The following is a 576,716-nucleotide window of genomic DNA, read 5'->3' as shown; positions in this document are numbered from 1 at the left end:
ACAGGACTTGAAGCTCTTTTTTCGGTTTATTTGCCTGTTTTTGCCTTACTATTAATGAATAGGCTCATTAATTCTCTTACGTCAATCCTATTACCTATTCAGAGCTATTTCTGCAAGGGTCATCAATATCAGGGATCTTAAATCTGAGCTTAAACCTGTCCAAGGTCAAGAGGAGTTCTGTCCCCAGGGATTCCTATCCACTGAACATAATCAAGGACTCCAGGCACAGAGAACCAAACTGTAAGTCACAGATAGTCTTCTTGATAATTTCTAAAAATTTACCTTCAGGGAAAGAATAATGATTTTACTGTTTGTGTATCATGGTGTGTTCTTTTAAAACATTGCAAGTAACATTAAGCAATAATTTACTATAAAGACAATTAAATAATGTGTTTCTTTGTACCAGACATCTTCACTAATGTAAATTCAGGACAAACACGCAATTTTCAGTCTGATAATTCATGAAAGTTGAAATAAAACCACACATAGAGAAGTAGCTTTAAAATTTTTAATTCTTCATTCCTCCCTTTGAGTGAAAGGAGAACTGAAGGAAAGAAGTGATGATTTCTTGCACTTTATATTTGAAGGTTTGATTCCCGGGTTGTAAGAGGGAATATTACATTCAACACTAAAACACTCAGATCTCTGAACCAAACACTAAATGAGTTGTATGTTCTCGGGCTTTTTCCTTAATATTACATTTTTTTGTTGTTTTGTTTTGTTTTAACCTTTAAAGTGGGCATAATAATACAGGTATTTGCTTCAGAAGGTTACTTCAAGATTTAATAAAACATGCATATAAGCATAACCAATGGACATAAGACACTGGGAGATAGGGGAAGCCGGGGGAATGTCAAGAAGGGGGGGGAAGGAGACATATATAATACTCTTTGTAATACTTTAAGCAATAAAAAAAAATTAAAAAAAAATAAAGAGTACAAATAGAACAGGGTCAAGAATAAATCCCTGTGGCAAGGGGACTAGATAAAAAAAAAAAGATTTAATGAAACAGAAATGATGTTTTTAAACAAAAAGAGCACAGGAAGTTTGTTGATATTTGTTAAATTAGGTGAAATATTTCTTTCAGTTGGTTTCATTTTGTTGCTATAATGCATGCATGGAGGTGATTATTTTTTAATATATTTTTTATTGATTTCAGAGAGAGGAAGAAAGAGGGAGAGAGAGATAGAAACATCCATGATGAGAGAGAATCATGGATCGGCTGCCTCCTGCCTCCTATATGCCCCACACTGGGAATTGAAGCCACATCCCGGGCTTGTGCCCTTGACCAGAATCGAACCCGGGACCCTTCAGTCCGCAGGCTGACACTCTATCCACTGATCCAAACTGGCTAGGGTGAGGTGATTATTAATACAATAAGTTTTACAGTTTCCATCATGAAAATGAAGTAATATTTTCTCATTGTTTTTATTAACTGCACAAACAGCTTTAACTATAGTATCCATTTTAAAAACATATTTTTTACTACTATACATGCTACTTAGAATCACCTAACATTAAAAGTCAGCAAATTTTTTAGAGATAATCTAACTCATCATGGTGATTCTTTGCCTAAATAGTATGTTTATAAACTGGATTTGGTTTTACATAAGTTGTCAAAATATATATTGAACCATTCACAATAATGTCTATAATGGAATTCAAATCATATGTGCTGGAATAATGTATACATGAGATATAGAGATATTCAAAACAATGCATGTGCTCTGAATTCCCTGCAAGATCCTGACATTTCTGCTTTCTATGTACAACACACACATGCATACACACATATTTTAGATGGGGGAGATAATTAGGCATAATCAATACATATATGTATTGATTCCTAAATAAAATTTGTATTAATCTGACTACAGCTATTATGATTTTAAATATTTGGTTTTACTATTACAAATTTTCAATTATTTACTAATTATCATTTTTATTCAATACCTGTTAGGTTCCTACTACTAAGTACTATACATTTTACATAATACATTTTACATCATTTAATCTTCACACAGCCTTTTGAAGTAGATACTATTATTACTCCAATTTACAGATAAGAAAATCAAAGCGCAGAGAGTTTTAGTGATTTGCTCAGAAACACAGCCAGTAACTAGCAGAGCTAGATTTGAACCCAAGTGTTTATGCGCTTATACAGGGTGGGGCAAAAGTGGGTTTACATCTGTGAGTATGCAAAACAGAGTGTATTCTGGAATTACTTACTATTTTATTTATTATTAATTATTGTATTATTTTCCACCCTACTGTAAACCTACTTTTGCCCCACCCTGTGTGTTCATCATTATGCTTTGCTGTCCCTAGGAAGCATTTGTAACGCATGGCTCCTGCCACAAGAAGCTTAGGTCCTCCTTGGGGGGTAAGTATGGCTTGGGTAAACTCATTAGAGCTGCATTTATGACTTGAGAGCTAATGGAGATCTCCACATGCCTAGTGATGATTCCCATGATCAGACATGGTGCTGCTGTCAGACCTATTCGATGTAAAATTCCCACTCCTAATCATTTTTTAATAAGAAAGCAATGGCTGAACTGTTTTCTATAGGAGTCCAATGTAACATTGGGAGGACAGTCCTGGCAGGGCTTAAAACATCTGACACTAATATGTCAGCGTTGGTGAGAACATTGGCCTGGCTTAGTTGATCGGATTAGCTCACAGTCACCTTGGAAAAGGCAGGAGAGCAGAGCCCCCCCCCCCCCCCCAAGAGATGCATGGTTAGAGACAGAGAAAGGTAGACATGGAGCCCTGCAAAGGTGGGCACAGAGCGTGTGATACCTTACGGAGCACAGATCAAGACAGAATCTAGGTTTCTATCAAAGTGCAGGTGAAGCGGGATTTCTACAGATTTTCCCACCTGGCAGTCTTGCTTGGTTTCAGGTAGGCCTTAAAGATAACTTGCTAAATTCCACTCTAGTTGAGTTAAAAAATTATTTTAATCAAGCCCTTCAGTACTGGAATCCCAGTCAAGTTATTTCTATTCATGGCTAGTCATGTTCAGATACAATAATATCATGTTCAGTACAGCGCTTTCTCTGAAACAGCTGCTTATCTGTTTCCGAAAGGAAACACATGAATTCATGTATAAGGGAGAAGGAAGAGTATTTGTTTTAAATTGCACAACAAAAATCCTTATTTTGAAAACTTCACATTAGAGCTATTTCAATGTTTTTCTTTATTTTTTATGTCTGTGGAAAGAAGCCATGCATGTCTTAGGTAGAGGATAATTCTTTTTTTTATTGCTTAAAGTATTACAAAGGGTATTACATATGTGTCCTTTTTTTCCCCCCGCCCTTGACAGTCCCCTAGCCTCCCCTATCCCCCAGTGTCTTATGTCCATTGGTTATGCTTAACGTTTGGTTGTTTAATCCTTTTACTCTGTACTTTAGGGAAATTAGTATTAGTATACCATCTAAAACTTTTCATTACAATTTTTATATATATTTTATTGATCTCAGAGAGGAAGGGAGAGGGCGAGAGAGATAGAAACATCAATGATAAGAATCATTGATAGGCTGCCTCCTGCATGCCCCACACTGGAGATTGAACCCGCAACCCGGGCATGTGCCCTGACTGAGAATTGAATCAAGACCTCCTGGTTCATAGGTCGACACTCAATCACTGAGCCACGCCGGCAGGGCATAATTACAATTTTTTTAAAAAAAGGAATGAAGATACTTTTATCTAAACCTCAGCCTACTAAATGAAACAGAATACTTCTATTGAGTCTTCTTTCCCCTAGCATCCATGCCTTTTATTTCTCAACAGAAAATAATAGTTATTGAAACTATTACTAGGACATCAGAACAACCCAGACACTAGCCAAGGAAATAACTGGCATTTGTATTACCTGACATGCAGGGGCTTCTTGGCCCATATTTTTGTAGGCTCTTCTGCAGCATCCAAATGTGGGTGCGGGAGCAAGGAAAGAACTAGAAAAGAATCCAAAAATCAACTAGTTAATCCTAGGTGAGCCTCCTTTCCCCAATAATAATTCTTAAAGGATCAAAGGGGACCCTGAGAAATACAGAGTCACCAAAGCTTGACTAGGAGAAATTGAGGAAAAGGCAGTCTGTGTCAGGACCCAGAACACAGACATAGTGGCCAGCATCTACATAATTGAGGTAATTCTTTACAGAAGTCAAAGCCAAGTGCTATAGAATGAGTTGTACTCCTAAGAATTCAGATGTTGATTATCTATCCTCAAATGTAACAATCTGAAAATATTAAATGGAAAATCCAGAAATAAACACTCACATAACTGTTATTACAGTATACTGTTATAATTATTCTATTATCAGCTATTTTTGTTGATCTCTCACTATGCCTAATTTATACTTTATCATAGTTATGCATGTATAGGGAAAAGCATTATATATGCTTGGCGCTGTCAGCAGGTGCAAGCAGCGGCTGCTAGCCCTAATCGCCCCTGAGGGCTTCTCCCCCTCTCCCTGCTCCTGAGGGGCAATCGGGGTAGCAGTTGCCGCTCGTACCTGCTGCTGGTGCTGGCCCTAATCACTCCATGCTGTCAGTGGGTGCGAGCAGGGCGGGCGCTGTTAGCACATGGGAGTGGCGGCGGCAGGAGTGGGTCTACCAGCAGACAGGGGACCAGGGGCTGCAGCAGGAGGTGCCGAGCAGGGGCATGGAGGATGGGCCGAGACCTGTCCCTGTACCCACCATAGCCTCATGGACCACAGTTCTTTTCAAGGTGCATGAATTCGTGAACTGGGCCCCTAGTATATTAATATAATCAGGGAATCATGTTTTCCCCAAGTAACTGAATTATCTTTTCAGTGAAGGGATTTCTTTGAAATTGTCAAGAGTCTTTTTGTAAAATGAAATTACTTTTTTTTTTTTTCTCCACTAGATTGCCAACTAGGATAGCAGGAAGCAAGCTAGGCTTATGTCTCTTTAACATTTGAAATAAATTTATTTTTATATTTTAAAAAATCTTATGTATATTCATTGCAAATAGTAACTACCTCAGATTAACTATCTAATAGTGAAATAAAAGACACTGGCTTGAGTCTCTACTTTTCTGGGGACTAAACAACTATTGAAATTGTCAAATAAGCTTCCATTACTTTGCTCTGAAGTGTTCTTTTGAGGCAAAACAATAATATTCATTTTTCTTAGATGCAAAAATTATTTTTAAATAATTGTAGTCATTAAGTAGCTTCTTTTGTCCAACAAGATTTACTTATTTCCATTTTCCCTGATTTCCATTTTCCTTTATTCTTTTTCATTACTAAATCCATTCAAAGTTAATTTAGTATTCTTTATTACACTTAAAGTTACATATATATTGAAGAATGAATGGGTATTCCCTTGACAGCCTTCTTTTAAAAGCCTTTTCTGTTCAAGTAAATAAAATTAAATTGGCAAAGACCTTTGACCTCAGTGTAATCAACTCACTCTTGGGGTTTTGCATCTCCAGATGCAAAGGGACTGTAGTGAGGGAAACAAAATTATGAGACCAGTCCAAACATTGGGAGCAGAACTGAAAGCAAAAAAAATAATCAAAACAAAGAGTTCTGTTTACCATTCTGTTCCTTGGGAAAGCACCAAATAGACCAAGTCCAAGGCTGAAGTATAAACCAATAAAAATACTTTTGGAGGGGGATCATAGATTAAAACTGACTTTGAAAGAGGCAAAGGGAAAAGGTAGAAGAAATAAGGGTGAAAAAATAGTGTACTAGTATTTTCTGTTAATATATATCTTCCAGGACTTGAAAACTTCAAGAAAATCACAACTATATGAACCCCTTAGGGAATGTGTTAGTATGTATAATACAGTTTTCCAGAAAATGGAAAGATAAATAAGCAAATAGGTTGGATTTGAGTGTGAACTAAGAATAAATAGATTCTACATGAGCGCAACAAGAGATTTCCTGTGAATAAACTCCATGTGCTTTTGTTAGATTTTGTGATGTATCTTACAGTTTTTCAAAATCTATAGGTATAATTACTGGTTTTCACTTGCTTACTGGGTAACATCCCAGAACTTGCTCTGGAACAGAGAGATGTTATGATGAGAGGTTTTGAATAGCACTGTACCTTAGATCATCATTCTTTAATGCCAATTTAGAAGTTGAATTTGTCAAACTATATTGAGAAAAAATGGCAAGTAACTTAAATTCCATCCTTCAGCTTCCTCAGTTGTAAAGTGGCATTAATAACTAGCCCAGCCACATACGTCTGTGTGAAAATTAAGTGATTTTTGACACTTAAAATGATTGAAACAATGCCTGGTACATAGTAAATGTTCATAGTAATAATTATTATGAATTAAAACGTTTTTATTATATAAAATATTGAGATATAATTTTACAAATTCAGTAATAAACAATAATAAAGAAAGAAAATCAATAATAAATAATGTTCACTGAGCAGGCCGATGTGGCTCGTGGTTGAGTGTCCACCTATGGGGGACCAGCAGGTCACAGTTCTATTCCCAGTCAGGGCACATGCCCGGGGTTGCGAGCTCGATCCCTGGTAGGGGTTGTGCAGGAGGCAGCCAATCAATGATTCTCTCTCATCATGGATGTTTCTATTTCTCTCTCCCTCTCCCTTCCTCTCTGAAATCAATAAAAATAATGTTAAAAATATAATGTTCACTGAGTGCATAGATCAAAACTGAAGGCTTTTAAAGTAAAAGACATACTACGAATTATATAAAATCCTTAGGTCCAAATATCTGTAATACAGATATTAATGTCCTTTTACAAGGAGATAGAAACATTTTAAAGACTTTATCACTTGAGATAATCCTTAGCCTCCATGGAACCTAACAGTAGAGGAATATTTATGTATTTATCTATTTATTTCTGATCTATCATTACTTCTTTGCTCATCCTATAGATTATATCAAATCTAATCTTTAAAATGGAAGAAGCCAAAAACCCAAGTTTGGAAGAAGACTTTGAAGGACAGGCGACACATACAGGTAAGCAAAGCAATAGGAAGAAAACTAATTATTAAATTAAAATTAAACCTGAAGATCTCCAATGTTCTTATTGCCACTATTCAGTATGGAATTTGTTATACCTTTGAGTGGTCTGATGGAATCATCTAAAAATAATTGCGTGGGTACATTAATGTGAGATCAAGTACTTCAAAAAATGTTTTACTTAGAAGTTAAGGAATGAGAATTTTAATTTGAAACACTAGTTATTGAGGATTTCTTGCTGCCAGCTCTCATATGTACACTAAAATTGAGCCACTATCCTCTCTCCTGATAGCCCCCACTATGGACTTTCGGACTTTCTTTGCAATTGTAAACAATAATAGACCAAAAGATAAATAAATTAAGTTTTTAAATTTGTTACTCTGTAAAAAGTAAAGATAACGATAAAACATTCTTAAATCAATATTTCTCCAGAAAAACCTGACAAGATTGTCAGAAAAAAATGTGGAAGCAACAATGTACATCAAAAAGAAACTGCTTAAGTAAATTAATACCTATACAATGAAATACCATTACTCCAGTTTTTTTAAAAAAGGAAGCATCTCTGTATGTATGTATGTGAAAAATATCTCTGAGATATATTATGAGGTAAAAAAAAAAAAAAAAAAAAAGCAAGGAAGGGAAAGTATGTATAATATACTACCATTTTTTTAAACAAGTTGAAAAATTATTTTTTTATATACATACTAGAGGCCCAGTGCATGAAATTTGTGCACTCGGGGGTTCTCTCAGCCCGGCCTGCACCCTCTTACAGTCCCCGCGCCCTTGGGGGATGTCCTACTGACAGCTTAGGCCCGCTCCCTTAGTGCTGCTGCAGAGCCTGGCTTCTGGCTGAGCGGCCCTGCCCATGTGGGAGCGCACTGACCACCAAGGGGAAGCTCCTGCATTGAGCGTCTGCCCCCAGGTGGTCAGTGTGCACTGTAGCAACCGGTTGTTCCGCTATTCAGTCAACTTGTATATTAGCCTTTTATTATATAGGATAAATACATGCTATAAATGTTCATATTTTGTATTTGTAGAACATACCTGGGAGACAAAGATGACACAAGTAAACAAAAAACATTAATTGCCTAAATATAATGAATGCAAAGGTGGGCAAAAGTAGGTTTACATTTGTTCATACGGAAAATAATCTATATATATAAAACCCTAAGCTACTGGCCGACTAATCAACCGGTGGACCGTTTGACCGGTTGCTATGACATGCACTGACCACCGAGGACAGATACTCAACCCAGGAGCTGCCACCTGGTGGTCAGTGCACTCCCACAGCAGGAGCGCCACTCAGCTGACCAACAGGTGCCAGACGCTGGGCTCAAGGCTGGTGAGAGCAGCTTCAGAGATGCGAGCCTCTCCCACCTCCGAAGCAACACCAAGCAGCAGCAGCAGACACAGCAGGGCCAGGATGAGCGGGAGCAGCATGGTGACTAACCCCAGGCTCGGGCTCCTCTCCAGCTGCCTGCCGCTTCACACACTACTACATCCCTCGGGGGATGTAGGACTGCCAGTTTCAGCCGATCCCTGCAGGCCAGGCTGAGAGACCCCACTTGTGCACAAATTCGTGCACTGGGCCTCGCGTTAATAAATAATAATACAAGAATACACTGTTTCATGTCCTCACAACTATATATCTATTTTTGCCCCCACACTATAAATAAATTTATATTAAAATTATATAAATAACAATTCTTAGAAAATATGTGGCAAAAGAAAATATGTTCTCATATATAACACAATATTAAAGATATGGATATGGCTAACCTTTCGTGAAGAATATGTAAAACTGCATATTTTCAAGAATTTAGACCTTCTTCCAAACACTGTTATTATTTATCAGGGCAACTGAGTATCAGAATTGCAGTTGGATCACCATTGATATAAATATGCAAATCCCATCCTTTCTATATTTGTAAAAGATTTTTAGAATCTTAGGAGGTATTAGATGATCATATAATGATTTTTATTGAGGTTAGGCCTCCCTCTCACTGGTTTTCTTTTACGTGCTATTGTTATTTTGGGTCTTGATATATTTTAATTTGTTTCTCCAATAATCCTAGTTTCCTTTGTTATGGCGTGGTGCCAATTTTAGTTTATTGCTGAAGCATCTCTGTTATGTAATAAAAATGCTGTTTTTCTAAAATTCTAATTTCCTCTCTACACTCTAAATTTTTAATATCTTTACCCCCAAATTTTGACAATAGTTCAAAGCCCACGATTTGCATTTTCATCAATGCAGATGTTTCAGAAAGATTCTTAGCCAAAACCTATTTAACAGGATTAATGTGGAGAAAACATTTTTATGAGGATGGTAGTCTGAAATTTCTAGCCCAAACAAGATGTTCATTTCTGATTCAGAACATGACAAGTCTATTCCCATGGTGACACACAAATGTCAATGTATAAAGTTCTTTTGAAAATAAAAAGGGAAACAATTGATTTTTAATTGTATTTCAGGACCCAAAGGAGTAATACATGATTGGAGAAAGTTTAAATTAGAGAGCGAAGATAACGACTCAGTCCCACCGAGCAAGAAGGAGATTCTCAGACAAATGTCTTCTCCTCAGAGTAGGGATGACAGAGACTCGAAGGAAAGATTCAGCAGAAAGGTAAGCTAAGGAAAAATCAATAAATAATTTACAATGTGTAAACATGAGTCATGGTTTTTTACAGCACCGTTTTTTTTTTTTCAGCTTACTTATGTACTTGTTATATAAGGTGTATGTCTATGTGCATGAAAAGATACATTAGAAGATGATCTCTATGATGTTAATGGAGATTATCCCAGAGTATCAGAGTAGTGACATTACGTTCTGCCTTTAGGTTATCATTTATTTTTGAATCTTTACCATTAGCATGTATTAATTTATATAACAACAATATTTTCAATTTATTTTTATTGTTTTTTTAGAGAGGAAAGGGGAGGGAGAGTGAGACAGAAACATCAATGATGAGAGAGAATCATTGATGGGTTGCCTCCTGCATGCCCCAAATGGGGATCGAGCCTACAACCCAGGCATGTACCCGACCAGGAATCAAACCGTGAGCTCCTGGTTCACAGGTTGACGCTCAACTACTGAGCCACACCTGCCAGGCAACAACAATATTAATTTTAAAAACAATAAAGTGATTTTCACTGTGGGAAAAATCACTTTAGTGGATTCTCTTCAAACTAGTATATTTGAGTTGTTGTATATTGATTCTCAACAGACAGTGCTTCAGAAATATATTTGCTTCCAGGCTTCTGGCCACTGTGAAAGTCTAAGATGTTGGTTTTGGTTCCTTCACTGAGTCATTATGTAATGTGGGAGAGACAATTAAATTTTCCCATCTTAGGAACTGTAACATCTTCTCCACTTGCTTTACAGGGATGTGAAGAGAAAGTAAGTATAAAAGTGTTTTTGAAATATGTAAAATGCTACACAAACATGAGATATTATTGTTAAAGCTGTACTAAGGTTAAGCTTTAGCAATGTGTCTAATCATTAAATATCTATATGCTTGAATATGTGAATGGAACAAGTTCTCATAAAAATGCTCAAATGTTTAAGTCAGTATTTGTGTGGTTTAGTTTGTTTAAATTAACATAATTATAGTAGCAACTTAAAAATTATACATTTAACAATTTTTAGGTTTAAAACAAATTAGCCCTGCCAGCATGGCTCAGTGGTTGAGTGTCAACCATTTAACCTGAACTTCAGTATCTTCTGTAAAATTATGTATTAACAGCTACCTCATAGGTTTGTTGTGAGGATTAAGTAAAATAATCTATGTAAATTGCCTTAGATATAGATTTTTCTTAAATCCCACTTTCTTGCCTTCTCAATTGTCTACTTGAAATACTGTCAGCAGTTGCTGTTTGAGAGGCTACTGGTGAGAAGGCTGATTGATCCCCTTGGGAACTGTCCACCTTCCATGGTTCTTGGATGCTCCACAGCTCTTTAGACCCTTTATTGCTCCTTTGTACCCTTTCTTCTTCTACTTCTGCCTTCTTTTCTTTTTTTTTAAGGGTGGTTGTAGGGAATGTGTTTTTAACACTCTGTTGAATAAGTTGATAATAGTGTAGCTCTTAAGAAAGGTTCTGCAAATAATTTTATATTCCATCTGTAGTGATAAGTAGCTGCATTGGAAGATGAAAGGCCATTTCTTGCTTTAGCCTAAACCAGTGGATAAGAATTGCCTAGAGGGCTTGTTTCAATAGGGCTCACCCAGTCTCACCCTTACAGGTTCTGATTTGATAGATCTGGGGTGGTGCCCAAAAATTTGCATTTCCCAGCACTTCTCAGGGGATGCTGATGCTGGTATAGCAGGAACCTCCTGGCTAATCTGATGAACTCTAAATAGTAGTAAAGCTGTCTTGGATCTTAGTCTACATATCCAAAAAAAATCAGTAAGTGATAAGATATAACCTTTTTAATAACTTTCGTGGAGGAGACACTAATGTCCAAAGGCATTTGTTGAGGACACATTTAAGTGTGTGTGTGTGTGTGTGTGTGTGTGTGTGTGTGGTGCACGCTTTACGAAAGTCACTCCAGAGTAGACCTTGCTGGTTTGTTTGTGAGTTTCTGTTCTCACCTGAAGTGATGGGCAGTTAAATGGCACATTTCTGACTGAGACTGTGATCATCTCATGGCTCAGCTATACTCTGCAATATTTATGTATGCATTTACGTCATGAAATAATTACTGAGCCCCTACTTTATGTCAGACATTATAGCAGATATTGAATAGTGAGTGAGACAAATAAAATTCCTGCCTTCACAGAATGTATCAGTTAGAAAAACAATTATTAATATTAAACACTTCAACAAATAAATATTTAATTCATTATCACATAGTGTTTATTGCTCTGAAGGAAAACTAAACCCATATATGGAATAGAAAGCTTGGGGCAGGGATTCTTTTAGGTATAATCAAAGAAGGTGACATCTGAACAAAAGCTTGAATAAGGTAAAGGAGAAGGTCACATTGGGGCTGTAGGGGGATAGCAAATGCAAACTCTCTGAGTGAGGATGGGTTTGGTGTGTCTAAAGAATTGAATTTCGCCCTGACTGGTTTGGCTCAGTGGATAGAGCAGCAGCCTGCGGACTAAAGGGTCCCGGGTTAGATTCCAGTCAAGGGCATGTACCTTGGTTGCGGGCACATCCCCAGTAGGGGGTGTGCAGGAAGCAGCTGATCGATGTTTCTCTCTAATTGATGTTTCTAACTCTCTATCCCTCTCCCTTCCTCTCTGTAAAAAATCAATAAAATTTTTTTTTTAAGTTGAATTTCTGGCTGAATGGTTTCTATAATTCTTTTTATGTATTCCCAGATGAGCATTCAAGAATATGAACTAATCCACCAAGACAAAGAAGATGAAACTTGCCTTCGTAAATACCGTAGACAGTGTATGCAGGATATGCACCAGAAGCTGAGTTTTGGGCCTAGATACGGGTTTGTGTACGAGCTGGAAACTGGGGAGCAATTCCTGGAGACCATTGAAAAGGAGAAGAAAATCACCACCATCGTTGTTCACATTTATGAAGAGGGCATTAAAGGCTGTGATGCTCTAAACAGTAGCCTAACATGCCTTGCAGCCGAATACCCTATGGTCAAGTTTTGTAAAATAAAAGCTTCTCATACAGGGGCCGAGGACCGCTTTTCCTCTGATGTACTCCCCACACTGCTCGTCTACAAGGGTGGGGAACTCATAAGCAATTTTATTAGTGTTGCTGAACAGTTTGCTGAAGAATTTTTTGCTGGGGATGTGGAGTCTTTCCTAAACGAATATGGGTTACTACCTGAAAGAGAGATACATGCCCTAGAGCAGAAAAACATGGAAGAAGATATTGAATAAGATTCCCTATGTCAATATTTCATATTTCTCTTTTACATATTGAACATTGATTTGGTAGTTTCCATATTCTTTTAGAGAATACCAAGTATGGACATAGCTAGTCTAATGTGGAAATAAAATCAGGTTGACACTAAGGTTGTATGAATAGCATTTCTTAGTATTAGTTACTAAACTTGATATAATGCTTTATTACAAAATATTGTAGTCTTCAGAAACATGTTAGTAGACAAAGAGAAAATGGATAATATTGTTTTCAAAAATCCCTTTCAAGCCCTAGCCGGTTTGGCTCGGTGGATAGAGCATCAGCCTGAGGACTGAAGGGTCCCAGGTTCGATTCCGGTCAAGGGCATGTACCTTGGTTGTGGGCACATCCCCAGTGGGGGGTGTGCAGGAGGCAGCTGATTGATGTTTCTCTCTCATCGATGTTTCTAACTCTCTATCTCTCTCCCTTCCTCTCTGTAAAAAATCAATAAAATATATTTTTAAAAAATCCCTTTCAAGTTATGTATTAACTTTTTTTACTCCTTGTTTTTTCTGCAAGGTTATTATTTGGACTTTAAAAAATATATCATTAAGCCCTAGCCGGTTTGGCTCGAGTGGATAAAGCATTGCCCTCGGACTAAAGGGTCCCGGGTTTGATTCTGGTCAAGGGTACATGCCTGGGGTGTGGGCTCGATCCCCAGCATGGGGCGTGCAGAAAGCAGCTGATCAATGATCCTCTCTCACCATTGATGTTTCTGTCTCTCTCTTCCTCTCTGAAATCAATAAAGATATGCGAAAAAAATAAAAAATATATCATTAATTATCATTTTGTCTATGTAATAAGAATAAAGTCTCATAAGGAAATAAATATTCTATTTGAAGTCTATTCTTTCTCAGGGATTACAACATCAAGGTCCTAAAAACATTATATAACCTAAAATTTTAGAAATATCATTCAGAAAGATATATTCCAACCAAAGTAATGCACAAGAAACTTAGAAACTTTGTAGAGCATTAAAGTCGTAAGAAAGAAAAAAAGAAATATTTGTTAGACATAAAATTTCAGAAGTTAACCTTCTCTATTAAAAAGACAGTGTAGAAGCAAGGCTTTTTTATTCTTGGGACAAAAGAATAACATTTAGTATATTAATAATAATCTCCAATTATGGGCTAGTAATTTATATATATATATATATATATATATCATCTCTAATTCTTAACTACAGTCCTGCAAGTAGATAATATTCTTCTCACTTTATAAATGATGAAACTGAAGTGAAGTAGGAGTTCAGGTTTGTACATGTTCCCCTAGTGAACCAATGTGGAAAACAGATATTTCTAACAAATTCTGTCTCCACCCTTCTAAATTACTATTTTATAGCTTCTCTTCTTTCCTTAAACCTTTAATACCATTTCCCCCCAATCTAAACACTTCACTTTGCTCATACTTCATTGAGAAGATAGAAGTTATCAGATGAGTCCTACCTCATCTCTCCATCACCAATCTAAAATGTGTACCTGTAGCCTGGCCAATCGATGATTCTCTCTCACCACTGATGTTTCTATCTCTCTCTCCCTCTCCCTTCCTCTCTGATATCAATAAAAATATATTTTTAAAAAATATGCCCATCTATAATTTAAAGTTTCCAACCATCCCTCATTTCTCTGCTTTTTCTTTATGATCATGTCTCTTGAAAGAAGTATCCAAAGTCTCTATCTTTATTCCTCATTTCCCATTTTTTCATCCATTTCAATCAGGCCTTATTATTGACCAGTCCCTGACATACAGTTGCTACATACAGTTGCAAAAACATACTGTTTTTGCTCATGATATTCCTCTTTATTAATAGAGAAAGGCATTTTAAATACCCTATGGTTGATGAATACTAGACACAAAGTGGAAAAGTCCTAGAATGAAGACATGCAAGGTAATATAGATATATAAAATAAGGAGCTTAAAAAACATGTTTTCTCCTATCAACTAATTGATATCAAATTTAATTAATCCCTTACAGAGTCCTCTGTAATGGAATTACTGGAATTTAAAGAAACCACAGCAAAAAAACAGGAGCCTTATATGAGATATTTATAATCTTAAAACTCTTTACTAGAACAATTGTTTAGATTGACGTTAATTCCATGGATGGGTAGCAAGTAAAAGATGATAGCAAAGCAGTGAAGAAGAACAGTCAAGTGGGTATCTCAAAAGAGAACAATATTATAAAAGAAAACATAAGTTCTTTTCAATCACTAGTCATTATTAACCACAATATAATACAGCTTTGTAGGGCAGGGGTAGAAAAGTATAGCTACACAGCGAAAGAAGGCTCTCATCGATGGAAAAGAAGAGTAAAAGCAAGAGCTTTGAAAGATTCCTGTTCAATGAAAGCTTTCCTCTTATGAGAAATAACCTACCAAGCATTAATTTGAAATTAATGCAAACTTCAGCAGGACTAACCCCAGGAATGTATTTAACCCATAATTGCCAAAACAAAAGTAACTAGGTGGCACCTTTGTAGGGAATAAGTGATGATAGCAACCATTCTCAAAATAAGTACTTGGTGACTAATGGATACCAGAGTAAATCTTGATGGTAACACTCGTCAGCAAGAATCGGACAAAAGGCAGGATTTGACTAGAATATTTGAAACCCGCTGCTGCAGAAATCCTGGGTTACACACTTGCCTCCTGTAAACACTTAATCTGCTATTATTTTAGGCAGGAGGAGAGGAAGAGCTCATTTTTGTCTCAGCAAAAGAATGACGTCTTAAATGTAAAGGTTTAAAGTGTCATAACATGTCATAACAAACCACCCAAATAATACTGGAATAGACTTGAAGTAACAGCCAAAAGTGTTACTTGTAAAATAAAATGAAAATAATAAAAAAAATCTGTAGGGAATAGCAAAATTCTCTTTCCTTCATTTGTTCACAAAATATTTATTGACAAGTTGCAGGGTCCTTGACCTTAAGGAGCACAAGGTAAAGGAAACAGGCACATAAGGAATAGATGACAAGTGCATCTACATTTGTATCTCTGTCTATGTCTGTATTAGTAGTGGTGGTTGGTATCCTGAACTTCCTAGGTTTGAATGCACTCACTACTTTTGTGACCTTGAGCACATTCATTATCCTCTCTGTACCTGTTTCCTCAACTATCCTATCTAATAAAAGACAAATAGGGTAATTAACCATACCTCCGATATGCTTCCCATTGGCTAATCAGGACGATATGCAAATTAACTGCCAACCAAGATGGCGGTTAACCGCCAACAAAGATGTTGGCTAATTTGCATACTGCAGGCAGGGCGGGACAGCGCCATCCCGCCTGCCCCGCTGCCATCCGGGCCTGCTATCTGCAACCTGGGCGGCAGGCGGCCCATATAGGACCCGACCCAGAGCTGGCCACCGGCCATGCCCACAAACGGCCCTCCCGCGGGGATCCGAGGCTGGCAGGTGCTAATGCACCGATCTGCCAACAGCACACCCGGGCCGCCTTTGCCCTGCGCAAAATATGCAGGTGGGAGAGGGGAGTGGGGCCGCTGGGAACAGGGCGGGAACAGCCCGGGGTTTGCTCAGGCAGCCGAGAGCAGAGTGCAAACTATGCAGCCAGGAGAGGGGCGAGGGTCCACTGAGAGCAGGACGGGAACTTCCCAGGGTTTGTGTCAGGCAGCCCAGAGCGGAGTGTGAACTATCCCGACCAGTAGCTGCTTGCTCATTCACTTACTTGCTCATTCATTCATTCACTCATTCCCTCACTCAGCAAACCCTCTCAGGTCCCTGGCACCAGGCCAGGCACTGAAGGTGAAGAAGGATAAGACAGAGCTATGTCCTCAAGATGTTAGTAATTCAGTATGCAGCCAGAAGAGGGGCGCCAGGCCGCTGGGAACAGGGCGGGAACTTTCCCGGGGTGGACTTCAGGCAGCCAGGAGTGGGGCGGAACTTCTGCCGTGTTGCCATGGCAACGCGGCAGAGGTTCCCACCCTGTAGCTGCTTGCTCATTCACTTACTCGCTCATTCATTTACTCATTTGCTGGGGTCCAACCCCAGCAGGTCCAGGGGTTCCCAAAGGCGTAGACAGAGTCTGCGAAGAAGGAAGGACACGGAGACAGTGTTCAGTTGATCAGCAGCCTAGCCAGGATCTCCAGCCAGGATCTCCAGCCAAGTTCTGGTCTGGATCTCCAGAGAGGTTCTGTGTCCATGTTCTCTTGCTAGGTTCTCCAGCCAGGTTCTGTCCAGGTTCTCCAGCCAGGTTCAGTCACCAGGTTCTAGTCAGGTTCTAGTCAGGTTCTCTTGCCATGTTCTATCCAGGTTCTGTAGCCAGGTTCTATCTCTAGGTTCTGTCTCTAGGTTCTTCAGCCAGGTTCTTTCACTAGGTTCTGTCTCTAGGTTCTGTGGCCAGTTTCTGTCCAGGATCTTTTGCCATGTTCTCTCCAGCGAAGTTCTTCTGTCTCTAGGTTCTGTCTTCTTGGTTCTGTCTTCTAAGTTCTGTCTTCTTACATCTGTATTTATACCAGTTGATTCCAATCCTATCAATCTCTATTCCAAAGGTTAGGGCGTTTCTTATCTCCATTCCAGGGAGTAAAGATTATGTAGCTTAAGCATGATTGTTCATAGTTAAAGTGATTAATTATCCGCCTGGCACTTTTATTCCCTCCCTAACTTCAGGGGAAAATCCCTACCTGGGGAAACAACCTTTCTCAGAGACCTTGGTTAAAACACATAGTGCCAAGAAGGTGAGCAAACATATTAAGAACAGTATGCCATATATGCCAGGTCCCTTGAAACAGCAAGCATGGACTGGCTCCCGGCACTCATTCACTCACTCATTATTCACTCACTCAGCAAACCCTCTCAGGTCCCTGGCACCAGGCCAGGCACTGAAGGTGAAGCAGGATAAGACAGAGCTATGTCCTCAAGATGTTAGTAATTCAGTAGGGCGAAGCAGGCACATGAACAAGGCAGTTGTATGCACAGATGCAGTGTACTGGGTTCGGTGAGGGCTGTAACTAACGCCGACTTTGTTCTCTTGATAAAATGGGGCCTCGGGAGCCAGGCCGCCCCAAGCCTGTAGGCCTGTGCCTAGACCAGGAGTGGCCGGGGTCCCGGAACATGACAGAGGGTGCAGGTCGGGCTGAGGGGTCTGGCCCCACCCCTCACCCTCACCCCCGAGTGCACAACTTTTTGTGCACCGGGCTACTAGTAAAATAATAATAGGCTCAGCCTCACTGGGTTTTTATGAAGAAAAAAATAAGTAAATTGTGTAAACTACTTAGAATAGTGCCTGTCACATAATGTCTTACTCAAATGTTAGTTATGATTATTATTATTAATAGATATATATGAAGCAAAACGGTGCACAGCTTATATTGATGTAAGATCTTAAATATACATAAATAAAGGTAATTTAAGAAGTTGGGGTGCAACTTATCTATGTCAGATACAAATATCCACATTCCTCCAAATAGGAGGACCTTATTAAAAATTCTATATATTTGAATTGTAAGAAAGTGAACTGCCATTTAATATTGACTGCAGAGGCCCTGCCGGCGTGGCTCAGTGGTTGAGTGTCAACCTTTGAACCAGGAGGAGATCACGGTTCGATTCCCGGTCAAAGCACATGCCCAGGTTGTGGGTATTCAGGAGGTAGCCAATCAATGATTCTCATCATTGATGTTTCTATCTCTTCCTCTCCCTTCCTCTCTGAAATCAATAAAAATATATTTTTTAAAAATAAAATTGACTGTAGATACCACAATAAGTATAAGTTAAATTAGTTATAAAAACTAGAAGTGTAAAATAAACATTAAAACACAAATAAGAAATGTATAAAATTTTAAGGAATTTATAATGAATTTATTGCAGAATAAAATTATGATTATAATTGTCTGTTCAAATAGATCTAGTACACTGTTATCTAATGGTGAAAATTATCTCATGGATTTATATTTCTTTGTTCTCTTTTTCAAATATTCTATAAAGTTTGAGTATCTAACATATACAAGGAATTATGTCCAATAATAGAGGAGGAGTGATAAAAATGGGTAAGATATAATCATCCCTTCTTCCCAAGGGATTTACAGTCTAGGAAGGGAACACACACATTCCTGAAATTAGAAGAGTTGGGGGCTTATTTTTGTTTCTTTATTACTGTTTAAGGGCTTATATTCTCTTGGTTTTCATGATACTACCATCCAGATTCTCCTATGCTTCTGAAACCATTCTTTCTCAGTTTTACCTTTTGGTTCTTCTTCCTTGGCATACTGATGTCTTATAGGATTAGCTTCCCAAGCCCTTTGTATTGTTTATCCACTCTGATGGCTTCAGGTACCACCTACACACAGCTTCTGAGCCTTGCCACTATTGATATTTTGGGCCATATAATTCATCATTGTGGGGATTGTCCTGTGTATTGTAGGATGTTTGGCAATATCCCTGGTCTCTACCCGCTAGATGCCAGTATCACCCCTAGTCCAGTTGCAACAAATAAAACTATCTCCAAACAATGCTGAGTGTCCTCTGGAAGTCAAAATCACCCTCCACTCAATAACTACTTACCTTTACCTATAAAATATAGATCTTCTATTATGTTCCAAAAAAGATAGTGGGTGGGTAAGAAAATCCCAAAGCTTTCAGGTATCTTGGAACATCTGTGAAACAAATAAAAAGAAGTAGACCTGTAAATGAAACATTTGCAGATATAGACACTTCTTAATGAGCCGTGACTTGTGGGAGTACAGAGGCTGTGTACAGAAATATTGTACCTCCTATTACTAAAAAATATATTCTTTCAAAAAAACCATAAATTTAACAGCAATCTTTCTCTAGTCAATTTTCAAGAGTTTGATCTCTAATTGAAAGTTTGAAACCTGAAAAGATCATAAAGATTATTATGGCATTGACATAAATTTAGATAAAGATACGTAGTTTTATGACAAAAGTAATTATTTTTATGGCAGGTAGATTTATTTTAATAACCCCAGTGCTTTTAATAAAAAATTTATGAAAAGTTATTTAAGAACAAATACATGTGCTATGAGCAGATGTTTGCATAACCTGTTATGAAAATAAAACACTTCACAAAGAAGTTAAATATTAAATTCCTGAAACATTGAAGAAGTCAAAATACTATGTAAGTCATGATTACTAAAAGAATTCACATGAAGGCCAGGCCATCTGTGCTGTGAAACAGTGACTTTGGAGACTCCAAACAACAAAGCTAACATTTTTATAGTATTACTAGAGGCCCAGTGCATGAAATTCGTGCACTCGGGGGGTGTCCCTCAGCCCAGCCTGCACCCTCTCGCAGTCCGGGAGCTCTTGAGGATGTCCAACTGACAGCTTAAGCCTGCTCCCCATCAGTCGGACACCCTTAGTGCTGCCGCAGAGGCAGGAGAGGCTCCTGCCACCACCACTGCGCTCACCAACCGTGAGCCCAGCTTCTGGCTGAGCGGTACTCCCCCTGTGGTAGCCCACTGACCGCCAAGGGGCAGCTCCTGCATTCAGCGTCTGCCTCCTGGTGGTTAGTGTGTGTCATAGTGACGAGTCATTCCGCCGTTCAGTCGATTTGCATATTAGCCTTTTATTATATAGGATAACAATTTCACATACATTATCTCATTTTATTCTCACAATTGCTCTGTGAGTTAGAGCAATGGTTTTAATATGTCCAGTTCAAGAATGAAGATTTTTTTCCAGTTTTATTGAGGTATAATTGAAAAATAAAATTGTAAGACATCTAAAGTGTACAACATAATGATTTGATATACACATACATTGTGAAAGGATTACACCCCCTTCCCAGTTCAGCTAAGTAACACAAAGGATGAAGTAATTGAAGTGTTTGTGGTTAGTTGTCTTGTCCAGACTTATACAGCTAGTAAGTATAGAGTTTGAGCTTAACCATGGGTCTCCCAATCCAAGTGCCTATGTTCTTTACATTATATCATAGTCCTTACCTAGCAGACTCTAACACAAAAAATACATTAATAACCAAATTTGGTATTTTCCTAAGATTAGAAGATCTTTCTTAATATATTTCAAGTCTATATGTAAATTCTTTAGAAAAACACACACACAAAGTAACTAGATAAAGCTTCAGGAGGTCTCATAACTCCAACAACTAATGTAGTGACCATGACCCTGGTAGAGACAACAAGGCTACATATACAGTAATCCCAGTTTTCAATTATGAAATTTCCTTATTTGGGCAATAGCATTTAAGGAAAACATTAAATTGTATCTTTACTTGAGACTCTTAGCTGTAACAAGTATCAAATTATTTTTCTCTTTCAGGTTTGTTTTTTCGTTTTTGTGCCATAGTACATAAGACAATGCTCTTAAAAATTAGTTTTCATAAAACCAGGTGTTTCACCCTAGGCAATTTTATTTCTCAGAGTGTCCACTCCCAATTCCCAATCCTTGAACACATACTAGCTTGATTTATTCATCTTATCTCAAAAACAATATTTCATTTTTAAAGGTTGACATTTATTCATCACTGACAACACATAATTATCTCCCATACATGGTTCTTGTTCTAACAAATTAATGCTCTTTCAACAGGCTATACTAATCACATAAAATTGAACTTGCCAGGTATCTTGAATTACAGAGAGCCACACAATAAATTGTGTAAGTTCTACAGAAGTTTAGAAGCATAAGACTACAACTGTACATTACATTTATGTTTTATTGAAAAGCAATACAGACGTCATTTTTGCCCATCATTTTTCCTACTTTGAGCATTTAAAGGTAAATAGGGTGTTTAATTTTATTTAGTTTTTGCTTAAGTTTTGGTGGGTGAATGACAACTTTTAAACCTCCATTTGACTTTTTCTGAGATTGAGCAGCAGTGAATTGCTATACAGTTGAAACTACAGTGATTGTACTGCTATTCTCAGTTTTACAGTGAAAATTAAAATAGAAATTGTGCCAAACATAACTATAATAAGAAACCTAAATGATATAAACGCATTAGTTAAAAGGCACATATTGTGAAATTAGACTTAAAAAATCCAGTTAGTTGCTGTTTATGAGATACATTTAAAGCATCAGGATACATAAAAGCTGGAAGTAAAATGATGAGAAAGCTATAACAAGCTAATTATTTTTATAAGCAATTATCACTAAATTAATAGCAGACAAATAAGCTTAAAGCGAAAAAGCATTATTACTAGTAAATACAGAAATGGTTGTTACATAATAATAAAATTTCAGCAGCAAGATCTATCAGTTTTAAACTTATATATACCTAATAAAATGTCATTCACTATACACAGTACAAACTGGTAGAATACAGAGGGAAAATGAATATTCCGTTATCAGAGATTTCAATACAGTTCTTTTGATCCTTAATAGATCAAGTAACAAAAAAGTAGCATCAGTGTAGATACTAGCCACATAATTAACAAGCTTGATCTAAGGAACATATAAAACACTGCAACCAATAATTAGTGAACTAATCATTTCCTCCTTCTGCACAAAAACAAGATTTTTAAAAGCTAACAACCAGGGCACTATAAAACAGATTACATTTTAGGGCCACAATGCAATTAAGTGGAAATTAGTAATCAATATAAATTTGTTACTAATGATATACATATACATATACATATACATATACATATACATATACATATATATATACTACTAAACAACTCTGTGTCAAGGAATAAAATTATACTGGAAGTTCCAAATAACTAAAACTGAAAAATAATAGAAATTCTTTACATCAAAACTTCTGGGATAGAGCAAAAGGGCTATCTCAGGGAAATTTTTATTCTTAAAAACATAAATTACAAAAGAATAAAGAAAAAAATAAATGACCTCAGTGTCTAATTTAAAAAAAATTAGTGTCTAGTTAAAAAAATATTAGGCAAACCAACAAAGCAGAAAAATGAGTAAATATGAGCAGAAATGAATAAAGCATAAACTATATCTACGGATAGAATCTGAAAAGCCAAAAGTTAGTTCTTTAAAAATAAATTAAGAGAATAAATAGAGGAATATCTGCCAGATTGATGCAAGGAAGGGGAGCATAAATAATGCTAGTAATTATTTTAAAAAATATATACAGATACCTGAGATTAAAAAAATACAAAACATTATGAACCACTTAATGCCAACAAATTTGAAAAACAGGTAAAATGGAAACATTTCTAAAATGTACAGCTTACCAAAATTGATTTAAAAACAGAAAGTCTGAGTAATCCTTTAAGCAAATAAACTAGCAAAGTATTTACAAATATTACTCCCAAAAAACACAAGGCCCAGGTGTATTTACATGTAATTCTATCAAACACACAAGAAACAGATGATTTTATATAGGCTTTTCCAGAGGACAGAAACAGAGACTAATCACCAGCTCATTGATGAAATTAGTACAAGTATAATCTTGATACCAAAGCTGGACAAGAAAGGGAAATTATAGGCTAATGTCACTTACTCATATAGATGTAAAAATTTTAAATAAAATATAAGCAAATAGAGTTCAACAGTATGAGAAAGATAAAACATGGCCAAGTTAGATTTCAGCCTGGAAGTTAAGGCTGACTATATCAAGCTCATAACTTCAGATTATGCACCTACCCTAGCTTGTTTTTAGTTGCTGGCATCACTACTTGAGCCCCTTCCCACCTCCAAGCAATATAGGTGCAGCTACCAAAACTTATTTCAACTGCAATAATTACTAACTCAGGTTGAGTGAGCCAAGTCCTCTGATGGTTGGATCCAGAATCCAATCTCCTCAAAAACACTGAGATTAAATCTGCCGTGATTCTTAACCTTTCATTCATCCAGTCAACATCTAAAGTGAAAGTTCTAGCCTGGCTGGTGTGGCTCAGTGGTTGAGCATTGACTTATGAACCAGGAGGTCACGGTTCAACTCCCAGGCAGAGCACAAGCTTGGGTTATGGGCTTGATCCCCAGTGTGGGGCATGCAGGAGGCAGCCAATCAAAGACTCTCTCTCATCGTGGAGAGAGAGATTAGATGAGAAACATCGTGGATGTTTCTCTCTCTCTCTCTCTCCCCCTTCCTCTCTGAAACCAATAAAAATATTAAAAAATAAATAAAGTGAAAGCTCCAGCACCTCTTCCCACTGACTACTACTTGCCCACTCCCAACTTGCTATTTGCCATAATATTCTACTGCACCATCATCTCCATCCCCATCCATCCCCTTTCTCTCTCAAAGTTGCACATTTCCTTGTTTTCAACCTTTTCTCTAAGCATTTCTTCCACATCTTTGCCGTAACTGAAACCTGATTCTTCAAAGAAGATTTACTTTCCCTCTCTTATTTTCAAGTGGTGACTGCTTATTCTTTCAAAATCCAAACATCATTCTTGACAGTATTATTTACTCCAGATCATTATTCTCATTTGCCTGTGTAAAAGTCTATCTAATTTTTAAAAGACAGGGTATTTGTCTGTATCACTTTTCCTCCACCCTTGTAACTGTCAGCTACTGACCTAGTCGCTTTCCCTCACTTTTCAAAAATGAGATACTTAACTCACACAGCCTTCCTTTGATTCACGTTCTATCACATTATTCAAACAGATCACCCATCCATAATCTGGACTCTCTGTTCCTTGACCTTCAGTAGCATACTTCACCTCTGCCACTCATTTCATTTGCTAGCATCTGTGTGTTGTTTTTTTCCTAAATAATTATTCCAAGCATCCTTACTTTCAATCACGATCATGTCTCCTTATTTTCAACTATTATCACAATTTTGGGTCCTTGATTTCTTCTGGATTATCACTACATTGATGCCTTTACATAGCATTTACAATTCATCAAATCATTCTCTCTGTTTCCCTCGCTCTCTCTCTCTCTTCCCCCTCCCTTCCTTTTTTATTGAGCTTGGATTTCATAGTTCATCATTTAAATATTCTTTAAACAAAATTCTTGCCAATATCCTAGCCCTTCTTTGCTTTCAACTTGTTAGACAACACTTCCAAATACTGCTATTCAATTTTTCTATTCTTAAAACTGAGAAGACAAAGACTACTGGGGCAAGGGAATCACACAATTTCATTTATTTGTTATTACTAACCTCAAATGGGGTTTTGCCACTATCTGGCAACCCCAATATGTTTCTTTGGTCAACTTGATCTCCCATTCTTTGCAACAACGATTTGAAGTCTTTGTTCTCCTCTTTCTTCACTATCAGGAGATAACATTGCTGACTTCATAGAAATCTGAAGGCATCAGATGAAATCATCGTCAGCTTTCCACTACCAAACCTACAAGCCCATAAACACCTGCACCAATTTTCTCCTCTCTTTAAGCTTTATATTAGATGCTCCTTCTCCCATGGCCAGTAGCTGCCAATGCTTTAGAAACCATCCCCTCTCACTTTCTCAGGAATGTTTTACTCATGTTTTCTTGTATTTTTTACTTCATATACAGTCATCCCTCTTGCTCTACATATACAATTATCACTCCTTTTCATCACATCCTTGTGTATATGCCCCACTGGCTACTAGGTTTAGCAAGTCACTTTCCTGAACCTCAGTTATATATTAAAAGGGCAGGATAAAAATAAAAATACTTCATAAGTTGTAAAGCACTATACTATATAATGAGTTAGTTTCATATTGTTAAAAAATTGTTTTACCTAAAAATCAAAGGAATTAAGCAACTTCCCAATACTTTATTGTTTCTTCATTGAAAAATCTAAGGATATAACTACTCAATTCTCCATAATCATTAGCTATTATTTCATTTATAATTAGAATATAGAAAATATTTTCAATAGTGCCAAGTTAAAAGCATAGGCATACTTTTAAACCTTGCTACTTTTGTTTAAATACTGATATTACATTCTAATGTCTTAGCTTATTGACATTCAGAATTTTAATCCTGAGGACTGGCATCTGGGGTATATCTACAACTAAATTGGATTTGACTAAAATAGAACCTAAGAGCTGATTAAACTACCTTCATCCCTATCATGTGAGTTCCCCTTCACAATTCTGTAAACAAAAGATCTCCTTAACAAACTGAACAAATTGAGTGAAAAATCTTTCCCTAAAGGATCGTCTTTTTAATTAAGAATTTTTGTACAGGACTCTTTTGGGATCAAAAGTTCAGAAGTTTCACAGTATAGTATAAAGTCTAACTTCACTTGACGGTGCTACGTATGTTAAATATTTATAAAATATTTTTGCAAAGGTGAAAAAATAATCTATTTACAATTATTGAGATAATAGCTAAACAAATGTCTACTCTTCCTAATTATGTGGTCCTTGGATACAATACGCAATTAATGTGCCCTTCAATTGTATCCATCAAATTTGAACACATTCAACAAATCTTTAAACTGCTTACTAAATGAGTGTTGTGAAAACCCAGAGATAAAGTCTGTGACAACATTTTAGAAATGGCAAAAGTAGAGACAAACATTGGTGATTTCTAACTCCACTTTTATCTCTTGTCCTTAATCAATAAATCAAAATGTATTAATGTATAAATTTACCTCATAATAGGTTGTGAATTGTATGAGAACTCATTGGCTACCTTTAATAAATATTCATAAAAATACTTATACTTTCAATATAATTATATAATTTTATTTCAGAGAGGGAGGAGAGATAGAAATATCAATAATGTGAATCATTGATTGGCTGCCTCCTGCTCACCCCCAACTGAGTATGGAGCCTGCAACCGGGCATGTGCTCTGACCAGGAATCGAACTGTGAAATCCTGGTTCATAGGTTGATGCTCAACCACTGAACCATACCAGCTGTGCCTTAGGGAACTTAATTGTCTCTCCTTTCTCCTGTATTTTTGTCATTTTTAAAATGTGACATATACTAAAGAATATACAGTGATGAATGTCATCAATTATTTCCCTCCCTATATGCATGTACTACTATTCCCCCATTGAGAAATGCGCTTCTTTCTCGTCCATGGAAACTAGTCTGGCCTTGTTTGTTTTGACCAATAGAATACCGAGAAATAACACCCTAAGACATCTGAGCCCAGGCCTTTATAGGTTAACAAATTCCACTTCTTTGAACACTGATTCTTGGGGCTCCTCCTTTTGGAATTCAACTGCCAGGTTGTGAGAACTCAAGCCCTATGGAAAGGTCATGTGAAGGAGAAACAGATACACTGCCAACCATGTGATTACCAAATTCATATTCTTTTTTTAAAAAAAATCTTTATTGTTGAGATAGATGCCCCTCTTTTTTCTCATTACCCCCCTCCACCAGGTTTCTGCCCCACTCCAGGCCTTTACTACCCTATTGTCTGTATCCATAGGTAATGCATATATGCATGTAAGATTTTTGGCTAATCTCTTCCTGGCTCCTCCTTCCCCTCTTCCGAGATTCATCAGTCTGTTCCATGTTTCCATGCCTCTGATTCTATTTTATTCACGTTTATTCTGTTCATTACTGGGTAGAATAATCTTGGTTGTAGGTCCTTGCTATTCATCACTTTGAATATTTCTTGCCACTCCCTTCTGGCCTGTATAGTTTCTGTTGAGAAATCAGCTGACAGTCATATAGGCACTCCCTTGTAACTGCTCTTCTCTTGCTACTTTTAAGATTCTCTGTCTTTAGCCCTTGGCATTTTAATTATGATGTGCCTTGGTGTGGTCGTCTTTGGGTTCCTCTTGTTTGAGAGTCTCTGTGTTTCCTGGACTTGTAAGTCTATTTCTTTCACCAGGTAGGGAAAGTTTTCTGTCATTTCTTCAAATAGGATTTCAATATCTTACTGTCTTCTTCTGGCACCCCACAATGCGAGTGTTGGTACATTTGAAGTCCCAGGGGCTCCTTACACTATCTTCATATTTTTGGATTCTTTTTTCCTTTTACTCTTCTGATTGGGTGATTTTTGCTTCCTCATTTCCAAATCATTGATTTCTCAGAATCCTCTACTCTACTGTTGAATCCCTGTAAATTATGCTCTATTTCAGTTAGTGTGTGCTTAATTTCTGACTCATCCTTTTTCATGTCTTTGACATTCCACTAAGATCCTTGAAAGTCTCAGTAAGTCTCCTGAAGGTCTCATGAAGATTCTAGAGTAACCTTATAACTGTGGTTTTGAACTCTATATCCATTAGTTTGCTTTCTTCTATTTCTTTCATCTTTCTTTGTTTCCCCATTTGGCTGCTTCCCTGTTTGTTTCTATGTATTGGGTAGAGCTGCTGTCTCCTTCATTTGGTAGAGTGGCCTTGTATAGTAGGTGTCCTATAGGGCCAAGTGGCTTAACGTCCCATCACTTGAGCTGAGCACTCTAGGTGCACCCCTTTATGGGCTGTGTGCACAGTCTTGTTATAGTTGAAACTTGACTGCTGTTGGTGTCACTGGGAGGAATTGACCTCCAGGTCAATTGGCTGTGAGGACCAACTGCAACAACAGTGGGAGAACTGATATGCAGGAGACACCCCCCCATGGAGCAGGACTTGCTTCAGTGGGACTTTGGTGCTCATTAAGTCAGCCCCTTGAGTATGTCGCTTGTGGATGGGTAGAGTTGTAATCTTCTATGGTCTGACCCTGACCAATGAGTGCACTGGCTCTTAGGTCTTCAGGGAGGTGCAAAGTCAACCACTGCCTGGGGCCACCAGGCAGGAGCTACAGAGCAATCTGCATATTCCTTCTATTTGTATCTGGTTTAGAAGTGCCCAGGCAAGACCCAGCTGTGAAGCAAGGCAGGCTGGTGCTAGTGCTAGATCTTTGGCCTTTTATTGATAGGTTTGAGGCTCTTTGGCCCAGCTGCTGCTTGCTTGAGAGATTTTAGCCAAGTCTGAAGCCTGAGCAAGAACAGGCCACTCATATGCAAAAGCCACTGCACACAGGTTGGGTGAGGCTGCAAATTGGATGGGGTGGGGTCTCAGGGAATCACCAGGGCAGAGCAAACAGAAATAGCTGCCTGTCAACCCTGCAGCCCTGCAACACTGGGGACTGAGCCCACAACCTGGGCATGTGCCCTGACCAAGAATCAAACTGTGACCTTATGGTTCATAGGTCAACACTCAACCACTGAGCCATGCCAGCCAGACTTTCCATTGACTTTTAGAGAGAGTGGAAGGGAGGGTGGGAGGGGGAGGGAGAGAGAAAGTGAGAGAGAGACAGAGAGGAAAAGGAAGAGAAAGTGGGAGAGATTGGTTGCCTCCTGCATGTGCCTGGACTGGGACCCAGGATCAAACCCACAACCCTTCCATGCAAGTGACTTTCTAACTATTGAGTGACACTGGCCAGGGCTAAATGTGCTTGTTTTTACGCTTTGTAATAATTGTATCACACTACATGTAGGCTTCTGAGACTGGATTTAATTATCACTTTATTTTTCGGTAATTCTCCCTGCTAAATAAAATATAAAACACACAATTTTTTTTCAATAGCTGCTCATGTTTATTGAATGTTTGCTTCATATCAGGCACTGCTCTACATGCCTGATATATACAAAGTAATTTAATACTCAATTCTATGAGATAGATACCATTATCTCCATTTTATAGATGAGAAACAGACACAGGAGGGTTAAGTAACTTGCCCAAGGTCACACTGCCAGTAAACATCAGACCTTGAATACAAAACCCACAATTTATTTTTTATTCTCTTTTTGATGGACATTTGGGTGGTTGCAAATAGGGATGCCTTGAACATTCTCACTTGCACTACTGTGCACATATGCATGAATTTCTCTAAGGTATATATGTAGAATAGTTAGGTATTAGAATATGTGAATGCTTAACTTTACAAGATAATGCCAAATTGCTTTCCAATGTATCAGTTTACAATCCCACCTATAGATGTCTTTTTTTTTTTAATTGATTTCAAAGAGGAAGAGGGAGAGGGAGCAATAGAAACATCAGTGAGAATCATTGATTGGCTGCCTCCTTCACATCCCCTATTGGGGATCGAGCCTGAAGTCCAGGCACGTGCCTGATCAGGAATCAAACTGTGACTTCCTGGTTCGTAGGCCGATGCTCAACCACATAGCCATATCATTTCTTAATTTTTCAATCTAAAATGGTATTCATTGTAGTCTCAATCACTTACGAGATTAAACATATTTTCATGTGTTCAGTCATATCCTCTGAAAGTATCTGGTTTCTGTCTTTTGCTCATTTTACACAGGATAATGATGAATAGAAGTAGTGATAACAGGCATTACTGTTGTGTGTCCGATTTTCTATATATATAATTTAATCATTATCCTTTTTTACATAATGCTGAATTCACTTAATAGTATTTTGACTTTTTATCTATGTTCATAAGTGCTATTCATCTGGAACTTTATTTTCTCCTACTGAATGGGTCTGAATACAGTACAATAATAGTTATACTGACCTCATAAAATGAACTGGAGTATTCCTTTATCTATTCTTTGAACCTGCATTTTCCTAGACCATGGTCTATTTTGTCTAAGTTTTTAAATAAAGATGCTCCTGGTAGTCTCTTATCATTTTCATCTTTACTATATCTATAGGTACTTTAGTATATCCTTTTTCAATCATTATGTTGTTTACTTGTGTCCTGTTTTCCTCTTATTCAAAATTTTATTTTGTCATGAAAATTCTGGCATTGTGATTTTATTTTCAAACTCATTCATTTCTTCCATTGCCTGTGTCTCCTTGCTTCTACATTATTTATTCTGTTGTTCTTTTCCTTAAGTTACACACTAGTTTTGTCCCTTAATTTAAAACCATGTCCCTCAAAGTGCAGTTTCTGCTGCACCGCCCGATTTTCCAAATGTAGTACTTATAGATTCTAAGTATGTTTTCTTCTTTCATCTGTAAAGTTTTATTAAACTTGTAAATATAAGATTTTTAAGAATTAACTTTTATTACTGACCTCTAACTTATTTCTGATTATCCATTTAACATTAACTTTTTGAAATATACTATAACTTATTTCATGTGTAGCACATGGTCATTTTTTGCTGATATACAATGATTAAGAAGAATATTCTCTGTTGATTATTCTAAATATGTTCACTGGCTCAATAGTGAAAATTAAATTCAAATCTATATTCACTAATTTTTTCAGTCTGCCTGATTTATCTATAATTAAGAGCTATTAAAATCTCCATTATGTTGTTCAATTTGTTGACTTAGCCCTATAGTTCATACATTTTGAGGTCATTTTATAGAGGAAATACAAATTTAAAATTGTTATATATTCCTAGTGAATTTATCCTTTTCCATTTAGTAACCTTCTCCATCTTTACACATCATAAAATCTAATTTTAACATCATTAAAACTACACGTATTTTCTTTTGCTATTTGCCTAATGTTTGTTTTTTTAACCCAGCAAAATTTTTAAAAATCAACCTGTTGGTTAATTTATTTTGGTCCATTCATATTTATTTTAATTATTTGATGTCTTATTATCTACTTTTGTTCTTCTTCCCACCCATAATTTCTTCCCCTTTTTTGTACTTCCTATTCCATATTTTAAACTTATTTTCCTCTACAATGATTCATCCCATATCTATTCTTTAGCAGTTATACTTGAACATTTTACCATATATATTTAACAATTTTAAAGTTAAACAATATCTTACCTATTTTCTGAATAAAAGAACCTCAGAATACCTTAATCCTAATCACCTTCCTCTCATAAGCCATTGTCGTTTTTCAATTATATCCTATTTTAAAAGTACACATTAATATTGCATAAAATACGGTTTTACATTTGTTTATAACTTTACTTCTTATAAACACTTCTTTCGTTACAATTGTTTTCGTTACAAGTGTTAAAGAACACTTGATTTCCATGTTTATTATTTTATTTGCTCACTAGCTTTTCAATTTCCAATCACCTTTTTGGAATCCTTTTCCTTATTGAGATCATGCTTTTGCAGTCTCTTTAATGAAGGTCTACTGATGGCAAAATCTGTTTTTCATCTGAACATGTCTTTATGGTCATGTCTGAACATGTCTTTCAGTCTTGCTTGGCTCAAATTCTAAGTTGATTAGTTTGTTTTAGAATTTCGAAGGTGTTATTTTACCATCTTTTGGGTATATACATTGTTGCCATAAAGAAGCCTACTCAGTATTTGTCTCATCTTCCTTGATCCTTTCCTCACTTTGACTGCTTTTAAAATTTTGTTTGGTATCTAGCAGTTACATTCATTGGGGTTAGGTATGAATTTCATCTATATATGCTTGGGATATATATTGTGTTTCCTGAATTTATGAATTCATGTTTTCCAACAAATGTAGAAAATTGTTATTTCTTCAAATATTGCCACTCCTCCATCCTCTGCATTCTTTCCTCCCCTAGTACTTTAGTCTTCATGATCTTCCTCCCATACCTCTTAGTATTTAGATCTTCCAGCAGCTCATTTCTCCTTGCTGTACATTGGGTCATTTTTTAGATTTAGCTTTCAGTTTATTCAATGTCTTTTCAGATGAGTCTAATATGACATTCAACATTTCCAAGGATTTTTTTTTAAATTTCAAGTAACATTTCTCATTTCTAGAGAATGTAATCTGAAGGTGGTTATTTCTATAGGTTCTTTCTTATGCTAGTTAGTTTCAATTTGTGACTGGTGATCTCTAGTCATGAAATAACATTGATTTATCTTAATCTATGAGAATTTTCAGCCTCTATCTTGCTGCTGTCAGGCGTTATAGGGGACTACAAATTGAGGACCACTTCAACTGTCCTGGCTAGGGTAGCGTCTCAGATTCAGATTATTCTCGTTTCTGGTCTGAGGCAAACTGCCTAAGGCAGTGCTGCAATTGGTATCTGCCATCTGAGCAACCACAGCCCACCCATATGCTTAATACAGTATTTACGATTTCCAACTCAAAATGTATTCATTTTTGTGGCAAAAGAAAAATAAAGGTATGGTTTTTGGAGATCTCCCCTACTTTCCTTGAGTGTATTAATGCATTCAAAGGTATATTTTTATTCAGGATCTAGGTGTTTTATAGTACCTAATCTAATGTACTGCTGGAAGAAAAAATCTTATTTAATATAGTGAAACAATTATGATATACAAACATGAAAAAGCACATGATTTATGGCAATCTTTACTGATTCAAATCCGGAAAGGTTTCCTACTCCTTGATCAGAACTTGGTCAATATTTTGGAACTGGGTAAACATTAGAAAGGTCCTACAGTATGAACTTACCCAATAGGTTGTTGCCCCACTTTGTAGAAATTTCTCCTTTTGTTCTATTACTAAGATATTCAGCCAACCCTGACTATTCAAATTCTCAATGTCCTGATGAATATGTGATCCAGATCAAGAGGACTAAAATCTGTGAAAATAAACCATCAGTTTGAACATTTAAAAATAAGTAATAATGATTTGTTACATGAAGCTTCCATCTAGATAAATAATTTTATTGCAGAGCTAAACAAGGCAGCTGGTGATTTCATTTGTCAGAAACACACCTAATAGGAGTTTGGCAGCAGGTCTGGCTGCTGTTGTCTTAAATGCAGAAGGCTTGTTTGCATCTTTTATTATTCATAATTGTTGGTCAATGTTCTGTGGATGATCAGGAAGCTCTTTGTGCTTCACCCTAATCACTGAAGTAGTGAAAGGCGATACCCACAGCAAGGACTGCAACTGCAAATGCTGCAATCATACCTAAAAGTAAGCAAACACAAAACAAATGGAAATGGAATGAGCGAAAGAAAGGTTTACTTCATTCTAGCCTCTGAAATGTAGGTAATTGATGGGCCTAAACAACAACAGCACACACACAAATACATATTTTTACACACATATAGACATGTCCTAAAAGCTGACAGTCTTAGAGGAAATACAGCAATAAGTTTTAAAAAAATAGATTGCAAAAGTTAGACTGGTAATCATGTACTTCATCACTTTAACGAAACCTTAAACAACAAATAATAGTGTCTTTCTTACACATGTATGCACTCACACACATCTAAGAGAAAAACTAACACATACTTTAAAAGGGTCCTATCTATTTATATTGAAATTCCAGTTGTCTCATGCAATTAAGCTTAAACCAAAAAGACAGCTCTAATGTGCAGTGGTTCTCAATCATTAAATGCAGTCACTTGAACAACTATTGAAAACTACAGAAACTCAGATCACCATTCTAAAATCTAAGAACTAGTAACTCATTTTTTGCCCCCTGATTGTTAAGTTAAAAAACAAACAAACAAAAAACCGGACTAGAGAAACACACACACACACACCCATAAGAATTTATAAAATTAACTTAAGTTTATCTAATAAATAAGTGACAAGAAAAACAAAACTCTGGCTCTCTGTCAAAAACCTTAATACTTTCCATGAAACAAGAGTGTACATGCTCTTCGATCAGTAAGTCTGAAAAATGTGAAAGTGACTGCCACGCTATCATGGAATCTTTTAAATACTTAAGTGCATTATAAATTTCAGTCTCAAATTTGACTTTTTTTCATAGCAGATATCGAATCTGCAGTAACAATCCTGGGAGAACCAATTTGGAAAGTATTGGTCCTACTATACTAGTCAATTCCCCAAACTCAACATGCTTTTCTTCTAAAAGCACCAATAAAATTAGTAGGAAGAGTCATCTTTGAGGGCCCTTGGGATAATGCATCATTTGTACATCTTTCCATCTCCAGGTCTTAGCACGTTCCACAATTCTCAATAAATACTGGCTTAATCTAGTACCTTTAAGTAAACTAAAACCCAGTAATTTTAAAGTAACAAGAAAACGGAAATCCAAAATACCATCTTTTTCAATGTTACAAAAGAAATAAAATACCCATGTTTTGCCGAATTTTCAATACTATTGAAGTTTGCATTGGTTCTTTTGGTTGTTCATCATCTCTATTGTCCAACGGAGCTTCAGAATTCATAGAGGAACTCAGAAAAGCTGCAAGAGAATAATAATAATGAATCCTATTGTGGTTTTGGCAATTAATAATTTCAAATAATTAGATATTAGTACTAAAGATGGGATCAGCAAACTGCTGCCCATGGACCAAACTTGCAGGGGTTGGCCAGACCTTATGTGTTCCACAAAGCCTAAAATAGTAACTATTTGAACCCATACAGAAAAGTTGTCCTGACTCTTGACTTAACCTGAAATTTGAAATATATAAGCAAAATATGACAATAAATCTGACCATTACAAAAAATTGTTAAGCAAGGCAAGCACGATATCTCATTTTACAGATGAAATATAAAACCTGGGAAGTTAGTGCATAGTTGAGGTCATGGGCAGCAGATTGAGGATTCAGATACAAGGTTTTTTCCTACTTAATTACGGGTGAGAATAATTTTTGTAGGTTTGCTTAGCTGAATTTATTTAACACCAACTAAAAGCATTTGAAAAGAAAACATTCTTAGAGATCATATAGAGCAGTGGTTTTAAGACCCCTAGTGCTAAAGAGACTGACATAAAATCCAAGCACGTACAACAGGTGACAGTAGCATTACTCTGGTTGAAGCAGGGATAGGTGGCTCCTGGAGCCAGACTACCTTCTTCCTCTCACGGGGCAGTGGAGTTCAGGCCTATAGAACTCTGGGGAACTATGTCTGAAAGCAACTACTTCATGTTGATCCTTTTATTTACAAAGAAGAGGACGACGGTGAGAGACAGGAAACACTACTGTTCAAATTCCAAGTAAAGTAGCCTCGTACATGGATTTAAAATGTCCTTATAAACGAGTGTATCCCCATATACTAGCACATAAACCTATTGAAAGAGATACTTAGCGTATCAAAATGGATGAAAGAAAAAGGGAAAAATGCCTAGTTCTCATCAATTCCCCATGAAAAAAAATTTACTGTCATTTTTGGAAATAATCCTTAGTAACTACCTCAATTAGAATCAAGGGAAGTCTCATTCTATTTATATCCTCTTAACATATAACTAAAGAACTTTAAAAACAAAGGTATTTTTTTTTTCCTCCTCCACTACCAAGTTGTCACAAAGGCAAACAAATTCTTACTATGAACTGTCTCTAAAACTATTCAGTCTATTTCTACAGCTTCTTGTTTGCTAAAGGGCCATAACACCTTAGTTCTAGACAACATTAGCCTACCAGTTCCCAATTTCCCTTAACTTTATCTGACAAAAATTGAATCTCTGTCAATCTCTCCTTTACCCACCTCCACCTTCCTCCCCTTTACCCTTTAGCCCAGGCGGGGAGGGAGGCGGGAGATGGAGGAAGGTGGAGGTAGATAAAGGTGAGATTGACAGAGACTTGACTTGGGGGGGTGAAAACATAATACAGTGTACAAAGGATGTGTTGTAGAACTGTGCACCTGAAATCTGTATAATTTTGTTGACCAGTGTCACCCCAATAAATTCAATTTAAAAAATGGAATGGATAACATAATTTTATTCATGTTAAAACACACGCACACACAAACTTTGGCTTTTCTATCAGCAAATATCACTGGTAAAAAAACTTTTTCTTTGGGCCATATATCTGTATCAGGTAACAAACAAAAATATTGGATAAAGCATGAATTATACCTATTTGCTAAAGGAATTTTTTTTTAAATGTAAGCACTTGTACATAACGAGCACAAAAATGGTTCTATTTGTCATGATATATGATACATTTAATATTGAACTGTTACATGTGAAGATCATGCTGCACAAATATACTTCTATAAAAAAAAAGACATTCCATTGCTCTATTATTTCCATTTTTAAATCGGTCAAAATCCTGTGACTTGATACAAATTCAAGGTAAGTTTACTGAAACAGAGCACTTTTCAAGAACAAATAAAGCCCTGTCATAACAATTTACTTTTTGTGAGGGTCTGTAGGCTTTTAATCCAAATCTCAGGCACTATGTTATTTTACCAATACTTTAATTTAAATGCAAATGACATATGTTCAATAAGAAATTAGATTGTAACTATTCCTTAAAGCCAGGTAACTTAACTTCAGACAAATCATGTAAGAAAACAACTTTCTTGAGCAACTCTTGACCAAAGAGACAACAGGGGCCATGTTGAATACATGCGAATTGTCAATGTGTTCCATTTCACGCCAAGTTAATAGGTGGGCAGGACTATTTAGAAGCTTAAAATGAAACATTAGGACTTGAATTCCTTTGGTTAGCTGTCTTCTTCTCCATCTCTGAATCCTAAATTAATGAGGTTTCACTACAGTCAGTGATTTAGCCAAAAATTACATTTTCTGTATTACTTTTTCCTCATAATTAAAATTAGCAACATTTAATGAAACAGCAAAAATTAATTTCAGTTCAGATAGCAAGAGAGAATTAGTAAAATGAGTTTCATCCAATTTTAAAGGTGTGTCTCCCAATTTTAGCTGATATTGTGGATAAAGTACATCTGAATTATTAAGTTAATAACTACTAGGAGTTGACTAATGCATTTAAGTAATTTTAAAGCCATAGTTAGCCCTCACCTTAAGTGAGTCATTTTGACAAACAAATTGTTCTTCATACCTTAAGTCATTTAAAACTGTTATTTTAAGATATTTACTTGGCAAATATATATTTTAAACATAGCAACTACTTGGCAGCTATATTATAGAATAGAAATAAATAATAATCAAGCTAGATACTTATAAATTTAATGCAACTATATAGCAATTGACTTCAATTTTTAAATTTAAATATTTGAACTCTACTTTTTATGGTTTATTATATATAAAAAGATTAATTTAAAATATTTAGGAAAACCTATGCACACTATAAAAATACTTTCCTACTTTAATATTAATATTTTTCATTATAATTCAGAAATCATTATTTTAAAGCCATATAATGCTAGTTATGTAGTAAATAAATGTAGTAAATAAATAAGACTGTCGTCTTATAGTCTGTATTGGTTAGGTCCCATGGAAAGGTAGTAAAACAAAATTGTTAGGAAAAAAACACACAGATTCTAGAATCAAACTGCTTAAGTTGAAGCTTCACCATTAGTAGGTATGTAACCTGACTAAGTTATTTGACCTTTCTGAGCCTGAAGTCTCTCATCTGGAAAATGAGAGAAAAGTCATCATGGAAAATGGGGCTAATAATAATCTGCATCATAGGGTTGTTGCAAGGATTAAATGATTTTATATTTGTAAGGCTCTTAAAACAGTGTCTGGAATGTAAGAGGTTCTATATAAATAGCTAATGTTGTTATTAGAGTATTAGGTTTAATTCAGGGTAATATATTTCAAGGAAGGCAAATCCTATATAATGAAAGAGTAATAGGCAAATCAACCAAATGGTGGAGCAGCCAGTCGCTATGATGCGCACTGACCACCAGGGGGCAGACGCTCAATGCAGGATCTGCCCCCTGGTGGTCAGTGCATTCCCACAGGGGGAGTGCTGCTCAGCCAAAAGCCCAGAAGCCGGGCTCACAGCTGGCGAGAGCAGCAGCAGTGGTGGGAGCCTCTCCCATTTCCGTGGCAGCGCTAAGGATGTCCTAGTGACGACTTAGGCCCCCTAAGCCATCAGTCGGACATCTCCCGAGGGCTCCCTGAAGGCAAGAGGGTGCAGGCCGGGCTGAGGAACCTCTCCCTCCACCGAGTGCACGAATCTTGTGCACTGTGCCTCTAGTCAGAGTATATTTAAAGAAGTCATTTTTATTTATTTTTATGTGTTAGTAGACTTTTTTTTCTTTTTAATATATTTGTATTGATTTCAGAGAGGAAGGGAGAGACAGAAACATCAATGATGAGAGAGAATCACTGACCAGCTGCCTCCTGCATGCCCTCTACTGGGGATGGAGTCCACAACCTGGGCATGTGCCCTTGACTAGAATCAAACCGGGGACCCTTCAGTCCACTGGCTGACGTTCTATCCACTGAGCCAAGCCGGCTAGGACTAAAGAAGTCATTTTTAATTTTTCTTAAGTCACCAACCCCTTGAAAGCTACAGATCTCTTCCTCAGAAAAAACTATACAATTACTTTCAAGTAATTTGTGGATCTCCCGAAAGCTATCTATGACCCCAAGGGTTTTGGATACCACAGGTTAAAAATTCCTAATCTAGAGAAAGGCAACCAAAGTGGCAAGATAAAATGAGGTCTGAAAACTACAATAAAGAGATTAGTTAAAGGTATATGAGAATATCTGGCTTTAAAGTATTTAGAACATAACAGTTACCCTCAAATTTAAAGCGTGGACCCCCCCAAAGTAGTACTCATGTTTTATTGCTGCAGATTACTGAACAAAGTATAGATTACAGGAAGGCAGACCAGTATTAGGAATAAGGAAGAGTAGAGTCTAACCACCCATCTGCAAGGAATATAGATTCAGTATTATAAGACAGAGGATGAACCAGGACAACTCTAATGATCCCACATAAAGTGCATTCAGATACCAACAACAGAATGGGTCAAGAATTATTGGTAGGCATTAGTGAAAGAAGTAAAAAAAAACAAATAAAAACCTCTACCCTCACGATTCTATGTTTGGTTTGCAGAGATATCACAGTCACTAATATGGGAAAACATATTTTGAAAAGTAGCAATTATTTTTTCAACTAGTCTACTTTCAAAATCTCTATTAGAAAATATAAGTTCTCAAATTATTGAAACACAGCTACTGCTTTAACATCAGGTACCGAGCAATTTGGAGTGTTGTTGTTGTTTTCCTTTAAAACAAACTTACTATTCCACATCATGATTAATACTAACCTGGAGCTGTTAAAAATCAAACCTGGTAGTCTCCAACGAACTTGAGACTTTACTGACAGATTTGTAATTCACCAAACAAACACTTACTTGACATCATATTAACAAGAGAACTCTGAATCAAACACTCTACTTGGTGAGGGATGGGAATTAGTTAAGCAACAGAGGAACAACTAAAAAATTAGAATTTGAAAAAGAACTTAAAAATTGCTATATTCTAATTTCATAAACATCCATATTCAAAAGTAATCTAAAGACTTTATTAGTATATCGGAAATTTCAAGATTGATAAATGACTACATATGCAATATTCATTGATATTTGCAAATACTACTTCTATGACATATTTTTTAATGTTTGAGGAAGTCTGTCAGACATGCCTGTACACATTTATTGACATGTTTTCATAGCCTACTTTCACTAGAAACAAAAACAAAAACAAAAACAAAAATGAAGCAAAGCCAAACAAAACAAAAAATAGCCTTCCAAAATGTAAGGTCAAATGTGAAAATGATGGGTAGGAGAAAATGTGTCAGACAATTAAGATAGTTTGGCAAATCTATACTCCATAAAAATAATTTTTGGAACTGCCTATTTCAGCTTAATATCCAATTATATAAAGGGGGTTAAAAAAAATAAAGGCAAATAGTATGGAGAAGACATTTAATAAAGTATTTTTAAAAACTTTGTGACATCATGTTTAACCAAATAATTAATCAAAATAATGGGTTTTGAGAAAACTTCTCTTACAATGAAAGAAATACCTCAAAACCTCAATACCTACTTAAGGCTACTCTTGTTTTCAGATCTACTTGCTAGGCTTAGAAAAACCTGAAGTATCTTAAATGTTGGTACAATTTTCCAGGAAAACTGACTGCATGTTTATATATGCAGAAATTAGACACCTTTTTAAATGCCTCGGAAGTATCAAACAGAACTAGCTTTAAGGAAAAGACATGATATTAAACTAATGTCTCATAGGTAATCTTAGCAGTAGTCTAATCAGATTCTTAAATAACATCATGGAATTACCTGTGTTTATTTCCTCTGCAATTTCCAAATCTTCTATTTGAATCCTATGATCTAACATCTCTATAAAATGGTCTCTGATTTCTTCAGCTGACTCATCACCAAATTTATAATCACATAACATTACCGTGGATCCCGGAATGGGGACAAAAACCCGGTGAGGAAGGATGTGAAACTCTTTTTCAGAATCTAAAAGGAGAAGAAACATTATCAATATTTAGATAAGCCTGTCACTGGTATCAGTGCCATATATTTTGTAAGTAAATGAAAGTGTCATATACATACCAATAGAAATTTTAAAAAGTTGTTTTTATTCTCTAATTGACTTGACACAAGATTGCTGTTATTGAATTCTGCTTTACTTCAATATCCCTGGCCTCTGCAAGGGATCTAAATATTCCTGTGAAATATAAGCTTATCACTGCCTTCAATATGAGGATGTTGTTGATTATATATTCTTGTATTAACCACCCTTCTATGAAAGAATAGCCAGGAGAAAATTTTGTTCCTGGTTATTTTTCTTGTTTGTTTTAACTTTACAAACAATTTCCCCCTCTTCATGCAAGTATGGAGCCAAAATAGTGGCCGATCTATACCGAGTGTATAGAACATGACAGCATATATTTTTATACATGTATGTACAAAATAATCTCACCCCTCACATAATCTACAAAGTGCTAGTCCCCTCTATCAAGCATGTGTATGACAGCAAGTTATGTTTTATATACTAACCTCACTACCAACTCCATCTTGCTTTCCTTTCATTTTCCCTTTGTCTCATTCTTATTACTAATATTTATTATTCTAATCATTAATCTTAATTAAGTTCTTAGTTACTCCTAGGGCCTTATTACATGCTGTACATAATTAATAATGCATACATATTCTATTTTTCAAATCAGGTTATATGCTTCTTGAGGGAAGGAATCTGGTCATTGCCTTATATCTATCACATTGCCTTGAACAGAACAAATGCTTAAGGAATATCTAATAACTAGACATACTAAATGCTATAAAATAGAAGTACTATTCCTGGAACAACAATTAGTGCAACATATTGTCATAAATAGCGTTAAGTAATTTTTTGAAAAAATAATCTGGATCTAAATAAATAATGAAGAACTATGCTTCACTCTTCTTTGAATGCTCACAAAGTAAAATATATTCCCCCCAATTTCTAACATCATCACTGGTCCACACAAACACAACTGGTTCTACACCATGATTCTAGTGAACTATCAACAAAGATCAAGATTTTGTGTAAAGAATGGATATGATTTTTAAATCTACCACTGTACAGGCCAACTAGAAAAGCAGGGCTCACTTTTATAGTAACCTTTTTTCTTGCCAAGAAACTAGTGGTAGTTTTATATAACTACAAACAGAAGACAAAGAATGTCTGCCAGGGGAAATGCAATGACTTAAATTATGTGTTCCTGCCATATTATACTTATCTGCTTTTCATATGAGAACAGGAAAAGTTTTACTCTTTGACCAGACTGCCACCTATCTGTAAAATTGCATTACTACAATTTGTTCTGCAGCACGTAAACTGTCCACACAGATGGTTAGAAATCTATTATTTTATTTGGGGCCAGTTTCTTGAAATAGGTTAAGTTCAAAACTTTCAAAAATAGCTATAATGTATATGTATAATTGGCATGCAAACTGCACTCATTCTAGTTTTGCCTACAAAAGGGATAAATATACTATAAAATTAAATGTTAAAAGAATTGGTTATGATGAATTTTAATTACTCATTAAAAAAGAAAAGGCTGTTATAATTTCAAATTAAAAAGTTAATTTAGCCATTTAATATCTAAATAAAACCAAGTTTTCTAATTGGTCTGAGGCTAAAAATGGGAGGGGAACCTTTGTAAAAAGACACCTTAAATAGCATTCCAAAAAGTAGTCCTTTAGGAATAGTCCCACAGCAGAGTATCTAGTTCACCATTATTTCAAAAAGTTCAAAACAGAAAAAACATTTAAATTTAAGCCAATATGATAAGAATTGGGTTTCTGCTGATTAATATCGAGTCCCAATTCATACTGAAGTATTAGAGTAATTTTTGTAAAATAGGTGCTATCTAAGCTGACTCTTAAAAGATAAGTAGCCATTTGCATGGAGGCTGAAACCATGACCACAGGCAAAAAGGATTGCACATGTCTGAGAGGACAAGTGATATGAATGGATATGGTGTAGCAATGGAAGAAAGTAAGAGGTTTCAAAATTGATGGCCTCATTTTCATAAGGAGTGGGTCATCTTCTGAGAGTAAGTTGCACAGGATTGAATGGAGGCTAATACAGAATAATGAAGATGGCCTGAAATACTTTCTAAGGGGAAGACCCCACTAAGTAAAAAGAATGACTGGAATATATATATATATATATATATATATATATATATATAAAATTTTTTTATAGTCATTGAAGTATTAGGTTCTTTCATCTGGAGAGCCAGAATCTAAAAACTATATTTGCTTTAAAATAAGGAATTTAAAGTTAATATGCCCTTTGCAGACTTCCTGATGCATGTAAAAATATTTTATGGCATATATTCTACATTTTTACAATTCTACAAATCTACAAAATCTTACAAGCATAGGAGAAACATAAACTAAGTAAAATGAGTACTAAATCTAAGATCTAACAACTTGGTGTATATATATTCAACTTCACTTTTACATTTGTTTATATTATTATACTTGCAATTTAGTCTTTTATATTGATATCCTAAGATCAACTTACATGTTAGTGGAATAAGTATCCTGTTACTAAAGTTTTAAAAATATTTACACTTGGGTTTCTTTTGGAAATATAATGCTACACTTCCCAAAAATTAAAGTTAAGAAATTTTAAGACAAGTATCATTAATTAATTCTCTTCCTTCATTACCTCTAACGTAATAGCAACTACTATTTACTGAGGGCTTGACTTAACAACTTTAAAAACATCATCTTGTTTAATCTCACAGGCTCAAAAAGTAGCTACTATAATCTGTTCTTTATATAAGATAATGGATGTTTAGATAGGCTGAATCATTTGCCCAAAGTCACTTAACCAGTGGCAAAATAGACAAGGAAACCAAGACATTTAGTCTCTGCTCTTTCCATCAAACTACAATGCCTATTCTCTTCACATAGCCTTAAAGGTTACTCAATTACAGTGAAAAATGTTTTTTATTTTATTTTATTTTATTTATTTATTTTTTTAAAATATATTTTATTGATTTTTCTACAGAGAGGAAGGGAGAGAGATAGAGAGTTAGAAACATCGATGAGAGAGAAACATCGATCAGCTGCCTCCTGCACATCCCCCACTGGGGAAGTGCCCGCAACCAAAGTACATGCCCTTGACCGGAATCGAACCTGGGACCCTTCAGTCCGCAGGCCGACGCTCTATCCGCTGAGCCAAACCGGCTTTGGCTATTTTTAAAAAATTAATTTATAACTACTGCAACTGCTCTTTGAAGCAATTAATCATACTGATTGGACATCAGCAAAATTTTCAATACTCACTCACAAAATGATACCAGGACAGTCATATAATACCATTTTTATAAAGCATTTTTAAATAGAACAGAGTAATTAAATAATATGTGTGATTAGATAGATCTTTGGCATTAATGACGGATGTATGTCCACATCCCTGAAAATCTCAAAATTCACAGTTCATCTGTAATCATACTGTTGCTCAGAAAGTGAGTATTTAACACCACGAGAGCTATACCATCCCCAAGGTCAAGTAGCAAAAACAAAGCCTTTAAGGAGATGAGGTTGGTAGGCTGACTACGTGGCTAAGTTACCAAGTTTCACACAAATATCTCAACCCATTGCTGCACGTAAGAATCAAATTCATGTCTCAGCAAAACTATACATTTCACTATCAGTGGACAGAACTTCAGGGTTACTTGTGAAGTACTGCAAGGACAAATGTGAAATCTGGCAATTCCAGGAATCTATCATACTAGCAATATAAAAAAGATTGTGATTAGCCTACGAAACTAATATACTATTTACTAAAAGAAGTTAATTTTGTAGAGGAGCTATGCTTTCTTCGATAAATATAAAAATATTCCCTTAACAAGCTAATATATATGTTTCAATTATGTGTATATTCAACTGTGAATTGCTAATTTACTCACATTTGAATGGTAGCAAGGTGAAGATGAATATGTAAGCTCTAAAAAGCATACTCAATATTCTAATTTTTTTTGAATAAAATAAATATTTTTAATACAAATTACAAAAATGGTAGAAATTATTTATGTTTCTCAATAGATATAATAATTATAATAAATAGGTTATGACACCATGGCCCAAACCTTTTAAATCTAATTAAAGTCTGTTAGAGTAATCGATAAGAAGTATATAAACTAGTACACAAAAAACTTGGTAAGAATAATATGTCAATTGGATATAGACCACAAATTAATACCTATTAAATAATCTATTATATAAATATTCAACATTAATAAATGTTTTGATTATGAATGAATTATTTTTAAAACCTTATATTAATTTTTAAAATTAGCTTTAAAATGTTAGCAATTTTCTAGTCTGGCAGAAATACATGCATAATTTTTTTTTAAATCTTTCTAGAAATTTGTTTTAAATATTGATAGATTTCCTATTATAAGGTGTTCACAAACTATTTTTTGTGCAACTGAAAATTTTTCATTCAATAAAAAAAGATGACATATCATGAAAGATAGATATAAATATGGAAAATGACATATCTATTACATCTTGACATCCTATCTAGTGAAATCATGCCCCAAAAAAGTACTTAATTGTATACTCATAACTTTTTTTTCTGGAATTTCATTCAAAAGCAGATCCTCAAATAGTATTTCACAACGATCGGCAACTGTATTCAATATATCTCTCTTCACTGCCTATGAAAAAACAAGACAAAGCAAATTACAATAAGAAATAAAACTGTTACTTTAGATTTGTATTATTTTATTACTAAGAAACCCTCACATAACTGGTCTCCCTATATAATCACATCCACTAAAATAACTGATACATCATTCCTTTTTAAATGTCCACTTAACATCCTAATTAACATTAATAGTTTAAAAGCAAATTTGCCTGCCTCATATAAAGAATAAATAAAACCAAATAAATAAATGCAGTTTTTCTGCATCTAAACAAATAACGCTACTATTCCGAACTAGGAAATGTATAACTATAAAAGAAGTGCTAGTCATCCTTTTTAAAATTTCTAAATTACAGAGTTATAGAATACTACCTAATCATTCTCCCCATAAATACTTTTCCTATTATTTAAAAAGTTCAAGCCCTGACTGGCTTAGTTCAGTGGATAGAGCATCGGTCTCGGACTGAAGGGTCCCAGGTTCGATTCCAGTCAAGGGCATGTACCATGGTTGTGGGCACATCCCCAGGAAGGGGTGTGCAGGAGGCAGCTGATTGATCTTTCTCTCTCACCGATGTTTCTAACTCTCTATTCCTCTCCCTTCCTCTCTGTAAAAAATCAATAAAATATATTTTAAAATAAATAAATAAAAAAAAATTAAAAAAAGTAAAAAGTTCAATTTCCCTTAGAGAAAATGATTTCCAATGTACTAATAAGTCACACTGTGGAACACGTAATGAATTTGTATAATCATCACTTTAAAAAAGACATAAAATAGACATTCTACATATGAAAATCTTGTGATCAATTACATGGTATAATTGTATTGCCTAACCGACTGGGCCTTTATTAGTCAAAGTTAAATTAATAATAATGAAAGCTGATACTGAAAAAATAAAATCTTAGGATTTTTGAATAGTCATGCTAACACGCTTCTGCTTTTCATGTACCAGTTATTACTCCTTCTGTACCTGCACAGCATCCTTAACCTTGGGTTTATTGCTATGAATGTAAGCTCTGCACTTCACAGCGCCCTTAAGGTTTACAGAGCCGCTGCAGATCTGGACGGTGGCTGTGGATCTGTGGTCTGAATTCAGAAGCTGAAAGACAAAAATCACTTTAAGTTCTAATAGCCAACATTATATTAACTATATAAACTACATTAATAACTACAAGAAATATTTAAACATTATAGGAACCATTTCGTAAAGTGATAAGACATTTTAGAGTTTAGACTGAACCAAGTGTTTAAAAATTTTCTCCATAAATTATTAAAAGGCCTTCATATTTCTCCTTATATAAGCTATATGTCATTTGTTGAGCATTTGAGTATAGTCAAATACTTTGTTAAATTTTTAATAGTTTTGGGCCAAAAGACTCAAATAGGTTTTATTAAAATAATGTTTCTTGTGAATAACTTTCCTAGAACTGGACATTTTTTACAGTCTCTTACATCTCTAAAATTCTTTGACTCTCTAATTATAAACATAAAAACAGAAACAATTTCATTAAGGTTATTCTTAGAAATAATGTACTTTAGATAAGAAGGATTTTAAAATATTTACCAACTGTGTTAACACTCTGACATCAAAAGAACAACTACTTGCTTGAGCATTTCCTCTAGGTTTTTTCTAGGAAAAAGAAAGTTAAAACTTGATTACTGAGATCAAAATGAACCATAAAAGACAATTTAGGAACTATCCTACACATACTTAGTAACTTAGAAGGAAAACGTATTATTATTTATTTTATTTTAGCTATTTCTATAGATATGTTACTTTGTATATTCTATAGCAATCGATGTATGTTGAGAAAAAACAAAACATTAATTCCCTACTTTTATTTCTCTGCAGTGGTTCTCAACCTTCCTAATGCCCAACCCTTTAATACAGTTCCTCATGTTGTGGTGACCCCCAACCATAAAATTATTTTCGTTGCTACTTCATAACTGTAATTTTGCTACTGTTATGAATCGTAATGTAAATATCTGATATGCAGGATGTATTTTCATTGTTCGCGACCGACAGGTTGAGAACTGCTGCTTAAAGCAAGGACTAGCAAACTATGGTCTACAGGTCAAATCCAGACTACCACCAGGCTATATAAATAAAGTTTTACTGGAACACACTAAGATCATTCATTTATGTATTGTTTGTGGCTGCTTTCATGCCACATCAGAACTGAATAGCTGCAACAGAGACCAAATGGCCCTCAAAGTCCAAAATATGTACCATTTGGTTATTTCTGCAAAGTTCGCTAACCCTTGCTCTGAAAGGAGAGATCACCAAAGTTTCTCTTCAGATCAAAGCTATTTTAGGAGCCCATAAAGACCCTTCTTTAAAATGGCAAAAGTTAGTCTTCAAACTGTCATAAGGGCAGGATTCTGATTATTTCCGAAATAATCTCATAATTTTATGAGAAAAACGTCTGCCCTTTACTTCAAAAGGCCTTAGAAATAAGAAGTAGGTGAAAACTGTTTTCATGAAGGAAAGGACTATAGAACTAAGGATACGTCATCTTTTGTTTTTCCTTAATGCAAATAATTTCATAAGTAAGATGATTTTCTCTGAACTCACCTGTCCTTCTAGTAGGTCACAATCTTCAGCTTTAACTTGTCCATTAATCAAATAAACACCATTTTCTATTTGCTTCGCCCAGCGTGCAAGTCCATTCTTATAAGAAACACAACAGGGATATCTTTCAAATATCCATCTCAAACTCCCCACAATCAACTTTTTCCACCTAATTCACTGGCGTAGTGAAAAGTCTCTATGTAGGAGTTTTTTGCACCTTACTCATCCTATGTAATAAAAGCCTAGTATGCTAAGTGACCAGTCGACTGTTAAACCAATCAAAGCATAATATGCTAACGACATGCTAAGGCCACTCAACCACTCGCTATGATGTGCACTGACCACCAAGGGGCAGACAGTCGACCAGTCGCCATGACGTGCACCGACCACCCGGGGGCAGACACTCCAACTGGTAGGTTAGCTTGCTGCTGGGGTCCGGCCTATTGGGACTGAGCGAGATAGGCTAGACATGCCCTGGAGCCCTCCTGCGATCCCTCCCTCGCCCCAATCGTGCACTGGTGGGGTCCCTCGCCCTGGCCTGCGCCCTCTCGCAATCTGGGACCCCTCGGGGGATGTCGGAGAGCCAGTTTCAGCCCAATCCTGCAGGCCACTCTCCTCAGGAGGGCGCCCAACACAGGGCTCATGGCTGACAAGCGCTGCTGTGGCCGCGTGAGCCTCTCCAGATCGGGACTGATTGGGCGCAAGCCCCGCCGCTGGCGCAGTGGAGCCAGGATGAGCGGGAGTGAGCTGCAGGCAGCTTTGGACTGTGGGTTTTGGCCCAATCCCCACAAGCCACCCCGAGGGGCCCCCCACCCATGCACGAATTTTTGCACCAAGCCTCTAGTATTTAATAATAGTTTTTCTAATCTTTATCTCAAACTACCATTTACATCACTGACTTAGAAGGTTGAATAACTACATGACCATAGTTAAATAAGTTCAATAATTCCCATTATCTTTTTAAAATGTGAGAAGAGAAAAAGCCTCAAATATATAAAGCAGTATTTGCCTCCTTCAACAGAAGAGAAATGAGACATAAACAAAAGAATGATACAAAAATTCTTAAAAAGGACTAAAAAAGAGAAAACAAAACTAAAGATCATGCAAAAGCAAAAAGACCAAACAGTATACCTTCTTACATAACTATATTTTACAATGTACGTAATTATGTTAATTAACAAATATTTATGGAGCACCTATTATGCTAAATATGTTAGTATTACGACATTGTCCCCCCTCTAAATTTGTAATCTGGGGTATTAAATTAGTTACCTCTAACAATATCATTACAATTAGGATGCAATTTTTGAGGATTATAAAATGAACGGTAGACAACCAGAATAAAAGCAAATTATCTATTCAGCAATCACTACAGAAAATTCATTTAACCCTGATACCTTTGTATTTTTCTCCAGAGGATAGCTGACAGAAGTAGTAGACAGTGGGATGTGAATATTAATATGAACTGTACACTCTAAAGAAAGCCATGAAGTTGATAGTCCATTTTGATACTTCCAATCTGCTGGTTTTGCTGAACTCTTTAGTGAGAGAGGGGTAAAAACATAAAATATGTGCTTTAGGTCATCATATGTAAAACCCAATAACTTGAACAACCTGATAGCTAAGACATTTAGCCAAATTCTTTCATCAAAGGGAAATAGGTTACAACTAAATAAAAACAAAGCATGCATTTCATTTTAGTAATCTTCAGAATACTGAACTTGGTGACTCCCCCTCCAGCGGTTGGCTGGAAAAGACCAGATGGTCCATGTTTAGAATTCTGAGGAGTCCTCTGGTCCTCTAGCTCTCATCTATAGCTTCAACAATATTAATTCTGAAGCTTCTGATGTGAAGCAAATAGCCACTGAGTGGCTTTCAGGTGCCAGATGTTCTCCATTCTGTCCCATCCACTCTAACAGAATTCTAAAAAGTTACTTTTTCACATTGTTTTTAAACACCTTAGTAAATGTTAGTTTGGATTCTGCTGAGTGCAAATAGCTTGCTTACTAGGCACTATAGCTACCAAAAGCCCACATACTTTTATTGCTAGCCTCTCAAATATATACTAAACACATAAACAAGGCAGGGAGAGTTTAATAAACATATGTTAACAACTAAAAAAAAACAAAACATAAATTTTCCTTGGCTGTAATGAAATATTTCAAAATAAAAAACTATAGGTGGTTGTGGACATCAATAGGAGGGAACAGCATTGAAATTTTTTAAAACTAAATAAAGAATTGAATTTTGTTTTAAAAATAGTTTGCAACACAGAAAAATCTTTAAAAAGCAATTTTTCTTACCTTTGGATCATGGATATCATAAGTTCGACAAAGTATTCTTTACTAATTAAGGATAAAAATGACCCCAAAAATAATTCTTGATAATCAAAAGAAAATAAATCATCAAAAAATAAAATAACTATAAGCATCCAACAGTTTTTACAAAATTATACCATTTTACACACTTAAAAGATATATACACATATGTATGTAATTATACAAATATATATACATATAAATTGCTCTGACTATAGTTGTGGTGCTTTAAACTAGTTCTTAGGGCTTATAAATCCTGCTAATCATAATGAATAGAAAGCACTTGCTCAAATACACACCCTGTATAACAAATAGGTGTGCTGTTTTGGATGGAGTCAAGCCTGAGAATCTTTATTGGGTCAAGGGGCCTGTACATGAAACTTTCTAGTTAAATATACAAAGGAGTTTAAAGCCCAGCTTCTGCAGGAGCGATCACTGTTTGAATTTTGTCTTTTCCAAATCCTGATTCATTAGGCCCTTGCATTGCTTCACTCTCTTCCTAAGGCTGTCGCTTGGGAGGCATTGTTGCCCTGGCAAGATGTATAGGAAAGGGGTCCCTATAACGGGCTTTTAGTGCCATTTGATCTTGGCTAAAGTCTTAAAAATTTCTTAGATACCCTAACTGTCCAGTTCAGTGCACCTGTGCTTTGAATTGAACATTTTACCAATAGCAATTGGAGGTAAAAATTTAACATAATAAAGCATTACTTTGCCTAAGCTGTCAGCTGGGGTATCTACCTCTCTATAGGAGACCTATTGTGCTGGTAAACAGTTCTCATCCCCTAGTCCTTGACACCTCTGTCAAACTCTTTGCAACCTTAAAGCATGACTATATTAGTAGTAGTAGTAGCAGTAGTAGTTGTTATTGTGCTAAGTATGTATTATTTACAGAAAAACTTAAAAACTAAGCTTATTTTTTAAATAATGATTTAAATAAATGTTTGGAGGGAAAACTTATAGGAACATTATTTTGGTATTATATAAATTTAAAACATAAACACCTAAATAAAAGATACTTTTTTGTAGAAGAGCAAATATGAAGTGTCACTCGATCTGAGACTTCCTCCTCTGTGAAATTCCACAGTCTCTTTTTATTCATAGATTTTTCCACAGCAAATACTAGCTGAAATAGAGGAAAACACACACCAATTGAATGCAAAGTGAAAGAAGAAAAGTGAATGCAGAAAAACATACAATTATAATGTCCCTAAGATCCCATCTATTTAAAATTTCATGATTCTATAATTAAATTGTCTTTTCTTCAAAAGAAAGAGTGAAACTGATTACTAACCATTTGAGTTCCATTTACACAATTGGTTTTTTAAATAGAAAAATATAATCCATCACCATTAAGAATCAACTGGACATAAAAATTAATTTTGGGCAAACATTTAAGTGAAATATAGAATAAAGACTTTATTATAATAAGAGTGAGAAAGGACAAGTAATTTTTAAACTATAAAAATGGAGCATGTCACCCATTTGGCATTTCTTATTTAAATGTAACAAAAAATCTAAGGCAATATATAAGGACACATACAATATAGTAGCAAAATAAATTAAAAGTGAAAAAAAATAGAAATAGTGACATATATTTATACCAGAAATAAGAATTATGGAAGGGCATACTTGATATATGGAGAGGAGTTATAAATTTGGCTCTAAGCTTTCTAACAATAATGTGCACAAAGAAACCTAATTTGTTACCTACTTCACATGGTCCATAAAGCTGAAAACAATTGATCAGAAGAGGCACAAGTTTCTTCATAACGATATCAAAAGAAATTTCTTCAAAGACAATATAATGTGATATAATGAACAAAGTTCTTAATAATGATCTTATGAAAGACACTGGCAAGTTTTATAATGTTCTTTCTTATAGTGTTCCTCAATGCTGGCCAATGGAAACAAAGTTAGATAATTCAAACTCAATAATTTCTGAAATACAGCATTTCTAAAGTTTCATATGATTCTTAGGAACAGAGATATAAAAGCAACAGGAAAGAAGATCTGACTATATTTCTCTAGCACTAAGTCCACATTCACCCCCATTCAATCCAGCACCAACCACAAAAGGATGCACAACCTTTATGTTATTAAAACATAAAGGTTTTGATCATATTCCAAAATGCCATTAAGACCAACTGTAATATACATTTATTAGAAACTAGAGGCCCAGTGCATGAAATTCGTGCATGGGAAGGGCCCTAGGCCTGGCCAGTGATCAAGGCCTTCCAACTGCTGGCCAGGGCCTCCCTTCCCCAGGTGCTGGCCAGGGCCGCCCCCTGGAGGTCAGCGCACGTCATAACAAGTGATAGAACTCCTGGTCTCGTGGTCAAACTCCCATGGGGACACTCTGCATACTAGCCATATATATATATATATAGAAGATGGGAAAAATAGCAGAAGGTTGAATAACTTCCCAGGGAAGGGAAAAATCTCCATTGTCTTCCCTTACTCCCTTAGGTACAAATATCAAAAGTTTGACAGTGGACATTTGATAGTTAAGGTTATTAAACTGGTAGCATCTGGAATTCTTAGTTGCACTTTTTTACTAGAAAAAGTTTGGGGGATTTTCTGTGGGCTTTTGCACTCTTTAAGATTATGAGGTCTGCTTCTCTCTTGGTGGAGGAAATAACTTTTTAAAAATTTATTTATTTAAAAATATATTTTTATTGATTTCAGAGAGGAAGGGAGAGGGAGAGAGAGACGGAAACATCCATGATGAGAGAGAATGATTGACTGGCTGCCTCCTGCACAACCCCGCTGGGGATCGAGCCTGGCATGTGCCCTTGTCCGGAATCGAGCCCAGGACCCTTCAGTCCACAGGCCGATGCTCTATACACTGAGCCAAACTGACCAGGGTGGAAAATAACTTCTTAAAGAGATGAAAGCTGGCTGTAGAGTTTACTTTAGGTTGTCAGGGGAAACAGCTTGTGAACCTTCATATTTACATGTAGACATTAATACCCAATTCACTGATGTGGGAATAAAATGAAAAACAGGGGATTCATAATACTCAGTCCAGGAATAAAGAATAAATATCTTATTATTGTGATGACTTTATGTTTTACTCTCAGGATATTGAGAGAATTGAACAGAAGAATCACAAAGCCTATTAATTTCACATTATAGCAATCACTTGGAACTAAATGAAAGGTCTAGCAGAATATTGCTATTGTATGACAAAAACAGTTAAATCATTATAACTTGTTTCATAAAAGTAAAAAACCTTTAAATGAAGACTATTTTAACATCTGTAGCTTTGATTAAAAATATAAATATTGGCATTACACACAAGATACCAAGCAATTGGGTGGGAAAGCTATGTCAACATAATCTATAATAAAAGCATAATATGCAAATTAGACCAGAAATCCTTCCGGATGGGATGTCCTTCCAGACGACCTTCCGGAGGAAGCTGGGGCACGGGTCCCGGGTGCCTGCTGGCGGCCAGAGGGAAGCCCGGGTCCCAGGTGGCAGAGCAAAGCCGGTGCCAGCAGCCGGGGGAAGGAAGGCCTACTCTTGCATGAATTTTGTGCATTAAGCCTCTAGTCTCAGTATAAAGAATTATGAGACAGAAATTCAAATATGTATACAAAGGTATACATATATACAAATAGCATCCATTAAAATAAGATGTAACTTGATCATATTAAGAATTTTTATATTTCATACTTACTCTGCGCAGGGTATTTTGAAAATCATTTCCCATTTCTAATGTTGTAATAATAAATACTCCAAGAACTAAAAGTCCCCCAGGTAGCATTCTGGATACCTAAAATAGAAATATAGTATTAGCTAACATAAACATTTGGCATTATATGCAATCCTTTGTGTCTGAGAAGCTAAATATTAAATCAGCAAATCCCTACTGAGTATCAACTATATGAACAGCATTGAGGTAGGAGCTTTGAGAAACGGGTTAAAATACTGAGAAATGGATGATAACCAAGACAATGGGTGTCATTATGAACACAATCTTCCTAGAGTATCCTGAATTTAACTCTAAAATAACCTTGTAAGTAAAACCATTAAATAATGAAACCCATTAGCTACAAAAATAAACCAACCCCTTTCTCATGAAATCAGAGACTGAAATATCTTGTAAGATTTTTTTTCAATGGCTTCCGCTATCAGCTAAATAAAGTATCAATTTTTCCTTAGACTGCTATTTCAGACTAAAATCTGGATAATAGGATATCCTTCATTTGACACTACTTACTCTGAAATATCAAAATGCCAGTCAAAACTTCTCACTATTCTCCATACATATGCCTAGGTTTTCTAACTCTATACCTTTACTCAGGCTGAGAGCTGACTTTTTCTTATATTTTTGGGGACCCTCTGGGAGGTCCTTAAGGGAAGAAATAATTCTCAACTATCACTGTATCCCTATAGTTAGCAGAATACTAGAACCTGGAATTTGATCAGAGGGTGTCTGACTTGAAAATCAGTTACTAGTTACTAGTTTAAGAAGTTATGCATATTTTTAAAGTGTGTGACACATACTACCAGTTTGTCTTCTGTAATATCTATTATTTCCCTTCACACAACTGTGGCTACTTTTTAATGTCACATGGACATCTTTCTACCATCTAGACTCAGTTAGGTTATCTTTCGTTTAGTTAATATATGAAAAAATTGATCACAAAGTTAAGTCTTCAGAAATTAGATACTATAATATAATCCCTAATAGGTTGGTATAGCCACTGCTGGTGGCTCCCACTGGCTTCATCAATTCTATTTATTATAGTAACACAAGCTGACAATACAAAGAATGAAGTTTTCGTATTTAGCATGGGCAACTGCATACCTTTTCAAAACAGTAACATAAAATTAACCATTTCTTTCTAGAGGCACAAAAAATTGAATATATTTTGCTACATAAATTTTTATGTTTCTGTATGTGTATATACACATATACTTATGCATCTAAGTATATACACACATATATATTAGCTACATAAATAAACACTTTGCAATGAATATTATAAAAATGAATGTATTACTCACAATTCGGGTATTCTTGAATATTTTCAGTTGAAAATTCTCACAAAAAATGATTTTTAAAACTGCCTATAGACGCTTATGGCATACAAAGGGTTAAAATTAATTTCTAAATTACTGGCAGATCATATTACCTCCTTCTCAAACTAGGGAGCTCTGAAACTTTACCACAGAGCTACTGTCTACCAAACAAACTCCTCACTTCTTAGGATGGGACTCCAAAGCCATCCATAACTGGCCCCTTACAGTCTTATGTATGTATAACTGTATTCTTTTATATATCCCGTATTTCAATTATAACCAATTGCTTGCTATTTTCCTAACATACATTTAACTTTAATGCCTTCAGGTCATTCATACATACCTTCCTTTGGACACTGAATTTGTTCCTTTACTTCTACTGGCAAAGTCCTATTCATTTTTCGAGTTCAGAGCCTTCTATCAAACTGTCTGAATCCATCCATTGGCAGATAGTATTTAGTTATTCCCCCTCTATATTTCTGTAACATTTTTCTATTTTTATCTCATTTCTCTTATAACTGGTTTGTGCAATGACTTTTGCTTTGGTTAAAGCATAAATTCTGAGGATTTTTAAAAAATTTAATCATCATTTGATTGCCTCAGTGACTAGATTAAATCTTTAAAACAATCTGACCAGAAACTGTATTATCAATAACTAGTATTATTTTAAAGTTATATTTAAAGAAAAACTGAAAATAAGCTAAATGACCATAGTAGGAGATAAGTTAAAAAACACAACAGATAAAAATTAACAATGGAAAAGCATAGCATATAAGATCAAAAAGTCAGACTGCCTGGGTTCAAATCCCAGTTCCACTACTAATTCTGTAATCTTGGGTAGGTTACTTAACTTCAAGTAAGAAAATGCAAGTTATGAAAACTTAAGAACGAGTACTCTGAAATCCTACTCTGGTATCTGAGGATAAAGTGCTTTTATTGTGTCAGTCAATGAACACAAACTTAACTCTATAAGGAGAAAACTATGGTGACCTGGTTAGCATGTTCTGTGGCCCATTCTTCATCCAAGTTGTCCACCTTATCTTTGGGATGTTTGAGGTTCTCATTGTTTTCCTCTTTCGGTGGTGTTCTAGTGGCAAGAATCACATAATCCTTTTGTGAAGAACACTTAAAAACAAATTAGAAAAACTTATTAGAGTGATATCTCACTGAGGAATGCAAAGCTCTTATGACGTACAAAAAAAGTAATATTTGTAACAGCTTAAGTTGTTAATGTCTATAAAATAATGGAATCTATACAGAAATCAATTTTCATAAATATGATTACAACACTTCCCTCACATGTCATCTTTTAATATATTTAATATCAGCCTCTTCTTTATTTGGACATCCAAATGTGAATCACATAGTGGTCACTAAAAATGGCTTACTGGATGAGTAAATGAACTGCATTTAAATCAAAAGAAAATAAATATGCTTGGTCAATTTTCTAGTTACTATATTTATTTCCTATATTATTTGAACACATTGGTGGTTCAGTGAAATAAAGCAACAAATGACCTTATGCATCTTACTTTCATTGAAATGACAAATATCAACAGAAACTAAAAAACAAAAAGAAAAACAAACGAACAAAAAATGACAATAGTGGGAAACCTGCATATATGTGTCCACAGAAAAACAAAGGGACACATAAGTGAAGTGCTATCAAATTTATGTTCCTCAGTTTAATAGCAGTTAAATGGTAATCAAAGCTTGGAAACCCAAATATAAATTTAGGGACATTTAATAGCCTAGTGTTATTACAGTGGAAGGTTCCTATAAAGAAAGAATGAAAATAAGGCTGATAACACAAGTTAGTATGTTGTCATCCTCAGACATGACCTGAAATTCCCATCATTAGTATCATCTTGGACTAGAAAAGAAAGACAGAGAACTTATTTCTATAAAAGTTATTTCCAGAGAGTTACATTCAAATGTACACAGGAAAAGGTAGGTGCTGATTAAGAAAGCTTTTCCTTCTCATAAAATCTATGACTTTGGAAAGATGACCCTAGAAGTAGGAAACAGATAAGCTTGAGGGGAAGAAGAGAAAAATGATGAACCCTGGCATAAAGAGGAAGAAGGAACCTGTAGAAGAGCAGAAGGAATGAAAAGGCAGCATGAAGCAACACCAGAAGGAACACCCTAAATTGGGAGACGCATTTGTGAGAAACCGTCTGTGTGCATTAAGGAAAGTTTGGAAGAGGGTATTTCTCACTGAACTTTTGTTTCATTGAACCCATCTTTCTCTAAAACTCTTCTTCCCTTAAATTAAAAAAAATAATAATAATGGGAAGTAAAGAACCTTAAATAAAAAGTTCCTAGCAAAAGGAAAACTATATTAAATACTGAGTATCTGGAATAAAAACGAAGTTCAGATTGTATTGCCAAGAGAGGCAGGCTGGCCATCTCATGAGCGGCCTCTCGGGATGGGACTACTGGGTGAACAGTGCAGGGTCTGCCCTCTGATTACAAGTTAAGAATCAGGTTTGTGACCATGAAGGTGTTGCCGGGGGAGTCATGGGAATATGGATAGCATCAGAACAAGGAAAGTTCGTTCTGTAGTTTGAATACTCTAAGCCGAGGCATCATGATAAAATACCCAGAACTAGAGCTCTGGACAACAGAGCTTCATTTGCTAACAGGCCTCAAACTCAAGCCCTTGGGCCACAGTGCACTTTCCCCGCAACAGTGTTTAGATGGATGCAGGCAGTTTGTCTATGTAACTCTCTTTTGTTGTTGCTGCAGCTGCTTTGTATTGCGATTGAGTCCTCCTTGCTTAGCAACACAGTCTTTGGTGCTTATGCTTTCTCAAGTAACTGTCCAAATCTCTATTCCATTTTGTGCTGACTTTTAAAGGCTTAACTTTATGGGGGAAATAGAATGTGCATAATTTTCAAATTTCTCCCACCTCTTCCACTGAATTAAAAAAAAATCAATATGATAAGTATTATTACAAAATATAAGATGACTGTTGCTATAAGACGAGATAAGACAAATTACAATGGGAATAAAACTGTCAAAAGCTACTTCTATAAAGAACTGAACCACCAAGAATTAATAAAGATTAGAAGGAAGTACAAAACACTTTGGAAACACACACAAACATACAGATAATGTGATCAGTAAAAATTCTAATTTTGAGGTTTCCACATTATAAATTATTTTTACCTTGTCAAATGGGAATGTGTTCTGACTTGAGTACACCTGGACTAGGTTTGTCTTACTGCTCCACATTTTTCCTCAAAAACCCATTTTAAATTTACTTCTACATTCCATCCCTCCATCCCCTAACCTTGAGTTTATTGATAAATAGCATGGTTCAACTTTAAATAAACAGGTAATTTGTTCTGTCAATAAATACGCAGTAAAAGATACATACCTGTCCTATTAGCAGACCTGAGACAAAAGACTTTCCTTGGAGATTGAGGTTTGAGAGATACTGGCCAATAGTCTCTTCTACAATGTAGGTTCTTCCCATTATTGAGAACTAATTCAATCTCCTAAATTACAAGAAAGAAAATATAGTATTACTAGGAGGGAAAATATAACCTGCAACATTTTCCACATGGGGGCAAGTAGAGAGAGAAGTGGTACTATCTCAATGCTACCCTCTGCTTTGCAGTGATTGCTTATTAAATAGGATATTCTTACTTGCAAAGTTCAAATGTAGCTTCAAAATTCTCTACACAGTGCTGCAGTAAACAACTAACCGACCAGAGTTGATATGAGAAACTTAATGCCACATTTGCGATAAGGGAAAGGACATTAAATTAGTAGTCAACACACCTAAATTTTTATTTCAGATGTACTACTCCTTAGCTGCGTTAAGTAATCTATTGCTAAGCTTCAGTATGCATTTCTCAAACAGAAAAGATAAATTTTTTTAATCCTCGCGTGAGGATATGTTTTTATTGATTTTGAGAGAGAGCGAGGGAGAGAGAAACATCGATGTGGGAGAAAAACATTGACTGGTAGTCTCCCATGAGTGCCCCAACCAGGGATCGAACCTGCAACATAGGTATGTACCCTGATTGGGAATCGAACTGGCAACCTTTTCGGGGTACGGGATGATGTTCCAACTGAGCCACATGGCCAGGACAAGGATGATAATATTTGATTTGCTCACTGGGAGGTAGAGAGAACCCAAGCATACTGTGAAGAACTACTACTACATGCTAGAAGTTGTGGCAGGGGAGATGGTATGAAGGTAGTACTTGATGTCTGCTCTTGAGTAACTCATAGTACAAGAGCTACTGAAGTAAATAGCAATGCAATAACATTTGTAGAGCTTCTACTAAAACAAAGAAAGGTAATGTAACCTGCCCAAGTGACAAAGCTGGTAAGTGACAAAGGTACGATGTAAACTCAGTCTGGTTCTAGAGTCCATGCCCTTAAATACCATGCTCATAATGAGGAATCAAACTCAGTTTCTCTTCTAAACCATGATCAAGGGTAACTCCCGACTGCGGACGAGAACCAGTATATTCCTCTTACTGCCCTGTGCTCCTTTGATTTGATTTTCTGTAGCTAAAAAACAAAGATGCCAACTAAAAGAGTAGGCAATAACGAACGATGATCTCAAAGAGTTCACATTCGGTGTGGGAGACCTAAAAATGTAAAGAGATGATATTCCAACATGTTATAAAACAGATATAAAAGACTGCAGGTACACAATTGCAGCATATTGAACAGAGATAATAGTCATGTGAGCTTTATAAAAAAATTTCACTCTGAGTCCGCACAACAAAGCTGAGGCAGCTAGAGATGCGCTGGGGTGGCGTATCTGACACCAGCAAACGGTCACAGTGATTTTGCATTCCCTAAAACAAAAGCCCAGAGGATTGGTTCCGCTTGGACATGGCCTGGTGGATGCTGTTTTTGTTGTCGTTGCTGCTGTTTTTCCAGGAGCCTGCTCAGTTTTGTCTCGAAATGCATTAAATTTCTTCCGACCTCTTTTCTCACAACTGTTTGCACACAATGTTTGTTTAGATTAAGTCTAGAACTGCCTGTCTAAATCATTAATGCCTCCATAAAGGGAAGGGCTTTCGACTTTCATAGTGCCGTAAAGTATGCATTTCTGTGTTTTTAAACTTTCCTCCGCTTCATCACGCTATTCCGCTCCTTTCCTTCTGGCCTAATAATTCCTAATTCTTGCAAGAAACAGCAGTGACAGTGACTCCAAAGTTATGGTATGTAACTGTCTAACCTGATTTCTCCCAAGGTGACACCTATCAGCCATGTTAATGTGTAAGAAACCGAATGCAACACAACAGGAAGATGAAAATGTATCGGGTGGTAAAATCTGGTTGAATGTTAAGATGTTTTTGTTTGTTTCTGTAGTGCTCCTTTAAAACTTTGAAATGTGGCCAAGGACACTTTACAAAGGACACTCCTGAAAAGGCCTACACAGTTCAATTTTACCTGAAATGCTGAGCGCCAGCAGAGGAGCTTTCCAAGGTGTCCAAACACTGTGCCTTGAGACAGCCCTCCCGCCCTGCGCTCTGATGACCGGAGTCTACAAAATAAATCCTAGCGGGATCCCAGCGGCTCTGAAAAACCCATCGGAACTCGGGATCCTGGGAGTTCATGCACAAAACACCTGCACTTCCCACAGGGTAGGGAGCAATGCGATGCTCCTGTGTACCTAGGGCAAAGTACAGTACGGCACACGCCTGCAACCTTCAAGTGATTTACATGAACTATCTCAGAGACTTAAAAAAAAAATCCACCTCAAACGCCTTCCTGATAGTCGGAAAAGGCCTCCTACTGTGGAAACCTGCAGGGTGAACGGCACTAGCAACGCTTTGTTCTCAGCGAAGACCTGAACAAGTCATTTTAGGAGCCATCCAACATGACGTCATCCGGAGACTCGGCTCGGAGGCCGGGGTCACATCTGGAAACCAGCGGTTCTCTCCAGGTGGCAGAGTGAGGAGTGCTTTATAAGAATCGTGTTTAGAAACGTCTGTTACGACAGTTTTTTTTTCCATTTAAAAAAAATATATAAATGTTAAGGTCACTTTTTCTGCAACGTTACCTTAGCGCGCAAAACAGAGGTTACACTCACAACTGCTCCGCGCGTCCTTTGGAAAAGACAAGCTTCGTCCGGGACGATGAACCGGGCTCCCGAAATTCCGGGCGGCTCACTGTGCCCCACCCCAACACGCTCACACACTCACACATGCACACACTCACTCCCACGCGCGGCACCTAAATAGCTCTTTCAAATAAGGTGAGTCCGTCACAGCTGGATTCGTGTGCTGTGCCGTAGTGTCTGTCCATACGTGTCCTACGGTCTGTTTCCTCCTTAAAAAAGGAAGCTGTGTGTCCCCGTGCGCGCGCACACACACACACACACACACACACACACACACGCCTTCGCACGCACGAATTACACCCTCAGGCTGAACCACCGGTCCGCGTGGCAGGCAACTTACCTGCCAGTCAGTCCCAGGAGCTCGTGGTCCAGGTACCAGCCTCCAGGGAACCGATTTCCCTTGGGCCTTAGGCAGTAATTCATCAGAAGGCGACGGACGCCCCACCCCTTACTTCCCACTCCCACCCCGGGTCTCGGGCGTCGGGTGGCGCAGACTGATGACGCAACGGCCCCCTGCCTTCTCCGCAGTTCCTCTGCCAAAGCGCCTGCGGGCCACCCCGCCCCCTTCCGGGCACCAGGCACCGCGGCGTTTGCCATCCGGCCCTGCCGGGACCGATGCCCTCTAGCGGCTCGGTGTCTAGGAGCCGCCAAAGAGGACTAGCCATGGCCTCCCGAAGCTTTGATGGTAAGCTTGCGCTGCTTTTTAGGGAGGGGCGTGGGTTAATTAGCACCATGTGGCGCCACCTCGCGGACAGTGGCCACGCGGCCTGCTGAGGAGAGCCGGGGGGCGGGAAGAAAGGGGGAAGCTGACCCGACGTTGCGTAATTGGGCTCCGTGAGGCATTTGAGGGGGGAAAAAATACATTTCCCAGAATCCTGCGGGGCTTAACACTGGTGAAAAAGGGAAGTCGGAGTGCAGGTCCGGGTCAGAGGCCGCCTCTGAACTCCTGTTCCCAGGATGCACCGCTGCCCGCTGCTGCGCGCGCATTCGGACGCGGGCGCTGTGGCGCGGTGGCGCCGCCGCTAACACAAGATTTCATTTCCCAGGGTCCCGCCGCGGGAATCTCCGGCGGGCCGGCGCGCGCGAGCCCCCGAGCGAGGCGGCGGCAGAGGTGGCCGCGCAGGCTTCTGGGTCCTCCTGGTCTTCGCCTTTCTTCTCCGCGTCTGGTCCGTCGGCCGCTGCCGCGGCGGCCCCCGGCCTGGCCGACATGGCGGCGGTGTTGCAGCAGGTCCTGGAGCGCACGGAGCTGAACAAGCTGCCGAAGTCCGTGCAGAACAAACTCGAAAAGTTCCTGGCCGACCAGCAGTCCGAGATCGACGGCCTGAAGGGGCGGCACGAGAAATTTAAGGTGGAGAGCGGTAAGTGACGCCCTTCCCGCGCTCAGGGGGGTGGGCCCGACCCCGGCGCGGTGGCCGGGCTTTCCCGCTTTCGAGCCCTCGCTCCGGCTGCGACCGCCCTGGTAGCCTCGCTTCCTCGGTCTCGCGGGCCCCTCTCTCAGTTGGATACGCAGGAGCCTTTTTGTTCGTTCGTTTCTTTTTGTAAATCTGAGTCCCCAGCCAGGCCCGTTTCCTTCGTACCGAGGCTAGTCCCACAGGACACGAACTTGCGGCGACCTGGGGTCTGTTTACCCCGCGCTGAGCCTGCAGCCTCAGTCTAAGCCTAGAGCGCCCCGCGCGTCAGTTGCCCGGAAAACCGTGGTGGTGTCCGCCGTGTTGCCGGCTCACCTGCGTTCGGTTGGTCTAATCATTAGGCTCCAATCATCAGGCTCCAATCATCAGACTCCAATCATCAGACTCTAATCATCAGGCTCTAAGGGGCCTTCTCTGCGCTGGTTGCGAGTGTGAGCGGCGCTGGTCCGTGGGAACTGGGTGCGCACCAGGATGCGCGGGTGCGGGGCGTGGCGCCGGCGGCCAAGGGAACGCGCGGCAGATGCGTTTACCGTGTCGGACTTCACCTCCGACAGCTGGAGTTTAATGGGAACTATGTGGCGACCTATTTATTACTGATGCCTGGAGCAGACCCTCAGGTGAGAGCGAAGCGACCGACCACAGGGGCTCGAACCATTAGTCACACCCTGCCCGCCCCGCGCTGTGCTTCACCAGTTGTTTGGGGGGATTGTGTACTGGGTTTTGCTACGTTGGCTGAAAGTTCTGAATAAATTCTTACTTCAAAGTGTGTAACAGAATTGAGGTGTTGAAAATTAATCTCCCGAGTCCCAGAGGTGAAGGTAGTCCGCGGCCTTCTGTTCATGAATTGACACAGAAATATTGAGTGTCTTTGATGGGCCCGATAGCAGTGCTGAACAGAACTGACCCGGAGCCCTTCGCGTGATAAGTTCGCGCATTTGTTTTCACTTAAGTGTAGTAATTTTTATACTTGGGGGCATATTTTGGCTGTTTTAACACAAGCCTTTTTTAAAGCAGAACCGTTTTTGTAAATAATTCTTTTCTCCCTTTAATCAAGCTTATTTGGCTGCTTTATGCTAAGATATCGACTGGCTCACGTGTGCGGGAAACACTGAGATGTAAGACATGTTTCCTGCCTTGAAGTGGGATAGATAGACCAGGAATTTGTAAAATCCCCCTCGGGTCTTATTTTCTTTTGAAGTCCTTTTCAGTGCTACATGTATTTACCTTTTTCTCAAGTTTTCTTCCTTGGAGTGCAGTTCCAATACTGTGTCTTAAATTTTAAAAATGAAGCTTATTAAAAATAAGTGGCAGTATCGAAATTGTGGGTACATGTGTGTTTTATTATTTTTTTTCCCCTCTGCTCTTCTGTAGAACAACAGTACTTTGAGGTAGAGAAGAGGCTGTCCCACAGCCAGGAGAGACTTGTGAATGAGACCCGAGAGTGCCAAAGCTTGCGGCTTGAGCTGGAGAAGCTCAGTAAGTATTACATCTTCTTAAAAAGAATATATTTTTATCGATTTCAGAGAATAAAGGAGAGGGAGACATAGAAACATCAACGATGAGAGGGAATCATTGACTGGCTGCCTTCTGCACGCTCCCTACTAGGGATCGAACCCACAACCTAGATATGTGCCATTGACTGGAATCAAACCCGGAACCCTGCCGTCTGCAGGCCGATGCTCTATCCACTGAGCCAAACCAGCTAGGGCTTAATTGCATCTTTATCATATTCGTGGAGTATTGAGATCTTCTGACACTTTTGTATACTTTGGAAACATCTACTTACTGTATATGAAAATACTGTTTTCATTTATGGTAATGTTTTTATTTTTCATTCAGTGGTAAAGACTATAAAAGAAAATAGGGTTTTCAGCGGTTCTCAACCTGTGGGTCGCCACCCCTGAAAATACATCCTGCATATCAGATATTTACATTATGATTCATAACAGTAGCAAAATTACAGTTATGAAGTAGCAACAAAAATAATTTTATGATTGGGGGTCACCACAACATGAGGAACTGTATTAAAGGGTCGCGGCATTAGGAAGGTTAAGAACCACTGGTCAGTGGTCAGGAGGCCTTGATTCTGAGTGCTATTAAAATGCTCTTTTGCCATATGTAACTCATAATAGTGCCTGACTATTGTTTATAAAATGGCTAGAACCACACGCTGATCTACTTACTATACGACCAGCCGTGGGCAAACTACGGCCCACGGGCCGGATCCAGCCCGTTTGAAATGAATAAAACTATTGAAAAAAAAGACTGTACCCTTTTATGTAATGATGTTTACTTTGAATTTATATTAGTTCACACAACACTCCATCCATGCTTTTGTTCCGGCCCTCCAGTCCAGTTTAAGAACCCATTGTGGCCCTCAAGTCAAAAAGTTTGCCCACCCCTGATACAGACCAAATGTGATATTTTAGAAAGCGCTTTGAAAAAATAAAAGCAATCATGCAACTGAAAAGGTAAAGAGAGTGCTTAATTATTTTTATGTTGTTGAAAAACTAAAACCTATTCCATTTGTTTTAATTTTCTGTTATAATTTTTATAAATATTAATCTCAAGATATTTCCTACTTAATACTAGTTCAGGTGAAAGAAGAGTAGCTAATTTCCTTCTTAGTTTTTTTACATTAACTACTAGAAAGTACACAAGATCTTAAAGGTCTTGACATTTATTGGGAAGATGGTGTGTATTTGCTTTGTCTACAGTAGAAGAAAGCAAACGTCAGAAAAGACCTGGGTAGAGTAGGGGCATAGTATTTGTTACTAGATACAGATGGGTTTCAATTTGATTAGGAACTCAGGAAGCAAATGATAAGGAGAATGGTTAAAACATCAATCTTCTTTCTTAACCAGTTTCATGCCCTTTGGCTATTTGGGTCATGTTTTTTTTCAGCTAATTTTGGCACAACTCATTTTTTCAACATGACATACATATGATGGTATGATATGGATACGTTTGTAATGAGGGCACAAGAACATATTGAGTAACTAGATCCAGTTTATTGTCTATACATTGTTTTGCCTTGGAATAATAAAAAGGTCTGTACAATAGTGATGATAAAGAATTTCAGGAAAATGACTGATTACAGCTGCTTGTGTTAGATCTGGAAGAGGGAGAGGGAGGGGAAGATGGGGATAAAGATAAACAGACCTTTGAGGTGTATAATTACATTTATATTTTTTTAGTGTATCATACTGGATGTGTAAGTTTGGAAAGCAGTAAGTAACTTTAAAGCAAAATAGAAAATTTAGATTAATTTCGTAGGGTTTTTTTCTTGTAATAAGCCAATTGTTTAAATAGAACTTAACACTGGAAATAATAATAAAGTATTTGCTCATTAAATTGCTAGCACATAATATAGATGTTTTAATTGAAGAAAATTTTAGAAAGTTAATTCTTTCCTAATTACCTTCATGTATTTAGCAGAGAAACTGTATTAAGGAGAGATAGCCCATTCATTATAAGTGGAAGTTGTGGGATTGGTAATTGAGTATCAAGCATAATTTCCTTTCTTCCATGTTAAAGGTTCTCTACAGTGATTAATAAGCTGAATTATAATCACAGTGTCTATTGTGATTTATTCTGTATACAGTTTATGGAAGTTAAATGTTACTAACTTTTTTGGTATGTTTTAGCTCCGTTTCCTTATTTGTAAATTTAATTCACTTTTTTTATGTTTGACTTGCAAGATGTCATTGAAAAGTAAGGAAGTTGGTAATTACATATGCTTTTACCTATAAAGGTTGGCTGGAATGATCACATGGAATTTTGGAGACAGGATAACCTATTTTAAAATTTGGTCTAGAAATACAGTAAATTTGGGATGTATTTATGATTTAAAATGCGATGAATAACTCGGTCTTTCTGAGACTCAATTTCTTAATTTTGAAGTGTATATGAGTGGCAGTTGGATAAAACCTGTTCATTGCAAGTTTTAAGCCTGTGTGTGATCATAAAATTCCTTTTATCCAGACAATCAGCTTAAGGCACTAACTGAGAAAAACAAAGAACTTGAATTTGCTCAGGATCGCAACATTTCCATTCAGGTAAATGTTATTCCTATGAATAAAACTAATTATAAACATGATACTTGAGGAAGTTTTCTATTCTGACCTGTTAGTTATTTAGTCAGTGGAAAGATGAAACAGATGTTCTATTAGAAGAAGCTACTGGCAAAAGCATATACATAAATTTCTTAATTGGATCTTTATATGTTTTATTGCTAGATTGAACATTTTACTCATTAGAATATATTAGTACAGTGGGGCCTTGACTTACGAATTTAATTTATTCCGTGACGGAGCTCGTAACTCAGATTACTCGTATGTCAAATCAAAAAGTGAACGAGTGCGACACGTGATGCTGGGCTGATGTTGTGGCGTTCACTGTGACGTTCGCTGTGCCAGCTAGCGGTGGGGTATCTGAAGCTGGCTCATAACCCAAATTTTAGCTCGCAACTCAAAGCAAAAAATTGGCCAAGAGACGGCTCGTATCTTGAAAAACTCGTTAGTCGGGACACTCGTAAGTCAAGGCCCCACTGTACTTGACATAAAAAAATGCTTGCTTTTTTAGCTTTGAAGCGCTCCTAAGTTGTGATTTTTAAAATTATCATTGTATATAAAGTGCCAGAGAATTAGACGTAGGAGAGAGAGGTGTTCATAGGTCCATCTGTCCATCTAGTCTCTCACCCACTTATCTACCTGCCTTTCATCTTTCCTTTCTCTTAGAAATTATATAATGCTTACTATTGTGCAGGCATTATTTCAATTATTGAGGATATGGGTGAATCCACATCAGAAATCATTTACTTAGGATAGTGATATGAAAAACACTGAATGTGATTACAAGGATTGTTGACCAATTTATTTAATAAAATGAGCCTGCCCAGATAAAACTTTAGACTCTTTTCATTGCTTTTTTAAAATTTGCATTTGATTTGAGTTTGAAAGGTACAAAAAAATTTACAAGGGAAAATGGGCAAAGGAATTTTAAAACAAAACAGAGGTAGATGCATAAATGGTTAATGATGACAATGTGAGATGTTGCTCTACTTCACATCAGAAAAATGCAGATAAAACCGTAATGTAATTATCTTTCACCTTCCATGTTAACAGTAATTTCTTCATTTTTTGTTTTAAGAGCAATCTGTACTTTGACATGGGTGGCTGGAGAATTGCTACTTATGACTCAAAAGCATATAAATTGCTGTTGTCTTGCTACAAAAGCAGTTTGACTATGACTAAATAATTAAGATTTTTAAATAACTCCATTTCTAGGGATCTCTTATTGAGAAACTAGAGGCCTGGTGCATGAAAATCATGCACTGAGGGGACAGGCGGGGCGGTCCTTAAGCCCAGCCTGCGCCCTCTCGGGACCCCTTAGGGGATGTCCGCCTGCCAGTTTAGGCCTGTTCCCTCACCCCTACCCCGGGTTCGGGTCTGAGCTGGCAGTCAGACATCCCTCTCGCAGTCGGGGACTCTTGCAGTCTGGGACTCCTCGCTCCTTACTGCTCACCTGCAGCAGAGGCAGGAGAGTCTCCCACCACTGCCACTGTGCTCCCCAGAGCACCGCTCAACCAGAAGCCGGGCTCGCTGCTCCTTTGCGCTGCCTTGGGGGTGGGAGAGGGCTAGCCATGAGCCCAGCTTCTGTCTGAGCGGTGCTCCCCCTGTGGGAGTATACTGACCACCGGGGGCAGCTCCTGCTTTGAGCACCTGCCCCCTGGTGATCAGTTCACATCATAGTGACCAGTTGCTTCACCATTCGGTCAATTTGCATATTAGGGTTTTATTATATAGGACTAGGGGCCCGGTGCACGAAATTTGTGCACTGGGGGGCGGGGGTGAGAGTGTCCCTCAGCCCAGCCTGCCCCCTCTCACATACTGGGAGCCCTCAGGCGTTGACCCCCATCACCCTCCGATCGGCCCCTTGCCCAGGCCTGACGCCTCCGCCAGAGGTGTCAGGCTTGGACAGGGGACCCCCATCTCCCCCCGATCACTGGCTCTGGCCCCCACCCAGGCCTGAGGCCTCTGGCCTAGGAATCATGCCTGGGCAGGGGACCCCCATCTCCCTCTGATTGCTTGCTCCACCCCCCGCCCAAGCCTGACGCCTCAGACCCAGGCTTCAGGCCTGGGCAAGGGGACCATCATATCCCCCCAATCCCCGGCTCCGCCCCCCACCCAGGCCTGATGCCTCGGCCAGAGGAGTTGACCCTCATCACCCTCCGGTCACCAATCACCGGATCGGCCCCTTGACCAGGCCTGAGGCCTCCGGCAGAGGTGTCAGGCCTGGGCAGGGGACCCCCAGCTCCCCGCGGTTGCAGGCTCCGCCCCTGCCCAGGCCTAACGCCTCTGGCCGAGGCGTCCGGCCCAGGCAGCGGGGACCTGCAGTGGCAGCGGGGGGCGCTGCGATCGTGGACTCTGCTTTAGGCCCAGGCAAGGGACCCCTAGCTCCTGGGACTGCCAGCTTCGGCCGTGCCCAGCTCCCATCGCTGGCTCCACCCCTACTTCCTGCTATCACTGGCCAGGGCAGCAAAGGCGCCTGATTCTCTGATCATGCCTGGGGGGCAGGGCAAAGGCGGCCCCAGGGCCGCCTTTGCCCTGCCCCCCAGCTCTTAGCTCCCCCCTGGGTTTCCGATCACTGTCAGTGGCAGGGGGCTTCTTCCTGCTTTCCCTTTCGCCTCCCTGCATTGTGCCTACATATGCAAATTAGCCGCCATCTTGTTGGCAGTTAACTGCCAATCTTAGTTGGCAGTTAATTTGCATATAGCCCTGATTAGCCAATGAAAAAGGTATCGCCGTACGCCAATTACCATTTTTCTCTTTTATTAGTGTAGATAATTGCAACTGAAGTGTAAATGTAGTGACAGCAAAAAATTAGTAAATTAAATGCCCTACGAAAGTGTATTCAAGTAGGACACTTTCAAGTGATAGCAACACGAGTTTTTCATGAGCCAAGGAAAAATAATTTTTAAAAATCCAAAGCATGAACAGAAATGTTGAGTATAGGTAATTTTTAAACTTTTTGCTATATGAGTTAGAAAGAAAACAAACCATTTTTAAAGCACAGCTGACATGAACTAAAGTGACAATTTCATATTCAGATTCCTGTATTGATGATCAGCTTGATTTAATTATGTATGTATTATGCTTACTCCTCTGTATGACAGAGCCAGTTTACAAGAACAAAGGAAGAATTAGAAGCTGAGAAAAGAGACTTAATCAGAACCAATGAGAGACTATCTCAAGAACTTGAATATTTAACAGGTATGAAGAAGTGCTTTAGCCTCTAACTCCACTCTTCCTTTCTCTTCCTACAGTGCTAGGAATTACTGTCCTGTTCATGTCTGTTGTTGGTGTTTATTTATCATAGCTCAGAATAGAGTTCTGGGTAATAGCCTATTGTTTCTCCCACTTATTTTAGATCATTACCAAGGATTTAAAGAAGTGTCCAGACAAGTACGCAAACGAAAAACATCTCAAGTAGTAATTTAGACCAAGATCTACATGCAAAGATACTCAATAGAATGTTATTTGTAATATCAAGTTGGAAGTAGTTTAAATATTTATAGAGGCTGAAATCATTTATTTTATATATACATCTTTGCTAGTATAAGCTGTCCACGAGCATTCAATATAAGAAGCTAAATGGGGGGGGCCCATATTTAGAAATATACACTGAAGTGTAGTTACGAGGCAGGAATATAAGATATATAAACATAGGCTATAATATATAGTACAGTTAACATATTTAGGTAAATATGACATGCGGTTTACTGGTATCAAGTTCCCTTTGTTTACCTTTGGTAAGTGTTTTGAAAAGTTTTAGTTCTATTAAAGGAAGAATTTTCAAATATTTATGTTGCTATGTAATATTTAATTAGACATTTCCAGTCTCAGAAAAAAGTTACTTCAAATTATTTGTTGATGTTTATCAGTTGGTGAGTAGGTAAAATTGAAAGAATTTTTCTTCGTAAAAACCTTTGTAAGGAAAATAAGTCTGTTTTCTGGTTTTGTATAGGAGGTCTTTATATGTATCTTTTTTTTTTTAACTTAGCAGGTAGCTGTTTATGAAATATTAATAGAACTTTGGTTATATGTCAGAAAAACCAATGTTAATTTTGTATATTTAGCTTAAGGTATTGCATTTAAATAAAATAACCAGTATAATTTAAATATGTGGTTCGGTGCAGGAATTTGGTTGTTTATCATATACTTGCTAAAATTAAATTTGTATTAAGTAGCTCAGAAGTAAATTAAAATAGAACAATTGAGAACTACTTACTTAGTATTAAATGTTTATATTCCAAATATGCATTTTTTAAAATATATTTTTATTGATTTCAGAGAGGAAGGGAGAGGGGGAGAGAAACATCAGTGGTGAGAGAGAATCATTGATTGGCTGCCTCCTGCACGCCCCCCTTCTGGGGATCGAGCCTCAACAAGGCATGTGCCATAGACCGAAATCGCACATGGGGACCCTTCAGTCCTCAGGCCAAGGCTCCATCCACTGACCCTGACCCAAACCAGCTAAGGCCCAGACAGGCATTTTTGATGTTCGGTTCCTCTAAGCAATAATGAGTTATTTTCAAATTCTCTTCTGACCTTTCTAGAGGATGTTAAACGTCTAAATGAAAAACTTAAAGAAAGCAATGCAACAAAGGGTGAACTTCAGTTAAAATTGGATGAACTTCAAGCTTCTGATGTTTCTGTTAAGGCAAGTAACAGATAATTCCTAATGCACAAAATATAATTTTTGCTTAAAACTCACCTAAATTAAATTTAGGCAAGATATCTATAAAGTAATTAAAGCTGTGTTTTGTTTTTTAATGTCAGGGAATTAAGCATTAAGATAGCTTTAATTGAACTGTTTTGGTTATGTGATATTTTAATTTCTTAATCTTTTCTGATTGTGTTTTCTGTTAAGAATCCTTGCAGATAGTTATTTCTGTTATAAGGTATTCTGCTTGTGTTACTTGGCTGCAGGCAAAATCATAAATAACCACATGTTATGTTTTACTATAAATTTTTTTTTTTTAATTTCTTTAGCATCGAGAAAAACGCTTGGAGCAAGAAAAGGAATTGTTGCATAATCAGAATACATGGCTTAATACCGAGTTGAAAACCAAAACTGATGAACTTCTGGCTCTCGGCAGAGAAAGAGGAAATGAGATTCTAGAGCTTAAATGTAATCTTGAAAACAAAAAAGAGGAGGTATGTTAGTAAAATTGTATCTTTGTGTTGGTTACAACTTAACATTTGTGTGACCATTTATTAGACATTTACTCAGTGGTATACACTTGTAAATGTGTTGTAGGATTAAGGGTCACATGTGAAGAACATAACTCAAACATTTTGCCAGGGAAATTAACCAGTTGCTTTGAAATAGAATTTATAACATTCTTTGATGACTTTGGTTTTTACTACTATCTTATGATACATCTTTCCTACAACATGTTTAAAAAGTGGTGGTAAATTTTTGTGAGCTAAATCCAAACATATTCCATAAACTATTACTCTTTTATTTTCTCAAATATCCATATTTTATATAAAATGTTTTTAGGCTATTGGAGATTGTTTTGCATTTGGCAGCTAAAGTTATATCATTTCAAATTAATTTCAGTTAATATAGCATTATCCCCCCAACCCAACTCTACTTTTTGTTTCTAGGTTACTAGAATGGAAGAACAAATGAACAGCTTGAAAACATCAAATGAGAATCTTCAAAAGCATGTAGAGGACCTGTTGACCAAACTGAAAGAGGTACAGTGACCACTGTAAAATCTCTCTTTTACAGAAATAATAAAGCACTTAATAACTTTATAAAATTATTTTATGTTTTGAACTCTTCCTGGCACTACAAAATAGTCGGGACACTTACCTAATCTGATATAGCAATTGTATGCTAATCCAAAGTAATGTCTAAAAATGAGTATCATTCATTTTAATATTTGAGTATTCTCCTTTTATTATCAATATTTTATCCTTAAAGTAATTCATCTTTATCATGAAAACTGATTTTCATTTTATCTCATTACCATACAAAACTTTTTTTTATCTTGGTGTTTGATAAGCCTTCTAAATTCAGTTCAAAGGTGCCTGCTATAATTGATTTTTTTAAATTTTTTTTTTAAGGCTAAGGAACAGCAGGCCAGTATGGAAGAGAAATTCCACAATGAATTAAATGCTCACATAAAACTCTCTAACCTGTACAAGGTAGGTACCCTGCCACACATTTTAGTGTCCTAATGTTATATTATTGGATGTTTTGATGACTTTTTAAGATTATATTTTAGAGTGCTGCTGATGACTCAGAGGCAAAGAGCAACGAGCTTACCCGAGCAGTGGATGAACTACACAAACTTTTGAAAGAAGCTGGAGAAGGTAACTTTTCAATTATGCAAAGATTATTTCATTTTTACATAGAAGGTACTTTTTTCTTACCTTTGTGTAGATTGTTGGATTTAGAAGTTAGATTAACTTTATTATGGACAGAAACTCTGGTATAGAAGAAAGATCCTGGATTAAGATATTTTAAATTATTTTTTAGCAAATACTGTATTTAAAATACAGTTATAGTTTTTCTATTTTGTTCAACTAATAATTTTATGTATAATCTGATTTCTAACAGAAAAAATTTTCCCCGTAAATATTTACTTTGATAAGTATATAAGTTTATAGTTTGGGTACTCTCTTAATCCATAAATAAGCCTCACGTTTAAATTATAAATAGTGTATTTTAAAGTCTGATTTTTTTATTTTTATTTTTTGAAATATAAGTTATTTTTTTTATTATCTTTTTCAGTTATTTCCTATCTTCTAAATTAGAGATCAAATTAAAACCAAAGAGATACTTAGAGGCACTTTTTTACAATATAAGTTCCTTCATTTTCCCTGTGAATAGGAGACATCAAAAGAGGAAATAGATCCGCCAGGCCCGGACACTTTAGGATTTATAAATAGAGCCAGGAGCATTAGTGGGTACTATCGACTGCAGCCTGTCTAGAGTATAATATTGTTGGATGGAGGGAAAATGACTATTCTGTTACATTTTATAAGCTCCAACTTTTAATTATATGTTTGAATATTGTCTTTAAACATGTTTTTAGCAAATAAAGCAATACAGGATCATCTTCTAGAGGTAGAGGAATCTAAAGATCAAATGGAAAAAGAAATGCTTGAGAAAATAGGGAAATTGGAAAAAGAATTAGAGAATGCAAATGACCTGCTCTCTGCCACAAAACGTAAAGGTATGGATTAAAATGCTTATTAATGGCTTGAAATACTCGAACTTCCCTACATGGGTCTCATTTAATTTTACTAATAGAATTTCTCTGTAATGTTATGATGTAAGAAACTCCATCAAGCTATAGTGTTAGAATGTACTTTTAGTTTTAAATTAGTACTTTATATGTACCCTCACTGTATTATCAGAAGTAATAACATTTGGTCACATGATTGTGTCGGTTTTCAGAATAGTTTTAACTATAATTACTGCATGATTTTTTTATTTGAATCATGTTATATTGCTCTTTGATGTCATAATTTTAACTGTTTGTAGGAATTTATATGTAACTAGAGGCCTGGTCCATGAATTTGGGCACAGGTGGGTTCCCAGGAGTAGTGGGGGCCCGGATGCGATTGGTCCTCCGGACAGGCAGTGGGATGCCCTTGCTGGGGATCCAGATCTGTCCCACTGACATTCGCACTGGTTGTCAGCCACCTGGCGGCTGCTTTTATATCCTTTCTTTGTGGAGTGTCTAGGGAGGGGAAGCAGCCGCGGTGCCCGAGGCCAACTTCCAGGAGGCCAGGTGGCGCTGTCGGGATCATGCAGGTGGCGCTGGTCCATAGGTGCCTGGCCCATTCTCCTGAGATTGGACATGCTGACTACTGAGGGAGTGGCTGCCGTAGGGGCAGTGGGCCACCAGGATGGGTCTGTCATCTGAGCAGCGCTCCTGCTGTGGGAGTGCACTGACCACCTCGGGGCAGCTCCTGCATTGAGCGGCTGCCTCCTGATGGTCAGTGCGCATCCTAGCGACCGGTTGTTCGGTGCTTAGGCTTTTATATGTGTAGATAAAAGTGACACACAGTAGGTGTCATTTTTTACTTAAAAATTTTATTAGTACCTTTAGTTTCAAATTTTACAAAAATACACTAGATTTCTGTGTGTTGGCACAGGAGCCATATTATCTGAAGAAGAGCTTGCAGCCATGTCTCCTACTGCAGCAGCCGTAGCTAAGATCGTGAAACCTGGCATGAAATTAACTGAGGTAAGAGAGGTGTTAAATATTGTTATTTTCCTTAAGCAAAAGTGATCATATTTCTCTGAAACATAGTCTTCAGAAAAATTAATCTTAAAACCATCTGATGATTAATGCATTTTTCTGAGAAAGGTTTTCTTGGTTGTTTGTTCTGTGTAATATATAGTAAATATTCCCTCTGTGTGAGTGCTACTGAATCTTAAGATAGCCAGACTGTGTACTCCTGTTGTTATGCTTGCATTTGAAATGAACCCTCTTCTACTTTCAGCTATATAATGCTTATGTAGAAACTCAGGATCAGTTGCTGTTGGAGAAACTAGAGAACAAAAGAATTAATAAGTACTTAGATGAAATAGTGAAAGAAGTTGAAGCCAAAGCACCAATTTTGAAACGTCAGCGTGAGGAGTATGAACGTGCACAGAAAGCTGTGGCAAGTTTATCCGTTAAGCTTGAACAAGCTATGAAGGTTGGTTCCATTCCCAAATTTTAGCTATAGGAAAAATACATTTGTGAAACGGTAATTATACGTATTAAAGCTTGTCATTACATTATGAAACACTGGTAAGCACAAAATGTTCTTATCTTTACTTAGCTAAAATTGTGAGCACCTTTTACATTTTTAAAGACATTTGGGATTATTTCTGTAGGGTTCTATAGTAGATGATAAATAGCCGTTTCAAGTCTATAATAGAATGCTCCTAAATTTAGCGTGGTCATTTTTTGTCAAACAGTTGTGGTGCATACTCAATCGCTAACTGCATAATGTTGCAGAAGTGAGGAGAACTAGGTTTGCTAAAGTAATTGAGGTGTTAGAAATGTATTAGCCTCAGAAATTAATGGGATCCTTTCTATCCTCATGTAATGTGACAGGAAAAAAGCAGTTGTGATAATTCTATCTAGAAATGACATTGTTTCACCATCTTCAAGATTTATTAAATAAATTTTTTGAGGAAATTCAGTTAAATCAATTTGTATCTGCTGTTCTAAACTGATACATTTCATTTCCTTTTTTTTGAGAGTAGTATAAATAAGTTGTATCTTTAATTCAAACTTAAACTTTGGTTGCTATTGCTAATACAATTTCAACATTAGTTTAAATCGGTGTATGTTATATCTAATATTCTCTCCCCTGAATCAAATGACATATACCAGTCTTACTTTGATAGGATATTGGCTTTTTGACACCCCCTTTCCTCATCTGGTTTGAGAAGTGGTCCCTTGCATCTCATTACATCTTGAGTTTCTCACTGTTGAGAAATGAGCATTTTGCCTAGAGTTTTTTGTCTGAAGGGAATAGTGAGGTAGAGGGGCTTAAGAATCAGGAAATAGCAGCTGTCCATTATGGAGAAACCTGTTTGTTTCTCCACTAATGTACAGGTACAGTGATGAAAAAAAAACACGATTTTTTCATAGCTGCCAAGGAATTTAAAGATAATTAGTATAGCTTTTTTTAATAGCTAAATCTTCTGTCCTTACGTACATCATGTGTCCTTCAGTCAAGATTCTGTGATAGTTATTTGTAGGATTTTTAGGGTTTTATAACCAAACTTAGAGGCCCAATGCATGAAATTCATGCAAGAGTAGGCCTTTGCTGCTGCGGCTGCCTGGATCCCTCCCTCGCAGCCGGGGCAGCTGCCTTGATCCTGTGGCTGCAGCCCCGGCTTCGTCCTGAAAGGATATCCAGTCTAATTAGCATATTATGCTTTTACTATTATCGATAACTTCCTTCCTTGACATCTCAGTCCCATTTTGAATTCAGTAAATTTGTATTATTGTCATAGTTCATGAAATTTGCCTGCTTCATTTGCCACATACTTGTGTCTTGAAATTGGCTTATGCAGGCCTGTAGGGCACTGTGCTCAGAAATACTTGAAACACCAGGATAAATATGAGCCATCTTTCGCTTCAATTTTTAAAACTTTTATGTGAAATGTGAAAATAACATATTAGGAAGCAAACTGTGAATTTGAGGTAACACAACATTTAAAAGATACTGTGTTTATATCAGGCTCCTTAACAACTGTGCCTCAAATTCCCTAATGAGACTATGGTGCCAAATTTTGCAAAGCACTGCATATACTATCGCTTTGTTTTATTTTGTTTTACAAGCTTGTGACTTTGGCAACCGATTCTTTAGAATTCATTCTTAATGCATTTTTAAATAAAATCAAGTCGTTTATGCATCTTACCCAACATGTTTTACTTAATTGATATTTTCAGATAACCAGTGCAATAATGATTATTGTAATGTAGTTCTTTGTTTTTGTATTAGTAACAAAACTTTTGAGATTATTTACGTAGTGTCATTTGAATTTGATGTGGATATAAAATTGTAATTGACAGTTAATTTGGGGGGAGTGGCACATTGCCCATACTTTTCATATAGTGATGAGCTATCTTTGAGATATTAAATATGTATGTTCATATTTATAAAGAATATCTCTTTGGGGGCTACTATACCATTGAATATATTATAGAATATTTTTAGTTTATAATTTGCTGTAGTATTTGAGCACTATATATTTTTGTTATTTGCGTAGCTGCTTCATTTGTATAGCTCTTAGAAGGAAATACAGAGTTTTCATTTGCATTTACATTTTGAAGGAGATTCAGCGATTGCAGGAAGACACTGACAAAGCCAACAAACATTCATCTGTGCTTGAAAGAGACAACCAGAGAATGGAAATACAAGTAAAAGATCTTTCACAACAGGTTAGAAGTTTTTGTTTCTTTTTCTATTTTTCCCCCTAAACTGACAGTCTGATAATGCCTGAATCTGTTTGCAGTTACCTAAGAGAGACCCTACCACATTTGAAATTCTCATCAATTAGGAATACTACTCTAGCAGAATTGCAGCCTAGTCATTATTCTTTCACAACCCCTCCCTTTTTTCCCTTTTGTCTTTAAGTGTTTGATAAATTTTGAAATTATAGGTACCAGTTGTGATACATGAAATAATTCAAAGATTTTTAAAAAATTATTTCCCCCTACTCCTGTCCCAGAATATAACCAAATTACAGACTTCTGTATATTTTTTCATGTCATTCTTTTTATATGTATAAAAACACATGAGCATATGTAAACATGCATTAGTTTTCTTTGTTTTTACTGATATAGTAGAACATTACTCTGCCACTTTTTTTTTTTAACTGAACTTGTCAGGAAATGTACATCTATTTTTGTTCATGTATTTTACCCTAATTTTTGTTTGTAGGTCTACACACATAAACACAATACAAAAATTTTACATGAAAGGGATTAAAACCTATTTTTCATGCTCTTCTCCATTATATAAAACATGCATAAGAATGCAAGTGCAAGCACATACTTGTACACACAATAAGTATTTCTGTGTATTTTATTGGGTCATTGTTTTATAGCAAATTGAGCCAGCCGTGCTTCTGAAATTGTAATTTGGCTGCTTTTTTAAAATAACAGCCTTCATTATACACTGTTACAGAAATGAAAATAATTTTAAACATTTTTTCAGTTTTTAATCTCTTAAACATATGCTTGATACTTTAAGATAATTTAATATAAGTTGATGGTGTTTATGAAGTAATCTTTTCATTTGAAAATTTCCATTTTTTCCAGAGTTGAGCTAATACTATTTGATAATATATTAAAACTTTGTTTTTAGATTAGAGTGCTTTTGATGGAACTTGAAGAAGCAAGGGGTAACCATGTAATCCGTGATGAGGAAGTAAGCTCTGCGGATATAAGCAGTTCGTCTGAAGTAATATCACAGCATCTAGTATCTTATAGAAATATCGAAGAACTTCAACAACAAAATCAGCGTCTCTTAGTGGCTCTTAGGGAACTTGGGGAAACCAAAGAAAGAGAAGAACAAGAAACAACTTCATCCAAGTAAGTTATTGGCTACCTTCATTTGTTTAGCAAACATTGAAAACTTATGTACCCCCTAACAATGCTGGATATAGGGAAAATAGTGATTTAGGAGAGAGGAAAAATGGAGCAATAATACAAAAAATAATAATTCTCCCAGGGACCTGAGTGTGTGGATGAGCTCAATAATTAGATGAATAAATGGATAATTTTAGTTCAGTGTGATTAAAGCTATCTATATATATAAAGTGCTAATATGCTAAGTGTCTGACCGTCCGATCAGTCGCTATGACGCACACTGACCACCAGGGAGCAGACAACACAGGAGCTGCCATGATGCGCAGTGGCCATTTACAGAGAAACGGCACTGTTGACCTGGCACCGACAAACCAACACTCAGCTTACCCATTTGGGACAGGGGCCCCGCCACCACCCCGGGGGCAACAGCCCACCAAATCGCAGCTGATGCTGCCAAGACCCCCTGTGCAAAATGCAGCCCAAAGCCCAGCCCAGCAGCGGTCACTGTGGGTGCCAGGTAGCAACACCCGGCTTCCTCTCCCTAGCGACTAGCCTCCTTGCCGTTTCTTAGCCCAGGAACACAACTAGCTAGAAAAATTTTACACTTCTATCAAATTTCTGTGAAGCATTTTCCCATACCTCATCTCATTTGGTCCTCACAGAAGTCCTGAAGTAGGTAGATAGGAGGCTCGGTGGAATCCTATTTTCTTTTCAATTGCCGGAAAACGGAGATTTAGATAGTTTAGAAACTTGACCCAACTGAAAAGAAGTAATAAGAAATGGTGAACCTTGAAAATGACCAGATTTTCTCACTGCACAGAATATAGTCAAACACTGCTGCAGTTAAATATTTCACCCTGTGTTCTTCCTGCGTGATCTACAATAATAATCTGCTTTGTGTTGATATTTACTGCTGTGTTGCTGACAGTTACCTGGAGAGAAGTTGGGATGCTTCACTGGGCTGGAAAAAGTTTAGCTAAATCAGAAAGCTGATCTAATTAAGCAAGTTTATTCTATATATATAAAATGCTAAGTTGACTCACACATGTGCGATAAATACAAAGCTCTTGCTGGCACCAGTGGCATGCATGTGTATGCATCTGTTATTGTCAGTCGTGAATTTGGTTGACACTTCTATTACAGAGAAAGGGCGGATAGCAATATTAAAATATTTCTCCTAATTTCCTTTCCATGTACATGAGTTAGTGCACCTGGCCACTGGTAATAGATAAAAGCCTACTCCTGGGAGCATAGAGATGGAGGGCAGAGCCTAGATTTTAGAGAATAGACCAGGCTTCATGGGCAAGATATGTAGGAATTATTTAGGCAGAGTAAAGAATTTTTTTTTTTTTTTAATGTACTTGGTGCTAGAGGAGGAAGAATGGCTGTGAACACAAGACTACAGTTAAGAATGAGAGGAATCGGTTTAATTTTTGCAAAGAAATTTTTCAGATGACAGTGGTGAGTGCCTGAGTCCTGTGATGGGGCTTTAGAAGCAGTTCTTATAATATCAGTAGAAGAAAGGTCACACAAGAAACAAAAATGTTACACTTAATGATAAATGCTCAAATAGTCTGTATATACAGTAGAAATTATAACTGTTTCTTAAGCTCAGTGAAATAGACTTAGATTTTGGTTTGGTTTGGTTTTGTTTGTTTGATTTGGTTTTGTAGAATTACTGAGCTTCAGCTCAAACTTGAGAGCGCCCTCACTGAATTGGAACAACTCCGTGGGTCACGACAACATCAGATGCAGCTTGTTGATTCTATAGTTCGTCAGCGTGATATGTACCGTATTTTGTTGTCACAAACAACAGGAGTTGTCATTCCTTTACAAGGTAGGTTTTTTATGTGTTAAAAGTTTCTAAGTATTTGGGGGGAAATTTTATGAAATGTATCTTAGGGAATGGATTTTGGAATGTAAGCAGTATGTATGGTAACTTCAAATCTGACTACCATATATGATTGATTATAACAGGTCATCGATCCTAAATACCATTATTTTAGGTATTAAGAAAGAAGAAGGCTGACCATTGGTGAAACGTGTGCATCTTAAAATCAGTGAATTATCTTTATTTTGGTCATTTGGTTTTAACATTTAATCTGCAAATATACCTAATGAGAAACCAACAATAATCTTAATAGGCTATTTAGTAAATTCCTTGTTTCATAATTTCTGTAACCTTTGATTTTATTTAAGTGATGTATTTACAAAGAAATGTTTTTTATGTGTGTATTTTACATTTCTGAAGCTTCAAGCTTAGAGGATAGTTCTGTTGTGTCAACTCCAAAACGTTCAAGTACATCACAGACTGTTTCCACTCCTGCTACAGTACCTATAATTGAGTCAGCAGAGGCTATAGAAGCTAAGGCTGCCCTTAAACAGGTAAAGGCCACACACCTTTATTATCTTGGATTAGGTATTCGAGAACAGTGTCATCTTCTAATAATTTCTCTTAATATTTAGTTGCAGGAAATTTTTGAGAACTACAAAAAAGAAAAGGCAGATAATGAGAAAATACAGAATGAGCAGCTTGAGAAACTACAGGAGCAAGTCACAGATTTGCGATCACAAAACACCAAAATTTCTACCCAGCTAGATTTTGCTTCTAAACGGTAAATTTTCGTTTGTTCAAAAATTAATGAAATGTAGAGCTCTCTTCAGCAGCATATATAATAAGTTGGAATGACAAAGAGATTATCATGACTTCTGCACAAGGGATGACTCTCAAATATGTGAAGCATTCCATCCTTTTTGACATTGGGTGGTGGGCACACAATACAATAAACAGGTGATGTATCATAGAATTATATACTTAAAACCTGTATATTTTTACTAACCAATGTAACCCCAATCAGTTCAATTTAAAAAAAGAAATCACATTTAGGTTATCAAAAAAAATTAAGAATACTTCAGTGTTCAAATGAAACAAATTCAAGGCTTAATTTGCAGTAGTACTTTTTTGTGGGCCATAATTCAGATGAAAAGGTATGGGGGTTCATTTTTAATATTGGTTAATGATTCTCATGGGCATTGCTAAGGGATCCAGATAGTTATTTAAAGCTGAAGTTCATGTGAGGAATGTTGCTAGTTTTCCTTCCTGAGGTAGAAAGGCATAATGTTTCTGTAGGACTTTATTATTTTATAAATGCACCAGAGCATGAGGCGTAATGTGAGCCAATTTTATTCAGCCTTTGCTATTTTAGGTAGGAGATAAGCAGGTACTAGATAGTTAATTTTGGGAAAATTCATTTTCTTGGCCACTTACAAAGGAATAATAATAAATTTCATTCCATAGTTGTTAGAATCATTGAATACTTGTTAGCTTAACAAATAGGACAAATTTTATCTCTGTGAATGCAGGCATACCTTGGAGGTGTTCCTGGTTCAATTTCAGACCATTGTGATGAAAAAAAATACTGCATTAAAGCAAGTCACACGAATTGTTTGATTTCCCAGTGGATAAAAGTTATACTTACACTGTAATGCAGGGGTCCTCAAACTTTTTAAACAGGGGGCCAGTTCACTGTCCCTTAGACCGTTGGAGGGCCGGACTATAGTTTAAAAAAAAAAACTATGAACTAATTCCTATGCACACTGCACATATTTTGAAGTAAAAAAACAAATGGGAACAAATAGAATATTTATATTTGCATGTGGCCCGCGGGCCATAGTTTGAGGACCCCTGCTAATGTGTTAAGTGTGCAATAGCATTATGTCTAAAAAAATGTACATACCTTAATTTAAAAATTTTTTATTGCTGCCTGGCCAGCGTGGCTCAGTGGTTGTGTATCGACTTATGACCCAGGAGGTCACGGTTTGATTCCTGGTCAGACCGTATGCCCAGCTTGCAGGCTCAATCCCCTGTGTGGGGCATGCAGGCAGCCGATCAGTGATTCTCATCATTGATGTTTCTATCTATCCCTCTCTCTGCCTCTCTGAAATCAATTAAAATTTTTTTTTAATACTGTATTGCTTTAAAATGCTAACTGTCATCTGAGCCTTCAAGTCATGATCTTTTGCTGGTAGAGGGTCTTGCCTTTGTGTTCATGAAATGCAGTACTTCAAAGCACAATAAAATGAGATATGCCTGTATTACATGATAAAACTATGTTTTTGTTAGGATAAATTCCAAGTTTGTTATTCCAAATAAAAGCATCCTTTTCTCACTACTCTCATAGTTCTAGCCAGCTATTTTCTAAGATTTCAGGTACTTAGTAAGATGAGCCCTGGCCATGTGGCTCAGTAGGTTGGAGCCACAAGTGGCGGGTTTGATTCCTAATCAGGGCACATAGCAAGGCTACATGGTTAATCCCCCATTGGAGTGTGTGTAGAAAGCAACTGATCTATGTTTTCTCTCTCACATCAATGTTTCTCTTTTGCTCTCCCTTTTTTCTCTCTCAAAAAAATAAATTCATTCGTTTAAAAAAGAAAGTAAGATCAGTTATAGAGGAGAAAAGAATGGCAAAAATCTATCACAAACCATGCATCCTTATCTAAAATTGTGTACTGCATTGTGGTGGGTGTCTGGTTGTGTCAATATTGTATTGGCATTTCTAGTTAAAATTCTTGTAAATGTATAAGATTAAAAAGTTCATTCAGCATGGAATACTATGCTTATTTAGTATTTGGATTTAACTGCTAATTTTGGAGTTTAGAAAAAAGTATGAAGGTGTTACATTTTTACAAAGCCACTTTTATGTATACTTACTTAAAATTAAGCTAATGTGAAGTTCTTCAAGGAATTAAGCTAGGCTGTAATATTTCAGTGTATTACAGTGTGGGGAATGCACTTTTTCAGACTGGTGGAGTTAGTTTTATGGTTGATAGTTTATGACTTACGTCTTAATGAATTATTTTTCTTTCATACAAGTTATGAGATGTTACAAGATAACGTTGAAGGATATCGCCGAGAAATAACATCCCTGCATGAGAGAAATCAGAAACTCACTGCAACAACTCAAAAGCAGGAACAGATCATCAACACAATGACGCAAGATTTGAGAGGATCAAATGAAAAGCTAGCTGTTGCAGAAGTGAGAGCAATTTTTCTCATATGATTTGCATTATGAATTGCATTTGACATTTGTTTTTTAGTTGTTTAATTTTACTGGTTGGTATGACATAGATATTTGAGAAGTTTGTGTATTACAAGTCCTTGATCAAGGTTTGAACTGCACAGGTCCACTTATCCATAAATCTGCATATATGTGGGCCCAGTATAAGTAAACTTGTGCAATTCAAACCCATGTTTGTTAAAGGGTCCATAATAGTTAGGACCACCCTAGCTGTTTTGGCTCAGTGGATAGAGCATTGGCCTGTGGACTGAAGGGTACCAAGTTCGATTCTGGCCAAGGGCACATGCCCAGGTTACGGGCTCGATCCCAGTAGAGGGTGTGCAGGAGGCAGCCGATTAATGATTCATCATTGATGTTACTATCTCTCCCTTGCCCTTCCTCTCTGAAATCAATGAAAATAAAATTTAAAAAAAAAAATAGTAGTTAGAATCCAAGACTCAGAATCTGTAGGTCAGTGGTTCTCAACCTTGGCTTCACATTAGAATCACCTGGGAATCTTTTGATTTCTGGGCTTCATCCTCCGGAAATTCTGTTTCTTTGTTATGGGGTGGGGCCACAACATTAGTAACAAAGAAACAGAATTTCCGGAGGATGAGGCCCAGAAACCAGGATTTTAAAAAGATTCCCAGGTGATTCTAATGTGCAGCCAAGGTTGGGAACCACTGCGGTAAGTGGAGGGCCAACTTAAATTACTCGTGGATTTTCATCTGTGTAGCTAGTTGGTGCCCCTAATTGCCTGGTTTTTGAAATGTCAACTGTATCTAGTTGTTCATCAGTTGGGTGCTTCTATAGGGCAGTGGTTGGCAAACTCATTACTCAACAGAGCCAAATATCAACAATACTTCTTCAAAATAGACTCGCCCAGGCTGAAAATCGACTTCTGTGCATGGGCCACGAAGTTTGAATTGCACTGTACGTGCACCTGCACATAGTATTTTGTGGAAAAGCCACACTCAAGGGGCCAAAACGCCGCATGTGGCTCCTGAGCCGCAGTTTGCCGACCACGGCTAGTATAGGGGAAAGAAATTGGTTTTTTGTACTGAGATTTTTCTTACAAGTCATCCATTTCAAAATTTGTAAATCACTGTAGCTACAACAAAGACAAATGAATATTTTATCCATTCTTGCTCATTTCTAAAAAAGTATAAAATTAAATTAGCATTGCATTATATTTCTGAATTTCAACATGAATATAAATGTCTATCAACTGAATTATTTGATGACTAATTCTTATGTAATAAGGGTTTTGCTTTTTTATGAAGTCTTCTCAACTTGTTTTGTTTTGCTAATCCTCACCTGAGGACACTTTTTCCATTGATCTTCAGTGAGAGTGACGGAGAGAGAAGCAGAAACATTGATTGGTTGCCTCCCACATGTGCCCCAACTTGGACTGGGGAATCTAACCCGTGACCGTTGGTGTGCAGGCCAATGCTTTAACTACTGAGCAGCCCAGCTAGGACTCATGCTCTCAACTTCTGATCACTACTTATGAAGTAGGTAAAGTTGTCTCCCACTTTACTTGTTGAGAAATAGATTCAAAAGCTAAGTAATTTGCCTATTTTGGGGCAGTCATATGATATGAGTTGGTTGGGACTTAAACCACAGTTTTCTGAATTTGTTGGCTATATTTTATTTTTATCTTGCTCCCATACCTTTGTGGGGAATGCCCTTTTTCCAACTGGTGGAGTTAGTTTTATGATTGATAGTTTATGACTTATGTAAATACGAATACTTTGAGGGTATTGATCTTCAAATCACCCTCCAAAATCCCCTGAGATTCAGAGTGTATTTGTCATGGGGAAAAAAGTTTAAGTCAGCACTCTCAAACGGATAGTAACCACACTACTTTCTAAAACTTGCATAACATAACGCAAGTAGACTAGCATAATTTTGCAGTTGTTCTTTTACTCTGGAATTTATTTTATTTTTGTATTAAGGTCTGATTTGTTAGGGCAAAGAATTATATGAATTTATGGTAATCACAAGACTTTTTCCTTTGATCCGTTGGTGTTCACTGCTATTTTTGCTTCATATTTCAACATATGAAAATAAGTTATTTTTTTTATATAATCCAAAGGTATAGACTCAATTAGCATTAAGAATATGTATTAATGAAGGATCACTTTAATTTTGTAATTGTATTACTATATTACATTTGACACATTGTTTTCCAACAATCTTTTCATTTGTATTTTCCTCAAGGTAAGAGCAGAAAATTTGAAAAAAGAAAAGGAAATGCTTAAATTGTCAGAAGTTCGTCTGTCTCAGCAAAGAGAGTCTTTGTTAGCTGAACAAAGAGGACAAAACTTACTGCTAACTAATCTGCAAACAATTCAGGTAACCAAACAAAAAGGCACATAGAGAAAACAATTTTAAAGTTAAATAGTTTTCACATTGTATCTTCTCAGTTTTCGTAATTAGAAAATGTACCCATTTTTATCATGATTTATGATGATCATTGAATTTTGAGGTTTATTAAAATGTGTCAGTATTCTAAGTAAAACATGAAAGATCTGAAATTCAGGCAATTGGCAGTTTTGGTATGCAGGTCTGCATTTACAGAGTTCTATGTAGTTTACAAAATTTAAATGTTTGGTTTTATTTTTTGCTTTAAAACTTAAATGAATCTGAATTACTATTATAATGTTTCCTTTTTTCCCCTATTAAGTAGGTGTTTTAATATGTAAAATGTCAAAATAACTTGGTAAATGTCATAGATCCCAACTTCATGTAGAAATGGGTTGTAATCCTGTAATCCCCTATATCCTTTAATTTGTAATGCTTTTGCTTTTTTGGCTTTTTGAAAAGTGTAACAAAAAATTTTTTCTTTGCCTTAGGGAATACTAGAACGATCTGAAACAGAAACCAAACAAAGGCTTAGTAACCAGATAGAAAAACTGGAACATGAGATATCTCATCTAAAAAAGAAGTTGGAAAATGAGGTGGAACAAAGGCATATGCTTACTAGAAATCTAGATGTGAGTCTATCAGGATTCTAAATTTCTGTGGATTTATGTTCAACAATCAGGCTGGTGTGTGGACACATTGCCATCTCATGTTGAAGCATGGTTTTAACAAGACTTCTTACAAACTCAAGTTTTTCTTGCCTCTTTATATGCCTAACAATTTTTAATCGGTGCCATTCATTATGAATTATACCCTCTTGAGTGCTGTATATTTTTGTATTCCTGTAAATCTTGAGCTTTGTTCTCGAGTGTTGCTTTTTATGATTATTAGGCCCAACGCACTACTTAGTCTAATATAAATTATTCCATATTACTGAGGTTAGACCTTCCTGAGTACTGCTCAATGGATTATGAGTTTTTTTAGTCTGGCTACTGGGAAAAGGCATTATTCCTGACTCTGTGGCATAAGGCACTCTGTCTGGTGTCTGTCTAGATAATTCTTTTTGCTGCCTGGGATAATTTCGCATGCATGTTTCACTGAATATTCAAGAAGGATCCTCTGCAAATCTCCAGGGTATTCTTATCTGTGTAGTTCTCTTCTAATAGTCTGTCTTACGAATTTGAGCTAATTTAGCCTTCTTGTACTCTCAGCTCTGTGTTCTCAATTCAGGGAGTCTGCTGGCCTCTGCCTCATTTCCTTACACTGTGCCATAGCCTGGACACTTAAATCAGTAAACTAGGGAAATTGTAGAGCTAGCCTTTCTTGTATCCTGTCAACCCACAATTGTGAAATTGTTTTATATGTTGTGTCTGTTTTTGTTTCTTTTTTGGGAGGGGGTTTGTTTCAAATGGGAAGGTAAATCTGGTTTCTGTTGCTTACCTTGGCCAAAGTTTTAAAGTTCTGTACAAAATTTGAACCACTAGTTATTTTAGAACCTAAAAACAGTGTTTGTAGGGTTAATGTATTTTTTCCTTACAGGTTCAACTTTTAGATACAAAGAGGCAGCTGGATACTGAGATAAATCTTCATCTTAGTACAAAAGAACTATTAAAAAATGCTCAGAAGGAATGTGCTACATTGAAACAGCATCTCAGTAATATGGAAGTCCAGCTCACTTCTCAGTCCTCACAGAGAACTGGTAAAGGTAACTAAATAATTATACTGGTAATAAAGTATTTCTTAAGAAACATTTGTAACATCTGTCAATAAATAGCCTCTTCTTTGCGGATACTAGCAAAAGAAAAACACACACCTTAGTTTTATATCTAAATTAATAGATTTGCAGACTTGGAAGGTTCAGAATAGATCTGCAGGCATCTGACCAAGGTATGCTCTTAGTTTTTTAATTGTCGAAACCATTTATTGACACTTTAAAATTATTCTTTTGAGGGCTGATAATTTGAATTTTAAATTATTATTTTTTTTTTTTTTGAGATGTAGTTACTTGTTAAATCTGTAACTATAAGGGTCATTTACAGAAATAATTGATTTGTTTAGTCTTTCCAGAGCAGTATTCCTAATTTTTGCTTATAATCTCAAGTAAAGATTTGTTTTGTTAGATTTTGCTTCTCTTTTGGAATACAGCATTTCAAATGCAAAGCCTTTATATTCAGATAATTGTTTTTCTATGTGGTTTTATTTCTAAAGGGAAGAGAAATAAAGAACATAATTGTATATGTGTGTGTATGTGTGTGTATGTATATAATGTGTGTTTGTATATAAATATTTAATATGTAATAGTGTACATATGATCATCTAATAGTCCTCTCTTATTGATACCATTTGATAAAAAATAGTTCACTCTGCAATTTTTTCTATTTCCAAGGATTTTAGAATGAAAATTTGGCTAAATGATTTAAGATTTGGTGTTTTACACTAGCAGTGTTTAAATAATCAATTGATAATCAGGTAATTCCTTCAAGTAGCTCTTCAGTTAAGTGGAAATATTTTGTATTTTTCTCTTAAATATCCTTTCCTTAATGTTTGTAACAGCAGAGTTCAAACATTCTATTTTTTTTAAAGCATTAACATACTGACAAAATAGCTGTTTTTATTTTGCTATTCAGCATTGTTTGAAATACAATTCGTAGGTAGTTAGGTTTTTCTACATTTGAGCCTTAATCCTAATTTCACAAACTTTTTTTTTTAATATATTTTATTGATTTTTCACAGAGAGGAAGGGAGAGAGATAGAGTTAGAAACATCGATGAGAGAGAAACATCTATCAGCTGCCTCTTGCACATCCCCCACTGGGGATGTGCCCGCAACCCAGGTACATGCCCTTGACCGGAATCGAACCCGGGACCTCTCAGTCCGCAGGCTGACGCTCTATCCACTGAGCCAAACCGGTTTCAGCTAATTTCACAAACTCTTTGATAACAGTTATTTCTTATATCATTTAAAATGTTAACTTTAAGAAAGCTGTTAAATCTTTTAGGTCAGGCTAGCAACAGAGAAGATGTGGATGATCTTCTGAGTCAACTGAGGCAGACAGAAGAGCAAGTGAATGACTTGAAGGAGAGACTCAAAACAAGTGCTAGTAATGTGGAACAGTATCGAGCAATGGTTACTAGTTTAGAAGACTCTCTTAATAAGGAAAAACAGGTATGTACAATTTTGAATTTAATTTGAATGCACTTTTTTTTCCTTTTTAATTTCTTTTTTAAATAGGAGCCTGCTGTGTGTTAGGCACTGTGTGTTAGAGTGAGTTGAACTGACATCCTTACACTTTTACCTCTTAAAAGTGCTTGATTTTAATAAGTGAGATAAAAATAACCCACGAAATTTGTAAAACATGGGAGGGTATAATCACTGTAGGAAAAGTTAACGATCAGATGTTGATGTGAGTGGGAGGTAAGTAAGTATTTATCTCCTGAACAAGTATGGCTTTACAAAACACATGGCATTTGTGCACAGCCTTGAAAGTACCATTTGGGTAGTCAAAGTTATTTTGTAGCAGGAACCCTCAGCCAAGATAAAAAGGCTTCAGATGATGACAGTTTAACAACTAGTGTATTGAATTTGTGAAGTTAAACACTGAGGAATCAAATTGTAAGTGTAGTCAGAGAACCAAATGTGAAATGTTTTGAATGTCTTATTTTGTAAAATTGCTCTTTCCCTTCCCCCCAATATTTAACAGCAATAATTTGCTTTAATTAGAAAGATTAATGTGGTAGATTGAAGGTTACAAAATTTGTTTTGGAGACTATAGCAATGTTCTAGGGCCAAGTTTTAAAAGATCTTTCTGTGTTTGCGTCATGGAAATCAGAGTATATGCAAGGGGGAATTCTTTTAGTAGTAGAAAGGACAGATTTGGCAAGTGGATATGAGGATTGAGGGAGTAATGAGAATTGGAAATTTCACTTCGAAAGAGAAAAATGGCCAAAAATATCCAAGTTGAGAGGTAAATAAATTATGCTTATAGTTTTAAATGTTTTTGAACTCTTTAATCAGCATTTGATAGATTTTTTTGTTTAAAAAAAATGACAAACAATAATTCTAGTACTTTTCAAATTTAGTTTAGATTTGGAAAAAGTAATGTTGAATTTTAAATGTGTCTGATATTTGTTTCCTACTGTTTGCATGATGGTGAAGGTGACAGAAGAAGTGCGTAAGAATATTGAAGTTCGCTTAAAAGAATCAGCTGAATTTCAGACACAGTTGGAAAAGAAGTTGATGGAAGTGGAGAAGGAAAAACAGGAACTTCAGGATGATAAGAGAAAAGCCATAGAGAGCATGGAACAACAGGTAAATGAGGTTATTACCATATTAATCTTTTTGTGTGTATTTGAATTCTTAAAAAGCTCCTTTGTTATAGTTTGGATCATCTCAACAGATATTGATTGAACACATACCCAACAATTTTAGTTTTATGTCTTACTTTGCTCTGTATATATGTTTGTTTTCTTGGAATATTTTAGACTATAGTAGTAAGTATCAGTGCTGCTTTTTAGAAGCCTCTGCCTGAGAACTGATCTTTGCAAGTCGTAATAAGGATGGAATATGGAGCTTCAAAATGTACATTATATCAGGCTATAAATTTTGTAAAAAGTCCCTTTTGCTAATTGGGCTTTTAAGAGTCTTTACTATTTTAAAAGTAAGTTTGCAGTTGACTCTGGTTTTAATCTTTTAATTTAGTTATCTGAGTTAAAGAAAACACTCAATACTGTTCAGAATGAAGTACAAGAAGCTCTTCAGAGAGCCAGCACAGCTTTGAGTAATGAACAGCAAGCCAGACGTGACTGTCAGGAACAAGTAAGTGTTGCTCTCGGTATTGATAAGTGAGCTTTGATCCTAGAGAACAGTTCTTGGGCTGTATTAATGCATTTTGGGAATTGGTAAACCTTACAAAAATATAAGGTTATTTCTACTTTTGTGGAACTTGGACTAAGATCAGTTGAAAAGGATAGATGGAGTCTAAATGTAGAGCAATAATTATTAACAAAACACTCTTGATAAATGGGAAAAATTAAAGATAAGAGTAGGAGATTAAATGTGTACTTGCTCTCATTTCTTTCTTGTTTTTTTTATTATTGCAGTCCACTAGTTCTGATTATAACTGTATTATAGACAAGATGGTTAGAGATACTTTTTTCAGCAAAACATTTTAATATATTATTGAGGTTACAGATTTTTGTACACCACTTTTTAAAGATTATTTTTATTAATTTTTAGAGAGAGAGGAGGGAGAAAGAGGAAAATCAATGTAAGAGCAGAAAATTGATGCCTCCCCCACTGGAGATTGAGCCAGCAACCTTTTGGTTCACCAGACGAAGCCCAATGATCTGAGACCAGTGAGGGAGGGCACACACCACTCTTTATAAAGATTAAAAAATACAAAATCACATTATTTGCTTTAAGTATATGTATACACATGCATATGTGGTGAAGCTTTTTATTATTTTTTTATGAACAAAAATTGATAAAACAATTCAGCGTAATGGGGATTATTAAAATAGTAGAATGGGAAACGAATATCTGCAAGAGTATTACTAATGTTCTCATTTTTAAGTTCATTGGTATATTAGTAACTATTTGGTTACTATTCTTTATTGCTTACATGTACATAGCATGTATGTGTTTTTCAATTACTTTAAACAATGCAACACGAGAAAATGCTTCAAAGGTAAATTAGACAAAAATGAATTGTCCTTGGCTTAATGCCAAACAGTAACATTGGAAGTTAAATTCAGGGAATGTATCTCTAATTCAGTTTTCAAATTAATTTTTAATTTCTTTTTGATCACTTTTAGTTTTTGTGTGTGTGTGCATGTATTTTACATAAGTGAGTTATATTTAGCTTTTACTTTATAAAATTTGTTCCAAATTGCTACATAGTCCTCATAATTTCCATTTGGACCAGTTCTTTAATATTTCATTAAATGGATAAGAGTATAACTTTTAATTATTCCATTTTGGTGCATTTATATCGTCTCCACTTTTATTATTTTAAATAGTGCAGTGTGCATCTTTTCTTTTGTACTAACCAGCTTTGGCTATTGAATCTTTTGTGTCAATGGTGGAATAATTTCTTATAGGCTAAAATAGCTGTAGAAGCTCAGAATAAGTATGAGAGAGAACTGATGCTCCATGCTGCTGATGTCGAAGCTCTACAAGCTGCCAAGGAACAAGTTTCCAAAATGGCCTCAGTTCGTCAGCATTTGGAAGAAACAACCCAGAAAGCAGAATCACAGTTGTTGGAGTGTAAAGCATCTTGGGAGGAAAGAGAGAGAGTGTTAAAGGTATTATTGCACATCATAATAGAATGTCCAGAAGGATGGAAAGTGGGTTTTTCTTTTTAACATGCGTGGGAAAATCTGCTATAATGACAGAGTCTTGGCTTACAGGATGAAGTTTCCAAGCGTGTGTCTCGCTGTGAAGACCTAGAAAAACAAAACAGATTACTTCATGATCAGATTGAAAAATTAAGTGACAAGGTCGTTGCCTCAATGAAGGAAGGTGTACAAGGTCCACTGAATGTATCTTTTAGTGAAGAAGGAAAATCTCAAGAACAAATTTTAGAAATTCTCAGGTAAACCAAAAATATTTTTAATGCTTTATTTCTGTGGTCAACTATGAAATGTAATACAAATATATGAATTAGAGAAGTGGTATGTCTCTTGGCCAACAAACCCACTGCCACTCACAGGTTACTTGACATATGCTAATTTAAATAAATGGCTTTAAGTTGAATTTAATAGTAAGAATTTGAGTGGGTTCTTTGAAAAACTAAATGCCTTTCAAATCATTTCAAAGATATACAAAGCCACTATCTATAATAAATATCATTACTTATTAATGAAATCATTATGTAAAAATAGTTATTAAAGTGAATGGACCTTGGGTCATATTAAAATTACCCAAGCTTTAAAATTTTGCTGTCATTTTTTTATTCAAATAAAATCTTATATATTCTTGTAGATTTATACGACGAGAGAAAGAAATCGCTGAAACGAGGTTTGAGGTGGCTCAGGTTGAGAGTCTGCGTTATCGACAAAGGGTTGAACTTTTAGAAAGAGAGCTGCAGGAACTCCAGGATAGTCTAAATGCTGAAAGGGAGAAAGTCCAGGTATGTATCCCAAGTTTTAAGAAAGCAGTTGTTAAATCAATGTCATTTTAGTTTCTGATTACAAAAAAATTTAATTTGAAATGCATGTTTTTCTTAAACTCAATTTATTAAACATTATTAGACAGTGGTACAGTATAGTGGCAAGACACTAGTGTTAACCAGACTAGCTTTATGTCATTAGATGTGTGCCTTGAGTACACTGTTTAACGTCCTTACTCTTAAATTTCCTTATTTAAATAATGGGATGATAATGATGAGGATTAAGTGAGTTGATGCACATGAATCATTGAGAATCATGTCTGGTGCATAATAAGTGCTTAAATTTCAGTTACCTTAATTTTAGTTATCATTATATATGCATTTGGACAGTTATTCTAGGATGACATGGATTGAAACTGCTACAGAATAGTTTTTCCTCAGCAAAGGAGCAAAACAATAGTAATAATTACCAAACAAAGAAAGGAAAAGAAGATGCTATATATAGTAAATGGATGGTCACAACACAAGCTAGACTCCTTAACCCTCACTAACACCCAAAAACTTATTGCATGACCTTATTGTGAGGAGACGCATTAATACAGCAGGCGCCAATGGACCACTGGTGGTCACTGAGATCCAAAAGGTGGGTGACCGCTGCATTAATATATAACTACATCTGGAAGGAAGGGAATTAAGGCCTGGAATCATTTATCACCTGTTAACTGATAGGTAGTTGGAATGACTGCTAGAGAGAAACCATTGACATGGGAAAGTGAATAGATTTATGGAGTAATGTTTTCACACAGAAATTCAAAGTTCCAGAATTACATCATGTTGAGAAAATAGTCCAAATTCAAATAGATCCCATCATAGAAATAATAAACAGACCTTCTGATTCGGTAGAGTTAACACTTGGAGGAAAGTGGCAGAATCAGTGTTTCTAAAAAAGATTGCATATTGTCTCCTTCTCTGGTGCTGCTTCCTTTGGTCTATAGAAATGCAAACAATACTAGAAAATGTCCAGCCCACAAACAACTCCAGAGAGGAAAAACCAATTCTTACATACAGTAGGAAGAAAGTGAAGTAAAAAATTATATCAAAAGTAATAGAATATCTACCCACTATGAACACTGTAGCATGGCAACCATGAGCCATAGCTTTAAAAATGGTTAGGGAATAAGGTAACACATGTAAAAGATGGATAATTACACCCAATGAAAACAGGATAAAAATTCTTCACAGTTCAGTAAATACTTAGTAAAAGTGCTCAAAACCAAAGTGATGAAACAACTGAATGAAATGAAAAAATTTCTGAGCAAAGGGCAGAGGGAAAGGACCAAAATAACATTATTTTAAAACTTAATAAACTAGAGGCCCGATGTACGAAATTCATGCAAGAGTAGGCCTTCGCAACTGCAGGCCACTGCCTCGATCCCTCCCTCCCAAACGCAGGGGGCTGCCTCGATCCCTGGGCTAGCCCCAGCTTCATCTGGAAGGACATCCATATGGTCTCAGCCGTTTGGTCGATTTGCATATTATGCTTTTATTACAGATTTTGTATACCAAGAAAAAATATATATATAGAAAGAGAGAGATCTGGATTACTGTTTTTACCTAAGGGTAAAATGGATTATTTGTTGGTGGGGTTTGTTGTATCTCTTTACTTAAATCTTTGTGCTTTCTTGCATTTGTTTAAAGTCTTTGTAGTAAGCAGGCATCACAGAAAAATAAACATGTAAGTCTTTCAAAAATTTTAGTTTTAAAACGACATAATTCTCACTTTTTGTAGGGAAGATTAGAACTGGTAAGAAAAGGTAGATCTTTACCTATTGTTAGATGCTGGTGTATACATGTCTTTGAAATCTTTAGGTAACTGCGAAAACAATGGCCCAACATGAAGAACTGATGAAGAAAACTGAAACAATGAATGTAGTTATGGAAACCAATAAGATGCTAAGAGAAGAAAAGGAGAGGCTAGAGCAGGATTTACAGCAGATGCAAGCAAAGGTTTGTAACTTACTAATCAGTAGTGGAGGCATGTTGTTTTTATTAAGTTATGAATTTTTACGTCAGGTGTTAAAAAATAAATTGGCATTATTTTCAGGTGAGGAAACTGGAGTTAGATATTTTACCCTTACAAGAAGCAAATGCTGAGCTAAGTGAGAAAAGTGGTATGTTGCAAGCAGAGAAGAAGTTATTAGAAGAAGATGTCAAACGTTGGAAAGCACGTAACCAGGTAAATGCAATTAAACCTATTCCAACACATGGAAACGTTGTTTTTATTAAATAGGGTAAAATTTAAGGGGATAAATTATTTGAAGAACTAGCAAAAGTTACTGTATTTAATAGTGAAAGTTGAATATGCTACATGTGTAAAGCAGCAGTTCACCCATCATCTGGTACCTAGAAAATGTTCTAGAATGGTAACCAACATCTGAATAGGACTGTAGAATTTAAGAGCCCATTTAATCTTCATTTTTCTTAATCACACAAGTAATCTGAAAAGTCAAGAAAGGAGGATCATCTACCCAAATCTGCATATATTTCTATTAAATTGTGCTACCTTCTGTCCTATTTAATTAGTTATATTTGATTTTTTCCTAGATTATAATGCATTAGAAACATATTTTTCCTTATAAATGTCACTTTAATGAAAAAAGTGTTTAATGTTAAAAGCTTGTAGATTTTTTTCTTTATTTGGTTCCATTGTAACTATTCTGAAATTTTCATTTTCATCTATGAAAATACATTTCCCTTTCTATTTTGGCTAGACGGTTTAGCTAAACCAGCTAAAGCTTTGATCTTCATTATCTTGCAGTTTGGTGATTTATTATTGTGTATGCAAGACACCTAATGTAAACATAATTAAGTATTCTGTTATATAGCACATTGGTTTGATAAAACCTATAAAGCTATGTTATGCATTTTTGCCATTTTAGCATCTAATAAATCAACAGAAAGATCCAGATACAGAAGAGTATCGGAAGCTCCTTTCTGAAAAGGAAGTTCACACTAAGCGCATTCAACAGTTAACTGAAGAAATTGGGAGACTTAAAGCTGAGATTGCAAGGTATAAGGAAGAAGCCTTAAATTGTATATAATACATGAACTCAAAGAAGTCTATTTCTGCTCTTTATGAGGCTCCCCAAGTGCTTCCTGATTTAAAATGAATGGAAAGTACTAGAGCAGTGATGTCGAACCTATGACACGCATGTCAGAGGTGACACACGAACTCATTTTTTTTGGTTGATTTTTCTTTGTTAAATGGCATTTAAATATATAAAATAAATATCAAAAATATAAGTCTTTGTTTTACTATGGTTGCAAATATCAAAAAATTTCTATATGTGACACGGCACCAGAGTTAAGTTAGGGTTTTTCAAAATGCTGACACGCCAAGCTCAAAAGGTTCGCCATCACTGTACTAGAGCCTTTACTTTCCCTTTATTATTTTAAGGAGCCAAGCAAGCAGTGATTTACTTTATGCCTTCATATATGAAATATTTCTCTATATTTTATGACTTTTAAAAAAACTACACAGTTATGAGTCTAAAGCTAAATGTGATTTATTTTCTAAGCCAAAATAACTTATAAATAGGTTTTTATTTTTTCTTTGGTTAGAATATATTTATGTACCTATTTTGAAAAGATTTTAAAGAAGTATTTACATAAAATTTTAAAATGAATTTATATTGTCCTTTTAATAAGTTGAATATTAAAATTAATGTTTCTGGTTTACATTTTAAAGGATTTAATGTCAGTTGTCCATGTCATAATCTCTATTTTTATAATGCTGGGTAGCTTACAAATTTTTGTCACATGTATTTTTTACTTGTTTTATAACAGTAGTCCAGCATTGTATTTCTTCAATAATATAAAGCTAAAAATTCAGAAAGGTATCTACATTTGCAGAGTTAATAGTTGTTAAACCCATGCTCTTAATTCAGGGTCATCTGATTTAAGTTTATGCTAAAGTACAGGGTTTGGCAAACTTTAACCCACAGACCTGTTTGGTATGGCCTATGAGCTAAAGGATGATTTTTACATTTTAAAGCATTTTTTGAAAGGAAGAACAGGTGACAAAGACTGTATGTATGTGGTCTACAAAACTTAACATTTACTCAACACCTGATCAAGTGGGAATCAATTTTGCTATCAGGCAAATGTGGATTATAATCTGCGTACCAACACTTAATTATGATGTGAAGTTGTGCATGTTACTTGACCACTTACAACTCAGTTTTTCTCATTTTAACATGGGAATGTATGCCTATCTAATAAGAAATAAGATCTTTATAAAGGATCACAGATTATAAATGAAGTATCTTTTGAAGTATGTGTAGAGTTTTTAAAAGATTTTAAATGAAAATTTTTGTTTGTATTACTAAAGCAATACAAACAATAAAAAGTGTAAAATTAAAGGATTTTAAAACGAGTCTCATATATTTAGTCTTTAATTATTTTTTTTAGATCAAATGCATCTTTGACTAACAATCAGAACTTAATCCAGAGTTTAAAGGAAGATTTAAATAAAATAAGAACTGAAAAAGAAAGTATCCAGAAGGAATTAGATGCCAAAATAATTGATATCCAAGAAAAGGTCAAAACTATTACTCAGGTCAAGAAAATTGGACGTAGGTACAAGACTCAATATGAAGAACTCAAAGCACAACAGGATAAGGTATTTTGAAGTGATTTTTTTTATTATATGTATATGTTCACACGTATATGTATATATATGTATAATACATAAAATATTTTTTTTAATATATTTTATTGGTTTTTTACAGAGAGGAAGGGAGAGAGGTAGAGTTAGAAACATCGATGAGAGAGAAACATCGATCAGCTGCCTCCTGCACATCTCCCACTGAGGATGTGCCCGCAACCCAGGTACATGCCCTTGACCGGAATCGAACCTGGGACCTTTCAGTCCACAGGCTGACGCTCTATCCACTGAGCCAAACCGGTTTCGGCGATAAAATATTTCTTGACATACGGTTTTGATGTACACAATTTTATGTATCAGGATTACATATAAAAATCTTATTCATAATTTTGATTATTGGTTTTTAGGTCCTAAATTTTCATATAAGCTAATTTATGATCCTGTTATTTAAAATTAGTTCTTTAATATGTCCCAAAATGCACTGTAAATTCATAAAGAAATTTTAATAAATGAGGTATTTTAGATCAATTTTCCTACTTCAAATATTGTCCCTTTTCCAAAGTATGTTCTCAAAACTCATTGCTGACTAAAATCATGTATATCAAAAAATGATAGTTCTTTATAATTAGGCTGTGTTGTAGTTTTATTTACTTATTAAAATAACTTTTTTTTTTATCCTCACCTGAGGATATGTTTTTATTGATTTTAGAGAGAGAGGAGGGGAGAGGAAAGAGAGAAAGAGGGAAACATTGATGAGAGAGAAACATCAATCGGTCTCCTCCTATACCCACATTTGCACTCTGGCTGGGATGGAACCAACAACCTGGGTATGTGCCCTGGCCAGAAATCAAACCTGCAACCTTTCCTTGTGTGGGAAGATGCTCCAACCAACTGAGCCACACCAGTCAGGGGTGGCTGTTTTATAGTTTTAAATAAGTAGTCAATATTAACCACCTATCTAAAATAATTTTTAAATCCTTGTTATATTTTGAATCTGCATTTTGTTTTTAATTCCCAAAGATAAAGAACTGTATACTGACTTAATGACATATTTCACATATGTTAGATTAGAAAATACATAAAGGAAAAAATCCAAAATTCTTACCGCCCAGTGTTAACCACTGTAAATACACTAGTGAGAAATTTGTCATTCCAAATAATTTTATGTTAATGCATCATTGTCCTGATTTGCTGGTTAATACTCAGTTTTATGGAAAACCCTAAACTATTTAATTAATAATTTACTTTTGGACACTAAAGTTCTATTGAAAATTCATTTATGAATACGCTTAAATTTCTTTGCATAATTAGTTTTCTTAGATAAACTTGCAAAGTGGGATTACTGAATATAAGTGTGGGACTGGAGTATATTATGACTGTTTACTATATTATATTAGATCATGGAGTCCTCAGCTCAGTCTTCTGGAGACCATCAGGAACAGCATGTCTCAATCCAGGAAATGCAGGAGCTCAAAGAAACACTTAACCAAGCTGAAACAAAGTCAAAATCACTTGAGAGTCAAGTAGAGAATCTGCAGAAGGTATGAGTGTGAAATAGTGGAAGGTGCACGTCCCATTTTTTTCCTTGTTGAATAACTAAAGAAACAATGCAATATTATTCAGTCATAAAAAGGAATTTTAGAAAGAAATATATCTTAAACACTGATACTTTCTCATCATATGGATGTGTATTTTATCCTTTTTACTTTGAATAACTCATGTATGAAAGTAGTATCAAATTATCTTCAAGTGTTCACTTACTTGGTTTGACCAGCATTTTATATTTATACTTCCATTTAACCTAAAGCAAAATAATGTTTTACATTTTAAGTCTGTAGTCCATACAGTTTATATTGATTTGATTGCTTTACCTAGTAAATACTTGGTTTTCTTTTAAAAGACATTATCTGAAAAAGAGACAGAAGCAAGAAATCTCCAGGAACAGACTGGGCAGCTTCAATCCGAACTTGCACGACTTCGTCAGGATCTTCAAGATAGAACCACACAGGAAGAACAGCTCCGGCAGCAGATAACTGAAAAAGAAGAAAAGACAAGAAAGGCTATTGTAGCAGCAAAATCAAAGATTGCACATTTAGCTGGTAAATTACTATATATATTAGGTTTCTTTAGTTAAACACAAGATAAGAGTAATCTTAATTTTTAAGTGATGAGGATGTCCTTAATATAGAAAGTCTTTCTTGTTAACTGGTAATGAATAGATAGGGAGTACTTGCTATCTTTCTGCTTTAGTGTGTAACTGTTATGACCTTTTGATGGAGATCCTTTGGAGCCACTGGATTGTCCTAAGGCCCTCTGTAAACTCTTAGGCAGCATTGGATCTTACCAGCCCAGCGATTTTTCTCTACCTCACTTCACTGAGGACCCCTCTAGTATAGCTCTTCAGGGAAAATACCATGTCAAAATATCATCTCAAGTTAAGGAGGAGCCCTAAGTTGCAATACACGGGGTCTTTCTGTGCCTTGCTTGCCAGACTGCTTAGTAGGTAAATAAAATGCCAAATTGGTTAGGTTTTATTATGAGCAATTTTTTTAATCTCTAAGATAGTGTCCCAGCAACAAATAAGATAAAAAAATAATTATTTTTTAGCATATACAATAGGTTATATGAAATGAAAGTTTTGCAATTTATAATTGTACTTATAACACATTGAAAATTTTTTTTAGTATCTTACTGATTTTTTTACAGAGAGGAAGGGGGAGAGAGAGAGAGTTAGAAACATCGATGAGAGAGAAACATTGATCAGCTGCCTCCTGCACACCTCCTATTGGGGATGTGCCCACAACCAAGGTACATGCCCTTGACTGGAATCGAACCTGGAACCTTTCAGTCCGCAGGCTGACGCTGTATCCACTGAGCCAAACAGTTTAGGCCACATTGAAATATTAATGGCCATATAAAAGGACTTTTGCTGGCTATAGTTTATGGTGGATCCTTTATATTTTTGAGATCTTTGCTAGGAAGAGTAACATGTTTTTTATATTGGAATAAGTATATTTTATACTGGAGTAATAAATACAGATATGTTTAGAATTTTTGCCTGTTGAGATATATGTATATCAGAATTATTGTAAATGTAAAAGTTTAGGAATAGAATCTTACTAGTATATGACCTTTGAGTATCTATAAAGCACTTAAATACTCTTTATTTCCAGTGTTTGGAATAATATTAATAGAATCACGATTACTTCTTTAGGTGTAAAAGAGCAGCTAACTAAAGAAAATGAGGAGCTTAAACAAAGGAACGGAGCTTTAGATCAGCAGAAAGATGAATTAGATGTTCGTATGACTGCTCTTAAGTCCCAATATGAAGGTCGAATTAGTCGCTTGGAAAGAGAACTCAGGGAGCATCAAGAGAGGCACCTTGAGCAGAGAGATGAGCCTCAAGAACCTACTAATAAGGTGATTATCTAATTCTGTACATTTTACTTGAAGGTACCTGGTGATTGAGGAGCCCTTGGAGTGAATTTAACTAAGCCAAGAATACAGAGAGTATTAACAAAAGTAAAACATTCTGATGACATTTTTTAGTACAGCGGTTCTCAACCTGTGGGTCGCAACCCCTTTGGCGGTCGAACAACCCTTTCACAGGGGTCGCCTAAGACCATCCTGCATATCAGATATTTACATTACGATTCATAACAGTAGCAACATTACAGTTATGAAGTAGCAACGAAAATAATTTTATGGTTGGGTCACAACATGAGAAACTGTATTTAAAGGGCCAGAAGGTTGAGAACCACTGTTTTAGTGGAATCTTGTGGGATAGGCACAGTAATCCATAGTCTTCTTTTTGTATAGGTCCCAGAACAGCAAAGACAGATAACACTGAAAACAACTCCAGCTTCTGGTGAAAGAGGAATGTGAGTTTTAATCTTTTTATAGTCTATCTGTTTTTCTTTTTAAGTTCAGGAAAGATTTGGTGATCTTTGGAGAGAAAAATCTATCTATTACAAAAGTATGTCCCATTAGGTAGAGCTTTGTGACAAAGAAAACATCTTTCATCTTTTAGTTTGTAATTGACATCTAAGATAGGCTACCAATTTTCCCTGTCATGTTAAGGATACCAATACAAGAGGCTGGGCTGAAACTTAGGGAAAGTGGTTAACTGTTGGATACATTTCACACTGTCAGGATGCACCACTGCAAAGTATTTCCTGCACAGATTTCCTGCACAGAGTATTTCCTGCACAGATTTTAATGCTTAAATTTAAAACCTCTTCAATAAGAGTTTTGAAAAGTTTAGTGAAAAAAATGTATAGAACTATATTTACTGACTCTTTAAAATTGTTTTTTAATCCGCCAAAAGTCTACCCAAAACAGTGTTAGGAAAAAGAGAATTAGTAAGGTCTGAATACAAATTAAGGTCATATTTGTTGAACACTCACTTCAGAAAATATATGTGCTTTGATTTTGATAGAGTGTATGTGCTTTATAAACAATATTTATAGTAATTCAATGATTCTTGTATTTTCCCCTTTATAAGTGCCAGCACATCAGATCCACCAACAGCTAATATCAAGCCAACTCCTGTTGTGTCTACTCCAAGTAAAGTGACAGCTGCAGCTATGGCTGGGAATAAGTCAACACCCAGGGCTAGTATACGCCCAATGGTCACACCTGCAACTGTTACAAACCCTACTACTACCCCAACAGCCACAGTGATGCCCACTACACAAGTGGAATCACAAGAAGGTAAGTAAAATAATACAGATAGGAGTGACCTGGCTGCTTATTTAGATTTACTGTGAGAAGATGACAATAACTTTAAGGTAAATGAGGCTTCCACTAAAGCTAAAGTCAGACATGTAATAAAAGTGGGCAGTTAATAGTTTCAAGTGATACCTCTCTGGACACTTGTTAATGCAACAAATTTCCTCCCTCCCTTCTTGCTTTGTTGTGTTTTGAAAGAAGGGGGAAACTTAACCCGATAAGTATGTGGCATGTTTTTCCAGGACCAAAATTTTCACTTATTATCTTATGGCACTTTTTAAAAATATATGTTTTCATTGATTTCAGAGCGAAAGGAAGGGAAAGAGAGAGAGAAGCACCAATGGGAGAGAATTGGCTGCCTCCTGCATGGCCTCTACTGGGAATCGAGCCCACAACCCAGGCATGTGCCCTGACTGGGAATCGAACCAGCGACCTCTCAGTGCAAGGAACGATGTCCATCTAACTGAGCCACACAGGCCAGGGCAAATTTTCACTTTTAAGAACTAAGAAATATGATACAAAATCCACTTTGGAAAACCATACTAAGTCACTGGTTGAACCCAAACATCACTTTTTTGTTGAAATTTTCTGATCTCTTCATGGCTTTGCTTTGTTCCCATGACACTTTACTATTCACTACAGCAGTTACAATTCAGTTAAATACATACCTTTTTATTCCACTAGATTGATTTCTTAAAGGGCAAGAATTTTCATTATTTAATCCTTTTATCCAACCTCAAGATAGGTGTTTAGTAAAACTTTACTGAATGCAATTTTCTTGGCTTCTTGTCTAAACAAAATGATGCTTAGTAAATACTCATATTTGACGCTGGCTTTTAAATTTCATTTATTTTATACTAGAGGCCTGGTGCACGAAATTCGGGGGGGAGGGGTCCCCTCCGCCCAGCATGCACCCTCTCCAATCCGGGGTCCCTCTTAGAATCCTGGACCACTGGCTCCTAACTGCTCGCCTGCCAGCCTGATCACCCCTAACTGTCTCTGCCTGCTGGCCTGATAGCAGCCCCCAAATACCACCACCCCCCCCCCCCCACCCCGGTCTGGTTGCCCCATGCAGCCTGCTGCTCAGTCGTTTGGTCATCCCTCACTAACCCCCCTGCTGGCCTGGTCGCCCCACGCAGCCTGTTCAGTCGTCCCTTAGGTTGCGATGGTCGCTTAGGCTTTTATATAGATAGATAATTTAAATAGAATAATAGATCAAAAATTGTTTCAGATATTTAATTCAACTACCTATCAGTTCCATAGGCAGTACAAAAAGCCTAATACATTGCCTTTACCCTCTGTTTTTGTCACCTATAACACAGAATAGGGAGGATGATTCCAGCTTTGATAAGAAGATTTATATTAAGTATTGTAATTACTTTTCAGCTATGCAATCCGAAGGGCCTGTGGAACATGTTCCAGTTTTTGGAAGCACAAGTGGATCTGTTCGTTCTACTAGTCCTAATGTCCAGCCTTCTATCCCTCAATCCATTTTAACTGTTCAGCAGCAAACACAGGCTACAGCTTTTGTGCAACCCACTCAACAGAGTCATCCTCAGATTGAGCCTGCAAATCAAGAGCTGTCCCCAAACATAGTAGAGGTGGTTCAGAGTTCGCCAGTTGAACGGCCATCTACTTCCACAGCAGTATTTGGCACTGGTAAGATTAATTTTAAAATGAAGTTATAGTAGGCCTTTATGCTTGTACTTTCTTGGATAAAATACATTATCTTGAGTATTCTTTGTACATACTTGTTTTCTACCGGGTATTAGAGTGGATGAATGTATTCCTAACATTTTACGTCAAGTTTAGTTTTTAAAATTAACTTTGTCTAAATTGAGTTATCATGCTCTAATTCAAGATTTAAATTATGTAATTTCAAAGTTTCAGCTACCCCAGGTTCTTCTTTGCCAAAGCGTACACGTGAAGAGGAAGAGGAGAGCACCATAGAAGCGTCAGACCAGGTCTCTGATGATACAGTGGAAATGCCTCTTCCAAAGAAATTGAAAACTGTTACACCTGTAGCAACTGAGGTCTGTAAAGGTCTTTCTGTTTATTTTCTTTCCATAGAGTTAAGGTATTCTTTCAGTTACAGCATTATTAGGTGAATAGACCTTTGGGGTCCTAAATCCAGAAAACTTTCTTAATTTACTGCAAAGTTTCCACTGGCAATTCAGGTATTGTTACTGTTGCCAACAGTGTTTTATATCCTTTACATATCTTTGATTAAATTAGTTCCCTTTTCAATTTTAAAAGTACAGCTACAAAACATAATTTGAATTCCCTTTCAGTGTTTTTTTTTTAATTCAAAGAATAAAGATATGTATAATCTTGTGCACATTTTAAACTGTTACCTGCTATCTTTTTCTCAGATTAACCAAAATTAGTTATTTCCTTTTTTGAGGATAAATTGCAATGAATTATATTACTATCAAACATTGAGACTACTAAATTTCATGAGCATGTATTTAATTAATGCTCATAAGACTTATTTTCTATTACTGAAGATAAGGTAATATAAGTAGGTATAAGTGAACATTTCTGTTGTACAGTTTTATAAAATTACAAGTGAGTTTTATTTTATTGGGAGAGCTAGCTTAATGCATTATCTCATGAACAGATGTTACTAACACTTGTATGTCGTGATTCAGGAAGAAGTTATGGCAGAAGAAAGTACTGATGGAGAGGTAGAGACTCAAGTATACAACCAAGATTCTCAAGATTCCATTGGAGAAGTAAGTAAAACATTGCAAGTAACAAATTGTTGCTTTTAATGAATGAAATTAGCTTTGACAATTGAATCATTATTTGGACTTTTTTAATTGGTTGCTTTCATATCTAGTGAAATATTAGAATTGCCAATGCAATTTCTGCTTTCTTTTACTCCTGATGGGTGTAATGCCTTCTAAACTTTATTGAAGAAATGTTTTGTTTATACTTAGCAAAGATTTTCCATGCTAATAGTCCTAATGAGTAAAGACTATCCACTTAGTTATTTTGGAAGGACGAGTGCTGGTTGAGTCTTGAGTATGGTGGCCCTCTATTGCTTCCCTTACTGAATTAATTAATCCATGACAGGAAATGCATTTATACACTTACTCATTTTTTGAGCTTTGATTGAGACCTCTGCAGAGACAACCTCACTGGTGGAAATGCATAGACTGAAGTAGCAAAGCGCTAAGTTCCATTCCTAACTCTACTACTTAGAAGCTGTGGGACTATAAGCAAGTTGTTCATTCTCTCGATAAGCCTCAATTTTCTCATCTGTTGGACTAATATAACATAATTTTTAGCTTTGAAAAATACCTAAGGTGATATCTGCCACATATTAGGCACTCAAAGTTTATTTCTTTTCTTCCATCCTTTTGCCCCACATATTGAGAATTCATAATATAGTAATCCTCACAGAACTCATTACTATAAGCCTAGTGTTGTTTCTAAGAAATTTGCATTTATTAATTTAATCCTCAAACCAACCCTATTTTATATGTGGAAAAAACCCCAATTCCCAGATAAGTCATATACCCAAGTTCTCACAGCATTAAAGCTGGGATTCGAAGAGGGTATCTATTAATCTTGAAACAATATTTTCTGCCTGGATAAATTTTCAGGATCATTTTATTCTAAAATTATTTTATCTGTATAGAATAAAGGAATTATCTTAAGCTAATCATAAGAAACCATAGATTGTAAGTAAATTTTAGTTTCTTAGCTGCATTAATTTTTTAAGTTACTTTTTCCAGTTTTCTTTAGCTAAAAACATGAAGCTAAACCTTTAGGATGAATACATAGCACTCTAAATTACATCTTTTTCATGTATTTTTCAGCGAATATCATCTGAAGAGCATAACAATTGTGAAATTAAAAGATGTGAATTTCTATTTTATTGTCAGATTTGTTTAAATTATACTAAAATCTCTGCAAAGTTTTTCCTTATGATTAGCAAAATGGCCTGTGACTCAAAAGTGCCATTTGGTTTTTCATTCTGCCTTGTAGCACTGTCTACTAAATGTGTAATTATTTATTTTTCTGATTTTCTGGCAGTGAAGCAGATGTTCCTGATAAGTGTTGCTTTTCTTAAAAAGCATGTCACTTTTAGGCCCATTTTTATTATATCATGACTTCACTCTTTTTCCCGTTACAGTAAACATAATCTTTATGAATGATTTTGTTTGTAGACATTGTTTCTGGCTTGTATAAAAAATAGATTTTACTGAGTGTTTAAACAGGAGACATTTCATTTTTTATAATAAAAATAAAAAGTAAAGTTAAAATTACAGTTTATTTGAGCAGCTAGCAAAATGGAATTGAGAGGAAAGAGATTAAGCAAATAATTATTTTTAAATCTAATACCTTAAATGTGGTTTGAAGAGTTAGGATAGTCAGAGTTTGGAGGGTAGTAGAAGTGTCTTTGTAAAAAGACAATCCTTTATAATAAAAGGGTAATATGCAAACTGACCCTAACAGCAGAACGACTGGGAATGACTGGTCACTATGACACACACTGACCACCAGGGGGTAGACGCTCAGTGCAGGAGCTGCCCCCTGGTGGTCAGTGTGCTCCCACAGGGGGAGCTCTGCTCAGCCACAAGCCAAGCTGACAGCTGCCAGCACAGCGGTGGTGGTGGGAGCCTCTCCCGCCTCCTCAGCAGCGCTAAGGATGTCCGACTGCAGCTTATGCCTGCTCCCTGCTGGCAAGTGGACATCCCCCTAGGGCTGCCAGAAGTATGTCTGATTGCCAGCTTAGGCCCAATCCCCCAGGGAGCAGGCCTAAGCCAGCAGGTGGTCATCCGCCGAGGGGTCCCAGACTGCAAGAGGGCACAGGCCAGGCTGAGGAATGCCCCCCCCCCCCCCCCCGAGTGCACAAATTTTTGTGCACCAGGCCTCTAGTAATAATAATAATACCTTATTTAGTGTATTTTCCAGACTATTTCAGGTTTGGGGAGAAAAAAATTAGGTTGCAGAATATTTGCTTAATCTGTACATTGATTACATGTTAAAATAATGTTTTGGCTCTGTTAAGTATATTGTTAAAATTGATTTCCCCTATGTCTCATCTTTTTAAATGACTACTAGAAAATTTTAAATTGCATATGTCAATCACACTGTGACTTGTTAAATTTCTGTTGGACAACACTAATCTTACAATACCATGTTAGTAGTTTTGACACACATCTGTATATTTTGTGTGTGTGTATTATAAATTATTATTTTTACTTGATTTTAGAGAGGAAGGGGGAGAGAGAGAGAGAGAGAGAGACATGAACAGGAGATACATTGATCAGTTGCCTCCCAAAGCTCCCCAACTAGGGATCAAACCCGCAACCTAGGTATGTACCCTGACTGGGAGTTGAACCCTGGACTTTCTAGTGCATGGGACGATGTTCTAACCAACTGATCCACACTGGCCAGGGCTGTTTTTTTTTTCTTCTTTTTTATTTGAGTATTACCCAATGAGACTTATAATAATTCCTCTATCAGAAGACAATAAAGAAACTCAAAGGTTAATCTTCTTTTATTTGTTTTTAAAATTCTTTTGAAAACCATGTTTTAAAAAATAAAATGCTCGTAACCCATATGTGTTCTTTAGTTTTTCCTTGGATCTGTGGTATGTTACTGATAGATTTAGGTATATTCAGCTTTTTATAAATTTTTTTTAACTTTTAAAGGGAGTCACCCAGGCAGATTATACTCCAATGGAAGACAGTGAAGAAACCTCTCAATCTTTACAAATAGACCTTGGAGCCCTTCAGTCAGATCAGCAAACAACTTCATCCCAAGATGGTCAAGGCAAAGGAGATGATGTCATTGTAATTGACAGTGATGATGAAGAAGAGGATGATGATGAAAATGATGGAGATCATGAGGTTTGAAATCATCCATTGTTTTTGTTTTTAATTTATCTTTATTGTTCAAAGTATTACATATGTCCCCGTTCTCTCCCCCCCTCCCCACTCCCCCCCTTCACTACCTCTGGCCCACACCTTTCCCCCCTCCAGGTCTATCACACTGTTGTCTATGTCCATGGGTTGTGCATATTGCATATAAGTTCTTTGAAATGCTGAAATCATCCAGGCTACTAATGCATCAAACAATAAATTCTGATTTTCTGTCAGTATGAATCAGTGATTTTGCTTTTTCTTTTACCCTGATTAGCTCCTAAATTAACATTTTATAGTGAAAGTGAGTGTAGAACAGTGATGGAAAACCCATTTGTTTTTTAAATGATTGCTAAGCACTTTAGGATTTGTTAGATTAGTTAGACTTAATCTTAAATCTTACTGATGAGTGACTGGATTTAATTGTAAGATCTGTGGTTTCTAGAAATAACAGAAGAAACTCTTTTTTCCTTCATGGAACCCCGTAGTCCTTTTCAAAAGAAAATGAGATATAATAATTGAGACATATTTTCAGTGACACTTTGTGTTTTATTTTGAGAGTTAATCCTATTTGATAGCTTCACATTTCAGATTCTGTTATTAATCAAACACTGTGTTTTAAAACCTCATACTAAAGCATCATTTCATCAGTCTTCAGTGCCAATACTAAATTTAGAATTAAAGTGGACCACTTGACACCTTGTGGACATCCAGGAGCTTTAATCATTGAACCGATTAGATTCAGAATTGATTGTGATTGTACTACTAATAAACTTCACAGTTGCTACCACTGAACTAATCCCATAGCAACTCCTGTACCCTGATCAACAACATGCCACATAAAGTTCTAAGTATGTTATCAAGATGTGCAGAACATGTGTGCCATATCCTAGATCTTTATATGTAAGGTTTTTTTAAATAGGATTATGAAGAAGATGAGGAAGATGATGATGATGATGAAGATGACACTGGGATGGGAGACGAGGGTGATGATAGTAATGAAGGCACCGGTAGTGCAGATGGCAATGATGGATATGAAGCTGATGATGCTGAGGTAACCGGTTAGAATTTTGACCATCCATTTTAAGGACTTCTTCAAAAAAAATTTACTGTTCTCCAAGGGTATTAAAAGGTCGCTATTAGAACACTACAACTTTTTATACCTTTGGGTTTGTTTCTACACCTTTTGTATAGCTGATTAATATTTCTTAAGACAATTATATTTAATTTGCACTTAGTATTTATATTTTGTTTTTAGGGTGGTGATGGGACTGATCCAGGAACAGAAACAGAAGAAAGTATGGGTGGAGGTGAAAGTAATCAGAGAGCTGCTGATTCTCAAAATAGTGGTGAGATTTTTAGTCTTTTTCATTGAAGATTCTGATAATATTTTCTAAATTAAGATTGCATTTAATTATCACATATGTCATAAAACTTGGTTAGTAAATTGGCAAGCTAAAGATTTATGCTTGTCCTAGCTTTGTCATGTTACTCTGTCATAAAGTCTGCTATATTTATACCTATAAAGTGCAGACATTATACTATCTTTTCTACCTCATTGGACTACTGTAAGGTTAAAACATTGAAACCTATAAAATATTACAAATACCGTGTGTTGCTGCTGTTCTTGTTAAGTGAAAAAATTAAATCAGGGACTTCTAACAGCAGTTCACAACTAGAAGAGGTCAGTCTAACAAGCTACATGTTTCAAGAGTGTGGGTATTGGAGCTTCGCAATATTAATATTGTCTGCTTATCCAATGAATAAAAGACTTTTGACCAATATAGCATGCTTTTTGTTAAATGTTTGAAAGGATGTGAGTTCTGGAGGGCCAGTGAAATGTAGGCAGTAAAGGATTATGAGATTCATAGAAAAAAATTTAGAATCATTTAAAAAAATTGGTGATCATCTAGTATAAATATCCTGGTTTTATAGATAATATTAAGCCAAAATCATGAGTACCAGTATAATAAAAAACTTACATATTTAGCCTAATGAAAAACAGTGTCTCTGTGTTTTCATATAGACCTACGTGTTTTAAAGTTCAAGGTATATGCTCATTTGAATTAAGGAAATTAAGGACGGGCCACTTTCCATTTTAAATTTTTAGGAGAAAAATAAACTAATGACTATTAACCATATAATGAAGAATAGTATTTAAATGATAAGGTAGGATAAGTATCATTAATCTTAGGTAATACACATTTTATAAAACATTTGTAGATTTAAGATACATCTTTTGTATAGTTGGGATAAAGAGGGATTTTTAAAATTTATTTATGTATTTATTTATTTATTGCCTTATTGCTGAAACCCCTGGTGCTTTGAATGGCCAAAATTCACAATGTCAGAATTCAGGGTGAGGAAAAGTTTATTGATGGAGAAGGAGAAGATGGGAGACCTAATGGTACCTTAGATCCATCTTGCTCGCTGAACTAAGTTTAGGGGCTGGAGAATTTGTATGTGGAAGCACTGACAGGGCAAGTTTTAACTGGAGGACCTTGGAACTTAGCCATTTATGGTAAAGGGGTGAACAAGACAGGATCTTCCTGGATAAGGGACCCTTGGCATCGGGAAGGATTACAGTGTTCAAGTTCTGGTCCTATGGTGGGGAGTGAGACTTTGGTTCCAGGTGCAGCTGAAGGTCAAAGTTTCCTTGTTTATGCTTCATCTGTAATTTGTGGTTTTGGTCTGTTGTTTCTGAAAAGCACTGTAGTGTTTTGTTAAACAGAATAGGACCATGTTTCTGTGGTTACAAATTCCCCCTTTTTGTTGTTCATTCCTTAATCTTGAAAATAGAGCAACCAAAAGTCCAGGTTCAATTAAGAGGGAGGATTAGCTGTCCAGCTTTTACTCCTGTCAATTCCATGATGGTCCCTTAGCCTTAGAGGGGACATACGGTGTTCACTTTACAAGCAGAGACCACAGCAATGGTAGAGGTAGCAGCAGGCCAGGATACCTGTACTCTAATGAGATAAAGAATAAAGTAACTTTTGTTATTATGTCCTCAAACCATGATGAGCTGGCAAGGTTCAGGAAAAGGGCAATTTTAGTTCTTAGTGATTTCAAGTCACTACAAGGATTCAGCATCCAGTCCAATTTACAAGTAGCAAACAAAACTCAAAAGACCATGGACAGCGCTAGAATCTAACATCCACAAAGGTATATTGTAGTTCTAATTGAAACATAATTTCCTCTCTAAAATCACCCTGATTTTTACCAAGATAGCCAAATTAATACTAGTGTATTTGCAAAATAAATGTAGTGTCAATAAACTTGGCCTGTCTATTTGTCTAACTGCAGCAAGAATAGTAATTAATCATGGAAGTACCATTAAATGTGCTTTGCTGGCATTTTCCTAAGGAATATTCAGATTGAACTTTAGCCTCTCAAGACTAAGAAGCCATAAACTAATGAATATTAACCATATAATGAAGAATAGTTTTTAAGAGATGAGGTAGGGAGAGATTAATGATACTTGGGTAATAATACATTTTATGATACATTTTGTAGATTTAAGATACATCTTTTGTGTAGTTGGGATAAAGAGGGATTTTTTTCCCCCCTTAATTCTGAAACCAAAGTTCATGCCCCTGGTGCTTTGAATGGGCAAAATTCAAACTGTCAAACTTCTGCAGTACCTATAGATTTTGGTGAATTCCTCTGTTAAGGTTTCCAACATATTCTGAGGTTCTTTCTTTGCATCTCCCAAGAGGTAACCTTAGTTCCTCACCTGGTAAGACTGCTGTGAACCATGTAAACAAAGTATCAGGCTATTTTCCCAAAGGGTTTTTTATTGGCTTCAAAAGTCAATCTTAACTCCTCAAAGATTTCTGGTCACATCTGTATCTGCCTGTCTCTCTGAAACATAACTTTTCAGTCAAAGCCTTGGTAATAAAACCAGTTTCCAGTTGTATCCTGTTATAAAGAAAACATTATTATTGAACTTTGGCAAATAATCACTTTGCCGTAAAAATAAAAACACTCTTTGGAAGATTCTAGATTCTGGTGGGATCCAGTAGGGAGAAAAAAATGTTTCAATTCTGCTAAGAGATATAGTTTACCAAATTGCTCAGTCATTGGTAAACACATTTCCTTTTATTTGGAAAACAAAAGATTAAAGAAGTCAACAATTTCAAATGAAAACGTCATAAAAATTGTAACCATTCTCATCAGTTCATTCAGTTCTATGAAATTGAACTTGTTCTGCTTGAATCCAGTTTTTCCTGTTAATGGCAAGGTTGTCTTTCAGGGTTCATATGGCTTGCTCAGTAAAGTGGGTATCTCAGTCACTAGAGATTGTGTAAGGTAGACCCCAAGTGGGAAACACATTTTCTAACAGTTTCTTTGCCTTTGTAAAGGCATCAACCTTTTGGCAGGAGAAAGCTTCAACTAACTCATCCAGATTACATACACATAAAAAGAAGAACATGTTGATAACCGAAACTTAAGTGGTAGTTGAATGAAGTTGAAATTAATTGTACCATGGTGGATGAAGGCATGGAAAAAAATGCCAGGGAGCTGAAGTAACCAGTGACCGTCTTGGGTTTCCCATAGCCCCAACTATTCATTTAATGTACAATCATTGTTTATCCATATTTATGTTACCCATGTAATTTCAACACACCAAAATAAGCCTAGTTTAATATTTCTCTTTTGTAAGGAGAGAAAACAAATCTTTTGAGATGTTTCAGGGGCATTTACTTATAATTTAAATTTGGGGACGTTTGTCAAAATACATCAAAAGATGTGGACATTTGACTAAATAAGATCATAAGCCATTATGAAGCAACTAGAGGCCCAGTGCACGAATTCGTGCACCAGTGGGTCCCGAAATCTCCAAGGGGTCCCAGATTGCGAGCGGGTGCAGGCCAGGCTGAGGGACCCCACAGTGCACAATTGGGTCCAGGGAGAGATGCAGGAGGTTGGCCAGTCGAGGAGGGCCCCCGGGAGGGCTCCAGGGCATGTCCGGCCTGTCATGCTCAGTCCTGATTGGCTGGACCCCAGCAGCAAGCTAACCTACTAGTTGGAGCGTCTGCCCCCTGGTGGTCAGTGTACTTCATAGTGAGCAATTGAGTGGCCTTAATATATCATTAGCATATTACACTTTAGTTGGTTGAATGGCCGACCAGTGGACCGGTCACTTAGCATATTAGGCTTTTATTATATAGGATACTTAATTATACATTTAAAGAAAAATACATGCATACGGCCCTTACAACACAAGCACTATAGTGACAAGTACTGACCTCAGGAGAGCTCTGGCTGAAACAACCCTTATTTCACTGTTTCTTTAGGAAAATATACTCTAACTTTCAAGTAACATGATTTTGCTCTGGAAGATAATCTATTCTTAGTGCTCACAGTAAGAAAATATGTACATTTTTCTTTGTCATAAAGGTGAGTGTCTTTTTTTGGAGCCTTCTCCCAATTTCCGATAACGTTCCGTAAATTCTGAAAGAAAAAGAAAAAATGCTGTTTACATAGCAAAACTTTAGTTCTTACTGTTTAGGAGATTTAGTTTTCTTAAGTAATCAAATACTTAATTAAGATAATAAAACACAAAATTATTTTGATAAAGCACAGAATATTTGCTTTCTAGGCAGAAAACTTTTTCAGTTTCAGTAACAGATCAGTAGTCCCTTTTTCAGTGGAGAGAAATCTAACTCCAATTTTGTATCATCTTACTTATTGGAGTAATAAACACAGAATAAAAATATTTAATTCTGTTGATTCTAAAGATAGGCCTTTTTAACCAAACCCATTTAAAACCAGCTTTAATATCAAATATTTTTTTTAGATTATGTGATTCTGAAGAGCATTTGGGTTAGTCTGTTGTTGTTTTTTGAGAATTCTCATATAAGCACTTGTTTGTTTAAGCCAATTTAATATAAATTAGCAATACCATACAGGGTAGAAATATCCTATATCTAGAACAAACATATAGTGATATACAAAAACATACAGACCAATGGAGACAAATCTCATAGCTTTCATTTTATTTATTTTTAAATCTTTATTGTTGAGGGTATTACAGATGTCTCCCCTTTTCCCCCCCTGAATTGTCCCCCTCCACCAGGTTCCCTCTCCGCCCCAGGCCTTCACCACCCTATTGTCTGTGTCCATAGGGAATTAATATATATGCATGTAAGATCTTTGCCTAATCTCTTACCATCCCCCTTCCTGACCCCTTCGCTCCGAGATTTGTCAGTCTATTTCCATGCCTCTGATTCTATTGTATTTACCAGTTTATTCTGTACATTAGATTTCTTACTCGTTTGATTTTTAGATTCAGTTGTTATGTATTTATTGCCTCTTTATTGTTCATATTTTTTATCTTTTTCTTTTTCTTCTTCCTCTTTCTCTTCTTAAAAGAATACCCTTCAACATTTCATGTAACACTGGTTTGGTGGTGATGAACTCCTTTAGCTTTTTCTTGTCTGTGAAGCTCTTTACCTGACCTTCAATTCTAAGTGTTAGCTTTGCTGGTTCTAGGTCCTTATTATTCATCACTTTGAATATTTCTTGCCACTCCCTTTTGGCCTGCAAAGTTTCTGTTGAGACATCACCTGACAGTCAGATGGGTGCTCCCTAGTAGGTAACTAAATGCTTTTCTCTTGATGCTTTTAAGATTTTTCTCTTTGTCTTTAGCCCTTGGCATTTTAATTGTGATGTGTCTCAGTGTGGGCCTCTTTGGGTTTCTCTTGTTTGGAACTCTGTGCTTGCTGGACTTATAAGTCTTTTTCTTTCACCAGGTGGGGGAAGTTTTCTGTTACTATTTCTTCAAATAAACTTTCAATATCTTGCTCTCTCTTTCCTCCTCGTGGCACCCCCATAATGCAAATGTTGGTATACTTAAAGTTGTCCCAGAGACTCCTTACAGTATCTTCATATTTCTTTTTCGTTTTTCTTTTTGCTCCACTGATTGGGTGTTTTTTGCTTCCTCATTTCCAAATCATTGATTTGATTCTCGGAATTGTCTACTATTGAATCCCTACAAATTATTTATTTCAGTTAGTGTATGCTTTATTTCTGGCTCATCCTTTTTCATGTCTTTGACATTCTTACTAAGATCCTTGAAGGTCTCATTATGTCCCTTGAAGCTCTGTTTGAGTCCCTTAAAGCTCTCATTAAGATCCTTGAGTAACGATGTAACCATGGTTTTGAACTTGGTATCCAATAGTTTGTTTGCTTCCATTTCTTTCATTTGTAACATGTTTCTCTTCGTTTACATATTTTGGCTGCTTCCCTGTTTTTGTTTCTATGTATTAGGTAGAGCTGCCTAATTGGTAGAATTGCCTTGTGTAGTAGGTGTCCTGTAGGGCCCAGTGGCTCAGCCTCCCCAGTTACTTGAGCTGGGCACTCTAGGTATGCCCTTGTGTAGGCTGTGTGCACAGTCTTGTGGTTGGACCTTGATTTCTGTTGGCGTCACTGGGAGGAATTGACCTCCAGGCCAATTGGCTGTGAGGACCAGCAGTGACTATAGTGGAAGAGCAGTTGTGCAGAAGACACCCCTATGGAGCAGGACTTGCTTCAGTGGTGCTTTGATGCTCACTGAGTCTGGCCCTTGAGTGTGTTGCTTGTGGATGTGTACAGTTAAAATCTGGTATGGTCTGAATCTGTCCAATGGGTGTACTGGCTCTGGGACCTCCTGGGAGGTGCAAAGTCAGCCACTTCCTGGGTCCACCTGGCAGGAGCTACTGAGAGGAAATCCTGTAGATGGCTGCTACTTGTATTGGACTTGAGAAGTGTCCGGGCAAGGCCCAGCTGTGAAGCAAGGCAGGCTGGTGCTAGTGCAGGGTCCTGGTTGGGCCTTTTATATATAGGTTTGGTACACACTGACTCCAGCTGCTGCTTATTTGAGAGATTTTAGGAAAATCTGAAGCCTGAGTCAGGACAGGCCATTCATATGGAAAAGCTGCTGCAAACAGCTTGGGTGGGGCTGCAAATTGGATGGGGTGGGGTCTCAGAGAATCACCAGGGCAGAGGGAACAGTGTGAGCCAAGCTGATGGAAACTCAGGGCTACCAGTCAGCTCTGAGATGGGGGAGGTCCCAGCACAGGAACAATGATCCCTGTAAGGACCCCCGTTTGGGGGAAAGCCACCCCCAAGTTCCTGCCCTGATGCCAGACAGTCCAGTTCCTTCCTGTATGTGTCTGGGTCTCCCAAAGCTACCCAGCGCTAGAGATTGAGTCTGAGTAAGTTCATGCACTGGCCCTTTCGGGGAACACATGGGTCTCCAACAGCCTCCATGTCACTCAGCCACAATCCCCACTGGATTTTACAACCCAAAGTTATGGGGGCTTCTCTTACCAGCTCTGGAACCCTAGGCTAGCGGTCTGGTGTGGGGCTGGGACCCCTTATTCCTCACAGAGGAAAAGCAGCCAAAATGTCCCTCCTGATTAAAAACAAACAAACAAACAAAAAAAAACCAGCACGGGTACCGGTTCAACCCATTCTGTGCCTCTGGCCCTCTTACGAGTCTCAGTGTGCTTTCTTCTTTTCTTCTCTAGTTGGACTTCCATTTAGCCAGCTTTCAGGTGGTTCTGAATGATGGTTGTTCCGTATTTCAGTTGTAATTTTGATGTGGTTGTGGGAGGCAGCAAGTACCAGTGTTTACCTACTCTGCTATCTTGGTTCTCAATCATAGCTTTCATTTTAAAGCAGTAGCTTTTATGGCCCAAGTACAGTGAATAATTCAGGGCTGTAAAACTGGATCCAAATGATGTTTCTGGCAGATGGACTGAGTGAGTTCGGATTTTACTCAGATGACCAAGCTTTGCATGCTGTAAGAATTCCTTTAAAGCCTTTTTAAAGTAATCTGTTATCAATCAAAGAATGCATTCCATTGTCTTCAAGGGTGCCCCTTATCATGGACTTGTCAGCAAACACAAACAACAGAAAATGGAAAGAAAGTGTGCACAATAAAGTTCAAATTCTCAGGAGGTAAAAAGAGTGGCTTCAGGACGCCTGAGTTTAAAAGTGGTAGATTTTCCTGGAGGATGATGGCTAGAATGGAGCCCGAGCACACGTGGCAGCTGCCACGTGTCTGGAGATGAAGATGGGGGAGGGGAAGAAACCACAGACCCAATATCACTTCTTAACTTCAAGCCAATGAACAGAGTACACACAGAGCGAGATCAACATATAACACACAAAGTAATTGAGTACTATCCTAACCAAATCTTAGATAAACTATACAAGTTACAGATTTCAAATTCAAGTGGCCAAACAAATGCAGCCAAACCAGTTCAAAGATCAGGTAAAAGTCCTACAATTATTCTCTTCTCCAGCAGGGAAATAAAATAAATGTGGCTTATTTCAAAGGAAAATGGAGGAGAAGGGAGTTCCTGGTTGTACATGCCAGGATGACTTACCCTACTTCCAAATCGAGCACATCGACTTGCAGAGACACAACAAATATACTTAATACGGTTTACCACAAAGACACAAACGGGTAGAGCCCCGAAATCCTGATCCTACTCTTAAATGGAGGCCCCCAAGTAAGTTTAAAATGCAGATAGCTTTGTCCAAAGGTAGAGAAAGCCCACATAGAGGATTCCTGGCTACACACTTACCCCAAAATGGAGCACCTTACCCCAAAACAAAACCAACGTAGATTGAAGTCCAAAGGCCATTTTCTTATTCCAAATGGGCTCTGTGCTGATTTGGCCAGTGCCTGCCAGGGAAAGTACCTTCCGAGCCCCCAAGGCAAAACATCCTTCCTTGGAGGCTGTTCCAGGTTGGCCTACCACGAGCACTAGCTCCTGGCTGGCTCACCAAATTGTTACTGAAAGCCAAGTTGTGTGCCCAATGTTTAGAAAGGCCAAAACTCAAAACGTTCGAGCTTGGAGTAAGGAAAGGTTTATTGATCAAGAAGACACCAAGGGAGAAGATGGGAGACCTAAATGGTACCTTATATCCATCTTACTCCCTGGCCTAGGTTAATGGTTTTTAAGGGGCAAGGGGAATAGTGCTGGCAAGGCAAGTTGTAATTGGGGTCCTTAGAACTTGGTCATTTATGGTAACGGCATCAACACTGGATCTTCCTGGACAAGTTTCTTGGTGTCTGAAAGGGTTCCAGTGTTCAAGGTTGATTATGTCCTGGTCCTTTGGTTAAAGGGGGAGACTTTGGTTCCAGGTTCAGCTGGAGACCAAAGCTCTTTCCTCTGCACATGCTTCACTACGTGATCTGCAGTTTTGGTCCGCTCTGAAATGAGCTTCAGGGTCTTTTTAGGACGGGTGCATTTTGAGCTGATTCTATGGTTACATCTGTAGGTATTATCTCTAAATGTTACGTGTTTTAAGGGAAAATGTTCATATACATTTTTCCCAGATACAAAGCATATAACAGATGCTCATTGAATACTTGCTAGAGAGTTTTCCTTTTTACAATCAAGCAAAAATTGGCCTATAAGTCTGGATAAAATTTAATTAGTGGATAGATTATGTACATTGCCAGTAGTTAAAAAAATGCTTTTTCTGAGCATGTGTGCTTGTATTGAATTATCACAATAAGCTTGTCAGGTTTAAGTACCAGTGTAGAATCTGAGAAACAGAAGCAGAAATAAGCAAAGTGGCATAACCAAGGTCACAAAGCTATTAAGTGTTAAAGCTAGGATCTGTTCTAGACGTAACTTTTAAACTACTAAATTCTGTAATATCTTATTGAACTTTCAAAGTAGGTAATAGCTTCTGATGTTTCTATAATGTATATAGAAGACCCAGACTTCTGAAGGACCATAAAATTCAAAATTTAGGAAAACCAGAATGTAAGAGTGTCTTATTGGGCTTTTCCCAATAGTCTTCATCCTGTTTGAGTGTAATACTGATGCCATAGTGGTCCCACTCTAAGTAATTTGCCCATTTTAATAATAGGAGCCAAAATGTATTAAATATTTTATCATGTGTTAGACTAAGTGCTTATGTCTACTATTTGAATCCTTCAGAAAAACCTTTCTTGTAGATTACATCTGTTGCATTAACCAACCAAAGAGGTTCAGGAACTTGACTAAAAGCCATACTACTGATAATTGCATACCAATTATCTCTGGGCCCACCATACCTCACTACTTTCCTTCTTGAAAATATTACTGAAGTGAACATTCCTAGTGGCAAGATTCATACTTTAGGGATTGTCCAAGTTATTTTGCAGTAAGTTTAATAGTTCAAAATAAGCTTCTCTTTTCCTGTAGGTGAAGGAAATACGGGTACTGCAGAGTCCTCTTTTTCCCAGGAGATTTCTAGAGAACAGCCATCATCAGCATCTGAAAGACAGACTCCTCGAGCACCTCAGTCACCAAGACGTCCACCGCACCCACTTCCCCCAAGACTAACCATTCATGCCCCACCTCAAGAGTTGGGACCACCAGTTCAGGTATTGAAAGTAGTAGTCATTCTGAAAAATGAACTTTTAAAAATCTTGGCTCCTTTCCCTTTCCATTAGATATTGCCTTTTTTCTCCAGAAATTAAGTGAACCCTGTAATGTTTTGGCATATTTTTATAAAATTCTTTGAACTGAAATGAATCTCTGATTTCCTTGAAAGTACAAGGCTGACTAGAAGTTGTGCATAAGTTGAAACTGTTATAGCCATAGCAAATAAAAGTCTGGTCACTGTTTCTACAGGTTACAAAAGGAAAAAGATATTCTTGGATTTTAATTAATGTAAAATGTATTTTAGCAGCTGACCACCATCTGTTTAGAAGTGTGTTTTTTTCCTCTAAGTTGCATGTTTTTTTAAAAAGGAAATTCTGTTCTGCTTAACAAAACATTTTTCTCTTCATTTTTTAATAATCATACATATTAATTCCCACTTTGAAAATTAATGAAAGTGTGCATAACCCTTTACATGTAGCACTCTTTGGACATCTGTTAATCAGAAGTTCTTTCAGAAACAGGACAAGTACAAAGGCTCTATTAATAATCTAGCTTGAGTTTTAACCCTTTAGAGCATAGAACATTTTCAAGTGTAGATCTACTAAAATACCACTGGTGAAGAAAACTGCATTATGTGAATGTATAAAGTCTTAAAAGAGTGTGTATGGATCCTGCAAAATCTATCAGTTTAAAAATGACTAAATTGAGAAACCATTTATATGTAGTTAGTACTGCTAGTAATATTTCCAAAGGATAAGTAAGCCATAAAATCCGAAAGCATACTTACTAATGAATAAATTAGTTACAAAGAAATAAGGTATGATCAAAGATTAGTTTTAAATATTGGTTAATATTTTGTCTATTAGTTGTTGAAATATTTGTTAGTTTAATGTTATAGTCTGTATAATTAAAAAAGTTGTCATAGTTTAAAACGGGTTTCTTTAGTATAAGATTAGTGGCAGTTTTTCCTGAAAAAATATCCTGATGATTATTACATCATCTGCTAACATTTTGGTTATGGTATTACCAAGTAAGCATAATAAGCTCTATTGATATTTAGTGTTTGTTTCATTGTCTAATTCCTTAAAAACAAATGTAATTCCTTTCTTGGCCCAGAGAATTCAGATGACTCGGAGGCAGTCTGTAGGACGTGGGCTTCAGTTGACTCCAGGAATTGGTAGCATGGTAAGTACCTACCCCCCATGTAAAATCAGTTTATTTGTTCAGCAAATATTTGTGTAGTCGATATGTGTGTTTCTGTCATGCCTGTTTAATTCCTTTTTTGTTTTAGCAGCAGCATTTTTTTGATGATGAAGACAGAACAGTTCCAAGTACCCCAACTCTTGTGGTGCCACATCGTACTGATGGATTTGCTGAAGCAATTCAGTAAGTGAATGAAAGAGAAACATTTTGTGACTAATCAAATTCTTACTGTTTCACTGTTAATTTGTTTACATTTGATTGACTCATTATTCCTTGAGACTTCTACTGTGTACTATTTTCAGGGGGTATTATGGGAGGGTTGAGAATGTAGTGTTGGGGAGAATTATATAGAGGGAATGAAATACAGTTGCTTCCATCAGAAATTTGTAGTTTAGAGTCAGTATAACAGTGGTTAAGAACATGGAGTTTAGAGTTAGAATACCTGGGTTTGAAACCTAGCTGTTCTGCTTAATAGCTGTATCAGGTTATTTAGGTTAACTATTCCTGAGTATCCTTATATTTCTTACGGGAATGATGATACAATAGTTTCCACCTTATACATTGTAAGAATTAAAGAATTTATGTTAATATGTTTAGAATATTATTGGTAGACAGTAAAAAGCTTTGTAGATTGGTGGTATTGATAAGTACAGTGATCATGGTGGATAGTATTGTGAAAGTGCTAAGCATATGAGCAAATAAATATAATCTTAGTAATCTAGGAGAATAGAGGTATAAGCAATAGTCTTTGTTAACACAAGTGAAGAAGTGATTTATTTCAACAATTAAGAGGAAAGAGTCCGAGAATACTTAATGGGAACAGCATTGAATCCCTAACACTAATTGAGCATATCCATAAATCAGTTTATTTAATCCTCATACCAAGAGAGTATTATTGTTGCTCTTTTATAGCACAGAGATGTTAATGAATTTGCCAGAGGTCAAACAGCCAGGAAGTGGCAGTTTTTGGTTTCAAACCAGTCAGTCTGGCTCTAGAACCTATGTAAACTATTGTGCTATACCACTCCACGTAAAGGATAAAAAGGCTTTCCATGTGAAAATATATGTGTTTAATAGATACATAGAGATATGTTTAATTAACAGATTCAAGAAATATGAGGCATATAGTTCAGAGACACAAAAGTTATTTATATATAAATCAATTCCTAATCAACTTTATTTTCAATCTCTTTCCTTCTCATTTTGTTTATGCTCATTTTTTTTTATATTCTTTTTATCATTGTGCATAGGGTAACTTTACATTTCATCTTAAATCAATTTTTGTCTATTTAGTTCCCCACAAGTTGCTGGTGTTCCTAGATTCCGGTTTGGGCCACCTGAAGATATGCCACAGACAAGTTCTAGTCACTCTGATCTTGGCCAGCTGGCTTCTCAAGGAGGTAAACAGCTAGATAAAGGCTTGTATCTCCTGGGGTTTACTTATATTTGGTAATAAACTATTGTGATATGATTTTTTTTAAGTAAGCATATATAAATATAAAAGAAATTGAGATCTAAATAATTCCTCTAATTTATGGGGAAAGCTATAATATATGTACTATTTACAAAACATCGTCTTACATATAAATCTTTTCAACAAAGTTCTGAGTTCTTTAAACATAGACCCTAGCTGTTACATTTGTATCTCTTCTGGCACCTAGTATAGCATCATCTACTAAGTGTTAAGAAATATTTCTTAAACCAGTAAACATATGTAAATACTACCACCCGTTTTAAAGTTTCTGGAAGAAATGCAACATATTTTGTGTTTGATTTGACAGTTTCCATTTTACCAATAAAACACACAATTTAACATTTCTAGTTAAATGCATAATATAAGTTAGATATTTTCTATTAACATTACAAATAAGAAAAAATGTTAAAAATATGTGGAATAAAATGACTCCTAAATTAAGTAATAGTAGTTGGTTATTTGGACATGAATTATGCATTTCTGGAATTAATGACATTTAATCTTCATTTGGTACCCATGTAGCCCACTATATTTCTGGGAAGCTATTATATAGCATTGTCTATTACTTTAATAAGTCCTAAGCAAAAGACTAATCTGTAGTCCTCATCTAAGTCATGTAGTATAAATTTGTCCCCTAATGGTTTAGGTTATTAGGTTTAACACTATGCCTCTACAATATGAAATTGTGAGTTAACTTCATAGAAATTCAGAATTTTATGTGGCAATTTTTAGACTTGGAAGTTGCCACCACCTACTAACTTTGTAACCTTGGGAAAGTTAATTAACCTTCTTGAAATTTAGTTTTGATAGCAAAAAGGGGACTAAGTAATACCTTGCAGTTTTGGTGATAAGTAGAATCTAACATAGTTGGATATTCAGTAAAGTTACCTTCTATAAAACTATAAGAGCAGCTTTTAGCTGTTCTTTTTTTTTTTTTTTTTTATTAAGGTATTACAAATGTGTCCTCATCCCCCCCATTAACCCCCAACCTCTCACCTCCCCCCCCATCCCCCCGCCCCGCACACTCATGCTCCCATCCCCCTGTTGTCCATGTCCATTGGTTTGGCTTATATACATGTATACAAGTCCTTCGGTTGATCTCTTCCCCTTACCCCCGCCCTCCCCTACTTTCCTTCTGGGGATTGATAGCCTGATTGCTGTTTCTCAGTCTTTGGGTCTGTCCCTTTTCATCAGTCTATGTTGTTCTCTATAATCCACAAGTGAGTGAGATCATGTGGTATTTATCTTTCATTGACTGGCTTATTTCACTTAGCATAATGCTCTCCAGTTTCATCCATGCTGTTGCAAGAGTTCCTTTTTTTTTTTTTACCGAGCATAGTATTCCATTGTGTATATGTACCAGAGTTTTCTAATCCATTCATCTGCTGATGGGCACTTGGGCTGTTTCCAAATCTTAGCTATGGTGAATTGTGCTGCTATGAACATAGGGGTGCATATATCCTTTCTGATTGGCGTTTCTGGTTTCTTGGGATATATTCCTAGTAGTGGGATCACTGGGTCAAATGGGAGTTCCATTTTTAGTTTTTTGAGGTAGCTCCATAGCTGTTCTTTTTTTTTTTTTAAGATACTTATATTAGTGTTAAGGAGCATAAAGGATGTGTTTAAATTGTATTTACATTTTGAGGGATTGATGTTTGCTTGATGGGCTAATTGTGGATTTTAACAAAGTTGTGTCTTTGCTGATTAATTTTTTTCTTTCAGATACCTCGCATATTGGCACTTTTGTATTCTTTCTCATTCATTAATATTCAGAATTGTCTTTAGGTTTAGGAATGTATGAAACACCCCTCTTCCTAGCTCATGAAGAAGAATCCGGTGGCCGAAGTGTTCCCACTACTCCTCTGCAAGTAGCAGCTCCAGGTAGGTATCATATTACTAGATTGTGTGTTTTATTGGTAAAATGGAAACTTATGAGGCATCTTTGGGCTGAAAATTAGGTAAACCACAAAGTTAAAGTGTTCGTTGCTTTTCTGGTCTTGTTTTGAAGTGAACGTATTTACTGAGAGTAGTACCACCTCTGATGCTTCAGAGCATGCCTCTCAGTCTGTTCCAATGGTGACAACATCGACTGGCACTTTATCCACAACCAATGAAACAGCAGCAGGTGATGATGGAGATGAAGTATTTGTGGAGGCAGAATCTGAAGGGTAAATGTTTACTTTGTAATATTTGCTTGCCTTACACTTGCCAGACTTTTGCATTTGTTTTCCTTTAGCCAGGAAACAATCTGTTGAGCTGTATTTTCAGTCGCATCTTATTACAAAAGTAAACCGAGCCATCTATTTTGAAAGATTAATTTTTGCATATAATAATATTTTGGGACTTGGAGGTTGTTATTACAGAAGACAAATGTTAGCTCCCTGAACATTGCATAATATATTTATTCTAGAACAAAATATTTCTTTAAAATCACTGGTACCCTTCCATTAATGTAGCTGCTTGAACTTTTCCCCCAAAAAGAAGTCTTTTTGTGAAAGTTAGGAATATTAGGAAATGATTCAACTTTCCATTTAGTAGTGGGCTTTCAAATGAACCTCACTTATCCTTAATGTGCATTTAGAACTTCTTATAAATTAGAATTTATCTAGTAGTTTTCAAGACCTGACTGTATTGGTAACACATCTGTTATAAACAAAGTTGTCTTGGAGAAGTTTAACTTTCAAGATGGAATCTAATTTATTTTTAAATATATTTTTATTGATTTCAGAGAGGAAGGGAGGAGAGAGAGAGAAACATCAATGATCGGCTGCCTCCTGCTCACACCCCACTGGGGATTGGGAATTGAACCCTGACCTCTTGGTTCATAGGTCGATGCTCAACCCCTGAGCCACACCAGCCAGTCAGAAACCTAATTTTTATAAATAAAATAAAAAGTTGGGCTACTTCATGAGTAGAAGCAGAGCTAGAAGTACAACCCAGATTTCCTATGTAGAGCTCAGATATTTTGTTTTAATATATTTTATTGATTTTTTATAGAGAGGAAGGGGGGGGGAGGGAGAGAGAGAGAGAGAGAGAGTTAGAAACATCGATGAGAGAAACATCGGTCAGCTGTCTCCTACTGGGGATGTGCCCGCAACCCAGGTACATGCCCTTGACCGGAATCGAACCTGGGACCATTCAGTCCGCAGGCCAACGCTCTATCCACTGAGCCAAACTGGTTTCGGCAAAGATTTTGTTTTATTTAGCAATATTTTCTTGGCATGATCATTGGCCAGTTCTATATAAGGAAACAAGCAGGTTTACTTATTATGCTCTATGAGGACTACTTAATTTGGGGGAGGTTATAGACCTTACTGAGAACACTAGCCGCCGTTAATTCCATGCCATGTATGCAGGTCATTTCATATAAGTCATTTCTAACCCATACAATACCTTTGCAAAGTGTCATCATTTTACAAGTGAGAAAGCTCAGAGTCAGAGCATGTATCTCTGGTGACTGACTCAGCCCCATGTGCTTTAGCTTCACACCTGACCAGCACTGTTCAGTGTAGGCACACAGTCAGGAGAGAGAGCTTCCAGGTACATTGTTAACTAATAACTGTACTAAGATTGAAGTTGTTTTGTACTTCTATCTCCTCACTTGCTTTTGGATGTGCTTTCTGGAATGGGAGAGAGAAATGGACTTACAGCCATTGAGCCAGGGATTTCTACCAATAGCCTGTCTCATCTGCGCTAGAGCCCCTTTTGAGTTAGTGATCTTTTAATAGTTGTGACTTGTGAATTATTTTACTACTATACTCTCCTAGGAAGTTGTTTTGAGGTTTATCAAAATCTGGATAGTCTATCTCCTGCAAATGTTAAGAATGTAAACATCCCTTGTCAAAAAGAAAAAAATTTATAAAAATGAGAAGAAAAAAACAAAACTAAATTTGGAATGTGAAAAGAGGCATGAGGAAGAAGCAACTTGTCCCCTGCCCCTTTAAAAATATATATGGCTACCAGTATCAGGGTTGGCAGTTTTGATTTGGAGTAGAACTCTGCATTAAGTGATAAACTATATGGAAAAGAGTTTGGAAACAATAGGATACACTCTAGGATCAGTTTTATATTTTCTAATCAATTTTTGTTTTCCTTTCTTAGTATTAGTTCAGAAGCAGGCCTAGAAATTGATAGCCAGCAGGAAGAAGAGCCTGTGCAGGCATCTGATGAGTCAGATCTTCCTTCCACCAGCCAGGACCCTCCTTCCAGCTCTTCTGTAGGTAAGTTCCAGCTGTTGACTACATGTAACTTTACACATCACACTTGTTCGCGAAAGACACTTTTATTGCTAACAATTTTATCATTTTTTTCCCCTGAATTGTAAAAAGCTTTATTTAAGAGGGAAATTTTATTTTCTTACAGGGAACTTGGTTTATATTAAAGAAAATTGGTTGTATTAGTGGTGCTAAAGGGGCTGTGGGGGGATGGTTACTAAGGAGTAGTACTTTAGGCCTCTCTCTTGCCTAAACCAGAGCAGCTCCATTTTTGTTTGTTCTACATATTAGAGTTCTACAGCGGTCTGATATACAGTACTGCTCAACAACTCTCTGTATCAGACAGTATGCAAAGTCCTTTATATATATTGATTCATTTAATTCTCACATCAGTCCAATGTGGTAAGCATTCATCCCCAATTTATAGTTATGGAAACAAATAACTTCTCCAAAGTCACGTAACTAGTAAAGAATAGGCAAGCCCTGAGCAAGCTCACAAGTTTGCCTCCAGAGACTCCAATCTTAAACAATATACTATCCCAACATGCCTATCAATTTTTAGGTAGGGAATTACTTTTATTAAAAAAATATAGTCCTCAGTCATCCATTCCGATTATTTTCACTTTAAATTGTTATAGCAGTCATTCTCCAACTGCCAAGTTTTATGGAAGACATGCTCAATTACCACGTTCTCAGTCATGGAACACTGCCATCTCAGGGTCTCTTCTCCCTTAGCTGCTTCTCTGGCACATCAGCCTGGAGCCAACATCCCTAGTTTCCAATCTCACATCCACCTTTTAGCAGCTGGCAACTTTAAATCAATGGACATTCATAAGTAATCTTGCAGCTGAGATTAGAAATGTCTACGACTATCATTATTAATAACAATTAGTGAAGTTTGGTGCCCCCAGTTATACTCTAACATCTCATGAAAATTGTTATTTCTCAGCAGAATTGGAACTAGTTATATCTTACTAGAGCTTGCATGGAAATATATGGTTCTTGTTCTCTTTTCAGTATAATATAAAATTAGGATCTCTTTAAATTTATTTGAAAATATAAAACACTAAACTTTCCTACCTGAGCAGTTATTCATTTGGTTAACAAATACCTGAGTGTCTACCATGTGTTGTCAGGCAGTTTCACAGAAAGCACTATTAAGTGACATTTAAGTAAACACCTAAAAGAGGTTCGGGAATGAAGCTGTGCAGTCATTTGGGGGAAGAGCATTCTAGGGCGAGAGAAACAGCAAGTGCAAAGTCCATGAGGCAGGAGTGTGATGTGTTCAAGCTCAGCAAGGAGGCCAGTGTGGATAGACTACAGTAAGGATGGAGAGATTAGCGGGTGACAGGATACATCTAGTAGGTCATTGTAATTGCATTGACTTTCATGGATAAAGGGAGTTTTGAGAGGGCTTCAAACAGTGACATGATCTGACTTAAAGACTTGACAGTGTCCGTTTGGCTGCTGTGTAGAGAAGAGACTGAGAAAAGTAATGAACAGAAACAAGGAGAAAATTTGGAGGACATCCCAGGTAAAGATGATGTTTTAGACAGGATTATAGAGTTAAGGTTGTGGGAAGAGGTCATATTGGGATATAAATAAAGGAATTTTCTTTTTGCCCTTTTAAAAAAACTTTCAAATATTGCAAACAATGGACTCCTGCATTCATTTAGTTTTTTTCCATCTTAATGTTTTTCTTCTTAGATACTAGCAGTAGTCAGCCTAAGCCTTTCAGACGAGTAAGACTTCAGACAACATTGAGACAAGGTGTCCGTGGTCGTCAGTTTAACAGACAGAGAGGTAAATTTCTAACATCCTGACTACATAATAGGATGTGGGGTGATGATAAATGGAAGAGTTTTTCTCATGCTTATTTAAGATGCCAGCTAGTATCTCATTTTTTTAAATGTTCCAAGGATTAACTATGCCTTGAGTATGATGTTCAGTCATAACATAAACATTTTGTAGACAGATATGTATACCATAGGTGTGTAATGAATATGTGCTTCTATTTCTTCCTGAATTCAAAGTAAGATTTAGAAAAGTGCTATGTAGTTATTTGGTATATCTTTGCCTATTATACTAGCTAAACAGTCACAGAGCTTTATTCTATTGAACAAAAAGTGTAAAATTTTAATATCTCCATGTTTTCTAATGTAAGATTGTATTTGTCATAAAAATGTTAATCTAATTGTAATGATTATCATTGAAGATGTCAGATGTTTAATTACTAGTTTTTGAAAACAATTTATAATGAACCAGAGTAAGTGAATACTCTAGTTGGGGCTAGCTTCTTAAAAGATTCATTCAGTTTGATTTTTTTCTCTCTCTCTTATAGGTGTGAGCCATGCAATGGGAGGGAGAGGAGGAATAAATAGAGGAAATATTAATTAAATGTTCTATAAATTGTAATAACTGTGAATAAGATTGTCCAGTCTGTTTTAGTGTTATGATTGTCGAGTTTAAAGACATTTTTGTATTTAAATTGGTATGCTTATCTCAACATTCTTTATTAATAAAAGGTATTTCAGTGTCAGATTTTATCATTGTTTTACTTGTCTGTTCCTTTGCCCACCGGTCTAAGGACAGTTGTACCAGACATTGGATAAGGTCTTCCCAGAAGGAGTAGTAACGGCTCTTGCTGTTCTGCTGGGCACATTCAGGTTATAAGCTTGATCTAAATAGAAGAGAGGGATCATTTTATTAAACATTTCTGAGAGTACTGCCTTGACAAATTGACCTTTTAATCAGGTTTAACTCTCCTTCAAAGTAAAAGTCAAAAACCACTTGGGTTTTACTCTTTTTTTAAATCTGATGTCATCTGTATAGGCAGAATAACACATTTCTGGATTTTTCAAAGAAAAGTGTCTCAGGTAATATAATTTAATAAGATTTGTTTCTCAGGAACTTCTAATCTTATGGACTGTAATGATGCAAATCAGTATAACTTTATGGTAAATGGGGCCTCCGCTAAATGCCAAATATTGTTTCAGGAGCAATTTTACGTAATTTTTTATCATAATAGACTCAATCTCATGAAGGATAGGGTAGCATTCAGTTGCAGTCCTTTCTTTCAATTTAATGTGTAAGAAAAGCAAAAATTTAAACTTTCTCTTCAGGGCAATTATAGTTTAACTTCTCACCTTCAGCCTCCATTGAACACTTGGTGTTTTGATTATGTTTGTATTTCAGAGATTAGATCACATCTTTAAGAAGCTATTGAGATTTTACTTAACTCACCCCTAGAAAAAGCATAGTAATCGTAGCCATCGGGTTTTCTGATGTTGGGCAGGGATATAGCTGAGGTAACCAGACTGGGAAGTCCTCTCCACAGTGTACTTGTTTGGGCTTCATTGTGGAGGAAACCTGTAGATGATATTGGAAAGAGCAGCTGTTAGAGTCAGACATACCACAGTATTAACTCCCGTGTGGTCACTCAGTAGCTCTGTTATCTTGGATGTTATTGAACCAGTGCCTAGTTTTTGCCCTCTCAGAATTGGTGCAAATTACTACCTTTTATCACTGTTTTCAGGGTTACAGTTTTGTATATATTGTTCTTGGTAAGAGATAATTAAAATAAGTACCATTTATCAAGTAACATTTAAACTGCATTCCTTACCCACAAAGGAAAAGTATTGATCTTTGATGTTTTGCACCAGTAAGCTTAAAATATTAGGGTTGTTTAGTCAGTATTCATATTTAATAAGCCTACATCTACTTCATGTGTAAGCATTTTTAACACAGTAAAAAAAACAAAACACATTACCTTTGTCTTGATAAAGGACTCTGACAGGCCGCGAATATTGAATGCTGATGGTGTGTGTTTGAGATCCAATAGCCCGTTCAAAGCGAAGTCTCCTAACCTGTGTTGTTTCTCCATACACCGGATAATTCAGAGCAGGTCTTCTTCCAGGGCACTGCCTGTTGGGTTCCTGTTTATAAGTATACTTCTGAACTCTACCCCCTATTAGAAAAAAAAAAAACAAATTAATTTAGTCCCCAAAAAAAGATGGAAAAGAGCTTTTACAAGGTGGAAGAAACAATGTTTTTCATAAAATATGTCTAGACAGTAATTGCTATTAGTCAGGGGTATTATGAAAATAATCACTAAATCCTGAAATACTTGAATGATTAAATTCAACAGACTGCATAGCTATGTTTTGAACTTTGTGTGAAAGTACATCGATGACATTCATTATATCAATAACCAGAAAACAGGTGAAATTGTTATTTGCATGTTGAGAGATCTAAATGCTTCTTAGTGCCCTCAATTTTTTTTTTATTGAAAAATATTTGATCCAGCTATTAAAGACATCTTTTCACAGTAAACCCAGTAGTAAATGAAAATACTCAATAAAACTTTTCTGGCAAATCACCTATTAAAAGTTGTGTGATTTTGTCAATTATGTAGCACATACCTCTCTTGAAAAAATACACAGATTCAGGTCTCTCCTTAAATTTAGGTATTGAAAGAGCTGCCAGTATTTTTCCATTTAGTCCTCCAAATCCTTTTACAATTTGTTTGGGATACCCAGGATCTTTTACATCATTGGTGAAACGCCAGTACTGAGAACCCTAATCATTTAAAAGAGGAAGTGATGTTAACAGTTTTTTGGGGGGAAAAGGTTAGGCATTCATTCTTAGATTTTTAAGTATAGGAAGAAAGTTTTAACTCAGGTGTTTGAATAAGTTGACCATTAATGCTACCAAATTGTGTTAACTTTTGATTAAATTTTGATGGTAGTCATTTATTAAAATATGGAACCCCTCTGAGGTGAAATTTAAGCTGACTTATGTTTTCATAAAATAAGAACTATTTGTTGATTTCTCTTACAAAGATATTTTTCTTACCTTAAAGAAGAAAGTTTTTCCGTCACAGTTGCACCTAGTAAAAACAGTATCAATGGGAGAGGGAATACCCCAGACTTCAGTAATTCTACGAGGAGGAGGTGGTGGACTGAGTGGATTTAGCATCCAGAAGTAATGACCTAAAATTGAAAGTGATAAATCAGTCTATAAGCTGAATACTAAAACCTATCCCAAAAGAGACCAAAATGAAAACATTTTTAATTATCCTGACAACACTGAATGTGTTAATGACCAGAAGTTTAGTGAGAACTGTACTAGCACAGAACATAGTGTTTGAACATTTCTGAGAGTAAATCTCTCAAGTTTGAAGTTTGACATATTTTAGTTTTCTAGAAAGAGCCTTCTGACTTTGTGACTTAACAGAAAATCACTTTTCTCTCAATTTCTTTATCTTTCAGAAATAAGGAGTTAAAATTAAAGGACTACTAAAATCTCTTCCTCTACTGAGCAAGTTTATGTATGACTTCTCTTCAGATTTAATCTAAGTAAACAAAGACTGGACTAGTGTCAGTACAGAGAATTAACATACAATTGCTGTTCTGGGATTTCTTCACAAAGAGTAATTAACACTGCTGAATACATCACAATCAAGATGTTATAATATTCACCCTTTCTGGTGTTTGTAAGTGGTTAGAACGCCAGCCCTTGTACCAAAGGGTCTCAGGTTCGATTCCAGGACAAGGGCATGTATGGGAGGCAACCAATTGATGTGTTTCACATCCATGTTCTTTCTCCTTCCTACTCTCCCTCCCTTACACTCTCTAAAAATCAATGGGGGTGAAAAATGTTATTTTCAAATACAGTAGAACAGGGAAAACAAATCCTGGTGTCATTTCATCTGATATGAAATTAAAATTTGAACTACTTTTTAATTCCTAACGGTAGGAACAATTAGCATCATCTCAAGCTCTTTGTTTTGTTACTCTAATATGTCTAATTTTATTAGTCTAATATTTTGGTAATTACTCTCAGGTTTTCATAAATTTCCTGAGGTAAGGTCATTAGTCAGGTTCCCTTTCAGAAAGCTCAACCCAATACTAACTCCTATGGCTTTGGTTCTCATAAATGCCAAGAACAAAATGATGGGCAGAAAAAAGTTTGTGCAGAGCTCACCTCGAAATGCAACTAATGTCCCATTGGCCAGAGTCGTCAGTCCATCTACTGATCTACCATTGCATAAATTGGTTTCATCTGAAACAATAAGTCAATACAAAACGAAAAAGGTTAAGTTCTCCAGTTTCATTTCCTCTCTTCATCATTTCCTAAGCTCTTGAAGGATATTACAATCTCTCTTTCTCCCCTCTCTGCTAAAAAAAAAAAAAAAGTGATGAATTGGAATAGACAGGTTACCTGATCTTAAAGTAAATTATTTATTGGACGTTTAATCTCAACATTCCATCTTTCAGTTCCTCCTGCCCTTTAGATTTGGTTTGTAAAAATAATATTGCAGATTTTTGCTTTGCATTGTACTTTCTTTTAAGGGTGGACTCCCAACTAAATATTTTTGGTATTCTGTACACTGGCTCTGCCTACAGACGCACTAAGTTCCTAACACTAGCCCATTACTCCTTTCTGCAAATATCAAATAATCTTACTGTGATTACTCCTCTGCTTCCAAAACTGTAAGACTTCACAAGTTAATAAGTTCAGGATTCTAGACAATGTACATATTAAATCAGGGCATTGCACTTCTGATAGACTTATGTTAACATTAGAAACTAAAAAACCAGTCTCTACCTGAAAGCATGGGGTTGACGCCAATGCCTTGATCGGATCCTCTCACTGTGAAATCAGCTCCTGGGATAATTAGAGGAGTTATCACAGGGGGCCTGAGAATCACATAAGGTTTTTCTCCTTCAGCATCATTTGCATCTTCATTCTTTGGATGTTCTTCAGCCATTTCTGAGTTACCGGCTTGGTCAGAGCTGGTGGTGGTTTGGAGCAAATCTTCCTCTGAAGAGGCAGGGTTCATTGTAGGCACCGTTGATGTGGTGGTCTTTGGGGGAGATGGCGTAGGCTTTGGTTTTGTCACTTTAGGTGTTGTGTTGGGCTTTTTGGTGGTGGTGGGCATTTGGGGTGCTTTGGTTGGCTTTGGGGATTTAGCAGTCGTCACTTTGGACGTAGTTACTGTGTCTTCAGACGTACTTGTGGTCTCTTCAGTTGTAGTTGTCTTTTTTGTTGCAGCCGTCACTTCCGGTGCAGGAGTTGTTTCCTTAGGAGTAACTTTGGCCGATGTGGTGTCCTTGGTTGTGGTAGATGTCACCTGCTTGGTTGTACTTGTTTGGGACTCAGTGGTCTTGTCTTCTTTTGGAGTTGCTGTCTCTTTTGTTGTACTTGTAGAAGTAGCAGTTGTAATTTCAGTTGTAGTGTGCGTGCCTTTTTCTGTTGTCTTATCCTTCGATGTGGTGGTCGTTTCAGATTTGGTCCCTTCAGGAGCCTTTGGTGTGGGATCTACAGGAAACTCAGGAGTTGATTCATCAGGGTTCTCAGGAGGAGTGGGAGGCACCATGGTGGTAGCTGGAGTAGAGGCCTCTGAGGTGGTTGGAGGTGTCTCAGGAGAAGTTGGAGCTGGCTTCTTGGGGGTGGTAGGCTCGGGCTTCTTGGGGGTGGTGGGCTCGGGCTTCTTGGGGGTGGTGGGCTCGGGCTTCTTGGGGGTGGTGGGCTCGGGCTTCTTGGGGGTGGTGGGCTCGGGCTTTTTGGGGGTGGTGGGCTCGGGCTTCTTGGGGGTGGTGGGCTCGGGCTTCTTGGGGGTGGTTGTAGGTTCCTTGGTGGTGGTGGTGGGAGAAGGCGTTTGAGGAGTGGTGGGTGTAAGAGATGTGGTTGTAGTTGCAGCTTCGGTTGTAGTTTTAACAGAAACTGACGTGGCTTCCAAATCTTTAGATGTTTTTTCTGCACTTCGCGTCTCTTTACCTGAGGTCGTCTTCTCTGATGTACTAGCTGAAGTCTCTTTTGTTGTTTCAGAAGTCTCTTTAGTTTCAACCGTTTTCTCCTTACTTGCTGTTGAAGATGTGTCTTTGGATGTTTCAGGTTTCGGTGACGGGCTGGGTTTAGGACTTACTGTTGTCACTGTTGTAACCTTGGAAGTTGTGGTAACCTTAGTGCTTTGAGTGGTGGGCGTGTCAGGAGTTGGGGTGGGCTTGGAATCACCTTCGTCCAGTCCACTTCCAGCTTCATCTACCACTGGTGGTTCCGGGGCAGGTTTCTTCTTAGGATTTTCTTTCTTGTCATCTTTTACTAGAGAAAAAAATATACATCTTTTATTCTTGAATAGTTTGTCTTTAGTAATTATGTAAAGCTCCCATTCTTATCACTGACTGTGAGTCTAGGCAGGTTGCTAACCTCTAATATGTCTATTAATTTATTGTAAAATGTTAAATACTCAACCTGTCTTAGTGGGCTATTTTAGGGAATGAATGAGATAAGGGGTAAAATGCACAAGTAAAACTATACAATTAATAGACGGAGACAAGTGGCGAATTTGAAATTACCCATACGATCAGTAACACTAATTCATCTCTTTACATTAAAGCTCTTTGGCCTTCCCTTTCTCTGCTCCTCCTCTTCCTCATTGCTCAGTGCCCCTTTCTCCTGGAAACCTAGTTCCAACATCTTGTAGATTCACTGCATCCGTTAGCTGAGAGGCCTCTACAGCTACATCCAAGGATGCTCCAGTCACCCCCTCCTGCTGAGTTATTTCCATACCCAGGGCTGTTAGCTCTTCTCATTCTTCTGCCCAGTCCCACGGGTACAGAAAGGAAATTAGGATGCTATGGCAGCTAAAAGACCCTATTTAACAGGATTTGCCATAGCAGCTACCCCACGGGTGAACTACAGAGCCCCAGGGGCACATCATGAGATGAGTTCATTCAGCAAACATGTATTGCACTTCATCGGGTGCAGGAATCTCTGGATGACTCAAAGACTAAATATCTGGCTATTCATTTAGAGAGAAGGCTTCAGGGGAAATCACAACCACACAGGAAATAGTTCCTTAGAACTCCAGTATCCAAAATCCAGTACTTCCTGGGGAAAGAGAATATCGTTTAGAATTTCAGGAAATAAAAAGCAGAACAAAGGGAACCTCTTTTCGGGAGGGAAGAGCCTACTCTGTAGTACATTTTCTACAGAAAAACCAGCCAGATAGGACATCTAATTATTATGAAAACGGGAAAGAGGATTTGTAAACGAGAATAATACTGAGGTTCCCAGAGAGGTGTATGAGAATTTAATAAATTAGCATTTTAAAGCAGTATATAAGTTTAAGTAAAATAAAAAATCTGGAGAAGGAAAAATGAAAACACAAGGAAGAGAAAGAAGAAAGAAAAACGATGTCAGGAAATGGAATAGAAAACCACAATCATCATTGGCGCCATCCTGTGGTTTCACAGTTTCTAGAGCATCTTACCCTTTGCTTTAGTTGGTTTCTTAGCTGCTTGGCACTAATTTCCTAAAAGAAGTTTGCATTGGTATTTTCTAAAATAGCTTTTATAGAGTTATACACCTCCCTCCCCAAATACTAAAATATCTTCAAATCACTCTATCAACACGCATTACTTTAGATAATTGTTATGGCATTGATATAGTCTTTGATCTTTATCAATGCTCAAACCTTTGGGTTTCTTCTTTAATTCTTTATTAGCAGCTGAATTTTTGGAAGACTTGATTTTCCGAATACTTGAGGAGGAAGAAGAAGAAGAGGAAGAAGACTCTTGATTTTCAGAAACAGAATGTTCTATAAATCAAATAAAAAAGTGATCACACCAATTGTGATTTAAAGCAAGAAAGAACTGCCAGTCCAAATACAACAAGAAATGCTATTTACTAATCAATACATGTCTGTGTTCTGATTTAATTTAACGGTAGCATAATCAACTGCCCTTCTAATTTAATTGTCAGTTAAAAGCAAGATACCGGAGCTTTATGACAGATAATAGCAACATAACTATTAACTTTCTCAGAACTCACTGAATGTAATCTGAAAAAAAAAAAATCATGGTCTTGCTTTTTTAACATTAAGACTGGTTTCCTCTCATTATTTTAACTTAAACCCATACTGGGTTCAGTAAATAAGGAAAATAAATATCTGAGGGTTTATACTTTGGCTTAAACTTTGACTTCAGTAAACAAAAAGCATAATGAGCCTTTAACGACTCATGAGATTATCCTGTTCTATGAGGAGTCAGCTATAGGTTATTGCATCTCAGAAACCTCCTTCTGTCATCTTCCTACCTTCTGTTATTTCCTCTGATTCTATAACTTTCTTAGTCGTCTTCTTGTCTGTTGGTTTGGGTGAACGTTTGGTTGTTGATTTGATGGGTTGACGTGCTCCTGCAGGCGGAGGTGCAGCCTTTGAAGATGGTGGCGGTGTGGGGCTATGCACTGAGGCCAAGCAAGACAGGTCGGTTAACATCTGTTTGTACTCATCAGCGACTCTAATTGTGAAAGCCATGGATGCATCTGTCTTCAAGATTAGATGCTGGTTTGCCCGGCCGGCGTGCTCAGTGGTTGAGCGTCAACCCATGAGCCAGGAGGCCATGGTTCCTTTCCCAGTCAGGGCACTTGCCCAGGTTTCAGGCTCAGCTCCCAGTAGGGGGGTGGGGGATGCAGGAAGCAGCCCACCAATGATTCTCATCATTGATGCTTCTATCCTCTCTCCCTCGCCCTTCCTCTCTCTGAAATCAATAAAAGCATTTTTTTAAAAAGAAAAAAAGAGTAGATGCTGGTGAAAACCAGTGTAGGCAGGCTGTGGCCCAACACTACTCCAAACCAATTAATTCTGAGGATGTGTTGCTATAAAATATTGGTTCTCTTATGTTATGATAGGGAGCAAAGGCTCAGGGCTCAGGAAAATTCCAGTCCTGGTCCTGCAAGGCTCTCATTGAGACCTTAGGGAAAAGTGTGAATTCCTTTTGAACTTCGTTTTCTTGTTTGCCAACATTTATTCTAGATGATTTCTGGAGGTATTTATCTAAAAAGTGCTTGGGTTTATAAACTCCATCCCTTGTGTCTGCCTTCTGTGGTGAAAATAATTATTGCATGTGGGTGAGAAATAGAGTAGTTACATTTTTTGTTTACATGTTCTTTTACAAGTAATGATGCCAATTTATCATGAAAGTTCTAAATGAATATTCACTTTGGTAAAACTTCCACAGCTTCCCATGATGCTTTTCTCAAAACTTGTTGCCCTTCCCCAAGTCAAACGGCTATTCATGGTTTGATGTGTTTCTTTTAAACTTTTGTCACCCCTCCTCCCACCTCTTCTCATGTCCAGAAGAGAAGACATGTTTTGATCATTAGGAACCAGAGGAAGAGGAGAGGGACCTGTGGGAAAGTGGGAAGTGGAGAACAGTGGGGACGCTCTGGGGAGTGGAGGGTTGCCATCAACCCGCTGCTCTTACCAAGCATCTCAGAAAGCGATGGCTGCAGTCTCCATGAACTGACCACCGCACCTCTCCCTTACACCCCCCTACAAAAGCGACAAGTACTCAATTTGAGAAACTCTTCTGCCACATACTAGAGATCGTCAACACACACTTAACCTCTTGGCTCTTCTCACCCACGTTCATAGCTCAACTGCTGATTCCTCCAGTTCTTGAAATGTGATCACTGAGATTTACAGATGCCTACAAGCAGAACCCAGCAATCTTGAAACAACTGAGTGGTGAATTACGACATAAATTGGTTGCTATTCTTTAAAAATGAAGTATTGAAGCTCTGGGTGTCCTTTATTTTCCTCGCGTTTTCCACAAACCTCATGCAATCGGGCCACCCTAAGGCATTATCTTTATTAACAGGTTCTCTCAATGCTTCCTCACTCCCCACCTATCCTCTGCCCAAGATGCATTCCTAGTGTTCTGACTCACAGCCAGCATGGTTCTCAGGGCGGTGAGTAAACATGTCCTGCCCACATGGGTCCTTCTGAAAGCTGCAGGGACTCTGCTCTGAGTTTTCCATTACAAGGGTGTCCTCTCCGTTATTCCTGGAATGCTTTCCAGTGAAAACATTGAACGTGAAAAAAGGCCCCTCAGCTCAGCTGCCTGACAGCTTTCTGCCCTCTCCACTGCTGGAAAGGAGCGGGCGTGCAGACTTGTCTAAATAACATGATCAGGTTATGCAAGCAAGGCACATCTACACTTCCACAAATTGTCTTGTTTTAACAAAAGCCTTTAAGAACAAACGGTAACAGAAAGAAATCTATTGTTTAAGAACATTTTTAAATCTTGGGGTGTTTTTTTTGGTAAAATTTAGATGGTTTTACTACACTCTCAAAGTACTCCTTCGGGACCCATAACCAGAGAAGATTTTAAGATGAGACTATCCCTTGTTATTGACTATTAGGCACAGGACTTGGAGAGAGAGAGACTGTCAAGATGGGAAGAGACATACAATGCACAGTTAACAAATTCTTGGTAGGTTTGCTTGTAAATTTAATGCCTTAAACTAACTCACAAATGTTCTAGTTTAGAGAAGCAAAAAAGTGTTCATTCTCCCTTTAGATACACACTGAAGCCCTAACCGGTTCGGCTCAGCGGATAGAGCGTCAGCCTGCGGACTCAAAGTTCCCAGGTTCAATTCCGGTCAAGGGCATGCACCTTGGTTGCAGGCACTTACCCAGTACAGAGTGTGCAGGAGGCAGCTGATCAATGTTTCTCTCTCATCGATGTTTCTAACTCTCTATCCCTCGCCCTCTCTGTAAGAAGTCAATAAAATGTATTTAAATACACACTGAAAAACATTACTTTGTAAAGCACAGATAGTTCAAAGGACAGCTGACCATTCAGGTGAGACAAGAAATCATCAAGGGAGTTGGTTACTGTTGATTTAACCTGAAACTGAACCACACCTGCAGAGAGAAGCATGTACACTCAGGCCCACCCTCTGTTACTCAACCTGCGCTCCTGGAGCCTGGCTGAGCCAGGGAGTGCTGCTGGGAGAGGCGGCCGTGCCTCAATTCATCTTGTTGAAACAAAATTAGAATGAAATAACAAGTGTTAGTGAAAGCTACACCTCAGAGGGACGTACTGCGTGTCAGGCGTTATCAGTGGAGCCAAGGTGTGTGCACAGCTCTGGCTGCACCCCAAAAGCACCCCCTGGGACTGATGCTTACCTTCACAGAAATCCTCGTAATCGGGACAGCACTTGCCATACTTCTTACATTGGTTGTCACAGTCACACTCCCTCCCTCTTTCAAAGGACTCGGAGCAGCGGCCTTTACAGGAGAGCTCTACCCAGAGCAAAACAAAACATTGCGCATTAGGATTATTGAGGGTGACACAGCCACCCCCATGAAGGGGAGCCCTTTCCCACCTTTCTAGCCCACTAGAGCCCCCAAAGAGCATTTCCAAGTCCTTTGCTTAGGAAAAGGGATGGTTTCCCAAGTGGAGACAGCCCAAGTCAAGAAAGAAATATGGGGACTTAGGGAAACATGTTTGCCCTTCGAGGTTCCAAGAGACACCCCAATGCTACCCCAAGTCATTTCCATGTATGGACAATGGGAAATGTTTCAATAGTAAATGACCCTTCAGGGGAAATCCCTCCATCTTTTTTCCTCCTCACATCACTCGTTGTAATACATTTCTGTTAATTTAATATTCAGATCCTACAATAATATATTCCAAATGGATCAATGTTTCAGCTCAGAATTAAAGGTCTCTGTTTAGAATGCAGAGACCTTTATTATGACAAACTATTAACAAATTCTTGGTAAGTTTGCTTGTAAATGTAGTGCCTTAAAACTAAATTTTAGTAGAGGTGAAAGACACAGCCTAATCCATGGCGTGGACTTATGAATGACAGGCTTATTTAAAAAAAAAAAAAAAAGCCTTGGTTAGAGATCCAATGACTCCAACCAGGCCCATTTGAAATAGTTACCTTAACACAACACAACACAACACAACACAACATATACATTGTACAACAATATACTTATGAGCTTCACATGCAAATTCTAAAAGCAAAGATAACTTTGAGACAATTTTAATTATAATTTTTATAAATTAAATATGACATGTCTCTGTGTTAATAAAATGGCCAAAAATATATTCAAGTGAAATATTACCTACCATTCATTGAAAATTCAAACCTTTTGGGTTTTCATTGAAACTCATCATTAAACACTAATGCTTCATCATTAAATTGCCATTTTTAGGTAATTTAGAAGCATGTCAATATATATATATATATAAAAGTCAAGTAGTAGACAAGATTTTAGGACCATAGATTCTTCTGGTGAAACTTCTGAAGGGCCTCCTGACTAAGCAATGACAACTCATTACTTTTTCATGATTCCAGAGTCACAGTGTTAAGCCTCTATTGAAGACAAGACATTGTATGTGGCACTAATCAAAAACCTTGTGCAAGCGACAGATCTCCAAGCCCGCTTAAACTCCCCCAGTAGTGACAAGCTTTGACACCATCCTTAGGTACAGCACGCTGCGACATTTATGCAAGGGAAGGGAAAGACACTTGAGCAACAAGATGCGCAATAGTATGAACAGAGCACAGCAAGGGACTCTCAAGAACAGCGATGCTTGACAGGGGAGATGCCAGCTCTTGGCACTTACCCACAGTGCAGAATTTCTTGAAATCAGGGCAGCACTCCATGTAGAGTTGACAGTTATAATCACAGTTGCAGGGGGTATCTCTAGAATACCCTTCCCCACATCTCCCTGCACAGCTTGATACATCTAAAATCATACAATATAGGTAAACACGGCCAAACCACTTACAGAGAGGGAGAGATCTCAGGAGGAGGACAGAGCCATTTGGGGAGAGAGAATTGTGTCCGTTGGGAAAGGATGGGGATGATAATTAGCCATAGGTCCAGGTGATCTTTGCCTGATCTTTTATAAGACTCACTTTATTCTTTTCCTAGACTGAGAAGACAAATACTCTTGAAAATCAAAGTAGGAGCTTTGCACCTTTCCTGGGAGGGGGGTAGCAGCTACAGCTCTACTGATGTTGCCATCATTGGAGCCTCTCTGTGCTGGGTACTGAGTCATATATTATCTCTGACGCTTTTGAAAATGTTGCCAAGAGTTCTGAGTAGCTTCTCTTTAGAGATAAGGAAGCTGGAAGATTGAAATTTTAATAACTTGCTTCAGGGCACCCAGCTAGTGAACAGATCCAGCATATACGTATTATAGGTCAATGAATACCTGTTAATTATTCATATTGACCTCTTTCACTCTCAGAAGTGTCCTGATTTGGCCCTAAATTATATAGTTACTAGAGGCCCGGTGCACGAAATTCCTGCATGGGGAGGGGTGGGGGGGAGGGTCCCTCAGCTCAGCCTGTACCCTCTCGCAATCTGGGACCCCTTGGGGGATGTCCAACTGCTGGGCATCCCTCTCGCAATCTCGGACTCCTGGCTCCTAACCACTCGCCTGCCTGCCTGACTGATCGCCCCTAACTATTCGTCTGCCTGCCTGATTGTCCCTAACCCCTCTGCCTTCCTGCCTGATCGCCCCTATCTGCCTCTGCCTCAGCCCCCACTGCTGTGGCTTCATCAAGAAGGATGCCTGGAATGACATCCAGAAGGTTGTTTGGATGTCTGGTCTAATTAGCATATTAGCTTTTATTATAGATCTTAGGTCAACAGCTCATTTAGAATTTGAACTCTAATATATCTGATTCTAAAACCCAAACTTTCACAACAATCACAGTGCCTCTTGTTCTTAATGAGCTTAAAGAAAGCTGGTTATATCTGCACAAACTCTCCTAGGTGTCCTTTCCCTTTTATTGGTGGGGGGAACTGGGTTCTTTAAATGTCGGGGAAGTCAGATGTTTACAACCACTGCTAAAATTATGCAAAATGAATAACTATTGAAATAAGACCTGGACATGAATGTAAAGGTCATGAACAGAATATTTCTGGGTAAAACAAAAACCAAAAAAAACCAAAATCATAATTATCTTCCAATATAGTTTCAAAATCATTTGGAAAACACCTTAAAATCCTCCCTGAAGAGATAACCATAGAAAAGCAACCACTGAATCTGTCTCTGGAATAGAAATTGGCAGATGGTATCTGCCAATCCATAGAAGGACTTTTGAAACACACTGAAAAAAAAAATCTCAAAATGATGATTCCAGGAGAGTGAAGGTCTTAATATGCAAATTAAACAGTAAATATTAGGAAAACTTTCAGAAGTGTTTGCATACATATACACACAATACACACAGATGCATATATAGTGTATGTATATAAATACATATATTATATATAAAGAAAAAAGGGAATGGGGAGAGGTTGAGAAGGCAAGAAAAGCAGATGCAACATCAAAATGTTATTTACCGTTAGCAGATTTCTGAAATAGGAAATCAAATGTCTTTACAGGGAAAGTTTATTTTCATAGATTAAATGTCTGTACTTCTCTTGCTGTTCATTTTAATAACTAACCTTAAATTCATTTACTTAAAGGAGAGTAAACCGTTTTAGTGAACAATGGACTATCACAGAGGAAAGGTGGGTTAGAAAAACGCACCCAGTGCTGCGAACCTTGTAATTTATCATGAAAGAGCACCGGCGTCTGGAGATACCAGAACCGTCATCATTCCTTTTGAAATGTTTATATCTGCTTTCATGCATTTTCCATCTTTTCTTATCTCAGCGATTCTGAAACTATGCCCATAGCAGGCAGTTACCTTTCTTGCTCAGGTTCATGAGAATTTTAATTATTTGACTGGAAATGTCTATTTCATAAATGTAATTTCACCATAACAATCATGCACCTAATATCAAATGACATTCACATCTGTGTAATTCCATATCTGGATGAACAGTCCTTACATAAGAAAGAGAGCATTTTCAAGATTAATAAAATGCCATTTCAAATATTGCAGATGTCCACTGAAGTGCTTCATCAATACTTTATTTGATGTAAGGAATTAAACTTCTTTGTAAACATTTAGATAAAAATGATATGCTATTTAAATATTGATCTTATCAGTTAATCAAATAATATTGTATCACCCCAGCAACATCTGTATATATTTTTTTAAACTTTTGGGATAACCCTAGGAATAATGAATACAAAAATTGTTCTACAGAAAAGCTCAAAACTTCTTGAAAGATTCTGTAACGCAGGAGACAAGAGTGAGAATTCCAAAATGCTCATAAAAGGTACGTTTTTACATAAGGTTGTACTCTGCATTAAACTTAAACAAACATACATTTTTAGACATCTATTTCTTTTGTTGGCCTAAGAGTCAGAACTGAATGATTAGCAATAGTTGTGAAATAAAACAGTTTTTGATGGTGAAGGTACCTTGAGAAGAAACTTGCTGAATCAAGAAAACAGAAAGTAGCAGCAACAAGTGAATGGGAAGTTTCATCGTCCACTCCATGGCCATCGCTGAGAAGAAAACAAAAGTATCAGAAAACTCCTCTTTAATCTCACCACCAGCTTATGCCAGTGCTGCATTCATGTTTTGGTAACTTTTAAAATGCAATTTAAGGATAAAACCACCCCATTCTTGAAGCAAGACTTTTAGTCAGCTTTAATTCTATAGTAATTATTTGACTATTGGATTTAATCTTATGCAGAAGAAATCAAGTCACCATCTCAGTCATGTCATGGAACATTTTAATTCTTTAGAATTCCCCCAATAGAATACAAACTTATCTTAAAATTCTATTAACATTAAAACAGGTCCTTACAGTGCAAGGTTTAAATTCTGTCTTAAGGAACAAAATAACCAGCCTCAGTAAAATTTCATTTGATAAACATAGGAGTTACCATTCCAACTTCCCCTTCACTCTCAATGTCAATTTACAAGCTTCCAACAGGTGGATTGCAGAAATGTGATCTTTTCCCAAACTGTCCAACTACTATCCTTACAAATCTATTTCAAACACCTTTAATAAAGTTTATCCCTCTTGAATTGAAAACATTTAATTCCATGAAGCAAGTTAACTTTGACACTTACCGGTAAGAGGATAGATGAATTTCTCCAGTGTCCTGGAAGTCATATATATATCAGTGCAGATATACTGGGATGAACCCATTAGTCCAAAGGTTAGACAAAATCAACAGTGACAACCAATGAAATCAAACTTTCCTCATTTATTGGAAGAGGGCCCGGACGACTAGACTTAGGCAACATCTGGAAAACACTTCCATTAAGAGAAATGACTACTACAAAATAAATTTCGATTTACTGGCCCAAACACCTCTAATTTCTAAGTGAACAAATTGTTCTGAGATGGCAAAGCACCCTGGCTGGCTTTGACAAGTGTACTGAAACAGCAACTTTAAATGTCAAACGCTGGTATCATGTCTTCCTTTTTCTTCCAGTTAATCTAGCAAAGAGTGGTTTTGAAACTTATCTAGTGTTAGCCTGTGGTATGTATTTTCTGAACTTACACTATTAAATCAAACGGACATTTTTGTTCTTCAGTATTTTTGTTTCCCCGGAGCTCAAAAAAAATAAGTTCTGCTACCTACAACTGCATAATCCACAGTGTGGATTTTCTAGGTTCCTTCACCATGTAGAAATCTGCTTGAAATTTGTATCATTTCCTTAGTTCCTTTACTTGAGCCCAGCAGTGTTTGGAAAGGGTCTTTTTAACCCGTTTTGATAAGCAATGTCCCTGTTCAAAACCTACCTACCTGCATAAGGCCTTGCTTTTGTCCCAGCACCTTTGCAAAACTTTCTCAGGTCCATCACAGATCAATCACATCCAGAATCATAGTCAACGCTACATTTTTTAAAAAATATATATTTTTATTGATTTCAGAGAAGAAGAAAGAGGGAGAGATAGAAACATCAACGATGAGAGAGAATCACTGATCGGCTGCCTCTTGCATGCCCCACACTGGGGATCGAGCCCACAACCCTGGGTATGTGTCCTCGACCGGAATAGAACCTGGGACCCTTTGGTCCACAGGCCGACGCTCCATCCACTGAGCCAAACCAGCCAGGGCTCAACGCTACATTTTATTGAACTTATCTGTTCATCTGTTTCCTTCCCACAACAGACTATGATTTCCTCAAGGATAACCAACGTCTATGTCTTAATTCTGTTCCCAACATCTAGTCCAGCAATCCACCCAGGTTGTTGGCCACAGGCTCATTGAAACAAACCGTTGTAACCTGGGATTCCACCGTGTTAGGTATTTGTTAAGTGCTGCACTGAATCATTACAAAATGCCTTTAAGTGGAATATAATTATCCACATTTTACAAGTAAGATGAAGACCCACGGGAGAATAACCTGTGAACCACGAAGAGCACATAAGAGCAGGAGGCAGAGTGAAGCTTTGCTCCCATGTCTTTTGTAAGTTCCACCACGTTCCCCTGAGATCCAGCCGCCTTTGAGTCAAAGCCATCACTTCAGTATTTAATCACAGTCCTCAATTTTACTCCTTCACGGACACATGTAGGTTTATGAGATCGCTACCTTCGTAAAGACAGAAGCTATGATATAAGCACCTCTTTTGTTCCCACGGTGCTTATTCTGGACTAAATCATGTACAAACACAATGTAGAGCCTGTCTGCCTACCTCTAAGTAATTGCCTTTCTCTGGAAACTACCTCCTCCTCTTCAGGGGCATTTATTTCCCTCTTAGCCGCTTCTCTATATGTGAACTTGTCACACCTACCACAGATGATAGGCCTAACCTACACTAAACGGGGCCAGCGTGTTTCCCTGTCCTGGGGATCGGAAACAGTGATTTTGAGATTGCAAGTCTGTCTAGGCCAGTGATGGCGAACCTATGACACGCGTGTCAGAGGTGACACGCGAACTCATTTTTTTGGTTGATTTTTCTTTGTTAAATGGCATTTAAATATATAAAAAAAATATCAAAAACATAAGTCTTTGTTTTACTATGGTTGCAAATATCAAAAAATTTCTATAGGTGACACGGCACCAGAGTTAAGTTAGGGTTTTTCAAAATGCTGACACGTTGAGCTCAAAAGGTTCGCCACTACTGGTCTAGGCAGATGTTTCACATGCTCATTTCTGTCCAAGGTCTAAAGAAGTAAGAGAAAGGGCTTCCGAATAAAGAGGGGAAAGAACGAGGCAGCCAGCAGAGAGAGGCAGAGCGGGTCCTGACAGCTTTCTAGGTCTTGGTTACTCTCTGTTCCTGAGATCCAGATGCCTTCTTGCTCTGCGTCCTCATGTAGTCTCCCCCTCCACCCACCCCACCCCCCACCCCTCCTACACACACATATCCGCTTTGGGGTTGAAGGTGCTAAAGAGATGCTTTCTGTTACTTAATATCACTAATCAAAACATAGCAGATATTCAAAACATCCTACTGGATGGAATTAAGCCGAATTCTCTTAGTTCTTAATTTCCTGAGGTCAAGAGGGGCTAGAAGTTTTTTCAAGCCAAACCTACACACTGGGAATACCAAGAAAGCAGGTATAGGTAGACACACATAGACACACATCCTTAAAGCAAATATAAATTGCTCTCTGATTATTGCCTCTTAGAACTATCCATACTATCATTTTCCTCCTTTACACAGATGTATTATAATGATGGCAAATGACATTTTAAAATTGGTTGAAAATCGCTTCCAGTAATATGTATTTTCGAGTTCAAGCTCTAAGCTGGGAAAACTGACAAATAAAACACACACACACACACACACACACACACACACACACACAAATTATGGTCAACCCATTAACACATTCTCATTGTCTCAAATATATTTTTCTCTGTATAATTAAGTATGAGAAAAAAAGAGAAACTATTAAATGTCAAGTTCCTAAGGCTTAGGTTATAAATACCTGCTTTGCATAATGCCATTGGCTAATCAGACTGGGTAAATAAAGTTTGCCCCTACAGCATGGAAGCATTTTAATTCCATCTACTTAATGTATCTTTATAAACTGTACTACATGCTTCATTCTGTGGCTACTGGGCCATTTACCCTTGCTTGTCCATAGCACAGCAATTGTCCCATTAGGTTTAGGTTCTCCCTTTGAAATGTATTTTCTTATTAAAAAGGTATTTTATTAATTTTCTCTTACGTCTCATTTAATTGGGGAAAAAAATTATCACAGGATTGGTTTTTAATAAGGGGGAGATGGGGAGAGGAAAGAGCTGGAAAGCACGTAAACAATATTAGATCTTCTCCTCATCTTCTGGGCATAACTTTCATCCAGTTCTCCCTCATGAACCTCAGTTTCTGAACTTGGCAGCCCCCCAGTGCTGCCTTCAGAGAACACTCCGTGTGTTTCCGGGCATTTTCTCTGCAGTAAATTATCCCAGATGGCTGTGCCCTTCTGCTTGATGTGCTCCGTCTCCATCCCCGCTGTTAGCCGTCACTGTCCTGTAGCCAGTGAGTCTGTACCTAGTGGCTTCTCTCCACCTTTCCACGTCTTTGATGTGTTTCATTTCCTTCCAGCAGCAGCCTAGGAAAAACTGAAGCTTGCTGGGGGAACACCACAGAGGCAGGCCAGCTCTTTATGACCCTACTTGCTCACAATGCTCAGTTAGTGTTCTCCAGAAGTGGAAAATCTCCTCTCCGCTCCTTTGGAGTAGAGACCTGGATGTGGGGACTGGCTCTGTTTATTCCATTAGGCCCTTAGGGCATTTTCATGTAGGAGAAAGGATTGTGGCTTTTTTTTTCTGGATGTTGATCAAAAGTCAGACCATTAGATAAGAAAAGTAATATTGCATTTGCTTTGGGGGATTTGCATACTACACAACAATGCAAAAGAATGAACTATGAGTAATGAACCATTGGTTTTGGGAAGGAAGGAGTGAACTGTTTTTATTTGTAGATGACATGACTGTATATGTAGAAAATCCTGAAAAATCTAAATCAAGCTCCTATGATACAAGATCAATCACAAGGTTCATCACACTTTAATGTATGAACTAGATGTGTTGTCTCTTTTGAATGTTCATAAAGAGTTCCTTCATTTGTTCATTCATGCAATTATTTTTTAAAAAAATATTTTTATTGATTTCAGAGTGAAAGGGTGAGGGAGAGAGAGATAGAAACATCAATGATGAGAGAGAATTATTGATCGGCTGCCTCCTGCACACCCTCTACTGCGGAATGAGCCCACAACCCAGGCATGTGCCCTGACCAGGAATCAAACTGTGACCTCCTGGTTCATAGGTCAACGCTCAACCATCAAGCTACACCGGCTGGGCTACCATAGCTTCTTTCTGTACATGATCGCTAATCCTGTATCTGCTTGTTCACCTTACAAGTTCAAAGTCTTTCTTCTAAAGGCAACTTTGCCATCAGACCTGTTTTCTAGCTCTTACCAGTAAGCTTTGTGACCATTTCAGTCTATATCCTTTGGATTCGAGAGATCAAAAAAGCATACTATGTCACAACTCAGACAAAAATCATTACAAATTTATTTTTGAGGAGTCAACAACATGAGTAATTTCCACATTACTATTAAGAGAGTGAAAGTGAACTGGGGTGCTATAATAACTCAGTGTGACAAATCCTTGAGAATTGGGAAATTCAGAGAGTGGGAGCAAAATTGGGGTGTGGTCAAAGGACCACAGATAGGTGGGACAGGAGAGAAGTCTCCCAAGGGACGCCTTGAGGACATTTCGTTGAGTCATTCCAAAGCAGGAACACCAGGCCCTTTAAAGATATCAAGTGTAATGCAGGTTTGGCTTGCAACATCTCTTTCCCTGCAATGGTAGCTAATTTCTGTCAAGAGGATTGACAACCGATTCCCATCAGCAGGATGTTTGCTTTGAACTGCCCCCTTAGGACTTTTATTAAGCTGGTTACAGAAAACCAGATCAGAAACTTAAACTCAACATTCCCCCCTCTCCTGGTCCTTTCCCCGATGCCGTATGAAAGTAGGCCTGGGAAGATCTTACCACTCTGGGGACCGATAGATGATGGTGGAACGAAAAATTGGTAAATGTCACTGCTAACACCAGCCCTTCTGCTGCCTCTCGGACTGGAAGGGAGGACCTTGGTATTTCCAAGCCCCTGCACACGTTAGTCAGATCTCAAGGGTGAAGGGATGGAGAAGGAATATGAAACAAATGGCTATTTATCCTTTTATCTGTATCCTGCTCTTTGCACAAAGGAGCACTAATGGAAGCCAGATCTTTCTGTCCTCCTAAGTCCTCCTTGAAGTAGGTTAGTGAAGAGCCAGGCCCTTCATGGAATCAAACTCAAGGTCACAGTCATGCCCCCAGTCCTATAAGGCTTTACATAAACTCCCACAAACCATCCACATTTATTGAGTACCAAGTAGGTACCAGGCACTTAGTGTCATTAAAGCAAAACGAATATAAATAAAAACAAGACAAATGGCAAAGAAGGTTTTTAAAAATTATTCTCTTTAGGAATAAGGAATCCAAGCATCAGAATTTCAGCAGCCTTTCCTATGAACATGGCAGAAGCAGGGTTCAGCCTACATTTGCCTGAAAATTATTGAAGTACACTTCTATAATATCATATTCCACCTTCTACCACTGAATTAGTTTAGATCTTTAAAACAGTTTTCAGTTTAAAAGAGAAATATGTCTTCCTCTTTCATAGATGGGCTGTCATGATGAATTCAGCAGAATAGAACAAGGAACTCTAAGCATCTTTCTTTTTATTTCTTTGTAAAAATATTTTAATTGATAAAAGTATTCACCTATAATTTTATAACCCTAACACAACTATGTACATTCTTACATATTCTCTTGCAGATTTTGTCTTTATGCAATTAAAACTGTTATACATATATTCAAGATTAATAATTTCTATTTTTAATTTTTTACTTATTGAATTAGCAAACATGTTTATGCTTTTTCATAACTGTCATGTTCATTGTTACATAATACTCCATGTAGTTAAGGTATCATAACTTAGTTTTATGGAACTATTTCTCTATTGGAAGACTATTCTTTTGGCTATTTGGTAATGAAAATATGCATTTCGCTTTTTTTCTTTTTATTAAAAAAAAACTTGGAGGCTCTGCACAGAAGAGATTTTTAGAGGTTCAAAGAGGCAGTCATAGAAACATCTAGAACTTCATCTGCATAAATTAAGACTTTGGTTCCTAAAGAAAAATTAGAAAAATTATAAAAAGGCTCCTCCCAGTGGCCAATGTACAATTCTAGGGCGTTTAAAAGAATTAGCCAACTAAGACACATCTACACAATGGAATACTACGCTGCTATAAAAAAGAAGGAACTCTTACCATTTGTAGCAGCATGGATGGAACTGGAGAGCATTATGGTAAGTGAAATAAGCCAGGCAATGAAAGAAAAATACCACATGATCTCACTCATTTATGGAAAATAAAGACCATTATAACCTGATGAACAAAAAGATAGATACAGAGGCAGAGAAGCATTGAACAGACTGTCAAATTACAGCAGGAAGGCTGGGGAGTGGTGAGGGGAAAGTTAAGAGATCAACTGAAGGACTTGTATGCATGCATATAAGCGCAACCAATGGATACAAGACACTGTGGGGTGGGGGGAGGCAAGCCTATTCTTGCACAAAGGTCAATGGGGAACAAAAAAGGAGACATATGTACTACTATCTGTAATACTTTAAGCAATAAAATAAAATTTTAAAAAATGAATGTTGACAAATTGAAAGAAAAAATAAAATAAAAGAATTAGTCTTGCCCTGGCCGGTGTCATTCAGCTGGAGTGTGATCAGGGCATATACCAAAAGGTGTCAGGTTTGATTCCTGATCAGGGCACATACCCAGGTTGTGGGTTCAATGCCCAGTAGGGGTGCGTTCAGGAGGCAGACAATTAATGTTTCTTTCTCACCTCTCTCAAATAAATTTTAAAAATTACTTAAATAATTAGCCTCTCCTTGTCCTAATTTTTATAAACTCCCTGACCCAATATACCATAGTTCTTAGGGTATATATGTCCTTAAATCTGTTTAACTATAAAAATTAGATTGAGCATGCATCATCATGAAATTGAAGGTAGTAAATATAAGTAGTCTATGCTTAGGGTTAATCTTTGTTTTGCCTTCAAGATTATTTTATTTATTTTTATCTTTTTTATTTTTTAATTTTTGTATTCTTTTATTAAATATTTTTTGTTGAAGTTATTACATGTTTCCTTTTCCCCCCTCATTACTCCTTCTAGCAAGATTATTATTTTAAATGATGATATTTATTTCAATCCTTACTTAATGTTCTATTATTGACCTCTCTGAAAGTTGCTTCAGTTCTTTTGCTTATGATAAATGCTGCAATAAACTCATTTCCCTCCCCCCTATGCAGTTTGCATTGCATTTGACTTTTTTCATTTATTAACCACAAATTTACTCTTGTTTATTCTTTTCGAAAAGGTAAAAAGCCTTGATATTCCATAGAAAAACTCAACAAACACAGGCTAACATCAATGATAATCAAAAAACAATGACACTGAAGTATAGGGAATGTCTGGACAGTCATTTAGATTAAGTTGCATCCATTATTTAAGTAGTTGCCAAGTAGTTATTAAAAAGTTTAAGATAGGCCCTAGCTGATTTGGCTCAGAGGATAGAGCATTGGCCTGCGGACTAAAGGGTCCCGGGTTCGATTCCGGTCAAGGGCACATGCCGGGGTTGTGGGCTCAATCCCCAATAGGGAGAGTGCAGGAGGCAGCCAATCAATGATTCTCTCTCATCATTGATGTTTCAATCTCTCTCTCCCCTCTCACTTCCTCTCTGAAATCAATAAAAAAATATATACCCTATATAAATCCTAATAAAAGCATAATATGCAAATCGACCAAAGGGCTGAAGAGCAGAATGACCATTCAGGACCACACTATGACACCCACTGGCACCAGGCCAGCGAAGGCAGGTGCAATGTGATTGGTCGGGGGCCTGGCCATTGCCCCATGATCGCCCTGCAGAGGGAGACCAAGGCCACTAACCAGCAGCTGCAGTGGGTGGGCATGGCCGCCTCCCTCTGTAAGGGAAGCCGGTGCCAGCAGCTGGGGGAAGGAAGGCCTACTCTTATACGAATTTCATGCATCAGGCCTCCAGTATGTATATGTGTGTGTGTGTGTGTGTGTATATTTTTTTAAAAAGTCTAAGGCCATTCCAGAAAAACAAATAAAAAATGTAAGGTTCTATCAAATCAGTTCAACAGTAGGGAGATATAGGAAATCCAATGTTAAAATGAAGACTGACAGAGGCAGCCGTTTTTGTTCCATGATGGGATGTGTAGAACCACCTAGAGCAGTGGTTCTCAACCTTGGCTGCACATTAGAATCACCTGGGAATCTTTTTAAAATCCTGATTTCTGGGCCTCATCCTCCAGAAATTCTGTTTATTATGGGGTGAGGCCACAGCATTAGTAACAAAGAAACAGAATTTCTGGAGGATGAGGCTCAGAAATCAGGATTTTAAAAAGATTCCCAGGTGATTCTAATGTGCAGCCAAGGTTGAGAACCACTGATCTACAGCAACTTTTCAAGAATCCAGAAATATAGACCTTTATGTGGATATTCTAGTTTTAAATACAGGCTCCCCTCCCCCAAACTCTGGAGGCTAGTCAGACCACCAGTTTACCTCTAGTTACAGTGTTCTTCTAACACCAGTGATGTTCCCAAAGTGACCAAATTGCGATTAAAATATTTAGTAGCTAAGTACTATTTTCTGGCCCAAATACAAAGTCTTAGGAATTAAGTCACTAAAATTTAATTGGCAAGCAGCATTTCATTACTCAAATTTGATTCATGGGGACAATTACTAATCAGAGCCATCTTTATACCCATTTCTACTAGTCAAAGCACCAGAATAAATTAGTAATTATTTCCTATATTCTACCTTACATGCTATTACCTTACATTCCAAATGTTGTACTTTTTTTTCAGTCTACACAAGACTAATATTGGTCAGTGGAACATTTATTAAGACAAATATTTCAGTTTTAAGGAATAGGTCTAAAGAAAAAAATAAAGCTCTTGAACTTAATCTGTATACAACACTGGTTTTCCTCATAATTAACTAATTATCACTCAGGGAGAAAAACCAATGCACTCCTTTGAGATAAAGGGGAAGAATGGAAAAGTAAATTTTTTCTCCCCCTTTAAATAAAAAAAGGAAATTAGTATAGAACTAAAGTCAAGTTTGCTTTTATAACGTAAATTACCAACAAGGTCGTGTCCTTGTAAATAACATCTCACATTTTAAGACCAAGAAACAAGCTACATCCCATATTTTTGGTCAAGAAACTAATATTGGGATAATACCCAAATGAAAAAGTACACACATGCTCAATTATCACATTTCGTATTTCAGAGAAAAGGCATTAAATCCTTACTGCCATACGTTTATTTACAAACGCACCTAGTAGGTTGAGTTCAACAGCTTGACACATTTTTTCCAGAGAGACTGCACCTCTTAACATGCTCCTCTTTATATCTGTTTCATGGATCAACTAAATATTCTCATTTTTTTAAGCAGTTGGTGTCTTACAATAAAGAAAAGGTGCAGCAAATCCAGACCCAAAGTACAGAGTCATCATAGCTAGTAACCACCACTTGTTTTCCATTGAAAACGGCAAATCCCTCCCTGAGCCTCCTCCTGGGGGCTCCCAGGGGCCACAGAGGTTGGAACCCCAGAATGCTCTGCCCCACAGTTGCCTGTGGGGAGCTTTGCGAAGACACAGACACCAAAAGCAGGAGAAATGGCGGTATTCGAATTTTACCTTCTAAAATAAATTAAGAGTGGGAACATCTTTATGACTTGATAGCTACTGTCAAATGATCCTGCTGTCCAGATTGTAAATTCATCAAAGGCAAGGAAAATATCTCATACATTTGTGTCCCCAGCACCTAGCAAAGGACTTGCACATAAGAACTGTTTGATGCCAAGAGGCAGCCAACTTGATGGGGAGATGTTATTTGCAAACAGTAGCTCCCGACAAAGGTTTAATTTCCAAAATATACAAAAAACTTGTAAAACTCAACACCAAACAAACAACCCAATCCAAAAGTAGGCAGAGGACCTGAAAACACACCTCTCCCAAGAAAACATACGAACAGCGAATAGATATTTGAAAAGACATTCAATCTCAAAGCCAATTAGGGAAATGCAAATCAAACTACAATGAGATTCCACCTTACACCTGTTAGAATGGCTATTATCAACAAGACAAGCAAAAACAAGTGTTGGAGAGGGTGTGGAAAAAAGCGAACCCTCATTCACTGCTGGTGGAAACGTAGACTGGTACACCACTATGGAAAGCAGTCTGGGAATTCCTCAAAAAATTAATAGAGTTACCATATGACCCCACTCCTGGGTATATACCTGAAAAAAACTCGAAATCATGCATTCACAAAGATAAATGCACACCCCATGTTCATTGCAGCATTATTCATGGTGACCAAGACATGGAAACAACCAACATTGCATCGTCCTGTGACAGGGGACTGGATAAAGATGTGATACATACACACAATGGAATACTACTCAGCTATAAGAACGGATGAAATAGTGCCATTTGTAGCAACATGGATAGACCTTGAGAATGTTATACTAAATGAAACAAGTCAGTCAGAAAAAGCTAAGAACCATATGATTTCACTTATATGTGGGATATTTAACTGAAACTCATGAACACAAACAGCTGGGTGGTGGTTGCCAGAGGGAAGGGAGTGGGGGGAGAAGGGGTCCCAATAGAAGGTGACAGGAGAAGGTTTGACTTTGGGTGGTGGGCACATGGTGCAATATACAGATTTTGTACCAAAGAAACCCACACCTGAAACCTGTATGTTCATCTTGACCAATGTCGCCCCAATCAATCAAGAAAATTAAATAAAGAAGTGTTTGATGAAATGCCAAGTTGGATTTCATGAAACTGTAAAATTGTCATCAGTATTATAGGCATTTTAAAACTTCGTTTTCCCCATCCAACAACGGAAATGAATTGGGACTTAGACACACACAATCCTTGTTTACCTTCCACCTGACAGCATGCATATGTAGACACTGAGATTTAACAGATGGTTGTGATCTCTGGCCTTGGAAAACGGGTTGTGAAAACCAGTAAGATAAGGAACTATGCCACGAAACTAGTGACTTCTGAAGGAACCTTCCACGGAATGATCCCAGAACTCAGGAAAGTGACCAGCCACCTGTTTTGGTTCTTTTTCTTTTTTCTTAAAACATATTGCTAGAGGAAAGCTAGCAGATAAACGCAGAAGGTCAAAGTTGAGGAACATAGCCAAAAACTAATTTTTCCTGACACCCTTTATCTCTTCCATGCTTCTCGTAGAAGAGGGCTGTGGAGTGTGGGGAGAAGACGTGCAAGGCCAAGAAAAATAAGTTTTGATGTAAATTGATGCCATCTGGCAGGAACCATCTATCTTCTATCTGGTAGAGGGCAGGTAGGAATACCAGAGGTAAAAAAGTAGTCTTATATAAGAATGCCAGGAAAACTAAAATTTGGGGTTGCTTAAAACTTTTGAGAAATCAAGTGAACTATTTTGTGGCTCTGTTTTTGGATCTAAAAATCAGTTGAACACAGTTAAGTAAAGAAACTATGTATTGTACAATGTAAGGATCTGGACTAATTTATTTTTTTAAACAATAACCCATTTTCACCTCTATCGTGCCTCCCTGAGAGACACGCTTTGGCTGCCATAGATTTTCAGTAAGCCCTCAGCAAAGGCACCGGGCACTCTGCATAAAGAAGGAAGAGGGAAGCACGGGAGTGAGGGCTGGGTTGGTAGGAAGAGGGAGAGAAAGGAAGGGATCTCCAGTGGGATGAGAGTGGGGCTGAAGAGGGAATTGAGATAAACAGCAACTGTCTAGTGCGGTGGTCGGCAAACTCATTAGTCCACAGAGCCAAATATCAACAGGACGATTGAAATTTCTTTGGAGAGCCAAATTTTTTAAACTTAAACTATATAGGTAGGTACATTGTTATTAACTTAATTAGGGTCCTCCTAAGGCTTAGGAAGAGCCACACTCAAGGGGCCAAAGAGCCGCATGTGGCTCTCGAGCCGCAGTTTGCCGACCACGGGTCTAGTGGATATGTATTGTCAGAGGCTGTGTGCTGTGCAGTGCGGCTAACTCCTCCTCGCTCTGCTCCTTACAATCTAACACGATTTCCACAAAAGCTTATGATATCAGTAGATCTAAATAGCTTCTTTTAGAGATATAAAATGAGAATGAAAGAAAGAGACAGAGTCAAGGTTAGCACTGGGCAAAACCAGAAGTCACATGTGGATTACTCTGTTACCTCTAAGGAAACTGAATGACATGACATGTAATATGTAACATGTTAGGAAAAGGCACGTCCTCTCAGAGCTGCTTTCAGAGGCTCGCAGTCATGGCGAGGGGTCTGGGCCGGAAGCATGAAGAGCTCCAATAAATTAACTCATAGTTAGCGGTCATCCAAGGGTTTGAGGGAACATGCCCCACGCCTGGGAGACAGACGGAAGACCCCTGCCCTCTCTCCCCGGGGCTGTGTCGGGCACAGGCTCCTGGCTGGGCTGATCCTGGGTCTGCCCCAGGCAGCAATGCCAGAGCCCTGGGATGAGATATCCAAGGATGGGAGGGATAACTGTAGGGGGGCGGAGGGGCTTTGTTTATATTTTGTTCTGTCGTTGAACAGAACAGCAGTTAATCATGATATAAAGGAAACAATTCTAAGAGCAGGGAAAGTTTTGAAATATGAAAAGGGAAAGGTAAGAGTGGATGTTATTCATGGAATGTGGCCAGTTCCTCCTTCCTTTGCGGTGATTCTTATAAGTGACGCCTTGTTAGAAACCGGAATGGAGTCTCCCAGCCCCAGTGACTCAGAAGGGGAGGGATAATGGGAATTTGGTCAACAAACTACCGCAACGTTTGGGTAATAGGCCGCTTTCTACCTTCTGGTTTTGCGGTGGGCAGTTAGACAGACATGAGCAGAGCAAGGTCGGCGCGCCAGGTACCGAAGGTTGAAAGCCCAGGGGACGGAGCAACAGACAGCTGCAGGGTGGGCCCTTTCCCCGGGTGACCTCTCCTCCCCTAGGATATTGCTGGCGACACCGTTTGGACCCCCCTACCTTTCCTTCTTAGAGATGACATCTAGGCCTCAGCTGTATTTCAGCTCCAGGCCCAGAAAAGCAGCGAAACCAGACGAGACACCATGGCTGACCTCAGGACCAGCTGCAGTGAATAATGACCTTGAGCCCTGGAGCCCACCAATTTATCGGTGGAGACCCAGCCCTGAGAGGACACACCTGGGAGATCTATTGAGCTCTTCTGTTGGGACCGCCCCTGAAATCTCCAGCTTAAGCCCCTTAGGATGGAGGACTAGGTGCTCTCCCGCCTGGGAGCGTGCCTGCACCTTTCCCCTCTCTCATGCCCTCCCCTTGCCCCCAGGTGGGTCACCTTGACCTTCACTGCTAAGCTCCAAGGGTCCTTCCTTTAATTCTATAACTTGTTTCCTAAGCCCATTTCTTCTAGGAATTACTTTTTCTGCCTCTGAGATTTCCTAAATAAATGTTCTCCTATAGTTTGAGTTTTGGCTCTGAATTCTTTCCTCGTCAGAACTCAAGTACCGAGGTTGCTGAACCCAGGTCAGGTCTGACCCCACCGGTCTAGCACCTGGTGTGGTTTCCACCACCACTGACAGTTTGAGCTACTATTCCTGTTCCTTTGCTCTTGGAATTTCACCTGAACCTTTTTTTCCCCCCCAAACCCTCATCTAGGGTTGTTTTTTTTTTTTTAACTGATTTTAGAGAGAGAGGAAGAGAGAGAGAGAAACATTGATGTGAGAGAGAAACATCCATCAGTTGCCTCCCACACACACACAAACCAGGGATCAAACCAGAATCGAACCCACAACCTTTTGGTGAACATATTTCAAAACTTTCCCTGCTGTTAGAATTGTTTTCTTTATGTCATGATTAACTGCTGTTCTGTTCAATGACAGAACAAAATATTTTTTAAAAAATATATTTTATTGATTTTTTTACAGAGAGGAAGGGAGAGGGATAGAGTTAGAAACATTGATCAGCTGCCTCCAGCACACTCCCCACTGGGGATGTGCCCGCAACCTAGGTACATGCCCTTGACCAGAATCAAACCTGGGACCCTTGAGTCCACAGGCCGACGCTCTATCTGCTGAGCCAAACCGGTTAGGGCAGAACAAAATATTTTTAAAAATCCACACTGTTACCTCTTCCGTCCTTAGATATCTCAACCCACTGAACCACCCGGCCAGCGCTCCTTTTCTGTTTTATTGCATCAAGGAAAGCTGAGTTCAACTCCAATTTTTAAACGCCTCTTACAGGAAGCAAACTTATGACTCAAAGACTCAGTGGTTGACCTAATCGCTAGTCCAGGCGTCCTGCCATTGGCAACACACCAAAATCATTCCCTCCTTCAGAAGATTTCTCTTAGAAGCTGCTAGTGCTAATTATTTGCAGCTGTGGCTGAGGTTTCTGTGACCACTGATGGGCTCGCCCTAGGAGTCCCACAGATGGCACCGACAGACCAGTTACATGCTGTTATTGGCTGCATCTTGTAAAAACCAGAGGTAGGGGAGTATAAAAGTTATATGGGGGGAGTCATGAAGGAATTTCAGAAAAATCTCAGTAGAAAAGTGTATTTTGCCTAAAATCAGCCAGTTCCAGAACTGCTAGCATTAGTGAGAAAGAACCAGCAGGGAATTGTAGAAGCCCCAAAAAAGTAATAATCAGTGACGGGAATTTAAGGAAATAAAGAATGAGTCACCAATCTGAAACTTGGAGCTGAAAAGGTAATTGCTCTCCAGGGTGGCAGGTTGGGCGGGGGGAGGTACAACCCAGCCATTCTGATCATCCAGGAACAACACCAGTGAGTAGACTTTTTAGGTCTGGTAGCAACTTGTGAAACAAACAGGATAGAGCTGAGCAAGGAAAGGTAAGGGCACACTGAGACCTGACTCTGTGGGGCGCCACCTGGTGGTCATTTGACCAAATCTCACCACCACCACGTTCCCCCACCCCCATGCTCCCATTTCACCTTGAAAATACAGTTTACAGCCTTTTCAACAGACAAAACGACTGCTTGAAGAGCTAGGAAGTTGGGCATGTTGTCTTTTTTTTTATTTATACTGTTCTTTAAGCTTTATTTTTTTGTTAATCAACCCAGGCATGTGCCCTTGATCGGAATCGAACCTGGGACCCTTCAGTCTGCAGGCCGATGCTCTATCTACTGAGCCAAACCGGCTAGAGCTAACTCTATACTTTTTGAGGCATGTCTATTTGACTAACAGTGTCTCAAAGGGTCATGTTTTAATTAATACATTTTAAATAACATTGGTGAGTTTTCTTGTATTTCAAAAAATCTACGTATTTTTCAAAAACATGAATCTTATGGTTTCTGTCACGATAGATGAGGCAACTCTATTCCAGTCATTCAGAGAGCAGATTTTAGGGTTAATTTCTTCTTAGGTTCTGTATGGTTCATAGGGATTAGCAAGTAATATCATGAAATAAACAATGCACAGGGAATTTTACATGTTTTTCAAGAGTTAACTTGCATTAAAGTAAGTAATCTTCCTCTAAGTGGAGAGACAATACATATGCATTGGGAGAACCTACTTTATTATAATATGAACTTTCGGTTTTAACCCCTTGTCTGAGTTAGTCTATTATATCGAGGTTTTACTGTACTAACTCGCACTCGGCTTTTAGGGTTTACAGTCAGAGCTGGAGAGGGACTGTTCTTTAGCACACATCAAACTGTGTCCCTGGGTCTCTCTTGGCTTTCTAATTACCCTGACTTTCTAATCTAATCTTTTCTCCCCTTTAGGTATCCCCTCTCATCCTCTTAGGCATCAATATCCTGAGGCTATGGCCTCCTACCATAGCCACTGACCAAAAGCTGGCCTTTGACAAAGAAATGAGTAAATTCAACAAGGAGGCTGATGAAGATTTAAGTGTTACCTCTGCCTCAGTTGACTTTGAATTTGAATAGAAACCATAAAGTCCCATTCAAACTTTTTCTAAACCAATTTCTCAGACAAAAATCATTAGAGGGAGTCAAAATTTTATTTAAAGCTTGCTGCAAGGAAGAAGTTCTCTGAGAAAAATCAATGGGATGATTTATCTCCTGATAGAGACACTTAATAGGAAAGTAGAGACCTTATATTATTGTAATTAGATTAGATAAGAGAATAAAGTGGTGTAGTCTAAGCTCATTACTCTTGGAGGGACTAAAGGTTAAAGGTTAGTAGGTTCCTCCCAGGGCAGAGAGACAAAGGGTAGGGTTCACAGATGGGGATCTTTAACTCATTACAATCTGTCAAGTAGAGCATGAATTTCTTCTCAGAAGGAGCAATTATCACATCGGTTCATCAACTTCTATCCCCAGTTAGGATGATACTATTTTATTTTTCTCACATACAACCTGGATTTTTCTTTCATACTTTTTTTAACTTGTTTTTTTAGACATTAACAAACATCTAATTAAAGAAAAGAAAACGAAATACACTTTTAAAAACATGGAAACCCATAACTACAATTACAGTGTCGACCTTTACCATAAATGTTTTGCCTGCGTGAATTTAATAAGTTTGGCGTCACACCTTGATTTTAAATGTTGCAAAAAGGAACCATGTAGAGCAGTGGTTCTCAACCTTGGCTGCACATTAGAATCATCTGAGAATCATTTTAAAATCCTGATTTCTGGGCCTCATCCTCCGGAAATTCTGTCTCTTTGTTATGGGGTGGGGCCACAACATTAGTAACAAAGAAACAGAATTTCTGGAGGATGAGGCCCAGAAATCAGGATTTTAATAAGATTCCCAGGTAATTCTAATGTGCAGTCGAGGTTGAGAACCACTGATGTAGAGGTTCTGACCAATTCACCATTAATCAGGGAATTAAGAGCAGACTTGAGTTGGTTTCTTACAATTAGGACCGTTAACTTATATAATCATAAAACAAGGAATAGGAATGTGAAGTTTGAAGGCAAATCCAGATATAAGAGAACACTATAAATTTATTACATTTAAGTATTCTACATGGTATCGAATATGTTGGCATTTTTGGCAATAATAAAATAATAGCATAGGTTAGGTAAGATAGATGAGGTGTTTTTTTTGTTCATTTATACAGTGAACTAATGGAAATGTGAATTCATAATCTCATTGGTGATTTATTATAAACTTTAAAAAGCTGTTGAAAACTGCCTCTGTGGATAGGGAGAGTCTTATATGAAAACTAGTGGCCTGGTGCACAGATTCGTGCACATTGAAAGGAAGTTAATTAGAAGAAATATTTTAATATCGCTATTTGCCCTTTCTCTATAATATAGGTGTCAGAGATGAAAGAAAATTAGTAAAATGTATATGAAAATAATATTTAAATTGATTAATAAACAACATGATATAACAACAAAATATGATATAAAACAACAAAAACATGACATAAAAACATTGATAAAAACAATGACTGATAAATTGATTAAACTTATTCTAATACCTCCCTTATACCATATTACAACTTTAACGTCACACGCTCTTTGAACTTGAGAGAAAGCAACATATAACTGACCATGTCCGAAAACGGGTTCAGATAGGACTATTCCTACTATGAGTTTGTCCTTGTGATTTATGAATAGTCATCATAAATGCTGGCATCACAGGAAACTGCCTTCAAATTAATTTAAATGGGAGGCCGGTGTCAGATGGGGACAAATCAATTCTTGGAATTAGAACAACCTAAACATCCACGTGTGAGTGAGAGTGAACATCGATCCGCCGCCTCCTGCATATACCCCGACCAGGGATCCAACCCATAACCCGGGTATGTGCCCTGACCAGGGATTGAACCCGAAACCGGGAACTGAACCCCAAACGTTTCGGTATCTGGGATGACCTTCCAACCAATTGGGCCGCACCAGCCAGGGCTATTTTCTTTTAAATAGCAGTTAGCATAGCCTGACTAATACAGAAACCTTACACAACCGGTAAACTATGAATTGATTTTTCTTCCAGTAAAGTGGAGCATACCCTTGAGATAAAATTTAAAAGCAGTCCCACCTCCGGTGAGTAATTTTATGAAGTGCCGGTGGCAGCTGGTTCAAGGAGGCCGCGTGGGAAGTCTCCTGGCCTCCACCTGGAGGAGCGCTCTGCCCTTTCAGCCGGGTCACTCAGCCTCGATGCTGAACTTCACACTGTGGAAACCTCGGAATATTATGGCGAGCAGCTTCGATGCCATCATTCCACAATGCACTGCATTTTTCTTTCAACACGAAAACACACTTTCATTCCACTCTCCTGTTTGCATGGTTTCTTTTTTAAAAAAAAAAAATAGATTATTTTTTATTTCAGAGAGGAAGGGAGAGGGAGAGATAGAAATATCAATGCGGAGAGAATCATTGATGGGCTGCCTCTTGCAAGCCCCCCCCCCCGACCCCCACCCCACTGGGGATCAAGCCCTTGACCGGGAATTGAACCTGGGACCCTTCAGTCTGCAGGCCGATGCTCTATCCACTGAACTAATCCAGCAAGAGCAATAAAAAAATATTATTTTTAAAAAATGGAGTGCTCTGGTGTATTTCAAAGCGCTCCCCTTTCCCCTCCCTTTGCTGAAAACTCACAAAAGTATGGGCCTCATCTAGGACTGGTCCTCTCATAGTTTTTAACTCTAAGCCTCGTCCAACCTGAGCCTCCAGCAATTCATCCATTACAGTCCTACTTTTCCTACCTTGACACTGGGTCCCGGGGAGGTTTTGGCTCCTGGGTTTCTGCCCTGAGAAGGTGAGATTTCCAATTTTGAGGCTAATAGTTTGCCTTATGGCCTTACTTCTCTTATGGATCCAATGATTATTGACTTTTCAGTCTGTTTAGCTTTTCACTTGCTGTTAGGATGGAGTGGTTGACTCCCAAGCTCCTTACAGATAGAATGGGAAAACAGAAATCTCATTACATTTTTTAAAAAGTACGAATCGCCATTATTTCTGTGAGGATATTTACTTGCACAGACCCCTGGATTCAGGGGCAAAGCCAGTTTCCAACAGACAGAGAAAGAAGCCTGGGACAGAGTTGTGTTCTAAGCCAGCGGTTCTCAGCCTGTGGGTCGCGACCCCTTTGGCGGTCGAACGACCCTTTCACAGGGGTCGCCTAAGACCATCCTGCATATCAGATATTTACATTACGATTCATGACAGTAGCAACATGACAGTGATGAAGTAGCCACGAAAATAATTTTATGGTTGGGTCACAACGTGAGGACCTGTACTGAAAGGGCCAGGAGGTTGAGAACCACTGTAGAAGAATCTTCCCTATGACAGTCTCCTCCGTTCTCCATCCTGGGATTTATCCTCTAACCCCCAGAGCGCGCCGGAGGAGGCCCAGCTCACGGGGATGGCCTGTTATCTTGGGGGCAGGGTCATCAACCGGAAGCTGCTCTGACAGAGGCTCCAAAAACAAAACTGCGACCTACTAACAGTGCCTACACCGAAACAAAATATTCTCTGCGAGGAGCCACGCCGTGTCCTCAGTTCAGAATACACTAGCAGGCCCTTCGCAAGCTGGCGGTTTGCTGACCTTCCAGCCTCAGCCCTTCCCTCTCTCCCCGACCATCTGCCTCGGCCATTCCCACCCTCTCCTGTTGCCCCGCGTCCACGTTCTTTCTCAGCTCCCCGTTGCTCGTACGTGTTGTTTCCCCTCTCGGATCTGGTAGAGACCCTTCCTTCCTTCTTTCCTTCTTCTTTTGCACTGAAAAAAGAGCCTTCATTGTTGGAAGCATTGCACCTGCTCTCCTTTCCCCCCAGGGGCCCCCTTCAGCCTGCCCTCGCCCCCCCGGCCTGCAGCCCTACTGTCTGTGCCCGCGGTTATGCAGGTGTGCAGACCAGCTCTCCGGTTGTTCACCTCCCGCCCACTGAACAGAGATTCAGGGAGGCAACTGGTTGTTTGTGATGAAGGATGCTCAGCCTGAGAGGATTCAAGTACGGTGCGTCATTCCGGTCTGTTCAGGCTCCGCGTAAACGTCCGTCCACCTGGAAGGCTCCGGTCAGCAGCTTCCTCTGTGTCCTGTGACAGTTCTGTGTGCGCCGACACCTCACAGCTTCCAGTGTACTCCTCAGTGTAGCCCTGCCCCTGCCGAACCCCCGCACCCCAACACACACACACCACACACACCATACACCATACACCACACACACCACACCATACACCACACACACCCCACCCACACACACCACGCACACACACCCACACACACCACACCATACACCACACACACACCACACACCACACACACACACACACACATACATACACCATACACCACACACACACCACACACCACACACACACCATACACCACACACACACACACACACACACACCACACATACCATACACCACACACACACACCACACACCACACATACCATACACCACACACCACACCCACACACACCACGCACACACACACACCACACACCACACATACCATACACCACACACACACACACACACACCACACACCACACATACCATACACCACACACACACACACACCACACATACCATACACCACACACACACACACACACACCACACATACCATACACCACACACACACACCCCTCCACACACACACACACCCACACACCACACATACCATACACCACACACACACACACACCACACACCACACATACCATACACCACACACACACACACACACCACACATACCATACACCACACACACACACCCCTCCACACACACACACACCACACACCACACACACACACACCACACACACCATACACCACACCCACACCCCCCCCCCACACACACACCACACACACCATACACCATACACCACACCCCCCACACACACACACACCACACACCACACACACACACCACACACACCATACACCATACACCACACACACACACACACACACATACACACACACCCCACACACTCACACTCACACCACACCCACACACACACACCACGCACACACACACACACACACACCACACACCACACACACACCATACACACACCATACACCACACACACCATACACCACACACACACACACACACACCACACACACCATACACCACACACACACACACACACACACACACACACACACACGCCACACACACGGCTGTGAGCTTTTTGAAAACCTCAGGCCTCAGTCTGTTGAGTGATTAAAAGAATGCATCTGTCACTATCACCAAAATAGATAGCAGACTCAGCCCCATCCCTCTGCTTTTCCTGCCTCAGGCTACATGTTACTTTTTATGTGACTTCTTTTCTCTTTGAGAATTTATATGTTCTGTATTCAAATGCATAAAGAAATATATGCTGTATTTTATCCACAAAATTCTGGTCTGGCCTATGGGCCCCTGTACTGTACTTTTCCCTCATTGACTTTTAAAATGACAAGCTTTTGACTTTTTCCCCCATGAGGGCAATTCAGGAAAAAATTAAATGGCTATAGTTTGCATTTAAAATTAAAAATAAAAGGCTTTATTTAAAAAAAAACATATTTATATAACTCCATTAACATATTCTTGAGAGAGAACTACTGATAAAAAGGGCACTGCTGCCCTGACTGGTTTGGCTCAGTGGATAGAGCGTCGGCCTGCGGACTGAACGGTCCCGGGTTCGATTCCAGTCAAGGGCATGTACCTTGGTTGCGGGCACATCCCCAGTGGGAGGTGTGCAGGAAGCAGCTGATTGATGTTTCTCTCTCATCCATGTTTCTGATTCTCTATCCCTTTCCCTTCCTCTCTGTGAAAAATCAATAAAATATTAAAAAAAAGGGCACTGCTTTAAAAACATTATTTTTAACTTTCATTCGAAATAATTTCAGATTTATAAAAAATTTGCGCCCAGCCTGGTGTGGCTCAGTGGTTGAGCGTCGAATCAGGAAGTCACAGTTTGATTCCCAGTCTGGTCACAATCCTACATTTTGCTTTGAATATAAATCATGCCCTCATTTCCCCCCGATAATTCACCTTTTCAGTGTGCATATGACCTGAATAAAGGACATAACAAAATTGTATGCCTGAAGATATAATTTTCCCAACATACAGTAAGAAAGTACTGATGAGGACAGTAGTTAAGCAGGAGCACTAAATTATATCAATATCATGAAGTATCATTGCTATAATACTACTTACACGAGAAGAAAAATAATATTGCTGATTTATACCTATTTTTATTAAGAAATACGTTATAGTTGTTTTGTAAGACTAAGCAAACCCAAATGTTTTGGTTTTTACTGGCAGAAAGTAAAGCTAATATAAAATTTAATTAAAGCTGTAACGCTTTTATAAATAGACAAGTTTCAGTGCCTACTAATTACCCTGCCTTCTGAGAGTTTTGCCCTGTGAAAAGATTCTATTTAAGCAGTATGACTTCATCATAAAAATTCATTCAACTACCAAACAAAATGGAGACAAACTCATAGACAGAGAGCAAGCAGAGGGCTCTGGTGGGGTGGGGTGTTGCGAGGGTGGTGGTGAAGGGATTGAGCAAAAAGAAAAAAGAGAGAGAGAGAACTCCTGGACATGGACAACAGTGTGGTGATGGTGGGGGTGCGGGTGGGTGGAGGAAGAAGAGGGCAAAGAGGGGATAAATGGTGCTGGAAAAAATAAAATTAAAAAAAAATAAAAATTCATTGACAAGCCACCGCGTTTTAAGTACTAAGCTGTTAGGAGCTTCAGACAGCCATGTGTTGCTTATAGAGTTTCTTAGATGTCAGAGGAGGCTACTAGGAGCAGGCTTGCTAGCAGGGCAGAAGACCCAGGAGCCCTAGGAACGAGCATTTATTGAGCATGTACTATAGGCACAGCTATGTATCTCTCTTAATTGCCCGTTTATCGCACAAGCACGTGTTTGTACTGACCTGGTGGATGGGAGTAGAGAATAAAATAAACGAAGTTCCTGCCTTGGTAAAAAATATACCACAGTGTGATACAAGCACGCGGAGAGGGGGGAGAAGGGAGGGGGAAGGGAAGCAGATAACAGGCTACAGCGGTTCTCAACCTTCCTCATGCCGCGCCCCTTTAATACAGGTCCTCATGTTGTGGTGACCCCCAATTTCATTGTTACAAACTGAACATAATTAAAGCATAGTGATTCATCACAAAAACAACATGTAATTATATATGTGTTTTCCGATGGTCTTAGGCGACCCCTGGGAAAGGGTCGTTCGACCCCCAAAGGGGTCGCAACCCACAGGTTGAGAACCGCTGGCTAGAGAACTCTGGGATATGGCGAGGGTGTATGAGAGGGTGCCTCAGGGGAGACATCTCTGAGTAGGTGACATTTTAGAGACTTATGCAAAGTAAGGGAGTTGACGCTGTGGCCATCTGGGAAGAGATTTTTCTGGGAAAGAGTAACAACAAGGGTTCTGAGGTTGGAACATATTTGTCACCTCACATGGCAGATGGATTTGTCATGCAATCCAAGGCCGGGGAAACGGGTGCACCTTCAAGAAGGAGAGTGTGGGGTTACTTGGCTTGACGGCTTTCCCTAAACATTTACAGCAACTGGGGAAGACTCAGCAGATACCTGCCACCGAATGCTGGTTTATGACCTAACACAGGATCCCCGTCTCTGAGCTCTTTAGTGCCATTTCCCCCGCCCGCATCTTTCATCCCGGCCACAAAGTAGGTTTAGCACCTCCAAGGAAATCCTTAAAAGTGTGCTTTTTTCCTTCCTGTTTTTTAAAAAATAAATACTTCTTTTAATGGGATTAAAAATTGAACAAATCTATAAGGTTTAAGATATCACTAAAGTAAGACTCAAGATCAACAGAGAGTAACATTCTGTCTGATTATAAATTCCATCTTTTTATTCTAAAACATGTTTTTGAAAACAATAGAGGCTTCAGTGAATGTCAGACCCTCGGGGAATGCTGTGATGGTTTGGCTATGCAATCTGTGGTGTCATCTAGTGGTAATTCATTCACATTTCAACCAAATGTCCCAGAGGGCTATGCTGCATCATTAGAACTCATGACTAAGCAAAGACCCTCCAAACCAAGGGGCTGTCAAATTACAGTATTTTTTTTTTTTTTTGGAAATAATTATGAGTTCAGAGGAGGTTGTAAAGCTTATACAGGGAAGACTGTGTATCTTATTATCTAGTTTGCCCCTGTGGTTATGTTTTAGGCAACTCTATGTAACCACAGTACAACAGTGCTTTATATGAATAGTTCTATAGTAATTATTGATATAGTACAGTATCAAAGCTAGGAAATCAACATTGGCACAATGCGTGTTCCGTGGCATTTTCTCACGTGTGTAGATCAGTGTAACCACCAACGCAATCAAGACACATGGCTATTCTATCACCCAGGGTCTCGCGCCATGCTTCTCGTCTGTAGTCACACCCCCTTCTCTGCTCGATCGTCCCTAACCTCTGGCAACCACGAATCTGTTTTCCTCTCTATCATTCTGTCATGTCAAGAACGCTATGACTATGAAGTTAAATAGTGTGTGACTTTTTGAGATGGACATCCCTCTCCCCCACCCCCACCCCCACCCCCAGCATAATTCCCTGGAGATTCATAGCTCATGTATATCCAGAGCTCATCGGCACAATGCGTGTTCCAGGCCATTGTCTCACATATCATTCTAGGGAATACAATTCAACCTGCAACAGTCTATTTTTCTTGTTGCTAGGAATTTCTTCTTTATGGGGCACCAAGACAACTCTTCTGTAGCGACAAAGAACATGACTAACTTGAATCAGAAGTTCCATATTCTAGTCCCAATGTGGCAAGTAAGTGCCCTGTGACTTTAAGAGTCTTCATTTCCCTGAGACAACTTTTCTGGCCTAGAAAATGAAGCGTTTGAAAGAGGAGAACAGCGCTTTTAGTTCTCACATTTTGGGTTTTACTAACATGCTCACAGGACTCTCTGATATTGGAAGGTACCTCTTATGTGCCCTGTAGTTTCTATTGTGCATCAGCGTTTTGAGCTTATTCGTGGGGCATGGTTTCCAGATCCTTCACAATGGTTCTGGTCCTTTCCCAGATATTCTTCAAAGTGTCCAGGTGCTAAGCTATGATCAGAAAGGAACAAATCAATGACCCATATGTAGTGGCTCCTTAGGAAAACGATAGGGAGTGAGTAAATAGCCACAAGATGGCAGGTTAACAGTATAAATGAAACATGATTTAAGGAGAGAGAGAGAGAGAGAGAGAGAGAGAGAGAGAGAGAGAGAGAGAGAGAGAGAGAGAGAGAGAATATGAATATTATGAATATCTTACTGGGAAATGGAATACTCTACCAAAAAAAGAGGGCATGAATTGCTATAGATCACAACATCACCTCAAAACATGTTAAAGTATAACGAATAGTAATTTCATGAAATATTGATTGTCACAGAAGGAGAATTTTACTCACCTTTTACAGAAATCTACTAGTTATGAAGACAAAGCAAATGAAAGATACTGAGATTTGAATGAAAAGTTTTGGAGTCTCATTAAATAATTTGAACAATCTCAGTAATCTAAAATAAACCTGTTAATATATGAGGTACATTCACTTCCCTCAATGCAATACATATTGAAATTTGTCAAGTTAAAAAAAATAGACATAGAAAATAGCAACTCTCTGCTAAATGACTCTGAGGTTAAAGAAATCTAAGGCGTCAATCAGAAACACCTCAGGACTAAGAGACTCTTGTTCACAGAGCAGCCAGAGAGATACTTGGAAAACATGAGTCAGATCATGTCACTTCCAAGCTCAAACCTTCCACTGGTGTCAGATCACAATGAGAATAAATCCAAAAAATTTTACCCATGGCCTTCCAGGTCCCATCTAGCTATTTCTTTTCTTCCATTTTCCTCCTCACCTGCTGTGCAGCTCCCACACCAGCCTCCTGCCTCTGCTACAAGCAAGTCAAGCAAGTTTCTACCTCAGGGCCTTTGAACTTCCCGTTCTCTGTGCTATGAGTTCCTTCCAAATGTTTTTTAAAAGAGGATTTTTCCCTCATTTCTGTTTACCTCTTTAGAGGGGCATTTTCTGTTCAGTCCATTTAAATTAAGAGTTGACTCTGAGTTCTATAAGAGAAAGAACTAGCTATCTGCTTTACTCACGGTTCTATTCCCAGCAGTTAGAACAGTCCTTGGAACGTTGCAGGTGCTCAATAAATATTTGTTGAATGAATAAATGAAAGTAAACACTATATAGGAATACCTATGGGATGTAGTTAAAGTATTGTTTATAGAAAAGACTTAGTGTAATGCATTTATTTGAAAAACGTAAAGACCAAAATTAAATCAAGTAATCTTTCTTTCTTTCTTTTTTTTTTTAAATCAAGGTTTTGAAACATCGATCAGCTGACTCCTGCACCCCGGCTACTGCGGATTGAGCCCACACCCCCCACATGTGCTCTGACCAGGAATCGAACTCATGATCTCCTGGTGCAGGGGAAGTTGCTCAACCAAATGAGCCACACCGGCCAGCAGGCAATCAAGTAATCTTTCAATTCAAGAAACTAGATAAAGTAAAACAAAATAAATCCAAAGAAAGTAGGGAGAGAAAAACGAAGAAATTAATGAAATTGGGAATGAAACTAAATAAGAAAAGTAGTTCAATAAATTCAAACCTAATGTTATGAATGAAAAAGTAGACAAGAGTGTCAAGGTAATCGAATAAAAAGGAAAATCTACAAATAAACAATATCAAGAAAGAAAAATGGGACTTACTTCAGATCCTAAAGGATTTTTTAAAGTTATGAGAACACTATATGTTATGCCAATAGTTTTATAAATTACTAACACTAGCTCTTCAAGTAGTAAAAAACCTGAAGAGACCAAGGTTCATATAAGAAACTTATATGGTAGCAAAAAATGTAATTCCAAAAGATCCCTGGTCCCTACAGTATTATGGGTAAGCTTTGCCCATCTTCAACAAACAATTTCCATTTATACAAATGTCCCAGATTCTAGGAACATAGGAAGCTACTCAATTCATTTTATGAAGCTAGGATAAACTCTACCAAATTTGGACAGGGATTGCATTGGAAAACTTTAAGCCAATTCTACTTTTGAACATAAATGTAAGTAAACCATTAGTAAATTGAATACTACACTGAGTTTGAAAGAATATCATTCTATGGCCTAGTTAGAGTTTTCTCAGAAATGTTAGGATGGTTCTACATTCGAAAAAAAATGATTATAACTTATTAAATTAGATTAAGCGGGGAAGACCATTTGACATCTTAAAAGATGTTAAAAATCATTTGATAAAATTTAACACCTACTCACAAGGAAACACACACACACACACACACACACACACACACACACACACACACACACCAGGCAAGGAAGAGAAGAAATTTGCCTTAACTTGAAAAAGTATCTATAATAATAAAAGCATAATATGCTAATTAGACCCCAGATGAAGCCAGGGGTGTGAGGGAAGCCTGGGTTCCAGGTGCCAGAGGGAAGCCGGTGCTGGCAGTCGGGAGAAGGCAGGCCCACCTTTGCACGAATTTCGTGCATCAGGCCTCTAGTATATAATAAGGACTAAAGCCAACTATTCTTATTGGTGAAACTTTAGAAGCAAACAAAGGTTAGCCTGCCATTCCTAGAAACATAAGTCTACACCATACATCTTAAAAATTAATTATATTTATTATCCTTAAAGGTCCTGCATAAAATCAGCAGTCTGGGTCTGACACATTTTCAAACTCTTCTTTGGTAAGAATGAGTGGTCCAGTGCCTCCCTGTCCCAAACCATCAGAGACAACCAAACTGGTTTGACTCTCTAGGGGAGCAGTTTGCTTTGCTTTGCAGGCAGCATCCGTTTTAGGAAATGTAACTTCTAGAGACTTGGTACATCCCAAAGCTTCACAATAAAGTTGGCCAGTTCTAAGTTTCTTGTATTGGGCCCTCGTTAATTACTGTAGAATGCAGCCCTCAATGAATAAAACATTAGGCACCCATGAGGAAGGACCTCCACAAACCGAAGTCACAAATCCATTCATTTAGCTGTCGCTTTTTGCGAGACTGGCCACCGAAGGAGGTCGTATGTCAATGGTGAATTTGGAGACATGACTTCATTACAAATGGATCTCAGACCGTAATTGGTTTCCTTTCCCTAAACCCTGTGTATCATGCACATCTGTTGAAAGAAGGGCTGTTTGCAGTCAATGCAGTTTTGCCATTACCAAATCCGCCAGGGGACACAACAACAAAGTCCCTTCCAAACTTACGGCTGAAACATAATATTTTTCTTTACCCCACTTTCCTGTTGAACTTCACTTAAATTTCAACTCAGCTCAAAGGAAGTTTATCATTTGAAGGGAAATGCCCAGTTGGAGCCACAGGGCCCATGTCGCAGAGATGGACTCTTGCCAATCTGAGACCGTTTCATCCTGTGATTTAATGGGGGCAACCCAAGACTTTTCAGAAAAATAAAATTTCCACTTCCCTTGCTGCAAATGTTCATCCAGTTGGAATAGCTACTACCCCCAAACCTAGGCTAACATGAGGAAGAGTCCTGAAAAGAAGTTCTCTGCTGGTGATTAACCCTAGATGTGGCAGGCAAAAATGCATCAGAATAGAAATAGGCACAATCCATATTAAGTGTATCCTGGGGAAATTGCTTTATGAGGAGCCAGAGGTGTTATTAGAGATGATAAAGTATGCACTAAAGAATATTAGAGACAGATGAGATTATTGGGAATGTGAATGATTGGGCAAACTTGGACCAGAGCTGCTTGTTCTGGGTAATATTAACTATGCAAACTTATCAAATCAGCAAGTTAGGAAACAGAAAAGGAACTGATGGTGGTGTTAGATAGGACAAGGGTCTCAAGGTCTGGGAGATTCTTACCAAATTCGATTCTTGCTACATGTTAAACCGTAGCACACTGTTTTATAGATGCAGCGGTAACTGGATGAGCTTGCTGGAAACCAACCTGATAAGTTTAGCCAACTTCAAAGAAGAAATCAACATGCAATTAACCCGTGTAGATAAGCAATGGCTGACCTACCCTTCTGGGAGACAGCTTTGGATATGAATCCACAGCCTCCTTTACTTGCTGCAAGTAAATAAAACAACCTAATCACAACCACGTCTGGTTCTTGAACAGGATACTCGAAGCAGTGAATTCGGTAACAGTGCATTGGTTGTATTTTTGCCTCTTAGGATTAAAAACAAACAAACAATAAAAACACCTTGAAATACAAGTGTCTTTAGTCACTCTAAACTCCAGAGAGGGAAAATGGATTTCTAATTAAAGATCAGAGCTGACCTGTAGCATAGGGGTAACATGGACTTGCCGATCATTGTAGGCCTTGTTTTTCTACACTGTTCCTGGGAAAATAGCCCATCGATCTTTCCCTTCTATGGGAAACCACATCAAGCAAACACAAGCAGCCCTGTAAGCGTTTCATAAGAAGCTGGTGTTGGGTCTACAGTATATCATCTTATTACACTGCCCCTATGAGCAGAGCTCATTAAGAGTGCATTATGCTACAACTCAACCTTTTCCCTTAGAAATTGAGACATGAAACAATTTCAGGAAAAATGAATCAGCCTTGTTAGAAGTGTTGAGAGAAATGATCATGATTTAACACTTAAATGCTTGGCGAGAAATTCTCCTCTGTCTTTGGCAAGGGCCCTGGTATTTAGCGTGTGGTGCAGCAAGTTCCCAAAGGATGATGTTTGCTTTTTGAATTACAGACCTACTTGAAGATATATTCCTTTAAAATGTGTTAATGTCATGATGTCAGTGTGCCACAAGTTCATGGCCGTCCATGATCACCAAAGGCCATGCCAAGGACTAATTTAAGACCATCTTTAGTGGTTATGTGACATTAACACACTTCTGCTGGGCTGATTAAGTAGCAGGGATGGTGTAATTAGTTTCCGATTGCTGTTGTAATAAGTTGCCACAAACTTAGTGGCTTGAAAAAACACAAATTTGTTATTTTTACAGTTTTGGAGATCAGGAGTTTCAAAAGGGTCTGGTGGGACTAACATCAAGGAACTAAAATCAGCAGGATTGCTTCCTTCTCTCGGCTCTTGGAGAATCCTTGCCTGACTTTTCCAGTCGGTAGAGGCTGCCTATATTCCTGGGCTCATGGCTACATCCCTACCTCTGCTTCCGTTGTCTCCTCTCCTCATTTCAGATCTTCCTCCCTCCCTCTTACAAGGACCCTTATGATTTTTATATTGGGCCTGTCAAAGATCAGTGCCATCAGACCTTAGCTAAAGCAGTGAAAACTGATTTTACTCAGGGACGACTGACAGTTGGAAAAAGAATGGATCCCCCTTCCAACTTGTGGCATGACTGGGTATTTCAAAGGGAGGATGAGGGACCAGGGAGGAGGAATAAAGGAATGGCTTTAGCAAAGTCAGGGAAATTAAAAATTATAAAAAGCAGGAAGTGGAGCTTGGCCCATCTGGGTTTACTAACTACCCTCCCACAGAGACTGGGAGACAAGGGCCCTGTCTTCAGGTGTTGGCTGGAACAAACAGTGAATTCTTCTGGCAGGCTTGAGTTTTCTCTTGAGTCTTCTTAGGCAGGCACGCTAAGGGGCTCTAGGTTCATTCTAGGGAGGCGCCCCTGAGCTGTTAGAAACTATCTCAGTGTTCATTCAAGTCTTTATGGGCCATGGCTGGGGCCCAGTCAAGAAGAGGGCTCCTGCATGCCCCACACTGGGGATGGAGCCTGCAACCCAGGCATGTGCCCTGACCGGGAATCGAGCCATGACCTCCTGGTTCATAGGTTGACGCTCAACCACTGAGCCACGCTGGCCAGGCAGAGTTAAATTTTTTTAATGACAAACTCTATCTAGTTTCCAAATAAAGTAATTTATTCAAGCAATTAAAAAACAGTGAGCATGAACTATAAAAGCTCTGTTACCTCCAGTGGTTTTCTGATAAGGACTCTTGACCACTCTATCGCCAGTCCCTAGCACAGTGCATTGGCCTTTGGTAATCAAAGACTGATGCAGGTAAGTGAGCAAGTTCAATGTAGCTATGAGCGAGGGAAGGACAAGGAGAGCTATGGAGATGGCAGCACCTAACCAGTCAGTGGAAAAGGGGTCAGGGAGGGACCTCAGGTGAGGGATCCCCTAATTGTGCTGTGAAAGAGGAGCAGCAATAGAATAATAACACAGAGTAGATGGGGGTGGGGAGGTGCCATTCCTGGGGAGAAGAGAGGCAAGGTTAGTGTTTAAGCTAGAGCCCTGCCTATGACTTTGTTTGTCACAGAAAGTGATACTGGAATTTTTCTGTCTATGAAATGAAGGAGTGTGGGTCGTTTCCTCAGGAGTATGAGGCTGTAAAAATAATTTAACTGTCTGATGCTGTATAAGCCACCATAGGTTGCCATTTAATAATATCATGTGAATCTACCGGTAACTGACAAAAGTATGAGTTGCATGTGATGTTAAAATATTTGTAGTTAGAGCAGCCTTGGAGCCCTTGTGAAAATCCAGGCCGACAGTGAACTGCATTGCATCTCAGAAGATCCACACCTAATTCTCCAGCCTCTCAGGCAAGTTAAGAAATTCAAACCTAGAATTTGAAAACCCTTTCATTTCCAGCCCGGCTGACGTGGCTCAGTGGTTGAGCGTCGATCTATGAACCAGGAGGTCACGATTCGATTCCAGGTCAGGGGACAGGTTATGCAGAAGGCAACCTATGAATGATTCTCTCTCATCACTGATGCTTCTATCTCTCTCTCTTTCTCCCTTCCTCTATGAAATCAATAAAAATATATTTAAAAAAGAGAGAAAATCCTTTCATTTCCATCTTTTTCCCTCTGATAAATAGTGTTGAACTCAGACTGAAATTTTCATAATAAAAACCAACTTTCCCTTTTTTTCGTAACTTGGAGAGAAATGGGGAGTTGAACAGTTTTTTAGTGGATTCAGCCCAGTGTCAATCCCAACTACCCATTCCTTCATATGTGTATTGCACATGTATTACGTGATCAAGAACCTCTCAGAGCATTTACTTTCTCCCTTTCTCAGTAAATTACACGGTATTCGCAGTTGCTCGGACCATCTTGACCCTCCCTTCCCGTCACACCCCACATCCAAATCGGCCGGGCCTTTTGCCTTGTTTATTTTCTGTCTCCACTCCCTGAAGGTAAGCTCTGAGGGAGCATGAAGCGTGTCAGTCCTGCTCATAAACAGATCCTCGGTGTCTAGACAGAGCAGATATTAAATGCATATTTACTGAATGAATTAATAAAAAAAAATACATGAGGGAGTTTCTGATTCAGTAGGTCTGGGGTAGACGGAGAATTTGTATATCTAACAAGTTCCCTAGTAATGCTGACACCACTGTGTCACAAACCACACTGTAAGAAGCACAGCCTTACAGATTCTTCTGCCCTCGCTGGAGAGATGCTATACCAGTCTGCTTCCCTGACCCTGAGAACCACTGCAGATCCCGCCCAGAGGCTTCCTGCTTCAGTCTCTAGTCTGGGACCCTAGTTTCAACAAGACGCCATTTGACTCTGATCATGAAGCAGGCGCAGGAGACACTGGTCTGGGAGCATCAGTCACGTGGCCCTTACAGAGGAACTATACATAGCGTTACAATCACTGACTGTATTCCCTATGCTGTGCTTTACATCCCCACGACTATTTTGCAACTACCAGTCTGTACTTCTTAATCCCTTCCCCTTTTTAACCCATTCCTCCCTTCCCCCTCCCCTCTGGCAATCATCAAAGTGTTCTATGTTTGAGTTTTTTCTGTTTTGTTGGTTGGTTGGCACCCCCCTCCCCCCAGATTTCACATATAAGTGAAATCATGAGCCACGTCAGCTTTTGGGAGGTTAAATCTTGCCCTAACGCCGTATACTCAGCCACCCGTAACAAAAACATGTGGGAAAACATTTGAGACAGAGAGAACACATATTCTTGAGGGGGGCCCAGAGGAGGCCTAGCGGAGAGCCAGTGTTCTTGGGCTTTTATGGGATAATTGAGGCCTTAACTATATTAAATAAATCAGAGGCTTGGGTGGTGGTGGTGGTGAAACCGCTAATATCTTTGGCCTTAACCTTAGAGGATGTTTTTCTTGTAGGGCGACATCTCAGAGACACATATAATTCACTTCTTAAAGGATGATGGTGGAAACATGCAGCCACCTAGTCATGGAGGGGAAGTGAATGTCAGAAAAAGACCATCCCCCCGGTCCAGACTTGGTTGCGTTGCTTACTCATTCTTGGGAATTTATGCTTCTTTTTCTTGCATGAAGCATAGGGATGAAGTTAGGGTGTTATGAACTCTTTGGGCCAGGAACTTTTTTTTTAAAAGAAGGCTTCTTTTATACACGTTTTTTCTTAGTTAAAGAAAAAACTTGCATTTTAGTGGCTTGTTTTGTGAAAATTCAGTTTGCCTTCTATTCCCTCCCTAATCACTAGAGAGGGAATAGAAGAGAATATCAAGCAAATTTCCCATAGAAGAACATCTTGTACTTTCTTACTGAAGAGGAAGATGATTGAAAAATTAGACACGAGCGTGTACCTTGTGATGCCTTTTGCCAAACAGCAAGATGCCTGGAGGAGCCCACAGAAGGGTGTCATGAGGGATGCGGGGAAAGTCAAAGTCCCTGGGTCAGGAAGGGGGATTCATTCCTTTGTAGAATCCCCATGAAAATACACTCACTGGTCAAGAGATGGGTGAAGTTATTGTTCCTGTATTTGAGGTCTGTTTAACAGCAAGGAAGGTCTGGTGACAACAGGACCCCGGGAACAGCTCTGGAGAGGGTAGGGCCAGAAAGCCAGGATGAGGGCGTTAAAAATATAAGTGGAATGTCACAGTGTAGTCAATAGCCCAACTGATTTTCTTCATCTATTCTTTTCTACTTCTCACCCACCCTGTGCATGGCCACTCACTCATGTTGTCCAGATCCACCCCGCATGTTTACCCACCCGTGCCTTTCAGTGTAAATGGGTGTCATGCTGTTGCTGCTTACCTGTGTCCACATCTCTGTTAGGCTGTGATTTGACAGCCCTGTGCTAAAGATGCCTGAATGCGTGAGCTATCCTCCAGGTATTAATCCAACTTGTTTCCTCTTGAACCATTTGGAGTCCCTGACCCAGAAACATAGCTGCCTAATATTAATGATGATGATAATGTTAGCAATCAGTACTTTATATCTGTGATATGATATAAATGTATTAATTTTTTTATTGATTCCAGAGAAGAAGGGAGAGAGAGGGAGGGAGGGAGGGAGGGAGGGAAGGTAGAAGGGAGGGGTGGAGAGAGAGAGAGAAAGAGAAAGAGAGAGAGAGAGAGAGAAACATTAATGAGAGATAATCATTGATAGGCTGCCTCCTGCACATCCCTCTTTGGGGATTGAGCCCACAACCTGGGCATGTGCCCTTGACCGGAATCGAACCTGAGACCCTTCAGTCTTCAGCCAATGCTCTATCCACTGAGCCAAACAAGCTAGGGCTGCCTTGACTTTTCTTTAATTCTCTCCTATAAAGTGCTAAGCTACCTCATACAAACCAAGAACACACACACACACAACAAACAATATCCTTCCCAATCATTCCCATGGATTATCCATATACTAGTATTTAGTATACACTTTCAGCCCATAGAAATTTGTGTATAAGTTTTTACTTCTCTAAGAGTAGTTAGTGGCAGGTGGTAGGCACCAGAGAGATCTCCACCATTGGAGTAAGGAAGGACAGAAGTCACATTGGAATAGCCTAGGATAGCTCTCTTCATATCATATTTTTGAGAAATTTTTTAAAACTGATGGTTCAGCTCTGAGAGGTGGCAAACATTAGATCTAATGCTGACCAATTCTCCTGGGATGATGTGTTCAGGGAGGCAGCTGTGTGGGTGAGTGTCTAAGTGAAATTATTGATAGTATTCAGGCCCAGTATGGAGCGAGGGTCATGATACTAGAGATTGTCTTTTCCCAAAGTATTTATGGGAAAGGGCCCTACCCTGGCACCGACAGGAGCAGCTGCAGCCTAGGAGTCTGTCTTTACCCCTGGACTCTAGACCCAACATTTGTGAACGGCCTCGTGGGTGTACAGAATGTTTTTCTTCCCAGCACCTTCCATTCTGAGACTCATTCTGCCTAAGTGTCTCCACTCCTCTCCTATCACCTGGCCTACCACGGCCCACACTTCCTCCCCTCCCACCTGCAGGGAACTGGGAATTGAAAGGACTTCCATCAGTAGCACCCGGCTGTCTTGGCTGGGAGCTCCTCCACTGAGCGTAACACTGCGAGCGGATAGTCCGCCATGAAGAGTTTGGCTTCTGTGGAGAAGGTGGCTTTTATCAGGGTTGGGGCTTTGCATTACTTTCTAAACTTCAAGACATGATTCTCTAAGGATAATTTTTGATCAGAACCAGTGGCCCTCTGACATAATTCCACCCTCATGACCTAATAACATCCCAAAGGCCCCACTTCCTAATGCTATCTTATTAGCTAGTAAGATTTCAACATATGACTTTTGGGCAAACAGAAACATTCAAACTATAGCAGCTGTGTCAGAATGATGCCAAAGAAATGTACTAATTTGATCATTTCCCTCAATTAGAAAATTTCTCCACTTGGTTCAAAATACATCAAGCAGCCCTAGCCGGTTTGGCTCAGTGGATAGAGCGCTGGCTTGTGGACTGAAGGGTCCCAGGTTCCATCCCGGTCAGGGACACATGCCTGGGTTGCGGGCTGGATCCCCAGTAGGGGGCGTGTAGAAGGCAGCCGATCAATGGTTTTCTCTCATCATTGATGTTTCCATCTCTCTCTCCCTCTCCCTTCCTCTCTGAAATCAATAAAAATATATTTTAAAAAATACATCAAGCAGCCCTGACCAGTTTGGCTCAGTGGATAGAGTGTTGGCCTGTGGACTGAAGGGTCCCAGGTTTGATTCCGGTCAAGGGCATGTACCTCGGTTGTGGGCACATCCCCGGTAGGGTGTGTGCAGGAGGCGGCTGATCGATGTTTCTCTCTCATTGATGTTTCTAACTCTCTATTCCTCTCCCTTCCTCTCTGTAAAAAATCAATAAAATATATGAACAAAACAAAACAAACAAAAAATAAACAAAATACATCAAGCATCATTTTGCATCAGCTAGAAAAAAAGAAAAAACAGTTATTTGCTCTTACTTATCATTCATTATGACCATATACAAATTCTGTTATAACCCTTCCAGGTCAGGGACCCAAATTAAATTTCTTCTTCCCCGTGCCCTTTGTGCCAATAGAATGAGACCGCATTCGGTAAAGCAGAGCAGAAACTTTATTCTTTGATCAAGAAATGGTGAAGGGTGAGCTCATGCACTAATGGTGGCTTCTTCCTGACTGGGAGGAGCCTTCTGTGCTTACTGGCTGCGCCTGGAGCGATTAAATCCTTTCAGGCGAGCAGTTATTCCTCTGTTGCCCGCAGCCCTTTTGGCACAACGTCCTTTTTGCACATGGTGCCCCATCACCAAATTGGTTTTTGCCCTGGACACCTTGGCCTCTGCACTCAGCACCTTGATATTTGTGCTTGGGAATCCTTTTCGGTAGCCAGGAATCTTTTCAAAGAACTGATAGAAGTTCTTTCAATTCCCAGTTCCCTGCAGGTGGGAGGGGAGGAAGTGTGGGCCGTGGTAGGCCAGGCGATAGGGGAGGAGTGGAAACACTTCGGCAGAATGAGTCTCAGAATGGAAGGTGCTGGGAAGAAAAACATTTTGTACACCCACGAGGCTGTTCACAAATGTTGGGTCTAGAGTCCAGGGGTAAAGACAGACTCCCAGCGTAACACTGGGAGCGGGTAGTCCGCCATGAAAAGGTTGGCTTCTGTGGAGAAGGATGCTGCTCCACCACTGTGGCTTTTATCATTAATCATTTCAGCTCATTTTATTATTTATCATTTCAGCTCATTAAGCAAGCACAGCTCGAGACACCGTTCAGGTATTCAGAAATGTTAGGGTCTTTGGGATGATGGCCCGTGACATTATGTCATAGGGATTGTCGGTGCCAGATCGTTTTACCCACATCATTTTCTTTGCTCTTCGTAGCAAGCCTTTAAGGCAGGTATTGTAGCCACCATCTTGCACCGGCAACAACTGAGGAGCAGAGAGAGGTACGTGCCTGTCCAAGGTGCAACAGGCTTCATGTCAGGGTCAGCTCTAGTTGCTGGATTGTCCTCCCCCCAAGTCACATTTATCTACTGTGTCATGTTTTTGGAATGTTGTCGCACATTGTTTTAAAAGCTGTACGAAGGCCCTATGGACTGCCAATTAGGGGCATTTTAACTGTTCGAGGAAAGTCCTGTTAGTCTCGTATAAATTTCCATCGGCTACGTGAAAACAGCCACGCAGCAGTTACTTAACAAGGATAATTACGCGCCTTTCTAGACGAGTCCAACATCTTGTTTTCCATCCCCTTTGGGGCGCTCCCCTCCTTCCCCCATGTGCTTAATATTTGCTTCATGGGAAGATCATTCTGAGGTAATACGGCCTAAATGTCACTGCACATTTTGGGTTCCTCTGGAGGACATGAACTCGGGCTCTTCTTAACGATCCTCTTTTGTTCTTTGTGCAGGGAAGCTCAGGGAAGCTTTCTTCTCTTTTCCACCAGGACCTCTGCCCTGAGGCATTCAGGGATTGGAAATCCCCAAACACTAGTGAGCCAGCGAGAGGCATTTGCCCCTGGTCAGACCCAACCCAATGACATCAGCGGAGACAATCTCGCCCTGCTGCAAATATGTTTTTCTGAACACACCCAAGTCCCAGAGATTTTCATCTTCTGTGGGCTCCTCAACATCCGCTTTGTCACATAACAAGCTATTACAGAGTCGCAAACCCTGTCTAGTAACCCAGTCGACTCCAACTGGTGCCAATATTCCTCCTTGTGACAGAAGGTCAACAGGCAGTGGGTTTCAGAGTCGTCCTTGAACATTTTATGGGTCAAAGGTTTCTGAAATCATTTTCTTTCTGTTGAATGATCCCAAGAAAGAGAACCGGGTGCAGAACTCCCTAGTTTGGCAAATACGGGGTCCCGTAGCAGCAGATGACTTAACAGAAACACAAAGGAGTGTTGGAAACAAAGTCTGTGATTTCCATTCTTGACTGTCAGTGTTCTTTTGTAGGCAGCTGCGTGATTTGGCAGGGAGGGTCAGCAAGTAGGAATGTAAGCATCGATCAGCATGGGAAGCCACACAGTGTGGGCGAGTCGGGCAAACCGGGGGTTCGGGCCCGGCTCTATCACTTATGAACTGTGTCACCCTAGATAAATGTCCCTAGGTAAATGATTGAACTTCTCAAATCTTTAGCTCTCTCAATTGTGGCTTAATAACACTGCTGGCGGCCCGAACCAATATGCGCAATTAATATTTGACAAAGGAGGCAAGAACATACAATGGAGCCAAGGTAGTCTCTTCAATAAATGGTGTTGGGAAAATTGGACAGATATATGCAAGAAAATGAAACTAGACCACCAACTTACACCATACACAAAAATAAACTCAAAATGGATAAAGGACTTAAATGTACGACGGGAAACCATAAAAATTCTAGAAGAATTCAAAGGCAACAAAATCTCAGACATATGCCGAAGCAATTTCTTCACTGATACAGCTCCTAGGGCACTTGAAACTAAAGAGAAAATGAACAAATGGGACTACATCAAAATAAAAAGCTTCTGCACAGCAAAAGAAACCATCAACAAAACAACGAGAAAACCCACTGTGTGGGAAAACATATTTGCCAATGTCATATCTGATAAGGGCCTAATCTCCAAAATTTATAGGGAACTCATACAACTCAACAAAAGGAAGATAAACAATCCAATCAAAAAATGGGCAAAGGACCTAAATAGACACCTTTCAAAAGAGGACATTCAGAAAGCCAAGAGACATATGAAAACATGCTCAAAGTCACTAATCATCCGAGAGATGCAAATCAAAACAACAATGAGGTACCATCTCACACCTGTCAGACTGGCTATCATCAACAAATCAACAAACGACAAGTGCTGGAGAGGATGTGGAGAAAAAGGAACACTTGTGCACTGCTGGTGGGAATGCAGACTGGTGCAGCCTTTATGGAAGACAGTATGGAGTTTCCTTAAAAAACTGAAAATGGAACTCCCATTTGACCCTGTGATCCCACTTCTAGGAATATATCCCAAGAAACCAGAAACACCAATCAGAAAGGATATATGCACCCCTATGTTCATAGCAGCACAATTCACCATAGCTAAGATCTGGAAACAGCCTAAGTGCCCATCAGTAGATGAATGGATTAGAAAGCTGTGGTACATCTACACGATGGAATACTATGCTGCTCTAAAAAGGAAGGAACTCTTACCATTTACAACGTCATGGATGGAACTGGAGAGCATTATGCTAAGTGAAATAAGCCAGTCAATGAAGGAAAAATACCACATGATCTCACTCATTCATGGATAATAGAGACCATTATAAACTTTTGAACAATAATAGATACAGAGGCAGAGCTGCCTCAAACAGATTGTCAAACTGCAGCGGGAAGGCCGGGGAGGGTTGGGGGGCAGGAGGTAGGGGGGTAAGAGATCAACTAAAGGACTTGTATGCATGCATATAAGCATAACCAGTGGACATAAGACATTGGGGGATAGGGGAGGCTAGGGGACTGTCTAGGGCGGGGGGATAAAATGGACACATATGTAATACCCTTTGTAATACTTTAAGCAACAAATTAAAAAAAAACTATAAACAACAAAAAAATAACACTGCTGGGATGCGGACGTGAGAACATAATAAAATAATGTATGGATGGCTAAAATCTTAAAAGTTCTCATTATAAGAAAAGAAACTGCAGCTATGTACAGTGATATCAAATCATTATATTGTACATCTGAAATGAATGCTATATGTCACTTATATCTCGATTAAACATACATAGTATGAAAAGTGTCTGGTACACCAAACGTAACTCAATAAGCAGAAGCTACTATTCTTTTCTTTTTTCCTTCCCTAGCACCTTGAACATGGCGTTTAATCAATGTTGCAGGGAAGGAAGAGGATGTTTGAAGTCACAGAAGCTTCTTTCTGGTCTTCAAGCTTCTTTTCTCCTTTCTGAGCAATTACTGACCCTCACTTGCTCCTCCTCACTTTGCACATGTGGATCCTGCTTTCTATCCACCTGTTTTTACCTCTTGATCACAATGAATTAACAAATATTCACTGAGCTTCTTTTATGCACCACTCAGCGAGGTATTGTGGAGAATATAAAAACAAATAAGGTGAAGATCCTCCTTTCAAAACGCATATTGCTCACCATTCAATGAAAGATATAAGATGTAAAACTGTAAAGTAAGGCAGAAAAAATGTGTAAGATGAGTCTATTTAAAGTGCTTCGGGAGAAAGCTAGAGATGGGCTTTGTAGAAGCTACTGCATTTGGGCTGGTCTTAAGCAGGATTTGGACTTGCAGAAAAGGAGCCAATGACATCCAAAAAATAAATCAAGAAAACAAATGGATGTTGAATGAAAAGGGTAACAGGAATCATCCTACTAACGACTAGTAACTAAGCATCCATCAGTAAATGAATCCACAAGAACACCTACAACATACATCCACTGGCTCTTCTTGATGTGGAGTTTCCCATATGTCATTTTTCTGGGCTCTTCTCTCAGATCTCCCCATCTATGGGATTGGGTGCCCATTTATTTTAAGCCCTTCTTATTGTCTGAGTCCTTGAATTTTTAATGCCTGACATGTGAGAATGAGTTTTGATGGATGCTTTAACATTATTCACTCCATACGGTTTCTTTTTATTATGATTTCAATTGGAAGGCTACTCTTTTTGCTTGCTATGCAAGCAATGGACTTGTTGCATGAAAATTCCTTTTGGAGTTATAGCAATGTCTTGTATTTTCATGATCAGCATTCTGATATTTAATAATCCCTTCATACTAAACATTTTATGCTATACAATGATTTTATTTTTAAGAATTCATATTTTCTACTGGTAATGGTTTTTAATCAGGAACACAAAACATTGATTTATTTAGTCTCACACATTCTACACTTGTATTCCAAAAGTAAATGAAACTCAGCGCTTTGACCAGATCCCAAAGCAATCATAATTTGCTCACAGGTCGAATATCCGGAGTGTCTCAACGTGGAGTTTATAAAAGGCAACTATGACATCAATCTAATCAGATCATGAAAATTTACCAACATATGACGGATTTCAATGTATGTGATGAGATTTACGAGAACTTTTCTTGGCTACTCTTAAGTCTCCCACCCACATAAGTATAGAACACTAAAAGGTATGATATCAGGTTACTTTAAATAGTCACATATTTGCAAATGGAGATGGTATATTTTTAAAATCTGCCTTGTGTTTTATACTGAAAACTGACATTATAAATTGAGTATAATAGAAAGTTAGGTAAACTGAGATATTTAATTAAGTCTATTGAGAGACCAAGAGATTGTACCTAGTACTTAATCCTATACTAAAACTATGTTAAAGTTGTGCATGAATTAACATTATTTTTATAAGAATAAAGCTGCTTTCGATTAATCAATTAAGAGTTACAGTTTGGGCCCTAACTGGTTTGGCTCAGTGGACAGAGCATCGGACTGCGGACTCAAGGGTCCCAGGTTCGATTCCGGCCAAGGGCATGTACCTTGGTTGCGGGCACATACCCACTGGGGAGTGAGTGTGCAGGAGGCAGCTGATCGATGTTTCTCTCTCATCGATGTTTCTAACTCTCTATCCCTCTCCCTTTCTCTCTGTAAAAAATCAATAAAATATATTTTTTTTTAAAAAGAGTTACAGTTTGATCCAACAAATCTGTGAAGAGATTTTGGAAATGGTTGAATGTGAAATATAATGCAGTACAATGACCAGATACACATTCCACTGCTCTTGGGGGCCTGTCCTAAATGAGACCCTGTTGAGGAGTGTCTCCTCGAGGAACTTGTGAAGCCTCCAGGATTAGCTGTTTCAGTTGTTACTTTGGGAATGCCAGAGAGCGGTGGGTGGGAAGCCCTGCGGGCAGCCACCACATATAGAGAATCATGTTACATATAATTGGAGGGTGTAGTCTCGCATTCCAGCTTCATAAAGTCATGAGCAGATGGACTCTCATGTCACCAATGGTTGCATTAAAAAAGCCGAGGCCTTCAGCATTGGCCTGCTGCTCCAGCTAAAACAATACGAGCTTCCTGGGGATGACGACATAGAAGAAATTCAGGTGCATATTGAAATTATTGAATTTTGGGTTTTCTCAGAATGCACATGGCTTTATGCCCATTTTCCACTTCCCTTATTTCTTATAAAGATACCTTAATTAGGTAAAACAAAGAGATCATGCTGCTCTTCCTCAGGACTGGGAGCCCATTTTCTTAATTATGATCTGGCCATTAGATTGGAAATGACATCTTAGTTAATTAAGCCAAAGATTGGCCACGATTTAGAGATAGAAATGACTCATTTACATAAAACGGTGGGAAACAACTCTGCTTGTGTATTTCATTTTGCCTTGTCTTGAGTCAATGTATCTACGTTATGTTTTCCAGAATTTCTTTCATGGCATAGCTCCAGACGAGTGTGGGTCACAAGAGATGTTTTGCAGCTGACTTGGGAGATGGAAACAAGCAGCAGCCATGTAATTTTTTACACTCAGACTCTCCGTCAGGTGACACACGTGGTCCTGGACCACGCGGGCTCATCTTGTTGGCATGGGGCAGCAGTTGGACATCTCCAGCCCTCACCAGACTTGTCCTCCAGCTTCTACCCTGGCCAAGTGCAGGTTTAGCTCCATGATGAAGAGTGCCAGACCCCAAATAGAAACAAACTGAACTTAGAACCAAAGCTGCTCATCACAAAGTGATGAAGCAAGATTAAAAAAAAGTTAAAGCACCTTCAACGGCATCGTTTTCATTAAAATATTATCAGCCCTAACCGGTTTGGCTCAGTGGATAGAGCATCTGCCTGTGGACTCAAAGGTCCCAGGTTCAATTCCCGTCAAGGGCATGTACCTTGGTTGCGGGCACATACTCAGTAGGAGATGTGCAGGAGGCAGCTGATCGATGTTTCTCTTTCATCGATGTTTCTAACTCTCTATCCCTCTCCCTTCCTTTCTGTAAAAAAATCTATAAAATATATGTATTAAAAAATTAAAAAAATATCAGTGTTAAGGGTTGTATTTTGGAGAGAGCAACCCTCTGTGCCATCAATAAATAAACTAAATATTATTATTTTTTAAAAAATATATATTTTATTGATTTTTTTACAGAGAGGAAGGGTGAGGGATAGAGAGTTAGAAACATCGATGAGAGAGAAACATCGGATCAGCTGCCTCCTGCACACTCCCTACCGGGAATGTGCCCACAACCCAGGTACATGCCCTTGACCAGAATCGAACCTGGGACCCTTGAGTCCATAGGCCGACGCTCTATCCACTGAGCCAAACTAAATGTTATTTATTTATTTATTTTTTAAAAGAGTGCCAGCCCCTCCTGTAGGTTACCTGCATCACCCAGGTTGGATGCTTGGAGCCTCCGAGAGACCAACACAGGTTCCAGCTTGTCCTGTGGGTTCCCATTAGTCACCGCTCTCCCTTGCTTCACAGCCACCTTTCCTTCCCGACTGCCTGCCCGGCTGACCTCAGCCCAGCAGGAAATGTGGACTAACAGCAGAAGGTAAACTACTTAACCAGCACCCACCATCACGCGGGGTCACATCTCCACAATAACCTCCTTTTAGCCAAGATAACTTCCTGGTGGCTTTGCTTCTCTGATCAAACCATAACAAATTTGGGGTTTGCTTTGGAGACCAAGAGTGGGTAAGCCAGGATTCAGACACTTATTGTGGAGCTGTGGGCAGGTCACTTAACCCCTTTGAGCCTTAGGCTTCCTATATGTAAAATTCCACTTATTCTGAAGTCGTTGTGAGGGCAAGATAATATAAGTCCAAATAAACACACCGATGAATGCAGGCTTTGCCATGCACTTCCATGTCTTACCTCTTCCTCATGTGAAAATGCCTCTGCGGGTGTGGCTGTGTCTTTTTCATCATTGTTCCTAGGTCCTCGTTCAGTAACTGTCATGTAATGTAGTTAATGCTCCATATTATTTGTGCTACAAATGAATGAATGTCTAGGCACACATCTTTTGTGTTGATGCAGCATAAGTTTACCTGGTATTTATTACAACTTTTCTTCTGAGGTTCAAAGTAGGTACACTGGTCAGGATGTTTGGAACATCGTAGGTATTGCATAGGGGAATGGCTGAGAATCACTACGCTTGGTGTAATCTTTAAGTTAAGGATTTCTTGTTTCCAGATCTCAGAAGGCCTAGCACATGCAATTGTGATTGGACACCAGTGGATGTCACCCTTAGATCACACCATGTGCTCTCAGGCCCTCTTTGGGAAGGCCAGGCCAGCTCCACAGATGTTTGCTTTTCCCCCCAGGGCAGCGTGGAAAGTGATTTTGGTCTCCAGATGTCACCCATCACCATGAAGCCCTCCAGCCCGTGTCTTCATCCAGTGGTAGAAAGAGGGATTATGGAATGCTTTGCAAAGATGCTTTTATCTGTAGGAATGGTGTTCATTGATTGATGGAATTTGGAGAATGCCTCTGAGTGAATTAAAATCATTTAAAAATGTTGTTTGGCTGTAATAGTATCTGCCTCTCGGAAAGGAAGTAGGAGATTCAGTCATAAGAATGGAAGGAGAGTTACTTTTCACTTCTGTATCTGTGGTTTGTGGCTTTGTTTGTACTTGGTTAATAAATCACTTGTTCAAAAGCCAAGATTAAAGAATAAATAAAATGATATTTGGCAAAATCTTGATAGTGTACTCTTTTTTATTTGACTCGTTTGTCCTATTACTAAGAGAATTTCTATTTTGGAAAAAAACCCCAAACACTGATAATGTTCTCTGTAATGTCATTGGTTTCCACTCCTCAAACTGGTCTCATTCAGACATGAATTCATATTAATTTATTTCAATTTTTATTAAGCACATGACTATGTTTTATTTGTTGTACAGGTGCAGGGGTGCACTGGCTAATAAAAACACACAAATTTTTTAAAATTGACTTTAAAGAAAAAAGGGAGGGAGGGAGGGAAGGAGGGAGGGGGGAGGGAGGGAGGGAGGGAGAGAGAGAGAGAGAGAGAGAGAGAGAGAGAGAGAGAGAGAGAGAGAGAAACATTGATGTAAGAGAGAAAAGAGAAACATTGACTGGTGCCTCCTGTACAAGCTCTCACCAGGGATCTAACCTGACCAGGGCAAAACTCAAGTTTCTAAAATAAAACTCTAATACGAATTAGAGTTAAGGCAAAACATTGGCTTCAGTTATCCTTGTCTGTTTATAGGTAGATTTACAAATAGGTAAGTTTACAATAAAGTGTACACAGTTTTTATATTTAAATGAATAAAAATATATTATGAAGTTGACAAAATCAAGGTTTTTGCACCTGGGAATATAAATTGATACAACCTGTACTGAGAACAATTTGGAGATATGTCTCAGAAACCTCAGGAGTGACTGTCACCCAGTAATTCCACATGCAGAAATCATTCTTAGATGGCAAAGATATAATTTAAAAGTATGTACAGGAAATGACTATTTATGCTGAAGAAAAATCATAAGCAAGAAAGAGGAAATATTATATTTACTTCTTGGCAGGACAATGTGACCAGGATGTAGCAGTTGACAAAGTACAAATACAAAGTTGCCTCATATAAGTCAGCCATCCCTTCACTTTTGGGTTGCTTTGTGTCATTTGTGCCTTATGCCAAGTCCTGTGCAGGGGGATGGCAAGAGGTGAGTCCTCTTTACTTTGACTGTTGAGAGGAGGGACTGGATAAGGTACTGTGGACCAGCAATCCTATACACAACGCAAAATACTCCACCAAATAGGCAGATTGTTGTGTGTTAGGCAAAAAACTGACTCAAGTCCACTACGACTAATATGGGGAAATGGAACTTCTCCGAATAGAATTGGTTTCAGCTCTATTGACAAGATGACCTTCAGGTTGAAGAAGATAGAAAGATAAAACCACTGTGTAAAGATGGGTTGGTATTCACTTGGTAGCCTTAGATGAGTTCAAGCCTCTAGGACTGAACAGGTTAAATCCTGGACTATTGCAAGAACTGGCGAATGAGATCATCAAGCTGGATTCACAGATCTCCGTAACACTGTGAAGAAGTGGAGAGATGTTGGAAAACTTAACATCAGCAAAGATTGTTTTGATTTTCAAAAGGATAAAGAAGATGCTGAACTTGATAGGCCTTTGGGCAGTCAGGTGAAGCTCCTTAATTCTACTTCACATCAGGGTACAGTTAGATGACCTCAGGCTTAGGCTCCTCATCATGAGTCCTGAATTAGTTTCCCACAAACTGGATGGCTCAAAAGAGCAAAAATTTATTCTCTCAGATCTGGAGGCTTGTAGTCCAAAGTCAAGGTGTCCACAGAGTCACATTCCTTCTGAAACTTGTAGGGGAGAATTCTTGCTTCCTCTTCCTAGCTTCTGATGGAGGCTGTCAATCCTTGATGTTGGTTGACTTGCAGCGGTATCATTCCAGTCTCTGCCTCAGTCATCACTGCCATTCGCCCTGTGTATCTGTCTCTTCACATGACACTTCCGTCTTCTTATAAGGACACTAGTCATGTTATATTAGAGACCACCCTAGTGATCTCATTTTAACTTTATCGCACCTACAAAAACCTCATTTCCAAATCAGGTCATTTCCACAATAGGGTTTGGGATGTTAAGATATCTTCTTGGGAGACAAAAATTGAACCCACAAGATGCACTATTTTTCTTCTTTTTTTCTTCTTCCATTATCTTACTCTGTTTCATACTCTATGATCTTTTATTATGTTCTATACCGTATGTTCACACTCACAACTGTCACCACCTCCAAATTCTTGCTCATATTTATTTTCATCAGGGTTATTCCCATTATCCATACTCAGGTGACCAAGGTAAAATTTAAAATTTGTACGTATAACCAAAATGGAAAGACTGGAAAATGCTCTTTTGAGTGGCATCCCACCTAAGGAGGGAACCTACACAACTTGGTTTGCTCATACCCATACCATTCGTCCTTTCTGGAACTCAATGTCTTCTTGTGTACAAGGACCTCTAAATCTCCCAGCTTGGAAAGTAATACTATGTGTGAACATATTGGGGTAGCCAACATTTCTGAAACAGAGGTCTTTGATTAGATCAGGACAGCCTGAAACAAGCCCTACTGTTTGGCATATTGGAACTTGCAGCTAAACTGTGGTCCTTTCTCATTTCCCTATTGGAGCAGATGTATTATTAACAATCTCTCTCTCATGTTGTTTTTGGCTCACACTGGAAGGTTTCCTCCAACCTAACCTCCAAAGAATGGAGGAACTGTGGAAGTAGCAGTTTGAAAGAGCCTACTAGGCGAGCAGTCCAGTTCATTCTGTAGGTCTGGTCATTGTTTTTGTTGCATATCAAAGAAGGCCTATTTTCCATCTCCGCTCCATGGTGCCAAAGAGGCAATAATAACAAAGTGCTGTGCTGTAAAGGAACAGCCCTGCGTCAAATGCACGTCCTCCTTTGATCCAGCTGAACCAGATGATAGCTATTTTGCTGTCAAGAGAGCAATGACAAAAGGCCAACAACCAACGCTGCAGCGTTTTAGCTGGGTGTGTGCCAATTGAGGACAGATGCGTGTGCCTGTTCTAAATGGAGGCTAAGAAAGCTCCGTTTCATTTGTTCGGAACCCAGATGCAGCAACTGGTATTCAAATGTCAGTTTACAGGAAAGACGGTCCTGAGGTGTGAGCAAGATTAAAGTGTCTCCACGTTTCACCTTTTTTCTGTGAACCACTACCCCAAAGGCAAGAGGCCGAGTGAATAGAGAGAACTCTTACTTCTTGATCGTTCTCATCTGCTTTGAATAAAAGCAAGTTTTTCTGCTCCCTGGGGAAAAAGCCCCTGCTGCCTCTGTCTGTCTCTCGGTCTCTATCTATCTAAAATCTTTTTCTTTTTTTTTTTAAGAAAGATTTTCCTACAGCACAATCAGATAATTTGAGTTGTGTTTCCTGCCCCTCCCCCAAGTGAAATTAACAATTGCAAACAAGTTAGAGCACCACTTAGCTTGATAAGTTTATTACTGTCCAGTTAATAAACTTTATTCTTGCTTTTAATCTCACTTGACAACAAGTCCTTAGAAATTTTGCCCGCCAAGAGTGATGGCTTCCAAATGCCACCAAGTGCTCTATGTCCTCTACCTTCGACCTCAGACCAGGAATGAGAATTATCATGAAGACAAACATCCTATGCATCATCTTAGCAAGGCCCCTGTTTGCCTTTTAATAGCCAGATTCAGGCTTTTGCTAGAGAAGCAATGGTTGGTAAACCTCAAATTTGTGAGGGAACCCCATTTCCGAGACAGATAGTTCTGTTTTGTGTTTTTGTTGTTGTGTTTTTTTTTTGTGTGCCAATAAGTCTACCTTGCAAATTGTGAGGAACATTCTTGTTTAAGAGGATGACACTAAAACTCATTCAATTTCACCACCTAGAATATGAGCATTTACTCATTTTTTTTTTCTAATGGAAAACTAGCGGTCCGGTGCACAAATTTGTGCACATTGAAGGGAAATTAGAAGAAATATTTTAATGTCACTATTCACTTTCTCCATAACAAAAGTGTCAACCAAATTTATGATCAATAATGACAAATGGAAACACGTGCACGATTGGCACCAGCCAGAGCTTTATATGGATCGCACATGCGCGAGTCAACTTAGCCTTTTATAGATATAGAATAAACTTGCTTAACTAGACCTGCTTTCTGATTTTGCTAAAATTTTTCAGCCCAGTGAAGCACCCCAACTTCTCTTTCAGGTAATTGTCAGCAACACAGCACTAAATATCAACACGAAGCAAATTATTACTGTAGATCATGCAGGGAGAACAAAGGGTAAAATATTTAACTGCAGCAGTGTTTGACTATATTCTGTGCAGTGAGAAGTCATTTTCAAGGTCCACCATTTCTCACCTCTTTTCAGTCAGGTCAAGTTTCTAAGCTTTCTAAATCTCCATTTTCCGGCTAATGAAAAGAAAATAGGATTCCACCGAGTCTCCTATCTACCAACTCCAGGACTTCTGTGAGAATCAAATGAGATGAAGCATAGGAAAATGCTTCACAGATATTTGGTTACAGTGTGAAATGTTTCCACTTGGCTATGAAGCAAGTTGTGTTCCTGGGCTGAAGAAACTCTAAGGAGGCTAGTTGCTAGGGAAAGGAAGCCGGGTGTTGCTACATGACGTCATTATCCGGACGGTGGGACACTTAGCATATTAGCCTTTTATAGATAAATGAACTTTAGCAAACCTACAAAACAATCCATTCCTCAGTTTCCTATAATGTTCCTAAGGTTGGTTTCACTGTGTCTAGCCCTTCTGGGTCTCTCAAAAACAAATTCTTTCAAAAACAAACTCTGGAAATAAAGTCCAAACTCCTTAAAAAGATTTATGGGACCCTTCATATTTTGGCATCTGCTTAATTCTCCAGCACTTTAGCCACACTGAACTACTCACTCGCCTGGGAACCTCTATGGCCTTTGTCCACCGACTTTTGCCTTGCCACCTGGGTAACTCTTGGCCATCGATCGAACAAAGAAGCACAGAGGTTAAGAACCAAGATAGCGTAGTTTTACGTCATGTCCATGCCTCCTCACTTTTTATGCCTGTTTCTTCACTGTAAGCTAGGGAAAATTGACAGTACCCCCTCAAGGAATTGTTAAAGTCTTCATTAACTAATTTAGGCAATATATGTAAAGCATGTAGAAGAGTGTGTGGCTCTGGGTGAGCTAATTTTATTATGGTTCAGATTTTAGCTATTATGTTCTTTGGGGACCCCTTAGTTCTGGTTGAACAGTCCTACATGTTTCTTAATTTTACCCTGTGCTTAGTCTTTCCTTGTCATATCACTTAGTATTATATTATGGGAAAGAAGTCTATGATGAGATGAACTAAAGCAATCCTGTTTGTAGGTATTTAATTACAGGTATGAATTACTGGTAGGTAGTAATTATACTTGATTTCTTTGCACTCTCTCTGTAGTGAATATTCAAGTCACTTAAAGAATACCCCTTAAGTTCCCAAAGATTCCACATAAGTTTAGTTTCCAAAGAAGGGAAAGATGAAAGCCTTGTCTGTGAAGCATCCCATTGTTTCCCTACTGTGCACACAGAACTTTCCACAGGCTAATTCACTACAGTGAGTTGTTAGCACGTGACACATTCTTCTCACCAAGTTTCTCTATACCAAAAGGATAGGATGCCTTGCGGAGTTCATCATGATGAGATTCTACCTGCCACAGATCTATTTCCAGCTCTGCCTCACCCTTGGTGATAAATACTCAGATATATGCAATGCACTGACAGGCATGTATGTGCCATCACACACATGTTTACTATTGCTTCCAATACTACTGTCCATATCCTGGAAATGCCATAGGAGACACACACACAGTCTTGCCCTCTTGGCAGCTATGAACATTTGGCACTAGCAAATTATTGTTTATCAGGCCTTGACCACACAAGAGAAGTTCGGGAGAAAGCACTCTTCTGAATGCTTTCAGAAATGGGGGAGTGAAGTTTTATATAGAACAAACCTCTGGGAAAATTGACAAAATTTTTCATTTGCCATCCAGATGTTTCCATGTACTGCCCAATTCCTTTAATCTCATTTTCCCTCCTTGACGTCAAAACAGCTGATCCATTTAGTAACCACCCTTCTACTCCTCTCACTAAATTTTTCATTTGGTCGTGCTCTGTAACCCCCAAGTTCCAGTTGGTTCCACTGAATTGTTAACTCTTTAAACAGCCATCATACTGTAATCCACACATAAGAATAAAATGAATATAGTACAGAATGGCATAAAATTGTCAGTTTTAATCCCATTAACCATAACTTCAAGGGTCTTTGATTTTGGAGACAAGTATATAATCAGAAAGAGTGTTTAAGCAACTTTCAAGTGTCTTTATGTTAATATTCAATGTAGAGGCTTTCTTTCCTTCTCCCTAAAGCCAGGCAAATCAATGAAACTCATCACACTGACCACAAATGTATTAGGCATATGTAAATTATCCATACATCTACTAAACATTCATCCAATCCTACTATATGCCAGGTACTGTGCTAAGTACAAGAGATACAGCACTAACAAATGCATTGATATGGACCTGGAACAGCAATTTTCAACCCTTTCCATCTCATGGCACACATAAACTGATTACTAAAATTCTGCAGCACACAAAAAAATTTTATTTTGTACAAAACTGAGAAAAAATAGGTATAACTTTGATTAATTTGCTCCTCAAACAAAGTAATAGTAATTAACTATCCCTTTTTGCTCTAAAGTGACTTTAAAAAAACCCAGGTACCTTTATCAGCAACGTGGAAATACAGGAAACATGCCTCAATGTAATAAAGGTCATATATGACAAACTCACAGCCAACATCATATCAATGGGCAAAAACTAAAAATGTTTCCCTTAAGATCGGGAACGAGACAGGGATACCCGCTTTCACCACTTATTCAACAAAGTACTGGAACTCTTAGTCACAGCAATCAAACAAGAAGAAGAAATAAAAGGCATCTCAGTTGGAAAGGAAGAAGTAAAACAGGGGTTAGTTGAAATTAAGCTCTTCCATGGGCTCCCGAGGAAAGGATTTCAAGGACCCATGCACGGGAGATTGTGATCTTGTGCCAAGATTTATTCGAGAAGTCTGCCGCTACCCCTGGGTTTCCAAAGTCCCATATCCCTCTGTCCCACGATGGAAAAAGTCCAACCTTGTCTTCAGCGGGCTTCTGAGGGGGTCCCCTCCCTAGCTGATGATATTTTCCCTAGGTAAGACTGACAGGCCTCTACGGTGAAGTGCCTTCTCCATTTTGACTTTATTGCACACATCCTTATCTCCCTCTGCTCCCCCTACACCTACTATATAGGGGCGGGGAAGAAGGATGGGGTGTTAATCCCCTGAGAGGGACACTGCTGTAATTCCTTGGGGTATAAAGCTGTAGCTTCCTAGTGAAGCAAACAGGCTCAGTGTCCCCAAACAACCACGCTTACTAATTTCTGATTTCCCTTGCTCTCTTCCTTTTAATAACTAACTAAAGAAGGTAAAAACCACAAAAATTACTATAATTATTTGCAGATGACACGCTACTGTATCTAGAGGAACCTAAAGATTCCACCAAAGAACTACTAGAGCTGATAAATGAATTCAGTAAAGTAGCAGGATACAAAATAAATATCCGGAAATCAGTTGCATTTTAATACACCAATAATGAACTATCAGAAATGGGAAACTAAGAAAACTATCCCATTTGCAATTGCATTAAAAAGCCCCCACCTAGGAATAAATTTAACCAAGAATGTAAAAGACCGGTATTCAGAAAATTGTAAGACACTGAAGAAAGAAATTGAAGAAGATACAAATAAATGGAAGCATATACCATGTTCATGAATATAAATAATTAATATCATTAAAATGTCCATACTACCCAAAGCAATCTATAGATTCAATACAATTCCTATTAAGATACCAATGGCGTATTTCACAGAACTAGAATAAATATTCCAAAAATTTATGTGGAATCAAAAAAGACCCCAAACAGCAGTCTTGAAAAGAAGAACAAAATTGGAGGAATCATGCTACCTGATATCAAACTCTACTTCAAGGCCATAACAATTCCACTTCTGGGAATATATCTCAAGAAACCCATAACACTAATTTCAAAGAATATATGCACTTCTATGTTCATTTCAGTGTTATTTACAATAGCCAAGATTTGGAAGTAGCCCAAGTGCCCATCAGTATAAACATTCAGGTAAGTTTGTGAATAGAACAATTGTGATAAATTTACACAATGGACTATTAGTCATAAAAATAAAAATAAAAAGGAAATCTTACCTTTTGTGACAGCATGGATGGACCTGGAGATTATTATGCTAAGTGAAATAAGCCAGTCAGAAAAAGACAAATACATGATTTCACTCATATGTGGAACCTAATGAACAAAATAAATTAACAAACAAAAATAGAAACAGACTGATAGATACAGAGAACAAACTGAAACTGACAGCTGCCAGAGGGGAGGGGGGTTGAGGTCTGGGTGAAGAAGGTGAAGGAATTAAGCAAAGGAAAAAACTTCATAGAAACAGACAACAATATATTGATTACCAGAGGGAAAAGGGTGTGGGGGAGGTAGAAGAGGGTAAAGAAGGAATAAATGGTGATGGAAGGAGACTTTAAAAAAAATCAGGTGCCTATACTTATATATAAGGATTTCTGGTACCAAGAATTAACCAATCAGATGCAAGCTTATTATGCAACATGACCAAGAAGATCCAATTCTATTATATGACCTATATATTTCTGGGTCAAGACAGAGCATTCACACCAGATGGCTATGGTTGTGTTGGCTGTTGTCATTTTTATTTCACATTCTAAGGGAGAAGAGGTCAGTGCCCATCATTAAATAGTCAGATATTGCATGGTTTAAAAATTCTTGCAGCACACTGGTTGAAAATTGCTAACTTAGAAGAATCATGTAAACATATAATTACCATGTACTATTTTGAAGGACTTAATTGTGTTCTTCCATAATTCACTTATTGAGTTCCGAACCCCAATTCCTCAGAATGTGACTGTATTTGGAGATAGGGCCTTTAAAAAGGTGATTAAGTTGAAATGAGGCGACCAGGGCAGGCTTTAATCCAATCTGACTGGTGTCCTCGTAAGAAGAGGAATTTTGGATGCACGAAGAGACACGAGGGGCATGTGTGCACAGAAGGATGACCATGTGAAGAAGCCAGGATGCTAATATTTTTCACATCACAAAATGTATACGTTAATCAGTATAAAGTATATAAACATGCAGGCAAGCTTGTGGAGACGCTGACCAAGATACTTACACTAAGAGACATACACCCATCTAAATTTTCTATTTACTTTTTTTTTTTTTTTTTTTACAGAATAGTTAGTAAAGTTGTTTAATGTAGAATTTTTTAATTTGTTATTTTGGAAGTTCTTTATTGTAAAGACAATTCTTTTGTTGATGACTCAGCAGCCACTTTGTTGGTGGTAATTCTGGAACAGCACCATGGTGTTCAGGAATGGCACATTTAATGGAATGAACAGGAGGGTTAAAAGCTTGGCTCTCTTATTTGGTGTGTTTCTTTCTTTGAGCTTTCTCCACTGAGATTCACAATCTCTTGATTTCTCCGTCCATCTCCCGTGCAACTATGGGAGGCAACCTTCCCTAGAAGGTCCCAGGAAAAAGAAACAAAAAATATCCCTTAGTCTGATTTTGGTGAGTTCCTTGGCTCTACTCATAGTGTAAGCAGAAGGTGTCCTAGCTCGAGGGACCTGTATTTTTGTCTTGTTTTTATACCTCTGTGCAAACTTACTGGGTGGCCAGCAGTTAGTTGAGAGGCTTGGTTGCCGGCTTAATCTCATCTCTACATCACTTGCAAGTATGACTTGAAAGTTCCAAGAAAGAGAGAGACTAATCCTAGCAGAAGGTAATTCTGCTACTGGGTACAGGCTGATGTGAAAGATGGGAAGACCAACCAAATGGGAACCAGCAGATGCAGCCAAGATGGATCATGGCCAGGATGAAGGTTGAGGTGGTAGAATGGGAGGGAGGAGCTCATCCTGAAACCACCGTGAAGAATTTCCAAATTCCCAGGCTGCTCCTCTGAGAATAGAGAATTGGAAACAGACTCTTGGCAGAGGACGGTGATTGGGAAACTACAATCATCCTGACCAGTTAGTTATATGTCCTACCACTGCTCCAGCTTGGCAGCGAGCTTTCTGACTCAGTGGAGCAGTGATTACACATTGAAAACTTGGCCTCAGCTTGTCCCCTCCCAGGACCCCTGGAACGCTGCAGTTAATCAGCACACTGGTCATCAAGGATCGCTTGACATTTTGAAAATGTGTTTTAGATACCTGGGCAATATGTTGATACACTGATACATTCTTTCCGTGTCCCTACAGAGTGGGAATAAGCCGGGGCCAACGGGATATGTCAGGCACCACCTCCACACATGGAACCGCTTTATTCAGGAGTCAGGGCCAGAGTCCAATGAGTGGTCTCTGTCCTGCTGTCTGACATGCAGGCGGAGGCAACTGGAAATATTAGGAGATCAACTTACGTGGATTCCAAGACTGAAAATCAGGTACGTTGGGAGCCTGAAACCCAGGAGAATGAGAACCAAGGGGCCTAGTGCACAAGGGTAGCCTCCTAGCACCAGAAAGTCATGCTAAAGCCTTTCTCTTTGACCCATTGTCCCCCAAAGGATGCCTGGAAAGAAAGAAATTGCCCCACTGGGTCAAAGGGTATTATTAGCATTAGGAACATTATTAGGGTGGCTAGAGCACAGGGCTTCTTCTTGAGACAAATAACACCCTTCCCCTAACACACAACACAATCTATGGGCATATTATTACTCTGTGAAATCAAGCAAAAATGGATCCAAGTCTTAAAGAGAAAAACAAGTCTTAACAGGAGAGGAAGATAAAAGAATAGGCCCTCTTTACCAATTTTTCCTTGTAACTCGTGAGTAGGGAGCTTCTGTGTGAGCTGAATGAATGTAAGATCATGGGAATTTTTTTTCCAAAGGCAACTGGTCGAGTCCACCTTTTTCTCGTTCACATGACTTCCTACCAGGATCCATCCTCCTGGTTCCCCCATCAACGCCAATGATACCTTCTTATTCCCCACCCACCCAAAGCAACAAAACACAGGAAATGCACGAATACATATTGTCTATAGTTGCTTTTGTGTTAAATCGGCAGAGTTGAGTAGTAACAAGAGAAACGATGCAGGAAAAGTTTGCTGACCACCAGTGCAGATCATACTTCTTCTATTAACATTAGGTTAATTACTTATACTGTGTTGTAGGTAGACTTTATCCGACATGTAAGGGATTGTATATATTTGAGTCTAGTATTATTGATTAGATTTCTCATTTTACCCTTTGGTTTCCTCCCTTTGGAGATGTTTCCTTTGCTGCTAGTCGTTCCTCCGTGGTCTTTGGAATTTGCAGGCTCCAAGGACTGTAGTTGTAACACACAGGACATGGGCTTCCTCCCTACAGCTTTGCTTGATGCTGTGGAGGGCTTCAACACCCTGTTCTGTCATCCTAAGGGAACAGACAGGCTTGATAACTGGTATGATTGCCTATCTCTGCTCAACCACTAGGGTGGTTACGAGGTATTTAAAGACAGTTTTGTCAAAGGTACTTGGTTATAGTCAAGATCCTGGCTGGATCTTTTGGCTTCACACAGGACTATCCAAACCAAATAGTATAGTAACCATAAGTCTATTCCTACCAATGATTGTTTAGTACAGGGCTGGTCACTCTATGCTTGCAGGACATTGGACAAAGGAAATGAGAACAATTAAATGTGGTTTAATTTTAGAAAGCTCAATAATCAGGGTCATGTGCCAACGGGACATGTCAGGCACCACCTGGAACTGTTTACCAAATAGGCTGTACGTGTCCTTTCCAGGGCCTGAGGAGTCACACAGATGTCTTGACTGTTTAAACCAGCATTTTTCCAAGTGTTCCGTGAGATGTTACGATATATTGGGGAAAATTTTGACTCGAACAAATGAAATCTATTTTCTACTGAGGTGCTACGATCCTTCAGTGTCGGTATTAAATATTTAATAGGAAGACATATTCTATAGTTTCCAAACTTGTTTGACCATGGAGCCCGCTGACTCAGACTATCTTCATTGAACTCATGTTCTCCAGAATATTCTTTGGCAAACGCTGAGTTAGGCAATCACCTGCCGACTGCAGACTAGATGATTTTTCTAGGTTTCTTTGAATAACGTGATTCTAGGTAAAAAAAATCCTTCAATCACAGGCCATGATTAGACCTTCACTAGTTTATTACCTATTATAGGTAGGCGATGGATTTACTTGAGATAAGATATAAAGAAACTATTTAGGTAAGTGAGAAAACTGTTAGGCAATGGATATAACATTAGATGTGGAGTCATAAGAGGTAGAAGTTATGACATTTCTGCCACTAATTGGCTGTGCTGTCTTAAGGAAGTTACATACGTTATGAGTCCCAGGATCTTGACCTATAAAATGTGAATAACAATACAGCATTACCTATCTCAAGAGCTGCTGTGGTGATTAAATCATGACATGTATCACATACCCACATATGTATGTGGATGTGGCTATCCACTTTATTACCTGTTATAGCTGTGAGGAAACAAATTTCAGGTTTTCAAAAAAGTTAAGACAAAGGATGTGAAAATTTTATTTTAGCTGGTTTTCCTGTAACATTATATTTTTATAAAATAATTTTATAAAAGAGTTCATCAAGATATCCCATACAAAATACACACTAAGGTAATATATGTACACTTCATAAAAATAGAATACATCTTGGCAATTGCTTCCAGAGTCTGTTACCACCATGTACAGTGTATTGACGTTTAACATTTAGGCTAATTTAACATATGAGATTTTTCAAAAAAAACAAAGAAAACCGTCCCATTGATACTTTAAAAAATTGTTTCCAATTGATAGGAAGGTAAAAACAATTCTGGAACGTGAAAATGAAGGAGCTAATGGCAGATTATATCAAAATATATGAACAAAGATCTATGCCATCAACAATTCTCTGAGGACAAAGTAATATTTTTTTCTATGATCATAAATGGTTCGCTGAAAGTAATAGCCTTATTTTGGGTGTTCAAAGTGAGCCCCATTTGGGATCATCATAACCTTCTAGAAGCTGTACTATATTTCTAAAACGAGTGGTGTTTCTTTTTTTTCCTTAAAGTGAAAAGAGGTGTCTAAGTCCTATATATAATAAAGTATCAATCCTTTTTTTTTAAAAAGCATCTTCATAAGTTACTTAAGCTTTGCTCAAAAAACGTAGCAACCAGTTTTATTACTTTAAAAATGGCCAAATGCTCAAAAATCTACTTGGCTTTGAATCATTATTATAGTTTATTGTATATTTTTAAGGAAAACGATCTTAGCTACTATGCCACCATAAAACATCACTGATGTGTCCCTGTTCGATGTTCAGAGATAATCTTTGGAAAGTAACTGTTCCAGTGTAATAAATAAAAGAAAAGGATTTAGGGCCTTTCTAGACCTTAAGGACAAGATGTGGCCACGGTGGGATCCTGAAAATACCTCAGCAGTACCAAGGAAGACACACAAAACAGAGCACAGCACCATTTTCAAGTTGCCAAGGTTGCAACCGTTCAGGAGATGGTAACCTGGAAGCGAAGTGATTCCCATGATTAATGCAGCTTAAATATGTGGGTTTGGCTTTGGCGAGCTTCTTAGTACGGATAGGCAGACACGGCTATATACACTATGAATGTGGTCTGGTATTCAATGGTCCCATTGGCACTGTAGGATAAGGCTCGGACCCTCATGCGGTAGGTCTCTGGTTCCCGGAGGGGTCGTGTGGTATACACGACTCCTTTCAAGTTTTCAACCCTCAAGGCAAAAGGAACGGTCTGTTCCTCGTCCACCATGAGAAACGTTGTCCTGGGATGCATCACTCCATCCTGCGTGTATGCAACCAGCCGGATTAAATCTTGATTGGCGGCTATTCCAAAAGGGAGGGAGACAAGTTTGTATTCCAAGGCATATGGGCTCGAGGCGCATTCCAAATCATTGGGTGGACAGTTCTTGAGGCAGAACCTGAGGACAACAAACACATGAAGTGCATAGAGCTTCCTGGCTTGGAGGAAGACATGATGCAGGTGATGCTGATCCATGACAGCTCTCAGGCCTTAGAGGCAGGAGACAGCCTGCCTGCGAGAGCAGAAAGGCTCACCCCACGTTCAGGGTTGCTAACTCAAACCAGATGCCCGATGGCTATGACAGCAAGCTGGTCTAGAGTCAAATAGCAATCGCTCAGCTCCATGCAAGTCAGAAGCTTTTGAACCACGGAAGTAAGGATGAGTACCACCAGAGAAACTTCAAAAAGTCAGTTTTGGAAATGGAAGCATCTGTAAGTCTACTGGAAACAGTACTTTTTTTAAAAAAAAATATTTTATTGATTTTTTTACAGAGCGGAAGGGAGAGGGATAGAGATTTAGAAACATCAATGAGAGAGAAACATCGATCAGCTGCCTCCTGCACACCCCTCACTGGGTATGTGCCCGCAACCAAGGTACATGCCTTTGACCAGAATTGAACCTGGGACCCTTGAGTCTGCAGGCCAATACTCTATCCACCGAGCCAAACCGGTCAGGGCGAAACAGTGCTTCTTAAAGAAGGGAATGCAGGCTTTTAAAAATGTTAACAACTACCATAACACTGTTTGACAGCTGAAGTAGATCTTGATAATATTTGGGTTGTTTTTTTGAAAAAAAAAAGAAAGGTTAAAGTAGGATTCCTGGGGTGGGGGGAGGAGGGGAAGCCCTTCCTTTTGTATTTGTCAGCCACATTATTTTAGATGAGAAACTGTACTTTCTTTTTCGCAAGCCCACCTTCGCTGCTTTTGAGTCATCATGACTTTTGAATTGTCTGTCAGAAATCATTGGTAATAAAGAGTAAACTTAAAAAAATGCACAAAAGATCATTTTCTGAAGATAGATTCCTGTCATGGTATTTGTAGACATTTCAGAAGTCTATATTTTTAATTCCTCCTTTTCTTATTCCCCTTAGACCAGTTATGAGGAGCATCTAGGTGGATCCTGGGCAGGCCACACTTGACCTTGTCACAGGTAGCTGGTAGCCACTGCTGATCGGAAAAGCAGAGTTTGAGCTCCGACCAGCATCTGGTTTCAGATCTACCTTCTTACTAGCAGGTCCTATTCATGAGGAGCATTACCTCTGATTTCAAGCACCCCAGTAACTTGGAACCTGAACAGAGTAGAACATTTCTGTAAGGAGAGGGAGTCAATAGAAGAGTGGTTTATTCAGTGTTTCAGACAGCAGGAAATGTATGAACGGGCAGACTACTGACTCACACTTGCTCATCTCCATTCTCTCATGAAGTCGCCGTGAGTCATCGTAGTAAGAGCCAAGGTACTTCTTGGAACGCTCTAAGTGCTCAGAGACCTCCAAGCTCTGAGGCAACACAAACAGACACTAGAAAACTTCACGGGAAGGCAGACACCCCATAAAATGCTCATGGCTGAGGCAGAATTCTAGATGTTGCATGGCGGATTCCATGCTGGGGAGACGGTTCCAGGAAACCGTGGCGGCCCTGAGGGATAGATTAGGTCGCCGTGGGGACCGCAGGATGAGTTCATTTCTTGCCCATTCATTGAAGAAGGAACACATGTTACCCCAAGTCCTCTTGGATTATGACTTCCTGTGAGTTCAACACGACTAGAGACAGAGTTTGTGGCCAAGGAGGGAGAGGAAGGATGTTCAAGAGCACGTCTGGGAAGAGAAGGCAAGACTTACCCTGTGTCTGGATCCCGTTGGTAGTCGGGTGGGCAAGGCGTATCGATGCACTGGTAGCTTCCTCTCATGTTGAAGCACATGCGATTCTGCCCACAGCGCACATTCTGCTCCAGACACTCATCAATATCTAGCAACAGTACAAGGAACATGCAGAGTCAGCAACGCAGTCAGAACAGGCCATCAGAGCGGGGGTGGACATCTGACTGGCATGTCGAGGGTTAGTCTTCTCCTCCCCATGAATGAACTTGGTTGCTGTACCTAAGCTTCCTCAGTCACCAAGTGGGGATCTTGATACCTGATGTGCTGTTTCCCAGATTGCTTTGCGGATAAGTTTTTGTGTGTTGTTTTTTTAACGTATGTGAGAGGACACAGAAAAAAAAGCACTATAAAAGTAGAGGGGGAGCTATCAAGATCTCTCTGGTGTTGTTTTATCTTGGGGATATAGAGTGCATTTGAGTTTTAAAAGCAAATCATACTTTAAATTCACTAAAAAAAAAGCTAAAAATTTAAAGGACATTTGTGAACTTTGAGTGCGCCTTCCCCAGTATTTTGTTTTGTAAGTCCCAATTGTGCTTCCTGTTACTAGATTTCTCTTAGGACTAGTTTCCCACAGGAATGGAACACTTGGTGAAACAAGCTTTTATTTCAGTTAAGTCTCGCCTGTTGCCTCTGTGAACTAATTTCTAATTATGATTCTATCTGCCAGACGTGCTTCATCTCCTTGACAAAATGAGATGGCCTCCAAATAGAGAGAAAAGCCCTCCAGGGAAATGTGAGAGAAATTCAATTAGCCCTTTCTTCTTTGCTGTCATAAAAAACATTCCTCCATATCTTAGCTGTAATTTTTACAGTGAACTCATGCAGAAACATAGAGGTCTGGAGACCCAAACCTGGACACGCACCTGTGTGCATAAGAACAGCTACCTTATCACATATTTTCATTAGCTAAATATGAATCTATAAAGGAATGTCAGGACCTGATAGACAAAGTGTTTGTCCTTAGCTTCATAATAACGTAACACTTCCCATAGAAAAGCTTTCATAAGCATTCGAGCTCTGGGCAGGGGACTGCCTTCATCTTCTGTCTATATTCTTCTTTCCTCAGGATTAGGTACTATACAGACATCCACTCTACTCTCTCTGCTCATCTTTCTACTCAATGGCCTTAAAAAATGCCAAGAAATAGGAGAAATCGTGCTATCTTCTGTTAATTGACAATGTGGTGATGCTAGTTTTTATTAGGATAAAAATTACAGTCATTTTATAACATAAACATTATTGCTACAAGAAAAAGATACCAAGATAAGGTAAAAAAACGACTTTTCTATAATTAGCTGTAGACCATATGAATGCATTTAACCAAGTGCTTCTGGATACATTAAATATAATTTAGGATGAACATACTTGAAATATTTATTTTACAGAATTCTGATTCTTAATAAATAGAATGGATGACTTTGAAAACTTGGATAGCTTAGAATGCTCATTTCAAATGCAATACCAATATAGTGTTTTTAAATTTTTAGAATTAAATTAGTGGTGCTTAAAATTCACATAAAGATTAAAAAATATTTTTATTGATTTCAGAGAGGAAGGGAGAGGGAAAGAGAGATAGAAACATCAATGGTGAGAAAGAATCATTGACTGGCTGCCTGCTGCATGCCACACACCGGGGAATGAGCCTAAAACCCAGACATGTGCCCTGACTGGTAACCGAACCACGACCTCCTGGATTCATAGGTTGAAGCTCAACCACTGAGCCACACCAGCTGGGCGAGATTTTTTTTTTGTTTCTCTTCTCTTCTTGGGCAAATCATGATTGGGTGTGTGTTTTGTTTTCATTTTGCAGCCTCGTGACTTCTACTTTTCACTAGAGTTTCTGTCCTTGTTCAATGTCAAATTCACTCTAGTTTCCCTTTTAGCACTGATATTTCTACCACAAATGCATAAAGCTTCGAAATGCACATGTGAATGAAAAGTAGTCTTTTGTTCCTTGTAAATGCTTCAAACACTTTCAAAAGCTACACAAAGCCTCCGAGTTAGTCTTTTGAATACAGACTTCTGTAAAGGGCGTAATTGTTTTCTCTCGTGCCTTTTTTAAAACCACAATATATGCAACCCATTTAAATTGCAAACATTTCAAATAGCACCTGTTTCTGATTTCTTCACGTTATTTCCACTCTCCGAAGCTCAGCTGAAAGCTGAAAAATGTTTTACACACTGAATGAGTGACAAGGGCAGTAAAAAAAAATTGGAATAATTAAGAAAAGAAGTGAGAATATGACATAATATAACCCTTAAATATCTGGCTGAGAGGCTTAGCAGACCAGTTGGTTATTCAAAATGCTTCAGTGTCTACCCTGCTTCCTTCTGAAGTGCCTGGTGCACCTCTAGGGAGTGTGGTGTTAGAGTTGGGCATTGCCACCCCTTCAGAAGGACTCCTGGGTTGAAGATCTGGGGACAAGTTATAAAACAGGGACAATGTAAGTGCTCTCACCTCACCCAGCTGCCACAGTACAATAACCCTGGTGTTAATGAATCATAAGGGAGACAAAGGACTATTCTAGACATTATGAGATCTGTGATCAAGTCCTACTCTTGCTCTTGACTGTTCCAGGACACTGACACTCCCATAATCACTCTGAGAGTCAGTTTTATTATCTTTAGAATGGGTATAAATGATTGCCCTCGACAAATCTGCACTGCTGATAAAAATGGGATAATAGTTGTTCTGGAAAAACATAAGACTAAAAGGCAAAATACTGTTTGAACTTCCAGTTCTTCAAGTCTCAGCAAAATGTTCTGAATAGGGTAAGTTCGCAATAAACATTTGGTGACAGAAGGTTGTGTTCACTTTCCGCCTCCAGCCCCCATGATCCAGTGGGGCTCTCGGAGTGTGAATGAGTGAATGGGCGAGGGAGAGGTGGGGACGATTATGGTAACTCAGGGAAAGCCATTTTCCATCCTGAGACACGTTTTCTGCGAGCTACATCCTAGCAAGTCTTTTGTGAATCTCACAGAGAGGGAAAATTCAATCCAAATTCAATTGCTACTGATTAAGCACTCTTTCGCAGATTTTATTTGCTGTACTTTAGAAAGGATACACTTTGCACATGACAGAAATTAATAAAATTTAGATGTTAATGAATACATAATTAATAAAATTAAGATCCTGCCCACAAAATTGAGCAAGTTTCTTAGATTTTCAAGATTTATACAAGTTCTTATTTCTCTTTAATATATACATTGCAATCTAATACACCTTATCAAAGTACAATGCCCCTTTCACATTTTTGTGTAAAAATGTTTTACACACTGAATGAGTGACAAGGGCAGTAAAAAAAAATTGGAATAATTAAGAAAAGAAGTGAGAATATGACATAATATAACCCTTAAATATCTGGCTGAGAGGCTTAGCAGACCAGTTGGTTATTCAAAATGCTTCAGTGTCTACCCTGCTTCCTTCTGAAGTGCCTGGTGCACCTCTAGGGAGTGTGGTGTTAGAGTTGGGCATTGCCACCCCTTCAGAAGGACTCCTGGGTTGAAGATCTGGGGACAAGTTATAAAACAGGGACAATGTAAGTGCTCTCACCTCACCCAGCTGCCACAGTACAATAACCCTGGTGTTAATGAATCATAAGGGAGACAAAGGACTATTCTAGACATTATGAGATCTGTGATCAAGTCCTACTCTTGCTCTTGACTGTTCCAGGACACTGACACTGACATTAACTGTTGAGATTGATATTTTTTCTTTTTCTTTAAAAAAAATATTATTATTGATTTCAGAGAGGAAGGGAGAGAGAGAGAGAGAATCATTGATTGGCTGCCTCCTGCACACCCATAATGGGCATGTGCCCTGACCAGGAATCTAACCGTGACCTCCTGGTTCATGGGTCGATGACACTCAACCACTGAACCACACTGGCCAGGCAAGATTGATATTGTTTTTCTTTCTTCCATCACTATACATTGTCCAAAGCTATGTTATAGCACATATAACTTTGAATGCTGGTTATGTTCTTTTGTGGCTGGCTGTCTCCACCAGAATCTAAGATTTTGAAGGAAAGAAACTGCATATTATTATTATTATTATTATTGATTTCAGAGAAGAAAGGAGAAGGAGAGATAGAAATCAATGATGAGAGAGAATCATTGATCGGCAGCCTCTTGCATGCTTGCACCTGGGGATTGAGCCTGCAACCAGAGCATATGCCCTGACCGATAATTGAACCATGACCTCCATCCTGGTTCATAGGTTGATGCTTAACTACTGAGCCACGCTGGCCGGGTAGAAATTGCATATGATTCATTTGTTTGAACTTTTTGTTTCCTGCAATGCTAGAACATAATCTGTTCTACATCATCTGTAGACTCAAATAATGAATGGATTATTTCATCAATTTACCCACTGATCTCCAAGCCAAAGTCCAAAATAATGCTTAACACGGAAGTAAATCTACAGAGCGCTCTTCCCACTTCCCCTTCCATCATAGCTGAACTGTGAAGAAAGGTTTTAAGAGGTCTACCCCCATTCAGTTTTAAAAATATATGAGATAAACTGGTTTAGGCATTCTTGGTCCTTCTAGTGAGATAACACCAAAAATGTTTCTCAGCTACATCTTTTGCTCACTTGCTTTCTCATTGTACCACCTACCGCAAAAGCAATGCTTAAAGATAAGTCGGAACAACAGGAATGAGAAAGAACAGGAAGCAACTAGGAACATAATTTTTCAAGAAAGAAAACATTTACTTCCTCACATTCTCCTATGTTGGTTTTAAGTGAAGTTGGCAGCAACCAACATCCTACCACTGTCTCACCTTGACACGTCTTTCCGTTGAGCATGAGCTGATAGCCAGGTGGGCAGAGACACTGGTAGCTTCCAAAGGTATTTTTACACTCATGTTGGCAGGTGTCTCTGTTTGCACACTCATCCACATCTGGGGGGAAAGAGAGCAGAGTGGATAACCACACAAAACAAAGGCAAACTGTGACAGAACCAACAATAAACAGGGTGTTGATAGAAATTAGAAAAACGTCTTGGTGATTTAATACTCATGTGTTTAAAAATGCTCAGAGCTGTTTTCTATCAAGGTCTGTTTTCAATAGAGTCCCATATATAAACTGCACTATTTTATAAAATATGAACATCTGTGTATAAACACATGGAAGCGGAAACCCCCAAACGGCCAATTTCTCTATTAGTTAAGTAAGGCTGGAATGGCAGACAAACAGGTTTGACTAAGATCCTAAACCACCAAAGCACGAACTCTTGACAGAACAGAATCCCCTAAAAGAGGATATTAGTTTTTATTTTATTTAAACTTTAGCTGCCTCTCCCTCTTTCTCTCCCTGCACCCTCCCCCAAAGCTCATGCATAGCTTTCCCACACACAGATATTATCAAGTGGAGATGTGTTTATTTTTGTGACTACTCATTAAACTTCATATACTTGTAAAGTACGAATGGCAACCACATATCTATACACACACTTTAACAGCTGATTCTATTGTATTTTAAAAATGAAATGTATTTTAATAAACACTGCCTTTATAATTACTCAAAGTGTGTATACATTGTTTGGACACCCTGCATATATATATAATTGCTGTGGTACCTTGTGCAGAAAACTTAACTTCTCAAGATCTCAGATGATTTTTCTGCCAAAAGGAGTCACTGATACAATCTCTCTAGTTTATAGGTTTTGGAAGGTTCATATACAGTAACATATGTGAAAGAATTTTCTAAACTATAAAAATATATCTGTCTGCTATTATTAAGCAAAGCCAAGAAAACAGCAATAAAAAAGAGAGTAAGACTAGGGGATAATTAAAAATTAATTGATATTTGCCTTCAGGATGAGATGTGATTTGGGAGGCCTCAGATTTCTTGTCCCAATTGTGTTTTGCTTTGAGTAATTTTAAAATTTGCCGACAATCCCCGAGCACACACCAACCAGTGGAAGAATGAAAAGGAGAATGTGACGTGAATTGGGAGTAGGGGTGATGTCAGATGGAAGAAAACAGAAGGCAGATAGAAACTTTGAAATGTCTCAGAGCAAAATTTGCATATTTTGCATATTGTGCAAATCAGAATATAATTGCAATGATTCAAGATCTGTTAATGATAAACAGTCATCAAATATTGGTCAATGTTTTTGTTCTATTTTAGTTAACCAAAGCATCTGTTCCAGAACTTGTGTGATTTACTTTTACTTTTTCCCTTTATAATCTGCTTCCGCCTAAAGTAACAACAGAAATGAAAGTGATGGACTCCACATAGTCAATATCACAGGTCCCACAGTAAGAATTCCAGTGATTTCTGTATCCAGACGCTCTGCAATGTACCTTTCTCCTGTGAAGCTTTGGAATCAATTCCTCGAAAAGTTAAATTTTAGCCCAAGTCTAATGATTCCATAATGTTAATCCAAATCTTTTGTAAGTTATCTATTCCAGATGGTTAATTAAAGGCATTTGGTGTTTACTGCAAGTTGCTTATCTCGTAATTCCAAAGCTGTCTGCAATCTTGGTGTAAATTTCTTTATTAACACCAACAGTATAAAATACTCACCATATTTTAAGAACTATTTCTAAATGTCCCCCGTCTATTAACTGCCCTTAAATAAAACTTAAATATCCAATAACTGACTCCTTATAGAAAGTTTACTTTAGGTATTCCAAGATCAGTCCTCATTCTGAAACAGTAGCTGCCTCAAACAGTAGATGGTATGGGAAAGATGAATTACTGTAAACATAATATTAGTTTACATAAGGTTATAATAAACACCAAGACACAGAAAACATATATATGACTCTACCATGATGAAACTACAGGGCACAGACTGTGGTCAAGAAAGAGAATTGGGTTGTTAATGAGGAACACTTTCTTAAAATGACTTGGGCTTTCAGATGATTGAGAAGTCAGCTAGATGGCGATGGTATGTGTATAGGAGGATAGTTTAATTCATTTATCAAAGCATAAACAAAGAGTTGGGGTAGAAGAACAAAGGTAGAAGAGAAAAACTTGTCTAAAATGAAGGCGAAGTATGGGATGATAATAGGATTTGAAAATCCTTCAGTGAGATTATCTGGAAGAAAAGGTGAAAGACAACATGTCAGATGCCAATTCTGTCAATAAAAGAATAGTGAAAAGTTTTAACTAACAAAGAGTCCGTTCAAAACTGTGGGCATGAAAAATTCTTAACATTCAGAAAGATTTGGAGCAAGTTAGGAGTGGTGTTTGACATAGTCGTAAGGATTGTGGAGCCCACAGATTAAGGAGTGTTTCACTGTATGGGACAAAATGTAGAGAGTTGTTAATAAATGCATTAATATTTGAAGTTTAAGGAGTAAAAGAAACTAGTCCTGTCCACAGACCTAGGAAGCTGATCACAGGAAAAAGATTCCATATCCTATTAAGCTTCAGGTACATTAGGACATCTAGACAGAGAAGTCCTGGGAAAATATGGACCTAAAGAAAAAAGGTGAAAGTTTAGAAGTTTGAGGGTCCAGCTGAGTACAAGTGGAAAAAAAAAAAAGACAAAACTGGAAGTCAGCAGAAGAAGAAATTTTAAAAATGTTTAAGAGAAATGTTTAACAGAAAGCATATTTAGGAGAGAATAAGCGAAGTGTAGAACACTTAAGAAAAATACAAGAACATACGACTGGCATAGAGGTCTCATATTTAAACAGAGGTTCTTAAACTTAAACAGAATCTCTTCCCTCCCTTCTTGCCTCTGTCTTCCCTCTCTACTTTGCTTTCTTGAACAAATAGTGGGGCTAATTCCTGTTTGCCAACTCCTCTTGGTGCATGCAAACTGTGAACATTCACAGAAAACTGATTTAAATGAAGGACAGATGGTAATACTTGCAACTTCACAGAAAACAAGGTTTCAATTTTTGAGATGGAAATTATGCTTCCCTTTTGCAAACAAATTAAAATTCAGACTTGTGAGTTTAGATAAAGACATTGAAAGCACATACTTTCAGGTGATGGAACCAATTTAATTTGGTCCTGGCTCACATGACCTCTTCAGTGACTTATATACAAAATAATCAAACTGAAAAATCCTATGGCGAGTGTGGGACAACAGTCAACACTGTGCTGGTTGTCATATAGAATAAACAGTCCAGTGAGTCACTGGAAGCTTCACTTTTAACCACTGCTTTGACATCCATCAGCTGTAGCCATAATTATAGTATAATATTATGGGACAGAATGTATGTTCTCTTTTTTAGAAACCATATTTTGGACGCCACTGAAATTGATTTCTATACAGCATTAAATTCAGTAACACCTGCAGGTGACCAAAGAACTGTCAATATAAAACAGTAAATTAGACTGCACACATGCAAACACATCATTTACTTGAATAAAAACTGCAATAGTTTTCGGTGCTAGAGTAAATGTCTTGACACTTTGAGTCCTCCCAAGATTGGAGATCAGATGTAGCTCCCTGCACCCACACGAACACGGGTGCTGTATGTACATATGCGTAGACTGGCCCATCAGAGAGCCCCCAGAAAGGACATGCAAGAGGGCTGACATTTACCTACACATGTGTCATGGTTTGCCTCAGAGCCTTCAGGGCAAGTTTTCCTAATAGTCCTTCTAGTCCTGGAGAGAGATGTTCTGCTGTTCCTATACTCTGAGTAGGAGCTGTAGAGATGGGAGTACTGTCTGTAATGCTGTTGAGGTTGATAGTTGTTTCTCACGGGGGAGAACCGAGCAAGGTTATAGCTATTGTACTGAGAGCCATAAGCGGGCAGCCTCTCCAATCCAGCGCAAGATTTCCCGTCCCCTAATAAATGTTGTCCTGGTGGACAGACACACTTGAAGCTGCCGGGGGTGTTGAAGCACTGATATGCACAAGGCTTAGGCATTTGTTCACACTCATTAATGTCTGCTCGTGTGCCACGATACATAAAAAAAAAGAGAGAGAGAGAAAAAAAACAACAGACACATACACAAAACACAGGAATAAAGAATCAGTCTGTAAAACGAACTGAAGACATTATGTCACCCTCCAAAGTCAGGCATTCAGTCAGCTCTCAGCTGTTGTGGGCTTTTGAGAAAGCTGGAACCATTCACTTACGAATATACAGGAAGATTTTATGACTGTCCCTAAAGATTGCTTCACATGTACAGTAGAAACATAATGGGTCATATGGACAAATGTGGTCTAGAATCCGGAAAAACTAGAGTTCAAAGCTAATATAGATCTTAATTCTGTTGGTGGAACAGTCACATTACTAATTTGCATTTAATTATAGTATTGACCACTAGTGTCTCTAAGTTTTCATGCATTCATAAGTCTCAGATACAGGAAGGTTGGTGAAACTACAAACATTTTTATTTTCTTTTGTATCTTTTGAATCAATAATTATTAATCAAACCAATTATACATTTTACAAGAAAATTAAAAAGGACATGCAGATAGAATAATTTCTTAATGAGATATAAACTCATAAAGTCCATAAAATTAAAAAATGCTTGTCTTCTTCCTATTCCTAGGTCAACACAGAGTATTACTTGCAATTTTTTCTGTCAATTGGATAACTGTATAAAAACCAGAGATCAAAACCAAATTCTTTAATTCATTACCACATGAAGAAAAACATGAATTAAGTAAAATAAGTAGTAAATTTTGCTTTAAAAATTATTTTAGTAGGCAAAAGTTTAAATTAACATTTTTAATCTCTTTAAGGCAATGGCCCTACCTTCTTCATTGTCTTATTGACAAATGCCTGATAGTCAACTTCTGATCAAATTAGTGAACAAGTAAACACATTTCATTCTGCTAGGTCACTGTTATGACTGATCAAGATGTTAAATTATGTATAAGTTAAAATATCTAAATAGTATGTATTTCTGTTATTAAAAAGTATTAGTATTTATTCATTCTAGTAATGGTATTACTTTGAGCATTTGCTATGTGCAAAGTACTATGTTAGGTACAGTATAAAGACAGAACTCAATCTTTATGGGAGAATTTGCTATTAAATAATTGTTAAGTAGGCAACCAAGGCAATCAATTTTAAAAGCATAGCATGCAAACCAGAAGCCAGTATTTAAAAGCCCGCACGTTTTTTGCTGCACTTAAATATTCTGAAGATAAATCGAATTTGATAGGTCAGTTTCTTTATTATAAATGCACTAATTTAATAAAAAGCATATGATTATCTTTTCACAGATATTTCGTATTATCTGTTACTTGCCTTACTTTATATTCACTTATAACTAAGATGGAAACAAATAATAATGACCAATGTGCTTAAATTGTGTGTTCACATTTTAATCCCTCATACCTAAACCTTGATATTACATACATGTAGACTTCATATTCAAATGAAATATATCTATGAAAACATTTATGTCACGTACATAGAGAGGTAATCAATTAGATAATCTTCACAATTAAGTTGTCCTGGTAATTAGATCAGAACTTTATTTTGGTATGTGTAGTGTACAGTAAGCACTCTGTAGTCGTTATTACTATCACTTGAAGTCAGTGTAAATTGAACTCAATATCAAGTGTCTAAGACATACCATTGACCCTTGAACAACGTGGTGGTTAGGAATGCCAACCCCCATGCAGTCAAAAATCTGTGTATAACTTTTGACTCCTTCAAAACTCAGTCATCCCTCAGTATCTGCAGGGAGATTGGTTTTAGGACCCTGTGGATACCAAAATCCATGGATACTCAAACCCCTGTATAAAATGGCATAGGACAATGTATAGAGTCCTGCACAACACGAACTACTAGCAGCAGAATGAAAATACTGTCTTCAATCTGTTGGATAAGTCCCCAGATGCAAAAGCCAGGGATGCAGAGGGCTGACTGTACATTGATTGAAAAATTTTCAGATACGTGTACCCGTGCAGTTCAAACCCATGTTGTCCAATGGTCAACTGTTATTCAAATTATGCTACGAATTACTTAAACCAAGTTACAAATCTCCTAATTGTAGCAAGAAAGCATTGGAGGATAGAGAGAGGTCCCACTCAACTTGGTAAGGCTCAGTAACTTCATTACTCAGTAAGAGTTCCTGGTAACTTACCCACACAGGGTCTTCCCACTCCTTGAGACCGGTAACCTCTTGGACATACACAGCGATAGCTGCCTCTTGTATTCTCACATATCTGGTTATATCTGCACTGATGGGTCCCATCTTTACACTCATCAATATCTACAGACATGGAGGCAATAAAAAGTAATAACATTTCCTCTTTCAAAACCTGATATTTATTTTTATTTTTAAAACATATATTTTTATTGATTTGAGAGAGAAAGAGAGAGAGAGAGAGAGATGTAAACATCAATGATGAGCGATAATCATTGACCACGTGCCTCCTGCATGCTTCCTACTGGGGATTGAGCCCATAACCCGGGCATGTACCCTTGACCCTTGACCTTTGGAATCTAACCTGGGACCCTTCAGTCCGCAGGCCTATGCTCTATCCACCAAGCCAAACCAGTTAGGGCTCAAAACCTGATATTTAAAGTGAACTTCCTTTGGAATCGCCGAAGGTTGAATTTCTCACCATGTGGTTGAGGCCTGGAGTCAGAAAACCTGGGTTCAAGTCCTTGCTCTGTCACTTATTAACTGTTTACTTTCTTCCTCTTGCTCCTTACTATGGAAATAGTTCTATTCTCAGCTTTTGTTTTTCTTTCCCCTTCTCAAAACTCCCTCCTCCTTTGGCCATTTATATTAGTGACTCTGATAAGCTTGTTGATGTATATTTAGAGCAACAGTACTATATGGTTTCTTTCCTACAGTCCCACATGCCTAGCTGCTAGCTGGTCATCTCCACCTCCTTGTTTTACCAGTTCTTCAAACTCAACAGGTCCCCAGTGTCTTATCATTACTTCCTTACTTGTGGTCACAGTATTCTTTCTCCACAATCAACCAGGCTGTAAACATCAGTTATCTTTAACTTACTCCCTCAGTTTCCAAGATTGGGTAATTCTACTTCCTTCGATCAAATCCACATATCCCCTCTTTCCTTTTCCACTTTCTATATTTTTGCTGTAACTTTTTAAACAGCCTTCTGATCTTTCAGCTCATCTCATTTCTAATTAATCTTATTATACATAACTACAGAGACAATGGTCTTAAAATACTTATAATTGCACATAACTGCCTACATGCTCTAAGTTGGCTGCTATTCTTAGGTAGTAAGAAAAATATTCACCTATATCCATAGAACTGAAAAGAGTACAACTCTCCCAGTTTTTTTTTAAATGGCATACTAAACATCTACGTACATCAACAAGTATCAACTGAAGGTCAGTATTCCTTCATTTATATCTATGCCCTTCCCGTACTCTTATATTATTTAGAAGCAAATCCAAGATACATTATAACTTTATTAATAGCTATTTCATAATTTTATTTTATTTTTTTAAAAATATATTTTATTGATTTTTTTTACAGAAAGGAAGGGAGAGGGATAGAGAGCTAGAAACATTAATGAGAGAGAAACATCGATCAGCTGCCTCCTGCACACTCCCCACTGGGGATGTGCCCGCAACCAAGGCACATGCCCTTGACTGGAATCGAACCTGGGACCCTTCAGTCCGCAGGCTGACGCTCTATCCATTGAGCCAAACCAGTCAGGGCTATTTCATAATTTTAAATAAAGTCCTATTTTTTAAATGAGAAACTTAAACTCAAATTTCTGTGTCATCTTAAGGGTCATTGAAGGAGAGATAGCTGTCAAGAACGAAGGGTGAATTTTAGCATGTTATTTCCAAGTCCAGCTCTTCTCCCCCTGAGCAGGGCTTTCTTTCCTTCCTTTTCTACCACTCCCACCTGCTGACATTCACTTCAAGGCTATACGTAAGTATGACCGCTTCCATGACTCCTCTGATAAGCACTCCCATTACACATGATCACTTGTTCAAGTACTCTTGTACCATTTTATTTTACCTCTTTTGTGGTGTTTCATTCTACCTTGTCTTATAGTTTGTTTCTTTCTTTTGGTGGAGGAAGTGGGGTTGGCAAATCTATCCCAGTAGATTGTAAGAATATAAGAGCAGCAATACTATCTTTTAAATTTTTGTAAAATACGCAATTCATAGTTCTGCTAACAATGGCAGCCTGGGTCAGAATGGGCACGTAAAGAATAAACTTACACAGAAATACAATTTACTTTATTGTCTGGTCATTGGTTTGACATTTAAAGAATATTTAGCTCTACAATTATATTTCTAACTTTTAATAAATCCTATGATTTTTTCCCAACCTTCATATGAGATTCTGAACATATATGTTAAATTTCATATTAGAAGTGAAGAGATACTATTAATTTATGCGAATATTAAACTATATAAGCCAAATGTGTAACTGATGGGAACTCAAATGGCCACATGTCTCTATGGTGAGCTTCCATTTCCTCATATGGCTATGACCCCAGAATCCCAGAGGTCAACCATACTAGAAGTTGGGGATGAAAAAAACAAACACCTAAGCTAGGGAAAAAGAAATAGCTCCTTATTAGGTTAAATGTACTCTAATCATTAGTTTTGAAATGGATGCCTTACTTGGCTTGGCGATGGTAAATGCATCTCAGTCACCGAACTAGCCAGCCACTCACCAATGCAGGTTCCATTTTCCGCCTTGGTCATCCCGTTGGGGCAGAGATCAATGCACTTGTAGCCGCCACGGGTGTTCTCGCAGTGCTGGTCTGGTCTGCACACGTTCTGGCGACACTCGTTCACATCTTCACAGGGGGACAAAGGGCACGTAGACTGAGAAGATGACTGCGTCAACGTTGCCATAGAAACTATACTTTTAGACTTTAAAGATAGTATAGGCTAATATAGATGTTGACTGCATAATCATCATGTAAAGTTAAAGTGTTTAAATCCAAGGTATGTGACACAATTATAAAACATAATAAAAATCAAAAACATGTCACAGAGCTGGCAGCCATACCAACCATTTCCTCCTCCAAGAAAAAAAAAACGTATATGTATCTGTATATACACATATATATGTATACTAATTATTGTATTATTTTCCATGTGAACAACTGTAAACCTACTTTTGCCCCATCCTGTGTTATACTTCATCCTGTGTTATACTTCTGGGGAAAAATTTGGTAAAAATAATAGGGGAAATGTTGAAAAATGGTTACATAACCCGTGAAGCACAGCATTTGCTTCCATTTTGTTTTTATAAAGACTATATATACGATGCATGGTAGGTATTCTATCTTTAAATCAGGCTCAGGGCACAGCACATGAACTGGATCAGACACCAGTAAGAAGTTACAAAGATACTATGCTTTCGAATTCAAAGCCCTTTCTTACCCATGCATTTTCTGCCCTTGAGCTGATACCCAGGTTCACACCCACAGTGAAAACTTCCTATGGCATTGAAACAGCGGTGGTGGCAGGGACTGGATTCTTGACATTCATTAATATCTGTTAAATAAAGCAAAACTTTCATTATCTTCTGTTAGGAAACTTGGATGAACTTATCCCAAATATTTAACCTTTGAATACTCTTTGATAATTATTATGTTAAAGATCTTCTCTAAAATGAATTCAACACAATTGCTCTCACATAATCTGCTAGATAACGGACAGGATTAATTGCTGGAGAGAGTATCTCTCTCTTCAATACTCCCACCTCTGCTGGTGACTCAGAGCTGTGTTGACACAGCACACCTCTCCTTTGAGTGCTTTACCATGTGGCTCCCACTCCTGTTTCCAGGAAGCTTCAGCCCTGGAATGTTGCTGACAGACTGGAATACGAAGATAGGAAAAAATAAACTGAAGCTAAGGTCTTCTGCAATACATGTTGCAATTAACCTTTCGTCTTCATTTCTGCTGCTATTCGTGTGAGGCAGGTCTTTATCACCTTATGCCAAACTGACGGCATCAACTTTAGTATTTCGCCAAATCAATCTTCCCAAACACCGTCTGCATCACAGTGTAACAAAAAAGTGCAGGATGAACTCTCCCCACTCATGGACTGCCTTCTCCCCTCTCCTTCCTTCCAGTCCCAAAGGAGAGAGCTCTTCTCCCACTTAAGAAAAGTCCCCCCCTACTGCAGCCCATCTCTTCCTTTCTCACACCAAGATGATAATGGTCCATTGATAATTCCCTGCTCTTGTGTATTTTAAAGTCCTTCCTACTTACTGTCATCTTTCCCAAAACCCCATAGACACAACCAAATATTTCCTATCCTAAAAAAATCCCTCTCTTAGATTTATACTCATTTCACATTTCTCCATACCTCTGTCATTCTATTCTAAACTCTTCAAAACAACAATCACCATATTTAGGTTCTTCTTGTCCTTATTTTACCTTCCCAAACTCGAGATTGCTCATGTCTTATTTTGTACTTGTTTTCTATTTGAGAGCTTCTAATTTAATCTTTCAAAATCTGCACATACCCAAATGTGATCACATAATTTTAAAAAGTTTTCATATACTTTTTTCTCTTTTGCTTGCCCCCCCCCTTATCCTTTACTCCCTTTCCCACCAAAACCAACCTGTAATAACTATCTAGTATACATGATAACGTCTCTTTCATGTACCCATATATAGCTTTACCTAAGTATATAAATGCATTTTCTTTTTCTCTGTTATTGTTTGTTTTCTAGTCACATAATCTTTTCTACACAAGTTAGACTTTCCTACACTTTGATGTCCTCAACCAACAACACCTTATGGAAATCCTTTAAGCCAAATAGTTGAGCTCCATTCTACTCTTTAAAATAGCAGCACAATGGTTCATTTTGTGGATGTACCATAATTAATTCATTTTTTTCTATTATTGATAGGCATTCAGTTTTGCATCCACTGTTTCTGTTGCTATGAAAAATCCTGATAGCAGCTTTACCCATAATTGCTAAAACTTGGAAGCAACCAGGATGTGCTTCAGTAATAAATGGGTAAACACTGTGATACATTCATACGGTGAAATATTACTCAGCACTAAAAAGAAATGAGCTATCAACCCAGGAAAAGACACGGAGGAAACTGACATGCATACCACTAAGTGAAAAAGCCAACCTAAGAAGGCTACATACTATATAACCTTACATATAGGTTCCACCTATATGACATTCTGGAAAAGGCAAAACTGTGGAGACAATAAAAATATCAGTGGTTTCCAGAGATTTGGGGGAAGAAGGATGAACAGGTGGAACACAGATTTTTTAGGGCAGGAAAACTATTTGTGTGATATTATAATGGAAGACACATGTCATTATTAATTTGTCCAAGCCCATGGAAGGTATAACACCAAGAGTGAACTCCAATGTATACTATGGACTTTGTCTGATAATGATGTGTCCACGTAGGTTAATCCTTGGTAAAAAAAAATGTGCCACTCCGGTGCAGGATATAAATACTGAGGGAGGCCGTGCGTGAGATGGGGCAGGGGTACGTGAGGAATATCTTCACCTTTCACTCAATTTTACTGTGAACCTAAAACTGCTCTAAAAATAGAGACTATTAAAAAATAGTCCCGCAATAAATATTCTGTAGTCTGATGCAATGGGGTTCAATAAAGTAGATTTTATTAGATCATGCCGTATAATTTCCTCTCTATTAAATATAATAGGCAAACGTTATTCAAAACCACCATGCTGCAAACATTTGAAATAGCCATGGAATATTACATCTGAAGACCCCCAATTGAGAAGCTCAATCTATAAAAGTGTTCACTTTAAATGATGCAAAAGTCAGGGTGTCTTAATTCTTAGTATCATAAGATAAAGCAAAGGCCTCCATGTTTATACCTTGACAACTCATCCCATCAGAGGTTCTTCGAAAGCCAATTCCACAGCGGACCACGCAGCGATAGGATCCAATGGTATTGTCGCAGTCCTGACCAGCATGGCATGTGTGTCCACCTAAAGCACACTCATCAATGTCTGCAACAAAGCGGGGCATTCAATCAAGGTGAGTGGAAGAAGCCAGGCTAAGAACCTGCTGTGAAGTGGGGATAAGAAAAGCAGTAACAGCACTTGAAAAACATATAAGAGCAAGAATGCTGATTTTTTTGGTTGAGTCATTTCAGGTGGGTTAAATGGCTGACAAGCTCACAGTAGCATAGTGTGATATCGTCACAGACCAATCCATCCATTAGACCACTTATAGGTTAGGTTTTTTAAAAAAGTTACTTGTCCTTTCTGAGATCACAGTTTCCTGTAAAATCAGAACAATAATAGCTATCTCTCAGTATTGCTTTACAAATGAAAGGAAATAATGTCCAATGCATACTGGACTCTCCATAAATGTTATTCCTCTCGCCTCCTATCCCCCTACGCTTTCTCTCTTTTGCATTTAGAAGGGGACCTCCTTGGCATAGAGGGAGAAATCCTTTCTGCGTTTCATTATTTTTTAATTATAAAACTAGATCCTTACACAATTGTAACTTTGAAGCATATCTAGCGTCTGATAGAAAAATGTTTTTTTGTTGTTAATGTTCCCAAAGTGCTATCAGGATTGTGCAATTTAATTGAATTTTTTATAACCAGCCTCCTTAGTTTTATAATTGTAAGATGAGTAGAGTGATGGTCCTGAAGCCTCTCCTCACTGTGATGTGAGGAGTGAGAGAGTCACTACAGGCACCCTATGAAGGGCCCCATATGCAGGCAGTGTGTGGGCAATATTAAGATCTTCCTGTCTGTTGCCACGTGTGGGGGGAGGGGACAGAGGGGGCAAAAGAGTAGAAAAGAAGAGTGTTGGTCTACCACACTCCCTCTAGGTTGCGACTGCCATGACCTTTGCTGAAATATGTCCATTAGACTCAGGGTTGTGAATAAAGACCTTGACAAGTTCTTCCATCAGCAGCGATGGTGAGGCCTTTAGGGCAGGAGCAATAATAGGTCCCCATGGCATTGTGGCAGATATGGGAGCAGGGCTTCCCTGTTGCACATTCATCTTCATCTGAAAGAGGAAACAAAGGGCCCAATTAGTACATGAACTCCCTACTTTCTAGGAGTTATTAACGTCAGTGTTTAAAGAGGCCAAGGAATTGAGTCACATGGAACAGAAAATGCTCTATAGCATGGGAATGCTGATTAAAAATTAATGCCGAGACACCCAAATTATCTTTGATAGTGAATAGATGTTTAGATTGATTCTAAAACAATGATGATGATAACTAAGCTACCACAACCATTTACTGGAGCTAACCTCTTTTTACCTACCTGAACTCATTGCACACAATGTTCCTAGGAGATAAGTTGTTTTTTGTAAATCCTCACCAGAGGATATTTTTCCACTGACTTTTAGAGAGAGTGGAAAAGAGAGGGAAAGACAGAGAGAAACATTGCTGTGAGAGAAACACATGGATTAGTTGCCTCCTGCATGAGTCCTGATCAGGGCCCAGGCCAGGGAGGAGCCTGCAACCCAGGTACCTGCCCTTCACCTAATTGAACCTGGGGTTAGGTCCACAGGCTGATGCTCTATCCACTGAGAAAAACTGGCTAGGGCAGGAGATGAGTATTTTAATTACTATCCTCATTTGCGTGATAAAACTGAGAAGCAAAGAGGTTAAGTAAACTCCCCAAGGTTACACAGGTCATTATTGGCAGAGCTGGAATTGAACCTGGGTAGTATAATTTTTAAAGACCACTTTTTACCAATATACATTACACTGTATATACAATATACAATATACAATATACATTACCAGTGAGAGAAAGGCGTGAGCCATTTACTCAACCTTTTACTTCTCAGTGACTCTCTTGAAGTGGTACTTGGGTGAGAAAAGGCTGGTTTAGTCATTAGTCTTTGGCCCACAGTCCTGCCCTGTCCTATGATTGAGCAATTCTAGAGTTAGGTGACTTAGAGCTGAATTACTGCTATTTCACATCCATGGCAATTAAGTGGCCTCACAGAGTCCAGTGTCTTGTCCCTGTGCTCACTCCACCTCTGTCCTGCACACTGATCCCTGACTCTTGATTGTGGCCAAATGGAAAGAGCACAGGATTTGTATCTAAAATGCATACCCAGCGCTGCTGCCTGAAAGCTGAGTGATCATAGGCACTTCTCTACATCTCAACCTCCTCAGCTATAAAAAGGGGTATTTATAAGACTATGTGATGATTACATTTCTAGCAAAATGGCAACAGATGTCCATTTAATGGAATCCAGTATGAACATTTTAATAGAAATAAAAGTGCATTATTTATTCCTATACTCACCAGCACAAAAGGGTCCAACTGAGTCTAAGGCAAACCCGGAGGGGCACTGATTACTGCGGTCTCCTACCAGACAGAAAAAAAGCAGGATGAACGGGTTTGTTGGAATAGTAGCACTTGTTTCTTTCCAGTACAATCTTCCCTGGGAAGGTACGCCAAGATGGAACACACACATCAAATGCTCTAGGTGAAAACAAGCTGGAATGGAAAACTTCCCCTGTTTCTCAACCAAGAACTAAATGAGTCACAGCCCAGAGATTGTTGGCAAGCAGCCACTAGAAACAGATGTTCTGTTTAAGTTGTTTATATTAATCAAGAGAAAATTAAATTATTCATTGATAACGAAAAAAGACCCAAGGTTAATGTGTACTCCACAAATAACCAAGGTGAAGGCGTATTCGTCCGGCCATTGCTGTTTGTTCTAGAAGTGGGGATGCTATTTTCAAGCCACTGAGAAAAAGTCCGTGAAAAACAGAGACTCTAATGAAGAAATCCACTCTTTCTGTGAATCTCCTCCATTTGTCAAGTGGGGCTTCCAGGTCAAAGGCCCTACGTGCTGACCAGGAGTTCTCCTTTTCCATGTAGTCAGAGCAAAGGCAAACGGGCATATTATGCTAGAACAGAATTCAAGTTAGAGTCAGAAAAGACAACAGAGCAACAAAAATAAACAGGTTAGTCAGGGAATCTCTTTCCTTAGAAAGTAACAGGGTCTTGACTGTTTTAAGCGGTTTAGCAAATATTTTTCAAACATTAGTGACCTGAAAAAATTAAATGAAACATCTTTCAAGTTACCAAAATAATGAATGTGTACCCAGCTTCTAAGTCAACCGTTAGTCTAATAAATTTCTCCTAAGGGACATTTTATCTCATTTATATTGTATATTCAGTTCATATTCAGCCTCTTAGAAGTTATCTTAGATTTTCTTTCCATTCTAAATGCATGAAACTGTGATTATTTTTATTTTTGTTTTAGGGGCTCTTCATAGAGGGAGTCTGGGCTAATTTTTCAGATTCATCCTATTTTGAATGAGCCCTGCTGCGAACATGCAACTGTTCAAAACTGTTTATGAATGTGGGGGGTGTAAGAAACACTACTCCAATGACAGTATTTCCTTGACTAGAAAACTAGAGTCCTATCTGCTATTTCTGTGCCATCTGATTGTTTAGAACCTTACTGAGAAACTCTAATGGTTCATGATCCATTTCTACCCTGACGGTAAAGATGACCCTGAGAGCATCCGAGTCTTCTTGAAACGGCAAAGGAATGGGTCTAGAATAGGACGGGTAGAATAGAAATGTCTGGAGAATCGTTGCTAAATGATTATTGCATGGTTACTGTGTGTCACCTAGCACTGTGAGTCTCACATGCTTTGCTTCATTCAAACCTCACAACTCCTCTACTCTTACCATAACCAATTTTCTGACGAGGAATTAGAGTCTGAGGTTATGCAAATTGCCTCAAGTCAAAGATCTAATATAAGCCGGAACAAGAATTTAGATGCAAATCTGCTTGACTTTCAACCACGGAAATCAAGAATATAACTCAGGTGGTGATTGTAATGCCTGCTTCCTTTTTACTTATTCACTTACTTGTACATTCCTTAATCCAACCAGTATGTTCTGTAGGGCACTGTGTTGCGAATGTAACTGTGGAAAAACTGCGTCATATAAACACAGTTAGTTATTACCTGATAGTAGCTTTTGAATTTTGGTTCTAAGTGGGGGAGATTTCTTCCTTTAGGTGGCATTTGGGCAGCTTTTGGGGAGACACTTTGATTTTTCTCAATGCTAGGGAGGCCTATTAAAATCTGGGGAGAAGGGCAGACCCTGGGGCAGGTTTTAGAAGAGCCCTCTAAAATACCGCAGTGTGTGGTATAATGATGCGGATGGAGAGCTGTCCCTGGCTCTGATTTCCATGGAAGCGAGAGAGCTGTTTTTAATTATCTAAGGCTACATATTAAACATCTTCCACATATTAAACACTATTTTATGTGCTTAAAATATACAATGAATTTCTAGGAATGCTCCTGGAATATAAATTGATGTGTAACTATACATGCTTTATTGAGAACATAACCAAGAATTACTCGATTCCTTTTTTTTAAAAAAAGATCACAGCAGGGCTCTATATATTGTAGGTTCAGTCATAGGAGCACTTCTCTCTTATCTTGCATTGTAGTAATGTCTAGTGGTTTTTACATTGAAATACAACATATTTTGTTATAAACTGTTTTCCTTTTATTTCTTCTTTAGGTTACAGTTAAAGTATGTTGTTTTGAACACACTTTAAAATACGGGAATCATTAGTTATGATTTTCATTTTGCCATATTAAGGGGGCAATACAAACTATTTGTTTGTATTAAAAACTAGAGGCCTGGTGCACGAAATTTGTGCGGGGGGGGGGGGTGTCCCTCAGCCCAGCCTGCACCCTCTCCAATCTGGGACCCCTCAGGGGATGTCCCTCTCACAATCTGGGACTGCTGGCTCCTAACCACTCACCTGCCTTATTGCCCCTAACTGCTTCTGCCTGCCAGTCTGATTGCCCCCTAACCAGTCCCATGCCAGCCTGATTGACGCCTAACTGCTCCCCTGCCAACCCGATGGCCCCCACTGCCCTCCCCTGCCGGCCATCTTGTGACAATGTGGGGGCGTGAGGGCCACCTAGGCTTTTATTAGTATAGATAATTGTAGAAACTTTTAAGTTTAAAATTCCCTGTGAACTTGTCACTTGGAACAAATTACTACCAACATTTTGATGCTTCTCTCTCTAGTCACTATTATACGCACGCTACAGAATAATGGCCAAACTACTGATTATAAAATCTCTTGGAGAGCTTATTAAAACCAGAGATCTCTTGGTCCTATCTCAGAACTGCCAAGGAAGAACCTTAGAATCTGTGCTTTTAGCCAGTATAAAGGTTTTCTTATAATCACGGTAAGATGGGCAACCCAGGTTGGTTGGGATCATATTGTATATATACTGCTTTTCAATTATAATTATATCGGGTACATTCTCCTTCGTCTCTTGTTCACAGTTACCCTGTCAATACCTAAAACAGTGCGTGGTACACAGGAGGCACTCAACAAATATTTTCAAATGAGTAAATATGTTAAATTATTTTTAAAATCCTTTACATTTACTTTAAAGACTGCATAAGAATTATCATACAGCTGTGCCATCATTTAAGCATTTATCTCTTACTTCCAAGACATTTATTATTGGCCATTTTTGTGATTTTCTTAGGGTAGACTCCTAGAATGAGATAACTAAAAAGAAGGGAATAGTTGAAAGGCTACTGATACAAACTGCTTTCTAGAAATGTTAAACGAAGATAAAACCTCTGCTAGCAGTGTATGGGGATGTTCATTGCCCTATACCTCTCCAATACTGAGTGCATCACATTTTTAAATCTCTGAGTGATAATTGAAAAATGTGCAGTTTTTTGCTTATTGATGAAGTTAAACAATTTTTCACATTCATTTTGTTATTATTTTTTTCTTCATGCATTTCCTGTTCATAGCCTTTATGTGTTTTTCTACTGGGGTGTTTTCCTCTTTCTTACTGAATTTTTAAAAGCCTTGTATATATTAAGGTTAATCATAGTTGATCATAATATGTAATGCAAGTATTTTTTTCTTGGTGTATATTTTATCTTCTCAATTTTGTTTTTTTCTTCCATGAAAAAGTTTAAAAAAATTTATTTGTAGCTAAATTTATTTATCTTTTCCCTTTATTGTTTCTGACCTCTCTTTTATTTAACTTGTAAAATTAATCATATTATATAATTATATTTTAAAAACTAGTCAATTTTATTTTAAAGATCAATTTAAAAAAATTATACTGATTTATATTGTGAGTTGTTTTGACCAGTAATTTCCAAATGCCAGTGTGCAGATCAGATATTAAAATCACTTAGGAGTTGTTAAAAATACGAACTTCAGTCTCTACCTTTGTCTGGCTAAACAAAAATCTTTGTGCTTATAAATCTGAACTTGCATCCAATTCTCTAGGTGATTCTAAGTGCACTGTAACCATAGCTGTAGTCTAGACCCAACAAAGAGAAAGAACCTTCTGGTTAAGCAACCAAGAATGCGAGCTTGCCCCCTGGTGGTCTTTTAAAAAGAAATTGCATGTACACAACTCAGCAAAATGTTAATAAGCAAATGGGCACACATATCAGATGTAATGTATTCGTCATAGTATCTAAGGATAGCAAGGGGGTTTAAATGTCATATAGTGGGACCCGATCCCCCAACAACACCCCTACAAGTACCACAAAGACCTTCCAGCCGTTTCAGGCCTAACGGATTTACACAACTAGGTAAAAACTATACATGACTTTTCAAAAATCACCTTAATTCCTCTAGCCCCAGATGATATAAATTATTTTTTAACCAAAGGCCTGTTCCAAGTTATGTTTTTTAAATTATATGGGGTACTAGAAAAAGTAGAAACAGATTAGATTTGAAAAGGAGGCATTGTTGAGGAAGAGAAAACGTAATTATTCCAGTGGCTCTTTTCTTTTGTCCAAGTGACCTGAGCATGACAACAGTAAAGTGAAGTGTTGGTGGCGATTTGTGGCTGGAGGAGGTGTGAGGCCATGGGTACCACTGGATATGAGGCTTCATGAATCCAGGATTATCTCAAATAATATGATCACAAGTCCCTAGATTACAGTGATCACAAATGTAATGAAACCATTATGAATGAAGAAAAAAAATGGTCACATGCATAACCAATAAAAACAAGAGTAAGTGGTAAGAATAAAATTTTTAGTGTTTCTTCTAGCACGATAAAACAATATGATGCTATTTAAATCTACTTGGATCTATTTTGGGAAAGCCAGCACATAGCAAAACATACACATTCACAAAGCCAATATGAATAATTTTAAGTGTACTCATGGGAGCCTAAAGTTCAAAGTTAAAGTCAAACAGTCTCAACATCACTACATGCAAGTGTTTCCTACCACCCAAACCCCATGGAATAGGGAATGCTAATTGTTGCGGTGCCTCTCATGACTGAAAAGGAAACCCAGGGTACAGACACATCAAAGAACCACATAGCATTGGGAGGCTACTGAGATCAAGGGTTGTAGAACTATGCTTGGAAAATGAGAAGCAGTTCAAAAATTATAACTTCCAGGAACAAGAAATGACTGTGGAAATCCTGATTATTGCTGCACTGCTTTAAAAATATGAAAACTTTGTTGGGACTAATTTAGGTTAACATGTACCCATCTCAGGAATTTAAAAAATTCCTTGACAAAGTATAAAATTCAGAACAAGAACAAATGGATTTTATTATCCAAAGAAAACCATCTGACAGAATATATATTTTTAAACCTCCCTGTGCATATAGAATAGAATAACTCCATTATGCTATATGAAGCAGCATATTAGTAAAACAAATGTATTAGAGTACACCCTGACTGGCTTTACCACCAAAAAAACCAGATTAACACGCACAAAAAACTGATGTCATTGTGTATGGTCTACGCCTTAATATCCTTATTCTGAAGGTCAATGCAATTCTTTAACCCTTTTAGAAAGATTTGGACTTCGTCTGAACCAACTTACCTTTGGAAATGGAAGCATGAATTTTAAAACCCAATGTCTCTTCTAACTGGTTGTAGTCAGTTTCTACAGAGGATGCATGAAGTGTTTCTACCAAGAAAGGCATTCTTCCCTGTGCCTGGTCATAGAAAATGGTGTGGTTCCATGTGTATGGGACGCCGATGCCATCAATGGTGAACAGCCGGGTTGAGTAGGCATACAGCTGCCCAGGACCTGTCTGAACGTAGTCCTCCGTGTAATCCTAAGGAGGACAATACAGATTTGAGGATCAGCATGACACTTCCTATTTTTTTCTTGAGGGCTCTATGAGATGCAGAATGAGAAAAAATGGTTTAGAGGCTAAATATTTTTAGTTCTAAATGAAACTATAGTAGAGTCCAAGAAATAAAATATGAACTTCTTAATTATTACATTAGTTTCATGATTTTACTGTTATAAATTATAGTTTCATAAGGGAATCAGAGTTGTAGGTCAAGAAAAGATGTGAAAGGGCAATTATTTATTCTTTAATTTCAGAATCTTTTATGGATGATATACAAAAACTTTCATGCAAGAGTTACTATTCTGTGAGAAGAAAATTAAACAAATGGCTTAAATCAACACAGCAGTGATCTCGGTTCTGATAAGCAGAATAATAAATCACTAAGAGTTTGGAAAGACTTGTCCTTGAAGATTTTTTTAAATTAAGTTAATTGGAGAACCATTGCTTAATAGCATTATACAATTGTCAGGTGTATAAGATTATAATTCAGTATCTGTGTACTCTATTGCATGCTCCCCACCCGAAATCTAGTCTCCTCCGTTACCATGTATTTGGTCCCCTTTACTCACTTCACTCTCCCCCACCCCATTCTCCTCTGGTAACCACCATTGTATGTCTGTATCTGAGTTTGCTTTTCTTTATTCCTTTTTTTGGGTTTCTTTTTTTGTTATTCCTCACTGTTTTATAAAGAGTGGAAAGGAGGAGCGGGGGGGGAGAGAAACATCGATGTGAGTTGCCTCCGCACATGCCATGACCAAGGTGGCAGATTGAACCTGCAACCCAGATATGTATCCTTGACCAGAATCAAACCTGTGACACTTTGGTGCGTGGGCTGATGCTCTAACTACCGAGAAAACTGGCCAGGGCTACTTTTCATTTTATAGTCCACATATAAGTGAAATTATATGATTTTTGTCATTTTCCATAGATTTATTTCACTTAGCACATACTGTCAGGGTTCATCCATGTTGAGATATACACATATGTATCACATCTTCTTTATCCATCCATCCATCTGCCCATGAACACTTCGGTTGTTTCCATGTCTTGGCAAATGCAAACAAAGACCAGATAGCCATTTCTAACCGCACTGGTTTAGACATTTACTCCCCGAAGCAAACAAGGGGAACGACACAAGTTCTCTGTGCTCTTCCTATGGATCTTTGACTCCTACTCTTACCATTACACCAATAAACAGTGAAAGCAAGTTATCTTGACAGTTTACCTTGACAGCGACTTCAGCAGGTGAATGAAGCTGCAGGACATAGCCGCTCACGACAATATCTAGCAGCAAAGCACCATCGGAATCCAGACCCCGAGCAATATGAGTCATGCGCAAGATTTCTCCTGGGAATGACAATGCGTTCACTTTAGCAGCAAGAACTATATGGTTTGTGTAAGCGCAGAACAGATTTACCTTACATTCCAGGTCAGCTATGTTATTCTACTGAAAGCTTGAATAAACACAGGCAATAAGAGTATTAAATTAGCATTCAGTTCCCAAATTAAAGGTAGGCTTACCGAATTTTCTTCTGAAATCTCTTTTTTTAAAAAAAATATATTTTATTGATTTTTTTACAGAGAGGAAGGGAGAGAGATAGAGAGTTAGAAACATCAATGAGAAAGAAACATCGATCAGCTGCCTCCTGCACATCTCCTACTGGGGATATGCTCGCAACCCAGGTACATGCCCTTGACCGGAATCGAACCTGGGACCTTTCAGTCCACAGGCCGACGCTCTATCCACTGAGCCAAACCGGTTTCGGCTGAAATCTTTTTATGTGGCATAAATGTAGGATATGATTGTGTGAAGGATTCCACACTTTAAAATCACAAGCAATTACAAGACAATTCTACAAAAATGGGTTGCTTGTGAGAAGGGACAGTCAGCTTCATCATGCGAACTGGCAATAACTACAAGACTCTTCCCAATGTTTCAAGAAGTAGCATAGAAGCATCTTAGTAAGTGGATGGTCATGACAGTCCCACTTCTGGGATGATTAAAGCTATGCCCTCCCTTGGTCTTTCTTCCTTAAAGGTCACTGCCATTTGATCGCCTTTGACGAGGTTTGAATTGGACCTGAGGGCACTTGGAAAGAGCAATGAATAGCTAATACAAGTTCATTAACTCTAAGGATAAACCAAAAACACATTAAGATTTGCTTGTTTTTACTTCCATCTGTTTAAAAAATATATTTTTATTGATTTCAGAGAGCAAGGGAGAAACGTCGATGAGAGAGAATCATTGATTGGCTGCCTCCTGCATGCCCCCTGCTGGGGACCAAGCATGAAATCTGGGCATGTGCCCCAATGGGGAATCAAACTGTGAACTCCTAGTTCATAGGTCCACACTCAACCACTGAGCCACACTGGCCAGGCTACTTCTATCTTTTTGATAAAGAAGGTATTCTGATTGAATCTCAGATTTAGATACAAAAACTTTTAATTAATAGCAAAGACTCATTTTCCTATTCTGTTTGGCCTTTAAAACTTTTTTCTAAAAGTTTAAGGAGAAAAGACACAGGAAATACAAGAAAAAAGTTTTGGGGTATAAAAATGACTATACTGTTTGAAAACTCTTAGGGACCCATGTCAGTAAAAATTTATAGGGAAATATAAAATTGCTTTTATATCATTTATGATAAGATTGCCTCAAAGACTTAAATTATTCTCTGTGGGAACATATCATATATTTTTCTTAACCACGGACTTTTAAGGCAATCATATTTTTATAGTAATAGAATACAAAGCTGAGCTGGCACTAACCAGTTGCAAATTCCACTTGGGTTTCTCTCTTGAAGACTGCATTGGTAAGGGTGAAGCCATTGACTGCTTCTCCAATTTCCTTTGCTGTTGTCCAATAAATGGGATTTAAAATAGAAACTATCTTTCGCATTGCTGGACCTATATAAAAAGAGATACATCAGGTGACAAAGCAAAATATTTACAGTTCCCTGTTATTATTGTTTCATAGCATGTTATTCATAAAGCATGCAACCTAAATAATCTTGAATAACAATAAAATAAATATTAGTATCTCATGCATCTTTAAGAGTTGACTACTGGGATAGAATTACTATACTGATCATTTAGTAGTAACATCTTCTAGAAACTTTTAACTGGAAATAACATGATGAAGGCTAACATATACATTTTTAAAGAAGAGGCTTATTGATTACTTCGATAAGTAAAGAAACTTACCAAGCCTGCGAGGCACATTGGTAATTCTGGCATGTATTACTCTAGTATCAGAGGTAGGGCTATCTGTCACTGTGGCATTAAGGAAAGCAATTCCAAATTCAACATCATTAATATTTCCAATAACACTTCCTCTGGCTCGCTGGGGCCCACCTATTGGGGGAAGGAAAAACATTCCTGGATAAGGAAGTAATTTCATCAACATCACATGGGAGAAAAGAAGGCCAGTATTCAAAGATGCTACAAATCTTCTCTCAACCATTTGAAAAGATCATGACATCTGAATTTAAGAGTGTAATAAATAAGCTTTCAAAACATTCCACTCTAATGTAGTACTCATCATCCCTCATAAATCCAGGCTCCTTCCAATCTATGTCCATCATAGCAGTATTTCACAATCCAAAGAATACAATCAGCGTCCAGTCCCAAAGCCAAAATAAAGTGGGTGTTTGCTGATGGTAATGAAATGATGATAATAATGAGTTTATTGAGCATGTCATGCACTATAGTAAGCATTTAATATGTGATAATTCTTTTAATTGTATCAAAATCCCATAAGGTAGTTTATTTTAAGTAACCACAGTTTGAAGACTGGAAAAAGAAAGTTCAAAGAAATCATCATTACAGCTAGAAGGTGGTGGGATGAGGATCTGAACACAGATGTGATTGGCATCAAAACCCATGATCTTTGACCTGTTTGCCTCCTTAGCGGGAACAAAGAGACCGGAGGACTCACCAGCAAAAAACAGCTCCTAAGCCTTGTGACAGGTCACTGTTAACATAAATGTGACATATCTAAGGGGTTTTATCGTCCAGCTTGGATTTCAGATCTTGGGCTTATCAAGTTCTTCTTATTACATACATATTTTAAAAATGCTTAACAAGAAAAATTTTCAAGATATCATACTTTTAACAGTGCTGCAAAATTCATATCAAGACAATCAGATTGAAAAACAATTATAATTTTAAAAAGTAGCTCTGCAGTAATTTTATGCTTTCTTCCCATTGCTCAACAAAATTACTGGTTACTAACAGAATGGGTGGCTAATGACTATTTCTCAATTAAATTGCATGCTTTGATAAGAGAAAGAAAAATATGGGAAGAAGCTGATAGTGAAATTTATAAATATTCCTTAAGAATATATTTTAATGAAATATATTTTAAAATAATCACCAGGTGTTTCAGATATTGTTATCAAGTACTATATACTAGGGAGAAATATAAGTATATTCAATCTCAGAAAAAAACAGTTAGTATAGTATCTCACCATTTTATCGTTATTTTTTTATTTCACCATTTTAATTTGCATTACTTTATTAGAGAAAACATTTTGTTCAACTTGATTCAGCCTTCAGGTTCTGGACTACATTCATTTGGACATCAAGTATCGAGGAAACAGCAGTAATAAGAAAGAGGAAAAAAAGACATGAGACCTGTCTTCATAGAGCTTGTGTCTGAATAGGGAAGATAGATATTAATGAGAATTCTATCAAAATTGAAATTTTACACTAATGTGTAAGATTTACTACTCAGGGAAGTCTGAAAAGGAAGTATAAATTGAGTAGCAACCTAATAAAAGTAGAGGTCTTAACTAAACCAGGGAAAAAGGCAGGAGAAAGGCTTTCCAGGTAGAGAAAATGGCATGCGTCACCCTTTGGGGAGGTGGTCGCTTGCTATATTGGAGAAACCAAAAGTGAGAGCTTAGAGAGCAATGGGAACCACACTGCAAGATAATGCAGCAAAGTAGAGAGCAGGCCCAATCAGGACCTGGTAGGCCATATGGGTCCTTATATTTATTTCTAGGCAGGGGAACAGTTCCCCTATTCAGAAGGATCACTAATTCCCTTAGTTCTCTGGGTCATTGCTAACAAGCATGGCCTCCCACTATGATCTTGGTTCCCCCGTCTCACAGAGGAAGAACTTGAATCCCAGTGCTCAACCACCATCTCCTAGTCCGGCCAGCCTAGTTGGGACCCTTGAAACTTTCTGCCAAACTCTATAATCCAAACTGTCTGTATATTTGGACTTCCTTCCCTGGGGCCCTGATACCACCAGAGGCTGAGCTACCAAATGCCTTCACGGAAATGGGACTTATTGCCATGCCTACATGTTCGAAGAGCCTCGGAATCCTTGGTAATCAGCTGATATGTTGAGAAGATACGTTGAGCAGTTGACTGATAGACACTTGCCCTGTAGCTTGGCTAGATCCTATAAATCTTTTCATATAACCTCTCTCTCTCTTACTGTGCCAAATGGGCCTTCTTGATTTCCAGGGACATTTTATTTCTAAAGCAACCTTAAAGCTTTGGAAAGTCCAGTCATATCTCAAAACTTCAACAGTGTCAAACTGTTCTTTCTGTTCTGCTTCTCGCCTAGAAAGTCTATGCTCTGAGACAAGTACTCTTAGGACTACCCACCATTTAAAAAAATGTTTTTATTTATTTCAGAGAGAGAGGAAGCTAGAAGTCTAGAGAGATAGAAACATTGATGAGATGAGAGAGATACATGGATCGACTGCCTCCTGCACGCTGCCTACTGGGGATTGAGCCTGTAACCCAGGCATGTGCCCTGACCGAGAATCGAAACGGTGACCTTTTGGTTCATGGGTTGGTGCTCAACCACTGAGCCACACCGGCTGGGTAACCCACCATTTCTTAGGACTCCAGCAAACTCTTTCTAAAACCCATTAGTTCTAGAATTCTGACTTCGTTCCTCCTAAATTTTTACATTACTTACAATAGCTAGCCATGTTGTGTGATTTGAGTTGTGGTAGCTGAATTGAATTCCTCCTACTCTTTGTCCTCAAACTGAATTGGCTTCTATTTCACCTTCCACACTCATGTTCTCCCCTTTTACATCTGTGAAATAACAGCCTCCAATTGTGTATTCCTGTTAGATGCTCAGCTTCTGCTCTACCCTCATTCTTCAGCCTGAAATCTCAACTAGGCTTTCCCCACGTCTTCACACCCGTTTACCCTTCACACCCAGGACTGCTATTTATGGCTCTGCAGACCAGATCCCATCACAAGGGAGCCTGGGAAGTGGCAAGCAGAGGCTAAAATCCAGCCATGAGCTTTGGGGTAGAGCAGCACCAGCTGGAGGAGGGAAGTATTTTCCCCCAATTCTTCCTCCCAGAGATGGCACTGTTTTGTAATTTGTGGGCCCAGAGTGACTCCTTTTCTTACTTTGCAGAAAGGTTATAAATGTGCCAGCAGTAGTTCTCTCAAAATCTCACTGAGTTGCTTACCTGGACAAGCTTGTATATTGCATCTGGAAACCTGGGTGGCGTCTCCTGGACAGGGGCGCCCACGGTGAGATGGCTCTGGATTGTTGCACAGCCGTTTTCTGGTCTTTTCGCCTCCTCCACAAGAAACAGAACACGGGCCCCAACTTTGCCAGTTTCCCCAACTCCCATCCACTGTGAACAAGAGTGGAATGGTCAATCTGAACAAATCGGTCCTAAGACTGTCATGTAGGGTGGCCCTGCCTATGCAACTTTTATTTTAAGATCTGAGAGGATGGCGCTGCTACAATAACACTACATAGAATGCTTTGCTTGTTCTACTGCAGGAGTTGGGGAGCTCACCAGGACACATGTCAGTGTTGCATCTCTGGATCTGGGAGTCTGGCCCCCCACAAGCTCTTCCTCCGTTGGAGGGTCGAGGGTTATCACACGTGCGGTACCGCCGCATCTGCCCTCCGTTACAGGACCGACTGCAGATTCCCCAGCCACTCCAAGGGCTCCAGTTTCCATGAGCTACAATGCAGAACCATTGGAGACGTGCTGAACAATGACATTCACTCAACAGGTATGGAAAGACTCTCCCCAGGAAATGAAAGGAAACATACAGATCTATAAAGAGGCAACTTCCAGAGGTAGATGGACCAGCTGTTGTTTTGACCAAAAACCGAGTATACATCCCAGTGACTGTTCAATTCCATATAACACACATTTACTGAGTCTTAGAGTATTCCAGGAGCTCAAGGATATGACTGAGACAAGATCTTTGGCTCTCGATGAGCCAAGGCTATCACACTGAAGATACGGTGGATTCAGATGCTGCTAGCTGGGATGGAAGAAACTAGCTTGGTGACTAAATTAAGGCAGGGAGCTGCCTGCCTACCTCCATAGAGGAATCATCAACATTATTAACAGTTAGGCAGGTCAGGGTGCCGCTGCCCTTGCACTCTGCAACTGGTCCCATGGAGTAAATGAAATCGGACACAGTCCCTGCCCATACAAATCAATTACTTCTAAGGTATAATACAGACTTATAGCAACCATATAACATTTTAATGCCCTACATCGAAGGTAGATGAATCAAGTCACAGAATGTTATAACTTTAAGGACTTAAAAGCCATAGTGGAACTTTAAGAAAGTATAATTTTGACTCACTATTTCCAACACTCACTTGGACAAGGATCACTATTGCAAAAATCGCTCTGGACATCACTCCCTTCACACCTGCTTCCTCCATACTGTGGGGCGGGATCAGAGCAGTCCCTTGTTCTCTGTCTGGCTCCTCCTCCACAGGACACGGTGCAGGCACTCCAACTGGCCCAGTTGGCCCACTTGCCATCAACTGGATTAAGGAACAAACAAATGTGCTCCGTTAATACTTAAAAATGATGTTAGCCCTTGCCAATTTTCCCAGTGGTTAGAGCATCAGCCCACGTACTGATGGGTCTCAGGTTCGATTCCAGTCAAGGGCATGTACCTCGGGCAGTCAAGGGCAGACTTGATCTCTGGCCTTGGTCAGGGCATGTGCAGGAGGCAACCAATTGATGTATCTCTCTCACATTGATGCCTCTCTCTCTGTCTCTCCCCCTTCTTTCCACTGTCTCTAAACACCAATGGTAAACATATCCTCAGGTGAGGATTAAAAAAAAGCCGATTAAACACTAATAACTGCCTAATAATGTCTAATAACTGGGCATTATTAGGTTGAGCAATGTTCTTATTGACATTGATTCTTACTGACACAGTAGCCAGATAAGAGTCAGTGTTTCTTTATTGAGGGTATAAACATTGCATTTCTCTTACCAGGACAGTGTCTTTCATTGCAAACTTGCATCTGTGTTTCTGCTCCATCACAGTAGGAGCCACCAAACGATGGTGGAGGGTTATTGCACAGTCTTGTTCTTGTCTGGGTCCCCTGCCCACAACTTCTGCTGCACACACCCCAAGGCTGCCAAGTGCTCCATGCTCCATGAACTACAAATATCCCAAGAGACAGAGTCAAGTCACATCACCATGTGTATTAAAAACAAACATTAGAGATGAAAATTAACTTAGTAATGAGTGAAATTAGCCCAGAATAAAAAATAATAACTAAAATGGAACCAAAGAAAACATGAGTGATCTTCTTCCTTTCTCCTTCTGATTAGATTTTCATGGAAATTAGTCTATAGGGAAATTCTGAAGGCCAACTAATGCCAAAATTAATGCTTAACATTATCCAAAGAAGCTACTTTATTAAAATAAAAATTTAATCAAACTGCCAGATGTAAAGACAATCTGACTTTTAAAATCCTAGATGGATGAGCATTTGCCTGTGCTCTGTGCTCTGGGGAAAGTGGAAAGAACCAGAAGCTTAGGAACAAGGCTATATAACAGATCCAGATGCGGTTATGGGCAATACAAATGTTCCCACCATGATAACTTGGACCCCAGATCACAAGACCACGTCTTTAAGCCTGGTTCAGCTCCAGGTTTAAAAATGTACTTGTATCTTTCAACAACCTGATGATTTGCACAGTTGTACTCTTTGGGGGAAAAAAGTCTCCATTACATAATGTTCATGAATGAAAAGTTCTGAATAACACACTTACCTCCTTCCGAAACAAACAACAAAAAAACTGACCAGTGTTTTCCAAGTGTGGCTAAGGCCCCTGATGTGGTAACTAACATATTGCACCATCTGACCGCAGGACAAGAACAACCTTATGTTTCTTACCAGGTACATGGGCTGAGAATCAATGTTATGGTTTCTCTAATGTGTTAAGTCAGTATCAGGTCATACGTTTGTTTTGAGGGTCATATCTAGATATGGGACTCATAAAGTATGTTTTTGTGGTCACCCAGTTTAATGGAGATATGAACCAAGACAGGGCCTTAACGTCTGTGTCTAAATATTCTCTTAACAATTTAAGAGACATCAAAATAATAAGCTGAAAACCAAGACATGATCATTTGGTTGCTTTAGAAAAATTTTAAAATTTCTTCTCATTAACTGTTTTCTAATTGAGTTGACTACATGTCCCTGTACTTTATAGATACAGGCAAACACAGTCACACAAATTTATTTTAACTCATAAGAATTTGCACTGAAAAGTATTTGACTAGCCCTAACCTGTTTGGCTCAGTGGATAGAGCGTTGGCCTGCGCACTCAAGGGTCCCAGGTTCGATTCCGGTCAAGGCATGTACCTTGGTTGCGGGCACATACCCACTGGGGAGTGTGCAGGGGGCAGCTGATAGATGCTTCTCTCTCATTGATGTTTCTAATTCTCTATCCTTCTCCCTTCCTCTCTGTAAAAATTCAATAAAATATATTTTAAAAAAGTATTTGACTAAAAGTAAACAAATGGGAAAAAGCCTTTAAATATTTGGCAGATATTACTCAAAGTTATTTCTTTATTAATTCAGATTGTTGATGCTCAAAGTCCTTATATATGGACTAAGGGATTTTAAAAAATTCTGCTGTCCTAATTATTTTCCTATATTCTATTTTCAAGGCTGTTGGTTAACAAAAGCTCACACCTCTTACATATAAAGTCTTAGAGCATAGATGCATTTTTATTGGAGGATTATAAATGGGTGATGTTTATTCATTTATTATCTGTGTAGTTTCTATTACATATAAATAGAGGTTTTTGGCCGAAGATATATATATATTTTTAATCAATAAAGAAAACCTTAACCAGAAATGAACTTCATGATATACAATGTGGTGGAGTTGAAATGTTTCTTTTATATGAATGGAATGATAACAATAAAAAAAACAGAGTCATGATAATATAAATCAGAGAAAGAATAAAACATCATGGTGTCTAAATAATACCAAAGATGCCGAAACTGGTTTGGCTCAGTGGATAGAGCATCGGCCTGCGGACTGAGGGGTCCCAGGTTCGATTCCGGTCAAGGGCATGTACCTGGGTTGCGGGCATATCCCCAGTGGGAGATGTGCAGGAGGCAGCTGGCCGATGTTTCTCTCTCATCGATGTTTCTAACTCTATCTCTCTCCCTTCCTCACTGTAAAAAATCAATAAAATATATTTTAAAAAAAATAATACCAAAGACAACGGTGGAGGAGTCAGTATATAGGAAAAATGCAAAACATAAAAGAGGGATTTGTTGTTACACTATGTTGCAATTCTGATTCTGGAAAGACAGCAGAACAGGGTCCTTGCAGGGACTCTGGGCCAGATGCCCTGAGTCTGAATGACTGCTCTGCTCTTGCAAAACGTGCAGTCCTAGACGAGTTACTGGGCCTTCTGTGCCTAGTTTATCACATGCTATATCCAGATAATAAAAGAACCTGCCTTGAGAGGGTCAGGGTGAGGAAGAATGAGTTTATAGATGAAAATTGCTGGGATCACTACAGCACACACCATTTTAAAGTCCTGCACAGGTGTGAGCTATGAGCTAGTATGGCCACTCTTTACTCAAAGTTCTCAATGATTTAACCCCCCCCCCCAACACTTTAAAAATGCTCATTCTTTAAGTAATCTGTAAGAATATGTATTTTTTAAATGACAATGGCTGTCAAATGCCAGCAGAAAGGTCCATTCCAGAAGATACCTATCTTTATTAGGGGGAGGATTGGAAGTTTAAAAATACCATTCTAACTGGGGCGGAGAAAGTACAATATAAGCCTAAAATATCAATTTGCACCAGAAAATAAGGAAGTGTTCAAGGACTCCAGGGCATTTATAAAAATCATTTAGCTTTTCATGATACAGGTATCATCATTGACAAACTGTACAAAGATTGCTGTCGTTAGGTATGTTTTATTTTGACACAGTATGCTATTATAATTAGCTTTCTAATTCTTCAAGGTGAAGAAATATTTTGGTTTCTTGTTTATTTTCTTTAGGATTTCATGACAGTATTTTATTTTTAAATGCAATGGAAGTTCTGAACTGCAAATCAAGATACGCAGAATCTAAGTGAATAGGCTGGGGAAACAGATGGGCCTGGGTCTAAATCCTTGATTTACCTTTAACCAGCTATGTAATCTCAGTGAATCAATTCTCATATTTCCTTTGAATCGTAGTTTTCTCATCTGTACAATAGTGTGCAATATCTTAGTTTGGTTTATTGATTTCATTTTTTTGACTGTCTCAGCAAAGGCGTCGCTCCTAGTTCTGCTCCATCACTTCAACTATGTGAGTTTGTTCTCTATGCTTGTCAATATAGGATTATTATCTGTTTATCATTCTAGTTTTGAGCAATTAGAAGAGTGCCTTGAGTATAGAATGGGTGCTTAACAAATATTCTTTTTTGGATGAATCAATGAATGAGTGAACAGCCACATCTCTATTTCTTTCAAGCTGTCAAACAAGGAGCCCTGATCCTCTTGGCACTAAGTAACCCACGATGGTTACCAAAGTGTGCTTCTCCTGGACTCAAGGTCAGAGGTGAGCACGGGATCCAAACAAAATCAAACAGGGGCCTTTCCCAGAGGTTGATAGTGAGAGGAGCTCTTTGTCTCTGAGGCCTGATATTATAGGGCCCCGTGAGCCAGGAGCTGCCGCAGTCATTTTTTCCACCACATGGAAAGAGTTTAAAGGAGAATACAGCCAAGAGAGGAAAGCAGAAATGTGAGGTGGAAAACATGCTAGTAAACTACTGGCCCAATCCTTGGATTCAATCATACCTGAAAGGAGAATTTTTACTTAAGCTTCTGTAAGTTTGATTTCTGTCACTTGAACCTCAAAGAGCCCCATAATGCCTATGTTGTAGGGTTTTCCACAAAGTCAAAAAACAGTGCGTACATAAAGCACGTAGCCTGGCACCTAGCACATGATAGGTATTTAGCCGCTGGTAACTATTATTATTTTAGCTCTCCCTAACTGGTGTTTCTGGGAACCCCCTTTAACTTCTCTAGGCTTTATTTCTCTCACCTGAAAATGAAAGACTGGATTAGGTGTTACCTAACGTCATCACCTCTAAAATTTTATGAGTTGTAATGACTTATGTTTTCTCTACATGATTAAAAATGCACCACAGTCTGGAGCCTTTAATCGTGTTCAATTAAATCAGGTGTTTTACTTATTCATGTTCTGCCTTCCCAAGTTCATCCAGGAGACAGAACTAAGTACACGGAGAATGGATATATTCCAGGGGACAGGCCATCACATCTTTTCACAGCGAAGAAGAAAAGGTCATTATGGCCCCTTGATGGGAGTTAAAAACAGGAAAGTGTTGCTCATCGGTGGCTTCTCACCTGGGCACGGCCTAATGTTGCACATGATCATTTCCACAGCAGTCCCTTCACACGGCCGCCCTCCGTGTTGAGCTGATGGATTATTGCAAGTTCTGGTCCTGGTTCGGTTGCCACGTCCACAGCTCCTTGTGCATTCTTCCCAAGGGCTCCATTCTGACCAGCTACCATGCACTGCACAAAGGTGAAACACTACACCATGAGATCATGAGATACATTTCAATTGAAAGTACTAATCCTGGGGCAAGGAGAGAATAAAAGGTGATGGGGGAAAACAGAAGAAGGTAAATGGGTGATAAATGGTGATAGAAGGAGACTTGAGGTGGTAAACACACAATACAAGACACAGGTGATACACTGTAGAACTGTATGCCTGAAACCTGTATAACTTTATTAACCAATGTCACCCCCAAAAATTCAATAAAAAAAGAAAGTACTGCCAGGCCGATGTGGCTCATTGGTTGAGAGTTGACCTATGAACCAGGAGGTCATGGTTTGTGGGCTAGATCCCCAGTGTGGGATGTGCAGGAGGCAGTCCATCAATGGCTATTCTCATCATTGATGTTTTTCTCTCTCTCTCCCCCTCTCCCTTCCTCTCTGAAATCTATAAAAATATATTAAAATAAAAAATAAAGTACCAATTCTGGGCCAACCCATCATTAGAAACCGAAATGAACACATGTCTATCTGTCAAATAAAGAGTAGTACCTGGACACAGTTTATGTTGGCAGTTCCGCATTTCTGAATCCGACCCTTGACAAGGCTTCCCACCATTGGCCGGAAGAGGGTTGTTGCACAGGCGACTTCTCTTCTGGATGCCTCTTCCACAGGTGACACTGCAGGCTCTCCAGGCAGACCACTGGGAAAATCCACCATGAACTACAAAGAAGACATTCTACTTTGTCTCTGTCAGTAAACAAAAAACCTGCAAGTTGGATTTCATTAAGATGTGCACTGGGTCGACAGCTAAGTCAGGAGCTGCTGAGAAATTGCTTAGGGAAACTCTCTTTTATGGCAAAATGAAAATCTAAGCTTGAGAGAAGAACTTCAGTTAACTAGAGTTTCTGCCCGACTCCAACCCTGACTCACGCGGACATGGCTACTGAAAGTACACAGCCAAGAAGTTCATATACTGTTTACCTTTTGAATATGCCTTAAAAAAAAAGCAAAATATACACATTAATTTCTGAGAATAAAGTGGACTATTTTTCAATCAAAAAATTCAGTTTGGGAATTTAAATGATTAACTTGATACTTTTTAGCTCTAATCTATTTAGTCCCTTCAGCCTGCAAATTGTGGTGTGCTTTATGTCCGAGCTCCATAAGCCAGAAGTGTCTCAAGGGTTAAGGAGGCTTTGGATTAAGATGCTTAGTAATCTTTAAGATTTGAGTTGCTCCGGGTGCTGTTTAATATGAATATCCATCTGATCACACTCACCTTGGACTGTGACTGGTACTCTGACCATGACAGAACCCATCAGATTTCGAGCAACACATTCATATTCAGATGTATCTTCTTTCTGAGCAGCAGAGATATATAACGAGTTGTTGGACAACACATTAACTCGGTCATCCCAGGGGATAGCGTGCCCTTGACGAGACCACATAATGGCTGGATGAGGCTCTCCAGTGGCCTGACAATTCAATATGACTTTGCCACCAACATTAATAATTGTCGCTATTGGCTCCAGAGTGATAACAGGAGCACCTACAGGAAAAAAAAGCACATAATGCTTCTTAGTTTTGGTGCACTAATATAAGCATTTTAATCAATATTATGTAGTAGCATTATTTTTAAAATTAGGTTAATTTGTTTATAAAACACTGTAGCTTCTCAACTGCTAAGGTTGTAATTACCATTAATAGAATTTTCATAGCTGTTTTATTTAGTAAAAGTCAAAATTTTAAATCCTTAAGCAGGGTAGCCTAGAGCAGCAGTCGCCAACCGGTGGTTTGTGGACCACTGGTGGTCTGTGAGGTCTGAAAGGTTGGAGACCGCTGGCATAGAGCATGGGACCTGGAGTCAAGGTTTCTGAATTCAAGTCCTGCTCCCACTCCTTACTACCTCTCTGAGATTTTATGTCCTTAAAGATGGTGCCTAGTTTGAAGGATTCTTGTTAGACTCCACTAAGATGATGTAGGACAGCTCTTTGATAAGCTAAGACCAAAACAGTATTAGTGCTATTGTTATCATTGCTGTTTTTTACATGATGAACATTCACATATTTCACTTATATAATTTTTGTGGTAAAGAGTCATTATTAACGTATTCTTTCATTACAAATCATCATTCATTTATTCATTAAACACACATTGAGAGCCTACTATTTCCCAGGCATTGTGCTAGATACTGAGGATACAGAGATAACAGATACAACGTCTTCTAGTCTGAAGGAGCTCATAGTCTACTGATAAGATAGACCAGTAACTAATTATTGAGTTGTGTTTTAATATACCTATAGAATGAAGTAATAGGATAGGTAGAATACAACTTAGTAGAGTAGGTAAATGTGTGGAGACATGGAACATAAACAAAAATACCTTAATAAATCACATGAAAGCATGTCACTGGAAATGGAGAGGAAAAAAGACATTCAAGAATTATCAAGAAAGTAGGAATGATAGGACTTTTTCATTGAATTGTATGAAGTAAAGGGAGGAATTAATGACTACAGGGTTTTGATTTGGGAAATATAGTGTATGTTCGGCAACTTGATAGAACATTGGAGGAAGAACAGATTTGTTGGGAGGGAGTAAGGAATGGTGGTTTGCATCCATTTAGAACCGTCTCTATACTTGAGGTGTCTGTGGGACATTGCTATAGGAATGTCTAGAGGGAAAGTGAATATTCATTTCTGGAGTTCAGAATAAAGAATTGGGCTGAAACTACAGACTTGTGAGTCTTCCACATGTGGGTAAGATTATTCCAGAAGTGAGTCTAAAATGAGAAGAAGAGGGCCAGAGACAGAAAATATTGCAACATTATTATTTAAGAGATGGACAGAAGGCAAACCCATCAATGGTACTAACAGAGTTGGAAGAAAATCCGAGAAAATGGTATCCTGGCAACCAAAGGAAGGAGTTTCAAGAAGGAGGTAGGGGTTAATAGTTCCTTTAGTGGATGATACCTGCTCCAGTGAAGTCATTGGAGAGAATGTAAAAGAAGTTGTACATAGCTGCTGATTGAATATTTATTGTTTTACAAGTCTACAGTGTCAAGATAGAATATAAAAGACTTCATAGAAGTTAAGAAGCTTGACTGCATTTTCAAAAATGGGTAAGATTATATATAAGAGAAGGGAGCCTATTGGAGAAAAGAAAATAGCATGGCCATGGGTTTAGCTTTGAAAGGATGATTCATCCTGTGGCATACAAGGTTTTAAACACGTGGTTAAAATCTTCAAATGAAAATCAGAAGGATTTGCATTTAAATAGGTAAGCGGAGGGGAGTGTGTATATGCTTGAAGGAATACGGTGGGATGACAGCAGTGTTTTAGTGGGATTGAGTTAAAAGGAAGGATTAACTGCTCAAAGAGAGGGAATAAATATCAGATAACTCAGGGTGGTGGCTGCATAGTTTAGATCGAGAAGTATATCTGGAATAATAGAACATAAAACAAAAAGATAGAAGTAAAATGTGTTTTATTGTGACATTAATATGCTAGTATTTTATGTAAAGATATTACTGATGTATTGTCTTTTCATATGAAGTTAGAATCTCAGGGAGAGTCATTAATGTATTATTTATATAAACGCCCACATCATCCTACATAACTGCCTTCCTACTGATGTTTACATTAGGAACTTTCATTTCTCTCCCAGTGTTCAGATTACATTATGCATTCAATAAGCTTGCTGAATAAAGTAAATACTTCAGATTAATCGCTCAACACTAAATGGCAACATAATGACCAAATGAGCTCATCTGCTCATGTTATTATGGTCAAAGAAAGTGTCAAATAAAACTCAGAATCTTAATTTAGATAACATAGTTGAACATTTCCAAATGCACACAAGGCTGTAAATTAATCCAACAATAAAATTCCTTATGTACATCTTTCAAGGTTGACTTAATTCCACCAGTCACATAATGATCAGTTAAACATGGTCATTTTCTCTAAATGAAGACATGGTTTCTGGTTCTTTAATCTTAATTTTAAACAAATTATCTTTTTGGCTTCTTTTATATGACTCATTTATTTAAATGTGTTTACTGTCAGTAATTTTAAATGAGCTCATCTAATGCAGCCTGTCTTAAACCTGATCAGTGGAACACTCTTTCAGAAGAGATTAATCATGTGATGTTCTACCTACATTCACCCAAACAAGGAAGGGAGAAGTTTTCACAGGAATAACATTTATTTGGGAAATGCGGCATTTTATATCCTCCTCTTGTTGAGTTATAACTCACATCAGCATATTAACATTTTTGGAAAGACCTGAAATATAGAAACTTTACTGCATATAGTGGGTGTTCTTTATATATATTTAATAAATGAATGAATGTTGCTTAATATTTTTTCCCCTCAGACTTATTTGATCATCAAACTCAACTTTTTTTCCAATAACATTCCACAAGGTTATCATTTGATAAATATGCACTTAGCAAGATAATGGAAACAACTTAAGTATCTGTTGATGGATGTATGGATAAAGAAAATGGTGTATGTGTGGAGTATGAATACATGTATGTGTGTGTGTGTATGTGTGTGTGTGTGTGTGTGTATATATATATATATATATATATATATATATATATATATATTTCAGCCCTAAAAAAAGAAGGAAGTTCTGCTGTTTGAGACAACATGGATAGACCTGGAGGGCACTGTGTTAATGAAATAAGCCAGACAGAGAGAGACAAGTAGCATATGCTATCATTTATATGTAGAATCTTAAAAAAAAAAAGTCCAACTCATAGAAACAAAGAGTAGATGAGTGGTTGCCAGAGGGTGGAGGATGGGAAAATGGGAAGATGTTGGTCAAAGGATACAAACTTTCCGTTACAAGATGAACAGGTTCTGAGGCGCTAATGTATAGCATGGTGATTTTAGTTAATGATACTGCATTATATACTTGAAATCTGCTAAGTGTATAGGTCATTAGTGTTCTCACCAAAAAATAAACCAAAACAAGCAGTAACTGGGTAAGGTGATGGATGTGTTAATTAACTTCTTTGTGGTAATCAAGTCACAACACTTACGTATATCAAATCATCACATTGCACACTCTGAATGTTCACAATTTTGTCAATTATACCGCAATAAAGCTGGAGGGAAAAGACTGTCTTAGACATTGTAAAAACATCTATTCAATGTTAAATTCTTACAGAAAAGTGGTTTGGCAAATAGCTGTTAGTAAATACCAGTCAACAGCATCTCTCCATAGTGAAGGAAGAAGATGTAAATTCATCCCCTTCAGTATTGAGCCTATTCACTAAAGTCGGTTGGCTTAAGTTCTCAACTCGATGATGCTGTCCGCGGGGTTAGTCCCTGAAGTGGTTCTGGGGACTGTCCAATGGGCCTCTGGAGTCCTTCCTGTTTTTCTAATTATGAAAGCGCTTTCTTCCGGGGGCTTGTACTGAGGGGCTTCATGGTGAGTATGATAAGCCTGCCTAGATCACATAGTTATTCCATGGAAACAGTGATAGAGTTGGAGCACTTTTGAGGTCGTTTACACTCGTCTTTATGTTTAATACACACTTTTAAAGAGCCACAGAATGGCATCTTTGCAAGCACTTTACAAGAACTGCAGTGGGCAATAAGAAGAGTATTCAATGGAATATATTGCAAACAAACAGCAAACAAAAAGCACTGCCATGAAGCACCTGCGATTTTGAACTGCATGTGTTAGATAAAATAGAGAAAAATGTCTGTGCCAAACTGTATCTGCCTGATGCTCAATAACAATGGCTCCGTCAGCCGCAGATCATAAGAGTGGACACACTCTGAAAGCTGCCGTTGATGTACCTGCTATAAAGTTAAGGAAAGTGGACATGCTTTAATAGGCAACATTGCTTTGATCAGGGGTTTAACTGGAATGTAATGAAGCAGCTTACTCTGCAGAGTCAGGCTCATGCTGCGCTCCGCCATCCCAGCCTCGTTAGCAGCTACACATGTGTAGTCACCGGCATCGTCATTCTAAGGAAAAAGCAGCGTTTGTGGAAACGTGAGCTTACAGAGCAGGGCAAATAACTTCGTTCACCATGACGCTAGTTTATATGAAATTTTCTTTTTGAGATGACAGTTTAAATGGAAATAGAAAAACCTACATATCTTTAACCTCATAAATAGGTTAAAAAAAAAGAAGTAGAAAAAGAAATCCCTAGCCTAGTTTTTTTTCAAAACAGCTCATTATTGCTCTCTGGGATAATACTTACTAGGAAACCAAAGCAAAAAATAGCATTTAAAATAATCATCTACCCAAAATTACCTTACTAAAGGAACATGTTGATGCTATTCTTATAGTAACTTAAAAACATTAAAATAATCAGGACAAATGAATAAATGTGGAGTCTTTTCTAATGGGGATTAGTTCAAAATTTAGGGGATAACCAACAACATCTAATGCTGAAACTAAAAACCAAGGAGAATAAAGAGTGAGAGTGGTCACTGGATTAGGTAATTAGATAGCATATTTTAATTATTATTTCAATTAATTCAAAAACAGGTTAACAAATTACCCATATGTAGTCTAGCCAATAAATTTTTAGATAAAATATTTCATTCACATGACCCTCAAATTAGAATAACTTAAAGCACTACTCATTTTCCAAATTATTGAAGTTTTTGGAAAGCCTAATATATAGTTATTGACTTAGTGATGAAAACTGCCCTAAAATTTGTTTGTAATTGTGTTTGTAATTCTTCAATTTCCTGTTCTACTGTTGCTAACTAATAGGCCAATGATCAAGAACAAAGCAGAAAAATTATTTTATGGCTCATACTTCTTCGAAAGGCCTAAAAAGAATAGCTTTGAACCATTGTTTCAGTTTTTTTATAACAACCCATTGATTCAGATTTTACGATTTAAATAAAAATGCAGGAGAAACTTTTCCCATCCATGGCACCTATAGAAAGGCATCCATTGTGGCAGTTGATCAACAATTCCAGTGCGACTTACTACGGTGCCATAAATGGCCAGGGAGCCATTGCCAAGTTGGTGGATTCTGTGGTTAATTTCAATATCCACCCCCTTCCTGCTCCACTGGATGGTTGGGGCAGGATCGCCTTTGACCTCACAGTTCAGAATTGCATTTCCGCCAAGTGGTTCAATCCAATTAGAAGGGTAATCACCTTTGAAGACTGGAGGTTCTGGGAAAAAACACAAGGCAAGTGTAAGTAAAAGGAAGCTCTGATCATTTCTTTGTGATGTTGAGCTATTTAGAAAGGTCATTTAGTGAAGGGTACAGCCACTTTCAAACCCCATGAATTTCCCAAAATCAACGGCTCATGCTAATCAACTGGATAATCTCACCAGTTTCAGATGGTTATACTTTGTGCCAAATGATCTCCTTACTTACTGTTTACCTACTTTGAGTTGCATGTTCAAAATATTCTATTTCTTATGAATTTGCATATCTGTGAATTAGGACTAAATGGATTAACAAACCGAAGGTATGGTGTATTACTACATAATAAGAAAGGAAAATGCAAACCATTTATTAAAAGTAAATTATGAATAAAAAATAGAGCACCCCCCTACCTACCTTTCACATAAACAAATCCAACTGCCTTCACAACACCCATGCTGTTCTCTGCGGTGCACACGTAAGTACCCGAATCCTCTTTGGAAACCCTTTCAATAACAAGTTCACTGTGTCCGTTGACACTGTCAAAGTGGGCTGAGAGAAACAAGTTAGGGAACAACACAAATGCCTCTCAGTAACCTAGGAAGACAATCACAACAGCTCCGTATTTTGCAGGTTAGATTTATGTGTTAGTCAGCAATTGTACCCGAGATCTCATCATGACCTTGGAGAAGACAGCCTTTCCCACAGATCCCTTCCTCTGGGCTATTTGCTCTGTCTATAGATGCTTGTTTGAAGAATGAAAAGCAGGAAAAGAGAGTGAAAACAAATGTTTTAAAAATTATTTTAGATTGAAAATACACCTTTCATTTCCAGGTGTCTCCTAAATCTGGTTCATACTCTCTCTGGGTTTCAAAAATCTTTCACTCAGAAATATAACATTTTCCATTTAATTTATCTCACCATCACTTTTCCTTCCAAACAATTTCCATCAAAAACATGAAATTTTTTTCAGCTACAATTCAACTGACTTGGCAGGTCAGAAGGAATGTCTGTACACCAGGAAGAAGTACACCAGTTAGGTAATGACAACATGATTAAATTTGTAATAATTTAAACTTCTCCATAATCAGTGGTGATATAAATACTTACAAAGGTAGTTATAACATTTGGAGTACACTATAAGGTTAATCCTAAAGCAACTGGTACTAAGTAAGATTCTGATTAGACCAGCCAATATCTAATTATATTAAGTATATATTTATCTTGCATAATTTTCCCACTCAAACTACCTTTTAAAATTTCATACTGCTGAACATTAAGTGAAAATTTAGGCTTTAAAATTTAAAGCTAAATAAGTACTACACCTTCAGAAAATAGTACTTAAGATATTTTTGTACGTTATTTTCCTTTAGTGACATATACTATTATTATTAATGTAATATAGTTGATGAATTCCAGTCATTAACGTAAATATTTGTAACAGAAAGATCTAAGGTTTATTACTACATTTCTAGAAAGATATTTATTAAATTCTAATAGTGCAGTATTTCAGAACTCAGTTTTGGACAAGTTTTATTACGGCACCGTCTTTATGCTCATAAGAAAGCCTAACAAATAAGGAGATATTTGTCGTCCCAGCTCTTGAGTTCTAGGCACTAACTACATCAATATGTAGTGCACATATTGACTAGAAATTTCTACATAATCAATCTACACTGTAATAGAGATTAATGCATACAGTGAGAAGCCAAGTTCTCTGTAAAATTAAGACTCTAATGGTAGCCAACTTAATTCATTTATCAATGATGAAGGAGATCCGGTGGGGATAAATTTAGGTGCCAGTATTTACAATACACTTTTCTCCTGGGGAAGACAGATTATTTTTAGGTTAAAAATATCTACTTATGTCCTGGAATATATGGTCCTGTGACCAACTTATCCTTTCAAAAGAATGGTAAGAATATAATATACGAGGTACAGGTGAAAATCCAGACCACGTTACACATTTTACAGAACGTGGAGCAATCAATTCTTTTTAAAATTGTTTTCTGTTTTGATTTTTTCAGAGAGAGAGAGAGAAGGAAGGAGAGGGAGAGAGAGAAACATTGATGTGAGAATGAAACATTGATTGGCTGCCTCTTGCATGCCCCCCTCCAGGATCCAGTCTGCAACTCGGGCATGTGCCCCAACCAGGAATCGAACTGGCAACCTTTCAGTGCATGGGATGATGCCCAACCAAGTGAGCCACATCAGCCTGGGCGAGCAATCAATTCCTCATGTAACTTTCAATCAATTCCCACAGCTAAAGGAATAAAGACTGGATTAGAGTTCTTTGTGGGCATATTTCTTCTCTTCTGAAGAATTAAATTACCAACCTGGGATAATATTGTTGTTGAAGGTCCATGTTAACTTGGGCAGTGGAATACCAGTTGCTTTACAGCTTAATCGTAGCTTTTCTCCTTTATTTAATGACACATCACCAGGAAGTTCAGTGAAAGTGGGGAGCACATGTACAGTCAGGCTGACAGTGTGTGTGTCTTCACCTGCAGCATTGTTTGCAACACAGGTATAGGTGCCAGAATCCTCCAGCTTAAAGAAAGAAAAGTCATAGCGCTTAAAATTACAGTCTCACATCAATTAGACAAAATACATAAACCTGCACAGCTTAGTGCCCAAAGGAGCATTCTTATATAAAGACTGTTTAAATTTCTATCTTGTAGTCTGCCCCATCTGTCTAGCTTTCGGCATAACATAAATTAATATGTATACGAATTTAAACAAGAGCCTATACATTAGAGAACTCTAGCATTTTATGGCCCCAAGAGCTCACAAAACTTTAGATTCTAAAGTTTATCAAACAGCTGGTGTACTTCTGCTCTGCATTGTGCAAACACAGAACAAGTATTTCTAAAGACTGGCTGCGTCTAGACAGTAGAGTTGGCGCTCTGGGTAATGTGGCACCAAAGACTACCAACTTTTTAAAGGAAATAACAAGAGGAGGGGCAGTATTACCTGCAATTCTGAAGTTTCACTTGCTAAATCCAACTGCCAGTTCTTGGCACGCATCTTACCATCGTAACTAGCTAGTTCTTAATATCAGGAAAGGAACCAAGGGGAGGCCAGACTTTATAAGCCTAGTCATCTGGGCAGCTTTACCAGGAAGCTGCAGTTTTACACTTCCACCAGTCCCTTCCCTGAAGATCACTGGGGAAGAGACCAGACAAAGGGGAAATGGATGCATGCATAGTGAAGTAGGAAGGGTGCTTGTCTGTCATTCTAACCTAGAAAAAACATACCAGGGTAATTGGCTAAAGGGGGTGGAGCCACTGCAAGCCCGTGAAATCTTAGAAAGGGTAAAATCCCCCGATAAAGCAGTTCATTCTCTTGTTCCTTGCTTCTCTCCTGCTTCCTTGCACTCGTCCATGTGCTAGCCTGCCATGGGGCCCTAGGCCTAGGGCTGCATGGTCTACGGCACAATGGACTGCAGCTGGGAACACAAGCTAAGCTAGCCTGATGCTAGACTGGACTGTGCAAATATGGAATGGAAACTCTGGACACTGGCTTTAATCCTCGCTCTGCTGAAGATAAAATGGGACTCTTCCTTGGGCAGGATGGAGTGAGATGGGACCTTGGAAATTCAGGGGTTTCATTCCACAGAAAGAAAACTTTCTACAATACCTCATTTTCTGGTGGAGGCTCAGGAAACCCTTATTCCTGTGGCACCCCAAGAAGCCCACTTCCACCAGTAACAGGTGGGGACACAGAGAACACCCCACCGATAACTATCTTACTGGATTTATTGGTGGCATGTGAAAAAACTATGACTCCCTTCTCTTTGAGACCATGTCTTCACTTGGCTTCCTGGGTACCCAACTCCCCTAGTGTTCTTCCTATCTCACTGGTTGCTCATTTTCCATTTCCTAATGTTGACTTCCCCTCAACATTACATCTTAATGTTGCCATGTGAAAGGTCCCAGTCATTGGCCCTAATTTCTTCTTTATCTGCACTTAATTCCTTGGTGCACTCATATAGACTTATGGCTTAAAATACCCCTCTATATGAGTACCAGTATTTCCAGCTCAGATCTCTCTTCTAAATTCCAACTATACTGAACTTCTCATTTCAACTCTCTGCTTGGATGCCTAAAACTGAACTCCCAATTTCCCTTTCCCCCTTCCTGTTCTAGCTTAACTTTTAATCTCTCTGAAATTGGAACACAACTTAAAAACTGGTCATCTGCTCTAGCTTCTTGTTTACATTTTTTTTTCTTAGTGGTACGTAAAATAATGATCCATCTTACTACTGAAGGAACTTTAGATTTGAAATGAGACTTTTGCTGGCACATGTGATTGAGTTAGGGCCTACTGACCTAGCCTACCACTAGGACTATATACCTGGTAATCCCAGGAGTCTGATTCATATAAAGTAAATGGGATCAACTTTATTATTTGAATATATTCCTCCTCAAGGGGACAACCAGTGAAAAACTGAGATGCTTCTGATAGCTACGATTCTGCAGACGGATGAGTTACCACCTGAGAATAGGAAAAAAACCTCAGCGTGCATAGATCCCTAAGACTTTAGTTTCCTTGTCAATGATTAGAAAGGGTTATTTAAAAACCTTGAAAGAGCCCGAAAACTATTTTTTATACTTGTTTAATAGCATATCAGACTTTCTTACATCTCCATTCTCCTAATTGTTACCATACACGGTTATAAGTATGGAATATAACAAAGACACTTAGAATTTTTTTCTGAGAAAATATTTTCATAAAAAATAAAGTAACAATTTTAGAAGGAGGGCATTCATGAGTTCCTACTATCTGTTTAATACTAGTCTCAGACCTGGGACATAAAATAAGTGTAAAATTGATTTTATAAACTGAATTTATAAGAGTATTTTTCTTTCATTATTAAAAAACATATCTCCAAGTTAAACTATTGCAAGTTAAGAAGATAAATCAACAATCTGGCTCAATGTACTATCCATGTCTGTTACACTTACCACAACATTCTCCAGAATGAGTTCTCCATAGGGTTCAACAGTGTATTTTCCTAACAAATTGGCTAAAAGAACATTGTCTTTTTTCCAGTGAATTGCTGGTGTAGGGATTCCATCAGCCACGCATGGAAAAACAGCCTGTGAGTTCTCACTGACCGTGTAGTATACTTCCGTACTTCGAATTTTGGGTGGCACTACGAAGAGTTTAAAATAGATGGTCATTCAGGATGTTGAGTTCAATAATATATTTTTTACATTGAAAATTAGCACAACAAAGAGTCTTTGGAAGGTAAATTTGCTAGAAATACTAAAAAAATCTATTAAGATATTAATTTGTTTGTTACTATAAAACCAATCAACCCTTTTGATGCTAGCAAGAACTGTCATGGATTTGAACTTATTGAGTATTTTACAGTTTCAGGGCAAATGACTTAGGGCAGGGTTGAAAATCTTTACATTTTATTTGACTTTCTTGAGTTTCTTTTCCTTTTGCAGTGAAGTAAAACAAACACCAAACATGCTTCTATTGTTGTAAACTGCTGGATTTGTATCAGAGACATATTGTGAGAATGAACTAATGAAAGTTACCAGTTTAAACACTGTAACACACTGCCCCATACTGAATATCACAAAATGCTAAAGAAAAAATAAGTTATTGCAGTATTTCACGTGTTACAACAGACGCAAGTAAAAGCAGGTCAAGACATTTAATTCAAGTTTTATACTGTCACAAAGGAAATTTATAGTGATTTCATCACTCTGTGCATTGTGATACCAAATATTTCCTGTGCCTCAACTTTTTGAACTAGAATTTTGGCAATAAAGATAAATTGAATGTTTCGGTGTACTAATAAAATACTTCAGTGGATGTAGAACTAAGATATTCTAAAGGAAAAAGTCTTTAAAGTTTTAAGAATATTTGGATCAAAAAGTAAAAATATCTTCCCTCCCAAAACAATGAACTTTGAAATTATTCAAATACATCAGTGAGAAATGGATCTATTATAATACCCTTTAAAAAGTGACAGGACAACAGTTCGTTTCAGTAAAAGTAAAGCTATTGTGTAAACTCCAACTTTTCATCCTTTTTATAATTATATGAGAAAATATACAAACATGATTGACTGAATATATGCATAAACATTACAAATATGAAAAACATAAGAACCTATTTTGTTTAATGGTACATCAAAAATATTCAATTCATTTTTTATTGAATCATGCTGTATTTTTATTATCTCCTTTACACAGGTTTTTTTGGAGTTATTTATTTTGTTACTTGTTATAGAGTTCCAACATTAGTACATTTACTTCAATTCATTCTTTTTCAAAATGGATAATTTGAGGCTATGCCTTTATATTTCAGTTTCATTTTGGCCACACACCATGCATTTTGATATACACTGTCCTTATTTTTATTATTTTCTAAATAATCTAAAAATAAAAACATATTATTGAACCCACTTGTTAGTTAGAATGGTATTTTGTAATTTGCTTGGGGCTGAGGTTTTGGTATTAAGAGTTCATTACAGATGTCCAGCTTTGTGGGCAGGAATTGTGGCATGTGTTTTAAAATCTTAATGATTTCTTCGTTGCTTAATATCTGGTAAATTTTGGTAAGTTTTCTACAAATACGAAAAAATACGGAGTGTTATTTATTTATTAGTGCCTAATTTATTAAGGGACTAATATATATATATTGATTAGATCAAATGTATGAACCAAAAGCAATATATTTCTTCGGAAAGAAATGTAGAAAATTCATAATGGTAATTTTTTTGTTTTGGCTAAATTATTCATTTATCAATTAAAAGTGATTTCACTTGAACTTTTACTGCAACAATGAAGCTGTAGGAAATTCAAAATTGTATTCAAATACAGCTGAAAAATAAAAATAGCTTTCACAAACTTTTGGAAAAAAAAAAGCAGAAACTCATTATTAAAACAAGAGTAACTACTATTAGCAATACTAATATTACCAGTACTAATAATAGTTCTGGAAATAGTAGTTAGAAACAGTTTGATTTGCTCACTGTTTCCTACCACTAAAATTAATAGTTAATCTATCATTAGTCTTATAATACATATTAACAACTAAAATATTCCAATACTGATCTTTAGATATTGTCATTTGAATACAAAGGAAAATGTGGTACCTTTTTCCTGATACAAAAACTATACCTGTAAATATTTTGCTACTTTAAAATAATGAATCAAATAGATCTCCAATTCTCATCGGGTTCACACTATATTTATAATGTAGGTCATGGTGTAGTTTGGAGATGACTTTCGACTTGAGAAGTGAAGCAGAAGAGTCGCAAACACAAATGGACTTCTCATAAGCCAAAGTACAGATCCCGGTAATCACAATATGAGGCGATCACTGGCAGCATATTAACTATCCTGGACACATTATTAATAAAGTATCTTTTTCTCACATGCAAATAAATGCCTACAGAAAATAGATTTGAAGGGCAAGTGTACCTGCAGCACACACACACACACACACACACACACACACACCCCTCTACATTAAGAACTATTGGTTTTGCATGGTTTTTATTTCTATCGGATGTTTTCTTAGGGGCCTTTTCTCTTTGCCATGGTAATGTTGTAGATTGAAATAATTTATGTGAAACCACCTACCGTGGACAGTGAGCTTGGTGCTCGAGCTGCTAGATCCTGCCACGTTAGCTGCCATGCATGTGTACTGGCCGGCGTCCTCCGGCTGAGCAAAGGCTATTTGCAAAGCCCCAGAGCTGAGGGTGCGCTGGCGGACTGATTCCACAATGGCATGGCCACCTTTATGCCACGTGATGTCAGGCGGTGGGAGGCCGTCCGCCTCACACGGTAGTGTGACAGGCTTATCCACAGCAATGATATATTCCTTTGGATGGACGCTGATGACAGGAGGAACTAAAAGACACAAAGTTCAAGTTTCATCTTAAAGTATGAATGTACCATTCATACACTCTAGTACTCCCCTAGCAAAGTGAAGTCTCAGAGATAATAAAATCCTGACTTTAGCATATCATCAAAGGGTCAAGTTTGTTCTCACTGACCTCATTTCAGAAAAGTATTCTTTATAGAGTTAACAAATGTCAACAACAATCAACTTTAAATAAGGATAAAAACATATATTCCCAAGGAATTCCATGTCCAGAAAATTTAGGCGGTGTCGATAGGCACTTCTTTAACATGCATGTATTGTGTGATTCACTTCAGCTATTTAAGCTTTCAAAACAGACCCCTTCAAAGTTTGGAAATTATTTAACTGCTCTCTACTTATGCATTTTCTATGGTGCTTAAGTATGGTGTCTCATATATAGTGGCCAAATTTAATGAAGTATTACTTGAATGAATGAATAAATAAATGAATGGGTCATGGAAAAAAACCTGTATAGATAAAACTTTTCCCACTTCTTCAGAAAATTATGGAAGGGCTGATGATAAGGACTTCTCTCTCCTAGTGTTTACAATAGGTTGACTGCCATTAGGTATTGGTCTGGGTATTCTATTGAGACTTAAAGACAGCTTAAATTAGTATGAGAGAACAACCAACCACAAGCACAGGACAAAGGAAGGAGAGGAAGAGGATGGCCTCCCCACCTTCAAGGCCAGAGATGGTGACAAGCTGCAGAGACAGCCATGATGGAAAATTAAAAAAAAAAAATCCTCTGAAATATCCACCACCAGTTCAAAAAAGCTTGAGAGACAAGACCAACAATATTCATTATTACCACAGGCTGATGAAGAAATGAAATCAGAAACAAGAGATCTCTGAGAACTCCACTCTTCCAAGTAAGACCCTCCGTGCATGGCAAGACCCGGGGGGGGGGGGGGGCAGGGGGGGGGCTTAGGACTATCTTCCACATCTCCAGAGGCTATGGAGAAATGGTCAACTATGTCGAGACCAAATCTTAGGCTACGCTAAAGGTGATGAGTGAAATAAAATCTCCATGTTGTGAAAAAATACGAATAAGCATGTTATAATTATTTTTACCAACCAAAACTATCCGGTTGAATCCGTGCTTGCAATTACATACTGTATCAGCAAGGAGCAGCTGTATTCAGAATTGTTCCCGTCTCTAGAGCACACAATGATCTCTGGCTGCTTTTGGGATGTTGAAATGCTCTTAGTTGTTTAATGTGTTTTTTTTGTCCCATAATTGCTCATATCGATAATTTTAATCAATTGGTGAAAACAAAACAAACAAAAAAACCCTCAGTCTGGAACTGTTCTTTTCCATGACCTCTGTATTGTCAAGACCAATGAAGTGTTTCTTGGTCCTTACCCTACATGACCTCTCACTTTCATTCAACAAAGCTGTCCACTCACTCTCCTCTCCTGGCCTCAGTCTCGTTCTCGTCTGACTCCTCTGCTCTCTCCTTTTTATCTTTTCCAGTGTCTTCTCCTTTCTGGGACCCCTAAACAATGCAGTGTCCCAGGGGGCATTGTCCTTAGCTCTTTTCTATGCAAATTCTCAACCAACCTTGTGAATTAAAATATAGCTGCTACTTCTTCATTGATATCTTAGATTATATTTCTCCCATGAGTCCTGAATTCATAACTATTCATATCTCTCTACTTGACATTACTAGGATTTTGAATAGTTTCCCACATTTAACATGATTAAGCACAAATCCTGGTTTCCTTTCTCCTACCAGTTCCTTCCTTGCATTCCCCGTGGCGCAATCATCCATCACTCAGCAGCTCAAGCCCAAAGCCCAGTGATTTTTCTCTTTTCCTAACCTCTCAAATCTGATTTATCAGCAATCATAGCAATTACACCTCCATACATATTCTCAAGCCATTACTTTTTTCATTAACCCTTGAAACTCCCCACTCCTGGCCAGACCATGATACCCTGCCAGGATGACTTTAATAGCTCTTCCAGCTTTAGTTTTGCCTTTTCTCTAAACTCTTAGCTGCATAGCGGCGAAAGAGATCATCCTAAAACCAAATCAGAGTTCTGGTTAAAGGCTTGGCAACGCACAGACAATGAAATCTAACCTTCCTTCGGTCCTTCGGCCCTCCATGCACTGGCCCTGCCTCCTTTTCTGACCTCCCTCACGTTTGCCAGCCTCCCCCTCACTCATCACTGTCTAGCCACACTGGCATGCTGCTTCTTACGCTTTCCGGTCTTTGGGCCATTGCACATGCTGTCCTCTTTCAGACACTCCGCCACCTTACAGGCTCACCCTAGCTCACCAATCAAGTCTCAGCTCACATGGGACCTCCTCAAACAAAGCACTTTAACCACTGAGTGGTCCCCACATTTCCCCATTATTCTCCATCTCAGCCGTTTGTTTTTTCTTCTGAATGGCATATATCAGAATTTATAATTATTTTATTTGGTAGTTTTCTTCTTCTCCATACTAGAAGGGAAGATAAATGTCTGTAATGTTCAATGTATTTCCACTTATTATCCCAATAAATATTTGTTGAAAAAGACAAAGAAATTAGATTTACAATCTGCAGGGAAGTGAGCTTTATATAGTAATTAATTCATCATAAAAAAAAAATCACGCTATAAGGAAATGCAAAATCAGAAAACTCAATGGCTCAGAACCTATTTTCAGTGCACTTAATTCACAACAGCAATGCATAGGATATGAACATTATATCAAGAAAATTTGAGTTAAATGTGGAAAAAAAACATTTTGTCTTGAGAACCATTTTCTTCCCATCAATTTGATTTAACTGCTATTATAATATGTTTTCAGGTGGATATTGCAAGCTAGTGTTTCAATTATGGAGAGAATGGCTTTAAAAATCACCTTCAATGAAACAGAGTCCCAAACTGCCGTTCACAGAAGATCAAAATATGATGAGATGCCTTAGTTTACTTATACAAACAAGGCCAAAAAAACCCTTCCCAAAACATACAATTTTTTTCTTCATAAGGGTCCTAGATGACATAAACTAAGAGAGTTAACAACTATTTTAGACATGAATTTTGGTATTCATGGTTACAGCAGCTGTGCAATGAAGACATAGGGATTTGTGATTTGGGTACCTTGAACGTTTAACTTGATTTTGCCCAAGGCTGTACCAGCTGGATTCTGAGCCACACACATGTAAGAGCCGGCATCCTCTCTCACGGCTCTGGAGATCTGCAAGCCACCACCAGGAAGAACTGCATGGCCGTTGCCTACATCACAGTAAGGAAAGCGGAGTGAGAAGAATTTTTATTTTCATGAAAAAAAAAAAAAAAGACACTGACTTCTGAATCAGAAAGCACCATCTAGCCACGGTTTTCTTGATAGAAACTGTGGGAGGTACCTGAAGTGATGACATTGATGCCTTCTTTTTGCCAAGTAATGAAAGGACTGGGTGTCCCTGTGGCTTCACATGGTAACAGAATGGGATTGTTTAGAATGACGTCCAGTTCACTTGGCTGAGGATGAATGGCTGGAGGCTCTAGAAGAACCAATCAACAGAAATAAACAATGCCACTCATTGGTGGCAGAAAAGTCTATAGTAGCCATGAAGTTAAACGTGCCCAGATTCATAATTCCAAAACTGCAATGATTTGATTGTCCCAGGGAAAAGTGAATATTGGCCACATTACATGTTTTTTTTTTTTTAAGTCTTGCTGCTACTGTAGCCAGTTTCCATTAGAAGACCAGAAACAGGAACAGGTTATAAATACTCAAGAAGAAAAATAACTTGGGAATTGTTCTGTAGGGTTTATTATCTGTGTGTCTTCTTTAGTCTATTGAAGACTACCTACCAGGCTTTCTTATCCTCAACATATTACTGTGGTTCACAGCTCTAGAATAAACACGGCAAAACAAAACAAAAAGCCAACGTCAAGCTTTTAACGAGTCAATAGTCTTCCATACCCTGGACATGAAGGGTCACGTGTCGATGTGCAGAACCAGCCGCGTTCCTGGCGACGCAAGTGTATCTTCCCGCATGGCTCAATTCAGTGGCAAATACTTCAATTGCTCCTAAAAAGAAAAAAAAAAGTTTTCATGCACAGGGCATCCCTGTACTTCTGGTTCGATAAACGATGGTTCTCATCCCCTAGCACAGTGGTGCTTGGCTTATCTTCATACTTGTACCCCCTGAAGTGCCTGGCAAAGTACATTTAAAATCATTATTAACAACTTCATTGAGGCAACCTTTACATATCATAAAATTCACCCACTTAGATGCACAATTCACAAATTTTAGTATATTTACCGTAATCAAATGTTAGAATATTTCCATTTTCCTAAAAAGAAATTTCATCCCATTTACAGCCACTCCTACTCCCGACCCAGCCCTAGGCGACCACTACTCTACGTTCTGTCTATACATTTGCCTTTTTGGAACATTTCATACAGATGGACTCATCCAGAAGTCTTTTGTGCCTGACATCTGTCACTGTGAGCAGAGTTTTTGAGTTTCACCTGTTGTAGCATGTGTCAATCTTTTTGTTCCATTTTATTACTAAATAGAATTCCATTGCATGGATTTATACACATTTACCAGGTGGTGGACAAATGAATTGTTTCTACTTTTGGCTATTGTGAATGATACTGCATGAACATTTGCAAACAAGTATTTGTGTGGACACATGTTTTCATTTCTGAGTAGATACCTAGGAACGGAGGTGCTGAGTCATGTGGTAACTCAGTTTAACATTCTAAGGAAGTTCCGAACTTGTTTTTTAGCACGATACTTTGTGCTGATGGATAGTTAATGTATATTTTACGATGTTAATTGTTATGAACCTCTACGGGTTTCTGAGACAGCGAAATACTTGGCTTTGAAAGCCAAGTTCCACCCCAAGAATAAACCTTCCATTATTTCCCTTCTAGTGACGAAATAAACAAATTCTTTCAGAATAATATGCACACAATCATAAAGCCCCTGGATGCTAGTTGTTGCTTTATTTTATCCCCAGTGCACCTTCCCGATGCAGAATGAGCTTTTCAGAAACACTAATGTGAACCACCTATACTTGCATATAAGTGAATTATTTTTCTCTCTCTTCAATACTATAGGTTTTTAATACTTAACTTTTATAAATATTGGCTACCACCCTCAAAAATTATCCATTACAGCATTTATCATCCAGCCTTATCTGCTAAATTATAAATTGAAAGCAATAACCCCATATTGGTTTTATCATCCAAAACTACATGGTGTATGTAGTTTATTTTAGGCACTAAATGTTCTTTAAATAAATAGACATTCTATTTGGCCAATGAAAGAAATGCGGTTCAGTGAAAGTCAACCAGTGAATTTGTTCAACCTTAGGTTTAGTAAACATGCCCACAAAATCCCAGTGATGATGCTTATTATATTCAGATCAGTCTTAGATATTGTTATTTTGTTTTTATACTTTTTGTCTCTTCCTTTCCCTAGGTCCCCTTCAAGCTCTCACTGAATTATTTTCCAGCTGCCTAATTCCAGAAATGTAGATGTAATTTATTCTTTTATTTTGGTGCAAAAAAACCCAGGTGAGGCCATCCATTCATAATAACTGCAATCAACAACTGTGCAATCACGGAACTCGATCTTACCTGAGGACTGAATTCTGTAGCCATCTCCCCTGGGAAGCAGTCTTATACCATTTTTCATCCAGTGAACTGAGGGAAATGGAACTCCTGACGCAGCACAGGTAATGATTGTTGGGGTGTGTCTGGTTACCAGGAGGTCCGTAGGCTCATCAGCTATGGAAGGTGGAACTAAAACAACAATAATAACACACAAAAAAGAAAACGCCATGTTTCCAACGCTTACAGATTTCCAAAGTGTTATCATACATTTTTTCTCTTTCTACACTGAAAGGAAATGTTAAGCGAGAGGAAAAGGAAGCCCCCTTGTGAGGCTGGAAGGATGGATGATGTCAGCATAACTTTCACTCCACACCTTAAGCCAGCTCTACCTTGGACAGTGAGATCTACGGCTCTCTTGTCCGCTCCAGCATCGTTTGTCACAGTGCACTCGTAGGTGGCAGTGTCATCCACGGAAGGGGAAATAATTACTAGTGAACCTGAAGAAAGGAGCCTAGAAGAAAGATTTTAAAGCAATGAGATTCTATGTATCAGTTCACATAAACGTTTCCTGTTGGTTCAACATGGTGCCGTGTTATGAACTGAGGGAAATGGAACTTTTCTCATGTTAAAATGAGCACCATTTATCTGGATACTTTAGGTATCAGACTTGAAGTTCCTATGGCAGTTGGTTAATAAGGCCTCAACCTTGACATCTATAGGAAGCGGTGGGTAGAAGGACTGTCTGAAGGGGGTGTCTTGCATTTTCAGGATGCTTCTATCATGATCAGCCATGCCCTTCTAAGTGACTATAGTGCAAAGAGCAGGCTGATGAGAACCACTGTTTACTGAGCACTGAATACATTCCTGGCACCTTATCAAATGCTTCACATTAATCATCTCTAAATCTCACCAATAACTTTGCAGGCTGGTATTTGGTTATTTCCATTGATAGACGGGAAATTACCAGTCTGTCTTGTACCTTTCCCTATTTCACGTGTCTCCTTACCTGTGTTGGATACCTTGGAGATGCATAGTACATATGTCAATGTCTTCTCCTTCCAACAATTTGAAATTAAAGTGTTTAGGAGGCTTAGTAAATATGCATACATTATTTAAAGTAAACCTAAATAAGAATATCTTTTTTTTTTTTTTTTTTTTTTACTTCAAACTGTGCACTGGCAGTATAGAAACAATTGGACTGACTGGGAACATATTTAACAATTTTTTTAATTCAAGGGCATTGTACATTTTTCAGATAGTGTGTACACTCAAGTCACTAAAGCCCAATGTCAAAAGATTCAAAGGCTGAGAAAGAGAGGGTAGCAACAGCAGTTTAAGAGAAACACTCCTAACCTTATATTTCTTGATGCATTATAATTGATTTTTGTCAAAGATCTTTCCAAAGAGAACTTTTTTTAAGGTACTATTGCATATCCTTTGATAACTATTAACTTAATTGTTAACTTAATTGATGCTCATCTAAAGCATCAGAAATTCGTAGTGACTTAAATGTTAAAAATAACACACTGCCATATTACGAGGTATGATAATAAACCCAGAAAAATATAAAGAGGGGAAAAAAAGGAGAAAATGCTGTTTTTCCTTCCAAACATGCTGCCAAATACCTAAGTTGTGTTTCAAGGTATAAAATTTGAGCTTTATTGGACAAGTAAAATTTGAATTGTTTTTACAGAATAATTTTTCTTTTGTACTAAATCATGTGATCATCCTTTTTCTTTATGAAATGCCAAAAGGTGCCAAATAAACAAACAAACAAACAAAAACTACAAAAAACAGCAGAACAGAAATCTAATCCTATAGACCTCACTAACAGACTTCAGATAGAAAGGTTGCATGAATGATTCAGAAAAAGATTTTGGGTTGGAAGACTAATTCTATATATAAAAAAAAGAAATACTTTCCATACACTAGCTAATTCTTAATACTTTAAGTTTTTTGTTGGCTTCATAGCTAGATATAAATCTTAATTATCTTTTGAATATTTTTCTAAGTAGAAGGTGGGATTTTTCAATGAAACTACTTCTTACCTGTAGGAATTCTGGTTTTGATCCACATTGAGAAGGTGCCCGTTTTTTCTCCAGCTGATGGATGGTTTTGGTATGCCAGTAGCCTCGCAAGCCAGAGTCGTTTGAACATTCACAGTTACAGTGATGTTTGTAGGGCCCAGAGCAATAGACGGAGGAACTAAAACAGTCACCAAATAAGACGGAAACACTCAGCAAATACTATGCTGTCTGAAGTATTTCTGCCCAAGCAAAATTAGTCATTGGCAACGTGCCTCATAGTTACAAAAAACAATACCACTGTGTGCATTTAAATAGTGTTGTGATGGCACCATTCATAATGAGGAGAAAACATGGGTCTTGCCTGTTCATAATATAGTGTAATACATGTAAATAGCCTTGGATAGCAAAGTCTTTTTAAAAATATATATATTTCACTTTTTTATTTTTCATTTTTTTGTTAAATCTCACCCGAGGATATATTTTTTCCAGTGGTTTTAGACAGAGTGGAAAGGAGAGGGAGAGAAACATTGATGTGAGAGAGACACATTGAGGCCAGGGATTGAAACCTGCACCTGAGCTACGTGCCTTTGACTGGAATCGAATTCGGGACCCTTCAGTTTGCAGGCTAATGCTCTAACCACTGAGCAACCGGCTAGAGCTATGAAGGTCTTTAAGACCTTATCGGTTTAGGGTATCAAAGAACATGTGACCCAAGGACTGGATGTTATTCATAGAAGTGTACTCACCATGGACTTGTAAGTCTATCCGCCTGCGGTCGGTCCCAGCAACATTGGTAGCCATACACAAATATCGCCCAGCATCGCTGACATGTGCTGCCTGGATGTGAAGGAATCCATTTTCCAAGATGGAATATCTACAAGAAGGATCACAATGAAGTCCCCCGAATCAGCCTGTTCTGATGACTCGCATTTTGACTGAGAGCACTTTTCAAGACTTAGTTCACTCCATCTCCGGTCTTTTTCCTGCTTCAGAAATTGCCAACATGCTGGTGGAAACAAGGGATATTCTACAAAGGTGCGCAGCAGATGGGATTGTGATCTTGGAAGGGTGGTCATCGTTATGTTTTGGATATAAGTCTTAGGAATTATGCTTTTAAAATACTATAGTTTGATTCTCATATTAAGATGAAGAGACCCATTCTAATATACCAAGTTCAAAATAATGCATTGGGCAAAAGATTTAAGGATCTGTATTTCAGTTCCTACAGTAGTTCTCACCCCTTTCCAGAGCTGTTACCTTGCGTGATTCCCAGAGAGAACAGCCCCGTCCTTTCTCCACATTATCCTCGGGGTTGGCACACCTTCAGCAAAGCATTCCAACACGGCTGATTTGTTTAGGTGAATGACAAGACTCTGGGGGCCACTCTTTATGTTTGGAGGAACTGCACGAGAGATGCATATGGAAGACTTCATTTGTGTTAATAACGCAGCCTGAACTAAGACTTTGAAGCCATAATACAAGGTGAGCTTTGAGTCACAACTATAACTTTGCCCACAGCTCATTCAGGTTAGTCTAAATAGAACCGGGGTTTTATTCCTAAAATATTATTCAAGATATTTGTGTTTAAAAATCAAGTGTAGATGGGGGAGGGGGTGTTGAATCCCTTATATGGTGTGTGAAATCTGGCTTTCTAGAAGAGAGGCTTACATAAAAGTCAGCTTTAGTCTGATGCAAATTAAAGATGATATTTCTTATTTTTCTTTGGCCAAATAATGGTCAGAGAATGTTAACACTGGCACCACTTCACGTTAAATGAAGAACAGAAAGTGGGCTGTTTTAACAAAAAGCACATCTGTGATTAATCATGCAAGTCTCGGAGCATGCATTTTATTAATCATCAAATGCATATGGGAAAGGGGAACCTGAATTCTAATTTTAGTAGTAGAGATATTAGTTGTGTGGGTCACCTAATATCCTGCAAAGTTTCATACATTAAAAATCCAAAGGGACTGTTCTGGTGGGAAGTCTGTATTATCTTCCTCAAGCTTGGCAAAGTTTAGCGTTTAGATTTTTTGTTCGATAAAATTGAAATTCAATGGCGGTTTCTGTCTAGTACATGTACACTGAAACACCAACATCAATAAAGGTGAACTAATCTGGCCGGCATGGCTCAGTGGTTGAGTGGCCCCTATGGACCAGGAGGTCAGGGTTCAATTCCCAGTCAGGGCACATGCTGGGTTGTGGGGGTGTGCAAAAGGCAGCCGATCAATGATTCTCTCTCATCATTGATGTTTCTATCTCTCTCTCCTTCTTCCTTCCTCTCTGAAATCAATAAAAAAATATTTTAAAAAGGGTGAACTAAATAATGGGCCACTTGTCATTTGGAAATTCAGTGTATTCACTTCCTGAATGGCTCAGATCTGAATGACATGAAACATCAGGATATGCTGATGACAACTGGGCACATATTATCCTCTACGCTAGAGGAATATGTCTTTAATTAATTTTTTTGAAATTGAGTTAGTCTGAATATGGCCACAATACAAATACGACATGTTGTCTTTTTCTAAAGAAATAGGAACCACGAGAATTAATATACTCATTAAAAAGATTATTACCTACTCAAATGTCCTTCGCTAAACTTTTAAATTGTGAACCAATGATTAATTTTCCTTACCGTTGACAGTGAGAATAAAGTCTCTTGTAGTCTTTCCTGCGATGTTGCTGGCAGCGCAGGTGTAATTGGCTGTATCACCTGGATCCGCATTGTTCACTTGCAAGTATCTCCCCCCAGATAGGATTCGGACTCGAGGTGTTGCCTGGATTCAGCAAGTAAAATAATATCATTAAAATGTCAGGACAAGGAAGTGAAATGTTATTTTATAACATCAACAGTCACTGCAGTAAACTGTAGAGCGCTTATTTTCCAGTACACGTTGTCTGCTCCCCCCACCATTATCCTGTATCAAAACTCAGGAGGACCCTGGCCAGTGTTTGTTAGTGGTTAGAGCTTTGGCCCAGACATACCTGGGTTGCCGTTCCATCCCAAGTGCGGAGGCAACCAATCGATGTGTCTCTCTCATATCTGTTTCTCTCTCTTTTTTTCTCTCTCACTCTCTCTCTCTCCCTCTTTCCCTCCCTCTCATTCTCTCTTCCTGCCTACCACCCTTCCACTCACTCTAACATATCAATGGAAAAAATATCCTCAGGTGAGGATTAACAAAAAAACAAAACAAAAACCCCATGAGAATAGCATATATGCATAACCCATGAACACAGACAACAGTGCTCTGTGGGAGCAGGGTGGAGGGAGTCAGTGGGGAAAAAATGGACATCTGTAATACTTTCAACAATAAAGACAGATTTAAAAAAACATACACCCAGGAGAACCATGTCTATGAGTGTGGTTAAGGCAGACATAACACTGTCCCCAGTTCTCCTGGACACAGTGATCCATTCAAGGATGGGCAGGCCACTCAAGCTGAGAATGGGAAGCTTTAGCGAGCCAGTAACTTGGTTCTTCAAGGATTCCAGTCCCAGACTCCTGATGTCACACAGGTTCTTGGGGTTACTCGTGAGGTCCAAGTTTGGACCAGGGGATTTAGTAACAGGGTTGCTGTAGAGACTTGGCATGACAGGTCAGTTCTTTTGAGACTCTGAAGGCTTCTTCTCTCTCAAGGTCAGAAACAACTGAGTGTTTCAAATCCCACGTGAACTCATGGGCTCCAGGAGATACATGCTTGGGCCAATTTATGGCGTGTCTGGGATCACAATACCTATCTTCTGACCCATAACTAGTTACTAACTACCCAGGTTAAAGTTGAGAAAAGAAGAAGGTGGATCCAAGGACCCTGTGCCCACCCCTGCAATGTTGAAAAACTAGTAGCCTGATGTTTGGTTTTGTCTACCTAGCCAAGACCCCACAACTGATCTTTTTTCTCTCTCAAAATGAATCCTTGGAAGTTACCAAGACTTACCTGTAACCGTTCTCCATTTTTAAGCCAAGTGATTACAGGTGGGGGCACTGCATCCGATTTGCATTCCAGTGTCACTTGTCTGTTCCGTAACACAGTGAAATCCTGGGACCCATCAGTTCCGGCAATATTAGGGGGTACTGCGTGTGAGAAAAATACACCACAGGCTTTCAATAAATGAGATGTAAAACGATCTGAATTGTAATATGTAATCAACAAATATTGCTTCTGCTGTGTGAAACAAAAGGCATTAATAAAACATTCAGTTTATGGTACAAATGATTACAAACAGTGGCATGTGTTTTTACTTACTTAATATTTTTACATACAGTAAGTAATGAAATTCTTCCAAGCCACATGACTAACATAATCACATTAACATCACCATTTAACAAGTAAAGAAACTCTGGCACAAAGAAGGGATTCCATGTGCAGGATACACTTGGTAATGATTTTCCCTGAACATCAGATTTTAAAACCACTAAATTAGGGTTTGTCTATAAAAATATACAGAAATGTATATATTTTTCTTAATATGCAGAAATGTATCTTTTTAATGTAACATATTATAACACACAATTTACATGTCAATAGTGGCAGGTCGAATTGGTGTGTAGGGCAGGTGGGTGGAGGAGGACACTCCTGTATTACATCAGCCCTACAGTTTGCACTGCCTCGTCACTTAGGTATTTTATGAGAATCAGATAAAAATGTGCTTAGTTTTTAAAAAAGCTCCTTTTCATGAAGAGCAATTCCTATTTCTATGCCAGAGTGTAACTGGTCCAACTTTTTAGAACATAATTTGGCCTTATATGTGTGTGTGTGTGTGTGTGTGTGTGTGTGTGTGTAAACAAGCAAGATATTTACAGGAATTCATCAAAATAAGATAATTAAGAAATAGGTCAACATGTATATGCAAGGATGTTTATAACAGTATTGCTTATACTGGTTTAAATATAAAAACAACCTAAATATCCAAAAATAAGTAATGGGTTAAATAAATGATGGCATATACGTTAAATAGAATACTGTGCAATTACCAAAAGGTCATTTTATAAAGATATATTTTTTGACATGAAAACATATTCACTATTCCATTAAGTGAGATTGAGAAACAGGTTAACTATTATATGCTCTCTGACCACATTTCTGTGACAAAATATTAATATGCAAAATGGTCTTATCTTTGTGTGGTAAGATTATGAATTAAACAATTTTTCTTTTTATCATAATTTATATTCTGATTTTAAATATGAATTATTTGTGCAGGATCAAAAGAAGTAACAAAACCCAATGAACTATTCCTTAAAAGCATTTGATCAGTAAAATATAAGCATCAGATTTGAAAAATACATATTTACTAATACATAATCATATCTCATGATCCACTGTGGAGTTGCCACATGTTCCATAAAATATGACTTCTAACTAGGTATTAGGGTATGATGGACTGACTACTGAACATTTTGCCAAATTTACCGTGCACTCTCACTAAATATTCTTTATCATCATCTCCTGCAGGGCTGGAGGCCAGGCATGTATATCTTCCTGTATCTTCAACCTACAAAAATCCAGGTATGTAAATTACACAACGTTACCACGTTGGTTTTGATGATGAGAATAAATATCCACTAGAATGAATTTGAAAATCTCACACCAAGCAAGATTTCATTAAGATGGCGCAATAATTAATATTAATAAACTGTTTTAACATTTGTGATTAGCATTCATTTATCACGCATTGCTTGGCATCTCTATTCTATATAATTCCATGTTTTAACAGGGTTTTAGCACTTTAATCTCAGAATAATTGCATGTTAGGTGTATTTCATGATCTCAGGAAAGGCAGATATGTACATGACAGACTGGATACTCAAAGTTTATTAAGGAAACAAGTATTTATGAGTTTGAATTTCACACTGAAAACTTCAAATAGGGTCTTCCTGAAGAAAATAAAAATTAAGTAAATAAATGAATAAAAATATCAGGTTACATAAATAAAGCACATGAATGCCACATGTTGAATATACCTTTGAGGAAACAATAGGGCTATATTATGTAATTTGGCTGCAAAGAGTGTTGACTGACAGCTAAATCTATTATTTTCTCACTAAAACCAGAAACATTTCTTTAAAAAAACCTCATGCATAGTTTCCACTGGAAGTGTTAGTCTTCATTCATATGTTTGACTTTTTTTTGTAGAAATGGCCCATGCTTATGTGTGTGTAAAGTATACTCTGGAAAGTAAATGATCTTACTACTGTGAAAAATCTATTTTGGAAAAGTAGGAAAATCTTGTTTTCATTTATTTTACTACTTGAACATTCCTAGTATATTGGAAATTTTAAAATTCTTACATTCAAAACTGACTTTATAGGTTATGGAAAAACTTTTTTGGTAGGCTGCAAAAACTCCTTTGAAAACATTTAAGACCAGTATGTTAAGACTAGTATTTTTGGAAAAATAGTTAAACACAACTTTAGAAGAATGCCACTCACCAGTTCCTTCAATTAAGAATTTAAAATGCTGTGCTACTGCCTAGAGCAGTGGTTCTCAAACTTGGCTGCACATTAGAATCACCTGGGAATCTTTTTAAAATCCTGATTTCTGGGCCTCGTCCTCCGGAAATTCTGTTTCTTTGTTACTAATGTTGTGGCCCCACCCCATAACAAAGAAACAGAATTTCCGGAGGACGAGGCCCAGAAATCAGGATTTTAAAAAGATCCTCAGGTGATTCTAATGTGCAGCCAAGGTTGAGAACCACTGGTCTAGAGAATAATTTCTGAATTTCTCATCATATTTTCAAAACCTCTAAAAGTCAACTCTTCTCAACCAACTCATTTTATTCCCAAGTAATACTTTCCCTGCACTTGTCCTGACTTAGCCAAACTTGAACCATCATTCATGATTACTCTTAAATCTTGCCTCCTCCAAGAAATATTTCCTGACGACTTTGGCCCTTCAGGATATCAACGGTCATTATTTGTAGCTACATTTTCTAGGATGCGTTCTGTTAATAGGGTGTTTGAAAATTATAGTTGATCAGTTTTTTTAGAGGAAGATTTTGCTGAGTTGTTGACAAGTGCTATGGCTCACAGAGGAGGAAAGGCACAGTCCATAGGTTTCCAAGTCTACTTGGTCATACAATTCTTCCCTCTTGGGAATAAATCACAGATGAATGTCTGACAAAAGACGTCTTAGGAAACTCTTGTCTCTACCACACATTTTGGAATTTGCACAACATCCATTATGTGCCAGGCAATCTGTATGTTACAGATATGTACATGAAAAGACAAAAGTAAAACATGATTTAGTAAGTGCTTTAGGTGAGACGTGTATAAAATGTTATGGAAACAGAGGCGTGGAGGAACCAAGAGCAGTCACTTCTATGTTTTTAATGGTTTTCTTATTTCTTTTCCTAATTTTATCATACGTGTAGCTTTATTTCTCCTAGACAACTGAAAGCTCACTGAAGGCTGAGAAATGTCTTATGGGTTATGCTGGTATTCTCCACAATAGCCAGGACATGTGGGTCACCATTTAACACTCTATGCATCTCTGTCTTGTTTGGTTATAACTCAACTTTTCATTCTTGCATTTAAGTCCTACTGCGATGTGGCCTTAATCTCCCTCTTAAGCTTTATCTATTTATTCCCTTATATTTATGATTCTTTTATAAACGTATGATTGATAATCCACATATGTTCCTGTCTTCATGCTATTCTTTGTTACAAAATTCTTTTACTTCCTTTTTGGCCCATTGAAATTATAGCATTCAAGTGGTTTGCTGGTTGGACCTGGGTTTCCTCTGGGTTACTGCAGGGTCTGATGGAGAGAAGAGGGGGATGGAAGGCGTGTTCTCCTTGGTGTTAGAAATGAGAAGTGTGCCGAGCTCCATCACTGAGTAACAATAAGTACTCGGCAGGCAAGTACGTAATCTCCCTGGATCTGTCTGTGGGTTTATAGGATGGGGATAAAGACATGGCCTCAGAGAGTTGTCATGAGGGTCACCATTATGATAGACCCATAGCTGAACACAGGACCAGCAAAATTTATAATCCCCAGCTCTCTTTTTCCAGCTCCCTTTCCTTCCTTCCTCTTTTCTCAGTGAAAATGCAAGCAAAATATGATTAAATAATTTGCTATTCTATTTTAAAAGGAATGATGATTATAACAACAATAATAGCAGCAGCTAATTCTATCTAACTCTGTTTTAGAATCACTACATGCCTGTGGCATCAGTCTAAGCACGTATGTTAGATTATCTCTAAATCCCCAAGTGTACGAGTTAGGTATTATTATCATTTTCCCCCTCAGTTCACAGATGAGAACACTGGGCCACAGGTGGGCAATATTTGTAATATAAGGCTTGTCTTTATTAGAACAGAAGACACTAAGATATCCCAGACATATTCCCCTTAAATAGACTCACATTTCTGATTAATTTCCTTAAACACAGGGAAATAACAGTCAATTTTACTGAATCGTTCAATCATTTTTAAAAAAATGGTGTCTCTTTAGATTTTCGGTTATGGTAGTTCATTTTGAAGATCAAAAGTGCTCTTTGAGGCTTCAGATATATGTATGTTGAATTGCGTTTTGGCAGTTCCATAAAGTGCTACATGGTACAAATTAACAGCTTCTGAAAACCTTTGATCAGTTATAACACTGAAAATTTATAAAAGTTAACGTGCAGATATCTTGCTTCCTTCTGAAAATCGATGATTTTACTACCGTGAAAAATATATTTTTGGAAAGCAGGAAAATCTTTGACACTTCTTTCTAGTCACGTTACCTTGTAAGTGTCTACCCAGTCGTGCATATTGTAGGACCAATCTATCGTTGCTAAAGTTACGGAGAGCTGTGATATGTTCCGATTCAAAGATAAAATTTTCCCAACATTTCTCAGATATCAGCAAGGGAGAAGCTGAACCAAGGATAAAATAATTGTATGAGCTGAACTTACCTGACTACTAGATATTCGAAGAACCTCTCCTCCTCCAAGAGTTTGTACCTGATCTGTCTGGGGAAGGGGCCGTCCATCTTTCATCCAGGAGATTTTAGGAGCTGGGATTCCAGAAGCAATGCAGGTAAGTTCAAGTGGATTGTTAACAATCACTGATATCTCTGTAGGTTCTTCAGATCCATTGATATGAGGTGGTTCTATTTAAAGGAAATTAGAAACAAAATAAACTTGCTGTTTCATAAAGTACTGCTGGTTAGAAAATCTTTAAAAGAAAACTTGACTCAAATTTATGGTTTAGCCCAGCCGGCATGGCTCGGTGGTTGAGTGTCGACCTATGAAACAGGAGGTCACAGGTTCCACTCCCAGTCAGGGCACATGCCCAGGTTGCGGGCTCAATCCCTAGTGTGAGGTGTGTAGGAGGCAGCCGATCAATGATTCTCTCTCATCATTGATGTTTCTATCTTCCTCTCCCTCTCCCTGCCTCCCTGAAATCAATAAAAATATAAAAGAAATTTATGGTTCATATGATACAATCTAATTAGAACAGGATACCAAAATAATTACTAGATGTTATTACCATTTTAAAAACGGCAATGCTTTAAAAAGGATGGCTCATGGGTATAACACATCACAAAGTAACAAGCCATTACAAAGCAGCTACATCCCAGTAATTGGGGTTCCGATCATTAGAGCAATCTTACTTAACTGTGAAGATCTGAAAAGAATAAAAAGTAAACCCATCTTTTTCAAAGAGCGGTACTTAAACACAGTAGTGTGTTTCTGCACCTTTCATATAGCTGCTGCTTCTACAAAAGCAATAGGCAAATGCTATGGAATTTGCTATCAGCTCTTCAATGCAGAACTTTAAGAGGAAATGATCACTAAGCAGATGAAAAGATAGTTACATTTGGAGACTATGTCTGCATAAAATACATTTGTTATGTCTGGGCAGAAACTCTTTTTCGTTATTTATACTTCTAAATTATCCTTCTCAAGGGGATGTTAAGGAATTTAGACCCTTGAAAGGAACAACAAGGTTTTCAGTTCAACTGTTTCTAAGTTTAGGAATGCCTTTGAAACAGACCTCCCTTACAAAGATCATTCAAGTTTTCTACGAGCATTTCCAGCTTACTGTTTCGTAAGGCCGCCAAAATCGGTTGGACAGCTCCAAACATTAACTGTCTTCTTATTTTATTTTATTTTATTTTATTTTTTAAAAATATATTTTATTGATTTTTTACAGAGAGGAAGGGAGAGAGATAGAGAGTTAGAAACATCGATGAGAGAGAAACATCGATCAGTTGCCTCCTGCACATTTCCCACTGGGGATGTGCCCGCAACCAAGGCACATGCCCTTGACCGGAATCGAACCTGGGACCCTTCAGTCCGCAGGCCGACGCTCTATCCACTGAGCCAAACCGGTTTCGGCATTTTATTTTATTTTTTAAAATCAGGCACATAGTTTACAACAGAGGCTCACAGGAAAGGAGGTGGAGTCAAACTGCCCGAGTTTGAATCCTGGCTCCAAAAATTCGTAGGTTGGTGAATTTGAACACATCTCAAAATATAGATGGTACTATTATTTCACTATAGGATTGTTGTGAGGATTTAATGAGATTATCTAGGAACAATGTATATTTCTTTTGTGTTTCTGAATCTGTTTTATTTTATAATTAAGGTTTTAAAAAAGTTATTACTATTACAATGCCTGCTACAGCTGTTGGTATTATTATTAAAACGATGCCTCCTAAAAATTTCTACCCGTGGTCATCATTTTTCTTTCTGGAAAAAGAAGGATATATTAAATATGTCTTTGTTTATAGATTATAATTAAGAAATCAGACAAAATACATTTCCTTAAGTGTATTTTAAGTTGATTCACTATTTCTTGCTTAAAAGATTTGTGTCTCCATGTTGTTTACTGAGTTAAATAAAAGCTCTGTATTACAGCTCCCAAGGCTTTCATAATATGGCTTAATCTATCTTTATAATATTATCTACTTTTAATATACTTGTCCTTCAACAAGTTCAGTGCTTTCTTGTTCTGTGACTTTTCTAATGCTATTCTTTCCAGTGAAACATTGTCCACTAATCCCATTTCCTAACTGAGCATATTCAAGGACAACCAAGGTCACATTAATGTCATTAAGTTCATTTGTAAAACTATATATCCTTCCTTGATTATCTCAACAAACTATGACATTTCTATCCCTTCTCATTTCCATAGTGTGTTGTCTGTATCACTCAAAGCATGTCCCTGATTCTTTTTCTGACTCTGCTCAATTCTTTATTCCTCTCACTTGCTGTGTATTTACTGTGTATCAGCCACCGTGGATAAAAAGATTAGTTAGGCCTGGCCTTTATCCTAAAAAGATTCTAGTCACTAGATTTAAAATCACAATAACAACAACATGTTCCCAAATGGCTCAATCCCCAGTCATCAGAGCCTACAGGTGCTAAGTGATTGTGAACTTCTGCACTCTGGGTCTTGTCCCGAAGTCTTGTATCAGGGCGGCCTAGGCATTGTCCACAGTCTCAGGAGTCCAGAACTTTATTTCCAGCCTACATCTCTCATCTGAACTCCAGACCCAGAAATCTACTGATTTAGATAAATATCTCCAGTGGGACGTTTGAAAACGACTTCACCTCAACCTGTTGCCTTGTTCCTCAAAACCCGGTCCTTTTCCAGCAGTCGCTGCATTTATGTGAAAGGTCCACCAATCATTGTCATGTGAGCCAGAAACTAGGAGTCCTCCTTGATCTCTTCTTCACCTGTGTTCAAATCCACACCTAAGTCCTAACACTGCTACCCGCAGTTCTTACCAGAATACATCTTCTTCTCACCTCCATCACTAATCTGAGCTAAAAAACACTTACTTGGACCCATATCTCCTCCATGCTGGCTGCAGGTGCCTACCCAATATCAATTATTTGTTTCTTTCTCGTTAACAGACCCTGATTTTGTTGGGGTTGTGCCTCTTCAGTAGAGAGCAGGTGGAGTAACATGTGACAATTCTGACCCATAGGTATTCATGGGACTTCTAAGAAAGTCCCCAAACTCTTTGCTCTATGACTTTTTCCTGCTTTATTGCTGCATCCAGTGATTCTGGGGTGGGGTGAGCAAACAATGTGTGATCATGGAACTATGATATGAAGGCCAGGAGAACTATACACATCTGAACTGGTGAACCAATGCAACTACCGCCTACCGCCAGATATCTCGCTCAGCAAGAGAAACAGAAGTTCTTTGTTCCAGCTGCCATCTTTTTAGAAGTTCTGTTTTTCCTAAACATAATTGAGAATAGTACACTGGTCTCCTGCTCTAAGTAGCTCTCCACTCTGTAGTAAGAGAGGCGTTTTCAAACTGCAACTTTACTCATGGCATTCCATTTAGTAGAATTTTTACTGGTTTTCCATCGTTCTAGGTTAAAAACCAACATTTTTAATGTGGTCGACAAAGCCTTCATAGCCTGGACCCCGTCAAAACCCCTCAGCTTTGTTTTGTAGGATTTCCTCCCTTGCTTTTGGTATTTTCCCCAAAATGGACTTTCCAGAACCACTAATATACCACGATACCTCCCACCACGTGGATGGAATTAAGATGAGAATAGCAGTTCCCCAAATTAGCACACTGACATTCACATTCGGAGGGTAACACTGATTCAAGTGCAGTGTTTTTCAGATTTTAAGGGAATTAGCTTTCAACAGATGCTGGAATGCAGAAACTTCTCTTTCCGCTGAGGCAGTTTTCAAATCTGTCTTCAGAAGATATAATTTTTATACACCCTTCAGCTGGGAAGGCTGTTCTTTGTAAATGACTCTAACAACGTCAGCGTTATTTTTCTCTTTCATTTTCTACATCCAGAAATGCACCATGATTCTATTTCTGAATTCCTAGAGGGTTTTTCCTTCTCTCTTTCCCCACTCATTGCCTCTTCCTGGGTCAGGGCCTGCATTTTCAGGCCTGTATGAGTACAACAGACTCTTCTCTGAATTCTTCACCCTGTCAGAAGGAATTTCGGGGAGATGAAATCTAGTTGTAACACATCCCTGTTTGAGCTTTTTTACTGCCTTTGTCAAGGGGTCAAATTCTCTAAAATGTTCCCAAGGCTCTTCACGGTTTGTATCTTTCCAGTCTTGTCTTTTGCTACGCCTCCTTTCTCACTCAGTTCAGTGAGGACAGATGGACAACTCAAGCTCTATCATTTTCAGGAGAAAGATGTAGGCAACTCCTCAATATTGAATGTTTACATACCTAGGACCTTCAGGATAAAGTGTTTGCTGACTTCTCCAGCTTCGTTGGAGGCAATGCAGGTGTACCTTCCCGAATCTTCAGTCTCTGCTTGGATGAGTTGAAGGACCATTCCTTGAGTGCTTACTGTCAGATGGGCGTCAAGCCCCAGAGGCTGGCCATCCCTAAGCCATGACATTCGGGGAGTTGGGGTTCCATCTGTGAGGCATGTCATGGAGGTAGAACTGCCCTTGACAATTATGATGTCCTCTGTTCCCATGGCATTGTCGAGATTTGGTGGTACTACACATAAAAGAAAACGGGCACGTTTTATATATCTACTTTGAGATCAGTTTAGATTAAAAAGTTGAAGAGTTCAATTAGTTTTATAGTGTTTCTATGCTCTATAAAAATATAGAATTTAAAACAGCATGTAATGAGTTGATGACATCACCATAAAAACATGTGTTAGGTAGGCTAATTACTAATCTTCCAAAGTATTAGCAATGAAACCTCAGGAATGTTTCCTGTAGAACATACAATGTTCCAATGTGTTTAAATTTTGGCCATTGTTTTAACTGCTTAGGTTTGTCTCTTTAATTTGTTATAATACATATTATAAATTCCAGAAGTATATTTTCAACTACTTTCAATAAATAAAATAATAGTATGTTCTAGAGTAAGTTTTATATAAGCCAACATCAGTCATTTATATTAAATAGTTGCTTGACTATTCTGAGATGTCCTTAGGGATTGAGAAATCTAGACCAGAAAACCTTCATATTTCAGAAATGAAATGTTGCGAGTTCTCTATACATACACACAAAGACATATGTAGGGTGTCCCAAAAATGTATATACCCTGTATATATGAGAGCTCAATTGATGTTTCTTTTTTTCCAGATTGAACCCATTGGAATTAATAATTATTAAAAGTGTATACATTTTGGGGACACCCTGTTTATGCACACATCAATTCACATTTTCGATACTCTAAATGGGCCACTAATAATATTAGAAAACAGTCTGAACTTTCTATTTGTATGAAAGGAATGGTCTTACGTCTGGATTGAAATGCTATTTTTAAAATTTTAGATTTGACTTAATGTAAAATTCCAGGTTAGAAGAGCATTTTGGCAAACAGACAGTATGCTCTAACAAACATGAACCCCGTGGAAGAAAATGTGTTCTTCCCTAGTTGGCAAGATCCTATTTTGCCAAGCTTTTCTGATACGGCAATATCTAAATATAAAAGCATGTTGCTTAATACTAGACCCATGGTAAAACACTAGAGTCATTTCTGCGACATACCAAACACTTGAAGACTATAATGTTTATTATCCACCCCAGCTCTGTTGGAGGCCACACAAGTGTACACAGCAACATCAGACACCTGAGCTCTCACAATCCTGAAAAACAATTTGACCCAACAGTTCATAATTTGATCCCATTCAACATACACAAGTAAAATACCTATGGTTTAAACATAGATATAGAAAGTGATTTATGTGGGAAAAGTTTAGGTATGAAGGTTATAACCATCCATCATAAACCACAGATGCCTCAAATGTAATTTATCCGACAAAGTTGATTAGACACGGACAGTAAGCCACTGAAAATATAATACAGTTTGAGAGGTGAATATTTTTCAAATATATTCTAATAGAGAATGATATTAATGTGAAAAATCACATGATTTAGTGGGCATCTTCCTATCATTTGGCTATAAATTTTAGCTAATAGTTGTTCTCAGAAATATATATGTAATAGATACGTCCCTTTATAAAAGACCTATTTTATACAATTTACTAAAATACAAGCATTGAAATAAGAATAAAAAGCCATTGTAATTAAATATTTGTTATCCTCCCTCTTCTAAAAAGATACTGAAAAGGAAAACAAACAATAGTAAAAACTTAGAAAAACAACAACATTCCTTAAACACGATTTAGATAAGTTAAAGTCTACAGTCACTGAGACTTTATCTGTCCAGCAAACAAGAAGTCACATGCGATAAAAGCTGACCTGATGACCTGCCCTCCTGACAGCAACCGGATGTGGGAGGACAGAGGCACGGGAAGTCCGTTCTTCAGCCAGTTTATCTGGGGCGGAGGCGTCCCTGTGGCTCGGCACTCAATATTGATTGAAGTGTCCACCAAGGCCGTTAGTTTCTCTGCTTCTTCTTTATTACCCCTGATGGCAGGTGGGACTACGTCGCGCAGAAAACGAGAGAGGGAAGGGTGTGTGTGTGTGTGTGTTACTGGTTCAAACCATCTCACAAGGAGCCCGCAATGACATCATATTGTCAAACGAAATGCTTCAGACACCTACTGCTGGGCCTTCGTATTGCACTGAGAGAGCCCTGATGTGGCACAGCCAAAGGAGGGTGGAATTTCATACTTACCGTAAACATTCAGGTTAAAAATTCGGTCTTCCTCTCCAGCAGGATTAGTGGCGACACACGTGTATTTCCCCATGTCGGACGGGAGAGCTCCGAGAATGATTAACGTGCTGCCGGTGGCAGTCACCCTGTGGAAGGGTTTATAGGAGTACTGAGATTATTTGTGTAGAGCGAAAATCTGGAAGACTTACCCCAGATCATGGTGCTCTTTAAAAAGACACAGACCTCAGAGGGAAGGCAGGCAAGGTTAGGTGAGGTGCTGGGTGTGGGTAAGAGATTAACCAAAGAACTTGTATGCATATCAGCATAACCAATGGACCCAGACAATGGGGGTTGGGGTGGTATAGGCCAGGGCTAGGGTGCGGGGGCAGGTTGGGAGACGACAATGGGGGGAAAAGACATATAAAATACTTTCAACAATAAAGATTTAATAAAATTTAATTAAAAAACACACACACCATAAAATACATCTTTCCCTTGGATTTAATGGTTCACATATTTTTCACTAACTACATGGAACCCTGAAAAGTCAGAGCTAGTTAAACAGATGGAGATTTCAGGCAACCAACTAAAATTCTACAGTCAAGGGTCTCATCATCCACTGCCTCCTTATGGGAAAAAAGGAAACGAACAAAATTAGATTAGGAACTTGTCTATCCAAAGACACTGTTTTTCTTTTCTTTTCCCCCCTCATAGTTAGAACATTTTATCCTTGAGGTTTGAATTAAATAAAAATTATTAAAAATTCTGGTATGAAAATTAAAAACTGCTACCATGAGAAATTAAAAAAATATGTATTTAAAAATATCTAGTTATAACCCTGGCTGGTAGCTCAGTGGTTAGTGTTGGCCTGCACACCAAAGGGTCATGGGTTCTATTCCTGATACCTGGGTTGCAGGTTCTATCCCCAGCCCTGGTCGGGGTATGTGCAGGAGGCAACCAATCGATGTGTCTCTCTCACATCGATGCTTTTCTCTCTGTCTCGCTCTCCCTCCCTCGCCACTCCCTTCCACTCTCTGGAAATCAATGGAAAAAATACCCTCAGGTGAAAATGAACAAAAGAACAACAACAATAAAATCTAGTTATAAACAACTGTGTAATACCTAATGAGACGGAGCGGAATAGAATAATTTATTTAAACTGCGACACCAACTCAGTATTATATATGCATATATTTTGCCAACATTTTTCTAGAAGTTGCTAAAGCTTTTCCTTTGAACTGTGTAAATGGTAAATAATAACTACACAGTTAGATTATCAAAGACATTTAAGTTAAGATCATTGCATTATTGACTCTCTTCACAGACCAATTATCAAACAAAACTTCCTGTTTTATAGAGATTACACTGCTATCTATAGTTACTCCTACAATGTTGATTTTATTCATTTCTCCCAGTGTCAAAAGTAAATAGTCCATTTCTAACATGTTATTAAATATGGTTATTGAGAATTAAAATAATACTTTCTGATTCTGTTGTATTTTTTCTTTTTCAAAATGTGAATTTTGAAATTCCACGAGTTTAACCATCTGAATGAACAAAAAAGTAAGCTGCTATGACCATGGAAAATAGTTAGTTGACTTTGGAAAACTTACTTTATTTGATTGATGAATTGTTCTACTCAAACCTATACATATTGTGGAGTAGCAAACAAATAATCAATAAAGTGGATATAGGAATAAATACAGTTAGACTCTTCATATAAAATAAATGAAAGATTGTAAATTCCTTGGTACAAATATTATCTTATGTAAGATCTTTAGGTCCCATCAACTATCTAATACTTAGCTTGGAATAGGGTTGATATCAACTGATTTAATAAAAATAATTATATATTTGTTAACTATTCAGAAATGTCCACACCAGAGATATGAAACTTAAAGTGTATCTCTAAAATACTGGGCAATTTACCTCACCTTGGAAAGGGAACACATATCTAAATTTTAACATTAAATAACTTAAAAAATAACTAGCTTTCTTTAAATTATGCATGTTCAATTCATTAACTAGGAAGTATACTCCAACCTGTTAAATTAAAAATTTTGGTTTAAAATGATAAAGATTTAATATATTTATTTAATACCTTCTTAGGCATATATAATTCTTTAAGCAATTATAATTACTCTGGTATTTGAATATGATAGGGCTTTGTGATAAAGTAATCGAGTAGAAAGTAGAAATCTGTGCTCCCAAAGGTATTTGTTGTTGAGAGAGCAGGAGGCCCTTACCACATGATTATTCCATCTCTATGTGGTTTGTGGCCTGGGTGACAAGTATCAGCTGAAAACAGGATTTGGACAAATCACTACAAGGAATGAAGTGGTTATGATGATACTGTATCTTTTCTCAAAGTGGGCCAAGAAATACAGCATGTTTGGTGGTTTAGTGATCTCAGGACACAAAATCAGATCAAAGATTATTGATGAATCTTTTGTAGGGTAAAATTGTGATGTTAGCAGGAAAGAACTAATTGTTCTGTGGCATGGACTTTGGTGTAAACATTCTAAGATTAGAGGAATAAAAGCAACAATAGTTAATTAACATCTATAGGAATGAATGTCTGAGAAGATTTTATAACTCTGAGTTAATGAATTAACGTCCCCCCCCCGCCCGCTTTTTGAGTGATTCTCCAAAGACAATTTCTATGTCCAACACTCCAAAATTTGATCTATTTTTCTCCTCTCTGAATCTAACAGCCAAATTCCAAGGAGGCTGAATTTGGTATTATTCATGTGAAAGGTGAAACATAAAACATTTTACCAGACCTTGAAATTAATGCTGCAAAGATTCTTTGTAAACATACCGGATTCTTTCTGTTTCACTGCTAGTTATGGGTCTCCCATCTCTAAGCCATTGAATAACTGGGGTAGGAATGCCATTTGCATTGCAGACCAGCTCAACATTTTCCCCTTCCAGGACACTGACTTCACTTGGAATTTCAGCACCAGCAACACTTGGAGGAACTTTGGAGAAATAAAAATGTCTATTAACAAGGCACAATGATATAAATTCTAATGAATACAACAGAATCACAAAACAATATGTCATTTTTCATTTCATAGTCTTCCCAAATTGTGGTTCAAGATAAAACTATTCTTATCCTCATACATTATTTTTAAAGGAGGAACAGCTAAAGCAGTCATTTCAATATTCCTGGTATTTCGGTAAGCTGATATAATTATTTAGTCATAGGGACTGGTGACAAGTCTAACTCATGGACACACTTCCTAGCTAAGTAGACTCTCTCTTGGACTGAATTCTCAATAGACAGTTTACAATTAGTGTAATTCAAGAGAATCCATTTTACAAAAATCTTAGCATCACGGTCTGAGAAATGTACCTATTGGGTTATTTCTTTCTCCATATGCAATTTAAATATTATTTATTCTGAACAATGGTTAGGTTTATTGTTGTTTGTTCTCTTTTTCTAACCATGTTTGGTTTATACTTTAATGATTCAATCGAGAAATAATGTATAATAAAAATATTGACAATGGTATCAAACAGAAACACATTTGAATTCCTCTTCCATATAATCATAGTGGTCTGCTCGGGCAGCTCATGCCAGTTTACAACAGCCAATTCTGCATGTCTTCCCTACTCCATGTTCAGTGAGATCATGTTGGCAGTTTGAAATGAGCCATGGTGGGGATATTTACACCATGGAAACTTGCAAATTATTGGCAACAATTCAGAACCTTTTTATCTGGAGAGTTAATTATAAACATTTACCAGCACACCACTGCACACTTTCCAAATCTAATGTTAGTCATCCAGAAGATAATAATAATTATACCAAATATACAGAATTGAGAGTACTAAAGTCAAATCAATAAGAATGTTAATAAAAAATATCCTTTAATGAGTGTCTAAAATATGACCAGCACTGTACTATGCCCAACTGCATAAATTATTTCTAGTCTTAGGACATAAGGATGAATGTAGAACATCTGGTAAAACGTCTGGTCACACCACATACCCCATGATTAACAGCTATTATTATTAATGCATTAAATATAACAACACAAAAAAATTCTGATTCTGAATCCCTGAGTAGCTATTTTCCCCTTTTGTTGCTGAAATCTCAAAGTATTACTAATCCAAGAAACCACTGATGCCCATAAACTTATTTTACTTTCTGTTTAATTTCATTTTTTTGTAGTTAGCTTTAGCAGAGCACACAACAGATCCATAATAATGTGTAATTTATGGAAATTTTTTCAAAATAACTATATTAACATTGGAAAAAAGGAAGCATTTCGACTTAGTTTCAAGTTAGACTTCCATTTCAATTAACTATTGGGACATAAATACCAATTAGAAGTTTATTGAAAATAAAAAAAGTATACAAGTTCTTGCACTGCTCAATACTACACTGGAACATAGTAGGATTAAGTAAGTATTTGTTGGATAAAGTAATGCTTCTTATTCTCAACCCCAAATAGCATAAGATTCATGATTACTTGAATTTACCCAAACTCCTCCCTGTAGTTACAGCCTTTTCATGAATTAAATATTAGTGATATATTTAAATAAGAACAAACCTATGAGCTTAGCATCAAAATAAATTATGCTAGTTTTAAGTAAATAAGTATAATTCAGTAAGAATTTTGGTAAGCATAGAAAAAATAAAGATTATAAAATTTCTGCTATTCTTTTTTCCACATCTATGCCAATTCCCATGAAAATAGAATCTACAGGTAAATGTAGGGCAGAGCATTGACAATACTTTTTGTTGATCTAAAGACTTTGAATAAATTACAAATGATCTCTCTAGTTGTAGACATATTTTGTACTATAAGAAAGAATATGCTAAAGATATTGAAGATACATCCCATACCTTGAATAGAAAGAATGTAATTTTTCTGTGCTTTTCCTTCCATATTTGATGCAATGCATGTATAGTTTCCACTATCTGAACGCTGAGACCGGGCAATTTGGAGTTTGCTACCTCCAGACAAAATATGAACTTCAAGTGAGTCAGAATTTTCTAGAGGCAGAAACAAAGCAAAGCAAAACAAAACATTAAAGAAGCTTTTATTTTAACCTCTACAATTCAGCATAAAAATGTCTTGTTTCTTGTGATAGATTTCCTAATGGGACAGGGCTTGGGGCTGGGTGAACAAGAAGAAAGGGATTAAGAAGAACAAATTTTCAGTCATAAAAATAATCACAGAGATGTAAAGTAGAGCCTAGGGCATCTAGTCAGTAATACTGGAATAACTACATATGGTGTCAGCTGGGTACTAGACTTTTTGGGGTGGTCACTTTGTAAGGTATATAAATGTCTAATTATTATGTTGTACACCTGAAACAAATATAATAGTATGTCAACTGTGATTAAAAACAATTGTTAAACTGTTCTTCCTTCATACTTTTATTTAAAAAAATATATATTTTATTGATTTTTTACAGAGAGGAAGGGAGAAGGATAGAGAGTTAGAAACATCGATGAGCGTGAAATATTGATCAGCTGCCTCCTGCACACTCCCTACTGGGGATGTGCCCGCAGCCAAGGTACATGCCCTTGACTGGAATCGAACCTGGGACCCTTGAGTCCGCAGGCCGACGCTCTATCCGCTGAGCCAAACCGGTCAGGGCCGTACTTTTATTTTAAATGAGAGCCTTTTTGAAAGAGGCAGAGAAAATTCTCTTTATAAAATAAAATAACTTTGAGTCTATTTTGTAAGTTTATGTGTCCGTACATTATGCTTTCTGAACTAAGCACAGCTATGAGCATGATCTGAAAATGTGCTAGTTTTATAAATCTAGTGCATTCAGAGCAAAAGGAAATCACAGCCAATGCACAGCTGCATTACCTATGGGCTTGAGGTTCTTCATCCACGCTATGGTGGGAGGCGGGATCCCAGTGGCATCGCATGTTAAAGTCACAGGGTTGCTGATTGTCTCAACAACCACTTCTCTTTCGGGTCCTTCGATACTGGGTGGCACTGTAAAAGGACAGAAGGAAACCATGTGTCCCCATTAAGCTAATTCAGGCCACTTTCTTTCATTGGCATATCTGGGGGGAAAAAGAGTTGTATTAGAGGCAGATGCTCACCATATACATTGAGGTGGAAATTTTTATCATCCCGTCCTGCTACATTTATAGCTCTACATACATACTGGCCTGTGTCAGATACCTAAAAGAAAAAGATACTATTGTATGTGCTCCGTTGAGTTACAGATGACCAATCACACTGTTCCAGTGCAGATTAAATCACCAGTCATCTTTATGCTCAAACGCCCCAGGTCTAATTGCTTTCTGCAGTCCTGCGTTTTTATGAAAATAAGGTCAATGGCATGGACGATGTTGTTTTATCATAAACTGTAGTAAAGGGAACATGCAACTCCCAATGCTCTCTTCCAAAACCCACCAAGGAGTCATGACATGCAAACAAGAATAAAAGATGCACCTCAGCTTTCTTGATGTGCAGCATTTGTCCACCTGCTAAAACCTCCACGTGAGTAGATTCTGTTATCATCCGCCCGTTCTTATACCACGTGATGACTGGAGGTGGGACAGCGTTGGACTCACACTCCAATGAAACTGAGGTCCCCTCTCTTACATTGACTACAGAAAGCGAGTCACCGCCATGATCTTTAATGCTGGGAGGTACTGAGGGAAAGAAACAAGAACATAAGGTGTTTTGTGTTTTTTTTTTCATTAAGGTGTGCAGATGGAAAATATTTCATACCAGTTTAAAAGTGAAAGGATTTTATGAGGAGAGTGAAAACAAACCATAAACAGTCAGGGAGACTTTTTTCTTGCTTTCGCCAGCTTGGTTAATAGCTATACACGTGTACTGACCACCATCAGATTCCTTAGCCCGAATAATCTGTAGAGTTCGACCACCTGTGGGCAAATATAATGGAAATTGAAGAGTGGTATCGAGGTTGTTCTAATAACTATTTTATCAATAACATAAATTGACAAAATATTCCACTGTAACATTTATATGGCAGCATTTCATAGTTAAGATGAAAGAATTGAATCTGTTTTATTTGATCCTTCCTTTAGGATTGATTCTACTTCTTTATAAAAAATGAAATTCATAATTTTTCTCTCTCCATTAACTAAACATGAAGAGAACTGTTTGATATAGGTCCCAATGAGAAAACAGTAATTGTACTACAGTCAAATACGTTAACAAGCATTTTCTGGGTTTAAATCTCCCACAATGCAGAAGGATCTGTCTGTCCATCTATCTATTTTTCCGTCATCAAGGGGCTCTAGGATTGATTAAAAACCACCAGTGAATTATCCAATGAAAGCATTATTTACTAGCCTATCACCCCCATGGAATTGCTAAGCAGTTCTGTTTCTAAACTTCATAATTTCTTGAAGTAGACCTTGCTACTGTGCATTGCCACTAAAATCATGAAAGTCTATACAATCTTATCCTAATGGCCCCATTAGGTAAAGAGGCATGTAATGTGAACAAACAAACGGAGCAAGACGAAAGTTTGGAAAGGGACTAAGCGGAAATGCCATTTGTATTTAAAATCAAGGACCATGAGAACACTTAGCCCACCTTATAAGAGTAACGAGTTCCTTACCAGGCACAATGAGGGCATTTGTGTTTGGCTTGATAGGCTGTTCGTTCTTGAGCCAGCTGAGATCAGGAGGTGGAAAACCAGAGACCTCACAGGTCAGAGAGATGAAGTTGTTCACCACAACAGTGAGGTTTTCAGGGTTAGGACCAATGACACTTGGAGGAACTGTAAGAGTAAATGTATTAAAAGTGAAATCTGATGTGACTAGTAATATACACTGCAACTTATTAATATAAGTCCAGCCACTGTACTCTGCCAAAGCACCGTGTTACTGACACTGTTAATCACCCAGCTGTCTTCCCCAGGATTCCCAATGCCTTCACCACACTATGTCCATCAGTCTTGCTTCTCCCAATGACAGAGTGCTAGAATTTTCAGGAAATGAAGTTGGCAATTCCTAAGATGGTTTTGGCAATGTACAAAGAAACACCCGAGAGTGCTTTTTGTTAGTTTGCATATTCTTGTTTTTAATATTACATTCTTATTTAAAGTTTTTATCTTCCTGCATATAGCATTTATAAAGTAGAAATTTAATTTTAGGGGTTATCTGTCTATCAATACATTTACAGGTTATTTCATCAATGAAATCAAAGACTTCCAAGATGAGCAGGAAACTTAAGAAATAAACAATACCATGGTTTGTTCAAAACAAACAAACAAACAAACAAACAACAAACAAACAAGGAATTCCACAAGCAAAAGCAGTGCAGAGAAAAAATGAAGTAAAAAAGATAAGATTAATAATGCATTGAGTTCTTGCATAACTTTTTGTGCTAGATATAGCTTTTATCCTGGGAATTCATAACACATCTGTTTCTGTTTGGTCAGATTTATTCATTAAAAGAACCTCAAAGATATTAATGAAGAACTGTAAGTGACTCCCTGCACTAAAACCCGGGGATACAAAGGTGGAAGTGTTTCAAATATGAAACACCAAACACTGCTAGACATCGATATCCCCTGCATGTCATATCAGAAAAGAACATCTATGTTGCTAAATCAAGGTCCTTTCAGGGGAGAAATTTTTCATGAAATTTCAAATTTCAGCTCTCTCCAATACAAGCCACAATTTTATATCTATGTAGCAAACATATAAAGGAAATCTTTTACAACGATTGTTCACCATTTCCAAGTCAATATTCTGAAAGCAGCTGTGTGTCACACAAAAAAACTACTCTTTTGTAGAAGACAAGCAATGGCTTTTTTTTTTTTTTTTTTTTTTTTTGCCAAAAAGAAAAAGTATTTATGGAGTGACCAGCATATACTGAAAACTTAAAAGTGTGATGAATGAATTCGGTGTGTTGGTGGCTTTTGGAATGATTTCACTCCTAAGTGACTTCTTCTTTTCCAGGGAGTATAGGAGGTACTAGAGGATGTAGCTCAACATAAATTCCACCCTTAATGATAGAAACTGGTACCAATCAGGACTAGTGAATGAATTTTTATGAGGGAAAGATCTATATTTAGTCCAAACTTCATAAAAACATGTAATCTTAGGGATTTCAGATTTTGACTTTTTTTCTTTCTTTTTCTTTTTTTTTAAACTTTCAAATATGTAGAAGTTACTACCTTTTCTCTTGAAGGACTAGAATAATGTAAAAACAGGCTCCCAGAAGCTCTGTACTTTGTACCTTATAAATCCTACTAGCTGCGGTGGGGAGAGAGGGAGGCGATTGTATGAATGCAAGCCCCACACACTGTTTCAAGTTAAAAATACACGAAAAGCCTCCATAATGTAAAACACAGTTTTCCTGCTTTTTCAAGCACACCCCTAGCAGATGCTTTTGGAACTGAGCTCTTACCGTGAACATTGAGGTTAAAATATTTTTTGGCACTTCCAGCCGTGTTCTCAGCAATACACACATACCTGCCAATATCTGTTATTTGAGTATTTAGAATCTGAGGGAAAAATAAAGAAATTCCAACTGAATTTTTTTTATAAAGCCACTTGTCATCATGTTGAGAATGAATAATATGTATCCTCTCCAGATGGACATAAAAAGAACATTTATATATAATAGCATTGGTGCTGGCTTTTATTAATCAGGTCAATCAAATAAGTATTTATTTATAAAGATTTCCAATCAGGAAAGGCAATTTTATACATCCTTGTGGTCTACTGACTACAAAAGTGCCCCAAATTATTCTCCCACTTTCCCATCTACCTTCCACAATGTGACTTTGAAACTCCCCCCATCATCAGGTAAAGATGTGGAATTTGGCCCTAGCTGGTTTGGCTCAGTGAATAAAGCATCAGCCCATGGACAAGATCCCAGGTTTGATTCCAGTCAAGGGCACATACCTTGATTGCAGGCTCCATCCCTGGCCCAGATCTGGGCGCATGTGTGGGAGGCAACCAATCGATGTGTCTCTCTCACATTGATGTTTCTCTCTCTCTCTCTCTCCCCCTCCTTTCCACTCTCTCTAAAAATCAATGGAAAAATATCCTCAAATGAGGATTAACAAAAGAAAACAAAAAAAGATGTGGAATTTGTGTGGTTTTGTGCCTGGCCTTGACCCACAGAATGTGATGGAAATGACAGTATGCCATTTCAAACCTAGGCCTAAAAAAGGCATTGTTACTCTTTCCCCCTCATTTGGAACCCGGTCACTACATGAGGAAGCCAGGACTAACCTGCTCGAGGGTATGGAACCACATGGTGAAGAATCAGCCCCATTATTGCAACTGAGGCCCCAGATATGTGCAAGAGCCCAGCAAGATCAGCAGAACCACTTAGCCTATCCACAATAGGCAGACACTTGGGTAAGCCCAGCTGAGACCAGAAGACTCCCCCAGCCAACAGGAAGAATTGTGAGCTGAACAAATGCTTATTGTTTTGAGTGCTTATTTCGGAGTGGTTTGTTTTGCATAGCAATAGCTAGCTATATACCAGTTATAATTTATTTTATTTAGCAGAAAGTGCTATCCATCTATATATTTTTTTGGCCCTAGACACAGAAACATTTAAGTATTTTTGTAGAGGTCGTATGATCATCAAATAGAAATAGTCAGGATGTTTACAAGATACTTTGAGAATTCAAAATTATTTATAGGCAGTGAACTGATTCTTTTTAAAAAAAATAAAGAACCCTAGGAGATATGTCCTGTGTTAGATACACTGATAGTTATGCTTAGATTCTTGAGCCTATAGAATATCATTTACATGTTCAAGAAATAATTTAATTAAGTTGTAAACTAACGAATCAGTGTTATTTCTACAAGTACCTAACTATCTTTTAGGACACTTGGAAAGAAAAATATAGACATGTCCATTATGAACAATTCAGGATATTTATGTGGTTCCCATTATTATTATATTATAAATTCTTTGCCAGTAGCAAGTAAATTTTAATTGACAGGGAATCTTATACCAGCTAGAATTTTATCACCAGAAATATGTAGTGAAAAGGATTGTAATAATTTGCTTAATGGGTTTGTTTTTTTTTTAATCACAAAGACCACGTTGTCTTAAACTTGTGTGTGTGTATGTGTTGAATGTAGACAATTTTTACAGGAATTCACATAAAACTGGTAATAATGGTCACCTCTCCTAGTGTGAATAAAATGAAGAAAATAATTTTATTTCATATCCTTTTTATGTTTGGTTATTTTTACAAATCTATTTCTAAATAAAAAAGTTACTTTAAAAAGTCATAAAGACAATTATAAAACACAAAGCCTACCGGGTATTTTAAAGTCAGATGTTTTTACTTTTACCTGCAGAATTCTTCCACTGGACAGAAATTTATGATGCTCATCTTCCAGCAAGGGCTGCCCATCTTTCTGCCAGGAATTCCTCGGGACAGGGCTGCCGCCCGACAAGCACGCCATCCGCACGCTCTTGCTCACCAGCACGGTGACCTCCTCAGGGAGATCACCGTTTGCTTCCTTGATAACCGGCGGCACTAATAAGTGATGGCAGCAAAAAGATAATAACAGGAAACGAGGCCTTTTCTAAATGATTCTAGTTTTCTGACAATTTAAAAAAATTGTGGGGTAACTGAGCCAAACCTGAAGAAGAAGCTATGATCCTTAATAAATTAGCAGAGATTTAGATTGTGTGAATTTGGGTTGATTTTCTTCCCTCTCTTTACTGACCCTGAACTAACCCTTCCTATAATTTCATTCTAAGTCAATCGCAAATTATTCTCCAAAATATCTTGTCTTGCTTTCTCTCTCAGCCCATTCCATTCATCTGCATGAATCTATAGTCAAGTCTATTTGGTTATCTAGACAAACCAGATCAATTACAGAAATGTACAGATTTGGTCTCATTTGCAAGGGAATTGTCTGGGCTACTCAGTGTGTCTCCTCAGTATCAGTGATACCAGCATCATCTGGGAGCTTAGATAGGAATGCTAATTTTGGGGGCCACCTTAGCTCTCCTCCATCAGCATTCCTAAAAGGGACCAAGAAGTTTATGGTTTAACAAACTTGTCCTAGCCCGGCTGGCGTGGCTCAGTGGTTGAGCATCAACCACAGAACCAGGAGGTCACAGTTCGATTCCCAATCCGGGCACATGCCCAAGTTGCGGGCTCGATCCTCAGTGTGGGGCATGCAGGAGGCAGCCGATCAATGATTCTCTCTTATTGATGTTTCTTTCTCTCTCTCCCTCTCCCTTCCTCTCTGAAATCAATGAATATACATTAAAAACAAAAACAACAACAAAACCTCTCCTAGTGATCCTTAAGCACATTAAAGTCTGAGAAGTCATGCTCTACATTTTCTGACATATATTCATTCTCATTTAATATAGTCCTGTGAATCCAGGTTCGTGTTTACATTAGACGAGTCAGTTATGAAAAATCACCTATTGCCCATGTGATTTTTATAAATGGAAATGTTAAATAAACTAGGAACACATGTGTTGGTTACTTGTGAATGCAGAAATGTAGTTACAGGGTAATTAATCTTTTTATCTTGTTTAGAAATAGTTATTTTATGTTTCAGTCTCTTATCTTTAGCAATCAGTACAGATGGCACGTTTAATGCAGATGCAGTCTTCTGGTATTCGCATCTCTCAAAAAACAAACTGAGAAGTGTCTATTCAGGTCCTTTGCCCATTTTTAATTGGGTTGTTTGTTTGGTGTTGAATTTTATAAGTTCTTTATACATTTTGGACATTAACCCCTATGAGGTGTATCACCCCTATGAGGTGTATTAACCCCTATGAGTATGTCCTCCCACACAGCGGGCTGTCTTTTCATTTTGTTGGTCGTTTCCGTTGCTGTGCAAAAGCTTTTTAGTTTGATGTAGTCTCACCTCTTTATTTTTTCTCTTATCTCCCTTGCCTGAGGTGATATATAAAAAATGGGCAAAGGACCTGACTAGACATTTCTCCATAGAGGACATACGGATGGCCGATAAACATGAGAAGGTGCTCAGTGTCACTAATCACCAGAGAAATCTGAAGTGGGTCTTATCCATAGGCCTCCTGGCTTCTGTCACTGGTTCAGGGATAGACATGTGATTCATACTTGGCCAGTTAAAGCCATGGACATCTGATTCCGGGACTTCAGTTGTAAATAAAAGCTTTCATTTGTCTCTGAAACTAGGAAGATGTAAGACTAGAGCTTCAAGGGGCCAACTTTCCAAGCAAAAGGACCCTCCACCTGAGAATGACACTAATAGAGAAAAACAAAGCCAAGAGACAGGTTAAGTCTGGTAAACTCTTTTGAGCCAAGGAAGTCAGACTGCGACCAGCCCTACCTGAGCACTTTTCAGGTTTATAAGTCATTGAATTCTCTCTCTCCCTCTCTCTCTTTTTTTGGTTGATACTTCAGGAGTCTTAAACAATATGCTATCAATTTGTATAAGACAATGAACTCAATGGGAGAACTATCAGTTTCTGATTATCTTTATAGTCTTTAAGATACTTAGCTCAACATCTTGCAAACATTAGCTCCTCAAAAATAAGTTTGAGCGAAAGAATGGGTAATAAACAAACGGAAACAAACTCACAGAGTACCCGGACGTCATACTGAAGGGAATCTTCTCCAGCCTCATTCACAGCCACACACATGTATCTCCCGGCATCTTCTACCTTAGCCCGGGGAATCTGCAGCACTCTCCCACCTGGAAATATATCCTAATGTGCTTACTGCTTGTCAGTCTTAGAGCGAATGCTGCTCATAAGCAGGTACGATTTTTCAGGTCTAATAACTTCCTTGCATTTTCTTTCCAGGTTCCATTTTAATCCCCACATATCACTTTCATCACAAACACTGAATTATTGAAAAGTGAGCCTGTATATGAGTGAGACCTCCTGAGAAATGAATAGCTTGTGTGGATTTTCCTTAAGGCAGGAATGTTGCTCTGTGTCCCTCATCATGTTCCATGTGAAATGTTACTCTCTAGTAACTTCCTGCTTTATAGTTGGAACACACATAAAGAAGTTTACACGCTTGCGTGCAAGTAGAAGCTTCAGAAAAATAATAGCCAATGGTGCAAAAGGCATACAGTACACCATTATGCATACAATCTTGAAAGAATAACCGTGTATTAATTTTTCTTGTTAATATGATTTCCAACATAGAGAAAAGTTATAATAATTGTATATAAATTGTTACAATTCTGTATATTTTATTCCATTGGTTTTATCTTTGTATATATATATATATATATATATATATATATATATATATATATACATACATGGTTGGTCATATGTGTTATATATATTATGTATCTATGTAATCTTTCTTTGAACCATTTGAGAGTAACTAGGACACATGATGTGCTTTTATCCCTAAATACCCATAGATTTATATTTCATAAAAAAGGATAATCCTTTATATAACTATAATATAATGACCAAAATCAGAAAATGTGAAATCAATACAAAACTACTGTTGAATTCATAGTGCACAGTCAAATGTCATTATTATTATAATATTGTCTTTTATAGCTATTTGTTCTCAAGCCCAGATCCAATTTAGGATCACTTAATTATATTTAGTTGCCATTTCTATTTAGTCTCTATTTTTTTTCCAAGACATTCTCTTATTTAATGAAGATAAAATTTACATACAGTGGAATGCACCGATCTTAAGTATACAATTTGATAAAGTTTGAGGAGCCTATTTTAATGTTTGTTCAAAGTGAATAGAGGCCTTGAAAATATTACTATCTCACAACAATTTAAATATCTCCTTTTCCATCAATAACTAAAATACTTGAAACTAATAATCTTTATTACTGTTTTATGATAAATGCATTTAATAAACTGAGTACAACTATTCGTAAATATATTTTAGAATTTATCATTAATGTATAGAAACCTAAGTGACTATTTCATGACACTATTAGAAAAATAAAGGCACAGGGAAGGCAAAGGACTTCCTTAGGTTGATAGAACGATCCTGCAGCAGATCTGAAGATTAACTAAGGGGTTCTATCCGATGCCAAATTCTCAACCTGAAGCGACAGGGACAGCTGTGACATCTGGCAGCCGGTGTCAGATAAATTACATGGCCAGGACGTCAATCAATTCAACTGGTCTTAATAAATGAGAGAAGCACATCTGGCACAGATTCGGACTTTCACCCTGTTCAGAGCAGTCCTTACCTGGTAGAATCAATACTCTATCACTGGAGGCCAGGGGACGGCCGTCTTTGTACCACGTCAGCGTGGGAGGAGGAGCAGCGTTTGTCTCACAGTAGAGAGAAATGGGGTTGTTGATGATCACATCCTTGGCTTCTCCACTCCTGCCGGTATCCAGCATGTTTCCCATTTCCCAGAGTTTCTGAAAACTTGGAGGAACTACGGAGGAAAGACATGGGAGTTTGGACACATATGCATGCCAGTTTCAATCCATTCAACGAAGACCTTGGCTGTGTTCTCACGAGAGTGATATATAAATGTAATAAATTAGACAGTGTGGCAATATTTTCAGGTATTTCTACACCTACCAGCTCTAGCTATGAGCCAGAAAAGTAGGAGACAGAAGCTGGAGCTGGTTCCCCTGGGAAGAACAAGTACAGGCTCCGAATGCTACGCTCACCCCCTGCTCTCCTTCCCTGTCAATGCTGCCTGCGCTCAGCAAGGAGCTACTAGAACAAGCCTGGCGAAGGAATGCCATCATAGCAGGAGAAACATATTTTGAAGAGCCATTAAAAAATAGTGGCTCAGTCGAGAGCATTTTCCAGTAATTTATCTTACTAAAAAAGCTAAAGGAGTTATGATGTCAAGATTAATAAGTCCATTAACTAAAACAGTAGGATAATCTCAAACTTTTCTGGGGAACACATATAAACTTTCTGGAAGGTGATTTGCTTGTACATCAAAAAATATTGAAAATGTGTGTAACACGTGACCTAAAATTTCCACTATTGGTAACGAATAAATGAAAGAAATCAAAGATATACAAAAGTTATATGTAAAACCACCCAGTGAAACATTACATACAAGTAATGAAAACTTGGAAATGACTCAGACATTCAATAACAGGAATCAGGTTAAATAAATACCTGGATACTCAAGTGCTAAAACAGGTATAGTTATTAAAAATCATAGAAAAAAAATCATGTCGAGAGTAACTATCAACAATAATAGCAGGTGTCATTTCTTAACCATTTTTCTAAGAGTTTTACATACTTTATCTTATTTAATAGTCACCACATTCTATAAAACATTCATTTTCAAAACAAGGAAACTGGGGTTTAAAATATTTAGGTAATTTACCCAAATCAAAGGGTTTTTTTGTAGCCACAAAGTTTTTAGAAGCCAAAAATCATCATTCTATTCCAAGTCTGACTACTTTAAATTCTGCATTTTATCTTTTCTTTCCATATAAATGCTACTTGACAAGAAAAATAGAAAACGCCCTGGGCTGTTTGCTCAGTGGTTAGAGCTGCAGCCTGCACACAGAAGGGTTACTTGTTTGATTCCCGGTCAGGGACATACCTAGGCTGCAGGTTAGATCCCTGGTCCTAGGCCTAGTTCCTGCCGGAGGCAACCAATCAATGTGTCTAACATCAATGTTCTCTCTCTCTCTCTCTCTCTCTCTCTCTCTCTCTCTCTCTCTCTCTCTCTCTCTCTCTCCTCCCCTCCCTTCCTCCCTTCCACTCTCCCTAAAAATCAATGGAAAAAAATATCCTAGGGTGAGGATTAAAAAAAAAATTTAAAAAAAGAAAGCTTCATGATATAACATTGGGGGAAAACTAATGTAGCAAAGAAGTATGGATCATGTGATCCTAATTTGTAACTGCAGTTTACATTTACAAAATAGAACAGAAGGAAAAATATCAAAAGGAAACACATAAAAATAACTAAAGTAATCCTGAATAATGGGATTATTTTTTTCTTTGTTAATTACTCAAGTCCAGGTTTTCGATAATGAATTCATATTATTGTCAACAGAGAAGAAACTATTTAAAATAAGACCAAGCCAAATCTCTTTTTCACTGCTTAGACATATCATGTAAATTAAATGATATACAATAAGCACATCAGTATTACCTTGTATATTCACATCAAAATCCAGCTCATCTTCACCTGCAATATTAGATGCCACGCAAGTATATCGTCCAGTGTCCGATATTTGAGCTTCCTTTATTTGAAGTGTGTGTCCATTGGCAGCAATATTAACATGATCATCTGATTTAAGGGGCTGTGATTCAATTATAATTAATGTTAGCATTAAGTACTCTAATAAATCCTCTAAGAGACCATGCTGTTGATAATTTGTATAATTCAGAATAAACAGAATTAAATTTTATGTGAAATACTCAAAAGCATATCTTTTATTATATTTTGTCAAAAATGCTAGAGCATTTTAATGAAAGGTTGAGGGCATTAAGATAATCTGTTTTCATGTAGAAGTCACTGTTCATTTAGAAATATCATCACTTCATAAATAAAAAATTTTAACCTAGAGATATTTATATTATGATGTTTTATTGAAAGTATTACTGTACTTAATGGAATATTAACTCACAGATATTTATATTATGATGTTTTATTGATAACATTACCTACAGTGAATAGGGCATTTTTCATCTTCTACATATTCCTGTTTACACTAAGTTCCCTCTTATTCCTTGAAGATTTTAGTTCCTGGATCAATGTCACTTCGTCTAATGGTACTTTTCTCATAATTCTTCGTGATTTCAGCATCTACATAGTTATCCAATGCTGTGTGCATCCAATGCTGTGACCTCTTCTCTAATTGTTTGTCCTCAACCCTCTCTCAGCCACTCAACAGGTAAGTCATACCTAGACCTTATAATCACCCATAACTGCCCCACTTCATAGTCTCAGTTTCACGTTCTCACTCTCTGACCGCCACCTCCTAACTTTCTAAGTCACTTCTAGCATCCCAACTCCAATAAATTTTTGATTCCCTGGGAGGACCCACAATCCACGGGCCTTGCAATGTTATCAGTGCCTCTTACTCTCCTCCTGATCTCCATTCCCTCCTGACCCAGAGAAGTCTACTATGGCAATCGCTCCTTGTATAAACCCTCAACTCCCTTGCCTCTGTCCCTTTATTTTACTTCCCTGGCAAAACCCTAACCCTGGTTAATATCAGTCTCTGTCCATTATGAGCTTCCCTGGTCTACTCAAGGACATCCCTCCAGCAACTGTGTCCTCTCTTACCTACATCATCAGCAATTTATTCTTTTCCACCAGATTATTTCAATCTACATACAACATACTGTAACTTCCCCCATTAAAAGAAAACTCTCTTCCCCTCACATCCTGCTACCACCTTCATACCAGAAACCATCAACTCTCTTCTGGACCACTACCATAAACTCAATCTAGACCATTCTTTTGTTCTCTCAATACAGAAGCAATATAATCCCTTTAAAACCTTAAATCAAAGTATATCACTCTTGTATTTAAAATTTTCTAGTGACTTCCCATCAGAATAAAGGACAACTGGTCTACCAGCAGTATAATCTGGCATTCTATTAATCTTCTTCTGTGTCCTCATGTGTTGGGGTCCAACCCCAGCAGGTCCAGAGGTCCCCAAAGGTGTGGACGGAGTCAGCGAAGAAGGAATGACACGGAGACAGCATTTAGTTAATCAGCAGCCTAGCCAGGATCTCTAGCCAGGATCTCCAGCCAAGTTCTGTATTTTATTGTCTTGTTACATCTGTATTTATGCCAGTTGATTGTAATCCTATCAATTTCTATTCCAAGGGTTAGGGCGTTTCTTATCTCCATTCCAGGGAGTAAAGATTATGTAGCTTAAGTGTGATTGTTTGTAATTAAAGTGAGTAACTATCCGCCTGGCACTTAGTTAAGGGGTTTTATTCCCTCCCTAACTTCAGGGAAAAACCCCTACCTGGGGAAACAACCTTTCTCAGAGAGGTGACCTTGGTTAAAACACATAGTGCCAAAAAGGGGAGCAAACATATTAAGAACAGTATGCCGCACTAGCCTGCCAGTCTGTAGTCCCAGGACTACAGTCTGTAGTCCCTGTAGGTTAATGCAAGGGCCAGCTGGGGCTGAAGAATTTCCAACAGGTTTCCAGACCCAGGGAGCACCCTCACTCAGCCCTAATATCCCATGAGTCTTTTGGCCTCTTCGCTCTGGGCCTGCAGGGTCTCACTTGCATATTTCTGGAGGAGTTCCATCTTCTTCCTTCGCACAAGTGCCTCCTCGATGTCTTGCTGTGATGGCACAGGGACATGGGCGATGAACTTCTGCTGCTCATCTTCACCTCCTTTCCCCTGGCTGCCTTCCTCATCAGACTCCTCCTCCGTGACAGCATAGATGTTGATTTCTTCCTCCTCTTCCTCTTCCTTTTCTCCTCTTGCCAGCCGAGCCTCTCTCTCTGCTTTCCACTTTTCCACTAACTGGGCTCTGAATTTCTTTTCATATTCCTGTTCTAAAGGCACAATAACACCATCATCTTCATCTAGGTAACCATAGTATTCAAAATCAATTGCCTTCATGAGCTCAGCACGTGTCTTTCTTGGAGGAGGAAGAGGTTCTTTTTCAAATAGCTCTCTAACACCAGGCAAATCTTTTGCTGCTCCAAAGTATTTGTAATCTCGATTTCCCGGGACTTCTTTGCCTTCATGATCCAGCATTTTAGGGCCAACTTTTACATAATCAGGACCACCCAGCTCCTTTATCCGGACCTCCCAGTGTCCTTTCTCTCTTAGCAATTTGTTAATTTCATCATTCAGGTCACGAATTCGGAATTCACCTAAACCAGCATTCTGAATTTGAGCCACTTTTTTAGAGATCTCTCCAATGATCTGTTGTCTCCACTTCTCAGCTTTGGGCAACTCAGTACATTCTGAGGCAAGGAAGGGTCTTCGTTCCTTCACTTTTCCCTCTTCCAATTGAGCTTGGCGAAATCTTGCTAAGGCCGTCATGGCCTTTTCTGCATTTCGGGCCATGGTGCAAGTGAAGGGGGCCGCCCTTGGACCGCGTGGCCAGAGAACTTCCCGGCCTCAGGGGAGGCCAATCCTGGCTGTTTGGGCACCAATTGTTGGGGTCCAGCCCCAGCAGGTCCAGGGGTTCCCAAAGGTGTGGACGGAGTCAGCAAAGAATGAAGGACATGGAGGCTGCGTTCAGTTGATCAGCAGACTAGCCAGGTTCTGTACAGGTTCTCCAGCCAGGTTCTGTTTTTTATTGTCTTGTTACATCTGTATTTATACCAGTTGATTTTAATCCTATCAATTTCTATTCCAAAGGTTAGGGCGTTTCTTATCTCCATTCCAGGGAGTAAAGATTATGTAGCTTAAGTGTGATTGTTCGTAGTTAAAGTGATTAACTACCCACCTGGCATTTAGTTAAGGTGTTTTATTCCCTCCCTAACTTCAGGGAAAAACCCCTACCTGGGGAAACAACCTTTCTCGGAGAGGTGACCTTGGTTAAAACACATAGCACCAAGAAGGGGAGCAAACATATTAAGAACAGTATGCCACATATGCCAGGTCCCTTGAAACATATGCTATGCAGCTGTTTCTTCCCTGCAGCGACTGTGTCAAGCAGCAAGGATGGACCGGCTTCCGGCACTCATGGGTCACTGCACTCCAGCAAAGATGTCTGAGGGCCTTGGCCCTTGAGATTCTCTCTACTTTAGCATATTTTCCTCTCATATCTGATGTTTGCTTCCTTTACTTTCTTATCAGCGAGGCCTTCCCTGTATAAATAAGAGATCACACTCCCCCCACTCACTTTTCTTCTTCTTGACTGAATTTTCTCCACAACGTCTACCCCATCTGGTACATTATGCATTTTACTATTATGTTTGTTTAGTTTTTGACTCCCTAAACTTCATATGAACAGAGATCTTTCTATTTTTCCTTCATAGCTGCACCCTCCTCACCTAAAACAAAGTCTTGCCAATAATATGATATGATCAAAAAATAATGTAGAATGCTAATGTAGAATATAAAAGTAGGATAATTTAAAATTTCTATGCTAAAGAAAAAAACTTTAAAGTGTGAATAAATAAAACCCAAATGCTATCTCAAAACTTTTTGGGTCTAACATTGGCAATATTTTTAGTGATGTTCTCAAAAACTCTGTTTTGTTCCAGTGGTGTTGCTTATCTGAAGAATGAAATAACAGAAGGATATGGGAAATAAACAACAAGAACAAAAACCAGAGTGCTTTTTTTGGTACACATTTAAGGGGACCAATCCCAAACCCTAAAAAATTTAACAGCTTAAAGTATAACAATTGGATCAATTTCAGAGTCTGGGTTTGAAACTGTAATTTAACTACTCAGTGTAAAATTCAAAACCACACAAAACTGTCTTATTCCTAGTGCAATTCTAATCATTATCAAATTTTTATGTGTGCGTGTGTTTGCTTGTGTTTATGTGTGTGTGTGTGCATGTGTAGTAGTCACAATGAATGAAAAGCCTTTAGATAAAATTAGAAATAAAATAAGATTTGCAGGTGAAAGGAATTAACAAGTAAACTCCTATAGATTTAATATTGTACCATGAAGTGTGCTTGCACTTAGGAAAGAAACTGTAAACAGAACATGGTGGGAGTTCCTTATTTTTCCTTTTGTAATGGTTTCCAGATGAAACTTGCTTATTTTATGAGATGATTTTTTTTAGTTGCCAGTATTGCAAAATCCATCTGTGATCTGAAAAAATAAAGCTATATCTTTCTGCATCTTAAATCATGACTCGAACCCGAACTGCCACAACTGGATGTAACTGACCACTTGGTTGATTTTGTGTAAAACAGGACAAAGATCAGCTTAGTAAGCACAATATGCACAGCAACGAAAAATCATCTATTTTGGTTTAAACACCAGCATATATTTCTTTAAAACATGCGTGGAAGAAGAATTAGAAATGAGGGTATGTGGTCTGAGAGATCACATAACTGAAAGATGTGCTTTTTCTTTAAAAGTTTCTCATTGCCCCTAATTAATTATGTTGGGCACTTAATCATTACATCTAGCTTTCCCCTGCATCTTGGAAGGTTAAAAATGTTACCTTTTGTAAAAGAGTTAAAGATGTTTACAGAAAGTTCTGATTAAGCTCAGTCCCCATGTTATGCCTGTCATAAGCTGGGTTAGCACTGTTTTTTTGTGTTTCTTCTCTATGAAGTTTATTTACTATGTAAAACCAAAGAACACTAAAACCGTTCCCCAGTGGGAAGGTGGTTGAATTTTCATGGACAACTGCTAATGTACACAAAGACAACCCTCGTCAATGATGGAATAATACTAATATTGTTGAACACAGTTAAAGTTTTTTGGTTGTTTTTTTTGCAGATTTATATTCTTAGGAGCATGAGATTGTGCTAGTTTTAAGACCACATTGATTCTCTGAGTTACTTGTGTCTGTTTTACTAGTATTATTGTTTAATTGACCACTTTAATCGGTAAGAAACCATTAGCAAATGAAAAATCTTGTGACTGGCCTGTCCATCCTTGTACCAGCTGAGAGAGGCAGAAGGAATTGCATAGGCTTCACATTCCAAGGTCAGGGTGGTGTTTACTTTGATCTTCACTTCTTTAGGGGAAAGACCTGGTCCTAAGAGGTCCCCTTTATTGATTATGGGTGGAACTGCATAAAAACAAATATTAAACCATTAAACATTGGTTCTTTCAAATACATGGAATACCATGAAAATCACATGGAGAATCACTTTACAAAAAAAAACAAGGAAATAACGGAAGCATTTTCTATGCTCCCTTTCATCAAGAACCCAAGTTAGGGTCGTACGAAAGGGTCGTGTTCAGATACAGATTATGAAGGAAAATATCATTCTCCCTTTGTCATTATAATACTGACAACGAGGCTAATGTCCTTTCCAGAACAGTTAGCTGCATTGGTTTCAGGTTCCCAGACACAGTGTGAGCATAACCCATAAAATGCATTTTATTGGTCATTAAAGAGACCAACTCAAAGAACCAAAGACAATCAGAAAGATATTCTCCCTTTTAAAAAAACAAAAACAAAATCTTGATATGTTGGTATTATTAATACTCATATTAGCTTTGCTTTTTCCCCCAATGTATTTTATTTATTTTTTCTTTATTGATTAAGGTATTACATATGTGTCCTTATCCCCCCATTGCCGTCCCCCCCCCCCCCGATTCATGCCCTCAACCCCCTGGTGTCTATGTCCATTGGTTAGGCTTATATGCATGCATACAAGTCCTTTGGTTGATCTCTCCCCTTTACCCCTGCCCTCCCCTACCTTCCCTCTGAGGTTTGATGGCTAGCTTTGCTTTCTATTTATAGGTCAATGTACAGTGGATCTGTCCAAAGACACTGATGAACTCGTCCTACACTGCTGATGAGAGCATATGTATTCAAACAACAGTTTTATGCACAAAAGTACTATAACTTAGCCCAGAGGGTAATTCAGAAGGGAAAACAGAGAAACTTAAGGAAGTGCCACTGAAAAATTCTCCGAGATATTTGTGAGCAGACTGATCGGGCCCTTTACATCGTTAAGCAATCGAGGTCATGGGCACCATGTTTAATTTAACATCCATCTTAATGAAGCAAGCTGCATAAACATCAAACTTTAAAAATGAGTATAAATAATTATGGACCCATAAAAACAGAGTTGGAAGAGTGAGACAACTTGGGGAAAATATGAAGCATAGTGCTCTCTCAGAACTTACTGTAGACCTTCACTTCGAAGTGCTTTATCATTTCCCCCGCCTCATTCGTGGCTACACAGGAGTATCTTCCAGCATTGTCCTCCTGTGCATTTAGGATCTGCAGAGTCCTACCTCCTGAAAAATCATGGGACACCAAAGAATCTTTGAAATTACGGCGGCGGCAGAGCATGCACAAACTACCAAGGTTTTAATTCTTACTATTGGTATATTTTTCTTCTATATGCCAATTCTGTAATAGGTATTGAACACAAGACAAAGTACAAAACAGATGGCTGCTGCATGACCACCTCAGGCTCATTCTGATTCTCCCATGCCTCAGTACTCAGTCTAGCTAAGGTCCCTATTTCACTCTCTTTATAACGAGGTCTCTCCCTCTTAGTCATCTTCTCCTTCTCATCTACCTGGCCTATCAGTAGAGGTTGGTCTTGCTAAAATACAGTTTTTATCATGGTACATTTCTCCTTAAACATCTTCAATGGTTCTCAATTGACTAAAGAGTAAAGTCAAAACTCTTTAATCCAGGCATTCAAAACATGACTCTAACCTTCCTTCCTGACCTTTCCTCCTACCTGCCCCCCTCTGTGTAGCAGACATACACAACACACATATAACATACTGTCTCCACTCGTTTGGGAGGGAGGAGTATAATTATTATTACTTGCACATAAATAGGCTATTTTCACTTTATACCCTTCCCACCTTAGTCATTGCGATGGATCTGAAATCTCTCCTAGTTCATTTCCAAACAAAGAATTTCTATAACTTTTCTTTAAGGTCTGGTTCAAGTTCTGACTGCAGCTAAGCATTTCCTAACCACTTCAGCTCACACTGGCCATTCCATCTTGTGACTCCTCTAAAACTTGTGACTATTCCATTAATCATGCCCCATGACTATCCATAACCCATGAGTATTCATGCATTCATGTTGTTAATTAACTTTCACATGTTTTATCTCTCCTCCACATAAGACTGTAAATTTCTTAAAGCCAGTGATCATACTTTTTAATTCTTTCTATTTTCATACATATTGCCAGGTATTAGTGAGGAATAAATAAACTCAATTGAAATACTAACCTTCAAGGCGTAATTCAACAACAAATAAATTTCTATCTTTTTTTGGCATTCCACATATTTTAGCAATTAATTACATTGTGGTATTTATTTGCCTTTTTATTTAGATATTTTATTAGTCTTTCAAAAAGTAATTTCAGATACCTTAGATTTCAGTACATATACAAATAATTTTATAAATTAAAATATCAATAGAACATAACATAACCAAGAACATAAATACGTCAATAACAAAACTCCAATGATGCTGCTTTTCTACAATAGTAGATGGCACAAATGCACCTCAGGCATCTGAAGGAAACTAATTACCTGGAAGAATACGAATGTTTCGGTTGGACTCTAAAGGAGTTCCATCCTTAAACCAGGTGATGGTAGCTGGAGGATATGAATAAGCTTCACAGACCAAGGATGTGGGGCTATTAAGGATAACAACGACATCTTCAGGGCTGCCATCACTATCGACACCAGCAATTGTAGGAGATACTAAAAAAGATTTAAAATTTAAAGAACTATATTTAGAAAATCTCTATTTGTGCATTTCTAAATTTCCGTTGTACTTACTTGTGTAATTCCATTCTCTAACAATTTCAGAGAACAACTGATTATTGTTCTTATTCTGCACAAAAGCAGTGAGAACCTCAAAAGACTCACAGGGTAATGGAAAGAATGACATTAAAAAGGAATCATGACCCAATGTGATAAGGGCAATAATGGGAACTCTGGTGCAGGATATATAGAAACATAGCATTCAATAAAATCTAGGGCGTGAGGTGTGAGGACTCCCCTCAAGGAAGGCCTCCTAAAGGAGATTTCAAAGTGAGCTTAAAGGATAGTGCTAGTTAAAAGGTGAAAGAAGGCAGAGAAATAGGAAGAGGGAACAACACATTTGGGAGCAGAGGAGTATAAACAATAAGGGGCAAGCCAGAAATACGTACAGAGGATGGATTCATGGGGGTCAATATGGAAGCAAGGGCAACAGAGACAGGTCCATTTGTTTCATAAAAGATAACAAAGGACTGAACTAGAGCATTTAAAGCAGGCATAAAGAGGAGGGAGCACCTAAAAAATATATTTAGGAAGTCAACTTATGGGACCTGATGATAGAATTTGGGGGTTATGAGAAACCAAAGTCAAAGATAATTTCCAATGTTCTTGCTTGGGAACCTAGATAAACAGCAGTGAAGCAACATAAATAAAAAATACAGAAAGATTTGCTCATTTAGGATTGAAAGATGGTTTGTTCAGGTCTGAATATCTTGACTTTTTAGTGCCCAAGAGAAGTCCCAAGAGAAATGTCCAACAAGAAATTGTATATAGAAATCCAAACCTTGGGAGAAAGATCTGGATCGCAGGTATGGATTAAAAGGTCACCAGTCTATAGGATAATCAAACCTCTTGGAGTTAAGTTTATTATTTGAAGAGAATATCTGGAGTAAAATGAGCAATGAAGTAAGGCAAAACGTTTAAGAGATGGGGACTTAATGTTTAGGAGATAGATTAAATAAGAGTCTATCAGAGACAGAGAAAGGGAGCAACCAAAGGTATGCAAGGGTAACTAGGGAAGAACACTGTCAAGGAGAAAGTGATAGTGTTCAAACCATTAAGAGTCCGACTGAAAAAATAACTGTTCGATCTACCAACAGTGTAGCCTTTGCCATCTTAGGTAGCAAACATAGATTTCAGTACAGACAATTGCCAATAATGGCAGAGTCCCACAAAGAATGGATAGGATATCTCAGGTTGAGCCCCCTTTTGCTTCTGACCTGCTTCTCTTTGACCCGCATATATTTATACTTTATTATTGCTTATTTAACATCTATCTTGTTCATAGTTGTGTACCCAGCATAAAACACAGTACCTAGAACATAATACGTATTCCAAATATAATGAATGAATGAATGTGTGAACTCATTAATAAAATAAATAAAAAAAAAACACACAGCAAATGTCTGCAAGCACTGGTCTTCCTTAAATAATGAAATCCTATGATAGAAATATTAATAAACATAAAAAGAAGAGAATTTAGCCTATGGTCATGTCTGAGTCTTCAAGACTTGAAGCAATGCTTCTACCTACCTAACACGTTAAGACTGAAACTTTTGCTCTTGTCACCAGCTGTGTTAGAAGCCAAACATGTATATCTTCCAGTGTGTGACACCTGGGCATTGGTAATTTGAAGAAAACGGCCACCAGACATACTGTGATGGGTGTCATCTTCTTGGATGAGCTGCCCGTCTTTGTGCCATGTAATTTCTGGCACTGGATTCCCTGTAACAAAAAGCCATTTCTGAGAGCTGGCTATGCTCACATGTCTACAAGTAACAACTGAAAGAAGGCATTTTACTCATTTGCCTTTTTAAATATCCCATTTCTGAAACAATGCAGTAACCATTCATACCAAAGTAAATTTTAAGCATAACCTAATGTATAATAATAATAAGCATGCTATGATAAAAATGTACAAAACTTAAAAATAATTTTCAAATGAAGATTAGTTTTTATCAGACCTTAGAGCAGTGGTCAGCAAACTCATTAGTCAACAGAGCCAAATATCAACAGTACAACGATTGAAATTTCTTTTGAGAGCCACATTTTTTAAACTTAAACTATATAGGTAGGTACACTGTTATTAATTTATTTAGGGTACTCCTAAGCTGGCCTTTGCTAAAAACGTCCTCAATCTGAGGGGTTGACCTCAGCGAACGTACCCCCACTTCTTCTAACATCACTTCTTCAAAATAGACTCGCCCAGGACGAAAACCGACTTCTGCGCATGGGCCACGGAGTTTCAATCGCACTGTACGTGCACGCCCGCATGTGGTATTTTGTGGAAGAGCCACACTCAAGGGGCCAAAGAGCCGCATGTGGCTTGCAAGCCGCGGTTTGCCAACCACTGCCTTAGACTATTAAAATGAAATGATTTCAGAGTAAAATACACTTAAAAAAAGAATGGAGCATGTAGTTCACGATACCTTTGCTTTCATATTAATTGTTAAAATAATATTTTATAATCTTGATAACTATATAAAAGGAAAAACATTTAATTAAATAATCTAATAAGCAGATATTTTGAGTTTATACCGGGATTCCAGCATAGATCTATAGATGGGTAGAGATATAAAGTAATGATTCCTTTAATATTTATAGCCTGTAGGTAAATGTATTTTATTTTTATTTTAACATGGGACTTATGTTCAATATTAAATTTTAAATTACTCGAAGAGATTTTTTTAAATTGATAATTTAAAACCATAAAGAAAGTTATGTTAGGAAAGATGGATAGTATGATATTATAGTAAAACTGGAAGGCTCGGCTGTATTGGCTGTGGAGCAACTTTCCCCGAGCAGGGAAGCAACTGCCTGCCCAACTGCTGAGGACAGCAACCAGGCCTGCCCGACTAGGAAGTCTTACCTGGGAATCCAGGCAATGATGGAGCCTATTCTACAGCTGCATGTGTGCAGGGAACAAAGCCAACAGTCCTGTCCAACTGTTCCTAGCCAACAGCAACACCCACCCCAACCTCAAAGCTCAGGCAGTGGCCTCACCCAGAGCCTAACAGAGAGTTCCACCTGGCCAAGGACACAACCAGCTAACCTGCCCAGAGCTCCAAGCTGCGCTGACTGGTGAAGGGCTGTCTCTGCTGAAATAAGCCTGCGAAGTCTGGAAGAAGAGAACCTTTACTCAAATGCACAGATACCAACATAAAAAAACACACGGTTAAACATGATCCCATCAAAGGAAATGAATAAAGCTCCAATATCTGTCCATAAAGAAATGGAGATCAATGAACTGTCTGAGAAAGAATTCAGAATAGTCCTCTCAAAGAAGTTCAGTGAAGCACAAAAATGACGACTTTACAAAGTTAGGAAAATGCATGAACAAAAAGAGAAGTCCAACAAAGGAAAAGAAGTCATCAACAAAGCCAAACAAATTCTGGAGTTAAAGAACAAATGGACTAAATAGAAGACTTTAAAAGAGTGCATCAACAACAGACTTGATCAAGGAGGAGAAAGAATCTGTGAACTGTTCAAGGTCATCAAATCACAAAATAAGAGCATGATAAGAAGGAACAAAGGATCTACAAAACAATAAACAAAATAGCAATAGTAAGTCCTTGCCTACTACTAATTACTTTAAATGTAAATGGATTAAAACTTCTAATACAAAGACAGAATGGTTGAATGGATAAAAAAAAAACAAGATGTCGCAATATGCTCACAAGAAACTCACCAAAGCTTTAAAGATACATATGGCTGAGAGCGAACAGATGTACAAAGATATTTAAAGAAAATGGGAATCAAAAAATGCAGGGGTGGCTATACTTATTATCAGACAATACAGACTTTAAAAAGTGGTCAAAATCAAAGAAGGTTATTATATAATGAAAAAGGGGTAAATTCATCAAGAAGATATAACAGTTAAGTATTTATGCACACAATAGCAGAGCACCTATATATAAAAAGCAAATACTAACAGATCTAAAAGGAAAAGTATACAGCACTACAATAACAGCTGGGGATTTTAATACCCCACTCTCAACAATGGACAGATCATCCAGTCTGAGGATCAATAGCAAAACAGAGGATTTGAAAAACACCATAGACCTGACAGACATGTCCAGAGTATTCCATCCAACAACAGCAGAGTAGACATTCTTCTCAAAGGCACATGGAACACTTTCTAGAATAGATAATATCTTAGACCGCAAAACTAGTCTTAGCAAACTTAAGATGACTGAAATCATACCAAGAGTCTTTTCTGACCATAGTGATTGAAACTAGAAATCAGCAACAGGAGGAAAGCTGCAAAATTCACAAATAAAAAACCTGAAAATGAAATGTCTTAACAAATGGTGAGACTTTTGTTTTGGGGTAATCCCCAGTATCAGTAATGCCACCTTCCCACCAACACTCCTACTTATTTATTTGAAATGCAATTTGAGAAAACAGGAAGAGAAAAGGAGGTACAGCCTTCAACCAACAGAGAGGAAAACAAAATAAGAAGAGATGAGGCAGAGAAACCCTACATTCAAAGAGTAGATTAAAAAATTTGGTTTATTGAACTGAAAGAAAAGGCCAGTGTGTCTTTCCTTTTTCTTTCCTTCCCCTCATTTCAAATACATATTACAGCAGCTTGAATTTTTCTCAGCTAAGTAAGATATGTAGTGGAGGCAATGAATAACCAGTGAGGGGTGGGGGGAAAGGAGAAGCAGAGGGCTCAGGCCCTTACCTGTCACCTCACAAGTCAGTGTAACACTCTGCTTCTCTTTTACCTTCACATCTTCCAATGTATTTTCACCCACAATGTGAGGTGGCACTGAAAAAATACCAAACACAAAAAGTAATAATTCTTACCACAGGGCTGTTACTTTAGAGAGATCTAGGTTCATATTTTTATTTCGCTATAACCTTTAAAGCAAAACCCCAAATTCTCATTAATTGATTACTAGAATAATGTCATATTATTTTGATTAACTCCATTTTTATGATATATTATAAAGTAATATGTCATGAATTCAATTACATAGTGAATTTTATTGTAAAATAAATCATAAAGTCCAGATAAAAATGTCAACAAATCAGTGAGTAAGAACATTTACTAAACCTTTATTTTTCCTACTCTAAGCAGCACTCCTATTAAACAAGTTATCAGAGAGTCTTAGCATATTATTGAATAATTGTGAACAAACAAGATATAAAGTTTTATCCATTTTAACCCAAATGATTATCTTCAAATCACTATAACATTGAATTCTTTTCAACAGCGTTTCCAGGGACCAAAGAATACATAAATGTGAGATCAAGCTGTAGATAAATTCTAACTCTGGTTCCAGAAGGCACTTAAGCCAATTTGATTTTTTTTTTTTTTTTAGATACTGCAGTTTATATAAATACCTAATACTGAAAGTCCAAAGAGTTTTCTTTCTTCACCAGCTGCATTCCTTACGACACAAGCGTACTGGCCAGCGTCTTCTATTCTGGTCTGCATCAACCGCAGAGTTCTCCCTCCTGGAGAAGCAAACCACCAGGTGACTCCAAGAGAAATCTGAAACTTTACCAGTTGTCCGAGTGATGTTCAATGTAGGGAAAATTTAGTCAAAATGCTTCAAGGGTCTTTCAATGAATTGATGTCAATTTTTAAAAAAATCACATGTTTTAAGCCTATATGAAACAAACTACTAGATACTACAGAAGAATTTCCTGGATCGATGGATAAAAAAATAAATACATACTAAGTGACAGCAAGCAAGAAATGGAGTTTCACAAAGGTAAAGTGAAACTTCAAAGGTAAGTATATTTTAACTCACAGAGGAGATGAGGAGCTTCACTGTAAGTAGAGTACGAATGAGGATGGAGAGGTAGAAAGTAGATATGGGGGTGGTACCATAAGCAGAGCAGGTGGAGATAATGGTGAGATGAAACTAGATGGAGTATGGTCAGATTCTGTGAGCCCTTGAAGGCTGTGTTAAGGAATTGAGACTTTGCATTCAATAAAGGCTATGGAAGTATGTAAATAAATAAAGGTCATGATCTGATTTGTGCTTTAGAAAGATAACTATTACAGGATGTTTAGAAAAAGAATTCCCAGTTGACCACTGAATATATAAAATGGGAATGTTAGAGGACTATCCCAGCAGCCCAGATATGGGTGACAATAATATATAAGGAATGGCTGAAACCATGAAGTCTGGCCACCAGTTTTCAATTGAGTTTCATGGAATCCTAGAATTATTTATATCAAAATTTATGGGGGAGGGTCACCTCATTCACTAGTGCAACTCTGTTTTTGGTTTTACATTTTGAACTTCTCTGTATTGTTTTCTCTGAAGAAAGATTCTTCATCCAAGAAATGTATATAGACTGAGAATGAAACTCTGATATGTTGAAGATTGTAATTTGGAGTGAAATCCATCTGAGGACAAAAGAAGAGGGAGGGCCCAGCAGTGAGACTGAAGCAAAGCCTGCAAGGGAACTAAGAGATGCACAGAGAGACCAGAGTTCTCGAAACCACTGGTGGAATAGAGTGTAAGTGAAAAATGTACAACACTTCATACATTTTGTAATAATTTTCTGGCCCCTATACCTTTGCTTAGTATAGCGGTTCTCAACCTGTGGGTCACGACCCCTTTGGGGGTCAAACGACCCTTTCACAGGGATCGCCTAAGACCATCAGAAAACACATATATAATTACATATTGTTTTTGTGATTAATCACTATGCTTTAATTATGTTCAATTTGTAACAATGAAAATACATCCTGCATATCAGATATTTACATTACGATTCATAACAGTAGATAAATTACAGTTATGAAGTAGCAACGAAAATAATTTTATGGTTGGGGGTCACCACAACATGAGGAACTGTATTAAAGGGTCGCAGCATTAGCAAGGTTGAGAACCACTGGCTTAATACCTTGAATTCAAACTAAAAATTCAAAATGATTAAACATGAAATTTACATGTAAATATTCACCAAACCTAAATTTGTCAGGAGTTTCTATCTAGTTTTTGATTTTTAAAATATATTTTTGATTTCAGAGAGGAGGGGAGAGGGAGAGGCAGATAGAAACATCAATGATGAGAGAGAGTCATTGACTGGCTACCTCCCGCATGGCCCCCCACTGGGGAACGACCTGTGACCTCCTGGTTCATAGGTCAATGCTCAACCACCGAGCCACACTTGGCCGACAACTTTCTGTTTTTTAAACACAACAGGACATCATTGAGTTTTCCTAAAAGCAACCTTCCCATCCTCAAACCACTAAAAGGTGAAGTTAGTATCTTATTTAGACAAACAAAGCTGATCACCTGAATTGAGTCTTTTTTCCTAACTGAATTTACATAAGCAAAGACTTATGTTCATTAGGAAAAGATTCAAGCACGGACTGCTACTTCAGATTACAGAAACCATAATATAATTCCAGTTGAGAGCTATTAAAACAGTCCAACTTTTATGAGTCATTGCTGGCTCAGCAAACCTCAACCTCATGGGTCTCATGATCTTTCTTTTTTCCTGGTCTTCTCACTTACTCCAGTGGGGGGAAAAGGGTCTGACAGTTAGTTATACTTACACAGAGACGTTTCTTGTACCTATTAAATTTTTATAGCCGTTATCTCTTCTTGGCACACAACTTCATAGCAATGAGAGAAACTTCGCCAAAGCACGGCTTCTAGAAAAGCTGTACTTAACGTCTCAGGAGGACTAATCTTAATAAAACAGAAGTGTGCAGCAGATGAAGGACCAAGCAAGTCACATGCCATTCATTTGATTCTCATTCATCTATTGCACAACACACATCAGACCGTAAAACTTCAATGACTCCTTTGGCAGCGCCACAAGGTGAAATTCTTTTACTGTGTTCACTCAGGGATTTCCAGCTGCTGGTCAAGCAGAACAAAATGAAAGAAAACCCAACCACCACTTGGGCACATCTGTAATAAGCCAGAGTATAGGGCTCTAACCTTCCCTGTCATTTGTAGGAGCTCTGATGTAGTTATTATATTTAGTAAGAGTTCCTACTTTTTTTAGCCAATGGGAATTAAGGGGGGAAATAAAGTAAAAAATCAGAATAATTTCAAGATAAGAAGATAGTGTGTTCAGGTTTTGGGTAACCAAAATGTAATAAAATCTTGGCCATTACTATCATTTCCCAAGACCAACAGGGCCTGGGAGTCCATGAAAATAAAAGTATTAAAATGAGGACCCAGGACTGTCTCCCAGGACAGAAAGACCACAAACCTTTTACCAGGCTGTCTGCGGTTATAACAACAAATACACATTGGATGCTTACCATATAAGCAGGCACTGTGCTAACTGATTTACATATATTGACTCATTTAATCCTTCCAAAAACCCTAAGAGGCAGATTCTATTAATACTTTCACTCTGTGAGTAAAGAAACTAAAGGTAGCAACATCAAGTAACTTGCCTGAAGTCATAAAGTTAGTGAGTATTATGGGCAATAAATAGGTTAATAGCAGATTTCACTCCTCATCAAGATCCTGTTCTGTTATAGAGTCGGGTCTTGGAGAAGCATAGGGACCTAAGGTATTTAGACATCATTCAAACACTAGAAAGGACTCTTTTCTGAAAAGGCTTCAAAGGGGGGAATTTAATTTTTGAACCAATTTAGGGGCAAGGAATTTACTACCTATTAAATTAGCTCATCTTGACTTTAAACAATATATATTTTTAAAGTTCTTTCTATTCAGACCCAAATTTGACCTTAGAGTCTTCCATACACTGGCATTACTTTCTACCTCTGGAACTAGACAAAACCAACTATTTAGAATTAATTTTCACTATGTAACCATATGCACAGGGTTTATTTTTCCAGGTTCGATACAATCAGACTTACATTATGATGTAATCATTAACTATCATGGTTGCTTTCCTTAAAAAATAATAGTCAATAGATCCTTCTAGTTTTCCTAGTAAGCGAGTTAAATCCAGAGAACAATTGGTCTCTTACTTTTCTTATCAGTGACAATATATTTTGTTAATGTGGCAGAATATTGCATTTACTTTCCTGATAACCACATTATACTGTCATTGCACAATGAATGAATAACACAATTCAGAAAGCTTTTCATATGAAGAATCACTTTAATTTTCATCCTTGGTTTTTGAACTTCAGTGCAGGAGTTTATTTAACTTTTATTTTGTTAGGTTCAACTCAAAAGTTCACGAGGTATGTTTGAATTTGGGTTGTCTTCATTCAACACATTAGGTATTCTTCTAAGTACCCAACCTTTGTATTAACCACAGACTTGGCAAGAGAATCTTCTTAGTGTGTCCAAGTCATTACTGAAAGGGGTCAAGTGCAGATTCCTGTGGCACGCCCCAAGACACCTCTCTCCACGCTTAACTGACCCATAAAGGAGAAGCTAATAGATTTTCTTATCTAATTAGATGAGGACTAAGCTGAACATCTCTTTTACAATAATCAAGTCTTAGCTCACAGTAAACTATTCTATCTCGTAAATATAAAACTCAGAGTAGAGTCATGAATAAGATGAAATACTTGCTTATGGAAGTATATTACATAACAGGAATCTCTCTAGACTCTGGTTTTAATTTTAGTATTTCCTTTCATTTTTCACTTTTCAAACTGGTTGGTTATAGTGTGACTGTTCTGATTATCACCATAATTTTTAAAAAATATATACATTTTTATTGATCTCAGAGAAGAAGGGAGAGGGACAAATAGAAACATCAATGATGAGAGAGAATCATCGACCGTCTGCCTGCTGTATGCCCCAAACTGGGGATTGTGTCCGCAACCCAGACATATGCCCAGACCAGGAATCAAACCGTGACCTTCTGGTTCATAGGTCAATGCTCAACCACTGACTCACACTGGCCAGGCTGACATCACCATAATTTAAGTCATAAGTGACTGCCAGGATTTCTTTTGTAAAAGGATCTAGAGGTAATTTAGAGATTTTCCCTTTTTCATATAACTTTTTAAATATTTTTTCTTAATATGATCAATGGGTATTATAGTTAGCAGCTATATCAAAAAGAAATATAAGATAGGAAGAAATGAGAAATGAAGGAGAAACTGTGGCCATATGAAGAGAACCAGGTTATGAGACTATGAGAAGTCCTACTACCTGAGAGAATTCTCACAGAACTGCTAAGGCTGATGGGCCACCCGTCTTTAAGCCAGGTAATGGAAGGCAAAGGAATGCCTGAAGCTTCACAAGTCAGGGACACGGAGTTCTTTTCCACCACACTGATATTTTCAGGTGTCCCATGGTTTCCTATGATGCTCGGAGGGGCTGTAAGACAAAAACAAAACAAACAGGAAATGGAAAGGATGGTAGCTAATCTATATCAAACACCAAATCCTACACAGTTCATTGTTAATAATACGACTTCCATGTTTTGGTCAACAGTAAGCAAAATGAGTAACCACATCAATGACATTAATAGTCGTAGTAGTAGTAGTGTAGTGTGACATCTCTGAAGTACATGTTACTTCTTCCCCACTGATTGCAATAAATGACTTTGATATTCTTATTCTAATAGAGGTGAGTGGTTTTCTATGAGTCACTCATCTTTGCTGATAAACCTCTAATATGGATTTGTGGCCTTTTTATAGGCAGGATTTTCTAACAAATGATCCTAATTCTAAATATAAAACATGAGGTAACAAAAAGATACTTAAGATGGATGGATTCCTTTTCTCTTCTGTGTTCTGATTTCATGAGCTCTGGCTCACACATTAGCTGCAAACTACAGGATATTAATACTGTACTTTGTGAGAGCCCTATCTGGATTCAAGTTATCAGAATGTGTCTATTAAATTTACCATTGCTTCTATGGACCTAAAATGTGCAATCAAATTATGTAGGTATCCCTGAGAACGGATATGTTTGGTCTATTCCTAATGACATTTATGACTCATTAATTAGAATATTAAAGCTGACTCATGGCCAACGGATGCTGAGTCAGTAACACTAAGGAGCCTAGGTTTATACTAGCCAAGATAGCTAATTTGGAAAACAAGGAATCAAAGAATATTAGTTGAGATGTCACTGAACAAAAATACTTGCAGATGACCATTATCTATCTCACCACATGCTTTCCTAAAAGTCTATCTAATATATGCTTATTTCAGCAAGGTAGGAAATGGGAGGTCGGGCACAGAAGGATAAGTGATGAGACTGATCTAGAGAAGTGGTGCATATAGAGAAAACAATAGCCTATACATAAAACTCAACACTCAAAGCCCGCATCTCCCATCCGGGATGCTATAGAGATTATCAGCCAACGAATAGACTTACTGAGCTTCTTTGTACTTACTATGTACACTTAAGTCATATTTTCTGTCAGTCATTCCTGCTACATTTATGGCAACACATACATAACGGCCTGTGTCAGAGACATGAATATTCTTCAGCTGAAGGATGCGACCTTCATCCAATATTTCCATTCCCCTCCCCTTGGTCAAGGTGCGGCCATCTTTCATCCAGGTCACTGTCGGCTGAGGAATACCCTGCACCTCACACTCCAAGGACACACTCTTCCCTCGAGTCACAGTAATTTCAGTAGGGTGGCTGCCACTGTTGGATATGGTTGGTCGAACTGGACACGAAATAAAAGAGAGAGAGAGTGAGAAAATAAAATAGGAAACATTTTTTCTTGAAGTTTTATTATTGAAATTTTTATCAAAGTTAAATTCATTTTAAAAATGAGATTTTATTTTTTTTAGAGCAGTTTTAGGCTGATAGCAAAACTGTGCAGAAAATACAGAGTTCCCATAAACTCTGCCCCCACACAAGCATAGCTTCCCAAAATATCAATATCGTGGAACATTTGTTTAAATTGATGAATATACATTAATACACCATGATTTCTCAAGGTCTACAGTTTATACTATAATTCACTCTTGGTGTTGTACATTCTATGGATTTTGACAAATGTATAATGATATATATTCACCATTGTAACATTATTCTGGATATTTCACTGCCCTAAAAATCTTCTGAGCTCTTCTTATTCATCCCTTCTCCCCCCAAAGCCATGGCAACCTCTAATATTGCTTTATTGTTTTATTTTATTTTTCAATTACAGTTACCAGTCAATACTATTTTCTATTAGTTTCCAGAGTACAGACAATCATATACTTTGCAAAGTGTTCCCCCTAATATTTCAAGTACCCACCTGGCTCCATACCTAGTTATTACAATATTATTGTCTATATTCCCTATGCTATACTTTTTACATCCCTGGGACTATATTCTGACCACCAATTTGTAGTTCTTAATCCTTTCACCGTATTCACCCATCCCCCGCAAACCCCTCTCCCCTCCAATACCTCTGTCTGTTCTCTGTAGCTATAAATCTGTTTCTATTTTGTTTGTTTATTTTGCTCTTTAGAGTCCACATATAAGTGAAATCATATCTATTTGTCTTTCTTTATCTGACTATTTCACTTAGCATAATATCCTCTAGATCCATCCATGGTGTTGCAAAAGGTAAGATTTTATTCTTTTTTAGGGCCAACTAATATTCCATTGTATACATGTGCCACATCTTCTTTGTCCACTAGTCTATTGATGGGTACCTGGGTTGCTTCCATATCTTGGCTATTGCAGATAACATTGCAATGGACATAGGGGTGCATATATTCTTTTAAGTTAGTGTTTGGGTTTATTTGGATATATGCTGAGTTGAATTGTTGAGTCCTGAGGCAGTTCCATTTTTAATTTTTCGAGGAACCTCCATACTGTTTTCCACAGTGGCTGCATCAATCTACATCCCCACCAAAAGTAAATGAGGGTTCTCTTTTCTCCATATCTCCACCAACTCTTATTGTTTGTTGATTTTAAATTCATTTTGATGTCAGAAGATTAACCGCTAAAGAAAGATCGAAGACTAACAGAGGTGGCGTGTTATACTGAGAGCTGGAATTCTCTATTGTTTTTAAATGAGGTGTGTTTGTGTGTGTGTTTGTGCGTGTGTGTCTAATCAATTACTTACTATAAACTTGCAGATTATAGTCTTTCTGTGCAGTTCCAGCAATATTTGATGCCACGCAGGTATAGAGCCCTGCATCAGATTTTTCAGCCATTGAAATCTGTAACTGTCTGCCTCCAGATAAAGTTCTGACCCGTTCTGTGGAGTCAGCCAGCACCAGGGAGCCTACAACGGAAACCAGATGACAGAACATGAAGCAACAATACAAAGTTTTGTGCTTACATTTTCAGTTAAGTATATGTACTTAATTTTTTTTTACTTCTAGTTCAAGTACCTCAAAGGCAGATGACACTGTAAAGTAATCCTACACATAAAAGGAGGAGGAGGATAAGGAAAAGAATTAGGAGGGGGATGAACAGAAGGAGGGGGGAAAAGGGGAAAAGGAGAAGGAGGAGGAAATGTTTACCAAGAAAATCTGCAAAACTTTGGTAAAATTTCAACCACTATTGCATTTCAAAGAAAACATACTTAGAAAAACAAACAAAATAAAATCTTAAAGCAGGAAAACAAAAATGATTTTTTAAATCAGCTAAACATTTAGATGATCTGCCAAATACTTTACAGACCCAAATAAATATTTGTCAATGAAATAAATTGAAAATCTGTCCAACTGCAGAATTTAATCTTAACACACATTACAACTGTCACAAAGACAGCAACAATGTTTGCTTTAGATAATAATTTTAATCCTATTTTAAAGAAAAATAGTTCTTTGAATGGTGGTTTCTTGATCACTGCAGATACTCTGTAGTGCATTTCATTAAAGAACAATGCAAATTTTTTCCTGGGGGGGGGGAGCATTTAGTCTCAAAATTGAAGATTTTTAGCTGGATAGTGTAAAAGCGCCACATTGCACATTGAGTTTTTTAAAAATATATTTTTATTGATTTCAGAGAGAAAGGGAGAGGGAGAGAGAGATAGAAACATCATTGATGAGAGAGAATCAGTGATTGGCCGCTTCCGGCATGCCCCCTACTGGGGATCGAGCCCACAACGGGGCATGTGCCCTTGACTGGAATCAAACCCGAGACCCTTCAGTCCGCAGGCTGACGCTCCGCTCACTGAGCCAAACCAGCTAGGCTGCACACTGAATATCTAATTATGCTGCCTAGTATTTTAGTATGCAAACCCTCAGAAAGTTTGTTAATAAATTAACATATTTGTCAGATAAAATGTAAATTCATCTAATATTATATTTAATTTTATAAATGTCACAGGATGAAAACTGACCTTTCTTCTGCCAAATGAGATGTGGGGGTGGAATACCACTTGACTCACATAATAGACTGATGAGATTCCCTTCAATGACTGTAAGTTGAGCAAGTTCATTAGAGCCATAAATATTTGGTGGTACTGAAAGGTTAAAAAAAAGAGAAAGAAATACAAAATACTATTTTCACACTCATTTAATTTAAAATTTCCCCAATACTTTACATGTTTTTTTTTAAAAAAAGGTTAGCATTCAAATGACACAGAAAATAATTAGCACTTGAGGCTGACATATCAACACCACATTAAACGTCCACTGAAAGACATCCACTACTTACGTAGAGCAGACTTCCCATTTTCACCGGCAGAAACTTAATTATCAAAATATTGAGAGAAGCATACAAAGAAGTGAATTTGTTATAGATATTTAGATATCTTGCATCAAAATGCTAAGTCACTTACCAAGTATAAACTTAACCCAATCATTCTCACCTAGCCAGCTTTAATATTGCAGAGGCTGAACAGAATCGGAAAGCAAGAGGCGTATAATACACAGTCAAGAATGGAGACAAGGAACTGGATCTAAGAAACGGGCCTGTTATCTGTACTTGACTGCAGAGCCTGCCTCCCACACGGGCCTCAGCTTCTCCTTGGAACCTTCAAAGTGAATCCTGACTACCCATGCCTGTCTCCGAGGCTGAGCCGGACTCTCTCCTGAGCCACTTCTCTGGTTGCAGTATCATCAGGCGGCAGATGCTTGTTCTCCAAGCTCCTGGAAGTGGAGGAGTGGGAGCATCCTCCTCACCTCCTGAAGCAGCTTCCAGTCATTGTTCAACGCCCCCCCCCCCCCCCGCCCGCTCCATGTGAAAGCTCTGTTCTCTTGAGGCTCCTGCCACCAGTTTACTTGTCTGTTTTTATCCCTCCTCTTCACATGACACCCTGCCATTCTTCTGTATGAACTTAACTCCCTGGCCTGCTCATGGGTCTGCTCATTCCTTTCTCCATCCAAGTCCTTGTCACCATCTAGAACATTCTCCTATACATTTATAAATGTAGGCTACTCTCTGACAACTACTCCATCCTTAGAGCTCTTTCACTTAATTTCCCCCAATTAATTAATCGACAGATACAATAAAAATGAAGAGAGCTTAATATGTAATAAATAATTTAAAGAAATATTTAACATAAATTAATACACTGGGAATAGGAGCAGTTTTTAAAGATTAGCAGACAATCACCACCAATGTAAATGTTGTGATTACTTTTAAGAATTACCTTAATTAGTAGCATAATAAAATTTCAAGCAAGGAAAGCTAGTCACACTGGTTAGCACAGTAATTCCATTTCCCACCCAGAAGTACGTGTGCTCTCTGTCTCTCACAGTCACATCATTCACAAACATAATCTGGCCTTTTGACTTATTTTCAATTGACCAACCCACGCTTCATTCATAGAGAACACTCAATCATTAGAAGATCCTGGCTGTAGAAGCTAAAACGTATATGACTCAGACAGAAAAGGAGAACCATTGAGCATCAAAGTAACAGTGATTAATAGATTCAGGTTCAGGGAGTCTATCTAGAGTTGCTCTTGAGTTAATTATATGAGCTGATACTCAGGGCAAGTTAGCATCATCTACACATATTGATTCCTGTCCGTCTATGTGTTATGTTATATGAATGTCATTTTAAGAGTTGGCACACAGTATAAAAGGTTAAACCACACACTACATCTTTTTCTTTTCAGCAACTGATCACACTTACCCCAAATGTTGACATTATAATTTTTCTCAGTTTTCCCAGCAACATTTGTTGCCTCACAAGTGTAACGTCCAGTGTCTTGAACCTGAGCATCCTCAATCTGAAAACAAAATCAGGTTATAAGACCAGCTTCTATTTTATAAGTAATGGGGCTTTTCTGTCGTTATTTGTGAATTCTTATTTTTTATTTGTATTATGATCATACAACCATTACCCACATCCAACCAACACTTATCAAGATTCAACAATTTGTATTATGGTCATACAACCATTATCCACATCCAACACTTACCAAGATTTAATAATTTTTGTCTATGTCAAACCTTATTTTAATTTCACTAATATTAGTCACTGAAGGTCTAGAAAGGCCCTTTAACTATAATTCAAATAAAATATCAAAAAAATCACAATTTCTGAATTCGTTATTTAAAGCTTTAAAGTGTATAATCTTTCTACATCCAGGACATTGTTCAGTAAAATAATACCCCTTTTTATGGATTTATTATGTCTCTTCTCCCATAAGGACTTGTAAACTTCTTCAAGCCAAATCTTATATTCAGTTAGTCTCATCTCCTAGTACTCAGGTTGGTGCCTGGTAGGTAATTGAATATCAGTAAACATTTTCCATGTATTTATCTGCAGCATGCATTGATATTCATTCATCATCCATTCAGTGAACATTCAGCAGCTACTCAGAACTTTGTACCAAATACTGCAGGTAGAAAATACCAACAAGTATAGTGTAACATATGGTTTCTGACTTGAGTTTGCAATCTGGTTGAGAATATAAAGTATTCAAACATAAAAATGAACTTAATAATGAAGTATAACTAATAACAGAAGGTAATACAAGAGATTGTAACAAACGGCATGACATTGATTGCCAAGTAACTTCACAGTCAACTGCTAAATCATTCAAAAGAGTTGAATCGTTGGAATTAAAGTTGTCTTTGAAAGCATTTAGTACAGTGGGGGGTCCACTACAAGCTTTCATTTCCAGGAGGTCTTCTCTCTATGCCCCTCAGTGGGACCTGCCCCCACTAGGGTGCCTACCTAACCTCCAAAGTGGGGATTCAATGAATGTCAGGGTTGCTTCGCCATCCAGCATCTCTCTCTCCCGGCTTCCCAACCCCTTGGGATCTGTGCTCTGAAGAAATAAACTGCTATGCTCAGTGAAAACTGCTGACAGTTCTAACCACACATCTCTCCCCCCTACCAGTGCTGGGGCCTGTATCCATATAAGTGTTTCCTTCTATCATTCAGTGAGAGTTAAGGTTTGCACATTCTACCAGCTGCCTTCTAGAACCCTGGGCTCTGCCTCTGAACAGGGGTGTTTTGTATTGTTTTTCCTGTATAGCTCGGGGGTGTTTTATATTGTTTTTCCTGTATAGCTCATTGACTCATCCAAGTTCCCAAACTCAGTGATTCTGGCCTTTCCTTCCTCAACAGTTCCATTATTTCAGGATCATAATTCGCAAGGTCTCTACCCTCTTGCCGCCAACATACACCTTCACACTCCCTCCCACTTCGTCACACGTTTCCACTCTCCTGTGTATGCTTCTCTGCTTCCTCTGTGCTGACATTCCCATCATCCATTTCTCAAGGCTCTCTTTACTTGCCCGTAATAACCTTCCTCGACCAAGAGGCTGGAAGGTCGAGTGGGTCGCAGCATGGATGTCAAAGCTATGCTCCTGTGTTCACAACTCATTTCGGCCATTTAGTAACGGTGGGCAGATTACTTGGCCGTTCTTTCAATGTCTCAATAGGATTATTTTGTGAAGATTTTTTAAACTTTACTGAATCCTAATTCCTCAGGCTGGCTTTAAATCTTAGCTCTTATTTTACTCAAGTCAACCATGTCAGAATTATTTCTGAATATTCGCTCTGTTAAATTCTCTGTTTTAGCCACAGTAGCTCACTTGCTTTCTTAATCAGGGCTTTTGCCCCATAAAAATGCAAATAGCCTTCCAAGAAGATTCTAGGCAACCACAGCCTTACCTTGTGCTACCCTCCCAAAATGTATCCACTTGGTCATTAACTTAGACTTACAGCACTCACTGCATTTTTGACTGAACGGTCGGAAAATTTTTCCTAAATTTATGTGAAATTAGAAGACACTGGGGGCAGGAAATGCATCTCACACTTTTTGGTGTCCCTACTTAGAGCTCCTACAATGGGTATATGCTGATTGGTTGAATGACTGCAGATGAGGCACACCTAGCAATATTCTTCTCATAACAGTTTCCCAGAAACATTTTTGGATGGCTTCTGGCTACAAATATGGATAGGAAAATTAAATATTTAAAACTTAAGCCCCAAATGTTAAAAAAATATTACAAACCCTCTTGATGAAAGGGTTCCTAGAATTTTATAATATGAAATTGATAGAACAGTTGTAAAGACAGGCAAATTTAATAGGGGTCATACCGAAGCCATGAGCTTACGAGCAATTTAAGAAGAAATAAATGAATCGACAGCCTTACCTTTAACACACTTCCATTTTCAGAGATTCTGAGGCCTGGCTTCTTTAGCAAAGGGCGGCCGTCTTTTAACCAAGTCAGAGTGGGCGCAGGGATAGCATCGCTTTGGCATAGCAGCTCCACAGCCTGGCCGATGAGGACAGAGACGTTCTGTTCTTCTCCCATGATATTTGGCGGAACTAAGTGAAAGATGGGGTTTCCCTCAGGATCAAGCAGGCCAGCCCACTGCCTGTCATAATTAATCATCGGGATATATATACTGGATAACTCCACTGTTTCTTTTAAGATGTAGGATCACGATCATTCTAACATACCCTCCTTGCATCATTTAGTTTAGAATCAAAAGTGATAAAAAAAAATCACCGATGAACATGCTGCTGTTGAACAGAAATAGTTTTCACCATCTTTTCTCTTTTAAAAAAAGTTTTAGAACAGGAAGCTTTCACCAAGTGGCCATTTAAGAAACTTCTTGAACTCCATATTACTATTTAAGATTTTCAAAGGAATAAATCATTCATGAAATATTTTGGAAATAATGGATTACAGCAAATGCATTTTTGATATTTATTTATGTTTTGTTGCACAAGAAAATAAATTTAATTGTAACAGAGGCAAAATAAAAACACAGAGGTATAAAGGTGAAAGGGATACTCCAGTCCTACCGAGTCACCCTGTGCAAAACGAAGTGGGCGACAGATAACCGCTTATCTGAAATAACCTCCCTAACGGGTGGCAGAGCCAGGAGTCTTCAGGCTTGCAGTTCAGAGCACTCTGTGGTTTACCTTATCAACTTTTTATGGAATAAAAACCATGTGGGATAAATGGCACAATAAAGAACAAACTAAATCAGTGACCAGCTGCACAGCACACTCACGATTACATAAAAAGAGGAAATGATGTGAAATGTTAATGAGATTAAGATTTGAATTCCCTGGCTCGAAGGCTTGTCAGATGCTCAAATGTGTTGTTGGAGAAGTTTAAGGAATCTCCTTCCTTTGGATGTATTAAAAAATAAAGTAAACAGTCATTTGTCTTCGATGGTTTAGGTACAGCCCTGCCAAGAACGGGAGGGTGGGCTCCATAACCTCTCCAAGGACTCCTTCAGGCCTGTACTTATAATAATTCAAATACACAAACGAATGATGAAATCAAGCCTGTTGCTATAAAAAGGACACTTCAAAATTCACAGAGGAGAATTTCCTCGGCCGTTTCTCATGAAATCCCGTAGCTATTTAGGATGAGGGGAAATTTGTCAGATTTCTCGTTTTTGGTTTGTTTTATCTTACCGGAAAGGATACGTTTCACTGAAATGACTCTTAAAAAAAACTTTCCAAATGCTTCGGCAGACATAAAATCTTTGTGCTGAAGAATGTCATAGTCCACTAGCCATTGTTTCGGGCTTCACACGGCAGCATGCGGCAAAATGACAATGTAATCAACTTTCACTGTGACAGTGTGTTCTTAGAGCCAGGAGGTTTCTCTGCTACCCTGCCTACCGCAGAGGGAAAGGCATGTGAAATGGACTCAGAGCACTTTCTTGTGCTGTTTCTGGATGCAGGGCAGGTGCCAGAGCCAGAGGAAGTGATGCTGAAGGAAGACATACCATGTACAATGACTGGAACAGACCAGTGGAGCATTTGTGTAGAGGTGATGCCCCTTCTGCTGAATTTAATGGCATACACAGACATCTGGCTCTCGATGAGCTTAAAGTCATCCATGGGAAACACATAACAGGGGGATTGTTTTCAGCACGGGACACAGATAAAAGATGCACAGCTGGTCCGGTTTCAGATGAAAACTACTATAATGTTGGCAAAATCAGCACAATTAGTGCCATTTCCTAAAGTATCATGAAAACAGATACGCTCACGATTCTCAGCACAGAAAGCTCTAAATAGAATAGTTGATTTCAAAGCTTGGAAATAATTTTGAGTTGTTTGATCTCAGTGGATAAAAAGTGCCGTAACTGTATGAAATTATATTTATCTTAGATTATTTGTAGAATTTACAAAAGAGCATGAATTCTTTTTTAAAAAAATCCTCACCCAAGGATATTTTTTCCACTGACTTTTTTTTTAAGAGAGCGGAGGGGAGGGAGGAGGAGAAAGAGAGGAAGGGAGAGAGAGAGAGAGAGAGAGAGAGAGAGAGAGAGAGAGAGAGAGAGAGAGAGAGAGAGAAAAGGAGAGAGAGAGAGAGAGAGAGAGAGAGAGAGAGAGAGAGAGAGAGAAAAGGAGAGAGAGAAACATCAATGTGAGAGAGACACAACGACTGGTTGCCTCCCACACATGCCTCTGACCGGGGCTAGGGATCAATGGAGAACAATGGAGATACGTGCTCTTGACCAGGAATCAAACCCATGACCCTTTTTGGTCCACAGGACAATGCTCTAATCACTGAGCAAACCGGCCAGGGCAACAAAAGAGAATGAATTCTTTTTTGTTTGTTTTTAAAGAGCATGAATTCTGGATGGCTCTGTGTAGGTGTAAAAGTCAGAAATAATTCAAGAAAACAGAATGCTAATTTATTCTCAAATATTTTTCTTTCAGTTACTTTTCTTTACAGCTAAGTGAGTTAAATCAAGTTCAAAAGGATACCAGATTTTTTAAATTGAGAGGAAAAATGAAAAAGTAGAGTATTTGTTTCTTAAGGAACATAAAGCAAATCTAATTACAGCCAAGGATATATATTACTGAAACACATCTATTTGTCCTGTCTTTCATTTTCAGATTTTTGTTTAGTCTGAGAAGAGAAAAGCTTCTACCCTCAGATTCTCAGCTTTCTTAGATGTTATCCCTAATTTGCTTTGTGGTTTTGTTGCTTAGGAAGGGGTGTGTTATGTCTGTTTCTCATCCTACGCATTATACTAGTTAAATCTAATTACCAAAATTAGAACTGCCATAGGGTTATATTTGTTGAGGCACTGGGGAATGTGTGATCTCTAACAAAGTTCTCTGAGCTTAAGTTTAAAGAAAAGATACTACAGAAATCCAGTTCATTTAAAAACTCAATTCTCTTGTCAGAATATGGTAGGACATACTGTGAATTTATACCAGGAGAAAAAGTGTTAATGACCAACTCTTGTACCTGTAGGGAAAGGTACTTTATTCACCGTCTACTCCTCCTACCAGCCCCACACTCTACAAAGTATATCTGAAAGGAATTTACCTTTGGGGATACACATTCTTTAGGCTCTAATTAGACACAAGATTGCCAATATTACTGTTACAAAGATAGGAATATAATGTACGGAAATAATACTAATAGTAGAACGCAGTTTGGAAACTAATTTCAGACTGAAAACCCATTTTAATTTTTACAGTAGTTTGCCATGCATATATATTTCAAATGCTAAACACATATATGCATTCTCAAATATATGCTCATTTTAGCTGGAAATTTGAACCTTACAACAAAGAAAAGATCCGGGTTTTCAGATTCAAAGGATGGTGTGGAAGCATCTTAGCCAATGACAAAGAATAGTGATGCACATCTTTGGAAGTCCTGGAAAACTTCAACTCCCGATCACCTCCCAGGTCCACTTTGACACTAACCATTGTAGAAATGGAAGGAGCCAATCCCAATTTTCATTGCTCACTAACACCCAGTAAATACTAATGTCACCCCTCTGCCTGCGTGCTGATGACCGAAGGAGCTATTGTGCCACGTGCTTTGACTGACTGATGAACCATTCTCTAGGGATATTTGAGGCTGGCACATTCCAGTTCTCCATAAAGCACAAAAGAGGCCCTTGAAGGGAAGGAGTTGGAGTCTGTGGGGATGAGTATGTCAGGCCCATCTGCTCCCTCAGACAGAGAGCACCAGCAAAGCTGGAGGCTTCACATAGACCCATGTCAACTGCAGAAGAAACAGGAGAGATGCATAGAGAGCCCTTTGGTAGTCCACTGATGCAAATGGGGAGTTCTCAGCTTAATGAGGTATGCATGGTATCCATGTTGCATCAAGTGGCCTTTTTATTAAAAAATTATAACTTATTTGAAAAATAAGTAATATATTTGACCAGGAGTGAATTGTTGGGAAGTGAGGTGGGATGTAGAAGAGAAGGCCTGCATGAAATAGATATTCTTTGAGGAGCCACAGAAGAAACAAATTCATTTTTCCATGAACCAAGAAATATAATAAGGCCCCGAAAAAAAAGCCTGACAAAGTTCTAAATGCAAAGGTATACTAAAATGTGGAATGAGCAGGGTAATCTATGAATGGAGGCCAATGGGGCGCCAACTTTGTTCTGGGGGCTGTTAGCTTCAGACTTTCTCTTTTGTACCTTACAGCCAATGCACAGATAGGGGGGAAAAACACGCCCAAAACTTAAAATTTTGTCTAAGTTTATGATTAGTTTAACTTTTGCATCTCAAGTAGCCTTTAATTCACAGACAGAATATTGACTACCAAGTGCTGACTGCAAGTATATGCTGATTGTAAATATAATTCAAAGGTAGTAAAGTCAAGGCTTTGAGTAGAATGGATAAAAGGAGCTTCTTGAACAAATGATTGCTTTAGTGAGGAGACTGTATCTTTCCAATTATAAAGCTGCTCTCTGTAGTCATGCTCCTCGCGCTGTCTTCCATAAAACCCACACCTTACATGATTAATGTACGCACTTTAATTTCTCAGACCTTTAAAAAGGGATAGTTAATTAAAGATAAATATAAAGTAGAAAGGGAGCATTTGATTTGAATTAATCCTATAATGTCATTTCTATTGCCCATAGTTCTTTATTGTCAAAAACTTCTCTTTCCTTTCCTCAATGATCTTAGGATTAAACACAGCCATATCAGAGCAGAAATCATTGTTGAAATGTCTCACCATACACTCGGAGGTCTATGTCCCTTTGCTTCTCTCCAGCAGCATTCACGGCCACGCAGGTGTATCTCCCCGTATCACTGATTTGGGCACTGGTCAAAGCCAGGATGCGCCCCCCAGACAGAACCTATCAGAGATAAGAAAGCTAAATAACCAACATGCCCCCTGAGAAGAGTAGGTGTAAACAGACTTCTCCTATTTTCTGAGATTAATCAATAGACATCTGTCTCTAGAAAGATTTCAACTTGGCTGTTTTAAAGTGTGTGAGCATCACTTAATCCATCTTCTCTGTGGAGGAAGACTGGAAGGCCAGGACCCAATGTGGTAATAACCACTGAAAACAAGTCTGTCTCTATAGGACCAAGTGAAGGTCCAATTTCACCCACACTTACTATAGAGGAAGAGAAAGTCACTAGGGGAGAAGGAGGAACAGAGGCGGGAAAAGAGGAGCTAACCTCCTCTTAATTTTAATTTGGGAGAACAAGTGAGAAGTTAAAATTAACAGCAAAGTAGCAGCCAAATAAATTAATTTGTCACATTCATGGCTCTTTTATCCCATTGATCTAGTTGCACCTCTATTTTTTTTTCTTTTTTTTTTTCTTTTTTTGTTTTGTTTTTTATTAAATCTTTATTTTTTTTTAATTTTTTTTTATTAGTTAAGGAATTACAAATGTGTCCTCATCCCCCCCCTTTAACCCCCAACCCCCCCCCCCACACACACAAACTCGTGCTCCCATCCCCCCGTTGTCCATGTCCATTGGTTTGGCTTATATACATGTATACAAGTCCTTCTGTTGATCTCTTCCCCTTACCCCCACCCTCCCCTACTTTCCTTCTAGGGATTGATAGCTTGATCGCTGTTTCTCAGTCTTTGGGTCTGTCCTTTTTCATCAATCTATGTTGTTCTCTATAATCCACAAATGAGTGAGATCATGTGATATTTATCTTTCTCTGACTGGCTTATTTCACTTAGCATAATGCTCTCCAGTTCCATCCATGCTGTTGCAAAAGGCAAGAGTTCCTTTTTTTTTACCGCAGCATAGTATTCCATTGTGTATATGTACCACAGTTTTCTAATCCACTCATCTGCTGATGGGCACTTAGGCTGTTTCCAAATCTTAGCTATGGTGAATTGTGCTGCTATGAACATAGGGGTGCATATATCCTTTCTAATTGGCGTTTCTGGTTTCTTGGGATATATTCCTAGGAGTGGGATCACAGGGTCAAATGGGAGTTCCATTTTTAGTCTTCTGAGGTAGCTCCATACTGTTCTCCACAGTGGCTGCACCAGTCTGCATTCCCACCAGCATAGTTGCACCTCTATTATACTGACCTTAATTCTACATCTCTTAAGATCCCAAATTCTGCAAGCATTGGAATTTTAAGAAAAGCTAAAGAAGCAGAATGGTGAGAGAACTACGTTTTCTGATAAACAAAATAATATTAAAGTACACTTTAAAAGAGCTATATGTGTTTTGGTACTTTTAATTTTGAATCTGTGTAAAACAAGTTGTTTTTTTTCAGACTCTAATTTCATTTCTTATAATGTGGCCTTTATGATGTCTTACATTTTTATTTGATAATTTTGTAGAAGGAAATATACTCTATCTGGTTTTCTTAGTCATTATTTCCATACATTTAATTTAAATTCCACAAGGCAATTCCTGTTTATTGGTGTTGATGAACATTTCTTTGTGGAAGGTAGCTCATGTGGAGGTGGCAGGGAATGGAGGTTGAAGGTAGAAAGTATCTAAAATAAAGCACTACATATGCTGTAAGGGAACTCTTAAGTATACTGAGCTTTTAACAAACTGTTTAGAAATCCCAATTGTGTGTCCATAGTAGTTACGAATGTATATGCATGCGGTTTTGGATAACCTTTGTGAATCCTTGTTCTCCAAATCTCTTTAACAGCTTTATCTGCTTGTACTTCCTGTATTGAACAATTAGTTAGTAGATTTCACCAAAGGAATGACAGCAAGTACCTGTATCCCATTAGCGAAACCAGAGACAGGGCTCCCGTCTTTCAACCAGGTCAGACTTGGGGCAGGGATGCCTCTGGCTTCACATTCTAACCTCACCAGGTTATTAACCACCACTGCCACCACGTTACTGCTGCCAGAAATGGATGGGGGCACTGAAAAGAAATAAGCAAGTAAATAAGCTATGTTCACATCACAGAAAATTTCACCTCAAAGTAATGAAAATTATATGTAATGTCCACAGTAGTGTTTTCACATGGTGGGTTTTGGTATGTATATATGTGTGTGTGTGGGGGGGGGGGTGTAGGGGGCAGAGAGTTCTTTCACTTTTCTTATTTGGGATTCTAATCACATTTATCCTGTGAGGTAAGTAGGGCAATGATCAGTCTTGCCACCTTACAGATGAGGAAAATGAGGTTTTGTTACTTTGTGTAGGAAATCCAGCTTTTGATACCAGAGTGGATTTTTATTTCTTGATTTCAGGCTCTTGTGTGTGCGTGCATGGGTGCATGCATGTATGTGTGTGTGTGTGTTGATGTCCCTCCACTGTATCCACTCTAGTGTGTTAACTACCAACTCCTCTTCAAAGTATTAGAGATAATAAGTTGGAAACATTTGTTTAACAATAAGATTCTCATAGACAGTACTGTATTTACAATCAGGGCTATTGTCATTGCCGATAAGAGGGTTTGTAACTATTTCAACAATTCATCTAAAGCAAACTTAAGTTTGATACAGCATGTGAAAATAAAGCATTTTAATAGGAATCAGGAAATAAGAACATTTATCAGTTTTAGAACACTGTACTCTTCTATAAAGAGGATCCTCACACTGTTAAATATTTACACTAGGATTTTATAGAAGGACTTCGTCATTTCGAAGGTTTCTTTACCCCAGGGTGCATGCAGGGGAAGCAGCACTCACCATGGACTTGAAGACTGTAATATAATTCTGTGGCTCCAGCTGAGTTGATGGCCACACATTTATATATGCCAGCATCCGCGATCTGGGCGCTTTCAATCTCAATGATCTGCCCTCTGTTCAAGAAAGCCACACTGGTGGAACCTGTGAGCGGCCGATTATCTTTGTACCAGGTAATAACTGAAAGGGCAAGAGGGGAGAGGCCCATCTGTTTAATTTGTTTCTTTGATACCTGCACTAAATTAGAGCTTAACTAAAACAGTAACAACTGCTTTAGTCTTGTGCTCATCATTTCAGTTTAATCTGTTTAAATTTTGCTTTAGAGAGATTTTTATGAGGAAGTAACCGTAAGAAGAACATGAATAGCCAAGCCAGCATAAGAGTCCTGACAATGAATTGATAAAAAAAATTTATTTTGTCTTTAATGCATCAATACTGTTTGGGAGCAAATTTTTAACTGGTTCTATTTCTTTTTGTTGTACATATTCCTCTCTTCACATCTAATCAAAACCAAACATATATCCACTATTAGCCTCAAAATATGCATTATTATTGACTCCTAGGAATAACTTACTAGTGATGAGAATAAAAACAATAGTCTCCTCAAATGACTGATGTGTAAAGATAACCAATATGGCCCTAGCTGGTTTGGCTCAATGGATAGAGTGTCAGCCTGTGGGCTGAAGGGTCCTAGGTTCGATTTTGGTCAAGGCACATGCCCGGGTTGCGGGCTTGATCCCAGTGTGGGGCATGCAGGAGGCAGCCAATCAATGATTCTCTCTCATCATTGATGTTTCTATCTCTCTCTCCCTCTCCCTTCCTCTCTGAAATCGATAAAAATATATATTTAAAAAAAAGATAACCAATGTGGACTAGATAAAAATATATTTTTCAAAATAAATGTATATGAAATATCAGCATGTGTTTTGTGGACACAGGAAGGCCAATAAGACAATTAATTATTCATTTAAAGTAATGAAAATTTGAAAATACTACCCTGAAATGTATCTATAACCTTTCTTTATTAGTAATTACTATATTATGCTCATAAACAGATTTAACTATTCCCAGAAATCTTAAAGTGTTAATAAGTCATAGAGTCCACAAGTAAACATACCAGGCAAGGGATTCCCTGCAGCCTTACACTCCAGCTGTATAGGGTTGTTCACCACCACGCTCTCATTCAGCATCTTCCCTGCATCCTCCAGGCTGGGTGGTTCTGCAAGAAGCCCAGACACGTAACTCACTCATATAAATTGGCGAGGACGTGGAGAGAAGAGAACCCCTGTGCACTGCTGCTATCATGTAAATCGATACAGCAACTATGAAAAACAGTATGCAGGTTCCTCAAAAAAATTAAAATTACTACCATATGTTCCAGCAATCACACTTCTGGGTATATATAAGAAGGAAATAAAATCAGTATCTCAGGTTAGGAATAAAAGACCAGTGACCAGTGCTTAATGATAAATAAAATAAAACCAGCCTCCCAAAGAGATATCTGCACCCGTGTTCATTTCAGCATTATTCACAAAAGCCAAGATATGGAAATACCCTAAGTGTCCATCAACAGGTGAATGGATAAAAGATGTCACCCACACACACACAGAAGAATATTATTCAGCTATGAGAAAGAAGGAAACCCCGCCACTTGAAACAGCATGGATGAACCTATAGGATGTGATGTTAAGTGAAATAAGCCAGACCGAGAAAGACAAATACTATATGATGTCACTTATATGTGGAAAAGTTAAACTCACGGAAACAGAGAGTAGAATGGTGGTTACCAGGAGCTGGGGATGGGGGAAATTGGGAGATACTGGTCAAAAGGTACAAGCCTTCATTTATAAGATGAATAAACTCTGGGGTTCTAAAGTATAGCATGGCAATAATACTGGGAGAGAGTAGATCTTAAGCGTTATCAACACACACATAAATACATAAGGTGAAGGATGTGTTAATTAATCTGACTGTAGTCATCATTCTACAAAGTATACATATATAAAATCATCACACTTTAAATATGTACAATTTTATTTGTCAATTATGCCTCAATAAAGCTGGAGGGAAATGAACAAAAGAGAGAGTGTGGTACAGACATAAGTAAAGCCATTTAAGCAATAAAATAGATTTGAGATCACAGAAATAAACACATATCTAAAGTCAAATAATTTCCAAAAAGAGGGCCAAGCCCATTCAATGGAAAAAAATAGTCTTCTCAACAAATGTAATTTCAATTATTCCCTTCTAGCATTTAAAGAGATAGTCTTGCAATTTGAATTTAAGTGAACACTTTTCTAGACAGACGTATTAGTAAGGTAACAATATGTTATGCTAAAGATGAGAAAATGTCTGCATACTCCAAGCAGGAGGTCGAATTCCATGCAACTTGTTGGTTTTTCCCCACTATTTTCCTTCCTCCAAAGCCACATCATGCCAAAACCACAGTACCTTCTTCTGGACACATCATAGGCTAGATTCTGCCTATTACTTCATCCACTCAAAGGCATGAATTGACTTTTTCAAATCTTGGTTAAATTTGAATTAATACATAACTGATGTAAAAGTAATATGGGTGAGTTAATCCTCCCTAACCACCAGGATTATGACAGAGTAATAAATTCATCTAAACCAAGAAAACAGTATAGTAGAGTCCTGAACTGAAGTTACCCATGAAGAAAGAAAAAAAAATGTTCCTCCTACAATATTCCCAAGTCTCCTTTAGGCCACAAGTGAGCTAGTAAGTAAAACACAGAAATGATAGAGAAACCTTTTTTAAGTGGGTGTTAGGAGATGTTCGCCAAGCAAATACTTTAAAATAATAAAATTAAATCAAGGGGAGCTCCATTAATGTTTTCAGCAGACAACTCATACAGACCCCAGATGGTTTCTGGCCAACAGTAAAGGACTTTAGATATATTTGTTAAAATGTTGGTGCAGGGAGAAGGGCCAGGCGCCAAATATATGTTTGGCTCAAACGGGGTTAAGGTACTTTTTACAGATGATGACTAGGAACCAAACACCAGCCTAAGCTTTGCACACATAGTCTTTCATTTAATCCTCACAATAACCTCCCTGATTATGGCATTATCATTTTCCTCCCCATTTTACAGGTGAGGAAACTGAACTTTCAAACAGTTAACATCTAAACTCAGTGTTCTACAGCTATCACTTGGAAATATATGAACCCAATTCAAAGCCCAGGCTTTTATCCACCACATAATACTTCTGAGTGCTTCATCATGGCTGATTTTTCCCCCGGAAACAATTAAGTGCAGACGAAATAAATGCTTGAGCCATATTATTGTTTGTGTGTGGAAACATCTGTCTCACTTGGCAAATACCTGAGGTTTAGATATGATTTCTTATCTTGGTCTAGAGAATTAGGACTTCCAGAATTATGAAACCTTGATAATCAAGAGGACCACCTACTGAGAGTCTCTGCCTCTTGTGATGCATAGAACTCCCCTGGAAAACCCAGGGAATCATAAGAACGTTCCTCTTCTCGTGATCATGACTTGGTCTTCAGTCCAGGAGACCCTGGACCCTTACTTCACCTTTTAGAAAGACTTTTTCCCATGCTTGAGAATAATGGAATCATCTATGATCTACATATATAAAAGCCTAAGTTGACTCGCACATGTGTGATACATAGAAAGCTCTCCTTGGTGCCAATCACATGCGTGTGTTTCCATCTGTCATTGTCGATCATGAATTTGGTTGACACTTCTATTATAGAGAAAGGGCAAATGGCAATATTAAAATATTTCTTCTAATTAACTTCTTTTCAATGTGTATGGATTCGTGCACTGGGCCACTAGTCTTTTTTATAAGAAAGAAAAATATTAACAGCTGGAAGGCTGAGTTTGTTAGGACTGAACACTTTTGGATGACAATTGTCATAGATGCTCGTTTGCTGAATGTATTACCCCAACAATAAAGATGGGGATAAAAACAAATCTTAACTAAAAGGCAACTATAGAATTGATTGAATAAATTAATGAATGAACTAAATTAAAGGATATCTGCTTTCTTATAGATTTTTCAGTGTCCCTTTTAATATACAATAACAGAATTAGATATATCACTTTGGAAGCATTCAGAGAGCAAGAGTATAACAGAATCAATTCCTCTCTTGGTTTTCATGTTATAAGCTTCTATTACTGATTTCTAAGATTGATTAACTTTATTATGAAACTGAGTTATCATCTCTACAGTAATTGAAGAAAGCCATTAATACAGCTAGTATTTCAATGTGTGGTGTCTTTAAACCCGTCTTCTCCACCCTATTCTTATGTGGTTTCCCACATCAGATTAACTTGTCATTTTAACCTCTGAGATCTTTTGGAAATCTGTCATCCACTAATCCCTTAGAAATTCCTACACTTTTTTTTTTTAACATCTCCAATTCTTGCTGACTTTAATAACACAAGTAACAAAGAAGACATAAAATTTGGAGTTATTTGTATTCAAGGCACCATTGCAGTCATGAGTGTCAAGATGATATTCCAGCTGTCTCTCCAGATTCCTGTCACATTCACATAGCCAACTATTCCTCCAGGTTGGTCATAATAAGTATTACATTTAAAGTTCACTTTATTATTAATTCAGGCTGATGAACTGTTATCCAGACAAGTCAAGATGGTATGAGATGAAACATTTTCAGCTAGTATAGTATCTTGCTTTTATTCATATAAAGGAGATTGTTTTAATAAATCCTTAAAATAAATCCTGACTCACCTTCTGGTTCTTTCTTCTCACACTGACCCAGATGTCTTCGAGCTTGGTCCCTTACTCTCTGATTATTTTCCATGTAACCGTGTGTACCCCAACTGCATCTCCTGCTAACATACACGGTGTTACCACAATCAGACCCTCGGTTTATAGACTTGTGTATTGATTCTGCTTTTCCTCTTCTACTGTTGCTCCGGATTGGATGGGATGCTTGGTTTCTTTCCTGCACTCTGGTTTTCAGTCATTCTTGACTACACTGGCAAGACTCTAGGTGAGTCTTTAGAGTCTGGGCCAATGTTTCTCCAAGTAATGGCACACAGACCACTTGTATCAGAGATGCTGTTTCAGAAGACCTGGGACTGGGCCCAGGAAGTTGTATTTTTAACATGCAGCATGTACGATTTTTATGAACATTAAAGTTTGGGTTTCCCAAACAATAAAGTTTACTTCTTCCTGGTTCTGGAGACATACACTCTGTTCTTCATGAAAGAATCATCATTTAAGTACTTTAAGTCATTCTAGAGGACAAAAACACCCTTCTTTTTGATAACCTGAGAGAGTAGAGGTGGGAGATATTTTATATCGAACGCCTCTAATCCTCAAAAGCACTCCACAAGTCAGATATTCAGAGAAAATAAATTTGTTTGCTCCAGGTAACCTAGATCACAGTTAGCACAGAATTTAAACCAACGTCAGCTGGACCCCAGTGCACGAGATGATTGCAACATAACAAGCTATCCCACTTCCCTGTTTCCTCTTAGCCAATGGAGACCAGATAAGGACTGGAATGTTGGAAAGGAGAAGACAAACAGTTTATACCAGGAGGAAAAAAAGAGCCGCTGGGTAGGAAAATGGGGAAAGCAGAGCAAGCCCACCCCAGCATACTCTTAGATGGAAGCGCAGATCTGAGTAGGTGCTGGAGATAGCTGCCAAAGAACCCTGGGGACAGATATTAGACTTTAGGAGGAACAAGATAAATTCAAGGCCATTTAAGGGAGAGTAGGGTTAGCCTGTCACCAAAGCCTTAAGCATGGTAAGCTAATTCCAAGATGGTTACAATCATCCTCTTAAGGAACATGGTTTGTGTGTATGACATCCATAACTTAGATGTTCATATTTAGGGAACTGGGGAGAGAATAAATTGGTTTACTGGGAACACTTAGGGAACTGATCATTTGAATCTTTTAACCGGCCAATTTAAAGAAAAGAAAACATGTAAAGAAATAGATTAGAAGAATTCAATGTTCTAATTTTTTTTATTAACTTATTGTTTATTCTTCCATTTGTTAAATATTTACTGACCACCTACTATGTACCTGGAATTAAGGTAGGTGCTAAGGCATTCTTTTAGGTTAAATGGTTTAGTAAATGTGGAGTGAATATATGAATTAATTAATTAATTAATTAATGATTTAACAGCAATTAGAATTAGAGAAAATGAATACTGCATAGGTGGAGATCTTGAATAACTCTCTACAAATATCTTTGGCTGACTCAGGAAGGTCCAAGTCTGTATTTCTTGGCCCTTTCTGATGACTCTCCAGGGACTGAAGTCTTATATTCAAGGTCAGTCTTCCAAGTTTACTGTGAAGCTGTAATATTCATGAGGTGGTCCTAGGTCACCAGGAGAGAAGATCCTGCGTCAAGGTTAGCTTCGACTCACAAAATCCCTCTTACAGGCAAGAAGATCACAGACAACCCTATGGAACAACCTTGCAACTTCTGCCTTTTCAACAAAAGTTTTCTGCGGAAAGTTGTCAACAGAGTTCGAATACTTTCCAATATAGGGTAGTGTATTTATTTTTTTATTTACTAGTGGCCCAGTGCATGAAACTAGTGCACGGGGGAGGAGGGTGTTCTAGTGTATTTATTTATGAGCTCTGGCATATCCCATTTGTCAACCTGAAAACTAAAGATCTTAAGACGAGCAATTATAATTACAATAACGTAAATAAAACAAAAACCTAAGTTTTTTTATACAGACTAAAATAAACACTTATTCTTTTTAACAGCGTAATTCAATAAAAATGAGCCCACGGTGTTTTAAAATAAAAAGACAAAGAAATATACTTTTGTCAGGACGTGGGGATGGCATTACCATGCACGTGCAGTTGAATGTGCTGCTGGGCTTCCCCCGCCGCATTGGTGGCCACACATGTGTATCTGCCAGCATCTTCCATCAGGGTTTTGGCAATTTGTAGAACTCGACCAGAAGACTGTATCTAATTGGGAGCAGAAAGCATAGCAGCATTTGGTACTTAATCTTGGGCTTGAAAACCTTTGTAGAGATAGACAAACTCATTTAACTTTATGATATCTAATTATATTTTTATGCCATTATCTTCATTTTCTCTTAGAAGATTAGAGCCAGATCACTTCATCCTGCACGAGAAAATAGACTCGTTTTATTAAAGAGCTTTTCTTATTGGTTGGAAAATGCAAAATAACCTAAGGCTAGCCTGCTGGTAGAGTCATAAAACTCCACTGAATAAAAGACTTTAGCATTATGAGTTATGTGATTAAAATTTAAGCTATTTGAGAAAACACAGTCACATTTATATCACACTTCATAAAAAGTTTTAAAACAACAATCTTTTTTTATTATTATTAAATGGTTGTGGGTACCAGAAAAAAAGTAAAAAATTATAAAGTGTAATTAATGAAAATGCAGATAAATATTTTCCTGTTTTTCCTTACATCCCTCCTAAATTTATTGCAACTGTCCTTCATCATGTTGGAACTGGTGATTCAGTGGGTTTTTTTTTGAAACTCTACTCAGAGGCTACCGGTAACTTCCAATGACAAATACCCAGCAGCCTATGCAGTGAGCTCCTCCTCTCTTCTCATCATCTATAGCATTTGGCATTGTGGACTGACCTTTTCCTTGAATCACTCTACTTTCTGGGTTTTGAAGACACAGTATTTTCCCTTAGTTCTCATTCTCTGACTTCCTTAGATGACTTTACAGAATCTGTCCCAGAAAGAGGAAACTTAATTTTCTGATAGTTTTCAGCCAAACCCTTGGCTTCAGTGAAGAATCCTGTGCAGACTCCTAAATTTACAGTGTTGGCCTCAACTTCTCTCCTGAGCTCAGCACTTGTGGTTCCAACTATCTGCTGGACAGGTTAGCACACAAAATTTAACATGTCCCGAACAAAGCTTATAATTATTTCCTGTATCTCTAAACCTACTTCCCATTGCATGCTTCCAACCTTGTTGAATGGCACCCACTCTTCTCCCAGTTGTCTAGGTTTTGGAGCCCACTATGGCTCTCCTATTAACTATACCACTCGATGTTTCTCAGATCCCTTATTTTCCATTCTCACAGCCACTGTGGGATTATAATAGCTTAATTTATATTCCAGTGTCTCCAACCTCCCAAACTCTTAATCTATCTTGCATGCCGTTGCCAGAATAATTTGTCCACAATGTAAATTTGATCCTTTTACCAGTCCTCCCTCAAAGCTTGTTCATGGCTCACTACTTTGCCCAGAATGAAATCCCAGCTCAACATAGCCCTCTAGGCTTACCACATTCTGACCCCAAATGATCTTCTCTCCATACACTCCCATGTAAACTCCCACTATTCTCCAGCCATACGTGCTAAATATGTTAAGCAGCACATTCATATGTTTATATTCCCTTCTGGAATTTTGTACATAGCCTTTAAATGCCATGATTTCTTAGGACTCTGAACTCGGTCAGTTCTTTCTCATATTTCTTACCCTTTATTCTTCCCTTGGATCAAATCAACTGTGTCCATGGTTTCAAATATCATCTAAGTGTCGGCATCTCCAGCCAGACCTCTCCTTTGAGCTTCAGGAACACATATTCAATGGTCTACTTGACATTTTCACTAGTTTGTTTCAAAGTCAACTCAACCCCCAAAATCTAAAACTCAAATCACAGGTCCCTCTCCCCCCCCGCCACCCCCCCCACCCCCCCGCCCCGCACACTCGTCCTCCTCCAGAGCCTCCTATGTCACTGAGTGTCATGACAATCTATGCATTTGTGTAGGTTAGATTCCTCAGTTTCCCTTGACACTTCCCTCTCCCTCACCTTTCATAAGCAATCTATCACTGAGCCCTAATAATATAAACAATAAATAACTCTCAAATCTAACCACCTATCCTCATTTCTGTGGCCAGTATGTGAGTCCAAATTTCTATCTTCTCTCTCTCCCACACAAATAAATCCTAATTGATTTCCACATATCTACTCCTGATCCTTCAATTCATTCTCCAAAAGGAGCCTGGGTAACTACTTAAAATGCAACCCTGATCATGTCTCTCCTCTCTTAAAACCTTTCAAAGATCTCCCATTGCTTTGCAGTAAAAATAAAATCATTAATATTCCTTAAATACCTCCTACCTACTCTCTCTGGTCTCCCCTAATACCATTCATTCTTGCTCTCTGTTCCTACTCCACTGGCTGCTTTCAGGTCTTTAAGAGCTGTTATCCTCTCCTTTACTTTAAATTGCTTGCCTATGTACACCTTCTCTGAATTAACCTACTAGTTCTCTTCCACTAATTCACCCATTTAACTCCTACGTATTCTTCAGATCTCTGCTCACAGGCTGTCTCCATAAATCACTCACATGCTTAAAGGCTTTTCTCATTATCTGTTGTTATACTTCTCTATATTTTCTCTTAAAATTACTCTTTACACTTGTGCAATTATACTTTTGTATGATTATGTGATAAATGTCTATTTCCAGTAAACAGTTGTTTACTTTCACGATGTTTGAAGGCTACATACTAAATCTTTCACTAGCCAAAGTCTAAGATTCCTTCCGTTGGATTGGGAATAGGAACAATAAATGATCAGATATCCACCTATTTTACTGAGAAAAGAACTCAGCACATTCCTCCCTATTGAAAACTTATTACAAGCCAAGTTCATACACACATTAATCAAGTAACTTGAACCTAGTAGCGATATGTATTAATCTTGGTTTTAAATGCATCATTTAAATTATCTAGATTTGGAATCTATGTATCTATCTATCATCTATCTATATACTTAACAAACATGTACTGAGATACAGTTATATACCAGCTATATAATCTCTGCCCTCTTGAAGCTTTTAACACTGGTTAAAATATATTTTTCAGTTAGGTCTATATAGATGTGTCTTTACCTTAATCTTAGTTTATGGTGAACATATTGGGGATGCGCAGTATTGATGAACACTATTCACTCATAAAACACTAATTTTTCAATAGTTAAGATAGTCATCAATCAAAATAATAAAAGTACCAACTAATAAATTAAAAATGGATATGACTGTTCAAGTTATTAGTTTTTAATTAATTCCATTCTTCATATGAAAATATTAAGTGAAATGCTCTTAAAAATGCTAAGGAAAACACATATTGTTTCAATAAATTTTCGGCAAAATCCGTACGACAGGAAAATCTACAATTGGGAAAGAAGTATGTGCTACTCATGGGAGATCTGTGTAGCTTTCTCATTTGGGGCTCACTAATATTTCTACTTACTTTGAAGTTTCCTTGGGCAGTGCTCACAGGCTGGCCATCTTTTAACCATGTAAGGGATGGATTGGGAATGCCATTGGCTATGCACTGTAAGGTGATAGGCTTGTATTTCACTACAGCTCTCTCAGAAAGGCCTGACGATTTGATTGTTGGAGGAACTAGATTCAAGAGAGGAAGAAAGTAGAATAGAAGGGAGGGAGGGAGGGATAGAGAGAGAAGAAGGGAGGGATGGAGAGAGGAAGGGAGGAAACAAAAAACCATAATCAGTGGGGTGAGAGTCAGACACTTAAAAATCTGTATGCAAAATGAAACCAGAAACTGTAAAAACGTAAACAAAACATGAAATAATTTTACCCCATGAAGTTAATTTATACTTTAGCGAGTACTTATTTCTTAATTATAAAACCCTACTTCTCAAAAGAATGAGTACAATATATTTGCAGCAACAGCAATCCACATGTATGTTTAACTTACACTTTTCCCCTCTTTATTATGACCCTCCCCTTCTCGAGAGCTCCTTCATTAAACCAGCACCCATATTTATAGTGGGTGACCCTGCCCCCAGCAAGGCTGACTGAACCCAGGATGACCACTTGCTTTAAGCTGGCCCTGCCAGCTTCCCTCACTCAGGAATCGGAACTGGGACTGTGAAACAGGATCGCTATATTCCATCACGGGACTGAAAAGGCAGGAAAACAGCATCTGCATGGAGAGGGGAAAATGAACTTGACATTCATAGAAACCTCTGCGATGACTTCCAAATGGCTCCCTGGCCTCTCGTTCCAGTCCCTCCTTCCCAGGCTCTGCTGGCAAGTGAGACACATAATAACCCGCCAGAAAGTTGCTTCTGTCGCTGCAGTAATGGTTTTCACACTCACGTGCCAGTTTTGTGAATGCACTTAGATGCCCCGGATCCTGCATAACACCCTCAGCCTCCATTTCTGGAAATGACTCTATTCACACTCCCTCCTGTTTTGGCAAAACCCTTCAAGGCTGACATAACCCTCTGATGCGGAATTTTCTGCCTCCCTCTTTTATCTTACTTAGGATCATTCCACAGACCTGGCATTCTATGCAGAATATCCTAACATTTCAGTTCTCTATGCATTCACATGGTATCTCTTGGGAAAGTGTGTTAATAAAGTGACTTAAAAATCTACCATTATTTAATTCAAATTCCCCTTTTTTTTCATCCTCACCCAGGGATATGTTTTCATTAATTTTAGAGAAAGAGGAAGGTGGGGGGGAGGGAGAGAGACACAGACAATCAATGTGACAGAGAAACATCGATTAGTTGCCTCCCGTATGAGTCCCAACCTGGGATCAAATCTGCAACCTTTTGGGGGTATACAGGATGGCTCTCCAACCAACTGAGAACCCCAGCCAGGTCAAATTCACTTTTTATTTTATTTTATTGATTTTTAGAGAGAGAGGAAGGGAGAAGGAGGGAAAACATCAACATGAGAGCAAAACATTGATGGGCTGCCTCCTGCACACCCCCTACTGGGGGTCGAGCCTGCAACCTGGGCGTGTGCCCTGACCAGGAATCGAACCAGCAACCTTTCAGAGCATGGAAAACGTCCAACCAACTGAGCCACACTGGCCAGGGCGCAAATCACATTCTTTACATTATTCTCCACACCTCAAGAGTTATCCAGAGCTACAATGTGAACTAGCTAATGAAACAATGCAAAGATTAATTTTAAATGAAATGCTCTTGTCCCTTCTTCAGCCTACCATGAACAGTCACTTCAAATTCCTTCCTGTTGTCTCCAGCAGTGTTGGTTGCCACGCACCGATAAAGGCCTGTATCTGACACTTGGGCCTGGGCAATGACCAGTTTGCGTCCATTCAGTAAAATCTTGAATCCATCCCTTTCATCAATTAGCTGGCCATCCTTCACCCACCTATAGAAACAAGGTGAAAAGAAGTATGGACATGTATTTAAATGATTAAGTCCCTGGAAAATATATATATATATATTCATATATGCATATATGTGTGTATGTATATATATATATCTTAAGATATATATATATATATATATATATATATATATAGCTCTGCAACACATATATCTTAACATATATATATCTTAAAGAAACTACATTTATATATTTTATACATATACATATATAAATTTTCAATTATGCATCTGCCTAATTTCCTATTTTCTTACTTTATAAAATAAACTGTACATGGGGAAAGGAAAAAAAGAAACCCAGGGTAACACAGAAGTTGGCATACTGCTGGATCCCAATAACCATGTCTTGAGTTCTTCATTCATCTGTTAATGTTAGGTTATAAAACGAGGTAAATGCCCCTAAATATTATTCACTTGAAATGTTTAAATAATATTAACTAGTGAAATGAACACAATCCTAACACATCTGTAAAATAAAACCCTGAAATGATATAGCGTTCCATATAGTTTTATAATCATAGGTGAACATATTTTATTCCCTTAGTTGACTGTTCCTTAATTGCATTTCCTATAGCACTTTGGAAATGAGAGATAAATATTCAAGAAATGCTTTGTGAATGAAGGAATGAGAAAATAGAATCAGTAAACATATATGCACGTTAACTATTTCCCTAATATGTCTGGTATATTTCTTTCTACTTAGTTGTTCATTAAACATTTCAGGGTCCCAGGAAGAGTTAACAGACTGCTTAATAGTCTGTTTCTATAAACTGGAGATGTAATTTCTAAGAGCATAAAAGGAATGCCTCTAATTGAGCAGATGTAAAGACCCTGTGAGTATCAATTAAAAGTCGCCTTGCATATAGTGTGTGTCTATTAAAAGAGGAATATAAAGAATGTAATTTTATACAACCGCTTTTTAGCTACGCAGGCCCTCTTTCAAGACAGCTCTGAAACACTCAAATAAAAAAGTGGGAGGTATTTAATAGACATACCAAAACCCTTACATGATAGTTGGTGGGGGAGAGCCTGTCACTTGACAGTCTAGCTCCAATAAGTTATTAACCATCACTATGAAGTAAGATGTTTCATCTCCTCCTTCTACAGCCGGCGGCACTAGAAAACAGCAGAGATGTAACATGCAGTGAAATGTATACAAGAAAAAAAATACAGCATCACTTTAAGCAACACTAAGTTGGTAAGTATCGCAGTAACGGGTACACAAAGGGGATTTGAAATGTTAAATACATTTTACAATCCACACTTGCCTGGGTCAGTGAATGTACATTTGACATATTGCGGATTTTTCTCAATTCATCTAGCACTATGGTGTTACTGATACCATCTGAATATAAAGTTGACTCATATTTTATGTTGCTAATTTTCATAAGAATAAAAGGAGGGAACCTCAAAAACCAGGCCTCTATTCAAAAGCCTTCAATTTAAAAGAAGTAAGACTCAGGGTTGCAAGATGACTTCCGAGACCCACAGACTAAGCTTCCTGCTGTCCATCACGGTGCTCGGCACGGAAGACCATGCTCTCCCTTCCTGCAGGCAGATGTGGTCCCAGATGTAAAATGCAACTATGCACTTACAAACGCAAAGGATTCTATCAAAACCAGTGGAAGCTTTATGTGGGTTTTGGATATTGGGACTCTAGTGACAAATCCAACACTCAGTAATGTGCAGTCCAGAGTTGAACAGAAAATTAAATTATTTTATTACTGCAGATTATTTTATTCTCAATTATTTTATTTAATGCATGACCCCCCCCCTAAAAAAAAGAAAAAAACACCAAAATCAACTCTACTACATTTCTATTGATTTCAGAGAGGAAGGGAGAAGGAGAAAAAGGTAGAAACATCAATGATGAAAGAGAACTATTGATCAGCTGCCTCTTGCACGCCTCCTACTAGGAATCGAGCCCACAACCAGAGTGAGCATGTGTCCTGGCTGGGAACTGAACTGTGACCTCCTGGTTCATAGGTCGATGCTCAACCTCTGAGCCACACTGGCAGGGCAAAAAAAAAAAAAAAAGCTTTAATAAACTAGTCAGGTTTGTCTATGAATCTGGGACTCCAGATAGTGACATCCTTAGGTACCTAAGACATCAACGTCGTATTTGATCTCCTTTTCTCCTGCCACACTGGTCGCCACACACACATACTGCCCCCGATGGACTTCCAGGGCACTCGTGATTTCTAGCGTCTTCCCACCAGCTTCTATGCGGACATTGTCACTGGCTTTCACGGGGACACCGTCTTTTAACCAGGTGAGAACTGGTGGAGGGTTGCCGGCAGCTTTGCACTCCAGTGTCAGTGAATGGGTAACAACCACTTGCTTATTGAGAGGTACTGCCAAGTCACCTTCAATCATTGGAGGAACTGTGAGAAAAAAGTAATATTTCAAGCAATTCTTTGAGTCTCAATGAAATAGGACTCCTACCATTCATCCCCGGCTTAGGCTGCTGAGGAAAGAATTCCTTGGTTCAGCCGATCTACAGCTATTCTAAATATTTGTGGGATATTACTATGTCTGGCTTCTGAAGGGCAAATAGAAGAGAATGCTTTTACCTTCCGCATAAAAGTCAAATGGTCTGGAAGCCCTACGTGCCACGGCCAAATGGTTGGCCAAATGAATGGACCAGTTCCTGCTAACGGTAACTTTTGAAAACATTTTTTCCAAATCATGGGATAAACTCTTCTAACTCCTACCCATGCATATTGAAAATGATCAAATCCACCAGGACCTTATTACTGAAGGAATTGGAAGTTGGCATATTAGAAGGCAGAGGTGGAAAGAGAGATGATTAAAGCCACATATATGTTCCTTACCATAAACGTCCACGTGGAACGATTTTTCAGCAGTTCCAGCAACATTGCTGACATGACACATGTACGTTGCTGAATCAGAGACCTGTGCTCGAGGGATATGAAGAAACTGTCCTTTATCAATATAAAGTGCTTGCGAGCTGGAGATGATCGGCTGGCCGTCCTTATACCATGTGACAGCTGGCGTCGGAAGTCCGCGTGTTTCACACTCCAGCTTAATTACGCTGTTGATCAATGCTGATATTTCTGTGGTGACATTCCCTCCTTTAATACTGGGTGGAACTACAAAGGATTTCGGAGCAGAAACAAGTTTTCTAGGCTTCAGCAGCTGCATAAAATCTTAAATGCGACAGGTGTTTAAATGATGCACTCAAAGCAAATACACATTGAAGATAATGAGGAAGCCTGTGATTTAGCTGCTGATAAGGACTTGCCTGTTTTGTCCATTTTTATCACCCTCCTTCTGGGTTTCGGATAAAGCAGAACATCACAGCTTTCGTTTCAGGGACTCATTTAAGTCAGTAGACATTACAGTCTAAGAACGTTACACTTACCAAAGCAACACAAAACGAAACGCCACTTAAAGTAGAGAGAAATAGGTTTCAAATCGGGCCAAGGGAGCAAAATCATCAGGTGTGGTAGAACTGCATGCCCTGCCTCCAAGAAATACTGAAGGTCTAAGTGCTTTCAGAACCAGCTACTGGTGATCACTGTGGCGTCTTTAACTTTTGCTTCTTACTTTTTCTTGGACCTGCCAAGACTTCATTCACTGGACTTTACTCATCTAATTGGCTACATGTGTCTCTTCCATTACTCAGCAACCGCATGCCTGGCTTCTCACACCACATGAGGACTCTGCTGTCGGAAAAACAACTCAAGTGGCTCGAAACTGCTGCATATTCTGAACATGGTCATTCCAGGATTGCGCTATAATGGCAACGATTTAAGAGAAACCAAATGGCATGTGCCTGCGCTTAGTGCCTTCACATTACTTTATTTTATTTTATTTTTGTAAAATATATTTTATTGATTTTTTACAGAGAGGAAGGGAGAGGGATAGACTCTATCCGATAGAGAGTTAGAAACATCGATGAGAGAGAAACATCGATCAGCCGCCTCCTGCACACCCTCTACTAGGGATGTGCCCGCAACCCAGGTACATGCCCTTGACCGGAATCGAACCCCGGACCTTTCAGTCCGCAGGCCGATGCCCTATCCACTGAGCCAAACCGGTTTCGGCCACATTACTTTATTTTAGAATAGGATGTTTTGTGGAATGTTTTTCTTATGCTTAGACTAGGGTTATGGGTCTGGGAGAAAGATGACAGAGGTAAAGCACTTTCTCAATCAAGGGTACCTGCTGTCAGCACACTTATCCTCGGTGATGCTATTTTGACAACCTGTTCAAGACAGTTTTTCGCTAGGTTTCTTCGAGTGTAGAGTTGCTCCCTTTCCCCCCTGTCTTTGGAAAGGAATCATTCTCCCCAGCTCATACCTATGGGGTAAAGTTACGTTCTATGTCCTTGAGAGGGGAATACCTATATAATTTATTTGGAATCTTCTATATGGGAGATTTGTCACTCCTCTTCAATTTATCCAATCATATTTATATCAATATGGACTCCCCAAAACTTAATTTATATTTTGGGTTATAATCTAATACTATATTATTTCCTTTGTTGTTTGAATTGTTCCAGTTTCGTCCATTGGAAGCTATTCCAGTTGGCTCCTATGTCCCGTTGACATACCCATGTTATTTTATTACTTTAGTACTTTTGAACTTTCTGGTCCCCTACATGCCCCGGGCTGCTTGCATATTCCTGCCCCTGTCCTGGAATTAATCATTTCTCCAAGAAGCCTTGGTTCCTTTTGGTGGAGATGATATTAGAAAACAAGACCTGACTGCTGAGCAGAGTATCTCAATGTTTTCTGAAAACCATTCTTAGAACTAGTTCACAGTGACAGACATTCACATACACAAATTTTTCTCACACATAATTTATGGCGAGACCTACTATTCTTGGATTTGACAAATTGACAGGTGTTAATGACATCACTTAGGGTTTTTTTTGTTGTTGTTTATTTGAGGACTCAATGTTAACTCTGAAGAAAGTGATGAATATTCTGTATAAAAATTACAAACAAAAATGTTTTCAAAGAAGTTGAAAAAACATAAATCCATTATAATCTGACGGGAAATCTGCTAAGATGTGTTAAAACTGATGGTAAAAGAAAACAAAACAAAACAAAAATTAAAAAACACTGATGGTGGTAAAAATATGGGTGAGGCTGAAAAAGACTAAGACAAATTTACAAAGCTTATTAAAATATAAGGCGTCAAAAGTCTATCTTTATTGCTTACATTATTTATTAGCAAACACTTTGTGCAAAATATTAATATGATATTGAACATATCAGTGTTCAAGGTATATTTTTTGGCTCTTCTGAATTTAAACATCAGCAGTTTCATTTTTTTTAGAAGTAGAAGGTGTATAAAATCACTTTTGCTACAATACAGTAGTTTAATTTCTTAATGGTGGTAAAGTTACATTATAATTTTTTGAACTTAAAACTTAGACTAAATTTTTTTCTGAATGAGAAGAATTGTCTTCAAATATTAGTACTGAATACTGGAAGATTTTGGAAATTAGTTTGGCTATTAGCTTGATAATTTTTTAAATGAATTCAACCCAAAATTAGCAGACAAAAACAGCATTTAAGTGCAAAATTTATACTGTGTAAGTCATTCTGCTGTTTGAATCACAAGTATGGTCAGCTGCTTAATACATTTCCCATGCACTCGATTCTGCTGCAAATTTGCAGTGGATATATTTTCTGAGCTCAAATTTTAGTTTCAGCAATGTTTGTCAGGCCTTGATGCAAATGCAAATGATGAAGACTTTCTAAATCAGCTGGGTAGCCTAATTAGATGATACGTCAATGAATCCAAAAACACGGGTTCAATAACTGCCTGTCCTCCATAAATGTTTTACAAAGGAATAGCATTTATACTTAAAAAGACTGTATTTGTGAAATTGAGAAAAATAACTCAAAGAACATTTCCAGTTGACAGTAGAACAGTATAACATCCATCTATTGCTTAAATTTGCCAAATAAATGCCACTTCCAGTTTCAATTTAATTTATGTATACTTTTTCTGAGACCCGTCCTTCCGTTTGTGGAAGGTTGTTAAAGATAAAGGTTATAAACACACTGCACATTAAAATGCACTGTGCCTTTTTAATATGTCCCTTTAAGGATGTAAACAATTGGTCTATGTATATACCAATCAATTAGGAAATCCGTGATCTCTTAAGTGAGATCATATAAAAACCGCTAAACCACTTGAAAAAAGTCCATCCTTATTGATAAAATGCATTAAAATTGGATGCAACATTCTAGCCTAAAACACATAAAGACAGACTGTTTATTCTAAAGTAGCATTCTAAATTATTCAGCCTGAAAAAAGAACAGTTAATATTAGAGTGAACCCTGCTTTTCAATTCATACTGAGAACTGATACCAATAAAAAGCATAGAAAAGTCACACTTACTATGGACTGTCAGTTTTATATCCTTGGCTTGCTTGCCAGCTGCATTGGACACAGTGCACTGGTAGCGCCCCTTGTCACTTCTTCGCACATTCTTTAAATGTAAAACTTGTCCTCCGTCTAGAAGTTCAATATTAGGATCTCCTAAAAATAAAGGCCTAGAAAAAATAAAATTTTATTCCATGAGTCTATTTTTATTTTCCTATATTTCCTCTCTTCTTAATCACAACAAAAATCATTGTCATATGAGGTTAAAAATCAAAGTTGAATTTTTTAGTATAAATCTAGAAAAAAATGATGCACTTGGTACTCCTACTGAGAAGAATGGAATGATTAAACTACTCCACTAATGCAAGTGAGATAATTATTACTTTAAGATGAAGAGTTTCTTCATTTTGAACTTAAAGTGTTGAATAATATTAATAGCAAACTGGCAGTATCATTATCTGCTTCAGTCATTCATCCCTTCCTCTTTCTCTTCTTCTGCTTGTTTTGCTTTTGTTTTATATGGTATTTTTTGTTTTGGTTTGGTTTTGGTTTGCACAGCCAATATTTCTACCATCATTTAGAAAAGAAAAACCAAGAGTATAGGAGCTTTCAGGCCGAGCAATATTGTTTTTGAACCAATTATCACTATATCAATATCTGGAAAAGTATTCACAATAGAAAAAAATGGTTATTACTTACTGAAGACAATGACCAGGCCAACTTTTCTAAAAAGTAGATATTATAGTAAATATGAATGGTTTTTTAATCATAAATACTGAAAGATATTTATGACAAAAGCAGCTCATATATAGTTGTCTAGGAAGTCTTTTTCTGCTACCGAGCCATTTACTGACTATTAAATGCTCACTTTATACAACTGGCAACAGCTTTACTTAATACTCAAACATTATGGTTATTAAAGTCTATGATATCCCAAGAGTCATCTCTTTAAAATCCATTGATCTTCTTTTTAGGAATACTCACAGCTAGTTTTTAAAAAATTGCAGTAACTTAACCACATGATACCTAATTAGAAGCACTGCTCTATTAATAAGCCACTAGTCAGACTATAAGATTAAATGGAAACACATTTCATTTCTTTGCTAGCATCCTTTACTACTTCTTGCATGACATTTTTATAAAGTTCTCAAAAGCTAAGAGAACAAAGTACCTTAGTTTAATGCATTTTAGCTGTTTAAGGAAGTGAATACTTGATACAGTTATTCAAATTTAAGTAACTTTAAAACTTTTACTAATTGTTAATTATGCAAGTAACATAATAATTTAAAGAAGTAAAAAATGTAAGCATTACAATAAGGAAAGGGCTTCTTGGTTTATTACCCCTAATGTGAGTCTTCTCTCTAGACCTCTCACCATTATCAGTTTGGTTGGTATTCTCCCACGTTTTCCTAAATATTTTCACCCATAAATGTATTTCCAAGGGAATCTAACGTTTTTGTGCATAAATAGCACTGTGTTCTTGTTCTACTTTTCACTCAACAATATCTATGGAGATAATTTTGGTACATAGAGTTTGATCTTACTCTTTTTAACTGCTGCACAGTGCTTCCTAATATGACCGTGTTGTGAGTTATCTACTCATTTTCCTAAGGTGGTGCTTTAGGTAGTTTTCGCTTTTCTGCCATCACAGCTTTGCAGGGAATATCATCTAGATATTATCATCGAAGGAGAAACTCCACATGCAAAGGCCGTCCTTTGGACACCAGGACTGCTTCCTGCTCTAAATGCTGAAGGTGTAATTGCTCCATGACAGCATAGGAGCATAGGAGCATTTAAATCTTTTCTTTTAAAAAAATATATTTTTATTGATTTCAGTGAGAGGAAGGGAGAGTGAGAGATAGAAACACCAATGATGAGAGAGAATCATTGATCGGCTGCCTCCTGCATGCCCCCCAATGGGGATGGAGCCCACAACCTGGGCATGTCCTCTGACCAGGAATTGAACTGTGACCTCATGGTCCATAGTTCGACGCTCCACCACTGAGCCACACTGATCAGGCTAGAGCATTCAAATCTTAATAGTACCAGTGTCTTAACCACACGATACATAATTATAAGCATTGCTATATTAATAAACCAGTAGTACCTTTCATAGTACCAGTTCACATTCTCCCCAGCAGAGTACTATATCCAAATTTCCCATTCTCTAGCAAATACATGATATTTTTCAAATTTTACTTTTTTATTTTTGCCTGATTTGTGAACAATAAAATCGTATGATTTTTGTGTACATTCTCCAAATTATTGAGGGTGAGCATCTTCTAATACATTTATTACCTACTTAATATATTTTTAATTGCCTGTTCATACCCTCCATACATTTTTTCTATGCTGTTGTTTGGCTTACTGATCTTTAAAAAGTCTGCATACAGTCCTTTATTTAGACTGCAAAGTTTTACTCTTGGCTGCTTAGTCTTAGACACCTGCTCTGAGGAACTACTTTAACACATGAATTGTGACCATGCCATGAGAATGAACTCTCACAAACAATACAAATCATGCAGTTATATCAGTGTGGGCAAAGCTCAGCAGACCTTGAAGTCTAAGAAACATCTGACTGCTCTTCTGTGGTTGTTCCTTTTTGCCTGTACAGAGAACTAGATTAAGTATTCCTATCTTGCTGTAGTAAACACATTTTTCTTTTCTTTTTCCTTCTTTTTTCTTTGTTAATCCTCATCCAAGTATATTTCCATTGCTTTTTAGATAGAGTGGAAGGGAGAGATAGAGGGAAGGAGGTAACGAGCAAAGGAGAAAGAGAGAGAGAGAGAGAGTGAGAGAGAGAGAGAGAGGAGAGAGATACATCAATTGGTTGCCTCCTGCATACCCTGACTAGGGACAGGGATCAAACCTGCAACCCAGGTATGTGCCCTTGACCAGGAATTGAACCTGTGACCCCTGGGTGCTCAGATTGGCACTCTAGCCATTGAGGCACACTGGCCAGGGCAACACATTTTCTTTTTAAGTAATTCAAACAATTCCCATATCAAAGCAAAATCACTTCTGCATTTGGATGTTACATTTTTTATTTTTTAAAAATTCTTATCCTGTGGACAGACTATTTCATGTATAATAAACCTGAGTTTCATATGTTTCTAAAATAAAATCCCCAGCAATTAGAGAGCCTTGTAATTCATAAAAACAAAAGGTATTGTAAGGTTTTTGAGACCACTTTTTGAGCAATATTATCTTCTGTCATGCTCATTCAATAATAGTCCGTGAGGTAAAATAATTAAGAGAAAATCCATATGTGTTTACACATCGATTTCCTATAAATACCCTTGTAACAAATAAAGAAAAGATACTCACTTGCCATCTTTGAACCAGTCAATCACTGGGAAGGGAGTGCCCTTGACCTGGCATTCAAGGCTGGTGTCGTAACTGAGGACAACTGAGACTTCACTGGCGGAGTTGGCACCTATTATTGTGGGTGGAACTTGAACAAATACATATTATCATGAAAATCTATAACTTTGCAAAAAGAGTGGGGGGAAGGAGATCAGATAATCAATGATTTCTACAGTATTTCAACAAGAACTTACTGTTAAACATATCACAGAATAATCTTTCTTTTTTAAAAAACTCTTTATTAGTTAAGGTATTACAAATGTGTCCTCATCCCCCCCCCCATTAAATCCCCATCCTCCCCCCATCCCACTTATGCTCTCATCCCCCTGTTGTCCATGTCCATTGGTTTGGCTTATATGCATGCATACAAGTCCTTTGGTTGATCTCTTCCCCTTGCCCCCTCCCTCTCCTACTTTCCCTCTGGGGATTAATAGTCTGATCGCTGTTTCTCTGTCTTTGGATCTTTTTTTCATATCACATCTATGGAACCAAAAGTTAAATTCAAGTATAGGAATACATTCATGAAAGATTTGATAGCAGGACAATTCTTGGTAGTACAAAACTCATCATTTTGAGGAGTATTAAACCCATGTACCAAAGAAGTTTAGAATATGAGTGAGTAGTGAAGCTCATACAATTTACTACTGCTATACATTTTAATGAATGACATAACCACTGTCAATCTTATAACGAGTGTTCAAATTCTACATATCACACCATAGTCCTGCTTAAAATATATCACCCCTGTCTCTTTTACAGGGATCCTACACTAAAACTGGATCTGAGTATAGTGTTGGCTCTGTTGGTTTTTATTCTTGGAATTATCAAACATATTGAAGAATTCCTGTACACTTTCCTGACCTTTGAATCTTCTCCCTTCACATCATGCTAAGGTGTCTGGTTCTTCATCTACATTGAAATGAAGGGTTTCATCTCCAGCTGTTAGAGGGTTTCAGTAGGGGAAGGGTACGATCAGCCATACCGGCTGTTGCATAAAGAGTAGATTCCCGTAGCAAAGAGTGGATGATGGGGAGAGTTCAGAGGCTATTATATGATATTAATGCAGCTTATAAATGATACCTTTACAGTGGAAATAGAAAGGAGTAAATAATTTAACATGGGATTAGGAAATAGATTTAAGAGGATGTAGGTTTAAGGAGTAGGGGAGACAGAGGTAGGAAGGAATACCAGGTTCTGGCAGAAGCAAGTGGATGGGTGGAGGTATTGGTCACTACGATAGGAATCACCACAGGTGACCAGAATAGGCATTCATTGAGACCACTCAGTTCACCATGCCAGAGAAGTCTGAGCTGGAGATAAAAATGTGGGAGTCCTCAGCCCAGACAAAATCCAAAGCAAATGAGTGTGTCAAGAGAAATGATGTCAATAGGACTAATGACAGAAAAGATTACTTAGATTTTATAGCCTATACTTATATATAATAATGGGAATGTTGGTACAGGAAATGCAAAGTACTTAAGACTTTGAGAAGTTTAATGAGAGAGATTAATTTCCTATTATAACAGTTTTGTATGGTAATTTTAATGCAGTATCATTCCTCCTTCCACCACAGACTTATAAATCATATGCCCATTTTGGTGAGCAAAATATTGAGAAGAGAGGAAGTCATTTTATCACTATGTAAACTCAAATTGGCACATATGATTTCACACACTAAATTGTAAAATTTTAAATTTATAATTACTGTTAAAAAATTAAAAATGTTTTCTAACCCAATTTATTACAGTTAGTACCTGTTCTCAGAATTCTCCCCCATTAACTAGAATCAGAGCTGAGGTGACTTAGTTACAAAAAATTGATTAGGTGCATTTTCTATCATCCAAGTTCAAGTACAGCTCAGTAGCTTCAGATGTCGACAGCATGAATGGTACTTACTCTGCCTCATCCTACCGAGTTACTACCCAGAGAATTTCCTGCCCACCTAACTAGAGAAATTGACAAGTGTTGTTATTGATGATTTTATGAATAAGATGGTACCAAAAACCTATAGATGTCTCTGTATGATAAATAATATACCTTTTAAATCTCCATACAATATGGTTCTGTTCAACAAATATTAACGACAAAATAATGATAGAGTGATATGAAGATATTTAGCCTATCAATTTATTTTTCCCTTTACTCTTTCAGTCAACTCTATCTTATGTAAGAAATGCATCTGATTTGTAGTGTTTTTAAAATAATGTTTTCCCTTACCTAGCACATCGATGTTAAAGTACTTCTGAGAGGAGCCTGCAACATTAATGGCTTTGCAGGAATATCTTCCCGCATCCTTCGGAGTGGCTTTGAAGAGCTTTAATATCTTCCCGTTGTTCACAATCTGAATAGTGCTGCTTTCAGTCACCTTTAAGAGCCAAAATGCTCAGTGTTATTTCCAATCCCAATTAGAATGCATAACCAAAAATTCAAGTAAAGTTTCCATATTATTATTAAGAAGAAAGTCACATCTGAATGATGTCTTTCAGAGGCAAGAAATGGTGAATATGTGGATGTCTCCATTTACCTGGACATCATCTTTGTACCACATAATGATGGGAGAGGGAGTTCCTTCAACTTCACAGAAGACATTGGTCAGCTGATTGACCAACACGGACACATTTGTTACTTGTTCTTTATCTTTAATTACTGGAGGAACTGCAGAAAGAGAGGAGTCATGGCTAGTTACCCTTATAATAAATATTACTTATAAAATTTCTTTGCTCAGGCCATTAGTAAGCAAATTCTATCAGATTTGTGCTTTAAAACCAGCTGGTCATATTTCAAGCACATGCCTTAATAGAAAATGAAGTCTTGACCAATATATTTATAAGTAATCCTTATTGAATTTTTCTTTTTCAGAGTTTTGAACTGAGGATACACTTCAGGATAAATTGAAGGGAGGACCTGTTTATTCTACAAATCACTTAAAATACAAATGACTAGGGTCTTAATTAAGTCACATGGGCCTCATTACTTTCCTGACATAAGTGAATATTGCCCAGGGTCTATGGAAGCCAATATCCACCAAATTTTAAAAGGTACACAGCTTTGACAAAATGATAAAAGTACAAGATTTTCATTGAAGTGTTACTTACAATAGCAAAAAACTGGTAATCTAAATGTTCATCATTAATAGAGGAAGGTTAAGTAAATAATGGCATAGCCATAAACTGTAGGTATAAATAAGGGTTAGGAATTTTGAATAATCCCAAAGATAGATTGTTTTAGCAATATAGACTAGGTGCAGAGTAATGGATATAAAATGAGGGTAGCCCTAGCCGTTTTGGCTCAGTGGACAGAGCAACGGCCTGTGGACTGAAGGGTCCCAGGTTTGATTCTGATCAAGGGCACATGCCCAGGTTGTGGGCTCGATCCCCAGTAGGGGGCATGCAAGAGGCAGCCGATCAATGATTCTCTCTCATCATTGATGTTTCTATCTCTCTTTCCCTCCACCCTCTCTGAAATCAATAAAAATATATTTAAAATATAAATACATAAAAATAAATAAATAAATAAAATGAGGATAGCCCTACCAGTGTGCTCAATGGTTAGAGTGTTGGCCTGTGCACAGAAGGTTCTGGGGTTCAATTCCAGGTCAAGGTCACGTAACTGGGTTGTGGGATCATTTCTTGGCCCCAGTCAGGGCAGCCAATCAATGTCTGTCTGTCTGTCTCTCTCTCTCTCTCTCTTTCTCTTCCCTTCCCTCCCTTCCACTCTTTCTAGAACTTGATGGGAAAAATATCCTCAGGTGAGGATTAACCAAAAATTAAAATAAAATAAAACGAGGATAAAAAATGTATATATATATATATTTCTTTGTATATGTATAAATATCTCTGGGAAGATACACACACATAAATATAAAGCTAATGACTTTCTTTGGCCCTAGGGAGGATTAGTAGATGACTCAGCTCCTGATCATGATACTTTTGACTATATATATTTTTCTACCATTTGAATTTTGAATGATATAGGTGAAGTGATTAAACAAATAAAAAAACAAACTCATAGACACAGACAACAGTAGGTGATTATCGGAGGGAAAGGTGGGTGGGGGAAGGTAGAAGAGGGTAAAAGGGGATAAATGGTGATGGAAGGAGACTTGACTTGGAGTGGTAAATGCACAATACAATATACAGATGTTGTTTTATAGAGTTGTACACCTGAAACCTGTATTATTTCATTAACCAATGTCACACCGATAAATTCAATAAAAATTTTAAAAAATATTAAAGTCACAATAAAAAATTACATGAAGTTTTAATCAAATCAGTCAATAAATACAATCAGATCACCAGTTTTGAATGATAACATTTCTATTCACATTACATAATACTACACTGAGAGTATAACATATAATAATTTGAAAATGTCACATATCCAATTTTGTGATTTTAGCATTTTTATCTGTATTTACCATGGACTTTGAGGTTATATTTTTTTTCTGTGGTCCCAGCTTCATTGACTACTACACAGATGTACTCCCCATTGTCATATGGTGTAACAGAAGCAATAACCAACATTGTGCCTTCGTCCAAGACAGAAATACCAGGCTCTCTGCCTGTCAGCTCTCTACCATTCCGTAACCATTTGATGGTTGGTTTGGGAGTACCTAAAAAAGGAATTAAAGCCTTGTGATATTTTACAACAAAATTAGAAATCATTATTAAAGATCCAGTATACTAGGAAAAAATAATTTGCACCCTAACGTATATGCTACTTTCAAGATAATTTCCCCTGGCATGGGTACCTCTAATTCCTGATTAGTCTTAAGAGACCTATGATCTCTAGTGTAGAGTTTGAACAAAGTTAATTTTATCAAAACATTCAGATGACAGTAATAAAAGAAAAGCATTTTCTTGTGAATCATGGTGCTCACTGGGAAAAACTATATTAATCGAATAGTCTAGATATATGAGGAGTTTTCGGTTAAAAATAAAGGAAGAGGGAAAATAAGATACTATCAAAGGAATAAACACGAAGATTGCCCAACCAAACAGACTGCATAAGTGATGTAATAAAATGATGCTTTATAATTCACATTTTAAATGAGCCTGATAGAATAGAGATGAGAAGTAATGGGAAAGAGCATGAACTATATGGAAGACATACTAGATGAGGCAAGTTTGAAGGAGCAAGTCGTTTCATTGAAGAGAAAACACCTATTCAAACAGCTGTTATTTGAAAGAGGGATTAGTTTCTATTATGCCCCGCTATTATAACAAGAACTCTCAAGTGGGATTTTATGAACTGATGTGGGCTCAGTGTAGAAGGAAAAATATGACATTATGCCAATGCCCATATGTCTGGGTATTACACACCTTTTGCAGGACATGGGAATGCAATGCGCTGATTGGCCACTCTTTCTTGGAATGGGGTGTTATATGGAGGTTCCAGATCTTCCAATGTAGGTGGTTCTATTAGAAAAATAAATGTATTACCTCAGACTTGGACAAAAGTACCATGCTGAGTTCGATACCTACTTATCTTTCCTTCTTGCCTTTGCATTGGTATTCTCCCCGACCAGGAATGTTCTTCTCCCCGATTTCCTTAGAGTCAATAAGTTCTCACCCTAAATATCACCTCCTCACAGGAGTCCTAACTAACCATCCACCCTAACATAGTCAATTGCTAGGAGCATCCCCCTACTTTAATTTTCCACCCAGCACTTATTTGTATACGATCCATATTTTTATTTATTTGTTTGCTTGCTCTCTGCCTATTCGCAGTGGAACAGCTCATAAAAGCAGGTGCTTTGCCTTTGTCACGACTTTCTCCTCACTGCCAAAAACAGGACAGACACTTGGTAGGAGCTAGACAAATATTTGTAGCTTGAAGGAACAATTAATCCCTCTAAACAAGGCCAATATCATTACAGAAAACCGTGGAACTAGATTTCCTAGGGATCAATATTGAGTGCACCCTACCACTATTGGGCGAAATCCTACTCCAACTCTCTGCCCAAAATTTTTCCAAAACCAAAAACAGTGGGTGGGGCAGTGATCTGGGATTGATGCCATCATCTATATCATTCATGGCAATTTCATTTTCAAAGATAAACACACAAATATGGAGGCTGGCTTAGTCATAGCAGGGTTTCATTTCTTTCTAGAATGGTTCTCCTTTCAAAGCTGAGCAAAGAGTCTTAGACAGAAATCTTCTGAAAGTGACCCAAGACTATCCAGGACTATATATTTTGTATATAGTCTCCAGCCATTTTCTCCCACTCCCAACCCCCACCATACATCTATCTCCCTGTGCCCCAAATCACCTTGGACGTGGAGTGTTATCTCTGTTTCATCGCTGCCTGCTATGTTAGCAGCAACACATGTGTATGCTCCGGCATCTGAGAGCATGGCTTGGCTGATGCTTAACATTCCACCTGGATGGCTAACATGCTGGACTCCATCAACCAGCACGGCGCTTCCACCTTTCAACCAGGTGATTACAGGAAGAGGCGTCCCCTGAGCATTGCACGGAATGTCCGCTCTTTGGCCAACTTGGACTTTCAGAAGTTTAGGGCCACGCTGTATCTTTGGAGGAACTGGAAACAACAAGTGAGCTTCCATAATTCAATTTTTTAAAATCCTCTTCCTTTTCTCACTTTGAGTGAGAGCTCCTTACCAAGAGGCAGGATGACAAACGGAAATAACCCCAGGATGTGGACCCAGGCCCAGGCCACTTACTAACTCTGTGCTCTAGGGCCAGTTGGTCCGTTTCCCGAGGCCTGTTTGCTGGCTAAGCCAGGCAAAATAACCTCCCCCACACCAGTACCCTGCAAGAACTATGGGACATAATACATGGATAACGCCTTGCTCGAAACTTGAGGAAGAGTAAGCACTTAAAAATGTTAGGTTTCCTTTAATCTATAAATGACTTGAGGTTTAAAACTCTATTAAAAGGCGATTGAGATAATTTCTATAATATAAGAGGCTAAAACAAAAAGCATTTCTCTCTAAACATTCTTAATTTTTTTTCTCTTTGTGGAAGCTTTAGCCAGACAGTAAGACAAGGTTCTCATAAAGGCCTCTGCTAATTTCAGAGAAACAAATCAAGATAAAGTCTCTATTATTTCTCTTTACCTACCCTCCTGTAGAAATTTAAATGAGATAACTTACCAAAGCACTGGTATGTGTTATTGGGTTCCACATACATGAAGTATGCGCTATAGAATCAAAGAGACTCATAAGGATATAATCAGGATTTATATACCTTATTCCCCTAAAAACACTCATCTGTCCTTTCTTTTAAACTTAATATTTAACCAAGACTTTCTAACAAGAAAGGTTGTTACTAACAAGAATCCTTTAAGTTTGATAATATTATTGCCATTATTTCATGAAGGAGAAAACTAAAGACAAGAGAGGTAAGGTAATATGCCTAGTGCCCTAGGACTAGTAAATGGAGAACTCTCATCGGATTTCAAATCCCAGGACCAATAGGATACTATTGTAGTAATTAATCTGGGAGTGAAATCAAGTCAATACTATCTGAGAAAATTTCTTCTATTTAAATACCCAGCACCTACACAAGGCCTGGCTTGGCTTATGTACACGCTAAGTATGCATTGGTTGAATGAATAGCTGAACAGACTATGATAAATTGAGGGAATAAAGCAGGCTAATTAGTTTTAAAGTAGTTAAAAAATCTAGGAAGCAGAATGTTCTCAGTTGCTGAGCCCTTTGAATAGTGGAAATGACCATTTAACTACTATTAAATTCTCCCTTGAGAACTCACCTTCACTTCAAAAAGCCACCAGTCTGAACACATTTTTATTACTGCACAACAAAAATAGTCAAAAGTCACTGTAGACATCTAATACGATTGAGATCCAAAAATTTAATATTGTTCATTTGAGGGAAAGAGGAGAGTTGTTTACAGATGGCAGATACACTTTTCAGTCAACGAAAGAAAATCACACCTCAGATTTTAGAAAATTTTTCTCTGATTACACTATGTACAAATTGGAGGTTATCTATCAAAGAAACTAGGAAGATGGAGCTCCCTGAGGCCAGTACACCGATATGTACGCCTTCATTTCAGAACTCACCGTGAACACTTAATTTCACAGACTGAGTCACGTTCCCAGCAATGTTTGTGGCCACGCAGAGGTACATCCCACTGTCTGAAACGCGGGCCTCTATGATCTTCATGGAGCCAGAAGGGAGGAACGTGTGTCTAAAAGAAAGAAACCGCACAGTTGACTACAGAACACAAGAATTTAAATAGCCCCCTATGCACTGTGGAATTACTACTCTGCAAGCAGGTTTTGAAACTGTTTTCCCAGCTATAATGTCTTTTTATGTACCTTAAAAGTCAGCTTACGTGCATAATTATCTTGTGTAGTCTGTATGATGCGCTTGCAAATACAAAATCAGTTTTATTTTTCTTTTAAACCTACCCTAATGGTCTGAAATCATCAAGTAACTGCACATCTCTGGTTTATCAAGCTGCAGGTTTACAAAGCAAATGTATATTTTAGTAAATTGATATATTTTGAATACTTTATTCTTTTTCTACAAAGTTATTTAAAATTTTAGTATGCTAAAATCAAGGCAAAAGAAGGTATATGTGTAATTCTTGAATATATATTGAATATATTCCTCCTATAGAACCATAATGTAGTTGGGTGAACCACACCCACATATAAAAACTTTATTATATTAACTGCACTAAAAATTTTATTCTATTAATTGTACTAAAAAACAGAGACAACAAAGGAATGTTATTAAGAACAAAGGCCCAATTTGCACATTCAGCAAGAAAAAGGCAAGTCACCGAAAACTGTGCAGGATGTTTAAACAGGCAATTCTTAGATAACACAAATGGCTAACAAGCAAGTGGAGGCATTCTGGGCTCCATGGAAGCCAGTCCCATGAAACCAAGACAGAGGCAAGATATCACTGTACAGCCATCTGACTGGCAAAAATGGGTAAGTCAGTCAGCATCATGCATTGATTATAATGTGGAAACAGGTTCACCTAGATCCTATTGGTGGGAGAGCTAACCAGTACTACCCCTTTGGAGAGCAATTCAGCAGTGTCTACAAAGCTGAAAACAGGAATTCCTTCTGACTGGAAATTATAGTGGTAGGTACAGTTCTTAAAGAAACTCATGCATAGGTATATAGAGAAACATATAAAAAAGATAATCACTGAAAAGTCTTGTTTGTAAAACCAAAAGAAAAAATGAATGGAAAGCAAACAAGAACATGCATGTCCATAAATAGGGAAGTGTATATACAAAATGTAGAATATACATGAGGTAGTTAAGTTAAATAAACTAAATCTATATGTATAAAAATGGATCAACATTAAAATAATAATATATAATATTATTAATATAGTAATATATAATAATATCTAATATCTAATAATAATATATAATATGTTACAATGGCAAATTAAAAACACTCAAAACAACATTTAAAACACAGGCCCTGGCCAGTGTGGCTCAGTTGGTTGGAGTGTGGAGTGCTATCCTGAACACCAGAAGGTGGAGGGCTTGATTCCTGGTCAAGGCACATACCCAGGTTGTGGGTCCCATCCCTGGATGGGGCATTTGTGGGTGGCAACTGATCAGTGTTTCTCACATCTATGTTTCTCTCTCTCTCTCATCTTTCTCTCTGCCTGTCACTCTAAAATAAAATAAAAATTAAACACAGAAAACAACATTCTATTCTATACTATGCACGTGTAGGATGCACACCAAGTCTACGGCAGTGCTACCCTGGGAAGAAAGAAGAGATTAAGGAGGGGAACAAGGAAACTTCAACTTTATCTATAAGAGTATTTCTTTTATCAGAAACTATTCAAAGCAAACATTTTTTCAAAGAAATAGTAAAATTATGCAAAGTTCTTCTTGATTATCTTTTTTCTCATTAGTGGAAGCATATCTACTGTAGCATGAATTTATATCTTCGTAACTATGCATCAATAAGTGTAACAGACAATAGCTAAAGGCTATAATTCTTATTCCACCAGTAACATTTGGCAAAATATTGAATTAAAATAGTAATTGCTATCATTTTTTTAGAACTAGAGACAAGGAGTGTATAGTATATATTATCTTATATAATCCTTCAGGGAAGTATTATCCACATTTTATAAACAAGAAATCTGAGGCACAGAGACCCAGTGGAAAAACTGCCAAAAGTCGCAGGCAAGCTTTAAGAGGCAGAGGTAAATTTAGCATCTGCGTGGAACAAAGGTTGTGCTCTTAAAGGCTCTGGCATTCTGCTTCCCATGTCACTTGGCTTATCAAATATATTGTCTCCGTGGGCCTTTATTTGTACAAGGGTTTAGTCAACAAGATTTTTACAAAACCATCCAATAAAAATCAAATCCCAGACATCAGAGTATCCACTGTGTTTTATTCTCCGGTGGGATTCATGGAATCTACGTGTAATATGCACTTTGTGCCACCATGAATCTCTGTACAAACAGGCTCCGTTTTAATAACCACCTTGTCAGATGAACCTGTGAAAAATTATGTTATAGCTGAGTGTCAGCGTTTCTGATACTAAAGAATGATCTAGAAGGCATATCTAGTTTCTACAGGCTCAAATGTACATGTGACTCACCTCAAACGCAAGTTGTTTTTTGAAACAACTGAAAGAGGACTAGGTACAACCCTCTACCCTGAGACACTGTTACCGTGGGCTGCAATCCATCCCAGGTCCCCTACCTTGGAGAGAATGGCGAGATGAGCTGGCTCTCTTTGGCCCAGGTGATTATGGGCGGGGGCGAGCTCTTCACTTCACAGGGGAGGGTCACCTCTTCCCCGGCAAGGGCAGCGATCTCAACAGGCTTATCATGGGACAGTCCTCTTTGATCTCCAAACACTCTGGGCCTTACTAAAATAAAGGCATGTTTCAGAAGGGCAACAGGACATTGAAAACATTCAATTTGCAATACAATGTGGGCTGCAAATATTCTTAAATCCCTTATAAAAAGATACTGCTTATTTCAAAGGTTTGGGGGCATATCTAAAATTTTCCAGAAATGCATCGACTGTCAGAGCTGAAAGGAAAATGACTAGAAAGTTTCCCTTTTTAGCTCTTCCTTGACCATGGAGAGGCCAACTGAAATGCCCTCTCAGAGTCTGCCATCTGTGAAAGGAACCCTGAAGGCGGAGCGCTAACCAAGTCACAGCTGAAATTTGGCTTCCATGGGAGTTTTAAGGAACTGGTGTTTCTGAAGAGGATTGGGTACAAGGAGCATATTCCTTAAGACAGTGGCGGGCAAACTGTGGCTCGCGAGCCACATGCAGCTCTTTGGCCCCTTGAGTGTGACAAAATACCGACTTCTGCGCATGGGCCACGAAGTTTCAATTGCACTGTATGTGCGTGCCCGCATGTGGTATTTTGTGGAAGAGCCACACTCAAGGGGCCAAAGAGCCGCATGTGGCTCGCGAGCCGCAGCTTGCTGACCACTGCCTTAAGACAAAACCACAAAATGTTTCCAAAAGGCCATGCAATTACTCTCCCTTTAAATCAGAATCTAAAGAGGGGAGATGTTGGTTGGCAGTAAGAAATATAAACCTGGGGGGCCTGGCTGGCATGGCTCAGTGGTTGAGCACCGACCTATGAACCAGGAGGTCCTGACTCGATTCCCAGCCAGGACACATGCCCCAGTTGTGGGCTTGATCCTCAGTGTGGGGCACGCAGGAGGCGGCCAATCAGTGACTCTCTCATCATCGATGTTTCTCTCTCTCCCTCTCCCTTCATCCCTGAAATCAATAAAAAATATTTAAAAGAAAAGAAATATAAACCTGCGGGAATAGTTCACTTTAGGGCATAGCCTTCTGGTAACATTATCTGGGAGAGACGTGAGTTTTGGCACAGAGACAGCATGGGAGAAAGACATTCCTCCTCGAGCTCTCACCATAGACGGTCAGCTGCACTTTCCTTTTGGCGTAGCCAGCAGCATTGGTGGCGGTGCAGACATACTCCCCACTCTCCTCGCCCCCAGGTGACACCACATACAAACTCCCATCAGCCCCCGCGGAAAACTTAGCATTGCTGGTGGAAATCAGCTCGCCTTTCTGCAAAACACAACCCAGAGCAGAGTGTTTTTAAGATAATAAAGAGTGACTTCATGTCTGGAAGAGGAAGAAAAAAATTCTCCAAGGGGGGGAAAACACACAAGATTAAAAAACACACGCTGATCTGAAGAAAGTTATTTGCAAGAAAGATTAAACAAATAAAGTAAAGGTGGTCGTTCTTCATATCAAACTATGCCCCTTTCATTCCAAAGCGACTGAACAATGGAGGGATCATGCTGACAGTAAGGGAAGGGACAGTGCCCATGCTAAGCCAGGCACAGTTTTGAGCACTTCTCATCAATTAACTATTTTCGGTCTCAAAACAGCCTTAGGAATAGGAACTATCACAACCCCCACTTCACAGCTAGGGGGCAGTGTGGAGTCACAGTCAGTCCCTGGGAGAGCTGGCTTGGAACCCCAGCAGCAGTCTCAGGAGCCCACATGCTGAACCTCTGGGCTTGTTCTCAGCACAAAGGCCAGCCTGGAAAGAAGATTTCCATTTTACATTTTCCTAAAAGGTGCCCTAACCTTCTACTCGGTGGCAGACTTGGGATCAGCTTGGGATCAGCTTCACTGTTGTATGTTTGCATCCAGATGCAGAAATCAACTTTTTTTTTTTTTTTTTTTTTTTTTTTTTTACTGAGGTCAACACCAACTCCTCTATATTTCAGGGGTGTGTTTTTTTTAGACGTAAAACATTAGATGGTATGACAAAGTACTTTGGTGTAACAGTAATGATACAAACGCCACATTTCATTATTATGCCATCATTTTATATTACTTTATATCTGCCAAGTTAAAATTAATTTACAGAAAATATGCCATCTTCATGGCTGTTCAAAGATGGGAAGGACGTCCTCCGTAAATGAGCTTTTCCTCACTGCAAGAACACAAGTAAAAGCCGTACAACTTCAGGACAGGGATATAGAGGGGGACTAAAGGGGCTCGTATATGTGTCTTCCCGGAAGAGCAGAGTCTGGGACAAAGATTTGGAGGCAGCAAGGTTACTTGGGACGTGATCCCTAGGGGCTTGAGTGAAGCACAGAAGGATGGAAAGCTAACAAAGGGCTTCCCTGATCTGTTTCCGCTGTGGCTGGGCTGAGAAGCTTCACTGTGCTGGGGACCCTCCAGGAAATTGGGGGATGCACTTCAGAAAGACTCTTCTGATGGATGAGAAGTGAGGTATTTATGTAAGACACCTGCCCCCAACAGGAGTTATTCCCACTGCACTTCCTGGACACCTCTGAGCAGGTTGAGTGGCCTTGGAGAAAGTCCCGAGTCCAAACTGCATGACACGTGACCTCAGCGGACTGCACGGAGCTGTCCACAGAGACGCGCTGAAATCCAAAGGGCTTAGGGGAAGTGGCAAGGGGTAAAATGAGACCTGCGACCACATGGAAGGTGCTTAGAACGTTCCAGGGCATGCAGACAGTGCTCTATTCGTGTTCCCTGTCCTGTTGTGAATACCATTCGAACATCAGGTAGGTGAGTGTGATAAGAACATTTTACGGTCCCTTCCAAGTGGTATGACTGCATAGATTTTCCTTTTTGTAAGGTTTTATGGTACAGTCACAAGTTGCATGGATGACTGATAATACTGTTAGAGCTCGTAACATGAACACACATCACTCAATGTGCCATTTACCTTGGACCAGGTGATAGAGGGTTTGGGAATGCCACTGGCTTTGCAGGGTAGAGTTACTGGGATGCCTTCAATTGTACTGAGTATCTGCTGCCCGTGCTGAATGGTTGGCAGGACTGAAAAAGGAAGCAATATTCAGAATCTGAGCATCTGTCCTCTCATTTAGTGCTATAGCTTTAAAGTTGAACATTTTTAGGATTTCCTGACTATTTGTAAAAATTAGCAAAGACGCAACATTTTTCTGATAGAAACATAGGTTAATTTGTAAGGGAGTGTAATAAAAAAAAGCAAGTACAATAGTTATGATCTGAAGCGTTTAATAAAAGTTTAAAATCAAGTAATGACTTATGTGTAATAGGCTGACTTTTCTAACAAATGTAAGAGAGGACTGAGGAAAACCTTTTTGCCCCCATGGAAACTCAAGATAAAATTACATCCTAAGCATTGCACATTGAGCACCTATCTTTCTTCATTTTCTATCACTCATTAAGCTGCAGTGAGCTGACATAAGCCTACCGCAGGAGAAATGGGCTCTTTAGACACTACACACATTAAATATCTGTCTATACCCAAGAACCACTGAGCGAGCTACTACATTTAACCTGGAAAAAGGGGATTTTCTTAAAAAGGAATTCAATAGTAAGACTTGAAAGGCTTAGGAGTTTACATTTAAAAGACTAAAATAAAGGATTTTAAGTCAATGTTTTTAAGAATAACATATTTTACTTTAGTAGACAACTGAAGAGTTAACATTATATGAGTAGAAGCAAAAGGAAAAGGAAGCATGCCCATCATCCCATGCTGTGTATATCTCCATTAATTATAATCAACTAGCATATAAAAGCTATCGATAATCAATGTTCTCAAAGTAATGAATTGGATTTAAAAATCTTCCATACATATAAGTTCCTAACCTGGTGCAAGAAACACAATAAAAAATCAACAATACCATGAGACTAGAGCTCAAACCCTCACTGTGTCTCTTGTCTTTAAGTCAAAATTTTCTAGAATTATCACAGCTACCATGCAGCAGAAATTTATCAGAACAAGAGATACCAGAGACCTTAGTGCAAAAACTTCCTTGGGAGGCTTAGATTAGCTTTGCTACATACTCATATTTTCCGAGGGCTGGGTTTATTCTTTAGATAATTTATTCCTAAAGAATTGGCAGCAAATCCCCAAGAATGTCAGGCTACTCTCTAAAGCAAGAAATGGAATTTCCAGGATCATCATGGATTAGTCAGCTTTCAACCGTGCTGTCATTTTGTGGCCACATGGAATAAGCTATATTCTTAAATCCATATTAAGTTTGACAGCTATGAAGGAAAGTAGCAAATTTAGGCAATGTTTTCAAATCTGATGTCATCGGAGTATGGAAGAGCTGTTTCTTTCCAGATTGTCAATCTATGTAAATCAACATGACAAGTAAATGGTTTATTTCTCATTTTAATTTGCATTTATATTTACATCCATTAACTCATCCTTTTAAGAATTGATTGAGAGCCTTTAGTGACGATCCTTAAAGGTGATGAAAGAGTGGCAATGCTTTTTAACATAAATACAGAACCTGAGACTTTGTATCACATCCAGCTCAAAGACAAATCTGTGGGTTAAATGGATGCTTGGTTGAGTTAAAGTCAAATGGCTGGCTGATGTTTCTTTAACCTTATTGACTAAATCAGTTACTCATTTTGGACTAATATGGATGAAATAATGTCCAAGTGACATTTTAACCTTTTACTTGTTAAAATTTATTGCATCAGGATAAACTATATCATTGGTTTATCTGTCTTCTTCCCACTCTTCTGATCTTTTCTGACATCACAACTAATTGTGTCCAAGTGAAAATGTGCCTCAGAATCCTTCTCAACACCATATTCTAGGCAGTTGAGAGAAGCCAAAGGGAGATGACATGAATGTACTTCTACGCTGGATTCTCAAACCAGTCCATAAACACTCTCCAGGAAATATGTGAACTGATCTTTGAAAATAGTTCAACAAAACCATATCCAATTCTCTCTTTCTCTCTCCATATATATGTTCATTTGGACCATACTAATTTAGTGTTATATTAGCATTTCTTCAAAATAATATTTCTTCAAGAATAACTCATATGATATTTGTGAAAATTAATCTAAGATTGAGACAGTAGAAGGGGCTATTTTCAATGAGAAACAGACATTTTTAAAAAGATGCTCTATAAATGTCTAACTATTGCTGTATATCTGAAATTAATATAATATTGTCAACTGTAATTAAATAAATTTTAAAAAATGTTTAAAAAGATGATCATTTTAAAAGAAGATGGTCTGCATCCACTGAAAATTTCAATAGACCAAGCAAAACTTGCAAATTACTTCGTTCTCCAATTTATGTCCTGAAAAAAGACTGAATTATCCACTTAAAATAAATGTTCTGTGATACTTTCATCTGTGTACACAGAACTCTTTTGTAATACCACACTTTACGAAAAGCAATGTTGCAAAGTCTTTAAAGGGAATAGACAAAAAAAAAAAGTTAGGATAGTATCTTAAACTATGAAGCTGTCACTTATTTATCGAGATGTAAAAACTTGGTAACTGTTAGTCATGAAGGGCAAAAGCTAGCTTCTGGATTTTCTTACTTGTGACTGTTAGTTAACATGCAAAAATAAAAGATTGTTTGGAGCACATCGGTGACCTTTAGAAAAGCTGAGGTCATTTCTAGCTAACACACAAAGGGGTCATTAGTAAGGACATGCATGTTTCACAAACCAAAAAGAAAAGGCGATTTAGATAGAATGATAAATTCAGCTTGCCTGAAATTAAAATGTATTTTTAAACATTACTCTTTGAGAACTGAGTTCACTTTTATCAATTAAGAAACCTCTTTCAAAAGCCCATGCCAGACTCAGCTAGGCGAATCTTAATAATGTCTTTCTGTGCATCTAGGAGAGGATAATCTGGAAACAGCCTGAACCATGTAAATATTATTCAACACATAAAGCTTCTTTATGAACAATGACAATCAGGAAAGAGATCTACTTGCTTTAACCAGAGGAACAGAATTCTTTGATTAGTAACTATAGGAACCCAGCTCTGACCGTGGCTTGGAAAGAAGGACAAAGGGTGTGTCTCTTACCGTGCACATCCACAGTGGTTGTTTTGTTAATGGTTCCAGCAACATTACTGGCCACACAAGTATATTCACCTCCATCCTGAAGGCGAGCTCTTTCAATATGGAGACTCCCGTCACTGCGTACGGTGATGTAAGGATTTTGGACCAACTTAAAGAAAAATAAAAAGCCATTTTTAATTAAAAAGGCAATGTTGCCTAAGCCAAAATGGAATCTGCTTTTTTTTTTTTTTTTTTCAACTGGGTCACTAAATGTCTTATAAAATAGCAAAATATGCCGAAACTGGTCTGGCTCAGTGGATAGAGCGTCGGCTTGCGGACTGAAAGGTCCCAGGTTAGATTCCAGTCAAGGGCATGTACATGGGTTGCGGGAACATCCCCAGTGGGAGATGTGCAGGAGGCGGCTGATCGATGTTTCTCTCTCATCGATGTTTCTAACTCTCTATCTCTCTCCCTTCCTCTCTGTAAAAAAATCAATAAAAAAAAATATAAAAACAATTTAAAAAAAAAATAGCAAAATATTTTAACATCCTTAAGTGAAAAATGCTGAGCAAAAATGTTACCAAGGGTAGTGTCAATTGTATGTCATGTTGACAGACCACCAAACATGATACCAACTGACATCTGTGAGGGCTGTGCACACACTGGAAAAAGGAGGGGAAAATAGAGATGCCACTTGTTTGCTGTTTCTGTAATTTTAATTATTACTCAGGACCCACATTTCCTTCATATTTTTACTTTTGGATTAACTTGTTCTTTTGCAAGAAGTCCTTATGATCACTTGCAAGCCATTCGATATTTTTATTTCGGCCCATAGCACTTATTCAGTGGGCACTTGCTCTCAACACCCACCCTTTTCAGTGACAGCTGCAAATATGAAAGGACCATGTATGAGACGGGAAGAGTGTCCCCTACTTCCTCTGTAGCATTTATGCATTTTGCTTCATCACAGGAGACCTTAGCGCTCAAACGGTATCACTCTATGTTATGAGGGTATTTCTTATGAATTGAGATATACTCATTTTCTCAGGTTTGTATGCAAATATAAACCTAGTCCATGGACTCAATTCACTTCTTATTGGTACTTCAAGAAGATAGTGAGTCTAACTGCTCTGGAAAATGAAAGCAAAATGCTATGAACTAGGTGGAAGTGTATTGCCATAGATACATGTCGCAGAAGTAATCCACAGAAATGAGAAAATCTTCCACATCCTTTCATAATTAAAAGGTGTACCCTAAAAGACAATGACACAAAATAGATTCCCACCTTTAAATAGTTCATAATAAAAGACACAACATTTAAAGTTAATAAAGATTAATATCTAAAATGGAAGACTTTTTATGAGAAAATTAACACTTCATTGTCTTGCAAAGAAGTATATTTAAATGCTATGAAAATAACTTCATACCTGTTTCAGTTTTTACAAATTCTGAAAAGAATGTATTTTATTAAATTTAATGCAAAATTATAAAAATTACACTATTGACTATTTCTCCATCTTATTCATTCCAAAGTCATATGAATTACATAAACATGTTAATACTGAAGAAAAGTTTTGGTACACTTACAAAATATATATTTTTTTGCATATTTATCAAATTGAAATTTCAAAGGTTGGACTACATTGCCTCTTACTCAGGAAAATTAGAAGGTGAGTGCATGAGTTTAAAATGTTCTTACCGTGGCTGAATTCTTAATCCACCGGCGTTCTGGAATGGGATTCCCAGCCAATAGAGCACAAGGCAAAGTAAGCTGCTGTCCTTCGATTACACTGGTCACTGAAGGGCTGATTCCAATGAGTGGCGCAACTGAGTCAGAGAGAGCACAGGCGCTAAGGACTCTATGTCACCCAAAGGAAGACAAACTCTTTCATAGGTCAATAAGCCTACTCAGTAAGATATCTTAAAAATAACTTGTCAGGAACAAAAATTTAAACATGTAAATGGGTATGAACTGGAAAATAGAGATAAAGGGCCCTTCTGAGCGGAGAGAATGGCAAGAGGACAGGAATTAGTATAAGTAAGAAAGTAAAATAGAATACACCTGTGGCATGGGAGGCCAGAAAGGTCAAGCTAAGAAACTGGCAGAGTATTCAACAGACAGATGGAGAGTGGCTGAAAGCATTTATAAATAGAAAAGAGGAATCACCAGAACCAGTATTTCAGGAAATACTAATCTGTTTCTGTTTTGTGTGCTTGTTTAGCATGTCCATTAGATTCCACATAGAGGAGAAATCCCATGGCATGTGTCTTTCTGACATTTCACTTAGCACAATACTCTCCAGGTCAATCCATGCTGCTGCAAAAGATAAGATTTCCTTCTGAAAACCGTGGAGAGGACTTACTGGAGAGGGAAAACTTACTGGAAAAGGGATGAGATTGGCGAGAGGACTGTCATTTGCTAGATCAAATAAAATGAGGGGACTCCCTGAGATGGCATGGTAAAGAAGTATTGGAAAGTATTGGAAAGATGTCCTTTTCTAGAAATCAATGAGTAAATCTGACATAAGTCAAAGCAAAATCCATAAGAGATTCTACTTGGAAAGTTTAAGTACATGTAGATGAATAAAGGGAGATTCACGAAGAAAAATTTATGAAAGTGTATGGATGAGGAGCATGCTCTGACAGATTTAAAAATCACACTAACTACAATGAAAACAATGTGGAACTTGTGCATCAATAGAGTCCCAAGGAATAAAGGTAGGGATACAAATTCAGCATGTGACCAAACGGGCAGTTTAATCAGTGGGAAGAGAATATTCAATAAAAGAAACTGAAACACATGTCTTAATACTTAGAAATCTACTATATTATGTTCTTACTTTATATCATACACAAAAATAACTCCATGTGAGCTAAAATAATAAATCTGCAAAAGGTAAACAAAAAGAACACCACTACTCTCATATGTGTGTGCATGTGTATGTGTGTTTATATTTAGACTTAAATCAATTTATTGAGATTGACCTTCATGTCTTCACATGAAAGATGAGGAGCTTGGAGCAGATGATCACTAAAACTCTTTTCAGTTCTAACATCTTATGAAATATGAAATACAGTGGGGGAGAGAAGGTTAATCTAGTAATCAGATATTCACCTGTTTCTCTAAACTATAAAAGTGGTACAGGCAAGAGGTGATGTAGCAAATGAAGTCTGATGGTTCGGAAGAGTGTGGTGTCTAAGCAGTTAATGGATCTTACCGAGTCCTGTCACTGTTATTGTTGTCTGGGACTGGATCTTTCCAAAGTGGTTTTCAGCTTCACAGATGTAGGTTCCTTTATCACTTGCCCATAAGTCTAAAAATAAGAGATCATTTACCCATTCAACACCATCCCTGGAGCATCAGTTATGTGCTAGGCACAGTGCTGAGAGCTGTGGGTGGATAATATGCTACTGCCTTCTGGTAGTTCCCATTCTAGGGGAGGAGGCATACACAGCGGCCAACACTCATACAACAGCATGATACATGCTGTAATCTGAGTTCCAAAGGAGCTGTGGGAGCGGAGAGGGGAGTGACAGATGACGGCAAGGGGGACGAGTTAAGGAAGGCTTAACAGAGTTGTACCTTAAACAGCAGGTAGAGTAGAGAGAGGGCAGTCCAAACTCAATGGGCTGCAAAGGCAAAAACATGACTTAAAAAATTAAGGTCTATTCAAAGAATGGGAAGTTGCACCACCTCCCTGGGGGCAGTCTGGAGGTTGCAGGAGAGATTTCTTCAGTTGGCCCAATGAATAAAGGAGTTGGTTGGCATTTAGTGGTCAAACACTAGGGAGCTAATGCATGGAGTAGATTCACAAAAGGAATAATTATCCCAAGTTCAGCAAGACTTCTGAAGGTCCAACAGGAAACTCATGGATTTGAAGACTTTGTTTATAATTATAGCCTAAGCCTATAACCTAATTCTGGGTAAGTAGGAGGAAGAAGGTACTTTAGCAAGAATTACCCTCCATTTGAAGAAATCACTTCACCAGTTTGGAGTTGCTGAGTCATCAGCCCCATACCCCTGTATCAGTCTACATTTAAGCTGTCAAATTCATAGTGATGTACAATAATGTGTATGCATACGATATAAATGTTACCAGCATATTCACATAGTAATTGAAATACCTATCATTATAATAAAATTACTTTCCTTTATTTTCCTTTGTGCTACATTTTGGATATTAAAATTATTTTTATAATTTTAGGAGAGATCAAATATATGGAATTTTTCAGGATAATGAAAGGGATATTACAAAAGATTTTTAATTAAGGGTTTTGGGGGACTAGGGTGAGGACCCCTGGGTTATAGGTTGTGTGGATACAGTCAGGAGACTGAACCTGAAGAGGTAGCTGGTGCCTTATAAAGAGTGTGGTTTTGTCTTGTGAGCAATGGGGAAGGCAAGAGAAGATTTTAAGTAGGGGGAATGATTGTCATCTTTGCAAGGATCACGAATGAAATAAGCACATCTTAATCAGTTGATAAGGTTTTGACAGAGAACAAGGTAGCTTTCCATTATTAATAGCTCCACCACCTCTCAAGTAAAGAGCAGGGACAACAATCCTACTCCTCTGTTAACCAGAAGCATACTGACTGCAGAACAGCATCTGGGAAACTCAGGCCGTGCCCATCTCAACAACAGCAAACCTTCATTTGCAAAGGACAATACAGCAAATCGCTGGTTAATAAAGCACACATTGCTCCTAAGCGAGCTATTTTTTATATTATCAACTCTTGGACTAATTTGTACAGAAATACCACATACTACTGAGAACTAAGTTTCCAATCACTAGTTTCCTGCCCGATGATTTAATTTGGACAACTGTGAGCCTCATCCCTCTCTCTCATCTCTCCTCCTATCCTGCACAGGAGTTTTTCTGAAACAGTATTTTCTTGTCTATGAAGATCAGGGCGGGGTGGGAGGAGGTAGGGAGGGAGCCTCTCTTTTCAATCTCATTAAAGGCATTTTTTCACCTGCACATTTCAGGTCCTGCACAATGTGACCCAACCCAGTGTGCATCTCTCGGTAGGCACTTCCGTGGCCATCCACTCAGATGGTGGATTGTAAAATGCCTAGGTTAGGGACCCTATAGTTGATGTTTGTCTTCACCACAGAGCCTAGTACAGAGCAGAACGCTTAAGCACTTGGAATTAGACAGTTGTACTTGTATTTGAAAGATCAAGTGGCTAATGTACATTTAATATTGGTACTAACCCTGGAAATCAATTATTGGAGGCTTGATACAAAATACTCAAAACATGCAATTACTTTTTAAAAAACCACTTGATCATCTAAATGTTGTTACTCCTGTGGGACCACTATCCAAATAGTCTATTTTAGAAGGTACACAGTGTTTATAAATATCAGAATGCTTAATAGTTTACAGATAGATCTTTTGCATGTTGAAGTATTTGACATTTTATTTTAATCTTTTGCTCCAGGTAGATATAGCTTTTAATCAAGAAGTTTCCATAGGGTGTAGGATCCCTATGCATGTGGTTAAGAATTTTTTTTGGCCAAAATAATTAACATTTACTAACTCCCAATAATATTTTACCTTTCTCTACAATAGCTGTTCCGGGAATCAATAAAATGTGAACCCTTATCCACCCACCCAGAGACCCAGGCGGCTCTATTTGCAATAGGGAACAACGAGTTATGTGGAAGTCAGATTGCTTCTTGAGCCTTTCTGATATGACATACATTTAAATAATATAATTCATTTATGACAATTCCAGAATATAAGAGTCCAATACTAGTTTAAAGTAAAATGCAACCAACACCATTGGGTTGGCAAGATTAATTCACTATTTTAAACTTAGCAACACCTATGCATAGAACATGAATATATAATCTATATGTACATACTTGAATAAAAATATATTTCCTTTAACCTACTTGAAATAAAGAGAGCTCCTGTTCTTAGTTGGCTGATGGAACTCACTGAAAAGGGTCTTGAGAAGATCGGCATGTTGTCTAATCTTCGCCACTTAACCTTTGGTTCTGGATAGCCCTGGACATAGCAAGGTAAAGTCACATTTGAACCGATTTCCATAGACACGTCAGCCGGTTCTTGTATGAAAACTGGAGGTGCTAGAAGATATTTAGAACAACAACAAAGGTCACTGGGAGAGTACACAGGCACATTAAATATAAATTTTATTATTAAACTGTCAACACAGTGAATGTGAATCAAACCACTGTTCATAAGTTATGAAGTTACCATTTTAATATTCCTGTCTGCTATTGAACTAGCAGGTGTTTCTTTTTCCTCTATAAATGAAAAGGCCCCAAGAACTTCAACGACCTATTTAAAGTGATGATGAAGAGTGAGAATTTAAGTCAAAATTACTTCTTACTCCTTTTAGTGAACCTAATTTATAGCAGAGTTCATTCTTCAACAGATCATTATATAACAAGCTAACAGTATTTAATCCCAAATCATATCCATTCTATGTCACATTCTTTCTTTTCAACTATTTTTTTCCACATTTTTGGGTTAAAGACATTTAAGCTTGATAATTAATAATACAAGTTAAAGTAACAGATCATAGTATTTGATAAAGAGTGCTTAAAATCTTAGAGTTAAGAGATGACTCAGAAATTATAAAAGTATAGATAAGAAGGCTATAATTATCCACGTAACTCAGGTAACCACATAGGCCTGAAGGGAGAATTGGAAATATGTCAGGCACACCTTGGAAGACACCAGAATGTAATATAGTAAGGATGCTAAGCCCGAATAGATGAGGCTCTCAGTATGTCCTCCAGAACTATGAGCAATGATGTTTGAAACATCAGGCAAGGAGAAATATATAGGATACTGTGATACTATTGGAGGTAATTCATGAAACCTGATCATGTAGGGCTCTAAGAGGTACCTCTCCTTTATAATGTCAAGGTTAAATATTCATTAGGAATTACAACAACTTTCACTTACAGGGCCAGGGATAGGTGTTGAGTGATTTCCATTAATTATCTCATTTAATCTTCACAATATATGAGCTAGGTACTCTTATTACTCTTATTTATAGATGAAGAAACTGAGAACCAGACAGTTAATTTGCTAAGTGTCAGCTGGAGTCGAACACCGGAGCTAGGATTGAAAACCAGGTTGATCCGACTTCAGAGTTGAAATTCATTGTTATGTTATCGGCCTCTCCTTTTCTATGGGTTCTTAAAACTGCTCATAGTTACTAGTAAGCTGTTTAGCAGGCTAATTAAAATAAAAAAGGTACAGAGATCACATCACCTCTTTCCTTCCCAAAGGGAAGTCTGGGACTGGGATGTACGTTTGTCTTCCGAGCAGCACTAATTCTTTATTGGCCTGGGATAAAGAACCTTCTCTAACTTTGCAGCCTCATCTCCCATTAGGTTCCTACACAAATTCTATTCTCTGGACAATCAGAACTCTTCACTCTTCTCCAAACAAGGACTGACCTTTCTCATAGGGACACCGGTGTTACTTGCCATCCCTTTCAAATGCAATGCCTGCTGTTGATCTTGGCTCTTGAAATACTGACAGTTCTTTAATCCAGTTCAAAAGGCCCCTCCTCAGTGCCACCTCTTACCATCCAAATGAATATAATTCTTCCCTCTTGAGGTTTCAGAGAACTCATTCTGTACCACTCATGGCAATGGCCATATTCATCCTTTTATTAGACTAGACGTTTGATTTCCCCTTCAGGGTTTATTTTTGCAACCCTATTTGTATCTTTCATAGCAACTAACACAGAACTATGTGCATTATATATGGCCGCCAGATCTTTGTGAATGATTCAATCAATATTAAAACACTTTAACAAGAATTGTGCTTGCGTATGTGTATATGATGATAATAACAACCTTGATCCAGTGCATTTTAACTTACATTTCTCAAGAAAAGTGACAATTTCAGAAACCCTATTTGTTCACAGAACCTAAAGAAAATAAAATTAAGTTAAATACCACAGTTGAGTAATGTGCTTTTAAAAATTAGCAGCAGTGTATCTGTTTAAATTTTTTTAATATGGTTTTTTAAATTGATTTAAGAGAGGAAGGAAGAGGGAGAGATAGGAACATCAATGATGAGAGAGAATCATTGATCTGTTGCTTCCTGCATGCCCCTTACTGGGGATCGATTCCGCAACCCAAGCATGTGTTGATCCATGAACCAGAAGGTCAAGGTCTGACCAGGAATGGAACCTTGACCTTCTGGTTCATGGATCAACACTCAACCGCTGAGCCACACTGACCAGGCTAGACTTTTCTTAATCCATCTACATGGGAATTTGGTTTATAAAAAGAATAGGCAAAATAGAAATATGTTAAAAAATAGTTTCTAAATTAACTCATTGTTTGCTTATTCTAGGTTTGTAAGGCCTAATTACTTTTCTCTGGAGTGATAGCAGTCAATTATTCTAGAGGTAGTTGCTTTTCTGAAAAACAGAGATTAAATGGAAAAAGTCTCAGGATGTGTTAGGCTCAGAGTGGGCGTAGCTGAATGTGGAGATGGGATGGAAAACAAATTCCAAAAGAACAAAAAGATATGCAAAAGCCTGGGATCAACCAAGTCCTTGGGAGGAAGTCAAGCTTCCCTGACACAAGAGAACAGAGCCATCAGTGGAAATGGAGACAAATTAGAATTTTCAGAACTAAGAAAGCCAAAACAAACTGGAATATAAATGCGTAAGTGGAGCTCAAGCTGTGCCCATAAAACTCAATTAAGACAGGAGAAGTCATCTGGGGAGAAGCAGCTTCGGAAACAGTGTCAGGTACAAGGCAAGCACTAGGTCAGGGAATAACGTACCGGTAGCAGAAAACAAGGCAAATGAGAGAACCAGGCACTAACCAGGTAAGCAGCCAAGACAGCATCAGTGACAAGCGAAGCTCAAAAATTAAGCAACTCCAACCTCAGGCCAAGAAGCTGCCTAAATACTTCCTACTCCTGAGTGTGGCCAATTCGGACTCCAAGTGAATAACTCTGGGTGGATGGGAAACAGATTAAGAAACAGGGGAAAGGGAGCAGAAGTGATTGTACTACAAATACTGGACTTGCTGCGAGGAGGCTGCGCAGCTTAGAGGAGTCACAGCCTACTCGGTGGTTTCAAAGGGCAGTTCCACTACTTCTTGGTCTGTAAACTTGGAAAATGACTTTACCTCCCCCAGTCTAAATTTCTCCATAAACGAAAGGGGAGAGAGTAGCACTTCTTATCCCAGGTTGTTAAAAGAGAGAATGTTTATTAATCATTTAGCAAGTAGTTAACACCCAAATAGTAATTACCTTTGGTCATAAATATTGTAGAGTTAATTTATGAAATCATAGTTGTGGAGTTTAATGTATCTATTGTTAATTTCGACTTTGGCTACGGCATACAGAGTCTGGCAGGATTATGTTGAATCCTCTGTGGTCCCTGAAATATTTGTGTATAGGTACCTTGACAATTGCTCAGGGTTAATACACGTAGAGCTTTGTCACCTAATGGTAGATATCTGTGTGCACACATTATTGTGAAAATATAGAAGTTACGGACAAATTGACCATCTTGCTCTAAAACTTATCCCTTAAAGTGATCCTGGTTCCTTTAGCGATAATTAAGCTCGGCTATGGCAACTCTTGCATCATATTAGTCAAACAGAGATTTTTCTTGCCTAACATGGCTGAACACACTGTTTTGTTTCTACCAAACCACAAAAAATGAAACCACAGTCTACGATGCAAACCCTGTGTGGTGTGGAATGCTGCAAATAAAATCACTGCCAGGCCAGCTTTTTGTTTGATGTGGCCAATCTTCTTTTCTTCCAAACGACTGCACAATCCACTACCTCTTTTTCAAATGCATGAAAAGCACTGGTGACGTTCCCCGTTGACCTGAAATGTCCACAACTTAAAGCCATATAATGAGAAATACAAAAAAGGAGACTCACTACAAGAAGCTAGAACCTAAGAATAATATTAAAGTCTTTTTAGAATAATATAAAATAAAAAATTGTTGATGTCGTATAATTGATGTGCAGTGATAGGCCCACAAAGACAATCTGAAAACACAATGACAGGACATGGATAAAAGCACGTTTTCCTTAAGTCATAAGCTACTGAGCTCTATGCCCAATCGTTTTGGAACTCAAATGAATAATTTTATGCACTAATAATATTAGTACTTAACTTGTCTCAAGACTTCAAAAAAATGAGTGAAAACAATGACTTTCATATTAAAAGCCCAATGTTTAATCTTAAATACTATGCCACTGTTATATATGCATTTCTTTAATATTTTCCAAGACTCAAAGAATCCAAATGACCACTCAGGTTGTGAAGTTAATATTCACCTGTTGCTCTATGTCCCATTAAGCAGCTTCAAAGAACATAGGTAACCACTGATGTGCTAGATGCACATGGGAAATGATGTCTCATTTCATCTTTACAACCAACCCATCAGGTAGGTACTATGAAATGCCAGACAGAAACCCAGTTTCCAGAGTCCATTCTCTTAGCCACTATATAACATTCTGGAGAAATTTTGTTTCTGTTTTTGTTGTTTGTTTGCTTTTAACTCTAGTAGTGCTAACCACAACCACCACGACTGTAATTTGCACAGATCTTGGCAGAAACATCCTGTATCTCCTAGGATACCTCCTAGGATACGGAACAGTAGTTTTATGTGGATAATCAAACTGTGTAAGCCAGAACAATCAGGACTTCAATGGTGAATGAGGAAATAGTTCAGGCATGACAGAAACATGAGGGGCTGACTTTAATATTCCTTGACAATTTTAACAATAATTAAGGTTACAGTAAGTAAATAATTGAGTTTATGTTAGTGGTTTCATCGGAACAGTTGATGAAGTAATAGTTGAGAAAGCCACTGACTTAGAAAAGGGCATCTTGAATATGAGTGAAGATAAAAAAAATATTCAGTTTAAGGAATAAAGGATACATACAAAACATTCCTTAGGATGTTTTCTAATCCAACACAAGTCGCTCCAGCCGACAGCCCTGATCCTTATATGGTTTATCGCCCCCCAGAAGAGAGAACCTGGGAAGTCCAGAAGCTAAAAAGATTACCAAGAAGGAAGTAGGTAAGCAAAGTAACATGTGTTAGATATTTAATTTTCTATCTTGGAGGAGGATGAGCGGGTCCTTCTCTTTTTTGCAGGGAAAATTACTGAGGCTCTTTCCTTCTTCCTCTAGAGCTAGATAAACTCTAAAAGAATGTTGTCTGCCAGAAGGGAGAAATAGAACTAGAACATGTAGAGCATTGAAATGTACTTTGTAGATTTCTTGAAAACAAGAATTCTGTACCAAGTGACCTTCCTCATTTGGACCTTACATTTATTTTTTTAAAATATATTTTTATTGATTTTTAGAGAGAGAGGCACATCAATCTTGCATGCCCTCTACTGGGAATCGAGCTGGCAACCTGGGCCTGTGCCCTGATCCTGAATGGAATAGAACCAGCAACCTTTGGTGCACAGAACGACAGCACAACCAACTGAGACACACTGGCCAGGGCTGGACTTTACATTTCTAAGAGCATTACTTGTGTTTTACACTCTGCCAGTGGATTCAATACCCTCCACCCAGAGATTCCGATCTTATTTGCAAGGCACTTCTCTTCATAACCATAGAGTTTCGTCATGGCTCCAACACATCTTGCTATGCCCTAGGCCAGTGGTCAGCAAACTGCGGCTTGCGAGCCACATAGGGCTCTTTGGCCCCTTGAGTGTGGCTCTTCCACAAAATACCACGGGCAGGCGCACACGTACAGTGCGATTGAAACTTCGTGGCCCATGTGCAGAAGTCGGTTTTCGGCCTGGGAGAGTCTATTTTGAAGAAGTGGTGTTAGAAGAAGTGGGGGATGGACATATAGAGGGGATGAACGAAAGGAGATAGACGAAACAAGTATACAAGACAAGTGTGGATGGGAGAGTTGGAAGGGATCGACCTCAGCAAACGTACCTCAATCAGATACGTTCTAAGCTTTAGCAAAGGCCAGCTTAGGAGTGCCCTAATTAAGTTAATAACAATGTACCTACCTATATAGCTTAAGTTTAAAAATTTGGCTCTCAAAAAAAATTCAATCATTGTACTGTTGATATTTGGCTCTGTTGACTAATGAGTTTGCCAACCACTGGGCTAGGCAGATCCCACATGGTCCTTGTGGCCATTCCCAGCTCTGTGGATTCTACTCCAAGGGCATAAGTACCAAGAAGACAGTGTTCACCAGACAGCCTAGGGACAAGGGGACCATAAAAGATCCCAAGAGGAAAAATTTGGTTTATATGAAACAAAATATTAAGCTTAGAGGGCCATGATTTTCACTTAAAGACTTAAGCTAGTATAACTAAAATGCTTTATTTTATCCTAAAAATGCATTTTCTTTATAGTTCCTAACTTTTGCAAAAACAAACAAACAAACAAAAATAGCTTTGGCATGAAAACCCTGACACATAAATGAAAGTACAACTTAATGAATGTCATATTTTATAAGTCTACGTTTGAATTATCTGTTAAAATGAAGCCGCCACATTCTTTTGCATACAAAGCAAGCTCTGTTTTCTTTCAAGTGTTACCACACTGTGTAGAATTCCCCCCCTCTCCGCCCCCCAAGAAATGTGGATGGAGAGACGAAGGAGGGAGAATGACCTTCTTGAGTAATCTGACCATACTTGTCATGCACATGCTGTATCCTTCACATTGTGATGGACATTTATGTGCAGTTAGTACTTTACATTATACACCGAGGAGTCATTGCTAGTGGATTTTTTAAAAAGGTAAATGCACCATCTGCTACCTTTGCTGTCATCAACATCTCCAAATTATGTCTAGGGCCAAACTCTAATTTATGGCCTCCAGATGTTATTACTTAGGAATTTGGTGTCAGAATGAATGATTCTGGATTGGAAAATATTTGGCAGGAGTTGATATACCAAGGAATTCTATAGTCTCTGAAGTCAGACAACCTGGGTTCAATCATTCAGTCTCCCCCTAATAGATACGTCTGTGTGCACCCATTATCTCTGTGACCCTAGTCAAGTTGCATAGCCAACTAACGCCTCCATTTCCTTATTTATATATGAAGATAATTAAAGTATCTTCCCCTTAAAATTGTTATGAGTGTTTATGGAGATAAGCTATATAAGTTCTTAGCACAATGCATGGCCCCTAGAAAACACTTGGTAAACGCTAATTACCATTATTTTAATAACCTTAAGTGCTAACTCTAATACTGCCTTTCTGAAAAGTATTTCCAGCCAATTGTTTCAAAGTTATGGGCACAGGGAAAAAATAGCAGATCAATTTCAAAACAAGTTTGTTTATCAGAGCAGGGATACTTACAGCCAACATCCAGAGTTATCTTGCCAGTTGCTCTTCCAGCCTCGTTGACAGCTACACATGTGTAATCACCAGCATCGAGATCCTGAGTTTCTGGAATCTTCAAAAGTCCCATGAGAGGATCAATAATGAGAAAAGTTGAGGGCCTCAGCTCAAGATCCCCTAAGTCAAAACAAAGGGAGAGCATTAAACACTAACATATTTACATAGTTTGCTATTAGTCTGATTTCAAAACTTCTAAAGAAAACAGAATGTAAAGTTTTTAAATACAAGTGTCTGGCACAATGTAGACACTTAAACAATGTTTTTGTAATGAAAGAATGAAGTGTTTCTTGGCACTGAGCTGATTAGTCTGTATAATTCTATGAGCTAACCTATGGCCAAAAATCTGGTCCTGCATGAATTATGTGTAAGTATTTCCTACTGCATATGTATCTAAATAAGAACTCTTTGAAGCTACATTGGGGAACTTGGAAAGGATGCCGGCTGTCACATGGCTGTGCTAAGTAAGAAGGGCATGAGGAATGGGAAGATGAAGGTGGAAAAAAGATTTCTACCATCTATTTGGCAGGATGAATTTCAGTTACCCAGGAAAGTTCAGTTAGCCATAGGTGTTCTTAGTTTGGTTAATGACCAGGTTTTGGTTTGATAAATGCTACTAGTCAGATTTTGGGTAAGCTGCCTGAGAGGATTCTGAGAGTTGGTAGAGAGGAGCTTGCTGGTAAAAGAATGGATGAGAAACTTCTGACAGTGGCCAAAGAGAGGCATTGTCATATCAATCTCCCAGGACACCTCTGCTAAATCTGTATTATTCAGCAAAGTCCTTTAAGTTGGAGTTATGGGGCTTTTGGAAGAAGGAGGCAGAGGATCCATGTATGGGGGATGGTACTACAGATTGAGTTTGACTTCAGTGTGAGGATAGGATGACTCAAGAAAGCTTTTTTATGTCTGAGTTACCTGTATGTGCTGTGTCCCTGCAACACCTCAAGCCCCCTAGAACCCTTCCTGTTTGAAGGCAGGCAATGCCTCAACAAATCTATAAGGTAGGTTAACCCCTCCTTTTGCTTCCCCTCCTCCAGGCTGCCTCCTCTCTTAAGAAAGTAATTAACCAGAATGACCAATATCATTAAAAAGTGCCCAGGACTGGGTATTTAACGCCAGCTTAGTGTTTATAAATTTAATTTGTTTTTGTAAAGGGTCATATTAAACTCTTTGTGGAAGTACTGAAAACATCCAGGGGATTTTAAGGCCATTGCTCTTTGGGTTTTATAACATGCCCAGCTGTCTGAAAAGATATTTTCCAACATGTCACACAGTAGCCTAGCCATGTGCCCTGGGCCTGAGGCCCATAGAAGTAACTCCCTTAGCTTCTAATGGGCAAAGAAAACCCCCCAACTAGTCATTCTCTGGGACATTATTAAAAAAAACTCCTATCAACAGATTCTGGGCAACAAACAGACAATTCTCTTTTTGTTTTTTTAATTTTGGGAGGAGAAGAGGTCAAAGAAGCCATAAATTTAAAAACACAAAAAAATTACATTAGCAACCGCCCATGCCAAAAATGAAGTATTTTCAGCATTCCAATATTTAAAACCCAAATCATCCCTTTAAGCTTGCTACTACATACCAGGCGAGAAAGAGAAGCAACTAAAGCCTTGTCTATGTGCCTTTGGGAAATTTTCATAAATAAAAGCAGATGATGTTGACATAAACTTTCTTCCCATTAAGGGAGGATGCAGTGTGACCTAGCTGTTCAACAGGAATTAAAATATTTGGACTAAAATGCATTTAGATTTTTGGAATTTACTTCTCCCTTATTTCTTCTGTATATGTCAGAGAACATTACAGGATGAAATAAAGACCTTTTTGCTAGACTCCTTTTTTTTTTCCTTTTCAAAATAACATTCTTTGAAGAATAGCAGTAATGAAACAAAATACCAAGTGGAAAACATTGGTTAATCAAGTTTGCAGTTTGATCACATTTTAAGAATCTCTCCTTTCTTGATTTCTACTGAAAAATTAGTCATCAAATTATTGAGGAGCCATAGAGAAATACAAAACTTTAAAATGTTTAATAGTTCAGAATGTCATACATAGTAACATATAAATTTTCTAGGATTTAACATTAACATTGGGGAGGGGTCTCTTTGCTGTATTTAAAATTTAAATCTGGCCTCTGTGATGTAAAGACTAATAGAGAGATCATCATTCTTAGTGTAACAGCTTTTAAAATAGTTTATGGAAATTAAAGTGGTTTTCAAAAATGTTTGTTTCCATGTTTGCCTTAAAAATTATTGGGTATTTCAAAGCATTTAAAAAATATTTACTTGTACTTTATTATATTTACTTGTATTTAGCATCTTAGAAAATGAAACGGGAAAAATTTTAAGTATATGAATATATTTTATAATGACAAACTCATGACATTTTGATATAATGACTGTATTTTATGAAAAAATAATTGTATTTCCCCAAACAAGAGAAATTTCATGAGAAAAGTGGCATTCTTTCACATTTTTGCAAATCTCTAGAATAATCTATTTTATTAAAAAAGGAGCTGTGTGTTCAAATTTGCTTCTGCATTCACTTTACTGGATGTCACATGTGAGAAATTCCCCCCCAAAACCCCACTATAAATCTTGAGACAACAAGTGTGAAAAAGACAACATCTGAGTATTACCAGGAAAATAATTTTGATCTTGTGGATTCCCTGCAAAGGATTGTGGGATTTGCAGGGATTTGTGATACTTGTGACTAACTCAACTTTAAGAACCACTGATTTTAGCAGAAATATCCTTTATATAACATTTTAACAGTGTCCCCAATTCTCCTTTGAACCCACTTTATGTTGCTCATTTCTAAATATGAAAAATCGAAAGTTTTGCTGGACATTTGTACTTATGAAATTCCATTTCTCTGAGGGTCTGAATGGAATACAATTTATTAATAAATGGTGGCTGCCGGGGGCTGGGTGTGGGCAGGGAAAATGGGTGTAAAGTTTCAATTAGACAAGATGAGTAAGTTCTAGACACAGTGCCTGTAATTAACAATACTGTATTGTACACTTACAAATGTATTAAGAAGGTAGATCTCATGTTGTGTTCTTATAATACTAACTAACTAACTAAACAAATAACCCAACCACCAACTCTGTTCAACCAGAATTGCCTGAAAATAAAGTATGAAGAAAACGTATTCTTCTGATTAGGGTGATAACTCTTCTTCACCCCTGGGGTTTCCATCAGGTAGGATTTTCCTAAGCTTCCCCTGCAGAGGTGAGAGAGGAAGGTCCAGTTGCCTCCTCCCCCTTTCTCTTTAGAGCAGTCTGCATGGAGAAGAGCCTGGCCTCTAGCTTTGCTCCTGATGAACAAGACTGTGCTTATGAGTAAGCATTAAAGTAACTTGGCCGAGCCTGGGCTGCAGGGCCACTCTGCATCTTGTCCATGAACACTGGCCCTCCACTACGGTCTGTCAGCATCTAATGCACATCTTCTAGCTCATAACTTAGAGCAATGGGATATTATTTCTGGGCCCATTAAGCTCCAACATCTATGATTGAGAGAAGAACCTGATAAGTAGTCAACTCTAGAATCTTCCATGTGGTGGCTGCAAGGCTCCCTAAGTCCTCCTTTAGTTTCCAAGCCATCTGTGGGACCCAAGCTGACATGAAGAGTAAGTTATACAGGAAAGTTGCCTCAGTTTGGGAGAATAAACAACTTTCTTCGTGACTGCTATATACGGGCACGGAAATCAGCAGGCTCCATTACTCTTTAAATTTTTTATTTTATTATACATTACTAACTGACATATAAAAAAGAAGTACTGCCTCCATAACACATATTTTGTATCCATTTAATTATGATGTAAACTTGAAATTGATTTCTAATTCCTTTATAATTCAAAGGTTTAAGTATTTTAAATAAGTAAAATTAGTTCATGTTAACTGAAATTAACCTAAGAAACAAATCCAGAAATGCTTCCTTATCAGAGAACACATAAAGACTAAAAATCGTTTAACATGGAAAACCATGAAAATGGTATCATCTCCCAGTTTCCCTCCCCGTTTTTGACTTGTGTTGTTTAAAAGTGTTTGTTTGCTACACAAAGCCTTCCTTTTTCACCTCATGTTCCCCAAGCATTTGAACCCGAGGTGAATTATTAATTCTGTGATTATGACATCAACCTGTTGCTATGGAAATGTCTGTGATTTAACAAACAGAATCATAACAATAGTGCTTTGTACTATTTAGCATTTTTCATCTGAAGATTAAAAAGTATTTTGAAAACAGTATCTGAATAATCCTAGCAACCTCCCTGTTAGGGTGTTTGTGGGAATTTTTCCTTCTCATGAATTGGAAGAACTGAGACAGAAACAGAAGCAGAATGTTTTACACAGATACACTCTGTCAGCATCTGAGCCTGGACCGGGGCCCACGTGTATTCCCACTAAGGACAAGCAGCACATGACTGCTATTTTATTACAGAATCACAGGGGTGTAATCTCTATGTCACAAATATAAGCAGACGATTCCTATACTTGACGTAAGTTCAATGGCCAATGTCATGCAGTGCTAAGCGTCAACGTGTGCTTACTTGAGCATTTTACAGAAAGTGTCCTTGAAGACCTAGAAAACCTTCTCATGGTGAGAGCCACTGTCTCTAAGGAAAGCGGACTGAACTCAGTGAAGCTATTTTAAACGTTAGCTGGGTCCTTTTGGACACTTTTTCTACAGGAAACAATCCTAAACTGACAAGGAGAATGTTCAGCTGGATTAGCACAGGGGAACTTTCCCCTCTTGCTGTGCTGGGTCCTGTAATCCACACCAGATGTCAAATCCTGAAGTTCCAAGTTCAGAATTTCAAACGATTGTCTCCGGTGTGATCATAAACACATTTGGCGGGGCTGCTAAGTCACACACAAAAACAAACGTCTAACAAATCTTTTTCTTTTTTTCTTTTAAAGAAGAGAAAACAAAACTACGTCCAGATATGAACATACTGAAGAAATGTACCTTTGAACCATTTCACTTGGGGCGGAGGGACCCCGGAGGTTTTGCATTCCATCACCGTTGTGTCCCCCAGGGCAACCAAGAGCTCACTCTGAACTACGATCAGCTTGGGGGCTTCTGAAAACAACACACACACAAAGAGTTAATGTCTACACAAAGCCAAGTGCACCTTGTCTATGTTTACAAAAGGAACCGATGAAAACGTCTACCATGACTTATGGGCTTGTGGCTATTTCAGTGTTTATAAACAGAAAGAAACTCTTAGAAGCATATATATGCACATAGATGTGTGTGTTGAAAAGATCAAGCCAAAAGAGGATACCAGGCAAAAATAATTCTGATAAAAGAGTCCAAAAAATTTAGGAAACGAATAGTCTTTATGAAAAAAAAAAAGAGGTATATAAGGAAAGAAAAAATTTGGAAAGCTGAATACATCTTATAGAAATAATACTAAAGGAGCAGGAAGAAGAAGAATAGTAATAGAAATACAGCAAAGGAGCGATGATGGTAACACTGAGTTGGCTACACTAGGACTTGAGGATAATATAACTGCAAATGAGTTTGTTATAACATTTCTATGAGATTTAAAGGATATTTGTGTTTAATGACAGAGAGATAGTTGTAGGCCAAGGTTAAAATTTGCATCTATAAAGAGTACTCTCCCAGTTCTGACTCTGTTCTCTTTGATGCTTGCTTCTTCCCTTTGCCTGATGCTTAGGTTCACTCACACATCTTTCTCTTAACTGGACATTTTAGAACTTTCTAACATCCACTGCGATTTGTTTAAACAAAGCCAAGAGATAGCTTCTCAAAAATCACGTTTCTCCTCTGTTAGAGAACCTTCAGGTTTTCATAATTCCCTAGTTTGGTTTTCAAAAATGATAACCAGCCATAGCTTTACCCTCCATGACAGTCCCTTACTTATCACAAGGTATGGACCTACATGGGCAGTCCAGACCACACCCTACTCTTTATCTTCCTGCTTTTGCTAAAGCTGTTTCCTCTGCCTGAAATGTCCCTTGTCACAACTCTAAATCCCACTCATTCTTCCGGACTGAGCTTTAATCCTGCGTCTTTTGAGAAATCTTTGCAAATTCCCCAGTAGAAATTAGTCTTCTGTTCTGCCTAACTTCCATTGTAGACTTAGCTGACTGACTGCCTGATTCTATTTCTTTAAGTGTATCCACTCCCATTACGCAAGCTCTTGAAGAGTAAGGACTCTGGGTAACATGCATTTAAAAATTTTATACTCCATATTCTCCAGCACCGCATTTTACATATTCCGGGTGATAAGTTAAATAAATGGGTCCAACAGTTTGGCTTCTTTAAATATGAACCAAAATTTGTTTCTGCAATGCAGAATCTGTTTCAATCTCCTTTCTGCATTCCCAGCGGTCTGTTCCCTCTCCATCTGGGTGTTCTGGGAACATTTTAAATGATCTCTAAATCTGAGCCCTCCTCCTTCTCCACTTATTTGCCATGTGCCTTGCCCATTTCTAGAAACGAGACCGCTTCTTTCCCAGCTCTCAGGGCAATATTTATGCCACTTTTGTTACCTCCCTCATCTATACACACCAACTATAACTCTCAATGTTTACTATGGATCTTTTACACCCTTCCTCTCCACTGCCTGTTTCACTACCTTATGAATGGCAAATAAGAATGAATGAAAAGGAGGATCGCTAGCCATTAATTATTCACAGTTACAAACTAACATTGAACACCTATGCCATTGTCCTTTATTTATTAAACTAAAAACTAAAAAATATTCTATTACATAGTATTTATTACTGGAATGTGTAACATATATATTAGAATATTAGATTACATTATATATTAGAATACATTTTCTTCTATTACATTGTAGAATGTTATATTATAGAATAATTGTCATGAAGTGCATCTTCAATAAATATTTGAGTTTGGAGGGGAAAGCTGAAGATGAAAATTGAAAATAACATCCAGACAAGATAAATAACATAAATGGTATAAACATTTACTTGTGACAGAAATGTTAGAAACAGTTTTGAACGCAAGTGGGAAATGTAAAATAGAAGTTGAGGTAAACTAGGAAATATATTGGATTGATTAATTAGCAAGTGAAATACTACAGAGACCAGGTGAACCATGGAAGGACAGAGCTCTGCGTAATCTGGAACTCTTCCACACTCTGGAAGCTTCCTTGATAATTCTGCTGACTAATGAAGCTATTCACTCCCTGACTTTTAACTTAAATTCATTACAATCTTTGCTTTCATCATTGTGTGAGAATGAATAATAAATTAAAAGACTAGGCATAACTCATTCCTAATCTTAATTTTCAGCAAAGATTAGGAATCTTGCTTAACATGACATCCATCCTATTTTCATTGCCCTTTAAACTGATTATACTTGCCAATGTATCTGAGGGTAGAAGTCTGTTTATCTGTTCCCGCTGAATTACTTGCCAGACAACCATAGACCCCTGCATCTTTGGGAACTGCATTTCTGATAAATAAGGTACCTTCTGAGGTCATCCTATATCTGTGGACAAAAAAATAAATAAAATAGAAAATACCCTAATAACAGTCTCAAGGCATCTTTCTTCCAAATATCTTCAAATACTTTAGAGTTATATTTTTGCTACTGACTGCAGAAATGATTAGTATTATCATTTTACACGCAGAAGAGTAATATTAATAATTAATAATAATAATAATAATAATAATAGATCCTCTGTATCCAGTACTTCTGTGAGCCAGGGATTGCTAGAGGGGCTGTACATGTATAAATGGTTTGCATCTTTAAACAACCCAATGAGTTAGATACTATTATTATCTCTGTTTTACAGATGAGCAAAGAGGTTCCATAACTCACCCAAAGTTAGGCTTAGTAAATGGAGGACGTGGAATTTGCACCCAGAAATCATGTTCTCTGTGAACCACTATGCTAAACAGTTCCTTAAAATAAAAACATGGGAGATGCAAGGCTTTGTGTCACACAGTGAGTCACTGATGAGTCTAGGAATAGAATCTGGCTCACACCTGAGCCCTGCTCCTCATGCCAAACCCAGAGTTAACGAAAGCCCAATAGCTGGAAATTTCACTGTTTATGTTCCACATGCTCATTACACTCTTGGAGCATGAGAGGTTTCAATGTCTTTTAAAAGCATCCAGTAGGAAAAAAAAAATATTTCAATGGAGTATGGCGAAAGTGAACAGGGATTACCAAGGATGTCTGCACACACTTCAGTTGGAGCTACTGTTCTGTCCTTTGCCTCCACTCTCTCCTGTAAAGTCCCAGGATCACACTCATTTCAAATATTCAAGGCAAACCAAGTGTCACGGTGTTATGTTTGAACACAAAGTACTGGAAAGCACTTGATCCCAGCTTTTAAATTCAAGACGTCAGGACCTCAAGTTCTACAGATTAATCATTTATTATTTTATTGACATTTCCTGGCCTATTTAGAAAATCTAAAGGCATGGATTTTGGTCAAACCTCCCTTAACCATAGGGACTTGGTCATATTAGTTTTGTCCAGAAATTTCATTCACTTTTCTCACTCAGTAAAAACAAAGAACATGATACAAACCCAGTACCTGTGTGAACCCACGATAAACATATCATTCATGGTCCAGGCGACCTTGGGTTTGGGATAACCTGTTGCAGAACACATGATGGAGACCTCAGATCCTCCTGTGAATGATTGGTTCTTGGGCATCACAGTGACTTTGGGTGGTTCTGCAAATAAGAAGAAACATATACAATGAAATGCCAACTTACCTTGATTTTAGGAGCTTCCTCAGTTAGCAAACTGGCAGACTTCTCATCACCACACCTCCTCCACTTTTTTCCCCTTTGCACTTCCAAGAGTTCATTTATAAAAAGTAACGAACAACTGAGTGTAGTACCGATTCAGCAGACTTGCACCCCAAGGCCAGCAGAAGGGGCAGACTCTACTTTCTGACTCTCCAAGGCCCAGGATGCACAGGAGTCCTGGACCCCCAGAGCCCTTCCTCTCCTTGAGAGCCTGATGCAGGCAAGGCCAGGACCCTGGAGCCTGCCTCTGCACCCCACAAGCCTGGGGCAGGAGAGTGGAAGGACTTACCTCTGGCCATTTTTTCCAAGCCCTAGAAGCTCTGCCCATCTGGAACCCCAAAGCCTGCACATACTCCTGATCCTGAAGGCATGAGGATGGGCACAGCCCTGCCCTCAGAGATTGGGGAGGGTCTCGCTGACTTTCCTTTGAGGGATATCAGGGGCCTGGATCCAAGGCTAGTGACAGGAAGGAGCTCGAATGAAAGCTAGGGGAGCTGCAGGAGTGGGACACAGTCATATTTGGCATCTGGGAGGTGGAGGGGTGTGGGCCCTCTGTCCATTCACTAGCCAGGTACTGCACCAACCCTAGGCCTTGACCACAGGGCAGGCTGGGCACCAGGCCCTGCGGTGGCCCTGTTCTCCTGGGGTGTCTTGGACATGTGAGAGAAGGTGGTCCTCATGGCCTGGTAGCAAGTGTCCATGCACTTGGGTATGTCAGCCACCACTGGTGGGGATGGCATCCAGCACCTGCACCTGGACTGTTCCTCAAGTGAAGAGCTTCATCTTGGGTTGTAGAAGATGGAGTACACCTCAGGGATGAAGGGCACCTGGATCTGGGGAGCCAGGTAGAAGACACCTTTTTTGAAAGGTGGCAGGTCCCCACTGCTGTTCCATGTGCTCTAGGGGTAGACCCACATTTTGAGGTTCTTCCAGACCCTGCTCCTGCCCATCATGGTCACAGTGGTCCTGGAGTACTGCGGGTTGGAGAAGAAGGCGCCCTGAGGTACATTGTCAGGCCCATAGGCCCCATGAAGACTCGCTCCCTTGGGGCCATCTACACACAGTGCTTGGGAAGGGCCCCCTGAGGCCTGTCACGTCCAGGACTCTCTGGTGGTTAGAACTCACAGGGGTCCACCTCCAGCTTCTGGAGGCCCTTGACCTCAAATTGAAGGTATACAAGTGCTTAAAGGACAGGATGGACCAGCTGGTGATGCTCATGTTCTTCACCATCCGGCCACAGTGGTGTAGCAGGCAGACGACTGTGCCATGGTGGGAACCAGGAAGGTGCCCTCGTGGTGATCCCCATGAGGTAATGGAAGCAGAAATAAATTCTCTTTGAGAGCAAACTGTGACCCCGATGTCACGTTTCTGTGTCTGCAGTGGTTACCCTGTGGCTCCTTCCTCCCACCAGCTGACCGCCGGCTTTTGTCTGCTGGTCCGGAACTTCACTATAAACCTGTTTTCAGGTAAAGTCCCCAAACGGGGTCTTTCGGCCTCTTTCTTATTCTGAACACAGGTCTGGAGCCACAACTTATCCTGACTACTGACTGCTTTGTTTGAATGGCTCTTTCTTTTTTATTTATTAGATTATAAATTTGTTGAGGTAGAGACTAAGCCTTTCACATTGTTCCGTATTCCCTTATATTCTACAGTATTTAACATCCCTTGCATGTTATGCAGTGACTTGTCCATAACATACACTTAAAACTGTTGATGGACTACAGGGCCATTCCTAACCTGCAATTTGGCTCTGAGGATTGTTATGTCTGCCACCCTCTCAGGATCATTTGCCTCATGCTCATAGAGTCACAGAACATATTAATTATTCAAAACATATTAATTATTCAAAGTTCCAATTGTATTCCACTTTTATGGCAGAAAGAGTTTTGAAAATAAAATACTGAATCAGAAATTTACTGTCAAAAAGGATACAAAAATTATCTGGGGTGGCTGGGATGTTGATATATCTGGTCTAATCAATGACACATTTCCATCTATATTACTACTAAGACTTAATTTTCAAAGACGGGACCATCAAAAAATATTCAATAATTTTTTAGTGTAAATATCCGCTACTCAATAAGATAAATAAAAGGAAATTCATTTTCACAATGTTTGAAATAGTGGTCATGAGTATCAACAAAAATAAATAAATGACATATTACTATTTTGTACAATTTTTAAGTTCCAAGCTCTGTGCTAACTTATTTGGGATACACTGATAAGCCAAGCAGATATGCATGGTGTCAGCTTCCCGTTTAAATGGGCTTTTACTATAAAGGAATTTGAAAAATTCAGTTAGTCAGTTAGATCTGGATACAGTTATGACATATCTTCACTATAAATTAGTCTGCAAATTGTGGCTGAATTTCACTGAGAAACATTTGGTCTGTGGAATCCCTATGCATTTGAAAGAGATACAGTGGTACTTCTAGGCTAGGCAGCTGCACAACTGAACAAACCTAATTACTGCCTAATTGCTAGCAGTTTACAACTGCCCCCCCTTGTCCCTGTTTACATTGTGTTTTTGAAATAATGGTCATTAAAGTTAATGTTCTAAGGGTTGTTCTGGCCTGTGGACTTGGTTGATAGTCTCATTATTCCATAGATTCTTCTTGGTCAACATAGGGCTGGAGAAATGTGTGAGGTCAAGGGCAGACTGGCCAAGGCCAGTCAGTTCAAACTGGAATTCCATCTGGAGTCCATCAATTCTGAAATGCTGGACTACACAGGCCGTGGGGGTGTTGCAGACAAGCTTCAGGGGCTGAGGGGGAAAATGAAGACTTCCTTCTCTTCGGAATTTACGGAATACCCACACTTATTCAGCCCCAACTTCCGAAAATGAAATGTTCCTCAGGTCTTGACATAGGATCGCTGCAAAGATTCAGCAGCTCTGGGGAATTTTGTCTAAATGTGGTGCCTTCCAATGGCGTCTGCCAGAACCGACCTGGCATCTCTCCCAGCAAGAATCCCACTGGTATGCTCTGTAGTTCAGATATCAAAGTGAAAATAAATGTCAGTTTCCCAAACCAGGATGCAGAAAGCTAAGAGGTCGTTTCTCAAATAAAGCCTGGATATAGGGTGTTGCTCAGGGTCACGAAATAAGTCTGTATGCAACATACAAATGGGATGACATCACCCCACAGAAGGTGAGAAATTTACCATTGCCCTGGGAAGAATATTCCTGCTGATGATAAGAAAATCAGACAGGATGTAGACAAACAGGGAAGCAAAATTGGATTTCCACCAAATAATAGCTAAATAAAGATGGTCAGAATGATTAAGCCTTTGCATGATTAGTTTAAGGATGTGATAGACTTCACATAATTATTTCAGTAGCTAAATTTTTTCAATTCCTAGAATAGAAAACCCCTTATTTTAGTGAAGTTTTAATGGAACAATAACAACGAATTAAAGAACAATAGTTCAACTCTGCCAAAGTCCGGAGTCCAATTTTTGCCTTTAAGAGAAATAATGCATTTTAAGCTGGTTTTCAGTCTTTTTTCATCACCACACTCATCACCATTATCAACACCGTCAACATCATTTTTATTCCCACCACCATCATCAACCGTCAACACCATCATCATAAATAACAACCTGCTTCTCATTTGATAAAGCAATGGGAACATGGCACACTACACGGTATTGCGGCATTAATTCATTCTTTTTTTTATTGATTAAGGTATTATATATGTGTCCTTATCCCCCCGTCGCCCTCCCCCCTGCTCATGCCCTCACCCCTTGGTGTCTGTGTCCATTGGTTATGCTTATATGCATGCATACAAGTCCTTTGGTTGATCTCTCTCTCTTACCCCCACCCTCCCCTACCGTCCCTCTGAGGTCTGAGCATCTGGTCGATGCTTCTCTGTCTTAATTCATCATTTACATTTCAACTGGAGCCGTGGTCGGCAAACCGCGGCTCGCGAGCCACATGCAGCTCTTTGGCCCCTTCAGTGTGGCTCTTCCACAAAATACCACCTGCGGGCGCGCACGTACAGTGCGATTGAAACTTCGTGGCCCATGCGCAGAAGTCGGTATTTTGTGGAAGAGCCACACTGAAGGGGCCAAAGAGCCGCATGTGGCTCACGAGCCACGGTTTGCCGAGCAGCAGTTTGCCAACCACAGAACTAGAGGCTTGGTGCACAAATTCATGCACAAGTGGGGTCCCTTGGCCTGGCCTGTGGGATTGGGCCGAAACCAGCTCTACAACATCCCTCAAGGGGTCCCGGATTGCAAGAGGATGCAGGCTAGGCTGAGGGACCCCACCAGTGCACGATCAGGACCGGGGAGGATGCGGGAGGTTGGCAGGCCAGGTAGGGACTGCGGGAGGGCTCCAGGGCATATTCTGGCCCCTCTTGCTCAGTCCCAATCGGCCAGACCCCAGCAGCAAGCTAACCTACTGGTTGGAGCATTTGCCCCCTGTGGTCAGTGCATGTCATAGAGACTGGTTGACTGCCCCCTGGTGGTCAGTGCACATCATAGTGAGCAGTTGAGCGGTCTTAGCATAGCATTAGCATATTACACTTTGATTGGTTGAACAGCCGACCGGCCAACCGGACACTTAGCATATTAGGCTTTTATTCTATAGGAGCATAACAAAAGCAAAATACATACATTTTTTAAAATTTCTCCCCAATGATTTTTAAAAGATAAACATAGATTATGATGCTAAGACTAAATTATAAACACTACTTTAAGACTTAGGTGCCTTAACATACTATTAATGGTGAGTTGGCAAAGTGAATTATAAGTGCCTATGAAAACAGCACTATGTAAGTTTTGCTATTATTAATATCCCATTATATGATAAAGTAGGACAAAAATAATAAAATGAGTGTCACAGTATTTAAAATATCCTACTAGTAAATGATACTTATACTTTATTTGATTCTTCTGAAATTTGAGAGATTTCTAGATACTCAAAATTTATAAGACCACAATAAAAAATAAATAAATAAAATAAAAAAACTTTAAAAATTGTATAAGAAATTTTAATGTAAGTAGAGAAATTTAGTTTTTGCACATTTTTCTGATAGCAAAAACCACGCTCATACCTATGTCGCCTCGACCATGTTAAAAAGAGTCATGATGATGTAATGAGCATATGGTTATGATCATGTCCATTTCATAGTTAGTGAAGTAATTCTGGTCATTAGGGACTTACTTCATCAATCATCTTGAGAAATATTTCCTTTCCATCGCAATGTTCTCTCTGGTGACATGGATTAATTAATGACAGACAGCCTCCCTTTGCTGACACCAGAAGACAAATTAATGCATCTAATGTCCACACAGACATGGCATGAAGAAGAAAGGAGGCTTTGGCCCTTTGATTTCCTTGTGTCAGCATGATATTGTGCAGAAATGTCAGTTACATACTGAATATGCTCAGATTTAACCAGGATACCTATGTTCATCTTTCTTCAAAAACCCTCCTTATGGGAACAGCTAGTAAAATCAATAGGGACTTTTTTTCTGTTCACAAATAAATAGGAAAATAGTCTCTTTTAAACAAAACCTTAAACTCATGCCGTGTAAGTAAACGCTACCTCGCTTAACCTAACTTTAACTTCTTTGGAAATTTAGCAGCTACAGTGTCACCTTAAAAGTGATGAATTGCTTTAGACTATTTCGTAGAATTTTGCAAAACTCACACGACGTACTTTTTAAATTAGGGTGAACTAATTTAAACAATACTTTCAAAATGGCTTCCCTATAAATTGTTCATGAGGTAATTATCAGATTTTGTTATAAAATGTGGTTTTAAATGTAAACAGTTATATGCTTACATGTGCTACAAGTGGAAAATTAAGTACTTACATAATGGAATCTAAAATTGATGTCATTCAAATAAGCCATGGAAGTTAACATGGGAACATGAAAAATGAGGTTAGTGACTCAAATCTTCCCTATAGTCTGTTATTGTTACTTTGACATTCATTTAGCAATTAAGAAATACACATCTATTGAGCGAACATGTGTGTATTTTTTTTCCCCTCTGTACAAGGCACTATGATTAAGAAAAGAAACACCCAGTATATAGAATATGATTGGGGAGAAAGAACTGAACAGTTGAAATTGATTGTGATTAAGAGCTAAGTTGTTTGGCAAAAAATAATAATTTGATAGGATACCAGAACAAAGAGACCAACAGTACTCAGAAAGGAGGTGATTTATGAGAGTGGCTTCACGTTACTGGTAGGATTTTGATGAATATTTCTAAAAACATAACAGAACTGGTTTATAACTGTTCCCAAATATATTTTTCACTGTGAGTAATTAATATAATCCCCTAAAATGTTGGATGATCTAATATCAAGCAATGTCGGTATTAGAGAAATTAGAAATAATTAGTATTTAACGACTGAACCTAATTTCTATGGAATTGTACAGACTGTAAAATCTATTTTACAGGATCTCTGGCTCTTTTAAATATTTGTATTTCCTGTAGGAAAAGCTAACTTCATAAAGTTACAGTCGGCCTGCTTAGAATTGTAATTAATAGCTATGTCCTAACCTATCAGATGTTTACCTACTGATTTAGCTCAATCCATTTATTTAAAACATTCACATTGTTCAGAAATGCATTACTTCCATTTCTGATTAGGGAGGTTAATCCAGCTAGTTTTGGTTCCAACTAACTTTTAAGCATGAAGCTTGCACAATAAGAGTAAAAAAAAACTTCACTAAGAATGATTGATAATGAACAAATGTGCTTGCTCACTTAATTTTTTCTTAATTTTCTTTTAAAAAATGCGTTCTTATTGATTTTTACAAAGAGAGGGATGGAGAGATATAAACATCGATGAGAGAGAAACATCATGGATTGGCTGCTTTCTGCATACCCCTTACTGGGGATGGAGCCTGCAACCCAGGCATGTGACCAGTGACCTCTTGGTTTCTGAGTTGATGCTCAACTGCTGAGCCACACCAGCCAGGCTACTTAATTTTCAATGAGTAGAAATGGCAACAAAACATATTTTAACATTTTACAGTTTTCCCATGCCTACTAGAGAAGACAGTTCATACAAGGGGCCACAGATTGCTTCCAAAGAGCAAAGAATGAAAACAAAAACCAACTAAGCAAATGAACAGAGATCAACTGTCTGGGAAAAGAGACAAGGGCCATTGAAATCCCAAAGATATGGAATCAAGGGCAACATTTCCAAATCATCTCATCAATGGGAATATGAAGACCTGGCTGCAACCTTTTCAAAAAGTAAAATTAGTCCTAAATGGCAATACTTCAAATCAATTATGATAGTGGTTAATCTACATGGAAGTTGCAATAAATGTCCTAAAATTCTGCTCTTGCTATTTCTGCTTTCTTCTTTCTCCAGAAAAGACTAGAATTGGTTGTGCCATCCAATATGGTAGCCACTGGACACATGTCTATTTAAATCCAAATTTAAATTATCTAAAACGAAATTAAATTTCAAAACAAGTTCCTTAGATGCACTAGCCCTGTTTCAGTACACAGTTGCCATATGTAATTAGTATCTACCAACTAGGACAAATACACAGATTTCCTTCATTATAGAAAGTTCTGCCCTAACCGGTTTGGCTCAATGGATAGAGCGTCGGCCTGCGGACTGAAGGGTCCCAGGTTTGATTCTGGTCAAGGGCATGTACCTTGGTTGCGGGCACATACCCAGTAGGGGTGTGCAGGAGGCAGCTGATCCATGTTTCTCTCTCATCGATGTTTCTAACTCTCTATCCCTCTCCCTTCTTCTCTGTAAAAAATCAATAAAATATATATATAAAAAAGAAAGTTCTATTGGGCAGTGCTGGACTAGAGAAAAGGTCTATTAAGTTTCAGAAAGAAGGTCACCAATTCATTGACTTACCAGTAGATGGTGCATTGGCAATGAAACACATAGGCAAGGACTATATGTTAGAATTATATGCTGGATTTGCAAAAAATTCACACCCAAATTACAGTGTGGTTATGCAATTCAGTTAATAAGAGATGGACAAAATTTCAGAGGTACACAATAAAGGCTAGATTCTATTTTAATGACAAAATCTTAACAATAAGTATGTATCAAGAGTTCTTAAATATGTACAATTCTTATTTTCCCAATATAAGACATAAGGATATGTTTGTTGCCTTGATGTCCATTTAAAATAATTCCTAGTATAAAATACTTACACATTAATATTTTTTCCATTTAATTATTTTTTCCTTAACAAACAAAAATTTATAAATTCTAGAGCTTCGTTGGACAATTAACCAAAATAGATTAAAACAATAAGTATAACTGATAAGCAGGAGAGAAGTTTTAAAGTTTTATTCTTTCTTGCTTAGAAAATCTTCAGCTAAATGCTGCTTAGCACTGACTCTTGCACTGCCTTTTCTTTCCTGGGTCTCTTCATAACAATTTTCCAAAACCACAGAATTTCCAAATAAAAGAGGAAAGCTAAAGTTTAGACTTACTCTCATGTGACTTAGAAAAAAGTGGAAAACCATAATTAGCATTATTATTTCATGGCATATTGGAAGGATACCATTAAAGCTTTACATATATGTACATGAATCCCCTGCTCCAGACTCAATTAGGCAAGGATTTCTTTTGACTATCAAAGTTGGTTATGCACATCAGAAAAGAGAATATTACTCATGGCTGAAAAGAAATATCTATCCAACTATGAAAAGGCATAGAAGACCTTAAATTTATGTTATGCAGTGAAAGAGCCAATCTAAAAAGGCTACTTGCTGTATAATTCCAATTACCTGATATTCTGGAAAAGGCAAAACTACGAAGACAAAGAACGGATAAGTGGTTTCCAGGGATTAGCAGGGTGGGAGAGGCAGAGCACTGAGGGTGATCGATACATGTCATGTACATTTATTTGTCCAGACCCACAGAATGTACAACACCAAGAGTGAACACTAACATAAACTATGGGCTTTGGGTGATAATGATGTGTCAGTACAGGTTTATCAATTATAATAAATGTATCACTCTGGTGGGGGATGCTGATAATGGCGGAGGCTATGCATGTGTGTGGGTGGGAGGTATACGGGAAATCTCTGTAACTTAGCTGCTCTTAAAAAAATAGTCTTTAAAAATGGTGATGGTGCTCAAAAAGGGATAATTTTACAAAATATGCAATAGTCATAGAAGCCAAAGCATATAAAAGTAGATCTTCATAGTATTTCTTAAAAGGAAAGATTCAATAATCTGACAGTTGATTTATGTTCATAGACAAATTCATTTGCTACCTTAATAATCTTCTCAGGGAAGCGACCCACAATTCGACTGAAAGAATACTTGTCTTGGGAGTGCAATCTGAGGTTCACAACCTCCCATCCTTCCAGCTGTCACTCTCTAATGCCCATACATCATCCCCCAACTTGGTCATGGCTACAACTCCTTTGAACCTTCTTTTAAATCCAATCTATCAGAACATGCCTTTAAGCATCACTTCTTTCTTTACTGAGCCTTAACAAGGCATCACAGCAATTGCTTTCTTTCCCCTGTTACCTTGTCTTTTTGCTGAACCCACCTCACACAATCGCAAACCTAAACGATTCTTCTACTTGTATAATAAAAAGCTACTGAAGGCTAATCTGAGATGTATGCGTTGGTCATTCCAGTCCAGTTAGGAAAATAAGGTGGTGACAAGAGTTCCGTTACTGCATGCTGAGCAGTGCAAGTTCTTTCCAAGTGTACATAACTGAGAAGCGGTACCAGCTCAGGCTAGAAAATTATTACTTTTTAAAATAATGAAAAACTTGTTTAAATATATTAGCTTTAAGGGAATCTACCACTTGATACCAACATAAAATAACATCAGACCCAGTGTGTCCGTGGTGGCACTTCTTTGTAACTTTAGGTCTTACATATTCTATGCTTCTACCTGGGTTTTCCTTTTTCATGTTTCAATTGAAGTTAATTCATTTACAAAGCACTGCCCTGGCTAAGTTTGCTCCCTCATTCTGTGGCTATGGAGATGGGCCACGCTTATCTTGTTTGTGCAGGAGATCACTTTTATTTGTAGGTGCCGCCGAGTGAGCTAACTTACTGCTTCTGTATGCAGAGAAAATATAAACGATCTTAGTCTTTGGCCCCTTTCTTCCATCATTGTTCAAATATGGCCCCTATTCCCAAAGACTGTGGCAGCACACTCCTGAGGAACTCAAGACCCAGGCAGAACTTACTTTAATGAATAAAACTCTTCTGGCAGAAAAGGTAACTTTGGAGAAATCTTGCTAATACGCAATTTCTTTTCCTGCAGTTGCTAATCATCCAGAAACTCCGTTCACAATACTGCACTTTTTTCCTGTGAACACTTTAAAATGATTTTTCCCCTGAAAGTATGAAATCTATTTTAAAAAGCTAAATACGAGGAATTTACCGGAAGAGTTGAGATGATGACCTCACTTGGCCTTCCGAAAGGATTACCTGTGACTGTTCCACTTACTGGGGAGGTTTATCTCCTATCTATGAAATTTCAGGAGTTATTCTGTATACTTTAAAATTTCTTTCATACAGGTGTCCACCATAGGGAGTTCCTTGTAATTAAAAAGAGTCGTAGGGCAATTAAACTTAAAGAGTAAAGTTAGAACTTTTCCACAGTACAAAAATTCATATTGGAAAGCTCAGAGGACTGGAATTTTACAGGATTACATTACAGAGTAAGTTGCTTTAAATCCTTTGTGAACCAAAGGGGGCTTGAAAAAAAAATGCAGAATTTTGATTGATAATCTAGTCAGGTTTTCCTACAATGAATAGCCTAATAAGAGAGCCATGAAAATTTCATCAGTATCTTCCTCAAGTTTCCCCTTTGCACGATTTTCACAGGAATACATTTTGATGTGTAGTTGACTATACCCATATTTGAATAACGAAATTGTTTCTGATGCAGGCGTTCCAGAGGTCCAGGTATCTGAAGGTCTTTGACCCACTGTGGGTTCTTGGCTTCATGCAGGAAAGAATTCAAAATTGAACCAGCATAGAATTTAAAATGAAAGGGAGTTTATTAGTGAAGAAGTAAGAGAGTGTACTCCACAGACAGAGTAGCCCCTCCCTAGTGAAATTTACTTGTTTTATTGAGGCTCATTTAATCAAGGGGTAGGGCACTCAATAAATAAGGAATAGTTAGTGTTTTTCCAGGCGGAGGGGTAGAGACTTCTCAGAAGAGCTCTGTTGGCCATGTTGTGTCCTTATATAGCCTATAATGAAGCTAGGAGTTACCGCAAGGTGAAATTAGTTGCCATATTGGATTGAGCTGGTCTCCTGCCTCTCCTAAGCCATAAATCTGTTGGGGGTTGGTCTTACCATCTCCGTGGCAGTCCTTGTAGCCCTTATTGGTCACAGCCATTTCACCACATACCCTAGCTCATTCTTTTCCTAGACATTTTAATACAGTGAAGCTTTTCATTTTTGGAGGTTGACCTGAGACATATATATTTATGTCTGTTTTGAATGCAAGTGCCACCTCTGCGGATTTTATTTAGATAGGGTGAAATCATATACTTAAAATGAAAACCCCTAATTCATTGCTTTCTGTCAACAGTTAATTTTGTTTGCTGCCTTGGTTGTTTTATTTCCCGATATGAATCAGCACAAATGAATAAGATGCTCTGTTAAAATACAATATAAGTTTTTGTTGCCTTCTGTACTAAGGATCTAATAAGGAGTGAGTTGGAGGCCCTTGGATTTGAAGACAAATATTTTAGTGAATTTTTGCATCAAGTATTCATTGCAATGATATCTAAAATATATGTAGTTTGACCACGGAAGTATTTGCTTTCTTAACTCATTCTAAGATATGAAGAGAAAAGTTTAATATTCAGTTACTTTAGCTGATGAATGTGGTTCATGGTTAGGGGCAAGCTTCTGTTATAACAGTCCAATTCCATGCAATAAAATGTATAAATTAATATCATACATCTTATTCCTTTTTGTCTTTCTTTTAAGGCATCTATTTGCTATGAAGATTTTAGAGCACTTTAATCGTACATGGAGAGATTCATATTTCTCTAGTACTTAGAAGAAAGAAATGTTGGAATGTCTTTAATTGGAAGTTACAAGGAAAGGTTAAGAATTATTTACATTGTAATAGGAAAAGAAAGGGATATGGTGACATAATAAGCATGTCAAGTACATAGGAAATTGTCACAGAGAAGCTGTACATCAGGGACATGTTAATTTCCAGCAATAATGAACCATGAGAAAATGCAGATTAAGTCAAGCCTCATGGATTTAAGCGAGCTACACAAAAAGATGTCCAGATCTTGGAGAGCTTAAATTCTAGAATGTGATAGCCGGGGAAAGATACTCATGCTTTCACTGCTAGGAAGAGATAGATCAGATGAGGAATGAGCAAACACTTCAACCCACTAAATTAGTCCAATAAATCTACAAACATTCAAGCATTTTTAAAAGTTCATGACATACATTATGTCATCTAACCCTCACAAACTGTGCTATTTGTAACTGTATTTTGTCCATAAAGAATAGGAGTCTCTGAGTTGTTAGTGACTTGCTCTAGGGTGCCAAGTCAGAAAATGGCAGAGCCCAGATCTGAACTAGGTCTTCAATCATTCTGCATGGTATACAGAAATGCCTACATATGAAATTCCATTCTCTAAATTATAATCCTAGGTATATAAAATAATATATTCAGACAACTACAACTAGCTCGTCCTTTATTTTTCATCAATTCAGGAATATATTTTTGTTATCTTCTCAAAACATCCTTTTTTATTCAAACTGGTTCCTCAAACTCAAGGCCAGCTAGACAGACCATAAAATAATGCCTCTAAACAGATTGACACCACTAGAGAGTATACAGACTAGCCAGTAATCATGCAATGTCACATGTTTTTGTATTTATGTTTTGTATATCAGGTAACATCTTACCTCAATACTTTCTTAAATCATTTAATAATAATAATTACTCTATTTAACCAAAAAGAAGAGAGTCAAGGGCTTCCTTTAAATATATATATTTCTAGATCATAGGGTTCATGCTCTAGAATAGAGTCAAATGCTATTTTCAGAAAGTGTTGTCCATGAATCCATCTGAGAGGTCTGTTACAAATGCAGAATCCCAAGCCTCACACCAGGGAAAAGGCTAACCTGGGTAAACAAGGAGGGCTCTGATCTTATTTTATAATCCCATTCTAAAGGACTTCAGGTAAAGAACCAAGATCAGATTTCCGAAGGCCATTAGGCATTCTACCTGAAACAATCAGTTTAGTAAAAATAGTTCCAAAATTCTGGTAACTCAAGTTTCTACTTGGAGTGACTCAAATTATCTAGGCAGTTTATCATGTGGAAATGTACCGAACCATTTATAAAGCAATGTTTCCCTAGAGGTTCCACCGGATCAACTAACAAAAGGCACACATTCAGATTGCAGAACATAACTCAATTACCCGTGAGAAAACTACAATCAGATGGCAACCAGTTTATTAATTCTCAAGGTAGTTTCGCTTTTCTGCCATTAATAATATTCTGAGATCTAGCCTTGAAATTCACTGGTCAGTGTGTTAGATAACCTTGTTAAGAAATCATCTGAGAGTGTTACTTCAAACATGATATAAAGTTGTTTTTAATACCACAACCAAATAGCCAGACCCAATTCTGAAGTAAGTGATTTCCCACCTCAAGGATTTGAAATGAACCTGTCAGCCTAACCGTGAAACACTGCCAATAGTAATTTGTTCATTACATTAAGACTGCCAACTGGTCTATAGCCATTTAGAAGCCAAGTATGATTTTTACTGAAAAAGATACTTTGGAATGTCCCTGATCTTAATTTGTTGGTCCTGAGTAATATACATTTTTAGTAGCCATTAAATCATTGTTTTCAGCTATCAGAACATTCAACCTATGTAGACATAATTCAAGTTTGGCTTACCATTAGTTTATCTTCAATATGCATTCTTTGTGTGTGTGTATGTGTAAGATAAATAAAGTAAAACTCTGCTGAAGTTTCAATAAAATTGAACCAGGATGAGAAACAACTTAAACCTTAATTAAAACAATACAAGTACATTAGTTAGATACGACACTAATATAATTAAATTGGGGGGAAATTTTGAATGAGTTATTAAAACAATTAGATTATTTTTGGAGAGTTTGTTCTAGGTCTGTGAAATATGTCATTGGTATTTTAATGGGGATTGCATTGAATCTATAAATTGCTTTGAGTAGTATGGACATTTTAATGTTGTTGATTCTACCAATCCATGAACACGGTAAAAATCCACATGATAGATTGGAGAATTTAAAACCATTAAACTATCCAGAGACAATTTCTATTTATATTCTCTTGAAACAAAAGCCTTCAACTACTAGGATTAGTTGTGTTAAGCTTTAAAGTCATGTATTAATTAGCGATGTTTTATTTTCCACTTTAGTCAGCTTTAGACCGACCACTCGAGCTCCACAAGCATCCCATCATTCAAACTGTAACTGCTTGGGTAGTTATGTCACTCTCAGATAGCCATCTTAAGGGGACAGAGGCCAAAGGAGGAGACGGAAGGACACTGTAACACAGAAGTTACCATCAGCACAGTACCTTGCACTGTGAGGAAAACTGAAGCAGCTGATGATCCTCCTTCATTGGAAACCAGACAACGATACTCTCCAGCATCGGTGAATTTCACAGTCCTGAGCTCCAGTGAGAGGTTAGCCAAGGTCCGCATTCTTGCTGGGTCTGCCAGTCTGACATCTCGGTCGTTCCTCTGCCAGGTTAGATTGTAATCCACTGCGCTGATGACAAGGCATGTCAAAACTGCTCTTTCTCCAGGAGCGACTGTAACATTAGCAGGCACTTGGATGACTGGAGGGGGCTCTGTGCAAATTGAAAAGATTCAAATCAAGAGACTGAAAAGCCAATTTGCTCACTTAGAGAGGTGGTTTAAAAAGTTAATGAGTAGCCCTGGCTGGTGTGGCTCAGTTGGTTGGAGTATCGTCCCATACACAGAAAGGTTGCCACTTTGATTTCTGGTCAGGGCACATACCTAGGTTGTGGGTTTGGTCCCCAGTTGGGACTGATCACCAGTAGGAAACAGACTGATGTTTCTCTCAGTCTCTCAATTTCACCCCCCTCTCTTCCTTCGCTCTCTCTAAAATCAATAAGCGTGTCCTTGGGTGAGGGTCAAAAAAAAATTAACTAGTATGTTTTGAATATCTAGTAGAAAAGATGCAGTACAACAGAATTTATTCATTAATACATATGTCCATCACCTCAAGAAAGTAATCATCTAGTTGAAAGATGCTTTATAAGCTAGATCATATTTACATACCAAAGTATATTCAAGTCTAAATCTATAATTATAAAAAGAAGCATCGCAAAAGATATGACTAGGCTGATTTAGGATTGTGGAAAAAGTCAAACCTTTGAGTTTTGGAAAAAAGTAGAATTTAAGATTTTTTTAAACAATATTTATGTATCACAGAATTGAGCACTTGAAACCTATGTAATTTTCTTAAGCAATTTCACCCCAATAAATTTAATTAAAATATGTAGTCACTGTTTTAAAGAAAACAGCACATAAAATATGGTAGAAATGGCAAAGATAAAGCTGTATCAGCTTTAAGGCAGGAGGGGAGTGTTATCTTCTCATTAAGAAGATATAATACTACAACAATAAAGTAAGACAAATGTTCCCCCAGAAAGAATGGGAACATTTTTATTTAAGAAGGTCAAGCTAACAGTAGGAATAGGCCTTTAATGAAATTGTATACACAGAGCCATGTCGTCAAAGGCATTGACGAATGCATGCACATTTCAGATGTGATTAAAAGCCAATTCCTAATTAGCTATTTAACCAACATTTTTAGAGTCACTTCATACTTGGATTAGTTTTGAGAATAAATTTAAATGCCCCTTTAAAGCTCATTCTGCCCAAATGCTTTCACTGATCTGCTGTAGCAAGCCACCATTGAGTAATGATACAGCAATAAAATCTGTGGTGAGCTATGCTAGCTTGAAACCCACATGTCTGTTTTAGTTTAACTATAAAAGAGTATCAGATATTCAAACTTTCCTCCTTTATTTAAAATGGAATGTTAGTGTAGATGAATATCATAAGCCTAGAATGAAACTTGGAAGCAATATGCCAAAACCTGAGTGGTTATCTCTGAGTGAAAGAAATGTGTATATACTCCAGATTTTCCTTTATTTATCCTTGTTTCCAAACATGTTTAGAGGACTATAAGCTATCTTAAATTGTAAAAAAATAAATAAATAAAGGTATTTTTGTCATTCTGCTGTGTTTTTAAAATCTCTTCTGAAAACAGCCAGTGAATCAAGTAAGAGTATGTGGCAATGTTAGGAGGCTCTGACTGAAGTCTGGTTGGTTTGACAGACAAAATACAGGATGCTTTGTTAAATTTGAACTCCGGATAAATATTAAATATTGTTTTAGTATAACTAGATCTCATGAAATACCTGGGACACACTGATAAGAAATTCAAATTTACCTGGGCATCTTTTGTTTTTATTTGCTAAACCCAGCAAACATAAGCTGCCTAGATCTAACCCTAACTACTTGTGTGACTCAGATAAGCCCATTTACACACAGTGTTGTTGTTTTTCTATCTGAAAAATGAGATGACGGAATTTGGTAATCATAAAGATTCCTCCTAGTGCTAAGGTTCTATGATTCTAACATACATGGCATGATTCTAAGAATCTAACATACAAGACCCACCAAAGATGTGGAAGAGTTTATTTATGTGTGTGCGTTCACACTCTATCAAAACCTTTCTGAAGACCACACAGTAGGGTGGCTACACAGAGGACCTTGGCCAATGAGAGGGAAGATTCAGAAGTGGGTGTGGATTTGAGGCCGGCAGGTTAAGCAAAAGTTAGCCCCCAAAGAAATGCCCACTCTTCCCAGTCTGAAAGGGCACTTGCTTGCCACTTCTGCTGTTACAGTCACTGCCATTACCACCGACGCTTCTTCTCTCTTTCTTTCTTTCTTTCTTCCTTTCTTTCTTTCTTTCTTTCTTCTTTCTTTCTTCTTTCTTTCTTTCTTTCTTTCTTTCTTTCTTTCTTTCTTTCTTTTGTTTTCTCTCTCTCTCTCTCTCTCTCTCTCTCTCTCTCTCTCTTTATTTTATTTTTTAATATATATATATATTTTATTGATTTTTATTTTTTTTTTACAGAGAGGAAGGGAGAGGGATAGAGTTAGAACTATTGATGAGAGAGAAACATTAATCAACTGCCTCTTGCACACCCCCTACTGGAGATGTGCCCACAACCAAGGTACATGCTCTTGACCTGAATCGAACCTGGGACCCTTCAGTCCGCAGGCTGACGCTCTATCCACTGAGCCAAACCAGTTGGGGCCTGCCTCCTTCTTTCATAACGGGACATTGTTCCTGAAAATTGGCTTAGGCACAGTCCAATTTCCGAGTGATACCAATGCTTGGCTGGCACGGAGTCCTACTAGGAGGGCCTGTGAGGAACACACATACAGAAGTTGCTGACACCGGAGAGCCAAATTCTCCACTGTCAGTTCCTAAGTTCTAACTGGCACTTCCCAGTTATTTATGCGAGATGTCTGGATCACCTCACTCCAACCTCTTTCCCTTGTTGTCCTTCCCTTCATGCATGTTGCGGGGAAAGCAACTCCAGTGCTCAAGTGTTTGTTTTCCCAGAAGCTGCGGAATGTTGACACAATTCCAGAACTTTGCATAATTACTGGAGATGAAAAAACATGAATGCTTTATGATGCATGTCAACTTGCTAAATTGTTCCAGAGGACAAACTTTATTTTTCTAAGAATAAGAGAATACAAATAATTTACGACAAGAAGAACATGCTTGCACGCCTCTGTTTTAAAGTTCAGCTTGGACGTATTGATAACAAACATAAGTCCTACTCTTCTGAACTGTCCTGCAATTATAAAGCTTCTTTTGTCCTCAGTGGTCTCAAGAAAGCACACATCAATGCTAAAAACAGGTACAGACATTGCCAGACACTCAGCAGCCACACTGAGGTCAGAATGGACTCACTATTAAACACTCAGCAACGCTAGTCTACAAGGCAGGCAGAAAATAATTCAGTTGAAACAATGCAACCGATTCTAAATATGTGCTGACCAAGTGGCTTAAATTCTGGTCATTGATTAGACATGGCAGTTTTTTTGTTTCCTAAGAATTCTGGGAGATTAGAGGCAAATAAATGTTTTTCACTAAAAGATAATCTATCTGATAAAATAATTTGAGCCTTGCCTCCCATTTAATCATAGGAAACATATTATCTACATGTGAAATTAGAAGCCTGTATTCTGCCCTTCTTAACACCAAAATTGTAGCCCTGAAGTCCTGTGTTTCTTAAATGTGATCACTTTCTATGTCAGGACCCATTCATGAAAGCACTGTGCTCATTATGAAAATGGGAGGACACAGAAAGGTTAACCTTAATATTATCAGAATAGATCCCTTCCTTTTCACAAATTTTATTTTTTCAAAGAAAAATGCTATATGGCCATGAGAAAAATGATTTATTAAGTCTCTACAATAACAATAATGATAACAACAACAATAGAAAAATAGTAACAATAGCTAAAGTCTATTAAGTATTTCTATGTGCCAGACTCTCCTCTACGTTATTATATATACTATGTCATTGAACCCTCACACTTCCACCATGAGATACTGTTACTGTTACTGTCATTTAATAATAGGGACGCCAAGACACTGAGTCCTTAAGTAATTGGCCCAAGGAAGGTCACACAGCTCATAGGTGGTGAGGCCAGAATAAGCAAACACTCCATTTCCATAACTGCATTCATGCCCAGCCAACTCCAAAGCGATCAGTGATAATCACCTGACACATCAAAAAACGTCTGTGCCCGTCCGGTCCCCGCACTGCTGGCAGCGATGCACTCATAGGAGCCTTCGTCAGACAAAGTGACCTTTTCAATATCCCAGTTCACACTGGCGGATTCTCTGGGGTAAGAAAACAGAAACATTCCTAGTTACTATGAAAACATGACCCATTGAAAGCAGTGGTTCCCCTATCTGTTCTGAAGTCTTCACTCAGAAGAACAGCGTAAGGCAAATAAGCCCCGGCCAGGTGCCTCGGGGTTAGACTGTTGTCCCAATACGCCAAGGTTGCAGATTCCATCTCTGGTCAGGGCACATATAGGAATCAACTGATGAATGCATAACTAAGTGGATCAACAAATTGATGTCTCTCTCTCTCTCTCTCTCTCTCTCTCTCTCTCTCTCTCTCTTAAAATCAATAAATTAAAAAATGAATAAATTAAGCTGCAGAGTTCTTTCTAGCTTAAAACTAAACAGCTTTTATATTTCAATTAGAAAGTTCAGCTTCTCTACTCTGAACAAAGACAATAAGTTATGGAGATTATAAAATTCTTTATAGAAATACTGTCTGGCTGTGTCAAAGTATAAGATAAAGAGCTGTTAGAGAAATACTGCGTAAACCTCTCTCCTTCGTGATCATTTCCAGTTTTTGGACATGTTCAGTGAGGTTCTTCAACAAAGCAATTCAACCAGTTTCAAGGTAGAAAATAGACTTTTTTTTAAAAAAAATCTTCACCCGAGAATATTTTTCCATTGATTTCTAGAGAGAGTAGGAGGGAGGGAGGCAAGGGAGAGAGAAACGCCGACGTGAGAGACACATGAATTGGTTGCCTCCTGCATGTGCCCCAACCGGGGCTGGGGAACCTGCAACCAAGGTATATGCCCTTGACCAGGACACCTTCCACTGAAGTCAGAAATAATGCCCCACAGCAGTAACTCCAGGTCTCCCACCATCCAAGGATACCACACTCACCACCAAACAACCGTGGAGGAACAACTGAGCACCTAGTGCGTAGTCAGCACTAACCTACAGTTGGCAAGAGAAAGTTAAGGCACAGGTTCCCATCATCAGAAAAGTCAGAAACTAAATACCACTGGCCCATATACCTTAGTAACTGAGAGGATTCAGTTAATGTCATTTCCTTCCATTGCGTATGTGCCGGGTGCGAGTGGTCCTTATTGTCACATTCAGAGGAAAACAGACTCGGACTTGATTCGATGCTGTACTGATCACCTAAGCTGTATCTTGAATGTTAAACAGCAGCATACCACACCCGGCTTTATAAATGCCTGTGTCTAGAGCAGGGGTGGGGAATGTCTGGCCTGGGGGCCTTATCAGATCCTTGAAATTAGTCTGGCCCTGCCATAGCATTAGGGGTGAGTTAATTACATGTTTGACCAAATACAGCAGGCTAATTTATTTTTAGCAGGCTAATTTTTAAGTTGATAATTTTGTATGGCCCTCGAATAATGTTATAAATATCCAAATGGCCCTTGGCAGAAAAAAGGTTCCCCACACCTGGTCTAGAGAAACTAGTCGGTTCCAGGAAGGCAGAAATTTAAAATACATGAGTCTTCTGTATCCTCTGCAGGGGCCCACTTCAGAGGCAAACATTTATCAGGATTCATCAAAAACATGACATATGGAAATTTAGAACAGAAAGCGACAATTCTTCTAGTTCCTCGTTATAAAAAAGAGACGTTGAGATCCAGAAAGAAGTGATTTGTTCCAAGAGACATAACCAGCATATGGATTGCTTGAAGAATATTCTCTACAATTATTCTAGTTCCTCTCTTATTTATGCAATATTACATGACAATCACTTTTTCTTTCACGTAGCCTTCTCAGTTGACATTAAGACAACATGGCGACAGTAAAAAGTTTTGAAGGAATGGCCTTTTGGAACAGGGGAAAGAACATGAATAAAAATGTGTTCTGCTGTTAATGCAAACTAATTACCTTCCATCCCTTAGGGATCAGTGACTCACATAACCAAGACTCAGCCCTCTGTCTCACATTATTCGGAAATCTAACCAGAGATGTGCGAGTGAATCGGGGTTAGAGTATCAATCCATCATCACCCACACCTAATTCTGTCTTTAGCCTCTCACATCCAAAAAGCTTTAATATGTGTCAGTAAGGCATGTCACATCTCTGCATCACAGAGCTGGAAAAATGAGAGAAAGAATTCTTGTGGCTTACCTCCCAGAAACTGCATGGAAATTAGTGTTTATAAAGAACCCCGTGTCTTTGAAAAATGTTACGCTTTCAACATGAAGCAGAGTGGTTTGATTTCATCAGTCAGTTATGTAGCTTCATCACTGGCTATCCTGGTCAGTTGTGTTTGATTTATGGTTATTAAATATGTAGCTAAGTAAATCATCAAAATATACTATGTGAGAAAAAAGTGGCAGGAAATACTGCAGTTCAATCTTTAAGTAATGGAAAAGTTTCTAAATTTATAAGGAACATTTCTGCCATAGTTTTGACTTAAAACGACCACCTCATAAAGGGACTGCATAAACGAAGAATTTCAAGTATTTAACATCTTATGGCAGTTACTTACATTAATATTGAACTAACAGTAGGAGAGTTTTATAATTCCTAGAGTTTTTTTTTCCAAAATGTAGTTGGTTTCATTCTAAGTTTAAAAAAATAAACCAAAACAAACAAAAAACAACAAACAAAAACCATTTTCCAGAAATCACCCTCCAGTTTTCAAGGACTACGTCATTTTTATCAGATTACTGATATTTGTCTAAAAAAGTTACCCATTTTCACAAGGGCAGTTGGTGCGCTCTGGCCCACTCCCCCTGTTTTACAGGGTGGGGCAAGAGTAGGCTTCCAGTGGTTCTTGTGGAAAATAATACCATAATTAATAAATAATAGTACAAAAATAAACTCTGTTCCATGTACTCAAAACTGTGAAAATACGTTTGCCTACCCCTGTATGCAGTGGCCACACAGGTTAGTGCTCCACCTGTCGCCCCACCCCCAGCACACACCACGTTTCCTTGACCTCATCTTCTGCCTTTTCCCCCCAGGCTCACGGGGCTCCGGCCACACTGGCTTCCTTCCTGCCTTTCTTCCACACATGCCCCGCTCACTCCAGCCTTCGGGCATGCGCACTTGCTGGTCCTGGTGTGCGCACACTCTTCCTGGATATCTGTGTGCACCTCTGCAACTACGTTCAGGTCTTTGCACAAATGCCCCTTCTCCTGAATTTTTAAATCATAACTTGGTAGCCCTAGCCAGTTTGGCTCAGTGGATAGAGCGTCGGCCTGTGGACTGAAAGGTCCTAAGTTGATTCCGGTCAAGGGCAAGTACCTCGGTTGCAGGCTCGATCTCTGGCTCTAGTCGGGGGCGCCTGCAGGAGGCAACCAATCGATGGGTCTTTCTCACATTGATCTTTCTCTCTCTCTCTCTGTTTCTCCCTCTCCCTTCCACTCTCTCTAAAATTCAATAGAAAAATATCCTTGGGTGAGGATTAGCTTGGCCAAAACCTGTACAAGCACCTGAACTACTCACCTTACTCATCCCAATTAACCTGCTCTCCATTGTGCCTTAACACTGATCACATTCACTGATCCTAAAACTTTCCATCAGATTCAGAGACCTGCTTATTCGTAAGCCAATAACAGGGCCTCGCATTAGCAAGGACCCCTCCAAGGTTCGGTACCTAACTTTCTATTCATAACTTTTAGTTTTTTGATTTAACAAGGGACCTTCAAATTGTATAAAACTCAGGTTCTCTAGAGCCTAAGTCAACTCTTGAATGTATTCTAGCATTTATATATTAACATATCATATTTAGCATCTCTTTTCAGTCTTCCTCCATCACATACAAGCTCCACAAGGGCACAGAGCTGTGTCTGTCTTGATCACTGCTATATTCCAAGACCATAGAGCAAATACATGGGAATTTCCAATAAAAAAAAACACATTAAAATAAGTATCTTCTACAAATAAGTATTATTTCTATTTAGATGTTTAATGCTATCAATTATTAATAGAAACATGTACCCACTTTAAATACTGGTCTACTCCGAGTTTGAGTCCATTTCTGACAAAGCTCAAGGTAAAGGGCAAAAGACTTTCAACAGAGCAGGGAATTCGGCCAGGCTGCAGGTAGTATCCTGGGGTCTTCTTAGGCATTGTAACTTTGGGAGCATCTAGGGAAAAAAAGAACATGGGCGAGAAGGTTACAATGATATTGAGTACTTCCTGGTAAGCCATACAAAATCTTCATACTTTAATTATTCCTGTAAATCTTCTGTATTCCAATTAATCTAAATCCCCTAAAAATCACTTTAATTATCTTTGTTAAAAGCTTATTAATTCCAATGTCTTCATGAACCCCTTACTAAAGTATTCATTGAATCTAAGATTCCATTGATTTTAAGATGTGGCATTATTTTTGATACTACCAGGATAGAAAAAAAGCTACCAAATTAGTTACACTATATCCCCAATTTTGAAAACATTTTTATTTCAAAAATTAAATATTTGAAAAGAACTCACATCTTATAATTGAATTTATAGGGTGATTATTTTTCTGAAAAGAATGGAAAAATTCATTTTTAAGAATCCAATAGATTTTAAAGTATTCAATGTAGTGGCTGAGACAACCAACTTTGAATATTGTAAATTAGGAAACACTGATGTTGGCTCTATTCTCATCATTTTTACAACTTTAAACAATAGCTATAGAGCTGTTTCTAATACCCCAAATTACAGCCTTATGTATAAATGATAAATGATGTTCCTTCACACAATAGGACAATATTAGAAACAATCCTATATCTTCATCTACAATGCTAAAATTTTTATCAGAATTGTTATCAGAGCTAAGAAGTAGCTCAAATATAGACAAATTAAAAAGTTACCTGATGCCTCCAAATAATCTCTAAGCTATGATATCATCTCTAGGTAATAGGAAACATAAAAGTAACTAGTTTTCTAATTAACTAACAAACCAACCTACCACTTAAAGGCCGAGTCATCACCAATTGTTTACAGTATTCTTGACAATTGCACATAAATGTTTAGTCCATTTAGCCCATTTAGATAGATTCTTCAAAAATTAAACACATATGCCAGGCTTTGTAGAGAGAATAAGAGCACCATAATTTCCCAGTTTGACTTCTTACATTGATTGACATGATCAAAATGTTCAGATCTATAATCAATGAGCCTTAACATGAAACTCTGATGTGCTATTTCATAGTCAAGAAAAGTTAAAGACTACATAACCTATGTGTAAACACTCATCAAATCAGTAACCCAGTAACAATGTGAGGATATTATTTTTAACTTTATAATCTACTAGAGGCCTGGTGCACGAATTTGTGCACACTTGGGTTCCAGTCAACCTGCCCCAATTGGGGCGGATCAGGCTGGGCTGGCAGGGGTAAGGGCCGCAGGCAGTTGGCTGGCTGGCCCCACCCCCAATCTGGGTGTGGGGGCTGATTGGGGGTGGAGCCAGCCATGGGGAGGGGCCGTGGGCAGTTGGCCTGTGGGCCTTGCTCCCTGGTCAAATTCCCGGTTGAACTCCTGGTTGAGGGGAAATTTGCATATTAGCCTTTTATTATATAGGATGATTGTTTACCTATAGGACTACATCACCTCCTTCCTCTTCCCCCCTCTTTAAGCTATCAATACTCCAATATTGAATGAAATGATGTCTCACCTGGGACGATACTAGAGAAGGAAACACTTGATACTCTCTGGAAGAGATAATCGTCCTTATCATAACCTGCTACTTTGAGGAAGAAAGCTTCACTTGGTGGCATAAAGTCAGAAATGTTCCAGATGCCATAAGGTTTCCGCTCTGGGTAATATTTCACAGGAATAGTCTTCAGAGAACCGCCTGAGATACTGAGAAGTTCAAGACGATCTACTCTAGCTGGGACGGAAAGCCCAGAAGTGTTCAGAAGCACATAGGTAGGGATTCCTAGAAGAGAAAGACTTTATTATTTACAGGTAATATTCAAATGAGGTGTGATACGAAGTGTTTGTATTTTAATAATAACAGATAATAAGTACCATAAGTATGAGTACTGCTGACTGTCCTATAAAGTGTGGCCAAGTTCTAGAGTCTTTTCCACATTAAGACAGTTTATTCATGGCCAGAGGTACTTAGGAAATCCCAAGTGATTATTCTGTAGTCTATTAACTATGTTTACATATAGAAAACTTATAATTGTGAATACTGTTATGTTATGTTTGATCACATATTTTTAAAGTTCACTATTTGTATCCTTTCAATAAATGCAATACAAATAAATGAAAAACCAGAAAAATAATTTTTAAAGAGTCACAGTAGTATTGAGCTTTTTTAATAGCTCTAAAACTCTAAATAATCATGCATAAATAAACTAAGAGGAAGAACAAGCTTAAAAATCAGCAATAATTTTACCTTTAAACATATAATGATATATAATATCTTTAACTTTTTAGCCATATATACAGACACAATTTACCTCTGCACCTTGACAACAAATCAATTTATAGATGTTAGTAAGAGAAAGACTCAAGATCTAAGTTTAGTAAGTATAGCAATCAACTGGGATACTCCTGGAAGTACACATGCCTAGGCCCTGCCTCCTGAGGGTCTGACGCAGGAGATCTGGGGCAGGGCACAGGAATCTTCACTTTTTAGCATCTCCCTGAGAGATTTCAGTACCACTGGTCTTGGGATTACACGCTGGAAAACAGTGACTAAGCCAAGAGTGCAATCATGTTTAAAGAGGATCTGTTTCCCAATTTTATTGACTAGTGAGAATCATAAAATCACAGACATTCTGAGAAACATTTTCACTTGGATCTCTATTATGTCAGTTTAAAGCAATATGCACATACAAACCTTGCACTGGTCTGCTGACTGTTTTCTTGAAGTCCAGGGTGGGCTTTCGGGAAAAACCAGCTCGGAAATCAATAGTGCTGAGGCCAGTGATGCGAACAGAGTGCCTTCCACTGCTGGAAGTCTGAAAATGTTTAAATGACAAACCCCATCAGCAGCCGATCCAGGGAGCCGGTCTCACAGAACACCAGTATTAGAAACTGTAGGGTGCTTATTAAGACCGATGTCCAATAGTTGAGGCTTTGAACTCAGTATTCTGAACTGAACTATGATTCTATAATGTAAATGCTTGTTTTATGATCCATGCCCCAGGGGACTGCTCTGAAATACAATTCACTAATGCACTGAATGCCCAATGGTGAAAGATAGAGGGTTTTAGTCACTGGTGAGTGAGCCTCAAGTAAATCTGTAAAAGTTCTATGAAGACATGGATCGTAGTTTCTTTGACTGTATGAACCATGATAGATGCTCAGCAAATAGTGAGGAAATGAATTAATGACTAAATCTTCTCCCCCAAACACCATTCAGGATCATTAAGAAAGATATTTACTTTCTCAGTGGCTCTGAGAAGATACAGACAGGACAGCTGACCTCAGCCAACCAACACCACTGAACTCAGCAATGTCCCAGCCAAGCCCTAGCTGCTTCAGACTCAAATTGAGTGTAACATGGCCCTCAGGATTTAAGAGCTCATGGCCAGTGAAGGGGGCAGATGGATCAACAGAAACCTTTAATGCGATGTAGTGATTGAAATAGATACCATGTACACAGAAATACATAAAAGGAGCAAAGAAGCTTAAAAATTCAGCTAAAACCGCCTAAAAGGGGGTGATGACTGAACTAAATGAAGAAGGATACTAAGTACTGAAGTGAGTCATGTGTGTATAAGTAATAAGTAATTTGGATTACGTCCACCGGATACAATAACAACACTACCATTTACTGGTCATGTTCTCTGTGCCCAGACTCTTTAAATATATGGGCTTATTTAATCCTCATGTCAACATTCTCAGCACTGTAAGATAACTACGTGATAGCAGCATTTAAGCAGAAGCAGAAGCTGGGAGTGAGAGAAAAGCATTCACAGGATAACACCAGGGCACCTAACATGTATCCGAGTTTCAACACGTTTTTAGGTATCAGCAAGCACAGAATGCTGGCCTAGCTACACCGTATTCCCTAAATCACCGTGGCTTCTGATTATTTGGCAATGAGGAGAGGAAAGGTGAAGAGATATGTTCCAGTTACTACCAAATTTATTCCTCACTGAGCAGAACCTGCAGGAACTCAAAGGAAAGGCAAATAAAAGTGAGGAAAAAGAAAAAAAAAACCACATCTTCATTAAAACAGTGTTGTTGTATTCTTAGCGTAAATGCTGCTGCTAATTACTAGGGCTCAATTTCTTAAGGGCTACAAAGGATTGTGTGTGTAAATAAAATGGTCTCAATAGTGCCACTTATTCCATTATTTTAAAAGAGAAGTGTGCTATGAATCATATATAATAGACATGCAAAAAGGAACCTAAGGATCATGATCCTACTTAAATAAGGGATTTCCTTTATGATTACAAAAAAAGTTTCTACAAATTTCAGCTGCTTTCAATAATGTACAGTTTTATTGAAGACACTATTGCCTACTGGTTTCATGTGAGGACAAACAAATGATCCATACTATGATGAGCTGATTTCGATTTATTCACTGACATCATATATCATTGTTAGTTGCCTTGCTATTCAGAAAGTCCCCCACAATAAAGCAGCTGTTGAGGCCCCCAGGGAAAATATGGCACAATTTGTCAAATGGCGGCTATGAAGTGCTGATCGTCTGGCAAGGGTTCTGTGTGCACACCAGCTGACAAAGAGTCCATGAGGGAAACAGCGGTGCTTACTAGCTAAGGGAGAAAATTAGAAATTACCCAAGTGTTTGAAAATATGGCATCCTCTGTTGCTAAATAATGCATTAAAATAAAACTGATTTGATGAATAGGGAACCCCTTAAAATCTCTATAAAATTACTAGAGGCTGGGTGCATGAAATTCATGCACTCGGGGGAGGGGTGTTCCTCAGTCTGCCCTGCACCCTCTCAAAGTCCGGGGGCCCTTTATATCATGTACATTTAACCTGTAGGTTATATTAAAATTAGAATTTGGCTCCACAAAGCATCTCTCTTCCACAGGTATCACTCCTGCACAGAATCCGCCTAACCTCATGGCTTCTGTAGTGTTTTTTTAAGAAGAGGGAAATCCAGGAGCAGTCTGATGGCTCCAAGCATAACAGGAAATTTTCTAGAAACTAGACACTGGATAGGATTTGCATGAGCTGGAAGTCCTGAGAGTTGTATTTCAAACAATATATAATATGGTGAGCTATATTCCTGCTCTGCGTTAGAATATCATGGTCAAGGGTGGAAGGGTCAGGGTCAGAATTACACAAGCTGCTACAATGCAGGCCAAACCAGGGCAAATATGAGGCTGTACTAGATATCTATTGGCAAAGTAAACTGTCAATAGGGAACCTTGATTCACAAAGCAGTAAGAGGTGCAGAGTGGACCAGAGCCCAGGTTTCTGAATTGGAGTGAATGAAGGATCAGGCTGAGGTCCCTTGGAGCAAGTACCATGGAGAGCTCCATGGAAAATTATGGTCATTGCTCCTGTTATCTTCCTGGTCAGCTCTACTGCAGATGGGTCTACTTTTCTGACTGTGAGGATGAAGGGCTATTAAATCCCTCTCTATATTGAAAGTCCCTTAAGGTGATATCTTATGTCATATTCACCACCTACAAAATATCACTCAATGGGCACTTAATACATGTAAGTTTAATAAATATTAAAGTCATCCCAATGCCACTGCTTTTCTTAGGTTCTCCTAGGACCAGGCAATGTCAGATTCATCAAGAATTTTTTGAATTTTTCTAGAAGCATTATGCTAATCATGTTCATACATTATCTCCTAAAATCCTATTATAGCCAACGATTATTTTTTAGCACCATAAAGAAACTGAGTCTCAAAGAAATGATTACTTGCCTAGGTCTTCACAGCATGTTAAATTGCAATTATTTCAAGTCCAATGCTCTTTCTTTAATACCTAAGGCTGTGCACAGCATTTTAGGATAGCATAATCTCTGGGTTGATTTGGCATAGAAGATAATAATACCCCTCCAACTATTCATTTACCATTCTACATTTCTAAATACACTTTCACTGTAGAGGGGTCAGGTAAGTGGAGTTTTGTCAAACTACTCTTTGAAAAAAGAAAGTCCTGCCCAGCTGGTATGGCTCAGTGGTTGAGCATCGACCTATGAACCAGGAGGTCATGGTTCGATTCCTGGTCAGGGCACATGCCCAGGTTGCGGATTCAATCCCCAGTGTGGGACATGCAGGAGGCAGCTGGTCAATGATTCTCTCTCATCATTGATGTTTCTCTCTCTCTTTCTCCCTCTCCCTCTCTGAAATCAATAAAAATATATTTTTTAAAAAAGAAAAAAGAAATTCCTAATTTTTGTCATTTCCCCATTTCTGGGTGTAAACGCTACCATCATGGCTGATTTAAAGCTCCCAACATGATGTCACTGAACACAGATATGGGAAGAGAATGTGCACGATCGACTCTCCATGAGCCATTATGGGCCAGCTTCAGCATGTTATTAGGTCACGATAATAGTTCTGGCCAATGTGATAGAAAGGGTGTGAAGGGTGTCTATCACTCACAGATGTCTGTCTCATCTCAGAAGTAACACATATTTCTTTCTTTTTTTTGAAATTCAATGTACATTCTCCTGTCTGTTCCCCCATTAAAGTAAGTGAAGAAGCTTCCTGTTCTAAATTATGGTGGTGCCTCCATCACCTTGGGTGACTGTGTGAAGTAGAAGGTCATGTCAACACCCCCAGGACCTGGACCATTGGAGAGAATTACCTTTCTTGTATTGAGCCAGTGAGAATTCCTCCTAGTACTAAATGTGAAGTCTGCCCTCTTACAAATTGAATTAAAATGTAACTAACAGAGCTAACTTCCATGCCTCCTAAAGAATTTCAATGTTTCATAAAATAATCAACAAGTCCAAACGTTTTGAAAAACTGTGTGTATCTGCATTAATAGAAAGTATAGATAAAATTTATACATATTAAAAAAGAATAATTCAATTAATTTTATTATTCATGTGTCCAAAACCCATTTCAGTACTTTCTCAACATCTAATTTAATCATGACAATATTAAGTAGGCATCCCCTCCCCCTTTTCCTTAGACTTAGGGAGGTTAGGTCATTTCTCCAAGGTCAAAAAGATATTAAGTAGTAGATCTTGAATTACAATAGATGCCCAGCTCTTTTCAAAGTATTTGTTCTTAAATGACAGGCCATTCTTTACAAATTAAAGAATATTATGGTTTCAATCAGATATTTAATGAGAACTTACTGGACACTGTGCCAGACACAAAGATATGATAATGCCAGCTAGGTTTAAATACTATCATTTTATTAGGCATTGTATGTTCAGAGAAATGTGATATAAGGAGATAAATGTACCCAGAGCATAGAATAAACTATTTCAATATATGTACATGCATACTCATTTATATACACACACGTGTACAGATATCCTTTTATTAAAAAAGGAAACATTCCAGCCGAAACCGGTTTGGCTCAGTGGATAGAGCGTCGGCCTGCGGACTGAAAGGTCCCAGGTTCGATACCGGTCAAGGGCATGTACCTGGGTTGCGGGCACATCCCCAGTAGGAGATGTGCAGGAGGCAGCTGATCGATGTTTCTCTCTCATCGATGTTTCTAACTCTCTATCTCTCTTCCTTCCTCTCTGTAAAAAATCAATAAAATATATATTTTTTAAAAATAATAAAAATGAAAAAATTAAAAAAAATTAAAAAGGAAACATTCCATTTGGTTGACACTCTGATATTGGCAGACCAAAACAACTGGGGAATTTTCCAGGAAAAAAATCTACGAAACATTCCATTGACCCAAAACATTGAATTAATGCTTCACCTAATCCCTTTAAATACCACACCTGGGGTAGTCTTCAGGTTTATTCAAAAGAGTCACCAGGTGAGAATAATTGGAAATCAGCGTAATATTCTTCTTGTGTGGGCCTTTGTAGACTAGAGGCTTATTTAATTATGATTCCTGAACAAGCTTATGCCACTTGAGTATGGCATAAAATATCCTTATCCTTAGAAAATGCACTGGTAGGTTCTGGCAAGCAACAGAGCTATCTAAAACCAAAATATTTCTACTAGTCTCCAAATCTCAATATCATCATGTGGTTGGGTACACTCCCTTCTCTCCTTGGTCGATTATCTCAGGACAGTTTATCCAAATATACTTAATGGAAAGATACCCCAGGGGGTGTGTTAAGTTACATGATCACACTGATAATCCTAGACTAATAGAAACAGTTTGTACCACCTAAATCCAATGGGTGCTGACAACTACTTAATATCTTTGCTGGGAGTTCCCCTTAAAGACCAGAACACAAAATCTGGCCCAAGCGTTCCGTGGTTATGTTCAAATACTCTATATATAGATATAACTCCCTGAATGGAAAATTTATATTGCTTCTCAGAAATAAGATCCAGGATTTGTAGCTTCCCCACAAATGAGAATTCAGGGACAGAAAACAGCCTTCTCTTTTATATGTAATAAAACTTCAGTTACCTCTTTTTAACATGTTTTTACCTGCCTCAGAGGCAATTGAAAATATCTGAGTCTTTTAAATGGACCATACAGATAAGCTGATTCATTGTTTCTCTTTAGTAAAAGTGTCCCAAAAAACTACAGGAAAGTAATTACCAGGGTTCCAGAGGGAAACCACAGAAGGAAAAAGAACACCACTCTCATAGCATTTTAAATCATGGAAAAGTTAAAGTGTTTTGTGCCAGTACATCAACCATACGCTAACTAAATCAACCCTTTGGCCTGCTTCCTTAGATATCGTCAGAATGAATACATTACTTTTTATTCATGAGTACTTATATAGTTCTTTCCCAGGCATTGTGACATGCACTAGTATACCTAATAGTGACAAATTCTGGCCTGCAGTAAAACAGGAAGAGAAAATCTATACAGAAATAAATATGAAATAAGGGTGTAAATAATCCAAAAGGGAAGTGCAGAAAGATTGCAGGAGAAGGCAGAGGGAAAGAGAGCATTTTAGACAGAAAAAGTCAGACGAGACTTGCTGACAGTGTTGCCATTTAAGCTTTAGGGGATTCGTTGGAAGGAAAGGAATTCCAGGAGAAGAAACAGTAATGTGGTAGGAGAGAGGATGAAAGTATATTTTATGCCCGGCCGGCGTGGCTCAGTGGTTGAGCATTGACCTACAAACCAGGATCACAGTTCCACTACCAGTCAGGGCACACGCCCAGGTTGTGGGCTCAGTCCCCAGTGTGGGGTGTGCAGGAGGCAGCTGATCAATGATTCCCTCTCATCTCTCTCTCTCTCTCCCTTTCTCTCTCTCTCTCGCTCTCTCTCTCTCTCTCTCTCTCTCTCTCTCTCCATTCCTCTCTGAAATCAATTAAAAAACATTTATATATATATAGTTTGTTTGTTTGTTTTTAAGTACATTTTATTTGCTAGAGTATAAAGGAAAGTGATTGAAAAGAACTAGAAAGACTGATTGAGGCTCCATTGGCTGGTCCTTGACTACCACGCTAAGATCAAGTAATAGATTGTTCTCCATATTTGGGATAAAAACTGATATGTGAAGCACTCAAAAGCCATTATTAATTCTACCGATAGAGCAGACATCTTCCAGATAGCAGAGTGCACAGGGGATGGCACCAGGGATATACAGTACTATCTAATCTCAGGCATGTTTCCTCTTGAGAAAGCACACATGTAAAACATCATCATTCATTCACCATCCAAAAGGGAGATCCAAAGACAGCACCAAAATTTATGTCAGTCGGTTCAGCTCAGTTCCCTTCGCATTATTAAACCGATACATTATTTTGGTATTTCACATTGGAGCAAATATGTTCATTATCTTGAAGTTGCCCTGTAACACTTATCCTTTGTTTAGTTACGACTAATTGTACTCTAGAAATGGTGTAACATCAGAACCAGAGGTGAGGACTAGACATAATTTAAGATAATATAATAATAAATACCGTCTTATTGTTTTCTTAATTATAGGAAACTGCGCTTAGAGACTTGTCTAAACAGAGTTCCCATCGCCTCATCACCTTATCCTCTCCCTCCTCACTCACAGACTAATCCTCAGTGCTTTTCTGTTCTAATTATCAATTAAAATGTGCTTAGTTCCCATTAAGTATCAGGAACATTGCCAAGAGCAAGCACTCACCGAATGTTTATTGAATGGATGACAATGAGTAGGTGTGGCAGTCACAAGATAAAACAGACATGCCTTATCCCTCTTCTGGGCAAGAACTGTACTAGAGGAAATACCACTGGTAGCAATCCAAATCACCTTGAAAATGAGTTCAAATACTCACAATAAGTTGCTAATCGTCAATACCTTAATGTTCTATTCAGAAAGCAACACTGAATTGCCTTAATAGACTAGCTAGCTCAAGACACTGCTGGCTTAGATTGTGCTTACAATGATTTAAAAAAATGAGACTCAGAATTTCTTATACTCCTTCCTACTGCAATCACAGAAAGACACACTCAACACGAGTGATATTTTGTGCAAGTTGGTCAAAATAACTATCACATCAAATTTGCCAAAATATAGCAGCAACACACTTCATTGTTTCTAATCTAATGCGCTTAATAATTACTGAACAACTACTATATGCAAGGAACTGGGTAAATACAATGGGGTCATTTTCGGTCTATTCAGTAAGAAACTCCCAGAGTTTATTATTTCATATTGCCTTCTTACCTACACCCTTATCCCATCTTATCCACCTTCCCCCCCCCCCAAAAAAAATCAATATTACGTTTCTACTTTTCCTACAAAAGCTCAGAGTTCTGAGAATAAAGAACGGATATTCTAGGATTTGAATGGAATTACAATGGAAATTTCAAGTATTCTTAAAAAAGAAAAGGAGCCAAAGCCGGTTTGGCTCAGCGGATAGAGCGTCGGCCTGCGGACTGAAAGGTCCCAGGTTCGATTCCGGTCAGGGGCATGTACCTGGGTTGCGGGCACTTCCCCAGTGGGGGATGTGCAGGAGGCAGCTGATCGATGTTTCTCTCTCATAGATGTTTCTAACTCTCTATCTCTCTCCCTTCCTCTCTGTAAAAAATCAATAAAATATATTTTTTAAAAAAAAAGAAAAGAAAAGAAAAGGAAAACAAAAACTGAAGTGCAAAAGGGGCACTTCCAATGTGCAGAGTGTAACACCCCCCACACTTTCACAGCAGCTTTCTAGTTTCTAGTTTCAAGCATGAGCCCAGGAATCCCACGGCTTATGTAGGGAAGCCAAGACAGCAAAGGAGAAAAGGCTGCAAGGGGCATCTTCATTCGAGTTGTCCCAGAAGGACTCTGGAACAGGTCGTTTATTTGGGAGGTGCGAAGGATGCTGACAGGAAGAGGGGAAGTGATCCTGGGGAGGAATGCAGACCACTAAGGGTGTGTTGTTCATCCTGCTCCCACGTGGACAACTGGAGCTTATCCCTGTGGGGCTCACAGCTTTCCTGAGGGGTTTAATTCTCCAGCAGAACAGCCTTCTCTTGTTCTGGAAAAAAAACCTCGCAGACGCAGAAATGCAGACATTGGAGCTGGAAGTAGGCCAGAGAACACGAAAAAGGCTGAGAAATATGTTACTCAGAACATCTACCACAGAGGGTCACACACACCATTTGCAGACCTGGATCCCAGGTTTATGGTATCCCGGTATCCTGAATGTCGGCTGTGTGTTCTTTCCTCCAGATTGCCAAAATACAATGTTTTCTTAGAGTGAATATACACTACTTAAAGGTAATTCTAGGAAACAAGCACCATGTTGTGGTAAACAATGGATGGAGACCCGTCAAATAACAATAGCTAACAGTACTTGAATGCTTGCTTTGTAACAGGAACTATGCTAAGCAGTCTATTTCCGTCATCTTAATTTCATTCTCGCACAATTTAATAAGATAAAGGACTAATCTTGACACCCCCACATCACACAGGAGGAATGCCAGGCACAGGGAAGCTATGGCCCCAAAGCAATACAGCTTTTTAGAGGCACTGAGATTCCAACCCAGGCTTCCACACCAGAGCCTATGCCCCTTAACCATTGTTCTCTCCAGTCTCCTCTCTAGTTGCTTTAGAGGCAGGAGGTAGATAACACAATCAATCTACAGATTTGGTGACAGGAAAACTAACTGAGAATTTTAAGTGTATTTGGGATGGCACTGATGTCTTCGTGGTCATCAAAACTTAACACTAACAAATTCATTTGACCAAGAGACCAACAAATGCACTATGTAGATTGCTCCTTAGTAAAAGCACTGTCCATGATTGCAAGAGAAGATATAAGTAAACTATTGTGCACACTTTAGAGAACATGCCGACATCAAAATAAAGAAATAAATAGACTTTGTCAAATAACAGTACCTTCACTGTCCACAATCCAGCCTCTGGCTCTTTCACATTCACCACCTTGGCAGAGTTATGGATATTCAATAGCTCATTCAGGCCAAATCCCTTTTTGATCAGCTTCCCTGAAAGGCAGACATAAAGTTAACAAGCATAGTCTTTCTTTCAGCTAGGTATATTAGCTGTATACATTTCCACTATAAATTACCTAATGGACATTTGTTTCTATAGCTCAAAACACTATTTTAGTTATATACAAAAAGAACTTAAGTTTAGGGTTGCTGGGCACTGGAACGGAAGTAACGGATTCTCAGTTGCTATGCTGATTTGATCTTAAAATGAGAATAACAATTGGCAGACTATAGCCATGCTTCCAGCGTCATCTTAGATAACGATTATTATGGCTACTGAAAATTGTGTGCAGTCGGGCGGGACACTTATATTTAATAGATGACAAAACAGCAAACCAGCATAAATGTCTTTTTGGAGATCACTCAAGGCCTATCTTTGCACAAAGTGTAAAACCCTAACTGGTTCCACAAAGCACAGGAGGAGGCTTTTATTGTCTGAGGAACAATGAAAGGAGGGAGTGTAATGAGGTAGGGTAATACCACCTCCTATTGATTTGAGACTTATCGGAAGCAATTTATAGTTGGATTTTGAGAGCGAGAAAAAAAGCAAATTTGGAGTTAAATTATAGTTTAGTTATCATTTCACTCTCGGCTCTCCTATGGACTACTCCTGCAGTTACATGAACAAATCAAATACTAGTATATGGATCCTATGTTTGTATCGGAAGCTTTATAATAATTAATCACTTTTTAAGTATCAGTGCCAATGTCAATGACTTTAAAAGTAGTAGAAACATAATGCATTGAGTAGAGGTACTTTGAAGTACCCAGGTAGTAATCATTCCTGGGTGGCATGGATGTATGACAGTGGAATGCTACATCACCAGACAAATCAATGTATAAGACCAAAACCTGTAGAAAAAGGTTTTGCTTGCTTTATAAATTTCAATTTGATTGCTAGTGTGAATGTGGCCTTTGAGGACAATTTCTTATGCTGCTTTCTTTAAGGTATTAGTTACTTTCTAAGACTCAAATTAAATAAAGTAGGAAAGCTGGTTACTCCCTTCACATTTATAAATAGTCACAAATAGATGAGAGAGAGAGAGAGAGAAAGAGAGGGAGAGAGAGAGAGAGAGAGAGAGAGAGAGAGAGAGAGAGAGAGAGATTATGTGTCATAGTCCAGTAGGTGTGGCTTAGCAGTTGAGCCTTTACCCAGGAACCAAGAGGTCACAGGTTCAATTCCCAGTGAGGACATATGCCTGAGTGACTGGGTCAATTTCCAGTAGGGAGCATGCAGGAGGCAGCTGATCAATGATGTTTCTCTCTCATCGATGTTTCTATCTCTCTATCCCTCTCCCTTCCTCTATCTCTAAAAGTCATTTTTTAAAAAAAGAATGTATCATATACTAAAGCCAAATGGAAATAAAAATGTTTTGCAAATATCAATAAGTAAAAAATATTTCTAAGTGAAAATATTAGGAAAAATAAGGTTTCTGTCTTTACTAGATTACTTGAAAAATGGGAGACTTATAGTAATATTTGACCAGAAATGGAATCAAGCCAAATCTTGGGGTTTTAACATATAGAAGCAAAGTAAATTAATACTTTAATAAAAATATAAATTTATTTTTTAACAACTGTCATCTGAAAATTTAAACTTTATCAAGAAAATAATCAGTAAAAAATTAGACAGTTGTTTTAAGAGTTTTTTCATGTGATTCATTTAAAAATAACAAAATACTGAAATATTTCTTCATAGATTACAAAAACATAATTTTAGGTTCAACTTATATATTTTTTGGGGGTAGTTTAGTACAATTAAGTTACTAACTCTGATCTATTTACATTATTAGAAGTTTTAGCTTTTAAAATCACATGTTAATTCAATACTATGACTAAAAAAATGGGTTTATTTTTACACATCTTCCCTAGTCATTTTTTAATTTATTTACAAGTTAGCATTAAATTAACACACATAAGTGTGCAAAAAGTCTTTCAACTTTCACAGCTTTTGTATTTTATTATATGATGCTGGTATTTCTCACCTAAAGGATTGCGAATTTCAATCACTGGAGAAGGGCCACTCAGGGACACAGTCACCTCTTTGAGGCTGGGATCAAAAGGGATTTTCCATGTGTTCACAGCCTGTTCCAGATGATCTGTAGATAAGAGGTGGACTTTGGAGGCCTGCACTGCTTCCTCCACCCATTTTAGCACCTATCAGAGAAAAAGAGATGTGTGAGTGACATCAGAAACATTAAAATTTCATGCCACTGTGACTTCCAGGTGCAGAAGTTGGCTTTGGTTAAACACATGACTCAGGTACTTCCTTCACGGTGTGAAGTCTATTTCCATGACAGCGAAGACAAACCTTTTCCTACATCCAGTTATTGTAGTAGATTCAGAGTAAAATACTAGTTTAGCTCACGGTCAAATTTCAAGTTTTCTGTCTTGGAATAATATATTCAAAACAAGAGGACAGTGTCTAAAACCAGTTAAGTGAAACATGCAGAGATAGTACAGTCTGTTTTATATTTCTCAAAAGATCTCTTTTCTCTCCATTCTTTCTTTCTAGATTTCTTTCAAAATCCAATTTATTAAAAAAAGCAAATTATCAAATCCAATTTCAATCTATTAGATATATAAATTATTGTATATTGTAATTATACATTATATATTGTGACATATATTGTAGTATATTATTCAAACACAATGGCAATGCCAGCAAACTATGCATTTTTATAATAAACACCAAAGATAATAGAAAAAGTAACCATTGTATTCTTAAAAAACAGAAAAATACTTCAGGTTAGAGCCAATTTAAGCAGTGTATTCTTGAAAAGTAGTCTTTTGGAAAATGTTAAGAAATTGGGTTCTAAAAGGGAATTTAATGCCTCACTGTGAACAAGAAAACTTTCAGTTCACAGATGTGTCTGCAGCAAATACAATTTCCTATTCAACAAAAACTGCATGCCTGAACAGGTGCTGGTTAGCCAAACTTACTACAATTAATTCTAAATTATGTGAATCTTTAATCTACCTTAGATCATTCTCTGGTTCATATATCCTTCAAGACAATATATTGTAAACAATTTTCCTTAGAATTATGCATAAAACACTGAACAGAGCTGAATATTAAGCTACAGTCAAGCTATCCTATCTAATAAAAGAGAAACATGGTAATTAGCCATACCTCCGCTACCCTTCCCATTGGCTAATCAGGGCAATATGCAAATTAACTGCCAGCCAAGATAGCGGCCGGCAGCCAGGCAACTTGAAGCGAACATGAGGCTTGCTTGCTTCAGTGACGGAGGAAACCAACGTTCCCCGCCTGCCGCTGCCGGCCTCTGAGCTTGCAGTTTGAAACATTGTTACAAATATAGAATCTAAACAAACTCCAGAAACTTGCTTTCAGCCAGCCGGGATCTCAGAGCTGGAGTTGAAACAGTGTTTCGATTATAGAACCCAGACAAACCAGATACCTGCTTTCAGCAGCAGAGGCCTCAGAGCTGGAGCCAAGCCTCAGAGCTAAAGCTGGCCCAGAATAAAAAAAAAGAAAAAAAGGAACGGTTGGGAGCTTCAGTCACCCGCCAGCCTGAAAACAGCCCTCAGCCCCTCACCCAGACTGGCCAGGCACCCCAGTGGGACCCCCACCCTGAAGGGGGTGTGACCAGCTGCAAACAGCCATCAAACCCTCACACAGGCTGGCCAGGCAACCAAGCAGGACCCCCATCCTGATCCAGGACACCCTTCAGGGCAAACCAGCCAGCCCCCACCCGTGCACCAGGCCTCTATCCTATATAGTAAAAGGGTAATATGCCTCCTAGCACCAGGATCAACGAAGCCGCGAGGCCTCCCAGCACCGGGATCAGCATGACAGGGGGCAGCGCCCAAACCCCCTGATCGCCCTGCGGCTCTGTGCGTGACAGGGGGTGGGGCCACAACCTCCCTATCCGCCCTGCTCTGTTTGTGACAGGGGAAGGCGCCCCAACCCCCTGATCAGCCCTGCTCTGTGCCTGATGGGGGGAGCTCCCCAACACCCTGATCGCCCTGTGGTTCTGTGTGTGACAGGCTGCGGCGCCCAAACCCCCTGATCGGCCCTGCTCTGTGTGTGACAGGGTAGAACCATAACCTCCCCATCGGCCCTGCCCTGAGTGTGACAGGGTGAGGCACCCCAACCCCCTGATCCGCCCTGCTCTGTATGTGACGGGGGCAGTGCCCCAACTCCCCTATCAGCCCTACTCTGTGAGTGACAGGGGGAGAGCTCCTCAACCCCCTGATTGGCCCTGCTCTGTGCTTGACAGGGGGGAGCTCCCCAACCCCCTGATGGGCCCTGCTCTGTGCGTGACAGAGGCGAGCTCCCCAAACCCCTGATCAACCCTGCTCTGTGCGTGACAGGGTAAGGAGCCCCAACCCCCCTGATGGGCCCTGCTCTGTGAGTGACAGGGGGTAGCGTCCCAACCTCCTGATTGGCCCTGCTCTGTGCGTGACAGGGGGTGGCGCCACAACCTCCCCATCGACCCTGCCTTGAGTGTGACAGGAGGCGGTGCCCCAACCCCCCAATCGGCCCTACCCTGAGCGTGACTGAGGGTGGCATCGCAACCTCCCGATCCGCCCTGCTCTGTGCATGACAGGGGGTGGTGCCCCAACTCCCCAATCGGCCCTGCTCTGAGCCCGACGAGGGGCTGCACCTAGGGATTGGGCCTACCCTCTGCCACCCGGGAGTAGGCCTAAGCCAACAGGTCGTTATCTCCCAAGGGGTCCCAGACTGCGAGAGGGCACGGGCCGGGCTGAGGGACCCCACTCCCCCCCGAGTGCACAAATTTTTGTGCACCGGGCCTCTAGTCTATATATATATAAAAGGCTAATATGCAAACTGTCCCCTTGGGAGTTCAATCGGGAGACCAGGAGCTCAATTGCTAGCTATGACGTGTGCTGACCACCAGGGGGTGGCGCAGAACATGGCGCTGAGGGAGTGAGGGAAGGAAGTGGCAGGGAGGCAGGGAGGCGGGGACCTGATTGGCCCTGATCGCCAGCCAGGCCTAGGGACCTTACCTGTGCACGAATTTTGTGCACCAGGCCTCTAGTTCAAAATAAACAAAAACATTTTTTTTTAAATTTCAATAGCGGTAGTCACAAATCAATCAATCAAACAACAAATACTGCAATCGCTTCACTCTCTATAAAAAGTATGCCTGTTTTCTGTCCTCAAGGATGAGGAAAGTGACTAAGATATATTCTCATATAACTAACAATGGGAGGCAATTCTGTTCATTCACAAAACAAATGTTTATTGCTCAAGCACTCTTTTGGTACTAAGTATTGATGAGGATAATTTTAATCAGTATTTACTAACAACTGAGAACTAGTAGTATTTACTAAATTTTTTGCACATATTCCACATTATTTTTAACAAATCTTCCTGCCTTTCCTCCAGGACCAAGAACCATTATCTCCTTCATCTGTTTATACTCAAAACCAAGTGGCATGCTTTACCCCTGGAAAAGGTGGGATATATACTAGTACTAAAGTCCATGAAGGTGGTCACGATGATGATAACAATGATGTCTTCGTAAATAAAAGAATGGTATGGGAATTCATGAAACAGGGATCCCTTGTTGAAATAACATATGTTCATTGTCCAGCACAGTACTTGCCAAGCAGAAGATAGTCAAATATTTTCTTCCCTTTACAACTATATTCCCTCCTTGTCCCTTAATTGAATATCTCAATTCAATTGACAGGCAAAATGAAAAAAATTATCCATGGAAGTCAGATAAGATTTCTGTAAATGACAAAGAGAGGCAAAGTCATTTTAGGTAGAAGTGAAGTGGGGGCCTGAAAAAATACACAGAAACAGGAGTACTTCAAATGTGTTGGGAACATGAATGTTAAGTGTTCAGAAAAGGGGGGGAAGAAGAAGATGAGGTTGAAAGCTTATGTTAGGGACAGACTATGTATGGTTACAAAGCAGGCCATGACATTTGGATTTTATTCCAAAGACCCAGTGAAAAATCATGGAAGGGCTTAAGCAGAGGACTAATACTAGTACAATGAAAGTGGTATTTTACAACGAAAATTTGTAGAGGTATCACAGATGAATTGAACAGAAAACCCCCCCCCCCCACAAATCTATGCATTACAGTTAATTATCCCATAAATCAAAAGATGTATTTCCTTAAGTTTTAATGCTATATAGCACCTGGAATTGTACACATGAAATAAAACATATCAACATAATTGTCTAAACAAGCTGAGGCCATAATTTTGAAAAATGTAATTCTGAGTGATATATCATGTTTAAACTAAAATGTATGGCTCATTCTGCTCATCAAATATATACCTATGGCTACAGAAATCAGACAGATTGTAACTAATAATGGACCACAAATAGGACATGTATATTAATAACCAGACTGTTGACATTTTTATATCTTAAACATACAACATGGTTGCCTAACTCAAGGAAATGGGAAGGACTGACTTGTCTGAGAAAGCATTTGGCAAATTTGACTGACAGTAATTTTGAGGATAATGTCTGATGTGGAGACTAAAGAGAACAAAGGACAAGAGAAACCAAAGAAATGGACAGAGTATTTGTTTTAAGGGCAAGACACACAATGTGGCCATAAATAATTCTCAACTGAAAAGGAGGAAAATAATTAGAAAACAAGAATTGTATAGTATCTCAACAATGCCATGCAACAGTGTTAAGCAGAAATGGAAGAAAAACCAATGTTTATACCCCTTTTTTAACAGTATAAGACATCTCAAATATATCTTTCCTTCAAACCCAAGGGAGAGAAGGTATGATACACCATCACCGGAAGTCTATCCTACTGTCACCAGCTGTGCATGGAAATCACTAAGTCTAGGCATTCTTATGAAAATGGAAGCCTTTCTAATGCAGTTGCATTTTCATAAGGCAAGTGTGTTCTCGTGGTAGGGAATATACACAGGCTCCGATTTGCTCTTAATACTGTTTCCAATTCATCACCATTTACGAGGGTTTCACAAAGGGATTACCATGTATCATAACATTACTAGTTGGGAACTACACAGAACAGACTTCTGTCAGGAGTCTCAAATCACTTTTTTATCCACTTAAGAAAAAATCAAATTGAAAACAGTTGTAACCCATTTTATTAGACAATCCAGATCTTGCCAACATCTGAAGAAAACTAGATCACTGTAAACTACAGGATCACGGTTAAGTGAGTTTCCCGGCCTCTCGTGTTGCCATATATAAAGAGAAAAAAAAATCTTAAATTGTCTAACCACGAGAAATGTTCTCATGAGACTGGAAATGGTCTTCTATTATAATGACAAATGGAATAAAACCAGAATAATGTAAGAGGCTTTGCACTGGTGCGTTTTCACTGACATAAAAGCTCTTTAAATCACTAAGGCACCATTAATTGTACATTAAGAGTTCTAATATAAAAATGGTTCTCTGTTGATTTGTAGCAGTTTATATCTCCAAGGGCTTTTGAGACAATCTAATCCGCCTTCTTTATTCTATAGATGAGGAAACTGATAGTCGAAAGAGTTCTTGTTCCTTTTAAAAGTCTAACTAGACTGATTGTGGATCAATGTTTTTTTTTTTATTTTATATAAGCTCCTGTGTTCCTGAGACACGCTCTTAGTTGAAATCTATATAGTATCCTAAATCATAATACTTAAAAAATACATTCATATGTCGCTTCCCCTCTGGAAGGAGATGCAAATATTGTTTCAAACCACAAAAGCAGCATGCATTGTTATGTATTATGAAAGAGAATAGTATTAAATAGATATGTAAGTGAAGTCAATATTTGTATTCACCTTCCAGAACAGAATTTGAAAGAATCTTTGCTTAGAATAATATTTTTTTTCTTTTTTTATTGAGATGTAATCGACATATAACATTATATTAGTTTTAGGTATACAAGATAATGATTCAATATTTGTATGTATTGCAAAATGATAACCACAAAACAATGATTTGACTCACTGTATATAATAAATCTGGTTATTGATTTTTAGACAGTGGAAAAAAGGGGGAGAGATAGAGAGAAAGAAACATCGATGTGAGAGAGACACATTGATTGGTTGCCTCCAGCACATGCCCGGATTGCGGTGGGGAATTGAGCCTGCAACTGAGGTACATGCCCTTGATGCGAATCAATCTGGGACCCTTCAGTCCCGGGGCTGACACTATCCACCAGCTATGGATGATGAGAACTTTTAAGATGTACTCTCTTTGCAACTTTCCAACATACCATACAGCATTATTAACTATAACTACCATACTGCATATTACATCCCAGGACTTGTTTTATAACTGGAAATTTGGAGTTTTGACTCCCTTAATCCATTTCACCCATCCTAAGCCTCTGGCAACCACTAATCTATTCTCTATATCTATGAGTTCAGGTTTTGTTTTAGATTCACATATAAGTGAGATCATACAGTACGTGTCCCTTCTCTGACTTATTTCACTTAGCATTGCTTCCTCACATTCCACCCATGTTGTCACAGATGCTAGGATTTCTTCCCTTATTATGACTGAATAATATTCATCTGTGTGTGTGTGTGTGTGTGTGTGTGTGTGTGTGTGTGTGTGTACCACATTTTCTTTGCTCATGCATCTGTCGATGGACACTTAGGTTGCTTTCATATCTTGACTATTGTAAATAATTCTGCAGATACATGAGGGTGCACATATATTTTCAAATTAGTGTTTTGGTTTTCCTCAGATAAATATCCAGAAGTAGAATTCTGGGTCATGTGGTAGTTCTGAGGTAGTTTCTCTAAGGAACCTCCATACTGTTCCCACAGTGACTGCACCAATTTACAATCCCACAAGAAGGTTCCTTTTTCTCCACATCCTTTCCAACACTTGCTAGCTCTTGTCTTTTTTTTTTTTTTTAATATATTTTATTGATTTTTTACAGAGAGGAAGGGAGAGAGATAGAGAGTTAGAAACATCGATGAAAGAGAAACATCGACCAGCTGCCTCCTGCACATCCCCCACTGGGGATATGCCCGCAACCCAGGTACATGCCCCTGACCGGAATCGAACCCGGGACCCCTCAGTCCGCAGGCCGACGCTCTATCCACTGAGCCAAACCGGTCTCGGCCTCTTGTCTTTTTTATAATACCCATTCTAACAAGTAAGAAGGGGTACTTTATTGTGGTTTTGATTTGCATTTCCCTGGTGATTAGTGATGTTGAGCACCTCCTTTCCATATAACTTTTGGCCAACAATATGTCTTTAGAAAAATGTCTGTTCAGAGCCTCTGCCCATTTTTTAATTGTTTGGGTTTTGGCTATTGAGTTGTATGAATTCCTTACATATTTTAGATAGTAACGTCTTGTCAGATATATGATTTGAAGCTATTTCTTTTCCATTTGGGAGGTTGGCTTTTCATTTTGTTGATGGTTTCCTTTGCTGTGCAGAAACTTTTCAATTTGATGTAGTCCCACTTGTTTATTTTTGCTTTATAGTCTCTGCTTTTGTCAATCAAAAAAAAAAAAAAAAGAAATCATCACCAAGACTGATGTCAAGAAGCTTACCAACTATGTGTTGTTGTTTTTCTAGGCGTTTTATGGCTTCAGGTCTTATGTTCAAGTCTTTAATTCATTTTAAGTTAGTTTTTGTGTATGATGTGAAATAGTGGCCTAATTTCATTCTTTTGCATGTAGGAGGCCAATTTTCTCCCAGGACCATTTATTGAAGAGGCTGTCCTTTCCCCATTTCTTGGCTCCTTTGTAATAAATTAATTGACCATATATGTATACATTTACTTCTGGGCTCTCCATTCTATTCCATTGATCTATGTATCTGTTTTTATGCCAATACCATACTTTTTAAAATTACTGTAACTTTGTAATATAGTTTGAAAACAGGAAGCATGATACCTCCAACTTTGTTCTTCTTTCCCAAGATTGTTGTGGGTATTTATGGTCTTCTGTACATCTGCACAGATTTTATGGCTGTTTGTTCTATTTCTGTGAAAAATACCACTGGAATTGTGATAGGGATTGCACTTATTGTACGTTGCTTTGGGTACTATGGAAATTTAATAATATTAATCTCCCAATCATGAGCAGAGGCTATCTGCACTTACTAGTATTTGTAATTTCTTTCATCTGTGTGTTATTGTTTTTAGTGTACAGGTCTTTCACCTCCTTGGTTAAATTTATTCCTCGGTATTTCATTCATTTTGATGCAATCTGGAAGACATTTTACATGAAATGAATCATATCCAAATGAATTCCCCCAGAACATCTTTTGTCCTTTCGGTGGGAAGACAGAAATATGGTTAAGGTGTTGGATACAATTTGTAATTATGCATATGTTTGTATTTTTGTTGTTACTGTTGTTTAATGAGAAATGGCAAAACAATTATTTGATTAGCTGTATATTTTATCACTAGTTGGACAGTCAAGAATTAATTTATATAAAAATATTAAAGCTTTCCTTGTCTCTGATGTGAGAAAGACCTGCCACATCTCTAAGACAACCACTTATGGTCAATCCTAAGAGAGAGCAGAGACAGACTTCACTCAGCTCTGATATGCCTAAGAGATGGTCCATTCCTGAATAACCAGGAAAGCCTTTCCCCCCAGGTTCACGTTCATTTCTACTCTGCAGTATAGCATAGAGCCCATAATTCAGAATCTGCTTGGAAATCACCAAGTATTTACTGAGCACCTACTGAATATAAAGGATAGTACAGGAGATTACAAAGAATAGCAAATAAGTAAAAACACATCTCCTGCCTTATAAGGCACGACAATCTAGTTGGAAAAATGGACATTAAAACAAATTAAAAGACATTAAAAACAAATTAACTAGTTTTTACCTTCAAGCAATAAATAACCAAGATCAGAATACAAATGCTCAATTTATAGTTCTGAACTGTCATGTACTTTGCTACTGAAAAAGTTTTTTTTTAAAAAAAATGTATTTTATTGATTTTTTACAGAGAGGAAGGGAGAGAGATAGTTAGAAACATCGATGAGAGAGAAACATCGATCAGCTGCCTCCTGCACATCTCCTACTGGGGATGTGCCTGCAACCAAGGTACATGCCCTTGACCGGAATCGAACCTGGGACCCTTCAGTCCGCAGGCCGACGCTCTATCCACTGAGCCAAACCGGTTTTGGCCCTACTGAAAAAGTTTTAATGGTTCCCAGTTACATCCAGGATAAAGCCCAAGCCAAGAGTATACTAAAGGGTGGCAATGTGAATTATCCACCCTGGATACAGGTAATAAGTGGATACAGTGTTTGTGGAGAATTTAAAAACAATAGTAAAACTGATTAACAGCTGATCTGCTTTTTAATATCTCATGTGCTCGTAATCTTTAGCAATGTCATTCAAGGAGTCCTTGACAAAAGGATCTTTTTAAAAAAATATATATTTTATTGATTTTTTACAGAGAGGAAGAGAGAGGGGATAGAGAGTTAGAAACATCGATGAGAGAGAAACATCGATCAGCTGCCTCCTGCACACCCCCTACTGGGGATGTGCCTGCAACCAAGGTACATGCCCTTGACCGGAATTGAACCTGGGACCCTTCAGTCCACAGGCAGACGCTCTATCCATTTAGCCAAACTGGTTAGGGTGACAAAAGGATCTTTTGTTGGGTTTAAAATCTAAACAATTGCTTTTATCACTGTTGAATTTCAATAATACATATAAGCTTCAAATTAGAATTTTTTATTACTTTCCCTTTAAGAAACACTGTCTTCTACATAGACATTAAATCTGAGAACCCCCAGTTACATATCAGGTGCATGGTCATGCAAATGGTGCTGCTCACTCTCATTTCAAGAGTAAATATGCAGTAGTACTGTGATCCTACATATCCCTGTGTTTAGACAGCAGATCCAAGCTAAACTGCGATACCTCAGAGGTTACATGATGTGACAGGTGTTAAAAGGATCACTCTAGCCCAGCCACAGTGGCTCCGTGGTTGAGCACCGACCTATGAACCAAGAGGTCACGGTTCGATTCCCAGTCAGGACACATGCCTGGGTTGTGGGCTTGATCCCCATTGTGGGGCATGCAGGAGGCAGCCAATCGATGATTCTTTCTCATCATTGATGTTTCTGTCTCTCTCTCCCTCTTTGAAATAATATATGCGTGCGTGTGTGTGTGTGTGTGTGTGTGTGTGTGTATCACTCTAGCCTTAGTGTTGAAATCAGACTGTAGAGACTACAAGGTCAGAAGCAAGGAGATCAGATATGAAGCCGCTGCAGGTGGGAAATGATGGTAACCATACCAGGGTTGTGGCAGTGGGCAGCAAGAAGTGGCCAACTCCAGATGTCTATTGACAGGGATCACTGAAGACTGGATGTGGGGGTCTGAAAATGATGCCTCAGTCACCATTAACGGAAATTGAAAAGAGAGCAGAAAGAGTTGATTTAAAGGGACGGTGGAGTGAGGATGAGAATGTAGGTTCTCAGCTTGGGCATGCTCAATTTGAGGTATCTGGTAGACATCCTGGGGTACATAGGAAGGAAGCTGTCATATACATGGACCTGGGGTTCAGCTGAGAGGTGCAGCTTGAAGATACAACAGAATTTAAAGTCATAAAGCTCTCCCTACAGCATCTTCCCACCAAAACTTACACAAAGGGGGAAATAAATCATCCTGTGAAAATAAACATATATATCAATCACAGTGGTCCTAAGCAGATAACCTTCAGATAATGATTTGCCCCCTCATATGTGTCCCTATAGGGAGAATGTACTAGTTATGTTGATAAGAGTGATGGAAAGTAGATTTCTCATCACAGATGACCGAGTTTGTATTCTGATTTTAGACAACACTGCTGTGACTGCAGTTAATAAGAGCCTATTCCTAAGAAAGGGTCCATTCTTAGAGTGCCGACAAAACCAGTTTCACAGTCTGCACATCTTAGCAAATCCGCCAAAGGCTGTCACACTTTGAGGTCTCCTAAGAAGCCCTTCCACTGATAATATCCATTTGTATTATTCTTTGTGTACTTTATGCCTACTTAATTTGGAAAATTCCTGAGTGAGCTATTCCAACAGTAAGTGCTCATAAACAAGCGTGCTTGTGAGTCATTGTATAGACCATGAAATAAGAAATCTTTGTTATAAGGTATGCATGTATTTTTCTGGTGGAACTACAAATTTTAAAATATACTTTTATCGATTTCAGAGAGGAAGAGAGAGGAGAGAGAAGGAAGCATCAATGATGAGAAAGAATCGTTGATCGGCTGCCTCCTGCACACTCCCTACTAGGGATCAAGCCTGCAACCCAAGCATGTGCCCTGACCAGGAACCAAACCATAGCCTCCTCGTTCATAGGTCAATGCTCAACCACTGAGCCACGCTGGCTGGGTGGCACTACAATTTCACCCAGTTCCTACAGAGAAAATGGGTTGGGGGAGGGGTTAGAAAATGGAAGGGCATCAGGAAACTTGGTTGGGTTCAGTGGGAACACTAGAGAGGATAGATGACACAGTGACCCTCAACTTCAACTCCATGAACATCTAAAACTAGTATAAAACTACCACACCTTCAATGTGATGAAAGTTCCCCAGTGTGCGATAGCTGCGAAAATAAAGGCTATCCTCAGACATTTCTGAAAGGTGAGATCATTCCTGCTAGCTATTTTAAAGTGTCAAAGTGTATTTCGTTAATTTATCTTCATAAACTTCTGATGTGTCACAATTTCAATGTGTTACAAATGACTGAGGAAATTAACTTGCCAAAAAATAATAATTATTTAAAATAATAAAATTATAAAAGATTGACGTTTACACATTAGATCCTCAGATTTCATTCATCTTATAGCTTAAAGTTTGTACCCTTTTACCAGTCTCTCCCTGTCCCCCTCTCCTCCCAGCTCCTGGCAACCACTAATTTACTCTATTCCTATGAGTTTGACTTTTTTTTTTTTTAGATTCCATGTATAAGTGATACCATGCTGATAACACTGCATTGCACAACTGAAATTCGCTAAGAGAGTAGAACTTAAATGTTATCACCAAAAACAGTATTAAATTCCATGTATAAGTGATACCATGCTGATAACACTGTATTGCATGACTGAAACTTGCTGAGAGAGTAGAATGTATATGTTCTCACCAAAAACAATAATTTTTAAAAAGATAAATATGTGAGGTGATTGATTACTCATTAACTAGATGGAGGAAATCCTTTCTTAACATGTACATATATCAAATCACCATGATGCAAACTTTAAATAGCTAACAACTCTTTTGTCTATTATACTCCAATAAAGCTGGAAAAAAATAAAATAAAAATAATAGAGTTTGTTTTTCATTTATGACTTTAATTGAATCCTTTTTTGTTTGCTTGGGGGTTTTGTTTATTTCATGTTTTTCCCTCTATTAAATAACTATTTTAGAACAAAAAAAATCTCAATGAATCCAATTGTCTCATTAAAACTCTTCCAAGTTGGTGGAGACTGGGTGGAGGTGGGCAAAGGGTGGGGGTGAAAATGAGGGGTATCTGTAATAATGTCAGCAATAAGAAATAAAATAAAGGGGGAAATAACCCTTTCCTTGTTAGGATAGGAGAAGGAACTCAAAAATTACATAGTGCATAAATACTTACATTCACACACATGCATACATCTGTACGCACATATATATACACCCAGGTATGCCTACATACACAGACTAGTTATGATCTCACTCCTGACTACAATGAAAGCAGGAGGAAGTCCAATTGTTACCAAGGCTCTTTATGAGCAACAAAGAAAACCCATAGTTCAGGAGGTACTTGAGCACTACCAAAGTTGGCTTTTTCATATGTAACCACAGGGGACTGGTTCCAGGACCCTCCCCCAGCTATCAAAAATCCAAGTCTCCATGCTCAAGTCCCTTGTATAAAGTGACATAGTATGCCCTGGTTGGTGTGGCTCAATTGGTTGGAGTATCATCCCATTCACCGAAAGGTTGTGGGTTCGATCCCAGGTTGGAGAGCATTTGAGAGGCAACTGATCATCTCACATTGATGTTTCTCTCTCTCTCTCTCTCTCTCTCTCTCTCTCTCTCTCTCTCTCTCTCTCTCTCCCCCTCTCTCTGAAATCAATAAAATAAATGTTTGAAATTTTTTTTAAATGACATAGTATTTGCTTATAACCTATGCACATCCTCCTGTATACTTTAAATCATCTCTAGGTTACTTATCATATCTAATAAAATGTAAATGCTATGTAAGTAGTTGTGATACCATATTATTTAGGGAATAAGAACAAGAACAAAAAGTCTGTACATACCTGGTATTCAGTACAGAAATAACCATAGTAGGCTTAACTAGATAGTTAGCAATAATGTACCTTTTTTTGGAATATTTTTGATCTGCAGGTTGAATCTGCAGATATGGAGCCAAATGTGTACTATGAAGAACTTTATGTAAATGTACTGTACACGGGAGGAGGATTCATGGCTTGCTTGGGCCAGATTCTCAAAAGGATATAGAAAGGGGAGCTTTAAAAAACAACTTTACAGAGCTACCATCTCTTCCACAGAAAAGTCTTTTATAAATGCTAATTTTTAAAAGTATTTGAACATCTTACTTAAAATAGATAAATTAAAGCATGAAATAATTCACACAGCAAAGGAATTCTGCATTTCAGGCTCTTTTCAAATGTTTGTTTATAGTCATTAAATACATAATTAAGATAAGAAACTATGAAGCTAAAGCATTCTTTAGTACTAAAACAAATTTTAATTTATAATGCCTAGGAGAAGTTAGGTATTTATGTGTCCTGATCTGCCCCCAACCCCTGTTTTACTGGAAGTAAACTAAAATATAACACAATATGGTTTATATTTGACATGTAAAAATCCTATTAATCTCCTGCAGCACACACCTAATTAAAATTAGCAAGATCTCTCCAAAAGACCTCAAAATATACACTTAATTCCCAAGAAGAACTTCCTAGGGTCTAAGATCTGGTTCTTAATTTCAGGAACCTCATTTCAACTGAGATTAGATGAATGTGGAGTAGAAAAGTTCTTTCTTTGGAGCCTTCACACTTACATTGAGCCCTCAAAACTGAAAATGTCATCATACATTCATTCACAAAGAGGAGGAATCAGAACATTTATAACAACATGGCCTCTCCATTGGCTTCTAGAGGCCGACTTATTCTAGAATCCAAAACATAACTGGAGGGTTGTTTTAATGGCTACCATATAAATAGCACTCATACACAAGCCCCGTGCAAAGAACTTCACAAATTTTACCTCATTTAAGTTTTTAAATTTATTGTTGACAATATTACAGATGTCCCCCATTTCTTCCCTTTGCCCGCCTCATCCAGCCCCCACCCCTCCTCAGGCCTTCACCACACTATTGTCTGTATCCATGGGCTGTGCATATATGTATATACTAGTGACCTGGTGCACGGATTCGTGCACATTGAAAGGAAATTAATTAGAAGGTGGCCAGCAGGGCAGGACTGGGTGAGATGGGTTGGACACCGCCCGGGAGCCAACCTCCCGTGACCCCTCCCCAGCTGGCCACACCTGGAATGGTGCTGTGGCTCGAAGGTCATCTGCAGAGTGAGCAGGGTTCCTCTGGCAGGTACGGTCCCTCAGCCTGGCCTGCAAGGACCAGGCCAAAACCGGCTCCATGACGTCCCCCTAGGGGTCCCGGATTGTGAGAGGGCGGTTCTCAGGTGACACACCCCAGAATGGGGTTCCCTAATCTCTGGTTCCAGGTGTGTCACCCAAGAACAGCTGCTACCAAGTCACCACAGCTCGGCAGCTCCTGTGTTGAGCATCTCCCCCTGGTGGTCAGTGCACGCAATAGCTATCTGTCAGTTGGACGGTCAGACGGACACTTAGACTTTTATATATATATATATACATGTTCTCTTTCCTCCCCCCCCCCCACACCCCTCCCATTTGAGGTCTGACCTCATCTAACTTTTTCCATAACCTCTAAGTATTTACATTTTGAAGTAGGTAACTAATACATTGCTAGTAAGTATATGATTTTTCAAAAAAGGCATAGGACTCCAACTCTCATGCTCTTAAACACTGTAAGATTATAATATAGGCCAAAGTTCTTTGGGTACTCATTACCCTTCATTCCTAACTTTGAAAGAAATCGTAAACTCCAACTGGCTCACGGAAAGAAGAGAGAGAGAGAGAGAGAGAGAGAGAGAGAGAGAGAGAGAGAGAGAGGGAGAGAGGGAGAGAGAAAAGGGAGAGGAAAGGGAAGGAGAGGGGAGAAGGGAGGAGGAAGGGAGGGAAGGAGAAGGAAAGAAATACATTAGATTTTGAGTTATTCTAAGGGCCTACTTAGGTCCTAGTAATTTAAAGTGATTCAACAGATTTCAAGCATAACTTTGAATACATACAATTTTCAAATTATGTCCTGGTTTAAGATGACCCCCCTACACTTAAAATGCAAATCCTCTATATTGTCATGTGCTTGTTGAGTTCGGAAATAAGACAAAGGAAGTGATTTCTATGTATCAAACACTTCATAGCATTTGGTTGATTAATCTCACAATAGAAGTGCTCTTATCAATGAGATGGAAAATCTCATGGCCTACAGGCTACAATGATTTCCGTCACTAATCAGAACCACAGCACCAAACAGACCATAACTCAGCTGGCTGAGGCTCCCCCACTTTTAGACAGAACTTGGGTGGGCACTGCAAACACTACCCTTAATGACTTAACTGTCTCTAGGCTTCCATGTTGACTAACACCCATTCTGACTGACACCGTGTTTAAATATTTGAACATGTAGTCAAGTTACAGGCAAGTTTCACCTACCCCCAGGCCATTCAACCACTAAACGGAGCCTTTTGTATATTTCTGCTCTATGTGTTGATTTTAAAGTGAAGTTTTCAAGATCTCATCATGTTTTCCATATTTCCACATAGCCTCCTAAACATTAATATATTCAACAAGAAGCTTTTGGAAGTATACATTCAAATGTCACACAGTAGAGCTGTAAGTGCATTCAACGACGAGATAAATTGGAGGTTGTAAAGGTCCAGTTAGTTCAGAGGTTCCACAAGGCATAAATGCTAGTGACCATGTGTGCTTCAGGCAGTCATTCCTGGGAAATGCTTTATAGAGGTGGTAAAACTTCAACATTATACAGCTTTTAAAATCTGGCACCAGGCACAAAAACCTGAGTCACACTAACTCGTTCCAGATTCCCTCTCATCTTTCGAAAAGACCCTTCCATGTGGAGCAGGCTGGATTTTAATGGGAATGCGAGCAATAACATAGGTGAATATTCAGCACTTGCCAGACATCTTCAGTCACCCTTTTAAATGGCAGTAAAGTTTTATGAGCTCCCACAACTAAATCAGCACTGCAGAGATGGTAGTTGGAAACAACGGTACAATCTTAGGAGGTCCTAAGGGGAAAAGAGAAATGTAAAGCAAGGATCCATGTTTGGGAAATAAATGGAAGTAATGGAATAAATCAGAGGAAATCAGACCCCTCAGCATTCCAACGGGGTAATCTACTGAAAGAGATGAGATTGCGAAGTAAATGTGATATGGAGTCAGGAGGAGGACATTTTTCAACACTGTGAAGGGGGTGGGGCAGGGAGGGGACATCAAAGAGACAGGAAAAAAAGAAATCAAACTCGTAGCCTATTAAGGTCTGTTTATATTTACTTCTGAGTAATTTTCACAGTTTATTAATAACTGAAGAGAGAATGAAAGTGATTTATGGGCAGAAAAGGGATGTTGTATTAAGTCAATAAACATTTTAAGTACAGTCATTTTACCAAAAGCGTGGATTCTTGTATTACATTCCCATGGGTGAAAGGTAGCCTTCCTGCCTATAACTGTTTACAAGGCCAGTTTCAAACAACTAGAGTGCACGTGCATTTGGCATTTGCTATCATAAACGATGATAACAGCCTCTGTTTCACCCCTAGCAAATTCATGCTTTTTGGAGCAGGTCTCTGCCTGAAGAGCAATAGAGAGACGGCTCAGCAAAAGGTAGTAAAACATAAATGTTCCCCCACATAGCTTCTATTCAGGGACAGACTGGGATTCCATTGGCCTAAGGCTTATACAATTTGGGGGCCCCTCTTTAAGGAAAAGAGAGCAAAATTACAACTATAAAAGCAGGTACAAAAAATAGTTACCTGCAATAAATCTGTTCACATACATTCACATTATTAAATGCTGACAGATACTGCAAATCCCACAAACATCTAGAAATTAATAACAACTGTGTGTTGTTAACTAACTGACAAAGAAGGGTCCCTGATGCTTTTTTTCCCTGTGTTTTTGGCTGCCTACTCTTTGAATGACTATTCCCATGACACACACAAAAAGTGTTATATTTTATAGAGAGAATAGAAAGATAATTTAGTCTTTTCTCTAATATCTTTTATCAAAAAAAAAATTCTTCTTCTCTGGGATGCTTTAAAACTTTCAACTTCATACACTGACATACTTGGTGTTTGTAGTATCTCTATTGCTAAAATCTAAATCACCCCAAAGTCCCTGGACACAAGGATGCGTTCAAGGGAATTCATAGTTGAAGGAGCCAGCAGTCTTAACCAATCACAGTTTAGATTTACTTTTGCAAATCTCTCCACCTAGTTTTTAAGTCTGTGAACACACTTCAGCCCACTTCCCAGAGCCTTAGTAGGGCTCACTCGAAATTCCCTCTGTCTTACGTTTTGTACCTTCACTGGGTCCTGCCTCCACTCCCACTCTTTGAAGGACATATTAATTGCAACTTCCTTGCCCACTTACTACACCAATGGAAACCATGTCAGGATTGTTTTGTTGTTGTTGTTTGATTGTTTGTTTGAGGGTTTTTTTGTTGTTGCTTGAAGACCAATCTAGAGTGGGTTACACTGTCTTCCTTGCTTGGTAGCAGGTAGAGAGGCAATCACCTCACATTCTTGGATTGATTATTGAATAAATGCCCAGGGACCACTTTAAATAATTGCCATTAGGTTCTACAAAATCTCTAAAATGAAGTAAAGTAGCTATGTAGGACCCTGCGGAGACGGCAGTGTGGGCCCCTTCCCATCAGTATATTTGCTCCCAAATCCCCTTCCTAGGCTGAGTTTTAGGGCTTGTTGCTTAGATACAAGGCCTGTGAAAGTGTGCAGCAATATCAGGAGCAGGGCTCACAGACACCCTGACCACTTGCCGAGGGGTCCCCCCTTTTTCGCCTCCCCCCACTGAGCTAGGACTCATCTTCCTGATGCATGTGGTACTCCTGTTGACACATCTGTCTTTTTAGTGAAAAGCCTTACATTTTCATTGGAATTGTTCCTTATGCTTTCAGCACATTTCCCAGCCCCAGCCTTCATTCCTCTACAAACTACAGACAGGGAGAAATGGAGTGAACATTTCGGGCCTTTCATTCAGCTTCCTGACTTGCTCCTTCCTGTGAGAGGTACAGAGACTCACCGTAGTGAACCCATGGTCCCAGGTTACGCAGAAGCAGCATCGCTGTTCTGCCTTTGTCTGTCTTTTGGACCTGACTAGTTTCTAGCACAGTCTCCTCCAGGTCCTGTTCTTTGTGTTACACCCATTGCTGGAAGTCCCCTATGTGGGCGGGGGCCACCGCCTCCAGCTTCACTGCCTGGGACTGGGTGCGGGGAAATATGAAAGAAGGTGAGGGTCAGAGGGCTCTTCTCTAGATCTCCATTTAGTTTTGCCATTAAAAATACTATTGTGATGTGGAGAGCCTCTGGCAAGCATGTCGGCGTTTTAAATATTGTCAACTGAACTCAGGGCGCAGGCAGAGCCACACCCTGGGGGCGGTCCTAGTCAAGAGGCTAGGAAGCCACTCAGTCTGACTTTCCCACCCAGGTGCTACGGGGGGTGGATCCTATTATGTCACCAGGAACTCAAGGGCCACCCAGATGTGATGTAACTTCTGGTTACTTCGAATATATATTAAATTTACTTCCGGTGCTGCGTGTCTGTCTGTCCCTCCATCAGAGGGCAGAAACCCACCCAGACCCAGCTTTTTCTATGTTTGTGTCCTGTCTTTTTCATTTCTTTCTTAAATCCCAAGTGCCTCTACTTAAAGAACCAGTTCATCTCTCTCTCTCCGTGCTGGACATGGAGAAGGGAGGACCCCCCCCCCCCCAACACACACACACACACACACACACACACACACACACACACACACACATATTGCGATCCCTAAGGAACAATTCTGCTTATTTTTCCCATTTTAAGGAATTAACTGGAAGAGTAGGTAGGGTTGATGGTAACATTCAATACCTATAAAAAGGAAACATGAATGCATACACTCTGGAGGGGAGAAAATGGGTTAAGTATCAAAATGAGGACCTTGTCTCAATTAAAAGTCAGGCGGATAATAGGAGAATGATCCTGTGCTTCCAAGAGCCACCATGGGGTGAAGAATGGATACACTATTTGGGGGAGGGGTCATGGTCTAGTGGAGAAAACAAACATGTACATAAACAATAACAGGACTCTAAGAGGTGCAGTAATGAAAGTGTGTGTCAGATACGATGGCACAGAAAAAGGTTAGCTGTGGATTTATCTGGAAAAGTGGCCATCCAGACTCTAGATGGGTTTTAGAGAATAAGTAGGAGTCAACAGACAAGAAGAGGAAGAGCAGTTGGGACAGAAGAAATACCAAGTTCAAAGGCACGGAGGTAAGATATAACATGGCATAGCTGAAAGGCGCGGACCTGCTTCATGGCTGGTGTGTGGATGAAATGGTAAGAGATAACAAACTAACTGCAGAAGTCACAGACAGGCTAGAAGCAGAGTGTCACCACTGGGTTTATATTTGGATGGATCATACCGGAAGAATGTGGAGGGATGGTTGGGAGGGTCAGGGAAGGACAGGAAGCAGAGGGATCAGCAGTGTGGCAGTTCAAGTAGGTCAGGCAAAAAATTAACAAAGGACAAGTGAGAGTGGGAAGGACGAAGAGGAAACAGATGCCAAAGGTGTCCTTAGATTCAGGGTTACCTAAGTAGCAGTTTAATGTGAAACATGAAAGAAAAAGGAAAGTCTGGAATGACTCTCAGATTTCTGGCTTGAGAAACAAGAAAAATGATGCTGTTGCTTTAACTATGACCAGAAATGCAAAAGGAAAGTGAGGTTCAAGAGTCATCACATTTAAAAACAAATACTTCAACTACTAAGAGGAAAATGGAAAACTAAAACAAAATGCATATTTAAAATTTGCTACAAAGACAAAATGTTAGACTAGTTATGAATGACTATCCTATCTAATAAAAGAGTAATATGCAAATTGACCATCACTCCAACACAAATGGCCGCCCCCATGTGGACACAAGATGGCTGCCACAAGATGGCCATCAGGGGAAGGCAGTTGTGGGTGATCAGGCCAGCAGGGGAGGGCAATTGGGAGGGACAAGGCCTGCAAGGGAGGGCAGTTAGTGGTGATCGAACCTGCAGGGGAGGGTAGTTAGGGGTGACTGGGCCAGCAAAGGAGGGCAGCTGGGGGGCGACCGGGCCGGCAGGGGAGGGCAGTTAGGGGCAATCGGGCCGGCAGGGGAGCAGTTAGGCGTCGATTAGGCTGGCAGGGGAGTGGTTAGGGGGTGATCAGGCTGGCAGGCAGAAGCGGTTAGGGGCAACCAGGTAGGCAGGCAGACGAGCGGTTGGGAGCCAGGAACCCTGGATTGTGAGAGGGATGTCCGACTGCAAATCAAATGCAACGGGCAGTCGGACATCCCTCAAAGGGTCCCAGATTGGAGAGGGTGCAGGCTGGGCTGAGGGACACACACACACACACACACACACACACACACACTGGTGCACAAATTTCGTGCACTGGGCCAATAGTGCTTTTTATAAAGAATAAGAAAAAACTCAAGTTATAGTGTCCCTATAAATGCAAACAGTAAGTAAACTCACCAGTTTTGGAGTCCTACACTACAACAGAATGACCACAAAACTGTTCTGTTCATGACTATTATGCTGATTTACATATTGGACCAAGGAGAAGAATCCTGGTTCCTGCCTCCATTATATAGCACTTAGATAAAGTGTAATCAAGAAGTTTTTGAGGAATCAGCTCTTAGAGTCCTGCTGTTTCTGTATCTAACGTAAATTAGATGAACTCCTTCATATTACATCTTCATTTTAAATTTTATATTAAAACTTTTTCTTATAACAGTATTATATGCTATGTAAAAAAAATAGAAAAGAGACAATCAGATAAGAAGAAAATAAATAATACCCACTATTGTGCCCTGCTAATAATTGCTCTGTAATATTTTGGTATTTCCATATTTGTGTGTGTGTGTGTGTGTGTGTGTGTGTGTGTGTGTGATACACAAAGACTTATTTACATAATTAGGATTATACTACACATATAGTTTTAGAACTTTTTATTTAAGTACATATACATAAACACTTAGTATATACTCACCCATCTAGTAGACATTTCTGAATATTAAAGAAATTAGACAGACTTCCTGTCATGAAGCAGATTTTTACCTTATTATATAAGGTTGTAATAAGGTAGTTAAGATTGGAGTTGTGAGATGAATCAAATGCAGCGATTTATAGGTAATGAATTAATTAGTGTCCAGAATACCAGGGGAAGAAGTAAATCCCAAAACTAGAAACTCTTTACCCAGTGACTATGTAAAAAATATCCTATCCATGCTTATTCAGTAAGAGGCTCTTAATATGCAATCCATCACAGACTGATTGAACTCAGCACTTTGAGTTTCCAGACCACAAAAGAAATAGGTGGAAAAGGATCCTGGTTTCACAAAACGATTGCATTGTTCCCGTGGCTGCCTCCTAAGCCTAGTGCTATAAATGGATCACTGTGATGGGGGGAATACACTAGTCTCATTTCTGAGCCATAATTAATTTTTACGGTAATTAGCCACACAATCTGCACAGAATTCTGGAGTTAAATATACTGAAGCCAGCAGCTTTGATTTTAGAGCAATCAAAAAATATAGCTTTATGACTCAGTACGAAACCAAATGTCTTGGCCTGAACACGAGTAGGAAAGAATATTGGCAAGAAAAATGACCACACTGTTTCTCTCAGCAATCGTAGGGTAGAAAATAGAATTATAGGCTAATTATATAATACTTGAAGCACAAAAAATATATCTTAGAACATATGGAAAATCAATGAGAAATAGTAATTCATTAGAGATTAAATACACAGATTTCAAACCAGGGCTTTTGCCTGCAACATATATTCACAATAGAAAATAACTGTAGCAGCAGGGGGGGCGGGGGAGACTCGAATGTTTGAATTTAACTTTATCTACCCAGTCCATAATGCTGGTATGAATCAGAGATACTTGCGAACAAAAAAATAACAAATGACATTAATCCAAAGAGGTAATGAACAAAATGTTAATTACATTGCCCCCATTTCCCAAGAATTCATGTCACTAACTCTTGACCCAGCTAGATCTCCAAACAGATGATTCTGGAGACTAAATCAAATGGTCAATGCATGTCCACAAGGACAAACATGATTACAATTAAATGTCACTAGAAAGATATCACCAGAAACAGCTCCAAACACTGAATTCATAGTCAGGCAGATACCCAGAATGAGCACTGGTTCGAGCTTCAGTAATTATTTTTATGAGAATCCCTATAGCTCAACCTATAGTGCTTATACTCAGTAACTGTCACCTTTCTCAAGGAAAATCCCCCCCAAAATGCTGAAAACATTTTTTTTATCTGTACCAAAAAAATAGTAATACCATACACACCCACCACAAGGGCTAAACTGAAAAGGACAGAGAACACCAGGTGTTGGTGACGATGGGGAACAGCAGGAGTCCTCCATGCTGCTGCTGAAAGTGAAAATCCAGTTGAATTTGGAAGGTAGTTAGCTGGCATCTACTAACGGTGAATTTATCATACTCTGTGTCCCAGCATTCTTGCCCCTAGATACTTAACCAGGAGAAATTAATACATATGTACAACAAATGACATGTCCTAGAATAAAGCACCTAACTTGCCAAAGTAATATACACTTTTCAAAGCCAGTATAATGGTTCCCATGGTGACTGCAGATGGCCTGAAGACAGCTTTCTGGGGTCCTGATAGTATATCGTTTCTTGACCTTGGCGTTGGTTACCCAGGGTGTATCGAGTTTGTGAAAAATGTATTAAGCTGCATTTTTTATGTGCACTTTCTGTGCGTATATAATACTTCAATGAAAAGTTTAAGATAAAAGAAAAAAATTAATAGTAGTTAATAAAAGCACTTTTCTAACCAAGCACATTCATGATATTAAGTTTAATTTCATTAAAATAAAATTTCACAAATTAAATTCAAGAAACCCAACTATATACCTAGAATGATAGGGTATTTAAAAGAAAACAGAAAAAAATAAAGAAAAGATGTCCATGATAGTAAAATTTTCAATAATGCTGGGCAACATGCCAGACACACAGGAAACCGTTGGAAAACAATAATAATATAAACACTGACTATTCAACTTTTAGGATACCACAAACTCTAAGATGCACTATTATTTTATGTGCCAATTAGAAAGGAAAAACCCTTCTAATCCATCTACGACATGCCACTGGTTGTAAAATAAATTCCATTTAAAATATATTGTTTTTGTTTTCTAAATGCCTCTTATAATGGGTGACCGATGTATATAATAGAAAGTACGTTCTGGGGGGTGGATGGTCAGACTAGGAAAGGGTCCACATGGCAGGTGTACCCCAGGAAGGGTTCAAGGACAAAAGATGGCCCTTGAAAGGTGGAAAGTAAAGAAGTTAAAAGCTGGGAAGTGAGGTTATTCCAGGTTAAGGAAGCTTTAGAAGCAGAAGTGCAGAGGCAGCAAAGAACTCAACACTGTGTGGAGGCAGGGAGGAGGCAGCCTAATTAGAGTGGGGAATGGAGTATTGGGAAATAACTGGAGATACTTGGATGGCAAGGTGAGGCCAGATTACAGAGGGGCTGGAATTCCAACAAAAACAATTTGGATACCGTTCAATTGGCAGTTAGGGTCGGTTTTAGAACAGGGACCAGACATGATTGAAATGATGGTTGAGGAAATTTATCTTACTGGACTGGATTGGAAAAATTAGATGCAGAGAAAGAAGAAATGATTGCAGTAACACAGGTGTGAGGTGATGAAGACCTGGGCTGGAGTGTTGACATTTGAAAGTGCATTAAATAAAAATTTCCACAATTTATCTTCGTGATGCATTCCATATGTAAAACTACACTTGATGTTATAGTAAGTACAACTTCCTAAAAAGAAACTATGTACTTGCTTTCTTTTTTTATGAAACATTTGACTTACGATTGGAAATTTGAACATGTGCTTGATATATAAATATAATACATTTTGTGCAAGTAAGAGACATGAATAAGAAGAGTTATAATCTATAAATATAGCTGGTACAAGTAAAAGAGATGAATAAAACAGTAATAATGAATAAAACAGAGTTACAATGAGAAATAAAAGAGATGAATTAAAAAGTTATGAAAATATAAATCTTCTTTTCAAAACAGAATCATTCAGGCTTTATCTTCAAGTTTCTCAACACCCAGCTAAAGAATCTCTTGTGTATTTACCTACTAACCTATGTAAGTTGGACGATTAATTCATTTAGATCACGAATGACTGTAAGCCATCGAGCATGTAAGTACTTGGGTACCTTTCACCTCTATCTCTATCTCCATTCCTTTTTATCCTCTAGCTAGTTTTTCTTTCCCAACAGAACAGCCAGAACACAGAGCCTCGAGGGATTATCATCTTTATACCAAGATTAAGGCTTACAGAATGTTTAGTTAAGTGCTTTGCTTAATGAAATGGGGCAAAGTCTGTGTGGTCTTCATCAGTAAGTTATGCAAATGATGATCATCTGTGTTTAGACAGAATCTCAGGTGCACAATGAGCATTTGGACACTTTCTCAACTTCAAAAGGTAGCTTTCCAATTATTACATCCTTATGGGATGACTACAAAGCTATAAGGAGACTACTTTTAAATTAAATTCGGCATGACGTGCATGATATGGAATCATTCCCTTAAACCATAGTGCTATGAAAACACAGTGTTACCTGCACAGCCAAAGAGAAAATTGGAATCAATTTTTCCTGGAAGTTTTATGGATTGCAGGATAGAAGACTGGCTATTGCCCCTCCTTTACTCGAGTAGATATAATTAAAGGGGATAATGTGTCTGGCACTGGGAAATAAAATTAGTCATTCAAAAATCTCCTGATCGATCTAGTTATAGACATGCTTCTGTCTATAAATCTCAGTTATAGAGGAATAAGAGCTAAGCTCATACCACAAGAGACCTAATTTAGAGGACTGAATAGTAGAACATAGCCTTTTATGAGAGTGACAGGTAGTAGAATCATGCTGGTGATTTAGAAAAAAGAAATATTTGGGGAAACTGGTCACAACTTAAAAATAAAAAAGGTGATTTTTAACAGAGCTAACAGTAAAAGACTTCTACTTACCTAATAATAACGTCAGAAAAGGATGGATTATCCATCCTGCTTTAATTATGTCTCTAACTCACAAGAGAGATGGTGGTAAATGCTGTTTAATGATTCTCAAAAGCTATACAATCATGATCGTGTGTATGTATACCTTTATGTAAGCAAACTATAGTTACTCTTGTTCTGTCCTGTATTTTTTGTTTGTATAGTATCTTCACATGTATGAAGCCATTTAATAATGAATCAATAAAATAAAACTCCCTACTCATTAATTTTCAACTTTGTAACATTTAAAATTTTAGGTTTTCTGTTATTTATACCTAGTCTATTTTACTATTTTATACCTAATAATTTGCTTTTTTTTTTCTCTGCATAATCAGAATTGTTGGCTCTTTAAAACAACAAATGCCATTCTTTAAGCCATTTTTGGCAGAATGACCATTATGTGACATGATAAATTAAAACAGCTCTAAGTGATTGAGGTGTCATGCTCTTGTCAGTTTCCTCCATTTGATCCCCCATGGGCCCTCTATAAAACATTGTCTGCACCACTATCTGCTTTCCAAAACAGACCATTGTTTGATTGATTGATCAATCAGTTGATTGACTGACTTAGTAGCCTGTTTCAGATGCTCTCAAATCAATTTTGTTTCATGAGGGAGTACCAGGTTAGGACTTGCTTGCCTAAAAACAACTAATGCCTCGAGGCAATAGAAAAATCATCTGTCTTTTAAACATAATCCAACAATAGCAAAGTTTGTGATCATAAGAGATGACAACCAGCCCTGGCGGGTTGGCTCAGTGGTTAGAGTGCAGCCTTCTCAGGTCAAGGGCATGAAGTGGGAAAGTGGTGACTCCCAGAATAGCGGTTTTACATAAATGAAACACAACTTTATTTTTCAGTGGCAATTAATAACCCATATCAATGGTCTAAAGTTTTGTATGTTTTTTTAAACAGGACCCTTTTGTAAAGTCAAATCTTACACAGAAATAAGCATAGAATACAGGTAAAAGCAGAACTGTTCCAGCAGAAGCTGGAGCTGAACCAATCTTCAGAGGCCCCATAATCAACATTTAACATTATATTAGTTTCAGATATACAACATAATGATTTTATAATTGTACTAGAGGCCCGGTGCACAAAATTAGTGCGGGAGGGCGGGGGGGTGGATGTCCCTCAGCCCAGCCTGTACCTTCTTGCAATCCGGGACTCCTCAGGGGATGTTCAACTGCTGGTTTGGGCCTAAACTGGCAGTTGGACATCCCTCTCACAATTTAGGACTGCTGGCTCCTAACAATTCACCTGCCTGCCTGCCTGATTGCCCCTAGCCACTCTGCCTGCCTGCTTGATGGCCCTAACTGCTCGCCTGCCTGCCTGATTGACCCTAACCACCTCTGTCTCACCCTCCCGCCCCCCCTCCCACAGTGGCTTCATCTGGAAGGATGTCTAGAAGGACATCTGGAAGGTCGTTCAGCTGTCCAATCTAATTAGCATATTATGCTTTTATTATAATAGATACATTGCGAAATAATCATCACAATAAATCCAGTTAACTCCCATTGCCATGTAGTTCCACATTTTTTTCCTCTTGACATGAGAAATTTTCAAATCTACTCTCAGCAACTTTCAAATATGCAACATAGTATTAACTATAGTCACCATGCTGTACATCACATTTCCATGACTTACTTATTTATTTCATCACTGGAAATTTGTAGCTTTTAACCTCCTTCACCTATTTTGCCCACTTCTCACCCCCCATCTCTGGCAACCACCAATCTGTTCTCTGTATCTATGAGCTTGGTTTTTGTGATCAGCTTATATGGTATTTGTCTTTCTCTGTCCGCCTTATATCACTTAGCATAATGCCCTCATGGCCCATCCATGTTGTTGCAAACGGCAAGATTTCATTCATTTATGGCTGAATAATATTCCATTGTACATATGTACGTACATATGTATGGTTGTATGAATGAATGATATATTTTCTTTATCCATTCACCCATTTGATGGGCACTTAGGTTGTTTCCTGAAGCACAATTTAAAACCCTTTAGCTGCATAACCAAAGAATAACATCATAACTAAAAAACAACTGATTCAGATTAATTAAAATATCACAAAATGTAATGAAATTATTTTGTATTTACTGATTGATTTTCTATATTTATTATGAAATAAAAATGTCATAGTTAATTAAAAAACTGATTCATTTCTTTGATACCAGCAAAAGGGAAAATACATTAATTGGCTTTGTCTCCTCTCAGGTAGGGAATAACAAGCTGCGAGTGCTCCATTAGAGCTTATCAGTGAAGCTGGACTCCTAGGGTCTCTCCAGGTGGGAGTAAGCTTTGCTTCGTTCCACAGTCGCATAAATCAATGCCTCTTTGGAAAGTCTTCATGGTTAACACAGCCAGCCAAGTAAGTTTATGTGCCCTTTAAAATAACATTTAAAGTACTAATCTAAAACAAAAATAAGTTTCAACTTCTTGAGAAAAAGAAGTTATTGGGTCTGACAAGCCTTCATATATTTAATGAATGGTTTTCCATTAGGGTCCTAGTCTTTTCTACATCTGTTTCAGCTAGAAATTTCTGAAAGAACAGTTCTCTTGTGGAAGTCTGAACTTCAACCTCCAGACTCCATCTAAAAGAGAAAGTATAAGGAGTGAGTGAAATGAAAAAATACTAAAAGACTTATCCAAATATTTTTGAAGCTGCAAAAATACTCAGGGTAAGTTTTAGGAAAGTTGGCTTTTTATTTTTTTTTTAAATTGGCTATTCTTATGGCGCTTGCTCATCTGAAAATAAACTTTATTCTGTTTTATACTGCAGGCTGAATTAATAAATGACATTCTATAAAATTATGTATTCAACACTATGTCTTACTCTTCATTTCTAATAAAAATAGAAGACATTGTTGAAAAAAGGCAAAAACAAAACCCAGGAATCCAGGATGGGGTTGCCTATTCTTGTGACATTTCTATTACTAGAAAATAACTGAAATTCAAGACAAATTATTTATTTCTTACAAAAGAGAAGAAAATTATATTCATTAGCTTATCAAATTGGTCCTTTCATCTGATCTTTCCCTATTGATGTTATTACTTAAATACATTGCATAACACAGTATTATTTCATTAAAAAAGAGTAAAGTGTTATACATTCCTAGCTGATCCACTAACTTTCTCCACTACCACAGACTATACCAATATAGATATCACTACAATAAGTCCTGTTGTCATGTATCAATTGTCTCTTAAAAGTAAATCTGATGAACAAAAACAGATCCAGAAACAGAGAAGCATTGATCAGAATGTCAAACCTCAGAGGGAAGGTAGCGGAGGGTGGGGGTATGAGGAAAAGATCAATGAAAGGACTTTTATACATGCATATAAGCCTAACCAATGGACACAGACACCAGGGGGGTGAGGGCATGAGTGGGGCGGGGATGGGGGATAAAGACACATATGTAATACCTTAATCAATAAAGAAAAAAAGAGCCCTAACCGGTTTGGCTCAGTGGATAGAGCGTCGGCCTGTGGACTGAAGGGTCCCAGGTTCCATTCCGGTCAAGGGCATGTACCTTGGTTGCGGCCACATCCCCAGTGGGGGCTGTGCAGGAGGCAGCTGATCGATGTTTCTCTCTCATCGATGTTTCTAACTCTCTATCCCTCTCCCTTCCTCTCTGTAAAAAATCAATAAAATATATTTAAAAAAAAAAAAAAAGAAAAAGAAAAAAGTAAATCTGTGTGACAAATTCCTAATAGCTCTCTGATATCTCCAGATACTTATTTTTCTAAAACTATCACCTTTGGTATTGGTTATCCTATTAGGAAAACACAAATTCCAAAGCAGAAGAGAAAGTGTATTTAGTGGCAATAACAATCTGAAAACTGAATGTGTGTACTGGTATGTACAAAGAAGACAATGTCAGCTAATGTATAGGCCAATTCAAATAAATTAAGAAAAGATCTGAAAGAGCTTCTGAAGGATAACAGAATATTCCACCTCAAAATAGGCCTTTTTGGCATAAGGGTTCATTTGAATTGATTGTTTTAAGAAACAGCAGACACAGGATTAGGCTCTGACTTAAATCTGCATAACAAGTCTTACCCTTTCCTAGCCATCTCCCCAAAACCAGCCTTCCCCAAACCTTTCTTTCTTCTGTCCTTAGCTGAAAATGGCATTATTTAAGCCTGAGTTCTAAGCCATCCTTGAGAGTTAGTAATTTTTTCCCTGGGAGTATCTCCCATGTATACATGAGGCATACATGTTAATAAACTTTAGTTTGTTTTTCTCTTGTTAATCTATCTTTTGTTACAGAGTTCCAAGCTAAGAACTTAGAAGCCCTATACTTGAGGATGAAGTAAAATTTAGAAGGTAGGGTTTGGATTTTTATTTTGATTTTTGGATAAGGGAGACTTGATCTTTCTCTATCTAGATTCCATTCTGAGAGATCAGGTGACTAATTCAACCTTGCATCCCTAGCACTCACAGCATAGAACCTTTTAATAAACTCATTCTGTGTGTGAAATGTGTTTAAATTTTTTTTTTAGAAAATGTCTTCATTGTTTTTATTTCTTTTAAAAATATTACATACTCATTTTATAAATCAAGAAAAGACATAAAAGAAAAAAATGTTAAAATGACCTATAGTTGTATTATTTAGTGGTTACCATCAACATATTTGGGTATGATTTTTCCATTCTTTTTCTAGAACTACACATATATATGTAAGTAAATTAATGTATTTTTAAAACTTCAACCTTACCAGATATATAATTTTATAAGCACTACTTGAAGTAATAATGTTACTTGTTTTATTAATTTATTGTTTATATTTATTTTATTCACTACTAATGAGTTAACTTGTTAATTTAATAAATAGTATTTGAATAAAAAGTGGCCAAATTTTCACAAATGAGTTCATTAATTCCTGAAAACTTTCTTCCTAGTTACAGAAGATTTTAATATTCAAATTTTAAATGGTTTAACCATACCGTACCTTTTTTCGAAGTTTATAATTTTAAAAAGATGATAAAATAATCCAACAATGATATTCTTAAAATAAATAAAGTATTTGTGCCTATTTAAAATTATAATCAAGAATTTTGAAAGGTTTTTTTTTTTTATTTTCTCTTTATCCATTCACTCATACCAAAACTGTTTAAATTATGTAGTAAATGACCATATAGTACATTTTTTCTTCTGGGGTCTGTAGCAAGAAAGAAAAAAGTCATTTGTTATGTTTGTCACTAAGCCAAATCATAACCAAAATGTTACAAGGGAGCTCTCGAACGTAGCTCAGACCATCTCTCGAAAGGTTTTGCTTTTATAACCCTATTGCAATTGGCTCATTCTAGGAATGTTTAAGAAAACCTGGAAAATATATGAAGCATGCATTCTGTTTCTATTTATTTACCGGTGGTCATAAGGAAGTTTCGTAAGTAAAACTTCCCATATTTGACTCTTAACTCTTTATCTCCTTTTTGCTATTGAAGAATAAGAAGCAAAAATTACACTGTCATTGATTAATGTTTTTACTTATTTTGAACCAAGTATAAATAAGGATAAATCATGATGTTATTTGGCTTTTGCACAGGATATGCAACTAATATCTTCACGAAACTGCTTATACTTCAATAGATAAGCCTAATGTTTTCAGTTGACTGTTGGTTCCTATCATGTAGAAACACTGAAAATAAGGTCTTGAGTTTTCTTCACTCTTTATGTATGAAATCCTTTAAACTTCTTTAAAAAAAAATTCATGTATTCGCCAAAGAATGTCTTTAATTGACAATTATTTCTGGCAAAGGTACAAGCCAAATCTTTTCTTGCAACTTCAAAATAATACTTATCTACTGTGTGTAGTACAAAAGTTCTGACTTTTTCTTTCATATGAATAGTAATTACATAATAGAACTCCTGCATAAGTAATTAAGAGAAGAAAATTAGAAAATTATATAAACTCTTCTATGTCTAGGGATTAACAGCAGCCAATTTCCTTGGGCTAAATTATCAAATTATCATTATTAAAAGAAAATACTAGCAGTAGGCACCTCTTTATCTAGAAAAAAAGATGTAGTAACCAGACGTCTTTCTTTTTCCCCCTTTTGTGGTAGATAAAAGACTAACCTTTGATATCTTGGGCACACAATCTCTTAGACCAGCGGTTCTCAACCTGTGGGTCGCGATCCCGTTGGGGGTCGAATGACCCTTTCACAGGGGTCGCCTAAGACCATCGGAAAATACATATGTAATTACATATTGTGCCCTAACCAGTTTGGCTCAGTGGATCGAGCATCAGCCTGCGGACTCAAGGGTCCCAGGTTCGATTCTGGTCAAGGACATGTACCTTGGTTGCGGTCACATCCCCAGTAGGGAGTGTTCAGGAGGCAGCTGATCGATGTTTCTCTCTCATCGATGTTTCTAACTATCTATCCCTCTCCCTTCCTCTCTGTAAAAAAATCAATAAAATCTATATATATAAAGTTACATGTTGTTTTTGTGATTAATCACTATGCTTTAATTATGTTCAATTTGTAACAATGAAATTGGGGGTCACCACAACATGAGGAACTCTATTAAAGGGTCGCGGCATTAGGAAGGTTGAGAACCACTGTCTTAGATGGATTGACCAACTAGCCTAAATATTCAAGAAGGTTTGCGGAAAGAAGAAACTAAGGTTGCAAAATTCTTCTTCCCAAGATTTAAAATTAGATCCTGTTCAAAATACTTTGAACACATGATCTCACACACAAAATATCTTACTGTATGTGTTCCTAATAATTCCTAGATTCGATTATTGAAATGTAATTGCCTTCTTTTCAATGATTTTAAATCTTTGCAAAATATCAATACAATATCTTTTGAAACAACAGGTATAGAACCTTTTAAATGTGTTAGTTCTCTTGTTCTCTCTGAATTCTTGTAAGATCAGATATACTCTGGCGTGTGTGCATGGGGGAGGAGTTTGGAGAGAGAGAGAGAGAGAGAGAGAGAGAGAGAGAGAGAGAGAGAGAGAGAGAGAGGGAGAGAGAGAGAGAAGAGAGAATATGAGAGGGGAGTTAAGGGGAGAGGAAGGATTAGTAGAGAGAGATGCTTATTAATTGATCCTGAATATATGCTTTCTATAAACAACAACAAAACTTTAAAAGGAATCTTTAAAATTTAAATAGATAAAATATGAAAGGAAATATCCAAATAGTTGATGCCCTGTGAAAATGGCTCAGTAGAATTTTATTTGCTTCAACACTGAGGATTTTCTTGTGTTCCTTTGTGGTTCTCAGTGGGTTAACTCTAAGAGATCATGGTCAGGGACTTCAGTGGTAAACTAGTTGTTTCAGTTTTAATGATCAAGCATTGGGACATTATTCTTTCAATTCAAATCTTTAGTTTCCATCACACTCCAGTAAAAATAAAGACCAGCTCTCTAAACAGGGGGGGAAAGATCAGCTCTTTCAAGCCAGTGCCAGTTTGACTGAATTTTTTTGTAAAGACTTTGGGATTGACATTACAGCTGACATCCCATACTCAAAATCAGTATTTTATTTCAGTTTCTAATCAAAATAAAGCCAGCTAAGTAAACAGGTTTATTGCTTTTACTATTTGTTTTTGTCCTGTTGAATGCATGTAACCTATTGGCTAACATTTGCTCTTCAATAACATCTCTTTCTTTTCTTTTTGCTTTTCTTTTAAGAAGCATTCTTCTAATCATTTAGATAAGCTTCTTTCTCCTTTCCCTCTGCATTTTTCTGAAATTCTTAGACAAGTAATATAGGGGTCACATAATATGATTGTCTTATGATGGATTGTGGGACAACACTTTCATATTGAAACTTACATTTCAAAGATTGTCAAACTACAGCAGGAAGGCCGGGGAGGGTGGAGGGTGGGGTGGGTAAGAGATCAACCGAAGGACTTGTATGCATGCATATAAGCATAACCAATGGACACAAGACACTGGGGGGTATGGGAGGCTAGGGGAAGGTCAAGGGGAGAAAAAAAAAGGAGACATACGTAATACTCTTTGTAATACTTTAAGCAATAAAAGAATTAAAAAAATAAAAATAAAAATAATGACAAAGGCAGTGAGTTTTGTTTCGTAGATCTAGCCCCTATTGCCTTCGCAGAATGTACTGCCACAGTTTGTAACTACTGCTTCAAATAGTCCCTAGAGCTAATGCATGCAACGAGGAAATGGAAGATGGCCATTCTCATTTTTAGAAAGTTTCTCTTTTTAAACAATGCATTCCCCACTCACGACCGTTTCCTACTGCAGAGGGCTCTGCTGCACTCAGTATTCTTTGCCTAAATGGGGCACTACTGAGGAGAATCATCCTTCTTTATCTTCACTTGCAAGGAATATTATGTACTTTGCACACTATAAATGTCATTTTGAAAAAGCGTTCACAGTCTCATAGACCTATGAGCAACAAATAATTTTTTAAACAATAAATTATGTTGTTTTTTTCTAGACAAATGGAAACATGCAGTACACATGGCTTTGTTTAACCACATCAGTGACCTATAAATCACTCCCAGGTGCCTTGAGATGATAAGGAAACTGTGTGACGGGAACAACAGAGTTCCCATCACACACGCATGAGGATAGCATGTCCTTCTTAGCATAATAATACAAAAGAAAGCATTCCACTGGAACGAAGGTAAGTGGTCCTTTATAGGTGTGTTTGTGGGTACAGAGACATCCCTAATATTTTCAAGTCTGAGCTCGGCGCTCTCTGCCTCACTTTCAACATTTCATTCGGTGAATCGGAAGAAGGGCTAAGTGGAAACATTTACACATTGTCCTCACGCATTTCCTGTAGCGTTCTACGATGTCATAAATATCTCTGATCCACTTTCAAATTTCAGAGGAAACACCGGCTTCTCCTCATGTTCAAGGTCAGGGGTAAGGTTACGTTTTTGAAATAATGTCTGGAGTGAAACTCAGAACAAGGGAAAACATAATGGCAGATACCTCATTTCAGAGCACTCAGTGCTCAAAACCCCGGGTCTCAGAGATTCATTAAGCCCATATGCAGACAACTCTGGGTTCAAATTCCAGTCCCAAGTGGCTGTTGGCCAGAATAGCAGGAAGGGACCGTGTCAAATTCATACTCCAGCAAAGTTTACAGACTTTTTAATATCAGTACTGACTCCAACGAAAATGAGTCTAAAACTAGCAAGAGCAATACATCCAGTAATCTAATGTATGCAGCTTTCAGTTACTAGGTTGTTAGTATTTTCCACGGATTGGCCACAAGACGGTCGGCCAGGTCACTTCCATTTCCTGGGTTTTAGCTACTTCCTCTGAAATATCTACTGAATTCGACTCTCCCTTTCCCATTGGCATTCAATCCTTTAGTGGAAGAAAAAGATGTTTTCTTTATCTTACAGTATCCAGTTCTGTTCAGACGGAAGGTTCCTCGGCTGTCTTCCTCCAGAAGAACTCCATGGACCTGTCCCTTGCTCAGCTCCAGGATGTGTTTCAGGTGCAATCACCTCCCTCCTCTTCCCGGCAGGGCACCCGGCGGGGTAGGGGGCCTGTCTCCTTCACTCTCCTCTAGTTAGCTGCACCGACACATGCACACCCAGGAGGACTCACAGGGGCGTGGGATTTACTTCCCATAGAGTACATGTTATCTTTTTGTTATTATTACTATTAGTGCTTTATAGGTCAGTAATATGGTTAAGAGAAGTTGTGTGTACATTATGCTTCCATTTGTTTAGAAAAAAGTACATACTTAGTTTATTGTTTAAAAACTTAAAAAACAAAACAAAACACAAAACAGCCTCTTTAATAAATAGTGCTGGGAAATTTGGTCAGATATATGCAAAAAATGAAACTAGATCACCAACCTACACCATACACAAAAACAAACTCAAAATGGCTAAAGTACTTGAACATAAGATGGGAAACCATAAAAATCCTACAAGACTCCATAGCAGCAAAATTGCAGACATATGTTGTAGCAATATCTTTACAGACACAGATCCTAGGGTAAGAGAGACTAAGGAGAAAATAAACAAATGGGACTACATCAAAATAAAAAGTTTCTGCACAGCAAAAGAAACCATCAACAAAACAAGAAAGCCCACTGCATGGGAGAACATATTTGCCAATGTTATCTCCGATAAGGGTTTAATCTCCAACATTTACAGGGAACTCATACAACTCAACAAAAGGAAAATAAACAATCCAATCAAAAAATGGGCAAAGGACCTAAATAGAATCTTTTCGAAAGAGGACACTCAGGAAGCCAAGAGACACATGAAAACATGCTCAAAGTCACTAATCATCCAAGAGATGCAAATCAAAACGACATTGAGGTACCACCTCACACCTGTCAGAATGGCTATCATCAACAAATCAACAAATGACAAGTGCTGGAGAGGATGTGGAGAAAAAGGAACCCTCCTTCACTGCTGGTGGGAATGCAGACTCGTGCAGCCACTGTGGAAAACAGTATGGAGTTTCCTCAAAAATTTAAAAATGGAACTGCCATTTGACCCAGTAATACCACTTCTAGGAATATATCCCAAGAAAACAGAAATACCAATCAGAAAGGATATATGCACCCCTATGTTCATAGCAGCACAATTTACCATAGCCAAGATTTGGAAACAGCCTAAATGCCCATCAACAGATGAGTGGATTAGAAAACTATGGTACATCTACACAATGGAATACTATGCTGCTGCAAAAAAGAAGGAATTCTTACCATTTGCAGCAGCATGGATGGAACTGGAGAGCATTATGCTAAGTGAAATAAGCCATGAAGTAAAAGAAAAACACCACATGATCTCACTCATTTATGGATAATAAAGAACATTATAACTGATGAACAAAAAGATAGATACAGAGGCAGAAAAGCATTGAACAGACTGTCAAATTACAGTGGGAAGGCTGGGGAGTGTTGGGGTGGGGGGGAGGGTAAGAGATCAACCGAAGGACTTGTATGCATGCATATAAGCACAACACACTGGGGGGATGGGGTGGGGGCATGTGCCAGGGGGTAGGGGAGGCCAGGATAAGGTCAATGGGGGGGGGGGGGGGAAGGAGACATATGTACTACTATCTGTAATACTTTAAACAATAAAATAAAAATTTTAAAACAAGAACAGCAAATTTTTATGAGTTAATTGTAAGTTTATTAAATGTTCTAAAGATATATGATGTCTTTTTAAATAAAGAAACAGTTTGCTCTGCAAAAAAAAACAAAAACACAAAAAAAAAACCAAAAAAAAACTTATTTATTGCCAATAGGCCTATAAGAATTCAAGGAATGTACTCAGCCTCGTGTCTGAAACATAATAAGCATTCTGTACGGGTTACCTACATATGACTAGAATCATTGTGATCATCTCAGAATAAGCAGTTAAAACTTTTTTCCTTTTTAGTGGTTTTGCTGTGATGTGAAAATGGGAAATTATAAAAATTTGAGAATCTTACAAAGTATTAGTTCTGAGTCCATTCTCCCTTAGGCATTTATTTCTAAAGGGAAGGGGGGCTCACTGCCGGAAGCCAGTCCATCCTTGCTGCTTGACACAGTCACTGCAGGAAAGAAACATCTGCACAGCATATGTTTCAAGGGACCTGGCATATATGGCATACTCTTCTTAATATGTTTGCTCCCCTTAGCGCTATGTGTTTTAACCAAGGTCACCTTTCCGAGAAAGCTTGTTTCCCCAGGTAGGGATTTTTCCCTGAAGTTAGGGAGGGGATAAAACCCCTTAACTAAGTGCCAGGCAGGTAGTTAATCACTTTAACTACAAACAATCATGCTTAAGCTACATAATCTTTACTCCCTGGAATGGAGATAAGAAACACCCTAACTTTTGCAATAGAAATTAACAGGATTAAAATCAACTGGTATAAATACAGATGTAACAAGACAATAAACACCAGAACTTGGCTAGAGATCTTGGCTAGGCTGCTGATCAACTGAACGCTGTCTCTGTGTCATTCCTTCTTCGCCGACTCCGTCCACACCTTTGGGGACCCCTGGACCTGCTGGGGTTGGACCCCAGCAGCTCACAAAATACTCCTCTCCTTCTGAGCCTTTCACAGGGCCTGCACTCCATGCAGAACTATCTGTGTCCTCCTTGGGAGATGAGCCATTCCTGTTCTAAGAGACTCCAAGCTGGGTGATTTCCATACTCCCCGGACTATAAGAGTTTACTACACCTACTAGTATTCTTTATTTAATCTTCACAACAGTCCTATGAGTCAACTAATACACTTTTGTTTCACATAAAGAAACAGTTGCAGAGAAGTTAACTAACGTTGAGTAAAGTTATTCAACTAGCTAATGACAAAGAGGTCATTCAAACCCAGGTCTCCTTGATGCTAAAGCCCCAGTGTTTCCTATTACAGCATGTAGTCTTTGGCCATCTCATCAGAAAGGGACACTAAATACATATTTCTTTGTTTTAGGGGAAATTCTAAAAACATGGCTGGAATCTTTTGACTAGCATGTATCACTAAATAAAAGTGATGGCAGTTCATATTCACTTCTATGTTCTAAACACAACAACCATATGAAGTAGTTACTATCGTCCTCCCCATTTTACAGATGAGGAAACTGAGCCAGAAAAGCAAGTAACCTGACTACGGTCATACGGCTGGAATGTGCGCCATGGCCCCAGAGTCTGGGGTCTTCACTTCTGCACATGCTGCTTGGGTTGGATATTTCCATTTTGTTTCTCCAGATTTGTTCTCTACCCTTCTCCATCAGGCTCTCTGGGAAGAGGGCCTTCATGGAATCCCTCAACAGGGCTCCTTGGTCTTTCACCCTCCAGTTGGATTGGGGGAATGGAAGTCACCAGGAAATGAGAAGCGAGGAAGACGTAGTCGGTAATGGAGCTTTGTCTTACTGTCTTTTCCCAAGAATATAACATCTGTGAGCAACTCTGAGATCCCAAACTTGGACTTTTACTGTCCAAAGGAAGCATTAATTAGATCCACTGACAATCACCCAATTTACAAAGAAATGGAGGAGTAGGACTGTTTAGTTCCGTTTTCATCTTCAAAGGTGAACTGTGTAAGTACATCCTTGAGATGAGTCTTAACTTGTGTTTCTAAAATGTAATACTGTACAATGATTTATAGACTACTCACGCTTGGCCAACTAATTTCTTTACTTTGGTTTCCCTTTTATGTTAAAGAGAGATGAAAGATACGTAGGTCTTCTACTTAATCATTATTTAAAAGAGAAAAAAAAACAGACAGGAAAAACGTTAAGTTAGCTCAAGAGAGTTGATAAAAAAAATATACCTCACTAGAGGTTGGGAAATTGATGAACTAGGTTAAGAGGGGAAAACACAATTCTCTCCAGTATTATGAAAAATTGCTTTTGAGTAAAATGAAAGGACTCAGTATGTGTGTGGCTTCCCTTAAGTTCAGTGTCTATTAAATATGCAGATATCTCAATAGCATCTAGTTTCCCTAGAGTTTATAACGTTTATATAATAGGAATATCTGGAACAATGAGAAAAGGAAAATGGCTAAATTATACACTAAAAGCTTTAAAAATCCATTTTTAGCACTGTCACTCTGCTTTTCCTTAGCAAAATCTTTCACCATGGTGGCTTTCTGTAGGAACATCCTGGTTTATACAGTTCCAGTAACCCCTCTGTAATACCTTTTCCTCACTCACAAGAAAAAAGAAACCATCTCTCCAGCATCTTCCCAGACTCTCCCACTCAAATTTATTTCCCAGCACCAGCCAGCCATCTGGTTTCTAACGAACACAGGGGCCCATTTTCCCCATTTGAAAGCAAAATAACATTAAAACGATTGCAATAATTCTAGTTAACATTTATTAGCCACTTACCCCGCACCAGTCCCCGTGTGAAACATTTCACATGCATTATCTTATTTAATCTCAGAACTTTCTAAAATGGATAGTTCTATTATTCCCATTTTACAAACAAGGAAACTGGGGCTTAGAGAGACCATGTCACAGAGAAATACAGAATTTTATCAGTTAGGATGCATTTATCTTTGGGTCACTGAATGCTCAACTCTAACTGGCTTAAGCAAAAAGACCATTTCCTTAATTTTGGAGGCAGCAGTAGGACGGGTTCAAATGCTAACTTAATCCAAAGGTTTTGGATGTTCATAGCTCTCTCTTCCCCCTTGTATTTGTTTCATGCCTGACTTGGATGGAGACGCCTGCATCAGATCTGGGATTCATATCCATGTGGGACAATATCTGGAAGACGAGAACTTGTGCAAGACACCCTTAGCTAAATTCCCCTTGAGTCCCAGTGGGCTAAAGTAGATGAGATCATCTCTCCTGAACCAATTGGCAAGGGCGTTGGAATGGCTATGATTGGTAGATAAATTAACAGCCCATCCCCACAGGCATCAAGCTCCACTATATAAAAATGGGCAATTTTAGCAATGCTTCTCTCTAGTCCTATTCTGCCTAAGCTAAGTTTAAAGATCAGAATGCCAGTTAAGGATGCGGGAGAGAAACTATTAACAAACTAATGGGTTAAATTTCTCTAATACATCTATAAAGTTTTTTTGCAATATATACCACGTTTTTATAAACTGTTATTCTTGGAAATTGTTAAAAATTATTAGGTCTATAAAAATTGTGCACTGGGCCACTTATTTAATAAATAAGGCATTTTCTCTGTTTAAGGCAACAACAATATTTTCAATTTTGTGCAAGCCAATCTCCCTAGGTATATGGATATAAGTGTAGTTATATTCACAGAATATACCATGGTATTTTCCAGCTACGGGACCCTAATAAAGTCTATGGTTCTCCCTTAAAGTTACATCCAATTTATACTGAGAATCTCCCAACTGTGCTTGACTGCTCACAGATTCAAACAACTATTCTTCCAAACGCCCTGGCGCTGGCCATGTCTCTTCCCACCACTTCTCTTCCCTAGTCTCTCTGCTGGGAACCACCATGTCCACTGGGCGTGGCATCCTCTGCTGGCACCAACCCCCATGTGTCTGTGCTGAACACCACTGCCACCTCCAACTAAGAGCCTCACAACACCCTAAGTGGGCGTGGTCCTCCCTGATGGGAGACAGAATGGCACTCTTCCTCACTTACACCCTACTCTGGGCTCACAATAGTGACTGTACTGCAGGGGCGTGCACAAGCTGAGATGAAAAACAACTGCAACCAGTGTCCTGTCCCTCATTAGGGTCAGTCACACTCTGTGGGATGGGACAGGAAACTCAGTTCCTGAGAGAGTCCTGCGCTCTTCCCCAACTCTTTTCTTCCCAGGCTCCCAAATTCTCATGCAAATGTTTATACAAATCACGGCCAAGGCCTTCCCACAGGAGTTGTCAGACCCTGCCCAGGCATTTCTGATCTCTACAGTGGACACAGTAGGGACTCAAGCCATAACCCTCTCTGAGGCTGTTTCTTCCAAGAAAAAAAAAAAATTTAGACTAACATAACCTTCCAGGTTTGTATATTATCTGTTGATTAAAAAATATTTTTTGCTAGATTGTTTATTCTAGAAATTTGCAATGTCTTATCATGATGAGATAAGAAGTCTTTAGCTGTAAGTGGACTACTCAACCATTTCATTAGAGCACAAAGGAGTCTGCCATGAAGTTAATAGAATGAATGTAGATACAGTGACCATATCAATCAATTGTGAGTTATGCCTACATAAAACCTTATCTTTACAGTGCCATGTTCCTTAGAAACTTAAGGGGGAGCCAAATAAATACTTTTTTTTATCACAAGGAAGCAAAGGAAAAGTGACAAAAAGGGAAAAAATTAGGACAATTAGACATGTCTCTAACACTTTTTTTAAGAAAAATACCAAGATTTTCATCATATGCAAGTTACAGATTTTATTACTAAAAATGTTTTTAGAAGACTAGTTTGCAGTTACAGTTTTTACTTTTAATCTTAGAGATCAAACTTCTTTAGAATTTTGCTCAATAACCAACTTTTTTCAGTAAACAGGAAAGCCTCATTTTACCAGTTATCCAAAAACTGTGCATCAGAAATATGAATTGACCTTTGGAATCAAAAAGAACTACAAAAATGTTCAAATCCCACTAAGTACATTTTAAATATATATTTATGCTTAAATCTAAATAAGTTGACAGTATAGTATAATACAACCTAGAAATTAATACTAGATAAATCTCCACATTGGTGTAATGCCTTTATTGACCTATGGCCTAGGAAAATAAAACCTTTTTGTTCAAATTGGTTTTGGAATCAAATCTGTCACAATCAGGTTGGCCTAGCTGATGTTGGTAAAGTACCTTATAATTAAGTAGACCCACTTTATGACACTCACCTCATTAACCTGCTTTTTGTCCAGGTGGAACACTTGACCAGAACTTGTGGAGGCAATTTCTTCATAGACTTTGTATCCAATATGGCTTCGATCATCGCAATCTCCAGTGAGCACAAATACCACCTTTGATTTTTTTTAAAAAGAAGACAATTTAAAGGGTTTTCAGAAATCAATATACATTTATTGAGCACCTCTTATGCGTTAACATACTACTAAACAAGTGGAATATATAACACATATATTTATATATTCCTCCTTATATCCGTACACTTGGCAAAGTTCTTCTTACTAAACAGATGAAGCTTATTTTGTCATCCTTGTATCCAAACAGGCATGTGACTTGCTTTGGCCAGTACCACAGGCAAAAGGGACATTCTATCAGTTTTGAGCCTACACTCAAGAAGTCTTAGGTATTTCTACTTGATTTCTAGTGTTTCTGTCTTGTCCATGAGAAGAACATACCTATATCAGCTTGCTTACTGGTCTTAGATAAGAGAATGAGAAGCTGGTGAGGCAGAGGTAAGGTACCCCAGATATAAGCCTATATAAGCCAAACTCAAACTATCCCCAGACATACAAGTGGGCAAGTCTAGCCAAGCTCACCTGAGCTCTGCTAACATGTGAGAAATAAATGCTTGTTGTTTTAAGCTACTGATAGTGAGAAATGCTTGTTACACAGCAGTAGCTAACTGATACAATTAGGAACTCTCTAACTCTGACAAGATTCCACATAGGAGATGACAATTGAAATAAAGGCCTTTTGTGCTGGTCTATGTTTTTCTCAGTTATAAGGACACAATGGTAACGAGTACCTTAATTAATCCCCAAATCATTTCTTCTCTGTATAAAAACAACAAGACATTCATATACTTTGTACAAATGTCACATATCCACTTATACACGTAAATTAAATGATACATACATATTGGAGTACACAAACATGGATTAACAGTTGTAATGATTGACATTGACACACACGGTCAAAGCAGAGAGACACGCTCTCGCATGCTGTGTTCCTTACAGCTGTATTCAGATGGAACGTCCAGGGGTTGCTTCCCACTCACCTGTGACTGTTTCTGTTGGATAAGCTGCAGAACCTCATGAGTGAGCCGATAATCCTTGGACCGTGCATCAGTGAAAACATAGATGAAAGAACCAGGAAGAGAAATTTCCAAGGCAATTTTTATAGCTCCAATACTCATTTCCGGACAATCACCACCACCCTGTTGAGAAGCAGAGAGGAAAAAAAAATGCAATTATTTCAGAAGCAGAAAAGAAAGGGGTGTTTTAGTTATGACAGGTGGCCTTAGGAGCTCTAGAACTAAACAAGCTCTCTTCACTTTGATTTTCTGACAGTTTGCTATGGGATTAGCCACTTTGTATATGAGAAAATAGAAAAGATATAAAGTGATGTGAACATGAAAAAAAACCTGAAACTGCACTTATAAATAAATTCTAAATTCACCCAAAATACACAAAATAATGGAACTATTATATATTTTTATTGAATTTATTGAGGTGACATTGGTTAATAAAATTATATGTTTAGGTGTATAATTCTATAATACGTTATCTATACATTGCATTGTTTACCACCCAAAGTCAAATCTTCTTTCATCACCATATATGTATTTGACTCCTTTTACTTCCCAGCCCCCTTCCTTTTGTCTGTGTCTATGAGTTTTCCTTGGTCTTGTTTGTTCCTTTGTTGCTTTCAACTTTATATCCCACATATTAGTAAAATCATATGGCTCATTACTTCTTCAGTCTGACTTATTTTGCTGAGCATGCCTACAGCCATACCACCCTAAACACACCTGATCTCTTCTGTTATATATTTTTAGCTAAATGTGATGCACTCTCCCATTCTCTTTCATGACTATTTAACATGTCACCTCTTTTCTTATATCTCCTCACTCTTACTTCATGACCTTGCTTCTATTTTCCTGAGGAAATGGAAGCAATCAGAAGAGAACTTTCATAAACTCCTGCTGCGATTCCTATGAACCTACTTGCATAGCAGCCACATGCCCTGCCTTCACACGAAGGAATCGTTTGTGCTCCCGGGTAAGGCTGAGTACTCACCTGTGTCTAATCAGGGACATGGCCCCTGTGGCTGTCTCCTCTCTCTAATCGAGCACCAAACCATTCATCTTTACTGCATCCTTCTTACCAGCAAACAAACACACTGGTATGTCTCCCATCCCCCAAGGTTTTGCTCAAATGTTACCTACACAGAAGCCTCCCATGACCACCTAATCTAAAATACACCTTCTGTGTCATTGTTTTCACTCTGCTTCATTTTTCCTACTAACGCATGATCTCTGAGTTTTATTTACTTTTTCTTTTTTAAAAAATATTTTTGTTGGTTTCAGAGAGGAAGGGAGAGGGAGAAAGAGATAGAAACATCAATGATGAGGGAGAATCATTGATCAGCTACCTCCTGCACACCCCACTGGAGATGGAGCCCGAAACCCAGGGATGTGCCCTGACAGGGAATCGAACTGCGACCTCCTAGTTCATGGGTTGGTGCTCAACCACTGAGCCACACCAGCCGGGCTGCTTTAAGTATTGAAACCAACCTTATTCTCCTGAACAGAAAGCACCTCTTTGAAACCCTGAACCTCATAAACATGATATTTAATATTGGTTACCACCAGAAGGAAAGAGTGTGGTGAGCAGACACAGCTGTAACTCCACAGAGAATTTCACAAATATAATTACAAACGAAAGGCATTCCTTATATTCCTGGAACTTTTTTATATCTTATTCTAAAAAAATAACTCTTTGACTTTTATGGAAGAACTACCACAAAGTCTCAAAGCAGCCAGAATATGGGGGAATGTCAACTCACAAGGAAACATGTTGACCCACACATGTCAGAAACCCGCCCTGGCTGTGCTTACACCTCCCTTAGGAGTGGTCTGTGTTGCTTATTCATTTTTTCCCAGCTGTGGAAATGAGTATACTCTTTACAATAAAAATGAGTATTCTGCCCCGAATTTCACATTTGCAGTCACAGATTATATCATAATCTTGTGGATTATAAATTATTCTCGGAACTAAAACTCTTCTCTTCCCAAAGTATCTTTAAATAATTACCTATCTGCTTATAGTAGTTAGTTGTTATCTAAGAATTAAAACTAAATGTTAACTAGTAATTCCTATCTTAGTGAGACTATTTGTCTCTCTCACTGTTGATATGGATTTCGGGGGGGGGAGGGGGAGAAAGAGTGTGGGTTTTGTGTTTTTTCTCAAAAGAAGTTAACATATAACATTACATTCTTATAAAAGCTCCCTATGTGATACTTCAGTTTAATTTTGTAATCATTTAAAATCATAAAATCATAAAGAACCAGTGCTAACACAGTAGCCACTAACTAGCTTCATGTGGCTACTGAGCATTGAAACTGAGGAACTAAACATTTTATTTTAATTAATGAAAATTTAAAAACATAAGAAGTACTAATTTTTTATATTAATGGTGTTGAAATCATGTTTTAGATATAATGGGTTCAACAGAGCAGTAAAGGTAATTTCAACTGCTTTTTTTAAATTGCATATGCGGCTCACATTGTCTTTTTTGTTGGCCAGCACTGCTTTCGGATGATCCATTTGGTTTAGTGATGTCGACTCCCTTCTAGACTGTTATTTGTCAAGTTGTTGCTTTGATCTGAAAGTCTTCCATGAACTTTGTTTCCTGGCAAAAGTTATTAGAAACCAAGTTCATGTTGCTTCCATTTACTAAGGTCAGGAATCAAGCTGCAAACAACTCCAAAAACCTATAAATTATTCACTTCTGTTTAAATACATATACACGAAGTGTATCCAAAAGTTCGGACCTGTTTATAAATTATAAATGTAGCTTGTCAGAGGCTGCAAAAGCAGAGGGAGAACAACCCTCCTTCCTCTGGATGCCCACAGAGTATCGGTCGTTCTTCCACTGTAGCACTTGCCGAGTTGTATTATCATTTATCTGTTTCCTCCCCCCAGATCTTGGGTTCCCCGAGGAAATCCAGTAAGTGTTCCATTAGCTGTTTGATGAATGAACGGACAAAGGAATGAACAGTGAGTAAACGAGTGAATGGGATTGTACAAAACAATCTAGGCTCATCTGCTGTATTCAGGCTGAGTGTAACTCAATCTTAGCCCATCTCCTTTCAAGTTATATAATTCCAGGTATAAGTACAAGTCCCTAAGGTACATAGTATTGCCCCATCTCCCATTTATCTTTAATCTATTCCCCTTCTCTCTTTTCCCTCCCGTATCTCTTTTCCCTCCCGTAGCCTCTCTTCCCTCCCCCTCTCTCTTTCTCTCTCTTCTCTCTCTTCTCTTCTCTTCTCTTCTCTTCTCTTCTCTTCTCTTCTCTTCTCTTCGCTTCTTTTCTCTCTCTCTCTCTCTCTCTCTCTCTCTCTCTCTCTCTCTCTCTCTCTCTCTCTCTCTCCTTTATGTAAATGTATTCCCTCAAAGGCCCATAAGCCTGCACACCTACATGAAGGGATTCTTTTTTTTTTTTTAATATATTTTATTGATTTTTTTACAGAGAGAAGGGAGAGGGATAGAGAGTTAGAAACATCGATGAGAGCGAAACACCGATCAGCTGCCTCCTGCACACTCCCCACTGGGGATGTGCCCACAACCAAGGTACATGCTCTTGACCGGAATCGAACCTGGGACCCTTGAGTCCGCAGGCCGACGTTCTAGCCACTGAGCCAAACTGATCAGGGCATGAAGGGATTCTTATTGCCATTACAACACTCACCCTTATTCTAACATGAGTACAACCCACTGATTTCAGCCTCGTTTCAAAGTCAGACGGTATTCCTTTCACATGGAACACCCATTGCTTGCACTGTCTTATTTGCATCGCTTGCCCTTCACCTATAAAATTTAGGAATGACACTCAGTGGCAAGCAACAAAAGTTTACAACCCTCAGTCCTTGTTCTTGAAATACAGCTGTGCGAGTCTATGACCAAGAAGACATGTGGAAACCATTAAATCACATCGAATCTAATTTAAAGTTGGGTCCAAGCAAGTATATAATAAATCAGAACAACTGCAGAATTCTACAGTCAGTGACATGCGCTGGGCTTCATCACTTGCAGAAAATATGGCAGGGATGCAGTGAGAGCCGATCAGAGCCTGAACTTCAACTCTCCGTAATCAAAGGGAAAGAAGACCTTACATCCCAGGCAGTCCACCATGCTGGCCTTTACTCGTCCGAAGGAGGTGGAGTCCCAATCAAAGAGCTGCTGAGCTCGATTCCAGACATATCAAAGGTCAACCATCACAACACACCAGGCTTTACGTTACCGCCTGTCCGTGGTCAGGGTCTAATTCTTCAGTAATTGATCTTTCCATCTGTTGGAACATTTTTTTCATGTGTGGTCTTAAGAAGAAATTCAGCTCACTTCAATTCAAATAATCACCAAGATATTATGTTCTTGGCCCTCAGTTTCTTGATAAATAAGTCAGCAAGTGATGTCCCTTCATAATGTAAAAACATTTCAAAAGCTTCCTAATTCACATGAATTACAATGGGCCATGGTCCTTTGAAGAGGCAAATGGCATGGAGGCAGCCAAGTATAACAGAAACATGCATCCAGTGTCTAGATAAGATAGGTGTAAGTACGGGGTTAACTTGAGGCAAAAATGACATCTTGGTGTTCTCAGCCTCCTCCTTCAGTAATTCTCCCCTTCTCTACTTCTTAGAGAATTTTGTCCTTTCTCCTTCAAGGATTCTGTACCTTTATACCATGACTTTCTTTTTGCCCATCAAATGAAGACATGGCCCCGGTCCCTAGTTGGGACGGATTCCTGGTCTCTCCTAAAGATGGCTTCCATGCCCTGACCGGCACTGGCTCAGTGGTGTTAGAGCATCGGCCTGCGCACCAGAGGGGCTCGGGGTCCATTCCCGATCAATGGCATATAAGGTTCCCCACCAGCACCATCCCTCCTTCAGGGCGTGTGCAGGAGGCAACCAATCGAAGTGTCTCTCTCACATCCCTGTTTCTCTTGCTCTCCTCTCTCGCCCTCTCTCCCTCCCTTCCATTCTCTCTAAACAAAGATCAATGGGGAAAAAAATCTTCACTCCTTGGGTGAGGATTAAATTTAATTTTTAAAAAAGATGGCTCCCGTGTTTATTCAGGGAGAATGAGCCAGGAGAGGAGAGGGGCAGGGTCTAAGGAGGCCCTTGTAGCCACTCACCATTTGCCTACTCAAGAACCAGGCATTCTTCCTGCTTGTTCTGTCTCTGGACCGGTTTCCTTTCTCCTCATCTTCCCTCTTCTATGACCTTTGTGTTTACTCCGTGCTACTTACTTACCCTGCCACTAAAATCTCTCTCCTCCTTTCCGCTCCAACACTCACACAGGGATTTTACAGGCTTTGAGGCACATTTGTTATTGGGCAGTTGAAGGAGGTTGTAATGTTGTGATTCTTTTTATTCAATAAAATATATTTATACTGTTTATGTTATTTTAGGTCTTGACAAAAAAATTATCAATAAAATGCATTTTTACCAATGAAATCATTATAATTGATGAATGTTGTTATAAGGAAGTTTGAGACTGACCAATTTTATTGGGTTTGTTTAACAGCTAGTAATCACAAAACAAAGTTGAACTAAGATCTAGATCATCTCAAATGGGAGACTATATCATACTATACTATACTATACTATACTATACTATACATGAGAGAGAAAATAAATGAGGACTTTTAAAAGTCAACACGAGCCCTAACTCGTTTGGCTCAGTGGATAAAACGTCAGCCTACGGACTGAAGGGTCCCAGGTTCGATTCCAGTCAAGGGCATGTACCTTGGTTGCGGGTACATCCCCAGTGGGGGGCGTGGAGGAGGCAGCTGATCGATGTTTCTCTCTCATCGATGTTTCTAACTCTCTATCCCTCTCCCTTCCTCTCTATAAAAAGTCAATAAAAATATATTTTTAAAAAATAAAAATAAAAAGTCAACATGAATATAGAAGGATGGAGACCTGGTTTAAAGTTTACATGAGGAAACCCGAGGGAGTTAGCTGGTGACTGCACCAGTATTCAACAATGCCACCTGCCTCCAAAGAAAGTCTGAACACGCAAATATTACTCCAGGAGGCCTCCAGGGATCATCTGACAGAGGCCAGTGCTATGCAATCTCTAACCGGTATCAATGCCTGGGGTATCAATAGGTTTCTGGAAGGAACTCGTACATCTGAATGGGTAACTGGACAAATAATACTCCAGGTTAACACCAATAGCAAGTCTCCACAATGCTTCTCTGAGAACTTTTCAAAGCCTAAGAAATGGCTTCTTAAGAACCACTTCTGAGCAATTTGGACTGAGAAGAAACTTTTTTTTCCTCTACATCCACTTGGTTGAAATGAGCTTTATAATTTTCTCTACAGGGTCCGGGCTTTAGGTTAAGAAACACTCTCCCAAGGAAAATATTTCTATCTCCATCCTTCCCATCATCTAAAAACTGACAAAATTAGATGCAGTACTTATTGCTGGGAACAGAGCAATCCCTCAGCTGGTTAAGCAGTAAGTATGGAGTACATGCAGCATCACAGGTCAGTGGATTCCTCTTCTTCGATGTCATTTTGTCACATGTAACTGCAATATTTACTCTGCAATGACTCACGGATTTACCCTTAAGAACACTCCCACACATGCACACTTTGAAAAGAAAATCAAGTAACTTCCCATTAGAATCCACACCCACCCCATTCCGTCTGTATATTCTGCTTTGAAAAGCAATCCTGCAGCCGTAATACCCTTCTATACTTTGTCCTTTGAAGTACACACAAAAGATCATTAAGGAATCAACTAGGTATTTGCTTCTGGACAGGACACCAGGATGGATGGCCAGAAAAGAGCAAGAATTCCCTCTCTGAGCCCTCCATTCCCTTATCTCAGTCCCCATCCTTCACTCCCTGAAGATACAGGATTCTTTGGCCCTCAGAGAATTCATCACTCTGAAGAAAACTCCAGCGGCAAACTAAAGTTTTAATTCTGACAATAAAAATCACCAAAACACCACCTGTATATACAACTGTAGTATAAACACTACCTTTCAGTCTCATCGATTGTACCTTGTTCTTGTCTCTCCAAGGAGTTAGTGAGGTCACACTCTGTCCTCCTCTTAGCTAAGTAGCAAGAACATGTGCTTGAGCAAAGGGAGCAATTTTTTGTTTGAAATTAACTTTGTCCTTTACTGCTCATTACTGTTAGGTGAGCCATTACTCAAAGCGATGGAGGTAAAAGTGCAAGTCAAAAATCTTTAAGGAGCCGAAACCGGTTTGGCTCAGTGGATAGAGCGTCGGCCTGCGGACTGAGAGGTGCCAGGTTCGATTCCGGTCAAGGGCATGTACCTGCGTTGTGGGCATATCCCCAGTGGGAGATGTGCAGGAGGCAGCTGATCGATGATTCTCTCTCATCGATGTTTCTAACACTCTATCTCTCTCCCTTCCTCTCTGTAAAAAATCAATAAAATATATTTTAAAAAAAAGAAATCTTTAAGGAACAACTTTATTTCATTGAGGTAGAGACCAGCCATTGACCTACATCTGTCTTTAGTTCTCTACTTTCATACTTTAAAGCAAAAAACAAAGGGAGATTATCTAAATCAATTTTAATTGGAGAAGATTAATAAAGCTATTTAAATCAATTTTTAGAGGAAAAGTAGCACCATGATTAAGGGACAGTGGCATTACTTCAGTTTATTTGTGTGTGTGTGTCTTTGTCAATCCTCACCTGAGGATGTGGGATCAAGCCTGCAACCCAGGTGCGTGCCCTTGACCAGAATTAAACCCGGACCCTTCAGTGCAAGGGTCAATGCTCTATCCACTGAGCCAAATCGGCCAGGGCAGTACCTTCTGTTTTGAAACCAGCCTTGCTACTTGCCATTTTGGTGACCTGACTAAGCTTGTGAATCTACATTTGTAATAACCAATTTTACTATGTGTGGGTTCAAATTAAGAGAACAACTTATACTTGCAAAATCTTTCACAAGCACATGTTCCATAACTGGTGCTCATTTATGGTATAACTAGAGGCCCGTTGCACAAAGAGATTCGTGCAATAGGCCTTCCCTTCCCCTGGCTGCCGGCACCGGTTTTCCTCTGGCACCCGGGACCCAGGCCTTCGCTCCGACCGGAGCCTTCCATCTTCACTCTGCTGCTTCGCGCCTACGTATGTAAATTAACTGCCATCTCTGTTGGATTAATTTGCATACTCTCCTGATTGGCTGGTAAGCGTAGTGGAGGGATGGTCAATTTACATGTTTGTCTATTATTAGGTAAGATTATCTGGTGATTATTTCCCTTAAAGGGACTCTGGAGCAATAGAGATAATAGTAGAAATCTATATATATAAAAGCCTAAGCCACTGCTATGATCAAATGACCGCTCAACCAGTCGCTATGACATGCACTGACCACCAGGGGGCAGACACTCAATGCAGGAGCTGCCCCCTGGTGGTCAGTGCGCTCCCACAGTGGGAGCGCCGCTCAGCCAAAACCGGGCTCACGCTGATGAGTGCAGCTGCGGTGGTGGGTGAGGATTTAAATAAATAAATAAAATAAAAAGTAATGATTAGGTTTTTAAAAGGTGTCTTTTATACCATCAAGTAAAGCCACCTTCATATGGCATTCATTTATTCAACTGCCATTTAAATCCACTCTGCTGCAGACACTAATTCATCCCATGGGTGGATCAGATGCTCAATAAGAGCTACATGGTTAGTGCTTCAAGAGATCATGGGAGAACAGCAGACCATAAAAAGTGCACAAGAGAGCAATATAATTTCTTTCTTTAAAATATGTTTTTATTGATGTTTTTTTAGAAAGGGAGGGAGGGAATGAAAGAGGGAGGGAGGGAGGGAGGGAGGGAGGGGAGGAGGAAGAGAGAGAGAGAAAGAGAGAGAGAGAGAGAGAGAGAGAGAGAGAGAGAGAGAGAGAGAGAGAGAGATACTGATGTGAGAGAGAAACATCGACTGGTTGCCTCTGGCACACACCGAACTGGGGATTGAACCCAAAACCTGGGCATGTGTCCTGACCAGGAATTGAACTGGCAACCTTTTGGTGCACTGACAACCCTCAATCAACAAAACCACACAGGCCAGGGCACAATACAATTTCTTGTTCCCACAATCAAAATTTTTATGTAAAGATTTTTTTTTTTTTCAGAGAATCTGGACATCCAAAGTGGCAGAGAACGTGTTATGTTGAGGGACATAAAAGTAAATTCTAATTAAGTATCAAGATAATGACTGGAAAAGAATACCATGGTGTAAGAGGAAAGAAATGAAATGTAGTGGTGAAGATAATTATCAGAATAAATTTAGTAAAAGAAAAAATAGTTGAGGGATAACTATATAAAATCTACCTAGATACTTAATAAATATAATTCAATTTAGTAAAAATTTTAAACTAGGGATATGCACAATATAAGAATGATGACTGAACCTTATTTGGAATACCAAACTTTGGGTTTTTCAATATATGCCCCAATTATGCTCATACCCTATACAGTTCTTAAGTCATTCACCCAACAGTGAGACTAAAGCATGAAACTTCAAAGTCTAATTTGGACTCTGTTCGCAAGAAGCAATCAATGAACGCGTAAATAAGTAGAACAACAAACTGATGTTTCTTTGTCTCTTTCTCTCTCAAATCCATAAAATAAGAAAAAGGTGATTCTTAATGATTCTGAGAGAAGGGACTCAGCAAGAGCAGGGGTCAGTAAACTTCTGCACAGGGTCACATGACAAATATCTTAGGCTGCATGGGCCACACATCCTGTCACAACAACTCAATTCAGCCGCTGCTGCATGAAAGCAGCCACTGGCAATGCATGAATGAACGGTGATACTTTGAACCCAATCTGTCCCACTCCCCGACCCACTGGTCAAGTCATTCAGGACTCACATGAGAAAAAGAGGTGGTACTGGAATAGAAACATCCATAATAACTTCTTTCGGGTATAAAGATAAGGAAAATCAGCTAAGAGTACATGATTTTTCCTTTCCCTAAAAATTGCCATAAAGTTGAAAGCAAGCACTCACCTGAACATACAGTTCTCTCAGTTCATACTGAAATTTCTTGGGATCTGTGGTAACTGTCACTGGGCCAATTTCTGCGAAGATAAAAATGACGTAGGTAAATAAATCGCAATTAACAGCATAAAAGACTTTAATGCATTGTGTTTGCAAATGTCTTTTCACTGTGCAGTACATTATTTATTACTACAAAATAATGTGCAAAATTACACCTACTTCTTAATGTATAGCTACCAGTGAACAGCTTATAGTTTGCATTAAATTATGCATACCTAAAAGAGGGGGTTCTTAGCCTTGCAAAAGGCAAATGAGCAGTCAAAAACGTCTCAAGACAAAGAGTCAGGAGACCCCAGGTCCAGTCCCTTTTCACTCTCACAGGTCAGTAAATATTTACTGAACACCCATGTTGTTGTTGGATTTTAAATGAATCACTATCCTATGATTCTGTTACCTTAACGATATATTGTAAATGTGTCTGCAGCTTTTCTGGAAGTCCAAACTCATTTCAAATAAAAAGTGGAACACTAAACAACAACAACAAAATAAGAACAAATAACCTTCAATATCTATTCCACAGGGTTTTTAAGAGCTTGCAGAAGCAAAGATATGAGGACATTAAAAGTTCAGGAAATTGTCCCTATCACTTTCTTCCCCGTGGCTGGGGTTCATGTCCGTCATTACCACCATTCCCCTGAGCTGGCTGTGACCACCAAGACTCCCTCTCTAACGGCCCCGATGTATTGCAAACATCGCTGCTTCCAATAGGAACAGGTGGCGGCCACGGCATTTGCTGGAAAACCAGGACCGAAGTTCGATGAAGAGAAGGAGCCCAGGTCCCAGGGTGGGTTGAGTTAGCAACATTATTTTAGGATATACCATGTCTATACTAACATTCTAATCTCTTTTTAAGATAAAAATCAGCGTTTAAAATAGGCAAGTCGAAAGTGGCCCTTACAGGTATTAAAAATTTCCCCCAGGAAATACCCATATATTTAAACAATTCATCTGAGTATCATATGCGGAGAAATACCAGCTTAAATTCCCAAGGTAGATTTTAAAAAATTCTATTACATCTATTACAAAACTGTAATATGTAACTATAGTACAAAATTATAAAAACACTTAACATTTAGTTTTCATAGGCCATTTTCTAGCTTCCAAGGGACACTGTTAGAAAAGGATTTTGTGACTTCAAAGGATAACAATTAATTAGCCAGTCTTTCTATAATGAGCTCAATATGATACAAAAACAGGCTGTAGGATTGTAGAAACAAAAGAAGTGAATTGGAAAAGAAGCACAATTTGTCCACCATAACCTATGTAATTTTTTTTTTTTTAGAAATTACACACAAAAATATGGTTCCATCCTTCACCACACATGAGACACCTTGCAGTATGCAAAAGGAATGGCGAGGACACTGGAGGAACGGTGAAAATGCAAACATCTACATTCCATGCAGGCGGAGCAGTCGCTAGCTGTGCAAAAGTCATGTCTTGAGTATATGGAAAATCGGCAAAGCCTACTCCCTCAAGACTAAACAAAGGCATACTTTGCGAAGGAATGCCAAACAGTGGAGAACATGCCAGGCAGTTACACTGACATGTAAATTGTCAGCAGTAATGTTAAGCCAAGCTTCCATATTCCTACATGGCATAATACTGAAATAATTCTGGAGTCCAAAACTCAAGCAGTAGAAAGGAATACAAAATATGCTAGAAAAAAAAAACAATTACACAACAATGAAAAGCGCATACATGCAAGAACATTCCCTTTAATAACAATTTTTAAAAATAGCCCTGGATGTATGCCTGGTTCTTCAAGAATGGAAACCAAGAAATGCTATCAAAATAAGAGGACCGATTAGCCTTCATTTAGTTTTCCAGAGACTCCAATATCCACCTGTGTTCAACAAAGATAGGAACTCTCTCCTGCAGCTCATTAATAAACATTTTTTGCAAACCACATGGACCGCTGAGATAAATCTTTTATCAGTTATGAGAAATACTCAGGAGAGGTAAAGACTTGTGGAGCTGCCATATCCTTCCAGCTGTAAGTGTCCTTTCCAACTCTTTTGAATTGAATGATATGACTACTTGGCAGAATCGGCCCTCCTCCCTTCAGGACTTGCTTCCATCCCAGTCTTTGTCTTCTCTTAGTAGAGCCCTGTGCCAGTCCTGTCATGAGCAACTTCCCCTTCTCTTCTTTTTTGCTCATGTTGGTTTCATCCCCTGCCAAGCCTTTGATGACATTCAGCAGGTACAACTTTGTCCTCCCTTCCTGCCTGAACATGGTCCTCTGTTGCTTACAGAATTAAAGGAGAACTCCCCAACGCATTCCAGGTTCTCTCTTCTACTAATCCAATCTTCCAAATTCGTCAACACCCTTGACTTAGCATGAAGCTACTGTGCTTCCTCACCACCCCCGTGACCATCCCCACTGTCTTTCATCTGCCCATACACCTCTCATTCTATAAAGCCTGATTTAAGTCCTATCCCTTGACTGCATTGCCTTTTCTCCAATTTGCTTTAATGTTGTTTTGATAATATTTGTATAATAAATATAAGGGAAGATTGAAGGTGCGTAACACTTAGTAGAATGTAAAGATCATTTCCTCTTCATTCGATTAATTTTACCTCGTTGTGTATAAAGAAAACACACCAAATAATAATAAAACACCTATCCATCTCCAAATAGAATCATCGAAATAGAAGAGGCATTAAATATCATCTGGTTCAATGCTCTTTTCTCCAGACAAGAAAACGTGAGGTCCAGAGGAGAGGAAATTGAAAATTGTTGGCGGTGAAGAAAGAGGTTAAGATATCTGAACACATTTCTACACTGAGTAACCTGCACAGCTGACTAACATTTCCTGTTTCCCAAGATCTCCATTCTGTCAATGACCATATCACCACTAACTTTCTCCTCCTTTCCTCGGGACTACGGGCAGGACAGGCCATGGTCCAGATGCCTAATATGATGCACACAACAACCAGAATTCTTTATTGTCACATGTCTGGACATTATCTTCAAGAGACAAAAAATAACCCTCTTGCCTAGTAGATACTATAATTAAACATACAAACCTCACTGGAAAATTCCTTCTACAATCTATTTAGCAAACATATATTGAGCATCTAGTATATGTGGTTGCCACTGGTAACAAGGATGAACAAACATGAACTCTGCCCTCAAGTCCTGATGGTCTGGTGCAGAAGATAAAACTGTAAACATGTAATCACAGTACAATGCAGCAAGGGCAGAAACATAAGTATGGATAAGGTAGAGTGGGAGCACTAATTCCTATAAAGAATGTTTCTTGGGGTTTTGGGGGTTTTTTTGCTGTTTTGTTTTAGAAAGAAACAAGGGAGAGCTCAAAGAAGAGATGAAAATTCAGGATTTCAAATGAAAGAAAACAAATAAGTTCTTTATAATGCTAATTTCTTTTTAAATTCTATATACCAAGTTTACAAGGCAATCCCATATTCTATCAAATTATTCTTATTACCTAAAACTATATTTGCAAGTATTTTTTACAATTCACAATACTTGGTAACATAGAGGGACTCCCTCTGAGCCTCACAACAACCTCATGAAAAGGGCAGGACAGATAAAATTCATAAACAATTGAAGGTTAGGTGATAAACTAAAGCCACCCAGTCCCTCTGAGGGCTAGCACCGTAAGTACCCTTTGTCTGTGGAATGGGGGCATCTACCACATGAGAGTAGGTGATACTGCAACTGCCAATGCTTTTGTGTCTCCCTCACTTGACTGTCACCAGAAGATGGATGGTCTCAATGTACCCACAGTAGATTCCTTATCAATAAATGTATCAAGATGGAAAGCAGGGAGACAAGGGAAAAAAAACAATGAAGGTTAAACCAGATCCTTTTTTTCATTACACCACGGAGCCTCCACGCTACTACTAAAGACCACGTTACCTGATCACCGAGTAGCCAACCAACACTTTTCCCTTTCCTCTGTTAACCAAAGTGTTTTGTTCTTTACTTTAATCAGGTTATTGATGTAGGTAATCAACAGACAATTTTCCACATATAGCAAATCTTTAAAAACAAAAGAAACATTAAGGTAACATGTATTATTACAAATATGAGAAATGCCTTGCTCTTCAGAAGACCACTTTTTTTTAAGAAATATATTTTTATTGATTTCAGAGAGGGAGAGAGAGATGGAAACACCAATGATGAGAGAGAATCATCAACTGGCTGCCTTCTGCAGACTCCCACTGGGGATCGAGCCCACAACCTGGGCATGTACCCTGACCAGGAATGGAACTGTGACCTCCTGGTTCATAGGTCAATGCTCAACCACCGAGCCACACTTAGCCGGGCCAGAAAACCACTTTCGATTAAAAACAATAACTGAAACTCTAAGGAAGTCTTTCCTCTTTTCATTAATTTGTTATTAATGAAACTAAGGAAGCCTTTCCTTTTTACATTAATTGTGTTATTGCCCATTTCCTAGCGATTTATCAGATGCTTGAATTTTTTTCCAGCATCTCAGCCATTGTTCTCTTAATCTGAGCTGCTGGATTGTATTTGAGAAAATAATGGAAAGAAATTCACAAGGTCATACAGTACTTTCTTTCACTGCTTCACTTGGCAAGATCGATATCCACTTGCTCATTTCCTTTTTCCTTTCCATGAACAGATTCTGCTCCTTATGGTTTTTCTTCACTCAAAGTGGTTCCTTGATAATATGAGGAAGATTTATTGCTATTTGTGGGGGGTCTAAGCCCTGTGGGTGAATGCTTTTATAACAGTGTTCAAATGTTCTTTGTTGTTGTGTTTTAAAATATATATTTTTGGTGTTATATTTATAGTTACACATATATACATGAGATGTGAAAACAAGACCCGCCTAAGCTGCATTATAAACTAACCAATTATATTGTAAAACATAGAAGAAGCAAAGAAATATATAAATCACAGGGCCTACCATGATGGAAATTTAAATACAGTTGAAATCTTACAAAATATCAAGCTATGAAAAGTTTAAGAATCTAATCTAGCCTCTGAGCATAGCCAGGTGACACAGGGGTAGAAGGGCAGCGAGTTTTCTCAGTGTCCAGAGAGGACAGAGAGACCCCGAGCTCTTGGGAAGCACGCTGTAGAGCAGTGGTTCTCAACCTTCTGGCCCTTTAAATACAGTTCCTCATGTTGTGACCCAACCATAAAATTATTTTCGTTGCTTCTTCATAACTGTAATGTTGCTACTGTTATGAATCGTAATGTAAATATCTGATATGCAGGATGGTCTTAGGCGACCCCTGTGAAAGGGTCGTTCAACCGCCAATGGGGTCGCGACCCACAGGTTGAGAACCGTTGCTGTAGAGTCATCAAGGAGGAGATGAGGTATGACTGGAACTTACTGGTTCACAGAGGGTGACATTACAGCACAATTCCAGACACTGAGGCATGGCCCACTCAGAAGTCCCTTCAATGAGCTAAATCTCAACAAGTTCCACTTCCTAAAACTCCTACTCCCAGTCGATTAATTTAACACAAATCAATTATGATGTTTTCTATGTGCGAAGTTGCTAGTATAAACACACATATTCAAAGCATTAACGTTATCTAAATGAAAATTGAAAAATCCTATTTCCTGCTTGGTGGGGGGAGGCTACAGAAAATCAGATAAATAACTATCTTTACTTTTACTGTTTTCAATTTAATCTACAGCATACACTTCCAGATTTCTCTATCTCCATTCAATTATAATGTTGCTGTCCAGCACCATTTTTAAACGATCTGCATCTAATCCACAAAAACAGAACTGTTTCCTGACTTTGAGCTGGGCTGACGCCAAATATATTTCAGGACTCATTTAATTGAGTGCATTCCTACTCACATTAAACAGGTAATTTTCAAGACCACTTACAGGCCCTTAATGATTGTTTTGACATGAAGTGATGAATTTGGTGTGTTTTATAAAATCCAGGTCAATGATGAATTCATGCATAGCCTGTTGGCTAATAGTGATTAAATAGCATTCTGCTCCACCATCCAAAGAGATTATTCATTTAACAATGAGTTGTGTGATAACCTGAAACAGATGCAATTTAACAAGGCTGCAGATGATAGATGTACAATGAGTGCAAGTCATTCCGCTTGGACTGCTGAACAGGATACAGAAAGAGCATGAACACAGATTCAGCAATGTTACACAGTTGTTTAGAGCAGGAAGCAAAGGAGAATGCCTTCGTAACTGACACAGGACTTTGAGGTACACGGAGTAGGATGTTATTGCTTAGACTGGCCTTTGGCCAGGGCTGAAGCCAGCACTCTTTCAAAAAATAGCCGTGGGATTGTTAATGGCCAACGAAGCTCAGACTCTCGGTTTTGCCTGTACTTTTATATACAAAATAGTATTTTAACATCAACATATATCTATGCACTGATGAGGTATCCTCAGAGAGATAAGAAAACAGAAGAATATTTTAAGTCATGCTATTTAATAACATTGAATGAACAGCCTTTCCAATGTGTTCAAGGTACCCTGAGAGCACACAAGAAGAAAACTGATGCTATGTACAAGCACATTTTAAAATTTAAATAATGATAGTCTTATATAAACATATGTTTTAAATTTTAAGAAAACATTAGAATTCATTGCAAAGTTGTCACTGTTCTCTTAGGCAATTCTTTAACAGTCTTCCAAATGAATCTTTTTTTTTTAATATATTTTATTGATTTTTTACAGAGAGGAAGGGAGAGAGATAGAGAGTTAGAAACATCGATGAGAGAGAAACATCGATCAGCTGCCTCCTGCACATCTCCTACTGGGGATATGCCCGCAACCCAGGTACATGCCCTTGACCGGAATCGAACCTGGGACCTTTCAGTCCGCAGGCCGACGCTCTATCCACTGAGCCAAACCGGTTTCGGCCCAAATGAATCTTGACATCAGTGAGGGATGAAGAAAAGAAGAATTATGAAAGGAGAGTTAAAATGTTGTTGAAGAAGAAAAATTATGTTTGCAAATCCTTAGAAAAGTATCATTAATACTGTGGACATTTCCGCATGTGAGGCGACTAGACTTAACTTCAGCCCTGATTGTTTCCACAGCTAAACAAATGTATGCAGTCCTCTGATCATGCTTACAGGGAAAATACTAGTCAGTGGTTCAAAACAATATTTATGAAGTAAATACTTTAAAAATATGGGAATCAGAGACACTTAAAAATATAATAGATGCTATTATGTGTCTGTATATATGTGATAATATATGGATGGTTTCCCCTAAATACTTGCACTCATTCATTCAACGAACAGGCAATATATTGTTAAGGTTAGTTCAAGTTGGCAGGAGAAGCTCAAGCAAGCAAATGCATTGAAACCGAGTCAGACATATCTAGGTGTGTCTTACCAATTAAAGGGCTGGCTGCACAGACTTCTGACCACTGCAGTAGCACAAGGCCCTGCTCTCTAAGGGCCCTCGCCCTGGGGTTTAATGCTTTGCAGTCGCTGTCTTGAAATAATTTTATCTTTGTATCTGTGTTTTATAAGTGAAGGCCCATGGGACGGTGGAACATGCACTCTGAGCTTGGAGATTTGGCTCCTGTGTGGTCCTGCCTCTCACCAGCTTCTGGGGACAGGTTCTCAGCCACCTGTTCTCCTACCCCAGATAACCCCAGTCCTACCCAGCAGCCCCATGTCTGCTTCTGCCGGCTGTCACCATCCACCATCCGCCCTGGCAGAGACCTGGATGTGAGGGTGGAGTTGCTGAGATGAGGAAGCCAGAGCACCGACCAAGGCCAGAGGCCAAGTCTCAGCCCTCAGCCAGGCCAAGTCTTTCCGCAACTCCTAATCCAGATACCATGCACGCCCGGCACTGAGGTTTAAAGATCCCCAGGGGGTTCGCCTATCTGCCAAGGGTTAAGGCAGCAGGGCCATGGGAAGAGGAAATGTCTGGCTCAGCTTCCCCAGCTTCCCCTCCAGGTAGAGCACAGTGCTTTGGTCCCGTGCCCGGCGGTAGCCCTGCAGCCCACCTGGCCAGAGGCCGAGCTCAGCTGCATCCCAGAGCAAAGACCTCAGAGGCCACCGTGGGCCACCATGGGCCCGCACTTGGTCCACAGGCATCCGGGTGCCCACGGTGCTCCCTCGCAGGCACCATGCAATGCTCAGGGGATCTTGTCCTCCTTGCAACACTGTGGCTTAAAACCATCAGCCTGGATTTTGCCACCCATCTTTACTTTGTGCAAAGCCAGTATTAAACGCAAATATCAGAGCATTTAACTCAAAGAGATTCACCCTTACACAATTCATACTTCATGTGTGATGCTAGACGGTGCTCCAGCTGTCCCGAAGAGACCCACAAACCAGGGTTACGAAGGCTAAAAAAGGAACCACTCACTTACAACCCCAGCAACAAAGTAAATGCCCCAGGTTTAACATGACATTGAGCTACGTAGCACTGTTTATTGAAAAGCATAAGAGATTTTTTTAAATGAAAAAAACAACATGGTCATATAAAGAACGCTAAATATTAAAATAGATGTATTCTGGCAAGTTAATTTACAGATATATTACAAACCTCAAAAAGAATTATTTCTTGCTTGTGTATGTTTTAAAATACTTAGCAACAATATACTTAAATTTATTTTTAACAGGACACGGGCAATTTATATCAATGAAAACTGACAAGACAGAAAAGGACATTACAAACACCAATAATTAAGAGGATAGAATTTGTGGCATACAAATAAGTATGTAATAAATAGAAAAGAATGAACAAACTATAGACACACTGTATCTGAAGACAAGGAATATAAAATAGGATTATTTAATTTAAAATATTTAACTTCAATTCATATTTTACAGTATTGAATCAAAGAAGCTCCAAAAAGATTAAGTGGTTCGATATAATCATTACAATTCTTTAACTAAATCCAAATTAGAATATAGGACACATATATAGAAGAATAACACCCTCCTTTTTAATGTAATAGAAAAAGCAAAAGGAAAAATACTGACAGGTACAAACATATACCATCAAATGAAAATATAAAAATCAAATTAAAATAAAGCCAGACTTGGCAATATTTGCCATCAATTAAAACAGATGAAAATCTTTACTATCCAAAGAGATCATTCCATTTATTTTAAAAAAAATAAATTACCAATCACTAGATGAAAGGAAAATTCATTTAAGGATGGCAAAGAAAAGAGACCAGAAGCGAATGTTCATCTCTAGTTAGAAGGAAAGAGATGCAGACTGCAGCAAATTTGAAGTACCTGACAAGACAGAACACAATTTCTTAAAGATTATCACTCAAACCAGAATTATAATAAACCTGGAATGTTTAGACTGTTGGTAAGGTGATAAGTGGTTGCCACTTTTGTGAATTTACCATAGTTATGTGTATTACAGGTGTGAGTCCTAAAATTGTATTGTGATAAAGTCATTTCCTTCTTGGTTATAATTCACTAAAAATAAAGACATTGCTATTACTAGTATACCAATAATGTCAAAATAGAGATATGATTAAAAACATATGATTCTCTGAATAATATTAGACAACAAACTATTGTTCAATGTACAAACACAAGCAAAAGTTTATCATATTGAAAAGGCAAGACAGAACTGTATATACACTGTGTTGTAACTGTCTATAAAGACAGATAATGCATAAGAACAAATTCTAAAAAGTCACACCAGGTTAAAAATTAATATTTAGAATAGGTAGAGTAGGCAGAGTACTTTTTTCTTCAATTTTTTTAAATTATTGTACTTATACCTTAAGAAGAGAGGAATTTCACTTAGTCACATACAAGCTTGAGGTTTGCTCATGAATTTTGGCTGCGTGCGGTTCTTAATTGGTTGTTTTCAATGGCCACTAGGAAAAGGCACAAAAGTACGTATTTCTGAGCATAGGCAAGATAACCAGGGAATCATTGATTTGAGGCATCATCTGTTAATGCTGTGAGGTGAAATATTTTAGGTATTTAGGAGGTGATCAAAACAGTCATTATCTGGATATGGTATTCATTTCCAATCCTCTCACTTCAAGCTTTCATCTTTCTTTTAAGTGCACAGCCCTGGCAATGTCATCTTCCTACAGTTAGTCTTTATTGAACACACAAAGAATTCCTTTTGACTGAATGAAAGAAAACACTCTTCAGACTCGTAACACTGAAGGTCAACCACAGTCAAGCATGTGGGTTCCCTTCTGCTGGTTATGGATGTTTATTTTCTCTACATACTCTTGCAACGATGTGTGTCTGTTCACACACACACGTGTATCTGCCTTGCTTTTTTCCCTCCAGAGAAGAAATACTGGAAGCATGAAATACCCAGTATGACTGTAAGTATTGAACACAGACTGGAATCATCATTTAAATGAACATTCATTTTGAATGTAAACACATCTCCTAAAATGAAGATGTTCAGAGGAATCACCTTGTTGGTGACTAAAAGTGTCCCAGATTTGGAAGTTACCAAAGCCTCCTCAAGGCCAATGAAGTTAATTACAGTGGGGCCTCAACTAACGAGTTTTTTGAGATAACAGCTGTCTCTCCGCCGATTTTTTGCATTGAGTTGAGAGAGTAATTTGAGTTAATGAGCTCCTTAATGAGCTCGGTCTCGGAATGAATTAAACTCATAAGTCAAGGCCCCACTGTATTTTGTTCCAGGGTCAATCTTTTCCAGGGCATTTTTAACCCGACACCTCAGGTCCGGACCTGGTGATGGAAAGCATCCACGTGGCAGTGGTCCCACCCCCTCTCTCCCAAGTCACCAAAGCACAGCTGCCCTTGCAAGGAAAGGCCTGTGTGTCCTCACAGATACCAAGAGGTTGTGGCGCACATCCAACACTTTCCCCAAACTAGAGGCAAGCAGCGAGAGGCATTCTGCCTTTCTCGGGTATCACAGTCGTTGGTCCTTTAATCTCCACCGGGTTTCAGCACCCCTGGCCCCCAGTTCCCAGGCTTCTCTGCTTCACTCTGAAGAACATTCCAGTTCCCTGATTAGATCAAGCCTTCCCCGAAAACCTGAACTCCCAAAGGCAGCGGTTGTTTCTCTGTTGTACAATCTGTACTCGAACCAAAACGCCATAATTAACATGTGTTGTACAGGCACCCCTGAGTCACAATTAGCAGAGACACCGAAAGGGCAGTATTTCCAAGTGCAGTTCCCAACCAAACTGACTAATGGTTCTGGGGTTAGCGAGGCTCGGGACCCCACCAGCAAAGATGCAGAGCAGAGAGGAAGTGGCATTGGCGGTGGCGGTGTTCACTCACATGGCCCACATCGACTAAATGTTGGACCTAAGAGGCAAGTCCACTGCCCTGGTTGAGAGTTCGGGCAGGGTAATCAAAACTCCGTGGATTAGAATCAAGGTGTGGTCACGGACTGGTGTTTTGCTTTTCATTTTTGTCCAGTTCCTTAACCTCAATGATTCAGTTTCCGCATCTACGACATGGGGATAATAATCATACCTACACCACAGAGTTGCCCTGAAAGTGTAACGAGGACACAGCATGCTGCTACTGCCAGCAACTTTCATGGCAATGTCAAGGGCATTAAACAAGGGCAGTGTCAAGGGAAAATATGTATCAATTATGATACAAGGAGTAACTTCCCTCTGAGAGCTTAGAAAAAAAGATAATGCTTTTCTTGTGCCTATCACTTAAGATAATTTGATGAAATTCAATTCCCATCCCTAAAAGGCACTAGAAAATAAGGTACATTCTTACTAAGCCATGCCGTCTAAAAAATATATTCATATTTTTACCTTGTATAAGATGGAAAAGTCAGTTTGTGTTTATGTGAATTTTTAACTTTAGATAACCAAAACTCTACCTACTTGCTGTTGGAAAGAATCCTATATAATAAAAGGCCAATATGCAAATTGTCCCCTCGACAGGGAGTTCGGCCAGGGGGTGGGGCCGACTGGCCAACTGCCCGAGGCCCCTCCCCCCCCAGCCGGCCCTGCCCAGTCAGCCCCAATCAGGGCAGGCCAGCCAGACCCCACCCATGCACGAAATCATGCACCAGGCCTCTAGTAGAACCTAATTTCCCATACTTGTCCTTAAATTAGATCTCAGAATTCAAAGTTAGATGATAACACACTTCATAAATATGCTTAATCTTTAATTCCCACTTTTTTGATACTTAAAAATATTAATACCCAAACAAGATTGAGATAAAAAGAGCACTTACCAAAAAGAGAAAGTAGTTATCTGATTTAGGATTGCTAATTAACATTTATTAAGAAATTAAAAGTGTGGTGTCTGGAGAAGTCAGAAAACATTAGTATGGCTGTCTAAAACATATTTAAGAAAAGAATAATATAAATAATATATAAAATAATATAAAGAAAGTAATGTAAATTTCTTAAAAACAATTATGGCATCTAGTCCTAAAAAATTAGAGAACTTCTGAAGTCATTCACACATTATCTCTAATTTTGCCTATTAATTTCATTATGATAATTAAATCAATAAAGTCAAAGAGACAGATGAATTAACTGAAGAAAATTCAAAGCAAATTAAATTGAATTGAAGACTCTTATACAGTTATTAATGACGCATACATTCTGCCAAAGAACAGACTGACAAAAACTTAAGATCTCTTTTGGCAAACACTCTTCTAACACTTTTTAATTCAGTGGGTAATTATTACATCCTTATTAGGTAATCATGCGCCATGCTTGAAGTTGGCCATTGAAAACCTAATGAGATAGTTCACATTGTAGCATACTTACTATGTGAACTTACATGACTCCTTTTTAATTCTGTAAGTCTACTGTAAGAAAGCTGGAGATGTTTGGCACAGATTGTAAGGAAGAATGTTTAGAAGGCATTTATCTGAAGAAGGGATTGAACAGACTAGAATAGAATAGATTCCTAAGTGCCTTCCTTATGTCTGACAGCATGATGTTTGGCACAGGGAATCTGTGAAGGAGACAGACATGATCCCTTTCCTCATGGAATTCACAGCCTTGAAGAGAAAATGGAGAATAAAATAAGTAATCAAGCAAAGAGAGAGAGAAAAAAAAAACACAACAGGTTAGAAAGGGTGCTATGATGGAAATAAGCAGGCTATTGAGACAGATAATGGGGAAGGGGCTGCTTAATATTATAGTCTCAAGGGAAGACCTCTCATCCTTTCCTTTGTGTCAAATGAATGTCCACAATCTTTGTCCATTTTTATATGGGGCTACTGGATTTTTCTGTCAATGTATTGAAGTTCTTTATATGTTTGGTAATTAAGTTTTGTCTGTGATATGACTTGAAAAAAGTTTTCTCTGGTTTGATGTTCCTTATAGCTATTTTGGCCATGCAGAAATAGTAAAACTTACTTTTTTCTTATGGTTCCTGTTTTATTTATGGTAGTTGGAAAAGCTTTCTTCATGCAGAAGTTATATAGAATTGCCCCATGATGTCTCCTCATAGTTTTATAGTTTATGTTTTACATTTACATCTACGATCCATTTGAAGTTTCTGCTGGTGTAAACTATGAGGTATGGATCCTTTTTATTTTTTTCCAAATGGCTACCCTGTCAGCTCATCATTATTTATTGAAAATCCATCTTTTCCATTGATATTACTTGCCACTGGAGTTCATGTATATATTCTGTAGTATTTTCAATTAATCTTTCCCTTCATGCCCTACAAGCAAATTATCTTAATATCTGAGGCGTAATATGCTTTATTTAATCTCTGGTGGGGCTAATTCCACATTATTAGTCCCTCCTAGAGAAATTTTCCTGGCTTTTGTGCTGATATATTTTCCCTTATCAATTTCAGATTAGCCTACTTAGGTCCAAAAATATCTGTAGGTATTTTTGTAAATGTCACATAAATTGACAGAATGAGTTCGGAGAAGTTAACAAGATGCTAAGGTTTTCCATGGTGTATAATTGCAATTATTGAAGTATTATTTGGGAACATTAGAAGCCTTCTAAATTGGGGTCTTTCTTTCACTATGTCTTATAAATCACTGTAACTCTCTATATAGAAGAACTATTGATTTTTTATATTAATTTTTTCTTTCATAGCTCTTTGGAATATTTTTACTCTGTAAGACTATTCAGCTGATCCTTTTGGTTTCTTAATTATACAATCAGATCAACTGTAAATGTTTTTCTATTTTTATATCTCTAATTTTTTTTCTGGTCTAATCAAATTGGTTTAGTACTCCAGAACAATGTTAAGTAATAAAGGTGATAATGAACTTTATTATCTGTTTCTGAAAATAGCAAGAATATTCTAGTGTTTCCCCATTGAATATGACACTGGACTTGGGATTGAAATAGATATATTTTATCAGGTTAAAACAATATCTATCTACTAGAGGCCCAGCGCGCGATTCGCACAGGAGCCCCGCTTCCTCACGCAGTCATCCTGGCGAGCCTCGCTGCCCACGCAGCCTCCTGCTGACTGGTCGTTACAGCGTGGCGGCCTGATGACCATTAGCATATTAGCTCTTTATTATATAGGATTCCCAATAGTATTAGAGGTTGTTCTTTTTGTTAATTAAAGTGTGAACATTAACTTGTGTTGCCTTTTCACATGTATGAACTAAATCATGTGCTTTCCTCTTTAAATGTAATGTTGATAGATTTCTTTTCATTGAACCATTATGTCCCCCAAATAAATCCCCTTAATCAGGATGTTTTATTCTTTTAATGTGTATTAGATTCTGTCTGTCAACATTTTATTTTGGATTTTTGAATACTTATTTGCATGGACATGAATAATCTAATGTTTTCTTTTAAGTTCAATCTTTATTAAATTTTGATGTCAATATCATGCTCACATAATTTTAAAAATTGTTAAATTTCCATTTCCTGTTCTCTGGAACAGTTTAAATACCATTGACGTTATCAGGTTTTTAAAGTTTTGGTAGAATTCCCTTATGATATCATCAGGGCCTAGATTTTTCTGCAAAACTCCCTCACCCTGTTAATTTGTTAATTTGTCTGTTTGTATGTTCTATATATTTTGAAGTCTTTTCATAAATTACCCCTCTCTAGAAATTTAACCAGTTTTTCAAAGTACTCACCAAGGGTTTAGAAAACAAAATTTCTTATAACTTAAATTTCCAGATATTTTTCTTATTATTGCACTACCTTTTTAAAAAATTTCATTAGCTAATATTTTATTTTTTCCAAAGAAGTACTTTTATTTACCTTTTACATAATTAATTCATTTCTGCTTTTATGACTCTTAATCATCTCATTTTGCTTTGGATAGATTGGTTTTACTGTTTTCTTCTAACTTCCTAATTTACTACTCAAAATAGTAAATTTATATTTTTTCTTCTGGGAGTTGTTTTATGCATATACCGTAGATTCTGATATGCTGTGTTTTTATTACATTTATTTTCTAGACTTTAACAATTTTAGTTTTGATTTCCTCTTTGACATGATTTTGAGAAAAAAAATTAATTTTGATGAATTATTTTAAAATTTCTTCTCTTATAACTAATTTTTCGTTTTATTGTGTTCAGATTAGTGCACTTTTCCTTGTGATACTGTAAATGTTTGGTTTCTGCTAATAATCCATGATCACTTGGATCAATTGAGAAAATGTACCCGCTGTTTTCAGGAAACATCGTGTTACATATATATTAGATCCATCTTACTAATAATGATGACGACATCTTACAGATTTATATATTTTTGTCCACTTGATTTGTCAGGAATTATGGAAGAAAATTAAGGTCTGTTACTCTAAATTGCTCCTATTTTTTTGTTTTGTTAATTTATGGGACTTCACTTAATTTCTATCTTTAAATATTTGTTTTGTCACATGATTTCCACTTCCTCTTATTATTGTCTCCAGTAATGTGCATGCTTGATTTCCTTTGTCTTCTGTAGCTACTATTCTCTCTCTAATCAAGCATGTCAAACTCGCGGCCTTCAGTCCGCATGTGGCCCACAACGAATATTTTTGCATCCCAGCCAATCTAACGGTATGTAAGAAACATTTTAATTAAGAATTTCATAACTTAATTTTTTCAATATCCTGTTATACATAATTATTAATAACGAACTACAATGTTCGCTAATGACTGATTACTATAATCGTGTTGCATTCATTTCCCTTACACGTCTTTTCCGTAGGCGCACCATTTCTCTCCACTAAAACTAGCAGCGAATATTTTAGCAGCTGATTGTTGTGTCCTTAGTCTTGTACTGACTTGTTTGGTGTGTGCAACAGGAAATATTTCACTTTCGGAGAACAAGAAAAATAGGCTTATTTGTGTTACGCTTTATTGATTTATGCAGTTATTCTGCGATTACTCATTTATTTCAGCCCTTTGTATTGAGCATGTCTCTATCCAAATAAACCTACGTTTCTATGAAAATTGAAGCTTTTTTTTTTTGGCGACCCACATAAACTTAAACCTTGTTTATTTGGCCCATGTTAGCCTTTGAGTTTGACATGCTTGTTCTAATCCTTTTGAACTCTTAAAATTTGTTTCATTTTGCTCTTTCCTCACAGCCATCCCTGTAGATCTTTGCTATATTTTCAGCAGTGTTTAATCTTGTGTATTTTCCTGTCAACTTTACTTTTATTTCCTGTCAATTTTATTTTATTTTTCTCTTCTATTTCTTTCTGGAGCCTCTCTGCTGTTTACCTACCAAATCTTTTCTGAATTCCTGTCCTTTATAGAGACATTTATTTCTTTAATGTTTTGTTTTTGCTTTATTTTTAAATCAATGGTACACTCTGTTCAACCACCATTTTTATCTCTTTTGTAGTCACATGGTTTTCTTCTTTCTCATAAACTCTCTTTGCCTAGCTTTTGGTTTTCCCTTTCATTTACTCATTTTTTCCTTGCGATTCTTTTTTTAAAGATCTTGGTTTGTTCCTTTTTTCTATCACAGTTTTGAAACTGGTACTTTTTTTTTTTTCTTTACCAGCAGCTGTTTGTTGGCGGTTCATGTGGGGAAGCACCCAGGGACATGTCCCAGGATAATAGCACTTTTTCTCATGATAAATGACTTTGTTTGTATGTTATTTCTTCAGCCAATGGACACAGTTTTCTTAGCTCACTTTTTTCTCCTCCACTGCAACAGAGACTGGCCATTTGCTGAAAGTATGGTTTGTGTTCTTTTGTGTGTTTGTTTCTGTTTTGTTCCTTTAATGTTTGGGAAAGAATGAAGACCACAGGTTCAGCAAAGATAGCCCCAAGCTTAACATAATATAATCATATAAAATAGTTTGATGAGATTATTTCTTAATGCATTATGTTGAAGCCAGGATTTTCTTATCAATTATAAAAATTAAAGCCTATATTTTTGGTTTATACTAATAAAGAAGAAATTTGGCTTTTTTATAGTTTAAATCTTTTTTTAAAGATTTTTAATTTGATTTTTTTTTTGAGAGAGAGAGTAAGGGAGAGGGAGATAGAGAAACATCGATAGGCGAGCAGAACCTTAATTGGCTGCCCCCTGCACACCCACAACCCTGGCATGTGCCCTGACCAGAGAATGGAATCAGCAACCTTTTAGTGCAGGGGACAATGTCCAACCAACTGAGGCACACTGGCCAGAGCTAAATCTCTTTCTACAATTACAGTTTACATTCAATATTACCGCAGCATCATTTACAACAGCCAAGACAGGGAAGCAACCTCAGTGCCCATCGACAGATGACTGGATAAAAAAGTTAGGGTACATATGTACAATGGAATATTATTCAGTCATAAAAAATAGTGAAATCTTACCATTTGTAATAGCATGGATGGACCTACAGGGTATTATGTAAAGGGAAATAAGTCAGACAAATACCATATGGTTTCACTTACATTTGGTATCTAAAGAGCAAAATAAATGAACAAACAAAACAGAAACAGACTCATAGACACAGACTGCCGGCTACCAGAAGGGAGGGAGGTTGGGAAGGGATTAAGAACTACAAATTGGTAGTTACAGAACAGTCATGGGATTGTAAAGTACAGCATGGGGAATATAGTCAATAATACTGTCATAACTATGTGCAGTGCCAGGTGGGCACGGGAGGTATCAGGAGAGCCACTTGGTAAAGTGTATGATTGTCTAACCACTATGCCGTACCCCAGGGCTGTGTTTGGTGCGGTCAGCCCGTTTTTTTCACTAAGAACCGCGCTGGGTCTGTGAACGTCTGCCCTCTCCTGGTGCAACCGCTCTGTTCTCTTATAAAAATGGAGTTCAGGCGCTGCACCTCAGCGTGCCTCTCCATCTTCCAAACTAATGAGTCCTCTTAGTGCAGAGGCTGCTTCCTGCCCCCACTCCTGTCCATGTCCACATCCTGCCGCACACGCTCCACAGCTGTGGGCAGAAATTCCTTTTGGGAGGTAACCTGGGGTTTTAGCCGTCTCTCACTCTCACCAAAAATGGTTGTTTACATTTTTGTTTCTCATGACCTCGTTTTGGATAATTTCTAGGGAGAAGATGGGATGATGTGACTTGCAACGACCACGTTCGAATCAAGGTCGTATCCTAAATTCTTTAATTTTTGAGTCTTAACATTTGAACATTCTCAAAATCCACATGTTTTATATGCTTAGGAATCGAGCTGGAAGTACTAGGAAGTAATAATAGCCATCTGCTTTTCGTCTGGCACTGCGCATCGATTTTATTGTGCGCTCCTCAAAACAGCCCTGTGAGTGAGGGACTCTTATCTCATTTGACAAATGAAGAGCAGAGCCCAGATAGTCAACCTGGAGCTATCTGACTCGACAGCCCACATTCTTTACTCCAAACCACACTCAAATCAGTTCCCATTCACCAAAAGTCATTTCCCAATGTTTAATTGTTGCAGAAACAAAGGAATTCCTGATTGATTAGATTCTGGCACCGCTGCTTTGTTTTGGAATCTAAATTTCTTCAGTCTCCTCCAAATACTTTTTTAAACCACTGGTTACATATAGTAGAAAACATTTTAGAACAGAAATGGTTGCATGATATTGAACTAGGACTGGACTTCCTACACTGTAAAACCACAAAGCCCAACGTAACACAACCAATATGTTGTTTGGTTTTGTCCCCTAAGCAACTGACCAAACACTAGGATAAATGTGCCTGCCAATGGATTTGACAAAGATTAAGAATGTTGACACACCCCCTACCTAAAATATAAATGCCGAGTAAATATAGCATACATAACAAACAGGCAAAAATTCAAGTGACAGTCCATTGAAGAGTAAGATGAGAAATGGTTCATTTGGGGCAGAATCGATGTAATAATTTCGTGATTATTTTAAACTGGCTCTATGTATCAAAACTCCAGACATCCAATGTCTCAAACACAGTTACAGATAGAAATCGGCAATGGCTACCACACTTTTCTTGCCATTCAAAACAAAGTAAGCACTGCACAAATCTTGCCTATTTTAAAATAAAGTTTTATGTACAAATTTTCATGGATATCCTCTAACAATGGCACGGAAGAAAGACACAATAGAAGAATACTGCTTTTCAAGGCAAGACCTATGTTTTTATACTGGCTTTATATTATTAGTGAAAGGTTACTTAACTCTCTAAGCTTCAGTGCCTTTGTGTAGAGACTTGGAAATACCTCTCCTAAGTGGTTCTGTGTGGCTAATACTTGCGTGAACAGCTGGCTTCTAAGACACAGTAGATGCTCAGTAAGTATCTACTGAATCTGAGTAACATTAGGAACAATTTCCTGTTTCTCCTTTCTGCTGCATTAAGATATAATAAAACGGTAATAAAAGCCTTTTCACACCTTTTCTCAAGGAAACATTAGCCTGTAGGTATATTAATACTCCATTTATTTCTTTCTCCATCTTTGGCCACATATAGAAGTAAGAATTACCTTTAGAATAGACTCAAAGTTTCCTTTACCACGTTAGGTGTTAGGTTTTTGTTTGTTTGTTTGTTTTAAGAAAATAGGTCAATTGCTCTGATGGAATAAAAAGTTTAAAGGCTGGCCAGTGTGGCTCAGTAGTTCGATTCCGGGTCAGGGCACATGCCCGGGTTGCGGGCTTGATCCCCAGTGTGGGGTGTTCAGGAGGCAGCCGATCATTGATTTTCTCTCATCATTGATGTTTCTATCTCTCCCTTTCCCTTCCTCTCTGAAATCAATAACAATATAAAATAAAAAAAGTTTGAGAAATATAGGCTGCGGAATAAAACAAATATGAATGCCAGGTGTGCCTTTGCAGCTTACTAGCTATAACAAGTTATTTAATAAACCTCCCCAGAGTTGCTGAGAGAGTAAGCCAGCTGAAGTGTAAAGCCCAGCACGCAGGACACATGAATTAATGATGATATTCTCATCATCACAGCCTCAGGGTGAGGACAGAACATTTTACATCTAATCCCATTTCTACCAAAGATCTGCTGTCCTTTTCCCCCTAAAATATTGCTGGTGGTGATCCAAACAGACAAACAAAAACCTACTTGCCCTTAGTTCCAAAGTGTTCAGATACGTTTGAAAGGGAAAAAAAAATAAAAATAGTAGCCTAGTAGTAAAGTAATAGGAACATAATAACACTCTTGGCTGCACTACGAACCTTGGTAATTTAATTACTTCTTTCTAGAAGTCTGGATTGTTTTAATTAAATTGAAAATGCTGTTTCTTGTTTCAGTTTTAGTTCTTCATTTAGGAAGAAAAAGAAATCAGGAAAGACACGCAGGTCCTTCGGGGGGGCTTATTTTTCCAGAACAGGATATTTTCCTTCGGTTCTATCTTCTGGCTTTCGGTCACAGGAACTACTCAATGGGCCTGACTCGGATTCCGCCGAAACCACAAAACCAGGAGATGGCGCCTGGGAAGCTCATGACTAACTTCAATCAAAAATAAGCTCGTTGGCCAGAAATCTGTAGTAAATTGAGGCAACATCAAACTTGTGGTCAATTAAGGCAAAAGAACAACAACAATAAAATACCCATGAATGTGCAGAGCTATGAAATTAGCATTAAACACCATTTGCATTTTTTCTTAGATTTCTAAGAGCATCTTTTAATACGGTGCCTCCTCGCACACCTGTTTCCCATGTTTGCTTTAGGGATGCTGTGGATCGAGGGGAAGAGCGAACTGCCTTTTTCCATAAAATTATTATGTCTCATAACAAGAAGACATTGTTCCCAGGAAATTACAATATCTAATCAAATATTCTCTTTCAAGGGGGAAAAGTCCTTTCATTTCCAATAGAAGATAATGAAATACACAAAGATCCATTTGTAATATTTTAAATACTGTTTTGGAGTAGCTTAATTGCTTGTGGAAATACTCATGATGTTTGTGTAGGGGGAAGATGAAATATAAAACAAAATATCCCATACAGCACAGCCTCCATTCGCAACAAAAAGAGAAGAAAGACCGGTAAAAGGAGGGAAGAAAGGAGTCAAAAGAAATACATTAAATTTTAACAGTGAGATTGCTAGAATTTTGCTGACTTTGTTTTTCTTTATCCTTGTATAGGGTTTCCAAGTTTTCAACGAGGAACATCAGTTGCTTTCGTAAGCAAACAAACCAAAAAATCCTGAATCTGAAGTACTCTGTGTCAAACAGGGTATTTCCTGTCCACTACACGGGTATTTTCTGTCAAGAAAAACATTACCCATTTTTAAAATTATGAAAACCTAAATGAGGAAGTCCACATCGTTAGCTAAAATTTTATTTATTTTGGAGGCATTAACTCCTGTTGGGCACCCAACATGCCACTGAATCTCACTGAAACTGATCCAACAACAGACTAATTTCTGACGCTATCCAAAGAGGTATCTATTTTTAAAAACCTGATCTGCTAGTTCAAAACACTTATGGGCTGCAAGAAAGCAGTCCTGGCTATCCTAATGGACTCAGTGAACTACACTGATGTGATTGTGTGAGGATGGGCTTGGAACCCTGTCGGGTCCTTCGGGTTCATAAGAGAATGCTGACCAGGCAGACCAGAGCTAGAACACCCAGCTTTGACATGGTTGGGGCTCCTGGTTGGTTACAGGAAATCAACAGGTAATAGTGTCACATCCCAGAGCAGGGCCCACTATCTCTCATCCTTCCAGAATCAACTCTGCCTGCCCAGCGACTTCCCCAAAGCCCAGCCTTCTCCTTGGCTTCCCTGAGCCCCCCAAGTTGGCCAAGAACAAGGAGACCATGTGCAGGTCCCGCTGCTAAGACTATTCCTTGGCTCAAAAGGTTAAGGCATGGTAAGACTGGCCCCTTCGCTCTCAGCAAAGCCAATAAAGCTGAGCCAGTCAGGGGGGAAATGGAGTTGTCACACACACACACACACACACACACACACACACACACACACACACACACAAAGTATAAATGTCATCAGACTCTTACACATCTGGTAAGTGAATTACATTCTAGAGAGTTCGTTGGTTTGCAAGAGTTATATGTATCAATTCTGAGGAAACAAATTGCCCAGTGTTGCCTGAAACTCAGTAGGGGTTACAGTAAACTACCCTTAAACTTGGTTATCCATTAGTTTTTATGAATACGCGACTGCGTGAGTCTCCTGAACCCTTCTACCCATAAGAAAATTCATTTCCCTTAGATCAAACATATGTCAAAACCCAATGACATGCAGCTACTATAAATTTAAAAAGAGAGAAAAATAAAGCTTGGAGCTCACTTCAGAATTCCTCACACTGTACTAGTATAGACCTTTAGTTAAATTCTGCAAATCCTTCAGATTGGTGGTCTCTACCGTGAGGCACACACATCCCAAAATATTTGTATGCAAGAAATATATGCTCATATTTATTTATCTCGGTCCCTTATAATTTTTTGGCTTTAAGTTAACATAATTTGTGAGAATAATAGTGCACGCATGTAATTTATGAGCTAATATACATACCATCACAGTTATATACTCGACATTTTTATCAATAAGGGTGTTTTATTTTAAAAGTTGGAAATTTGATAACCAGAACTGGCAAAGAAAATGTCTATATACTTAAAAGTCTATACATAAAAATCAGTGTGCTAGTATCTGCCTGAGCAGTATCTTTATACAGATCAAGGCAGCAGACGGTCAATTCCACTTACAATAAATGCAAGTACTTCGCAACCAGAAAACAGTGCTGCACAGCATTCAAATAGCATATATTCTAGCCATCCTGTTCCCCACACAGGATTCTTTGATGAGTCAAAGGCATGTGGCTAATGCCCTGCAGCTAGATTGATTTCAATCATAGTAATCCCCTAAATCCTAAAACTGCAAAGAACAATATGTATACGCTTAAATATATTTTTCAGACGATACTGCAGAACTTACTATTTGTGGCCTTCTTTGAATCAAAGAAAACAACTTTAATTTCCGAGACAGTGATTCTCTCAAAAGCTGAGGCCACTGGACAGTAAATCTTTCTCTTCTAACTGGTTCGATCCAGACCTGTTGATGATCTGTTCCACAAACTAAGTAGATCCATTATCTGGGGCTGTCTCAGCTTCATCATTTTAAGTCCCAGTTTAAAGGAACTGACTGAAGAATGCCTTGGGTTGTAAAGTGAATACAGCAAAATTCAATCCCAACCAGCACGGCCCGGCCCGATAAGCTGAATGAATCACCCTTGTGTAACAAAAACAGTGCTCCCGGTGAGGTGGTGTTAGAGGAGGCTAATCTCATTTGGGATCCGTGCCCCAAACCAACTGTGCGTCTTGGAGAATAAGAACTAAGTAACCTCAGCAATTATATCAACACCTTCCCCTGCTGACAGTTTCCAATCAAAGGCAAATAGCTACACAAACTTGCAAGCCTCCTGGCAGTAATTCCTGTTCCCCCCTGGCCCCGCTATCATGCTTCATTGCGCTCTTATTCCTTTCTGCTACTTCCTGCCCCTTCTCTGGGTGTCTATCTCTTCTCCTGTGCCTTGCTGAACTCTTGAGAGGTGGTGATAAATAGGCTACACGGCACGATGCATTGTTAGTAAAAGGGAAATAAAACAACATTTCAGAATCCTGGTTGGGGTTTATAATACTGTTTTGTTGATTAGACCATTGTGATTGCGTCAGTGCTTCAATGTAATCCCTTGATTTGTTTTATATTTCTCTTATTTTTTAAATATTTGGGGGAGTTTCTGCTAAGATTGATTCTTTCTCCGATTCTTTCCCAACAGCAAAAAAAATGAACATATTTTTTATTTTTAAAAATATATTCCTATTGATTTCAGACAGGAAGGGAGAGGGAGAGAGATAGAAGCATCAATGATGAGAGAGAATCATTGATCAGCTGCCTGTGGCAGGATTGGGGGTCGGGCCCGCAACCCAGGCATATATCCTGACCAGGAATTTGTCAGAACTCAACTTCAACTGTTTGTCTAGTAAAATTTACTGTATTATGAAAGCCAGTATATACTGGGAAGTATTTCCCCATCCCTGTTTCTAGCACTAATTTTCAATTTTATAGTACATAGATGTTTCAGAAATAACATCATCTATTTCAAAGGCAAGAGCGCCCTGGCTGGTTTTGCGGAGTGGCTAAGTGTTGGCCTGAGGACTGAGGGTCTCAGGTTTGATTCCCGGTCAGGAGCATGTGCCTGGGGTGCAGGCTTGATCTCCTGCCCCTGTCAGGGTGCATGCAGGAAGTGTACAGTTGATGTGTCTCTCTCACATTGATGTTTCTCTCTCCCTCTCTTTCCCCTCTCCCCTCCCCTCCACTCTCTCTTAAAAAAAAAAAAATCAATGGAAAAAAATATCCTCTGATGAGGATGGAAATAAAAAGGCAAGAGAATAAAACATTTAAGTCAGAAACTTATCGACAATAGAAAAGAGTAGCTTACACAATTACTGGTTCAGGCAAGAAAGCAGGACTTGAATATGAAGGTCTCTCTCTTCCATTTTCAAGTTGTCAGGTCCTATAGCTAGTTCTCTTCAGATTAGAGATTAAACTTGACTGTTCACATCTTAAACTGCTGTTTCACTTTTGGAATTCCAGTTTATCACTCATAACAAACTATGTAGCATCTTCAGCAGTGAATAGCAAAATGCCACATATGGGGAAGTGATACACAGCCAAACAGCTTACGTGAACTAGCAATATACAAAACTCGACTCTAGTTTCTCTGTCACTTTTGAGTAAACTCAATCTCCTATTCATCTACTCATCATCTCTTCGTCTTTCTTCATGGTGAGTCTAAACTTGATTTTGCAGTTACTTCTGTTTCAGTTCCTGATGTGTGTATTTTGGTAGTAAACATTCAAGATAAATTAAATGTAATATAGCAAAATTATAACTATTTACATGACAGCAAATTCATAGTTCAAATCCAAAAAATAATGTAGAAGAGTAAAAAAAAATTCCTATTAAACTCTAAATTATAGTTATGTGCATACAGAATTTAAGGTGTGTAATTCATACCGTGACGTGTAAAATTCATTATAAGATGATTGGCCTGAATTTGGGTTCTACCACAGGAGTCAACCTTCTGGAAGAGTCCATTTGTTATTCAGACTGGAATATAGCGCCACCTACTGGTATCTAGATCCACACTAAAAACCTTTTGTCGGCCAGTCTTGCTCAGTTTATTCAAAACTCACCTCAAAATAAAAATAAAAATTAAAAATAAACTGACCTAAAGGCTCCTATCGCAGTATGTCTTCCAGAGTAATTAGGATATGATTTTGCTAAAAATTTATCCAAAAATAAAATTAAATATAAATTACTCTGATATCACACTAAGTTTCTATTCTGGCTTATATCTTCACATTTAACTAGGCAGTCAAATAAAATCTCAGTAATTAAATGTAGTGTATCCTGTTCCCATAAGCCCATGTTTCAATTTTGATAAATGAACTAAACTCATACAATTAAGTATAGATCTGTTGATTCACAAACATTAATTGAGCACCTACATATTATAAGCCAAGTCCCATGTTAGGCTCTGGGAAATAGAATTGAGGCAGGCACGGCCCTAGCCAGTTTGGCTCAGTGGATAGAGCATCAGCCTGCAGACTGAAGGGTCCCAGGTTCAATTCTGGTCAAGGGCATATCCCCGGGTAGGAGGCTCGATCCCCAGTAGGGGGCATGCAAGAGGCAGCCGATCAATGATTCTCTCTCATCACTGTTGTTTCTCTCTCTCTCCCTCTCCCTTCCTCTCTGAAATCAATAAAAATATACTTTAAAAAAAGAATTGAGGCAGGTACATAAGGGCTTTACCATGTATTGAGGGACAAAAGTTAAACAAGTCCTTAATTCAGGATGTCACCATCACATCAATTGGATCCAGTGAGGGAATCGGGGAAATGCTTTCATGAGAAAAGCATGTGAAAAGTATGCCCAATGTACACTGTGTACAGAAAACTCATAATAGCAATTTCTGTAAAAGTACAGTACTGAAAATTTTATGCTATATATTTTCTCTCTTACATTAAAAAGGAGTTAGGGTTCATTTCCATCTCAGTGAGTATGATTCATATCAATGAAGAAATATATGTATGTGGGAGGGTGGTTATTGAACACTTTCTCTCAATTATTAAATTATTCTTACGTTAGGTACAAATATATAAACTGTTTCTAAAGCCTAACATCTGCATTAAATATTTATCTGTAAATATTCATGAAGTGGTTTTGTAATGGGAAGCAAATCACACATATAATCTTCACTCCTTGCATCTCAAATATTATATATTGTGTATAATCAATACATACTCAGAGAATGTGAAAAACTAAAAGGCATTTCAGGTAAGAAATCACCTTCATTTTTCTTGGAGCTGCAGATGGCAACACAGCTTAAAAGAAAAGAAAGAAATAGTTCCTTCTAGGAAGCCAAAATTATATTCATTTTCCCCGTGTCAATTAGCCCTTAATACAACCCAGTCTCTTCTATATGTGTTTCCCACTGATTTGAGCATGTATGTGCATGTATTATGTTTTACAGTCATACATTTCAAATATAATACTAAAATTAATATTTCTGTAGAAAAACACTGATTGAGAGGAAATCAGCCAAATAATTGAGAGAGGGCACAGCAGCCATCACCCCACCTTCCAATCAGCCATGCCCTTTCTTTCCTGGTTATCACTGCTTATCTCTTGCACTAAAAATAACAGCCCACTGTTAAGCAGATGTAAATTTTTAAAGTTGACCATCTGAAACAACTGCATACTACCCAGAGATTAGCTGATGGGTTCCTAAAAGCTCTGATTCACATGATCTGCCTTAAATTGAAAATAAATGACCTTTGAAAACATTACCAAATCTGTCTCAAGTTTTTTTCTGACATCAAAATTCTTAAGGAAATGCCCTAGAAACTAGTTCATCTCCTTAGCTGAGGCAATCTAACAAGTATGAAAAAGGAAAATATGCAAAAATAATGTCAAGAAGGAGGATCTCATAGTTCAGTATGTTTGGCATGTTCTTTCAATGTTTTTGTTAAAATACTCCAATGAAGGCCTGTGCATTGATTTGTACATTTATTTTTTCAGAGCAAAGAAAGAGATCATGCTGCCTTTTCTTTCTTTTTAGTCTTCTAGCTTAAAAATCAGATTTATGAGAAAAATGGTTATACCAACAGACCCTCACATACTTCTATCAAAATCCTATTTCCCTGTTTCAAGGAGCCTAAGGGTGGAGAATGAGAGCTGTCATCATGCTCCCCAAAATATGTGACATTTGGTTGATGCAGCACCTGTGGAGGGAGGGACCCCTTCTTTGTGAAGCCTCCATAGGAAAATCTAATCCACTGTGTCCTTCAAATTCAGACCCCAAGATGACTTTTTCTCTTCAAACATTTTTTTTTTCAAAATCCTATTAGACCAGGCCTACCCTAAGTATTAAATGTAAGGCCATGTGGAAATGAAATAAGCAAATAAGACTAAAACTCAGAGATTCACGAAATATTTGAGATTGTACTTCATGACATTTGAAAAACATCTCGTGACAAACTTAACTTGTTTGAGAGATGGGGGTGTGGGGTGTTTTTTAATAAGCAAACGCAGATGTTCAGGGAAAAACGTTTAGATTTTTGACACTATTCTTTGCTAACAGAATTACAAATGTTTTCCATAAGCAAACAATGTTGAAATGTCTCAATGATTTTTTCTTAAACCACCACCCAACTGAACTTTGAATAATGGACCTTACCAATTTAGTATGAATGGGCTTATATATTCAGTGTTTTCTGATCAATATTTCTTTGTATAACTTTTATTTTTCCATGTACTTTATAAATTTTAATAATTGTGGGAAGAATTAATGGTCTTCCCACGTCATGTGTGCATGTGCATGCATGCGTGCGCGCGCGCACACACACACACACACACACACACACACACAGAATTGGTATTTATTCAACTGTCACTTTTTAGGAACATATTAAAGTTGTCCATAAACAGATAATGATTCATTTTACGACATACAGCATTTGGTCCACTTTTATATAATGTGCAAAACTACCATTATTTAAGTACTCAGTGTCAAATCAAAGAAAGAAAAATCAGCAATAATATGATTGTCCAACCACTATGCTATACACCTGAAACTAATACAAAATAATATTGAATGTAAACTGCAATTGAAAAAAATTAAAACAACAAAACACTATCATTACTGTGATGCTTCTGAATCTTTTTATTAGGCCAAATAATCTATTTTCCTTTTAGACTGAAATGTTCACTGAATATATTTGAAAAGTTTCATTTCCACCTCTTCCCTAACTTTCTATGCAAATGCAGGATTCTCCCAACCATTAAGGAAAACTTTCTAAATTCAATTTTAATGCAGCTACCCTACTGAAATGCTATAAGCTCATTGATCATTGAAAAAAATTAATAAATGAAAGAGTACCAGGTTGAATAATTTAACTGCAGAATACGTTTCCCCCCTCATTCCATTTAATAGTGTGATGGAGGCTCAAATGAGTCTGATCTCATGTGCTTTATAGTGATAGAACCAAAGTGTCAAAATATTACTTTGCAATTACCATTGTCCTTAAAAGAGCTTCAGGGAGCCGAAACCGGTTTGGCTCAGTGGATAGAGCGTCGGCCTGCGGACTGAAGGGTCCCGGGTTCGATTCCGGTCAGGGGCATGTACCTGGGTTGCGGGCACATCTCCAGTGGGAGATGTGCAGGAGGCGGCTGGTCGATGTTTCTCTCTCATCGATGTTTCTAGCTCTCTATCTCTCTCCCTTCCTCTCTGTGAAAAATCAATAAAATATATTTTTAAAAAAAAATTAAAAAAAAAAAAAGAGCTTCAGGGATGAGCTTGCCTCTTGAAGAATTTATTTCCTCACCTTTAATCTCCTCAGTAGATAAGACTTACAATAAGTTCAGCCAAAGGAATTCCAGAATACAAAATAAAAATTGATACCAAAGAAAAAAAGTAATACCATAAGGATTGCCTAAATTCTGCAACATTTTGAAGTCTCTAGTGGGAAATGGTAGGAGTTTGACTTCCTTCAGAATCTATCTTAAGCCTTTTAAAGTGGTGATTAATGACTACATGTAATTTACTAAATCTGGTAAGTATAGATGAGATCTAGATACTTTTGGAACACTTCATACCTGGCTGATCCAACATTCATGTATCAGAAAGTATGTTAAGATGCTACTTAACTGTGTAAGGGCAAGGATCACCTTTTTATCAACATTATCTTCCTATTTTCATCACCACACTGAACACAAGATGTATAGTTGGCATTTCAGGGATGCTTGAAAGCATTTTATATACGGTGCCTAGGAATGCCTTATACATATAAGGTGTCCCCCCCCAAAAAAAAAATGTATATATACTGAATAATTACAAAGGCAGTGTTTATGAAAATACATTTCATTTTCAAAATTGAGCTATCAGCTGTTAAAAGTGTATACACGTTTTTTGAGGACACCCTGTATTTATACACAATCACATGTCTGTATATGTGTGTATGTATATATGTTTATATAATTATCTATAATTCCTAACAGAATCTAGAAGAGACCATATTTTGTTAATCATGAGTATCTCAAAGATTCTTACTAATAATCTTTGAGATTGTTAAAAGAGAGTATTTCAAAATTAAAATTCTTGGGGAAGACAGCCAAAGTCTGTTTCCAGAAAATGGCCTTCGTCTCCAGCCTTGTCTGTAAAATGGGGTTTTTACTGTGGTGAAGGAAAAGACTTGGCCTCTACTTTAATCTTAGACATATGTTAGGAATGAAAGAGATGTTAATAAAGTGCTTGTATGTCCTTTGGGAGAATAGTCCTATACCAAAAGCTACCCTAAGGTAGGTTAAAATCTAATTTGACAAAAGGTAATTACCCACTTGAATCCTTTGGCTCAAGATCACAGAAGAGGGTGGGCAGAGTAACCTTGAAGAAGTGATCTGGTATACATTAATAGCTATCCATTCCAAAGAGCAAATCCATGACGTACTGCCTAGTGCTATTTCCCTTCTGAATACTTCTGACTCTTGTAAGAGTTGCCCGAGGATCCATGTTGGATGCCATCACATCATTAACATCCAAAGGAAGAAATATTGATCTTCCCAGACAATGCATCAGCGAACCTCTTGCATCATTCAGAGGCCTGGGGAGTAGGGAAAGTGGATGCACTCTGAAGGGTTCCCTTGTTTTGCACAATTATCAAGTTGCAAAGATTGAAATATAATATGAAATGCAGCTGTCGGTTCATTCCCTCAAAGAATATCTTGTGGGAAACATCACAGCCTATTCAAAAATTTAATAAGTAGTTCTTACATAAGCAATAACAAAGACAAACCGGAGATAATTTGCTGGGTTTCAAGGGATTTTTCAATGAATGATTTTTATAATTATTTGGAAATTTCAATACAAACCAAAATTGTCTATCTACATCCAAGTATTAGATCAGAAAGTTCCATGCCTTCCATGTTTCCAAAGGAGGAGATTTCTGTCACTTGTTTTGCTGGACATAATAGTGTTGTTTCCAAGATATTTACTGTTTAGAAAACTAGTAAAGTCATACCACTTAATGTAGTCTTTCAAACTTCAAGGGGAAAAGAGAAGTCTTCCTGTCATAAAAGAATTTTTGCAGAAAAAACCCAACATAAGATATAAAATTAATAAACATGAAGGAAGTGATACTAAAGATAGGAATGCAAGGCCGGGTCTCAGAAATTATAAATAATGTTGGAAAACTTATATTAAAGGAGTCCTTGAATCACACACCAAAAAGAAACAACAAAAAAAGTTATCTAAAAACAGGCTTATTTTCAAATACATGTGTGTATGAGCATGTGTGCATATGCAAGTATCTATGTGCATATATGTATATTTGTTGGGTGTGTATGTATGAGTGTATGCACATGTATGTTTTTATTTGCAGGTGAGTATGTGTATGTACATGAGTGTGCATAAGCGTGTGTGTAAGTTTGTGTGAGTGTCCATATGTATGTGAATGTACCTGAGTATGTGTACATATGTATAGATGTGTTTGTGTGAGTTTGCATGTGAGTGCACGTGTTAATGTGCTAGTTTGCTTTCCTTAATCATATTTATTCTTCATCTTCTGGGAAGCAATGTTTTTTCTTGTTTGTGAACCATGTAAAAAGTATAACAGCTAAATAGAGCCAAAATATTACATGCAAATGTTGGGTAGAGGGGTGGTAGGATTTTTTTTAAAGTCTGAAAGTCTGAATATTGACTTGTTGCTACAAAAACATAACTTTATTTTGCAAGGACTATGCAATCCTCTCAGCAAACAATCACACTGAAGTGCTAAAATTGATCACATTCAGGTTTGTGAATATTCTTAGTTGGGATAAGGACTTAATTTTGACAGAAAATCTGTTTTCCACTTATTTTACAATCTTCAACATACAAGTAGCTCAAACTTTAAACATCCATCCTTTTACTAATTACTACTATAATCATAAATTCTAGTGGAGTTCACATTATTACAAAGTCAAATGCATATTTTCAACCAGTGGGGAAAAACTCCAACTGTTTCTTTGAAGAAATGTTAAAAACAATTTACAAGACAGGAAATGAGAATGAGAGGCCTCCCATCACAAGACTAATTCAACCCTCTCAATATATTGCCTACATTAAGCCACATCAAATAAAGTTAAACATACCCAAGACACAGTGGGCATTGTACATACGTATTCGTAACATTACATCAATACAAATCTTTATAGAGGGTTACATATAAATGAAAAATAAAAAGACTCTAAGAAGCAAGACCATTTATTAAAGGTAAATGAAGCTAGAAGCAATGCTAACATACATGAGAGATTCTTCGTAAATATTGCTGAATGAAAATTCTGTTAGACCTCAAAAACATGCACAATGTAATTCTGAGCAAAGCACCCCAAGATCTCAGAGGCAGTAAAAACAACTGGTTTAAGAATGTGGGCTCTTGAATCAGGCCATGTTCAAGTCCCATTTCTGTCTCTTTTAAGCTGTTCTCTTAGTGCCAGTTTTCTCACCTACCAAATAACAGAATTACTCTGTAGCATTACTGTACATTTAAATGAGTTAATAAACGAAAAGCACTTAGAACGGTGACAGTGATAATGATAATAATAATAATGCTTAGATTCACCCTAGTCAACTGTTCATTTCTCCAGCTAGAAGGACTCTGCAATGGAGAATGTTTTCCCCAGGAATAAAAACAACAGGGTTCTCTTTTGTTAGCCTCACTTTTTTTTAATTGTTAAAATTTTCCTTTTCCAGGAGCAATGCCACGATCATGAATGTGGCACCAAATGGTAATGATTAGAGCACATGTTTTGCCTGAACCAGGATCAACTCAAGCACTGGCTCTACAGACACTGGAGTATTTCAGGAAGAATGTAGAGCTGACGTGCTGTGCTGCCCACATAATCTTCAGAAGCACCTTTGTACTCCATGCAGGATTGCTAGACATACCAGTATGTGCTAAAAAGATGAAGAAGGAGGAGGAGGAGGAGGAGGAGGAGGAGGAGGAGGAGGAGGAGGAGGAGGAGGAGGAGGAGGAAAAGAGACAGAGAGAGATGGAGGAAAGACAGAGAGAAATTGAGACAGGGGAGCAGGAGAGAAGAGAGAGAACACCACATCTGCTACAGCAAAATCCCTTTTCCCCAGAATAAATTCACAAAAAGATCAGATGATTGAAACTTTTTTTTTCACAAAAATACGAAAGTTCCCTAAAGATATTTTTGAGGGAAATAAAATATACATGTTCCTTTTTGTTCTTTATTAATAATGAGTTGTGACAAAAAGTCAACCATAATTCTTATTAAAGTTAGTAAGTGTCAAATTTTGATAGTCAGTTACTTTCATTTCACACACACAAAAAACGATGACATCGCTCCCTATGTATCATTAGGTAACAATGCAATGCTTCCCATCTCCAGAGGTAAGATATTAGGACTGCAGGCCCTCCCCTCGGTAGCTGTGGAAGGGGGAGGGCAAAACTGTCCATTGTCCACTTCCTAAGCAGATTTGGGGGGGTTGGATTATTCATTTAAAAAATACTTTGGAAATATAATACAAAATACTACCAAGTCCTACTATAATTATAACTGTGAAGAGCATTTTAATGTCTTTAGAATAAGAGAAACATGATTCTATTTCACAACCTTTTCTCATCCTTACAGTTTAAGGCTAGGTAAGAAGTGAAACTTAAATAAAAGTCTACCATAACTTTAAGGGAACTCTACCATCATGATAATTTCCCCCCACTGAAAACCTAATTGAAATGGTTCAAAATACAGTTTCCAATAGAATCTGTCAGCTGTACTACTCCTTCCAAATGCTAGCTTCATCCATTTTCTAACCAAACAACCATAACAAGTCAATAGGGAAACAGTATAGTTAAAAAACAAAACACCAGGTCAATAGACATTACTTCAACACAATGCATGTCCTTTCCAAAAGCATCTGTAGTCTCGCCATAACATTCTGAGATCCCTCTGAAGTTTAAAGAGCAAGGATATAGGAAGACTATAAAAGAGGAACTGCTACAGTCAGGACAGGAAACAATTAAGACATAAATAAGAATTTCCACAGAATCAGGTCAAGCTAAGGACACATTTAAGGAATGTCCTAAAGGTGAGAATTAGGGATGAATAATGATGTAATGAGCTGAATGGGGGCAGGAGCTCCATTTGGTGCTAAGAGAGCCCATCTCCAAGCACAGGAAAGCTCAGAGTTGAAAGTCATAAAAGTGTTTTTAACCACCCACCAGTACAACAAAATGTCATGGGTTGTGGGGTCCATGGTCATTCCTGAGATCTTGCAGGAGGAAGTTGTACTGTAAGTTGGAGGGAAATGAGGCTTTCTTTTCCCTTAATTAGATAGGGAAGCACTCGAGACATTTAGAAGATCCAGATATTTGCACTTAGGTAATCAGTATTGCATTAAGACCGTCAAGCAGACAACTCAATAAATGCCAAATCATGATGACTGTGGTTATAATTTCCAAAACAGCCAATATTTCAGTGAGCAGAACGTGCACCCAGTAAGGGTTTGTGGGCGCTATTTTTGTGATACTGCATGTGTGATTATTAGTGTTACTTTTGGAATTAACATAATCATACTTTGATGACTAAAAATTTACTTTCAAAGCATAATCAGAGTATATGGTGTGCACTCTTCGGCCATTTCTCTAAATTATCAAATAAATGTCAAAAACACAATGATTTGCAAACTCTTTATAACCCAGCTGATTTAGAAGGTATGGGAGAAATGGATAAAAACGATCTCTCTTTTTGGTACAGATTCACACGTCTGGGGCTCTAAGAGGGATATTTCAGAAATAAAAACAAAGAACTTATATTTGTTAACAGATAACTGAAGGGTCCAAGAAGACTCAATGTGAGGACAATTAAATGATGGCCAAGGAGTAGGCTAGTTTGCTGAGTCCTAGAATCATGAATCGGGAAGGAAACGTGGATGTCATTCCAACCCCTTTGTTATATAGATGACAAGCAGTAGTGTGGACTCACCTAAGTTTACACAACTGGTTAGTCGGTATTATAGGAGAGGACAAGAAGGTTTTAACATAAATGAAAAAAAATTGCCGAAAAAACAGTGGGGTATAAGAAAACTAAAGCAACTAGAATTCTACTTAACTCTTCTAGTTCCCTCTTTTTCTAAGCAGATACCAACTATTCAAAAGTCCCTTTCTGCCTTGTCCTTTTCCTTTTCATTCTTAAACGTTGGGAGAACATGTGATGTTGGAAATTTGCTTTTCAACTTCTTCCCCCACTTCCACCCCCCAGGACAAGTCCTTTTAGGAGGTAAAACGAACTGGGGGGGAAATGGCTATTGAAAAAAGTAATGGATCTTTCCGCTGAAACAACCAGATGTTGCCTGAATTCCACAGGTTCATCTTTGCTTCTATAGACTTAAGTTACCATGGTGAGTGTTTGTAAGGAGTCTATTGTATGGTTATAACAATGTCAAAAAATATATGTACTTGAAGGTGCTTATGAAGGTTCAAGTAAGTTTAGGGGAATTTATCTTTCCCTTTCTTTCTAATCTCACTATTTTTACTCCCCGCGGTCATTTCCTTTTTGTTTCTTTGGTCCTGCTAAGTTTCCTGGAGGCATTTAATAAAGTCCCCTGAGTAAAGGTAACTTTGAGGGGGGCCGAGAAGTCCACAGAGAACCCGGACATTCCTTTTCGTATAGGTTGGTGCAAATAAGCAATCCGACTGTGGAACCAAAAGGGGTAAAAAACTCATTCCAAACATTAGCTGGATTATTCGATTTCCCTACTGTACATACCTAAGCCCTTCCTTTCCCAATAGCTTTGAAACCTTTCACATTCCTCCAACTGAAACAAAACCAAAGGAACCACACCTTCCTGTTCTTTCTTCTCCCCCGCTGCTGTCGCATCTTCCTCTCTCTCTCTCTCTCTCTCTCTCTCTCTCTCTCTGTAGACAAACTAGTTAAAATGTTTGCCGGTGCTCACCATTTCCTCATCAACGTTAGTCTAGTGGGGCTCTGTTCCCCAGCACGTCACTAAGAAAGCAACTCCGGGTGAAGTCACAGTGACCCGCTTCACACTCAATCCAGCCCTTCCCCTCCACACCCACACCCCACACCCCCCTGCCTCATGTCCTGGAAGATCTCTCAGCAGCATTTGGGGCTTCTCCTTCTTTCCTGAAACATTTTCTTTCCTTGGTGACATCCTGATTTCCTGCCGCCTCTTTTATCACTGACTCTAGGTCTCTCTGTTGCATATTCATTCATTCCTCCTTTTTTGCCCAGTAAAGATTTTGCAGCTCCTGGAGGCTCATTCCTTAGGCCATCTTGTCTCCACTTTCCCTAGATGACCTCATCCATGCCAATAACTCCAGTTAAAACCTACGCAATGGTAACTCACCAATGTACATCTCCAGTCTACATTTTTTTTAATATATTTTTATTGATTTTTTACAGAGAAGAAGGGAGAGAGATAGAGAGTTAGAAACATCGATGAGAGAGAAACATCGATCAGCTGCCTCCTGCACACCTCCCACTGGGGATGTGCCCGCAACCAAGGTACATGCCCTTGACCGGAATCAAACCTGGGACCCTTCAGTCCGCAGGCCGACGCTCTATCCACTGAGCCAAACTGATTACGGCAGTCTACATTTTTTATTAAAATGTCTCTAAGTTACGCATAGTTCAATATATAAAAGAAAAACTTACGATTTTATCTCTCCCTGCCCATTGAGTTCTCTTCCACTGTCCCCCATCTCTTTGCACAATACGAAAACTTAGGAGTTACCATGACTCAGTCGCCCTGGCTTCACTCCTCCATTACCTAAGCCATCACCAAACCCTAACCATTTAACCCACTAAATGGCTCTGGAATCTTGCCGCTTGTCCCTATCTCCTCAACCACAGCCTCAGTCCTAAGTTCTACCATTTCTATCTCTTCAAGGACCTAGACATGTATGGAGAGAGCTCCCTAAAAGTTCTTCCATCATGTGCTGTGAACTCCTTTCTACCCCATTCCCAACAGGGAGTCAAAGTGGTTTTTCTGCGACATAAATCTGATTATATCATCTACGATTAAACCTTTCCCATGGGCTTCCCTATTGCTCTTCGGATGAAGTAGAAACTCCTAAACAAGAACGATGATCCACCTACCTGCATGGTCTGGCTTCTACCTTTTCCTCCAGTAAGTCCCACTTGTGTCCCTGCCTTTTAGTTTCTCTTACTCACCTCGCCCACTCTTATCCCATAGGACCTTTCTTTTGTGTCCTTCCCTCCACCCTTCTCCCGGGGTAACTCCTATTCCTCCCTGGCATTTATTTTTGCCTTGCCTGACTACCCCAGCTATGTCATACTCTCTAACTTGCATTTTACATTTTCAACTGTTTAATCTATTTAATCAATTTCTGTCATTCCACAGGACTGTTAGCCAGAGAGGGAAGGGACTGCATCTGTTATTGGTTTTCAACCATCCCAGCGCCAAACGAGTGCCTCGCACACAGTGGAAGTAATATTTGTTGAGAAAAAGAGTAAATGGCCAAACTAGGACTTCAGAGCCATCAGGATAACCTGCAGTTGTTAGCGATCTCGAGCAAGAATGGAAGAAAAATGTATCTGGTCATTTGGGTGGTTGGTTGTTTTTCCAGAACACGTATTTTTCTTAGCATGCAAGAGATAATATCTTATGACCATTTTCTGTTTCAGCACTCATCACTATCATGAATCATTCTGAATTACAGTAATCCCCAGCCCCCACTTATCTGCGGTTTTGCTTTCCATGGTTTCAGTTACCCATGGTCAACCATTGTCCGAAAATATTAAATGGAAAATTCCAGAAATAAACAATTCGTAAGTTTTCAATTGCATGCCCTTCTGAGGAGGGTAATGAAATCTCACGCCATCCCGCTCTGTCCCTCCTGGGGACATGAATCATCCAGCATATCCACGCTGTATGCACTACCTACCTGCCTGTTAGTCGCTAGGTAGTGTCTCGGTTATCAGATCGCCTGTCTCGGTATCGCAGTGCCTGTGCTCAAGTCACCCTTATTTTATTAACAATAGACCCAAAGCATAAGAGTAGTGATGCTGGCAACTCAGATATGCCAAAGAGAAGCCGTAAAGTGGTTCCTTTAAGCGAAAAGGTGAAAGTTCTCCAATTAATAAGAAAAAGTTGCATGCTGAGGTTGCTAAGATCTATAAGTACAAATCTTCTGTCTGTGAAATTGGCTGACTTATAAATTAAACTTTGTCATAGGTATGTAAATACAAAAAAAAAACAACACCCAGTATATACTGGATTCCGCACAATACGTGGTCTCAGGCATCCACTGGGGGTCTTGGAACGTATGCCCCATTGATAAGGGGGGATGACTGCACTCACCAAACCCTAACCAGGCAAGACTGGTTGTCAGTATATGATTTTCATTCAGGAGGGTTGTTTTTCTACCCAATTCAACTGAAAACAAAAAGCGTCTCCTGTGTACTGGTATTACACCATGTGCTACTCTAATGTGCTTATTTGTTTTGATGTAGTTGTTTTGTTTTATTTTTAAATGTGCCCAAGGCGGCCCATCTTTTGCTTTGTGCAATATAGTTTTTCTCAGCTGCCATATAAATCTATATTTTTAAAAAGCTTTATTTTCCGCAAAAATAAAGGAGGAGATGTTATCAGATATCCACGTCTCATACATGGCCTAACATTTTCAATAGCAGGCACTTATTTTCTCTTTAACCTAAAGAATTCATAAATAGTAAAACAATTCATAAATTGGATGTGGTTAATTCAAATACACTGATGCATGGAAAGTTTTATTGAAAAATCTAATTTATTTGCAAAACAATAGAAACATGAAATAATTAAAGCTGCAATCATTCCATTTATAACAAAATTTCCTACTACTTAATAATATACCATAATAATATATAATTAATCATACTTGGAGAGGAGGAAATTGAAGCTTGTAAATGTTAAAGACTACACAGATAACTAGATGACTTCTCCAACATATAGTTAAAAATAAGGTGATATAACTATAGCAGGTACTACTAACATTATTCATTTTATCAATCAACAGATACTTAGGGAATCCCTACTATGTGCTAGACTCAGGGTACAACAGAAAACAACACAGACACAGTCCTTGATCTTCATTGAAGGTACATAGCGCATCTTTTAAAACCCATAAGAGGAACAAGTCAGTGTTGCAATTTAAAATGGAAACCTCAAGACCTTGGTTCTCTGAGTAGCTGTTTTCTAGAGTTAAAGGGGTGGGAAAATTCTTATTTTTCACATGCTGGACATGCTCCTCTTCATGACCTACCAAGGTAAACAGAAATCACATCATTCTCTGAGAACTTTAAGCAATGTCACATCTAAGACAGTCCTCTGAGACACTACAAAGTAGAATCTGGCATCCAAACACTCAATATGATTTCTTGAGTTGCATCTTGGGCATGAGGGCACCACATTTACTATATTACCACAGGTCATTTCAACAGTCAGAAGCTGATGATTTGTAATACAAACAACTCAACATGCAGATCCTTGGTGGGAAAAAGGTTTCTGTTGGGAAAAGATGTTAAAATGACTATTTTTTTAGGATTCAGTGACTATATGAAGTAATAAGATAAAAATGCATTTCTTGGACAGCAAGGAAACTGAAATATTTGCATTGGCAACGGAAAGTTACAAGTAAGTCAAAGGCACTATAGCTTCTGTCAGCTAGTTGCCAATTACTATGGGAAAGATATTTCACGAGCTCAACTATGACCACTCCTACCTTTAAAATCCTATTACTCTTCAACACTCACTTGTGGGACCTTTTTTTGTCAAGTCTAATGGAGTACGCTCATTAAGGTAGACTTTCCTCTTCCTGATACGATATACATACACATTGATCCTTCAATAGAAAGCCAAGACTACCTTCAATAGAAAGCCAAGACTTCTAGACATTTCCAGAAATAGACAGTGGATCTTAAGGGGGAATGGAAACAATTTCAAAACTGACATTAGTATGCTAAAAGTTAAGGTTCTAATCTAAGAATTCCTACTCAAAATATAGTGGCATTGCTTTCATTTTCCTTATAAAAGTCATGCTGGGGCAATGTTATTACGACACTTTTTTAAAAAAAATTAATGTTCTGCATATATTCAATAAGACAGAGCTAAATACATAATTTGGGCCTGAGAATGTGGCCACATTACAAGGTTGTTAGAATGTCCCTTCTATTTTCAACAAGGTTTTAAAAAAAGCTTGCTCCTTTTAGTGGGAGAAAGCAGAAATGGCAAGAGAACCTATCAAATAACAACAAAACCCTGGATAACTGAGACGAATCATAACATTTCCCAGAACTGTTTACTTATCAAGAAGTTTTACAGAAATAAGGTAACAGCATTGGTGATGATAAGTTAATGCCATTAAAGTCAGAAATTATTAGCATTTGGACTGCACTGGGTATTACTTATCTAAATGCAGTTAATGGCTCAACCTTTGTCAGTTAATGACAAAAATTGAACTCACTGATTCTGAACCACCTTTTAGGTCTGCATGTGGTTCATCTGCACAAGACACTCCAGTTAGTAGAATCTCTCATTCTGGCAGTGATTCTCAACCAAGGGGAGGGAAGGGGAATGCAACCTTTAACCCCCCAGGGGGATTATATAAGTATCTTCTTGGAGGCCCATATTACTTGAAAAATACCCCTCTAAAACCTGGTGATTCTTAAAATACTTCCCCATCCCCTGTTTAAAGAATTTCAATATTTGATGCCAATCATTTTTTACATTAATCAGCATTTAAAATGATAGTTAAAATAATTCTTAATGTTTTAGACACTTTTCTATTTGATACCTGTGATAGACACACACAAAAATGCCGCCCCAAACATGTCCACATCCTAATCCCCAGAACCTGAAAATGTTACGTGGTCAAAGGTGTGATTAAGGACCTAGACATGGAGAGATGGTCCTGAATTAGTCAGGTAGGCCCAAGGTAATCATAGGAACTCTTCCAAGAGGGAGGAAGAAGGGTCAGAGTCCAAGAAGGATACATGATGGTGGAAGAAATCAGAGTGATGCCAGGGGCCAAGAGCCAAAGAATGCAAGCTGCAACTAAAATCTGGTAAGGGCCAGGGACTGGATTCTCCCCTAAGGCCTCCAGAAGGAACACAGCCCTGCTGACACCTTGATATTTGGACTTCCAACCTCCAGAACTGTAAGATCGTAAGTGTTGCTTTAAACCACTAAGTTTGTATTAATTTGCTACATCAACAACAGAAAATTAATACAGTACTGCTATGTCAGTAACTATAAAATCTATAAAATCAGAACCATGCTAGAACTGACATAAAATTGTGTTAACCTTAACATGTCTGGATAAAACCATGAGAAAGGGTGTTGAAATTGTGTCATCAGTGGGTTATTTTTTCTAATAAAATGTTTGCTCATCTTATACAATAGTACATTATTTATTCTGGAGTCTAGACACTGACAATATTGTCATAAAATGTATTAAAAATTAATAACAATTATAAAATTATTATAAAAACATATATATTAATGATCATCCATTCCTTAAATCCTTTCATTTTTTATTGATTTTTGGAGAGAGGGAGAGAGAGAAACAGCAATGTGAGAGCGAGAGATCGACTGACTGCCTCCCACACGCCCCCACCAGGGATCAAGCTTGCCACCTGGGCATGTGCCCTGACCAGGAATTGAACCGGCAACCTTTTGGCACATGGGACAATGCCCAACCAACTGAGTCACACCAGCCAGGGCTTAAATCTCTTCATTTAATAATTTTCAGTAGTGTGATGGATGATCATGGACCCACCAGTGACTGGTAGGTGATAACACTGCCTCCTCAACCATGAGATGTAAATAGGAGGTGCAGTCACAGGGAGGATTATGAGGTGACTGAGTTAACCAGAAAATTCCCCGTGGAAACAATTCTTAGTCATATCTATGCCTTAGAGATTTAATCATTAAAAAATTATATATCATAAATACCATTACTTAAACCATAATAATGGAAATGAAAAACACTAGAAAGATGCTGGGACTAGATGGGTCAAGTTTAAATTTTGACCTTGTGCCCTTTTAGAACCAAAGACATTTAAATACCAAATATATCATGAAACATAGCTCCTGTCTTAAATATGGACACGCTGGGGAAATTATTTCCTACTCAAAAAGATGCTACCTGGAGAGTTTTGTGCTAAGTGAAATAAACTCAGCAGAGAAAGACAAGAATCACACGATCTCACTACATGTGGAATCTAATGAACAAAATAAGCTGATGAACAAAATAGATCCAGAGAGAAGGAAGCATGTAACAGACAGGAATCTCAGAAGGAAGGATGGGTAGGAAGAGGTTAACCAAAGAACGTATGTGCATATATGCATAACCCATAGACAGACAATGCGGTACAGGCCTGGAGAGGAGGTAGGAGGGGGGTGGAGGGAGTTAATGGCAGGGGAAAGGGGGACAGGTGTAATACTTTCAACAATAGATATTTCAAGAAAAGATGCTAGTACTTAGCCACCAACAAAATCTAGTAGGATACTTTGAATGGTTTTCCTTATAGTTGTGAATAATGTATGTCAATCCACTAAAATTCTCCCTCTGAATCTCACCACAAGACTGGAAATATAGTTTGTGGCTACAGAATGAATGAATACTATGTGATCCATGCAAGTACAAATAATTGTTCTTCTTAGCATTGGTGAGGGCCCCTTACTAACACAGCCAACTAATCTTATTACCATACAACCTTCAGAGTTGCCCTTCTAAAATGACTTCAAGCCCTAGCCCATTTGGCTCAGTGGATAGAGTGTGAGCCCTCAGACTGAGGGGTCCTGCGTTTGATTCCTGCCAAGAGCATGCATCTCAATTGCAGGCTTGGTCCCTCGCCCTGGTGGGGTGCGTGCAGGAGGCAACCAGTTAATGTTTCTCTCTCACATCAATGTTTCTCTTTCTGTGTCTCTCCCCCTCCCTTCCACTCTCTCTAAAAATCAATGGAAAAAAATCCTCCGGTAAGGATTAACAAAAAAAGAATAAACTCTCACATTTAAAATGAAATGAAATGAATTAAAATAAAATGACTTTGATGCTTCTATTACACGGCTTTTGAGTTTTAAATCATAGCTATTTTTTTTCATGTCTATTTCTTCATCTCTAAACCCTCATTGCCTGGAACATAGCAAGCATTTTATAAATGTTTATTCAATTAAGCAATCCATCAGTATCCTTCACTCTCACCTTGGCCTATACCTAGCTGAAACAGATCCCAAGGCAAAAGACAGCAAATTTTCCTGTTGCAAGCTCAGGGTATACATGGGTTTGCTTAAGCTGCTTAGGACTGTCCTGCTCATTCATGATCTGTTAAAATTACATCAATTTGAATATATAAACCAATGATGAATAATTTAGACCTTAGTACTCCAGTTTTTTTCTTCTACAAAGACATAAATATACACTCAGGCAGTTAACAGTTCAAAAATTACTGAATAAAATCAGTCTAAAAAATGCATTAAAGGAAAAAAAAGGATTCATTTGGTTTTAAGTATTAAATTTTTATCTCCACACAAGAGATTAACAGTTAAATGAAATACCCTAAGGCAAAAACTTCTTTCCCAGCTTCTTCACTAGAGAAAAAGAAAACTACAAAGACCCTTGGCCAATGATTTGGTTTATTAGCTACAGAACAGTTTTCATGAACAAAATTAGAACACTACTGGGAAACCAAATCAGTACCCTGTCTCCTGAACCACATAAAAGCGTTAAAAGCACCAATAAAGAGAAGATTTAAGGCCAGAAAAATACCAGCAGATGGGCTTATGCCCAATGAATAGCACCAAATAGTTTTCCATAGGCGAAGGAAAAGAAGGCTTCTAGACAAACCGGCGGTGCCACTTTCATTAGCTTGAATAAAGTCAGTGTATGAAGAACTGAAGACATGCTTATGAGAGCAAATGGAACAGAATCTTGAGAATATAATCTGGCAACTAGAAAGAGCTACATCTCAAAATAAAGGTTCATTTTTAAAATATCCTCAGTGATCCAGAAAAGGGGTTCAGAGACGATGAAGAAACGGAATTGTCAAAATCCATTTAAAGCTCTGCATTTGAGGCACAACACTTTTCTTTTCTAATTTACTTTTTTTTTTTGAGGGATCCCAACTCTTCCTTCTTGCTCATCATTATATTTAGAAATCTTTCTGAATAATCCCAATTCCTCATGTTTCTGATTTCAACTTGACATTTTTTCAATTTTTTTGCTCTGAATTTTAGAAAGTGACTTGAATAAAAAAAAGCATGTTTACAACAAAGACATTTTTCTAAGCTCATACACAGTCCATTGAATCTTTGTGGACTCACTCACTGTCAGGAAAAGGGCAGTGAAATTTCCCTCCACATTCCACATAACCCACCTCACTTCACAGTTCACATAAGCTCTTGCTATTTCTTCCTACCTAAAATTTTTCTGAATCTTACCAAGCTTTCCTTCTTTTGGGATTTATTTGCATAACAGCAAGTATATTTTTTCTGCCTCTTATTCCCCTTCACCTTTTTGACCCACTCTCCCCTCTGGCAACCATCAGTTTGCATAAGAGCAAATATTTATTGAAGGTCTACCTATGTGCCAGACACTATAATAGGCTGAATAAGACAGAGTCTCGGTCCTTAAGCTACGGAGAAAGGTCAGAGGTGATTGGGAAGTGGAAATCCGGAGTAGTTTTAAAAGTGTATCAGAAGAATCTGACAAATACTCAAGGATTGAAAACAGACTGATTTCCAATATAATAGATGCACTGCAAGTGGTAAGGAAGCTCCCGGGAAGCAGCTCCTACCAAGGGGTCAAGGAGTTTAGGTCTTGGTGGAATCCACCATGAGTAGGAGCTTCTCAAACATGACAGCTCCACATCCATAAAGAAAGAAGCTTGGAGCCTGGCCGGTGTGACTCAGTGGTTGAGCATCAACCTATGAACTATGAGCTCAGGGTTCGATTCCCAGTCAGGGCATATGCCTGGGTTGCAGGCTCTATCCCCAGTAGGAGGCTTGCAGGAGACAGTCAATCAATGCTTCTCTCTCTCTCCTCTCCCATCCTCTCTCTGAAATCAACAACATATATTTTTTAACCCTTTGAGTGCCAACCAATATCCTAGGAACTATGCTAAAATTGCCCGGGCATTTTTGCTGATTTTACAGCAGTTTAGGGAAAAAATTACGAATCGCAAGTAAATGAAGTTACATATTCAGAAACTTAAGGAAACCTTTACTACACTGACATATTTAGCAATATCATCATCACTAATAAAAGCAGACTTAGAACTGGACGCCATTTCGAAGCTTTGATAGCGCTCCCGGCACTTTTGGCGAAAGACAGGACGAGCGTGATCCCACTCCCGGGCACTCGAGGGGTTAAAAAAAAGAAAAGAAAGAGGCTTGTAACCGGAAAAGTAAAATAAGTTTGGAAACATATAAGAAGGATAATATGGGAAGTACACATTGTGTGACGGGATAATAGAAATGAATAAATGAGGCTGGCACTTACCTACCACATGAGTCTTGTAAAAGAGAGAAAAATGAGGAAGGGCTAGAACGACATGCTAAGCACTCTCAGAGGAAATGTTAACCACAATCTCCCATTTCCCCTCAACCCAGGGCACTGCCACCTCTGTAGAGGACACCTGAGAGTGTGGGGGGCATTCTTTGGTTGGCACAATGGGAAGAGGGATGGCAACCAGCAATTAGTGCCTGGAGGTCAGGAATGCCGATGCGTGGGTGAGTTCCGCACAAGCAAGAATTGTCCCAACCCAAATGGCAAGTTAAAGAGCCCTGCTCTAGGCTGCACGACATCAAAGGATCCTCTCCCTCCTCCTTCTGTGCTTCCTGATCTGATGCCCAGTGGTTAGATAAAGTGCCGATACGCAGACAGCAAGAGCCACACCACGCCTGAGGCTCTCACCAAGTCACTCGGACTGCAAAGCCCGGCTCCTTCCACGAGTTAGGAGAAAGCCTTGGTGTGGAAACCACGCAGAAGGACGGGGCTTTAGTAAGAATGGAGCCCTGAGTAGCATCTGAGTCTAGATCAGTGGTTCTCAACCTTCCTAATGCCGTGACCCTTTAATACAGTTCCTCATGTTGTGGTGACCCCCAACCGTAAAATTATTTTCGTTGCTACTTCATAACTGTAATGTTGCTACTGTTATGAACAGTAATGTAATTATCTGATATGCAGGATGTATTTTCATTGTTACAAATTGAACATAATTAAAGCATAGTGATTAATCACAAAAACAAAATGTAATTATATATGTGTTTTCCGATGGTCTTAGGCGACCCCTGTGAAAGGGTCGTTCGGCCGCCAAAGGGGTCGCGACCCACAGGTTGAGAACCGCTGGTCTAGAGAAAGGGGAAGGAGAATGACACCCACCAATCACTGTTGGCTCTGGCGACCAGCACGTGTTGGCAACCATTGGAGAACAGTGGTAGCTCCATTACAGGGAATACAGGAAGGGGTGATTGGGAAGTGGAGATCCCAAGCAGTTTTAAAATGTGCTTTCAATAAAGCGGGCAATGAATATTAAAGCAGCATGATTGCAAAGCGGCAGTCTGAAGGAGTTGTTAGGTTGTAGCAGCAAGATTCATCATTATTGTTTTCATTTTGATTAGGAGACTATTTGGGGTATGCGGAGTGTGTGTGTGTGTGTGTGTGTGTGTGTGTGTGTGTTTCACAAATGATAAGAGAAACTGACTACAGACTGCCCCGGAGGAATGGAACCACCACAGTTATTTTTCTAGGAAGAAAGGGCCTAACAAACACTCAAGTACGGAAAGTCTTTGCAACAGAAAAATCCAGGTAGATTCCATAGAGATGGGGTGGAGGGAGAAGCACAGTGTTCGTGACTGCACCAGCGAGCAGTTAACTCAGAGATCAGTCCAACCCTGGGACAGAGGCTCCTGGCCTGAGCCCACAGGAGCCGAGCGATGAGCAAGTCAAGTTGCCTCCCACAATAGTCAGGGCAGAGTCGCTGAGATTAAAGACCATCGGAAGGTACATCCAGTGTAATGACAGGGCCACAGTCACAGAAGTGGTCTCCACTCGGAAGCGTGGCAGAGAAAACAGCCATGTGGTATGTCAGTCTTCGGATCATTACCATAATCTGTGGCATCATTTAGGTAACATTTACAATGGTATTTCCGCTGCGCAAAATCACAAAGTAACCAACGTCTATGCCATGCTTTGTAAGGAACATACTATGTAATGAGCATCGTGAGAATATGGTGATTTCAACGTGTTACCTGAGCTATGCTGAGGTCTGCAGGCCAGGTCCTGCTAAACCTTCCTGGGGTCATCTGCCAGTGTCTCTGTGATGACTAGTGAGTGGCCCACGAGCCAATTTTAACAAGATTCAGTTGAGGATTGTCTCATGCACCCTTGTTTCTTCTGACCAGCAGAAAACCCATTCACCCAGCTGCCAACGCTGGGACGTGAAATCAATGTCCGTCAAGTCCCATTAATATCCAATAAGGTACCACTGTTTACGACTGCTTTTTATTGCTTTGTAAGTATCAGTGGTGAAAAGGTCGTGGCAAATACCACATGTGAATTTTAATTCCATCAAAAAATAACTTAGAAGTCTTTGGGAATTTCTAATAAAAAAACAAGTGTCATTAAAGTGTCCTTACTTCTCTATCTCAAAAATGGCCATGAAGCTTTATTTCATCAGTTAACAGAAAACCCTGGGTTGACCAAAGATTTTTGAATGTGTTGCTTTATTACATAGGTATGAAAAGGCAAATGAAAATAATAAAATCCCTATGATTTCTTCCGACTAAGTCTGGAGCATTTTTACTGAACAAATGACTTAGAACTATACTTTTCTGAATATAACTTTTTGAAATCTCCATTAAAAACACTGCATTTGGGGCAACCCCATTTGCTCACAAAATGAAACAAAGGCTCTGTTCTTCGGAGAGGAGACTTGGGCATACCGATGTACCGCTCAAGAAAGCTCAGGAAATGTTTCAGTGATACTCCATGATCCCTTGAGACGCTTAACTTCAGCTCATGAAAATACCAGAGTGTAAGGGATGAAAATTACAATGGTTTCCTGCAAAAAGCCCCCTCTAGGCTACGGGGCTAATTGAAACAATATGGCAAAACTCCAACCAAACCCCTGGCGTGGGTTAGAACGCCTGTTATTTTAAAACTGATCTGGGCCTTTTTCTGCCGACAGTGAATCTTTTCTATTTCAGGTTCCACGTGTTTTACATGTTCCACAAAGATAAAAAGAAACGATCATGTTTTCTGATTAATGTTCACTGTCTCTCATTTTTAGTGGCTTTTTTTTCTTTTCTTTCTTTCTTTCTTTTTTTTTTTTTTTTTGAGAAAGAGTGAGGGGAGGAGAAGGCTGAGCACAATGCCTTACACATGTATGTACAGATGTGTTGAATTAAAGATTTATAATGGCACTTTAATAACTGCATAGATGAAGCTATGTTCTCTTTCTGTCTGTTTGAGCTGGCATTAGAGACATGGCAGAACTGCAATAATCTTTAAAGTCTTTCAAAAACAAAAATCAAAATAGAATGCACTATCACACATTCCAAACTCACCAAACCACTAGCCTGAAATTAAATTAATTTAATTCACTGGGTCATGGCCTGTAAGAGAGAATAAGCTCAGACTATCTTTAACATAGACAGACCTACTACTTTGGTTATCAGTAGTATTTGGGGGTGAGTGCGTGGGAGTGAAAGGTTTAGTATCAGTCAATCCGAGCATACACTCTGAATCCAAACAGTTGGAACTGAATTCTAGGCACCACCTATCTGCTGCTTGGCCACTGGTAAGGTACCTAACCTCTGAGAGCTTTACCTTATATCTGTAAAATAGAATTTTTTAAATATTTTTTTATTGATTTCAGAGAAAGGAAGGGAGAGGTAGAGAGAGACAGAAACATCAATGAGAGAGAAACACCAATAGGCTGCCCCCTGCATGCTCCCTACTGGGGATCAAGCCCGAAACCCGGCCATGTGCCCTGACCGGGAGTTAAACCATGACCTCCTGGTTCATGGGTTCATGCTCAACCACTGAGCAACACCAGCCCAGACTGTAATATGGTATTAATAAACTAACAAATAAACACCACCTCGTAGCATTAAGAGAGAAAATGCATGTAAGTCCAATGGATGTTAGTTTCCTTCTCTTCTCCAGCATTTTTCCTTCTACCCTGAGATACACAAACACTAGTACACTATATGCCAGCGTTTTGATGACTGAGGGTTTCAGTCACAGAGAGAATAAGGACTTGCCACAGAGAGCTGCAAAATGCCAACGCAAGTGTTCAGGATCGCTATGCCTTTCTGTCTTCCGTGTTCCCACGCTGGCGATGCCCTTCCCTACACACTCTCCTGGGAGCTCTGAGACAACATGACAATTGATTCTGCGACGTTAGCACATCACACACTTTGGCCCAGTGGCATCCCCGGCCACTGGGTGTGCTCCTGCCAATCTCTCTGGACTCTAATTCTGTGTGACCCAGGTCTGCTGATCCCCACTCTCCCAGCCCACAGCGGGAGACCAAGCCAGGCTGGAGCTGACAGCTGCTTCTGAGGAGGGCGTGCTCTACCATCTATCTGCAGGCCCACTCTTAACCTAGTTCCTCTCATCTCTGATTGAGGGGGAGCCCTGAAGGTAGATCTTTTCTATCTGCCTTTCAGGCTAATTTTTCGGCAAGAAAACTTACGTGTAACATAATGCTCCATGCCCTTCTCTCTCTCCCACTCTCCCGCACACACATGCACACATTCACCTCTTAGGTTCAAATTTAAATGAACATGTTTTAACTGTAACATTACATTAAAATAGAGAAAGAGAAAGAGAAGACATTTGAAAAGCAGTGAGCTCATGCTTCCAGAGGCAAGTCAATAAAGCACGCCCCTTCATCCCCCACTGAACTTTTAAGAAGCCTGGAGGGGTAAGGGCCCCCTACACAATGTTGGCAAATGCAGTAGGCGTGACACATAGTTTGGGATATGATGATGCTAACCACGACGGGAAATTAGGGAATCCCTATGGCCCAAACCTAGAGACTGGGAAAAGGCAATCATCTTAATCTGGTTCTGCCATATTTGATTTATGTAAAAGCTTCACATGGGCGTGGTATCTGGAAATGTGTCCTTCTTCAAATAGTTTTCACATTAATAATTTGCAGCTAGAAATCTGCGGTTAAGTACATTTTTAAGAGGGTATTTGCAGCTAGCAGAGGTTTGCACAGTGATCCACTGTGACTGCTGGAACCAGACTGCGCCATCGAACAGATTCGCAAGGACGCCAATGAAAGCCAAGAAGCAAGAGAACCCCACATGGGGCAGAGAGCCAAGACGCCATGTTTAACACAAAGCCCAGCCTCCTTTCGCCTGTGCCCATTTTCACCCTAACACAAAATGAGGCTCATTTCCTAGTGGCCAAATAGTGAGCACCCTCTAAAGAAATAAATGACAGGAGAAAAGTGTCATCAATGTTAACAGGGAATAAATTAGGCTAAATACAAAGTCATGGGCATGCAGAGAGAACAGGAAGATGGACTGCATAAGGGCAAGCTCCAAACACTGTTTTCTGCATCTCCGTGGAAAACCTCATGTTAGGGGAAAATGATTTCTGGGCCTTCAATTTGGAAACTAAAAGAAGCTTCCTAGGAACCAGATAAATAACAGTTTCTCCACGAGGCTGTAAAATCACAATGTATTCTTTTCTGAAAGATCTCAAAATGTCTTACAAATATCTTCGTGTTAATCCGCATGGAATTCTCTGAGATACGCATGCAGCGTTTTACTGATTGGGGGTTTCTTTCACAGAAAAAAAAAAAAATAGTGGCTTGCCAACTATAGCTGATAAGTGAAGATAAGATTAGGCACCAAGTCACCCAGTTTATATAGCAGGCCTCTACCCAGTAGGCGGTGCTGTTTTGAAGTCAAGTACATTCGCCATATAACCACTTAAAATCCCAAAACCACTAAAGAAGATGGATCTTTCTCAGAGTTTCCCTAGGATTGTTTATGTCAATGGAGTGTTTGATTTTGAAGGGCAGGGAATCTCCTATCAGCCACAACATGATAGTATTGCGTTTGTCATGCTGCAGAAAAAAATGTCCCTATTTGGCATTCAAAACAGAATTATTGGACTTCTGAGGCAAGATGGCAGAATAAAGCCAGATTTGGTTTTAAAATATATATCTACTTTGAAGTGTATATTCAAAACATGGATAAGGTGAAGGAACTCTAAAGTAGCTGAATAATTTTCAAGTTTTCTCTGCTATAAATTGAAAATTTATAGCAGAAAAAACTACTACATAAAGATTAGCAGTTTGAAGCCAGATACAGAATTGTCCTTCCCAAAAACCTAACAAATGGTGGTGGGGGTGGGGGGAGGTTAAAACTGAGCAGGAAATATAGCATAGCAATGAGATGAAGTAGGAGGCACAATATTGTGTTAGTTTGTTAATCCTCACCGGAGGATTTTTTTCTATTGATTTCCAGAGAGAGTGAAAGGGAGAGGGAGAGAAAGAGAGAGAGAGAAACATTAATGTGAGAGAGACACATCAATTGGCCGCCTCCTGCATGTGCCCCAACCAGGGCTGGGGATCCAGCCTGCAACTGAGGTATGTGCCCCCAACCAGAATCAAATCCGGAATCAAATCAGTGATGAGAGAGAATCATTGATCGGCTGCCTCCTGCACACCCGCTATTGGGGAACGAGCCCGCAACCCAGGCTCCTTCGAACCAGGACCCTTCAGTCCGCAGGCCAATACTCTATCCACTGCGCCAAACCAGCCAGGGCAGGAGGCACAATCTTAATGCCACTTTGTTTCTCAGAAATGTGGCCAAAGGAGAGAGAAAGTGAAGATTCTAGAAAGTGGCTCAGTAATCCCAAACCACATGTTATATACATCACAGTAGTAAAGAAGAGAGGCAAATGGACCATATTCCCATGTTTCCCATTCATGTCCCCAATTAGTTTTTTACAGAAGCAGTATGAGCAACTTATATTAGTCCTATGACCCAGCAACTGTATTTCAGGTATTTATTCAAGAGACATGAAAATATATGCCCACAAAAGGGCAGGTACAAGAATAATATAGTAGCCAAAGAATAGAAGCACCCCATAAAGTCCATCAACAGAGGAATGGATAAACAAATTGTGGTACATTCGTATAACTAAATACTTATTTAATAATGAAAAAGGCCCTAACCGGTTTGGCTCAGTGGATAGAGCGTTGGCCTGCGGACTGAAGGGTCCCAGGTTCGATTCCAGTCAAGGGCATGTACCTTGGTTGCAGGCACATCCTCAGTGGGGCATGTGCAGGAGGCAGCTGATCGATGTCTCTCTCTCATCGATGTTTCTAATTCTCTATCCCTCTCCCTTCCTCTCTGGAAAAAATCAATAAAAATATATTTTAAAAAATAATGGAAAAGGAATTACATATGCAAAATATTGAATTGGTAAAGGAAGTCAAACACAAATGAGTACATACTCAGTGATTCTATTTACATGCAAAACTAACCCATGATGACAGTAATTAGAAAAATGGTTGTCTACATGGTGGGAGCACTGGCAGAGAGGCGGCTAAGGAAGCATTCTAAGAACAAGGAAATGTTCTCTGTCTTGATTGCTCTATGGTTTACATGGTCGAACTCATCACACCATACACCTCAGGTCTGCACATTTTACTGTGTATAAATTATACTATGATTAATTGTTTAAGATACAAAATAAATGAATAAAAGATGTGGCTGAAGGGATAGGATAAGTGGATAGCCCAGTAAAAAGATCTGGACTTGGGCATGCCCCCACCCCAAACACACACACACACACACACACACACACACACACACACACACACACACGACCACTGAGTGTCCAACTAAATCTCCAGCCATAAAGAAGGATTGGCAGAAGGAAAAACAAAAGGGAAAGTAAGACGATTTTCTGAGGAAATGGGATATGCTTGAGAGAGAAAACCACAGAGGGTCCCTATGGAAGCCTCCACAACCCTGGGACCCATTAGGCTGTGGCCAAAACCTAGAGTGGCTCCTCAGGAAAGAAAGGAGTAAGGGCTGCTGGGAGGTATCAGGGCAAGGGAATACCTAACAGCTAATTATTTTTGAAAGCGTTGAACTTCCTGGGGGTTCACCTTAGATCTGGGGAAAGTCCTGAAACCCATGGGAAGAAGAAAACCTCCCCCCCAACACCCCCCAAACAGGACGCCCTAGCTCATGTGTTTTCAGTGGTCTTTTGGCAAACACAGAAATTGGGCCACAATCACCTGGCAGCCATAGTCCCTTTCAAGTTTTGCTCTTCCCCATCCCATGCTGTCAGACCAAAGAAAGGCCGACTGAAGTCCCAACCTACCTACCCGGTGCTGGAAGAGCAGTCAGGGACAGGACAAGTAGGTCTCAAACAGGGTGAAGGCAAGGAGAATTCATCAAGACCACCTCACAGTTAGAGGGTGACGGAGCTGCCCGCATCTAACATGCATAAAATGTAAAGAAATAGCATGGTGCACCAGAATCGTTCAGATTCTACTCATCCTACTTTAACATGTATCAGACATCTGAAATTGCAGAATGGTTTGTAACACCAGTGTAAGAGCATGGAGAGTGAGCTACCAGTGAACACCTAATAGAGATGTCAGTGGATGACAGCTCTGTGCTGATGGTGCCTTTGATCAGCGCCAGAAGGAGAAGAGACAGCCGGAGACCTACATCTGTTCTCCTCCTTCCCACCTCTTTATGTCCTCATCTAACAGACAACTAACCAAAGAGAGCAGAAATAAAGGATCTGAAAGGGCACTGGAACTTACAACAGCTCCAGAGTATTGAAAATTGTGCGACTGTAACAATAAGTATTTTCCTGTATTAATCTACTGACTTCACTTGTACACTTGAAGAGTTAAGTGGGAGAGTAAGACATGCAGCATGACTGGCCTCTCCCATGCTTATTTTTAATTGGCTAAGAGCAAACCATACTTTCAAAGGCAACGCAGACCCTTATTTTAACAATGACCAATAATACAACAAAGTGGAGTTCACCAAATGAAAGCAACAACTATTGAAATAAAATCTGTAGAGTCTTACAAAAAGTGAGATCAAAGAAAAGCAGGCATCCTAAAGAGGCAACCAGAATATGTGCCATTTGTGTTATGAATTTTTATGTAATCTTGCTTCCTATTATCCCAGAATAAGCGAGGCATCTGTGTGTGCTAAAACCTTTTATTTTCCCCACTCTCATAATAATCCTATTCATTTTACCAAGCTTTGAAAACAAATTACCCTCAGCAGAAACCTAATGAAGTGAGCTTCATCCTTGGGGAGATTTTTGTAATTACAGAAGAAGTAAGTCATGGGAATGTAACTGCTCAAAAAAAGAGATTTCTGTTCACTTGTGTTAATATATTCCACATTATAGTTATGGCTATTTTCCTTGAGTGAAGAAGAAAGCGAGAGAGCAAATAACAAGGGGAGAAAAGAAGAGAGGGAGAAAGACAAGCAAACCTATACAATTATTGCTGATACTGAAAGGTAATCAACCCTGCAGGGCGAGTTGCTCAGTTGCTCACTTGTGGGAAAATGCAATGACAACTGACATTCTCCCCAGAGGGCAGAACGCCCATGGCCCTGGAAACAAACTATCTCATTAAAATGCAAAAAGACAGCTCCCTCTCCAATTATTAAATACACAAGAGAGACAATTTATCGGTTCATAAACAAGTCTCTAAGAAGAAAACTTGAGTTTACAAAGAATTTAAACATGAAAACAATAAGCTAGGCCTAGTCATAAATATTAGCAGAAAATACCAATGGCTTATCACCTAGTAAACCATGTGCGCAGAGCCATAAACTGGGTCACTTAAAAAACAAACCCAGACTTCGCAGCATTACATTTCAACACAGAGAACAGTCAATAAAACCTGAGGGGGAAACACAGCTTGGTCTATACGCGGCCCTCCTATTAGCCGCATTGTCAATTACCCTAGTGTACAGCAGAGGCTGACGAACATGGCTGACCTCTTTCAACAATGTTAAAGCTTTCAGCATCCCGGCCTAATAAACACATGTTCCCAATAACTCCCCCAATGAATAAGCCCCTTTCAAAGGAGAAACAGGACTCACATGAACACTAACCTCTTGATTAGAAAGCACATACTTAGCCAGTGGACTGTGGAGGTCTCCCCCAATCCACATGCTTCAGGCTACATTCACAATCAATTAGTTACATCAAATCCCCTTTTGTTTCCCTCCAGTGACTTTTTGCCACCCTGTTACTTGACTCCTAAACAAATGCCTCACCTGGCTTTTATCCAGATTTCCTGCAAAGCAGGCCCCTCCCAGACCCGGAGAGCCAGCCTCTGTAGATGTGATGAGCTTTCTGGAACGTCTATAAAATGGTAGATAGAAAACTGTTTTTTGAGTAATTCCCCAGGGCAACTGAGGCATTTATTTTATTGTTTTATTTTATTTTTTTAATTTAAAAGCTCACTTGTTTCCTTTCTTGTACTTTTCATGAAGTGTTTGTTAAGTATCTTTCTTTCATCTACTACAGAACTTCTCTGAAAAGCGCACATTCAGCTGAGAACAAAAAAATCCAAGTGATAATCTTAGTTCCTTCACTGAATGGGTATCTACCCTTGGCCTCTCGAAGGTCAGATTCTTTACCTACAAAGTGGGTGATATTTGGTAATTCCATTTATATTTCAGAATGTTACTCGTTATGAAATAGAGGACATCCAGAAGTGATCTGATGCCTTCAATTACACTTTATCCCATTCTCATTTTAAATAATATTCAAGCCCCACCTCTACCCCACAAGCCTCATCCCTGAAATATTAACTGATGGCTAATGATCCACTTTAACCACTCATAACTCCTCATGCATTCTTCAATACACTTTCAGTTTCAGAATTTATATAAACATGTTTCTATGGACAATGTGATGCTCAATAATTTCAGCAACATTTCTGCCAGCATTTTCAATGATTACTTTGCCACTTTATCTTCTACTCCACACTTCCTGCCAACCCCCAAACTCGGGTTAACACAACTGTCTATCTCCTTCCAAGGGTCACAGCGCATTGCCAGGGTCCATCACAAATTTATGAAATTACATTCCAGCTGCTCAACAATCCATTAATGTATTACTCCTCTGCTACCTTTTCTATTGCCTACAAGTCATTATTCCAAACCTTTTTTTGCTCACTTCAAGTACTAGACTCCATGCATTTGCCACCATTCTCAGCAGACAACTCTCAGAAAAAAATAGAAAACTTAAGCCAAGAACTCCCTCATCTGCCCTCTTCATGTAGATTGTATCCATTCTTCCCACTCTCCCTCCCGCAGTAGACCTACTATCAGTGTGGCTTCTTTTCCAAAGCTATACCTCCCTCAGTGAATTCAAATGCAGCTCTTCCAAAGCTAACAATCACATTTTCCCCTTCTTTCATCAATTTTTCTCTTCCACTCCAAGCTTCTTTTCCTTTCTGGTTGGAATATATGCTCACAACTCTCCCAAACTTGAATAACAAACAAGTTCTCTTCCATTAGACTTTCTTGAGGCTAGAGGGGCCTGGGAAATGGAGCTCTGGTTGAGCTTCTGCATCCCAGTGACTGTGCCCGAGTATGGAACAAAAAGCCCAACTTTTCAGTAAGTTGTCTCTATCCCACCACCTTTCTCACCAGGCTCATCGCTTAGCTGTTCGATCTCCTTTCAGCAAGTCTTTTACAATTTAAGAGCTGTATTCAAAGATGTTACTTTCATTGCCCTTTCTTCTTTCTCTCCAAGCCCTGCTTGGTTTAGATTACCAGTTCCATGACGGCACCTATCACCTCTGCAGAAAATCTTTCACAGCTGTAACTCCAGTCTTAACCTTTTTTGCTAAAGTCCAATATCGCACTTTCAACACTTTACTTAACACTACTATTTTGAATCATTCCCCAAGCAATTCAACGTGGCAGAATCAGGATGCTTTGGGTTATAAGTAATAGGAAATTTCTCCTTATCTATCTTAGACCATACATAAATGTACAGCCCAATGTAGCAAAAGATAGAGCAGGCTATAGGCACTGTTGAAATGTATCTAAGGCTCTGGATCCTTTCCTTTGCACTTTCCCTGGCTCTAACCTCCTCTGCATGTTGGCTTTATTCTCATGCTGACGGCAAGATGGATGTAACCATTCTAAGCGTCATTTTCAAACATAACATCATCCCTAAGTGTTTCACTGCCTCAAGAGAAAAACGTTATGGATGTCCCAATGAATGAGGTCTGCACTTATTCTTATACCAATCGCTGGCTATCGGAATGAGATTCTCCTACTTAGCTTAGACCAGGGTTTCTCAACCTTGGAACTATTGACAGGACGGGATAATTCTGTATTGTAGGGGGCTGTGCTAGGCACTGTGGAATGTTTAGCAGCATCCTTGGCCTCTACCCACTACATGCCAGTAGCATTCCCCACTGTGACAAATAAAAATGTCTCCAAACACTGACAAATGTTCCACAGGAGGCAAAATCACCCCTGATTGAGAACCGCTGGCTTAGACTAAACTATAAAATATCCTTAGAACAAAAATAAGGGTCATCTTCTCTTAAGAAAGAAGACAGAAAATGAATGTTGACCAGGCAACCATTAGTGACCACTACAATGTCCAAAAATAAACTTGTTTTTTACTCCCTCGTCCAAAATCTATTTCTCCTCCTAAAATCCCAATATTAATTAACATGTCACTGTCTAGGTACTCAATGGCCCAAACTAAGAACCCTGGAGTCATCTTGATACCTCCTTATTGCCCATGTCCAATTGTCAACAGTTCCTATCAACAGTGATGATACAGTGTATTGTGGATGTGTTCTCTTCCCTCCATTTCCATTCTCACCCGAGTATCTCAGTGGTTGCCTCCTTACTATGTTTCCTGCCTCCAGGGCTTTCCTAACGTTTTGAGAGTTGTCTTTTAAAGGGTAAATGAAGTCAAAACACCCCCCAACTAAAACAATTTGATGACTTATCATTACCCACAAAAGTGAATTGAAATCTTCACCCTAACATATAGGATCCTTAATGATGTATCCCTTGCCCCACTGCTACAGCCTCAACTCCAGCCACTCTGCTGATCTTATTCTTTACCACTTCAGATTACGTATTGTTCCTAAAACCAGACATGCCATGTGATACATAAGTCACTTGTTGGTGTTAGTCCTGCTGCCTTGGGATGACCTCTCCACTGAATTCCTAATCCTTCTTCAAGTCCTTGACACTTCTCATGCATTATTTCTTTTTTGGTGATTTCTATTTTCCCCATGAGAAAATTAACTACTCTAGCATCTGTATCCCCATAGTACTTATAAAGAAATATAGTTCTGATTGAAGCACTTAATACATCATCTTATAGCTTTATTTAGTCTGCCCGGCTAGATCATGGGCCACTGAAAGTAAGATAGTTTTTCTATCTATATCAACAGTTTCAAGCACAGTGCTTAGAGCATAACAAGATAGCTCTAAATGAATGGCTAATTAAATAAAGGAATTAAATTGATTTCAATGTATTTGCCCAAAATTATAAAAAGTCTCAGGGATTAAGTCTAATCAGGTAGCTAAACATATTTACCTCTAATAATAATGAGCCAAATTTTGTGAAAAAATTTATATACCATAATAAAATGTTAATAACTTGTTTAATAGTCAAATAACAAGTCAAAAAGTAAAAATTGGTATGACAAATAAAATTACAGTAATATCATCTATGAAATCATTAAAATGTTAAGAGGGACGATAATTTCCAATTCTCTGAATGATCCAGAGAGCTGCTACACATGTGTATTCCTGGAGATTATCCAAATCCCTCCTTATACTTCACTCCAATGATGAACAGCGAATGGGTGGGTCTCTGAGAATAGGGACTAAAGTAGGAGTGTCTTTTTACCACCACCACCACCCCCCCCCCCAAAAAAAAAAAGCAAACTAGTGAAGCAACCAGGTCTGAGAAATTTCTAGAACACAAGAAGGAAGTTTTTTTGTTGTTTTGGCAGTTTTTTAAGCCAAACCAAAGAGGAAACTGAACAAAACAAAGGATCAGAGTACTAAATGGAGACATTCTGGAAGAGCCACTAACAGAGGCCTAACTGCTTTGAGTCTGTTGTTATATTCCCTAGTACACAAGATGCCTGAGTAGAGGGTAAATGTTAAGAACAGAATTTACAAAGGCCTATACATTGGGGAAGCAATGTGGCAATATGTGTGGCGTCTTAAAAATGTGTGTTCTCAAAAAAACAAACAAACAAACAGTGTGTTCTCTTTGTCACAGAGATCCTACTTTGGGAATCTTTGCCAGGCAAAGAATCAAAAACCCAGAAGAAGGAATACGTAAGCACAAAGATGTTTCTATAGCCTTCTTTATAAACAATATAAAAAAAGTGTACGACCAATTACATCTTTTTCATTCACTCCATGCAATCAGCTCTGAAGACTATATGGCATCGATGTGAAAACATGCAGAAATGCTTATGACACGTTGGTATTACATTAGTTTTAAAAATCATATGTAGAAAGACTCTCGCTAAATATACCCCGCCGCCCCCCCCCCCAAAAAAAAGAGAGAATTGTTATGCCAAAGTGTTAGCAATTTCTAAGCTTTATATTTTCATTTATCTTCTGGACTTTCTATGCTGTGGCCATATAACTTTTCAGAAGTTTCACTTCAAGTTGTCAAGAGAACCCAGAGGCTGAGTCAGCGTTAAACATCACCCAACCCATTTACGCATTCCTTTGAGCTCAGGCAGCACCAAGCACCTTCGTCAGAAAAGGCCAGTGTTTGGCTGGACTGCCACTGAGGAAGGCCGCTCAGCCTGATGGAGGAACGGGTCCAGTTTCATCCCACATCTTGGAAAGTCCGAGGAACTCAGAATTCACCTCAGAACTGCAGTCATCAGCTTCATCAGTACTGTACCAGAGGACAGGTGAGCGGACAGTCATTTACGAGGTTTCAATCAAAATCATCTAAAATGAGCTGCTTCCGGCATCCTCATGGAAGTCCCATGGGGACACTTCATTGTCTGGTCAGGATGAAGAAGCACCTGGGATTGTCGGCCCAACCATTCTCTGTAGAGGACTGTAACTGGGCTAGCCCGGTGGCAATGGCACAAGGGAGTCGGAATTCTAGAACATGCAGTTCCAAGAGCTTCCTCGTTTTTGTGCAAACATAAAACCAATCTCTTAAATCCATTTCAAAGGATATCATTAGTGCCCCAATCACACATTGTTAAATCTTCTATCCAACGTGAGATTTGTACAATAATGTTATAACATGGCCCTGTCCTCTCTGTCCCTTAGATTTTGATGTCCAATTCCATTTTGTAATAATATGAAACTGCTCCAGGCACCAAATAAGATTAGTAAGGCCTCAGCTCAGCCAGCTGTGACATGATCCTACACCCTTTAACTAACAGTATTGTTGAATAAGTTCCTGCACTTAAATGTCACTTTTATTTTCCTTTCCTGGTTAATCAGTTGGAATAGGGTGAGAACTGCTGCTAAGTAAGTGATTGCTCTGTAGTGGTAGCAACTGCATATTAGTGATGGGCGCATAAAGAGTGTATATTATGAAAAGGGCCAAGCACATGCCCACACTGCAGAACTAGAAGTAGTTTATAGGGCTGATGAGACATGAGTTCTCCCCGACCCATCCTGTTAACAACTGCAAAAAGATCAGATCGCCCAGAAATTCCTGTTTGCATTGAGGTAGTCTAAAATGGAGCTTACTGCCTTAGAAAACAAAAATACTGCATTTCTATAGTAAAAATATCATAGATAGCTATGTGTCATATGTATGTTTTTGGATAGAATCTGAATTTCTTTTTCTGTATGTGTTTTCTTCCTCTTCTTTTTTAAATCAATCCACTTGATTTCTCTATATTGCAATTACCCAATTGTTGTCCTCAATGGTTTATCTAATTTAAAGTTTCTGCAAAATAATTTATTTTTTCTGTAATGCTCATTTCTTTTTTCCTCCTGTAGAATAACTTAACTCTACAGTATATATTCTCTCTGAAAAATTTAAATCCCATTTACTTTTCAGTATTTTTCCCTCCCATCAAGTTCAACATCGCCCTTTTAGGTCTTTCTAACCACTTCTGTTGAGAAAATTGTTGGGTTTGGCGGAATAAGTCTCTTGTAGTTCCTTCTCAAGTTCTTTTGTTCTCATCACAAATCAATTTCTTTCCCTGCTGTAGCAGTTTGAAAAACTGACTAGGCAGCTTATCACAGAAGCATCAATGAGGTCAGCCAGGACCAGAAGAACTACCCTGAGCTCAGCCAAAATCTTTGGCCCACAGAACTGTGAACTTTATTAAATGTGTGTTGTTTTAAACCACTAAGCTTTGTGATAATTTGTTACACAGCAAAAGCTAACTAATATAGCTGACCATATACATTCCTTAGCATTTCTTCTCTACCTTGCTACTTTTCCTCTTACATGATAGGCTAAATATTTCTCATCAATTAGGCTATATTTTCATCTAAGCACATAAAATTCTTATAATGCAACGAAAATAATCTCCTCATTCCCAAAGTATTTGGACAGGATGTCCTTAACCACATAATAACAAAGGAAGTATGTAGACTTTCCCTCAACAATCAAATTTCAAGATTATACTAATTCATGTGGTTGTCATAGGATATAGAAACAAATCTTTTTCTATTCCTTTTAGAGTTTCAACCTGCTAAAGCCAGATATTAGCAAATCATATCTCCTTTCATCTTTTCTTTGAGAAAATAGGTTAATTCAGGTCTTCATGTCTTCCTGATTCCAGAGCCTATGCTTTTTCCGCTGGGGCATTCTGGCTATTCTCACTCTGAGAGCATGTGACTAACGCCCTAAGTTCTTCAAGACTTACCTATACTAAATTTTGCATTAACTTGTAGAACTAAGACCAAAATCCTTAAGTTGGTTTGTTTACTCATTTGACATTCAAGTGGCAGATGCAGCATAAGAATGTAAACTCTTTTGATTCCCTTCCCTTGAGCGCTGAATCCCAGGGATGACCTACCTACTTTCCTGACTTTTCTTGCCTCAGAGGTCCTGACAATGGACTAAGCCACTTTCACCTACTCGTTTGCACATGTGCTTTTCTGTTGAACAAATCAGCCCTTGCCTCTAAAAGTTTTGCCAGCCTGTCTTCTAATCTACAACTGAAGCAGACAGAGGAGGAGAGAGAAGGAATGCAAAACAAAACGTGAAAATATTCAATAAACGTAAGATGCCAACTTACTCTCACCTATGAGATTCATCCCTGGCTCTTGGTTTACACATACTGTAAGCTCTCTAGACAAGTTCTATTTCTTCCTTTACATTTTGACATGATGGATGTTCAGTGAATGAATGCTGAGGAATAACAATACAAGAGCAGAAACCATGGCCCCCTCCCCACTGGCTTCATGTGCATTCAAAAGAATGATCTCTTATGGCATTGAACTTGAACTTGATGTTTTTTTCCTTGCTAAGGGCTATTAACATAAATATTGCACCACAGAGGGGATTTTTGTTTTTCTTCTGATAGCCATCTTTCAACAAGTCTGGCTGCAAGTAAATGAGATCAGCATTTCAAGAGCCAACTGTTATGTGGCTCATTGTCTGTACTTGCTAAATGTTACTTTCCCCAGAGTTTGCCTCCGTTTCTATCACTGACTCTATCTTGTAATGAAAATTAATGCCCTGATTTAAATGAATGATATGAAATATGATCTATTATGCCTGCTGGCACACAGTATGTTTTGCCTCATTACTACATTCTTAAAGAATAATTAGCATCTCAGGGGATGAATTGGATATTACATATCCAACATTTGCAGCTACATTTAGTCACAGTTAGAAAACAGTGGTTCTATCCTTTCCACACTCTAAGCCTCCGTTATTAGTTTTACCAGTCCTGAAAACTGAAATTATTCTCTGGAGAACACGGATTGTGTTACTGATGAATCAGTTGCAGGCTAGTGGAGCCTGGAAACTTTACACTTTGCACACTTAGAATATTGACCGTACTGCCTGCCATACTTTTGCATTTCTTCCAATGTTATGTAAACAATTTTACACTTTTTTTTCCACTTTAATTAAAGTTGATAAATAAAATGGAGAACTGATGCCACTGAATTGAAATATTTAAAGTCCACATGTGTTCAGGATACAGTCAGGTCATCGAGACCAGAGTGAGGTTACTGCTTAATTTATTGGAGAGCTCCCTGCTACAGCCTATCACTATCTATATCTGTATTTCAGTTGGATGTGGAAACTGAAATACAGATTTAATGTAAGTTGAATGTATATATTGATAACTCACAATTTAAATATTAATCTAAGCATGTCATTTATTCATTCATTTCAAATAAATTTAAATCAAAAGTTAACTGCATCAAATATGTCTCACAAAATCTACTCTTATAAAATAACACAGGAAGCTATTCAGAGTAGAAAATAGTGTATAGTAATCTTTTGTTATCAGTCCCTTCATTTAATTTCTTTTACTATTTTTTTATTTCTCTAAGTTCTGTTTTTCGCAAATCCGCTCGGATTTTTGTTTCCTCTTCCCTTAAAGTATTTTCAAACTCATCTGACTTCTTTTAAGAAAAAAACTGTGTTTTATAATCTGACGGTTCTAAAGCCTTACATTTTGGGGGGTCTATGTTAGCAGTTGGTTGTTTCTGCTGGCTCCTGTCCTTGGTGCCTGGCTCCCTTGTGTGCCTGGTTGCATTTTTTCAGTGACTTTTCCCATTTTACTCATGGAACTATTTGAGGGAATTCCTGGAGGCCGCGGGTTTTCATTTGCTTCTAATAGGCACTATCAGTTCAGGACCACCTGAAACCAAATCCACACCAACCATTCTTTTTATTAAAAAAATGTATTGGGGTGACATTGGCTAATAGGATCATATAGGTTTCAAGTGTACATTTCTAATATGCATCTATACATTGCTCTGTATGCCCACCACCCAAAGTTAAATCATTTTCCATCACCATATATTAGGCCCCTTTCACCACCACCCACCCCTTTCCTTCTGGCAACCACCACACAGCTCTGTGACCACGAGGTTCAGTTTTATATCCCACATGAGTGAAATCATCTGATTCTTAGCTTTTTCTGACTGACTTATTTCTCTTAGCATAATATTCTCAAGGAGCATCCATGTTGTCACAAATGGCAGTATTTCGTCTTTTCTCATGGCTGAATATTATTCCATTGTGTATATGCACCACATCTTTATCCTATGCTCTATTTCAGGACTTTGGTTGTCTCCATATCTTGGCCACTGTGAATAATGTTGCAGTGAACATAGGAGTGCATATATCTTTGCAAATACATATTTTCAAGTTTTCTAGGTATATACCCCAGGAGAGGAATTGCTGGGTCATATGGTAGCTCTATCCTTAATTTTTTTAGGAACTGCCAGAATGTTTTCCATAGTGGCTGCACCAGTCTACATTTCTACCGGCAGTGAACTAGGGTTCCCTTTTCTCCACAACCTCTCCAACACTCATTATTACTTGTCTTGTTGATAATAGCCATTCTACCAGGTATGAGGTGGTAACGCATTATAGTTTTGGTGGGTTTTTTTGTTAATCCTCGCCTGAGGATATTTTTTCCATTGATTTTTAGAGGGAGTGGAAGAGGAGAGACATACAGAGAGAAACATCAATGTGAGAGAGACACAACTATTGCTTGCCTCCTGCACACGCCCTGACCAGGCCCCAGGATCGAGCCTGCAACTGAGGTGCATGCCCTTGACTGGAATCAAAACCTGGACCCTTCATTCCGTGGGCTGAAGCTCTATCCACTGAGCCAAACCAGCTCACTGTAGTTTTGATTTTCATTTTCCTAATTGCCAGTGTGGTTGAACATCTTTTCATCTATCTGTTGGCTGTTTGTATATCTTCTTGGGAGAGGTGTCTAAGTCCTTTGCCCATTTTTTAATTGGGTTGTTTTGTTTGTTTGGTGCTGAGTTTTATGAGATCTTTACATACTTTGGATATTAAACCTTTGTCAGAGCTATTGTTTGCAAATATCATCTCCCATTCAGTTGGCTGCCTCTTTGTTTTATTGTCAATTTCTTTTGCTATGCAGAAGCTTTTTAGTTTTATATAGCCCCATTCATTTATTTTTGCCTTTACTTCCCTTGTCTTTGGGGTAAGGCTCATAAAATGTTCTCTACAACCAAGATCCATAAGTTTAATACTTATGTTTTCTTCTTATGTAATTTATTGTTTCAGATCTTAGACTTAGGTCTTTGATTGTTTGTAATTAATTTTTGTACATGGGGGCAAACTGTAATCTAGTTTTGTTCTTTTGCATGTGGCTTTCCAATTTTTCCCAGCACCATTTATTGAAAAGGCTTTCTTTTCTCCATTGTGTGTTTCTGACTTTGTCAAAAATTATCCGCCCATATACATGTGGTTTTATATCTGGGCTCTCAATTCTGTTCCATTGATCTGTGTCTGTTTTTCTGCTAACACCATGATGTTTTGATTATCATAGCTCTATAGTATAATTTGAAGTCCAGTAGTGTGATACCTCCAGCTCTGTTCTCTCTTTTTTTTTTTAATCCTCCCCTGAGGACATTTTAATTGATTTTTAGAGAGAGGGGAAAAGAGCGAGGGAGGGAGGGAGGGAGGAATAGAAACACTGATGTGAGAGAGAAACATCAATCAGTTGCCTCTCACATGCGCCTCTCTACCAGGCTGGGATTGAGCCTGCAATCGAGGTATGTACCTTGACCAGGAATCAAACCCACCACCTTTCAGGGCATTGGATGACACTCCTACCAACTGAGCCACACTGGCTAGAGGGTGGCTTCATACTTTTTTCTCAGTATTGTTTTGGTTATTCGGGGCCTTTTGTGGTTCCATAAAAATCTGATGATCTCTTGTTGTATTTCTTTTAAAAAAATGATATTGGGGTTTTGATGGGGATTGCATTAAATCTGTATGTTGCTTTGGGTAATATGGCCATTTTAACTTGTTGATTATTCCAATCCATGAACACGGGGCATTTTTCCATTTTGTTGTGTCTCTTTCCATCTATTTTAATAATGCTTTGTAATTTTTTGTATATAGGTCTTTCACATCTTTAAGTTTATTCCTAGGTACTTTATTCTTTTTGGCTGCAACTGCAAAAGGAATTGTTTTTTTCATTTCTTTTTCTGAAGTTTCATTGTTAGTATACAGGAAAGCAGTGGATTTTTCTACATTGATTTTGTGCCCTGAAACTTTACTGTATTTGTTTACTGTTTCTAATAGTTTTCTGATGGAGTCTTTAGGGTTTTCTATGTACAGAATCATGTCATTTGCAATAAGTGACACGTTTACTTCCTTCCAGATTTGGATGCCTTTTAAATTCTTTATCTTGCCTTATTGCTCTGGCTAGGACGTCCAGCACAGTGTTGAATAAGAGTGGTGAGTGGGCATCCTTGTCTCATTTCTGATCTTAGAGGAAAAGCTTTCCATTTTGCACCACTGAGTATGATATTAGCTGAGGATTTATCATATATGGCCTTTATTATGTTAAAGTACTTTCCTTCCATTCCTATTTTATTGTCTTAATCATAAGTGGATGTATACTATCAAATGCTTTTTCTGCACCTAATAAGATCATATGATTTTTATCCTTTTTTTGTTAATGTGGTAGATTACATTGATTGGTGTGATACTAAACCATCCTTGTGCCCACAGAATGAACCCCACTTGATCGTGATGTATTATTTTCTGTTGTATTCACTTTGCTCGTATTTTGCTTAGGAGTTTTGCATCTGTATTCATTAGAGATATTGGTCTGTAGTTTTCTTCTGTGTGATCCTTGCCAGGTTTGGGTATCAGGGTTATCCTGGCTTCATAAAATGTTAGAAAGTATTGCTTGTTCTTCAGTTTTGTGGAGAGTTTGAGAAGGATAGGTTTTAAATCTTCTTTGAATGTCTAGTCGAATTCACTGGTGAGGCCATCTGGTCGTGGACATTTATTGGGGTGGGGGGGAGGGGGCTTGATGGTTATTTCCATTTCCCCGCTGCTAATAGGCCTATTTAGGTTTCCCAGTTCCCTGTGATTTAGTCTAGGAAGATTAACCCATTCCTGCTAGGATACTGCATTTGGTGGCACATAGCTTTGCTTCTAGAAACTTAATCCATTTCTTCCAAGTTACTGGATTTGGTGGCAGATAGTTTTTCATAGTATTCTAGTATGATCTTTTCTATCTGTGATGTCTGTGGTACCTTTTCCGCTTTCATTTCTGATTTTGTTGATAGAGGTCATTTCTCTTTTTTCTTGAGTGAGTCTAGCCAGGGGTCTGTCAATTTTATTAGTACACCAACCATTCTTTGAACGGCCTAGGTGAGGTGTATTTAAGCTGCACATCCTTGAGAACATCAGTGTTTGGCTATACCTTCTCAACGACTTATTTCATTTTGGTTTGGGTTTTGTCTCTTCTTCTACTCAGCACTAATGTGCCTCCTCTTACAGCCCCTGAGGTGGGTGGACAGGGAGTGTTGACTTCTGGGTCTCCCTTATCCTGAGAGCATAGCCCTTGGGGAATCAGCTGAATTAGACTCCCTACCATGGGCGAACCTGGGCTCAGTGACCAGGTTCTGTAGCCTAGAATAACACCTGGCCAGCGTCCTCAAGCAGAAGTGGCCCCCGTGCTCCACTGGCCTTTCTGGGTTCTCATTTTCCTCTGAGGTTTTGGCCCAGTGGTTCCTTACTATTTGTTGGCTTTCTGGTGCTTTTAAGATGACATATGTTCATCTCAGCTTTATCCACTGTTTTTAGTGGCAGGATTCGTCTGAGTATCCTACCCCCTTATGCTTCCAGAAATAGAATCTTCCCTGAGTTTAACAAGCCTCATTAAAGCAAACATATCCCGGTGTTTGAAGTGTGTCTTTTAATTATATTTTCTAATTACAAGCAACAAATGTAGCTCAAGATACTGCAAATAAGCAAGAGCAGATATAAGGATACGGGTGCACAGGACCCCAGGAGTAACTGAACAACCCAAAATACACGAAGAAGGGGAAGGGCCGTTGGAGACAGGGAGAACTGGAAGCAGTAGAACAAACACCCTCTACTTCAGAGGGTCTCAAACTGTAGAAAGACTCAGAATGACCTGGAGGCTGTTAAATCACAGCTCGCAGGGTCCCACCTACAGAGTTTCTGAAATGGAGCCTGAGAGTTTGCATTTCTACTAAACTCCGAAGTGACACTGCCGCTGCTGTCTCAGGGACCACCCTTAGGGAACTGTATCGCTGTTGAAGAAGGAAGGCTCTGGGGCTACAATGTTGAGATCCCCAACCTAGTTTGCCATCTACCAGATGTGTGAACCTAGACTCCTTATTCCACCTCTCCATGCCTCGGTTTCCTGTCCCAGTGACTCAGATTCTGTATCTGTAAAATAGGGATACTGGTAGTACCTACCTCAAGGGGTTGCTGAGAAGATTAAATGAAGCAAAAGATGTAAAGTGCTCAGAATAGTGCCAATATTTGGCAAGCACTTGATAATATCAGCTATTAACATTATTATTACTATCTACTTTAAATAAATCATATTTCAGTATTTATTCTCCTTTTTGTGTATGTCCAATTTTGCTTCCTATCACTAACTTGCTTTATCTTCTATCTCTCTCCCTCTCCCTCCTCACTCTCTCTCTCTCTGATGCTCTTCAAATATTCCAGCATAGCTTCCTTAACTTTAGTTTACCATGACACTTACAGCTTAGACTTGCTACCCCACTTCATGACTGTCAAAATTATGGCTTCTCTATTTGCAATCTTTTGAGTTTATTAATGACTATTATATATTTAATTAATTCTTAATTATACTTAAATACTTAATTACACACTTAATTGTGTCCCTCTTCCCCAGTTTAAATTCCCAAGAGAGAATCTGTCTAGTCTAGATTATCATTTGCTGCCATGCCACATCACTAAGCAATCCACAAGTTCACTGCCCTTGGACCAGGTCACTATCACTGATCCATCCACAGTGGATCAGCAGGATAAGGGAGCATGAGCAAAATAAAATGAGGCTGCATAGGGTGAAGATCCACTCACAAAGGCCTGGGCGTGTGGCATACACCATGACTGATGGGCTTAAAAGACAGTAAATGTTGCTCAATCTGTTCTCATTGAAATTAAATACTGTGATTAAATTCCCTGATAGCAAATGACATACCCCTTTTATACAGATCTTATTCAAATATACCTGAGCTCCCATGTCACATGCTTCACATATGTTAAGATTATTGGAGGTGGACATCAGTAAGTATAGAAGAATCTCCACAAGTGAGTGGTAACAGACAGGGTGGGGGGAGGGGGGGGGAACAGATCCCATCCCAGGGGTGAAGTTCTATTAAGTGTATAATGACATTATCTGCTTTGACATCAGTATTAGACCCATCAGTTAGGGATAATTTATAGAAACTTCCTGAGTAACATTCAAAAGAGAATCCATAATAACACGGAGCACAGTAAATATCAATATGGATGAAAACAACAACCCATTCCTTGACAGCAGTACTTAGATTAGTGTTGGATTGAATAACACGGATAAGGTAATTTGTCCACCAATGACTGAGAATGTTGGATGACCATCTTAGCATTCCACTTACCACAAGATTTTCGTCTTTATCTTTCCTTTTCAGCATTACAACTATGATGGTCTATGTTTGGTTTCCTTTGTATTTACATAGTTTTCAATTCACTGAGCTACCTGAACTGTGGGCTTATGTCAACAATTTTGGAAACTTCTCACTCAGGTTCTCTCCAATATATTTCTTCCCCATTTCTTCTCTTCTGTCCTTCTGGAAATCTTTTCAAACATATACTAGACATTTGATATTATAAATATGCCTTTAATGCTTTTACTTAAAAAATTGTTTTGTCCTCTTTAAAAAAAAAAAAAAAGAACAACCCAGCTCTTTCTAAAAATACACCAGATAATAATTCTATATTCAAAGTGGTACCATCTTGAAATACCAACCACTACAGCCCTAACCTCTTACAGAAATACTGGTTATGGCTCCATCATGTAGAGGTTTACCAAAATCGTTACTGAATGTATTTGTAATGTTGAAACATTACATATACATCTTTTTTTTCTCCCTAACCAACCCCCTACTTCACCATGCAAGGAAGTCTAATACAATGTTGGTTTCTCATCTCAAAATGTCCATTAACATAGTATGTTGGATAAACTTTTTTCTCTTTCCTGATTTCACTTTGTGGGATTCCATCAGCTGATTCAAGAGGTAAGAGAGTTGTGAACTATTCTTAATTACATACATTTGTTTCCCATCCAGGAAGCTAGCTAGACTGTTATCCTCATGGACCCCATCACAGGGTTAACATCCATTTCTAGGTCCTAGAATATATTTTGTCTTCCTGACCTGAATAAACAACATGCACAATCACTTTTATAGAGGTATTCCTCAATTATGGGACACTGTCATATTACTTGAACTTTAAATTATGATATTAAAAATGTTACTAATATTATAGCTCATAAAACTTAGAACATGAGTAATTGGCAACACAGAGAACAAGGAGTGAGTGACTGAAGGTAAATTACAAAATCTCTCTTGGAGCCCCACCTTTCTCATCTGTAAAATAGGGATATAAAGAGCCTGCCTCAAGCCAAAATCGTGAAAGTTAAATGAGATAATCCACGTGAGCACTCAAAAGAGCATCTATTTTTAAGAAATGTAAGTTTCTTTCCTTTTCTTCTAAAATATAAAATAGATAACAGAGCCTTCATTAAAATGTGATGTAACTCTTTATTTCACTAGGCATTTAGGAAGCGATACTGTGAAAATCCTGGAACAGATACCATTAGCTTACTCCAAAAGTTAATTAATAAAAAGGGCCCGATTTCAGCAAAGGGAGGAGGGAGTGCCCATAAAGGATATCATTGTAGACAAAATCTTTCTTGTGTCTCTACCTTTAGCTTAATTATTCTGATCCTCCTTCAAGCGGATCCTTTCAGCAACTGAATCCCCAGTTTTGGAATCTGCCTTTGTGTTTCTGTAATTCTGGCCAGCTCTTGACCCCACACTTCCCCCTTGGAATTTTCTCTCAGGCCTAAATGCATCTCTGTGGTTGTCAGCCTGTCTCTGGCCGCCCCAGTGCTAGTTCTAGTTCTCGGGTGTCTGATAACCTACCTGTTATCGGCTCTCCTTCACATTTTGCTGTAGAAAATGGAACCTCTCCAGGCATGGTCCATTTACCAGTGTCCCTGGGTTTGGGGGCCTAGGGACTCCCAGACTCAATGCTGCCCTTTTCCAAACAGCCTCACCCAGAGGACAGATCCCTGTTCTCATGCCCTTTGCCCTGTTCCTTAACCTTTGGCCTATGGTAGCTGTGAGTGTAAATCTAAGTGATAAATACGCGAACCAAGGACGACAAGAAGGAGGTGGACAATAACAGGAGAGGAAAGAAGAGAAATTGATTTAAAAGTCCAAAAAGTTTTGTACAAACAGCCTCAGTAGCAAAACATCTTGGATCTTGGGGACGTAGCCAACCTCTAAATCTCTTCTCCATTAACAGCTTTCAATTCAGGCTCCTGGGGCGATTTTCCTTTAGGATATGTTGACACGTTTATTATCCGGGCCATTGTTAAAATGGATTCATTTAATTACATATACTATGCTGATGGCCAATACTGCTGGCATCCTCCCTCCTGCCTCCTCAGCCTCTCCGCCTGACTTCATCCAGTAGGGCGGGGGTGAAATGTCCTTCTCCTCTGATTCGTTATTGATAGATTGATAACAATGGCAACTTCTAGTTTCCCCCTTCTCTTATTTATTAGGAGCCACGGCTATGAGAAGTAAAGTTTAGGGATTAACCAAAAAAGACACAAGCACAAATTTCATTCACTTCCATTACATCAGTATTGAAGCCAAATATGAGCAAATGAACGCAAGTTCAAGTACACAGAAGATGTGCACTCAAAAATGCCATGTACACTCAGGCACTTGCAAACGTAAGTCCTACATCACATCTGCACATCTTTTCCTGGGGAACTAGAACTTCATTAAGATGCATTGTTGCAGGTTTTTAAAAAAGTGCAGAGACATCTAAAACCTATCAGGAAACCCCCTTTGAAAAATAATGTCAGTTATTTCTTTCCAGACAGAATGAAAATGCAGATGAGTGTTTAAGTCTTCCCTTAAAAACAGATGAAATCGGTTCTAAGATACTCTTCCCTCTTTTTTTTTTCCCCTAGAGGACAAATAACACAGATTGTTCCACACAGAAATTCTTCTGGTTGCCTACAACTGGTAAGGCTATTGTGTTAGCCTGGAATTTGGAAGCAAAAATTCATAGGTCTGAATCTCACCGGTAGAGGTCTTAGACAGGTAGTTATTTATTTATTTATTTATTTATTTATTTATTTATTTTTAAATATATTTTATTGATTTCTTACAGAGAGGAAGGGAGAGAGACAGAGAGTCAGAAACATCGATGAGAGAGAAACACCGATCAGCTGCCTTCTGCACATCTCCCACTGGGGATGTGCCTGTAACCCAGGTACATGCCCTTGACTGGAATCGAACCTGGGACCCTTCAGTCCGCAGGCTGACGCTCTATCCACTGAGCCAAACCGGCCTCGGCTAGACAGGTATTTAATCTCTCTAATGTTCATCTACAAAATGGCAGTAAAATAACAGTTATTTCACGTATTTGTAATAGGGATTTTAAAAAATACATGAGATGCCTATTTGGCTAACTACTGAGTCAAAAATTATTTTTTTTAAAAGGAGAAGGAGGAAGAGCAGGAAAGGAAAGGAGAAGAAAGAAAAAGGAGGAGGAGGAGAAAGACAATGGAAAGGTTTGTTAAACACCAATGTCATAAAACATGGGCATTGTAATACTATAAGATTAAAAGATAAAAAGAAATAAAGCCATAAACTGGTGGAGACCGTGTATAAATGAATAAAGAATGAATTGATTTTGCAAACCTAACAGGGCTGAGACAGGGGCCTGGGCATGTGCAGAGCAGGCCTGGAGAAGATGTATCTTCCTATGAGCCTAGTTGCCCTCCAAATACCACAGTTGTCAAGGAGCACTGAGAAGTGGCCATGAGCCAGGCGAAGGCCATTTTCAACACTGCCACTTGTATTGGCATTTTCTTTTTTTTAATTCTTTTTTTAAAATATATTTTATTGATTTTTTACAGAGAGGAAGGGAGAGGGATAGAGAGTTAGAAACATGGATGAGAGAAAAACATCGATCAGCTGCCTCCTGCACACCCTCCACGGGGGATGTTGCCCGCAACCCAGGTACATGCCCTTGACCGGAATCGAACCTGGGACCCTGGAGTCCGCAGGCCAACGCTCAATCCACTGAGCCAAACCGGTTAGGGCTGTATCAGTATTTTCAATAAGGATAATTTTATTGAATGCTTGCCCTCCAATTCTGCCCTCACCACTCTATAGTCTAGTACAGTATACATGATAATAATCATAACTAAAATGCAAGGAACAATGTGTGAAATAAAAAATGCAAAAAAAAAATACATAATAGGGACTCAAAGGAGGAAAAAATTACCATCACTGGGAACAGCTTTATGAAGAAAATAATATTCAGTCATTCATGCATGAAGCAAATATCTTTTGGCATTTTCCCATATGCCAATAATATTTAAGAAGTCAGGAACAATCACTGTAGATAATGAAAATTGTTTCTGAATACACTGAAATTACAGGGTAATCTGATAGAGAACAATTTGGGGCAGGAGGAGGCAACTTCAGATAAAGAGGCCAAGAACAATCTCTCTGAAGTTTTACATTTGAGCTGATAACTGAAAACATTCTTGGCAGAGAGAAGTATGAAGGCCTTGAAATGAGAAAGAGCTGAGCATAATAGAGCATTCCTAAGAAAACTGGAATAGCCCTAACCAGTTTGGCTCAGTGGATAGAGCATCAGCCTGTGGACTCAAGGGTCCCAGGTTTGATCCCGGTCAAGGGCATGTACCTGGGTTGTGGGCACATCCCCAGTGGGGAGTGTGCAGGAGGCAGCTGATCGATGTTTCTCTCTCATTGATGTTTCTAACTCTTATCCCTCTCCCTTCCTCTCTGTAAAAAATCAATAAAATATATTTTTTTTACAAAAGAAATAAAGCTGGAATAAATTGGAAAAGGGAAGGGTAGAAGAAGCAGAGAGGTGCTCAGGGTCCGGAACTCATAGATGAGTTGAAGGAACTTACCGTTTAATTCAGAATCTAAGGGAAGCTGCTGAAAGGTTTCTAATGTGACTTATATCCATTTTGAAAAGACTCCCATGGCTACTGTATTCCGAAGCATGACAACCAGGTGGAAAGTTATTGCAGAAGTTAAGAGAGAGAGATGATGGTAAGTGGTTGATAGTACTGGCAACTGAGAGAAAGATCCAGACGTGTGTGTGTGTGTGTGTGTGTGTGTGTGTGTAAAATTGTTTGACTTCACCATTTAGAATATTGGTAGAAAACAGGGGTAACTGAAAGTGAGGAAAGAGAAAAAGAATTCATATTTACTGGTCACTTGCCATGTCTAGCTACTTTATATAGATTATTTCATTTAATCCTCACAGTAATTGCACACGTAGATATTATCATCACTGCCCCCCTTTGCCCCCCTAAGTTAAGGAGGAAACATGTTAAGTTAAGTTGCCCAAGGTCCCATTACTAGGAGAGAAGAGTTTCATATCCAGGTCCATCTGACTCAAAACATGCATCCTTTTTTAACCAAATATATCTTTGGAGCTAAAGGTAAGAGTAAAGACGAAGCAGAAAAGTTCTGCACGGGAATCCTGAAGGCTCACAGTTTGACTATGAAGAAGCTGACTTAGCTACAGCCTTTAACAACTGTCTCTTCACCCAGAATTCCACCAGGAAGCCAAGATTTTTACCATGGATGCCCTGTAAAAATCTTGGCTTAATGTCTCTCTCCAGGCTCCCCAACCCAAACCCACTGTCCTATTGACACCCACTGCCAAACCTTCATTTGTGTGGTTTTTGTCCAGCCTATGGATTTGATATTCTAGCAGAGCCCATGCTTTCTGAGGTTGCTACACAGGAGGTAAGAACTTTGGTTCTCCTTTGCTCCACTCATGGGTAGCCCCTTCACTCCCATTCCTATCTCTCTGAAACCCTGTCAGCCCCAACAACAAGGGTTCCGATCTCCTCTGAGTGTCCTCAGGCATGGCTGCCCTGGCCTGCTACAGCCCTCGGCCCATTGTTGAGCTCCAGGTGTGGTTTTTAGAGCAGCTGTGATCCCCGCAGCCAGCTGATGAGGCAATATTGAGGCTGTTCTAGGTTTCCCAGCCTCAGACAGGCATGTCCAAGCAACACATGATCTCAGTGGCTAAGGATGAGTTCTGCAGCCTTCCCCTGCCTCTGTACCCTGAGGCTCAGCAGCACCCTCCAGTGGAAATCACCAAAGTTGATGATTAGAGTTTTTGAAGAAGCTGTTGTTGTTTTTAGATTAAAGAAGTTACTGTTCTATTTTTTCTTGAATACTTGGTAAAGCTCTCCTGAGAAGTCATCTGGGTTTAGAGTTTTCTTTAAAGGCAGATATATTAATATGAAGAAAACCTTCTCTTAAAATGGGAGAAATGAAGACGCGGGAAAAGAATATTGAGGCAAGGAAAAGTGTGAAGATATGAGAAGTGGCCTTTCAGTAACATGGCAGACTATGTTGATATGGAAGACACTCCCCCTACAAAACAGAAACGCTGGATAAAAAATTAAATTTCCTTTTCCATATATATATGGAAATCTCCCAACTACCTAAAATAAAAAGAGAACTGAAACCAGTTGTCACCATGGCAACAGAAGAGGGCGTCAGATCCTGATACAGGGTTCGGCTGCTAAGAGTTTGATGTCCATGTGAGTAGTTTTCTTTGTATCAGCCTTTTTGAATCAGAGAAGTACAATAGGGTGCCCTGTTTAAAGCTAAGTCCTATCAGTGAAATGGGGATCAGGAAAAATTCCTCACACTAAGCCAGAAAATTGGCAAGAAACTTGCTATCTGCCCAGGTCTCTAATGTGGGAAATAAATCTCCTAAGAGAAATTGAAACGCTAAGCCAGAAACATCTAAGGGTTAGTAGGAGTTGTACTAACTGTATGGTGCAGAAACTTAAAGACAAATAATTAGCCCACAAGCTCATTTCAGGGCCCCAACAAAAGCAAATGCAACAGCCATCCATAGAGGTAGCAGTAGTACACAGTGCGGGTGCCCTAGACTCCCGGCAGAGGATGCAGTAACAGTGAACATTTAGCAGCCGCACAAGAAAACCAAGTACAATGAGAGATTCAGCAGACCAAGCAGTTGGGAGAATTTGCACCACCCTAAGAGGTAGAAACAATACAACAATATTAAAGAGACTATAACATTTAAGAGCGTATGGCACAAAATAAAATGGGCAGATCTGAAAAAGAACCAAAGGAAGCTTTAAAAAAATACAAAGCTATGACTATTGAACTTGAAAACTAAATGGATGATGTCAGAGTAGATTAGACAGAGCTGAAGACACTGGCATGAAAGACTTGAGGAAATCACCTAAAATGCAGCAAAGAGAGAGAAAAAGTGGAAGATAGGAAAGTAAGCTAAGGAGCCTTGGAGAATGGAAAGTGGAGACTCAAAATACACTCAATAGGATTTTTTGAAGGGGACATTACAGAATGAAGAAAGGAAATATTTGAAAGACACGACTTATCCAGAATTGAATATAAACTTAGGTCCTCAGGCTAGGAAGGCAAGCAAGGAAAAACAAATTCAAAACCATGCTTAGACACTAAACAAGAAACTTCAGAAACAGAAAAGCAAAAGAGATTATTAAAATACCCAGAAAGAAAAGACAGCTTACCTAAAATGGAATAACAGAAGACTTCTCACCACCAACAAAAGAAGTCAGAACACAATAAAATAAGATCTTCAATGGGCTAAGTAAGTTAGGTACATAATTCTAAACCTAAGTAAACTACTAATAAAGGTGCTCTACATAGATTTTTAAAAAGACTAAAAAGATTTCCTACTGTTTGAGATCACTAAAATAAAAGATAAAGATAAAATGAACAATTCCCTATGAACATAAAATAATCCTGAGCTAGTATGTACCCAGCATGTCCTCAAAGCAAAAACTGACTGGAGTTATAAGAATAAATTAACAAAAGCACAAACATTGTGGAAATTTTTAACATAATTTATTCAAAAATGGATCAATTGGACAATAACTGATAAAGAGAGAGAATCTGAATAACAATTAACAAGCTAGATCTTATGAACATATGTAGAAGTTGGCACTCAACAATTAGAGAATTTCTTTGTAAGTACTTATGGAACATTAAATATCTATTTACTGAGTGCCTTCTATATATCAGGGACCTTTCTCTGTGAGGCTCTGGGGAATAGTCACGAAAATTAAGTCTCTGCCCCCTTGGAGTTTATATTGAGTGGAGGAGATAGAGCTTCAACGAAGGGATTCACATCGTGTCTAATGTCAAGCACTGCTAAGCTGATAAAATATAAATAAAGCAGATTAATAGGGCAGGCATGCGAGGAGCTATGTCGGACTGTGGTAGAGAAGGCCTCTCTGAACAGGTGACTTTAAGCCAGCAGCCATATAAGTCATGATATAAGCCATGCAAGGATCTGTAAAGAAGAAACAGCAAAAGCAATGGCTCTGGAGAGGGTGTGTGCCTGGCTTGTAAGAATCAATAAAGGGCCCAATATGGTAAAAGGAGTTCAGAAAGGGGAGCTGGGAGTGATGTGACCTGCATTTCATTTTCAAAGCATCATCTGGCAGCTCTGGGGAGAGTAGCAGGAAGGCCAGTTAACGTGACTGGGGCTACAGGATCAGCGGTAGAGGGAATGAGTAGTGGTCAAATTAAAATCTTAAAGGCAGAACCAGTGTTAGAGAGATTAGATGTGGGTGTGAAAGAGATGAGCCAGGGTGACTTCAAGAGTGTTGTCCTTCTCCAGAACAACTCAGAGAAAATGGTAGCACCGTGAGGTAAAAAATGCCCAGGACCGCATCAAAATTACAACCAAGTTATAGGACAATCAACCTGAGAACCATCTGAAGACTAGCTGAACACAAGTCCTATAACTAAGGACATAAAGAAGAAGCCACATGGAGACTGAAATGTCATTGTCAGTCATGCAGTGGGTCAAAGGCGTGGCTGGCCACTGGTGACTCTGAAGAGGGAGAATGTGGGCAGCCTCCAAAATCAGGTAAGGCCTGGAAACAGGTTCTTTCCTAGACTTTCCGAAAGGAATGCACATCTTGTTTTAGTTCAGTGAGACCCGCTTCTGATTTTTACCTCCTGAAATGGTAATAAATTGTTCCTGTGTTAAGCCAAAAGAAAACGCAGCACCCTTGCTGAGATGGGGACACTGGGGAAGATGTGTGTAGGGCGGGGAAGGGTGCTGGTAAACGTGAGATACCTTTTCGATGCCCCAGTGGATATTTAAGGTGGCGGTGGGGTGCTCCTGTTCCACTTCTGTGTTGGTGTTGCCCGCCCAGCCTCTCTGGGTATCTACCATTGAAATTTCTCAGGTTGTCATGGAGAAGGAAATGCTCAGTTGGCTTTTTCCATCATAAAACTAATTCTGACCTAACTAGTTCTTACAATCTAAAGGACTTTTCCAAGCAAAATTAAACTAACACTAGTGAATGCCTATTACACTAAGTCCCTTCACAAATACCATCTCTAAACATAAACATCGCCCTTTGTGGAAAGGTGGGTGGACAGTTGTACACATCTATTCTCAGCTCTACATCCAGGGATAGCATATTGATAGTTTGAAATTGGCAGTGGGGGAGTATTTACACCAGAAAAATTGCCAAATGCTACAAGTAAGGACCTCCCCCCACCCCCAGCTCCAGAGTCAGCGGTGGAACATCGATCAGCACACCAGCGATTATATCCTCAGACAGAAGGAAACTGAGGCTCTAAGTCTCTTAGAGTCTAAGACAGTGGTTCTCAACCTTGGCTGCACATTAGAATCAACTGGGAATTTTTTTAAAATCCTGATTTCTGGGCCTCATCCTCCGGAAACTCTGTTTCTTTGTTACTGATGTTGTGGCCTCACCCCATAAGAGATCAAGTGACCTGCCCAGTTACAGAACCAGGTCAGGTGTTTTGACTCTATGTCAAGTGTAACTTCCCTCATAGAATCCTCATGGGTCCTTCCTTTGTGTCAGGCTTTGTACCAAATGTTGTATGTGTATTTTCTAATGCTCACAACTCTACAAAGGAAATATGACTGTTCTTTTCACCTTAACGTCAAGGAAACTAAAGCTTTGAGAATTAGTAGCCGATTAATCACCAAACGTTGGTCCCATTTGTTATTAGAGTCAATTCACTCAAAACTTCTGTCATCCTAACTCTACCAAGTTTTACTTTGTCAAGATAAATCAAACTGTTTTCTGTTACAATGTAGAAGGAAAAAAAGAGGAGTCAAGTTATTATCAAAGTCCAAAAGGTTATGGTAAATATAAAAGGGGATCTCAATTTTGAATGACGCTTTTCCAATACTCCAGGAAAATTCCTTGGAAGAGGTGGAATTCTGACAAATCTTTTTAATTATAGAAGGGAAAATGTCTGGCACACGGGGACACATTCCAACACGGGGTGTGGCTCCAGAGAAAACTTCAAGGCAGAAGTGTGACCATCTGATCCAGGGGGAGGGGAACAAGTCCATCTAAGAAGAGCAGGGAAGACCCTCTGGGGAGCATGAAACAATAGAAATGAGGTTCTTTGTGTGCGGGAATAGGCTTTGAAGTGCAAATAATGAACTAACCAAAAAGCAAAACAGATTTCACTTTGAATCTCAAAACCTGATGTTCCAGATAGTACAATATTATTTTAGAGTTTTGTTCTCTAACTGCTTAATGAAATAATGTATTTTTTTCTCCTTTCTACCTGGTGAAAATATCCAGCTCATATATTCTCTCTTCCCCATCACCTGTCTCATTTACCAGCCTCCCAGATCTTGACAAGAACAGCTCAGAGTCACCCTGAAGCATTTTCAGTAGCAATAAGTGACTTCTAGTCTGGGAACTTCAAGGAATTCCTCCGCCTTGCTATAAAACAGTGCTTAAAGGTTAGCTTTCAGAGATTGGGTGCTTATGGGGAAAACTGCTCCAATTAGTGTGTTTGAAGTTTCCAAGAAAAAAAGAATCAAAAACTAGAGGTATACAAACTCAAAATATTTAGGAACCCACACCTAATTCCAGGAATTCCAAAATGGGGGTTTTCCCCATTTAAAAATTAAATATCTCAACATCTCAAAAAAAATCAAATAAAGCTTTATTAAATGTTTTAAGAGTAACTACTCAAAGTATTAAATGCTTTAAAAGTAAAATTCACAGATTATATTTTTAAGTTCAAATTATTTCCAGGACTTAAACAGCTTCCCAAACATATTAATGCTTCTCTCCATAATTACCACCAAGGACCTCGCTCCCATCCAAAAAGAGATGAGAGCTTAGAGTTCATAATCTCCCTAATATAAACATTTTTATCAGAAATTTATAGAACAGACCGAGTCTCTCCAGTAGAAGAGTAATGGAATCTTGTGAGATTTTTTGTTGTTTGTTTGTTTTTTATTTCAGAGAGGAAGGGAGAGGGAGAGAGAGATAGAAATGTCAACGATGAGAGAGAATCACTGATTGGCTACCTCCTGCATATCCCTCATTGGGGATCAAGCCAGCAACCCAGGCATGTGCCCCCTGACCAGAATCGAACCTGGGACCCTTCAGTCCCCAGGCCGATGCTCTATCCACTGAGGCAAACTGGCTAGAGCTGGAGTCTTGTTTTTTAAATGTTAATTAAATGCGTGGTCTCAACATAGGTTGAACTGTGTCTACCCAAAATTCATATGTTGAAGTCCTATCCCCCAGCACCTCAGAACGTGACCTTATTTGGAAATAAGATTGTCGCAGATGTAGTTAGTTAAGATAAGGTCATACTGGAGTAGGGTAGGCCAATAATCCAATATGACCGGTGTCCTTATAAAAATGGGAAATTTGACCCATTATACAGAGAGACTGCCCTGTGAACATGAAGGCAGCGAATGGTGTGTCTACAAGCCAAGGGACACCAAAGACTGCCAGCAAACCACCAGAAGCTGGGAGAGAGCGGGGAACAGGCTCTCCCTCACAGCCTGGAGAAGGAAACCACCAACATCTTGATTTCAGATTCTAGCTCCCAGAACTGAGACAATAAATTTCTGTTGTTTTAGCCACCCCGTTTGGGGTACTTGGTTAGGGCAGCCCTAGCAACTAACACAGAGGTCCCTTTGCCATGCCTTCGTAGGCTCAGCTCCTCCATCTCACACGTGTCTCAAAACACAAGAAGGAGCAAAAAATAATGTGCAGGAAGCTATTCTTTTTTCAGGAAATTTTGTGAGAGTGCATATAAGCTTCAGTTGCTTCATATGTAAAATAAAGACAACATCCACCACTTAGCGATTTGTAAACCTAATGACGTAAAACACAGTATGAATCAAGTTTAGTGTCTGGTTCAGAGGAGTGACTCAAAAAATGAAATGGTAGCTGCTATGACTAGAAATAAAAATGATACTCCTGAGCCTATGTCAAGAAGACGCGTGAGATGAGGTGTCCTCAGGAGTCCCTGCCCTCAGACCGAGTTGCCAACAGCTGACATCATCGGGCTCCAACTCTCCCAGGGCCTGCACTGGTGTCTTACATTTCTACCCAAGCCTCAGCTAGACCTTGCACCAGCATATCCCACCCGGCCTTAGATCACCACCATCCGTGGTCACTGCCCCAAATGCAAACCACTCCCCTTTCTCTGGCTCTCACCCGTTTCCTCTCTCCTGACCCATTCCTTTCTCCATCCGAAGCCCTCACAATGCTGTGACCTGCCAAACCATCTTCCCACAGGAACTCTCTATCTACCTCCCCCTGTAGCTGAAACAGGGTTCTCCACTGATGACACCACCTCTCATCCTACAGCGCTCCCTAGTGAGGTCTGCCCGTTCCCACACACCCCAGATACACCAGTGTCAAGACGTGGATCAGCATTTTACCCCACCCCACCCCCAATTATTTCTTCACCTTCAGACACAACACCTGCCGTTTTGACACCCAATAACCCAATAACCCCTCCTCAGCATAGTTAACTGCCAGCTGGAGACCTCTCAACAATTCTTATGAAATAAAAATGACTCGCTGTCTTCCTCACCAACCTACTGCTTGTCCGTGACCATGCACTCTGTCTATGGTCTGCTTCTCTATCACAATCAATCAAAGGTCTTCTCCTGCCAATGACCAGTCCCTTCTACTTTGCATCCCATCTCCTCTTGCTTCCTCAAAGCCCTGGTTTCATAAATTATCTCTTCTCTCTTTGGCATCTTCTATCTCTTCTACTCCACTGACTCCTTTCCAGCAGAATTACACATTCTCTCCTCTCTTCCATCTTAACATGTTCTTTCTCAACTCTAAGTCCCAATAACTTATAGTTATTGAGAATTTACTGTGTGCAGGGGATTGTGCTAAATTTGGGGCATTTATTATTTCAATCCTCACATCAATTTTATTGAGGAGATATTACCCCCAGTTACTGAAACTGAAGAAATTAAGATCATGGGAGAAGTAATTGGTGGAGCCAGGCTTCCAACCCAGGCATCAGACTCCAGAGACTATGCTTTTAACCACAATTTTCTTACCCATCATTTCAGCATCTTGGCCTCACAACCCCAATGAAACTGCATTTTATCCTGTTTAGTTTAGCTTTTATTTTCAGTCATCTTACATGTGGATGGAGTTGATAATGTCACCTGCTTAAATCTAGCAACTTTTTGGATTTCCACACCCTGCTCATTGCTGTTTCTCTTCCTACTGACCTGGACTCTCCTTTCCAGAATCCTTACAAATTTCCCTTCTCACTGCCTCTTAAATACTTGCGTTCTCTATAGTTCCATCTTGTCTTTCTTCTCTCAGTCTACATACTCTCCTTGGATGATCTCATTTGTTCTGATGGCTTTAGCTATCATCTATGTAAGTTTCAAGTGGACAGAACAGCTACTTGGCATGATTCATACTAACACTGACAGTTGGAAATGCTGAGGGGATGATACCTGGAGACAGACAGGCCACCCAAACAGAGACATTTACTTTGATAAATTAACCATCAACTAAGGTCTGGCTCTCAGACTTCCGAATTCAGAAACTTTAACTTGACACTGTCAGAGTATTTTAAACAATAGAGACTGACGTATAAGACTGGTGTGCCAAAATATGAGTTACCAATCAGGAATATAACTGTCTGGTAAGTCTGATGTATGTGCCAGTCTGACAAGAGCTTTCTCTCCCTATAAGGAAAGTGTATGAGGTTAAATTATCAGAAGGCTCTTTGGTGAGCATGCAACCAAAACTAGGAGAGTTAACAGTTTGATTCAAATATGTAATGACATCATTACATATTTATAAAGATAAACAGTCTATGGCTACAGTTGGAGTGTTGCTTATGGATGGACTGGTTATTTAAGTGCAGAATGAACTAATACTCTGAACCCTAGATCAAACTTGGCACACAAAAAAAGCACCCAAATAATTTTAAAAATGGGCAGAGGATCTGAATAAACATCTTTCCAAAGAAGAATACAGTTGGCCAACAGGTACATGAAAATGTGCTCAATATCACTAGTTATCAGGCAGACACCTCATACCTATTAGAATGGCTATTATCAAAAAGACAAGCAATAACAAGTGCTGGAGACAATGTGGAAGAAAGGGAATCCTTGTGTACTGCTAGTGGGGATGTAAATTGGTGTAGCCACTATGGGAAACAGTGTGGAGGTTCCTCAAAACGTTAAAAATAGAAGTTCTGGATGATCCAGCAATTCCACTTCTGGGTATTTATCTGCAAAAAAAAAAAAACACTAGCACCCCATGTTCATTGCAGCATTATTTACAATAGCCAAGATGCGGAAACAACCTAAGTGTCCATTGATGGATGAATATAAATATACACACACACAAATACACACTGTGGAACATTATTCAGCCATAAAAGAGAAGGAAATCTTTTCATCTGTGACCCTGGGGCATTATGCTAAGTGAAATAAGTCAGACAGAGACATACATATAACTGTATGATCCCACTTAAATGTGGAATCTAAGAAAAAAATGAGCTCATAGATACAAAGAACATATAACTGGTGGTTGACAGAGGTAGGGAACAGGGGGTGGGTGAAACAGATGGAGGAGGTCAAAAGGTACAAACTTCCAGTTATAAATTAAGGAAGTCATGGGGATACAAAGTACAGCGTAAGGATTATAGTCAGTACTGGATTGCTTATTTGAAAGTTGCTAAGAGAGTAGACCTTCAAAGTCCTCATCACAAGAAAAAAACTTTGTAATGTAATTAACTAGATTTACTGTGGTGATCATTTCACAATATATACAAACTGTACATCTGAAACTAATATATTATATGTCAATTATATGTCAATTAAAAAAAAATTGGTTGTACAATGCCTAAGTCTGTTTCTGAGACTCTTTTTCACCCCTGTATTTTTTCATTGATATTTTGTTTGGACAAGTTAATTTATAAGGAGTTTGCTTACTTACTGTCAAGACTACTGGCCAGAGAGTAATGGTATTTCTTATAGAGAACTTTACATATCTTTTCTCTTCTAGTATGTGACAATTTCATATCTTAACCTATAGAAGGCAATCATATTTCCCTTTTTTCCATATTCTAAGGACCAAGTCCAGTTCACTGGACTTTCTTAATAGCTCGGAAGTCTATCCCTTTCTTCCTATGCCCAAGTCTCCTCACTATTTCCCCCGAATTGCTGTGATGGCCTCAGATTTCATCGCTCAGCTCTCAGGACGGCCTTGCCCCAATCCATCTGCAAGATACAACTCTAAAATGAAAACCCAACCATGTCATTCCTCACTTGTAACCCTTTCAGGCTCCTGATAGCTTTCAGGATGAAATCCAAATGCCTTAACATGTTCCTTAAACTTCTTTCGCTTATGCATTATCTTTAGATTTCAGCCAGGCCACATATCTTCCAGAAAACCTTTGCTGAACATCACCCTCCTGAATTCAGATTCAGGGGCACTGCTTTGCGCTCACACAGCCCAATGTTTCTTTCTACTCTAAGCCGTAGCAGGTTATATAATATCATCATTTCCCTGGCACGTTACCCCATATATTGTTAACTTCTTGTAAGCTAGGCCTCATTATCTTTGAATCAAAAGCTCCTAACAAAGTCCTTGTAGGAAGCCTATTATTAACCGATGAATGAGAGAATGAATGAATCACTGAATATAGGGTGTCCCAAAATTCATGCAAGATTTGCAATTGAACTGAATTGCAAATCTTGCGTGAATTTTGGGACACCCTATATAAAGGGTTATCTTTGGATTTTTAAATTATCTTGTTGGTTTCCCAATTATGAAGCAGTGGTCTAGGGCCCAAGGGTACAGTGCAGCAATGAACACATGCCTCTCAAATACTGAGTGTATTAGAATGGTACATTTGAACTGGTTCAAACTATCCTTTGCCTATAGGTTGATTAATAACCAAGGCATCAGGTAGATATTTTCACTCTAGAATTTTTTAGTCTTATTGTATAAAGGTTCTACTATTTTTCTTCTCTCCAATGCCTACTGAATCTTTATAGACAAATGTGAGTCATTCAATAAAGTAAGAGCAACACCATTGATTCTTTAGTACTTTTAAAGGACCTTCACACATATTATATTATTTAACCATGATGTTACTACAGTAGGAAAAGTTTATTTCATTACACCTTACATTCGACATAAGTCCATTTTTAAATTTTTCCTATTTCCTGCAGAGATGGGGATCCTCACAGGATTTATCAGAGATAAACAAAACCAAGGCTGAGAATACTGTAGACTTGTGAGAACCACCTATGATATGGATCTTTTGTGTGCACAATGCTCTTTAGAAATTAATATATTTGTACTGACACTCCTTCCACCAGTCCAATTAAAACTGGAAAGCGGGCAGACTATCTTACGGCATGCAGCTGAGATACTCCCAACTGCAGAGAAATCACCTCCAAAACTTCCCTGCCATACAAACATTCAGTAACTACCCAAGACTCGGTCATTATCTGGGTCACAATGATACTTTCATTTCATTTCAAGCTTGGCTGGGAGATACATATCACCCAAATGATAACGGCTTCTCTCCAGTGCCTATTAGATCTTTATAGACCAATGTGAGTCATTCGATAAGAGCAACGCCACTGATTCTTTAGTATTTTTAAAGAATCCAAAAGGTCAACTTCGCAAATTATTATGTTGCTTAGTTTTATTCTTCTGATTGCTATGATTTTAAAAGTAAAGTCATAGGCATGTGAGGCAAGATTGAAATACCCAGAGAAATCCTCACTTCTTGTTTCCAGAATTCAGTGATGAAACTTGTCCTGAGTGTGGACTGTGTGGCAGGCCTGTGAGATACCATAAACCAGTCCTGTCCAGATTGCTTAATGTCTCACCAGAGAGAAAGGTAGGGAAGCAGAGCTATGAAGACCAGGGAGAATGGTTATTGTATGTTTGACCAGAGACACATCATAAGCAAAACCAAATTCGGACTTACCAACAATCAACTGAAAGCTGTTCCTCAACTTAACAAACAACAAACCCAAAGTGGGAGTCAGAGAGGATTCTGTTGACTAGTAACATTCCTAACACATGTAACCTATTCGATTTATCAAAATGTGGTCCTTACACTTTGGGAGAAAGTTTTCATTGTGGGGAGCAAAATGCTTCTACATGTCCTCAGAAAAATACAGAGACATGGGATCCCCTCTCAGGTTAAAATACTCTATCATGGAGGGCATGCTCTCCCTCCCAGGAGCATGCCCAGGCCTTTCCCTTCCCCCTCTTCTTCCCCAACAGGCAAGCAACTGCTAAACTCTAAGGGACCTCACAAGGCTTGCAACCAGGGCAGCAATGGGCAGCGGCAGCTCGTCCAGGTATTAGGTAGGAAGTTAGACATGAGGGGCTGGGGTGGGGTCTGCCCTGGGGTCCTGAACAGGGGTCAGACCAACATTGCCTTCAGACCACCTTTCTGTAGGCCACCCAGCAGCCAGCAGACTGTCAGTGGGCAGGTTCAGAATCAGCTGGATTTTGGCAGAAGCTCAGAGGAAAACAACACGACCTCAGTGTGACCTTACTAGGGTCCTAGACTAATTATAATAAAATATGCATAGCGGTTTAGAACCATCCCCCTTGGATTTTTCTGTATGCATTATGGGTAAAGGCACGCAGAGAAGAAATATAATTATATAACCCTATTCTATTAATCATCCCTGAATGCAAATTAAGGTCTCCACCTAGAAAATCCCTCATTTAACCGTGTAAGTCAGGAGTTTAGGGCCATTGTCCCTCTCAATGGGCTCACTCCTTGCTTAGAGTGCATCTTCAATAAATCCCACTCTACTTTTTAAAAAAAATAAAATTAAATATAATATCATGCTAGAAACGAAGTAATCATTGCAACCAAAATCTCTCACTCTTAAACTCTACTTTAAGTTTGGTTTCTCTTGGATTTAAAAGACCAACCCTTTTCCTCATGAAAACCCTTCTTCACACAGGAGGAGCTACAGGCAAAGGGAGACTAATATCTTCTTGGATCTTTTTCCTCCACATATTGAAACTGACATTTCAATTTGAAGTTTAGCTCATATAAAATGTCGACAGATTTTCAAGGTCTGAGAATTCAACTCGACTCTGATACCTGTTTACCTGGAGATAGCATCAGATTCCACCAGTGAAAGGGTTTAATTCTACAAGACTGCACCCTCCCCCCACCTTGAGACTTCAATCACAAGCCCCAGTTGTTTCGTGTGCCCCTGACCACCAGCTGTACATCACAGGTGCCAACAACCCCCTCCCTTGGGTTCAACTAATTTGCTAGAGCAGCTCAAAAACCTCAGAACACGCACTTATTCATTAGATGACCTGTTTTATTATAAAAGAATATAACTCAGTGAGAATGAAAAAAGGGGCCACACGCTAAACTGGACAAGCTCAGGGGAGGCCTGCATGGTGGGCCTTACAAACAGAGGCCAAAAGTAACCACATTAGGATGGTCTCTAGAGTCTAGAGACCAAATGCCACGTGCGGGCGCGCATGTACAGTGCTATTGAAACTTTGTAGTCCATGCGCAGAAGTCGGTATTTTGTGGAAGAGCTACACTCAAGGGGCCAAAGAGCCGCATGTGGCTCGTGAGCCGCAGTTTGACGACCACTGGTCTAGACATAAAAAATTCCTAACTAGAAATGGGTCATGGTGGGTAGTCCTGCCCTAGGCCTGTGGCTTCCTTGACAAAGGTCAATCTTTAACTTAAGTGAGCCTGTCTACTATCTTTTTGTATCTGAGATAATACTCCTTTGAAAGTCAGAGTAATGGTCTTTTTCCAGACCCCTCAGGGCACAACCTATAGCAGAACCCCTCCTTGTTATCTTATTCCCTGCAAACCATCTCATGCTGTAAATGTCAACTACTGACTACCCTGTACCCACCAATATGAAAGAAATATGTGTTTCTATTTTACTTTTTATCCAATCCCAGAGATTTCCCCAGTTTGCTTTCATCCTCCAGCCCCTCTCCCTTCCCCAGAGGTCAGGAGTGGGAGAGAAAATTTCAAACCTCTCATCTCAAAGTTGGGTCTCATGCAACATCCTCATGCAACAACACGAAGGAACCTGGAAAACATTATGCTAAAGTGAAAGAAGCCAGTCATAAAAGAAGACATATTATACAATTCCAGTCATATAAAAGTCCAGAACGGGAAAACCTAGAGAGACAGAAAGTAAATTAGTGGTTGCTTAGGGCTGAGAGAAGGATGATAGAGAACTGATAGATAAAAGGCATGAGGTTTCTCTTTGAGGCAATAAAAATGTTCCAAAATCGTGGTGATGGTTGTATGTATCTGTGAATACGAATGTTTGTATGATATGGGAATTATATCTAAATAAAGCTGCTAAAAAATAATGCATTATAAGTGATTAGAGAAGTTTAAAAAGAACATTTTAAGATAGTTAGCACCAAAAAGCTGGCCTGATAGTCCATGTCCTGGTCCTCTCTAATGCTTCCCCTTCCATGGGTGTGTTGTTGGGCCTCCAAGACTGGCTTCTGAGGTGCACATTTTCTGAGTGATTTTATCACTTCCTTGTCAAGTTGTTAGACTTTGTCCTCTATGGTTACGTTTTCCCTGTATTTTAATTTTTACCCCCACCTGCAAGCACACACTGTGCCCCAACCTGTAATGCAGGGGTCCAAAGCGTCACCTGAAAGGCCGACAGGTCTCTGTCAAATGCCGGAGACTATATCCCAGGTCTCCTCCATTATTTCATCTAGCTAAATGCAGTAGCAGATATCAAAGGGCTTTGAAGAGTTGTAGTCAAGGTCATTAATATAATTAGTACTTATGATTATAATTAATGCAATTATTATATCCAATAACACACATTATTTCTTTTCATGTCAGTTGTATCACCCAACCGTAGGAATTTGTGTTAGAAACTATGAAAAGCAACCACATATAAAACAATCAGTCATAAAATGTCGCAGTCAGAAGTGACCTTAGAGATGTTCAAATCCAAGTCCCTCATTTTACAGTTCAGAAAACATTCATAAAGATAAACTGACTTTTCCAATGTCACTCTGTAAAATAGCCAATCCCCATTCAAGGCCCTTTTTGTCATTCTAAGCTGATCACTAATCACAAGTAAAAGGAAATCAAAAATGCTTTACACACACACACACACACACAGTGTGAGAGAGAAAATGTCACACCAAGATATTATTACAATCCATTAAAATGAATTAATAAACTAAAAGTTATTAATATGTTTTAACTTCTATTTCCCTCTTTATCTTCAAAAATACTTTAAATACTCTTAGATAACAGAAACACTGGCCTTTTTTCTCTAATCACAATGGAAACAGAATTAATAGTTTTACTGAATTATACTTACAATTAATTTTATGGAACCAATTTAATCATTTTCGTGTATTAATTCTAGAAAGATCTAATTTATTAGTCATCTCTTATTAGCATGCCAAGTTTCCCCCACTTTGAAACATGATTGCTAAACTATAGGAAAGTCAACTACAGCAAACTTTCCCATTTGGTAACAATTGGAATGCAGCATACCACAATGCAATTTATTCCAATAATTTTCATATCACATTGAAATATCATGATGATCCAGTTTCCATTTATGACTTGAGGCAATTTCTGTGTTCTGTTTGCAGCAACATCATTTCATAAGAGTCTTTTGGAGAAGAGCAAATTGTGGTGTTAGAGAAAACAATTTTTACTTTGCTTTTTAGCCAACTTCAGATTTACCCCTACAGAAGAAACATATTTAGGCTATTCCAAAATAACAAGTTTCGAACTGCATCAACATTGACATCTTGACATTTAATAAACTGGAACATTGTAAGACATGAGGTGTCTTACTAAGAGAGAAAACACAGTAAATAACCATTCAATTCTTCACTCAAATATAAAGAATATTTCATCAATGTAGAAATGTTATATATATACATATATATATATACACACACACATGTATATACATATACGTGAAATATATATATATCACAGTGGTTCTCAACCTTCCTAATGCCGCGACCCTTTAATACAGTTCCTCATGTTGTAGTGACCCCCAACCATAAAATTATTTTCGTTGCTACTTCCTAACTGTAATTTTGCTACTGTCATGAATCGTAGTGTAAATATCTGATATGCAGGATGCATTTTCATTGTTACAAATTGAACATAATTAAAGCATAGTGATTAATCACAAAAACAATATGTAATTATATATGTGTTTTCCGATGGTCTTAGGCGACCCCTGTGAGAGTAGTTTGACCCCCAAAGGGGTCGCAACTCACAGGTTGAGAACCGCTGATATATATATATATATATATATAGATAGATAGATATAGATATAGATATAGATATAGATATAGATATAGATATCTATATATAGATACCTATATATAGATACCTATATAGGTATCTATATATAGATATCTATATCTATATATATCTCACCCCAGAAGAGTAGGATAGATTGTTTTCACCATCTGAAAGGGGGGGGAACCCAGAAAATTCTATTTCCCCTCCAAATTTCCCCACAGCCAACCTTTTTTAAATAGTTGACAACTGACACGTTTGATACCTAGCAATAATTTGAACTTATGTCTGTCAAATGCACAAGGAACAAATCTGAAATTCTCAATGTCAAGCTCTCATTGTAAAGAGGTTGTGTCAAGGTCTTCTACGGAAAAGAGAATTTCAAAGCAGGAAACGTATGGGAGAACAGTGGGGCAGGACTGTTAAGAAGCCACTGCTTTATTTCTTCAACTGGGCAGCAACTTGTGTAAATGAAACTCAGGTGGACGCTACACAGCAAGCCGCAGGGCTCCCCTGGCGATGCTGCCCTCCACAATGACAATGAGGGCTCCTATGGGCCTCACAAAAAGAAAGGTGCCACTTTAAAGGGAAACTGAAAAAAAAAGTAAATCGGGTCCTGTTACAGTGGAGCCGCTGAAACCCACAGCTTTAGGGCAAAAAAAAAAAAAAAATAAGTAAGTAAAGTCCTTTGGCTTCAGCTACCTTTACAGAGCACTGACATACCAAATCACGTGCATTTCTACTGCATGAGCCATAGCCATAACGTTTATACCCATCTGTGAACCTAGCTAATGATAACCTGGTGCAAAGATGAATAGATTCAGTAAAGCAATGAATGGTTTCTCTTACTCTTCCGTTCCACTAGCAGTAACTACGCCAAGCTTCCTTGACTCACACAGGTTTTTCCCATCTTAGCTGAGCGTTATCCTGCGGGTGCTCTCCACCTGGATGTTGTTAGCTTTGGAAGGATCGTGGCTGAACACCCCTGTTCAAATCTGCCTTTATCATTAAACACCCTTTAGATCTCAAATTAAAAAGTCAGTAGACGCTGTTGCTCAAGACCGGATTGTGGGTTTCCTAACTCCACATATCCAGGTTTGGGGACCACCGGACCAGCTCCCTAAACAAGCCATCTGTCTACTCTACCCCATGGCTGAGACGTGAGCAGGTAGCAGAGCCACCCCAGAAGCCAAGCAGCAATTCTTTGTGACAACTATCTTCGGGCTACACATCTATCAAAAAGATTTCAAACTTCCCAACTCTGAGACCATTTCATAGCATAAAGCACCATGTGATCATAAGAAATAACAAAGACATACGCCCAGCCCTGTGGCTCAGTGGCTGAGCCTCCTCGACCTATGAACCAGGAGGTCCCCCTGCTTGACTCCTGGTGGCGTGGGCACGTGCAGGGTTGCGGGCTCCATCCCCAGCGTGGGGCGTGGAGGAAGCAGCCGATCAATGCTTCTCTCTGATCATTGATGTTTCTCTCTCTCTCTCTCCCTCTCCCTTCCTCTCTGGAATAAAAAGATTTTTAAAAAAAAAAGAACAAAAAAAAAAACCCCAAAGAATGAACATTCCCCTTACCTGGATCATGGAAAGGCACCAAAGCAAAGTTGTAAAGAGGTCTTTTAGGTCTTTTCAAAGACGTCTCCAGAATTTTGGAAGCCCCTTCGATAACCTGAACTAAGTCATCATACATGGAGCCGGTCACATCGAACACAAAAGCCAAGGTAGAGGCGCCCTCGGGAATGTCCTCTGCGCTGGCCTCCGACGGGGGGCTCGCGTCTTGAGCGAGGGAGGAATAGAGCAGAGCCAACAGGAATCCTGCGCGGACGGTGTCCCGGGAAATCATTTTCTTTTCTGCCTTTTCTCCCCCGTTTCCTGAGCGCGGTGCTTAGCTGACCTCCTCAGCCACAGACGGGGGTCTCCTCTCCGAGCAGCTCATGAGACTCTGGAAACCCCTGTGCCCTGGCCAACAGTTTGGAGCTGAGACTCGGACGGGAACAGGCACCGAACGCGACTCCCTGCAGGGGCTGAGCGGCAGAGATGCAGCGCTTTTGTCTGGACGCAGCTTCCTCCGTGGGCCGTCTCTGCCCGCGGCCCGGGGGGCGGGTGGCGGAGTGCGGGTGGCGCGCCCGGCCCGACCCGGGGGCGCCCTGAGCCCGACGGCGCCGCGCCGGAGTCCCGCTGCCCTCGCCGCCGCCGCTCTCGCAGGGCCGGCCGCCGAGCCTCCCAACTTTCCACTGTCCGCCGCTCGCCCGGGAGCCGGGAGGAGAGCCTGGCTCGGCCTCGCCTGCTGATTGGCCCGTGCCGCCCCCCAGGCCCCCCGTCTTGCTCTGAAGCCCCGCCCCGCTCCGCGCGCGCGGGCGACTGCTCTCCGCACGGGTTCGGGGGTCGCTCCGGTTCCAGGGCAGCGCTCCCAGGGTGCGCTCCGCTCCCGCCGGCGCTGTTGCTAACCTACACATACCCGGGGGAAGCAATGGCTGTCGGAATGGGGGGCAACGACCCAAACTGAAAGTCACTGCGCTAACAGGCACAAAGGGGGGGGGGGGTCTTTTTCTTTTTTGTACGGCGCTGCTTCAGACACTTCTTCCACGATTTTCCCCCAGAAGCCAGGACGCTCCAGCCCAGCCTTCGGCCCCTCGGCCCAGACAGA

At 38.4% G+C, this 576,716-nt stretch overlaps 6 protein-coding genes across 9 annotated transcripts; 2 read left to right on the top strand and 4 right to left on the bottom strand.

Moving 5' to 3' along the window:
- Positions 1-6,906: 6,906 nt before the first annotated feature.
- Positions 6,907-12,820, top strand: PDC (phosducin; the record flags this gene model as incomplete). Its single annotated transcript, XM_081111879.1, has 3 exons — positions 6,907-6,967; positions 9,443-9,594; positions 12,296-12,820. 3 exons carry the CDS (start codon positions 6,907-6,909, stop codon positions 12,818-12,820), a joined length of 738 nt encoding a protein of 245 aa, XP_080968005.1.
- Positions 12,821-33,103: 20,283 nt separating this feature from the next.
- Positions 33,104-61,779, bottom strand: ODR4 (odr-4 GPCR localization factor homolog). Its single transcript, XM_081111878.1, has 14 exons — positions 61,631-61,779; positions 58,576-58,696; positions 56,184-56,318; positions 53,845-53,940; positions 51,179-51,285; positions 50,148-50,184; positions 49,242-49,382; positions 47,848-47,943; positions 46,837-46,902; positions 46,243-46,371; positions 45,191-45,287; positions 40,393-40,578; positions 34,505-34,615; positions 33,104-33,366 (listed from the first exon to the last, which is right to left on the bottom strand). Exons 2-14 carry the CDS (start codon positions 58,672-58,674, stop codon positions 33,299-33,301), a joined length of 1,368 nt encoding a protein of 455 aa, XP_080968004.1. The 5' UTR covers positions 58,675-58,696; positions 61,631-61,779; the 3' UTR covers positions 33,104-33,298.
- A 64-nt stretch (positions 61,780-61,843) lies between these two features.
- On the top strand, positions 61,844-129,454 carry TPR (translocated promoter region, nuclear basket protein). 2 transcript variants are annotated; one of them, XM_081112666.1, is made up of 52 exons: positions 61,844-61,975; positions 62,337-62,648; positions 64,071-64,175; positions 66,684-66,757; positions 69,877-69,973; positions 71,320-71,423; positions 71,756-71,920; positions 72,377-72,469; positions 72,842-72,922; positions 73,003-73,090; positions 73,816-73,956; positions 74,885-74,976; positions 75,236-75,433; positions 77,572-77,679; positions 78,608-78,834; positions 80,505-80,668; positions 81,083-81,216; positions 81,298-81,446; positions 83,705-83,867; positions 86,112-86,246; positions 86,747-86,887; positions 87,795-87,960; positions 89,254-89,420; positions 90,411-90,563; positions 90,954-91,070; positions 92,354-92,557; positions 92,663-92,847; positions 93,237-93,384; positions 95,233-95,370; positions 95,468-95,599; positions 96,303-96,433; positions 97,834-98,044; positions 99,427-99,570; positions 99,930-100,128; positions 101,244-101,449; positions 101,849-101,910; positions 102,534-102,742; positions 104,147-104,419; positions 104,645-104,793; positions 105,412-105,495; positions 108,430-108,627; positions 109,562-109,693; positions 109,898-109,988; positions 119,835-120,016; positions 121,134-121,202; positions 121,309-121,403; positions 122,514-122,620; positions 124,480-124,575; positions 124,703-124,862; positions 126,796-126,914; positions 128,616-128,711; positions 129,250-129,454. In XM_081112666.1, exons 1-52 carry the CDS (start codon positions 61,906-61,908, stop codon positions 129,303-129,305), a joined length of 7,320 nt encoding a protein of 2,439 aa, XP_080968792.1. In that variant the 5' UTR covers positions 61,844-61,905; the 3' UTR covers positions 129,306-129,454. The 2 variants fall into 2 exon arrangements, with proteins under 2 accessions (XP_080968792.1, XP_080968791.1); XM_081112665.1 differs by having other exon boundaries at positions 124,468-124,575.
- PRG4 (proteoglycan 4) lies at positions 129,355-144,134 on the bottom strand (the record flags this gene model as incomplete). 3 transcript variants are annotated; one of them, XM_081112667.1, is made up of 12 exons in its annotated part: positions 129,355-129,588; positions 130,152-130,277; positions 130,678-130,875; positions 131,330-131,486; positions 131,763-131,899; positions 132,894-132,971; positions 133,518-135,014; positions 136,390-136,512; positions 137,010-137,159; positions 139,888-140,004; positions 141,344-141,466; positions 144,050-144,134. In XM_081112667.1, the coding sequence occupies 12 exons, from the start codon at positions 144,132-144,134 to the stop codon at positions 129,491-129,493; spliced, it is 2,889 nt and encodes a 962-aa protein (XP_080968793.1). In that variant the 3' UTR covers positions 129,355-129,490. The 3 variants fall into 3 exon arrangements, with proteins under 3 accessions (XP_080968793.1, XP_080968794.1, XP_080968795.1); XM_081112668.1 differs by lacking the exon at positions 136,390-136,512 and having other exon boundaries at positions 144,050-144,126; XM_081112669.1 differs by lacking the exons at positions 136,390-136,512; positions 137,010-137,159; positions 141,344-141,466 and having other exon boundaries at positions 144,050-144,129.
- A 57,798-nt stretch (positions 144,135-201,932) lies between these two features.
- Positions 201,933-490,939, bottom strand: HMCN1 (hemicentin 1; the record flags this gene model as incomplete). Its single annotated transcript, XM_081113289.1, has 107 exons — positions 201,933-203,363; positions 205,083-205,209; positions 209,904-210,023; positions 213,635-213,985; positions 216,145-216,273; positions 218,684-218,809; positions 219,402-219,515; positions 221,846-221,980; positions 222,879-222,998; positions 224,261-224,323; positions 229,839-230,076; positions 231,323-231,444; positions 232,864-233,001; positions 233,299-233,448; positions 236,544-236,714; positions 236,883-237,053; positions 237,710-237,880; positions 238,342-238,512; positions 242,748-242,918; positions 243,453-243,623; positions 244,183-244,452; positions 248,803-248,884; positions 249,867-250,057; positions 250,453-250,587; positions 252,372-252,585; positions 255,003-255,193; positions 257,646-257,915; positions 261,020-261,154; positions 261,286-261,423; positions 261,849-261,956; positions 263,520-263,684; positions 263,885-264,006; positions 265,544-265,700; positions 266,269-266,396; positions 266,780-266,924; positions 268,161-268,302; positions 269,461-269,597; positions 270,937-271,018; positions 274,424-274,620; positions 278,679-278,957; positions 279,965-280,062; positions 280,679-280,862; positions 281,058-281,182; positions 283,858-284,017; positions 285,895-286,044; positions 286,874-287,005; positions 287,116-287,197; positions 287,471-287,673; positions 287,797-287,910; positions 288,615-288,776; positions 290,414-290,510; positions 292,330-292,517; positions 294,574-294,687; positions 296,179-296,373; positions 298,072-298,222; positions 303,469-303,614; positions 304,685-304,798; positions 306,065-306,238; positions 307,832-308,023; positions 310,986-311,072; positions 311,651-311,764; positions 316,375-316,542; positions 317,570-317,851; positions 319,250-319,411; positions 320,477-320,599; positions 322,219-322,315; positions 324,699-324,874; positions 329,520-329,643; positions 331,502-331,653; positions 332,423-332,599; positions 333,537-333,638; positions 339,252-339,375; positions 342,656-342,810; positions 344,390-344,559; positions 345,584-345,692; positions 346,679-346,960; positions 347,411-347,689; positions 350,961-351,115; positions 354,273-354,399; positions 356,529-356,676; positions 356,836-356,966; positions 358,729-358,923; positions 359,633-359,728; positions 360,583-360,855; positions 362,362-362,489; positions 364,998-365,166; positions 366,197-366,356; positions 368,002-368,114; positions 371,119-371,263; positions 372,794-372,921; positions 374,313-374,408; positions 376,992-377,186; positions 384,412-384,570; positions 389,421-389,534; positions 391,813-391,940; positions 392,998-393,139; positions 407,759-408,034; positions 412,025-412,146; positions 416,052-416,196; positions 417,714-417,977; positions 418,890-419,010; positions 428,402-428,508; positions 430,500-430,671; positions 472,178-472,300; positions 473,242-473,400; positions 483,239-483,309; positions 490,834-490,939. 107 exons carry the CDS (start codon positions 490,937-490,939, stop codon positions 202,997-202,999), a joined length of 16,746 nt encoding a protein of 5,581 aa, XP_080969415.1. The 3' UTR covers positions 201,933-202,996.
- On the bottom strand, positions 300,120-301,338 carry LOC308534139 (pre-mRNA-splicing factor ISY1 homolog; the record flags this gene model as incomplete). The annotated part of the gene is made up of 1 exon (XM_081112487.1): positions 300,120-301,338. Exon 1 carries the CDS (start codon positions 300,969-300,971, stop codon positions 300,120-300,122), a length of 852 nt encoding a protein of 283 aa, XP_080968613.1. The 5' UTR covers positions 300,972-301,338.
- Positions 490,940-576,716: the final 85,777 nt, after the last annotated feature.

This window comes from Myotis nattereri (assembly GCF_964212035.1).
Source record: "Myotis nattereri genome assembly, chromosome: 18".
Classification (NCBI taxonomy): domain Eukaryota; kingdom Metazoa; phylum Chordata; class Mammalia; order Chiroptera; family Vespertilionidae; genus Myotis; species Myotis nattereri.
This window is presented reverse-complemented; position numbering and strand designations above follow the sequence as displayed.

Excerpts from the sequence above, each read along its gene's own strand:
- ODR4 (XM_081111878.1), bottom strand. The coding sequence starts at position 58,674 with ATGGGAAGAACCTACATTGTAGAAGAGACTATTGGCCAGTATCTCTCA. Across the intron at positions 46,903-47,847 it reads GTGACCTACTAGAAGGACAG|AAAAAACCTAGAGGAAATGC; the intron begins GTGAGTTCAGAG and ends TCTTTTTCCTAG. Across the intron at positions 34,616-40,392 it reads TGCAGAGGAAATAAACACAG|CTTTTCTGAGTTCCTCTATG; the intron begins GTAATTCCATGA and ends ATTCTCTTGCAG.
- TPR (XM_081112665.1), top strand. The coding sequence starts at position 61,906 with ATGCCCTCTAGCGGCTCGGTGTCTAGGAGCCGCCAAAGAGGACTAGCC. Across the intron at positions 71,921-72,376 it reads TTGAAAACAAAAAAGAGGAG|GTTACTAGAATGGAAGAACA; the intron begins GTATGTTAGTAA and ends TTTTGTTTCTAG. Across the intron at positions 72,470-72,841 it reads TGTTGACCAAACTGAAAGAG|GCTAAGGAACAGCAGGCCAG; the intron begins GTACAGTGACCA and ends TTTTTTTTTAAG.